At 47.8% G+C, this 503,895-nt stretch overlaps 42 protein-coding genes and 1 long non-coding RNA gene across 61 annotated transcripts; 16 read left to right on the top strand and 27 right to left on the bottom strand.

Moving 5' to 3' along the window:
• Window positions 1-9,158: 9,158 nt before the first annotated feature.
• On the top strand, window positions 9,159-66,030 carry LOC120956488 (potassium voltage-gated channel protein Shaw). Of its 6 annotated transcripts, XR_007452524.1 has the most exons (10): window positions 9,160-9,298; window positions 10,692-10,999; window positions 25,746-27,391; window positions 30,881-30,998; window positions 37,924-38,118; window positions 38,212-38,430; window positions 39,436-40,039; window positions 40,248-40,337; window positions 46,292-46,999; window positions 63,516-63,629. XR_007452524.1 is itself a non-coding variant. In XM_040377983.2 (9 exons), the coding sequence occupies exons 3-9, from the start codon at window positions 27,189-27,191 to the stop codon at window positions 58,933-58,935; spliced, it is 1,500 nt and encodes a 499-aa protein (XP_040233917.1). In that variant the 5' UTR covers window positions 9,159-9,298; window positions 10,692-10,999; window positions 25,746-27,188; the 3' UTR covers window positions 58,936-59,350. The 6 variants fall into 6 exon arrangements, 5 of the variants coding, with proteins under 5 accessions (XP_040233917.1, XP_040233913.1, XP_040233912.1 ...); XM_040377983.2 differs by lacking the exons at window positions 46,292-46,999; window positions 63,516-63,629 and adding an exon at window positions 58,865-59,350 and having other exon boundaries at window positions 9,159-9,298; XM_040377979.2 differs by lacking the exon at window positions 46,292-46,999 and having other exon boundaries at window positions 9,163-9,294; window positions 63,516-66,030.
• On the bottom strand, window positions 21,567-23,167 carry LOC120956490 (uncharacterized). Of its 2 annotated transcripts, none has more exons than XM_040377985.2 (3): window positions 22,506-23,167; window positions 22,293-22,424; window positions 21,567-22,223 (listed from the first exon to the last, which is right to left on the bottom strand). In XM_040377985.2, the coding sequence occupies exons 1-3, from the start codon at window positions 22,532-22,534 to the stop codon at window positions 21,653-21,655; spliced, it is 732 nt and encodes a 243-aa protein (XP_040233919.2). In that variant the 5' UTR covers window positions 22,535-23,167; the 3' UTR covers window positions 21,567-21,652. The 2 variants fall into 2 exon arrangements, with proteins under 2 accessions (XP_040233919.2, XP_040233920.2); XM_040377986.2 differs by having other exon boundaries at window positions 22,293-22,421; window positions 22,506-22,537.
• A 2,122-nt stretch (window positions 66,031-68,152) lies between the features above and the next one.
• On the bottom strand, window positions 68,153-76,561 carry LOC120959468 (uncharacterized). Of its 2 annotated transcripts, XM_040382876.2 has the most exons (5): window positions 76,396-76,561; window positions 73,631-74,557; window positions 70,406-70,555; window positions 70,171-70,334; window positions 68,153-70,110 (listed from the first exon to the last, which is right to left on the bottom strand). In XM_040382876.2, the coding sequence occupies exons 2-5, from the start codon at window positions 74,043-74,045 to the stop codon at window positions 68,977-68,979; spliced, it is 1,863 nt and encodes a 620-aa protein (XP_040238810.2). In that variant the 5' UTR covers window positions 74,046-74,557; window positions 76,396-76,561; the 3' UTR covers window positions 68,153-68,976. The 2 variants fall into 2 exon arrangements, with proteins under 2 accessions (XP_040238810.2, XP_049465266.1); XM_049609309.1 differs by lacking the exon at window positions 76,396-76,561 and having other exon boundaries at window positions 73,631-75,438.
• A 2,968-nt stretch (window positions 76,562-79,529) lies between these two features.
• On the bottom strand, window positions 79,530-123,379 carry LOC120956926 (DNA N6-methyl adenine demethylase). 2 transcript variants are annotated; one of them, XM_049608468.1, is made up of 5 exons: window positions 122,524-123,379; window positions 98,043-100,428; window positions 81,329-81,517; window positions 80,988-81,236; window positions 79,530-80,897 (listed from the first exon to the last, which is right to left on the bottom strand). In XM_049608468.1, exons 2-5 carry the CDS (start codon window positions 99,297-99,299, stop codon window positions 80,517-80,519), a joined length of 2,076 nt encoding a protein of 691 aa, XP_049464425.1. In that variant the 5' UTR covers window positions 99,300-100,428; window positions 122,524-123,379; the 3' UTR covers window positions 79,530-80,516. The 2 variants fall into 2 exon arrangements, with proteins under 2 accessions (XP_049464425.1, XP_040234681.2); XM_040378747.2 differs by having other exon boundaries at window positions 123,352-123,371.
• Window positions 123,380-134,419: 11,040 nt separating this feature from the next.
• LOC120958034 (hormone receptor 4-like) lies at window positions 134,420-182,409 on the bottom strand. The gene is made up of 4 exons (XM_049609834.1): window positions 182,226-182,409; window positions 179,027-180,807; window positions 171,112-171,634; window positions 134,420-135,627 (listed from the first exon to the last, which is right to left on the bottom strand). Exons 2-4 carry the CDS (start codon window positions 180,577-180,579, stop codon window positions 135,142-135,144), a joined length of 2,562 nt encoding a protein of 853 aa, XP_049465791.1. The 5' UTR covers window positions 180,580-180,807; window positions 182,226-182,409; the 3' UTR covers window positions 134,420-135,141.
• A 7,495-nt stretch (window positions 182,410-189,904) lies between these two features.
• Window positions 189,905-190,852, bottom strand: LOC120958036 (anaphase-promoting complex subunit 11). Its single transcript, XM_040380574.2, has 2 exons — window positions 190,633-190,852; window positions 189,905-190,246 (listed from the first exon to the last, which is right to left on the bottom strand). Exons 1-2 carry the CDS (start codon window positions 190,649-190,651, stop codon window positions 190,011-190,013), a joined length of 255 nt encoding a protein of 84 aa, XP_040236508.1. The 5' UTR covers window positions 190,652-190,852; the 3' UTR covers window positions 189,905-190,010.
• Window positions 190,853-190,950: 98 nt separating this feature from the next.
• On the top strand, window positions 190,951-192,865 carry LOC120958035 (5'-AMP-activated protein kinase subunit beta-2). The gene is made up of 3 exons (XM_040380573.2): window positions 190,951-191,652; window positions 191,719-191,949; window positions 192,035-192,865. Exons 1-3 carry the CDS (start codon window positions 191,137-191,139, stop codon window positions 192,179-192,181), a joined length of 894 nt encoding a protein of 297 aa, XP_040236507.2. The 5' UTR covers window positions 190,951-191,136; the 3' UTR covers window positions 192,182-192,865.
• Window positions 192,866-192,937: 72 nt separating this feature from the next.
• Window positions 192,938-196,507, bottom strand: LOC120958033 (uncharacterized). The gene is made up of 5 exons (XM_040380571.2): window positions 196,086-196,507; window positions 194,223-196,018; window positions 193,503-194,139; window positions 193,257-193,436; window positions 192,938-193,199 (listed from the first exon to the last, which is right to left on the bottom strand). Exons 1-5 carry the CDS (start codon window positions 196,216-196,218, stop codon window positions 192,994-192,996), a joined length of 2,952 nt encoding a protein of 983 aa, XP_040236505.2. The 5' UTR covers window positions 196,219-196,507; the 3' UTR covers window positions 192,938-192,993.
• A 2,256-nt stretch (window positions 196,508-198,763) lies between these two features.
• LOC120958032 (nidogen) lies at window positions 198,764-205,139 on the top strand. The gene is made up of 9 exons (XM_040380570.2): window positions 198,764-199,573; window positions 200,576-201,067; window positions 201,136-201,374; window positions 201,440-202,184; window positions 202,260-202,574; window positions 202,645-202,795; window positions 202,861-203,545; window positions 203,615-204,487; window positions 204,567-205,139. Exons 1-9 carry the CDS (start codon window positions 199,364-199,366, stop codon window positions 204,814-204,816), a joined length of 3,960 nt encoding a protein of 1,319 aa, XP_040236504.2. The 5' UTR covers window positions 198,764-199,363; the 3' UTR covers window positions 204,817-205,139.
• A 110-nt stretch (window positions 205,140-205,249) lies between these two features.
• Window positions 205,250-206,886, bottom strand: LOC120958037 (uncharacterized). Its single transcript, XR_007452671.1, has 3 exons — window positions 206,494-206,886; window positions 205,894-206,070; window positions 205,250-205,814 (listed from the first exon to the last, which is right to left on the bottom strand). It is a non-coding gene; the product is annotated as an uncharacterized LOC120958037 (long non-coding RNA).
• Window positions 206,887-207,199: 313 nt separating this feature from the next.
• On the top strand, window positions 207,200-225,395 carry LOC120954940 (G1/S-specific cyclin-E). The gene is made up of 7 exons (XM_040375300.2): window positions 207,200-209,335; window positions 211,901-212,009; window positions 218,616-219,291; window positions 219,598-219,785; window positions 219,852-220,396; window positions 221,413-221,644; window positions 221,737-225,395. Exons 1-7 carry the CDS (start codon window positions 209,316-209,318, stop codon window positions 221,977-221,979), a joined length of 2,013 nt encoding a protein of 670 aa, XP_040231234.2. The 5' UTR covers window positions 207,200-209,315; the 3' UTR covers window positions 221,980-225,395.
• Window positions 224,912-236,440, bottom strand: LOC120954939 (acetylcholinesterase). 2 transcript variants are annotated; one of them, XM_040375298.2, is made up of 8 exons: window positions 236,316-236,440; window positions 230,990-231,587; window positions 230,425-230,560; window positions 229,064-229,495; window positions 228,068-228,994; window positions 227,564-227,998; window positions 227,316-227,485; window positions 224,912-227,242 (listed from the first exon to the last, which is right to left on the bottom strand). In XM_040375298.2, exons 2-8 carry the CDS (start codon window positions 231,169-231,171, stop codon window positions 226,603-226,605), a joined length of 2,922 nt encoding a protein of 973 aa, XP_040231232.2. In that variant the 5' UTR covers window positions 231,172-231,587; window positions 236,316-236,440; the 3' UTR covers window positions 224,912-226,602. The 2 variants fall into 2 exon arrangements, with proteins under 2 accessions (XP_040231232.2, XP_040231233.2); XM_040375299.2 differs by having other exon boundaries at window positions 236,289-236,439.
• Window positions 236,441-242,369: 5,929 nt separating this feature from the next.
• Window positions 242,370-293,814, top strand: LOC120955263 (nucleolar protein 4-like). 3 transcript variants are annotated; one of them, XM_040375970.2, is made up of 12 exons: window positions 242,370-243,980; window positions 244,602-244,755; window positions 244,908-245,008; window positions 245,080-245,205; window positions 245,285-245,917; window positions 290,850-290,934; window positions 291,033-291,101; window positions 291,185-291,642; window positions 291,736-291,888; window positions 292,176-292,342; window positions 292,432-292,628; window positions 292,764-293,814. In XM_040375970.2, the coding sequence occupies exons 1-12, from the start codon at window positions 243,294-243,296 to the stop codon at window positions 292,925-292,927; spliced, it is 2,994 nt and encodes a 997-aa protein (XP_040231904.2). In that variant the 5' UTR covers window positions 242,370-243,293; the 3' UTR covers window positions 292,928-293,814. The 3 variants fall into 3 exon arrangements, with proteins under 3 accessions (XP_040231904.2, XP_040231903.2, XP_040231905.2); XM_040375969.2 differs by having other exon boundaries at window positions 242,371-243,980; window positions 291,033-291,107; XM_040375971.2 differs by having other exon boundaries at window positions 242,543-243,980; window positions 291,033-291,107; window positions 291,736-291,876.
• A 101-nt stretch (window positions 293,815-293,915) lies between these two features.
• Window positions 293,916-296,201, bottom strand: LOC120955264 (golgin subfamily A member 4). Its single transcript, XM_040375972.2, has one exon. The coding sequence runs from the start codon at window positions 296,016-296,018 to the stop codon at window positions 293,985-293,987; it is 2,034 nt and encodes a 677-aa protein (XP_040231906.2). The 5' UTR covers window positions 296,019-296,201; the 3' UTR covers window positions 293,916-293,984.
• A 63-nt stretch (window positions 296,202-296,264) lies between these two features.
• Window positions 296,265-309,203, bottom strand: LOC120955262 (multiple epidermal growth factor-like domains protein 8). The gene is made up of 6 exons (XM_040375968.2): window positions 307,721-309,203; window positions 307,439-307,630; window positions 307,118-307,351; window positions 302,620-307,041; window positions 299,878-302,551; window positions 296,265-299,807 (listed from the first exon to the last, which is right to left on the bottom strand). Exons 1-6 carry the CDS (start codon window positions 308,120-308,122, stop codon window positions 298,417-298,419), a joined length of 9,315 nt encoding a protein of 3,104 aa, XP_040231902.2. The 5' UTR covers window positions 308,123-309,203; the 3' UTR covers window positions 296,265-298,416.
• Window positions 309,204-309,407: 204 nt separating this feature from the next.
• Window positions 309,408-316,805, top strand: LOC120955741 (probable phospholipid-transporting ATPase IIA). Of its 2 annotated transcripts, none has more exons than XM_049609958.1 (6): window positions 309,408-310,033; window positions 311,391-312,051; window positions 312,125-314,435; window positions 314,515-314,644; window positions 314,748-314,821; window positions 315,573-316,805. In XM_049609958.1, the coding sequence occupies exons 1-6, from the start codon at window positions 309,876-309,878 to the stop codon at window positions 315,704-315,706; spliced, it is 3,468 nt and encodes a 1,155-aa protein (XP_049465915.1). In that variant the 5' UTR covers window positions 309,408-309,875; the 3' UTR covers window positions 315,707-316,805. The 2 variants fall into 2 exon arrangements, with proteins under 2 accessions (XP_049465915.1, XP_040232789.2); XM_040376855.2 differs by lacking the exon at window positions 309,408-310,033 and adding an exon at window positions 310,359-310,870.
• Window positions 316,806-316,863: 58 nt separating this feature from the next.
• Window positions 316,864-324,622, bottom strand: LOC120955742 (transmembrane protease serine 9-like). The gene is made up of 7 exons (XM_040376856.2): window positions 323,880-324,622; window positions 318,368-319,107; window positions 317,906-318,051; window positions 317,699-317,834; window positions 317,467-317,611; window positions 317,251-317,396; window positions 316,864-317,172 (listed from the first exon to the last, which is right to left on the bottom strand). The coding sequence occupies exons 1-7, from the start codon at window positions 323,989-323,991 to the stop codon at window positions 317,014-317,016; spliced, it is 1,584 nt and encodes a 527-aa protein (XP_040232790.2). The 5' UTR covers window positions 323,992-324,622; the 3' UTR covers window positions 316,864-317,013.
• Window positions 324,623-327,030: 2,408 nt separating this feature from the next.
• Window positions 327,031-330,793, bottom strand: LOC120958893 (uncharacterized). The gene is made up of 5 exons (XM_040381961.2): window positions 330,560-330,793; window positions 328,187-328,275; window positions 327,609-327,900; window positions 327,395-327,541; window positions 327,031-327,299 (listed from the first exon to the last, which is right to left on the bottom strand). The coding sequence occupies exons 1-5, from the start codon at window positions 330,663-330,665 to the stop codon at window positions 327,139-327,141; spliced, it is 795 nt and encodes a 264-aa protein (XP_040237895.2). The 5' UTR covers window positions 330,666-330,793; the 3' UTR covers window positions 327,031-327,138.
• Window positions 330,794-333,234: 2,441 nt separating this feature from the next.
• Window positions 333,235-341,695, bottom strand: LOC120955243 (nonsense-mediated mRNA decay factor SMG5). The gene is made up of 5 exons (XM_040375932.2): window positions 340,490-341,695; window positions 336,195-339,180; window positions 335,999-336,131; window positions 335,753-335,911; window positions 333,235-335,666 (listed from the first exon to the last, which is right to left on the bottom strand). Exons 1-5 carry the CDS (start codon window positions 340,525-340,527, stop codon window positions 335,446-335,448), a joined length of 3,537 nt encoding a protein of 1,178 aa, XP_040231866.2. The 5' UTR covers window positions 340,528-341,695; the 3' UTR covers window positions 333,235-335,445.
• Window positions 341,696-342,012: 317 nt separating this feature from the next.
• LOC120956590 (ralBP1-associated Eps domain-containing protein 1) lies at window positions 342,013-354,477 on the top strand. Its single transcript, XM_040378192.2, has 7 exons — window positions 342,013-343,397; window positions 345,357-346,261; window positions 346,326-347,127; window positions 347,194-347,362; window positions 347,820-348,529; window positions 348,626-353,956; window positions 354,345-354,477. The coding sequence occupies exons 1-6, from the start codon at window positions 343,251-343,253 to the stop codon at window positions 349,271-349,273; spliced, it is 3,381 nt and encodes a 1,126-aa protein (XP_040234126.2). The 5' UTR covers window positions 342,013-343,250; the 3' UTR covers window positions 349,274-353,956; window positions 354,345-354,477.
• A 48-nt stretch (window positions 354,478-354,525) lies between these two features.
• Window positions 354,526-356,257, top strand: LOC120958058 (protein croquemort-like). The gene is made up of 4 exons (XM_040380608.2): window positions 354,526-354,960; window positions 355,030-355,874; window positions 355,945-356,035; window positions 356,105-356,257. Exons 1-4 carry the CDS (start codon window positions 354,526-354,528, stop codon window positions 356,255-356,257), a joined length of 1,524 nt encoding a protein of 507 aa, XP_040236542.2.
• A 171-nt stretch (window positions 356,258-356,428) lies between these two features.
• Window positions 356,429-358,316, bottom strand: LOC120958057 (extracellular matrix-binding protein EbhA-like). The gene is made up of 2 exons (XM_040380606.2): window positions 358,174-358,316; window positions 356,429-358,090 (listed from the first exon to the last, which is right to left on the bottom strand). The coding sequence occupies exons 1-2, from the start codon at window positions 358,222-358,224 to the stop codon at window positions 356,549-356,551; spliced, it is 1,593 nt and encodes a 530-aa protein (XP_040236540.2). The 5' UTR covers window positions 358,225-358,316; the 3' UTR covers window positions 356,429-356,548.
• Window positions 358,317-359,773: 1,457 nt separating this feature from the next.
• LOC120956526 (uncharacterized) lies at window positions 359,774-361,789 on the bottom strand. Its single transcript, XM_040378044.2, has 3 exons — window positions 361,551-361,789; window positions 360,161-361,456; window positions 359,774-360,075 (listed from the first exon to the last, which is right to left on the bottom strand). The coding sequence occupies exons 1-3, from the start codon at window positions 361,605-361,607 to the stop codon at window positions 359,881-359,883; spliced, it is 1,548 nt and encodes a 515-aa protein (XP_040233978.2). The 5' UTR covers window positions 361,608-361,789; the 3' UTR covers window positions 359,774-359,880.
• A 1,753-nt stretch (window positions 361,790-363,542) lies between these two features.
• Window positions 363,543-365,350, bottom strand: LOC120954844 (uncharacterized). Its single transcript, XM_040375094.2, has 3 exons — window positions 364,699-365,350; window positions 363,931-364,602; window positions 363,543-363,865 (listed from the first exon to the last, which is right to left on the bottom strand). The coding sequence occupies exons 1-3, from the start codon at window positions 364,753-364,755 to the stop codon at window positions 363,668-363,670; spliced, it is 927 nt and encodes a 308-aa protein (XP_040231028.2). The 5' UTR covers window positions 364,756-365,350; the 3' UTR covers window positions 363,543-363,667.
• Window positions 365,351-365,717: 367 nt separating this feature from the next.
• LOC120954842 (venom dipeptidyl peptidase 4) lies at window positions 365,718-368,539 on the top strand. Its single transcript, XM_040375092.2, has 6 exons — window positions 365,718-366,077; window positions 366,159-366,236; window positions 366,319-366,371; window positions 366,447-368,023; window positions 368,094-368,299; window positions 368,387-368,539. The coding sequence occupies exons 1-6, from the start codon at window positions 365,814-365,816 to the stop codon at window positions 368,474-368,476; spliced, it is 2,268 nt and encodes a 755-aa protein (XP_040231026.2). The 5' UTR covers window positions 365,718-365,813; the 3' UTR covers window positions 368,477-368,539.
• Window positions 368,540-368,669: 130 nt separating this feature from the next.
• LOC120954841 (uncharacterized) lies at window positions 368,670-442,888 on the bottom strand. Of its 2 annotated transcripts, XM_040375091.2 has the most exons (13): window positions 441,661-442,888; window positions 438,887-439,034; window positions 431,170-432,180; window positions 405,288-405,391; window positions 378,024-378,658; window positions 375,105-375,913; window positions 374,817-374,974; window positions 374,504-374,625; window positions 374,296-374,359; window positions 373,756-373,935; window positions 371,742-371,846; window positions 371,515-371,625; window positions 368,670-370,997 (listed from the first exon to the last, which is right to left on the bottom strand). In XM_040375091.2, exons 1-13 carry the CDS (start codon window positions 441,836-441,838, stop codon window positions 370,990-370,992), a joined length of 3,633 nt encoding a protein of 1,210 aa, XP_040231025.2. In that variant the 5' UTR covers window positions 441,839-442,888; the 3' UTR covers window positions 368,670-370,989. The 2 variants fall into 2 exon arrangements, with proteins under 2 accessions (XP_040231025.2, XP_040231024.2); XM_040375090.2 differs by having other exon boundaries at window positions 368,670-371,625; window positions 441,661-442,885.
• Window positions 376,598-377,278, top strand: LOC120954845 (uncharacterized). The gene is made up of 2 exons (XM_040375095.2): window positions 376,598-376,743; window positions 376,825-377,278. Exons 1-2 carry the CDS (start codon window positions 376,702-376,704, stop codon window positions 377,206-377,208), a joined length of 426 nt encoding a protein of 141 aa, XP_040231029.2. The 5' UTR covers window positions 376,598-376,701; the 3' UTR covers window positions 377,209-377,278.
• Window positions 382,720-384,504, bottom strand: LOC125907557 (lumican-like). Its single transcript, XM_049610639.1, has one exon. It carries the CDS (start codon window positions 384,358-384,360, stop codon window positions 383,236-383,238), a length of 1,125 nt encoding a protein of 374 aa, XP_049466596.1. The 5' UTR covers window positions 384,361-384,504; the 3' UTR covers window positions 382,720-383,235.
• Window positions 388,178-389,849, bottom strand: LOC125907556 (toll-like receptor 13). The gene has a single exon (XM_049610638.1). It carries the CDS (start codon window positions 389,774-389,776, stop codon window positions 388,511-388,513), a length of 1,266 nt encoding a protein of 421 aa, XP_049466595.1. The 5' UTR covers window positions 389,777-389,849; the 3' UTR covers window positions 388,178-388,510.
• A 2,098-nt stretch (window positions 442,889-444,986) lies between the features above and the next one.
• Window positions 444,987-447,806, bottom strand: LOC120958711 (protein brambleberry-like). The gene is made up of 3 exons (XM_040381689.2): window positions 447,424-447,806; window positions 447,275-447,369; window positions 444,987-447,206 (listed from the first exon to the last, which is right to left on the bottom strand). The coding sequence occupies exons 1-3, from the start codon at window positions 447,441-447,443 to the stop codon at window positions 445,603-445,605; spliced, it is 1,719 nt and encodes a 572-aa protein (XP_040237623.2). The 5' UTR covers window positions 447,444-447,806; the 3' UTR covers window positions 444,987-445,602.
• A 196-nt stretch (window positions 447,807-448,002) lies between these two features.
• LOC120957718 ((Lyso)-N-acylphosphatidylethanolamine lipase-like) lies at window positions 448,003-451,775 on the bottom strand. The gene is made up of 6 exons (XM_040380060.2): window positions 451,058-451,775; window positions 450,908-450,975; window positions 450,230-450,611; window positions 449,894-450,157; window positions 449,635-449,821; window positions 448,003-449,531 (listed from the first exon to the last, which is right to left on the bottom strand). The coding sequence occupies exons 1-6, from the start codon at window positions 451,123-451,125 to the stop codon at window positions 449,394-449,396; spliced, it is 1,107 nt and encodes a 368-aa protein (XP_040235994.1). The 5' UTR covers window positions 451,126-451,775; the 3' UTR covers window positions 448,003-449,393.
• A 297-nt stretch (window positions 451,776-452,072) lies between these two features.
• Window positions 452,073-454,576, top strand: LOC120958490 (heparin sulfate O-sulfotransferase). Its single transcript, XM_040381341.2, has 4 exons — window positions 452,073-452,538; window positions 452,633-452,874; window positions 452,949-453,034; window positions 453,104-454,576. The coding sequence occupies exons 1-4, from the start codon at window positions 452,409-452,411 to the stop codon at window positions 453,726-453,728; spliced, it is 1,083 nt and encodes a 360-aa protein (XP_040237275.1). The 5' UTR covers window positions 452,073-452,408; the 3' UTR covers window positions 453,729-454,576.
• Window positions 454,577-456,955: 2,379 nt separating this feature from the next.
• On the top strand, window positions 456,956-467,513 carry LOC120958085 (alpha-tocopherol transfer protein-like). Of its 4 annotated transcripts, none has more exons than XM_040380650.2 (5): window positions 456,956-457,002; window positions 459,546-459,704; window positions 464,689-464,868; window positions 465,943-466,037; window positions 466,114-467,513. In XM_040380650.2, the coding sequence occupies exons 3-5, from the start codon at window positions 464,700-464,702 to the stop codon at window positions 466,789-466,791; spliced, it is 942 nt and encodes a 313-aa protein (XP_040236584.2). In that variant the 5' UTR covers window positions 456,956-457,002; window positions 459,546-459,704; window positions 464,689-464,699; the 3' UTR covers window positions 466,792-467,513. The 4 variants fall into 4 exon arrangements, with proteins under 4 accessions (XP_040236584.2, XP_040236582.2, XP_040236585.2 ...); XM_040380648.2 differs by lacking the exon at window positions 456,956-457,002 and adding an exon at window positions 458,136-458,257; XM_040380651.2 differs by lacking the exon at window positions 456,956-457,002 and adding an exon at window positions 458,898-459,331.
• A 166-nt stretch (window positions 467,514-467,679) lies between these two features.
• On the top strand, window positions 467,680-470,342 carry LOC120958317 (la-related protein 7). Its single transcript, XM_040381032.2, has 3 exons — window positions 467,680-468,582; window positions 468,658-469,537; window positions 469,604-470,342. The coding sequence occupies exons 1-3, from the start codon at window positions 468,396-468,398 to the stop codon at window positions 470,286-470,288; spliced, it is 1,752 nt and encodes a 583-aa protein (XP_040236966.2). The 5' UTR covers window positions 467,680-468,395; the 3' UTR covers window positions 470,289-470,342.
• A 52-nt stretch (window positions 470,343-470,394) lies between these two features.
• Window positions 470,395-471,238, bottom strand: LOC120958318 (NHP2-like protein 1 homolog). The gene is made up of 2 exons (XM_040381033.2): window positions 471,092-471,238; window positions 470,395-470,931 (listed from the first exon to the last, which is right to left on the bottom strand). Exons 1-2 carry the CDS (start codon window positions 471,092-471,094, stop codon window positions 470,551-470,553), a joined length of 384 nt encoding a protein of 127 aa, XP_040236967.1. The 5' UTR covers window positions 471,095-471,238; the 3' UTR covers window positions 470,395-470,550.
• Window positions 471,239-471,523: 285 nt separating this feature from the next.
• Window positions 471,524-472,212, top strand: LOC120958857 (SNAPIN protein homolog). The gene is made up of 2 exons (XM_040381920.2): window positions 471,524-471,586; window positions 471,667-472,212. The coding sequence occupies exon 2, from the start codon at window positions 471,684-471,686 to the stop codon at window positions 472,068-472,070; it is 387 nt and encodes a 128-aa protein (XP_040237854.1). The 5' UTR covers window positions 471,524-471,586; window positions 471,667-471,683; the 3' UTR covers window positions 472,071-472,212.
• Window positions 472,201-473,271, bottom strand: LOC120958855 (ribonuclease H2 subunit B). Its single transcript, XM_040381919.2, has 2 exons — window positions 473,132-473,271; window positions 472,201-473,053 (listed from the first exon to the last, which is right to left on the bottom strand). The coding sequence occupies exons 1-2, from the start codon at window positions 473,163-473,165 to the stop codon at window positions 472,230-472,232; spliced, it is 858 nt and encodes a 285-aa protein (XP_040237853.2). The 5' UTR covers window positions 473,166-473,271; the 3' UTR covers window positions 472,201-472,229.
• Window positions 473,272-473,727: 456 nt separating this feature from the next.
• Window positions 473,728-481,883, bottom strand: LOC120957026 (transcriptional activator Myb). Of its 3 annotated transcripts, none has more exons than XM_049610628.1 (8): window positions 479,480-481,883; window positions 479,238-479,387; window positions 476,709-477,635; window positions 476,073-476,351; window positions 475,676-475,890; window positions 475,314-475,605; window positions 475,091-475,231; window positions 473,728-475,016 (listed from the first exon to the last, which is right to left on the bottom strand). In XM_049610628.1, exons 1-8 carry the CDS (start codon window positions 479,570-479,572, stop codon window positions 474,888-474,890), a joined length of 2,226 nt encoding a protein of 741 aa, XP_049466585.1. In that variant the 5' UTR covers window positions 479,573-481,883; the 3' UTR covers window positions 473,728-474,887. The 3 variants fall into 3 exon arrangements, with proteins under 3 accessions (XP_049466585.1, XP_040234876.2, XP_040234877.2); XM_040378942.2 differs by having other exon boundaries at window positions 476,073-476,330; window positions 479,480-481,882; XM_040378943.2 differs by lacking the exon at window positions 476,073-476,351.
• Window positions 481,884-482,442: 559 nt separating this feature from the next.
• On the top strand, window positions 482,443-484,910 carry LOC120955829 (nucleolar protein 10). The gene is made up of 4 exons (XM_040377015.2): window positions 482,443-482,596; window positions 482,679-483,805; window positions 483,866-484,516; window positions 484,592-484,910. Exons 1-4 carry the CDS (start codon window positions 482,531-482,533, stop codon window positions 484,833-484,835), a joined length of 2,088 nt encoding a protein of 695 aa, XP_040232949.2. The 5' UTR covers window positions 482,443-482,530; the 3' UTR covers window positions 484,836-484,910.
• Window positions 484,832-485,692, bottom strand: LOC120955832 (deoxycytidylate deaminase). Its single transcript, XM_040377018.2, has one exon. The coding sequence runs from the start codon at window positions 485,591-485,593 to the stop codon at window positions 484,973-484,975; it is 621 nt and encodes a 206-aa protein (XP_040232952.2). The 5' UTR covers window positions 485,594-485,692; the 3' UTR covers window positions 484,832-484,972.
• A 60-nt stretch (window positions 485,693-485,752) lies between these two features.
• LOC120955831 (zinc finger protein 330 homolog) lies at window positions 485,753-487,257 on the top strand. The gene is made up of 3 exons (XM_040377017.2): window positions 485,753-486,011; window positions 486,093-486,640; window positions 486,737-487,257. Exons 1-3 carry the CDS (start codon window positions 485,878-485,880, stop codon window positions 487,012-487,014), a joined length of 960 nt encoding a protein of 319 aa, XP_040232951.1. The 5' UTR covers window positions 485,753-485,877; the 3' UTR covers window positions 487,015-487,257.
• On the bottom strand, window positions 487,071-488,739 carry LOC120955830 (COP9 signalosome complex subunit 6). The gene is made up of 4 exons (XM_040377016.2): window positions 488,148-488,739; window positions 487,909-488,060; window positions 487,488-487,844; window positions 487,071-487,413 (listed from the first exon to the last, which is right to left on the bottom strand). Exons 1-4 carry the CDS (start codon window positions 488,596-488,598, stop codon window positions 487,273-487,275), a joined length of 1,101 nt encoding a protein of 366 aa, XP_040232950.1. The 5' UTR covers window positions 488,599-488,739; the 3' UTR covers window positions 487,071-487,272.
• A 5,158-nt stretch (window positions 488,740-493,897) lies between these two features.
• LOC120959148 (uncharacterized) lies at window positions 493,898-496,160 on the bottom strand. Its single transcript, XM_040382330.2, has 2 exons — window positions 495,660-496,160; window positions 493,898-495,401 (listed from the first exon to the last, which is right to left on the bottom strand). Exons 1-2 carry the CDS (start codon window positions 496,157-496,159, stop codon window positions 493,901-493,903), a joined length of 2,001 nt encoding a protein of 666 aa, XP_040238264.2. The 5' UTR covers window position 496,160; the 3' UTR covers window positions 493,898-493,900.
• Window positions 496,161-503,895: the final 7,735 nt, after the last annotated feature.

Genomic DNA, 503,895 nt, shown 5'->3' with positions numbered 1-503,895 from the left:
TGCTGCAAGTGGCAAGTGAAGAAGCATCGTAATGAAAGTATAATTAATTAAATTGCTTTAAATTCTCGTATCCTTAATCACATCCAGTCTTTAAGCCGGACTGAAGGAGAGCACGCACGGGATGAAATTTGAAGTACTCATCTTCTCCAATGCTAACGGGCATTGAAAGCTCATGTGTGGAGAAATGGTGTTTAACAAAAAAAAATCCCACCCTTGAGTAAATTCCGCTTCTTTCCTTCCAACGGGCGAGAGCAACATCATACCACCCCTGGTAATTATTGCTACCCAGCCCGAACTCAACTTGCATCAACTCTCATTAACGCTAATTTCCATTCGCGATTATTATCATTACCGGAGTCCGAAACGGGGTTGGGAGGTGGCGTTTGCGGTTCGAAACGGGGTCTGTCTCTCTTGTGGGAACACTCTTCATTACGTTGAGCTGGATGCAAACCACAACTTTTGCACCATTTAACAAGTTTTTAGGGTGCAAAATCAAATTATACGATAAACTCTTTTTCACAGGCTGTAGAAATTCTCCTGCAAATTCAGTGTGTGATCGTATGAAACGTATTTGGACGAACTTTGGTGGAATTAAATACATTTTAATGTGTCTGTATATAAATCAGTAAGGGCTGTACTTTACGAAAAGCAACAGATTTATATTCATCGTCTCCATAACTGATTTTCGGCTATTGAAAACCCAGTAAGTATTATAACGATCTTTATAAATGCCGTTCAGTTACTATGAAGCAACTAAGTTGATTCTAAAAGCATTCAAAATTGCGTATATTGAGACGCTCTAGGTTTTATATACAGGGTTTTCCAAGAGTTCTCATAGCTGTGGAACACTTTATTGACTCCTTCTTACGTGAATTGAACTTAATGTAATGGGAACTCGACTCTACAGCATCCTTGTTGGACAAATCCAATAGGATTTTTCAAGGAGCCTGTCCAAATAGGATGCCATGGAGTTCAATTATCATCATATGAAGTACACTTCCGATAAGAAAGAGTCAAGGAAGTGTCCCACAACTATGAGAACACCTGAAAAACCCTTTAAGTTGATTTTTCCAACCTTTAGAAACGATTTCAAAATGCACGACTAGATTAATTCCACAAAGCCTCATTCAATTTTCTTGTATATTTGTCAAACCAATACCTAAATATGCTGCGATTATACTATTATTCCGTTGATGTGTAGGCTTAACCAACTTTAATCAGATTATGATCCTATCCAATGGGTTTCTAAAATTATCGTCTAGCCAGCCATTAACCTTAACTTAATGCAACCATAAGTTGTGACCTGCTCGGGATGAAAGAGTTCTTTATTGGTGGTGCTCTTGAAACCAAATAAACTTACCTAGAACAGTTTCACAATCACACAAAACAGTCAAAGAAACCATTGAACTAAACATCTCACCACGGCAACGGAAGTCGAAACGCACGTCACCGCAACAAAACACCTACCATCATCACCCAGCTAACGCACACCGCTCGGACACACGAAGAATGCTCCGCTGCTGACGGCAGAATGCACGGCAGGAATGTGCTTTATTTCCACTCCGACGCACATTCGGTCAAGCATGATGCGTAATGAAGTTAATAGGGAAAATTTATGATCCATACGGTCAGTTCACCTTCCGTCCTTTGGTCAGAGTTGGTCGGAACATTGGACGGCTACGGGCAAGGGCAACTTCCGTCCGTATTTTTCGGTAATAAATCGAAAGATGACTACCAGATGCTGCTGCCGAACCGTTCCACTGCTCTCCCCGTTTTCGCATCACGGTGCTTTGCTTCTTTGTGCTGAGGCGTCAAGTGGGAAGATAACGGCTCCGAAAATCGAATGAAGCACCCACAAGTGCCGGCACAGAATGCTTCGGTGGCTTCAAATCAATAACTTAGTTTTTATTATTCCCTTCGCCCACCAGCCAGGCCGGAATGGAATTGATATATTTGAGATACACCGCTTCTTTCAAATGTTGTCCACCCTCCCTAACCCCCGAGGAAAACCACTCGACAGGAGTCACGACAGGCATGTAACATACAGCGCCAAAAGTAACATAACTTCTTGACACAAGTGCTTATGGTGAATTTGAAAAAAGGTTTCTTCCGAAAATGAAAACAGACACTTCACATTCGTGGGAAATGCAATTGTAGGTGGGTTGGAAAACGCACAACATCAAACACACATTTCAAGTGCGCACCGTCGCCGTTTGATGAGGAAATGAGTTGAATTTAAATTTATCACGAAATTATTGACATCCACTTCTGGAAAAACGGTTACTTCTCAAGGTAAAAGTGGTTTCTAATGAACGCTCTTACTTTGCAGTGAATGTACAAAACACGCAAATAGATCTCATCCAGCATTCCATCGGTTGAAGTGCTTCACTGTTATCGCTTACACAACGTTGTGTGGGTACTCGCTACACATGCTGCGCTCGATTTTTCCTATTTCTTCGAATTTAATAATGAAACATCGTAAAACATGAATGCGTATCCCTCTGTGCATGCACCCGATATGCCACCGACATTCTACCGAACAGCGAACCGTCCCTTGCCTTTGTCCATGCTAGATGGAGCGCACATTTCCATACACAGCAAGCGTATGCCATTTCCACCCGCAAGCGTTACATCAATCCATAGGACCTGCTGTGCGGAAATCGCTACGAGGTTGTGTGACCTACTACTGTTTGTGTGCATGCTGCATTGAGGTCGATCTCGTAGGTTAATATCACACATTCCATCTAGCTCGCGATGCGTTACGATTTGAGCGGACGCAATATCATCGCAGCTATAGAATCAGCTTTGATGTACGGTTATTTGATAGCAGCATTTTTGTACAATCGGTTTCAGGGAAACAGGTGTGATATGGTTTATCTTGGTATAATACACAATATGAAATGAATTTTTGAAAATACCTAAAAAAAAGATGAACAAAGTCTAACCATTTCAATCGAAATTCAAAATACAGTTCTAGGAATAATAAATTATGATAAATGCCTTTCAAGCCTTTATTAACCCTCTGCAGGTGAAGTAATGGAGGCCTTGTATTGAAGTTTGCATAATATCAGGCGTATTTCTATTTCAAGCAAAAACAATATGAAAAAATATATTTAAATGAATTTATTTACTTCAACATTAGATGTTTATTAATTTTATATTAAAATAACAATATTCCTCACTTATTTCCTCTACATTTCGATTCGCTCTCGCTTCGGATAGAAACGATTAGAACCGCTTTTCCAGCTGTGCACCGTTATTTCTCCAATCTTCCCCTAAGCCAGCTGCTAAAAGCCACACTCAGCAAATGGAAATTGATAGAATAAATGATTATCATTGACAAACCTCAACAAACACACACATACACCACCACCACTTGTACACATCTACATCCCGCGCACACACACACACACACAGATCACCCACAATAAGCATAATCGTTATCATTTTTCATCCGTTCCCGGGCACGATGATCGTCAAAGTCGAAGAATTGGCAAATAATAATGCGCTGCTGCTGCGTCTGTGTTGGCTGCGTGTATCGAATTTCCCGCGATTTGCTTGCGTCGCACACACGATCTATCCATCTTTCGCCGACAAAGCCACGCGGTTCCGATTACTTTCTCACACACAAACACACTCACACACACACACAGTAGTCGTGGTCGATAGAACGAAATTGAAACTTGCTACATCCAGTGCCAGAGCAGATGACAGTTTCGGCGGGGCTGGAGATGGAAAAGTCGATATTGAGATAAAGTTTTCTCCCACCGCTTAGCCGCGGCAAACGGAACTGCACGGTAAGGGGAACGACTCAGCCACTGTGGTTTGTGGTCGTGAGTATGTGTGTATGCCAATAAGAAATATTATGCTTACTCCGTGCGAATACAAAAAGTACAGTACAGATTGATGATAACGTAACGCATGACGGCTAAGCCATTCTGCTCGCCATTCTGCCCGTTCTATGCCGGCGTAAACGATGATGAAATATTGGGATGTTTTTATAATAATCACAAGCGCAGAGCTTGGATGGCCGGTGGGGATGGGCAAGCTGCTGTACCGCGCTGTACAGCAGCTTACACAATCAACCCGGGGCACGCCTCACACATGAGCGTTGCCCATTGTGCTCGAAACATGGTGTGCTGCAGTCGATGATGCTTCAACAAGCGCTCGGTGGCAGAAATCTCAACCCCGCACACGAATCAATCCCAACGAGGACCGATATTTTAACGACAAAAAATGACTCCTTCTCGAGGATACTTTTCGTTTCACAGTGTGCGCCCTCCTTTTCTCTGCACTGCTGCCAGCTGGGATGGGAGTTGAGGAGTAGTTGAGAAGTTGTATAGAGTTGAGTTTTTTTGCTCCTGCTTCTGCAGCTCACTTGCTTACCGGATGCCGGGTGTATGATTGATGATGTTTGAGCTGCTCATGCTTTTCAATAATAGGACAAAAATGGGAAAAGAAACTCGTTCCAGACGGGTTTGGCATTATGTTCGGCTTTCCCCACAGCTAGCCGCAGTTGCAGTTCTATGACGAAGGCGTATTTCATCACTCTGCTGACGTTCTTCCAGGGGAAGGGGGGCAAAAAGGATAGAAAAAAGGCTCAATAATATAGGGGTATCATTTCTCCTGCGTGGTGTTTGATTTATTCTCCTTTAATCTTGCCCGTTACCTTTAAACAAAAACACAAATAAGCGCCTCAAAGTTGTTCTACATCGAGCAACCACGCTCATCAATATAAATCAATTAAAATGGGTGAGTTTTGAACTGTTTTCAACCGCTCAACTACGCTACCAAGCAGCTGTGAACACCGCTAACGATAATTCCCTTTTATAGCATATGCAGTTTGATTTTATCACCTCGCTGTTCGCTAAACCCTCGGTTATGGTGGATCATTTGCTTCGATCTTCAATTAATTAAACCACTTCCCCCGGATGCACAACGGCTCACCTCACCCTCGGTTGGTGTGCTCTCACTGGCTTGCCGTTCAGCCAATCAGCGCACAAACGGTGACCATTTTCGCTAACGATGGCCGGAAACGGTAACTCAACGGATTAGCGTCACGAGCAAGGACCGAGGGCATGGAACAAAAACGGAAATTCGAAAAACCGGTCAACTCGAGTGAGGACGTTAAATTGGGATAAAGTAAAACGATACAAACTGGATGTGGCAAAATTAAACGATTGTAATGTTTAACGCACAAAACACGTGTTTAAACGGTTATTCAATTTATAAAGGACGCGTCTTTTAAATCTTGCTTCTACAGTGTCCTCCAATTTATAATGTGCGTAGTAGATCAGCTTCAGAAATACGCTCACACACACACAGTGTGCTCATCAGTTAATGAGCAGGATAATTTTACGATCCTCCAGCACAACCCTTTTCCCAAAGGCATAGCATTTCCCGCTATCCCGCCAGTACAAATGCACTGAGTAGAATTCATTATTTTCCAAGGTTACGACCGGTTGCGCCCATAATTACACCCTTCCCGTGCACAATCCCAAAGCCACGCTCGTAAAACGCCGAAAGCAAAAGTGTCGGAACAAGAAATATTAACAGTTGGTTTATATAAAAAAAAGAAAAAAAAAATGCTCGGCAGCAAGCAACAAATCCTCCAAATGAAGCTGACAAGAAGGTCAACATTTTCTCATAGTGGTCGTCGTCGTACGGACGTGCTCCAGTCCCGAATGAACCACTTTGGTGTGGAATGTTTTTCTCGCTCCATTTCGCTTGTGCCCTCGTTTCATCCAGTTGGTATGGCTGATGTTTCGTCAAAAAAGTCCCCCCAACCCCCAACTGAGCGCAACAATTGCAATGCACAACGGCTTCAACGGCTCTTCTAATAGTAGGACCGGTAAGTACCTAAAAGCGTGGAAGAGGGTGCCAAAAGGAGGTGAGCATTTTCTCACCGAATAGCGCCCACTGCTGCTGCTACTGCCACTAGTACTACTGGTTGCATTTTAATGACGATTTTCTAATTAGGCCAACACCGTAGCCACCGTTGGCCGGCTTGCTTACAGGTGCGCCCTTAAAGTGTTAGCCGCGTGAAGTAGTACAGCCCCGCGCTGTATGCACTTGTTGTTTGGCACAATTGAGAAGTGTGTAAAAGAAGGAGCTACGAGGGAGAGTGAGAGAGTGAGAGAGCGAGAGAGCGAACAAAGAAAAACAACGATTACGCGTGGGCTACGACTATCGTTAAAATTCATAATGATCGTCATACTCCAAAGGCTTAGCCGTAGTTGAAGCCCAACGGGAGCGCTGTAAGGGGTGGGAAAGCTTTTCTTTTTTTATGAGTCTTGAAGAATTTTCCCCAACAGCAGTGGAATGGTAAGTGAAGAAAAAGCCGAACAAAACACACACACCCCCCATTGTTTGTGTGTGTGATGCGATTGTAACAACTTTTTCCTTTGTTTGGCGGCGGCGTGCAAAAGTTTGCAAATTTATGTTTATTGTCTCCTGCTCGGTTTTGCGCGTCTGGTAAATTGTTTCGTTTTTGCGCTCCCGTGCACACGGTCAAAGCAACACACTCACGCGTTTTTTTTCTGTGGCTATGGTTGATCGTCTTTTTTACACGCGATTATCTTGTAGCCTTCGCTTCTTTCCCGCGCCACAAATGTATGTGTGTTTGAATTAGTCGATAAAGTTATTCTACGAAAGTGCAAAAAATATGATTAAACTTTTTGCGCTAATTGCAGACTCGCTGTTTGCTTCTGTGTGTAACCGAAACCCCCCCCCCCGCCCCCGCTACCATTGGGGGGAGGAAACAATCTTGCCAAGACATAATTCACACACACGAGCGCAATTCGTGAAAGGCAGAACTTTGCTCCACAACTCTTCTGCGCCCGTCCACCCATCCAAATGGTGACATTAATGATACTTAAAACTCTCGCCGTAGGTGCTTGTTTTTGCAATTTATTTATTTTTTTTATTTTTTGCAAAAAAAACCCGTACCAAAAGCTATACATTTCCATTTTGCAGGTGAATGGCGCAATGTAATAAATAAGGAAGTGAAACCAGCTTTGCAGCTTTTGTCGATGCTCATTATTTTTAGAGTGGCACGTGCGAAAACTCTGACATGACGTGTTCAAGGCACTCATAACACTCGCACTCATACCTGTTGAATAGGAGAGTTTATTTTTTACCGGGCTTTGTGTGTCAATTCTCAATTAAAACGGAAATCACCTCAATGAGCGTACGAAAACAAATGGATGTGACATTTGCACACAAAGAGCAATGGAATTCGCATTGAATACACAATCTTTTTTGTTGATTCTTTTGACCCGAATAATAGAAAACAGCTTGATGAATTGGTTATTATACGCTTTAGTTTCGATTAAATGTTCCATTTCCTTGCTTTTCAAACATTTACCACCACTAAATCAAGCCTCCTTTCCAACGCTTCAGATAAATCGCTTCAGCAACGTTCAGCAATCACCCCCAAGCCGTTCCCAAAACGGGAACACTTCCGGTTCTGATTATAGCACCATAAGGCGCCAAGTGCTTCCGCTGCTTGCTCCCTGCACCCCGAGCCGAAGCCAAGCGCACACAAATCGACCGACCAGCTTGTTTGAACGACTATTATTTACAGAGCCAACTTAAGAAAATGATTAATGAACAACCTTTTTCCCTCGCAGCGCTGCTGCCCTCGGAGCGCTTGAATGAATGAGTGAAATCGAACGGACCCGTAGCGTAGCCATAGGGGAAAGGCCATTCCGCGTACGACCTCGCCATGCTCGTAAACAAATAGATGTAACGATGGTTTTTATTGCTTTTCTTTCTTTCTGGTTTTGGCGAGATGTGAACCAAAATAAAAAAAAAAAAACTACACCCAACGTTGGCAGAAACTCAATCAACGGCCATTGACATGTTAGAGAGCAGAGGTAAAGTGGTTTGCTTCCGTGTTTCCTTTAGACACACACACCCACACACGTGTTAGGGTATAAAAAAAAAGTTGACTTCACGCTGATGGGAAACCAATTTTTGCAATACAAATAAGCTCAACGTGCAACAAATAGTAGTGCTGCTGCTGGTAACATTTCACCCACGAAAACATAATCGATTAGTGGTGGTGGTATTATTTGCACAGTAGTGATAATTTATTATTATTAACGATTCATTGACCGGGCTTCCTGTTTTATCGATAAAACTGTGCGGTTTCGATAAAGGTGTCAACTGTTTGATTAGTGGCTAATTGATTTCGGAATCGTGCCAATCGACACTAAGCCTACCGGGAATACCAGTGCAGCTTGTTGCTATTCTCTTCTTCACAGCGATCATAGCGACAGAAAATTGCACCAATAATTGAATGTTGATTTAAAGGGGACAGTGATGTATTTTAGAATATTTTAGCATAACAAATGTATTTACAGACAATAAAAACTCTAAAAATTCCTACTAAACGTTTCGTTTAAATAATGTTTGTAAGATTAGACCCCTTCATATGATCTGTACAATTTTATACAACACTTCTAATACAAATTTAAATTGCCATCATTACAGACTGCCTCATTATGTCTGAAGAAAATCGAGAAAATTCCAAATTTACTCGAATATTCTTCAAAAACGACACGTATGTTGTGTCAAGAAAAACTCTGCATGCGATGCAAACCGTCATTTCAAACGCTTCCAACATTCAAATAGCTGTAACGATTCAAACGAGCAAAACGATAAGTGTTCGCTCTCTTTTTTGCACTCACCAACAAAGCGAACAAAAAGAGAGCGAGCGCAACCGCTCGCTCCAGGCTCTCGCAACTCACAGCATCACGCGCTGCTTCGTGCTGTCAGTGGAGGCGCCTGGCCGTCGGTACAACTTTCCCCCCAGCACACTCAACAGTTTGTCGAAACCGTGCGAGCAAGAGAGCAAGCTCTTTCTCTCACTTCAACAACACAATGCCGGATGGCACGACTGTCATTATAGCCGTGGCTGTCAGCCGTTCGGCTCTTGTTTACCTTTTCCACTTCGGCTTTCCGGCACCGTTTGCGGCGTTACGAAGCGTGCGCCAGAAAGAGCAGGCAATGCATTGACTTCCTTTTATCGCGCGCACACACACACACACAAACACGGCATGCGCTTGCAGGGATGTTATTCTAGCCTTGTTTTCCTCTTCTCCACTTCTTCTCTATGTCTCTGCCCCGTAGCTTCCTCGGCTCCACGGTCTGGCGTATCTTGCAACGGGTGCGCCAGTGAATTTGAAACGCGGAAAGCGTAAAATTCGCTGTTAGTCGGTGCCAAATCGTGACCGCGTTCGCACACAACACAACCCTCCGGGAGTTTCGGGTAGGACGGTGACACACACAGTGAGTGAGTGAAGATAGTAACGTTGAATAATTAATTAGAAAAAGGAAAAAAATAGATTAATATTTTAAATGAATAATCATTGTGTGTAAAAATGGAGCAACACGAAACATGCTGATCATCTGCAACTCAAACTTCCCGTTTCTCCAGCACATGTGATCGGATGCGTGATGCGGCTAAATTTTGCTGTGCCCTCTTCCCCCCCCCCCCCACCCCCTGGGGTGGGAAAATTACCCATCAAACATCCCGAAAAACCGTTACCGTTACTGGACGTGCGATTGTGTGTGTTTTTTCCTTCCTTCCACCCGACGTTTAGCGCCGAAATGGTGTTAATTGAACACAACATTAGAGTGAAGTTTGTTTTCCCCATACATGCATCACACCACCCCGTGGCCGGGGCCATATGCTGCCGCCTCGTAGTGCTACCACCGTTTGAAAGTTTAAAAATTGCGCAAAAGAAGCATAAATAAAGCACCTTCAGCAAAACAGTGCGTACGGGAACGCGTGCGTTGTGTTGTGGCTGAGATGGTGTTGTTTGTTGCCCCAGTTGGTTCGTTAGCCTCCGTGGCCGTTAGCCTCCAGTATCAGACCGGTTAATTAGATTATTCCGTCAGATCCGCCTGCAGTACATCAAAGGCATCGTTTTAATTAATCTCGTTTCCTTAACGAACGGTTGAATAATGGAGGTATTAGGTACCGTGTGCGTGTGTTTTTACAGGGTTCTTTTTTCTTTTTGCTGTCTGTGTCTGTGTTCAATTTTGGGGTGCAAATTTTTGAACCTTTTGCCATAGACGGTATTTATCCCTGCTCTTCTGGCACACATTTTTCTTTGCTTTTCTTTTACAACCCTCCCTTTGTTTTCTCTCCCTCTTTTTCTTTCAATTTTAACTTTTTTCGCCTTGAAAAGCTCCCGTTGCTGGTTTTCTCCCCCTTTTAATCCATTGTTTCAACAAAAGTTTCACTTTCGGCACGAAGCCAACAACAGTGCACAAGCGAGCGACCGGCACCAATTACACGCTTGCCGTGTAATTATGACACGGAAACCTCCTCGGAAACCATTTATTGTATCTGACCCGGCACCATCTTCAGGCGCAATTACGGCGAGCTCATGTGGAAAACTATTTGCACCCCCCCGGTTATGCTGTGTAATTAAAACCATTTACGCCCTTTTCTCAAACACCTTACAACCTCCTCTCTTGCCTGGTGGCTAAGTGTGTTTGTATGTGTGTGATTGCGCTAAAGCATTCTTCCCTGGTACGAGTGGCAAGACCCGATTACGATCTTGAGTTGAGTGTGATTTTTCCGGTGCTAAAGCTGAAGAAAAGGTCACCGCTTGCAAAGGTTTGTTTGAAGGCGAACAGCGATTCAAGTATCTAATTTGAATGTGTTTCGTGTACAGGGATCGTCCCTCCGGCACAAAACCCATTAAGCGGTGGGAAGACGTGCTTGTGTGTGTGTGCATGTGTGTGTGTGTAAAGTCGAAAAGATTTATCTAAATTCGACCAGACAAGATTCGCGTGAAAGCAATGCAAATGTGCCAAAATGGAAGCAAAATCGCGAAAGCAATTAAAGGTGATGGTGTTTCAGGTGAAGTGAAGGCGAAAGGGAGTTCCAAGTGTTAAATGGAATGTAAAAGATACGACAAAAAAAAAACGAGAAGCTCATTGTGATTCAAACTGCGTTCGCTGTGTTTAACAAATCAAAACGGTACGTTACTTCCAAGAAATGTTGTGTTGTTTTGTACAATTTAACCATAAGAAAACAATGGCACATTCAGGAGTTAGAATGAATTTTTTGAAAGACTTTAAGCAAAGGCAACAAAGGGCATAACGGCTTGCTAGACAGTGATCATTCCTGACGATCATAATTCCCTTTTAATAAAGAGATATTCCCTTCAACAAGAAAAAAATATCTTTTTTCCCCAATCAATAGTGAATCAATGCATTTAATGTCTACATGCCTAACTGGTCTCGCCTGCCAAACGATTGTTCTCCATTCTTTCCCATCATTTTAACACTTTCCACCTAAATCCACAATAAACAAATGCTCACAACGGCTCGCCGGAGCGCTAGAACGGGGCCACCGAAAGCTAAAACCATCGTTTGCCATGGATTTAATGAAGTTAATCCCCACACCGGGGGAGTGAAATTTTCATTTTAACACCATACAACACAACACACTCACATGCTGTACAACAATTCGATGAATCATTCAAACCCACCACGCTTCAACATAACTCCAGCACGCTGGACCAGATTACCACCAGATTGTTCCGTTGTTTTGTTTTTCCCGTTTTTGTTGCACTTGTAGACTGAAGGTAGCACACATTTTGGATGGAAATCCCGCCCTTTGCTTCCCAATCTTCAAAGTGACTGTACGTGTTTTTCGTGGTGGTGGTGGTGAATGTCCATCAGCTGTGCCTGCTGCCGCCAAGCGTATTGAGCGCATACACGACTTTGCTTTATGCAGCGAAACGACCATTTGCAATTCAAATCCCGCGGATGTGCCGCCGATCGAAACCCACCCAAGATTGAACTCGGGGAAAATTCGGTACCACGGTGGACGTTTTCGCCCCAATCAGCGTGGAAAGAAAAAAAGAATAGAACGGAACCGAACCGAAAGAATAAATGTAACACGACAATGGGCTGCACGAAAATAAGGCACCCGGCAACAACATCAATCCATCGCCGAGCGTGTGGAATGGAAAACTGCAGCACAATTTCGGAAAAAAGAGATGTTTGTACTTTTCTTTTTGTTGGTTTATCCCAACACACCAGATACACACGGGGGGTAATTGAACTCGCAACGCATCATCACACCGTCGGTAGATAATGGATTCTTCCTTCGAGGGCAGAAAACACTCTCTTACGCCCTATCGCCACGGCTTTTCAACGGCTTTTCATTGACAGTTTTTCAGATAGGCCCTTTTCCAGCACTCGTTATTTATCATCACATTGGGCCAAAAATAAAGGGGAAAAGTTCATCAACACCCTTCGTTTTTTTTTTTTTTTTTTTTTTTTGAGGCGGGGTAAGAAATCGAGGCTTACAAGGTCACAAACTCAATTTGCTTACCTCACTCGCTTCCTTGCTTTCTGGAGTTCAGCATCTTTCGCCACCATTTACGATGGCATAAATTTTCCCGTGAAAATCTGCCATCACCTTTGCACTGTAACGGCCGAAGATCCAATCTTGGCGCCGAGGAAGGAGGAAGAGGAAGAGGTTGTTGTTTTCCTTTCCACCGATTGAACAATCTTCCATTAAACATCCGCAAGTTCGGGTGCATGTTCTATTTTTTGATACCACGCGCCGATCGATTCCCCCTTTTTGCTTCACTCTCATAGTGAGGAGAACTGTTGCAAAAAGTTAAGAATTTATCTTCTCAAGTATCTTATATTTTCTTATGAAAATAATGATTAACACTAAAACATCTTTGATAAAAAATAAAATGCTAAATTATTTGGCGTGTTCCCAGACGATCGCAATCATTAATCAAACCAACACCAACTGACACGCCAACCGCTCTCACGATGATCGTCTCATTTTACCATCCATTTTCCCCCACCAAGCCACACATTATCACTGATCCGAGCCGGATTTCCGTTTCATTTTCCCAGGCTTTTAGCTGCCCCTGCCAACGGGTGACACACGGTTTGCCATTTTCGCACAACGTAACGATCGTTCCGGTTCGATGGCATAAATATTTCTATTTTTCCGGTCCCCTTCCAACACCACATTCTTGCTTGGGTCGTGCTCTCTAAAGCTCGCCGCCACCACCAGCTCCCTAGAAAGATATATTAAATAAACATAACTCTTTTTGCCTCGCCACTCAGAACAGGCTTTTCTTTGGCACCCGGTGACGACGAAACAAAACAATTTAAACACCACCTGGGACTTGTGTTGCTGTAACTCGGTGCGTTTCTATCGGTACGCACTGCTCGGATTGTAACGGAGAAACTCCCATTTCCATTTCCGTACCTAAATCCAGCCAAATATCAAACCCAACTCTCCTGGCAGCTCGTTGAGAAAGCACCCATCTCCCTTGCCTTAATCCAGCATGTGTCCTAGCACGGGCCTAGATCTTAACAGCTTTCCACCTACCTACCAGTTGGCTTGGTTTGGAATTGAAATATCCAATTTCGTTGTCGTTTGGGCCATTGGGTTGGCCCATTATTTGTCGTTGTTTGTCAGCGTACGACAGCCACTCGCCCGAAGGCTGGTGGCCGGGGACAACGGCTTTTGCCGGTGCGCCAGTTTCCATTTCCTGTTGAAACTTTACTTTCATTGGAAAATGGAGCCTCTATTTATCGGGCAATCTAGAGCATGGATAAAGATAATATGCCTGACAGGCTCTGCCTTGTTTGTGGGGAATCGCTGCCGAATCTTTCTTCATTAATCTCGTGCACAAACAAGTTGTCGTTGCGGCCCGGCCAATCCATTCATCATCATTCTTTGTAAACAGGGAAATGGTTTTCGAAACTTTTCAACCTAAAAACGCTTTTGAAATGAGCTTTCTATGGAAAAGACACAACGCGTATTATGAAAAAGGAAGCATCATGATAATTTGAAACAGTAAGAATGATACTTTACGCCTAAAATTATGCAATGTCTTCATTATGTCCTTGAGAATCTTCAGTAACGAATTCGGTGTTACTAAACTGCATACATTCAGGCGCTGAGCACGCATTTGTTCGAACCATCCATAACAGTGCTTGAATTATTTATATACTTCACTAGTTTCTTTCCACCTGAACAATTTCTCATACATACTTCAGCAATTTCGAATCGATAACTGACCCATACGACTCTCTTCAGAAACTCCCAAACTCTCAGACACCCAAAACTACGTCCCAAAGTTCCTCTCCCACAAAAGCACAAAATCCCAAGTCCCAAAAACTGTCAACGCCAAGGTACAAAACTTTACCCCATCCCAAACTTTAAAACACAATAACGTACGAGCTTAATTGACCGACACCTCCGGTCCGGAGACCGGAAGGAACTCTCGCTCGCTTGTAACAGGGACCAACCGGTAACCCGGTAACTAGCAGGACTTTGAATTTAAATTGGATTTGAATTCCTTTGATTGATTTGCTCATGCTGTTGCACTCCAAAAAGCTCCTCCCCGGACAAGGTCCCATTGAGAGGTTGAAGCTGTACAGTTCTCCTCTCCCACCCTACCGATACAGATTAAGGAGAAAGAAAATCCGATACACAAACGTCTGGACACATTTCTTTCTGCCTCAGTTGATCCTGTCCCACTGCTGTCGCCTTCGCCACTGCCGAAAACACACCCCTCCCATCCCGGTCAGTGCTGAGTGGTGGTAATTTGCATATAAATTCGATCTGACGTCGTCGGTCGAATCGAATCGAAACTCGATTTCTACCACAACCCTCTTCCCCCGGCGCGCGTTGTTTCGAGGAGGGTTTCGATTTAGCATAGCGTCCTTGACTGACACATGGAAAACGATCGTCTGTCGTTGTTTCCTTTTTCCGGTAGTCCGGTACAGAAGAGAACCTGCCCGAACCGCATCCCTTTACCCCGTTTTTTTGGTTCGTGCAATTGCATGCCAGACTTTGCCCACTGTACTGCAGCATAAGCAAGGGAACTCTCGAGTGTTTGCACCCAAAACCGAACGTTTCACCTCAAACCCCCCCAAAAAAAAACACCGTCCCCCCAAAGAACATCAAGAAACATGAACGCTTCCAAAAATAAAATCAAACCACTTTTGTGAGCAAAAACCATCGCCGGTGGCATCGCTCTTGCTCACTTGCTCGCAGCGCTTCCAGCGTACCGACAACAGACGGGCGACACCACAGAAAATGTTTATTCATGTACCGGGTTGTGCCGGGTAATGTGTCCCATCTTTGTGGCTTCCCCCGTTGTGGAAAAGCGGAGGGAGCGGCAAAAACAACAAGCTCGAGGAGGGTTTTTTTCGAGGCTCAGTTTTTTCGTACGGGCCATCGACAAAACCAGAAAACGACGAAAACGACACGCTCAGTACGGGCTCAGCTTTAACCTCTTCTGAAACGATTTGATTTATTAGAACCTAAAATGAAACACTGACCCTTTTCGCAGGCCCTGCCCGGCCAATTTGGTGGCACGGTTGGCCAAAGTGTGATTTAATTCTTTGATTTGCTTGGGTTGCTCTTTCCGACAGCACTACTACTGTCGTCATGCTGCAGACAAACAGATAAAACGCCAGTCAACCCCGTTCGTAAAAAGGAAGTGAAGAATTACGCGCTTATCATTCAACCGCACGCACACGTGCAAATGTGCATCGTGCGTGGTTAATTAATTTTTCCCATTTATGTCGAACATCAATTGATCGAAAGCAAGGATACAGATCATCAAGAGTTGTGGATGGGAGGACGCAAAAAAAACAATTTATAATTAATTGCTCTTTGCAACAAACGGGAGAACACCAATCGTTTGTCAGTCATTGGGAAATTCGGAAGGAGGAAGATGCTGGTCATGCTGGATGAATCGATGTAATTGGAAAATACCGATTCGTTTGCGTAAAGCACGATAGGTGGTAGTTCAATTACCGTTTCGAGTGCGATGCTGTAATTAAATGGGTTTATAAAGGGACGTTTCTGGAAAAATGCTGCATTTTAATTGATGCAAGAATGCTGCTGCTTAAGGATGATTTAACATGAATTTGTGCTCGTTTGTCACGTTTTGTTGCCAAGCAAAACGAATATTCCACAAGCGTTACTCATGATTGTACCAAACAACCGTATCACTTCATCGATTTTATTGCCCAAAACACTCTCCAGCACAACTCACAACAGCTGATCTTTCTCAAATTTCCACAGTGAAAGCAATCACTAGAGTTTTCATTTCCGATCATCCGATCCGGTACGCAACGCGGTACCGTGAAAGCGAAACTGATCGTAAATCTCACCCTCACACACACGTTCACTCTCTCCCAAACTAGAGCGGCCTGGTAAACACTGCGCTGTAACAAAGCCGCTCGCGTACGCTACTGGAATGGAATGAAAAAACGAACCCTTCGACTTCGACAGCTATAAAAAGAACGAACTGTTAATACGTCGTCGCCGTCGCGTGGCGTGGCGGTGGCGCACGAGTCAGACAGCGAGCAGCGTGTGCAGACGAAACACTTCATTTTTCATTGCCAACACTTTCGGCGGGGAAATGGGAAAAACTGGTGAAAAGGGTTGATTGGCCCGAAACGAAACAACGAGTTCGATCGAAACAAAGTGATCGGGAGTATTTTTGGAAGATGGATCATACACTGTCTCCTTTCAACGACTTAATTTATCATCATTTGCGGGTGTTTTTTGCGAATTTTGTTTGATATTCCACGAAAGCAGAACTTTGCTTATTTCAAAGAGAAGAACATCAGCATAAAAAAGCATATGAAAAAGCGTTTGCAAAATAAGATCATATCAACAACAACCAGGAGGTTTGTTAATTAAAAGCAAACATTCCACATATCAGCACACACTCACACGAACTTTCTCGTTGCTCATTTGCTTGCAATCAGCAGCGACTCATCATCAACCGTGAAGCAGGAAAAAGCTTTTCCCGCAGCGTTTCCGGCTACATATGAAAATAAATTCTTCCCTCACCCAAACGGGGATGTAGCGAAAGGACGAGCAAAGTTTAACCGTAGTGAAGAAAAATAATTGCACTAACCGAAAGGCCTTGTCGAGAGAAAAAGTATGTGCCTGTGTGTGTGTGTTTGTGCGGTTGCAATGCTGTTTGCTGTGAGCTATGCGGAAAAAGGCGGCAAATAAAAACACATTACTCTCCTGCGTGTTGCTTGCCCGGTTATCCCATTTTTTTGCTTTGATTTGAACCACCCGCAAACAGGCACTTTGCATGCGGGTGAAGGAAGATAGGGGGGGGGGGGCAAAAAATCCACCACGAAGTGCAGGAAAATTGTGCAGAACGGAATAAAAATAATAATCTGAGATTAAAAACAAAAGGCACCATCCGCTTCCACTTATCGTAATAACCCGCATGATGTTATCTTCGATCAGGGGGGGGTAAAGGATCAAGAGGATCTGTGTGGGGAGTGGCGGGGGGGGGGGAAACCCATGCAGAAAACTTTCAATCCACGCTCTAAGGTGGAAATGCTGACGGGGAAACCTGCATTTATGTTCTTCAATTATTTCTACACTCAGCTCGCTTTAGCCGCGAGCGCACCGAAGTTCAGTGCGAGTTCAGTGAGAAATGTCGATGATGAGGACCAGATAGTGAGTGAGATAGCGCGTGATAGCGTCATTACATGAACAGCTTACCGAGCGCTTTCAGCAGGAACAACTTCCGACTATTATTTATCGATCCGTCGTAAAGCTGCACGCATGAAACATACCTTCCTTAATGGATAAGATGCAGCAAAACTGCACCACCACCCGCAGCATCGAAGCATGTTTTAATCTATATGCAAATTACCAACTAACATCTTGTCACCGGATCGGAGAACGCAACCTACCACCGAGAGACAATGCGCTAATACGCTCACACACACTGCACTGCGGTCCAAGTCTTTAGCTGTGCGCCTGGGAAAAGGGCGGCTGGCGAAGATTGCGCTTTTCATTGCCAACCTCGGGGAACACGGGAACAATACAATGAAAACTGCGCTCAATCGCTCGACACCGTTACCGCTGATGAATCACACATCCGGACGGGGAGGTTTACATCCGCAAGCGAGCAATATTGGTTTTACAACCACGGGAAACGATTCCAAATGGAGTGATGATTCAGACCATCGAATGTTACCACCGCAGGAAGAACGATGATGATGATGATGATAGTTTAAACGGAATAATGGTCGTTGCGGTGCCAGATAATGTTTATTGTTTCATTCTGGTTTAGGGGCAAGTAAATTAAGCTGTGAAATATTTATGGAACGTTTTGGGTGATGATCAAGCGAAACGTGTGTTGTAAAAATAAGAGAATAAATGGCAATCTACTCTTAGAATCCAAAGTAATTATAAATTAATATAAATTCCCGCTTTCCAACAATTTCATCGCAAGAATCGGCTCCCCAACTCTCAATTAAAAGACTTACCTTTCAACCACGACGCTTAATTACTCTTTTCGAGCTTAATTTCACACACAAACATTGGATAGAAACATTTAATTCAATAATCAACGAAAGTCACACCCTCTCTCTCTCTCTCGCTCGCCACGTATTGCAATCACGTACCACACCAAACAACACCAAACAGCACCGCTGGCAGTATATTTGAGTCGGCTACCGCCCCGAAAAAATAACACCCACCCATTCCCACCCTCAGGAAGCAACACTAAATTAAATTAAACTCTTTCAATTGAATTTTATTTAATTGCCACCAATTGTCACGGGTTCCGTTCCCGTGAACGCTTCCCGCTCGAACGCTGTCACGCTGTATTCAATTGTTCAAACCTTATCCAAAGCATACAACCCCAAAGCAACGTCACAGGAAGCTCCACAATAACCCGAAAAGAATTAAAAACAGCATCCCATCCTTTCCCTTCCATCCCACAACAAACAAACAACACGAAACAACTGTGGTGGTAGGGACACGTGCCCAATTGGGTGTCTCTATGACCAAAGCTCGCCTACTATGACAGTTTTCCACTTTGTATGTGTGTGTATGTGACTCCCGATGTGCAGCCTACCTAGCAGCCGTCGATTATGTTGTGGTTCGGTGAACTAATTTTTGCCATTGTTTGCGGATCGTTCGTTTCCGGTGGCGCATAGCTTCCGGTTTTGGGTAGGAGAGTTGCATACAAAAATACAAAACCAAGTGAAAAGTCGATACACAATGGGAGTTTAATTAGTGAATAGATAAAGAAGGAAGGGAAAGCAACAGGTAGGAAGACGGGAAACGTACAGAGATAATATTTAAAAGTATTGGAATGTAATTGCATCCGCGAAAAAAACTATAAAAATCAAGCATTAAGAGCATTAAAATGGATTCAATAAAAACAGCCTAATGACGGCATTATCTTGATCTCTTTAGGGTGCGTTTTTACACTTATCTTTAAGCAGTTGTTATCCCAACTAAGCTTAATTATCAAATCATGTGTGTGACATCAACATCCACTTCTCTTCTCTATGCTCACCTAATTATGGAAACACAGAAAAGCCATTGATTACTGATTCATTCCTCCCATCGCATCCAAATACGACCATTCTACCCACTATAAGCCATCACCGCGCTCCGATTAGCTAACCCCAAAAAGTGTGTTGCCTCTTCTTGCACGACGTTAATTTATCTCCTCTCGCCTACTGCTTAATCAGCACATTACCATCATCACCACCATCATCCTCCGCCTCCGCCAAAAAAAAAGCAGCAGCAGCAAATCTAAAACAGCGTCGGTTTAACACCTTTTCCCCAACCTCAACTGCCTCCTCTACCCCCCTCTTCAACGCAACGTTCCCAAAAAACAAAACAAACCACCCACTTTCCTGTTTCGAGCATCGAGTAATTGTAAGCGACCGTTTGTTGCCCTGTGGCGGTTTAATACAGAGAGAGAGAGAGCGCCATAAAAATAGCACCAGCCCGGTTCTAGCGGGCGGAAACTCGGCACAATTCGGTGTATCGGAATTGTGTCAGATACAGCGCGAAGTCGACAACGACGACGCATTGGCAGAGCAGATGTAACATCAACATTCGCGGTCGTATCTTTGTGTGTGTGTTTGTTGCCTTCCGGATTTACTCGGAAGAATGCTGGAGGGTAGTTTGGGGCAGTGTAAGACATTTTACAGAGCTCATCTTTAATCCAACTAAAAGCACTGATATTGATTTTTACAACAGACGACCAACCGCACACGCGACATCTTCTTTAAATTCGCCTGTTTCGTTTAACCTCATTTCTGTGGCGTCTGTTGCTGAGAAGGATCCTGTCATGCTGCAGCCGGAGAGACTGACAGAAATCTGCTTGACCCAAAGGCACAAGCAAGCTGGCAACACGCTATCGATTTTGGTTTGCCAAGAAACTGGGGAAAACTCACAACGAAACACACCAAACGAGACAAAAACCACTCAGACCACACTGTCTAACAGCTTTACAATGTCCAAGTGGTGGCAGTGGTCGTTTACTTGCAATAGGACCAGGACGAACAAAATAACAAGAAGAAAAAAAGCGCCTCTCGACCCACTGCACAACAGGAAGTGTGCCAAGTGACAATAAGACGATATCAATTATTCAGATTCAATTTACATTCATGTTTGCCCTGGTGCTTCACCAGTCGCACACAGTGGACGGACGCTTAAATCTTTCGCCATCGGCAGCCGCGCTTTAAGTCTTCCACCGCTGCTCGCTGCGGCACGGGGGAAACAAGACAATCGGATTAGCGGTGGAAAGCTTGTGTGGAAAGGCCACTACAACCGCTACAGATGGGCAACGGTAGACCAACATGTACTGTCCCTGTGCGTCTTTTCCCGACCACACCCGACGTACCGGAGGATGACCGCATTGGCGAAAATGCTAACCGGAACAAACGAACAAACGAACCGGGACCGCCCGGTCACCGGATATCGATTGCAAATTGGCTGTGCATGTCTGAACAATGTGCACGATGTGCTCTACCCCCTCTACCCGAGGGATTTGGTGGGCCGTTTTTATGCCCTCCTCCCGCTTGGATCGATTGATTGTGATGCGGCACAGAACATCGCTCCCACCGGGTGGGACACCACAGGGCAAAGATGGATGAGCAAAATTTGCCCACCACAGCACCCACCTTGCCACCTTTGATTTGGCGTGTCATCGGGTGGGTTTTGGAATGCCCCGAAGGACTACAATTATGCTTAGCTCGCCCGGGAGGATGACAGTTTCTTCTCGTGGCGATACAAAATGGGTTTGAGACCACCAAACAGACAAAGAAGAACACAGTCAATCCTTCATGGAACCACAGCGCGCTTACCACAGCAACTAGCGTTATTGCACTAATCAGAAATAATCACTCGAAAGGTCTTATTGATTTAGTACACATTGAGCTCACTCTGGCACTGCTGCCACATGAACCACTTTTGCTCGGCTGGTTTGATGTGGCTCGCTTGTTATGCTGATGGACTTTGCGGTAAACAAATCCAACCCGATCGATACCAACACGGGAAGTAACAAACGGGCAACCAACCGCGGGCCATATTTATAGTTGAGGCCATTACTGCAGAAGGTCATTGAGAAGTGGGGAGCGGAAATGTCTACGCGGCAAGCAGCATTGATTTGAGTACAGTCGTTCCGAACGTTTGCTCTCACATTATGATTATTGCACACTGCGAAACGTTTGCTTGAAAAATTATAAGCCAATAATGATGAGGTTTAACATACTTGATATTGGATGATGATGATGGTACTTCTTCACTACATTTTCAACCAACCCAACAACCACGATCAATAGCTCACTCATCAATCGGTAGTAAAATACTGCCAATCCAACCGAAAAAACGCTCCAGCGTCATTGCCAACAGCTCGAGTAAGCTGAGGTTGTGCTTACTCTCCGTTAGGCCGAACATTTTCGGATTCAGCTCAATTAGTTCGTTTTCCGATGAATCGTCTTCCGGCTCCTCGTAGTACATGGTGGCTTCCTCGAACTCATCCTCTTCCGTTCGCTCCCAATGCTGCCTCAAAAACCAGTATATCGTGTGAACGTTAACATTGCACAGCACAACGATCACCGCCACTACTACCACAATCAATGCGATCGATCGCCCAACAGCCGCACACTGTGATCCGACATGCCATCTGCGCCGCGAACCATTCCGCAAATGCTCGCTGCAAACATTCACGAACGTGCAGTTGGGATGCAGTGTAGCGTCACCCTTCAGCTCCGGATCGCACCGGCAGTCAGTGTTGCGGTTGTCGGGCTCATCTTCATACTTGATGTCCTTCACCTTGCCGGCTGGACTTCCGAATCCGAGCTGCGACTTGGCATCACCGACGTGTAGCTTCCTTCGTGGAAGGCATTTTTTCCTGCAAAAACAAAGCGTGTTAAGTAATGCTGCAATTGAACGATTTGTACTTTAGCTTCTTTGCGCTTACGTTTGAAACACAGTCACTGGCGATGCGGTAGCCTTTGCCACCGGGATCCGTGTTTCCCGGGGGCTCACCGGACTGGCGGTGCCTGATCGATTCGACCTCGGTCCGGTGAGTGTGTACTCGCTCTTAACCCTGCTAACGAAACGAGTGGAGCTGTGAATGTGTTGTAGTTTGCGTTGGAGAGAGTGGTGAAAAAGAGAAACGAAACACACTTACTTGCCAATGGTCAACATTTTGCTTACCATGTTTCGCTTTTAGTACTGAAACGGCTTTCTTCTTTGTCAACCGTCACTGTCTACTACGATCGATGCGAGGCGTTTTTCACTCGCTGTGGAAAACCCGTAGCAACACGGGCAAATGAAGCAGGTTACTAGAGTGCATACGAAGAAAGGAAGGAATGCAATTGAGACATTTGTAATTTCGCTACAACTGGTTTCAATATGTACAAAAATAATCACCATGAGTAAACGAACCGCACCACAACTATTTCTTGTTGTTTTGCCCCACACTTTGCTGAACTTTAAATAGCATCGATCGAGGTTAACGAAGCGCTGGCTGCTCTCTTTCTTCAGCTCGAATCAATGACCTTATTTCCATTTCTACCACATCCACACACACACACAGCAAGCCATCCTTTACGAACCGTTTCAGAAAATTAATGCCTTCTCCTAGAGCCACTTTTGGTGGCCACATAAAACACTAATAATGAGCTTCTTTGGTTACCGCCAGGAGGCAGCCAGCCAGCACTAGCAGTAGTGTGTGGCGTCGTAAATTATGAAAACGCTATGACATTGCACTTCGGCTCCGGATCGAACCCGGATCGAATAATATCCTATTTTTCATCATTTCATACTTCATCAGCCCCTTATAAATCATTCACCAAAATACGTCCCGATGCGTTTTTGCTTCTCTCTTTCTCTCTCTCTCTGGTTCTCCATCCCAGCTCAGCGCTGGTTAAACAGCGTTGACCCACGGGTATGGTATCGCTAGTACCACTAGTGGCATAGTTCACATCATCATCAGTCATGTTGTGGTGCGGTTGGTTTTTAACAACGTGACAAACGTTCCCCGAGTGGAGACGCTAGCCACGATCGTCCTGTCCTGAATCATTTTCTAAACACGAGTAATGTTGATTGGATTTTTGACATCGCCTTTGGCTTCTCCCTCGCCGTTAAAACGACCCCCGGGACGGGAGCGATACTTGACATAATATTTATCCAACCAACTCACCACAAACTCCAGCTGAAGCATAGCCTACTTGAAGGCGCAATCACCTTACACCACTACCACCAAGGGTGGGCACTCGTTTCGGTGTGTCATCAGTTTCTCCCACACAAGCCCCGATCGATGGGAACAAATATTTTCCTGTCCCCAAAAGCATTGAGCGAAAACTTTAGAGCAAAAAGTGGAAGCAAAGTCCACAACCATCGGCTGCAGAAAGATATCGAGCTGCTGCTTTTCAATCACCCACACAGAGAGAGAAAAAGAGGAAGAGCGAAACGAAACAGAAGCAAAAAGTGAACTAATTCATGTCGCCTAACGGCCCCCCAAGTACGTACGAGAAAATGACAAACTTTATCGAGCGGCTTCTTCAAAATCTTTCCAAAGAAAGTTGTTGGAGTATAACAAAAAAAAGCTCCCAATGAATGGAGTCGGATTACGGCCAATGGCTGACTGCCTGCTGCTCTATGTTGTTTTTTTAGAGAAAGATGACGCAAGCTGTTCCTGTGCAGCATCTGGAAGCTTTCGGGAAGCGACCGCAGCACGCTCAGGCTCGTGCTATCCGAACAACACCCTTGAAAATGCCCCTGCCTTAGTCGGTAATAATGCAAACAAAAAGAGGAAACACAACAAGAAACAAGAATATTCCAGGAAGTGATTAGAACAGACGAAAACCTATAAAATCCAATTTGTACAGCGATATTTTGCCGCCAATATCATCCTTGCGGCAGGGCCACTGTACTGCGATCTTAATTGAACGTTCCGTGGGATGTGAGAGGCTATTGAGTTTCTGTCCCGGGGCAGACATATTTTGAACGATTGCGGATGGACGTACGGAATAATATGGAAAAGTTGAAGGGGGCAGAAAAATTAAAAGATCATTTGTCTTCCCACTCCGTGTTGTATTGGGTGAGTTCGATTGAATGAGAATTAATTATCATTTTGCTTATAATTCATGAAAAATGATCCATCTTTGCCGCGGAAGACTTCGAAGAAATGTTTGGAAGAAATCAAATTCAGCAAAACGTAGCACGAAATAAATAACCCAACGATGATGTGCATAATCTAACGAGTGATGCAAGAGATCTGGAATTAGTTTTACCCACTTTGCCCTTCTTCTCGTTTTGGGTAAGGGATCTCAGGTCTTTCTGCTTCAAACACGACGTCCTCGATTGCATCTGGTCGAGAAGCGCTAAAATTATGAATAAACTTCTCGTTTACATTGCACAGTTCAAGAGACAATTTAAGAAAACATAACTCAGATCCGGTGCATCATTCCCAGCAGGGCTAAACATGCTCCTCTCGAACCCATCGACCATCTCGTGGTGCATCACTTCAAACATAAAATCCGTATACAATGAAGCCAGAAGCCGCTTTCGTCATCGCGGCCAACTCCCTCAATTTTAGAACCGTGTTTAGTACAACTCATCTCTCCATTCCTCTTGCACACAGCCCATTACGGTGTCTTGTTGTTCGGCGCTTGCCTCGGCGTAAATAAACAGTGTGCGCGCTCCGCCACCGTGAGGTACAGCCGTGTTTGAGCACGAGGACCCTAGGAATAACAACATTGCTTTTGCGCCGTGAGAGTTTACGACGGAACTTGCGTCTTCTTCGGCCGAAGATATCTTCCCTTCCCTCCCTACCCCCCACATTGGCCCCCACAGATGAGAACGCTTTGATGAGCAGCATCCGGATACTTGGGGCTCCCTCGTCTTGGCCACCTTCCCGCGAAGGGGTCTCTAAACAAGCCTCGTCAACGGGCAGCAATAAAACCATCACCCTTTCGTAACTGGCCGCACGGGTTCGGCGGTTCGCGGTTCGGCGGGCGCAATGTTTGATTTATAGTGAGCCAGAAGCCGCACCTAGTGTAGTCTGGTTTTTAGTGATCTTCAAAGTTTGCCCTTTTATTGCAGAGGGTAAACAACGGTTGTGTGTCATGCGGTGTGTGCATGAGAGTGACCCAAATCATTCCGCCCCCCGGGACACTGAAACAACGTTTTCCCTGTTTTAAGATTCCATTATAATTTGAGCAAACTTGCTTTGATGTTAATAACACATTTCGCCCCTGAAATTAATCGCCTTTTGCACCAACCAAATGCCAAATTGGATCCATTTCCGAGAAGCATGTACTTTCCTGGAGCAGCAGCAGCAGCAGCTTTCAATTGATTTATTCATGGTCAAAAAGTTAATTCCCTTCTCTGTTTGCGTTCTCTCTGTCTCTCTCTTTGTCCACAGAGCATCCCTGCAGTCCGTTGGAACGTCACCGTGCAGCGTGCGCCCGGGTCCTGGGTACGATAAGACTCCACATTTGCAAAGTCGTTGACTGGAATTGCCTTCCTTCGTTGCCGTGTTTGGTCATAGCGTCACCATCATCATCTTGGAGCGCCGTGTCGTCATCTGAATTTTGTTGGCTTCGCTGTAATAAAGAGACGGGTCCAATTTGCTAAATGTGGCCCAAATGCTAGCCTCTGTGTGGAGGGTAATGGTGAAGATACTTTTAGGAACTCATTCCTGGAATACGAGCGGCACGTGCAGGAGGAAGCCAGTGTAAGTGAGCTTTATACGCTTGATCCAGACATAAAACCGAAGTCGTCGTAGCTGACTGGTCAAAGACCCGTGCCGCACGTTCCGCCGTACCTTCAACCGGCGCGCTTAAGCCATCCACTGTACCGCGTCTCCTCACACAAGCGAAAAAGGGATACGCACCGGACGTGACCATAAAAATTGACTCCTTCGCCTTCATTTCCGCTCCGCTCCGGGGAACGCACGAGCATCATCAGCCTTGCCAGTTGTTGCGGTGCGGTCACATTTTTCCGGCGGCGTGACAAATCGATCCCAAGTTGCTTCCGTTGCAATCGATACACGCGGTGCGCCCGGGAGCTTTCCCGGCCTACCCACGGGGAAATGAGAAAACGCAAACGCATCAAACCGTAGCAGCAGTCGGCGGAGTCACACTCGGCATTCACGGCGGCGTGCGAAAGTGTTGATCATGCCAACTGCCTGACGGTACGCCTGGCATGTGCGTGTGAGTGGCAGTGAGTTTGGTGTTTTGCGTCCCGTCGGTGCGTCTACAGTGAAGCGTTCTAGAGGTGGCTAACAAGAAGAAATAAATTATCAGTGGTGTGGTGTGTAGTTTGTAGCAGAAAAAAAGAGCCGGTGTGAGTTAAGACGCCGGAAAAGGGACCGGTTGTGCCATTAAAAAAAGGACTTTTCCGAGACCCAGCGCTCAAGAAGATTAGTTTGAAGAAGATGCAGCAATAAGTGCCACATAGAGAATGCTTCTCGGCGAGTCCCCGATAAATGGGACGATCCCTTTTTTGTGCTTTTATGTTTGTGTGGTACAAGGAAACAAAGTGAACCTCGGAGTAAGTGAATCTGTTCGTGCGTAAAACAAACCCACAAACTGTGTGTGTGTGTGTGTGTCCGCTATCGTCCCCTTAAAGCTGCTTAATTTGTGCAGTGTGCGTAAGTTACGAAACAGTACGACCCGCTGCAGAAGCTCCCAAGAACGACCACCATTCAAGGTCGCCGAAGGATGCGGTCCGGTCCAGTGGCAAACAACCGGCGGTCCCTTTTGCGGTAGAGACGCTGCAAAACAATCTCCCCCCCCCCCTGGGCGGCCCCGGTGTTTAATTCATTTACTGCTCAAAGCACCCAATTTCCTTGCTCGGCCTCACCATGAACATTATGGACTCGGAGAACCGGGTCGTGCTGAACGTGGGCGGCATACGGCACGAAACGTACAAGGCGACGCTCAAGAAGATACCGGCGACCCGGCTGTCGCGCCTTACCGAGGCGCTAGCCAATTACGATCCGATCCTGAATGAGTACTTCTTCGATCGGCACCCGGGCGTGTTCGCACAGGTGCTCAATTATTATCGGTAAGTGTGCGTATGTGTGTGTATGTGTGTGTGTAGAGATGAAATATTATAAATGCCATCAGGGGAATGAACAAGGTACTACAGCCTTGTAGTGAATAAATTTGATAAAATGGTTGAGAGGTGCGTGACTGTATTTCGTGTTTATGTAAAACGCAATCATATCCTTGAAGGGATTTGAAAAGCTTCCTAAAATTTAAGAGCTTGCTCTGTCGCAATATCAGCCTAAAGGTATACAATCTCATCTCATGATGGAATTAGTCTTCAAAATGTCGCCTAAATGTAGGCAATTTCTTTGCAAATGCTTTTATTTGATCCCTATTATGAATTGTGTACAATTAACAGATCATTCTAATGAAAGTTTATATAAATGGACTCTGTAAATGATATTCTAAAGAGTTTACACACTTAAAGTCGTCATTGTATCTAGTTCCGTGACGCTTTACCAACACACTTCCTACAAACTTTATACCTCACTATCATTTGGTTACTCTGGACGGTCTTTTCCGAACCCTGTTCATACATCCACTGTACAGTGGAAAATTACACACCTCACAGATTTCAAGCCGATTAGCACATACGTTTTACAGTCGCATGGGAACCTCTGCTAGTTGCTGTTAACGTTCTCGGCAAGCTCCAGCTACGATCAGTGTGAAAATTATCCGGAACACTTCCGCATTTCACGCTGCAATCACTAGACCGTGAGGAATGCAGCATGGCACGCGTGTGTGTGTATGCAGAGAATTTGCATACTTTCAGGCGTCAGTGTCCACACCTCGTCCGAAAACGATGACAACGCGGGCGCGGCACGAGTACCTGCCGGTTGTTTGTTTCTGCTGAATGTTGGACTTTTCCTGCTCCTTTCACACACCCAAGCACACCCCAGCACTCCAAACTCGCCTCCCCAACCGTGAATGCGTTAAAAATGGGAAGGATTCACAACGGTATCCTTCACCCGAATGCTGAGGGACTGAGCTGAGTTTGCCTAAAAACCCCTAATGAGCCTGCTTATCGCACGAAAACTTCGGACACACCATACGGCACAGCGGGAACAGTGCGGGTACCAGAGGATTGTGCTGGCAGGTGAATTATTTAGCGAGCTACTCCCGCCTCTGCTGCTTTATTGCCCGCAGCGTCAACAGGAAGGACGGCCAGCGAGCGCACGCCCTTTCGGAAGATCGATGTTTGAGTTTGCTCGCCAAAAAACCAGCGGAGCCAGTTGCAGGATGAAAAACGAGTTGCCCCAAAAACTTTAAGCACCACACACTACACCTGGTTCTGGGGGATCGCCTACCTACCGGGTACGAGCGGGTGAGCTCGATGCTACCAAAACGCCCATTTCATATTAAACAACGTCCTGTCCTGTGCTTCATCTTCAGCCCCCCGAGAAGGTCCATTCTCCGCTCCATTTTTAATGTATTCTTCAAAGTTATGGAAACCTTTCATTAAACTATTCCCGGTATAGACAAAAGATAGGGAGGCGGTAAGCTATAACTAACGAGAAGAATGCTTTGTGACGGTGTGGCAAAGAGGGCAGGAAATGTTCGACACGTGTCTTACGGTTCGTTGCAGCCTGAAGCTACAACGGCATAGACACAATATGTGTTGTATCGTTTCCTTAGCTACAAACCGATCTCGTTCGGTTTCACTCCCTTCAAACGAGCAGATCTTTCTATCCAACCCTCTGCTGCCCTATTCCCTCGAGCCAACCCAAATACCAACACACACACAACAAATTGATGATGTGAATATTTTACCAGATTAAAGCGAAAGTGCAAACAAGTGTAACAAATTACGGCGACTTAAAAACGGGGAAAATACAAACTCTACCTGCGCTAGTACTGGCAAGTACTTTTATTCCCCATCCCCCATCACATTTAATCATACGAAACAGGTTCACCCGCAAATAAATGGTTTACACAGTTTCCGGGGCGATGTCCGGGCGAGTCCTCGAGTTTTCGGAGCGGACGGGCAAATTTAAACACCAGATAAGCGAACGCCCTGCTGCTGCCCAGACCTGACCACCCAGACACTCATAATTTTGGGCAAGGGGCAAGTTTTGCACCCGCAAATAAATTTGAAGCTGGTAATTTACGGGTCCATAAATATACGGGTCCGGCGACTGTTTTCTCGGGCTGTTTCGGTAGTCGGAGTATACCTGGCCGGGGCAGGTGTAAGCGAAGGAAGAGGCAAATTTAACACAGTAACTCAGTTTCCTTTGAGTGTTTAGTGTTTTGGAATATATTTTGAAGCGTGCAGCGAAGAGATGTTTGGGAAGTTTGTGTTTTTGTCCAGTGCACTCGCCTTCGCAGCCTGAGTACGGAGTTCCTCAACGAAGGGAATGATTATGCTGGAGTGCAATTGAGTTTGGAAACGTTGGTAATTACATAAAAGCACACCTTGGCTACGTAGAGAGTAACCCTGAGCGATGAGTTAATGTGCAAGTTTGTTGCTCTGGAGCTATAGATTTCCATTTACTGTGCATTGCTGAATTTTGGAGATTTGTACAAATAACTTACATTCTGGGAAAGTTCTTCGTAACCACACTGCAAATAACATCTGTTTCCGTTCTTTCCTCTTAGAAACTATTGCCACTTGTAAGTTTGCCGGTTGCCAAGTTTCAGCCAAATGCTGCATCTTGTATAACAGCGATCGAAGCACCCTCAAGTTTCAGAAACATTTGATTAATAAAATAAAGAGCACAACCACCTCGCCGCTTACACGCGGTGGATTATGAATGACCGCGCGATGGTATGGCGCATACCGAGCCACCGAAAAACCCAACGCAGTCCATTTATGGTGCCCCATAAATAATCCAAAGTCACAAACGCGAACTCCATCGAGGGTTGAAAATAATACCGGCGTGCGGTTACTTCCACGTAATGAATTTTCACTTGAATTTTTCATCCAGCGGGGTTTGCTTTTTTTTCTTTATTTTCCGATGCATGTGTACATCGGAACAAAGCAACGAGCTGCGTGAGTGCGTGAGTGCAAAGTTTTCATAAAAAATTCATCGGTGAAATGAGCCGGCATGTGGAAAATTAAGCGAATTTTGCAGATGAGGAAACTGAGAGCAAATGTCTGTTGCAGCAGGGCACACAGACATGAGGGTTCTCCACGGGATTTTTGTTATTAATGTGCCAAAAGTTTTGTTTCCTGAGAGAAAGTTTCACTTAAAACTGTAACCCTGTGCTAAAACCACTCATTTTTTCTTTCAAAATCCTTCTTTAAGTGAGCAAAGTAAGAAGATAAGCTAAGAAAGAAGATAAGCTAATCTGAGTCGTGCTGATTGCATACTTTCAGGCATTTAATATGCAATGTCTTCGACTCCTAAATGTATGTTAACAGGCTGCAATGCAAACAGCATTACATTAGCCTCGTTCTGCGAACAAACACTTACTCCTAAATGTATGCAATCACCATATCAAATAGACCAATCCATTTTACCTACTTTATCTTTTTTGTGCTTTTTTTCCCAATCCCGTTTTACAGCACCGGTAAGCTACACTACCCAACCGACGTCTGTGGTCCGCTGTTCGAGGAGGAGCTAGAGTTTTGGGGTCTCGACTCCAACCAGGTTGAACCGTGCTGCTGGATGACCTACACGCAGGTAAGTAAATGATCCCTGCCAAACACAAAACCGGGCAATATCATCCTCCACTCCCCAACAGGAAAGGGAAATTATGTCGCAACAAACACACTTTGACTGAATTCGAAATATCATCTAACGACGCCAGGGGGGAGGGGAGGTGTAAACGTTCGATATGATTGATTTGTAAAGTACCAGCCACTATTTGGCCGACAGTCATCCAAAACCGACCGTTCTCCCCACCTAGGTCACGAGGACATCCATGACCATTTCATGGTCAGCGTGCACGCATGATGAATGGTTCCTAATTCTGCTCTGATTGATAGCAAAGGCAACCTTCACAGCAGGACAAACATTGCCCAGTCCCAATCATACCGTGGCAGCCGTACCATGGCAGGCCTACATCAATCCGCCCGCTCCGTCTACGACTACGCTCGGACGACAGCTACTTTGCGTTGGCCTTCGACATCTATCACCAGGCATTCCATTTTCGGTCAACGGTACGGTGCGGCAAATTGACACAAGCACCGAGCCGTCATACATCCTGTTTTTTTCCGGCCATCCCGAGCCTGGTCGTGATTGGAGCGAAATTGCCCCACATGTGATGAGACACGCCGGTTTGACAGGCCGAGTTTCTGGCAAGCGTTCTGGCCAGCCGCGCAATTTGTGTGCGCGTTCGTTCTCAAGGACATACGCAAGCAGGACCGCCGAAAAATTCGATATATCTGTGTCAAGCTTCAGCCGGGCAGCGGGGCAATTGGTGTGTTGAAATCGCCTCGCAACAAATCGCTTTTTACTTAACGATACGAGGTGAAATAAGCTCCTCCCTCGGGTGCGTGTGCGAATGTTGTGCGAAAGGGGCTGAACAAGCTGCAAGCTCGAAATTACACGTGCACGAATGTAATTTTAATCGAATTCGCAAAACATAAATCGTTACAAAACGCCACACAAAAGGGGCTGCGATCAATGCGCGATTGGGTGGGGGAAAATGGACGGAATACACACAACACTAACGTGTCGAGCAGAACACACCGAAATCTTGTCGTCATAAATCGTTACATGAGAATCCAATGTGCTTTGGGGCACGATCGATAAACGAATTCAATTGGTTTTTTACCATTTATATCGTCCAATGTTACACTCCAAACACCACAAACGAATTAAAATAGGCAGAGGTTTCGTTTTTATTTCACATCTTAATTTTATTTTTCACACTTTGTTGAGTTATCACGAGCTACATTACGGGATTGAACTTTTCATGCGTCACGTCTCCTTTGTCACTTGTTCCACTCAATGCGTTTTTTCCACTATTTATTTCTATTCATTATTATCGAGGGCATCTCGAACAGCATTGTGTGATTTAACGTGTGTCGGCGACGAAACAGCTCATAACCGTGCACTGTCACTAGCAAAATGAACGCGTAAAACACTGCCAGCACAATCCACCTCATGGTACAGCGCTGTATCGGTTTCACCCTTTCAATGCAATTGAATGTTTTAAACTGAATTATTGCGCCTCAGTTTCCTGTATCATACGCTCTGATACTGATGATCTGCACCAATCAGTACCACTAACGTACTTCAACCCTCTTGTTCTACGAACAACGGTTCTGCTGTTTACTCAGCTGCATAATCACCTCGCCGCTGCTTCGATTCCAAGGCGCTTCTACATCAAAAGAAAGAGCTCTACTAGGGTGATGAAACATTGCGCCAAACAAAGTTAAAGTGAATGTACACTTCTTGTTTGTGCTTTAAACCCCGCGTTATGTGAAATCTTTTTTCTTGTCATTTCGAAAAAAACTGCTTCTCATCGTACCCCGTAATAGTTGCGGCTCGATATCAATCACAGCTAAGCGAACGATCGAAGAATGAAAACCCCTAATTTGATTTATTCACACCTGCCACACAGAGAGAATGTTGCGCCTGTTTCACCACCAGAACGTCACGCAGGAAGCTCATTTCCAGGCAAACACCTTCCTTTTTCATACATGTTTGCAACGATGCTAGATAGCTAGGCGGTCCAAATCCAACACGAATACGTTTACATATTTCCTTCCCCGTTCGGCCGACCCCGTTCTAACACCGAGCGGCGAAAGATTGATGAGCGGGAGCTTGTTACGGAACGTGATTTGTTAACATTAACTTCAACGCTTCGAATCGAAGAACAACCCCACGGTGGTGTTGGTGTGACTTCGTCAGCGGCGTCGACAGTTGGGCTAGCGCGTTGAGCAAAGGCTCGAGTCCGCCCTCGAACATGAGCGCAATATTTCGATGACGATTGGATAACATGACCGCGAAAAGCTAGCAATCGCTATGGAAAATTGGATCGCATGCTTGTGAGACGAGTATCGAGAATTCACGCACTCTCCGTACCGGTTCGAACGAACACATCAAAGCTCAACGGGAACTGTCAGTGTGGTGCGATCCATATCCAGCCAACACCAGTTTTGCTGCAGCCAAGATAGCCGTACCCGGGAGTGTTTGGCTCGGTACGACAAGATTTACATTTCACAAGAAAAAGCGAAACAATACACACGCCCAGGGTCGGTAGCTTTCGGTGAACTCTCGCGATGATACACTCACACCCCGGGAACGGTGCCGAAGCTGGCAAAGTGCCGCCTTTATCATGAAGCAGTTTCAAGACTTTATCATGCATCGCACGGCACGCCAAAACCGGGGGGTTCGCTCCCAATGCAAATAAGAGGATAAAAGGCGTGATTTTGTATCGCCATGGTAAACAATTTTCGGGTATCGGTTGCTTTTTTCCACGGTACCGTTTATCATGTGGTATCGATACGGCCGCACTCGCAGGGAAAAATAAATATCCAAGAGAAGGCTCACGGTATTTTGATGTTTCGGGAAACTTTTTATTGATTGCCGAGTTCGTGCCCGTGCTGCGAGTGCATTCCTTGGAAAGATAAAATCGTATCAAATCAGCTGAAAGTTAAATCCAATTCAAAATGGACCGTATTTTATTAGCAAAGTTAAATCACACTAATTAGCTAAGAGGATTGCATAGCTTTAGGCGATTCATTGTACTTTGATTCTCTACTTGAACTTCTCCCTTCAGCTCTACTGCTCGCCTGAAAGTATGCATTTTGCCGAACAAAGTGTACTGCACTTCCTTCATATGACCTTGGAAGCCACTTTGAAGTTTAGTTTTACTTAGTTCAGCTTTAATTTGCAAAGTGTATCAACACTGCAAGCGATTTCGGACGTGACACATTGCTCCATGCAGAACAGCGTCACTCTAAACCCTACTCTAAATTCATTCGCTGAGAGTACAGCACACAGTTCTAAACTACCCCAAGATGCCCCTCTCGGGCTCGATAAGTAAATGATTATAGTGTATAATGCACACTATCACTCTGCTGGCAGCGAGCAATGATCTAGCGAGCAAAGTTTGCTGCTCAAATATGATTTGGCTTCTTCGCAAAGGGGAACTGTCTGCTTCGGTATTGCACTCTCCTCTGTCGTAATCCTATCTCTCTTTCTCTTGGCAATCCTCCCGCCCAGAAGCATAACTTGCTTGCACAAGAAATCCTTTCGCCCTAAAAAGCTAAAGCCCCTTTTATCACCCCGCACCCAGCGTGGAATTCAAACAAACGAATCAAAACTTTTTCGCTCAAGAATTTATGCTTGCGTGAATGTTAATGCTAGCGACGTGCTCGCCCCCTGGGGAAGAAGCCAAACGAAACTAGCGAAACAACGCAGCCCCCTTCGGGCTCTTTAAGGTGCTTCCGATTATCAGCCTTTCGGTGCAGCCTTTCTCCAGTTGGGAAGCGAAATAGATGCTGCACGGGAACGCTTTGCCGGGTGGAAAGTATTTTCAATTTTCCCAGAAACTTTTCAACCCATTCATTCGTCTCCCAGCGTAACGGTTGTGTAGATATGACTATTGTTTGGTGAGTGTATGTGTGTACGAGAGCTTCCTGTCCTCTAGAATGCTTTACAAATTTTCCTTACTTTTTCTGCTGCGATAAAGTTTGGCAAAAAGATTTGAAAACTTGCAACCGTCCAGCCAGATGCTGCCAGGAGAAAGTATGTTTCCGATTCCTTTTTATGTGAATATCGTTAGTACTAGGAATGTGCCGCTCCATCGCTTATTGGAATGTAAATTTTCCCTTTCTATGTGTAAACTTGTGCTTTAGACGCATTTATTGGCAAAGTAACTCCCTCGAACTGTTTTGCCCTTTTTTCCTACTAAATTCGTTCGTTTATGAATGTAATAATGTTGGACAAAACGACTTAATAAATGATTGATATGTTCATATGAGATACAAGTTCTGTTTCCTATTCAATAGATCGAACCTGACTGTCATCCAAATAACTTAGTTTTAGCCATCTCGTATACACCGAAGCAACGCATAAAACACTATCATTGCATATATTTAGGCGCATAATGCCTAATTTATGCCATAATCGGTTTTCATGTTCATTTCTTCGTCACTTTCAATAAAACAATCGGTTTCTGATCCTATCTCATCGTTTTAAAATCACATTACGATGCTGAGCAAACGAGTTCGGTCACATTTTGCCACAACGACACCAAAGTTTGCCCAATTCATTTGACAATCAATTTGTAGGCGTTCAAACGTATCACCTAACCGCTTGCCACACGATCTTCAAACATCTAACTAGAGCTAGATACACACAGACACGCGCGCACACACACACACACACACAAACATTAACACAAACATCCGCTTCCTTTCTCTTCAAACGAGCAGCAACCGCCAATCTGTCACGCTGCCGATAGATAATCCATCATCGAGGATCGGAAAACGCGCTGCGGCATACCGATGCTACCACACACTCACACACCTCGCTAGTGCCCACCCCAGCCCATTGGTGTCAGTTTCGTGGTTATTACCGAGACTGAGGCGATGAAAGGGGCTTTCAGATGAAAATATTTACATTTAAGGGCACGTGTAGCTCGAGCCGAGATGGCATATTGAGCGTTATGAATAGAAGGAGGTGATAGAAGATTGCTTCCAGTGTTTCAAGTGAGCACTTCTAAGAACGGAACGATAGTTCTTCACTCTAAATGAAGAACGTAAAGCCTTTATGCATGCACACATGTCGAAACATTCTGGAATATTCAATCGCCACGGCATGAGATATTCTCGAGTACTAAACCTGTCTCGTCTCGTCGAGCCGAATGATTATCTTCCATTAGTGAAACTGTTTACCGTCTGCAATCCCTCAGGCAGGCGCCAGTGGAATTGCTAGCAATGGCTTTTTGGCCGACCCATTCGGGCCTCGCCTACAAAGTATTATCTACGGGACAGGACGCGTGTGCACACATACACATATTGAAGGCAAGGGTTTTTGAAAAATTTACAGTTTCGTCCGGACATGCCCGTGGCTGTGCAGTCATCGGACTGGTCTGGCTTGGCTTGGGTTTGATGTGACCGTTGGTTCCACAGGGCGCATCATGTCCGCATCAAATGATCCGTGCTGCGACGCCCAACGTCCACGTTTATCGTCCCTAACCTGCCGGTGGCGCCAGTACTTGAGCCTTAAGTCTCGTCCCGGTCGTCCGAAGCTGTTTGCCCAGGATAATGTATTTCGCCTCCACGTTGCCGTTCGTCCACACGTACCACACGTACGGTCTCGGATGAGCCGGCAATGTCGTCATCATTTCTCGTTTATTATTTACGCAAATAGCGCAACCCCGAACCACGTATGGGCACGAGCCGTATCCTAGACCAGGGCTCGTGTGCCACTACTACTACGACTACTACTATCCCTGGGAAGCCCAACAGCTGCCTACCCTTTTCGTTATGATTACCCTGGGTAGTGAGGGTTTTTTTCGGTTTGTTACCTCTTCTAAATCCTGCTCTACAACGTCCCCAGTTGGCGGCTCGACGTCATCACATTCCGTATAATCGTTTCATAGACCACAGTGCGGCGGGTTTCGGGACGTGCCCACCACACTCGGCTCGGGGCCTCGGTTTTGACGGTGTGGCTTTCCGCTCTCATTTTATGGTAATGATTTATTGAGCCGTGTAATATTCTTCCACCCGGCAGCCCGTCGGTTTACCCCGTGGGGATTCGCTCCGGGCGTGGTTGCAGAATTTATGGACCCGGAATATGGGACTCGGGATTGGGCTGGGAGCTTTGACATTGGTTAGCACGCTCGCTACACCCGGGTTTTAGCTAGTATGATCCGATGGACTAAACCACAGCACCCGGGCAGCTTACCGCTGTTCATCTAATCCGGAAACAGTTCATTGTTTTGTCGTTCTGTGGTTTTTGTGTGTTTTTGATTAGGAAAAACTATAGGGATAGTTATATCAACCTTTTAAGCGAGCTCGTGAATTTGAGATATAATAAAATATATTACTAAAAATAAGCAGTTAACAAGAGACCAATAAGACAATTTCGCAGTCATTTTGCATACATTTAGGCGTTGTGTAATATTATTTGAGCGTTTTAAGCTCGATTTCGTCCCTTGATATCTTAAAGCTTAACTAATATGACAGTCCTAACCTCAATGAAAATGTTCAATATGGTATGGCCTGGTATGCTGAGAAAAGTCCAAAAAACAACACACACGACTCTCCCTTCAAACCGAATCAAGCTAATCGAATCGAACTGCCCTACGGGAGAGTATCATTGCGCAACAACTCCAACAACTTCGAAGCCAGTTCACCACAGCTTCCTATCGAAAAGGGCAAGCGTGTGGTTGCTAAAATACGATAAAAAACACCAAACAACACCATCATCGTCTCGTATCGATTCGACCGTGCGCATGAGAGCCGCTGCAGTGTGAAGAGCGAACTCCCCAAAGGCTCGAGCCTAAGTTTGTTTACCCGAAATCGATGCATAATTAATTCCATTCTACCACTTCGCAACACACTCTCACTCGCACACAATCGCATACTAGCCACCTTCTACATGATGTGTTCTTGTTTTTTTTTCTTTGCCCATCCTTCCGCAGCATCGTGATACGCAGGAAACGCTCGCCGTGCTGGAACGGCTCGATCTCGATACGGAGAAACCGACGGAGGAGGAGCTAGCTAGGAAATTCGGTTACGAGGACGATTATCTAAAGGGTACGGTTTCCTGGTGGCAGCACATGAAACCGCAAATGTGGTCGCTGTTCGATGAACCGTACAGCTCCAACGCTGCCAAGGTACGTATGCCGGCCGGGGTGATTAACGCCATCCAGTGACGCCTTACGCACACGTTCGTTCTCCTAACTTCCCCATCCCTCACTCCCCCGCAGATAATCGGTGTGATATCGGTGTTTTTCATCTGCGTCTCCATCCTGTCCTTCTGCCTGAAGACGCACCCGGACATGCGGGTGCCGGTCATACGCAACATCACGGTCAAGACGGCGAACGGCAGCACGGCCTGGGTGCTGGACAAGACGCAAACGAACGCTCACGTCGCGTTCTTCTACATCGAGTGTGTCTGCAATGCGTGGTTCACGTTCGAAATTTTGGTAAGTAGCAACCTCGGGGGGAATGCGTCGTGAGTTTGCAGCTTTTTTGGGGTTGGTAAAGTTGAATTGGAAATTCTTCGTGCGGGGGATGTGTTAGAGAAAACCGATTTGGGAAAGTTTAATAAGAAAAATCAAAGGGAAAAAAGGCTCGCTTTCTTCCACCGTTGACTAATGCCGTCTAGCGTCTGTCCTCGCTGCAATGAGCCATTAAATTGTGTGTTCTAAGCCACTTCGGGCAGCATGAGGCAAACACTGCGACAAACCGCAAGTAAAAGACGGGATTGAAAGAAATCCGCCAGATCATCCCACCACGAAGCACGGGAAGCAAAATGGCTGCAAAGCTAAAGTTTACTCTCCTGCCAGAACACCGCAAATCCTTAAGACAATGGATGAAGGCAATAAAGAGAGATTTTCCCGGAGCCCGAGTGGTATGTTGCACCATTACTCACGCCGGCTGCTGGAAGGTGGACGAAAGGAAAGAAGAAAGTGTAATGTAATTTCGCACACACCATACAAACACCATGCTACCCAGTTCCCGAGTGGGACGAACGGCTGGAACAATGACACTCTGTAACAACTTGTCACTTGTTGACAATGGTTGGATGGCATTTTTCAGTGGAATCCATTCACCGTGCTAGTGGTAAATGAGTCGCACGAGCCGAGAGTTGCTAGTGTAAGTGTGTGTAGTAAGGGCGAGCCACAAAGTAGCGGACTTTGCTGAGGTTGAGGTGCACCGAGCACCAAGGGTTCGAGTGCAGTGTAAAGCTCACAGCGGGTGGCGCAACAGAAACCACTGTGTCGTCGGTTGGACCGCACGCTGAGTGAGACCGTACCATAAATTGCTTGGAAAAAGGGAATAAAACGCCTCAGCAGGACTTGGGAATCGTTAGCGGGTCCTCGAGAGAGGACCTTGTCTGCTTTCAGTAAACAGCAAAAAATAATACTTGCTTTAATGTTCTTTTTATCCCCCACACACACAAACACACATGTGCACCCACCACACAGGTACGCTTTATCTCCTCGCCGAACAAGTGCGAGTTTGTCACGTCATCTGTAAATATCATCGACTACATCGCGACGCTCAGCTTCTACGTGGATCTGGTGCTGCAGCGGTTCGCCTCCCATCTGGAGAATGCGGACATCCTCGAGTTCTTCTCCATCATACGCATCATGCGGCTGTTCAAGCTGACGCGCCACTCGTCCGGCCTCAAGATCCTGATCCAGACGTTTCGTGCGTCCGCCAAGGAGCTAACGCTGCTGGTGTTTTTCCTCGTGCTCGGCATCGTGATCTTCGCCAGCCTGGTGTACTATGCCGAGCGGATCCAGGCGAATCCACACAACGACTTCAACAGCATCCCGCTCGGGCTGTGGTGGGCACTGGTCACGATGACCACGGTCGGGTACGGTGATATGGCACCGAAGACGTACATCGGCATGTTTGTCGGTGCACTGTGTGCGCTGGCCGGTGTGCTGACGATCGCCCTGCCCGTGCCCGTCATCGTGAGTAACTTTGCGATGTACTACTCGCACACGCAGGCCCGCGCCAAGCTGCCCAAGAAGCGAAGGCGTGTGCTGCCGGTGGAGCAACCACGGCAACCCCGCACAGCCGGTAAGTTTCCCAACCTTAACCGCTAATGTGTGTGTTTAGATGCCGTTACAAAAATTGTCTCTCTGTCTTTCGTCCCCGTTTTGCTTTATCGCTCTTACACACACCCTTCGCCTTGCTTTGTCGCTCTTGCTGCTGCTGCGCATCAACTGCTGCGCTTGCAATTGCTCCACAAACATAAACGCTTCACGCTTCCCGCGTGCCGGACTAGGTCAAGGAGGTGGCATCGGTATGCCCGGCTCTGGCCCGATGGCACGCCGCATGAACCAGGTGAAGACGAAGGATCTGGGCCCGAAAATTGGTAAGTTTTTTTTATGCTTTGTTCCGTCGACGAGTGCCATTGCCATTTGGTGCGCGCTGTCACCTTTTTAGCCTCCCAAAACCGCTGTACGCCACTACTACCGCAACAGGCGCCCATAGCAACAGGGCGTTCGGTGCAGACGTCGCGGATAGGTTCACTAGATGCCACTAGCAAGCCTAGCAGAAGCAGAACGGGTCTCCCGTGGGTTGCTAAGACCGCACGGGCCCATGTAACACACGCTACTCACGCGATCTTTTACACACCGAAAATACAAACGCCCGGACGAGCAAGTCAACGGAAAGCAATTAACACGTTCTTTCGCGCAAATTAAAGTGCGTGTGTGAGAGACCATTTAGCATCTACAAAAAACATAAAAAGATAGACACGCTTTTCGACACGCCAGCTTTAGTTTTAGTGGCTTAAGTGCGTGTTCAAACGATCGTGTAAAACATCACACACATTGCTCATTTTCACACCAACTTTTCTAGACTCCTAATGATTCGTGCTTCCGCTTTAGACTAATGTTTCTTTTTTCCAGTGCCTTAAAGAAAAAAAAACGATCGCCATCATTAACACAAACCCTCCAGTTCAACTCACAACCCTTAAAAACTCCCTCCACTAGAGGATTCTTTGTGCAGCCATTCATGTTGCCTTGTGCTTTTCCAAGAAATCCATTCAACGCTTTATTAACCACCTTCACGCTATCGATAACCATCGATAAAAGGAAAAATAAAAGCCACATCAACCCCCCGGGCGAAGCGAAACTTCCATTCGCCTTTTTTTACCACATTTCCTCTTCGTCCGCGTTATCGTCCAGCAAAAACGCTACGATTTTTTATCCTACCCGCCCCCTTTTTCGGCTTCGATAGATGTCTGCAGCTTTCAGCCGTTCTGTCAATTAGTTTTGCTCGTTTCAATTTTCAACCACCAGAGGGGAACATGCTATTTTTTCAGACCTCAACAGCAGAAGCTGTTTTTTAATGTCTTCTCTCCTTTGCTTCAAGCGCGTCGCTTCAATCAAGTTAATATTTACACTCCTTCATTTTTCGATTATTCATTCAATTCAGCTAGAGCTTGTTTGTGCTTTCGTTTGATTCGATGTCTTTCATTTCCGTTTCCCACCCGGGAGAGGTTTCTTTGTTTGCTGCATTTGGCTAGGAAAGCTTTGTTCTGAAACCTTTCGTTCTGTACAAAGAAGAATTGGAATAGTAATTCAATAGGTAATCAGCTTTGACAAGTGAAGGAAGGTAATTTACCCCTTAACGATGGTCATATTTGAATTGCTATAAGTGGTTCTATAAGACTTGACAGTAAGTGGCATACGGTATCGATAATATTGAAGCATAATTGGTATAAAATCAATGAACTAGCTTTCATTTTAAGCCCAAATGGCACATAATTTCTATTATTTAGCGGCGTCAAATTAACGCTTCTGTAATCGTATTTTGTGTTTCAATAAATTAATTTACATTTTCGCACACCATCCCTCCCGAACAACGATTTGCCAACCTGCCAAGTCCAATTATCCCTTCGAGAATATCTTGGGAAATCGGGGGTTCCACTGCATTAATCCACCCAGCACCAAAACACCAGCAATGCGCAACCATCGGACGGCCACTTCGACACCACCGCTGGGTACCGTCTGTTCTCGATAATTGTTCCAAAACTTTCACTCCGCCTTCCAAAGCAACCCACTTCCAACTACTACCAACCATCTATCCACCACTCAGTTCCACATTCCAATTTTGGTAAATGCGAACTTGCGAAAGGAAATGATTGCTGCTACACCGGACGCACAAACATCGCTCCTCCTACAACGATCCGACAAAGTGCGGCAAATGGTGTGTCCCGTGAGATTTGTCTCTGCACCGAACCATCCATCGGAATTAGCCACTGGTCCGTGAAGTCGCAGCGCCTCACGAACAAAAGCTCGAACCATTATTGTCCTTCCGATCGGTACCGCTCGGCTACGATTGAACTGCAGAAACGCGTTTCCTCATCCCTTCTTTGGGTCCGTGCAAGAAAGCCGGCCAAATGCCCCTAGTGGCCATGTGCCTCGGGTGTAAATAATTAACATGACAGTTGACTCCGTGTCGTTTCCTTCCGTTTGCAAGCGAGTCTCACCATTGTGGTACGAGGACGTGTACAGCAACAGCACTGTACTGTGCTTGCTACAAGGGTGACATCGGGCACGACCTCCTTCGATCGCGTCTGTGTGGGCCCTACCACCTCCCACCCCTCCGGGTGGGACCGAAACGTGTCAAACGGAAGTGATAAATAAAATCACTTCAAACAAAAACGACACTCTCTGCTGCTGCTGCTACAATGAAAGGGAACGGGCTATTGTTTTCTGAGAGCAAAAATAATGTTTCCACTGCCCTGCCGGAGAATGGGTCGCACATTCTTTGCAGGGTAAAAATAAAACCCACACACACAGACACACACACACAGCCCTTTGTGTTGCGGTATAGAAATGATCAAAAATAACACCAGACGGTTTGGAAAGGGTCAAATGGAACAGTATCTCCACGCCGGTTAGCCCTTTCTCTGCTGTTAATAGGAAAGGCAACCAAGTGAACAACGACGGTGGTTGACACACATCGGTGCCTCTCCTTCGCTTCCCAAACAAAAAGGCACTGTGTAAATACAATTTCCCCCCCACAACACTGGACGCCGACACGGTCCTCTTGAAGGTTCACGTGGGGAGTTGCTCGCTTGTGTCTCACCGTGCAGACGACGTTCATTGTATTTGCCCGTGCACATACCATGGCTCGGTTTTTGATTGAGCCTAGCAATGGTATGGCTAGCCCGTCTGGATTTATTTCTTTTTACGACCACAACAGCAATAAGACCGAGGCCGAGGCCGAGACAGCCCAACACAGTTGGCACACGATTCTGTACACTGGAGCTGACTGAAGGATACACAGTATTTTTAGGAAGAGCCTTTTCATTCGCCAGCAAACCAATGTAACCTCACCTCAAGGTCAATCTGTGTGAATCAATATTTAAACACTGATTGGGTTTGTTCAAAGGTATGGGAAGAAAAAAGCAGCATCTGTTACCAGTGTGAGTGTACGAACGCTTTGAAGCAATTGTAGCATCTCAACGTTTGGTCCTTCGAGCCGGATTTTTCAAAGGTTCCCCCTCGCTTAACAAGCTTGATCCATGCTCTCTCTTGAACGGGGCGAATTTCAACCCTCACCACCCTTCCCAAAAACAAACTTTAGTTAAAGAAGGAAAACCAACCAGCTTCTTGTAGCCAGTAACTGGTGTGCACACTTGTCATCTGTCATACATCATCCGTACTTCCTCCAGTAAGCGTAGCGCCGGAACACACGTGCTCAGCAGTTCAGCACGCCGCTCAGACAGTACGCTGCAGTGCGGACATGCAAAAGCGTACTCACACACACACACACTTGGCACACAAGCAAGAGCGAACCACTGGCATTGTCACTGCCATTTTGGGGTGAGGGAAAAAGTTTACTTTGCGCTTGCACGACGACTTTTTTCGTGCCTCGTTCGCCGCAGGGAGTTTCCGGGAGCGCACAGCACGTGCAAAACCGGAAACCCCCGCGCAACTCTTGCGCCGTAGTGGAGCAACTGGAGCATTTCGAGCATTCAAGCTGCCAGCTTTTTGCTACCAGTTGGTGAAATATTTTCGATCAAAATCTCATTAGTTGTACCAGCCAAACACAGATGGTTGACAAGGGCTTTTTACCAACCCCGAAGGCTTGTTTTTCCCCTTTTGCGACAATCTTTGCTTAACCTTTTTATTAAATTAAAGTTGTACACTTTTTTGTTGCGATTAGGACCATCTCCTCACAAAAAGCAAAAGCAAAAAGTTTGATTTATGAATGCTTCTAGCTGATGGCTCCTACCGAACGGCTTGATTGCTTGACGTAATCATGCACATCAGTAATTAGTCAAGCGCGCGTCGTATGATGGCAGGTGTGGAGCCTTTTTGTGCGCACTCCACCAAACACTCAGCGGTCAGAATGATTAACATGATTAATTCGTTACTCAGCTTATCAGAGCTGCTCTCCTGCTCTTACTCTTTCTGTCTCTCCTACACACAAAAACTACTCACCAGGTTGTACACTTCGGCGAAGGCTCGTTCGTCTTTTGTGGCAGTGATTTGTGCAAATTCGCCCACGAATCTTTACGCATCATTGCATGATAAGGTCCTGAACCTCAACCTCAATAGAACGTACCCTTTGCTGTGCGTCTAGAAGGACTATCAGGATGGAATGCTTCCCATTCCTAGAACAGCATGAAACGAAGATAAATGGCAGTGATTATTCCATTTATCACCAGCGCCGAAATCTTCCGCACTAGCCTTGAATTCGTGGCTTTGCTCAACGGATTTGGTTGTTGTCGAAAGCCCCGTCGGGGTCGAAACGGAAGCAGCTCTCTCAGCAAGCAACATCCTCCTTGGCGGTGCCCAAAAACAACATGCTATGATAAAAAAAAACAACGCACAACCTCTCCGAACGACCCAGTAATGAAGCAACAAATGTGCAAAAGGTTCGCGAAAAATAACACCGAAATTCGACACCCGAGCGCACGGCAAACGCAGGGCACGTTTTTTCCGGGAAACGCTACCAGAAACACCGCATCGGTTCCGGCGTTACAGCAGTTCCGGCAGCCTGCCGGAACTCTGCCAAGATGCCGCGGGAGTGGGCAGTGGGTACACGCAGTAGCGTACGTGCTCACCGTTTGGAGCAGTTCGTTCGTTGAGTTAATTAGCTTAAAATGGTTGCTTCATCAGCAAATGGATTCGGGGCGAACGCTTCCGTACGCCCTCATTACGGTGGCCAACACTTTCAGGCTTGGGGCGGGAGTTGCGATGAATGTTCTGCACAATATGCCTTCGCCCACTGGCGGACATTTGTCACTGGATGCCATTGCCATTTCGCCTACAGGAAGTTGAATTCGTGGAAAAGGGCATAAAATCCTACGGAAAGGGATGAAAGTGTTTCGAAATGGTCGTCTTACATTATGTTAAGTAGGAAACACAAATTAGAACCTATTCGTGAGTGGTCAACAGCGAAATTGATTCACAAAAATGGACCAATTTGTTTGCGAATTAGAGTGGTAGCTTTTAATGAACGTATTGTTCATTGATTCTGCTTACTTTTGGTAGTTCAACGTTGAAATGATTTGCCTACTACCAGACAAGAACAACTCAACCTTTTTATCGCCTCTCGGAAAATTATCCTTATCAACGCGTCACCGTTATCCAATCAACGTCTCATGAATCCCTACCTGTTTGTACCGTTTTAAACATTCACGAGCCTTCGATCAATACGGCAAACGGATTAACACATATCAGATTATCCCTCGTCAAAGGATCGTTTGAACCCTTTCCGAATCATCGTTATATGTGTGTGTGTGAGTTTGGTTTACATATGTGTTTCTGTTCTTTTCGACCACTGCACTGATGTGGTTTTACATGTTTCTTTTGTTTTACTAACAATGATTAAAGGCGAATTAAAATATGGATTAAGTTTTTATTATTTAACCAATTGCATTTTGTTGAGCTGTTCAAACGACATGAATATTTGCAACACAAACACACCTATCGCCTGCTTCGATTCCGCTTTAATGAAGGGATCATACTTTGCGAGTTGCATAACTTTAGGCGCTCTGTCAACGTTTGTGATACAGCGCCTAAAGGTATGTAATTTGTAAAAACAATGCTATTTGAACGCTTTTTTATTCCAGTTAACCTTGTCATGTTTCACAAAATGGTGTCCAATTCTAAGAACACCAAATATAATTTACCTTACATAACACACATCACGAAACACTTCCATGCTTCGTTCTACGAAACAATCAAACGAATTATAAAATTTCCACACCATCAGGTTCACCTTTCGCTAATGAAACGCTTTCCGCCCCATGTTTTTTTTTATTCCCGCTCATTCACTCACTCCACCCCCCTCGCCCATCAGATGCCGCCTCAGCGTACATAGGCAAAGCGGGCGGCAAAATGGCACAGCTTTTATAACGAACAGCTTTTGCGCTAATCCCTGCACGATTGTTCGCATCACGCCGTCCTGTCGTACCCGTCCCGCCAACGATCAACGAACAACCACCGACCAACGCTTCGGCTGCTGCTGCTGGAAGGATGCAAAACTAATTCGGACACGCCGTAGAAACGCGTGCCGTACCGTGTCTCTGTGTGTCACATGCGCCTTCCGGTGGATTTGCGAAAGTAAATAAAAACTCAACCACACACACACAATTGCTGGAAAACAGCAGCAAAACCGATGTACCGGTATTGCGCGTTCCTAGAACACGCGTCCGAATAATATACGCTCTAATGAAACGTCCATTACACTTACCATCCAGTTTTGAAGCAAAGAAGTGGTGAAGAGTGGCACAGACCGCTGGAGAGCAAAAATATAATTGCTCGCGGTGTGCCCATTATACGGTGTGGGCAGCTTGACAACATACAACGACAGCAACAGCAACAACTAAGCTCCCCAAATTATTTCCCAACCGCTTGTCAAGTTGTTGCAACCGGGGGTTGGGTCTTTTAAAATGATGCCTTCGAGCAAATAGCAGGATGCAACGCAGGACGCTCTAACGAGAAAAGGGATGACTTGACGCTCATGTGGGGGTTTCGGTTGAGACTTCGCTCTTCGCCGCGAGGAACGGTTCGTTGAGCAGCGCTTAAGTATACGTTTTCGGTGTCGTGCTAGCTGTCGTACCAAGAACAACCAAGTTCTATCTCTCTCTGTCTCTCTGTTACACTCTTCTACGAAATCGTTGTGTCAATGTCAACTGTTGTGTGTAAATTGTGCTCTTTGGCCGTTAGATTTTATTCGATGTGTGTTCATTATCTGATGTGCATTTTTTGTATTTTGTGCGCCACTTTAGAGTAGTTTTTGATGTTATTTTGTTGCTTTTTCTTTATAACTCCTTTAATAACACTTTCTTACATGTTTAAGGATATTATTAATCAAATGTTCTCGAATAATATGCTAAACGTTTTGAGTTTTGAAGACTTTTTTTATTATTTTGCTTTTCTCTATGCTTATCAAAATTGTTTTGTCTCAATTATCATTTTTATATTCTTCCTTTTGATTTTGTTTCAACTCACATGATTTCAGCTCTGTCTATCAGAGTCATTTTTGTAGCATTTTTGTACCGTATTTTGATGTCTTTTCATAAATGTCTTTTCAATATACAGTTTCCGTGTTTTCCGTACGAAAAACTATCGCTTCCTGTAATGTTACTTTCATATTCATATTCCTTACTCAAAACCGTTTTTCTAGCTCGTACGATTCTGTATCTCATCGACAACCGTGGCCAACAAAACCTGCCAATTGCAGAACTGTCGTCAAAGCGGTCGTTTTGCGTCATACTGTACCGTGTTTTTCATTGATTTCATCCAACCAAATCAAGCTCCACTCAAACGCTGTTCAATCTAAATGTTTTGCTATCCCCAACACTCAGATCCTTCCTCCCAGCAAACGGCTGCAACGCTTAACCGCCAAGCAATAGTTTTCCGTACGTCTGTAGAAAAAGATCGCCCATAACCGGTTCGAATCAATGGCGCTGCTACTACCACCGACCGCCTTTCTTCTTCGAGATTGTGCTGCTAACGAGCGCCTGATGGTGGTGGCTGCACCCGCTGCTCCGATTGTAGTTCCGCCTTTTTATGTGTCACATTCACCCCCTTCGAGCACGTGGCGTGTGTTTCAATAAACCGATCTAACCGAGACGACGATCTCGTGCAGCGAGTGAGAGAGAGAGCGAGCATGTGCTCGAAGGAAATCAACGGAAAGAACCAGTCCATGTGGAAATTGATGAACGTTTGTTCGGCCAGCTGGATAATATTATCGACTGTTTGAGTGCTTTCGAGATGTTTTTCGGGCGGGGTGCAATCGTTGAAATGGAACACTAAAACTTTTACCCATTTTTGCAGGCAAACCGAGTGACTACAAAACTAAATCGAATGCTAGTTTCGATGCTCGCGCAATGATCCTTAATTCTAAACGACATGGCAGGTGTTGGCGAGTTTTTATTTCAAACTGCTTTCAATACTCCACAGTGCTCCAAACTAAATGACAAGTTTGCTACCAAAAATTCCAGCACCATTTCTACGCCATAAAGACTAAATTGAATGTGCCGCCTTTTTTCCATTATATGCGCTCCAAAAATGAGCATCACACTCCCCTGAGCCCGAGGCAAGCGAAAACAATTTCATTCTTAAGCCCTTTCAATATATGCACAGACCCGGTATACAAACTCATCGGACCTTTATGACTTTGCCGCAGCGCCCGCTGCAGTGGTCGTAAAGCAGGACACACAAAAGGCAAACAGGCCACGCCGGGCCAGTGCCCCCCTCCTCGCTCTTTTGCAGATTCCCGGGTGATAAAATTCGCTTTCTCGAATAGCAACAGCAGCAGCATGCCACATACACACACAAAAAAGCGCACGACAATCAGTCTGTCCTCACGGTGGCAGCAGCGAACGAATATCTCGTGTGTCTCGTGCACGGAAAGCTTCAGCACCATCGTCACGGCACGCAGAAATGACACACACACACACACACACACAGAGAGCCATACAAAAAACTACCCCCTAGTACACTAACAGGCGAGGTGTGAAGAATAAAGCGCTGCGGTTGGTTGATTTCACTTTTTTCCTGCATTTTTTCCCCCGCCATCCTACAAATGGAAGAAGAAAAAAAACATTCATCGCCAAAAACCGTTCGTTTGCGTTTGCGAAAAGTGTGATGCGGGAATGGGGCGCTGCATGACTTTTGCCGCGTACAATGTTAATCCCGCCACTATTACGAGCGCCGGCACCGGAATGCGAGTGCTACTACATCCGGAGCCTACATTCAGGCGCACGTGTTCGGAGTCCGGAGTTGCCACTGGCACTGCCTGCACCACAATCGAAACCGGAACCGGAAATGAAATGCCGAAAAAGTGCCGAAAAAAAGGACCCGCACGAAATGCATGCGCCCGAGAAGGCTGCTGGTGCGACCGAACCGTACAACGGGTACAACGGTGTCGATGATTGTTGTCCGTATATTTTGCATAAGCTTAGGCTGATTGCTTTGTAGCGGCGGCACGGTGCATGTATCCACTTCGGTGCGCTGGCAAACGATCTCTCGAGCCGACGAGCCTTCAAGCGTGTTGTTAGCTACAATTTGAAGCAACAATAGTGAGCAACAACAGCCACACACACACACACAGCCGGGCCGAGGATTATAGTTTGTCACCGTAATTTGTGCTTGCTCACGGCGCTCAAACATACGTTTGAGCATACGCGCGGGCCTTCTGGTTTGTTTGTCAAACCCTGCTTGATGATTCTTGAGGGCGCATTCGGGCAACATGTTTCCCAAACACGACGGGTCCGTCGGGTAAACATTGCAAAGGGTATGGGAACAACTCTTCCCAAAGGTGGCGCACAAAACGGTGTTGCTCTATGAATGGTGCAAAATTAGGTGCCCATTCATGCCACAGAGTCTTTAATGTTTGAACAAACCTTCCCCGCTTGAAGGAGGACTGATTGCGATCCAGATAATGCTCTGGACATAGATTCAAATTCCCTGTTGGAAAAAGAAGACTTCTTTTTCACCCGCCTTTGAACAAAAGGTTTTTTTTCTTGTGTTTATTTTCGGGCGAAAAGAAAAGGAGAACCCTTTGTTCACTTGGGCAGCATCCCCGTAGGCCACTGCTTCATCACAATCGAATGCCAATTTCCTAACAATCGGAAACCATTCCAACCGGAACACCGGAACACTGTTTGAACAAACCCAAACGCACGCTCCGGTGTTGGTATTTTCCACTCTACGCGCAGGTGAGGCAAATGCCACCTTTATCCTATTACGAGCATTGTGTGGTGAGGTTTTGAGGGTTTCTCATCCATCACGAGGCTCACCTGAAAAGCCAAAAGTCAGTATGTGTGTGTTTCTGTGGCTTTTGTGTTGTTTGGCTTTTACAGTTTCTTTTTCCGGTTTTATTTGGTCCTTCTGTTACTGTTGAGATTTTTTACGATTTTTTCCTGGTCATTGGTCTGTTCTTTGTCACGAATCTGAGATCGTTGAGATTTATTCTTTGTTCATTTTAATAATTTTTAGCTACCCATTTGAATGGAATTCAATATTGAAAACTAATTATATAGTTTTTTTTTGTATTTTGTTTGTAGTTTGTTTGTTATAGATTATTCATTTAACTTTATCATAGATTGTCTGATTTTCTACTGTTTTTCATGTTGAAGCTTTAATTATCATCTCTTTAACATTTTCTCTTATCTTCTTACGATTTTCTTCACTTAAGTTCTTCCTTTCATCATTCAACGATTCAGCCTCTTGCGATTGACACTTACAACTTTATTCAATCCACTTGTTTCACTTAGCCCAATTTCGCACAAACCATTGCTAACCGCCCAACCGAACCAAACCATGTAATGGGATAGAATCGGTTCCGAATTTCGCTTCATTATTTGCCCTAACTTTGCCCAATTTTATTTTCTCGCCTACATTCGCTTGGTCGTTTTGTCCCGCCAAGACCCGGTCCTGTCCTCCGTTGCCACAGCAAACTCACCCATCTGTGCGGAGAGAAACCGTAATGCCAAGGGCAAATAAACTCGTCTCGTAAAAAGTAACCATGTTCGTACAAGTGTCACATCGCTTAGCCATATCACGGAATTGGCGATAAACGGATGGCGAAACTATTTTTGGACAACTTTTTCCGGCGCTCCAGGGAGCGGGGAGAGGGGAAAGGAAGGGAAAGGTTGGCGCTTGGAGTTTCACTTGCCCCGATCGTACATGAAGACGACGGTACGTCGTTATTGAATTAGTATCCATTCCACCACAGCCCGCCACGCCTCCAACGCGCGTCTCATTGGCCGGGTGTACGGCCCAACGCGCAGGGATACAGATTGCCCACCAGTCCTGGGAAAATGATTGCTCCTTTCCTCTCTCCCTCTCTCTCCCCACTCCCACTTTTGGAGCTCCATCTGCCCACCAACCGTCTCCGCACAGGAGAACGGCAGTTAACGAAGTTATGCGCTCTGCTGGAAACTCAATCAACACGCACGTCAAACTGATATGGGTGAGTTGCCCTCTCCCCCCACCCGAAGTGCCACGGCGAAAAGGAACCGCCATGCGACAGTTTTCTTTGGCGCTACCTTTGCCATGCGTGTGCCATGTCGCCTTGCTGACGTTTGAATGCTTAGTTGCCACACGCGCGAGAAGGTTGAATAGTTTATTCTATTCATTTTTCCGGATCGCTTTCCGCTCGCCTTTGTTGATATTGTTTTGGCCGGCTGCTCCTGCTCCGCTTCACTGCCCGCCAATGAATATTCATGAGGTCAGACATCACATCTTCACGGTCGAAATGCTGCGGCCTGTCATGGTCAAAGGTTACCGGGAGGGGCCCAGCATTTGCTGCTACAGTCGACGGCAGTAATCCCCCCCGCAGGGTAGGATGCTGGTGGTGGTGCATTACTTTTTCACTGCACCATCCAGCAAATCAAACAAACGTTAGGGAAAACTTTATTGTCCGTGCGTTGGCCACGAGGCGCGTTAATGGTGCGACGTTAAATGATGCTTCATGTTCTCGTTTTTTCTGCGCTTCTCGCGTCTTTGATACTTTTGGATAAGTTTTTCCCTTCCTACGCGTTCCTATCTACGTGAGTCATGCAAAGCAATGTGTTTTTTGTCCAGTGTTTTAGTATCATTTTTCTTACTTGAACTTTGGTTCTGGAAAATATTTGCTTTATTCTTTTTGTTGCTGTTATGTATTCCATGTAACATTCACTAAAACAATAATATATTCCAAAAATATTCTCGTTTCACTGTTCTCTTTAGGATGTATCAAGATGTCTTCGATTTTACTCAAACATGTCTATCAAAATAGATTGAACCATAAATGAGCATTAATAAAACAATCATTTGAAGGCCTTTTTTATGCCTTCATTATTTAAAAAAAGCCCATTTTCCTTACTGCCACTGAAACACTTTCCAAGCTGTCAAGAGAATGACTTGTTCGTGCGTGTTTCGCACGCAATTATCTGACGAACGGTGTCAACAATTTTGTAGCCGTGCAGTCTTACGATGATGGCTCACTTTTGCCACGATATAAGTTCAGAGAAAGTATTTTCATCAGCGATTCATAAACATTTTCCACCGTGCTTGCCCTCTCCTCCTTGCCAGCATGTCTTCACCAAATGATCGATATTCTACTCGCAAACGTCTCGCATAACAACAAAGTACAATCCTCCTCCTCCTCGCTCCCAACCGGTGTTTGCAAAAAAGCTCTTTGTCAACAGTCATGAAATCGCTGCTAAAACAAACTGCACGTGACAAACACGGGATACTGGTCTTTGGCCCATGCTTCCCTACCTCTCCCACCCACCGGCAAAGGATCGCACGAAGTTGTCTCGTGGGAGTTTAAATTATATTTACAGGCCGTGCCTAGCATTTATAACGAACGGCATGGCACAGCTGCGTTCGGTTCCCATCCCGTGCCGAGCGCCCGAAGAGAAACAAAAACTCGAGATAAACGTTTAATCGTCCTTCCAATGAAACAAACTGTCCACCACTGGGCGCCTTTCTGCGTGCGGTGGAAAACACTTCTTATTTATACAGTCGAAAATAAGATATTCGAGGACATTTTTTTCTGTTGCTGCTGCTGGTTCGTTTTGGTCCGTGCCAATTTAACTTTCAACCAGCTGGAATACCGAACAGGTGTCCCGATTGTTATGTAAATCAGGACAACACCGAGAACATCGCAAAGCAAATCCTTCCCCAGGTAGCACCTGAACGCACCCATTGTTACCTTCACGTCTTGTTGAGCTTTTCCTTGTTTTCGTGCTTGAACATATGAAAATTTAAATCATTTTTTATACCGCTCCTTGTCCCGCATATAGATGGGGCTGCTACTCGTGGGCGGTATGTACGACGTAGGTTCAATTGTTCGCCGGCACGAATTAAACGATCGAATAAAAGAGTAAGTGCAGCCCCCAACGCGCCAATTATCGGTAATTGATGGCTTTACTCGTACCGATTATCGACCTTCCTTGTGGGATTGAACCAACCGGGGTGCAATCAACCCCGTTCTCGATTTATGAGGCAGTTTTATTCGATGAGGTTATTGATTTTTTGCTTCACTCAGGAGAGCGAGACTCATAAAAAACTCCACATACGGAGAAAAATAGGAAAAAAGAACAAATCAACTCAAAAATGCTTTTAAATTGCTCCCAACAGAAAATGGGCCTATAAACGCTCTTCGCCATCGCCTACAGGTATGCAATCGGTGCATATAATCTAGATTACTTGATAATCGCGTCTATCAAAAGGCAAATAAACTGCATTGCATACCTTCAGGCGCACAAAACACATCTTGCATTTCATAGCATTTCATAATTTAAATCCTTCCTTTGCTGAATGATTATCCTTTCCGTAAACGCTTAAACGCCCTAAAGTATGCAATCCTAATGACATCAGCGCAACCATTTAGATCACCCGCTTAATTTATCGATACTCGCCTGTCATTATGTTCGATTAAAGCTCCTAACCGCGTCACTAATCGCCGCTAATATGCACTACGGATCAAACCGGGCGAGGGGTGGTAGTTTTATGTGCCCATTTTCCCAGCCCAGCGAAAACGGATGCAATTATTCACGCTGATGGCGCACTCTTCTCTCTTTTTTGCATGCCAACCCGCCATCCATCTCAGCGATCAAATGCGAATTTGGATCGTTTTGCCACGCGGGCTACGCAATAACACCGAAAAACATGAGTGCTTAGTGGGTTGGTTGTTTTCGCTGTGCCACTCCGCAACAATCCTCCCTTCTGAAGGGTCACCGAACACGTCTAGCGTTCGGGGTCATAAATATACCGCAAATGGGTTTAACCTTCCGCATGATATTTGTGCAAAAAGCTAATATCGGGTGGCCACCGTGGGTCGGAAATTATTGCCACTAAGATCGACACTATATTTCATCGCATCGTTCGACATGGCAATATAATATGAAGCTCTCGTGCACAGTGTGTGGTAGAAATAAATGTTCCTCTTTTTTGCCTTGTTTCACTAGCTGCAGCTCCACGGCTGGGAAGCTTTTTTCAATATATACACATATCCGTAACATATGCTAGACACAAACATATCATATCACCACCATCGCCACCGATCGGTCCGATGGAAAGATTCAATACTACGCGTGTTTGTAAATCATGTCACGTACCGGAAGCTTATTCACCTACAGCACCAATGTGTGTTGTTTCACACACACACACACATATTCCGACTGTTTTAAAACACCTCGGTGAGTGTTAAAACGGAAATAAAACACACACACACACCGGCGCGTGGGAAAACCTCATAACATATTTAAGCACTCCGAGCACTTCCGGATCGATCGTGTCCTGGAGGATTGGGCGTGGGGTCTAAATTTCATGTACGAGCGTGCGAGTAATTTATATCGATTCGTAGCATTGCACTTTCACGTACCTCGCCCAAGCAAATACTTCCGCATTATGAGCACACAAGTGCAATACATATATGTACTGCGAGCGGGCGATTTATTATTCGCATAGCTTGCTGGGCTGGACGTAGACCAACTCGATGATCACGCTTACGGAATAAATTTCCTGGAACTGTCTAGGGGTCGTTAAAATTAATAACAGAAAAAAACTCCAACTTCACTGTCGGAGGTATTCATTTTGCAAAGGCTGCTCTCCCCTGCTTTACTTTCCATGGTTATGTAAAACAACAAAAACTGCTCCACTTCTAGACCATTAAAAGAATCAACCCAAACTCCATTACTTCGCTCAGCCAGGTGAAAAAACTCCCATTTTATTCCCTTCCCCCGCTTTTGCTGCCTTCTACAGACGTTTCCGAATACGTTTACGAAGTTTATCGACTCCCCTTTCCTACCCAAACCCCCTCCCAACCCATCACCTCTTATCTACAACCGTCCAAACCGTGAGCAAAGTCATAATCCTTTGCCGAACCGAATGTCTAGCCGAAAAACTTTTAACGCGCCTAATTGAGCACCCAAGTACCCTTTTCGCAGTACTTACGCGGAGGTTATTTGTGATGCGACAATCGGATCGTTAAATTGAGACCCGTCGCTCTGGAAGCGACGGGCACTCAACCGCTTCTCCTCTTTTTCGTTCTCTCTCTCTGCATCAACCTAATGGATCGTAAAATTTTCAGACTGAAAAATTGAAAAATCAAATATAATTGTGCTAACCCGGGCACGTGGCTGAGAAGTTCAACATGCTGCGTAAACGAACGAACGTCTTTAAGCTTCTCTTGCCCATTCACGACGATATTATTCACCCCAGCACAGCACAGGCTTCGGCGATTTAAATCGATGATGGTTTCCATCCTAATCCATTTTCATCCATCCATCCATTCACGAGGCTTACCGGACGGTTCATGCCGCCTGTTTTGTTGTGTGGGAGTTTTGATGACTTTCCTTAATCCCCTTCTTTCGCATCACATAAACGCTTCCACCTGAGCAGCGTTTAGCTTCCGCAGGCCCGCAAATGCTGCTGCCGCTTTAAAACTAAGCCCACCGGAAAGCGATTGCCCACCCTCGGCACAAATTTATGATCATTATTTATGATGTTTGCCTAGTTTTGCCCAAACGGCAGCACACCGGTCAACACCACGCGTCGCGTCGATCCATCAACGGCAGCAGCAGCAGCACGCGCCCCCTATAAATCATTAGCAATTTGTCAACCTTCTCAACCGGCGCACCGTTTTTAATGTGACCCACGGTGCGTCAACACGGCTCGGCTTGGCCAGCAAATAAATTATCTTTCGATTCATTCTAAATTCAAATTAACACTCATCCCGGAGAGGCCCCTAGCGAGGGGGAGGTCCTGCTGCTTTTAATTTCGGGATGTTTGGGACTGCAACATTCGTGGTGCGTGGTGTTTGGGGAAAAGGGTTCGTGTTTCGTGAGGAAAGCTATAAATAATCAACTAATTTTGAAACATTTTTGTCAACTCTGCATAAACATGAGGCGGGCGTTTCCAGGGGAAACGGTTTGTGAGATGAATTTTGATGTGTTTCCCATGCTGAAAGCAGTTGATAGAAGCTAATCAAACATCGGGCGCTTGCGTATGATTTATTTGACCGAATAACGTGTAGATCTATGTTCGTGTAGATTAATATTGAACTATTAAGCTAAAATTAAACGAATGTTACGTGCTTTAAACGATAGAATGGTACCTGGATTTGAAAATTAGGTCTTAAATCAAGGACATAGCAGACAGATGAGTAAATGCACCAGGAACCTGTCCAAGGAGCTCCATTGCTTAACTGTGGACTTCAGCAAGAAACCAGATGACTTCCTTTCAACACCCTTGTACCATTCTTAAAGCGTACATAAGTACATAGCTTTGATTACCCATTTTCCACTATTTATTGTGTCTCCTAATCCTCTTCCCAAATCTCAGAATCTCAATAACTTTGCTCGATCATTGCGTCTAGTGAAGAAAACCTGCGTTACACGCTTCCTTACTTTATCGTCCGTCCCAAGCCAATCCAATAAATCCACCTTAACCGCTTATGATTCTCATCCCCAAAATAGCATACTGTGCTTGTATTATTGTCCCCCTGGGACTCCATCCAAAAACCTAATATGCACCAGCCACTACTGCGTCCATTGCACTTTATGATAAGAAAACCTTTCCTTGCTGCATCGGTGCACCACCCAGAAGCGAACCGCTGTACCCCATCCCAAGAAAGGCTACGATTATTTATTATCTTACATCGGGGATAGGTACCGAAACACACGAAACACGACGCAAAAGCAAGCCAACTGGAGCAACCCTTGGGTTGTCCTAGTTCCAGTTATTTCCCTTGAGCGTACGGTGTCTTCTCCCGTTCCCGCCAGGGGGAGAAAGTTATAAGTGTCTTTTTCGCTGCCCACTGATAGACACACACACAACACACACATAAGACACCAAAAATTCACCCGAGAGTTCCGGTACCGCTGCCAATAAAGTTCAATCCCCCCCAGGCCGCTAGATACGACCGTGCCAACCATGCTTGCTCCTGTGTCTGTGTCATGAGAAAACATCACAGTACATCTTTACTGCTTCCCAGCTCCCCTGGCGGGAATTGGCACAAGACACACTGACTTTCCAACGGTCCGTGGTCGTCTTTTCGCTGCTGGGATATTGGGGATGTACTATTCCGGCCCTCTGTGGTGACCGAAATTCGTCTCCGCTAACCCCATTCTCGCTCCTAAACGTTCTGTGCTGTGGTTCTGATGAAAGAATAAATTCATATCAAATCAGATACCCATGCCAACTACAGACCCAGACAGCAGGGCTGTGGGAGCGCAAGAAAGCATAGTTGATTCAGGAGCTTCTGACATCTTCGTGCCAAAAGTGAACAGCACACACACATAGCCCGAGAAGCTTGTATCCTAATACCGAGCCCGGGTTTAGAGCGAGATGAACGGGAATGAAAATTTATACCACAAACTACCTTCCTCAAACACGTTCCCGTCCGTGGTGTCTTTCAAATCAAAACCGGCTTGCGTTACGGAAATGGTTTCTATAACGATGTTAAGCTGTGTCTTTGGAGATACGCTCCTACCACACTCATTCTGCTACCCCCAAAACCCTAACGATCAGTTTTATCTGTTTGATTTTCTCGTCTCTTCATTCCATTCTGCTACGCCTGCCTCCATCCTCATCCTCCTGTCAGCCATCACCGAAAGGACCTTTGTGTCGTTCTACGAGTGTACGTACGAGTCTTAACAACATGTGTGTGTATGTGTATAATTCTCCACTCCTTTTTCCTATCTCACCGCACCATTGATGCGTTCGTTAATGCAATACAACCAATTTTCTGTTTCCTCTTTCGCTTTGGAGCACACCAAAACGAGCCGAAAATCCATCAAAACGTTGGACAGCCGTTTGCCACCACTGCACACTACATTAACGCATTTGTGCGCTCTTCGTTCACCTACTTTTATTTTACGAATGGTTTTATTGTTTCAACCTTTTCTTCCGTCATCATCATGGCGGCTTCTAGGACGGGGCAATCGAGTTCGCAAAGCACGTCGATCGATGTCAACTTTTGTGTTGTGTCTGTGTCTTTCTCCTTTTCTACCCTTTTTATCATCCCTTTTCCATCAATCTTCACAGTCGACACCGTTCCCGGGCGTATTCTCTTCATAGTCCTCATCTGACGTCATACTGGTGTCTCGTGATTCCCTCCTGCAATCCAATATAAAACATTAAAAAGTATAAAACCAAGCACTAAAAACTAAACCCGCTGAATCGCGTTGGTGGGCATCCCCTGTAGGGATTTCTCATAAAAGTGTTTCATATCCTGTTCGTTTCCTGGCTCCATCGTCCTCCGTCGCATTCCACGGTCCAATCAAGCGGGAAAACGCTTCCATTTCCATTGCCAGATCACCGCCACCACCAGCTCCCCGGAGAGAAGTGGATCGCCTTCATCTGATCGTTGCTGTGCCTTCTCGCTTTCTTTCTCACTCTCCCTCTCTATCTATCTCTCTCTTCACAGAGCAAACGAAACGGCGCATCTCGAACGCCATGAATCTGGTCAAAGTCAACACGAAGCTCTCGAGAGACTAGAAGCAAAACCAAGAGTAAGCCAGTAGAGAAGCGAAAAACGTGAATCAAATCCAAACAAACAAACAAACACAAAGAAAAGAAGCGCTTCCCCCTCGTCTCAGGAGAGTAGCGTAATAAAAACCGGGAAATGCAAACGTAAATTTCGCCCACCGGGTATTTTGGTAAAAAACCTCCCTCAAAGATGTAACATACAAATTAACTAAAATTGATTAACTGCAACTTTGTTTGGCGTTGGTTGGAGCTCGAACGGGGACACATTTTCACATTGCGCAAAGCGGTGTGTGTCTATTTGTACAAATGTGTTAAAATGTCATCCACACCGAGATCATTGGGGGACAGCCAATTCACCTTCCGGGAAGGTACAGCGTGCCATTTCCGCTTTCTGTGACGTGATTTTCTGTCCCGTGTATTTTTTCGCTATTACCCTCATTATTGATCTTGACGGGATACACGTTTGTTTTGATTTGTTTCCTGTTTTCCTGGAATGTCCTCTGTACTGAATATATTCTTTCCCGTTATTGCTCCTGTTGTCCCCCACCCATACGGCCCTGTGTTTGTACTGAGCATCTTCAAAACCCCAATCTCCGTTCCAGCAATCTCTGTAGCTGTTGTGTGTGCTGTGTCATGTCCGTTTGTATTGTAAGCATATTGTTCGTTTATGAAGTTTGTTCCCGCCTCAAAATTTAAACCCCCCCTCACCACCTCCAAAGGACCTATTTTTTGGTGAATGATTCCTCGTTAGCTCTCGTTGCGTTCCATACTAGTGTGTGAGTTGTTCCAGGGTACAAGACAATGCATTCGTTCGTAGAACATTATAATCTCCAACTTTTACATTCCTTGATTCCTCTTTTTCTCTCTCAGTAGCATATAGATAATGCCACCAGCAAGTTAACAAGCTCCTTTCTTATCTAGCAATTTATTAACCAGAACAATAGCATCATCACTTTCCAACTTTTCAGCTTTCTAACGACCAACAAAACTTTCCCTTTTTCCCTCACCGTTACGTTTGCAACACTTCGCTGATTATCCGTTGATTTATTGACACCAGCAGCAGTAACAACACGACCCCGCCAAGTAGCCACGAAACGCACCGATAGCACGCTACACCATGCTATTACCATCACCAAAACGAACTTTTTGACGTGTGTTGTGTGATTTATTGGATTTTCGGGGGGAGGGGATAAACTTTTTTTTTGTATAAAGCTCCTAAGAGACATTTAAAATAAGGCACCACTATTATCATGCAGTGAAGTGAACAGCGTTCGTGCGGATAGTTGTATGGAGATGATCGCTGCACTGTTGGGAAAGCAGTGGTCATAAATACTAATAAAATCCGTATATAAAACGCTCTTAGTAAGAATTGAAAATATTTATAAAATGTGTTGAATGTCCTTAAAGACTTTTAAAAATAAATACATTAATAATTGCAACCAATTTTGACCACCTTCACTAGCACCATTACCCCAGTGTGCCTTGTCAGCAATGATAGCATCGTTACACGTCACTAGAAAAGAAACTATCCCCTTTGTTGCACCACGAATAGAACCTCTACTTACTTTTTTTTGTAACACAACAAAAACACATCCTGGCACTGCCTTCGTTGCTGTATTGCAACTTCCCCGGTGGCACTGCCAGATCCTTTATCGAACCCGTGTTTGTGTGTTGATTTTTGGAACATTTTTAAAAGCTGCTATCTCTCTTTCTCTCTCGGAACAAGTTCCACGTGTTAGTTCACACGTCGTTGACCAAAAGGTACTGCTTCTTCTCTGCCCGTATAAAACTGCAGGTGCAACGCTAGTCTGGAGCAAGCACAAATTTCCCAAAATAACTAACACTGATTCCAGTACATTCCTTCCAGCATGCCTCATACAGTGGACGGAAGCTAACGCTTTCCAGGAGTGATGCTCACCCTTTTTGGCATCGTTTATCACACCGGAGGGTGGGAAAATAAAACAAAAAGCAGGAGCAAAGGGCTATTCACAACTAATTCTGCCACCCATTATATTACACCGGCAGTGTGGCCATGCTGCGTGTGTATTGGCTGCCACGGCAACGGACCGGGTCAGGTCGCCCGCCACGATACCGATCTTATGAAGCATCGTGCTGCCTTACCGTACCGTGCACGGGAGAGCAATGAATTCCTTCCATCCTTCCAACGTTTGTGTTACATGAATGGGTTGAAATTTTTCCTACCCCAAAGCATGAAAAACCAAACACACAAGCTATTTTTCACCAGCCAAAATCTCGTCCACAGGGTTGATAACGCAGCGGATGGAATTTTGCTCCATTGAGCCGTGATGCCCCTAAAAGCGTCTCTTTCACTCAATTGACCCACGTTCTGACCCTGGACCAACCACTGCCACTAAAGTAAACTGGAGGGGCGCAAAAAAATGGCTCCCTGTTTCCATCCCGTGGGGGAACAACGTTCGCCCTATTTCGGGATATTTTTCACTTCAAGGCACAGCAACGCACGATACGATCGCGATACACCGACCCGCGGTGAAAGGTACGGTCTTACAAACAAGGCAACCAAATATTGATTCTGCTGATATGTTCGCGTATATTTTTTCTGCTCTCCATGAGGAAAACACGGTACATTCCCATTCCTATGCTCCGTTCCGCAAGTTTCGCGTGTCAATATTGAAGCACAACAAAAACGCGTACCAATTGCCAACACGAATGAAGTGATTCCAATCAGCTGATGCTGGCTGTTTTCCTCTTCCGACAGCATGCTTTTTTTCATCACTGAGCTGCAAACTAAACTGCTCTCTTTCGCATGCTGCAGCGAACCCGCTCGGGGCGGTGGTCAAATCTTTCGTAATTAAATTCATTCACTCTAGCACACACCGAGCGGTAATTTGCATTTCTTGCTCCCCGAGCTTCAAAGGGCAGCAACGAGTGAAGGTCGAGATTGCTTGTTGCTCGGAATTATTCGAGCAATTTTGTCGGGATTTGTGCTTCACCTAACATCACGCCAGATTTCCTGTGATTGATGTTGTAAGATGTTCCACTCTGTTTCCTATCTCGTCAGCCAACTGTCTTGCGTTACAAGAATGCCACCGAGACATTCTAGCAATAATGAAACTATATTCCTGATTTACTGCGCCTTATAAGCTACCAGCAATACGTTAAGGGATATTATGCATCAAACTGTCGCTGAGTGAGCCTTGGGTCTCAGAATTGTCGTTAATTTTTAATCGTTTTGCATAGATAATCTCCACCTCTAAAGTGTTATGTTCCAGTAGATTCCACCCCTATGATAGTGACATTGATATTTATGTGTGTTGGTGTGTCTGTGTGTGTGTGTAACTGATTTCCCTGTATGTGTTTAATGGCAATTGATGGTTTTGATGTTGTCGTCTGACTATATATAAATATAGACATCCATCCTCCTTAGCCTGTAGCAACCTGAGTGTTTCATCCCCACGTAGTCGTAGACGTACAATGTACAGTACACACGATGACACCTTCATTTAGAACCACACGCGTGTGTCAATGGGTTTCTCCTGTTCGTCCTGTATCATCACACCAGCTTCTCACGTTTCCCACATTAACATTCTATTTCGCCTCACCCAGACCTCTTAAGAAAGTCATCACCTTTAAGCACGCGAACAACAATCTCACCTCTCATTTCCCCCTTTCATCACCTCTCATTTCCATCCGCTGCCACCGTTGCCGGCTGCTGAAAGATTAAAACATATTAGCTCAAATCTCCACCGCCTAAGCTTCATCATAAATTAACCACACGCACTGCCGGCGCCGGTTCGTGCCGCACTAATCATCGTCCTAAATGACTGCTTCGAGCTGCTGGAAGATGGCAGTAACGAAAGCCATTATAAGGCTCCGGCTAGGTCATTCGAAGCGAGATACGGCAGACAACACATTAACGCATCATTTTGCTGTAACGATTATTTCATTTTCGTGGTGTTTCTTACGTTCCAAAGCCATGCTCGGTGTTTGTGTAGCTATTGTTAGGTAAATTGCATAACTTTGGGCGTTTTGGTGTAGTGTAAACGCCTACAGTTATGCTATTATCATATCATATCATTCCTTTCTTCATTCAATAGTGGTTAAAAACTGGTCTGTTTTCTTTCACTCATATTCATTCATCCTTAAAATACACTTACTTCTTCATTAAATAAGTCAAATCATATAACCATCATGGATATTCACCCTGTTTGTGACCTAAACTTTATTGGCGTTTGTGTAGCAACAGTGTTTGATTGCTCCCTTCTCAAGTAGATCCTTATGGTATGGTTGTTTTGAAAACCGAAAGATCCACAGTTGTATCACACTCCTTTCTTAGAGATTCGTTTGATGTTCCGTGTTGGCATCCTACTGTCGGATCGTGTAACTTCTCTATCTCTTCAACCTCACTATCACTCTTACGTGTGTATCTCTCTCTCTCTCTCTCTCTATCTATCTCTCTTCAATCTCTTTCGATGGTTTATGATTGTTTGTAGACATTTCAGGCATGTCGTTAACCTGTCGTTCCTTTCCATATCTTGCCCGTCGCCTCCATTTGAAGCTTCAGTTTTCACTAATTTCTCTCTTTGCCACTATCAAACCCCTGCCCGCAGGTCCGATCGGGGCGAGCATCGTTGCGATGTGCCCGAAAAACGTGGGCCTGCACACCAATCCAGCCCTCGCGATGTGCAAGCCAACGTTCGAGGTGCGCCCGCCGAGCATCGTACCGACCCCGATGATGCTGGTGCCGCGCGACTCCACCTACAAGCCGACCGTTACCACTCCGACCGCAAACAGTGGCACAGGTGGGCTGACCATTACAGCGCTCGCCAATGCGACCAGCACCAACAACAACAGCACAACGACCGTCAACAACAACAACAGTAAGAACAGCGCCAACAGCAATAACGGCACCGGCGGAAAGACGATCGCCAACAGTAATAGCCAGAGCAGCATCGTTAAAAGCGCCAGCGGACAGCTGGCCAACTCGGTGCTTAAGAGCAATGGCACCACCGCGAAGGAGGCGAACGGCGAGGAGAAAAGTTTTCTCTGAGCGTTCGCGTGCACCGCCCTGCAGCGCCCGAATGTAGGCAACCGCCCAGCACCGCCAACCGAATGCCAAACACTTTGCAAACGCACCCACTCCTTACTAGCTGTAAGCGTTGTAAATATGAATTGTAAACCCCGTTGTATATGATGATACCGTGTCGTCGCCGCCAGATGGATGAGAACCGACTCTCTAGTTCCCCGTACCGTTTCGTACAGTTCGTTCAATAGTGTATGTGTGTTCTTTTTTGTGCGTGTGTGTGTGTAACATAATTGTCACTTATTCAGCCAACCGTTTCAATCTTGGGCGCAGTTGGTGCGATAGCTACACTGTCTGTTCGGTGGCCTGTGAAGGAGAAAGGTGGCTCAATTTTCAATTATGCCTTGAGCGCTTGAACCAGGCAATAAACGGCAGCACATACACCTTGCAATGATTGCGCATATTTTTAATCGGATATTTGTAAGACAGCTGTTTGCCTGGAGAATGTATTTAAATAAACGTGAATATTTTATACTTCATGCTCTCAGCTCGAAAACACGCTAAAGTAAGCTTTGTCATGGTGCTTTTTCTACCATCCACCTGAGAGTTATTGTAAAAAAAACCAACCAATACGCCAATCGTTCGCATCTCTGTAAAGGTTTCTATTAAATGGATGACATGTTTTCACATTTTTATGTTAATTTTTAATCTTATTTTTTAATGCACCACAAGCACTCCAATGCATTACAAAATCAATTATGTTTAAACTCCATTTACAATTCCGTTTACCACAGTATGTGTTTTAATCGCTTTGCCTCTAAACTGTATTGTTTGTAAAAGAAACTCTAAAAAAAACAAAACAAGAAAAACAATGAATAAAAGAAAGCAAAACACAGAATCATAAGCATTGAATGTGATAAAAGTAGATATAAAAGCATAAAAAAGGAAAGGCAAATCCTGCGGGTGTGTCGCGTGTGCGTATGAGTGTGAAGGCAAAAGTGTGCGACCGTTCGAAATGTAATTTACAACTTTTTGCTAGAACACAATAGGAAATAAATAAACTCATTCACAAAACTTGATCGTCTCTCCCTGCAGCAGAAGCTCAAGTGCGGTGTACTTCAATGCAAATGCATTCAATTAATGTAAATCAAAACAGAGGAGGACAGAGCCGGAAAGGAAAAAAGTAAAGAGAAAAGTAAAACAAATCACAACGCTATCGTTTGCAGATGACAGGAGGAGAAATTATGGAAAGCAAAAGCTGAAACACACAAAAAGAACTATTCACACTTACCGATTCACTGGTTGAGAAAATCTATCAAGCTTAACGTGTAAAAGTGAATATAAACAAATATGCGCAAAACAAACCAACCCTAGATACTTGCTGCACTACTTCAAGTAAGCGATAAACGAAAGCAAATAAATATATTCAGAAATAAAGAAATGAAACACACAAATCTCCCCCAAAGCTCATAAGATAACACTTTACGAGTCGAGAATTAAACGGAACAACAACAACGGCAGAAGGCAGACAAACGGGGATTGCTGCAGCAAATCAGTGTCATTTATTGTTTTTTATCCTTTATTTTCCCTTCTTCCCTCAAGGTGATGTCTGACAGGAGTCAGGAGCACAACAAAAAAAAAGAATACGGAAAATGAATGGAAAATATTATCCCAGCACAAACAAATTCTAGGAAAATGCAATTTTTATTTGATTTTTTGCCTTTTAATCTTTTACCTACTAAGGGAGGGAGCGTACGCGTTTATCCCCCACTGGGGACAATTGTATAATCCGATTTGTACGTTTTCAACCTTGCAGAAAGGGACGGACGCGAACAAAAATAAAGCGCCATGACTTTTGGGGGTTTTGAAAAAGTTGGAAAGAAATCGTGTCTAACTTAACGTGTGCAATAAGTTTATGGCAAACGCGATACCCGCTCCTTAACATTCTGCCCGTGCTGATAGTCACAGGACGTAGGAAATACAAAGGAATGACACTTATCGAGCAGTGGATGGGGACGAATTTATTCACAAAAAAAAAGCCCAAAAGGCAAAGCAAATTTCCAAACGAGGGTCACAATAAAAATAATTACCGCAAAAATCTACGTGACAAAGTGTTTGTGTGTTTCATTTAGCATTGTGCATTTTGTTTTGTTTTCCCCGCATCTGCGAAAGCTCATCTCTTTATCGTGTTTGCTTTACGGGAAGCACGATAACGCTTCGCACCCTTCCGCAAGGATAACACTTTTCACATTTTTCGGCCTTTTCTCGTTTTCGTCACTGAACAACAAAAAATAGAACAGTCCTTCCAATTTGTGTTGATAAAACCAACCAGTTCGCAGCAACAACACCTGACCTGGTCACCTGGCTCAGCACCGTTCGCCGGGGCTTGTTTTGACCAAAGATTTATGCTTCGTTTTCCCCCTCGGATGCTTCAATCTGTGCTGTGGCACATTAAAATCGTACTGCAATGAATTGTGCACTCCCTTGCGGCCCCCTGACAAACCTTCTCTGTTCCAATCATCTGAGCAGAAGCACGTTTTGCTGCCACTAAAGAACCGTTGCAATCTTTTCACGGTCGAGGTCGAAGAAGTTTTTTTTTCAATTCACAATCCCTCTCTCCTTCTCTCTTTCACGTTCCTTGAAAAGCGCAAATCGTACAAGCAGCAGCAGCAGCAGCACCATCTACTCTTGGAGGTAATAAAGTACGAGATTAAAATTTCATTCCGAAACAAGAACACCGTGCGCCACCGCCGTGTGCCGTGTTCGTAATTCTGGATTCCATTCCGAAGCGCGGCCCGACGAGCGGGCAGCAGTCGAACAACTAAAGCCCTTGAAAGTGTACCTTCCTATCTGGGGGAGGGGAGCAGAATGCAGAACCAGCAGCAGCAGCAGCAGCCGGAAAGTTCCTGGAAACTACATGGCACAAATTGCAGTCTACCGTTTGCCTCTCTTTTTTTCTTTGCCTACCAAACGAAACGTCCCACTGCCAGGAAGGCTTGTGCGCCGCATTCATCTGACCGACTGGTGCCCGTTTCAGTTCACCCAGGCCTTTGCAAAAGTACAAAAGTTCATAAAGAAACCATTAAACTCAAGTCAATTGGAGAAAGTTATTCTCATTTGCTAACCCCGTGTGCCGGGCAGTTCCCGAGCTGGACGCATTCCCGCAAACCATCCCATCCAGCTCCGGAGGGAATTAAATCAGAACGAACGATACAACCTACTACCTTTGGGGCTGTCCCGGAGTTTCGGGACCGATGAAGCTTTGCACAACCGAATTTGGGGAACACATTTCAATTTTATTCCCACTGTGATTATGTTTTCGGATGACGAAACGAACAATGGGTACGGAGCTGGCCACCTAGCAAAAGCAATTGAGCAATAACGTCAACGACACGAGTGTACGATTAGTTGTGGGGGGAAAGGCAAACAACCAATGCTGGACCGTTTGAACTTTATGCTTGCCGACAGCCAAGCAAAGGTTAATTAAAACATTTCCCGTTGATATTCCGTGATGGTGGTTTCATTTGTTGCAAGTAATTGTTTTCTATGATCTTTGAACTTTCTTTAATGTTTCATTAAACAACTTCCGTCGATGGTTCAACGTAAATCGTGATATGTTATTTTTTAATTAAAATATTAAAGAGCAACTCCTACCAGCAAACTCAAGCCCAGCAAAGAGACAAGTTTATCATAACCACAATTCCTGTTTTTATTTCTAGCATAAAACCATCTTGATACAGATTTGAACCTTTCAACAAAGGTTACCCTTGTACAGCATAAACAGCTCCACTTTAAATCAGCCAAGGGAATCGTAATTTTCCTTCCCCAATCCAAAAACCACCAGCACGAAATTGGGACCATTCGAAAGCACTCGCACACACACACACACACGCACACCCTTGCCAGACTTCCGAATCCTTTATGACAACGGAATGCTCTTAACCTACATAAACTGCCACAATCAATTGTTTCACGTGTCTTTCTTCCCCGACGTGCGGTAACGTGCCGGGTCGCATACCCCCGCACACTCTGGTGGAGGTGAAGTGATAGAAATTATGTTTTACTGCCATCCGTCGCATAAAGCGTGGTTTCCTATTTCTTCTCCACCACCACAACCACCCAGCTGAGGAGTGTTCTTGTCGTCGCTGGTCGTCGCCCCATAACGAATGGGGACCATATTTCGGCTTACATTAAACGAACAGGACTCGTAAAAGAAAAGGTGCTCATGCTGTTGTTTCATATGCGATTCGCTCTCACTGTCTCTCTCTCTCTCTCTCTCTATTGGAAGCACATTTTCATGGCATCGTTTTATTGCGACGATATGACGATCACGAGATGATTGAACTGTGATGGAAAAGGTCGATCGGAGGGTTATTAAGTCGTAAGATTATGATGTGAAGATTACGGAGGAAAATCCTTATCTTTTGAACCGTAAAGCAGCTCAGAGATAGCGTCGACTAAATATAAAACAGCAACAAAAACCGCCTCAAACTATGCAATCCACATGACATTGCGCCGTAAGGTATGCAACACGCATTACACAACTCAATTCTTAGTTGGTTATTACTTTATTTTAGCAAAGCTGTCATCTTTGTTTGTTTATTTCTAAAATAAATTATGGTACAGCCAGTGTCCAGGCTATTGTTTGAGTTCCTGTCGATAGGAACTCTGAATATACGTTCAACTAAAACCTCCAGTGCAGGACAGTACATTACTAATCGTGTGGTGCAGTGGTAGAGATCTATTCTATAATGCATTTTCATATTAAGAAGAGTGATGTGATGAAGAATTAATGAAATGCAGTGCATTCGAACCAAGCCAAAGTCGCATGACGATTTACACATTAACCTAATACTTCTCTTCTTGGACGTACCACTTACTGTCTACACGTGTACTAACCTACATTTTCATCGCACTCGTTCATGGCAAATAAATACATTCAGCACACTCACCACCCAGACTACAGACACAGCTACAACCTAGTTTTTTTACAGACTTCTCACTTCTTCTCCTTCCTGTACACATCATGAAGCACTCGCTCACACAGTCTATCCCGCACAAGGAATTTGATTGTACCGGATACACGCACCGATATTATCTTCCGGACTACCTCGATCGATTCCCTCGCCAAAGTGTATTCCGAGCCGAAACGGTGTGACGGACGTCTCCACCCGACACGGTGAAACTCCTGGCGGGCACAGTGAGTTACCGCAGTGTACCGGTCGGCAGCTGGGCAAATCTCCCATCCCTACGCCTATGAAATCCTCCACGATGCACGGTAATGTGATCCGATCGAGACAGTTGATGCCATCGAACTGACGAGCGTGCCAGTCGGCTCGTGCCATGGCCTTACCTTTACGTTTTTTCGGAGCTTTGATATGTTCTTCTTCCTCATCGAAGATGCTACGAGAGAAAAACGATGGGAAGAACCCATCGAAGAATCCACCACCGCCACCTCCTGAGCCTTCCTCATCCGCCGCTGGCTCATCGGCGGCGACTTCGGGATCTTCCTCTGCCGGTACTGGTTCATCGGCTGCCGTTTCCAAATCCGCCGCTGGTGCTTCTGGAGATGGTGCTTCCACGACTGGATCTGCAACTGGCGAAGTTTCCACTGGGATATCGGCCGCAGGGGCAAGAGGATCATCCGCTAACGATGGATCGGAAAACGGTCCAGTTCCGGAGGTTGGTCCCGCCGATCCTCCTGGCGATCCGATGCCTCCTAGAGGGCCTCCTCCTGCTCCTCCAGGTGCTCCCTGTCCGCCCGAACCCGGCAATCCAATCCGAAACGATTGATCATCACACGGTTCGTACGATACGGAGCACATACCCTTCTCTTGCCGAATGCAGGCACGATAGTTTTGGTTCGCTAGATACCGCCCATTCTCCGCGAAGTTAAACGTCTGTATCAGCCCCTCCGATCCGGTGTAGTACTGCATACATCCGCTCGGCGACCGTTGACTGAACGGGATCTGCGACACACGAATCTCCCACAGCCGCTGTGCGAACGACCTGGAAGCAAAGTTCATCTCCAGCTCAATCGGCTCCTCGGCACGGCTTTTAGGGTTCAAATCGTAGTACAGATGTTGGCCCGAGTTTTGCCCGCACAGATCAAACGGACTGATGCCTCCAATCAGCCGGAACAGGTCGCCTTCACACACCCCCGTTCGTCGATTCGGCTGACCCTGTGCACGAGAGGTCACTTGGTTATTGATGAGCTTCAATAAAGACGCCCAGTTACATACCAATGCGAAGTGGATGAAATCAAACTTGAGCTGCGAGATGTCGGGATTCATCAGCTTAATCTTAAGCTTGCAGCTGCCCAGATCCTTCGGCACGATGCCGGGGAACGAGGGCGACACAAAGTAGGTAATGTTGTTCACAATCTCCTCGTTACAGGTGGCAACGACTGGGAATAGAGAAATGCCGTTCAAAAGCAAGCAATATTGAGCAACACACGCCACCGCCGTAGATACTTACACACACAGCACACACCGAAGCCGAGTGCACATTGGCCCCGTGCCGTTCCGCCCCCTATGCGGCACTCGTACACGTTCATGCACATGCCCGTCCGGCGGCCATCATCCGACAGGCATTCGTCATCGACCGGTACCGGCAGGAAGTTAAGCACTGAAAACGAAGGAAACACAGAGAGAGAGAGAGAGAGAGAGAGAGAGAGAGTCAGAGAGAGAGAAGGTATCAAAATCCGGCATCCTTAATGGCGTCGAATGCCTCCAGGGAGAAACTACGGGCGGGGAGAAGGACGTGTGTGTTTAACTATTCATGAGCCTTATGAGGGGGTAATGAGGACGTGTTGTCTCGATACGTAGTGTTTGCTCCCACCTCACCCGAATGCTGATCTGTTTTCGGATGGACGAAGCAAACGAACGGGAATGCATCGAGGCTATTTGCTTAGCCGGGGGCGAGGCTGTTTGTATCCTATTTCTGGCTTTCTGGGATGAAAGGTTACAACGGGAGTTCATTTGATGGGCCATTAGAACGTTCCCTCCACTGCTGCTCAAACCTGCCAAAGGTGCATTAAAGCTGCCCGCAGCAGCGTACTGCATTCTCGGAACATTTTAGCATCAAACTTGACCTCACAAATGCTAGTTAGATGATGCTTTCAAAATAAATGATTCCAGCAAGCTTGCTCCCCCTCTATCGGTGCTTTAAATCGGCTTTTCTCACCAGCAGAGCCCTTGTGCGCCCGTGCAGAACCTTCAGCAACCCATTTACGATTACTTTAGCTCGCACCATGGATTATTCAGCACCCAATTAACCACGCCGTCTTCTCCACATCCCAAGACGACGACGACGGCTTCTAGCATGCATGCCCAAACGTGTGCAGAGCAAACAAGTGTCTCCAGCCTTCCCTTGTCTTCCATCCTGCTAACTGCTAACCAACCAAACGCCATGTAGGACGTCGTGTCTAGAATGTGAACTTACGCTATCAAGCGTCTCCTATACCTTCAATCCCGACCCGACCCACACCTCAGCACGAAGAAAGCCAGCACAAACTTTGTCCTCCTGCACTGCACTTCTATTCCTGCAGCGTGTACGGTAAACGTGTTTAGCTTGTTCAACAGCTAGTACTACTACCGACAGCATTACAAAACTCTACTTCTAGGCCCCACCTTCCCATCGTAGTGCCTCTACCAAACGGCCTGAGGTAGCTTATTTTTGTTATTGTTTTGCCCGGCAACCACACGGCTGCGTTCTTCCAGGGAGCATTACGCCACTGTACAGGGCCGTGGTTCTGGTACGGTCGGACGGTCGCTCTACCCGTCGGTCGTTTGTTAATTTGGTGTCAGATCTGTTTAACCAACTACCAAAACCTTCTCCTCCCCGTTCCGAACGATCGGCTGCAGGCGCTTGGTGCATCAACTTCTCATTCCAAAAACCTCTGCTTCACTTACTTAGTTGTGCTGCATCGCAGAATGGTGCATCGCAGCGCGTGAGTGCACCTCGTACACAGGGTGGCTCTGTGTAGTTTGAATCGCCTTGTAAGTAATGATTTAACTTCCTGGCTCATTTCAGTTCCTGCTCACAGCAGGATGGCGAAGTGGATTTTAGGAAGCTTTTAGCAAGAGGATTTTGTGTGTGTGCGTGTGTGTGTGTGTGTGTGTGAGTGTGTGCGCGTTGGAGTGTAATATTCAGCACACTGTTTGTAAAATGGTGTGTTTTAATAAAGGAGATGCACAGATCATTAATCAATGTTAAAAGCATGCAGGCTAATTTTTGAATGCTAACTATATTACGCTCCCTTGGCACGTCGATTTATCATGCCTTGCTTTTGGTCAGTATCAGAAAAGTTCAACAAGCATTGGTTTCTTCGTGCAAAAACAAATTTGTTTATCGTTTCTTTTACCAGATGTGATAGGTGGTAGCTTGCTCGAGGTAGTTCATGCTGTAATACAGATTAAATTCGCTTTTGTTGAGTTTTTTTATATTAAGCAATAGGAATCTTGTAAGGTCTTTCATAGTATAATATGCATTCCTATCTGATAAAAGACATACTTCTCTAATTACTCTCCTCAATAAGCTTATAGTTATGCTTCAAATTGTAGTCTACTATTTGAAGCACTTTTGAAATGATCGTCTTTCTTATCTACTTTTAAGGAAAATACTTAACATTTATCCCCCATGAAAATTCCACTTCTAACTCCATTTTGCACTGAAAAATTTGAGAATTTACATTCTCTTTCAATTGTTCAAAACATTGCTCGATATTTTCATTTGGAACATTCTTTTTTAGCAGTGAGATGACTATACTGCTATGGGTAAAATTGAGACTGAGAAAGACTAACCTCTACCAAGGAGTGAGACCATATTCTGTTCTTTTGTCAACGGGGATAACAAACCAGAAGGAACTTTTATTGTACTTTTTCAAGATTTACAGGGTTTTCCAGGGGTTCTCATTGTTGTGGGACACTTCCTTGACTCCTTCCTATTGGAAGTGAACTTCGTATGATGGGAATTGGACTCTATGGCACCCTTTTTGGACAGGCTACTTGGGAATTCCTATTAGAATTGTCCAACAAGGGTGCTATAGAGTCCCATTCCCATTACATTAAGTTCATTTCAATTAAGAAAGAGTCAATAAAGCGCCTCACAGCTATGAGAACTCCTGGGAAACCCTATGAATATGTAACCTGTATGTTTTTACTTATGCTTGTATAAATATTATTGGTTGCTTAAGAAATAATCTGAAGGAAAAATCTATCAAAACTATCTAAATCATCATTTCCATTCAATGATCTTCGCTACATTTTCCCTCTACACAGAGACACACAACCAACCTTTAATTTTGCTTTAATTCCGTGACCTTCAACCGACCAGATCCAGAACTTTCGCCACGAAGGTTTCAATCTTCCCCTGCTTTGCTGCTTGCCGCCGGCGGAACAAAACATCGCCAAACCACGCCAATCCGATCCGATGCAATCACACTACAATTATGCTGTTACACGAAACAAGTTCCGAACTGTTGTTACACCTCCCCCGTTGCCCTCCCCCTCTCAATCGAATCCGGTTTGCCCCATCTTGCTCATCCACTTTCCCGTGGGGGGGGGGGGGCGGGAAGGAGATGTGCTCCTTCCCCACCCTTCCCAGCAAATGACAAACCCCGATGGCTAAGAATTTCACATACACAGCGATTAGCGAAAAACTTTCACCTCCGTTACAAACCCCCCCCCCAACAAACGTTACCTTTCCCGGAGCGTCGTCTTGTGCCGCCCTGCGGCCGGCTGCTTGCGTCACCGTAGAAGGAAGCGACACCGGTCGATTCGCCGTAGCTGTACCGGCTGCGCCGCACCGAACCGGTTCCCGTCCCGTTGCCGTACCGGTTCGTAACTAGGTCAAAGGAATCGCTCGACCTTGCCCCTGACTCCGTGTCCTGCTGGTGGCCCGCCGGCGCTCCCCAAATGTCGTACGTCTTCATCGAGGGCCACGATTTGGCGGACAGGGAAGGTGCGGCCGTGCCGGGGGTGGGTCCTCCTCCCACCGTGAGGCCTACGAGCAGCACAACGAAACCCAGCGGCACCGGTGACCTCAAACCGGTGTGAATCCTTTTTCTTCGCTTACGGGCTCGAGCGGCGGAACGGCTTTCCTGTGCCGTGGTCATGCTGACGATGCAAATTCAAAACGACTCGTCCACGTTCAAAGTAGGCAATAAATATTGAAGAAGGTTGTAAATCCCTCCTTCTTTCCCTCGTCCGTGGTCTATCGTTCTCGTACAGTTGCCCTCGAGGTTGCGGTCGCTTTCAGCGCTGGCCAAATTCCGGTACTGGCATTCTTGGCGGGCTCAAGTCTTTTCATTCGAGCAGTCGCGTTAACAACACAACACAACAACTTTGGCTTTTGCACATAATAATTAGGAATTATGAGGTCACAAAATGAAATGACACTGCTGAACTTGTTCCACCACTTCCACCACACACTCAGCTAAACGAAACTTTTATTAGGTCACAGGGAAATTTAAGCCACCGGCGTTGTCTTCCGTGCGGCATTCGTACGGTTGCTTTTATTCATTGCACTTTTAAATTTCACTCAAAAAAACGCACACTCACACTGGCACACACTTTGTCTTCTTCGTTTTCCCTGAGTGGTATTAGCACATCAGCTCATAAACAGGAACTGCTCCTCAATTTGAATCGTTTAGGCATTAATTAGGCTTCACCAGTAGCTTAAATAGCACGAGCTTTTTTTGGTGCTCTTTTAACGACCTTTTCACTCATAAACTTAGGCATTACCGCCCTTACTGGGAGTGTGTGTATATCGCTTTAAAATGTTACCTACAGACACACACACACATGGGAGAGGTTGTTGTTTTTGAATTACCACTAAATAAAACACCGCTGCACACAAACACGCTACCGTGTAGTACCAACTTTTGACCGGCACAATATTCCAGCGGGAAAACAATTTTCCCCATACACACACGCACGCGAACCACTGTAACGGTATGCGGCGGATAGCGGCAGCATAAAAATGAATGCATAAATTATACCACAAACACACACACACACACACACACACACACACACACACACACACACACACAGTGCACACGGTGATGAAATTTTGCTGCCTCCCAAAGTTCTTATCACGGAACCAGCGGACCGGTGGCGGCCAGGGTGGATGTAAAGGAGCGGACCAATTTTCAGCTCGTAAATTTTTGGCCCAACCTAACTACTTGGGAAGCATACACACACACACACACAACGAGGGTTGTTTATTGTTTTTCTTTCTGCAAAAGTGTATGGGTGTTATCAGGAAGAGAGCTTTTTTGTTGCGGGGGCAAAACGTATTTCATATTAAAATAAAGCTTGTTGACATGTTGAGTGGAGGGCGTGTGTGTGTGTGTGTGTGTGTGGTTGTGTTTTCGATTAATCGCAAGAGAAAAACAATTTTATAATACGGGAATGGAAATTGCTTGAAATTAAATGCATTTTTTTATTGGATGCCCTACATCCCCTATGAATATCCTAGTGACTTAATTAAGCCAATATTTGCAAAGGAACATAATTTAATTCAGTTTCATTCTGTAACCTTCACACAAAGTAACAAAAAAAAAGGAAATTAAGTACATTCCAAGACACTCCCTTTACAGAAAGCAGCCTTCACAATCGTATTGGCAATTAATTACGCTTTCATCAACTTCCAATCAGCAGTCAATTATTATTGGCAGAAAGCATTAGACCCGGAACGAACTATTGATTGAAGTCCGAAGGCACCTCCTTGACCACCACACCACCACGACCGCACGCAAAAATTGTCACTTTCGTACGTTCTCATTATCTTGCGCCTTTGCCCGCGGCAGCAGCACCAGCATCCCCACAAGAGACACACTCAAGCACACACACGCACGTTTGTGGCTTGCAACAAACTTTCTCCAATTACTGTACGCGCACGAGACTCGGACCGAAGCGAGAGAGTTTGTCGGATTGTCTTTGCAGAAAGGAACAGAGCGTGCGTGTGTGTATGTTTGAGAAGTTGGTCATTTGCGGGGAAGCATCCCAGGGTGTGTTTGTAACCCACAAAAATAATGTCTTTTTAATCACTGGACGACCACACAGAGTTAGAAATGTTTGGTTTTACGCTGGAATGTGTTTCCCTTTTCGTGACGTGTGTGTCTGTATTTTTTTTTTCTAAACAAGTACAAAATGCCTGATCTTAACTGCTTTCTTTGATAGCATTTTGTATATTTTATCAATTTTTAATTAAAAAAAAACATTAGTTTCGTCTCGTTAGCTTCACACCTTACACGCGCGGCTTGATATCTCACTGATTAATCGAATACCACCCACTGTTCGCGCTGCTTATCTTCACACGCCCATCAAAATACACATAAAACCTCCCATTAACACCTTTCCTCATTAGCGAAATGAGTTATGAGATGTGCATCGATGCACACCTCTTCGATGCACTTCATCTTCACTGCACCGTACACACAAGCACGCGCGAAAACAAACCTCTTTTGCTCAAAGCACGACCACATGAGTGTCCATCCACAGACACGTCCGTTCCAGACGATCACTTAAAGCATACTACTACTACACCCGATCCACCGCGATCAGCACCGGTCGGTACGATCGCTTTCATGCTCTCCGGGAGAAAGAGATCTTTCTTTCTCGTGCATGATTCATGCCTACCGTTTCGTACCAAGCTGCCCCGATGCCACGAGCGACGAGCGATGCAAGTTTAAAGATCATCATCATTTCTTTGCTCGTTTTTCGACTTCCTTCCTTTCGGCGCAGGTCTCTTAGACAAGGTTCGGGAAGGTCAAATGTTTATGCGCTTACCAGCACGCTTTGCTGCTTGTTTAAATGGGAATGTTGGATGCAGCGGATGCATTCGGACGAGGCTTCGGTGGGATGCTGCACTAAACAAACCCGCGCGCGAAGGGGCGTTGAGTGAGAAACACCACAACGAGCCCGTGAAGCACTCTTGAGAGAAGGATCGGAATGGTTTGATCTAACCCCCGCGGGGTGCTAATGACCCTTCAGGAGTTTGTTTTGGTTAGCACTAGACATTGATCGAAGTTGAAGAGGACGTGTTTACACTTGAAATGGTAATTAAATTACAAATTTACTTGAAATATCCTGGTCACGTCACCAATTATGTTTGAAGGGTTAATTAAAACCTTTAAAGTTTGCTTCCCAGTTTGTCTAATTAATTGTCTTTTAAAAAATATTAATAATTTAAAACTTTACTCCTACAGATATCACATTTCATGCACCGTTGTCTCCTTCAAATTTTCGCCGAAAATCTTAACTACAAAATTCTTCTCCTCCTCCTTAAGCATTTAATTTCCCGCGCCAGCAACATCTTCAACCCGCTCGCACACGTCTGTGGGTGACGTCCTCCTCCCCTCAAATCTTACTTGCAAATGATAAACGACGGCTATGCATCACCAGTTGATCGATCGGTGAAGGCGTCACTTTGTCGTTAATCTTTCTCCCACTCCCCTCCCGTTCCGGTGTACTGGTGGTACCGTTTTAGCGCAAACACAAAGATGATTGTTTCTCTCGTCCGGAAACAGCGTCCGGGGATCCAAAAAACGCTTCCAGCTCGATGAATTTGTGGATCGATTTTTGAAGGGCAGAGCACACCCTTCGAGGTGGCCGCAGTGTCATCGACCTCGGCTCGCTTTTAGTGGCGCTTTCCTTCCATTCCGTTTGCGTACTTCACGTTTTCGTTCCGTTGCGTATTGCGTGCGGTTTACGGCCGGCTGTGCGCTTGCATGACCTACTTTAAGCGTCGATGCACATTGCTTCAAAAAGTGTGCGGCACTGATCAGATGGTTTAAGCTGCTTCTTTTCGCGTCAAAGTCATGGTTAAAAAACCCCAAAAATGTGAGCTGATAGATCTGGTGAAAAGCACACTAAAACACTAAAACGCCATCGTAAGCTTCTGTTTACTTTTCGTAATTAACCTCAGACAGTGTATTGCCCACCGTAAAATAACAACGGAACTGCTAAAAACTATACCACAAAAAGCACTCGAACGCAACGCAGAAGCAAAAACCAACCCAGAGACACAGTGCTGCTGCACAAAAAGCCCGCGACAGATATACCCACAGACCCACTAACCACTAATCATCATCCACCTTGAGAGAGCCGCCGCTTCCGAAGGGAATTAGCTTCGTCTGATGTCTTCGTCTTCGTGTGAGCACCTTCAATTGCATCGTTTCTTTTCCTTTTTTGCTTCTTTGTTGTTGTCGTCGTCTTTTTTTCTTTCTCTATTTCCCTCTTGTTTCCTCCTTCCCGCGCGCGCACACACACACGCGTTCAAGTGGGGTTTGTGTAGTAATTTCACTTTTCTTTCAATTTCTGGTTTCCATCAACCGTCACACCGCCGCACGTTTGCCCTCAGGTGGAAAGTGTTTCCGATCCCGCATCGGTGTTTACTTCGCGGCGCGTGGCGAGGTGAGGCACATTTTTGCTGCCTGAAGGTGGGCCGGCAGGGCGCTGCCTCTTAAACGAAAGTCAAGACTGCTCGTTGTACGCAGGCAAACATGTGAAACAGTGTGTCGGGTGTGACACGTTTGATGAACTGATCTCGGTACGCCTCCGAGAGGTCGCTGTGTTAAGAGCTGGCAGGTTATGTCGACGATGTGGGTTTTTTATTTCATCAATTTCCCCTTCATCACTGATGTTGTGAGGTATGTAACAAGAGGGTGAAAAATGTGGTTCAAGACTGCGGAGGTCAAAGATGCTGGCGAAAAGTGAGGTCAGTAAGATCTTCTGCAATCAATTACTAGTGTGAAGAGGACTAACGATTGTTATTGTTTAAAGCTGAAGTGCAGTACATTGTGTTGATAACTTTGTTGTATTTAGTGCATGTTGTGCAAGCATAAAACTATTTCCAACAATAAATAATACACATACAAAATCAACTTAAGGAGTTATGAAATAATTTTTTCCGGAATAATGGAACAATTTCGAAGATTTTCAGAAAGAAAGATAGAGCTTGAAATAGATATTCAATTATTTTTTCGGTGTCAATCTGAAAGATTCTCTTGCAAATTCAACTATTCAAACAAACATCTTACATCTCAAACACGCATTTCAGATTATAGAATGATACCATATTTCATGAGACCTCAAACACTCGAATAGCAATCAACGGATTTTAAATGTTATGTTTATAATTGTAAGAAAATGCAATTTGAAGCTAGTGATCCATCACATTTAGAGAAACACTTCAATAAACAATTGAAACGGTCAATTTTTTAAATACGGTTCAAATTTGTTTGAAAATGTTTACTGTTTTTCATTTTTCTTGAACCAGTTCTTCCTAATGATTACAGCGCCAAGCGATCAACGTGTAGAAACATTGAACTAAGCTCCCATGTGCGATGCTAGCGCCACCTGTTAGTGAGTTTGAAGACCTTATTTGAATTTAACGGAAAAATTATCAAATCAAACAAAACCACAGAAATCCGAGGTTTTTCGAAAATAGCATTTTTACAGTAATCAGTACAGTTACAGTAATGGGAAGTAATCTAGGCTTCCTTTAAATTACTTCCCATTTTATTCAAAGTTACGATCCAATGACTTGTTTATTGTGATATATTTCAAATAAAAAACCAACATCAGTGTCGTCCCATTTTTTGACATAACAATTGTAAGCGTTTAATAATGATAATAAAATATTATTCATATTCATATATAAAAAATACACCTAATACGTACGTATGTATAAGCCTACGCAATGGAAAGCATACATAAAACAACACTCTAACATAGAAATCATTATCGTATATAGTTCCGATTGATCGTTCCGAAGTCGTACCTCCACACTGTACACGTTTGTATATAAATTCCCTTCCCTCATCTATTTCCCATGCATAATAAAGCAAATACAACATCGAACGTGTTAAGAACTAACACGTAAACGTAAGCTCTAGCGACAATCTCTTACGCAAGATAACACATACACCTTTTTAGATACGTTCAACACACCGAACATAGACAAACATTTAACATTTTTGTACACCCTGCACGCTACAAGACGCCTAAACCTGATAGCCTGATAAAGAGCTGGCTAGTGTACATAAGAAAGGCATAGCTGCTCTTGGAAAGCCGCCGATAAATATCTATCACTAAAGCTTGTACAACTTCTCCACGGACACAATCAATGCACACACTCACACAGATATAGGGACAGCAATAAGGACGATAGAAGAGAGCGCAAGGATCAAAGGACCCACTCAAGCAAACACAACCATCGATCTCTTGTAAGCTGTTCCCGCTGATCATCATCACCATCATTGCGCTTAGTCATGATACGCGTGGAGAGTGGATTTTGCCCTCATCGGCAAGATCGCTCTCTAGGAACTCTAGGCCTCAAATAAAATCGAACTCTTCCTGACTCAACCTGCCCTCTTTCTTCGTGTCGTCCAAACATCGTCGTCCCATCTAAAACCCTGTCAGAGTGCTCCTGCCATTTGTGTGCCTTACATTCCCCCCTTCTTCGCTATAATTAATTTGTACATCGTCCTATTTCGAAATAAAAATGAGGAGTATGCATCAGTGTAAGCCTCACTTTTCTGCCTCTCTGTCCGCCAGCCGTAACCCACGCCACGTGCTTAGACGTGCTGATCGATACCGGTGTTGGGCGCGTCCTCCAGCTTACGCCACACAACGTTACACATCTCGCGTACCAGTGCCTTCTCGCCGTCGTCCAGCTGATCCGGTGGAGTGTTGCCGATTCGTTCCCGCTCTAGCTGCTCGCGTACTTCCAAAACCTGCAACGCTCGTACGACCGCTTCCGGACGGCCGGAGATGGGATCGGGATGGGAGGAGGTCGTTGTCACCTGCCCTGTGCCGTTCGTTGTGGCACCGGCGGTGGTCGTTGCACTATTGTTCAGTACTACCGCTCGTTCCTCCTCTAGCTGCCGTATCCTCGACTCAAGTGCCCGGACGTACTGAAGCGTTTGATCGCTTAGGGTCGATCGCATGTTTAGATCCTATATTGGAGTTGAGAGGAGGAAGACCCGAAAAAGAAACCATATAAGATTTCAGCTCTTCCATAAAGCGTATTCCACACAAGAACTTACCATTCCATTACGTCCAAACTGCGCAATGTTGTGCAGGTTCTCGTCGGCGTTCGTGCTAGAACTGCTGCCATCACCGTCGTCTCGAAGCGGGACGGCCGAATTGCCCGAATTACCACAGCTAGAGCAGACCGTAGCCGTGCGACCCCCTGTGTTGTTTCGTTCCTCGTCCAGATACAGGCACAGCTCCTTCAGCTCCAAATTGTCACGGATCAGCTCCTGCTGCTTGTCATCCAGCTGTCTCAGTTTCGTCTACAATTCCAAAACACAAAACATGATACACACATCAGCATATTGAGGATGTCATTTCGAGGCCTTTGAGGACCTCATCTCATCCAACCTACCTGATAAGCGGAGACCTCCTGCCGCATAACGCTCGCCGTGTACCTGCCGAACCGCTGCCATTCCCGGGCCAGCTTGCGTCCCTTCTGCCGGTCGTCGTCCAGGAAGCAGCACAGATCTCGCAGCTCCTGATTGTCATCGCTTAGCCGCTGATTAGCCTCTTTCAGTGCCCGTAGCTCGGCCAGCAGATTCTGTTTGGGCGTTGTCAAATGCAAAGGAAAGAAAAATGGAAACGAACGCATGAATAAACAATAAAACTCGTTAAACGCTTTAGTTGAGAGTTTGCCCAGCTTCTTGTGGAATTCGCTCCAGACATAAAGAAGCTCCCCGGACTCGGTTGATTTAACCTACTTCAGAAGGAGACATTAAGCAAACAATCAAACACACACACAGACACGGTGGGCTACATTTAGCAGCAGGCCCCATCCGGCTTCCATTTAACGAACTCTTCCCAATCTCACCGTGCGTCACGTTTGCGTGATGATACGCAAACCCCAAAACGTGGGGCGCAAACATGTGCGCGAAATGGGAACCCTCACTTCAGCTCTCAACCACCACCACCACCGGAAAGAATGTGAATCGTGTGTCGTGAAAAGTCACGTACGGTGAGACTAATTTACATTTCATTCTATTACACTTCCCCGGTGTGCGACCGGCCCTCCGGGCGCTTGAAGCCGCGGCAAATCAAACGCCTTTTTCGGGTGATAATGATGGAATCTTACCGAGTCTTGGGAGGTTTTTACGTCTTCGCTTTCGCTACGACCGCCACTTGCAGGCGAGTTTGGAAAGTACCGAGACACTACCGAGTGTAGACACCAGACCACGATCAACGCTGGACTCTTGGCGGTGTGTCTAAGTGGTCCTCCCGCGATCGTGTGGCGCATCTTGAAGGCGCATCATGATCCATCATTCCTGGGGAACTACACACACAGATGGGGGATGGAAAATCGTGTGCTTTCAAATTAGGAAAATCTCTTCTACCGTAACACATGGCGCTGGATGCTGTGGAGAATTATATCTCCCCATCTTCCATGATCTTCCCCACAATCCCGTCGACCACTAGCGAAGATGTTCCGGCGAGAGGAAAAACCTCTTCAAAATCGCCCACCACAACCACTTACACCACACACACACACATAAGATGCTTTCTTCCGACTTGCCTCCAGGCGGGAGAGGTCCGAATTCCCGCACATGCAGATTGCTGAGCATGGTCCGCCCGATCATTTTCTGGCTGTTGACCTTTTCTCTAGCTGCCGCCGCCACTTGCTGGGAGTGGGAGGAGGGATCATGCCCACAGGTAAGCCGGGTGCAATATGGTGCGGGTGAAATGATGAGCCACGAACCCGGTCTGACGGTGAAATTGGACGGCAGGAAGAATGTGGGATTGAGAGAAAGCAGAAGCATTCCTGTATTTTTTTTTTTTTTTGATTCCGTTGGGGAGCTTTATACGTTGAGAGTTATATTGTTTTATTATTGTATTTTTGAATGGGTCTATGAGGGTGCAAGGAAGGTTGAGCTCTAATTAAGCCTAGGGTTATTCATTGTTTTCGTAAGATTAGATGCATTTTTAATGTATCAAGCCCTGAATTTAATGACGCAATATTCTAAATATGCAACAATCTTCCTTCCAATAGGTCTTAACCTCGAAACACACAAGCTTTCCCCCCAAACAAACAGACGAAAATATGTCTTTTTAAATATCTTTATGATAATTACCCTTCTTCTACTACGTGATAAATGACTGGACTGCAGCCTTGCAGCCTTGACTGATATTATCGCTGCCATTGGCGTAACGCAAAGGTAAAATTTAATTTCCTAATTAGAAACACAACACCCAACAACTAATGAGCTAATGAACGTGCTACCCCTCGAGGAAAATAATCATCCAAAACGGTCACTAACAAATCGCTTACACGCTTACAGCACAACAGCATCGGAGGAGTTGAAGTAAGCTTAAAATAAATAATGCAAACATGTGTACATGGCAAGCAACTCAACCATATAAAATCCGGCCAAATCTACCGAACCGAAGCTCCTTCTGCCGAAGTGCCAGTGCCGGTTTCGTATTAAATGGCCCTGAAAAATGAGCTATCAAACGAGAAGCTTACGAGGTGAGGAGTTGCAAGCCTCGTAACATCCTCTCCGTTTTGGAGATGCATCTCCAATGAAGATTTTTAGTTAAATTCTAATAAGCATTCACGGTTATAATTCCTTCAAACTGTCATCCTTGAATGACAAAAATAAATCTTATCATCAGGTCAAAAGAAGGTCATCTTAACCACACTCCACTCTTCCATCTAACGAGATGTAATTATTACCACAAAATCAAACACGAGTAACTACAGTTCTCACATTGCTTTGCAGTCGGCCACGCTGCAATGCAGGCTGGGAACAAACATGTGATCCAATTCTTCAGATGTTTCTGTTCCCAGCTCACCGCAAAACCCACAAACCCCGCCAAACCAGCGAGAGGAATCGATCCCAAACCACTAACACCGAATGGTGTGTGCGCGCCAGGAATGGCAAGAATGAGGGGTATTAATTTTAGCACAGCCCAAGCTTTATGCCTCATTTGGCGGCGTTTCATTCAACATTCACCTGCGCAAAAACACACACACTGCGAATGGTGCGCGGATCAGGTTTTGCTGTTCTCTTCCTTCTCCAGTGCTCACACGAATGGAGTAATTTCCACGCCGCCTCTCTCTCTCGGCTGCTCCTACATCTACTTGGGAAATCGTACGATTGGGCTTATAGTTAGTCGGTGCGAATTACAATCGAAGCAAAAGTGCAGCGCAATAATCTTCACTTGTGCTCTGGTGCTTTGCGTTCGGAATTTCGCTTTAATTATCCTCTACCCTTCAGCGGTACGCGCAAAGCAAGCCCCAAACAAGGGGAGATGCAACGGGATACCTTACCGAGAAAAGGCGCACGAGGAAACCAGGGGAAATGCGATCGATCGCGAGGTGCGATTTATGAAACGGTAAATAAAATGTTGCTTCCTTTCGGGAAACGGAGTGGCGGGAAGCAAACACAACAAGCCACAACCAAATGCAAACATAGAACGATCTAAAGGGGGTAGCATGGGAGCATTTGGAGGGCCTTCAAATGAGAGTTCGATACCGTTTCACCATCCCCGGGAACGGGGCAGGAAGTAGCAAATTTATCTCACCATTTTTTCTTTCGATTTCTTATTTTGTTTTTGAATCTAGAATTGTGTCTGTGAGTGGAACTGGGATCTGTTCTCGGAGCAGAGGTTTGTGCTTGGGAAGATTCATTTTGCTTCTTTTTAATGCCATTTTTCTACGACAAATTGGTATCTATAAACCCAAGACCCAAGACTAAGGACAGAGCTGTAGATGGAAAGAACATTTTCTCTCTGTGGTATTCAGATTTCTTTGGTTATGCTCGGCCCTTGCTTTGTTGCAATCTGTTGTGCTTCATCTGTTTCTGCAAACGACGCTCTGTGAATGATTAAATTAAATTGCTTTTCTCTGTTCCGGAAATGTCCAACGATGATGTCCCTTTGCACACTTTAGCCTTCTTGGAGTTGCCTTTTGTTAGACATTGACATAGGTATTGCTATGAATAGAGAACGCTTTTGAGGATTAAATGAAACTTATTATTGAATCCTCAATAAAGCGATCATTCCTACATAGCAGCTCCAATAACATTAACTATCGTATACATTCTTCAAACATATTTGTTCCTCATAATTAACATAAAACGGAGGTAAAGTAAACCAACAGTTTCACATTTATTTCCATCTCTATGTCAAGCATCCAACCACCAAGATAGGAAATAAACTCCAAACGAAACCAGGCTGCACCTCTTTTTGATTCCCCACTGCTCTGCAGGAATCCAATTTTCTCGCCTCTCACATTTCCAACCACAACAACACCCAGGAAAGGCCACAGCAAAAACACTACTCACCAGAAAGCTTTGAACTATCGCCCGGGTGGAGCAATACAACAAAAAAAACACCGAAACGGTAGGTCGCAGCGTAACCGTCAGCACCACAGACACAGAGATGCAAACGTGCCACGGTAAAAGAACGCTGACCGATCAATTGAAATTAATTTCATTGGCCCCGGGATCCGGTGCCGTATTTGCTCAAACCCCTGTGTACACCGCCGGTGTTCCACCGATCTACTTTTCCACCTTGATCGTTTTCCCTCCGATCGCTGCAAAATGCCAGAAATAATACCCGCACAACCGGCCCGATGTCACGATGTAGTAGTGCGTTGGCTAATACTCAATCTGGAGGGGGAAAAGACGCCCTTTCCCCTTTTCCCCGGGGCACCCTAATGATCGAGAGTTCACACTTTGCCGCTAGAAATGGTACAAACTCCACCCATAATTATCCAACCCAGTGCTAGGGGGGCGCCGCGATGGAGCTAGTGGTAGGTTGCATTTATGAGCGATTTATTGAGCGATTGTAAATTATAATTCGTTAATTGCTGGCACCTTCGGGCACGAGTCGCCGATACCCCTCTCCCCTTTGGGGATTGGATTTGAGAAGGGAAACAGGGGAAGCGATTTTGCCGTGGGAGTTCCTGTCAAGCGTAAAACCCACCCGGTAACGTTCACCCATAGACCCGCGACGTGCCGTACACAATTTGCCCGACCAGCGACCGAAACCGACCCCACCGGACCTAAGAGGGAAATAATAGAAGAATAAAAAAACCGGCCCACCAAAAGGTGAAAAGTGTTTTCGATTTACTGCCCGCTAATGTTCCACTTATGCAAGTAAACATAAAACGGGACCCTTTCGGGAAGGGAAATCGCTCGCCCGCCCGTCCCGTCTGCTAACTGTCCGTTGGCGAAGGGTTCTTCTTTCACAGCTTCAAAGGGAAACCTTCAAACCATTCTCTTTGTGCCGCATTTTTCAGTCGTTGTTTTTGTTATGCCTGCCTCTTCTTCTACTTCTTGTCTATTCGATTACCATCTCCCTGTATGCGGTTCTCCTTTCCTGGCCCTCGCAGCAGTTTTCTTTCATTTCTTTCTTACAAATGTGTTTCCTGCTTCAATCAATCACTCTCCAGTGTCATCGTTTTTCCCGTCTTTTTCTTGTGCCCTTCAATAGCAACCACTTTTTTTTCTATTTATTCTAACTTTATTTTCTCCGTTTAACCACCGTGAGGTTCCCTTCTCCCCCGTTCGTTCCACATGGAAAGCGTTTGTCTCTTGCAAATGATGTTTGAAAGGAGGACAAAACAACACAGCCGCGAGTGCGGAGCACGGAGTAAACACAAGTGATATTAGAGGGGAGCAAGAGGGGAAAAAGAAAACACCAACCCCCCCTAGAGAGTCGTGTGGAATTTCGAATTGGGTACCGCCGCAGCCGTGCACGTGACACGTGACAGGAAGAGGAGCAGAGGCAAATACAAACAAACGCGTAACCTATTTCTCCGTAACTCCCTCAACGGTCAACGGTTTTGTTTGGGTCTTCAGTGCGAGCGAAGGGCTTTGGACATCCTTTTCCCCTATTTACAACCGAAACCGTTCCCGTAACATCTGTTCAAAGTGCTGGTAGCAAATGACTCTTCACACTCTTCGGTGCCGCGTGCGGGTGCTTTAATTCAAACCATATGTGAGGGAGCTCTAAGCTCTCTCCTCCACACCTTGTATCAATTATCATGCTCTCTGGAGATCCCGGTAAAAGGAGATCTCGAGAAAAACGTTCAACAGAAAATTGACATGTTTATCGATCACCTCAGATCTGGGATGAGCTGATCAAGAACACCTCAAACTGAAGATCAAAGAGCAGAAGAGTCCAAGGCACGCGCGCTCATCTTCCTCACATTTAAGCCGAAGTAACTTCTGAAGATGACTGGTGTTGGCCCGGTTGAATTTGATTATAATCTCTCCATTTCATCTCCAGTTTCATCTAGCACCCGGGACAGGATTCTTGAGCGTTACCCGAAACGGTACAGATGGATCGGATTCCGAAACGATCCCATAGGAGCGTTACGTAAAAGTGTTGGAATTGGGTCATTCGCTGTACCATTCTATTTATGGCTATTTATTTATCCTATCCCGTATTCGTAGCCCTATCAACTGTGTAATGTACGCTGCTTACATGCTACCGGGGGTTTATGATCATCTTGGGTGTTGAATGTTCACAAACATGTGCTGAGTTTGTTTATAAAACATCGTTTTGTGTTGCCCAGAGCGTCATATTTCAACATTCTGACTCGACTGACGACACATCTCGAGCGTTGTGACCCTTTAAAAGGGCTGTAACAATCAACAAACATCAGAAATGACTCCAAAGCCATCTCAACATCTCAATCAACCTTCCATGGTGTAGAATTTTATTCGCGTCAGTTCCATTAATGACTCTCTCCACTCCACTACTCTAATGATGAATTGTCTTTAACGAACGATATCCTCCCCGCACAAATCTCTTTCGGGGTAAATAATCACTTCCAATCTTATAAACATATCATCCACATACACACACACCGCATAACAACAATCACAACAAAAACCCTTTTAATACCAACATCCTGCGGTGTCGGTAATCCCTCGAACCGCGCAAAGAGGGAGACTCCCACTCCGCATCTGCCGTAGCGAATTCCAATACACATACACACCCAGAGCGCCGCATCTTGCTCACCGGCACACCGGGGCCTGACCCACTTCACAGCACACAGTGGTTAGAGCTACTGGACCGGTGCGTAACCACTGATTAGCCCCTTTCCCCCCATCGCACAACACCCCATCATAAACACCTCCCGAAGAGCGGGCGGGATGTCCTCCATCCGAAGAAGATGAAGAGATTAAAAGTCGTCCAGCGCCTGAAACCCGAAGCCATGTTCATCCCTGCGTCATCAGCCGTGACCGATTCTTGATGGACCGGGAGGAGGGGGGGGGAGAGGTCTTTTTTCTGCGGCCCCCTTTTTCTCAGGCGAATCAATCAGCCGGTCGGGTAGGTTGCGGTCTCATAAATCCAATCGAAGTCTCCCCGGTAGCCACCCGGTGCGTCGTCCGGAAGTGCTCACGACCCCGCTCGCGCGAGACCCCGTTTTGCTTACGCATGCACACCACGCGATGGATGATGACGATGATGATGATGATGATGGCGCAGTGGCAGAATGGTGGTGTCAGTTAATTAAGTGTACGACCGTGTACACCCGGCCGAAGCCGAGGAAGTTAGTCTTCTAATAACGAATGCGTCCGGTTGAAGGCCGCCGGCACTTGGCAGCGTCCGGCTTCACATCTAGGGAGATGCCTGCACCAACAGAGGAATGCCGTGCCATCCCTTGTTCGCTCTCTTTCCATTTCTCTCTCTCCCACCAGCCGGACAACACAACCCGACGGACCCGTTTACACATGTTTTGCAGCCCTGCACATGGGCTTCTTCTTCGACCAATCTGCTGCGCAGGCTTGGTTGGGAGGCAAGCGCATATTCTTCGCCCTCTCCGCCGTGGGACACTGGGTGTCCGCAATGGGTCGTGGGAACTGAAATTTGAAGACGTCCACAGCGCGACATCACAGCATCACACACACGCCCTGGAACTCTCTCCCCGAATGCCCCGAGATGCTCTACAAAGTTACACACAAGCGCGCGTGTGTGTGAAACGAGCGATGAGTAGCAGCAGTCGTTTTGGCTTCGAAAAACTCATGTAGGTCATTTTTTAACCAGTGATCCCAGCTTCCAGCTTATCCGGCCCGATTTGTCAGCGACTCCCAAGCGCTCCAAGCAAGCACGCTCACTCACACCATCCATTAATCATCTTTTCTTCGCCACCTCAATGGTGCAGGACAATTTGTTATACTTACCCAAATCGTCTACACCCCGCACAAGTCCGAGGGCTGAAGGATTAAACCTTATTCAGCACCGAATCGGATCCGTTTGCTTACCTCAACAGGCCCGGCAGGATATAGTGATGATAAAACGCTTCAAAGTCTTTGTGAGCATTGGGCATTGGAGTTCGTCTTTTCTTTTCGAAACACTTTGTATCTCTGCGCGCGTTTCACAGTGAAGTCGTCACTTGCTTTAATGAGACCGACCTGTCATTAGGGTGAGCGTGCGGGCGAGCTTTTCAACGCCTTCCAACATCCACACCGACATCCTCCACTGACTTGCCGAATGCACCAACTCCCTCGCGCGCATCGTTTTTCTGTCCAATTGAATAATGACACTAATGGTGCGCTGGTGGTGATGATGAGTTTGATGATGGTAATCATCGCCCAAACGACGCCCAAAACTGGAACCGTTTAACCGGCATCATCGCTGTTTCCCTTCTTTTCCTTTGTTCACGCAATTGCAATCTCGCAATGCTACTACCCACCCAGTGGTGAAGTGGTTGCAATTTTGTACCGTTTTACCACATTTTTCGCTGGCTAGTTAAATGTTTCCCAATCTTCCAATGAATCCCCACGAAGTACCCAACAGCCTCGAGACGAAGGAAACGCATCCAATTAGCTGTTCGATTCCGGTATCGGAAATAAGCCATCGTGGTGGTGCGTGGTCATCATTGCTTCCGCACGTTTCTCAAGCAGCTTCCCTTTCCCTACGGTCATCAATTTCCATCGTATGACGTGCGAGTGCGTTGGACCACAATGTCCATACACACCACCGCCCGAGCCTTAAAATTCCATTATGACAACCGGTGGGTCCGCGAAACCCCTCGCAGACCATGAATGAAACACATTGTTGAGCCCGGTGAGCCTGTGTTTGATTGGAGTTGGCAGTGAAAAACACCCCGTACCAAGGGGGTAAATATTTGCCATAATCTCAATGCTCGCTTCAGGTGAAGCAGCTGTCCGACCGCTTGCGCAGTGAAGTGCGCGAGAAGCGCAAAAAGATCGATCGAGGAGGAGACTGACCCTGACGCAGGGGCGACTATGTTGCGCACACGATCGATCATCTGTCAGCCGAAAGAGCCGAAGAGAGAAAGAACGATACAGTGGAACAAAGTGGAATGCGAACAAGCCGGGACCCGAAAGAACGCTTCACCTGTCCCGGTGTCGAAAGTCGGCGCGAAACGCCAGTACCCGGGGGCCAAGAGAAAGATACCCCGCGGTGTCGGTGAAGTTGGTCACCGATATTTCGAGCGTCTTTCATGCGCAAGAAGGCACCCTAAAGGGAACCTGTTGCAAATGGAGTACTGGGCTGACCTCTTCCTGACCTGGGCCGCGTTCGTTCGTTCTTCTGCTTTCAACCCGTAAAAAGTTTATTGAACTAACTTCATCAGGCGAACCTGTTAGGCAGTGCCGTCTTGGGCAGTGTAAGTCCGTCGACTGTATCGACTTTGTTTTTACGAGCCCGTCTTCTCACTTTCTTTGCGTAACAACTGTAACGGATTTGGTGCACTGCGCACTGTTTGTTCAACAGCACTCGTTTTTATTCGTTTTTAACAACAGTTTGTGCGATAATTTACAACACAAACGCTTCTTTGTCGGCTCCCGCACTCTCTTCGCGCGTAACCGAAAGTGTAATAAATACGTTACCAATAAAAAGAGACGCTCTGTTTCTTCCTGTTCGTCCATTTGTACCGGCGAATCCAGTCCGACAAGACATCCACCGATGACATCCATAAAGCGATCCGCGCAACTCAATCCTGGCACGTCGCCGCCGGTGGCGATATTTGTGGTCGTAAAGTATCGCTCTGTCTCTCTTTCAATGGTGCCTTGCACACCAAAACTTCACCACCTTCCGTTGCACAACCACAAGCGATGCGGATTGAAGTGAACATGTGTAATTATAGGTGTAATTTTATGGCTGAAGCGTTTGCTGCAGTAGTGTGGCCCTTAGTGCAACTCCACCCAGCCCCACACAGAAGAGGTAATTTATTCTCAGACATAGACGTATGGGGCCCTGTCTAGCGCAAAATACTTTCCATTTCTTCTTCACAGAAGAGGGATCTTTAGCATATTCTACGCCGACTCTGTTTGATAGAGAGATAAAGCAGGCAAATAGGCTGATAAAAACCGATTCTTATGCTCTTCCAACCATGTCTGCGCTTCCCATGGGATGTGATGACGTGATTTGAATACATTTGTAATAATTGCCGCCATGGTCTCACTTTCCTTGGGCGGCCATTATCTCACCGGAACTGGGCGAAACTTTTTTCCCATTGTGCGCCATTTCCCCCGTCGGATGGGTATGGTAGTGTGTTATAATTTAAAAACTAGAAGAAGAAAAAGAAACCCACTTCCACACCCACCGATCTCGATTCTAGATTGCAAAAATCACCCCCTTTGCTGCAGCATTGCAAAGGCCACACCTCTTCAGCATACCGGCAACCAGTCGACCTCGATCGGTTGCGCTGCAGACGGGAGCTTTACACTTTCACCGATGTGCATTTGGGCTTTGCACAAACTGCGAGAGTAGAACGCCTCCAACGGCTAACGTCCAACGTTCCGTTCGTTCTTCCCACATAATGCGGTGGGCTGCACCGGACACCCAAACACTCCGAGAGCTCCGGTTTGCGGTCCACTGCCCGCTGCCCCGTCACGGTTCACGGCAGTTTTGGGCGGTGGGAATCGCGGGATGAATGAATTATGTTTTGTTTACGCCGCAGCTTCGGTGTATGATTCGTTGCACACACAAAAAGGCTTCCCCCCTCCCCGTTTGAGTGGAGCATGAGCACGAGAGGAAACGGAAACAAAGTGGGTGAAATGTCACGCATGTGACTTTTTCATACGATCGTAAATTGATCCTCCGCAAAATTGAGCAAAAAAGAAATACAGACACGCAGACACATTCGCAGAAAACGTGTGCCCTTTTGCTGTTTTTTTTTTTTGTGTTATGTACATATTCATAACATTTACAACACACGGTATCCGCCCTGTATCTAAAACAGTCCAACGCGTCATACCACATGGTGATGCCAGTCCAACCCATCTAAACGCCCAACCCGTTCTCTACGTACCCGCGCACTAGTAGTTTGCGTTGGCGCAGCGGTTAGGAGGCAAAAGGGTTCGTTAGACTTTACGACATGACTCACTCCTGCACTCCAGACCTCGTCGTCGTCGTCGTCGTCCGTCGGGCCTCCCTAATCAAGCAATTGCTCAAACGTCGGCACGATCCTCCTGCAAACTCCGCACTCCAGCCGGGTGGAAGTGATTATTGTCATCCAATAAACCGACACGAGACAGGGGCCAGGCACCATCAAGCATCAACATAGATCAACACCACGATGAATTCGGCAATGCTAGAATCGTCCGTGGGCGATCGGTCGTTACACTTACGCTTGATTAACGATCCAATCGTGCGGGCCAGGTTAGAGCGACAAAATCCGGAGCGGGAGGCTCAGAAAACTCCCCCAAAAAAGGGGTGTGTGTGCGCTAGACGCACACAGATCCAATTCCGTTGTTTCTTCAATCTCCGCTCGAGATTATCAAACGAAACCATTTCGTTCGCTCGCTCCGTAGGGCCTAGAATTTGTGTGGGTGTATAATTCGATTTCCTGCTCGGTAAATTGATTGGAGAGCGGTACAGAAGTGTCGCTTAACGAAACAACGGTGCTGACACTATCGGGAGATCGGGGCGGGAACGGAACATGAGACATCTCGACGAAGGGAATTTATGACACCGAATTATGGGAAGCTAAATTAGCTTTCATCAGCAACACATTCACATTCGTTATTGATTTTTTTTTTCTATCTCTACAGCCTAGATATGACTCAAAAAAGGCCATTTTATCTTCTTTACAAACACTCAACACCTTTATTTGCATACAAATAGGCTAAAATATTCCCTAAACATTCTTGACAAATAATGTTCTCTTCACACACCCAAAACGCAAAGCAAATTTAAGTGTCTCATTGCATGACTTGCTTTCAAAATATCCCGTCCAAGCCCGACTTTTTTTTTTGCGAAACACCAACTGCTAAATGCGTACACCGCCCTGCGTGTTACACCCAATTTTCATTCAAATTCAACAACAAAAACTACACGCTAATTTATGCCTGCCAGGTAAATCTCATCTCTCCCCCCCGGCAGCTGCTGTGCTACAGGGCGTGCTTTATAGGCGTGGGATTGGCTTCCGTCCCGTTCCCAGACTGTAATCAGTGCGGGTACGGCGCAAAACGTACACGACGTTCAAGCACTACAATGGTATCACAATTCTTAGCCACCGCCATCCAACCAACCAACCAACCGACGATCGTTTACGTTCCCCTCGCAGTAATGTTTAAATGACGAAATTGCAGAAAACAGCAAGCAGCAGCATGCGTAAACAATGTTTTATTTGCGTATGGCGTGATTCGGGCAGCTCACACACCGAGAGCACGCAGAGAGCACGACCCGCTCGGTTGCGAAAGAAAGCGATAAAAAAACACAGACACTGCGCGTTCGCCAGCCAGTTGCCAATGTTTGTTAATGCAATTAAAGATGTTGTTGTTATGACGTTGCGTACCTTTATTTTTATGTTCTCTGGCCACAGCACAGCTCCAACCGCTGTGCGCACTGTTTGGTATGTAGCATTTTGTTTGCATGTGTTGTTAGTTTTTAGGCTCCGGTTGTTTCGGGAACTGAGCGACACACAGCCACCACACCACAAACCATTGCCCAGTAGGTAAGGTGTGAGTTGATTGGGCAGTGGAAACTGGACTGACTAGTGAGCAGGGTAATTTTGCTGCCAGATGAACTGTGCGGCAACATTCCACCGCATTTGGAAGGAAACGCACAACAATCCCCCAAAAAATCTGGCCAATTTCGGTCCCCGAAAAGGAAGCGACACAATTCTCCACACCGAACAGGGCCATGTGAGCGTGTCGCGAGGGGAACCTACCACTCACCGGAGGTGAAGACGGAAAACCCCTTCAAACCCCAAACTCGCTTGCGGTGCGTCATAATTTTGGTCATTATATTATGCTCGGTCAAACCACCCATCCCCATCCCCGGTTTGAACGTCCGTTTGAAACCCATGGACAAAAATTAAGATAATGCCCAGATTTATCGAGGCTAGAGCCCCTCCGCCATCATCCTCCGTTTCCGACCCGCACAGTCACACAACATCATGAGTGGTAGAGCCGATCTTTTTTTTGAAAGTCACAAAACACGCAAACACGGTTCAAACAAACGGCGGCCACCAAACGGGGTAAAATCCAAAATTCCCATCCACCTTGGCGACCCTGGGCGCCCAACACCGACACACACAGAAACACACGCACGATCATTAGACTAACCGGATTGCAGTGGTGCGGTGGAATGTTTCGTTTTTCCGCAATTGCTAATAAACGGGTGCGAAGCGAACCGAATGGGCATGCGTGGAAAAACTGACACAAGTGTCTGAGAACTGGAGAGGTTGGATGAGAGAGGAAGGGTGAGAAGAAAGAGGCAAACAAAAACAACGACAAAACTACTTAATTTGCGCTGCCCTGATGGTTTGCACTGCCTGGGAATGGGGCAGCAAAACGGCACAGAGACCTCTGACTCTCTCTCAGCGCATGCAATTCGATCTGGACGTATGGTGCCGAAAGGATGAAGAGCCTGAGCTGACCGTGACGTTAGCTTAAGCCGGTGAAGGGTACTACACACCAGCCCCAAAGCAGAGCGAACGAGAGGTGAGAAAACGTCCAAAGGGGAAGCCATACAGCCACTCGGCTTGCGACTTGCAATTAGATGTGACGGGGCAAACGGAACGGAGAGATGCCACCGAAACGAGTAATTGAAATTTCATTAAAGGCTTCCCAAACTGACCGACCGGTTAACACTCTCAGCCCGCACAGCGCAACAGCTGCAGGCTGCAGCAATCTCTGACGGCAGCCGCCGTCGCAGCGCACGCAAAAACGAACGACTTCAACGCAAGCGACGAACCCTTACTTTGGCAGTGGAGCGGATTTGAACAGAGAGTAGTTTTTGGGTTTTCTGTTTGAACGAACACTTGCAGTCGGAACCATACCATCCGGTACGGCTCTTTTATGATGTACCATCGCTTCAGAACGCATTAAAAATTGAAGTGCCTGCGCCCAGCTGGTTCCGGTGCGCTTTGGAACCCAGCACACGCGACCATACGGCGAAGGGGGAATGAGTATTCTTTCTGTGCAAGGTGTTTTTACGAGCCATTGCTACCGGGGGCAAAAGTACCGGAAATAATATGTTTTCCTTCGTTTATGCGCACATGTGAATGTTGTGTCTGTGTGTGTGTGCTATTCTTTTATTAATCTCCTCCCTTCTCCAACGTCGCTTTCAATATTAGCAACAACGGGAAGCGATAAATTGCACCAGATTAGACCGGGCTCGAACCCGGTACTCTCACTTTTGTTTCGCTTCTACACGTCGAACCCCAAACAGTGTCCCTCGTTTCCGTTTTTTTTTTTTTGTGAATGGCATGAAATGGCATTTCCCGCTCCAAAAAACGAAACGCTCCACCCTCCGTGGCTTTATTTATTGCCCTTTTATAAACTATTGTACAGAGAGTTCTTTCTTTACTTTTGGGAATGTTTTATTGCTGTTTTTTTGTTTTGTTTCATTTGTTGCTTCTCCGCTTCCAAAGATTTTATTATTTGCCACTGTCTCCGTTCTCCTTCTTTGTCTGAATGGTGTGTGCCATCAGTGATTTAAAGATAAATGGACTTTATTTAGCATTATGACGCTTAATTTGCGTGTCTTAAATGGCGACCGTGTGAATTGGCACGGCCGTATCGTAAATGGTTTTATTAAGAGTGACAATGCCGGACGGGGTAGGGAAATTATCTAACCTATTAAGACGATCAGAGACACATGATAAATCGTCTCAAATGAAGACACTTTGAGGCTATTTTCTTTGGTTGTTATTAATCTGACTTTTAAGCTTAAACTTTTACTACCTTTTCTCATCTAATTTAGTAAATTCCAACTATATTCTTCTCTTTCTCTAAACTTCCAACCAACACAGCTATCACGGATTTCATACGCCATAGCACACACACACAAGCACAGCATCATAATGCCGAATGAAATTAACCTAACGGAGCATTATTACTGGCCGCGATCGGGCCTGGCCACCAAGTGCGCAGGAATATATGTATATATCTGCATTGCCCCCCCCAAAGCCCCCGAATCCGCAAGCCAAAAAGCAATCAGCAAGCAAACACGAAACAACAAGAAATGATCGCTTCTTCTCTCCCTTCTCTCCCAGTTCATTGCACACACACACACACACACACATATCATCGCAACGCAAATGCACAGCGAGCTCGTGTGCATGCGGCTACAAAGTTGAAGCATTTACAAAGGGTAATTTTTTCCCGACTTAATGAAATAATCGTGCAAAGAAGCTTTTTACGGCCGGCGAGAAAGAGGCGAGAAAGCGATGACCTTTGTTTGCAAAAAGGGTTTTCGGGGTTCGCTGGATGTCGATTCCAAATAGCCTAAATGTCGCCCTCGCGTGTGTTTTGTTTGGAAAAATTTTCGTATTGGAAAAGGTTGTTGTAAGTAAAGCCCTGCGCAAAGCCTGCAAAGCATGGGAAAGTGAAGAACAATGAAGCAACGTACACGACACGTTCGGTATGTAATTTTAATTTGATTTTAATTTTCACTCAAAATTCACCATGTAATGCAGCTCTTTTCTCGCCGCCGTCCGTTTTTGGTTATGAAATTTCTCTCACAACCGGGCTTTTGCCCTTTTCAAAGGCTCGCCGTATTTTTCGACACCTTTCTAGATGGAGCTGCACATTGGATGGAGCAAAACATCACACCCCGGTTCAGGCAAAACACCTATTTGTACGGACCTAGAGTTGCGGCCGTTTCGATTGTGCCCGTCTAGTCGGTCTAATCGCAATCGCCTTTCGTAAAGCAAAACTCATTCATCATAATCAAAGGGCTTGTACGGGGTGACTACATTGTTTGAGGTTGTGTGTGTCTAGATCTGGGCGAAAGTCAACGGCGTAATGGAAGCACTCCCCCTTCGTCACGGTGGAGGAGACACTTTAGACGTGCCCTTTCCCCTAATGGAGAACAAAACGACAATGCTACAACAAGTCCACCAGCGTGACAATCGTACGGAAACGAACCATATCGAATTGACAAATTGCGCCCACCGCACTGTCAACGGAGACTTTTCGCAAAGCGCGTGACTCACAACAACAACACAGAGATGACAAAACCGGGGCGAACCAGCCTCTAAACGGTTTTAGAGATCGTGTCGGAAGATAACTTTCCTTTTTTTCCTTTCTTCCCTTTTAGTGTTTGTGTCGCAAACAAGACATCGCATGGTGGATCTTTAAAACGAGTTGGCGACCCCTCCCGTACATCTGACTCCTTGGCAAGACACATCCAAAAGCAGGGAAATCGCATCAACACACACAAACGGGGACATTTTTCGGGTGAAATTTTATCACTGATAAACAACACACACGGCCAGGGGAACAACTTTCGAACCAGTTACCAGAGACGGGACACGCACGGGTCCATTACGGGTCTATCGCGCCTTTAGGCGCCCCACTCAATGTCTCCCCCTTCCACGAGCGGCACCACATCCAGAAATCAGTCCCACATCACACGTCGATGGCGAACGGGGCGGGAAAAGGTCAAAAACTTTCTCCTTCGTTTGGGATCGAACGGGAGGGGTGGACACTCCTCCCCGCTCTCTTAAAGGTAAAAGCGGGAACTGGGCTGTGCCCACCCGGCATTGCGAAAACAGGTTTCCCGCTGGGTGTAAACACACGCGCGTGCCTCTCACTGGCAATCCCATTCCTCGATGTTCGATCCGTTCGAAAGTCCCGCAACCTGTCGGATGCACCAAACACTCCCGAATAGGGATTGGGATGCCAACTCACCTGAAAGTGCCGGTTCTGCTCCAGCGCCGAGATGCGTCCTCCGCCACCACCTCCACCCCCACTGGATGAGGTCGGTGTGGAGGAGGTTTCGGACTCCGCTTTCCGGACAAACTTCAACATTTCCTGGTTCTGCTGTTGCTGCTGCTGCTGCTGTGCTGATTGGTGCTGCTGGAGTGTCTGAACCGGATGCTGGGACTGCTGTTGCTGCTGCTGATGGACACCGGTCGCAGTGGGCAGGTGGGAAGGTTGGGATGGTTTGTGCAGACCCGACCCGTTCGTGGTCGGTCCGTTCGTACTCGCCGGTTGACTACTTTGATGCACTATTGCCGTCGTTTGATGGATGTGACCGGCGGAGGGACCGTTCGATGCCGGCGCCGGTTGTGGGGCTTTCGCGTGCGCCAGATGAGCCTGCAACGATCGGGTCGAGCTGGTCGTCTGATCTTCCGAGGAAGACTCCGAGCTGAGCCTTGCGTGCGGTGCTGGAGGAAGATGATGTAGCGTTTGGATTTGCTGCTGCTGTTGCTGCTGTTGCTGCTGATGGACAGTGATCGCAGCCTGCTGCGATTGAACCGGCTGACTCGCCGGAGCCGCTGGACCACCGTTCACCAGTGGAGGTAGATTCGAGAAGCGGATATGCTGACGGGGCGCAAGCAAGCGGGAAGGATTCGACGGCTTCTTCAGATGCTCGCCGAAGTATCCCTTGCCGTTGGTGCCGTTGTACGCGAGTCCTCCGTTTTGGGCTCCTTCCGGTCGTTGGTAGGCTGCTTTCAGGTGACCGCCGTTCGTGTACCCGTTCTTGAGGATGCCTCCCGGTGGGTGCGGTGGTGGTTGATAGCGGGGCGGTATGTGGCTACCCGGTGCCTGGCCCGTCCCACCACCACCACCGGCCGACGTTTGCTGGGGGATACCGCTCGGGGACTTCACCAGCCCACCACCATTGAGGGCGGACGTGAAGATGCCACCGCCAGGATGGTGCCCGACACCGTTCGACAGTGAGGTCGTCACCACCGTCCCTGTTACTTGCTGATGTTGCTGTTGCTGCTGTTGCTGTTGCTGTTGGAGGTGCTGTTGGGCTTGTTTGAGTTTGTGCTTGTGCAATTGCTGCTGAAGATGCTGCTGCTGGAGCTGGTGATGGTGCTGTTGCTGCTGTTGTAGCTGCTGCTGCTGCTGTTGCTGTTGGGTGTGCGGTTGTGATTGCTTGCCTGTTAGACCTATGATATTTCCAGATAGCTTCAGGTTGCTAGTATTCGTTGTCATGACTACGGGGAGAGGAAGCTGGTGGGTTTAGCGAAGTAGAAAAGGCGTTGCTGCTACTGCTGCTGCTGCTGCTGGGTGTGTCTGGAGGCGACGGTAAGGTCTCCTCGGGCTTTTTTTACGATTCTTTGCTCCGGTTCTTCTGAAAACACATACACTTACACACTCATTCACTATCCCTCTCTATCTATCGCTTCTTTACGCTCCCAGGAAATCGTCCAGACTTCCTGCGCTGACTAATATTCTCGCGACCAACCATAAACGGAACCACTTCAAGCTATGCAGCGATAACGGCTCCACTACCCACTTCAGGAATGCTTGCTTGTAACTTGCACTCGCCTTGCACGAAAAACACTCCACAAAACGACAACAATTCTTCTCCAAAACGACACTATCAACGCGTCTCGCCTTTTTTTCTACGTTTTCCACCCCACAGGTTTCGTTTTCTATCACAAAATGTAGCCACTTCTTGCCGCCTAGATATCACACCGCACTGGAGCTACCGGGAACGAAGACACGATCACTGCACACGGGACCTTTGCCTGCGACACCATCGGACACCACGCGCAGCACCGATGACCAGCATCACCAGCCTTCCCGGCCGCACCAAACATTGTCATCGACCGCTCGCGTTCCTAAAACACCGACTTCGACGCCGAGCGCAAAAGGGAACCCGAAAAAGCTCAAGCTTCCTTATCATCCACTTACACAAAAACACACACACACACACACAGACTGGCCAACTAGCCTATCGCTCGCTGCTAGTTACCTGTCGCAGGTCTAGACAGAAAACATTCACCTGATAACGTCGCAAACGAGCTTTTCCGTGTTTTATCTATCGCTCACCACACCGAGGCACTGAGGCGAGTCCGATGAAGTCCGTCCGGACCGTCCACGCGATGGCACGGGAGGTCCTGCCCTGGGGCTGGAGGCTATTGCTGCTGACACACACACAAACGGTTCACAACGGTGGTCCGTCTGCGACGATCGTGTGTCGATCACTGGCAGACGCTGCCGGCCAGGGGTTTCGATTTTCGACCACCGATGGCGATCCTCGAGTTTCGCGAACAGGGCTCAACACACACACACTTTGGCAAAAGTTCCGCGTGTGAAGGGAAACCGTCGATGGAGCCTGAAAAAATGAAAGGAAAAGAAGAGAGACGTGAGTCGTGAAGTGAGTTCCTCCTTGCTAGCCGGCGCACCGCCCTGGGGTTGGGTGTTTTTTTTTTTAGCGTATCCGATCCACCTGCAGCCACCGGTGGAATGCGCTGGTGAAAGATGTAAAGCAGCGGACATGATCAAGTTTCAATTCATACGGACGGCGCTGTGTGTAAATCCGCGCCCTGTGTTCTCGGCAGATAAGCACACAGACAAGCACACAGACGCGGCTTCAGTATCAAAATGGAAGAATAAAAATGCGCGCGCGCGCACGCTCCCAAAACTCGCTCCAGGGGGGAAAAACAAGTTCGTTACGATTTAAACTGAATCGAAAGTACCCCTCCGTCCCGTCCCGCACAGTTGAGCCTCCCTGGGAGCACTCCCCTCCGTCCCGAGGAAGCCCGGGATCGCTCCAAACGAAAGCCCGCCATTCAAAGGTTGGCCCGTTGAGCGTTCGCGTCTCTCTATCTCTCAAGTCCAAGACCGTCGTTGGCGTTGGTTCAAAATTTTAACGAACAAAAACCAAACCCACCGCCACACACTCACAAGCCACTAACCGGTGTGTGCGAGGCGGCGGCGACGGCAGCGTCTCGAGCGTTCGTGGCATGCGGCAACATAACCGGCAAACGAAAACCGCGACTATGCTGCGCGTGTGGGGAACGGGGAAGATCTCAAGAACGCCATCCCTCGTCTTCCGTCCTGCTGGGGGCCACACCACACCGTTCAAGGAACCGGTCTTGGCAGCCACGATCAGACCTCTCCAGGCAATATGCGAACGACAGAGAGAGAGATAGAGCAAGAAGAGCACATGCCTCCTCTTCAATGCTACTTTCACGGCAGCATCACCATGACGACAAGCTCTCACAAACACCGAGACGCGCGTGTACTTTAAAAAGCTACAAACGTGGCGACTCCCTCCCGGTTCTCGCCCTTCTTTAGGGATTCTCCAACCAGTCCATCCCCCCAAACGTGGGCCCAAGTTTGTTGTGGTTTCGCGAAAATGCCGTGTTTTGTGTATGGCAGTTCCTGCCAACACCAACACATTCGTATCTTCAGCTCGTGAAGTATCGCGCGCTTTTTTGTTTAACTCTCGCTGTCTCTTTTCCACCCTGCTGCCCCAACATAATTCGTTTGGAGCATGTTTGTGTGTCGCGCGGGCACGATCTGCCCCCGGAGAGCGGACCCTCTTCCCGCGCCCCGTGCAGCACACAAAAACAAGCTCCAACACATAAAACAACAAAACCTGAACCTGACCAAATGCTGCTCCGAAAAAGGCCCTCGTCGGCGGGTTTTTGAGGTATGTGGCGCAAATAGGGCCCGGTCTTGCCGGGGGGGATAGTGGGGCCTTTTGCACGAAAGGCTCCAGTTTTCCAGCCTGGTTCGGGACGGAGAGCCGCGAGCCGTCTTTCGTAACGCAGCGCGCTTTCCAAGACCAGCTCCTGCTTCTCACGCATCCTCGCGTGTGCACTTGGGAAGCTGCCCGGTGCACTATAGCTCGGGCTGGATAAGGGCATCGGAACGCGCGAATGTAACACAGTTTTTGAGCCCGAGCTCGAGCCCGCGCACTGAAGCAAACCGGAATGTAACGCAACGCCCCGCGCGCGCCCGAGCACAAGAACAGCGGGATGATATGTTGGACGACGCAGTGTGTGTGTGTGTGTGTGCGGAACCTTAAACGTCCCGCACGGTCGGTAATGAATCTCGCGGTGTGCCGCACGAGTCTTTTTGCTGCTGCTGCTGTCGTTATTGTTGTTGTTTTGTGTGAGCGAGTTTGAACCCGAAACCGCCCGCCCGGCGAAGCGCTTTTGACGACGCGGAAACCACACACGCAGCCCCGGGTATGCCCGATTTTGGGGCTGAACTTGTGTTTTTGTCCATGTTTGGTAGGGGGTTCCAGGGGTCCAAAGTAAAGGCTGTGCTTCGGAGCCGCGTGTGTCTGATCTTTGCAAAAGGTGTGATACAAAACGGGCTTTTGTCTGTAGCTTTGCAGCGGTGTGTGAAAAACATCTAGGCTCTAGCTAGTTGCTGAGAATATTGCTAGGAAGAATAGGCAGATGTGTTCAGTAAGCTTGCCAAAAGATAAGTTTTGATGCTCTCAGATGTCATTCAAATGTTTCCAAGTATGTTCATAGCTTCAGGACCTATTGGAATATCATTGGAGCAAAATCATTCTCAGAATATCTATGATATTTTCAGATCTCAACGTTTCAAAACATACATTTGAGTACCTTGATATGTCTTTTAGCTACTTGCAAGCAAGTTCCTGTCTTTGAGACTTATTAAAAGAGCTTTGAAGCGATGTTATTTTCAGGAAATCTAAGAAATCTTCAGATATCAACGCTCCAAAGGTTACATTTGAATGCTTTGATATGTCTTTTAGATACTTCCAAGCAAGTTCCTGTATTTGAGACCCATTAAAAGAGCTTTAGAGAGATATGATTTTCAGCATATCTAAGAAATCTTCAGCTATCAACGCTCCAAACGTTACATTTGAAAGATTTGAGATGTCTTATAACTACAGTGAACCCTCTCTTATTTGAGAGGCGATGGGACTGTCGAATAAGAGGGGTTTTCAAATTACAGAGGTGGAATGTGAATGAAAGGTCCATCCAAACAAAAAAAAAGACAGAACATTTAGTATGCAGCCTTAACTGTTGCTATAGGAAACTGCGAACAGGATTGCCAATTTGAGCATACATCATTCAATAACCATGGCAACACCATACACAAATAAGAGGGACACAGATTTCAGAGGATTCCCAAATTAGAGGAACAAATATGTACTGGAAATCAAGGGACTGTGCAAAATGTTCAAATAAGAGAGGTTTTTCAAATTGGAGAGGTGTCAAATAAGAGAGGGTTCACTGTATTTCCAAGCATATTCCCAAGTTTAAGACTCATTTCAATAGCGCTGGAGCAAAGTCACTCTCAGAATATCATAGATATCTTAAGATATCAACTCACTTAGCCCAGATCTGTACACCTACCCCTTTCTCTGACATAATGATCAATATCCTCAACAGGGCACTGACATTAAAACAGATCTACACCTCCGATTGCTTGTTTGCACCAAACCTCTCCCTTAAGACATTGCTACCTACAATAAAACATCACACAAATATGATCCCTACCCCCCTACTCCCGAGACACAACAAGTTTATAATCCCCGATACGCACCAAATTTGTCATGACAAGCGCTCTCACCCACTCGAGTTTGTACGAGATATAAAATATTGCACTCATTTCATTACAAGATCCACTATCAAATTATTAACGACATGGTCGATCAAGAACAACATAAGCAAAGCCATAAAGCTGTGCAGCACGCGCAACACCGTTCTGTCCCCGTCGCCTTGTGGTCCGCGTACACGCACACTACTGCCCCTTATTTACACCACATCGCTGCCAGGCATAATTTGTACGATCGGCGTTCCCGGCAGCCACTGCGCCCCGAGAGCAAAAACTTATCAACATCACATTAATCAAGATAAAAACGGTTACAACCGTACGCTGCCGGTAGGGGCTGCTACCGGTGGAAGCATATTTCATAAGCGCTTGGGTGGTGGTTTTTTTTCGCGTTTTAAACGCGAACGTGCCCATGTACTTGAGCCAGTGAGCCTGGTATCGTGGCACCTGGAAAACTGAAACAAAACAAACGATCCTCCAGCTCATAACATGTAAAGCATGTAATAACACACGGGTTGGCCTCGTTCCAGCTTGGGGGGAGGGTGTAGATAAGCATAAGTCTCCACGAGAAGAATGACACCTTGACGCGCACACACCGCCGATGACATGGTCGAGAGAGAGAGAGAGAGACAGGGCGAATGGCATCATCTCTGGTCAGTTGTGAACTAGAACACGGACGGTTAGACCACAACGCCAGCATTCCGTTCCAGAAGAGTGCGCGCCAGCTTGCCAGCTCCACGGCTCCACGGTTGACACAACACGATGCTGCAGCTCCATCCAAGTGTAACAATCCGACAGATTGGCACGATTTGGATTGGCGCAACGATCGTCGAAGCACCGGAGCACCGCTGAACAGACGGAAAGGTCAGCCATCAAAGGGCCGTGGAATAGAAGCAGAAGGCAGACACAAAAACACTTCTAGGTACTCCGAGCAGTTACAGTCTCCGCTACAATTGTAAACCTCTATTACAGTGTGAATAAACTAAAAGAAAGACACTGGGAAGGGAGCGGCATAAAAAAGCCAATCTCTCTCTCTCTCAACCCTATGAAACAAAAAATTGCTTCATTCCACAGACCGATCCCAAAACCACAACCACTCATTTGCTTTATTCCAACACCCGGCGAAAGCCCGGCACCTCGTCCAAGCCGAACGTGCATACCAAGCCCTCTGGACGGGACTATAAATTTCATCTGTTTATTAACCTCGATCCGTCGCTTTTTTATTCGTCCTCCACCCCCCTCCAACCCCGCCCTCAGCAAATGAAGCGGTGCATTCGCGCGCATAAAATCCTATAAATCTCGCCCCTGCACCCTTGCACTAGCACAGCAACTCAGGCAACTCGGCTTGGGCTCAGAACTTTGGAGCAAACACACAAAAACATACAGCCGGTACTTTGCGGTACTTTTCACCCACCGGCGATGCCACTGGGTGTTAGTGTGTGTAGGGATGGGGCTGGTTGGGCTTTCCCTTTGGCACGATCCATCCATCCATCCATCCAGCCAGTCAGCCAACTACCTCCCCCAAGAGAAGAGACGTGCGGAAGATCAACGTGCGATCTTGTTTCGACGTTAGGCAACATATTTCCTGGAATGTATGGGGAAACCAGCGTTCCCTGCCGCAGCGGTGTCAACGGACTCTAATGATGTCTCTCCCCGCGCGCTAGAAACAATGACAACGCAAATTGCATAAGAGAAAGTACGGAGCGGGTTGCCGCTGACTGATGCAGCACTGGATGCAGTTCGCGAGATGCTCTTCCGAAAGCGGCAACGTCATCGTAGACAATTCCTCTTCAGCTTGCCTGCATATCGAGCAAGGGATCGTGCGAGCGTGATTGCATCTTACATCAACCATTTAGATAAAGTCACCGTAAAGCACCAAGCTCTCCTCGAGATCGAGGGGTTGACATTCTGAGTGGTCCGTGATTGATGAACCAGAATGCATTGTCTTTTCGAGCCTGTTGGTGCGTTTCGCAAAACCAGCTACAGCATTCCGGTACATCACTAGCAAATGTCACGCCTGGGAATTGATCGATCAATCAAGATCGTACGGCGCATGAAGCGAAGGCCATTTTGATTTAGCCAAAGATCACGATTGACACTGTTTGATGGTGTGGTTTTAGGAAAACTAAATAAAGAAGTTCTTGGTGTCTTATGAAAGTTTTATTTACCAAAGACATTAGACAATGTCTGCGTTCTTTAGCGCAGAAACAAACCTTCGAATAACCGCAAAATGTCCTTCCCAAACATCCATACAAACAAGAACAGAAACCTTAACCGACTTTAATCCACACAGGCGTCTACCTGGTGCGCCCGGCGCGACAGCAAAGTTGATCGATTGAGTTATTTTAATTTGTGGCGACATTCCTGCTCGCCACAGTCCGAAAAAACGAAACACTACAACCCGTTCAGAGTGTCGGGTGTCACAATCGCACGTGAAACGAAAAAAACAGAAACGATGATAGGCCACCTGTAATTGAAAGGGTCTTTTAATCCAGCCTTCCAACGCGGGTCTTCCATCATACCTTTCAACCCTGTCGAGTGCCTCCGGGAGATGTGGAGGGTTCCTGTACTACATTACAAGACATTCAAGGCTCCAAGTGAACAATGACCAAAGGGGTGTGTAATAACCCGTCATCATTTCACCGAGGCCTAGTGGGGGCCATAATTATCCACAAGCTCTCTCTCTCCCCCATCACACTCAGCTGCAAGCCTATCGCAGCCTTTTGAACCCGCCCGATTGGGTGTCGTTCAAGGCCATCTTTATTCGTCGCTGGTCGATAGTATAATTTTCAACCCTTACTTAAGGCAACCTCAATGGAGCCCAAGGAATCCACAGACCGATCGCGCCGCCGATCGGTGAAAAGGCATTTTTAATAACGTACCCAGCTCCGGGCGGACAGTCGGTGACATCGAGCAGCGTTCAATTACGAGGCATCCCACTGGAGCTAGCTTTCATCCGAAAATGAGATCGAACCTCTTAACCCCTTCGGCTCGAAGCTGGGATCGAAGTGAAACCTCCGCTGCGGCGATTTAAATGGACGCACAGCATTTGCATAAAAATACACCGACCTTCGGTGGATTTAATGTTTGAGTAGTTACGACGAGATTTTCTTCACCACATGCCGCCTCTCTCACTCTCTCGCACACGAGATGCACTCAAACTAAGGGAGGAATGAGGAGGCCCCTACAAAATGCCCATTCCCATTCATGAATCTCAACTCGCCCAACGGAACGGTGGACGGGTGCAGCAAGCGGTGCATATGGACTCCACCAGTGACGCGACACGAAACCCGGTGAAGCTGTGGGCCTGGTTTTCGCGGTCCAAAACAGGAAAACCTGTTCCATACCACCCCGTTTTCGAGTGGAGGCCCCGGGGTAGGAGGCATTGGGTAGGGGCCGCACACCAGGCGACGATGTTATCGACATATCTGCCCCAAGTCAACACAAAACTGCGGAGGTAGAAAGCTGTCGGAGTTGTTCGGGGCGACTATGGGCTTCGAACGACGAGATCCGTTCGCCGCGGTTGTCAGAAGGCGCTCACTTGGCGCTCAGTTTTAAAATAACGTACCATTGAGAGACCGTAAGAAGCGCGCGAAAGAATGAGTTCTACCTGCCGGGGTCGAACGTTCCCGTTTGTATGGGGAGAAATCCGCGAGGTTTTGCGCTGCGGATTTGGAACGAATGTTGTTTTCAATGTAACGTTTTGCTTCAAATTTTGCTTTAAATGTTTGTAGTGAATTGAACTTAGAGGTATGTAACATTTTGAAAATGTTTTGTGATCTATTTCCAATAAAAAAAGTTTTCATTAGTTTTGAAAATTTATATAAAAAACATAAAATATATCGGAATATTAATATACATACAAATATCTATAATAAAAAAGTTTTATGTATATATATATATATATATATATATATATATATATATATATATATATATATATATATATATATATATATATATATATATATATATATATATATATATATATATATATATATAGATATTTGAATATTCATGTAAAGGTCAAATTAAATGTTTTTCATATTTTTCATTCAACTCTTTGAAATAAAATTAATCAGTATTTTTATACTTTTTTATAAAGTAAATCCAATCCTGTCGTCCCTCCTAAATTTGAAATAACTTAAATTCAAATTTAAAGAAAGTGAGTAAAGCTACCTTATAATTCATAGCAAATCATCCAATAATGATGTAACGAATGAAATCCAATACCAACGGCCAAAAAATTCAAAATTCAAAACTTAACCATCCTTGAATCGTAGATATAAACGTCTTTTAATGCTTGACAGTTGTATCTCATGATTCTCATTCGCTCATGAGCGTCGAACGGATTTCGTCGTTCGAAGCCGGTACTCGCCCCGGTTATCATTGAAAGCGGTTGATATGCGTGCCAAAGCAGCCAAAGAGAAAAGCCGGTTCCGTTCTCGCCGTGAGCTTCCTTGCCAGCTCTGAAACGGGGGAATGCCGGGGAACGCGCATAACTGGTAGGCTGAGTTGATGATGTTATCGACGATCGTGATCAGTGTTTGGACCGCGGTAGACCATCTGTTCCAATATCTGTCCAACGCGCTGTATTTATGAGGTACAAGCATTCAAGTATTTACAACCAAGTTAGAAAGAATGTTGCAAAGAACGGAACAGATCTTCAGAGAATTCGAACATACCTCCTTAAAGCTATCAATCTAGTTCCTAATCTCTCCAAGTTCGTCTACTTGGACATTTAAATTTCTCTTCCAACCAGCTAATTGTTACACTTTCGCAGCCCGCACACATCTCAAAAACGGAAGCAACACGGGCAACACGTCCTACATCTGGGTCCACCACCATCTGGGTCCTCTATCTGGGCAAACAGGTTCCGCTCTGTTCCACCACCTATGTTCCAGCCTCCACGTCCTGCCGATCAGCTGCCATTGATTTATGGATCGAGTTCGATCCGGGTTCGGATTAGACGTATCGAAACATGGCAGCCCTATCGCGCAGTGCACGCACACGTCTCCCGGGAGCTGCAGCTTGCGTGACAGCGCAAAAGGGGAGGCAAGCAAAAAGAGTCAACCGCGGCGACATTTATGGGAATGTAGATCATAAATAATCGCCCGGGTCCACCGGTGAAGGAAGAGAGATCGCCGAGAGAGCGGATGGGCTACTAATTTTCGTAGCGCGAGGAGTACGCCTCTAGCTGCAGACACCGCTCTAAGCAGTGGGCCCACTTTCGGTGCGGATGATTAGACGCTTGTGTGCAGATGATTTATGGCAGCGGCTCATCGATGAAACTGGCGGAGGACTAAAACGGATGCATTCAAACACACGCATGCACGCCGGGTTGTGTGAAGCATATTATTTTATCACGTTACAATATTTATTGAATGTTGCTTTTCCTCCCCTTTTTGGAGGGATTTTTCTCCCCGCGACAAGGACGGTTGGATGCTACAAACTATAAATCAACACTGCTAAAGAAGCGGGACCAGATCAGGCTTATCATACGTTCTCTCGTGAGCGTGCTGTTAGATCGTGCGCCATAATCATAGGGGTGTTAGCATGGGCTAAAGAGACAGGAAGAGGGCGTTTGAGCCTGTTGTTCTTCTAGCTCACCCCGAGCTAGAGCGTCACACATGGTCGTGTTAAACGGTGACCCTTATGGTGAAAATGTGAGGCTTTATTTCCTTCCAGTTTTGTTGGAATAATTTTGGGACGTATTCCAGGGGCGTTATATCCATAAATGATCATTACTGTACATTGGAGTTCAGACATTGGGGAATAAATTGATGGCATCCTTATGAAGCATTTTGACAGAAGTCAATATGCTGATCATCTAATAAATACCCATAATTGATCAAGTATTCAAAACCAAACCTACTCCTTTCGTTTTCTTCGTACGCACCAATAAGACGCGATGGACTCCACAGAGCTGATGACTAATAGCAGACAACATCCCCAAAGCCCATGTCCAAACTTATTGCCAAACGCGCGCGCCCCGAACGGAACCACCTACGGCCAAACGAGATGTGTTATGCAAGACTTTGCAAAATATTTCACCTCTCTCTCTCTTTCTCTCTTCACCTCTCTTGCTCCTTCCTTCTCGCGTGTTTGATGCGAGGCACCAGTTAATTTAACCTTCAATTCTTGCTTCCCGTGTTTGGCCAGGGGAAACCGTTAACCATTTCCTTCGCTAAGTGGCCCATCATGCCCATGCTCGTTTCGCGTTCCCGCCACGTTGACCTGCATCAAATTAGAAGCCTTCCCCAGATGATATGATGAACCGAAGAGACAGATCGAGAGAGAGAGAGAGAGAGAGAGAGAGAGAGAGAGAGAGAGAGAGAGAGAGAGGGAGAGAGCACAAGGAGAAAATAAAGTTTGATGCAGCTTCCATTACGCGCAGTAGAATAAAAAAAACCTCTCTGCTTTGTTTCGTTCGGATCTGCTGAAGATCCGGTGAAGACTCAGGACCTTCTCAGGCCATCTCGCCATTGACCATTTTCCAATCGACCGCGTGCGATGGCTCTGTAGAGCTCGGAAGAAATTTATTACCAACCTCCCTTTAATCGAGATTTTCCTTCGGCCTTTTCTAGCTGCATGGTTTAGAAGTCGGCCACAGGGAACCCTGTCCAGTGATTGCAAACGTGCCAGAGAGCGTGCTCTAGTAGCCGGGCAGCGATCATCCATACCCGACGATCCACAAATGATCCCGTTGCACGGCGCGCTCTGATGTCCTCCTTTGCCGCCTTGCCGTGCAGCGATCGCGTTCCCACTACACCCTTTCACCCTTTCCAGAGGTTTTAACCCCCTCCCCCCCCCCCCTCTCCCTGTCCCACATTACCATCAATATCGAACAGCACCACCGGGGGAGAAAGTTCACTGAACTCTTCGATCGGTTCGGTTTCGAGCGCGTTTCGGTTCATTCAGCGGTCTTCAGGCCAAACCGTCGCACCAAGCCGCGGGCCTTTGGGAGGAGAGGGCACACCACCACGTTTTCCCTACCTCGCACGGTCAACTTTCATAACGCCGGGCCATAAGTTTGGCGCTTTTCGGGCGTTTCGGTTGTTGTTGTTGTTATTATCGGTTGTTTTTTTGATTTTTGGTTTTTTGTTTCATTCCATTTCTCCGTGCACACCTCTGCATTTCTTCCTCTACTTAGCTTGACCGTGTTTTGTTTTCTTTTTCCACCCTTCCACCTTTCCCCTTTTGCTGCTGTGCTCTGTCTGTGTGTGTGTTGTATGTCTTTATTTTTTCATACATTCACGCACTTTTTCCATCTTTTTTGCTTTTGCATTTCTTTCATTCTACTTTTCGGTTCTGTTTTTCTCTCTCTCTCTTTCTCCCAGCTGCGTTTGGTGCGTTTCTTTGCCTTTTTTTTTGTTACGTTTTTGTGTTTTCTTTTCGTTTTTTTTTGCTATTGGCAGCTTTTCTTTCCTTTCTTCCTCGGAGTTTGTCACCGCGGTTTTTCTTTTTCGGTGCTGTTGTTGATGCTGCGCACACCTTTCTTTCCGCTGCCGCTGCCACCAGTATCGCCTCGATCGTATCATAATTTCTTCTTTCATCGATCACTTTCGTGAGCGGAGCGGAGTGGTGCTACAGAAAACCCGCTCCACCACTCAGCACCAACAAAAAAACAGGTCCCATGAGCCTCATTTTAGGAACGGCAAACCAGTAACAACGAAAAATCGTCGCCTCTCTCTCTCTTTCTCTTTGTTGCTCTATTCCTTCTCTTCATTGCGCTCCTTTCGCGGGCCTAAGAGAAAAACGGCCTTTTCTATCGGTTCAGGTTCAAGTTTACGGGGCGATCTTACACACAGCTCGCCCTCTGCCTGGTCCCGAAAGTTGCGACCCAACGTCCGAACCGCCCCGAAACGCTCCCAACAGGCTACTTTCTTTTCTTGCCGTCCAAAAGAGGAACCGCCGAATTAACGAAACAACAACAACAACAAAAAATTCCCCCCAAAAATCGGTCCCCTCGATTTCGACCGTCCGTTCGGCGTCTTTCGATATCGTTCAACCTTTCAACTTTCCCGCTCCAAACCCAACACACACTTTCACAATATTTTCCATTTGCACAGTTCCCGACCTGTCCCGAGATCTCACAAAGATCACGCATGATCAGTGACCGCCCTTTGCCCACGGCTCTGGGAATACAGTCTTCCCCTCGGTTGGCCCCATCTGCTAGCGGGCCCACAAAACGCTGCAAACGCTTCTGCTCGATAGCTCATATTTCGCTTGCTCCCGTGTATGCGTGTGTGTGTGTGTCATCTTCAACCCTCCAGAGACTTCACCGCTTGACGGACATGACAGACACGATGCCCACATCACTGTTGAAGTGTTTCGCCGCGAGCTCATCTTCCCTTGAGATGCGAGATCTCACGACACAGACACGCTCCCCCCCTTGAACCCTTCTGTACTACCAGCAGTCGTGAGCACTGATCGCAATCAACCGCAAGCATACCGACATACTCCACCACGAACCACCACCATCGCCACCATCATCTTCTCGATCAACTCGAGCGTAAGTTATTCGTTATTATTATTATATTTTATTTCATCCATTTTTTGTAGCGTCTCACTTTTTTGTTGTGTTCATTATAGCTTCAAGTACACATTGCTGGACGGCGTAAAGAATTCAAAGCAAGCCGGCAAGCTCTTCTCTCCGAGGGCACACTCAGTGCTTGTAGGCTTAGGAAAATTGAAAACCAGTAGGCGGTCCAATGGCAATGGCATCTCTATGAGGCGAAGAAGTGTAGCAGAACGTCGATCAGAAAGCGAAAGCAAGCAAAGCATTTTCAATCAGCAAATCGCGAGAAGAAGCTGGATGCCATTAGCGAAATGCCATTAGCGGGCCTAGAATGATTTGCTGGCGAGGATGATGAGAATGAGCTGATAGTACCAGCTGCAGCTGCAGCTTCGTGAGATAATGAGGTACCTACAATAGGGAATGGGTTTAACTGCAGTAAGCTTGCTTCTTTACACACCCCCAAAGAATAGGCCAAAATTGAGCCACAATGGGAAAGACTTGCCTTGCAACATTATTAACCCATAAACTTGTCAATCATTAAAAATCGTTTAAAATTCCCATTTGCAGCTCCCCCACATCTTTACGTCATTAAAAAAAATCAATCTAAGCCCGCCCGCAGCTCAAGTCGAGGATCGTGACATTGAACCACCGAAACGCAGCATTCCAATTTCGAAACCAAACACTCCCTCCCAGAAACGAAGCCACCGCAAGCACCGCCAGGAATGTCCTCCGTCCAGCTAACATATTAGAGTACATGAGAGGAAAAAGGAGCAAACATCACCTCAGAAATCTAATTCACATTCCTCGTCATTCACGCGATCATTGATAGGTTGATCAGAGGAGGGTTGGGAGAAGGAAGGCTACTCTCGCACGACTACTCCAAGCACAATAAAAACACCGATCGCAATCACCGCGAAACCCGTGTTGACAGAAACGGAGGAACCGGTGCCAAAGTAACGAAAGAAAAAATATGTGCCGCGATCTTCTCATACACAAACGCACGCACATACGCACGATATGTTCGCCCAGGTGGTGGATCTTCGCGAGATCGGTATGTGTATTCTGTCTTCTTCTGTTGCTTCATCGTCCTTTTGCTTCTTGCTGCCCATCGCAAACGGTAAGATGTGGTAAAAAGGAGTGTTGTTAAGCAAACCTTCGACTCCTCCTCCTCCTCCTCCTCCTCCCAATTGTCCTACAACGAACGACACTCATCAGCCTTCAGCGAGGGCAGCCGCACGACAGCACGACGAGTACAAATCATAGTAATAACGATTTACCAATGTTGTCTCACCGTCTCATCAGCGTGCAACACCTCACTCGCCTTAGTTGGAGCAGAGGTAAGCCGCGTTTTGCAGAGACACGACACGATCAGCTGAAGATCAGTTTACCCTCCCAGGTTCCATGGCGTTTGATATAGAAATTAATGAAAGATTTTTCACCAAAGGGAAACCCGCACGGAGGTCAAACCCCGGAGCAAATCGAAACACTGTGGCAAATGTGGGGAGGTCGCTTCTCTAGCCATCGGATGACGAAAGAGGTTCGACACTGTTCGACGACCAAATGCCGCGATCGGGCGAGAGGATGAAAGCACACACCGTCACACAGGAAGGTAAAATAATTACGACAAAAAGGCCAACATTAATTCCGACGCTATCAAACAGCAATCAGTGACGTGGCGCGTCTTCAGGTCGGGGTAAGAGCGGCGATCGTTTGGCGCGCTATTTGCGCTCCTCTTTGACTCGACCGGAGGTAGGTCGATATCGTACATCTCGGTATGCTCTCCCTACTGGCCGACAGACCCTTTGCTGGCTTCTACAGGCAACCCTTCTTGCGCATGGTGTAAAATTGTCTCCACGGTTACTAGAGCGCCCTCTAGCAGTCGCCAACTACACCATCCTATGGGGCGAGGGGAAGAAGTTCCGATCGTCCCGGACATCATCAATCCCTCCCCGTGGACGAATGGAGAGCATCTCATAATGGGAGAAAATTAGCTCTGAAACTCAAACGGTCCGCCCCTATCGGGGCGGCGATTCCCTCGCCAATGGACCGGGCTTTTCTTTATCGCTTTTCCCGCTTCCCCACTATCAGTCGCTGAGATTCCACCGTGGCTGCTGCCGTGGCTGCTGCCGCGACCGCACTCGAGAACGACCGCATAAGTGACGAACCCCCCTTAACATCCACATACATGCATTGCTTTCAATGTAATCTTCACGTACCCAGAGCAGCGCCTTACGGGTCACCAAACCAGGTGGACCGAAAAGCCGATCAACTTTCTCCACATGCGCCGCGCACCGGCCTTGTTGTTTGCAACAAAGTGTATGCTTGTGTGTGTTTTTGTACCGAGCATGATCATGCCGAACCACAAAACCCATTCAGTGGCGCAATTATTTGCCCTATCACAACGGGCAGGAAATTGATGTGCGCCAGTCATGGTTAAAAGCAGCATCTTGAGGCCGACTCTGCTGCTGTGGCGAAAAGTCGCGCGAAAAGTCGACTCAATTACCCCTCGGCGAGGTAGAGATAGTTAAGTGGATGATAAAGGCATTGCTTGGTTCATTTATTTTTAATCACCTGTTGGTGTTGGTGCTGCGGCCACGCTGAGCCGTCGCTGACCGAACGCGTTGCCTTCGGCGATGACCCGAAGCAACGATTTTAATCAAACAACGCTGCTTTCGTTTCATTGACCGGTTTGGAGCTTAGTATTGTGAGCATTGTGACAGACCTTACTTCCTGTCTTTCAAGTTCCCCCGGATCAAATGGTTTCCCCCATTACAATGTGACGAAACGAGCCAGCCAAACAATCGCTTTTCCTCTGGTCATTATACAGCCCAAGATTGTGAATGGCAGATAGGAGGAGGCTGCCCTCCGGAACTCACCACATTCCCTGCTGGTGCTTTGGGTTTTTGTTTTCCCTCTCATGATAACGATCTAAACCAATTATTGCATAACATACGTACAGAGCTCCCTATTCCTAACCTCATGTCCCGACTTCCGAAAAGCTAAGAAGCACCCACTAAACCGAGGTAATTGTTTTATGGCTCTCCGCACCTACTCCGAAAAGTCTTTAAGCTCCCTCGGAGTCGCACGAACCATGGCCTCACGCTTTCCAGCAGTGGCTGATGGCTTTGGACGTGAGAAAACTCCCAACCCGACTCTCTCGATATGGACGTCCTCCTTCTGTTCTGACTCGCTAGGCTCTGAATTATAATCGACTGTCACGTTCTGTCTACGCTAGTCCACCAAAAATCACCCTGATCGTATCCGTGAGATTTGGCTTTATATGATCGCGCGTATGGTCTATATCTTCCGTGATCTTGGCGGAATGAGAACGATTTGCTGAGGATTTTCTTATGCCCAAAAAACAAGCGTCCACAAAAGACCACAATAGACACAGTCTTCTTCAATTGATGGATTGATGAGAACTTCCCGCACCAGGCCAACAATCAAGTTAGCAAAGTTGAGCTCCACGACGACAAAACAAAACGAAACCACACGTCCGTGAAACTAAATTAAAGTTTATCAGTCAAACAACTCGACCGACAATAAGCTTTCGGCAGTTTGCGAAACACCCAGAAAAACACAATAAAAAAAACGCAAATCTTGCGCCATTAGATCAATCCACCTTTGCAATAGACGGCACGCACGGCCGTTGGCGGTCTTGGAGGAGGGAGCAACACTGAACCCATCATTAGCGCCGCTGCCCAGGCAATAGAAGAGCACATGGATTCTAGCCTGCCAATGTTCTGATTCAATTTCAGAACCCTCACTGTGGTTTTTATGCTTCAGCTGACTCACGCTTTAGATTGAATAATTATTGCGTCATATTACTGCTTGCTGCTGCTGCTGCTGCTGCCACTGCACGAACAGTGTGTTTTGTCGGTGGTCGGTTTGAAGCATTTTCCGCGTGACTCTCAAGCAATTGGCCCGATCCCCGGGTCCGAAAAATAGTCCCATCGACCTTGGAACGAGAAGAGCTGCTGACAGGCCGCAAAGATCGCGTAACTTCCGCTCCGTTTCAGGTCCGGACGCTGCCGGCAATCTGGGGCCCAAGCCGTATTGGGTCGGCAAATCACAGACCACAAATCGCACACCACAAACTCACAATAATTACCCGTGTGCCCTGTCATTCCTCGCAACGAGGGAAGCATACATTCTCACACACAGGGTGTTATAGAGGATGTTTTTTTTCCTCTGGGTTTTCGGAAGTTCCCTCCATTGGCACCGGATGGTAGTAATTTGTCACGAACGGGGGCTCGGGCTCGGGCTGTCTTTGGGCTGTCGGATAAAGATCTTGCTCCGGGGTCGGTCTGATGGGCGATGCTTCTTGCGTGTCTGTAGAACTCCCCGAGAACCCCCATTACCACGGGAATGGATTTTCACTTTTATGATCACTCATTCCCACATTAGTGTTGGGGTGATCGTTTCGGGGTCTTCTCTTCGGGGCTTTGGGCTCTTCCTGCTGGACCTTATGGTCCGAAAAACCCGACATTATCCGCTTGTTCAGTGTCGACCTAAATGACCCAAACCCTGTGGCCCAAAGTTAAGCCTCGGAAGAAACATTCTTCCGTGTTTTCTTGCCTTTGAGCTCTGTTTCCCACTCTATTGGTTCTAGCTCCGGAAACAAACCTACACGCATTAGAGGATCTGTTTCCCCTGATAGAACCTTGGAAACTTCTCCACAAAAGAAAAAAAACGCAGCGCAACCACGCAACCTGCGGCAAATAAAACCTCCGAATTAATCCTCCAACGATCGGAAGCTTTTCGATCGTGGTGGTCCAGCGCGTATCTTCCGATTCACCCCACCGGAGTAAGAGAGGGAAGAGTACGAACACGGGAACCAAAAGAAAAAAATCCCAGCTCGGGTGAATCGTCAACGCCAACTTCTTCCCCCGTCTAGACTGATGGGTCGCCCACCAAAAGGCCAACAGGTCTCGACCCGGTTTTATTGCTATTATTTTATCCCTTACCTACGACCTCATCCTCTCTGTTCCCTGTTCATTTCCCCGTGTGCTTTTCACAGCACACTTACATTCTCTTTCTCATTACACCTTCCCTTTTCCCCCCGAAGGATCGTTTGATCTTTCATCGTGTACGGCGTTTTGGGACGCCGACCACAGTCTCTTTGCGAAGACCATTTTCCTTTCTCTCCATACCGTCTCTCTCTCTCCCGTACGCTCAACTGATGATCACTGATCGGTATTTTATTTGGAATGTTTCAGAGTTCGATAATGACCGGATTAAGAGATTACTTCTCCCAGAGCGACAGTCCGTGGCGAACCGATTTTGAGGTTCGTCGTCTGCCCGCGCTCGCCGATTCTTGATCGCCGATGTTTCCCGCTTGCATCGATGCAACCATTCCCATTCCATGCACATAAAACCCATTGCACTTCTAGGTGTAGAATACCAACAAAAAAAACGCCGGCATTATTTTATTGGATCCATTTGCCTATGCAACGGCGGCCCGGGACGGAACAAACGGACACACTTTTCCGCCACAATCGCGATCGAACGACTAATTTCGTTCGGATTAAAGAAGCCGTGTTTTACGCTTGCGTGTGCGGCTCCCCTTCCCTCGATGATGCAACGCTAAGAATGATTTGTACGATGACGCATTCGTGATGGTACACCAAACAAATCACGATAACTCCCTTCACGGCTAGACAAAAGTTCGTCTGTCTAGTCCCCTCCGCTACAGCTAACCTTATGGCTATTTATTTGAGACGATCATAGTGCGACCGGACCAGTCAACATTGTCGTGTGTGCTCGAGAAATCGAAATCCATTCCGGCTGATGACCAATAAGCGGCTTTTGGGGGCATCGTTCTTGAGCTAACGGCCATACGATAGGGCTAGAGATAGGCGGCGACTCGTCTCGACATAACAGTCGGCTAGAAGTTTCTCTGCCAGCGCGCAGCATTCGAGCGGTTGTAAATACTCAAATCATCCGGCATTTATCCGGCAATCCAGTGCGTTGTAAACTCGTCCGCTAATATCTTGTAGTGCCCGTAAAACGCTAAGCTTCGAATGGTTATTTCGAGCGGCTCTGACGATATCGAAGGGACATTATTGTGTGTGTCTCCAACTCTTGCGGCGTTTTTGGAAGGTTTGAAGGTGGTGGAAGCTGACATTCCATTCGGGTGTAGCAATGTTTATCTAGCACTGCTTAAGGTCAAAGTTCCGGATGCTGGTCAAGGAATGGCGGCCAATTTCACGCACGAAGGCCATCAAGAGAGACTGTAGCTAAACCGATCCGCCACATCCGGGCACACTAACGAGACGCGGTGGTTGCCTCATTTCAATGGTTTGTAATCAATTTTAAGCGTTTGCAGTTGCAAATGTTTGTTAATCGATTTGAAGCACACGGGAACGGGTTGTAACGTTTGCTTCTTCAAATATAAGATTCAGTTACTCCAATCTTCTACAAGTTTGGAATCAATTCGTATTATTCTAATGTAGCTGTAAGCGTGAAATGAAGTGAATTTATATGTAATGAAATATCTTGTTGTTAAATGCACCAAAAATCAATGTCAAGCCACCTTCAAGTGCCAAAATACTACTCCTCTGTTCTTGTTTTAAGCCCATCTTTCTCTTACCCTTCTCTTTCCGTCGCTCCCTTTGCATCTCCCCCATCCCAGACAAGGAATTCCAATTGCTTATTTTCACAATTTATTGATCGATTGCTTTGACTTCGTGTGCATTCGCAGCCCTGCAAGCCCTGCCGGCGGAAAGCTGCCCTTCATGTGGTGCGAGAACGCGGGTAGGAAACCGGGGCACCGATAATTGACGATTGGCATGAAAATAAGCACTCTTCCCGAGCCCACGCCGTCGCACTCCCCACTGCAAATCTCGCTCCAGCTCCAACGACTTGCGATCTTGCGATCTCTGTCGATCGAGAAACCCATCCCCACTCGTACCAAACCCACCGGGGAAGGGAATGCTATCCCCCAAAGTGTGCTAGCCATCCAACCAACAACCATCCACCATAAACAAAGGCAGTTTAAATCACTCAACATTCGTGAAATTTATTGATTTCGTTCACATTGACAAACGCCGCACCGCAAGGGCGAGTGCGCAATTGCGATGTTTTTTTTCCACTCGACGCAGCGAACAGTGATCCGTGATCCGTCCCTCCATCAAGGATCGTTCGGAAAATGGATCGCTTTTTTGCCTATCTCTCTCTCTCCTCTGTATGGATCCGTTTTTCCACTTCCAATCTCGAACATAATCAGACGTACTCCACAAAACGTGACAGTTAAATGCGACGACTACAGCCTGAAGAGCGAGTGTGGGCAATGATGGCCGCTCCGGCCGTACGTGCCCGTGTTTCCTTTGTGTGAGGTGACGCGTAGCAATGCACACATCCTGGAATGTTTGCGAGTTGCCAAATTTCCTCCCGCAAAACTAAAGAGCAGGAAAGCACAAAATTGGACCCACTGAACCGCAAACCCCAACCCGAGTTCCTGTCTGTCAACTCGGCTCCCATGCAAAACGGGGTCCGGCGACAACAGGCGGGGAAACAACGACAATTTGGCACTCAAAACAAGAGCAAAACCACCATAATGGGCATGCAAAAAAAACGACAACGGGGCAAAGGATGTAATGAGTTTGACATTTAGCATGCGCGAGAAGCTTACCCAACACAATACCTACAAACAGTGGGGTAGTGAAAGCAAGAGAAAAAGTGCACTTTTCTGGGCGTAATTTTCCTGTCTCCAACAGTGCTCCGGTTAGCTTTGATTTTGTACCCCCTTTCGTTTAGAGGTGCGCTGCTCATCACCGTCCCCATGGTTCCAGGTTTAAGTAACGTTCTGCCTGGTCGTCGTCGTTTTTTTTTCCTGGAACACAGATCTCGATTGTGTGGTCGAAGCGCGCAATTGTTCGCTCACTTCCTGGCCATACCCATTTGGCCACCCAAAAGCCACTGGACCGATTGCCGTTGGACCGAACAGGAAGAAGAAGTAGTAGTTAGCGCAAACGAACGAACGAACGAAAAAAAACGCAACAACTACTCCGATCATGTCAACCAGGGGGAGGGAGAGGAAAGGTTTGAGGAAAGGGAATGGAAAATGGATACGGATACGGTTCATCGGTTCCCTTCGATGCGCCCGGGTTTAGGGTTGCATTCGTTCGCTCGAGCGCATTTGCATACTGGGCTATCCGGTTGGAAGGGTGTGCGAGAGAGAAAGGAAGGAAGGATGAAGGTCTTTACGGGTGACGAACTTCTGGAGCAGATCGAGCTTGTAGAGGAAGCATCTCACCACTTACCGATCGAGTGGAACGAGTTTTTCTGGTGTAAATTTGATTATACAGTTGGTTTAGTTTCTTTTTTTGCATTGCGCTATGTCAGGAAATGCTTCATCGAATCCTGGTCATGGCACCAACAATGAATGAAGTCTCTCGTTGACTTTTTCAACTGTACTATTCAAAATACCAGAAACCATCACGTTGAGCTCTGAAGGCACAACAAAAAGACATTATTCTCTAAATAACCTCCATTAATCCTGGTCACGGCACCAACAATCGCATATTGCAGCACTAAAACAGCGCCCGTACTGCGCACAGCTTGAACGTTAGCTATCTTCCCCATGAGTAAGACACCCAACAGCAAGCTACAAAGCAAAACAACAATCTTCAACCTACCCAACTGCATAAGAAAACCGACTCGCCACAACAATGTTGCCAAAAGTCACGTTCACAGCGATTATCAACGTCGCCTGTGGTATCTCGCCCGCCCCGCGCGCGCGCGCACTTCTCCTTCGATTCGGGCGATCCAAAGTGATTATTGCAACTGCAGCGACGTAATTTCTCTGTCCAATTCAAACTACTCACTCACTCACACACCCATTCAAACCACAGCCCCCCCAGTGCCCAAAATACAATGTAACATGCGACGTTGATGATCTTCCCCCCGATCGGTCCCTCGAGCGGATTGAATCTCCTCTGCGAAAGCCATTCTGAGTTTGTTTGCGCCTGTCAATCAGACTGCTCACAAAACTGGAGCGTGTAAATTGATGGCCTTTAGCGAAGGCGAGTGAACCGTCGCTTGTCGCTCGATTTTGCATAAAACAATCGATCGAGCGGCCAATTTCGCGCAGCAACAATGTGGACCGGGGTTTTGTCAAATGGGACGAATTGGCGTCGAGATTGGGTTGCGGTGTTTCGCAATGCTTGTGCTCGAGTACAGAAGGTACACGCTCAAGGACGCGTGCCAGTGTGTTGCAACTATTTGCAGAAGGAAAAGTGCCTATCACTACACACGATCGTTTCGAGGCTTCTCGCTGTTTCGAGGCTAAACATTAAACAGACCCACAACAACAACAAAAAAACTTCTTCACATCTTTTGCGCAGTACCAGTACTTGTGCAGAGCCTCCTACCCAAGCAAGGACATCGCGGGCCAGGCCCGTAGCATCCTGTACATGCTGATTGCTCAAGTACCACCAATACAAACACGCTCGCTCTTCGGGGCGTGGACCAGTTTAAATACGGATGGCTTGGGATTGAAAAACGCGGTAGCATAAAATCTTCCCTCGCCGAGCAATGAGGTTGGGCCGTTTGTTCCCGATTTTCAAGTTCACTTTAGCGCACTTTAACAGAGGCGAAGAACGCTCCAAGTGTATTTTTGTAACGGGTTGAACAGGACTTCCACCGTGGTTCGGTTTCCCACTTTGAGGAGGCATTCTTTCCAACTCCTTCCTGCACAGAGTAATGGTTGTCTAATTTTCGTTTTACTCTAACGCTGCGAGAGCTGAACATACACAGAGCCAGCCACTCCGCCAGCAGGCGCAAAGCCAGTGCGAGCGAGTATGAACTTGACCTAAGCACCTTAAAAGCCTACAGAAGAATTTCGGCGACCGCCGCCCTGGGGCCCTGGGTTTGCTGGACCGTTTTGTGCTTTCTGCGCTTTGCTTTTCTACGCTCCTTTCGTGCCGTGTTTCGGGGTTGCGTAGTTGCCGGCTTGTTTGCCTCCCTTAGCACAGGTCCCGTTTTGTTCACCTTCTTTCCCTGTTGTTGTTGTTGTTTTTTTTGCGGGGGTAATCCAATAATAAAACATGCAGCAGTTTGTGTTTGGTGGAACCCGGTGTGAACCTCAAGAACTCTGGACAAGTTGCCGGGCGCACATGCAGATGTACCGGTGCGCCACACTGTTCTGTGCTCTTATTTTGCTCTTTTGCGTTTTTGCGCTCTTTTTTTCGGGACTGGTTTTATGATGCTACCGATGTTTATGTAGCTGGGCCAGTTTGTTCAAAGTTCCTCGAGCTTCTCGAGACATCTCAACCAAATTGACCAAATTGAGTGGAGTACAGCATTCCAACGAAACGGTACTATTCCGACAGGCGGAACATAAAGTGGGAGATTAATTACCTTTGAATCTTTAAGCTAGAAGACGGAAGACACACCAACTCCAACACACTCTCCAAGAACACAGCAAACGGGTTGTCTAATTTCGCCGCCAACTCGTTAATGATCGTCGATCGATCGTCGGTTTGTGCTCTCCGCTCGATGCTCCCTTTGCTTCGGACACCACGGATTGGAATGTAGCGTCTAGGCTGCGGCTGACCAATGTGCGACCACGTGTTTACAAATTCAAACCACTCGGCACGCACGAAACACTCATTCTTTGCCCGATTTAAGCACTGGAGCTAGACACTTTACCGAAAATTTCGCACAGAATCGCTAAAACTACCCAAAGACACTCCCCACGCGCGCCACACACAAACGAAGATTTACCAAACGCACAGGAATCACTCTACACAGTTAGGGCACGTTGATTCTGCGTCGCAATAAAACTCTTCACCAACAAGCTAAACAAGCCTACACGACGATGCCTTTTCTTGGGTCGATCTTGAGGTTGAGGCGTTAGTTTCTCGAAGGGAATCCGTATCCACTCGCCAAAGACACACACAATCTCTACACCGTCGATCAAGCTGGATGTTTTGACATTGAATTCCAAACTTTAGCATCTGCTGTATGTTAAACACTTCCGAGGAACGATTTCAGAAGATTCACCTTCGTCTTTGGAGCTCAAAGCTTAAGATCTGCGTCACAACCCTTTTTGCAAAACACACAAATTACCGTCGTTAGAACACACTGAGGTTTTAGTTGATGGAATTTTATCTAAATCGAATGCTACGATCCACTCGGGGTTTTCAAACCGCTTTTATTTTTCAAACACTCGCAACGAGCACGCACCTTTCCGTTACCTACGCAATCGTGTCTCTCGGAGAAACTGAACCGAAAGGGCAGAACGAAAAGCCGCCAGAGCTGTGGAAGCCGTATAAGCGCGCTCTCTCTCTCTCGACTTCGGTTTTTGCTCTTTCTCTCATTGGCTAAAAGGGAGAACGAGCAGCATAGATGCGTTTTTACAGGGTTCGTTGCTGGGATGTTGGAGAATTCTCAATATTATTAGTGACTGGCTGAGCATTGTGATTCAAAGCGAAGATCTGAGCTCAAGAAGAAACCATTAGCTCTGTCAAACTGTAATATAATTATTCCTCGATCAACCTACGACGACTAACCCTGCATTTTCTTCAAATTGAGTAATTCCCAACTCCAGCTCTTCGTCCAACAAATCTCCCTCTCTCGATCGGTCGTTCGTTTGGCGCTCTCTGTAAAAATTTTCCCAACAGTGTCCAGCTTTTCTCAAGGGAATTTTCTACTACTGCTATTCTGTTGCACGTTTCATGTTTTCTTCCTCCTTCTTTCTGTTTGCATCGTTACAAAGAAAGCATTCTGTTTCTGCCTCTACCCTACTGCCAACAGGATAAACTGCTGCTGATAACTCCCATGTGATGCATGGGAAGAAAGGCAGCAAGAGAGCAAAAAAAGGTCGTTCCGCATGGAATGTCACGTTGTGTAACGACGAGCCGGCGAATTTTTGCTTCCTGCTCCTTAGAACGCTCCCGTTGAACTTAACGTTGCATAATTTCTACAAAGGCAAAGGTCAGTCGACTCATCGCTGTTTCGCCGTTCGATTTCCGCAACATTGGAGTGGCGTTTTTTCTCAAATGGGTTACACTAACACAAACACGCACTTACAGAGTGCACTACATTGGGGAAGGAAAAACACAGACGGTCTTAAATCGCAAGCCGGACAGCGTGTGGCGGATGTAGAGCCTACTCCATCAACCATCTCAACCTCAATCCATCTGGTGCCTGCGGAAGATCGTCCCACGAGAGCTCATTTGTGGCTCTGGCAAGACATCTTTGCCGTCCACCAAACCATCACGCTGGAATGTCTTAGAGGTCGTCCCGAACTGCGCACCATCATGCTGCTACTTGGGATGGCGTAGGGTCTCTCCAGCCGCTCAAGTAGCTGCTGATCAAGAACGATCGTAGCTTTCGCAAAGTAACAACAGCAACGACGAAAAAAAAACAGCCCTCAAGAAGCGAACCCACCGGTACGATCGACCTACCGTAGATGGGGTTACCGTGGCAACCGCAGTGCAGTTCTCTCTGTCTGCGTGTGTGTTGCACCACCGAATGTCAAGTCGCTCGACCCGCCCGACTCCCTTCCCCGGGGAAAAGAGCTCGCAGCAGAAAGGGGAAGAGCGCAAAAAAGCTTCTTTTTTCCTGCTGCAATACAAAATCCTCCCGATCGCATGGTCGAGATATTCCATTCAGCATCTTGGGCGAACGGAGCTGAGAACTCGAGCGTGTACCGACCGAGAATCCGGCTGTGTGTGTCTGTGTGTGAACTTTGCTTGCCCACCATCTCGAGACATTGTGACTTTTCCTTTGGCGCGTTTGTCGACTGTCGACTTAGAAGCGATCGTTTGCCCTTGTTTGGTTCTTCCTATCCCATCCCAACCCACTTCTAACGATCGCATCCCACCACCAGCGAGAAGCCTTCGCGGACCTTCGAACCGGATCGTGACGTACGGAACGTATTTCCCTCGCTTTCGCACTCTCTTTCTCGCACGCTCACTCTCTCTCTCTCTCTCTCGTACAATTACAATTCCACTGCACTTACCTCCTTCGGTGCGAGATCCTCTCATGGGCTGTCGGAACCCCCTGCCGGTCCGCATGCCTGACCTTCTTCCCAAGTGCATCCTTTTGTTAGGTGGGCCCCTAATGCCGTGTCCTGTCGTGCGCACGGTTTCGCCTTCGCTGTGCTACACCTTCGCAATCGCATCGTCTTACCTTACCTTACCCACTTCTACCGAAAGCTTTCTCTTTCCTTAGGTATGTTGTGTACGATTGCTTCTTCCTCTTCGTCTTGCAGCTCTGTGTGTTGTTTCGCTGTAAGAACTTCACAGAAGGAAGGATGCTCATCATCACCACCGGTGCCCAATCATCTTCAGGTTGGCCGCTGCACCTACAGCTACGTGCTTGCCGGGAGTGCCCTGTCCCTTTGCCTGAGAAGCCAGCACCCTTCGGTGAGGTGCTAGCTGGAAGGTGCACATCCTTCACATTCCCACCTTTACCGCGGGGTTGAATGGAATAGAAGCTGTAGACCGTAGCTCGTAAATCTCGAATGCGAACAAACTAATTAAAGTTTGCACGGACACACGAGCAAACGCTGTACAGTAATGGGCATTGATACTCAAATCGTATCGGTTTTTGAGGGATTTTGCGGCTTGAAATAGAGCTGGATTCATTGTGAAGATATTGTATATTGTTGAAGTAATCCCTCTCTTAGGTATCATCCTTAGAAATAGTGTGAATATCCTTCTTTTTCTAGTTTCAAAGAAAATAACCTAATGTCTTATAATGCCTATTCTTCAAGTATTTCCTCTTGAGGAGCTCTCGTTTAGTCTCACCAATGATTTCCATCGCACACCATCACATCATCCAATAAGTCTGTCCAATATGTTAAAAATGTTTAATTTACTCTCCGCTAGCTTCCTGCTTCTGCCTAGCAGTCGGGATTTTCACTCGCTTCAATTAAATCTAAACATCTAAATCACTCATCATTCGGCTAGCCTTCGGTCCTGCCTCCTTTAAATCCACCCAAATTAGCCATACACCGACCAACGCTCTGCGGGGGGCTATGCAATTTACAGCGCACAGCTGGTAGATCGATCCGGCCCGGGGAAAAGCCAATTGGGAAAGAGCCTCAAGAACATCTTACCGTATGGTTCTCTTATGAGTGTGACTTTCCCCTCGGTGGTCGACGCTACCGCTAACCGCTTTGGCCGTTAGTCGTGCCGTCGGTGTAACGATCTGCTATCACGATGTGGAATGTGTGGAGAGAGAGGTTTCCTCGCGGTAATTTATTTTCCGTCACCAAATTTCACCCTCGGTCCCGGGGTTTTATGCCCCTCTCGCGGTATGGCATGTTTACAAAACACAATAAATCGAACGGGGAAGCAGTGTTGGGCTGGAAACTGAAGGTGACAAAGGAGAGGATGCAACAGCACTCATCTGGTGGAAAACTTGTTCCATTTTCCATGCATCACTGGAGCGTGTGGTATGAGTTTGAGGGATTGTTAGGTTGAGTTTGTTCTTTGATTTTCCATTTGTAACAGAAATTCTTCCACAAACAGAGACACACACACACATACAGCCCTTCAAAGTGCATCATGCTGCTTTACAAAGTCCCGTAGTGCCGCTACCTTTCCGTTCGCAACGCACCAAGCGCACCGCAAAGCGCAAGGGCGAAGACGACCTCCGACGACGACGACGACGATCACGCAACCGATCATGCGCGAAATCCCTTTTCTGGCTCCAGATTTTCTGCTCCCATAACTTACGCGCCTCCGTGCCTTCCTCCTTGCTTCTTTCGCGCAACATTACACAAACTTCCACGCTTAAATAAAGTACAAAAAAAAACCGAAACAAAGACTATTATGTTGGGCCGTCCCCGAGGTAAATAAATTCCGTTCCAGTTGTGCCTCGTTCCTCTGCGCCATCCTCTGCCACCCGTCCCGCGCTGTTGCAGAAAGTTGTGATTTCGCCTATCTTATTGAATTTCGAAATGGAAAAACTCTGTACCCAACTGCACTGTACAGAGTCGTCTTCTTCAGCGTCTTCTGAAAGCGGTCGCGATTTTGAATTTTTTTTTTGTTCGATTCGTTGCTGTACCTCGGCTCGGCTGTTGTACCAATACTCCGTTTCAACCCGCTCGGAAGCTCGTTTGTTCGGAGCATAAGAAAAAGTATGATCTTGGCCTTGGCTCTCGGTTTGGGCGCATTGTTCTATTCGTGCCCCAACATAACTCTCTGAGGCACTTTTCTGTATTTCCCTCTTTCTCGCGCGCACTCTCTGTTGCAGTACGACGTGCTCTGGCCAGCTTTGGGGTGGAAGATTGGTAAAAAGTGAATTTATTAGAGGCGGCTTTCAAAGGGTTGTGAAGATCAAATGGTCATCAGGAGCTTGGTGGAGCTTGTTGGGGTAGATGAGAAGCCGTGAAGAGACTCTTTTTGGGTTAGTTTAACCTTCAACATTCAACGAAAAAAGGGTAAAGGAATCCTGTTTGGGTATTGATGGCGACTTGTGACTCAAAAAAGATATACAGATAGGTCATGTTGAGTCCAATACTAAGTTTTCTACATTTTTTGTAGCATTTTAGCTTAATTTATCATTTTAAATCAACAATACAGTTACTTCCATGCTAAAGACGGGTTTAACTTCCTCTTACTTCAAAATTTGCTACAAACTAGCGACCACCAGATGGCGCTTTTCATGCCTACTTCAAACAAAACCCCTTCCTGCGCCTTCTTGGATCCACACAAAGTCCTCTTCTCTTGATCCACTTCCACGGTACAACAAACTGGAGCAAAACTGCACATCCAACTGGTCGATCCAGCTCGATCGCGCTGCTTGTAGTAGTGGTGCTGAGATGCCGCTTCACCCAGCTTATTTACCCGCCAGCTTCCAAAACCAGATTACGCTGCACCCTTTCCTACCCCGTTAAGCCCTAAGCATCATCGTTCCTCCTCCTCCAGTGCTTTGATATGTTTATGACGTTGATAATCGACTCACTTGCCACCGGTGTGTTTTGGCCGCTGCCGGGACCATTCGCCCAGCGGCCCATCTTGCCGATCATGATCTCATTCTCTTTGTTCGGGAGCTCCCTTTCCTTACGGTTGCCGATTTGAAGACGCATGGCGCTGGTTTCAGCTCGATCTAGACAAGACCTTTTGCTTCCGTGTGCGTCTCTCTGCTTGCCATTTCTTTTCATGTAAACATTCATTTCTTGCCGGCTTGAACGAGAGAGAGAGATAGAGAGAGTGAAAGGGTATTCATGGATCTTTCCTACACTCACTCACTCGCCCTCCCACGGTTTCTGGTGACAATTATGGGCCGAGCTTCAAATCAAAATCAAAGCCGCCTGCGCCCACCAAGACATTGTACTCCATCGAGACCCCTCCCCCCTCTCGCATATGTCATTCGATGTCATTGATCGACACAAATCTCCACCACTGAAGCACTCTGCCATTCGATACCAGCGCAATACGAGACGCGATCGCGCACGGGGCTCATAAAGCTGATTGATTTCGCTTTCGCCTTCACGATTTTAGAGAAAAAGAAAAAGCGAACAAAAATTATGCCAACAACGGCTACGAGCGCCTACGAGTAGGAATGGGGGGGGCTTTGGAGCAAAAAGAGAGCTCCGCGCAACCCACAAAATAAAAACCCTTATAAGACGCTCGAGCGCTCGTTGGAGTTGGTTTCCATCATTCACTGTTTACAGTAAAAAAAAACAGGGGGTGCAAGATTTATTTCCGCATGCAAGCGCGCACCGTATCTGGTGCGTTTTGTTTATGATACTCGCAATCGAACCGTGTTGCGCTCTTCTACCTTCTGTATAAGGTTGTCCGCTTTCTTCGCCCTGCTCGTTGCAAATCAAATACGATCAAACAATCTTGTAAACAGTGAAAAATGATCACTTGCCAAAGGGGTTTCCTGAATTTCAGTTTCGGGATGCAATGCCCGAGAGGACAGAAATCTCCTCAACTCCTAGTACGCTGGTTTCAGAGCGATGTTCAAAGCGCTCACTGTATCGAATTCTAACAGCTCGTAATGGCATTCCTTTCCGCTGCCATTCCATCCATCTGGCTGGCGTTTGCAAGCGCATGTTTGCGCTTGCTCCGAGCGCCTTGGAATGCGTATAAATAATTTATAAGGACAATCCCATGGCAAACGCTTGCAGGAGAGTGCAGCAGCAAAGGTCCCAATCGGAGGTCGTCGTCATCGTGAGACCTTGGAGCCGGGTTCTATCCTACAGTTGCCCGGGTGTGTGTGTTTGTGTTTTTGTGCCCCACAGTTCTGATCTGACTAGATTCCTGAAGCTCAGGCTGTGTAACTAACTCTCTCTCGCTTGCTCTCCACTGGAAGATCTCAAGCTCTGCAGAGCTACAGATGATCAAATAAACCTTCCGCTAACAGTCGAAACACAGCGCACGACTTCCGTCAAGTGCCCATCCCGGAAGATCTGACATCTGACTTCTGCTTCGTGTTTGAGTTCGAGTACGGGACGAAGCGATACCTTTCCCAAAACCGGGCGTAATCTGAAACCGGTAATTCTGCTCTTTCCTCTCCATCCCAACTAAAGCTGAAGCTGCTGTTGCTGCTGCTGATGTTGTGATTCTCCATTTCGCCAAACGGATATGCCCCGGAGAGGTGTTTCAGCAGCTTCCTCTCCCTCAACGACGGAAGTAATGCGCGGAAATCTTACATCCGTCGCGCGTTGCGTGCACACTCAACCAAACAACCTCCAGCTTTGACTGACTGTTCCAGCCCTTGCGGAAGTATTTGTTTTTGGAGAAATTCAGCGCGGTGTGACTCATTGACTGTGTGTGCTTACTGGTTGTTTACTTACCGGTCGAAATAATGGACGTGCATTATTGTTCCCGGCTTTGCAAGTAGCTGCGCGTAACGAGATCTCAGATTTGGATGGGAGAGACAGACAAACAAAAAAGCGGTGTGCAAATATTCGGAGTTAAAACGGCATGCCCGTAGGTTTCCAGGTGGTCCTCGGGAGCAGGAGTAGCATAGTCTGTGCGTTCCGGATGATGGATGGTCGTTCAATCTTGTCCCAGATCTCGGCCAGCTGAATCGTACGTTTTTGACCTTATGCAAACCACACGTACCACCAGTAAAGGGGGTTTATTTATATGCGTGATTTATTCCAATTGAAGATGCCCAGATCACGGCTTGCGCAGGAGAGAAAGCGTAATTTTTCATGAATAAATTGCACCGGAAAGACAAATATGCTTTCATGTGTCCATTTTGAAGTGAAATGTCTAAAGATCATCAAAAGAAGAACATGTCAATTGAGAATGGGCTCGATATTTGGCAAAGACAAGCGCATTAAGGGCATTTGTCATGAGGTTTTGTCATACTGTGGCGATCTTGAATCAATTTATATTAAATTGCGCCTTAATGTATGCAATTTACATGACAAATTAGTCTAATAAATGGTATTACTCCCATTTTTGAACTGTTTCGTCTGTTAAAGTGATCATCAATCATTTTTAAATGACAAATTTTTGAAATGATATAAAACAAGTAGATGGAAATGAAGACAATAAGCATACTCTCTAAACGGATCCATCTAAAGACAACCAAGTAAGCAAAGAACAACTAATATTGAACATCTCAAACACAGCCAATCGTCTTCAACACTTTGCAATAAACATCATCTGGCGTGATTCACTCTAAGACAACAGAACCGTTGTATTGCTGCTTCAAAGACATTCCTTTTCACACGCCGTGCATCCTCTTGAGTGCATTCTGCCATTTGTTTGCTTACATTATTGGTACAACAAACTAACAGCGCACTCTCCAAGAACGTCCAACCACTTTGTGCACACAATTTCATGCACAATTTCATCGATTAATGACCGATTCGTCCGATCATGCACCCGCAAACCAGACCGACGGTATAGAACACACATTCTTTCACCCCTCCCCCTTTGCGCTCCACGCAACCACCCGTCATGGTCGAGAGCAAATTTCTCTGACGAACGAGATCGTTCTGCGTACGCTACACGCAACACTGTTTCCGTGTCTGTCAATTTGACACGTTCCTTTCAATTTGCGTCACTGAAACAAAGCCCGGCAACCACTCCTTCCTGGCGTTAGATACACAGTGTAAATCATTCTCTCGAGACACCATTCGAGAGTTAGACGGCGCTTTGCTGCGTTGTGGCCTTTACCGAACGCCTTCAACTGTCGTCAACGTTTGTCAGGCTGGTTCAATGCGGAACTGGAGCACGTCCTCCAATGTTCTGTGCTGTAATTTTTTTTTTTGGTCGTTTGGTCCGACTTCCCTCCGTACGATATGATTTATGAAATGCGACACCTCGAATGTGACTCAATGCTCCGCTCAACTGCCGAGCCCTGGATTGACAGAAACCAGTCCAATGGGGTGGAAAAAAGGGACCGGCACACCAAAAACAAAAAAAAGAGCGGTCACCAAGACTAGGCGCCAGAGGGCCTTTCTCGCTGACGGGTAACTCAATCGGAAGCGGACCCAGCACCCAGGGATCATTCGATCCTTTGACCCCTTCGGCCGGCTCTGACACGCTGGATGAAGTTGCTTAGAGAGCAGTTCAGTGTGTTTTGCTAGTAACATGATAACTAAAGGCGGCATGCGGCGACAGTAGCACGGTCGGATTGAATTGGTAGGTTTGTTTTCCTTTCCAGTAATGAACCGGTTAATAAGCTGAGAGCGGGCTGGACGGCGTAGAAAGGCAACTCAAAATGGGTGTGCGTGAGGAAAAGAGCTAGAATTATATATCTAGCAAAAGGGGTGATGGAATAGGGCGGAAAAAGGTCAAGAGACAGGCTTAACGAGACAAACAGAGATTAGGTGTCAAAGGAAGAGCTCAATTATTCATGTTTTTGACGCTTGCGTGCTTTGGTGGATGTTTGTTGTTTATGGAATGATATCCGGAAAACTGTTGTTTGTCTGTTGAAAAGATACAACCACTTTCTTGGCTGAACGTTTGATAAATGTCACTCAAATTGCATATTTTATAAGGTACATTATAAATAAGCCTTAAAGTATGCAATCTGTTTGTCAAATATACATCTTTAAGACGATTTTAATATTATGTAAAGGCTCAAACTAACTTATTTGTGATTAAAGACACATTGAAACCTTCCGAATATGATCGTCATTTCCGTATTCAATATTTCCCTTTCAAAGACCCTATTTTCTTCCGTACTCAACACTCTCCTAAATCGCTTAAACGAGGTCCCATTACCTGTTGGGAAAAGTGCCACAAATGAAATTGAATCTCTAGCCACCTTCTTCAGCCTCACCATCATCATCATCATCCTCATCGTGGTGCGTAACAACTTGTGCGCACTTAACACTGAAAAATTGACGAACGTCGTTGAAAGTCGTGTATTGTTTGTTTCACTTTTCGACGTTTAACTAAATCCACGCACGCCTTCAATAGTAGGATGGCTCCCTCTCCCGCATTTGAAAGGAAATTGGATTTAGTGTGCTGACAGTGTGAGCTACCAGCGACAAAGAGACGCATGGACGAATGGTTCGGAAGTGTTTAAGAAGATAAAATGATCGTTTTGAAACGGCCGAAACCGAACCTGCCGACCTGAAGACAATCGATGGAAACGGGAAGCTAGGGAAACGCGTAAAGCCGCTCTACCTTTTACGTTCAATTGTGGCGAAGGTAGCACAACAATTGTAACAATTGTGCAATGGAATGAAAACGACACCGGAAACGTTGAAAGTGTGAGATTTGTTTAAATTGTAGCATTCGGAGAAAGGGTTTCTTTTCTGGACAATTTACTTTAAGGGGATCTGTATCCAAGAAATATGAATATCTGAGGTCTTTTAGATGTTATTATTGCTCTTACTTTTTTACCAGATTTTTACCACAAGAGCTCACCAAGCAGACTGGCAACCTTTCCTGAACCTTACTTTACTTCTTAAGCTTACCATATACTGTCAACTCCGTAGGTTGCCATTACGACCGGAATCACATCACAGCCCTCTTAAGCGCACACAGACTCTAAATAGCAAAAGCCAGAGGGTGGGAGACCAGCTTAAAATTGTGATTTACGACTAGAGCACTAGAACGGCCCAGAACACACTGACAGACAAGAAACAAACTCACAGGCAAAAACCAGACGTCACTGAAGACACCGTCGTGAAGAAGATTCGCCGGTACATTGACCGGGGGATGGATGGGGGTTTGCACATTATGGAAATTGTTCCGCCAGTCCGCCCAGCGATCTTGCTCATTCAAACGATTCAAAAGCGTTCCGCCCTTCAAATCCACCTCCTGCTTGACCCACCTCTATTCCAAGCAAGCGAATCTATAACGAATCTACGACTCTCCATACCGGACGACAAAGGGTAATTGTTTCTGCACGTTCACGTGGCTCCGTGGCACATCAGGGGTCCTCTTTTTGTTCCCCACCATTTACATCCAGCATTGGTAGAACATCGTCATCGCCAACACACAAACTGACGAACTACACGACAGTGTGGCTAGATTTATTCAAACCTCTGCCACATACTACTCCCCTACCCCCGTACGCGAAAATGCGATCTCGCGCAAAACGTTCATCAAACAGTCACATTTTCTTCGTGAACCCCCGACATCGCCCGCCGATTGCCATTGCAAATTCCACGATCGCGAGCATGTAGCGGCAGCGGAACGTAATTCGTGAAAAGCGGCGGAGAATACTCGAATGAAAGGGAGGGACAAAAGAAGGTGCGGAATGAGGTGTGAAATATGACCGATCTATGCTAATTGCTGTGCGTGTGCGCGGGCTCAAGCACGTGCGTAGGATTAAACTGATGTATGGGGAAGGTTAACGAGCAAGAAAAAGTAGGAAAGACGCGAACTAAGGTAAAAAAGACGCGAAGGAGTCAATATTATTTTAAATGGCTTGCGATGTGGATGTCGCCGTCGTCTACAAGCGCCTTGAGCGTTTGTCGGAATGTTTGTCGGAAAGTCACATTCCTTCTACACCACATTGCATACTTTCAGGCGCACAGGTGCCCCTAAATGTATGCAATTTGATGTTAACTTTTGAGCAGTCCCGTTTCTTCCGTTCTGTTATTTTAGACTTCATTTTAGACTGCTTCTATGCGTAACGAGTTCACATTAACGCATTTTATGTTACAATTTAAGTCAGTTGTACATTTTAAATGTGTTTTTCATTAAAATATAATAAGAAAAAACTGCCTTGTTCATTTGAATTCCATATTTTATTTCATCATTTTCATTTAAACGCTACGCTTGGGAACATATTATTTAGTCGCACATTAGTATATACAGGGGTGACGGAGAGGCTCGTGTGCCCCCGCTTTCCCTTTTTTTGCCTTGCCTGCCTGTTGGGGTTTGTTCTATAGAATTTCTCTGTTCGTAACACTTCACATACACCATCATGCGGGACGAACCGTTTGATGGTTCTTTCCCTCCTAACACAAACCTTCACGTCGCACCCTAGTCGTCCTTCCCACCTTCGAAACCAACTCGATAGCATGCATATTTGCTACTAACCAACCTCCAAATGGCTCTTAAGACAGTATGCGCGCACGCGAGTGAATTGAACGATTGGGTTTTTGCCAAAAAAGAACAACGTAATTGTGAAAATTGTATTGTAGAGAGTAAAATACTCGTAAGGTAGCTTTGCTTGACAAACGCGGATTCTGCTCATATGTTTCCCCTTTTCCTCCGAATGCGCGGGGGGGGTTCGTCGCCTTCGTTCTCTGTCCCCCTTCTCCACTATAGTCTTCTTCATCAGCTTAAGATTTAATTCTTTTAACGTGACTCTTTTGGTATTTAGATCGCCTAGCGCGCTAGCTCCTGCCGTTCCTGTACCTGCCGCCTGCCCTCTACTTTACAGCTCCCGCACCCCGACCTGCTCTCACAGTCGTCGTGAAATCATCCCTCCCTCCAGGTTCCATACTCCGATCCGCGCAACCCGATTAATCTAGTTTCACCGGCACCGGCACACGCACACACTAATTGGCAACGATCACTGACTTTTTCTGTTTAGCGGTTTTAACGTTGAAGTTCAACTCTAGTCCAGGGGTCCAGTCCCTCTCTAGACGGGCCGGGACGGTGCCTTTCTGTTCGGAGGCGGTGGTGGTGGCGCTCTCATGCGGGACGACGCAGACGACGAGAGGGTGGTCGAGGATGAGCTGCCCGATTCGTTCGGATTAGGACCGCCGCCGGGCGTTAGGTTACCGCCGCCGCCGCCGCTACTACCACCACTCCCCGCCGCACCGACAATACTGTTCGTGGACGACTGGAGCTGATGATGGGCTGATGACAGTAGCAGGTGGTGCTGCTGCTGCTGTTGCTGCTGATGCTGCTGCAGCAGCCGATTGGTGCTGTTGTTCGTGGTGGACGAGTCGTCCTCGTCGAGATCGTCATCCGATGACACGGAGTTCGCGTCCGAGTTGGACGGTGACGGCGAGGGCGGCGAAAGCGTTTCCTGCTCCTGCAGCATCGTGCGGAACTCTTGAATGGATTCGTTCAGCGCCCACAGCTGCGACAGCAAGGACAGATCGAGTTGCCGAAGGCCGTACTGCGGACGGAAAATGAGAGTAAGAAAAAAAAATAGAGCAATTAGAGAGTTGCAACTGTGAATAAAGCGATTGGAAATAGGTTCGTTTTGTACCCGAGAGATTGATGGGCTCACGCGCGCACGCCATCTCAATGTCAGATCGATTTCACCCAACTTTTGCACCAAAAACGCATCCAATTTAAGGGGCGCACAAGCAAATGGAGACCCAAAATCAGCAGCAGACACAATCAAACCTCGCTCTATCATTAACACTTTTGCCAGCTATTAAATGGATCATTGGAGGCATCCTCTCTCGACCTGAGAAACCTTTATTTAAGACACCAAGCGCGTCATCATCACCCTAACGGCGTCGATTTTTGGGGTCAAAGCGTGTCTTGTCCGACCGAACGAAATTATCGTGCTCGGTCACAACGCAACCCCAAAACCTTCCCCGTCCATTACCGACCACCATTAAAAGGTGTGCGCTTGCGTAGTGTGTACTTGAGCTGACACCATTTGACCGGTCGTCAATCGCTGTACTTCGGGGGCTCCCCTCCAGGGGGGATGAAACACACCTGCACCCAACCCGGCAGCCCGCGGTAAACTGCACTTGACAGCTACCGGCAGCTTAAATGTGATATCGCGATTGAAATCCCACTCAACCACCTCACACAGCAGGGCTGCTGCTGCTGCTGTTTGTGCCGTTCGCTACTATTGAGTGATCGTTTTTCTGTTTTGCCCCTTACGCTGACTCTCTTTTTTTTCTATCTATTTCAATTGCAAACCCATTTTTTTGCCGCGCTTCCATTTCGCTTTGCTCCATATTATAATTATAGAACCAATGCAATCCGTCGCTTACCCGCGGGACTAGGGGACGGCGGTGTGCGCAACCAGTTGATCTTGAGGAGCGTGTGTCGGCGGTAGGAGGTTGTGTTTTATTTGCGAAACGGTGAAAGCTATATTATTGCCGCTGTGTTTGGACACTTTAGCAAGTGTGCAGCAAGGCGCACTCTTCCAGGCGCACGGGCACACTGCAGGAAGCGAACGAGCCTTTTCCTTGTGATTTTTATTGATCGAGAGCGAGAGCTAAAGATCGCCAGCAAGTGACACATGCGCATACGTTGGTTGGTCAGTAAGTAAAACAAATTGAGGATTAAATCACCCAATAGAGACAAATAATTATTTGTCACATCGAACGGACACCTTATTCGTATAGTTTTGTTAAGTGTATTGCATAACTTTAGGGGCATATAGCAGCCCTTTATGATTGCTACCTAAACGAGCCTGTTTTGCGTCTTCAAATCGTTACAAAAAGAAAACTATCTACAAAGTAAGATTTAATACCACACAGGACAAGCAATTGCATCCAGCTTCCATATTTAATTTCCCATAAAAAGCAACAACAAAAAAAACACTTCAATTAAACCCGTTTTGAACGATCGAGAAAAGCATGCAAATACGGCTGAAATTGCGCTAATGATATTCGCGCGTTCAGCGACAAAAAGACGTAACGTCAAACTGATGCAACTTAATCGCGACCGGATGTCCCCGCGTGTGCTGCAGCCCGCCTAAAGGAAACAATTATTAATGCATTTTAGAAGAAAAAACACGTCCACATCCTACCACCAATCGATCGTTTACTATAAAATGCAAACCAGCTCAGCCCTTCCAAGCGGAGTTTACATAACACAGCGGAACGATCGTCTCCCCCCCCCCCCCCCCCCCCCCGATGGACGATGATGCCAGTTAGGCGGTAATAAGGATTAGCACTCCGTGCCCAAGTTTGTGTTGGGTTTATTGGCGTAATTGAACCTGCCGGCGGCCTGGTGGCGAGCGGCGTGTGCATTCAATTACTCATCCGTAAGACCATCCGATAATTGTGCATGATTCAGAGTGCAACTCCGCCGCTGCACCCTGTGTACCAACTACTATTGCACCGGCTTCTATTTTTAATCATTTATTTTAGTACCATCACCTCTCACCTCCCTTTGCTTGCCCAGTAGTACGCACCACACGCATTCTTACGCCGCACTCTTAGAATCGTTATTGAAAAGAATTTAACTGTTATGCTCGCCTCTGGTGTGATGGAACATAAACACGTCAGCCTAACTGTACAACGGCCTTCTCCTCCTCTACGGCTTGCTGGGGCTAAAATCGCTCCTAATTGTGATGATAAAAACGAAAAACGACATTCTTCCGATCGCATCGATGAGTTAATAGTGGTTCCCCGCTACCGCTCGCACTCTTTACAGCATAATTATGCAATGCGTCGTCGTCGTGCACACCGGCGGTGCACTCTATATCCCTGCCAGCCCAAGGCCACGTCTCCTCCACCGACAGGGAGCTGTGAGCACCCTAAAACGGTAGTTGTTCTCGCAGGCGGCAGTAACAGGTTCGTTCTCTTCCTTATTCCACCCAGCGCGCTACACTTTCATTTGTACCGCGGACACGCACGCTGCGGGGAGAGCCGCAATTTAGCATAAAATCAGTACCGCCACCACACATCGATCGACATTCGCCGCCGTTCTTGGTGGCGTTCTCGGGTGGCGCAGTAAAGCGTACATTGACCTTGCACTGGCGAGGGGAGCCGGAGGGTGAAAAGCAGTGCTGCGCGCAAGCCTACAACATTATAGCATGTTTTTTTCTGTTCTGTTCTGTTCTGAAGCTAACGGGATCGAAAACGAGCGAGCGAACGATACTCTCCACAGAACCGATGAGGCTCGACCGTGACTGACCATTAAAACGGAATCGCGTCACACACACACACACAGCCAGCCGGCAGCCAGGAACGGAATGATGATGAGCCTTTGCGCCGTGTACTCACAACTATGTCCGCAGCATAGCAATGAAAGCAAATTGCAGCAGAGCACACACCCATGCCCAACTGCCCCTTTTCGTCCTTTCGTTTTCCACCTCGACCACCACTATCCATCCCCATTGGCTTTAAATCGGGCGGCAAAGGGGTAGCATAAACGGTTGCAATTGCTGAGAAAATGGGCAAAACATGGGGCATGGTACAGTATTGCGAAAGCAGTTTTTTTTTTACAAAATTTAATAGTGCCAAGGTGAAGAAGCGCAAGGAGAATACGGAGGGAGAAACATCAGGCACAGAATGATATTTTCGATGCTTACTTCTTTTTTGCTGCGAAATTGGAGTGTGTGCGGCAAGGCAAAGGAGAGCGAAAACATGGGTTTCCCTGCCCGGAAAATTAAGAGCAATTTTCAACACATTCAGCGCGCGAATGAAAATCGTTTGATTATTTGTCTATATGTTTCATTGCGATCATTCGTAGGTTGTTGTTGAGGTTCGGGTAAGAGGATCGGCACCTCTACACACTCGTTCACTCTCGATTACGGTAACGTTTTGGGGCATAAAGAGAGATTTCCATTTTTTTGCTTTAAATGATCGCATTTAGTTGCAAACTATCTCAATTCGTTTGATTGGTTTAGGTTTTTGTTTTGCTATAATCACAATCCGCCTAGAAGTATGCAAACTACTTGACAATGTGATCGTTTTTAGAGATTTTTTGACCTTAAAACAGCTAAAAAGGTTCGGTTTCTTCAAATTTGAATAAACATTGCACAAATATCTTTAAAGCTAAGATTTTCAACCCCACTCTGCCAGCATTGTAAAGCCGAATATACTTAAGCAGCAGCGTTTAAAGCTAACCAACACAAATGCCCATAAGGCACTTAGCGCTGCTTCGGGTAGGTAAATATTACGATAACCTCAAACTCAATTATTCCATTTGAGCTCCCGCTCTCACCTCCCCCCCCCAGCCCTCAGCCACGCTTCATTTCCATTTTCTCCGGTTCATCCAAGCTTCCCTCTCCCAATGTTCCACCCCGCCGCTCATCAGCCTAAAGTGGCAAAGCATCGAGGGGGAAACGCTAACGGCTTCAAGGTCAATGCCGCGAAAATGATTCATTAATTTTGAGCTATTGCCAGCGTTCGGAAGAAGGTAAAGAAACGAGAAGATGGGACACAAAACAAGATGAGATGCTCATCGTTACTTGCTTCTTCAATCTTCTTTCTGTTGTATGCGAAACAAACAATGGCTTGACAGTAAGATGGATTGTTGGAGCAGACGGTGGACTTCCTACTCTCTACGCACAACACAGCACATCATCTTTTGCTACTTCCGCTCCATCTTTGACCTCGCCGAAAGCCTTTCACATTGTGCCATCCTCTTTCACTCACACACGATGCAAAGTAATTCCACCCAAAGAAAGGAAACTATTGCTGTCTACCAGCGGGGAAAGGTACACACACGTGCTCACAATAAAGCAACCGCAATGACGCAATCGGCCGCTGCTGTCGGCCAATCAATCGGTCAGTTATTAGTGAATAATTTGAACCGTTTAATCGGGGCCGCCGGTTCGTTTGTTTCGACTTCTTTTGGTACTGGTTTGGCGCGCCGGCTCACCTTTACATGAACGACCTCGACGAAAGGAAGACCCCACCAGCTTCATACTGAACACATTGTCTCGTAATTCATCATTCCATCAGCATTAAAGACCGACAGAAAAAAGCAGCCGCCGCAGCACCTAATTGTCCGCATTTGCTAGAATATTTATAAGCGCTGAGAAGATTCTGAATTTCAGCGCAATTTAACCAGTCAAGGAGAAACGTCCTCTCTCTCTCTGTGTGTCGCTGTCGAAGGTAATCGACCAAACCGACTGGAACTGGTGCGTGTGGGAGTTACACATTTACGTATTTTTTTCCGAAAAATGCTGCAAAAATTGTCCGCTACCCACACGACAATTGGCTGCCCCGAGAGCGGTTGCCCGCCAAGAAGGACGACCTGCCCGAGGACGAACCACCAAAGAATCTGCGCCAGCGATCATTCGTTATACGGCAAAGGCTTATTATTATTTACCATTTTTACTCCCTCTGGTCCTCATGTCTCCAAGCACGAAAGCTTCGAATAGCTTCGCAGTGAACTATCGCCGGTTCTCCCCCCTTTTATCCGAAACGGGGTGACTTTGAGGTTGAACAATATGGTTGTCAGGGGCATCCACCGTCGACTTGACGTGTGGCGTTAAATGGCGATTTGATCGACAATTATACAGCCATTTAAGCGCCGCAAAGTGGCGACTCATCTTCAGAGATTTGACCGATCGAGCACGAAAGCCCCCATCATCCCCATGAAAGGGGAGTGCTCGACCCCACACAGCAAAATGAGGCGAAAAATGCGGCTTTTTTCGCCCGCCATTTCTAACAAAGGCAAGCTCAAGTCCTCGGAGAGTCCGTTTTCCCATCCCGTGGCGAGGCGGCGTGTGTGTATGATTTGCGTAATAACAGCCTTTTAGCGGCTTTTAAGAAGGCCTTACTCTTTGCAAGAAGCAACCAATAATAAAAAAGTGCGTTCTCTTTTTGCCTTTGCAATTGTTCTACCTAATTGCTGCTATGCGGGCTAGCCCCTTCTTTTCGAGGGGAGGTTACACAACGGGAAAAATCGAGAACAACTAATTCCACACATGTAGCATGACTCACGCCGCGTACGCGAAAATTCACCCTCAAAATCAGAACGAAACGAATAGAAATGGCATTTCAGGTTGAGGTGGAATGCTCGGTGCATATCTAATTCTTCGCACAATCGCACCGCCACAAACCGAAATAGCAACAAACGGTTGTCGGAGTTGTCGTTCAACCTTTTAAATCGCCAAGGCAGTGAAGGCAGGCGCCAACAAGATGCAACGGAAAGATCAACGTACCGTCACTATAGCGCTAGAGCTGGCGGCTCTATTTTCGGCAAAAGCGAGCAAAAGGATACATCGATCGTTCGACGCACTCTTCCTACGATCTTGTAAATTTCACCAAAAACACAACACCAACTTGAAGACAAGTGGACATTACCATTTTATCCACAGCCGCCACTTTGCTCCATCACGAAAACCCAGAGCTCCACAGAGAGTGGAGAGATGCTAATCGGTTCTTTCTCCTCCAAAACCAAATACGGTCGTCGCTAGAGCTGCTGACCAATCGACCCCGAAAATATGATTTCTGTTTTGCAAAAGCAAACGGAGGTGACAGTTTGCGTTTGCGTTTGCCGCCACAACCGCCCCTAATTAGGTTAGTGTCGAGTTAGCGAGCGTGTTTTCGTAACTCCGACGACGACGCGCACGCACGAGACGAGAGTGTTTGGTACCAATTTTCGACCGGTGCCTGCTGACCATTTCTGAAATGTAGCTTCTCCTAATTTGCTCACCCATGCAATGCTCCAACCCAAAACACCACCACCGTGAGATTAGCATCTGTTTTAAGGAGTTGGCGCGGGCTTTGGCGAGGTCGCTTGCGCTTATTGTCTGAACGTTCAGTTTGTTTTTTCGGAGGAGATCTTACGACATATCTTTTGGAGTTCGATTTTCGGGGAGATTTCCTTTTCAAAAATGTGTCTATTTAATACGCTGCCAAACGTTATAAAGTTATATTTTAAGAACACGTTCTATGGAACTGCCTGTTATCTGTCCCCGGTCCCCGGGTTTCGTGTGGATCCCTCCACATGATCGCACCAACGCTTTATGGCGCTATAAAAATGACATACGAAACGGGACAGCCGTAACATAAACGTCACTTCAGCTCACGATCGTTCATCTAGGCGCTCTCACGTGCAAAGGTCCAGACGAAAGGAAAACCTCCGTGCGGATCATAAATTCGTTTCCAACTCCAAACTCCAAACACGTCCCACGAAAATTCTCAAAGCAGCAGCACAGCCTTTACCGACGATAAAAATAGCCTCCCGCCCGCGAGAACTAAACGCCGGTGGGCCTGATCTAGAAGTGGGGAATGACTCCTCTGATGTTGGTTGAAAATCATACCACACAACGTCCAAGTCATAGCGCCACCACGCACCGAATGTGTCGCGCCCCCAACACATCACACACTGAGGCGACTAACGTACCTACACAAACAGAACGCGCAAAGGCAGGCAGCCAACTCCAATGGAAAGGAATGTTTTAGAATGGCGTTTTCCTTGCCGCACCTCTTTTCTAATCGGTAAGGAGTTGAGTCGCCGGGGTGGGCCTACTAGGTACTAGGTAGGTCGTCCAAGTAGAAATGGCATATCACCGTCGTCGTTGTGTCGCGCGCGCACCGTCGTCTTTGCGATCGTTGTGTTTATTTCTTTTGAAAATACACACACCACGCGATAGCCCGCACCAACCAACCGGTTGGAAGAAGTCAAACGGAACGAAGCGCGCACGGGGTAATTATAAAGTTTCATTTGTACAGAGTCGCGTGAAGGTGTTTTCATTTGGTATGTGCAGTTAATGCATACCTAACGCCACCCAGCAGCAGCTCTGTCTCCGCCGTTCCAGTGCATTTAAATTGAAAGTGACATCGAGCGGCTCTCCCCGCAAGTGGGAGAGAGAGACAGAAAAAAGGGAAAGTTCTAAATTGTTTACAAGTGCCCTTAATTAAATCGCGTTCGAATGCAAGATTTAAACAATAAGAATTGAGAAAAGTAGAGCCCGAAGCTGATCGAAATGAAAATGAAAACCCAAAAGTCCCAACTTTATGCAAAAACTCCTACTCATGGATACGCATTTCCAAGGTATCACATCATTAATTGAATAGGCAAAACCCAACCTCAACAAACGCATATTCGCTTGTCCTATCATTGCTCATCAACCTTGAAAACCTTGTACCGATATCCGGGCTGATTTGCCTCGGGGGGAAAACACACACAATTTGCACAGAAGTTGATTTGACTCATCGCCGCGTCCCGCTGGGAGCAACCGTTATAAATTTCTCCAGGCACGTACAGAACACGCAACGCCACCATACCGGCGCACCTTGCATCTCTAACAAAGCCCCACACGTCAGTCGATCGGTCGGGAATGAATGTCGAGCATGATTAGCATACATTTGAATGGCTAATTTCCACTCCGGGTCCGGGTGACGAGTTCAATAGCGTGTTAATACAGTATCACCACAACCTGTGCAACATCATCGAGCTGACATGTAGTTCAATGTCCCAGAGAACACTCCTGGGACACCGTTATGGCAGCCATACAGCATACAGAGTCGTCGGATGGCACGCACCGTCTATTAGCGGTGGTCAAACGAACCAATCATCAATCAGACTGTTTGAGACCTTTCATTTTTTCTGCTTACCACTTACTGTATCATGTATTGATTGTGCTTCCTTACCGATCATTAGATCAACGAGAAGTTCAACCTTCAAAAGGTGAACCTTCAATTGTGCAGTGTGAAGAATGAGACATCATCACGTTAAACACCTTCCCTTGTTTTCTTCGCTGCGGCAGCGATCTGACTTTCACTCGACATTGATCGACGCAGTACAGTAGCGCATTGAAAAGCGGAGACAGAAAGAGAGAGAACCGATTGAAACATTATCCATAAAGATCCACCACTGCCCACCACTACGTGTGGAAGCCATAAAGAAGCCATTCCAATCCAATCCCCCATACAAATTATGATCGTGGTGTGGTGTGGACCGCTGAAACCATATCGCAGCATGAAGATCTCACATGGCGGATACGTTCATCCCTCGAAATGATTTAATTAAATAAACACTAATTTCGAGTTCTTGCCGTCTGGCACACCCTCATTCTACCGAAAAGCGCATTTTCACCACCGCACAATAACTTCCAATTTTACGCACAGCAGCCTATTTGTTCGTATTTAATTAACGCCGATGTAGCAGTAAGGGCTTCACATGGTGGCAGGAAGAGGCTCTCCCAACTGCTCCTAATTGCCACTGGAATGCCTAGCCAATGCTGATTATGCGTTCCAGAGGAGAAGGGTCCAGCGGGTCCCGCATCAAAACACAGAACGCGCTCCACTCTTCTCTCTGTAATGATCGTGGGATTAACACAACATGTCTAGAACACTATCAAGCCGGGTCGTTGTTCGCTTCTCTCCCCTGGGGATCGTGCACAAAGACTGCTGAGTGCGGACACAGCGAGCGACGACGCGATCTTGTGTCCCGGAGGGCCCTATCTTGAGCTGCTGCTATAATATGGCTAATAGGACACGATTAAGAAAGCAGCCGCCGCGCGGGTGGTATCCTTCTCGATCCGGCACCGGATTACCGGATCATCGTCGTAACGCGATAGCTTCCTTCCCGGATCTTGCACATCTCGCACAAGAACGGCGGTATCTCTTGTGTGTGTGTCTCTCTCTCGTTTGTCATCGCAAGCACGCTGTCGTCGGTGTCCACCAGAACCAACCATCATCAATTTTATGTTCTTTCTCCTCCCCGGCGCAACGAAGAGTTGTCCAACAGCAACGGTTTCCCGTTTGTAATGGAAATTTGATTGGAAAGGAGCTGCTGCTCCACCAGCGACATAATCAGTGTGTTTAGCAAACAAGAACAGCTGCCTATCACGCCGTGGACATTAATGGAGTATACACCATCATTAAATTGTGATTATTTTCAGCTCCGTGTGCCGATGATGCCGTGCGCCTTGGGACATAAATTATGAGGAATGAGAAATAATCTACTGCTCTAAAGCCCCTGTGTGCCGATCGGATGAAATATGATGACAATCGTATGCTTTTTAACGGGCTCTTTATCCACGAGTTCCTTAAATAGATTTTTTCCCTAATGATCGCAATTATGCTTGGAGGGCGACAGCCAAACACACAGACTTTGTTTCTATTTCTGTGTCCAAGTTTTTCCCACGCACTTGTTTCCCCTTCTCGGTCGGACCTAAAGCTAGTGGATCGAACTAGCAATAAATCATTTGGTTGTCAGCAGTACGCACCACCGAGAGCCGGAAATTGTTCATAAGTTTCAATAAATGTAACCCGGCCCGGCAATAAACGAACCCATATCATAAAGCAGTTCAATGAGCCATTTCCAAATTAACAACACCACCCCAGAGTGGGCAATATCGGAGGTTTAGAGCTCACTTTTCCAGCTTGATAACTTCAGAGTGTAACACAGCGCGCAGGGCTATTACCCTCCCAACTGCACCACCTCACAAAACGAGTTTCAAACAAGCTTTGGCGAGGGTGGTGGGCAATAACAAACCTACAATAACAACAACCTGAAAACACAATCGAACTCGATCGAACTGATACCGACCGATGTCCTCATGGATGTATGTATCGAGCCTCAATGCGCAAGTGCGTTTGTGTGCGTATTACTACGCCATCATGACACTACACGCACACGCACATTTCGAAAACAAAAGCCAACAATTGCTCCGACCCTTATGCAATCTTATGCTCGAGAGAGTGAGGTCAATATATGGGCGCTTCCGTGCCCGCTGTGCAACTTCGAGAAAACGACGCCCTAAAGACTCCCTCCTCCTGATTGCTACGTTGTGGTGCGCTACCTTTTCTTTTATTGTTGCTAACTCCCCCCGAAAAACGTTCGCGTGCTAAGCCTCGTGGAACGAGCCGGTGTGTCTTCACGGTGGAGGCTCCCACCTCAACGCGGGTGGAGGCGCACACTGTGAGCTAATGTGGCGCGCTTTGCGAAGGGTGACGGGCGGCTTACCAATCATAACACGTCATAAATTTTCCTAACTTCTGCTCTTTTTGGCATTGAAAGTGGGCTGGCTTCGCTTTTTTGCTGCTGTGTGTTTTGGGTTTTAAAGTATTGCAATTTAAAGATTACAATATGTTTGGAGTGTCACAAGTTTGTTGCATCAGTGTCAGCTTGGTATCAGTTAAATAACTGCACACAACCTCTTCATGTTTGGGGTGTAATTTCAACGCAGTTGCCCTCTCCAAATGCTCTGTTTTTGGACAACTAAAACAAAGAACGTCCGCTGCATTAGTTACACTCCGCACCGACGAAAAAGGTCATCCGGCAAGCATAACCAACGATAAAATTAAAGAAAAACAACCAAATCCTGGCTACAGTTACTATTTGTACCCTGATCTCTCCACAACCCGCCGTTGAAGCCACCCCGATCTCATTGATCGGTTTGTGAATGTTTAATTAACGTAACGGTATCCTCTCGTGTGGGTCACCACCATCGAGTGACCCTTTTTTGTTGTTGTTGTTGCTCTCCGTTCCCACCGATAGCGGCACAAGAAGCCGGCAATGAAACGGAACGGAAAACTAAATTAAACGCACCACACTCGGACGACCACTATGTGCCTGCGTCGTTTGTTTACATAACGCAAAGCAAATTGAAATTGAACCAAGGCACCAGTACCCAAACACCTTCTTCGGAGATCTTTGCGTTGGAAGGCTCTACCTCTCTCTCTTTCTTTCTCGGATGAACGAACAAAAGGTATGCAAATGCACGACCCAACGAACCCCACGGCCGAAGAACGAACAACGAGACACCTTGGTGACGATTCGGTGCGCACGGTCAGTCGGAACGAACCTATCTCGCGTACGCCTTCATCAGTTCACATGGTTTTCCACCGACCATCCACATCGACAGTACACACGCAGCGCGAGGTTCACCTTCTACAGGAGGCAACGCAAGCACGCAAGCTCTAAATTGGCCCCAATGATTATAAATGTTCAAAATCATTAGCCTATTACAATTATCCCATAAGCAGCCCTCCCAGTTTGGAAAGGAGCTGGAGCGACTGAAGCGAACACCACACATCGGAGCGCTTCGGACTGTTGTTATTCAAGCAATAAAGTTGGGCCCCTTCTGGGTCCTTCTCTGCCGGGTTAGGTCAGTAGGTAATTTTCAACTCCAAAGCTTCACATATCTAGGTTCCTATGGTAAAAGAGAGGGCTCTTGCGAGGCCCCCAACAATCCACCAACGAAACGATTCAAAATCAATTTTCAAGCAACGTTGGGAGGGATCTTTTGCTTCTTGCTTCTTCACCCCATAACCGATAACCGATCGTTAAGGGTAGAGGCATGAAGATTGCAAACATAATTGGTCGCGGAGGGTAGGCGATATTCGCTAGCGAGTAATTGATCGTGGCTCGTTGCAAACCAAACAATTGCGTTGAGTAACCAAGATGCATGATCTTGGTGTGTTTTGACCTATTTCTCTCTATTCTCCACTAGCCTCCAAGAAGAGTCCTCCTGCTGATGAGGCGCATCCCTAAAGACGGCTTGAGTCGGCTCAGCTCGAACAACGCACATCGAGATGATTGCGAATCATATCAGAGGATGTTGTGCTTTGAATGTAGTAGCAGCAGCAGGCAAAAAACGAAAGGTTATGTCACTTTCGCTACTTCGCTGACCAGTTGTCTCGTCGTCGTGCTCTAGAGGGCGTGCGCCTCTTAGCGCCTCAGTTTAAGCACCAGCAGCAGCAGCAGCAGCAGCATTGCATGGTTTCATGGCATTGCATTACAACCCATTTACAATTACTCCACCTGCTGCTGCTGCTGCCCTGTGCTTAGCCGGGTGTAACATTTCCGCAAATCGGCACACACAAACGCTGGTCCAAAACCATGTCCAAATGTGGCTCGCTTCAAACGGATCTTGCTCGCTTCAGCCCGTAATCGGCCACAAAACGCACATTGCTCTGTTATGGTTGGTAAGGGCGTCGAGAGATCTTCCTATCGACACGAGTTAAACGAGCTGAAAGGAACGAAATGGAACGGGTGAGCTACATTCAGCTTCTTCGCTTCGCTTATAAATATTACTTACGACATCGGCTCATAAAATCTCTCGCGACGTGTTCGACTTCAATTGCATTAGATTAAGCATCGCTTTGATCCCGTTGCCATGTGCCCCTTGTGGCTAGAAGGAGACGCGTGTATCAACACACACACACAGACGTTTTCTGTGGCAGTGCAATTTCATTTTTGACACACTTTTCAATCCGCCTTATGCTTCTCCCGTGACGACGATGGCGACACAAACTCCAACCGATATGCAAACAGGCCGCAGTGTGTGTATCCGATTACTTGGCACATTTCCGGCTCCGGTCGCCACCAATCACAAACAAAGACACCTCGCACCAAGAGACTTTCCGTTGGCCACGGGGCAACAACACGTACTCCCTTGTAATCTCCTCCCAATGATGCGGTTTTTTGCCGATACACACAATGGCACCCATTTCTGCATTCTGCGCCGCGTGTGTGTGCCATTTGATCGACATCTTCCGTGCTTTGGTACGCATTTCGCTTACAATCTCCCTCCCTTTGGACACTCTCTGGAAGGTGAAACTGCGAGTTAGCGATATTGCGAAAAACACGCAATTGCAGCATCCGGAGCAGAGCGATCGAGCGATCCGGCGGGGAGTTTGGCGACCACTAGGCACCGCACCGCACCGCAAACCTTTCAATTTGCGGTTGCAAACAGAGACAGACACACATATAATTATGAAAAATAAATAAACCGACCCCGCAGTACACACCTCACTGTGTGTGTGCGTCAGTCGGGTGTGGAAAAGCGTTCCAATCGTCGTGCGGTGGTTAGTGGTTCACGTCCACGTGCCACATCTACCGTGCAATGATATGCAATAAAAACGGCCACAGGAGCCAAATACTACAGATCTGTTAGTCTCCTTCCCCTATCCCGCCAGCAGCCACCAGCCCCAAAAGACGACAGAGACTTTGAACGATAAATCAGGCTTGGGCTCGGTTGCAAACGGTCACAGCCAGTGCCAGGCGTTCGCTTCCTTGATGATTTCATACCGAAGGAAATCGTGTTGCTGCCGCGGGCACTCCGAAATGGAAAAACTGGAACTGCCGGAAAATGGACACACTCTCACACACACGACCAGTGGGGAGAAGGCGGCGCAAAAACAATTAACTATGATTAATTGAGACAATTTGATTGCTATTTAGAGACCAACGCACACACACACCAGGCACTGGGAGCTGGAGATCCCCGTGTTTTCGCTTTCGCCAGTGCTCTTCGATAGCGCAAACGATCTATTTATATCATCTATGATCGATAAATAACGACACAGCGTAAACCAGAAGGGAAAAGGAGGAGGAGGACCCCTTCTACTCGACTCGTTTCCGTATGCAAAATAAGTCATTTCGGAGAAGAAATCTGGTTTTCTGGGCCCTCTGCACTGGGTGGGTGTGCGCTGACATGATCAGGTAGTGGTGCACCAGCGCAAGGGAAACGAGACCGAGCAACCGATGCGAGTGCCCACAATCTGTCACTGGAAACGTAAATTTAATTAGAGATCGTAATATGACAACATCTCTCTCCCCCCATCCACCTAAGGAAACCTCCAGCCAAGATTTTCATAAATTTCATGTAATACCCACGGGCATCGAGGCGAGATTGTGGATAAGAAGCGTGTGCAACGATAGAGAGTTTAGCTTTCAACCCACTTCAACGCGTCTTTCTTACATACTAGAGGACACAGCTACCGGAATTCACCTGGACTTGACGGAACGGTCCAACAGCGCAACTTGACGCACCACGCGCACACGCACTCCGTTATCGGATAAGGCCAAAAACGGAAGGTTTTAATTGAAGTTGACACTTGTCTTGCATGCTGCTGGCAAGCGTCCCAGGGAACATGCGGAGCCAGTGAGTTAATGCTGGCACCGAAAATGAAAGTACATTCGTCTAGGGGTAGGGGATTAAGGCGTCTAGTAAAAAAAAAGCTTGTCCACAAGCGTTGGATTGCTCGTAAAGAGTGTCACAAGAGTTGTTGTCGTTGTGGTTAGAAAATTCCCAATCGCATGTTAATCGAGTTGAAGGGTTAGTTAAGCGACAGCTCGATTATTACATTTAAATCGAAGGAAGATCATGTATTTAGAAAAAAAAACCGCCTTCGAGGCCTGTTTCCCTGATATGCAAATGGTTCAACCTTTGGAGGACTGTTTTCGCTCGCAAATGGTTTCACTCTCTCTCTCACTAGTCGACACAAGAAAATAAAAAGGAAAAGCGAGTGAAATGCACTCATCCCGCAACACACACACACACAAACGCGACACGATGATGTTGTCGCGTCGAAGTCAATAAACTAATTAGCGTAATGGGCCCCAATGGTGGCTTGTGCTGCGGCGACGGCAATCAGCTGTCTGCGTACGCAAATACCCGAAGCCTCTCCTCTCGAGATAAACCTGGTTTGGACTGCCTTTTTCCACTCAAGACCACAAAATCATACCCGTCCCGCCATCCCGCTGCTGTCTACAACCGGCGGTCCGATGATGATCAGGTTGATAATGTTCGCAATTAGTTCCCAGGCAGTGCACTGGACACGTTTCCAAACCCGACCATAACATGCTTTTTACGCGTGTATCAAACATAAACGCAGGGGACACGCACACGGGTCTGGGGTTGCATGGACAGCAATTTCCAGCAAGATTTACGCAGAGGGAAACTCTGCAGAACCTTAATTACTCCAGTTTACAGTGCAGCGTGTGGCGCTAAATGCTGGAGAAAGAAGACGGAGCATCACATCGCTCTTTCTCCAACGCACGTATAGTACACACAATGGAAAACCCCTGTGCCCCGACTCCTCAGAAGGAAAAATTGTACACAAATCCTCACCCATCTGACAAATAACCCGCACAGAGACGCTTTATGAGGGGTGGTTTCGGGTTACCATATCCCAGCGCCAACCACACTGCGCAGAAGAGATCTCCATTGCATTAATATCGCTTTCGTTGCGCAATCGGCCAACAGACAAAGAAGCAGCAAGAAGAGGGAAAAAACCTACTCTTCACCCTGGCCCACACACACACACATCATATACACAAAGTTCAGCCTAATCGGCTCATCAACAAGCGATATGCACCACGTTTTTCTTTCTCTCCGGTGTCTTGCAAAATCCCCCGCGTACGCAAAACTCTCATCGGCGGCACAACGGCAACAACAGTGCGTTCGCTAAAAGTGCACCCAAACACACACACAGTACACTGCACCATTCAACCACAGTTACGACTCTCTAATGAAGCAATAAAAGCCACGTACACATTAGTGTTCTTGGGATGATGGAACCCATTGTTTGTGCGCTAACCCTCCTCAGACACTGGAGTTGAAGTGCTTTTGCTTTATTTTTATTATTTATCTCTGGTCGCTCCTACGCACACTACTACTGCCAGAGTACCCACGATGCAGTGAGCAGAGTTAATGCACTGTCATCGAAATGGGACACCTCGTATCTCCTTATCCGATTCAATCAGACCCGTGTTACTACTACTACTCGGTACGAGCCTCCCCTTCCCCATCTGTCGGGTCTGTCAACTGTCTTCTTCGATGACATGACCTCCCTTCTCCGAGTCTTGATTTTGCAACTTCAATCCAACTCGTTCGTAAGACTGTCGTTTTCTCGTCGTCCCATCGATGTCATCACACACTGTCGCGCTGGTGGAAAAGGTCATCCCGGTGGTAAGCAGAGATACTAAACCGTATGCACCGCTCCGCAAACAGATGGATGGATTTTGACATCCTCACCTGACGCATCTGACAACGATTGGCGATTGAGTAGGCGGCGTACCTGCAATCCAATGATCGAAAGTACACACACACAGAGTTGTAAACGCTCGCAGTTGCTTTCGTCTCATTGACTTTGAGCGTATTGAAATGCATCGCACCGTTTCGTTCATGTCCGATTCTAGGTCGATCCATATCCGTCAGTAGCGCCAGACAGACGACCACCACCACTACACACCGTGCATGACATCATGCATCGGGAACGGATTTATTATCGGTTAGCCACGACCGACTGACTAAACGATCAATACAGAAGCAGACGTCGTATCAACATCATGATCACTTGGCGTTGCTACTGAAGGTGCCGGGTACGCAAATCGTGTGCACATAGAACAAGAATTGTGAAATGGCTAATGGCTCACTGATACAAAAGGTCGTCGTGGTAATCAATTACAAAAACGCATATAATTTTATACGATCGCGTCTCTCTCCCTCACTCGTAAATCCATACATAACAAACATCAACGATTATACGAGGCCCATCCATCATTCGGCATAATTTTCTGCTACATTTGCCAAATCCTCTCACCCCTAGGGCAGGCATCAATGTCGGTAATTCTGCACATTAATCTTGTCACCTTGTCAGACGTGACTACTGCTAGAGCTGGCGTCTACGGGACGACGATCACGTACTTATAGAACCCGCAACCACACACAGACATCTGAACTTCTGGGATTACGATGCGATGGTGATCTTGGGACGGGAGTTGCTCCAGAAAACCTGAGACCTGCGCCACCACAATCGCGCTCCAACCGTTCTTTCTGGGTCACATCACAGCCGACGACTTCAACAGTGCATCACGGCGCCTGCGCATTACACTGACCTAAATTCTACCTCCATATGGAATCATTTTTCAACGCTCGTTTAGCGTACGAAAGGATCCACACAGTGCAGCTCGCTGCACGGGTCAGCTGTGCAGCCCATCTTTAAGGTGCAAATGCAAAACGAAACCGAGCCGAGTTACCCAAGCTCATCATGATGACCCGCTGGTCACCACCGCTGGTTCCAAAATCAATCAGCGTTACACACACACACCAAGTGTACACCTACCCCTCACCAGCTAGCGCGCAAGAAGGGACGACTTTGGAGGATTTTCTACCGAAAATTACCACCAAGCGAAAAGCGAAAACCCGCGCCGCTGCAATTAACAGTTTTCCATCAATTACACGTTGATGGTAGTTGTGGCACTCGTAACGCTGGGCGGTCTGTCCCTACCATTTGATCCGTGAAGGTAAGTTAATTACCAAGCCCGACTTCTTCGTGTAAAAGTGCTTTTTTGTTGCTGTTGTTTCACCTGTTGCCTTTTTCTTGCGCTCCCTTCGCCCTCGGATGCTAATTGATAGCGCGCGACCAGCGAGACGAGGCGAGCGGGAGCCTAAGCTGCGATGACATAAACAACCTGAGTGAGTGCACCAACACACCCAGCACCAACAGCACCACACATAGAGAAATATCCATCCGAGGGGTCGTTAAGGGCACAACACCGAGATTTGCCCACCGATAGTAGTGTCACCGCTTCTCAAACGATATTTGCCATGGAAAGCCGCACACGGATGACCGATTTGCATCCCGGTACAGTCGCAACAAGGCCCTTACATCATCGTGTTCGACACAAACGCGCTGTCAGATAACGGCCATACAATTACGGGCGAAAAAAAACTGTTTCCAAGCTTCGGGTTCAAAAGTACTGAAATTAAAGCGAAAAGTGTAGTAATTCTAGCCGCACTACGGTGGAGCTTCATTGGATGAGAGCCAATTGCATTACTCATGCCGCTTTACATCCTCTTCTACACCCATCAATAATAAAACAAACCGCATGCCGCATACATTTGCATACGATGAGTCAAGCCGGGTCATGTTGCAATCTGGCCCTGAATTCCTGGCCTCCATGCAAAAACACAATGATCACCATACACAAATAGCCGCCCGTTTCCTTTCCCTTGAACTTTCTTCTGCGGGGCCACACACACACACACACACACACCTGCTGCGGGCGATTCCCGGTTCCTCCCCGCCACGGGTAAGCAGAGAAAATAGTCCCTCTTTCCCATCCGGCGGGTATTTAAATAAAAACATCCGCGCAAAGCACTACGAAACACAAGTGGTGGCGCGCGCTCCGCTGTTCGTGATGTTTCTAATCCGGTTCACCGGCAGTGCAATGGGGAGAGACGGATTTGCAGTGCCAAACACCACCACGACCAACCCCCATGTTAGTGTGCGCGGCAGAGCGCACACGTTTATTATTATTTTGCACGCGCCAACAATCCCTTTGCGAAGAGGGCCACCCGCTGACATCATATCACTGTGTGGAGGAGTGTTGATGTGCTGTTTTTTTTTGTGTTTCAATTCTATATTCGTTTGTGTGTTTTTTTGTTCGATTTTTCTTCAATTCACGCTATGCTTTCGCGCGTCCGCGACGGGTGAAAGTGTGTATGCAGTTTTGCAGTGCCGATGTGACTCCGCGCGGAGCGAAATTGAATGGTGCGCACTGGAAAGCACCTACAGGATAGTAGGGGGGGGTCTCGTCCCATGGAGGGTACGATGTGGCGTTCGTTAGCGACAACAATCGGTTTCGCTGGTGATGCATTTAATGTTACGATATTGATCGCTCCCGGGTTTTCTACACCAACACACCACAAACACAACTCTCCCCGGGGCTGGAAGTATGTGCAATGTGATCGAACATGGTAGAATTAAGCGTCACAAACTAGTTTAACCCCGTATGAGGCTGGGGTATGAGATGGGGTGATCGGTACAGGATCGGTTGCTGTAAAACACGGCCACAAACGTTTAAGCTGATGCCTACTCGATCGCCGATCCACCATCGCTGATACGGGATAGGATAATGATTTTATTGTTTCTCCGCTTATCGCGATCGCGCCTCGCTTCTATCGCCAGATCGGTAGCTCCTAACGGCGAGCGAGTAGAAATGCGGAAGGAAAACAATCATAATGCCCCATGACACACTCCACAGACTGAGGGTGGGTGTCCTTACTTAAACACGATTCGAGTCCAATCGGGAAACGATCTACAGCGCTTGGCGCTGTTTCTGTCCCCATTGGGTCGTTGGGGAAGTGCCGGTTACGCAATGCGTATTTCCTCTCCATCTCACCGTCGTTAGTACTATCGGACCATCATCGCTCGGTGTGAGAATCGGGAGTAGTGTGTTTTTTTACCACTCTCGCTGTGTTTGACATGGTACTGTACTACTTCCCATATTTGGCGCAACCAATAATACGCCGAATAGTCCACCTTTCCACTGCTATCCTGAACAAATTGCGCCTCGACAGCGTTGCATTCTATTCATGAAATCGGTTCATATGGCCTCAAAAAAGTGCACGATCACGTAACAGATCCCTCCTCTGCTGTCTTTAGGGTCCCGGTCGCGTTTACTCACCTGAAAAATAAAAAATAGAGAGAAAAAAGTTCGAATTAATACATTATTCCACTACCAGGATGTTGTAGCGTGTGATAGGGCGCGCAACAATGTTGCAGCAATACAATTTATGGCCACTTCCAGCCGGATTGTCGGATGACAGATGCAAAACAAGGTTCACGGCACTACGACGAACAGAAAACGACGCATTTACGGAGCATTTAGTTGCAAATTGGGGAGGGGAGAGTATGGAAAATATACTTGTTGATATATATATTTTGATGCTTTATCCAGAGACTCTCCCCTGCTTCCCCTCGCTTTAATCCAGCGCTGAGAAACGTGCTGACAGGAGTGCTGCCGTCGCCATCGACTCTTTCCCTTTCGAAAGTAAACATTGCGCGTCCGGTAGAGTCCACTTTCCCAAAAAACAAAAACTCAGTTTCACTCCTATCCCGCAACCACCCACGATCGTCGTGGTGTGATGTTTGGAACCAACCAATGAGACCCACATACGCACATCTGCCTCGGCGGTGCAACCGGCAAAACGCCCGCGTGCGATCGTACGCACTCCGAAAACGTAGACATGATGAGACACTCACAAATCGACACATCGGCCAACAGGGGGGCATAAAAAACCTACTCCCCCCGGTGTTGGCGACGACATCCACAATCGCACACACGCACCGACGCCACCGCCAGGGCACACCGGAAAGCGGCATCAAACTGCGGCAATATAAATGCGTGTACTGCACCCAAGGGGGGGGGTGGTATTGGCCATCTTATCGAACTGGTGGTGGTGGTGGTGGTGGTGGTGGTGAGGTATCACTCGGTCCTTGTACGCTTAATCTCCGGTCCACACACACAACACTTCTTTTGGGCCCGGGTGCGCGAGTGACCAACTTTTGCACACTGCGGAGACGACTCCTCAACCCTGGTCCGCCTCATCGGCGGCCTTCTGCAGCTCCACAGCGCTCCACAAATGTCACAAAACGAAAGCGATCGACGCGCGCGCGCACACACACCAACCGGACGTGTGACGGTACGTGCGTGGCGTAGCGAAATGGTAGCCAGCCGGCGATTGTGCACCAACAAAGGGGGAGCTCGTGCGTTCGTTGCACCAAAGAATGGAACATTCGCCGTACGTGGTCTCACCTCTCTCTAGGGTAAAGGTGATAGAGGAGTTTGTGTACTTATCATTCATATTTTTCGAGGAACCCCGCCGACGGGGGTGTGTTGTGTAGACAATTAGGCACGATTTGGATGACCCATTTCTCTATTTAGCATACGGTTTGCATGTCTTCTTCAACTTTTGAGACACCAATGTCTGGAGTTTCAGCAGTTTGGTAGGCATTTTTTAGACATTGTTTGGACTTTGAGACTTCAATGTCTGATCTACAACGGCTTTTCCATTTATAGACATCTCGGAGATACTCAAGAGCACATAGAAACTTAATGTTCTTGATATCCTCGAGCTAATCAACAACATCTCGGCTCTAAATCAACAACTCCCCATAGCTCGCGATAGCTTTATATAGTGAGCTCTGTGACCATATAAAATCAACTGTTTACTTATCCGTAACCAAGAACTACATTAAACGAGATAAAAAACGATCATCTCTGCATCTACCACGGTAGGCTGAAAAAAACTGAATTATCATCAAACCAGTCCCAATAAGGCCGTAAAGCTCGTGATACAAAAATCCTTCCCCGCGTGTACAGATCGTAAAATTCAACAGTTAACGGCAATGATGCTGCGCGTTACTCCATACATTGTAGTGCCGAGAGACTTGCTTGTTTACGATAGTGGTTTCCCCCTACTTCCAAAACCGTTCACCTCAGCCCATTGAAGTACTGGGGGGAGGCCTGCACATAAGGATGACATCCGGTAGCGAAAAGACGACCCACACCGATTCATCCATCAATCGGTAGTTTATTGGACAAGCAGCGTCGACACAAAAGCGGCAAATGTCACGTATCCGTAGCGCTTACACGCTCATCCTCCAAAAGCCCGGCGACAGTAGCACCAACTGCAGGTGAATATACTCCATCCCTCGAACTCCGTCAGTGATCAGTATCTGCAGCGCATTTACACTGAGAACGCTTGTGACCTGCGGGGAGTTTAGGCCTCTGAAATGAAGAAATCATGTGCACAGCGAACGACGGCCCACATTCACCGACTGACCCGACCGCCCCATGACAACATGATTGACAGTTCTGCTGTTCTATGCCCTCCCGTCGTCGTCGTCGTGGTGTTTTCCTTAATTTCTACCTCATTTTGTACGTCCACTACCACCACCACCACCGACAAAGACCGTCAAGGACGATGGCTCTGAGACGGCATGTGTGAGGCGTTCTAGTGTTGCTGCCTTCGTTTCCTCTTCCTTGTTACACACGCCGTGTGTTGCCTCTGCTCGAGGGCCTCCGCTTCTAAGCCGCCGTGTTTTGCGCAAATTTGCCACGCTCAGAACCAACACCACCACCATCGCCGCCTCGCGCGGCTATGGAATGTCTTGTCGGTCACCCTCCCTTGGGGCCACCACCAGGCATCCAACAAACAATTTCTGGTCAAACCAGTTTTGCCAACTCGCGGCGCGCCCTTTACACCCTTGCACGCAGCATTCGCGTTCCTCTCCTCGCTTCGAACTCCAAAACTTCTTCTTCTCCATCATCCGTCTACAAATGGGTTGAGATTTTGATTTGCCATCGGCCAAAGGTTGCTTGAGAGAGGCGGCTCCCAGCAGAGGTCGCAGTGGCTCCGTTTTCGGACCTCGCCGTACGCTGGGAATGGTTTTATGCCGACCGGCATTATGATCGCTGGAAATGGAACGTGTTTTTAACGTTCCTCCACCACGCCAAGACAGTTCCGCAAACTTCGATGCATATGAAACTGCAACACGAGCTGGTCGCGATCATCGATCAACAACAACACACCCCTGTAGCTATGTGTGTGCGTGGTTGTGTGTGCGTGTTTCCATACCATACACCAACAACTCTCCAAGACGTTATTGGATACATGCTGCCCCGCAGCCCTTGGGTTGTTAGGTGCGAACCTCCGTACCCGATACCGGTATGAAAGGGGATGCCCCATCAAACATTGAAGCCTATCTCTCAAGAAACCGATTCCGTTTTTGATTACTGGTGCCTCATAAGGCAAGATTTACGATAGCCGACGATTTACGATCAACTTGTTAGGCTTGTAGTGAAGCACAGAGGGACACTGTTTGCAACACAACAAGCTTGCCTCAAAGTTGTGGCCATCAAATGCGTGCCAAATTCACATTGAACCATGCGGCTGGGTATGCGTGTGACACGATCGTTTTACAGGAGAAGTTGCACAAAAACACCAACACATAGAGGAAGAGAAATAAATTACTCTCAATTAGGTAGTCTTGCAAAGTGTCTTCTACTGTCTCTACCTGATATTTATACGAGCACATAATTCACTTGCCTAATCTATGGGATTCCATCTCTGTGAGCTATCGGAGCAATCTGAAAGCATCCAAGAATGGATGACGACTCACTTCCAGGGTCAGAGAAGCTCGATTACTTACAAAACCACTTCCGCGGACAGACAATAGCTGTGGGAATTCCACCAACCGGGCCTTAATGTATCCTTACTTTGTGTGCAAATTTGCCCGCACCAACATAGCACGTAACACAATGAGCTAACGATGAGGTGATTTTTTTTGGAAACTAGAATACACACTTCCCACCTATTCCATAATGCGATATTAGATATCCGGACGAAGGAGGACCACATAACATATAACAACCGTGTGCGCTAATGAGATTTATATTGTACGTTCGGTGCTGGGTGTTATGACGTCGAAAGAACAAAATCGAACGAATCTACCCTGCTAGACACCGTTAAGACGGATGTCAGTGACACAATCAACCCGCAAACCCACAGCCGTCGACAGAGAGGTTCCAGTTTTATGGTCTAGCGTACACGAAAGCCCGCCACACCAACGGGGGCATTCAAAAGATCGCAACGCGTTCTAATCTGTCTCCACACCCAACAGAGGCTGAGCTTTTCTAGCACGCCCAACGGTGCCCAAGGTTCAAGGTTGGCCGCCACGCCGCCAAACAAACCCTTTGTTTCACACAATTAAACTCCACACCTCCACACAACCGCCACGAGAGCTGTGGCATTAATTTATTCTACCCCGTCAGCGAGAGAGATGAACGTTCCAGCCAGCCACCACAGATATCTTGCCAGCGGGTAGTAGCCGTTAACCGTTTCTTCCTGCAATCAAGTAGTAAATGAAATATCTCATTGCATCAAGGTCGTCTTCCGTCCGCTTATGGTCCGCTCGGTGTGGTGTGTGGTTCCTCTCCAACTCCCCGGAAATCAATCGTGTGCACACAAACATATTGATCATCGCTCATCCACCGTCTTCCCGGTTTCGATATCATCCCCAACATGAACGTGGGGATGGAAAGTGAAAAACTGGTCCCTACTCTATCCAAAATTGGACCACCGCAGAAGAGAGAAAAACATGCGGAAGCTTCCGCTGTACGTGAGGGAACCCGGCAAAGTGTTCCACCACGGCAGACCCACATACTATCCAGCCCGGATCCAGTTGCGATGAGCAACCGGATGCCACCAGAAAACCCTGGGCGGTAGTGGTGGCGGCGTTGGTTTCCTTTTCCTCCGCTGAATCCGATACGCCTCTACCGAAAGGAGAAGTCCACGCGTCCACCACACGCTCTAAATATGGAGCAATCGAACCTGTACCTAACCTCAATATTACTCGAGACGAGGGAAGGGTTTTTTCTCTTTCGATCTCGTCGGTCACACTTCAACGCAACTTGGTGTTCAGAGTGGGCCCCCTTTGCGGCTGTAACGCTGCTCGAAACCCAACAGAATTCGTGGGCAACACCACCACCACCACCGGGGCCTTTCGCCGCGAACACGAAACGCGAAATTGTGCAATTAGATATTTTTCTGCTACAAAATTAGACCATACCGATCCGGCTGCGATCTACTGCGCACTGGCCAACTAATGATCTTGACAGGACAGGGAGATAGCAAAAAAATAAACAGATGAAGACAAGAGTCAAGTCGTGCAGACGTGTGCAGCAGGAGTTGCTGTTGCCAGTTGAAGGCATTGCGCAAGGTGGTAATGCTGCTGCTGCTGCTGCTGTGCGGTACAACCGCCAACAAGCTTACAATCAGCGTGACCCTTCCCACCGAATCGGACACCGATCTGATCATTTACTACTCGCTTCTGATTCGATGTTTGATTTCGTCTTTCAACCGGGCACGGAGAGAGAGAGCGAGCGGATTTGCATATTCAATTCAACACAACATCAGCAGCAGCTGTGGCAGCAGCTGTCCGTTTCTTCCCCGTTTTTGGTGCCCACTTTTTTGCCATCAACTCATGTTCTTTGTTCGGTTGATTTCTTCCACGTAAAAGACGAGAAAAACCTGACGAGAAGGGAAAGAAAGGATTAGCAAATCCGTGCAGGGCCTACAACAATTTCGTTCTCTGTTCCAAGGTAGAAGGTGGAGAAAACTTGACACTAGATTTCTTCACGAATCCACGAATGGGTCCCCGTCTTCCCTCCTCGCACGATCTGGTATTGCGCTCTCGGCAGTCGGCCTAATGAGAGTGCAAAATCCTGTCCGGCTCGGTTTAGGCGATTAAGAGCACATAGAGAGCTAGGAATTAATTTCTGCATCGAAATGGTACAATAATCCCTCTACCAAATGACGACACGGTTCGTTTAAGACGATTGCATCACGCGTGTGTCTATCACCCCAAAATGGTTTACTTCCAATTTGTGAGCTTTTTGCTGCTATTTCTATTTCTGCTTCTCCTTTAGCTTTATTTTGTGCATCGGAATTAAAATCGACAAACTCAAAAGTCAAACACTTCACGCTTTATATGCCACCGGCATTCGAATATATCATCGCATCAGGTGCGTCTAATGGGCGTCCCCATATACACCACACATTGGTGATGCTAAATTTATCTAAATCTTCCTCCTAATAAGCTCAAACACACACCCCAACACTCCAAAGTCTAAGGGCGATGAGGCGATATTTTTAACGCATCATAACAAATGCGATAATTTTGCGTTACTTAACCACGCCGACACCTGAGACCGTCGTCTGTGGCCGTTAATTTATGACTTCATCGGCATGTGCATTGATACATTTTTCCTCCGCAGACAGACACAGCCGGTGGTGGGTGTTAAAAATAGTGCTCCTCCGTTCACCGAATGCCAGTGATTAATGCCGAACGCCGAAGTGACATTTCGATGCATACAACACCCATGTTTGCTTAATTCGATTTCCACCAGCATTTGCAGGCCACCGGGAAAAGTGTCTAAATGCATTACGACCACCGAGTGACGCCATTAGGTGCCTAAAGCGACATGACATATGACACGATTTAGTGACACGTCCCACTGACCCCGCCGTTTGTCCAGCACGACTCTGGATGGGCAGCGGCGGGCGGATGTACGCCATTTAACCTCAACAACCCGTGAGAACTGCCGTTTGCGGGTTGGCGTTTTAATCCCTTTACACACTTGTAAGGCTGCTCGTGGTGGTAGCGCGTTATAAGCGCGATTTGTATATGAAACCATATTTTAGACACCTCTGCCACGGACAGCCAACCAATGTCCAACACACTTTCACTAGCGCGTGTGCGGGGTGGTGTTGCAAGCTCCCTGTGACCGTACCGGAACTGGATCAAGTTCATTCAATTAGCAGTGAAGACGCACACACCGCGGGTGCACCAACCAATGAGGAGTACATCGAACCCGGACAAACACCGGCGGTACTTAGGGATCCAAATCATGAAGATGAGAGTATCGCACGTGCCCTCGGTCCCCTGCAGCGCTATTTTGCTTACGAATCCTGATCACGTTCTGGCCGTTTCGCCGCTTTTTCGCCACTCCAAAAGTCGCCCCGGTGATCCGGGGTACGTGATCGAGAGTGCACCGTGAAGATGTCAGTGCGCTTACAGTCGTACTTGTAGCTTTGCTAATGGACTGCACAGCAGAGGACTTTCACGAATGATCTCCGACTCCCTGCTCTGACAACAACAACAACAGCTCTCTGGCTGGCTGCAAATTGCATTGCTTGCATCGTCCGCTTAAACATCTTTCCGAAAGGCCCGAAACCTAATAAAATCAAAGTACGATCACGATCTCCACCGATCGATTGTGTTTGGGGAAGCGAACCACCAACCAAATGTGCACCACACGTCGTCTTTTAAATCGCGGAATGGCCGTTTCTCGCCTGTATTTAATCCACTCAAATGCAAACTACAATTCGCCAGTATTTACCACCGTTGTAGTACTATTATTTCCCAACCAACCAACTCGGAACACAGGGTCTTGTTTTTTAAGGTTAGTTAACTACAACTAGCACTCGTTAGCGTTGTGCGCACTCTCTCTCTCTCTCTCCCTTCAGTGTGTTCGTGCCAATCGATCGCGCTTTCGTGCGCCCGTTTTGTTTTTTTGCGGCTTTGCCAGGGACTGCGGAAACTAAGACACCGCACGCGGGTGGAAAATTGATGTGGGAGCTATTTGCGTACATATTTAAGCCGATGTATTTCCAACCACTGCACACCAACCAAAAGTCAAAGGTTCAAGTACCCTATTTAGTAACGTATTCGAAACCGACGGCCACTACGCCTCTCGTCTTTCAAGTCAGCTTTTGCTGGCAAGGTGTGAAGATTTCTTACATGGAATTTATCTTTAAGGCAGACCACAAATACTTGGGAAGTGTTAATCACCAAAATGCACTTCCATCGTCCGTGGCCTCCTTTATTTCCCACCTGTCTCGGGGAGCATTGCTGCTCCATCACGCCCCGCTTGGAGCTTAATAGGAAGGGAAATAGGCATGGAAGCACAGCTGGCTTCCTACTGAACTCGTTCGTGTAGGCCACCTTCACCGCTGGCGCTGATAGTACAGCTACGGATCATGCTATCAGCTTCCAATTGCTCTCCGTCAGCGTGTTTACACCTCTCCCCCAAGTGCCATTCCCATACACAAAACCCCATACCATGCAGGGCAATTCATCAACGCCGTGAAGTTTACGCCGTGATGGATAAGCAGTGCATCAGGCCAGCCGGGAGATGATTCCTCACCCTCTCTTCTACACTCAGCCTAGGCCTGCACCACGCAAAGAAGTAATTAAATAGGACGGGGCTGTGGCGAGCGTTCAATCAAGACATTCCTAATTAGACCAGATAGACTTAAAACCCGCTCGGCGGCGTTAGGATCTCACCGGCATCTCATCATCATGTCGAACGATCTCGTGCAAAGTCCGGAGGCGGATGTAGAAAACAAACCCTCACGATTACCTGCAAAATTGTGCGCTTTTTTGTTGTTGTTTTCGGTAGTAGTTTTTGGCGGGTATTGCAACCCTAAGCCTAGCATTAAATTAAAACCACTTTCTGCCCCAGGAAGATGCACTCACGTGTCGGTGGGGCATCGTGGCATCAGGTGAAAACACACACCTACAGCTGCACCAAACCGTGACCGTGTGCATGCGATGTCCGCGACCGCATTGGTCTCATGCCTTGGCCGATAAAAGCGTCTCCGGCAATTTGGGCGAGCAAAATGCTCCTAACACAAAACATGCCGATGTTTATCGGCGCTGAATTACTTATTCTTTGCCGTAGTAGGTTAAGTATCGCATCTGGCCCCTTTGCGCACATGCCTAAATGGGGAGGTTTTAACATTGGACACTAACAAAACGAAAACGTCTAAAAGCTGTTTTCACTACTTGCGTCGTCTAACCACTGCTAACCACTGCTGTAACAAAAACAAAAGCATCTTCAAAACGTTTTTGCTTTTTTACGATTGTTTTCATTCATATCCATCGTCCATCAACACACACACGACGCTCACTGGAAGTTAAAAACGATGAAAGCCTGATGAATAAAGATTGCGATGATAATTGACCAAGTTTGCGGGTGCGGCTGAACTTACAGCATGGATGAACGCGAGCTCTTCTTCCATCGCTTTTACTTCAATACAGATCCAAAGCGTGATCGTTCAAAATGAGATTAAATAATCAATGCTCCAAACAGTTCTAGGATGCTTGTGTTAAACACAAACAAGCTCTTCAACGTGTTTGTTTTGGTATCGAAAGCTTCGGAGACTCATGCCCGTTGCGGGTTACATCAAACACGAAGCGAACAGCTTTTGCATCATCAGACACTAATGATAACCTCTTTAACGATGATGATGAAGGTAGGGAGTTATTGAAGAGTTGTTGAAGACTTCAACCCCCGAAAGAAGATCTCGCGAGATCTTGCTCTAGAACAGCTTCTAGACATCTTGAACTGATGCCCCTTTTCAACAAACAAGACCCAAGACACTTGATCTTCGTAAGTACTTCCGTGTATCGTCCATGTCTTATCATCATCATTACTCGCTACACCTCATTAAGGGGCCCCATTTGATTGCTATCCTTTCAGGACAGCATCATTCCGTTATTTCATCACCACCATCCAGGCAGGGTCCAGCAGTTTCTCCGGTATAGTTTACATTCAACGGCCTGATTGATGGACTGATGAGGTACTGGGCGGACGCTAACGGTACCACACGTGTGTCGTACACATTACTCTCATCTGATCATCTAATCTTCCCGTTTAGCAGTATCTATTTGTTCAGGGAATAAGATAAACACAACCAGTTACTGTTCAAGAATGTGTTACTGATGTGATCCTTACAAAAAAAACATCTCTTACATCCACAAAAAATGCTTCACAGATAGCTTATAGAAGTTTCGTGGTTCATCCAATGTCCCGTTACATTGAAAGGCGTGTAATAACAACCCAAAAGAAACACATCCCTCCAAGAACATCGTGACTTGATGCTAATTTGAATGCCGAGAAAAGGTGTAAAAGTAACACCGTCGCTCTGGAATCACCCACAATAGGGACAAACCAAGTCAGTCTCATTAGCACGCAGGTATTACAAACTCCCCTGTGCGTCACGATCGTCGACGAGCTGTTTAGACGCTCGATTTACTGGCTGCACGGAAGGTGTCAAATTCTAACCACCGATGTAAAGCCATGATTACAATAGAGAATATGAACATTTCATGCACCAAGCTAGCAGGCAAGAACATCCAATGCCTCTTCCGTTTCGCCCTTCCGGAATGCGTCGTGCCGATCGTACACAATACTTCTCCAAAGCTGTAGAATGATCACACTTCCAAGAAATTGAACACTGAAACGCTCCGAGAGGTGTATCGAATGTTTCACGCTAGTCGCATACGTAATATCTTGAGCCCCGTTTGAAAAGCGCCAACCGAACCACGACGTGAAAGCTTCAAACACCTATCCCCCCTTCTTTCCACACTCAAGGCCGCACGACGCGGGGGAATGGCAAAGAATATCGAATCAGATTATTGAGATTCGTGCTGAGGTCCGGATTTTGTGGTCCAATTCCGTGACCAACTCCGTTCATTGGAGATCTTGCAGGCGCACCTGCAGTGCTGATCTCTTTCTCCTTCTCTACAACCTTCAGTGTCCGATTTCTTTCGGTTCGAGCATCGGCATCGAGGGGAAAAAGAGGTTCCGTTGCTGAGTTTGAAGAACCCAAACAACGCGACCACAGTAAATGATGAGTCACGAGCGTTTGTTGGTGGTACGTTCGGCTGTTCTACAAGAAATCTCGAAACCACGATACGCTCAGATAGGCTCGATTGATCTCTTCCCAGTACGATGATGATGATGATGATCAGCAATGAACTTGGGCACGTACACCTCCCTAACGTGAGTCACACTTCAACGCAACCAGACTGTTCAGATCGTGGGCTCGTCGGCCGGCTTCATGTTCGTTCAGGAATGTGCACAACCCTTCCTCGCTCAACAGGTTTGTGCGCGCGTTCTGGAGATGTGTTATGCATTTTTGCAAAATCACTATCTACCCTCAAATGGAACGATCTACACAGCGGCAAGCGCGCAAGACGACAAACCATTGGCTTCGTTTGGGGCTTTTTTATCTCCAACACTTTACCTCTTCCTCCTCATAAACTTGAAAAAAATGTGCGAATTGAAAGGCTCAACAAGACACACGCACACACGCACAGCCAGCAGGTTGAACAGCACATGAGTCATGCGCGAAAGTGACTCACTTTGGCTGGAGAGGCTGTGGCATTCATCCAAACGAGGAGATTGCACGAGTCGTTTCAAGAGTCGTTTCCGCTTCGATAGCCTTCAAAACAAAAAGTGCGCAGGTTGAAGAACATTAACGATGCGAAGAGAGCGAGAGAGATTTGCTCAAGCAGTTTCTGGCAAGCAGAAGAAAATAAGCTTTAGAGCTTCTGTTTTTTTTTGCGTTTGTTTGTACCAAACAACTAGACTCTTCAATTAGTTTGAGTGTACACGATTGGAAAACAGCTAAAGAACGTCTTCTAAATGACCTCCACAGCGCGTGAAGAACACACAGGAAGGAACTTCAAAATGTACTTCTAGCTCTCCAGAACTTCTCTACAAACGATACCCATTCTGCTCTTGGCCGTAAGCGTCACACAACCCTCTTTAATTAAGTCGTAAAACTTACAGCAGTTGGAGCGATTGTTTTGTAAATAATAAAAAAAGGGATACACACTCGCAGCACACGTTCTACTCACGTTTTCATTTCATATGCAATAGGAAAACATAATCATGCACTGTTGTGTGTGTGTTTTTTTTATGACACACGAATCATAAATCAATGAGCAACAACTTTCCCACCAGTCATCAGTCAGTTTCTTTTGTTTCCCGCGATTGTTCTAAGGTCGTAGCCGCAAAAAGGTACTGGAACTGAAAACGACAGCCACACGGCACACACACACACACCCTCCTACACAGCGCGCACAAAAAGGGCATTGACTGCGCGACATCGTACAACATTGTGTGGTCTTCCGACGACTGAAGCGAACACAAAAAAGGCCTCCAAACGTCATTCTCATTCTAGCAGATGATGGGTAGAATAATATACTCCACCGCGCGCCACCAACAAAAACAACAACGGCGTTGGCTTTTTCCATTTAGAACCGCCTCACCTCACCCCCACGATGGACGCTTTTTTCCGTTCCAGTGGCTGACTTCCTGTCGATTACGTTTTCTTTTTTAATGATAATTTTATGAAAATGTAATTCAACGAACTAAGCCCGTGCGCTGTCAGTATTAAGTTACGTTGCCAGTGGAGAGAGTGAGATCGAAAGCGGGAAACCCTTTTTTTCTTTACATTCCCCCAGTCTTTTCCCTCGTTTCCAGAGCAGCCAAACTGACTGCTTTGCTTCACTCCACGATTGAATTGCTTTACTAAAACCCCAGCGTGTAGGATGAAGGAATTTTCATGGCGGAAAACTCTCCCCCTTCGGTTTCGGTGTTCTAAATTGTGAAGAAAAAGTGGCCGTCTTTCCTCCTTCTCGGTTGCGCTCGAGTGCACCTGCTAATAGTCCTCTCCCACCCCCCCGGCATGCTGCTTTCCACAGAACCCAATCCCGATCGTGCCCCCAGAAGAGAGAGAGCAGAGCATTCTGTGTTATGTTTTCTTCCTTCCCCCCTTAAGCCCTGCACCGACTTTAGCCACCAAAGTGGAACCCCATTAGCTACCGAGCACGGGTGCATTTATTCCATCTCGTTCAATCTCATTCCAAGAAGTCTGCGATCATAAGCCCCCCACAAACAGTTCCAATGGCATTGCGTGATCTTCGCTCTTTTTCTCCTTTTTTCAATCGGCTTTCCTTCTCTGTGAGCGATTTTGGGGTTGTAAAATGTTACACTTTACCTTTGTGCATTTTTCCGATTTCAACAGCAGCAGCAGCAGTGCTGCTGCGAGACGAATTCGCGATCGCGTGCGTGAAAAATCATCGGTGCGCCGAAGCAAAATTGGCAATAATAATCGATAATAAATATGGCAGGAGGCCCCTGGAGTCGCTACCCCGTGGTAGATGCGATTACTTTCTCACACCGATCGTTTAGCCTCTGGTGGTAGAGCTGCAACGTAGCTGACACAGGTCGGAGGATTGTTGCGATTGAAACGATCATTTCGGTGCTTTTTGGGGCGAATTATTCTCTCTTTACAGTGATACTTTTGCGTTCGCTAACGCCAACATAAATGGTGCTTAAATGTTTTGATTGATTTCATTACAATAGATTGAGCGAGCTATTTGAATTGTGGTGGTTGGTTGAACAATCTCAAAGAAATTGCTATTTAAAAAACAATAAAAATATTGCGCTCAATTCGTACGGAATGTTTACATAACCCAAATATAAATGTTATGTTAAAACAAGCGATCAAAACAATTGTCACCTTGTTATGCTTTCATAACACTGATAAACAATCATCAATCACAGACAGAATGTTGTTCACGAATTCCACCCCAAAACGGATTGGCCCCAACAACATCAAAACGCACTGGCAAAACTAAATAAACACACCACACGCTTGGTTCGCGACTGTTTACTTCCCGCGCAAACGAGATCAGTTTACAAACACAACAGCAAACGCACAGCCAATACTCCAGCAGCTAACCAGCGAAACAAAATACAAATGTGCAGCCGAATGTGCATTCGCTCCATTGCATTCATGCTGCCTCTGCTGCCACGGAAAAATCCGGACCGGAAGCTGAACCGATGGTCAAGTTTATTTATTTTCTCTGCGCGACGACGTACTCCATCCACCGTTCGGAGCGCATCTTGGCCGCTGCCGTGTACACAGTCCAGCTGCTTCGTCAGCCGTTTTTTCTCATCAATCCGCAGTACGCAAGGGAGCCAGAGAGACAGAGAGCTAGAGGAGCTTCCCTTTCCCTGCTGTCAGTTCAAACTAAATTAGGTCAAAAATGTCGAACTCGCGCGAGGCCCCGCGTTGCCAACGGCCAAAATACCACAAGCTGCAGGGAAGAGAGTAGAGTGTGATGCGGCATCGATCGAACCATCATGATCGGAAATTAAAACTCATTTCCGGAGCACTGCAAGAAGCACGCGTAAGCGAACTGTTACATGCATACCACTCCTGCTCGATGGACCACAATAATGTCCAACATACGCACATGTCCAATTGTACAATTTTATTCGCATTAATGATGACGACGCATCGGTGGTGTGGGATGAAAATTACGCAAAATTCCCTTCATATCCCCTCGTACAACAAATCACAAAGGACATGAACTTTTCCGTCCCAACTACACCGAATGGGGGAGGAGTATGACTTCTTCAGCGCCTTTTGGGACGGCGTTGGCAGGTCGTAAAGTGGAAAACATCAGCAGCTTTCTTCCGTCCGACCGGATGCAGTCCCATGTAACGTCGCTGTCACTACTGCGTTGTGCTGCGAGCGACCGTTCAATCATTGTTTTATGTGCATTTTATGTCTGCCAAGCTTGTGCTCGCTCCGGATGTCTCATAAAACCAAGCGGGGTAGAGGAGTTTAGCGTTCTGCCAGCAACCAATCATCTAGCGGGGCCGTAAATGTGTTGCCGCTTGACCAACTCTCGCACGGGAGGATCGTTAGAAGCTGTCTGTGCACTCAACACAAAATCACAACTAAAGGTAGCAAATCATCGCAATAACCATTTCCCCTGCCTCTCTCTCTCCCTCCCTTGTACGGCGAAGATGTCGCAAAACAATATTTTCATCAAATTCCAACCCCATTAGCGAAGCGCACACGTGCTTTTCTTTTCGCCTTTCATATTGCAAAACGACTGACGACGCTAACGATCGAACCATTCTCTTTCGCTTACTCGCTCCGGGGAAGCTACACAGTGTGTGTGTGCGTAATCAATTAAACCGACGACGAAATTTGATCAAAAACCAACATTAAATGCGACCGAAAATGAAAAGTCCCACATACCGTATAAATCTACAACAAACAGTAACGTTAAATCAATTCGCACCGAAAGCTTCCGTAACGGATCGATCGATCCGTACACCCCCGCGACCGTGGATCCTCCCTCTACTTCGTGTCAATCCTTCTCCCGCGGTCCATCCCGATCCGGACAAATCAATCCGGCGGTGGTGCACCAAACTAAAAGAAAGTATCTAACCAATTCGACCCGTGCCTGCCTGCCTGCGAAGACATTAGTGTGCCACCACGGACATCACACTTTTCCCCTTTGGCGTTTGTGGCACATTTTTCCTCACTACCTGAGACAAGATGAACCGTGCGCCGTGGACAACTTTCCCATTCGAAAGCAATTGCTGCAACTGCTCAGGCGGGATTTGCTGCAAGCGCCTGGCATCGACACGCTGAGTTCGATGGGTTTCGTGCGAAATTCAGCTTCATAAACCTTAACGTCCAAGAGAAGCGTCTAATGCAATGAAACAAAGTATATCACACATTACTAGAGGGCCCAAGAATGGCATTGTCGGTCTTGTCTGAAGCTCAGTGTAGGAATTCATTCCCATCGATTGGAGTGCAAAAACTTAACCGCTCAAGGACATCGGCAGGTTCGCTCCATTCATTCCAACCGACCGCCCAACAATAGCCCAACACGACGAACCTTCAGTTTTGTGCTGAGCCATCATCGAGGGGGAGGGTGAGAGTGAGAGGGTGAGTTCGTAAATTACTCCATCATGACGCATGCAGTTTTCGATCGGCGACGATCCACATTCAAACCGTTGTACTGTGACCCCGATTAAAATTGGACCGTGTCCAGCGGTATTTGTTGGGTTCGATTCGCTGGCGGCAAACGGTGACCACCATTCAAGCGAACGTTAGCAATTCAGCCCCATCGATTCATGTGTTCTCCTCCAAAAAGATTGTTTTTTAATACATTGCATCTAAAATCACAAAATAAAGCGCGAAATTCAAAGCCAGTTGCAAGGACAACTCCTCTCGGAAACTTACCATTTCACGTCGCAGAATCGCCAACTGGGTGTCCAACGTTGACGCTGACGCCGGTCCCACGCCCGGCTGGGGTGATGCCTTCCGCCCGCTGCTGCTTCCCCCCGACAACGTGCTGCTGACTGGCGAGTGTCCCCGCTGCTGGGCGCTTTCGAGTGATGCCAAACTGTCCCCACCGTGCAGCAGTCCGGCCGGCCCGGCGACCATCGGTATGAACGGGTTCGTGTGATGGTGATTGAGGGCGGGCGACTGGGAGGACGGTGGCAGATTGCTGGACGGGTGCGGTGACGTCCCGTGGTAGGACGGCTGCTGCATTGGATGCGCGTGATGGGCGGACTGGTGGTGCGTTGGCGGATAGTGTGGATTATGCTGAGCTGGATGTTGCTGATGTTGGTACTGCTGCTGCTGCTGCTGGTGGTGATGGTGTTGGTGGTGGTGGTGCTGGGACTGGAACTGCATGCCGGCGAGATCGAAGCCGCTGAGGCTCTTGGGCAGCGGCGGCAGTCCGGGGAGCGACATAATGATGCTGCAAAGTGGAAAGAAAGAAGAAGACAATATAGATAACAGTAATGGGGATTTTTGAATGAGAAATATCTTTTTTGAAGTGGAAAAATGAATGAATGAATGAAAATGTCTCCAATAATTGAACCATTTGCAGACACAACGTTTCCAGAACTCATCAAGGCTGTATCTCGCGATCCATCACCATTCTCATCGGAATGATCTAATTTACTTCATTAATGTTTCCATTCCTCTTCCATTTAGTTCAACATTTTTCGCCATATTCCCAAGAAACAAAACGACCGAAACAATTACAAACCTCCCCTCAAGTCTTGTTCGCTAGGTCTCTGTAGCTTCTCTCCCACTTCCAAGTCTCCATCAAACATGCCAAAATTAACAGTTCGACCTCCCCCAACTAAATGTGTCAAACTCCTCGACAACAATCTCCACCACCCACACACTTTGGCTTCGGTTGACGGAAAACAATCCCATGCTAGATCTAGAGTTCGACGTTCCACTAACTCCCAGAGCTAACCCCGAAAATATTCGTCACAACCGAAATTCTCATCGTGGCGATCCAAATCTGCACTTACAACCGAAAACACGCAATTTAGCCAGACCAGGTCACTACTCCTCCAATCCCAGTTTTCCCCCCATATTCGAAGCATCGAAGCTTCTGCCCTTTCTTCCTTCTGACCTAGCTGACAGACACTTCAATTTTCCAGCCATTCGAATTCCAACAATGCGAACAAACAAAGGAAAGCCCATCGTGTACCCAATTACTCGGTGGCGACCTAGAAAAGAACGCTCATTACCCGCCCGTGCGTTCCACATTCCCGCCTATGTCTCCTTTCCCGACCAGAAAAAGCAGATGACACCCGGAGCACCAGGAACGCACAAGACGACCTCGGCGTTGAACCGCGTAATAGACGCCCTCTCCGCTATGCTCATCCACCCAAAACGACCACACAAAGCAATCGAAATGCCACCCGTGCGGGGGACTTCGGGGGTTGGTGGGCAAACCAGAAGAAAGCCTGCGATCGTTTCCGGAGGTAAGAGAGCTTGTGAATGTCTGCTGGCGTCTAGAGTACCGCGATTGGAGCATCCAGACCCAAGGGTCGTCGTCGTCTCTGCCCTGCAATTTATCCCAAAGAGATGGTGCCGAAGATCATCCATTCATCCTCCTTCTTTTCCGCTGACGATCAGCTCGCCCGCCATCCCGCCTGTGATCGTCCTATCTCGCCCACAAAACCAACTTCTTGAGGTCACCTTTCTCCTCCGGCCTTTCGATTCCGGCCTACATTTTTTTGGAGTGGTGGAGTGGGACCAGACAGGCACTAGTGGCTCCGTTCTGCACATATTATTACATCATTTACCGCCAGGGAGCAAACAACGATTGTTTTCCTGTCTTAAGCGTAACCTCCAATCGCGCACCTCCTAACGAGCGATCATCAAACCATAACGACGGACGGGGCGGTAGCGCTGTGTCCCCAAGCTTCCAGAGGTGTTGAAACATTGCTCCGAGCAGCGTGCGTGCCGAAAGCTCCATCGTTATGGACACCCTTTCCATCCCCCTTCTACCGAAGTAATCTTACCAAACGATTTACAACTTCCCGAGAGCCCGTTGCGGGCTACTGTCGGAGCGCCAGCTCCGAAAAACTAGGACCATTTACGTCCTAGCCTGCGAGATTCCTGATCTCAATCACCAAATCTAGATTCCAATGCAGCCGAAGAAGAGAAGGAAAAAACCGCTCGAAATCAATTAGCTCCACCGGGTGTGTCTATGAAGAGGGAGAGGACGCAGTGTGTCGGGCGATACAGATACAGATCGGTGCCAAAAATAAGCACAGACTAACATGGCGATCGAATCTCATCGTAACCTAAAAGCGTGCCTACGATTAGCCACGGTTGTGACTACGGCTGTGTGGCTCTCCACCAACACAACACACACTTCACACTTTTGCCTGCGGGCGGAATTTTCGGTGAATTGGCAGGCGCTACCAACTACCAACCGGGATTAGATACAGATACCTTCTACCACTTCCCTTTCGCTGCCCCCAACGCCCAATGAATGGGGTTGCAATGCAGGTTGCTGGAGTGTGTCTGTGTCTCTTGTTGCCTTGAGCTGACAAGCATCGCGCGATTGCGACGACGACGGCAGTGTGGACAACCTAGCGGACCTCCATATCGAAACTGTCCGGCGAGAGATGGCGACGATTACGCTGTTGACACTGGACAAATTGTCTTATGCAAACTAGGCCCTCGTCTCTCGTTCACCTCCCCCCTTCTTTAAGCCTACCGTTCGTGCGCTAATGGGACCGATATTAGCACGTTATGATCCAACGCCAAGTGCAGTGCAGTGTAGTGCTTCACGGGCCCTCCTTCCAGACATCGACAAACCATTCCAAGGGATGCGTGCAACATGCGGTGCAAGTGAAACCCGAACCCCAATGCACGCACACACACACACGATCGATTGATCGCCTGTTAAGCGGGCCAATTTCTCATCCTGTTTGCTCTAATCGTGCCACGCAACTATGGCGGCGGCGGCGGCATGGCCAGCTCCCATCGATTACTCTTGCGTCTGCAGAAAGGGTCTTATCTAGACTTTTCGGGACGAAGCTGCCCAAGCAAGCGATCGGTGCTACTCTCTGCTGCTAATCGAAACGCACCAATTTCCGGGTCATTATCGCTAATCGCTGAGGTGGCTGAGGCGCGCTGCGCCGGCACCAGCTCAAAGCGTAAGCAGAGTAAAAGTCGGCACTGCACGCAACCAGCCCGAGACAAGACGCAAGAGCGCACCGAACAGTTTAGGAAATTTATTATTTTCACCCAACTAACCCCCGTCCGGACCGATATATAACGTGCACAATATTATTGCCGAAGCGCCGCACTGCACGGAGACCGGCGGTAATAGGGTCGTACGCGCACTGAGCTTTACACGTTTGCGCGGGCCCGCACACGCTCACGCAAACCATATTTTGCAGCAAACCATACTCGCAGCGAGGCGGCAGTTAAATTAGACTTCAGTTTTAAGAAGACGCCTTCACCCTCTAAACGTACGTTATGCAAACGATTAACAAACAGACCGTGTGTGTGCGAGGGAGGACCAACAGAGAAAAGCGTTTGCAGCAGCACGCAAAAGCGAGCTGTGAAGAGTGAAAAAAAATGTAGAAAGGGAGCAGACACTATTATGCAAAAGATAGCGAGAGCACCACTCTCTGCTGCCCGCACAAGAAGCTTCCTTTGGAGTTACCATTTCTGAAGAAGACCTGTAATTAAGGCCGAGAATATGCCGATGGAGAAAATTATGGAACACACACACAAGAACAGCCAGATATTCATTATCGAAACATCTTCACCACAAATCGGTTCTTTTTTCTTTAAATATTCTGTTCCCCTTTTTTCGCTGACCTCAATTCCTCACTTAAAACGTCCAAGATTAGCCCATCAGCTTCTTCCGCTGTACACGGCGCGGCATGGCATGGCAGGTTCCTCCCCCGGTTCTTCCCATCGTGCGATCGTTATCTCCGAAAGCGTCACACGCACGCGCAAAAACAGCTTAACGGAAACCCGTACCTTCAAGATGATCAAATTTCCATACATCTTCCGGTTCTTCGTCTGGGTTGGTCTGGCACCATGGTAGGCTTTCGCCCGAAGGCTCACAGAACCACGGTGTAACGGTCCACACCCCGAACACACAACACCCCAAACCGGTGCACCACCGGTTGTGAGACAGTGCGCGCGGTGGTCCTCTTAATGTCCGATCTAATCTACTCCACTTCAAGTTCAAACGATCTTGATCGTCACGCCGCTTCTCTGTACCGTGGTCGTTCGCATTCCCAGACACCCAGGGAAGTTGGTTGGTGTGCGTGTTTGTTGTGCTCTTAATGTATTGCTAATGACCAACGTTTTCCCCCAAAAACTGGACCAGAAAGGACACTGGCCAACAGGTTTGTTTGCGCGTCATCTGTACCGATCAAGAACAACTCATGATGTTTGAAGTGTCGTACCTGCAATGGAGAGGCTCCTACCGGATGTCCGGACGAATATCTTAACGTGTTCGATCAACTGTCAGGGCTCACCCGAATGCCTCAATAAACAGTCCAATCTTTTAACTACTAGCCTGACGTCTACAAACAAATCTAGGTCAAAGATGTTCCGATCTCTCACACGCATCTCTCCTCCCTTCTTCGAAAAACTCGTTTGATTTCCTGTGTAACGCGCGCACGGCCTGTGAGGTGTTTTTGAAGCTGCTTTTTTTACGTAAATTAACACCGCCCAGTTTTCATGGCGTCCATATCTCCAGAATCGACGACGTTTCGAAGCATACCGGATGTGACGTCCGGCCGTTTTCTACACGGTTGTGTGTTTGTCTCACGTTCGTCTTCCAAGTGGGACCAACTGGGTGTATGATCATCAAGCAGCAGATCATGTAGTAGCCACGTAGAGTCGTATTTTGCGGAATGTTAATATCTGGAAGCGATTTGAAGCGATTAAGAAAACTGGGACCACAGACTCTGCACTGCTGAATTACAACATCGCCGACAAGAAGCAGCAGCAGAGCATCTCAGACAAGAAGAGAAATCCCAGCTGCCAGATGGCAGACCGTTTGGTGATGGTGATTATCCATAAATCACCAAAGTTACAACAGAACCTTAACCACCCAATACACCACAACAACACCTGGGAAGAAGGCGGAATTGAGGAATTGTGGAAACGAGATAAATAAAAACCGAGACGACCTCTTTCCGTGGGCATCATTTTGGACAATTTGGAACGTGTATCTATCACCGGGCGAAGATGCTGCCGCGGCTACGACCGTTGAGAACTTGCTGGATTTGTTAACATTCCATTCCATTGCTTTCACGGTGTGTAGAATTATTGGAACCACCATCGGACACATGACAGTCAAGCGACAACACGACGACACATAAACCTCTCCTCCCCCATCGGTTCACATTCCAGATACACCACAGAAAACAAGCGCTCGTTAGCGGGTTTTGCACGACCCCGCTAACCAGATCTTTCTGGTCGCAAACACACACACACCCGTACAAAACCTTCGGGACCTCCAGAAGTACCGCGAACACGGGGAAGGGTTTGGCGTTCCATTTGAACAAGTGTGCGCCGCACAGAAATGGCACTCACAGTTACATTTGCATTAAGGCGCAGTGGTGCATTATGCAACCACGGTTTGCTGCAGCACATAATCGCGGCGTGGTGGTGGCGGTAGGTACCTGAGAACTGGGTTGAATGACAGCAGGTCGTCGCGCGCATGTACATCCGGGGTGTTTGCTAATGGTGCTGCGCTAGAGCAACAACACTCTCCACCACCGCCCCGATCGAGCGCTGTAACTACATCTTCACGCCGTGCCGTGACTTTCTTTCTGCAGACGCGGTTATGCTTTTGGCCGGGTTCTTTCTAACGGAACGGTCGTGCACAGCGAAACACAATGCGCGCGCCCCGCCTTCAAGATGAGCATCGTCATCAGGCCGCGACATCATTACCGCGTGAGCGTGTGTATCTGTTTCCGGTGCAGTATGCAGCAGCACGATGTAACGGTCAGATGCGCCAGCAACAACAACAACATAACGAACCAACACTATTCGGTGCTCGTTTGCAGCGAGGAGTCTCTGTTGGGTAGAATTGTCGCTTTGCCACGTTCTACATTCCGTTCTGCATCCCAGGGAGGGGCGAGAACGGGGGGAGAGGGCCTTAACAAGCGTTCCAACAATTTGGACAAGACCTTGCAATACACCGCCCGCAGGCAGAGAGGCACACAATCGACGATCGCAGTTCAATGTCATCCGCTGCTGTGGCAGAAAAAACACAATCGATCGAGTCTCGCACACAATTAGCCACCGCTCACAGCCAGTGTGTGTGTGTGTGTGTGGTGGCCCATTGTAGGTTTGCATGATCATGCCGCATCTACCATCAAACAGACACCAACACACCGACCAAATGACCGCACAAACAGTGGGGGAAATTAATGGCGGCGGAAATAACCGTCACCACCACCGCCACCGTCGCGTGTGGGTCTTTCGTGCATATCCGACGCATTTCACTCACGCTCCGCTCGTTCTTGCCCAAGCCCCAGAGCTTTCGGAGGTCACCAAAGTAATCTAGGCCCTTCCCCCAACACACATACGCACACCACATCACAGCATGCATGCATATAATCTATAAAATAAATACATTCACCAACGGTTCGGCCACTTCATGTGTGTGTGCTGCTGCTGCACATGTTCGTTCTGAACCATACGACGATCGACGCCAACTTATTACAAGCAAGGTTGTAATTTATGGGCCCAAAAAAGGTGTGCGTACTTTGTCCGATCGAGCGCTCCAACACTGAGCTGACAGCCGCTCTGGGAGTCAACATGGACCAACGTGGGCATATAAACAGCAAAACCAGTGACTCTCTCATGTTCGACTTTACTTTTCCGAAGGGTCAGGACACCACAGGCCAACGTCACGCAAAAAGGGGGAAATCGATGCTCTACTTACGATGGACAACAACTCTGTGGCGAGTTTTTTTTTTACAGAATTGATGTTTCCAACGACGGGTTTGCGATATAAAACTTTCCATTCTTTGCCATATTTCGTGCTCCAATGGAAGATATTGGACCTTGAAATGGCTGGAACATGGCTTTGGAGACATTGGGGACATTGGGTGTTCAGAAGTTGTTGAATTCTAGAGAGTCGTATAGGACTCAAATAGAAGAATTAATACTTTCAACGACATTCAATGCCATTCCACCAACTCCAAGATTGTTGGAGCAATATTCTGAAGACATTGGACGTTGTTGAATATTGGCTGTTCCAAAGATTCTTGAATTCTAGAAAGTCACATTGGACACAATCCAATTCCACACTCTTCCAACCCAAACCCTCAACAAGTAAAGGCCCCAGTGACAAACAGCAACTTTGCTACTTACTTTAATACAGCCGTATTTACTATCGCACCAAGCGCCGAAAAGCTCATAGAGCTCATAAAAGTGTGTCCCCCCGTGCGTCCATAAAACTTTATCTCAAGTAGCTAATAAAGCACCCTTTCCTTGCCCGCCGACTCTATCGCCCACCGTTCACAAAAATCACAACTTCCCTATCACTGCCATAAACGCAAAGATAAGCGGCAAACAAACGGATGATACCCACGACCCAACGCCGAGGTATATCATCACTCTGTTGGAACTCCTCCCTCCTCCCCCGAAGGCATCTATCACCATTTCCACACACACACACAAAACCCCCGATAAGCCCCTCAGAGGTGGAACTCCAAAACACGCTCTGAATCACCACCGCCTCACTCCCCCCTCCCGCTGAGTGCCGGGGGGGTCACGTTCCCGGGTGTACCCTTATCAAACGACAACGACACCACTGCAACAGCAGCAACATATAACCTTGACTCACCGTTCCTCTGCATCTTCCTTGACGCTGTCCCACGAGTCGCCCACCCCGGACGACGCATCGTCCAGCTTCTCCTCGTCCTCCATGCCCGAGTCTTCCAGGCTGATCTGGCAGCTGGACAGCACCACCTGCTTGCCGTTATCGCCCACCTCGATCCAGTCGGCGGTGCGTATCTTCGCCTGCCGGCCCGTCGTCCCGTTCGGGGTCGTCGTTTCCGTCTCGCTGCCGGACGAGCGGCGCTCGGAAGGACACCGCTGCCGGCGATTAATCTTCGCCAGATCGACCCCGTTCGCCGTTGGGCAGTCGTCATCCGCACCGCTCACGACGCTCTTCTCCTGTGTCTTGGACTGTAGCTTTGTCTGTTCCTGTTCCTGCTGCTTCTGGCGCATCGCCGTCAGCTCCGATATGAGCAGCTCGTGGAAGGCAAACTTCTTCTCGCTCAGCTTCGAGTCGAGCGTGGCCGGATCGAGCGTTGTGGTTGATTGAGACTTGGAAATGTTTGCTGCATTCGAGGCTCCAATTCCACGGCTATCACTCGACGGTTGTATATGCTCTCCGCCCTCCGGCTCGGGACGATGGTACGGTGGCACGGCCGCCGCCGACGCCGTGATTGGCAAACGGATCGAGCTCGATCGTATCACAGTACTGTTGCTGCTGGTCGCGGGGCTCGCAATATTCGGCTTGCTGCCACTGCGCACCACCGTACTGCTCTGGTTCGAGCCGATAATGATTTCCGTAAAGTGACTGCTGCTCTTGCCGCCCTCGAGATTCTTCATATTGTTCTCGCGCTCAAGCGTACTGCCGGCCGATGCACACGATCCGGAGCTATCGCCCCGCTCCGTGCCACTGTCACACTCGCTGCCGCCCAGTGACGCCTTGCCATGGCCATCCTCGTGGGACGACAGTGGTGGTGGTGGTGCACCGCTGCGCAGACTGATGCTGCTCCCGTGCGATCCACCATTGATGATGATCACCTCGGACGACGACTTCGTCGTGTCGGGCGATCCTTCGCTCGAGTGGGAGTCACCATTTCGCATGCGTCTTCGCGCCACCGGAGCAATGCCCGTGGAGCCCTTCTGCGGATCTGTGGGCGGCTTCTGAAGGGTAGCAACCGGCGAGGTCGACACCGAACTCGACCCGGACGTGCTCGGGCTGGTGTTGATCTCCACGATGCTGCAGGTGGATCGATACATCACCCCGCCGGACGGCAGATGTCGCTCGGCCGCTTTCGGGCTTTGGGCCGGACTTTCGGGATAGATCGCGTTCCGTTTCGTGCTTAGGTTGGGCGATCCTTGCAACGACTCCTGCAGCTGGTGCGTTCGATTTCTTGCCAGCGGGGGAGGATCAAAGTCGGGCGACTTGTACACTACGGTACGGCCCGGATGTGGCGGCTTTAGGGTGGCCATACCGGTCATCATCCCGGTGGGATTGCACGGTCTTGGGGCCCCATTTGGAGAGGGCGAGTTTTCGCGCTGTTTTGCAAGGGCCGTTGCAACGGCCGCCGCACTCGGGCGCGGCGGCACCGGAGGACCCGGCTTCTTGCTTATCCCCAACATGCTCCACTTGCTTAGGGACACACTTTTACGACCTGTTTTGATTCAATATTCGCCTCTATTTGCTCTATTCTTTAACACACACACACAAACTATTAAATTCTTCACTTTACACGTGTATACCGATCGCGCACAACTTGGTAGATAGATCACATGATTCACTCCGCTAACACAGCTGAACACGTACGTGAGTTACGATCAAGTTACTGTGCGTTGCACACACTCTACACTCTAAAGGGAGAAGAGAATTACCGCTCGTTAGCATTCATCACACCTCGATAACCATTAATGCCCATCATATCACTAGACCAACGCGCACACAACTGACTCCACACCCGCTAAACGACCTCCAATCAACTCCCACCCGGGTACCGCGCGTTCCTGGGCTGACGTGTTTCGTTACTTGCTGTGTTGTACCCTTTGGTAGGCCGCTGACTAAGCTCGTTAAGCGAAGGGGCACGTTTTAGCGGGATTTTAGAACTGGTGGTGGTATATCAATATCAATTCACACAAAGACGACTACTCAACGTGACACACTGTACACACCACCATTGATCAACCTGGTTAGCCTGCCATACGAGGACAGGTTTTTGGGGGGAATAGAACCTTCACATTCAGACATCATCGCACTTTCAAGCTCACTTTCAATCTCGCATACCCACCCCTCTGGTCATCTTCCGGACCTGGTGGTGGTCCATCTTCACGCCCGGAAAAGGGACTTGGGAGTCGGACTGTGTTTTTTTGGGGCCATGCCACCGTGTGCTTGACATACATACAAGCCTGCACAACGTAACACACACAAACACACACATACAAACACCGGCTGTAAACTGCACTCCAAGGCGGCCTACTTTCCCGAAACGTGTAAACCGAACCGAGAACCGAACCAGTGGAGAGAGAGAAGAGCGAACCCGAAAGACAAAAACCACCACTGAAAAGGGAAGGACTTAAACGTGCCGCGTGCGCGCGGGCGACGCAACTATTCCGAATGACGACGAGAAAGCGCACTTCTTCTCACTGCAACAAGACGGCGGAAGCACAGACACACCTGCTGCCGTTAAGGGTTTGCGGCCAATCACTTTAAGGGGGAACCTTAAAAAAAAAAAAACAAAGCAAACGGAAGAAAAACACCTTGCGCCAGATTTTAGCGCACACATTATCATGAGTAGCGGGCTTTGTGTTTTTGGGCAGGCATGTTTCCGAAAAATCGTCTACTAGAACACACGCGAGCGCGATTAAACGTCCGGGTTATCCGGGGAGGGAGGGGGTTCTTTGCACACAAAATGGCACACAAACGCTCTGCGTCCCCCGAAAAGGGCAGGCTCCTCTATCGCCAAGGCAACGCCGCGCGGTGATTGTATGCGGTGCGGTTTTGAAATACGTGTGCGAACTTAAAGACCGGTAAAATGGAGGAGGATGGGGAGTGGGTTTCAAACTTCCCTATCGTTTGTAGCCCCCCCCCCCCCCCTACACTGCACTGCACTCAATCCACCCACACCCTCCATAAAACACCTATTATTATTTTGTCGTGCCGTGGGTTCGTTGTTTTTTGGATAAATATTTCTTAAAAACTAACACTTCACAGAAAGATTGCGAACAAAAACAACAACAACACACAGATAAACACCCGAACGAAACAATATACACACATGCACTGGAGAGCGCAAACCCCGTGGGGGGGCTCCGTTTTGCTGGTTTGTTTCCACCACCGTTGTTGGCTACGACGACCACGGCTCTATCGCGATGCCTGCTGCGTAAAAAAAATACAACACACGAGACACGACCAACCGTACCGTACACGAGCAAAGTCAAGCGCGAATTGAACGCGCACCCCGACCGAACGCCCAGTGTGCGGCGATGCTTCGGCTAGGTTGTGTTGGTGGGTGTGTGTGCTATGCTAGCAGCGCGATCTCACACCAACACACACATGGGAATGGAGGGAATATGCTGATGCGTTTCCAGTGGAGAGCAACCTTACGCATTTGTTTTGGTTTGAAATTATTTAGGTTCAAGCATGAAGCTTAACAGCGCTTGATGTATCTTATAAAATTTACATTTTTTGTACATTTTAAAAACGAAAATGTATGTTAACAGCATAAAAGTAACTGGCAAAGTAATTGCTTATCCGCGGAGAAAAGTTCTCCGTAACAAAAAGCATACCTTTTGTAGGAGTTTTTTATTACCAAACGGTGACCAACTCGATAGTGCTATCGCTAGACACAGCGACTCGCGCAACGATGTACATGAGATCGAGCCTCGTACGGGAAAACCTTTTCCATCATTAAGACACACTTGGGACGCTTTACAAATATCCTTAATGAGGTGTTGTCATATATAAAAGCACCTTTGCTCTCAATAATTAAGATATTATTGTGTCCATTCAACATCATTTCATGCTGAACAAAGCTGTGTGTAGCACCACTGACAAAGCTACACACACTCTCTCACCATCCACCACCACACACACACACTACTAACGCTTTTTTGCCACCATCATCTGGCATCATCATTATCGTCATCATCAGCAGCAGCAACAGCAGCGTCGATTTATGTACGCGCTGCACGTACCCACACAACAGGGGGAGAATGAACGATCGTGCTATGTTAAATGCGCCGCCGCCGCTGCAGCTACTCTGGATGCGAATGGGCAGCCAATGCGCTTTAACGTTTTTGGGGAAGGGAAGTCAAAGTCAAAATAAAACGGACAGAGATCGTCAGTCTTCTGAATATTCAAAGATCGTTTTTGATGGCTTTGTTTTTTTTTGTTGTTGGTCTTTTCAAGTGTAATAAACAAACGCAGGCTGGCTTAAGGCATTTCCTACGCTAAAATATAGCCTGCAAGGATATTCTTCAATAGGATCATCCACTTGAGCACTCCCAGCCGTTGTAAGCTGAGGCCGTAAAGAGAGAATGTAACATAAATTATCGGAAACATCACCAAACACATCCTCATGCGTAGAAACAAATGCGTTTACAATGATGGCTTTCTTGTGCGCATTTCAATAATAAAGCTTACGATGAGCCTTTTTGGAGGTATCTCTTTTTTTGTCTTTGAAGGCAATCGTTTTTGTCTCTACCTTTCAGAACCGATAGCACACAGCAACACATCGTCGGACGTGTCTTTCTCCGTTACAAAACCCCGACACCCCGCGTGTGACGGAGTCGTTTGTTTTGGACGGTCATTTGTTGCAGAGAAACAGGGGAAAAAAGCACAGGGGCCCCATAAAACTCATCCCAGGGTCACACAGCAGAAACACTCTCCTCTTCATTAGCTAGGCTTACAACTAGACAGAGGCTAATGATTTACAACTAAATAATAAATCCAAAAGTAATACGCACAGACCTCTCTCTCTCTCTCTCTCTTCTCCGCCTACCTAATCTAATCGTGCCATATTCGCCTTCGTCACGTGCGCCTTTGCTCTATCGCGCGTAAACCTTACAAGTTCAATTTGGCTTTTGCAACTGAACCATGAATGAGATAGAGGTTCGCATAATCGCATTTACCGGCGTGTGTGTGTTTGTGTGTGTGCAATAAAACTGTCACCCTCTCACCCTCTCATATAACCGCACTCGGCAGGGGGTGTAGAGCCTTCTGGCAATTTCTCCAAACATTTCATTGTATCGAAAAACTAAAACACGCAATACGCAATGGAAAGTGAAAAGCGAAAGATTAAATGCAAACGAACGCAGCTGTTATCGAATAGGCACAATCCACCTTGGAGGGCAGAAGGATGGAAGGTTGATGCGACATTATTGCACCGTTTTAGCATCGATAAGACTGGCTTCCGGCGCGAGGGTGGTAAACGGTAGCATGGGACACATGTTTTTAGCCCACCCCCTTCTCTACACTAATGCGCATTACGTGGGCACGTTTGCCAATTGGTCCTTCCTCCCGGTCCAGTACCGTATCGTATGTCGTCGCCACGATCGATCCTACGCAAACCACCCTTGAAGCGAGCACGATTAAATGCTGCTGACCGCACACTACACTGCTCTCGCGGGAGGATAATCTCCTTCGGAAGCGTCGGGAAGTTCCCTGTGGTGAACTTGATCAGCTAATGGACAGATGTAGTTACGATTTGCCGTTCAACACACACGCACGCACGCACACGCATAGGGTCATATGCACCGAAGCGTAATGCAACGATTAGCGCACACACGCAGTAATTTATTGCGCAGCCAAACTGCAAATGTGTTGCGCCCTGGACGAATTGCGCCCTCCCCCGCTGGGTGCACAGCGCAGTGAAATGCAGCTAATTTTCTCTCTTTTCCAATCATGATAACCCGCCCGCGCTGCCATACGCACTTTTCCTCCCCCAACCGATACCGCCGGGGGGTCACTTTCCGAGGGCGCAAAGAACCGCCTTGTAAACCTCTTTCTAAGGCCAAAGAGCGTCCCGCCCGGCAACCGGAGATGGCATAATTTATCTGTCCGGCGACTGACGCCGCCGTGTGCCCAGCAGTGCCCAGCGGAGGACCATATCGTTCACCGGCGCGGGCAAGAAAATCAAATCGGGCACAGCCAAACCAAAGCGAGGAAAGTTCTGCTTCGCAGGAAGACGGCCGATTTAATCGCACACGCAAATCGTTCCCGGATCTGTTCTGCAAGAGACGCACAACAGCTCGGCGTAATAAATTGACTGTCAGGAGGAATTGGCGGCAGAGCAGAGCGGAGCGGGGAAGGAAAAAGCGTTGCAGCTAAAAATAACACCCCTTCTAAACGCCACCGTAAGAAGGATGGGGAGGAATACGCCGACGCCGACATGCTGGGTGTGGCTGGAGAAAGCTCGCGGGACGTTTGAGTGACAGTTCTAATAGGAAATTAATACTTTCTAGGATACATTGCTTTAATTTCGCCTGGTATTCGTGGTAGAGGTGGTGAAGAATGAACTGGAGCATTAAAGAGATCTTATGTGAATGAATTGATCGAGTTGTGATATAACTATTCCAGCAATTCTACATGTTTAATAAGTCAAAATAATACATCTTTGGAATACCTCAAACAAACCACCCAAGGTTTTGGAGATTAAATCAGAATTTGTCTAGATTCCACCAATAATATATCTGAAGATGACAAACATTAAGGATCTCCAACAATGGAGTAGGATTCTCTTTCTTCTATGCGACACCTGAGGACCCAATATGATCATCTCGGTTCTTGGAATACGATGATTATGGAGTTATCATTGGCAGTCTGAAGTTATCCTGGATATATCTGAAGCCTGACCAAGGAGCGATCAGACACTTAAAATGACAAATTCTGAGAAAATAGACGACGTGTGGATTAGTCATCAAGGACATTAACCGTGTTCTTTGCAGATCTAAACCTGAAGAAGATCATAACATTGTTTGATTCCCTATGTATACTATACTTGATCTGAACCATCAAGACTCACGATTTCACTTATGATGCCTAAACGCATTACTGATACCTGAGCGAAAGGAATAATGAAGAACCGTGGATGGTTGAACAATCGAAAGAGGACGTTGAATTGTCCAATAAACGAATTATTTTCAGGATCTCTACTTGGTTCTTCTTGTTGATCGTTCCTGAATTCTAACTCACTCTATACCGGTTTATACGACGTTTAGTAATAACTCCAGGAAATCATCCTCATCTCAACTCCACATTTCGTTCTCACCCTGAAAAGTAGTTTTATCTTTGAAATTTTAATAACCATCATCACTCTACGATTCTCCCTTTTCTACCAATCTTCAACCTGAATCTCCCCAAAAACAAATTGCAAAACACTGCGTCATTTACAACTTTCCTCCTTCTAACTGACCACACACAAACACACGCACAGTGTTGGTGGGTTTGTGGTTTGATTAATGCATTGTCTCACGATACACACCTAGCGAGGCGCTCGCGGATCATCTCTTGCCGTCGCTTCCCGTATTTGCCGTGGAAACAGGGCGGTGCTGCGGTATGCCAATGCCCTACCAAGAGCGTACGCACACACTACTCCCACACATTGCCACAGCTCACCAAAACCGCAAAGGAAAGCGTAATTGAATTACTTGTCGATAAATCGTTTCTCCTCCAGCTGCGGGCGGATAATTTGTCACAGTGACCGAAACCTACCGCACCGGGCGACGAGTTCACGAACGCTTCCCAATGCTGGCCGCCGTCTAAGCAGCACCTTCCGGCATCGGGAAGGTAAATCTCATTACCACCAGCGTACTTCCAGCCAGCCAGCCATCTACACCGCAACAACCCACACACAGGGGGGGTTCAAGGAGTGTGTTGTTATTTAATTTCGCTTTTTTGCCGTTTGCGCTTCTTCGCTTCGTTCATAATGAAGGAGGTGGCCTAGTGCTGCACGGTACCGCCATCCCAGAACCTCCGGCACGGTCCCAACACATTTGCGGTGGTTAATGTTCTAAAAATATGATACCCATAATTCTATTACGATAATATTTCCTTCCATTACGCTGTCGTTGCCGGCGGCAGGAGAATCTTCCTAAAGGGTTTCCTTTTAAGTGTGTGTGTGTTTGTGTTTGTGTGCTTAAAAGCCGGTGCTCACGGCATAGCAAAGGCACAACACAAAACGAGTCGCTTGTAAATTTGCATTCCCGCTGTGCTTCACAATTGATGATCGACCGGGCTTTTGCTTTTCATCCCTCGCAAACAGACAGCGGCGGCGGTGGCGTCTTCGTACCTTCGTACAGCACCAGCTAAAATGATAAAGAAACACACCCACCACATCGGGGTTGTTGCTGCTATTTAGAAGCTGCCAATCAATTTTATACCCCACCCCACCATTACCTTTCATTCCGTTGCTTGTTCTGTTAATTATGTTGCGCTGTTGTCTGTTGCCGCAGGAACATCGTTTGCCATCGCATTCCCAAATGGAGCCGACTAATATATAGGCCACACATTACCCCTCTGTATCGGCCGGCCTGGTCTCCTCTTCTATTCTTGGACCCCGTGCCGTATACATTGAAAAAAACCGCACCACATGATAAAGAACGTGTCCACACGCGGCACGCTAAAACGAGACCATCAACCCCGTTGTGTGTTTCATATTCCGCGGTACCGCGTTGCCTGTGTCCACGCCATCATTTCCGCCTTGCCGAATTTTGTTTCCCGTGTCTCGGCATTCAATGGGTGAAATTATGCTAATCAGTGACACCGTTCCGCATTAGCGTAGCGGGGCGTCATACAAAGAAGCGCATCACCCCTTGTGGCACGCGACCGATGGGGTTTCGAGAGGAAGTTTGAATTTCTAAAATAATTTTCATATAAAATAGAACAGCTTTCTGGTCCACATTTGGCGGGCAAGTACGTCAGAAAGACATTAAATCTGTTCTGTTTGCTCATGCCCGCTACACCGAGCAGTGACCTTTAGGTTGATGTGTTTTATCTACTCCCCCCTTCACATCCATTTCGTCGCGTCGGCAAAAAGCAGTATTCGTCGTCTATCATGTGTCCACCAGCTGTGCCGCGTTTTGGCTCCAGACAGTCGGTAGAACGGTAGAAACATAACAAACGCCAAATTCGAACGATCTTCACTGTCCGCCGTCCCGTGTCTTTTGATCGTGCGGAGAGATTTCAAAGCGTATGCGATCTAACACATTTAGCACCGGATGTGGTGGTGCGGGCGTTTGTTGTTATAATATGAAGGCCGATCTTCGTCGGGGTTGGTGTTTGAAGATGAGGTTCATTTTTATCAAAAACTGACCGATAAATAATGCAACCCAGTCGGTCCGTCGTGTTTTGCTCGTAACAGCGAACGCGTTCAGTATGGTGATCAACGCATCAGTTACGATGTTTATTCGACGATATGACGCTTGACATCAACATTTCAACCCGAACCGGGACAGATGGCTTCATTCCGGAGATTACTAAAAATGTAGACAAAAACCATTAATCTGTTTAACCAAAATTCTCCCACAGAGGAAAACATTTTAAATGCTCCAAATCTTTCCAAATCACTGCAACAAATCTCGTCCGGCTTTTATTGGGCCATTCACACCTGTGCCGATGCAGCGAGGGGGCAAGCAAGTGGGTGCGATAAAATGCACCCTTTGCCGGCGAACGGCGAAAACCATCGTCCAGCGATTTTCACATGCTGTTACACCTTCGCTCGGCCATTTAATGCAATATCGGTACAGGAAGGAAGGAAAGGAAGTAACGATTTTATGCCACCGTGGTTGTGCCGCTGGCTGCTCTACCTGATGCAACACGGCTACTACTACTACTACTAGCTCGGCTCGAACTCGTCGATTGAGCAATTTATTTATTTTGTGCCGCATTCCGACGGAAGAAAATGGGGGCCACAGCCATCACCACCACCACCCGACATCGGCACGCGGCAAATAAATAAACTAATTACCGACAAAGTGTTTAAAATAATTAAAGCGCGTGTGCAAGCTAAAGACGAGCCAAAGGTTTACGGTGTGTGAAGGACCGGTTTGCTTCCTTTTTTTGTTAAAAGGAAATTGTATGTTGAAAAGAATTAATGTTTAAAATATAATTAATTTAACCAGCTATGCGGTGGTTTACAATTGGATCAAATTCTTCGCGGCCTGTCGTATTGCGTCACTGTCGTTCGACGTGCAAATAGCATTAAGGTGCATCATCGCATGCACCGAGCCGGCAAAAGGTAGTGCTGCTCGATGCACATTCTTTGTTATTTTTAAAACAAAGAACACGGACAGATAACAGAGCGCACTCCTGGGCCTAGTTTCGCATGACGCCAGTGTCTGTGCCTGTGCCTATGTGTGTGTATGGACTAGTTTCGCAAAATTCCTTTTGTTTTTTCCCCTTCGCTTTGGCTTCAATTAAAGTGATGCGTTTGTGGGTTTGAAACTTCAGCTGTAAAAGGGGAACGGTTGTGTAGCAAATGATAAGATAGATAATAAAGCTGATTTAAGGGAATTAATTTAATGTTTTTTGTACAAATCCATTTTACCTACCTTACTGAATTGATAGGACTGGTCACTCCGGCAGCTCGTCTAAGAACACGTGGGCCACTTACACGGTATGTACTGGGATTATGGTGTAAAATTGAAACGAACCACCACTTCAACAACTTATTAGCACTTTATCTTCAACTCGTTACGTATTCTTTCCACCTTTTTTGCACCTTGCCGGAAAAGCACACCGCACCAGACGAATAAGGATTATATTTTCTAATATATGGCCAAATATCGAACCGACTCGACTCACTGCTACACTGTATGAACACACAAACACACTTGCCACACCGCAATTTGCACTTCCACCGGGAATACTGTCCGCCGGGGCAACTTGGGCCTCTCTTTTACTCTGTTACTACTCGCGTTTAAACCTGCATTTTTCCTTACAACCTAGTCCTTGCGCTCATCATTACCCTTAGCTTTACGATTATTACTAACGCCGGAAACCGATTCCACGCGTTAACACCTCGGTCGGAACAGCGTACCATCTACCCCCCGTTTGCTGCCCACTACTTGTCGTTAAACTTCCACGCCTGTCGGCACATCGGGCACTGCTGGTTGGCCTGCGAGTTGAGCCACTTCACGATGCAGTGCATGTGGAAGCAGTGGGAGCAGGCGCCCCACACGAGCGGACAGTCGTCACCGGGCAGGGCACAGTCCGGACAGCAGCCCTCGAATGCCATACGACAGATGCCGCAGTTGTCATCGTTGGCCAGCCATTTCCAGACGGCGACACCCATCCAGCCTGAAAAGGAAAGCGGGACAAGCTTTGGCTTAGAAAGGCTCGTGTAAAATCGTTAGCTGCTACCACCGACGCAACGTGACGCAAAAGGACCTACTGCGGGAAAATCGATAAACATCAACCACCCCCCCCCCCCCCGGACCCCTTTCCATCCACTCCAAACCCGCTCTCTGCGGCTGTGTGGTTCTCTCTTCCTGCGAGCTGGATGCGTACAAAAACACGCTCAATTGAGCGAATTTTCCGAAATGACAGTTTTCCTGCCGCCACACACACACACCCACACACGCGTGCACGTTTTCCACGCTGCCGGGATGCGCGTGCTTCCTTTCAGGGTTTCCGAGATTCTCCCTGGAAAAGTTCCGCCATTCTTTTGGGCTGTCCGTACTTACTTTTAACTGTGACTTTCATCCTAACAGCAACCGCATTCGGTCAAGCACCATCGGAAAACGGATACACCCGTAAAATGGCTCCACCAGGGCAGACACTCGGCACTTTTCAGCGGAAAAAACGGGGAAAAACTCGCGCACAACGCCGAAAGGAAGCCGATTTTTCTCCGTTTGTTTTGTATTTTGTTTGGCTGTGGGCCCGTCTCGGTTTGACAGTTCGCAATCTCTCACGCACACACACGCACGCACACATTTCACATGCGCCATCTAGCGGAAAACGAATGCAACCTCCCCTGCTTTTGTGATGGTTGTCAGCTGTCACTGTGTTTCTCGCTGCACAAAAACATTCACCAAAATACGCAAAACACGCAAAAAGGGGAAAAATTTTGCTCACAGAACAAGGCGAGCCCAAATCCAAAATCTTCTTCGCTGCAGCTCCCTTTTCCATCTGGTTCCGTGTGCTTTGGTTCATTCCGTGCTGTCCCCTTTCGTGCGTGAGTAGCCAGGATGGGAAACGCAGGTAGCAATTTGCCAAGGGAGCGTCATAAATCCGGATCGAATGATCCCATCCCGGGCTCGCCGATGAAGGACGACCAGGCGTTCGTGTTTGACCGCAAGCCACACATCCACGGGTATCCGTTCGCGACGGAGGAGGAGGTGGAACCGTACGGGTACTCCAAGTCCGTGCCCGATCCGGAGTTTGCCCGCGAGCCGCGGAAGCGTTCCAGCACCATGTCCGAGGGAACGACCCCATCCGAGGCGCCTGCAGGTGGAGCGGGCGGTGGTGGCGGTGGCCCGGATGATGATGCACAGCAGGAGGAGGAGCAGTCCAGTACGCTGCCGACCGTGTTCAAGTGGGACGGCGGTGGCAAGCAGGTGTTTATTAGCGGCACGTTCTCGCAGTGGAAGGTACTGCCGATGGTGAAATCGCACGCCGACTTTGTGACCATCATCAACATCCCGGAGGGGGACCATCAGTACAAGTTTCTGGTTGATGGCGAATGGAAGCACGATCCGAAGCTGGTAAGCGAACGAGATACCCTTTTTGCTTACCTCCAAATGGAAAGCTAATCCGGTTTTTATGCACAGAAAAATGTAGAAAATGACGCTGGCACCACGAACAACCTCGTCACCGTGCGTCAGTCCGACTTTGAAGTATTCCAAGCGCTGGCCAAGGACAGCGAGGACACGGGCAAGGACGAGTCGAAGGAATGGGGCCAGGACATACCGACGGCCAGACCGTGGGGCAAGGAATCGGGCCCGCCCGTACTGCCGCCCCATCTGCTGCAGGTCATTCTCAACAAGGACACTCCACTATCGGTAAGAAATTGGTCGAAAGCAACCGTTTCCAGTCTTATCATGCTCGTTTACTAAACGCGTTTCTTCCAATGCCTGTTTCACGCAGTGCGAACCGACCCTGCTGCCCGAGCCGAACCACGTCATGCTGAATCACCTGTACGCCCTTTCGATCAAGGACGGTGTCATGGTGCTGAGCGCGACGCATCGCTACCGGAAGAAATACGTCACCACGCTGCTCTACAAACCGATCTAGATGCTTGTGGCCGCGGGTATGTGTGCGGGGGAGGGTGTAGCCTATTCATACCATTACGCGAGCAGCGTGCCTTGGGCGCGATATCATATTAGATAGGGGGGGACAGGGAACTACTAATGGGGATAAACCAAAACGATTGAAAACCAAAGCTGAATAAGCTTACACACAACGACAACCCATTGTGTGGTTAATCCATCCGCTGGGGCCACAGAAACACACAAACGTACACAGATACATTCATCATTGGATTGGTTCCTGGTTGGTTGGTTGCTGTGCTGTGTGGCGGAAAGGATAATTTGACCGCCGCGTGGAGGTCACACAGCTAAATGTATTTTTTTTAAATTCCTCACACACAGTTCGTTGATTATATATTGCGTAGTTTGTAGGTAAGACTAGGAAAAGAATGGCTTGGAAAAATTAACTGTAGAACAAAAAAGAAGACGGGAACTAGTTTGGAGAGAATGCAGAAGAGAGAGAAAGAGGACGATTTACGCGACAGTCGCAGCCATGGTAGAGAGAAATATTTTAATTGCTTTTCTGTTTTCGCCGTTTCCCAATCGATCGAAAACGACGACGACTGGCCGGTGGCGATACAAATACAATATTTTACGAATCTTTCGTGTAAATACGCTGGATAAAGCTGGTGTTAATGAAACGATGAATAAAGTTTTTTCGAACACTCAACATTCAATGTCATCGGTGAGCAGCTGCAGCAGCAGTAGAGAAAATCACACTGTGAAAGGAAAATACGCTACATAATGCTGTGTGTTGTCCCGCAGGCGGACAGGCTGCGAAGCATACAATTAAATATATTATAAAAGTGTGGCACTATTGTTAGCGTAAGTATTGAAGAAGCCGGCAAACAGCTCTTCCATGATTGCGTTACTTTCCGCTCTACGCGCATCCTCACTGTCGGCCTCTTTCTTTTCAGCTTCCGTATCGTCGCTTTCCGCTTCCAGGTAGGCGCGCAGCGGATCAGGCATTAGGAGCCGCATGTCCAACATGCCGAGGGTTCTTACTGGAAACAAAATAGCTTGATAGTATAAGAAACATTAACAGGAGGCCCTATACTCACTGTGAACGTCATCGAAATTGAACTCCTTCTGGTACAGCTGCAGCCAGTTGTACGTTACCCGTAGACGGTACCGAACGGTGGGCCCTGCGATTCGTAACAGCTTCTTGTGGTACGCCGTCTGGAACAGATCGTACAGCAACAGTACACCGTGCCGGGCGATACAATGAATGTGCGATACATCTGCAAAGTAGTGCGAAAATGATGAAGCTATTCGAGCGCAAAAGCCAAACAACAAGGTAAGCAAACCTTCTTCGTCCTTAACCGATTGCTGGTTCCAGCACAGCAACACCCGGAACAGCAGTGTAACGAACGCCGACACCATCCGGATGTGGCAAAGCTCACACTCGTTCGGATCTTCTCGGTCGTAGAACGATTTCACCCACCCAACCGGATGCAGCAGCACGTTCCGCAGGAAGTGGATCGTATTTTCCGTGTTCGTCAGCAACGGTTTCATCTGCCACGCCTCGTACCGGTCGTGTGGCCGGACGGAATTCTCCAACAGTGCCGCGTACATCTGCAGCGTGCAGGTCCCCAGTGAGAAGCTGATCGTTTTTAACCGATACTGTCGGCGGGATGTTGTGGGTTGCTGTTCCCCTTGCTGCTGCTGCTGCTGACCCGTTTCGACCGGATGATGGCTGATGCAGAGACGATTGAGCAGATGGTTCACACTGCCATCCGTGATGTGGGACAGGCGGCGTAGAAAGTCGGACAGCTGCAGCATCGAGGATGGTGCATCGGGTTGGCACAGCACGATCGAACGGAATAGTTCCATCAGCTGGGAACCGCTCGCACCGTACAGGAGGAACCTTCGCGGGCGGAAGCTTATTCCGTTGAGCAGTGCAGCCGCACCCGTTACCAGTCCGTGCAGTGACGTCAGGATGATCTGAACGAAGTTGGAACAATGCACATCAGAATACTATTTTGCAAGGAGAAAAGCACCAAACCAAACACCTCTTCCCTACTTACAGCGGTACTGATCCGTTTCATATTCTTCGCGAGTCGCAGCACGAGCTCCTTCTCCAGCAATCGCTTCACTACCAGCTCGTCCGAGATTCGACAGTACAGTCCGACCACCGCCAGGAAGCGCCGTATCACGACGGCCTGCTCGCCATTGTATAGCTGCTCCTGCTGGAACACGTTCACCGGGGCCGATTGCTCCATCGTACTTTTCGGCCCATTGAGGCGAAAATCCGTCTCCTTGTGCTGTCCCAACCGCTGACAGTACAGATCGATCTCTTCCAGTCCCTTTTCCGTGGCGATCGCTACCAGCGGGTACATGCCGGGGGACAGGACGATCCGCTCCGTCGCTTCACCACCGGAAGCCTTTGCGCCGATTAGCATCTGGGACAGAAGGGTCTGCAGCGAAACGAGCTGATCGGCGATCGTGAACTCGTTGCGCGTCACCCGCGAGTACTTGCGGAGCTGGCGACTCCGTACCGAGCTGTCGGTTGCATTCACGAACGCTTGCGGATCAACGTCCAGCGGCTCGCACAGTTCGGCCGGTTCGCCAAGGAACAGTTTCGGTAGCAGCGACGCGAGATCGAACTCATCCTCCGTGGCTTCGGTCGCTTTCGGTTGAGCTGAGGTTGAGGGTGCGGGTTCCGCTGCAGCTCGAGCCGGCGGTGGCTCTGGTGGCTGCGGTTCCGCTGGTTCCGCCGATCGAAAAGTGGCGTTTAATCGCTTCGTTTTTAGATTCATAATTTCCATCTCTTTGAACTCATTCTCCACCTTCTGCGCTGAGATGGTTTTCTCCAGATTCTTCATCTTCTCGAGCCACTCCTTCTGGATCGTTTCCTTTTCGCGCATCTTCTCCAGCCGCAGCTGCTCGTTGGCGGTTTTCACCATTTTCAGCTCGTACCGCAGCATCGACACTTCGCCGTCCTTGACCTGGGCCTTTTCCACCGCTTCGGTGTAGTCCTTCTGCAAGCTGTTCACCTTCTTTGCCAGCTGCTCCACGTGCTTGGTGAGAAACTTCACCTGAATGTCCTTGGCATGTTCCTGCTTTTGGCTTGAGGCTAGTTCCGGCTTCTCTTCCGCTTCCGGTTTGGGGGTGTGTGATGGGGTAGCTTTAAACGATGTTGCGGTGGAGGTTTTTGGCCTAAAAATGCCCAACCGCGAGGTAGAGGTCGGTTCATCCTTGTGGTAAGCCTTGCTCGGCTCACTCCCTTTCGCTCCCACCGGTGGCAGTGGCGCCGGTGGTACCTTAAACTCTTCTTCCCATGAGGCTTTCGGTGCGGGTTCACGCTTCCCACCGACCGACGGTGGTTCCTCCCAGGAAGCTTTCGGTGCCTGCGGTTCACCTAAACGCTTCCCACCAACCGAAGGTGCTTCCTCCCGCGATGCTTTCGGTGCGGGTTCACGCCTCCCACCAACCGACGGTGCTTGCTCTTCCTGCCGGAACTCGTCCAGATTGAAGTCATCGTCGTTGTTGTTGAAGTAGTCGTTGATTGCGTTGTCGATGTTGCGATAGTTGTCATCGAGCTTTTCCGAAAACAAATCATCCTCCCCGTCGGCAAACAGTTCCGCCACCAGCTTGTCCGGTACCTTGCCCGGAAGCTTCCCTGCCCCGGTGTGCTGCCCCCCGGCCGCGATCACCTCCGTCGTTTGCTGCGTGCTCGTCTTGACGCTGCGGCTAAACTTGCCGAACGTAAGGTCCGCCTCGATGGCCTGGGTCGCGAGCACGATAATGTCGTCGTCGTCGTCGTCCCACAGGTTTTCCGCTGTGGTGGTGGTGGCGGCTGTGGCGGCACTTTTGCCCGCACCTGGAAATGAGTGATTGTGTAAAATGAGCAGAGTTTCTCATGGAACATACCAATTAACAACAATCACCTGAGGAGCTGCCCGCCTTGGAAGTACTCGGCTGTGGGTTGTACTGCTGGCTCGGGACGATTTCGATGTCGAGCTTCGGTTTCTTCGAGGCGAGCGGTTGCTTCAGCTGGAAGTGCCCGGACCGTTTCGCCATCGTACGGGCAACACGTACGCACGTAAACAAAAATGGGCGACTTTAACAAACTAACAATATACATCTATAACAGCTCTGTTTTACAACGAAACACCAATTAAATATCAAAAGCTAGCCATTTCACCGTTTGCTGCGGTCACATTCCGGCCACCAAACGCACGCAGCACGCCGAGCGAGGTATTGTTGATGTTTTGGTGGCGGTATTTGTTGATCTGTCAAACTGGATGCTGTGATGGTGTGCGTGTGTTGTTGAAACGGGAGTGAAATATTTCACCGCCGATGAAAGTGATCTAACACGTTTCAACGGCGTAGGGAACATCCATGCATTACGTAACGCTAACATTTGAAATTTTGCCTAATTTTCTTCAAATGATGAGTCACATGGAAGTAAAATCCGAAACGAAAGCCAACAGTGAATTAGCTCATACGTGGCTCCCGATGTGGTATTTTGAGAACAATAAGCCATTAGTTATGCTCTGGAGCTGTTTTATTCAAAATGTATTTAGTCGACAAATGAAAGTTTAGGCAATATTAATCTTGGAAATTGAAGACTAGTATGATTTGCCAGCTTCGAAACGTACACGTGTTCTAAAGGCACATTGAAGCTACAAAGATCCTCACATTGGAACACCGCCAAAGACTTTTCAGCATGAACCATGTGTTTGCAATGAACAGTTGTAGTAAATATTATTCCACATTGCAGACAGACATTCGTGACTTCGTTTTCCCAGCTTCAAATTGGAAAATACAGTTCATGAAAGAAACAATATTGTCTTCCATTTTCCAGTTCAACTTCCTCTTCAAAGTGTCGGTTAGAACTGACCCCAAATTTTGTTCCTATTTATTGCAACATATTAACCAAAAACAACCCCTTGAACCAAATTCAACTACATATTGGCTGGCAACTGCTGCTAATAGATTTATTGCCCGAAACTGGCCACTAAACCATCAATTGAGTCCTCTGCGGCACTCACTCTGCTTGGCAGTAAAAGCCGAAGCGATCAAAGCGTTTTGTCGCTGTGGCACAAAATTGTACGCGATATTTGCGTTTAATGTTGAGCCGCGCACGTTTCATGCATTTTCCCGGCTTTCCCTCACTTCCCTCCATTCGGAATACGGCAAACCCCCGTCCCCTAAAAACCCATAAATAAAACCATCACTCCGTCAATGCTCGAAGCGCACAGACTCCGACTTCCGTACACACCGACTCTACTCCACGCGCACGGTGCATCGTCATCATCATCGTCATCGTCAGATCAAACACATGTTTTTAATTATTCATGTCCACCGAAATTGCCTCTTCACAAAATTAGAAACGTCGATCCCCTTGTGTCAGCTGGTGCGTAACCGCAGCCGGGCCATCATCCCTCGGCCCTTCCTTTTTCGCTTTCCTCTCGAGTACGCGGGTGACGACTTTAACGTTTATTCCAGCAGACACAGGCACACACACAAACACGTGCTCGTGGGGTTGTTGCGGGTGATGGGAAAACATGGGAAAACTCCTGCTACAACATACGCGTAAATGAATTTTGCGTTCGTCCCGCAATAGCATTTCCACGCATGTGTGTGTATGTATAAATTAAAATTCATTTGCCCTGACACCACATTATCCGAGCAAGGGATGCTGCACTGCTCCCCCTCTCTCTCTCTCAATTGATGTGCGACTACTCGGTTTCATAATAATAACTAGCGATGGAATCGCTTTTTCGTCACAAACGGACTCGACGCGAAGATCAACAGCGTGCGCGTCTATTCGATTGCGCTTCTCGTGCGTACACGCATCAACCATCGATGTCGCTTGGGTGGAGAAAAGGGGAAGAACACGCAGTGAGAACAGATCATTAATATACACTTGATATTAATTGAAGCTTACACGCAGTTGAATTTATTAGCTTTAATTGTCACCACAGTCGGAGTCAGAACACAGTCGTGGACAAGATCGTCCAGGATCAGACCCACGGGGCGTCGTCGTGCAGTTGGCCAGACGGTGGTGCCTTCTCATACGCATGAGGGTATTGGGATGGTCCCTTCCAATATATTGGTCCAAAATTTTACACCCATCTTCATCTTCAGGGGGTTCGAAAAGTCGACATCAATCAGCCTAGCCTGTCTCGCCTCGCCACCATTTGGCTACAATTGATATTAATTGATATTTCGGAACATGATGGGAACGCGTCGCAAGAACATGTAGACGGTACCAACTGAAATGGTTGTTATAGTAGGTTATGTAAAGGGTGCTCTCCATGGCCATTTCGTAACGTAAATCAATCGTCCGAAAACCCACTCACGATTCTTGACCAGCGAGCGTTCTAAATCTGGACAAAACGTCGATCGCCGATCGTAGTAGTTGTCGTCGTCGTCGGTGAGTCAAAGCAAACACGCTGACTGATATTGATAAACGGCACGCTTCACACCCGGTGCTAACCGCGGAAGACTCTCGCTCCGGCGGGTACTTCATGCCAGCCTCTCCCAGATGTGCCCCCGGTCGTTGCGGCGTTGCGACCCATTAAACTTCGGGACCCAGCAGCAGCATCGCCGACAGTTGTTCGCGACCGTTGAATATCCCTTGATGCAGCATCCGACCAGATGCCGAGCAGTCAGTCGTATTCGGTGTCTTGCCCGGTGCGGACGTGAATCTTGAGTTCTTCTACCGGGGTTGGTCTGTCTTCTCAGAGCCTACATCCCAGGCAGTCATTGGCTGTCCTGGAAATCCACCTCTTTCCTCTGTGTACGTGTTTGGTGCAAAGAGATTATGAATGAAGGCAATAATAATGGTGTCCGTTTGCTGATAGTGTGCTAAGACAAGCGTGTGCGATAGAGCATCGGACCCGCGAGACCCACACAAGAACCTGGATCCGTGCGCTGGAGGACGCACACGGTGTGTTGTCGGTGGTGCCCGTTGATAAGGTTCCGCTTCGGTAACGCCCGACGACGTAGAGATTGAAAGTGATTTAGTGAGAAAAACACTGATTGGAAGTGTGTGCTCTCTTGTGTGTAGGTGATTGTGTGTAAAAACCGGTCGATTATCTCCGTATGTTTCCCAAACGGATTTAACCGCGTTTGTCTTGGCAAGTCTTAACCTTCCAAGACAAGATACTTCCAAGTGTAAAGTGCACTCCGTTCCGTTTCGGTGTGAACCAACAAAATGTCTGTCAGAAGTGAGGTATTGCAAGGGTTAGTAGTGTACGCGGTGTTACTACTACTACCCTCGATCGTACATGCGGTGGATCCTCGCGATCTGTACAGCTACGCGAACGAAGCCAGCGAGGTGTTGCCGCGAGGTGATGAAGAGTTCCAGTACATGGATCTGGACATGCCAGCTTACTTCTACAACGAAAAATACGACCGTGTTTACGTAAGTTTGTGTTAAAAAAAACGTTTGATAGTTGGACAGGACCCATAGAAAGAGAGAGGAAATGAGCAATCAGAGGATCATCGTGGTGGTGAGGCCATGCTGCGCTGTTTACTTCTTACTTTTCGTTGAGGGTTATCAATACACACAGCCTTCACACAAATTGCGAATAGCTGTACATATGATGAGAGTAGAAGCGCTATCTTCGCTGGCAGGGATCAACATTAACCCCACTGTAAATGATCGTATTTCTTGTGCTATTGAGGCGAAATAAACTGCCTTATTCGGTACTAAACGTTCATTCTGTATATTCCGCGACTCGATTTGAACCCATGCGCGGCATGTTGTAAAGCCGTCCCACTAACCAACTACACCACAAGACCAACCCGATCGCTTGGTTGCAAATTCTCCTCTTAAATGCTAACCCCAATCCCAATCACTCGAAACAACTACTTCACCTTCCATCCAGAGCTTCACTTCAATTGTACCGACGCACTGCCCTTGAGGGACAATATTTCACGCCCCGCACACAAAAGCGAAAGCGCCTTTGCAAATTGTTTTGCACCGAGCAAAAGTGTGTCCGATCGCTCAAATGATGATGATCCGCACCACACAGCCTAGCCCATTAGCGTCAAACAAAGATGTGCTTTCTCTTATCAGCACTCGTGGTCAAGCGTCCAAGCGTCCAAGAGCTCCACCGTCCCCGGCAGATGTGTAAATAGAACCTCTGCTCTGCCCGGCAGCGAACATTTAGCAATTGCATGGTAAAAAGAACGACTTTGCGCCATTACATAAATGCCACAGCATGACAGTGGACAGCATGGAGGATGGCACTAGCTAAAGATGATGATAACGAGCCCTGCCCCCGTTGATCTTCCTCGCGGAGAGCGAATGAATGCGTTTCCTTTGTGTGGTGTTTTAGCAATGTTCCATCAAATTAACCAATGATTTATGGGTATGCTTCTCCCGGTTTTTACTCTTTCACATGCACACACACACAAACAGATCAACACCAACGGCATCCTGTCGTTCGGTGGCGAGCTGGTCGGCTTCCTCAATCTACCCTTCCCGCTCGGCAACCCGCTGATCGCGCCGTTCTACGCGAACGTCGACACAACCCTGCCGAACGATACGGCCACGATCGTGTACTTCAAGTCGCGCGATCCCACCCTGCTCCACCGCACGACCGAGCTGGTGCGGGACAACTTTGGCAGTCTACTGGCCCGGACCGGGGACTTCGAGGCGCTGCAGGTGTTCGTCGCGACCTGGGAGCACGTGGGACACTACAGCATGAAGAACGAGGTGCAGAACTCGTTCCAGGTGGCGATCATACAGGGCGCGACGGACACGTTCGTGCAGTTCCTGTATCCGGAGGAGGGCATCAACTGGATCCAGGGTGATACCGGCGATAGTGGCCTGCCGGATGTGCGTGCGCAGGCCGGCTTTGCCGCGGAAGATGATCGTACGTTTATGCTGCCCGGTTCCGGTACTGATAATGTACGTACTGTTGGAAGGTGTTGGGTGTTCAGGGTGAAGGGTCAACATCTATTTTTTCCACTTCTCAGGTACGCCATTTAACGATTTCGTCCAACATTAATCAACCGGGCGTGTGGTTGTATCACGTTGGACCGCTCGCACCGGAGGGGAATGTGGAGCAGCCGGACCGCCAGCACGCCGAACCGAGTGAACCGCGCAGCTGCGCTGATGGTGGCCGGTACAAGTGCCATTCGGCGGCCTCCTGTGTCAACAGCAACTGGGGCTTCTGCTGTCAGTGCAAGTCCGGCTACTACGGAAATGGATTCAGGTAAGTTTGGCCATTCCACACGAAGCCATGAGCTCTATATTCCGATCAACATTTTACGTGAACAGTTGCGTGAAGAGTGACATTCCCCTGCGGGTCGCTGGTAAGGTGCTCGGCAATGTGAACGGTGAGCCTCTCGACACTCAGCTCCAATCGTACGTTGTAATGGTGGACGGGCGTACATACACTGCGATCAGTCCGCTCGAGGAGCAGCTCGGCACTGATCTCCAGCTAACGCAAATTCTCGGTGGTACGATCGCGTGGCTGTTCGCCAAACCCCTTGGAAATTCCATGAACGGTTACCAGCTGACAGGTGGCAAGTTCAACCACACCAGCACACTGCAGTTCGAGACGGGCGAGTCGTTCTACATCACCCAACAGTACACGGGACTGAACGTGTGGGATCAACTCGCACTGGATGTGCATCTGTCCGGACAGCTACCTTCCATTCCGGCCCTTGAGAAGCTCCATCTGGATGACTACTCTGTCGCGTTCCGACGGTCCGGTAAGGACCGACTGCAAGCCGTCAGTGCGCACAGCTTCCGGGTGGAGTCGCAGGCACGCAACGTCAGCTACACACTGTACCAGGACATTACGTACGAGGGATGCTCGGGCAATGAGGACACCATTGCCGGAAAGGATGAATCGATGCTGAAGATTACGCGCATCAATCTGGGGTACGAGCCGAGGGAGCGAGCCGTCCGGATGGGCATGCTGTCGAAGATGGTGATCGGCGATCAGTTCAACCCGTGCGATGAGGCCAACTGTGGGGATAATACGGTGTGCGTGCCGAAGCCTGACGACACTTTCGATGTGAGTGCACCAACACAAACCACACTTTGGCTGCTGTTGCTCACTTTGTTGCTCACTTTGTTGCTCACATTTCAGTGTAACTGCAAGAACGGGTTCACCTACATCCCGTACGGTACGAGCGATCGCATCAACTGTGTGGACATTGACGAGTGCTCGGGCGTTAACATCTGTGACGAGAATGCGCAGTGCTACAACGAGCCGGGCGGCTACATTTGCCGCTGTAATCCGGGCTACGAGGGCAATGGGTACGTGTGTGATAAAGTAGTGCCGGGTGGATACAGCCAACCAACCTCTTCGTCGTACACGGTGTCGACGCCTGCAAGCTACGGTGGGCACAGCTACAACGAAGTGGACAGTGACCCAACTCAGGAAGAGCCGGAACAGTGTGAGGTAAGTGTGGGAAGACGGGGTGAGATGTAGTTTACGAACGTCTTCAACTTTACACTTTGGTCTATGGCAGCGCTGTGCCGAGTTTGCCGACTGTGTTGAGGGTCAGTGCCAGTGCCGATCGGGATATGATGGCGATGGTGTTAGCTACTGTCACTCACTGTGCGATCCGGAAAGCGTATGGAACGGGGAGGAGTGCGTGAAGGAGACGTACGTTGAAGAAGGTAAGTAGTGATACAAGACCTCCCATGGTTTCTCTTTAATTTATCACAATCCGTCACGTTTGCAGAGGGAATTGAACCGTTCTGCACGATACTGGGCTGCACGTGCCCTACCGGCTACACGCTGATCGAGTACGCGTTCAACCAGATCTGCCGGCGAGTTGAGCTCGACCCGGAGGAGGTCCCCCAGGAAGGTATGCCGCCGTGCGATGTGGAGAACAACTGTAGCCCGCATGCAAACTGTGAGTGGCGTGACAGCTCGTACCGGCACGAATGTATCTGCAACCCGGGCTACGATGGTAATGGGTATACGTGCGTCGAGAAGGAAGTGTCCTGTCTGGATGATGAGGAGATCTGTGACATCCATGCGTCCTGCACGTACATGCTGAATCGGAAGTCGGTGTGTGTCTGCAACAAGGGGTACGAGGGTGATGGTCGTACGTGTCATCTCGCGCCGGAGTGTGCGGTCGATGACGATTGTGGCATGAACTCGGAGTGCCAGCAGGGTGTGTGCGTGTGTCAGGAAGGGTACGAGCGGGATCTGTCCGACTTTTGTGTGCGCGCTGGATCGTGCGGTGGTGCGTACTGTGCGGAGAATGCGGTTTGCGTGATCGATCCGGTGCAGAAGATACCGTACTGCCACTGTCCGCAGGGTTTCGTTGGTGACGGGGTGTCGCAGTGCCGTTCCATTCCACCGCCGTGCAATGTGAGGAACAACTGCGGGCTGCATGCTGCCTGTGTGCCGAGCTATAGGTAAGAATGGGTGGACTTCGACATCATTATTTGGGGATTTTAATCGCTCTTTTCTGTCCTCGTTCACAGAGATCCTTCCTCGTACGAGTGTATGTGCAATCAGGGCTTCTTTGGCGATGGGTTCGTCTGCACACCGGAGCGCAACTGTGCCAATATCCCGAGCCTGTGCGATCCGAACGCTCGCTGCGAGTCCACTACCAACGGCTACCAGTGCATCTGTAACGATGGCTTCATCGGCAACGGGTCCGTCTGCAACACCGCTCACCGGCTGGACGATGGCTTCCTGCTCATCAGCCAGGGTGTGGCGAACATACGCGTCCCGCTGAACGGTGGGCTCGGGTACCCCGTCACGATGGCGTTCATGTCGATCGGGCTCGATCGGGACTGTGCCGAGGGACGCATCTACTGGAGCGACATTGCGGCCCAGCAGATCGTGAGCGCCAAGTACGATGGTACCGATCAGAAGCCGTTCATCACGAAGGACATCGTGTCGCCGGAGGGTGTGGCGGTCGATTGGATCTCGCGCCGGCTGTACTGGACCGATTCGGCGAAGGATACGATCGAGGTGGCGAGCCTGGACAATCCGGAGCAGAGGACGGTGCTGATTTCGAAGTTTTTGGTCAATCCGCGCGGCATTGCGGTCGATCCGCATCAGACGAAGCTGTACTGGTCGGACTGGAATCGGGATGGGCCGAAGATTGAGTGGTCGAATTTGGACGGAACGGAGCGGGAGCAGCTGGTGGGTAGTCCGCAGGTAGCTCTGCCGAACAGCATCCAGGTGTCGATGGCGACTGGGGAGCTTTGTTACGCTGACGCGGGAACGAAGAAGGTTGAGTGTATTGATACGTACAGCAGACAGATCCGCACGATCGCCAGCAATCTGACGTACCCGTTCGGGTTGGCCGTTACCGATGATTTGTTCTACTGGACGGATTGGATGACGTAAGTAGAGGAGCTTTCGAACTCTTTCAGACACTAATTTTAAGACGCTTTCTCTCTCTTCTCCACTCGAAAAATACAGTAAAAAGATCGAAAGCATCAACCTGTACGGTGTGCGCCAGAAGCCGATCAACTCGCCCGTATTTGGCAACCACAAGATGTACGGCATGACGGCCGTCACCGACAAGTGCCCGCTGTTCCACAGCCCGTGCGTCAGCAACAATGGTGACTGCCCGGAGGACAAGATTTGTCTGATCAATCCGCGTGCCCCTTCCGGCCGTAGCTGCAAGTGTACGCGCAACTGCAACAATGACGTCGTATTAGACTACTAAGAAGAATGTGTGTACTCTAGAAGGGGGAACGGCTGTTGGTTGGTTTTGTGCTTTTCTACTGTGAGCAACCTTTACAAACAGACAATCGGCCGTGTAGTAATGCGTGTTTTTTTGTACTTCCCCACTTTTCCCGTTTTCCTTCCTGAAAGCTGAAACAAAAAAAAGCAATTTATCTTGACATACATTAGGATTAGCACAGAGAGAGAGAGAGAGTGGATGATGATGATGACGAAGGTTGACGATCGCAATCGTGCGACGAATGTATGCGAAATGGTTTGTAACGTTCGCTGCTTAAGCCGACAATAAACTCTCTATTACTTTAAGTCGCGGTGTGTGGTTAATGTGTACATGTAGGTGGTTTAAATTATTTGAGAAATATTATCAACATACAGGAGGGTTAAGCATGGTATATAACAGTAAGACACAGGGAAAATTCTCTATTTAGGTATATTTATTTGAAACGATTTGAAACTTCACATCCGATCGTCGCAATGAAGGACAGATTTCTAAGGTAAAGTGAGGTTCGAAGCCTGCCAATGTTCTACTCTAAATAACATGCTTACTTACACAGCACTATACAACCAACCTTTGCTATCTTGGCTAGTTGCAGAAGTGTCCGAAATCGCTCACCGTCACGTGTCTCCATCTGTCAATCCGTTATCACAGCCAACTTCCCATTCCAACCTGTCACGTGACTCCCTCTGTCCTTGTGTGAAGACCTAAAAGGACTTTACGAGGAGCCATCAAGTCGTCCGGTTCAATGCGTATACATGACCAGCCACATAACAGTATCGTACAGCTCATACAACACGTCCATCTCGTACACGTACAAGTTGTATCGGCTCATCCATCGATCTTTCCTATCTTGCGGGGCTTAAAAATCCTTCTGAGCATCTTTCTCTCGAAAAGCAATTCCTCTCGACCGTAACGTCAACAGTTATGTTGATTCGTATCTCGGGAGGCAGCGAGCTCAGTCTTGGGCTGCCGCCATACCAGAGCTGTAAGAATGTGGTTAAAAAGTATATCATTGATTAGAACAAATTAAATCCGTTTGAACTCTAGCACTCCAATACTTACCCCTTGCTGACTTGTTAGGAAGAATGATGCTCAGTAGTATGACCAGCCCTAGGCTGAACCATGTTACTTGTAGTCCACGGGTCCCGCTGGTCCGTAAAATCCGATCACATCATGTATACTAGTGATGGGAAAAATGAAGCTTTTGTCGGAATCGATTCCGGCTAGCTCCGCAGTTTTCTGGAATCGATTCCGGATATTAGGTACGGAATCAGGTTCCGGAATTGATTCCAGAATCAGCTCCGGAATCGGAATCGACTCCGCAATTGGTTCCGGAATCGATTCCAGAATTGGTTCCGGAATTATCTCCAGCATTGATTCCGGAATCGGCTCCGGAATCGGAATCGGTTCCGGAGTCAACTCCGGAATCGGCTTTGGAATCGGCTCTGGAATCGGCTCCGAAATCGACTCCGGAATCGGAATCGATTCCAGCATCGGAATCGGCTCTGGAATTGATTCCGAACACGGAATCAGAATCGAGTAAGTCCAATTCCGAGCTCTCACCACTAAAGTATACAGAATGAACTAAGCCAACGAACGCAATCGCATCAACGGCAGAGCTGCAGCAATAGGTATGAATTGATTTCAATGGAAAATACTCACCGATTTGCAGATCCTCATTCATTACAACGAACAGTCCCAACACGTAGCTTATTCCACCGAAACTCGTCCTTGTTTTGCTGCTCTGCATCTACAACTTCTGTGCACTTTCTGAGCCATTTGTGCTCCTTGGGACCGAATCGTATTCACCACCATTCCATAGAATTCTTGCCATTTGCCAACAACGCCTACAGTCAACGGACCGTTACTTTCAATTGTTCAATTTTCAATTGTCGCACTTTCTTGGGAAACGCAGTGCGCCGTCGTATTCCGTGAAAGAAATAGGCGCGCAGGAAGCGATCAGCCCAGCAGCGAATCAGCTGTCATCGATGTGTTTGCTATGGGGCTGGTGCAGCGGCTGTAGCGTACGTTTCTGAAGGGAATGGTAGGGGAAATTGAGAATATGATGGCCGTTTTACACGGAACTTTTTTGTTGGAATTGGAACGTTCAATGCATGCCACTCAACTACTTCATGGAGCTGGATTTTCAATGGTTGATCAAAAGTTTAAACAGTTTTTTCTAAATTAAACAGAAATACGAAAATAAAACATCAAATTTTCGTGACTAGATTTATTGCATGAAAAGACGTGTCCAATTCATTTAAAATTCTTTTTTCCTTCTAAAACCCAAACTCACTTGCCAATCAAACTCACCGTTTCTCACGATGTTGCATTTTTCGAAAACGCAAACTTCTCCTCACCGATCATGTCTCCCTTCAGTAACGTTTCACGAGCAGCGTTTCAACCGCACCCTGAACGTGCGCATGCGTGCACGTCAACGAAGCACCCGCCGAAACGGAGCCACCGATGACAGCTGGCTTGTGTTGTTGTTTTGATCCCTCTCTCTCTCTCGCGCGCGCGCTCTCTGCCCCCATACCAGTCACTCCCTCTCGCTTGGACTGCCGCAAACGGGCCGGCAGTCGGCTGCATCGGGCCGCAGACCACCAAGCTGCTGATCGGTCATGGCGCCCAACGCCGCAGTTTGTGCGCTCATTTCACTCGCTACCTTCGCGCCAGAAACGTCTCCTTCCTTTTCATCCTGAATCCTGTCGGCAAACGGACCATCGCTGTCGGAATTCGGCGAACACAACGGAACGGATTCCCGCAATTGTATGGAAGTGGTGGAAGTTGGTCTGCGCCAACATATTAAAAGCTGCGCCAAACACAGTGCTCTCTGCAATTGGCCCCCGAAAACAAAAGGATATGCGCGCTGAATGCGGTAAACATTCCCGTACCGTGGTTTGAGCTCATTAGGCCGCTGCATTAGGAAAGGCGCCTCGATCACCACAGTCAAAAGTGGCAAAGCGGTGAAATACGTGGAACTGGTGTCGGAAGTGGCTCGAGCCGGTGCCGTTGCTCCGTGTGCATTGTTTTTTTTTTTCTTGAGGGGGGACAATAGGTCAGTGCCAAACAAAAGAAAAGTAGGCGGAATTTGTTCACACTCAAAAGTGAACCGTTACAAACACACACAGTGCGAATAGTGTGGTCAGATTGAACTTGATGAAAAGCGATTGTGTTTTTTTTCTCGTAATTTAGCAAGTGCCGGTAGGGGCATTTGCCACTGACCGGTGTTGTTCTAGCGGTCCAACGATTTCCCGGTGGTGTCCCAACCGGGTTGGTGGCGCCTTTTGGCGCTCGTTTTTTTTTCCTCCCCGCAAAGTGTTACACCGCACTTCTTTCCCTTCCCTTTCGTGCCCGTTGTTTCGCCTTTACAAGCTATATTGTGTCACTGTGACAGCAGCAGCAGCTCGCTCAGAGGTGCCAAGGGGTTTTCGGAAGATGCAAAGCCGACATTGAAGTTGAAAAGTGCGCGAAAACGGACCTGCCACCAGCATTTGCTGACGTACCGAACACGAACACGAACACGAAGAACGCGCACAAAAGCGAGACGGCGAGAGAGAGCGAGTGAACACAGCGCGCACAACAGACAGGCAAACACACACACGGCCTAGAGCGCTAAGCGGGGTAAGCAGCACAAGCGCACAGCGACAAGCAACCGAACCAGCAGTTCGATAGTGTGTGCAATAAGGCGGAAGAAGAGGAGAACACGCAAAAGTAAGTCCTGAAGACTTGCGGTCTTTTGTGCCGGCTCGAAGACACACTCCCGCTTATTATTAACCGCACCGTCCGAAGAGTAGCAGCACACACTCGCGCGGGGGAAAAAGCACCTCTATTCTGCCAATATATACTACCACCGTGGGTGTGTTGTTCAGCAGAAGGAGGGACATCTTCATATTCCCTTGTGCACTGCACTTCTCGTTTGGTCGGTTTTGGAGCGGAGTTACCACATCAGCAGCAGGCAGCGGTAGCGATAGCAGCGCGCAACATCGAAGGAGGCGGCGGCCCCGAGAGTAGAACGTTTCCGGTGGTGTGTGGCCCCCAAGGAGAGCGGTGTGCGATTGCGGACCTTTAAACGGCAATCCGCGCGCCTCCCCTCATCACCCGCCTCTCCCGCAACGTGTGCAACGTGGCCATCGTGTGCGTGTGTGTGTGTGTGGGCAAGATTCACAGAGATAAGGGCAAAGTTCCGCCGAATGTCGCTCAAGCTAAAAAGTGTTACAGTGGCGCAGTAGCCAATTTCCAAGTGGTTCTAGTATGGGAATCCTTTGATTCCAACACCAGTGTGCATATATATGTGTGTGTGGCCTATGTATGTGTAAGCGTGCGTGTGGTGGAATTTTCCTGTCACGAGCTTATTGGGAGGCAGAATACCACCATCGTCGTTCGTCACTTCTCATCGCGGACCGTCTCCAGTTCAGCAGCAACGGAGCGCCAGCACTCGCCATAGGAGCTAAAAGAAGGAGTGTTGCTGTGTTCAGCTTAGGATGGATTATACCAGTAATGGGTAGGTTCTACAAATTGACCTTTTTTTTTGTAAAAAAGCTGATAATTTTAATTTTTATATGAATTTCCCCATTTTTCGCAATCTTGCCGTACAGTCAGCACCTTTTTCGCACTCCAACCTCAATCCTCCCCTTTCCCCCACTTGCCTCTTCATATGCAATATCACAGCCTGCTTCTTCGTTACCGCTTTACAGCCCATGAAATGGATGCGATGGGGGGGCCACTTGAGGCGAATTGCTACTTCAATACAATGTACCCTCTTGCTGTGTTTCATATTATTCTTTTGCCTCCCACGTCTTCTGTGTCTGTGGCTTCTTCCTTTCGCAACTCTTTTGCTTCTAGCTTTTTGACGTATCATTTAAAGGGGCGGGGAGGCTGACACACACCTCGTGCACGATCTGTCCATTACATTACATTCAGTGATAGTAAGACTATCTATCGCTCGTGTCTGTGTGTGTGTGTGTCTCTTATTACCGGCGCAAGCACGCGGATTACCGAGGAAAAATAGAATATTCCCGCTATTCGAAGGGTGAAAAAATTTTCCGAAGCTTTTTCTTTCTCTTTTTTCTTTTGTGCTGTTTGCGGGGCTCATGTTCTGCCGCGCGCGCACCTGTGTGTATTGGTGTCTATTGGTATGTGGGACGACGAACATGTCACACACTTCTTCTAACTCACGTGCTCTTTTGGTGGGGTTTTTTTAAAAATGCTGCTCTCGCGCTGAGCGTGTTCTCCTCTGTCGCTTGCCAAGCGCGCTCTCGCTCCTACGACCGATCGGTGAACCATTTAAAGACCGGACCGCGGCAACCTGGCATGTACATTGCGGGCCATTTAAACCCCCCTTCCCTCTGCGCAACGCGCTGTTTGCCCCCCCCCCCTCACGCTCCACAATCATTCTCTCTCTCTCACGGTAGGGGAGATTCTCTTTTTATATGGAAGATTTTCGCCCGATGTGTGTCCATTTAAATCGTGCTGTGCGCTCTCTCGCTCGCTCGCACGTTCGCTCGCTCGTTCATTGCTTCGGCCGCCTGTCATTGCTCCCCGACCGCGAGAGCCGAGTTGCGCCTTTTTCTTCTGTGTGTAATAATAATAAAAAATAAAATTTGCGAAAAGCTGTCTGCGCTGCCGCGCTGCGTGTATGAGTGCGACAGAGCTCGCGATTTCTGCGTTCTCGTTTTAGCGCGTGTGCTGCGCTTTTTTAAAAGGGGCGTTTAAAAGGTGTGCGTGCGTGCGCTCGCAAGAGAGAAAGAGCGGATCAACGCCCAAAAATTCTGGCGGGTAAAAATACAGTTTTTTTTTTTTGGGGGATACCAGTTAAATCATTTTAGCCGCCAGTGCACCGACTCTTCGGGTGACGGCTCGCGTTTGGAGGAAAAATGGGCATGAAGAACTTTTCGCGCCGGATTTCACGGGCCGGCACACCCATACACGTCAAAACGCGCCGGAGCTTACACTGCCGGTGCTGATGGCACTTCCGCTGCTGCTGCTTGCCTGCTGCGTGGAAGAAGAATATTGTGCGCGTGAGTAGCGCTGTGTGTGTGCGTGTGTGTATTGTGGCGCGCAGATACGGTGCAAAGCGCGCGCGTTTCGTCTAGTGTCAAAATAATATCGTGGGGGCGCCTCTTATTTTTCGAATGTGTCAAACCCCGGGGACCGCTGTCGCTCGATAAGTTTTGGGTTGATTTTTAGCCTAATTGTCACTAATTGTTGTTTTTATGCCTGCGCTTCATTAGCTTTTCTACTGGAAACGAAAAAACAGGTTCGGGGAAGCTATCACGGCACGGGAGTTGGCGAGCCCGGTCTGAACGAAGCAGCGCAGCGTAGGTGAAGTTTTACCAGTTCGAAACTCCATACCGTCGCGAAGGGGGGTGGGGCGCCGCTATACGCTGATCTCATGGCGGTGGAGGCGCATGGTGCGTTTCAGACCTATAAAATGGTGAAACGGTGGTTTTGTGCGCGCCGCAATCGCAAAATGTCACCACGTTTCCATTTGTGGCATCTTGACTCATTGTGTAGGATGTTGGGTGTGGTCTTGTTATATGATGGTTGGGATTTTCTTCCTTTTTTCTTGATTTTGCTAGTTTTCAAGATTATTTCATACATAATAACATAATATAATATATATATTTTTTCGCATATAATAAAAATAATATTCAATAGAATAACAGTAACACTTTCATATACTAACTCATTTTAATAACGTCAATTAAGTGATTTTCTTACATTGAAATCAATATTTTCGATTTATTTTAAATTATTAAAGCATAAGAGTTTGTTAAACTATTTTAAGAACGCCTTTAAAAATTATTTAAATCAATTTAAAATCTTCCTTAAATGATTTTATTACATTTAAATCAATATTTTCGATTTATTTTAAATTATTAAAGCATAAGAGCTTGTTCAGCTGTTTGAAGAACGCCTTTTAAAATCATTTTAATCAACTTAATATCTTCCTTTCAATTTTATACATAGCTTTAGTATCTTTTTTTTATTAAACTTACAACTTATTTATTTCAATAATATCTTCAGCGTATTAACGATTCTGCTTTTTTCTCTCTCTCTATTTTAGATCAATGTACGCATGCAGACTACCCACGACAGAAGCAGCAACTAGGACAGAACAACCACAGCGCAAAAGCCGTAAACGCAAAAACACATCGGATTTGGACAAACATGGCGTACGTATACACATCCAAACGGCAAGCAAGAAATTTGAATCCTACTGGGAAGAAGATGGAAGACTGTTGCTTTTTGTTCTTCTTGCCCAATGCGCGGATTTTGTAACGGACAAAAAGTTTAAAAGGACGAGGACTCTCGTAATGTCGGTTACGCATACGTCCTTCCTCATCCCTGGAATTCCTTGCAAACCGTTTGTGGCAAACGCAAGATGTAAAGAACAAGAAGAAGAAGAAGCAAGGAAGGGAATGAAACAATTCTAAAATGCAACAACCAGGGAAAGGTCGGTTATTTAATACCAGTTTCCTTCCATTGCTTGCCTCTGCTTCATGTGCAAACCGTTTGCCGACCCGATTATTATTGACCCAAAGCTATTGCCCCTCGACGTATTCGAGAAGGAAGAAGAAGAAAAACGTACGAACTAGGAAACACAGCGCACCACAGGACGATCGTGTGAATTGGTTTTTAAAAGTCCCAAGTCGAAGTTTCAAACACGAACCCTCGGGGAAGAGCGCACAATGCAGCGTGCTGTTTGCGTCCCTTTCGCACTTAACCTCTGTTTGCCAGGCAATGGGCGAATGTTTGCTGTTAATGGAAGAGGGCAGAAGGGGAGGAAGCACAGGCAGTAAGAAAATGTAGGGAATGGTGGCAAGCAGAAGAAGCTATATACCCTTCGAGAGAAAGGACCGTTTTTATGTACTCTCTCAAGCAAAGCCAAGAATGAAAACTCATGATTGATGTTTATCTGAAATTTTCCTAGAATCGATCAAGGGGGAAAAGGTAAGAAATGGATCGTTCATTTCAAACATTTCTTCCTATCGACAGGGAGCGAAACTAGGGATGATTGGTTGATTGTTCCATTGTCTTGCGGTATGAGAAAACAAATCTGGTAAAGGGACCATGTAATTTTCTCCATTAATTTTGAGCACCGATTGTGTCGGTTCCATTGAATTGGAACTGAAATATGAAAACAGCATTTGTTTTTCTCTGCGGCATTCAATCAACGTTCCTTTTTTAGTAACAAAAAGCGCAATGATTTGTCTGCAATTTGCATTGCGTTTTGGTTGCTTTTTGATGGCAATAATTTGACCCCTATTGCACAACAATACTGTTACGACACAACGAGCCATTGGTGCAACTCGTGTGCCGATAAATGTGTCTCACCCCTTTTGCTCGATTGATTGGTTATCAGCGAAAGCGCGCGCGATGCTTGCTTCAAGTCCATTTTTACGATACGGATAGAGACACATTTCTTGGGGAATTTAACACCTGCCATTAGCGATAGTGTTTAGCATTGAATGAGGGAGATCAAAAGGCATTAAAGTATTCTAAATATATGAGGGGTTAATGCAGAAAATAATATTTGCACTTTCCAGGTGCATGTTTTCAAAAGCAATCCTCTCTCCCCTGCCCAATAAGCCAATTGAGTGTAGCAATTGATGTCAATTTTAGTTTACGAACGATTGCGCATGATTGATCACTCGAAAATACGGGGGAAAACATGGACGCGCCACATGTTTATATGCGTGCCACACCCGCACACTTTCTGCTCGGTTTCTGTACATTGCTTAAATTTGTCCCTAAGATAGTGAAGAAAGTTAAAACAATTATCGCTCACAAACAATCTCGGAAACGGATTCGTTCCAACTCTAAATTAACCATCTCTCTGTTGGGTGTGCACTATATTAGGGGTTAAATAGAGCATGTTTTTACGTTATAATACAGCTTCCGCCAGCATTACTTTCGCTTTTTCTGCACCTAAATCCCATTCATTCATTAAAACGAACCTTCCCAAAGGCCTAGCTAGCTAGTGACAGTTTAAAGTACGGAAGGACGGTGCAGGAGATTCTGTGACACTGCCGTTGGCCACTTATCCTCTGTCTCCTCTTTGCAGTGTTTGTACACACGTCCTTCAACCTCTACCAACCATAAGAAGTCGTTCGTTTGTGCATGCTCTGTTCCGCGGCATGCTGTAGACCTTGCCTTCCTTGCGTCAGGTTGTCCATGTGTTGTCTGCCTTCGAGCGACAAACTAGTTTTCCCTGTTGGAATCTCTACACTTCTCCCGGTGGATTTGTGTTTGCCCATCGATGACACTGTTCGCTGCAAATGGAGACGAGAACGTCTAAGAATGTCTAGTTCTCTGATCGCTTTTAAGGTTGCTCGCTGTTTGCCATTCCCATCAACATGAACGTACATGGCTTCTTCGTGTTCGCTGCTCTCGTATTGTATTTTCCTTTTTTAGTGTGCTCCCGACTCCGACCCATCTCCGTAGTACCGGGCAGCGGTCTGTGATTATCATCTTTCCCTGTTCTGTTCCCTTCTGCCCCCTGCTTTGTTTATTCCCCCTATCTTTTCCGCCCTTCTTCCTCTGCCGTTCCGTTCCATTCCCCCAACGAGCTGGAGAGGAGAAATGACAGTGCTGGTGTGGCATATGGGTGACGTGTTGTGTTGTGTGTTCGAAAAAGTGGGTAAAAGAAGAGAACGCGCAAACCGGCGGCCAGAATGCAACGCGGCGGCGGCGCGCGCTGACAATCCGAGGGTCGATTTTGTGCTGACTTGCTGGGCTACGGCTGTTGCGCTGTCTGTGTTTGTGTGGCTGTGTGTATGCGTCAATGTTTTGATAGCGCGGGAAAATCAGCTGTCAGCGCTCGGAGGCGGCTGAGAGCGGCTGAGCGCAGAGAGCGATTGAACGAGCGCGCGCGAGAGAGAAAGCGAGTGAGAACGAACGTGTAAAGCTGAACGTTGGTGTTGTATTGTTGCGCTTATTCTTCACCGCCGCTGTTCGTGTGGCGAAAATGGCTTGCTGCGGCTTGAGCTGATCGCGCGGGTAAAATGCGCGCAATGCTGATTTGTTTTGGCGCCAACGAGCACACATACAAACGCAGCGCAATTGTCAGATGCTGAAAACCTCGCCCCAGCAAATGGCAGAATGGAAATTCACACGTAACCCAACCCAACTAACCGATCCGAATGCACCGAACACTGAGAGCTGATAACAAACATGATAAAATAATAATGATTTCAGCTTCTAAAAGGTCAGCTGGGGAGTGTTTTAAGCGATAAATATCTTTCAAAAAAATAGGAATATTCCCTATTTTTTACCATAATGCACCATATTAGCTTACATTTTTATGGACAACAACTCAACAAGCCTCTAATTATAAATTAACTATCCAGCGTAATAGAAAATAGTACAAAAGAACAAGCTCCCTCCTCTAGTAGTGGTGACGATCGTGTTTTAGGTGTCATTGACACTTTGACGGTCTCTGTCTCTCCGTCCCTTCCAAAAGAACTTCGCCTCGTGGCACGCAGTCAAATTCTTGATTTCTTAGTTCCTGTCGTAACCGGATGTGTATAGAAATGATGTATTTTTTTCTTGAATTGTAGATTCATTTACCCCATTTTTTAATGTATCGGTCTGTTGATCACACCACTCAGTAGGATCCACTACCTACCAGCAGGATAGCATTCTTTGTTGTTGTTCATATTCTGGGGTTAATTATTTGTATGATATACTTTCCAGTCGGCAGCGCGTAGATCCTGTCCTGCGCAAGCCTTTTGACTCCCATTACTTCCGCATGACACGAGTGCTGGCGTAAACACGGTGACGTGTGGACATAGCGGGGGAGTTGTCACAAGCCAAATCTACCCAATGTCACGTTCTAGCAAACACAGCAGCGCTTGTTGTGTGTCCACCACAAGGTTACATTTGAAAGCTCTAGATCGTCTACATCGATCCTCTAGACGCAATAATAGTCCACGTGATATGATGGGTGCCACACAATCGGTCCCAATGTCTGAAGGTTGTGTGTTGCACTCCTGGTGTGTATGACGCACGCACACTGCACCTTCTCAAACGTCAACTTCTCCCCTTGAATTTAAATGTTACGTAAAAAGGGGTCGTCATTTGCTACTTCACAGAGGGGCATGGCTTTTTTTTGACGCCCAATGGGGTTTTAATTCTCCTTTTGACCCGGTGTTATTCCTTTTTTTTCATTTTTTTTCGACATTCATGACGCGTGTGTGTTATGTTGGCGCGATCGCGAGCGAGCGCGCGCACGCCCGCGATCATTCACATTCACGCTCGATCGAATGCCGCCCAAAGAAGAAAAGCAGAAGGAATAAAATCCTGTTTTTTAAAGAGCCCCGGTCGCTGCTCTGCAGGCTTCGTGTGTGCCGTGTGTCTCTGCGGGAGAAGGAATGGCGAAAGAATTTATTCAGCATAAGCACATATGGCAGCAGGTGAGCAGCAGTAGGAGGAAGACGGACACACGGAGAAGTACGCACTTCGCGCACTAGAAACACTGTTTTCATCTTTTAATTCTTCCCGTTTCGCGCTTTCTGCAATCTTTCCGCGATTGTTCGACGCTTCAAACCCATTGCGTACGGTGTTTTATACACAAAAAATGAGCATGTAAGACCGAAGAAGATAGACGAAACGTGATAAGCAAAAGAGGGAATAGAACTCTTGGCTGGGGAGTCGAGTTCCCGCGGGCTTTTGGCGCGCGCGCGCGCGCTGATCTTGCGCTGGGAGGAAGTGATTTGGCGTATAATGATCGTAACATTCTTTCCTCTCGATCTTCTTTACTCGTACCTTTCCACTGTGGGAGCCCTTTGCTCCCAGGTGTGTGTTAGGTTGATCGTTAGGTTTTCCTTTGCATTGGGATCATTTTGTGGGCCCGGTGGAAGATTCGCTGGAAGACCAACAAAACAGTGTAAAGCAAGGGCGCCAAAATAGGCTTCTCTCCAAGTAGGAGCTCTGATTGCGCCAAAATGCTATTTGGAAATCTGCGCTGATGAATATGTAGCTGGCAGGGTGATCTTCACGATCATGATCCGGTTCGAAGGACCAATTTGTAAACTTCTCTAGAAAAGCATACAATCCCTTGGCCATTTTCGTCAAGTTGAATGAAAACAAGAAGCGCCAACGTAAAGATGCATTTCTCGATTACGCTATTTACAAATTTCTCTTTTTCCCTCTTTCATCTCCCATATATATATTTTTTATAATCTTTGCCTGCGTCTTGCAGCAGCAGTCCATCTTCGGCGACATTACAGCGAGTACAAACACGGGCCCAGGGCCACTGTTAAAAGGACAAATAAGTGCAACAACGGCTAAGGGGAAGAGAAAAAGAACGTACAAGATAAGGAAGGGATAGAGAGAGAGATTGCAGAAGACCACATAGTGCGTGTGTACTGCGACCCACAAAGATGAAACGCGCAGCGAAGCGAAATATGCGACACCACCGGAAACATTAGCAGCACACATACCCACACACACACACACACACATACACCGAAGCCTTCTGCATGCCTTTCATGGACGGGGACGGCAAGAAAAGTCGTCCACCAAAAGGGAGAGCTAAAGGATAGAACGAAGAAGCAAGAGGCAAAAGGGATACGGGTTTACATGAGTGTGTGTGTGCATGTGTGCGTTAGCTATACCAATTGCCGAGTGCCGATGGTGGTGAAGCTATCCTATTTCCCGCCTAAAATAGTTCTGCTGGCGTGTGGCGCATATGTTCGCGCCAACAAACCCGAACGAAATGCAGCATTACATACACGCAGCGCGCGCGTCAAGCGAATGTGCATCGGACCGCGTAACGGACACAGGCGTTATTTCTGCTTTTTTTCTCCTGCTGTAATGTGCCGTGCAAAGGGAGCGATGTGTATCGGAATATGGGGTCCCCCCTACTTTAGTTAAGGTCCTTACGGCGATACGTGTCTGTGCACGTACGGTTGGAAGTGAACGTTCCGTGTGTCGTCAACCAGCTGATGACTGGTTGTTCAATGCAGCAAGCGGGAAGGGTCACATATGCTAATAAAGCGATGGAATGAAATGAACTAGGGACGACACAGAAGGGATCTTTCTTGGATAATGTTGTACCAGAAATGACTTACCGAGCATGAGTTATTGGAGACACATTGCTGCATTTTCTCCCTGCAGTGTTAAAGGTACGAGCACTTCGAGCCGATCGCCGAGGAACACATCTTTTCCCCCTATAACCACTGAATTAAGAACAAGTAAAGAAGGGCGACGTTACGTTACGCTTCCTTACTTTCATTCGCATGCAACATCTGCCGCGCCTATTAAAATCCTTTTAAATTGTAAATGAAGCATATACACATATCGATGCATGGTTCGTTCGTCCTTTTTGTAGGCTCCTCGATCGAGAAGAGCTCGAGAAAGGATAACAACAAGGGAAGGGGCGCCTTCAAGGATGCAAGTCGATGTGCAAAGCGAGAAGGATTATAAAAACGGTCAAAAAATGCCGTTAGTAATGATACGGACGCGTTTACCTTTTCTTGTTTCCTTGTTTGTTCCTCCTCGCCTTCCAATGAGAGAATGTACAAAGGATTAAAATGCCTCTTTTCGTGCCAGGTCCTTTTTCCCCCATTGCTGCTGCCGTGATGGGAATCAAAACAAGCAATTGATTGTTTATGACTTTCGCTTACTCGTCGGGACTGTTTTATTATATTTTGGTATACAATTCTTCCTGGAAGGATTGTGACCCATTGATCAGCTCGTTATATGGAGCTGCTAAATGATTCTCACCCATTTTATTAATGATGTGTATTATCTTTGCTCTTTGCTCGATCCGGCAGGACTCACAGCATTTGCAGCCATCCTCCAAAGTGCGTCGAAATGATCGTCCGCGGGCATCCACATCGACGGCAGCAGTCGCTTCAACGTCCAGCAGCACTGCTGCCACCACCAATCTACCACACAGCTACGCGTCAACCACTACTACCGCCGCTGCAGCAGCGACGGCGGCGGCCCCCGGTCTCTCGATGCCGTCTATTTCGAGTTCGTCCTCGCTGGGCAGCAACAGCAAAACCACCGCCTTCAGCAGCGATTACACCTCCGACACGCAGGGCTCGTCCGAGTTCCCGATCGCGAGCGATTTCGAAAGCTACCCGCTCGACAGCCCGGCCACCTTTGGCTCGAACGTGCTGAGCCCGCCGTGCGATCTGCTGCGCGAGGAAGCGGTCGGACTGTCGGAATGGTTGGCGAAGGGCGACACGACACCGCTCGACGGTGCGGAGCATCTGTACGAGGTGTGCTTTCACAAGGCAGCAAAACCAGCGGCGGCGGCGGCCGCAACCAGTGGTTTCGGTGTCGTGCCTGCGTCCTGCTATCTGACGCCCTCCCACAAGCAGCGTGTTTGTCCGCTGCCAAGCCTCTCCTGGACGGACACGCACGAGATGTGGGATCTGATGTGCCGAAAGGACGATTTGGCATGGCTAGCCCGTGAGCCGAACATGTTCGACGATCATCCAGGTAAGCAGGCGGCTCTGTGTGTGTGTGGGAAAATCTCACCTTTTGTGTGTGCGGGCTTCGCGCGGCGGCTACCTGTGTCCTTGTGCCCCTTTTTTTGTTTGAAAGCGATCTTTTTGAAATTCACCCTCAAAACATGGCACAAAAATCAAGCAAAGTGCATGGGAAAATACCTGCCAAAGCTGCTGCTTAGTTGAGGTGCATGCATTCGCACACTGAGGCGATCATTCATCGCACGTCCTTTGGAGGCTCTTACGGGACCATAAATCATTTACCACCACCTTTTTTGGATTTACTTTCTGCACGCAGGTCTACAACCTCGGATGCGTTCGATCCTGATCGACTGGCTGAATGAGGTGTGCGAGGTGTATAAGCTGCACCGGGAAACGTACTTCCTTGCGGTGGACTACATCGATCGGTATCTGAGCCTGAAGAAGGAGCTAAAAAAGAACCACCTTCAGCTGCTCGGTATCACGGCACTGTTTATCGCAGCAAAGGTAAGCTCCTCCACATCGCTAAGTGTGTTCCAAGCAATTGATTCTAATCAATCTCTTACCCATCAGGCGGAAGAAATCTATCCACCAAAAATAGGCGAATTCGCGTACGTAACGGACGGTGCGTGCACCGACGAGGACATACTGCGCGAGGAGCTGCTCATACTGAGTGCGCTCGACTGGAAGATTAACCCGGTCACGGTGATCGGATGGTTGGGGCTGTACATGCAGATCAACGTTACCAGCCGGGATGTGGACGTGCCGGTGCGAAACCTGAAGCGAAAGTCCAACAGTACGGCACACGACACCGCCAGCACACCGTCGCCCAAAAAGCGCAAAATTACGGATGAAAATGCTGACGTCAATAACATACAGCAAGCGGCGGTGACAGTTGGACTGCAGCAGCAGCCCCTGCAGCAGCAGCAGCAGAAACTGTCAAGCAGTAGTACCAGCACGGCCAACAAGACTGATGATGCGTTCGTGTATCCCCAATTTTCCGGCATGGAGTTTGCCCACACTGCTCAGCTGATTGACCTTTGCTCGCTGGACGTTGGGTTTGCCAATTTCAAGTACTCTGTGATTGCAGCCGCTGCCCTCAGTCATACGTTCGATCGGTAAGTGTCATACGTGTTGTTTGTATATTAAGGGAGGGTTGGGTTCGTTTCGAAGCGTGATCGTAATGCGAAACACTTTTATTACTCTTTCCTATTATGCTGACAACATTTGGATTTTTGAAGTGTAAGTTATATGTATGTAACCTGATTATTTCAAAAGCTTTGCGCAGTGCTGCAAAATGTCATAAGAATCACGTGATAATCACAACCGAAAACAATGAACATATCCTAGTCCTAGTAGTAGCTTGATGGTCATTGCTGATACTCAATGCAAGTGAGTCATGACATGCCTGACTGACAAGCTAAGCTTAATGCGATAATCAGCATTTTTCTGGCTCTGAATAGTACTGCCAAATGCCACTGTTTCATTCACCAACACTCAGGACTGAAACGAAACTCATATCAGCACACGTGTACCATAACTGAGATGATCAGAGGTGAGACTCTCAAACAGTTGGTGCGACCATCACATGGTTGGTGACATTTTGTTTAGCACCCAACTCTCTCGAGTCCTCAGTCGGGTCAAATAGAGCGAGAAATAACGCTCATTTTGTTGCTTAGGATCACACGCACGCACCGCATGTGACTACCATGACTATCGTGATGATGATCACCGACAGAAAATGTCACGATCTAGTGACTAACCAACACCAATGTCACCAAGCATGTGATGGTCGCAACTGTTTGAATCTCACCTCTGATCATCACAGTAGATCTCGTGACGCTGACATTATTTTGTTTCAGTCGGAATTCGCCATTATTATGTTATTGACTTTTCGCAGAAGTGATCCCAGTGAAAAAAACGTCATTACAGAGTGACTGACCAAGCGATGGTTGCAAAAAAGTCACGAAGCACAACTGAGTACGTGACGCTGACATGGATTTAGTTTCAGACAGATTGTATTTGACATTAACAGTGACATTTTGTAGCATTGGCCATTACAACCTTTAATATTAAAATGAAACCAGATGGATGAAAAGATGCTAATCTTGCTTTTTTTTCATTATTTTAACAGTAAAACGGCCACCTTTGTCTCGGGACTGCCGTGGGAAGAGATTGCACCGTGCGCCAAATGGATGGAACCGTTCTTCTTGGTGATCTGCGACGAGAATGCGTCCTGCCCGCTCACATTCCTCGAGTCGAACGATCCGATCAAGCACAGCCACGGGTTGAAGCACATCTGCCCGAACCTAGTCTCCGACAGCTCCCACATCATCCAAACGCACACAACCTCGCTGGATATGTTGGTAAGTGGCTTACCCCATTCCCTCTATAACACGTCCCGGTACCACTTTATCTAATCCTTTGCCCGTGTAAATGTGTCTCCCTCTACTCGCAGGATTTGGTTAGCATCAAGATCGAGCAGATGGAATCGTGCACCCGCATGGGACAGTTGGAAGCATCGCCGGCCCCGATCGGCATCATCGAGTCGGAGGACGGCATCCTTACGCCGCCGGCTTCGAACCGCAAATCGCTGGAAACGCTCGGCGGCGTCAGTGGTACGGCCGTATCGAAGGTGGCATCGGAGGCGATCGCCAGCATCATTGCCGACGCGTCCTCCGGCACCTGGAGCCACAGTTAGGAGGAATGTAAATGTAATTTATCTAATTCCTTACCATTTTCCATCCCCCCCCCCCCGTCTCTGCGCCACGTCTGCATATGCAGCACCACAGTGAATGATAAATTATTACTTTTATTATTCTTAATTTACTGCTACAACATCCCATTTACGCGCAAGTTACCGACCGCGTCAGGAACTTACAAAAAAAACGTTATAACGCTCTCGTGCCCTTTTTTAAATGTAAAACAGTGGGGAAAAAGCATAGTGTGAGCCTCCCGTAAGTGAATGAAACGCGATGCACAATTATTATTATTATTATTATTATTAGGATGCTTTTCGTTCGAGAAGATGATGAGGGAATGAAAATAGTCGATCGCCTAGCGATGGTATTGCCCCCAGGTTAACACATTCGCTTCGCGTTACAATTCCCACTAATACTTTAACCAGCACAAACTGCTTCTAACAAGATACCTTCCCCGCTTTGAGAGATGCATCCTTTCTCCAACTAATCGACTAGCAGTCCAAATGCTGTCCCACTGACACTCTAACCCACTTTGCAGCTTGTTTACTAATAAACTAAGGATGTCCCCACGCTCCCATCTCTCTTCCCATTCGCTCGTGCGTTTTGCAAACAATTTTCATTCTTTATTTTCACTTTCTCTACACTTTCGCGGGTTAGGGCTGTTAATGTTTAGCATCGCCTTTCATTCCACGGGAATCACAGCGCGATAGTTTCAAGGCCATTTTATCAGAATTTATCATTCACCACGCCTTTAAAATGGTGGTAATGAGAGTTGTTCGTTTTATTCGTGTTCGGATAAATGGGAGTCAGCCCTTTATTGTTTTTGGTTTGAACATTACGTGAAGAAATAGAACATTTATTTAAGAAAAAAAAAGAAACAGCAGACATGTGATACATACCCTCTCCATATATTGGTAACTTATTCAACCATCAATCAACAATATGACATCAGTACAAATTCGGCGCAACACAGCAGCAGGACGCGCCTCATCCCCAACCGGTGGTGTGTGCTTGTAATTAAGGAAGAAATGTGGAATGTGTAAATAGTGTTATTTAAAAAAAAACAAAAAAAAACAAAAACATCGACAATAATTACCCGCGACAGGTCCGCGGTGTATCAAGGGTTCCGTATAGAACTAGCACAATCCCCCCCGTACGCAGGACTGACGATCCTGTTGTTGGGTACAGCAAGAAAGTGATATATAGTCGCCAAGTCCAAGAGTGATGTACCGGCAGGCCTAGTAGACCGACTTCGGTCATGCCAAACAAGATTAGCAGTCCGATAAGACTTGATTCATCCAACGAAGCAGCCCTACAGAGGAGCATTGGAGTTATTAAGCTTAGTTAAGGTCTCAACAACACGTAGGTGAATAACATTTTAAGGTGTTGTAAAGAACACTTCAACTGTCTCTGATCTACAGTAAGATATGAAAATTTCATCTCAAAACTATCGATTATTCTCTCGATCAATGAGAGAGAGAGCCTGTGAAATATGTATAAAGAACGAGATATAATTAATATTTTACATTAGTTAGTAAAATTTTGAAACTGCACGCGACAAGTCACTATGTCATATATTAGTCCAGAACGATCGATATCATCAGTGTGCTTTAGTATAGTGAACCTACTGTAGCTTCGAGTGTAAATTTGTGTCCGCATAATGTAGTTCAAGTGTACTGAATCACGTATATCAGAGACTTCAGCTACGGAAATGATACGAATGAAGCCAATGGTGCTGAACACCACACAGAGTAATGCAATTGCAGATGTGAAACCCATTTTCCTCAACACAACGAATAAAATAAAAACAAAATGACTGAAATTCAACGGCTCACGAATGGATAGAACCAATAGGGCAATGCTCCCTTTTAACCCCAGGACACACTGTGATACTTTGGCTTCGATGTGCTCAGAAAATGCCCAGAAAAACGACGCAATAAATACCCCCCTAACAGCCAAATGATCATTATAGTTAAGGATCAATGTATCAGAAGAGTATGGAAAGCGCGCACTGCACAGTGGAAAGTAGTGGATACTATTTGGACAGTAACCATACGCTTAACCACAGTTTTTGTATCAGTTTGGCTGGAATGATTTCTTGTATATGTATGTTAAGTGACAGTTTTTGCGCTACTGCAATAACCGATACGCATTTAAAAGTCGATTACTCCAAAATGAACGATTTCATTACTACTTATTACGTTTTATCTTAGTCGTACGATCATTATCCTAATCTTCTAGCATGGTTAATTAAGGTGTGTGTTAGGGCCAATAAGGTATATCTGTCTGTAGTAGTACCTTCCTACAAGTGACGGTGTGGTTATGTAAATGAATAAACAAAATGAATAATATAAAACTGAGAAAACCTTAAAAGGGGTCGAAGCGTTCAAATTGAGTATCTCCTATGGAGAAATTAATGTACAAATGGTTGATAGAGCTGCAGTTCTTCGACAAGACTGTGGTTCTTGTCGTTGATCTGTTCGTTGTAGGAAAGAACCACATGCGTTTGCCCATTCCATTCCATGACACATAGACACCCCTCGGAGGGCATTTCCCTTACCTACGAACGGGGAAGGGTGAAGAGAGGAAGTAGAAAAGAAAAATGCGCCAATTGTAGGCAACATTGAATACAACTTGCGAGAAAGTTAACCGAAGCTTAAAAGCTTTTTTCTACACCTTGTGGATGAAGAAGCTGTGTGTATTATATCTGAACCTTGTCAAGTGATGGGTTTGTTAGGTTGTGCAGTTTGTAAATTTAGAGTAAAATAACGACTTAAGAACTTTTACAGAGCTAGACGAGTGTATAAAGACTGATAAAATCGTACTTTTACAAAATAAAAACAATTAAAAAGACATAACGAAATTCCGCACCTGTGTTGCAGTTTCTTTCACGCAGCTTTTCATTTTATCACATGAAACACATCTTACTGCTTCATTGTTTCGTTCCGTTTTACAATAAAATTTATTCGATCTTTATCCTTCTCTTCTGTCTTATTTTTTTGCCCACAGCATTCCCAAAAGGGAGACCGGTACTTAGCGAAAGTTACGAATTAAAATACGCCGAATGCGAAAGTTACGAATGAACTCGCGCTTGGGATACCCCCTTACTAAACCACTGTGGGTGTGTTTGTGTGTGGCAATCACGTAATACTTAAATGGTAAGTTTGTGTGAAGCGAAACCGAAACTAGCTATGTACAAATTCAACCATTCGCTGGAAAACGCCTTACGAAAACGCCTGCCGCTTATTACTTAAGAACACTTACACGGGATACAACAGTACTAAAGAATAAGGAATGTATTATACGAAGCATGTTGGAGCTGCTTAACAGAAACAAACAAAAAAACACAATAATCATAAAACAAGCAGACGATGAATGGGGGGGGGGGGTAAGTGTGTGTGTATAAAACATTAAAGACGAATAGATACTAATCTTAATAAGGAATGTAAAAAAAGGAGGGAAAACACGGGACTGGATGTGGCTTGATTGGCTGGATTGCCCTGCCTATCTCGCACTATCACCCGGTCCGTGCCTCCCCTCGAAGTACGGATAATATTTGCACAGTTTGGCCCAAAGTAAATGCTAACTGCAACGATCTGTCCAGAAGATCCGAGAAGATCAAGGAAGATGAAGAAGCGCAAGCGCATAGAAAAAATAAAACCCAAGCGAGCTATGATATAACATCGCTTGGCAACTAGGAAACTAACAGTACAGCTACACTAAAGTAAACTACTTAACCTAAAAAAAGGCTTAGCTTTAAACACCACACGTGGGGACAACGACAACAACAACACGTACACAACACAAAAAATGAGCTAATGAACGATGATGATGATGATGATTGGTCACGGTGATGACAAAACTAAACACGGCGTTTGGACGGATACACTGACACGACAACACGAGGATGCATCGATATGTACAGATGAGAACACGCGTAGTACGTAACACATACACTTAGAAGCTAGCTGCTACTACCTAACACTAACACGAAACCTTACATACTAAGGTAGAACACACAAACGGGTTAAGGAGTTCATCGTACAGTGAACCCTCTTTTCACACCGATTTGTGTTTGTTTTGTGCGTCAAAAGACATTATCGGCTACGAAGGGATGTACTTCTATTGTTACTACTCCCCTTCACTTAAAACTCCAAAGGCACTTTGTGCCAGTCGGTTTCGTTAAACGCTTTGTTGGGACGTAGGGGAGCGGGGGGGATAACACAATCTATTGTAGATCTTTAACATCCCACATTACTTTTGCTAAAACTTACCTACTCAGCTCTACTAGTACGATTGCCCGAAACTGATTAATATACTTAAACTACTTAAACAACGGGTTTTGCGGCGCTAAACCGAAGACGCATGACGCACACCCACTTACAGGACAGAGTTGCTCTTGCAAACGCAACTCCCTGAAGGATGCGGTGCGCCTCTGCTCGGTGCGCCGCTATTCTGTTAAAACCATAATGTGATGGGGCTGTGTAGCAGTACTTATAAAAGCCAGTTCCATGTTGTACTCAACAAAAACACGACATTTTTGTGAATGGAAGTGACAAAAAAATGGGGGAAACAAAACAAAAAAAAGGTTAAAATCAAAACATAAAATACTCTCTTACACACTAAACCGCCGTCTGTGGAATTCCCTCGATCAGGTTCGTTCTGCTGGCATTGTTGCTCTTCATACCTCCGCCACGGCTCGATGGAACGGGCGTGATTTGCTGCGATCGCCCCAGCACACTGCCAGCCATGGTCGAGGTTTCACTCATCGGTGACGTTGCACCGCCAAGATCACGCTGCGATCGGGCCAACTCTGCCTGGGACATCTGGTTCGCCAGCAGGTTCTTCGAGTCGGAACGCGCGAACTTGCCATTGCGCTGGATCGTATCGGACGGTACCGTGTCCGAACCGGCGTACTTGATGTTCCGATCGAAGTTGGACTCCTTCGACAGTGGTGGCGGTGAGATGGAGGACGATTCCTTCATCGAGATGGCACTGCGTAGCGAACTTTGGCTGCCGGTAAGTCCACTCTTCCCCGTTACCTGCGTCATGCCGAGACTGCTCGGCGACCGGATGGAACCGCCGCCGCCGTCCGGTGGCATCTTGCTGTACTTGGACGGGGAGTCCCGGTACTCGTAGATGTTGCCGGACTGGCCGCGCAGTGGCTGCGCTTGGAGCATGTTGTTCTCCATCACCGTGTCCCGCTCGGACTCGGGATTGTCCATGCCGAAGACGGCTTCGTCGTAGAGGCGATCAGATTCTCTGCAAAGATCGGAAGAATCGTCGTCAGAAGGAGGATCCTCAAAAGAAGTTGTCGGACTCCCGCCGAACTTACCGTTTTGCGCTGCGCCACATCATACAGCATATTACGACGAGCACCATCAGTATGAGACAGGCCGCGGCCAAGCTCCAGAACGCGATCTGCAACGGTTCCTTCGGCTCCCACCAGAACTCCGTCGTTGGTGGATAGGTAGGTATCAGCACACCGACCACTGTTGGTAAATACTGGACGAAAGAATAACAAAAATCTCATTAAAGATCACATTCTAGGTAGCTCCCCAGACATCACATCATCACACTTACCTCCATCCAAAAGGCACTCTCCGTCTGCCGGTAGTTCATCATGATCGTCGAGTTGTAGGTCGTGTTTAGGTTGAGATACTTCAGCTCTCCATTGCGCGCCTTCTCAAAGTACAAACCAAGCACCTGCGTTGGCGTTGGATTACCATGCCGCGCAAAGTCCGAGTACGTCTTCATGAAGAAGTGGCTCATGTTGCGATCGTTGTCCGTCCACATCAGCCGATCGAAGCGCTCACGCCTCGGGAAGAACTCCACATCCATGAACGGTGCACCGGCGAGTAGGTAATGCTCGATGTCGTGCGGAACCTTACACCATTCGGCCAACTTCAGACCCTCGATCGTGGTGTTCATCACGTAGCTGTACACCGGAACGTTCTGTTCGACGAGCAGCTTGATCAGCTTGTCCGTCGGTGCCCGATACAGGAAGTCCGAAAGGAGCTGTAGGATGATAATAATGTGTCATTAGAGAAGCTGAACCTTCCGCGCAATCCGCTCTCTGCTACTCACATTAATGTATTGCTCCCTGATGAAGGTGGTGTTCTTCGGATCCGGCCAGTACGTGTACATGTACTTGATCGCCTCGTACGTCCCGTTCAAATTCAGCGTGTAATTGTACCTCAGCACCAGCTCGCGCACCTTCTGATCGAAGAACCGCTCATCGACCTCAAAGTACGGCGCCAGCGACTTGTTCCCCGTAATCACAAACGCCGCCTCCTGCAGCGTCACGCCGCTCATGTAATGCAGCCCGCGGTTAAAATGCCTCCGCCGGATCAAACTTTCCGGCGTTTCCGCCAGAAAGTGCCAATCGCGCTCGCTCCATCCCTCGTACCAGCTATCCCCCGGGAAGGTGAAATTGTTCTCCAACACCGGACCCCACGGGAACAGCCCAACGTGGGGCGGGAACTCCGCATTGCCCAGCTCGTACGAACTGCGCCCGTTGCGCATACAGTTCACCATCTTCCAGGACGTCTCGATCGAGCAGCCCACGTTCTGGGCAAACACGCGGCTCGTATTCTGCGCTCGCCACTTGTCCACGATCAGCGCCCAGTCGGCCAGGGCCGAACCGGACTGCCCGATGACGCGCGTCACAATGTCCTTCGTTTGCGGTGCCACCATCAACAGTCCGGCGGAGGCACCACCGGCCCCAGGGCCGAACAGTGTGATCGAGTTACGGTCACCGTTGAACGATTCAATGTTTTCGTACACCCACCGGACGGCCATAATCTGGTCGAGGATGCCATAGTTGCCCGGAGAGTTTTCGTCCCCGGTTGAGAGGAACCCGAGCGCTCCGAGGCGGTAGTTGAAGGTGACGACCACCACATCGTAGAACGCGGCCAGCATATGCCCCGGGAAGGTGTTGGAAGCACCGCGCACAAACTCACCACCGTGGATGTAGATCATGACCGGGTAGCGTTGAGCGACTCCTGCTTGTGTCTGTAAGTAGGAGGATTTGCTGGAATGAAGAAGTTCCCTCAGAAAAGACATTCCCACAGAGCAACTTACATTAGGCGAAAAGATGTTCAAGTACAGACAGTCTTCGTCCATATCGCGGATACCTTTCGTAGCGCCCGTATACTGTACCGGCTGCGGACAGGCCGGGCCATAATCGACCGCCTGCACCAGCTGCCAGCCCCGATGTTGACGCGGTGGCTTAAACCGTCCCTCGTGGGTCGGTGGCAGTGCGTACGGGATGCCCAGAAAGGTGGAACACTTGCCCATGATGCGATCGACGTTGCTGTGCCACGGGCGGTACAGGTTCTTCGGGTCCGGATTGTCGTACAGATACACCATGAAGCCCTGCACCTGACCGTAGTTGGTCGTCACGAACACGTCCCGCTCGAGCTGCATCGAATCGCGGCGCAGCTTACCCTGAAGATCTTCCCGCCAACCGCCGAGCACACCGGGGAACGGTGTCTGGGCGAGCGTTGGATTGGTCTGTAGAGAGAGAGAGAAGAGAGAAAAAAGAGTTGAATTATAGATAAATAATGCAAAATGAATATAAGGAAACAAGAACACAAATTCAAGAAAATGCCTGAAAGTCAAGAATAGCATCGAAGTCGATCTAGGGCGTCGGCAAGATCGCAGCAACGGAAATCCGCTCTCACACACATGGTGGCACCAATTTCGCTTTCAAAGATGCATCCCCGAAGAACACTTAATCGTTTGCAGATACTTAGTGTGCGAGGAATGCAAACCTCAACGATCAACGATCAAGAGATCGTAACGTGTCGATAATTACGGCCGAGCGGATAGAGGACAGCGGCAGTGTCTAACGACTTCACAACGAGACTCATTTATAAAGCAAAGAACAAGGTTACTACACCCCCCGTAACACCCTACAAGGGGCAGACGTTTGAAAGGGAAAACCACCACCCTGATCTCAGTTAACTTGGTTCATTATTCATGTGCAATGTAATCCCCACACTGATGCAGAAAAAGAGTGCATCCATGTGTGGGGCGGGCGTCCGTTTCCTTCCGTCCGTCCCACCGAACCAGTGAACAGGCTAGCAGCGGTGGTGAATGTTTTCTCTTTCATTCATCATTGTTTTGATGTTGATGCTAGCTAGCCACCTCAATCAAAGCCGACAGCATGGGTGTTCGCGTGATCGTGCGGCAGGGAGGGGAGCGAGCGGAGTATAATCTGGGTCAGCTGGTGTTGTGGTGTTGCATTACCTCAGCGTGGAAAGCAAAACAAACCCGATCGTTGTTATGATAGCGCGGCGGTTGTGAGGAAGTGATTCACTGCAGAAAAGGTGGACAGCATGTGTGTTTCATTAACTTTGAAGATAATTCGTTGACAAGTGTTTTCAATTCGGTATGTCAAATGAGCTTCTTGAAGATGGCGGTTTTGAAAGGGTTCTTACCGGATCATACTTGAAGCGATCGTCTCCTAGGCCGGTGTTGCTCGGGTACTGCCCCGGAAGGCTCTGTCCCGGGTACTGTTGACCGTATCCGTTCGGTTGATAGTATCCATACCTTCGATTGTTGAATGTGTATGTCCTGTAGGGGCAAAGAAACGGGAGATTGAATTTAGAAAGTGATTCATTTCGATGTCTTCAGTGGAACGACGTTATTGTCTAGCTGGTTCTAGTGAAATCCATTAAACTGATTGCGATTTAAATTTGGAGCACAAATTTGCCAATTCACATGCTCCCCTTGACTCAGCGCAATGACTCCATATCCTATTTAATTTACTTGTAACTTCCACTCTGCTCCGCGAACGTTTGCAACACTGACTAATGGTTCGTTTTTAACATCCAAACTTCTAAACTAATTCCCAGCACGAACGTGACTCTTCACGCGAAGCTAAACTCTCCAAAGTAACTAACTCCACACTCCATCATATTATCGTTCCAGACTGTTGGCACGCAATCACGCGAACTAAGCACGTAAAACACCAGTAACACCAGCACCACCATCACCACTTACCGATACTCTGGATCGCCCGGGTTGGGAATTTTGTAGTTAAAGTCACCTTCCCGCGAGTACCATCGGGGATCACGCGTCGTGTAGTACTGGCCGTCGCACACACCGACCAGCGACGCGACCCCGACGATCACCACCAGCAGGAGGAGCGATGCATGATGATGATGCTCCCGGGACAGCGTCATCGGGACTCATCGACGGTTGCCGCTGGTTGGCACGTTTTCTACTCCTCCGTAAACTCGGTTCGCACTGTTTCACTCTCACACCGTTGTCTCTCTCTCTCTCTTCCACACAGTTTGTTTTGCTTCTGCCCAATGGAGGAGGTTCGTCACCTGTCGTCGGCCGTCGTCACCGCGGCGAGACACGAACCTCAATTAGGCAGTCGGAGTACTTACGGGCGCTACGTCATCAGTTGTAATCGGTGCGTCTCATCATCGAGCTGGAATATTATGTCACAAAGAGAGCGCCCCCGTAAAACAAAGACACGAATTCCCAATGGCTGTCTGGCAAAACGGGTAATGTTTACACCCTTTTTTTTTGTTAATCACTTCTGTCTCACTGTGTTTACTGTTTTAGGGTACGATCGGTGCGGCGCACTCCACTGTGGAAATTGAAAGAAGAGAAGAATTGAATGAGTAACCATGCCCTTACACCAATTGCAATTGTGTCTCAGTACGATCGATTCTACGATCAAGCACCACGCCACACGCCCTAATTGAGGTCTTTGCGCGCTCATGTGTGTGTGATTGTGGATATAACGGGGCCAAGAAGGGTAAGGTTAGGTTTAAATGAAATTAGAGACGGTTGCTGAGCTGACTCAACACCAAACTGCCGCGCGCCGTCTTTTGCCGGTTTAACGATGACGATTTATTAATTGGGTCGTGACATCGTGTCCGCTGGGTGCTCGTGGGGCTGTTGGGAAATCTTCCCGAGAAGTGACACCGCAAACTCAGACTCAGTTAATTTAATTGATCCCAACCATTTGCTAAGGTTAGCGGCGGGAATTGCAGCTGACCGACCGGGCCGGCAAGCCATTGCGTGTTAAATTGTGCTGGTCATTTCTGTTCATTCATTCAGAAAATGTGTGTTCGAAGCGCTAATTATACACTCTTTTTGGTTGAGCGTTCAAAAAATGCGGAATTAGAGAAGGATGAAGACGTTTCTCAGGTTGGCATTCCAAATTCAATCCGATCGGGGTGACGGGATCTTCGTTTTCTCGATCTTCCCACACTATTAATCCCATCCCGAAAGGTTCACCTGAAAGGTACGATGATTTTCCCAACATTACGTGCTCGCTTTTTCTCACAGATTTCTGTGGGGAGAAGGCATTACGGTACGGGGCAATGGTTTGTGATTCACATCTTGATGATAATACGATCAACCTGGTCTGGCTGGATTAGTTTGCGGTTTTTGATTGGTGGTTGGTGAGCTAGCTGGACCGTAAATTGGTTTAAATCCGTTCATCTATTCCACGCTGTGGGATTGTTCAAGCTGTTCAACCTCTGGAGAAGATTCAATTTCAACCTTTTCATGGTGAGATGCACACTGACCGCTCTCAACAGCGCTGAACGTGAGCCCACACATTAATCCACATTAATCAAATAATCGACAAAAACTACCCTTCAATGCCCTCACACCAAAGGGTAGCATAAAACGGGTCAAGTGTAAGCAACATTACTGCATGAATCAGCTCCATCCAGCCTTACTTAGCCCTGCCGCACTGTCACACAAAATTTCGTAAATCGATATCAAACTGATAATAAGGGTGCGAGGTTCCTGCAAAGATAAGAAGGCACTTCGTAACCTTCAGGCCTTCAGGTACTGAAATCTTAACGTGGATGATAAAGGGTTCGCTGTTCAGTGGTGTGTAAGGTGGCACTTTTGTCAGGCACGGCTAGTCAGACGGGGCAGCATGATAAGCGGTCAGCGGATGGCCCTTTACCGTAGGTTTGTGTTTGAGCAAGCAATTCGTGTGCTTGGAGGCTCTTCAATACGAAACGGTGTTATTATTTCGTGTACCACATGGCCAATGAAATGGTGTGTTGCATTGCATTGCGTACGACACCGGAGCACCGATTGGTGTCATGCTTTTCGGTGGCAGAACGCTGGCCGAAATGGGGACAAACCTCCCGGGGGACAGTAAATATTTGGTGAGGAAGTGGTTGTGGTTGTTCGGTGTGTGGAGTAAATGTTTGCAAAAAAAAGCCAAGCATTAATGTTTGCGAATGATGGTGACGGTCAGTGGCACTTCCGCCTTTCACGCTGGATGCTTGTTCTGTTATTATTATACACACAAAAAAGGGGAAAAAATGTTAGCATATTATTATTGAAACAGGCCAGTGTCAGATTCGGCAAAGAAAAAGGGAAAATAAATAACTCGTTAACTGAGTTAACTGAGACAATATCAATACATTTGGTTGGAATCTTATAGCGTCCTCGGTACGCTATAGGAATCTTATGGGAATGACTTAAAAACAGAAATTCTAAGTAGAAAACTACAACACAATGGATTCCACCGTAAAACCACCCTTAAAATCATGCAGGAACCACATACCACACCTTTTTTTTTCTTCTGCGGTGCAACTCATCGATTCATTAGCGTGAAAGCTTTCCAATTGCCCTTACTCGCCCTTACCTCAAACACGGGCTGAGTGTGAAAAGGACAAGACCCCGTTTGCTGGACGGAAAGAATAACATCAACAACCAAAAAAAAAAAAATCCCATGCAGAGCCAAAATGGATCCATTTTAGGGTGCGAAGAAAAAAAAGAAAGAAAAATAACAACGTACAAATTGAACTGGCAAATAACAACTAGCACCAAAAAATCGGTGAAGGAACGGTAATGTTTTTGATGCCCAACATGAGCAGCATATAAGTTTAGCTTTAGCGAACATTAGAAAACCTGAGAAGGTCTAACAGGAAGAAAGACGTGCACTTAGTTCTTTCTGAAAATTGAGAAGTAGATGAAAGAGAGAATAGAAAGCATAAGAAAAAAAGAACAACAACCAGAGAACGCCAAAAAGCCAAAAGTGAGGGTGAAAATTAAACACAGAACATGAGAAAAAGAAGCAGAAAAAACGCGCAAATGAATGGTCCAAAAAGGTACAGCGCACCGGTAAAAAGCGGGGTATGAAAGAAGGGGGATGAAATAATATGCTACAGTGAGTAAAAAAAAAAGCACACACAGTATGCAACACACACACACACCCTCGCCAGTACAACAAGAGGCCGGTTGTTGGATCAGTGTTGCCCAAAAAAACGTATGTTTATCTTGTCTGTCCGATCCTGAGGCACAGTGGCGTGTAACGGACGCAAACGCTCGGGCGTACCTGCGTTGGCGTTGGTTGCGATCAAGCAAAGAAGACGAAGAGGAAACGGTAACATAATGTAAGCTACTCATTTTTTTTGTTACTTGTCTAAAGACCCTGGCGTACCGGCTCGATAAACATAAAAAGAAGAATGCACACAACAAACGGTAGAAAGAACCACCGAAAGAGAGCATAAAGCAGGTTCTTTCTGCTGGTGTGTGTGTGTGTGTAGCTATGCTACCTTTTTCCCCAGACGTCTACTTCGATCAGCAATGCTTGGATGATTTTCATCGCGATCTTTGCATTTGTATGGCTCTTCATCCTCTCCCTTTTTCTCCCATTATTTTCGGGAATTGACTTCTTGACCGCAAAAGCGTTTGTCCGCGCGTGTGGGGTGTTGTGCACCATACACACACACACACACAAAGACATAGAAATAAGGGTGAATCTAAGTCGTAGTGAAGGTGTGGCAGAGTGGTGGTAGAGGGTGGTTAGGAGAGCATTAAAAGTCCCAAGATCTGGTCAAACAGGTTTTTTTTTGTGTAAGTCGATCGTAACGTATTCGGTGTGTGTGTGTGAGAGACTTCTGTGAGGTAGTATTAGTTACATGGGGTGTATGATCGTGGAGTTCCATACGAAGGGGGAAAGGGTGACTTCCAGCGTCTTTCTCTCGTTGCAAACGCTTCCCTTTTTTCAATGCAGAGAGCGCTACGGGGACGGATTTAGCTAAACTTCAACGCTGGTATAGAAGAGGAAAGTTGCCCCCGCCTCACTTATTTGGACGACGGAGAAATTGGTGCGTTGTTTGATGCGTGACGTAACTGTTCAACTGTTGTGTGCGTCTCCCAGTTAGTCGTACAATCACACAATCTAGTAGGTGCACAGTCCTCTTCAAAACAACACCTTCTTCCGTTTGTACCTTTGGCGTTACCATGGAAATGGTTTGTGGTTGCATTTTTCACCTCTCTGTGCCATCGCACATCAGCGACGGAGATTGTGATCACTTGATGGGTTACACTCGTCACACACACACATGCATACACTAACGCGCACTAACCGTGACAGACAAGCATTTTCAGCGGAATGGCTTTTCTGTGCATAGATTAGGAAAGGGCTAGTGAACGATATTATTGTGCTGGAACAATGAACTTTACGCACGGACGGTGGAAATTGTTGTGTCACGGCGGGAGTTTTCTTTTGGGGCGGGGAACACTCACACTGTGATGCGGAGGGTGCATAAGGGTGTACACACTTTACTGATTGTAACTACACGCCACGACTACTACAGCCACAAACCAGCAGCATGATTCACCTGTGAACACCCTTTTCCCGTTTCCCTGTCACACACATACACAATATGGCGATTTTTTTTGAGGAGCAAAACGATCGATTTTCCACTGAACCCATTGCGAATCGCCGTTTATCTCATCTCTCTGTTGTTATCTCACGCAAGTGCGCTGTTATCACTTTCGATAGGGGTCGGTGGTTCGTCGTCGTCGTCGTTGTCTGGCGTTAGCACCTGGGGCGCGTCGTACGTTCGCACACCTCAAACGCATAAAATACATTTAAACAGCACACACACACACTCACACAACAGAGACAAAGCGAAACAACCCCCTTCTCCCCCCAAAAGGTCTTAACGGGTGTGTGTGAGTGTGTGCGATCGTGTGATGGTAGTGGAGAGCTGTTTGTTACTTGTTTTTCTCCACCTTTTGGCCCCCATGATGAGCCCGCCATGATGAACATCAACCAGTTAAACCCTTCTTATTTCATTTAAATGAATTTCACTCTTGTTTTTTTGTGTTTTTCATTAAGTTTTACTATTAAACTCTCGCTTACACACCGTTGTAATCTACCTCCCCCCCATAACCCTACTTTTGTGGCAATCATTTCACAATCTCTTAGTCACTTCTCTTCATTTCACACAATTCCACACACACACACACCTTTCTGAAACATTATTAAACCCAATTTTTTTCAAATGTTATCACACACCTTGCGAACATTTCTACGCAACTTTACCTCTCGCACAACAAGCGCGCGTGACAAACGGGCGGGTCTCCGACAGAAACTGCAGCGCCCTTTGCGCGAACCAAAGGCGACGTGCTCACTCCTACACTATTGTTTGTACAATGTGCGTGCGTGAAACGGTCCGCGAGCCGCAACACTTGCTCGACACGAAGTCAGCTTCGGACAGGCTGCGAAGTGCCCGAAGTTAGCGGGCGCGCGCACACACACACGATCCAAGCAAGCTGCACAGGTTGGAAAGGGAAAGACCTATACGCAGCAGCACACTTGCGTTCGGGGTGTGCGTACACTGTTTTGCACAACAACAGGGTGCAAAAGTAGTGTGTGCAAAGCCGGGAGGGAAATAGTACATTCAGTAAGTGCAAGAGCATTTAATTAAGAAATTGTTCTCTTTTCTCGAACGTTTTCCATATTTTGCAATGTTTGCTAGGGTGTTATTACAATTCTTTAAATTAACTACATAAAACTGCATGCTATGTACATCTCTGGGTTTTTTTTTCACAGATAAAGCTGTTATCTTATTTATTTATAACGATCGCAACGATCTGACACTGGTTCTAGTGACTAGACCCCATGGCAAAGGGTGTCATAATCGGATGCAATTAAACATATCAACGAACACACTGCCACATACACACACATGAGGCAACCTTCATATCTTGACCCTTATCTACACGTGCGGGTGCAAGTGCCGCCGGACGACAGATCTTCCACACGGTCCGAAGATCTGATTAAAGTCAATTAAGCGTTGATCTTAGAATCTTGCGTTGACAATTGGGCGCGGGGCCCGTGTGTCGTGAGACAAAAACAATTAAATTTCATCAATTAACGAGGTGCTTCCTCTGGAGTCGAAGTTGAATGTTGTTAAATTGCCCCCTTTTGAGATGTCCTAATTTGTTTACGCGCATGATATTGTTTGCGACATGAGCTGGAATCTGTTTGGCATTAAATTATTGTTTGTTTTGCTTTACAGATATTTACATTTGTATTTTTCACGAATTTTAGACTAACGCTGCTAAACCTATCAATCATGCGTATCGGTGGGTTTTCGAGTGTATAACTCTTAAATGTTCTCTTCGAAGAGGTTCTACACTCTTGCTATTATAACTCGCTGTGAAAGTTTACAACAAACGGTTCTTGTCACGACTAAATTGGTCGACCAGTGTCGACATAAAGAAATCTTATGTCGACTTGAGCAAATGTCGACTTGAGCGTTTGTCGAATTTCGGGTTTTTCGGTGTAATTTTTACAGAAAATGAGGATAATTGTACATTTATTTCATTATTAAACATACTCTATTCCTTAAATGCATCATTACTTATTTTCTAGTGAATTACATGACCAACAAATGCTGAAAGGTTTAGAATAAGGCAAATTATTAGCATCCTTCTGTTGTATTTTGGCGATAGAAATGCATCTATCTCCACCCCGCAGGCCTGTACTGAACGTATCAATCTAATGCACTGGTCCATAGGCAAATGCTTGCTACCAGAAGCAACTAGTTAGCAAGTCTAGTGTAAGCATCTTGTAAAAGTCTCAATATCAGGACGACGACGACGACGATGACGATGCTGCCAACGACCGGTAAGGTCCCCTCTGGCACATCCTCCCTACAGGAGGGTGCGTATAGGGCGAACGGTACAAAGCAGAGTGGACGCTGGTCAGCATTTTCGGGCTCTATTTTTCGGGAAAGGGGATGATGATGATGATGATGACGACGATGGTGATGCTGGTGGTAACACCAACCCAGAGGGGAGTAGCGTGTGTGAGTGTGCGTTCGTTCTTGTTTTTTGTTTTCGGCAAACTGCGGGCCGGACAGTCACAGAATCCAGTTTTTCCTCCATTCCATCCTTGAGCCTCATCTGGTCTGGTCATCTTCATCTTCATCGGGCATTGCGAGGAAAGATGCGAGCACGAGATGATGAGCGGGAGAAAGAGTTGCTTGCGGTGAGAAAGTTTCGCGGCACGAAAATTGGGGGAAAATGATGCATAAAACCAGTCCGCACCGTCGTCTCCGTCGGTTTCTGGACGGTTTCTGGTGTTATTAATTTTTCGGTGTGAACCAACGATGTGCAAGCAAGTTGCTTGATTTTACGACCGATTGGAACGAGTTTTTGGAGATTTTTTGTTCCTTCGGATTTCGTTTGGGAACGGCCATCCTCCACTGGATGTCCGGTTTGCAGGATCTGTGATCTGTTGATCTGTTCGGGATGTTGAGATGCTTTTTTTGGGTTATTGTTTTTTGCTACGAATGGGGCAGAATGTCCAAGCTTCGATGAACTTTGGCCGGTGATGGGTTTTGATTGTTTCTAGGAAACGATTCATCTTCTCCAACGGCTGTTTGAATCCTTTTTTGCTTGTATATGACTCGGAGATTAAACTCGGATCCTGTTTTTAAGTGGGAACAATTCCCGGAACTACTGGCTTGGACTGTGATACCTTGGGCGGTGAGGATAGCCGCTGTGGAGTTGACTGTCCGTGTAAGGGAGCAATTTACATTCGCATAACAGCCTGGATATTGGATATAACGACACTTTTGTTGGCGTGGAAAGGGAAACGGTTGTGAAATTTGGCGCTTTTTTCACGCAGTGTCTGATTCTTGTTTTGCGCCGTTAGGATCTTTAAACGGAATTCTTGTTTCGGATTTGGTGATCACATAAAAAAGCAGTGCGTTGAATGAACTTGAAATGGAATTTAAAATATATCCTGTTTTGGGATAGGAAATCGTGTTCCAAAATCTCAGATGGCATCTCAAAACAAACATGTTAAGTAATCTGTTTGAAAAGAAGGAAGGACACTCCTACAACGATTGCATTCGGTTTGGAGCATATAAGCATCTCTATTGTTTAGAATGAGAACTCTAAACATGAAGCGCATTTAAAAGCAGAGGAAAAAGGTTTTACTTAAGGTCGCTTTAGACCTTCTGTGAAAGTGAAAGAGAAATTTTGAGTTTTTCTGCCATATTTCAATAAATTATTATCAGAATATGGTTTATCGTACACCAAAAGAGAGGATATTCCATTCCCCAACTATTATTTGTGTGTAAAACATATTGAAATAATGAATAAAATACATTTCCTTGTGATTCCCCGTAGACCATTACCATTTACCGTGAACAAAGTGGGGAATCATAAGTATTTATTAATTATTAATTCAATATTCGGTTTATAGTCTAGATGCAAATGAATATCCTTTCTTTTCCGTGTACGATAAGCGATATTTTGATAATAATTTATTGAAATATAGCAGAAAATCCCGAAATTTCACGTTCAATTTCACTGGGGCTCTAGCGCGGGCTTTAAATGGAAGACAAAAAGGTGTAATATCCATAGATCTCGAGAAGAAACTTAAAGCAGTTAATCAGATTAATCAGACAAATTGATGAGCGTAAGCTATATACAGGCATATATAAAGCTAGAGGTAGGCCAAGACTGCAAAGCGGTTGTAGCGCCGGATAAGTAAGTAAGTAAGTAAGAAAGCTTATTTTGAATACGCATGTTTGTGCACCTTTATGAGGGCTTCAAAGCTTTTAATCGAGTATAAGCTCGCTCTACTTGTAATTACAAGCTAGTATCTGTTGCTGTTCAAAGACTCTCATTGTCCGCAAATCATTGTCCATTAGAGTTGTTGAGTTGAGCAGTGGTCCCGTGGTACAGTCCGCGACTAGCATGACTTAAAAACGTGCCCATTAACGTGGGAACGTGGGCTCAAGCCTAGAATGGACTGTCCCTTCTTTGGCTTGCTCTATTCTTTTAGTCCTTAATCTTCTGTGTTTAACAATTTGTGCTAATATGCCGAAAATATACATTACGATTTAATAAATCCTTGTTCCGAAAGATCATATGATTATTTGCAAAAGATCTAGGTTTATGGATGTCTAGACGTCTACCCATACTTGCAGCTTGCTGAACTCAAAATTGTAATTCAAAACAGACATGTTATAGGCTTTTAAAGAAAAAATATCTACCAAACATATAAATGTCTCAATGTCGATTAGAAATTTGATTTAATGAATCATTCATACAACGCATTATATCGTCTACTGATCCTGATGCGAGTCAATTATATGCTTTTGTATCGGTTTATTGAAATGAGATATTCACTCAATTAAATTAAAAACCAATGCCTTGAAGCTCACAAAATGTAAAGCCTTATAAAACTGTTGGCAATTCCTTGTATATTAACGATGCTATTGAATCTATTCCAAAACACGTTTATGATGCGGTTTAAAGCCACTGAAACCACCGTTCCAACAGCAACCAGTTTCGTCACACACCTAAACGCCCAGACAATGCCAACTATCCCTATCGAACGGTCATCGATACATCCTGCCAGCAGACCGTGAAATCTGGCCCAACAACTTAGTTGGAAGTAGAATGAAAGGAGGACCACAAACAAAAAATAGCTCCTTTCAGTGCGTTTAGAGAAGCGATTTAAATTTTAAACATCTGAATGAAGGAAGGCGAACAAAACCCGTTAACCAACAGACTAGAACGACTAGGAATCGAATCGAAAGCATTATTAGAGGAAGCATTCGCCGGCCCCCTTGCATTCCCACAAAGCGTAGCAGTGAGCAGTTTCCCCGTTTTGGAGGTCATGACATCGGAGTTCCCATCCGCAGCATCCTCTCTGCAGTCGCCATCCGGTTCCGGTAAACGGTTGCAGGAGTATGAGATGTATTGGTCGCTCTCTCTTTCTCATTCATGTCCTTTCGTGCTTTGGTCAGTTCTGGGGGTCCGGTTTGTCCGGCCGCTTGGTCAGCCCAGGACAACGCGACGTCCAGCTTCCAGGAGAAGACTCTTTTCGGCAAGACTACGGGCGCACCGAAAAAGCGAACCGGTTTCGGATGCTGCTGCTGTTTTGGCGTAATCTGAACGAAACGGCTTGAAAAATGCACCAACGACACTCTGGGAGTAGGAAGAGGGATGCTGGACGCGAGTGAATTTTCGACGCTAACCAGTTGGACCAGTTTCGTCGTGTTGTCGTCGTCGTGTTTTTGGACAAGCTTTTCGCTTGATGTCCTGGCAGAGACGGAACAACAGCTAGCCCGCCAAAAAACCCGTGTAGCATTCCATCGATTAGGAGGTTGCAACGACAGCTGTTGGCTGTTCTATTTTTGGAGCTCCAACACGTTTCAGCTCGCAAACTGTCAAGATCAAAGCAGCCCACGGGCAGCCGACATTTTGTAACGTAACAGGCCCTTTTCTTAGGACGTCCCATTTCATTGGGACGAAGAACCTCCTCTGGAGCACGCGGTACAAGGACCTTTTCGGTACGGAAATACGGCAGGCAGGTAGCGCACAGGCGGCACAAGGTAAGTGACGTATGCAAAAAAAAGGAAAAAAGGTCCAAAGTCGAAAAACGAACAAATTCCATCCTCTTCCATTCCGTCTCGTTCTCGCGCTCATTTGCATCCTGCCATTCTCTCACGCGTTCGATTGCGCTCAACACACCCGTGCTCAAAGTGTGTGAGACACCGGGAGAATGTGTGTGCGAGCGCTTGCTTTGATTGTGTTAATGTGCCACGTGCTCGGAAAATTGCGCAACTGGTATTTTTTTGTTGCGTATATTTTTTTCTTCTATATTTGCAAACACGCGCGCTCGCGCACACAGACACATAGGAAGGTGTGTTATTTGGAGTTGATATATATATGTGTGAGTGTGTGGGCTCGTTTCATTTCGGGAAAGGCATTGCAATGGCAGGACATTTGGCGTTTGGAAAAAGAGTTTCAGTTGACGGCTTTTAGCGTAGATGGCGATTGAAGAATGATATATTGTTTCAACATTTAAATGTATTTTCAATTTACTGTTAAAATTTATATATTTTTGTACGATTTTGGGAACAAGTTTGTAAATTCTTTTGCATTTTTTTGATTGTAAAATATTTGTTTATCAAGAAAAAAGGGTTTCAAAAGTGCTACATCAACATTTTACAGTATTGAAATCAATTTAAATCAATTTAAATGCTTTTTTATTAATTAAAAACTCATTTTCCAACAGCAAAACTTCAAACTTCATCTCTTTAAGGGCCAATATGCTTTAAACAGAACGCAAAACGCATAACTCTTTTACACGCTTGTAAATTTCTTTAGCCCTATTCCACCCCATTGCCCATGTCCTTTACCGTCCAATCAGCAAGCGGTCAGTCCGTGAGTCCCTATGTGTGTGAGTGTATGTGTGTTTTTTCGGGAAAGCAACGCGCGGCAAAACACACTCCTGCCCGAAAAAATATTGTCCAAACTCTTAACCGTCCAAAACCGGACCGACGACGGTAAGGTAAGGTGACGGTCTTTTTCGTGTGTTTCTTCCCTAGTTTCCCCCTTTTGACCGGTACTTGTGCTCCTTGTGCTACTTCGCTGCGCACAAGATCCTTTGCAAGAGATGCTGCAAGGAGGTCCTTGCGGAAGCGCCCAACTGGACGCGTAACGTCGATCGTCTCAAACGTTGCTGCCACAGTTTCCATTCTGGTGCCGTTGACTAAACACAGCTCAAGCTCGAGGCTCCTTCGGTGGCAACACGATTTTTCCATTATCATTTGTTTTGTTTAACATATTCCTTCATTTACTCTTGTTTGTCTATTAAAATATTTCATTTTTAAACACTTCTTTTTTTGTTTAAATTACCCCGATTGTTCGTACCGTGAATGTTTTGTGGTTTTGTTGTTAGTTTTGCTAGTGTTTCTTCTATTTTGTTCTAGTTTTTGGTGTTTGTGTGTAGTACTTTTACTTTCCTTACTCGTTTTGTTTTAAACGTTTGTGATCTTTTAATCGTGTTTTCAACCTCTTTACTCAACCGGTGTTTGTAGTCGTTCTGTGTGTGTCGGTTTGATCGTGTGTTAATTGGTTTATCCTTAAGTTTGTGGCATGCGGTTGTTGTTTTGTTAGCTAGTGGGTTGAGTTTCTTCCTTGAAACGCACGACCAGTTTTGTTTTTTGGAAAAGCATTAGCAATAGGCAAATTAGCTGTGTGTGTGATGGATGCACAAGATTCACAGGTGCTGCGTACCATCGATCCATCGGGGCAGTGCCCGAAGCCGAAGGAGTCTCCGGCGCCCGGCCCACCGGTGGCGACCCGTGGACGACCGGTACGCTCCCTGGAGGGTAGAAGTGTGTCACGCAAACGGCGGCGTTTATCGCGCTCATCCTCCAGCTCTTCGACGGCGTCGTCCTTGGCCAAGGTCAGCCGGCTCGGCGGCGGTGGCCGCCGGGACACGTCCGACCTGGATGCCGGGTACGAGAACGACGCCGACGACGATGACGACGACGAAGATGAGGATGAGGAGGATGAGGAGGATGAGGAAGAGGAAGAGCTGAAAGGCGATGAGGACGCAACGGGATGTGAGGAAGAGGACAAAGGCGGCATAAAACCAGAGCAGCACGTATTCCCCACGGACGCGCCATCCCTCCAGAACGCTCCCGGTGTTGGTGTGCGTGCGTCGGCGTCTGGCCCTGACGGTGGTTGCGGTGAGAAAAATGGTGAAAAATCCACACCAAGCGAAACAGCTGATTTGAATGCGCCACGACAGCAGCGGCAGCACCAACACCAGCAACATCCGGCCAACTACCAACACTATCACCAGCAGCAGCAACTCCCACACCAGCAGCTACGTCACGGCAAGCGGCTAGCCAAATACGACTACACACGTGATCAGATGTTTGAAGTAAATAGACCCGAAGTTTTCCAACCAACCGTCATATTCCCATCCATCCAGCTCGCATGCAAACCGTGTCCGATTTTCCAACACCCGCAAACGATTATTTGAGGTTTTTCCGACCCGCTCTCACGATAAGAGCGCACACACTGACACAAGCGAACGCGCACGTAGCGCACTGTCGCGCTCTCTTTTTCTCGTGCACTATCTCTCCCACTCATTCCTTCTCGGTGGAAAAACAACAAACTGGAAACTTTTCGCTCTCTGCGACTACTTCGATCGGCGGTATCTCTTTCTCGGGCATAAAGAAACCCTTGGCAACCCCTTGCATTTTCTCACGCGTGTTTTTCTCGCGCAGCTCTTGCTCCGCGAATTTTGTATGCAACAGACGTTTTCTGTGTTTGTTGGTTGTTTCTTTTACTACTTTCACTGGAACAATTTGCCCCCTTTTGCCGTGATGTCCCTCACCTCTCTCTCCGTGGAATTTCGTGTGGAAATTCATTCATGTCGTAATTCATTCATCTCACCACACTTGTGATGTGTGACGTGTTGGTATAACCTTCTTTTTGTTTTTCTTTTTTTTCCTCCTTTTCTTTACATAAACACCATTTTGCTGGGCTGCATGAGTAGATATTTCAACCATGGGTTATACGTACGTACGGCGATCGGGCCAAGACGAAGACGATTACGCTGAAGAAGCAGGCCCGTATCATCAAGACGCTGCGCGGGCTGGAGATGAACAATCCGGACAGCTCCAAATTTCGATTCTGGGTGAAAACGAAGGGTAAGGTTCGGTGCTAGTGTACCATAGATGGCGCTAACTATAGCTGTCATTGTGACAGCTATGAAGTAGATTAGTAAACAGGCCAGATTATTGCAGCATTGCATGAGATTAATTTTGAAAATAACTGATTCTAATTCGATTTCATGCTGAAGGGTTCACCACCTCCAAGCCGGGAGACTTTCAGGACATGTTTACTCATCAGAATATCCCCGAAAACGATGGCTGCATGCTGTACGCTCCCAGTGGTGGCTTGGTAAGAATGCTTCGAATTCGCTGAACGTCCCAAAACTCAAAAGGCATTTCCCCGTTCCGCTGTCCTTACAGGAACCTGGCCAGCCGTACAAGAAGGTGGCCGTTGTGGAGAACTTTTTCGACATCATCTATGGCGTACATGTGTCGCTCGGTAGCCGCGCGACCAGACATGCCGGTCAGAAGCGAACCTACCGTACGGTGCGTAGAATGTGCAAAGAGCATTGAAATGTGCGTCAAGAACAACCAAGAACTATTGAACTAGCTTGCACTTTTACAGATTACAGAAACGTACGCCTTTTTACCGCGGGAAGCCGTCACCAAGTTCCTGTCACTGTGCAGTCAGTGCTCCAAGCTTACCACCAAGGTGTACCTGTCAAAATCCGAGCCCAGGATGGAGCCACGCAACGACGACACGGTGCCGCCGAGTGAACGAATCCCCCGACCGAGCGAGGACGCGGCATTGCAGTGTAGCAAAACCACCGACCGAAGCCAATCCTCCCTTCGGTACTACGAGCTGCTGAAGAATCTGTACGAAAATGGCAAATCTAACCGATTGCGCAGTGGTGGAGCTGTGACACCGGCACAGCTAACCACAGACGATGTGGAGAACGGGAAGCCCCAGATCGTGCGGGCTGTGTCGCGACCCAACAGTGCCGTTAGTGAAGTGTTGTCTAGTGATCGAGCAGCAGCAGCAGCAGGTGGTGGTGGTAATGAGCTCAGTGTTACAGTGTGTGCAAGTGAACGGAACGGATCGCGGGAACATCTTCCGGCGGTGGGATTAAACAATAATAACCGCAGTGAAAAAGGTGACGACGGGAAGCGACGACGACGCCGTACCGTACCCATCGCCGCGACGTACCTGGACGTGACGAGAAGCTTCGGGCTGGCGGACGACGATGCGTTGAATGTGGTGAGTCTGTTCTACTACTTCTATGGGTATTTCAGTATGGAACGCCTTTACAGTGGGAGGCAGAAGCGGATGATGTGCCATTGCCACCGTTGCCATGGAGACGGAGCGCATTGCGAGTGATTGTTAAGCTCGAATGCTTACAAGTAGCATACATTTAGGCGCTGGCTGTTTGTCGCCTTTTAATCTTGTTATGATTAATAAGCTCCATATGGATCAATTTTCCACATAATTTTATTTAAAATATAAATGTTTTTTAATGATTTTGTATCAACTTTATCTTTGATAGTAGTTTTATTGATTCTAAATTTCTATTTAATCCTTAAACATATTATTTCATTCTATAACTTACATTAAAAACTATTATCATACTCCATCATTCATCATCTCCGTTGCGAAATCGTCCATTTTCTTTTGGGCCGCTCCCAATCATAATATTCGTGGTGAACCTTCCCTTCAGGGCACAAGACCTTTGTGTCGTCGTGACCCTCCTTGGAAAAAGGTGTCTTCAGCGAGCTCAAGAAGCAATCGATGGTTAGAAAAGAATAATACGAACCCCACGTTTGCGTCCAAGAGGTCGGCTTCAAAAGGGTCGCAGGTAACCGACCCCGTGATGCAAACCCTCCTGCCAATCACAACTGTGGTAAGGCAGCTCTGGTACGGTGGCCTGTACTGTAAGAGGGAAGGCGCTCGAATCAGGACATCGGGACTGTTTGCGCGATATTCGGCCCGAGATTGGTGGGCCAATTAAGGCGTCTCCGAGGGCAAATTAGAGGGTAATTGGTAATGTGTGAAAAGGGCACCATGCGATGGGATTTTGGGACGGTTTTGCGGGAGGAGTGGAAGGGCTTCATTATATCCCTCTGGTGTGTTATAGTGTATAGCAAACTAATTTGTGCCGGTTTTAATGGGTTTCTTATGGCCCCAGAAGCTGGCTATATTTTAGTAGACCGCAAACGTGTCGCAGGATTCATATTTTTGGTCAGTCATATTCACCTCGCCTCGCCACACTCATCACAACCAAAAAGGGCGTTCATTTTTCATGACTATTATTTTCCATCTTACTTGCTTCGCACCGACGCTTCACTCTACTAAGAAGGAGTTAATTTCTCTTACTCCCTCCATTACACTCCCAAGAGATCATCGAAAAGACTGGCGGCGAATGGGGCAGACGGATGGGCTTTCGGGTTCGATTAAAATGAAACACCATCCAGGGGAGTGAGAGACGGGACTGAAAACTTTTCCCAATATAAGAACGTTGCTCGCTTCCTCTTTACCTCTTTTCTTTCGTTTGGAAAAATTGGAAAGTTTGAAGCGCTGAGAGGTGGTTCATCCATCCACCGAGCGAGTAAAGCGTTGTCTAGGGCGCCTGTGTCAGTGTCGTCAGAAGCGTCACCAGGCGTTCCCTCCGCGTGTTTCTTAGATGGAGAGCAATATTACGCTACCCTCACAGCGTACATACACACACAGAGACACATACAGGCCATTCCCTCGTTCCCTTTCGCCGGAAGGAGCGATGGCATGTTGGCGGTTCGGCCTGAGAGGAGATGCTTCAGGAGTACATAACGTACTCCCCGCAAGCTCGGGAATGGGAATTCGACGCATTCTGTAGAAGCATCAAGCATGGTGGTACGCGTTTCGAGGGGCCCTATTTAGCTCAGCGCTGCTGATATGCTGTATGTACGTCTTCCACACACACACACACCCATACCCACCGCTCTTCCCTGTCCTGCAAGACAGGTTTGGTGAAAAGCGGGAGCAGCAAATCTCTAAACCCTCCCTTCTGCAAGGAGCCCCAGGATGCCGAGAGAAATGGTTTGACGTTTCGGTGCTGGTCTGGTGGGGATGGGACAAGGCGTCTTGAAGAAGGCGTCGGAATCGGACCAGACTCGGTCCCCGTCCCAACAGCCCACCCCCAGCGCTGGTAGCATCGAGGGAAGGCATTAGAAGCGGGGGCAAACATCTTCGCATCTCTGAAGATCCCTTGCCGGCACCTTGCCTCGGTTGAAAGGTTTTTCGGTTGAGTTTTCCCCTTCTCCCCCTCTCCCCACACATCATACTGTGCCGCCTGCTGTCTATCCACGTTAGCGTGTCGTACCTTGGCTCTTTCCAACTCACCCACAACCCTCACAACCGGGGAGTGAAATTCTTTTGCAAAGAAGATTCGTTTTTCTTACGTTCACTTCCCTGGTTCCTGGTTCCCCGAGTTGAGAAGGGTCTACCGAGACAGAGAACTCAGTCAAGGAGGAGGAGGGGGAAGGGTTCAGTTCAGCTCCGAATATCTCGTGCTTGATCGAATCTTTGAGAGAGGAATATATTGAAAATGCAAGGGTGAGGGTTTACCATCCCGTGTTCGACCGATGGACACAAATGGGTTGGAACGCTTTCTGAGTTTGGCTGGGATGGAAGAAGGGCCTGAAAGAGTGTATCACAGGATAGCAGCGTGTGGAGAGTGGAAAAATAATAATTTTTAAGTATTTTTTCCCCGTTCATTGCTTTGCCCGTTTTCATCAGGAAAGGTATTTCCGTTAACTGTCTCTCTCTCTCTCTCTCTCTCTCTCTCTCTCTCTCTCTTACTGTGTTGTTCCATTACTTTTACCTTGGGCCATGTGCGTCCCTTCTTTGCGTGCAACGCCTTCGAGGGGCAACAGTATAGAGAGGGTGGGAGGTTTTTTTAATGGCACAGGGGTAGGGTGGGAGCGTTCATTCCACCTCCGAAAACAGCATCATCGGATGGAAAGGATTGTGCAGTCAAGCGCGTGAATGCTTGCTGGCATTTTCCAATCTGTTTGCCTGACAACCTGACCAAGGAAGAGGGTAGGGAGGGGGAATACAGGAGGAATAAATGATAAAACGGTGGGTTTTTAACCCCCCCCCCCCCCCCCATGTGTTTGGGCCAAATGCATCAGCATGGCAGTTGATCACGCTAATCCACGGTTTGATAGAACGAGAGTGGAAGAAAAATGCCATGTATAACAAACAGTTTGACACATGCTGTATAACAGCTTGTAATCTGTTATAAAGATGTGTCAAAGGTCAGCATGTTTTTTTTAATTGAAGTTGTTTTTTTGTATTCAAATCATTTAATTTTAGTGTTTAAAATGAGGGGAATACTGTTATACGTGTATTACTAAAATCATGTAGAAGAGTTTTTGATAGTTTATCTCGTAATAGTGGTTTTCAATGCATTTTTAAGCAGAATTAGTGTACTTATAACTGTTATACACTCTGTACGGAACAGAATAACAGTGTATAACAGTTTAATATTGAATACATTGTTTCTGATTCTGATTCTCGTCGACTTCACTATAACATAGGTAGAAAATACATCTTTCTACAACACACAGAGTATCTTAAAACATTCCCATCCCCTTTTAAGAAGCTCATAAATCCACTCCCAATCGAAAAACAACACACCTCCACGCCTACTCCTGCCACGTGACTGCCGAGCCAAAGCCGACGATTTTCCTTCGCCGGTCCGCAGGTCGAGAGACAGGTCATCCGTTAATGAAAAATATTTTTCTCGATCGTACACCATTATTGTCGGTATCGATTTTCCCATTCCCTTGCCGATTGCCTTGGCTGCTTGAGAGGATTGGCTACTCCCAATTTCCCAGTCCCTCTCTCTCCCTCTCTTTCACGGTCCAGAACTGTTTCTTTGTCTTAAGAACGAAGGCGCATTGGCACAGGGAAAACACAAAAAAGGAAGGAAAGGAACAAACTTTTTTCTTGCCTTCTCCCCCCTGTTCGAGGTATTTTCGAAAAGCCAAAAAGTTCGTTCTCCATTCTTTTTCGATTGCCAACCCCCGAGGAGGAGGGATGGTGTGTCCCTTCCCAACCCTGCTGTGTGTTCACAGAACCTTGCGATGAATCTTTTAATGTGGGGGAGCAGGGAGGATATGAAAGGAAGATGGACCTGAAATGCTTCTCAACGCCAACGCCGAATGAGCTGAAAATGAAGATCCGGACGATGAGTTTTCTTGCCCGTGAACCAAAGGCCTGGCGACTCAAGGCGACAGTGATCTTGTCCTCCTCCTTTTGAGTCGTCTTTATATGGGCGGTTGGGGGGCACTGTTTTTTTTTTTGGTTTCACTCGTTCGTTTTGCTAGCTGCCCTGTGCTGAACGTTGTGGAGGGGACAACCAAAACCGAGACCGAGTGTGGCCTCGAGGCGATGCGGGAAGAGGGAAAAATATAGAAACGCAACATAAAAGCTTCAATCCCCCTCCCTCCCTCCCTCCGAGTGGTCAGGACATCTTTTTTTGATAAAGAAAACCAGGATTGAACAGGCGGAGAGTCGATGAAGGGTCTAAAGGCTGCAAAAGGGGGAGAAAACCCCACTCCGCAAGCATACTGGCGATGGCCATCTTCACAGTAAAAATAAGAAACCCCCAAGGTTTCAGTTCCTTTCCTTCCCAAAAAAGTCGGGCACCGTTTTGAAGACATCAGAACCAACGCTCCTTGGGATGGGGCTGTATGTCCTCGCATGTCCAAGCCCGACCACGCTCAAAAGATGGGGTTCGTTTTTAGTCAAAAGGACAAAGGTGTGTGTGTGAGAGGAAGAGAGAGAGAGAGAGAGAGGGCGACGAAATCGGATGTCCCCTTGTAGCCATCGGCAAGGATTTTGTCGACTGCAAATGGGGCGGACGAAGAGGGGTACGTTTTTGGGAAAAGGAACACCCAACCTCCAAACCCACAAGGGGAAGACGGAGAATGGGAGAGAAGGTAAAGGATGGGCAGAAGGCATTAGAACATGCATCTCATCGTATCCCGTCCCGTCAAATGTTTCTCCCTTTCCCTTTTACACTCAACGCTTCACTTCACCCCTTTCTCCCCCCCCCCTCCCACCTTCCTTTCGTCCCGGTTCGCCCACCCGAACAGCTCGAAGAGTCAAAGAAGGTACACTGGACTGACCAGTCGACCGGGAATGGAACGGATGGAGGGGGGAAGCGCACTGGCAAGGATCACATTTTCCTGTGAATATCCTATCCCATGAAGCACAAGGGGAGATGAAGCGTGTGGTGACGAGGGGAGGTGTATCTGCAGCCACCCACAAACTCCTTAATCTTAAGCAGAGTCTTCCGTTTTCCTTGAAATCCTCGCTATTCACGTCTCCTTCCCTGGCCCTCCTTCCCGAGTTCCAGTTTGTCTTGGAATGTTTGATCCCTGCGTAGGGTGGAGAGGATGGGGAGGAGTGGACTTTCATTCTGCCAGTGGGATGCAACCCCCCCACTCCCCCCCAACAAACGCGACTGGAGCTGGGAACAGGGGACTGGAGTTTGGGTGAACGTTTCATCCGGACCGACCGGACCACCCCCAAAAAGCATCCCAGCATATCCACTCGAGCGTCCCACCCTTCTAAAGAAGCCACCCACTACTATGGTCGACCGCATGAAAACCACCTTCCGCCCTGTTTCAACCCCCCCCCCCCCCCCCCCAATAGCCACAATTTGCCCAAGAAGAAGGACGCTGGAGGACTTTGGACAAGCAAGATATGCATTGCGTACGTGTGTGTGTGTGCGTGTATGTGTCTGTATGTGTGCTTCGATTTTCTTCTTGATGTTTCTTCCCTTTCCATCCTTCACACCCACCACCCCCAGATGGGGTGGTTTTGGATTTGGGAGTGCTGATGTTGGTGGTCAGATTGTGCTGACCGTGTATGTGTGTGTGCGTTTGGTGCAAGAAAAGCAAGGAGACACACACACACCCCCTGTTCAGGTGGGTGAACCTAGTGGAGGTGTAATGTAGCCGCTTCTGTGCCTGTGCCTGTGTGTGTGTGAGTGTGTAGACTGTTTGTGCTCCTCACAAGAAAATGCCTCCCCCTAATCATCTCAAACTGCACCCAACCACCCACTGTGGGTTGAATTTCTTGGGAGCTCCGAATGGGATGGGCTTCAGACACGCACACACACACTCACACACTGCAGGAACACAGTTCCACCCACCCACTTTAAGCTCCCTTTAGCTCCAAAAGAGGGGGGAGTTGCTCCCTGAAAGCCTCCCAGAAATATGACCCATTCCAGGGAGCGGCCGAAAAAGGGGGGGAAGAAGGTGAAAACGGGGTACCGGAAAGAGACCGGTAGCTATCGGTTGGCCAGTACAAACGTGCATTCCCCATTCCCAGTTTGGTACCCCCGTTGTTCTATTATCCCCAATGGGGAGGAGCCTAAAACGGGACTCTCGCTGTTCCTCACACCTTCGATTCGAGGAGGAGGAGGTTGACTGGGCACCCTGAAGGCTCCCACATGTGGTCATTCTTCACAAAAAAACACCCACATTCGTACCGTTTCCCAGTGTCCACTTTGCTTGCGAAGATGCGGAGTTTTGTCCCCTCATCGCACAGACTACTCCATTCTCCCAAGGGGACACGTCCTGGTGCACGATACAAGAAGCGTCTTATTATATAAATGATTTTCTTAGAAACTGAATCTTTCCACCCCATCCTTGGCATGCCACGGGTCAGGAAGAGGAACGTCTGTCGGAAGTGTGTACGGATATGTGTGTGTGTTGGGACGGTTTAGGTATAGCAAGACCGGAAATCAAGAAACGAAACGATGTCTAACCTCCCCATTTCTGAAAATCCATCGGTGAATCCTTCGGTATAAGAAGATGGGAAAAAACAGGTCCTCCTTCTCCTTCTACTGATGATGTCTTGAAAGTATCTCACCTCCACCGCACACACACCAACTCCAACGATGGAACGTCTTCCACCAACCCGAACGGAATGGATCGGAACGGACAGAAAGTATTTTAGCAACAGCAAAAGGTATTGAGCGGAGGAGGGGGATATGGCAAAAACTTGGAAAAGTTGTTGCTCTCCCCCTCCCCCCCTGTCCTTCCCTCACATGATCCTACAGGGTCATTTTCGGGGTTCTTTTGGCGCGACGCGCCAAATGGTTCCCGGGGAAGCTCGGCTTTCCGTTGCTCGCTTGATCCTTGGTTGAGATAGGTGGCAAGTGGATTGGAAAAATTGGATGTGAAAATGGGGGAAAGTATGTTTGGCAAACCGGACACTCGGTGTGTGTGTTGGCCAGTGTTTACTATCAATTTGCTGTTGAGCGTTGGTGCTTGGGTTCCTGGGAACAGGCAGTGGGCAGTATCAGTCTGTTGGTGGGTTATATTTCCACCAATTCTTCGTATTAGACCCTTACAGATGGGAGTCAAATGTCTTATCTTAAAGCATCATTGCAAGCAAATGTTAAATAATATAATTTAATTATTATTCCATATCTCAAAAACCCCCTCCTCACACAAGAGCAACGCCTAGAAGCTAGACTCGAGATACTCCAAAATACTTCCTTCTTCAAAATTTGATACTTTCTTTGAAAAAGTTTTGCGTCCCCTTTTTTGATGAGCTCTGCAACACATATGCTGCCAGGCGTGTGCAGTATGTTCGACCGGTGGCGTAGCATCTAACCTTGCCCTTGCCGATTCTCAAACGACTCACCGAACCGAACCGAAGGGGAAATCACGCTCAAAAATGTGCAAATTAAGGAATGTCGGCCGTCGTTTCGTGGCTGCTGGGGCACACTGGCTGGGGCTGGTTTTTGAGAATTGTTTTGACGGGCGGCGATAATGTTCCCCCAGCCATCCAGAGAGGAGGACATGCTCTCGTATGAAAACCGAGCACAGGACAGAAATTTGCTGACTAAGTAGTTGGTTTGGTGAAGTTTTCCTCTCTTCCCTATCTCCGGATCCGTCGTCTTACGGGACGTTTTGGGCATAATTGAAATTGCTGCTGGTCGCGGCGGGATGAGGTGAAAGTATTCCATGGCCGTGGTTGATGGAATGAGGAAGTCTTAAGAGAAGGCTGTGTGTGTGCGTGTTCCGGTTGACTTCAGTGGTGTCTTGGATGGTGTGGTAAATTTTGCTTCTAAAGCAACTGCAACTGCTTGCTTGGATGATGGGACAAGCATGACGTCATGTGATCGGTAAGAAAAGCATGAATTTGAAACGAATAGAGGCCTTTAACTGAAACAGAAGCAGAAAATAATCAACTTTTCGCTCTATGTTATCTCCTTTTCCCTCGAAATGGAAGCTTCAATCACTCACACTGTCCCTACTGTTACTAAAGTCAACCCTCTAAAGTTGATTAATGCCATTAAACATTTCCCTGTACGCAACGGCCCCGACTCGGCTCGGTTCTCCTCTGACAGCACCCAACCACCGGCACCGAGATGCGCACCGTGATGCACAAATTGGGAAATTTTAATCTACAGTCAATCGTAAGCCATCGCAATTTCCTACTCTACGTCGCGTCACCCCTTTCAACCCGGGGTGGGTACATCATCATCATCCCATCCCTCCCACTCGGGAACTGGCCCTTAGGAAACAGATTTTGTGATACATACAAGAGCACACATGCACTCGCACACGCATGGTTGCAGGCGTATGCGCATGGATGCACTTGTACGTTAGCTAATGAGATGCGTAGTTTTGTTTATGCACTCTCATTCGCAACCGAAGCCGAGGGCTGCCTTTTGTATAGTTCAGTGAGAAAAGGGCGAAAAGGGGGGTTGGGAGAGAGAAAGAGAGAGGAAGGACGCTAATGTTGTACACTCTGTCGGTACTGCCGGGTGCACGGGTGTGTATAGACGATCGATAAGGAGCCTGGAATTGAATTCGGGAGGCAAATGGGGAGAGAGAGAATCAAGGAGGGGAGCTGAGGGAGCTGAGGACGGCGGTGGCCAAGACGCTGGATGCACCGATGGAGGCAGTAGCAAATGGGCAAGGAAACAAAGGCAATTAACAAGCCTCCACAGGAGAAGTGTACATCCCGGTTGGAGTTTGGAGATGATGGAGAAAGAGAGGTGGAAGAGAGAGAGAAAGAGGAAGAGAAAGAGAGGGAAAGAGAGACACGCATACACAGAGAAGCAGAAATGCGGTAATGAGGAAAATGGATAGTGGGTGAACAGGCGAACCAGGCGATGCATGCGTACGGGTGCGATGATGGGTGACGTGGACAGGAAGTTCCGGTAGCCGTAGCTGGGAAAAACATAACATCTTGTACACACCACCCACCGTAGCTCCAAACCACCCAAATGCACCAAAGCAACCAAGCAAGCAGGCTAGAAGAAAAATCGATCAGACTTAGAGGACGGCTTCTTAACCTGACCCCCTCAAACGATCCTTCCCAATGGAGTGGGGTGGTTGATGGGGAGAAGCTACCCGGGGAGAAGCTAAGACGATTGAATAAACCGGTGTAGAAGGTGGAATGGGCTTAGGAAACGTCTTGAAACTCCAGAAGCCCGGGCATTCCGAACACAATCTTGAGCCTTTCCCTACAAGAAGTGTCTCAGCCATGTGTTTCCGTGTGAGTGTGTTTCTGTCTGTATGTGTGCATGCAAGCTGTATAAATTTCTCGGACATTGGGTGGTCGGTGGGCGGTGATGCATTTATCTTAACTGGGATGAGAAATCTTAAGGAACATTACCCATTCAAGTGTTTTCTTAAAACAAGAGCGGAGTCCCTGTGCGGGGGGTTCCTGGGGAGGACGAGGAGGCGGGAACCGAGGGAAACGGGGCTCATTCGGTACATTTGGTCAGGCTCTTGGTCAGATTGCATATTTTACACACACACACATACACATACAAATAATATCATCTTCGCATATGCTTCCGGGTGGGGTGTATATAAGCGTTTGGTGCGTTTTGGGCAAAAGGGACAAGGCTGTCTGGTTGGAGTTGTTCTTTGCCCCGTGAAGGTTTTGCCATTTTATGGAGCAATTTTTATTGGAGAGTAAGTGATTTCGGGGACTGTAGCTCTACTCGTCCCGGCGGAAACTCGAAATCAATGCTTTTTTTATGGCATTTCAGGCCGTTTAATCGATTTTTGAACATTTGACTTTTGTAAGTTGGTTAGTGTAGGTTATCCGTTTTGAAAATTGGATTATTTTAGTATGATTAAACTTAAACTAAGTTTTTAAAAAAAAACACTTAATATAGAAAATTTTCTATATAAATGACAACAAATGTGAAATAAGAATAAAAAAAGAAAATATTGAACAAATAAAGAAAACCAGATGTTCAAAGTATAAAAGAAGAGTAGGCAATGACATTAAATAAGTAAACAAATAGATAAGACAGTTCAATATAGGTATCAAATCAAACATCAAAAGAATGAACAAATAAAGAAAACCAGATGTGCAAAGTATAATAAAAGAGTAGGTAATGACATTAAATAAGTAAATAAAGAGATAAGACAGTTCATTATAGGTATTATAATTAAAATTAGCATTCAAAAGAACAAGATAATATAATTTGATTAAAATTTGATATAAAAAGAAAGGAATCAAGCTGCAAAATTAAATAAATAATTAGCAATTTTAGTAACATGCATACATAATTCGCTAGCTTGCGCTCCCTTGTTGATCATCAAAACACATCGAGATGTTCCATTTCAATTAAAAACACTTAAACTCGTTCTTATGCTGGCACCGGCATACCGGCGCAAGCCTCTCCAAGCCAAGCCCAGGGCCCATCTCATTGGTGCCCTGTGCAGAGTGGCTAATAATTTATAAGTGCCTTCGCAAGCTACCCAAGATTGTGCACTCCTTAGCTCAAAGCGCAAGCTTGCATTCGCATTCTATAACGAGCACATTCCAAACATTCCTGGCTAAGAAGGCGGTGTCTTTCTTTCCCCTTGGACTCTTGGCAAGGCAAAGAAATCTTCTAAACCATTCTGGCTGCAGGAGATGGTTCTCGTTGGGGCGGCGTTGCCGATACACTTCTAATGATGTGCTTTAGAGAAGGGTGAAAGAAGTATTGTTTTTTTGTTTCACTTTTCCCTCTAATGAAGATGATATACTTAACAGTTCTCTATAGTGTTTCAAACAAAACGTATGAACTCTTACGCTGTTGAAGCTACTTCACCTGAAGTATGAATGAGTATGCATCTTGGAAGAATGCTGCCTACTTCTGCTTGCCCGCCTTTTACGCTCATTATCAACGCTCTCTCCTTCCCCAAGCCAGGCGGTGTTAGGAAAGGTCAGCAGGAAGTGGCAGCAAACCATCGTTACGGTATAAAAGCGTTGTAAACGTCATCCGCCAAACATTATCCGCAAACGAAATGGAATCGAAGCGGCGCTCGCGTACGTACGCATAGCGAACGTCATGTATTATCACCACGACGTGTGTTCGTAGAGGGCTGGGGGTAACCTTCACACCCCGCGACCTGTTTTGCATCGACATTGTGGAGTTTCGTACTGATGACGAGAAAGTGTCAGTTGTGCCACTGCTGCATGTCGATGTCGTGTGCTGACTAGAAGAAGGCCAAGCAGCGGTAAGACATCATGATTGGATGAATGTTAATGTGGCCGTCGAATACGGAGAAGCGATCAGCGCGTCGTACCGATGTCGGAAAGGGGTTGAAAGGGGCTGTCAACAAGGGACTCACAAAACTCAATCCGACGATGACATATCGGTTGAAGAAGCTGCATATGCATATATCGGTGGACACACTGTGGGGTGTGAGAAGCTAATGATGCACATAAACGATTCGCGTTTGTGGGTTTTGCGATTGTGAATGGTTGAATGATACGGTTGTTTAGTGGTAGATTGATTGCATTGATTAGTTATTTGAAAATATCTTAAAGTCTCCAGATTGCAATCCAATATCGTGTTAGTCGCTTATAGTAGATTACGGGGATGTTTTCTCCTTGAAATTTCTTATTTACCTGTCCTTTTTTATCCTTTTTAGGACCTCTTTTACTCTCTAGGATACGATTATAGCCTTAAAATGGATCTCTTAGTGATTTACATGAAGTTTTCATACTACAAATTGGTCTTTTGTATTGAATAGAGCTCCCATTGGTAGAACAATTCCGATTAATTTAACAACAAAAATGGCAAAAATACAACCTACAAAGATTCGCGTTCCACCTAATTCACACTTCCATTCCAGTAAAAATTCAAATTATCCTCCAATAAACAACCCACCACAATCGTTCGTTGAATACGCTTGCAAGCAAACAGTAAACATGCCCAATTTGCCTCAAAACTCAATCACACTTTTCCCTTCAACTGCGGACCTGCTTCCCCAAGTAGGGTTTAGCACACAGTTCAGGACTATTTCAGAGCATTTTTCGCCCTCTCTCCCCTTTACCGATACGTCAATAAAACTTGCCCAACCGTAACAGGTCACCCCTTCGGAGGGGATCATCAACAAAAACACAAGCAAAGGAGATGAATGTAAAAATGCACCAAATAGGTGCAAATAAAACAGCGAGCCACCAACCCTCCTGCATCCAATGTTCAGCGTTGCAATCGTTTTCCAATTTCTCTGCACCTGCACCTGCACCGGCATCGCCAGCTGAAGTGCGTACAAAAGTGACCGTCCGGAAATTGCGCATCCTTTTGCGCGCGCGGTCTCAGCAGCAAGTGCTGAGAATGCAGTTCTTTTTGCATGCTCAGCTACACCTCACCTCACCCAGAAGTGCTTTGGAATGAGGTTGTCGTGCACGATCCATCGTTGATGGAGACAGTGGAATGTCCCTGTTGTAAGGTTGTGTTGCCGAAGCGTGAATCTGTGATTTGTTCCCTATGCAAGCAACAGCAGCAGCAGCAGCAGCAGTGCATTTGCATTTTTGCAAAAGGGTGCAGTAGAATGTAGTACTACCGGCGTGTGATAAATTAGAGTTTAGTTGCAATGGACAGGAAGAACAAAAAAACAATATTGCATTGCATTCCACACAACCACTGTAGTAAAGAGCCCTTGCGCGCGCGCCTTTTGTTCTGAAATGACAGCGAACGAAACCGAATAAAGGGGGCAACAAGGATGCACATCCACGCTTGCAAAAAACCCGAAAACCATTCGGGGGGTGCATTTTTAAAAAGATTCACCACCAACCACCCTTCGGGGGACACACAAGCGCGAAAGCGCTTCGTTTTGTTGAGGACGCCGGGATGCGTCCCTCAACACGGACAGGCATTTCTGTGTACGTCCCGTTTCGTTTCTGACGATGTATGAACGCACACAGGATGTAGCACGCATTACGCAGCAGTCTGTAAAGAACCAGGAACCAATCACCCCCAGCAGAAGTCCCTACGGAATTCGAAGATATCCGCGAGGTACTCTGGAATTGGAATTGGAAGAGTTGGAGGAGTTTTTTTGTGTTTGGGACTCTTTCTCTCTCTCTCGCTGCCTCTAATGGAGCAGATCCAGGCAGCATGCTGCATTGATGCCCCTCAAACCCATACTGCACTTGATGCAGTTCGTCGGTTTCATCGAAGTTTCGGAATCGGCAAAAAGGGGTTGTACAGGTTGCCCTCGTGTCGCTTGTGAAGAGGGATGAACATAAAATTTCATTTACCACGTTTTGTTTATCACTGACTTTGGACATTTTGTGGAGGGGGTTGCAGTTGGGTTCCGACCCGAGATGCAGCAACAACAAGGGTGCATCCCACCCCCCTTATGCCTGTGTGTGCGAGTGTGTGTAAGCAGAATTAATGGCAGAACTTGTGCCTACATGCAAAAGGGACCACGAATCGGGAGGTGTAGAAGGCTTTGGTGCTGTAGAGGTGTTCAAAATGGACAAAATCTCATCCTCCCCCATTGTGGCCCCCGGGGAGCCAAACCATGTCCGTCATGTTTGTAAACCTTCGGTGGGTGGCAGCATGTGGGTGGTTTGGGGTGGGTGGCTTGGGGTGGGGTTGATTGCAGACTCCGCACAAGCAGCATGCACATGCACATGCTCATATATCGAGTGAGTCGCACATACTCGGGAGTTGGGAGGATTTCGGTTCCAAGACGCTCCATATTTCCCTGGGTTTCCTCTGGTGTGTGTGGGGAGGGAGGTTCAAAGATGCACACCATCTTCGAGCCGGTCGGGTGCTGGGTGGGTGGTACCAATCTCGTTATCCACCCAAGAACCTACCCAAACACACAAACGCACACACACATATAGTGGAGCGTACATAGACGCTGCTCATTCCAGGGACGCAGCCGAAGAACACATCTTGGGTTCGGCGCTCTTCTTGGGTGGTTGGCGTCTCGGGTGGCTGCCTTTTGGAATGAGTCCACTGGGAAAGGGGTGGGAGAAAAGGTAGCAAGGCCTATATAGAGACCTGTGTGTGTGTGTGCCTCTCTGTGTGTGTTTTGTCAGGCCCTATATGGGAGGGAGCAATCTTGTTCCTCGGGTTTTAGAGCGGATGGCTGTAGGCGAAGGCGATGTATGTGTGTTGCATAGGCCTCCCCTCCCATCCCCGGAAAGGGGTGTAGAGAGTAGGTAGGTATACACCACCCCAAACCCACCAAGAGTGGGCGAAGAGGCACACACTCACACACACGGGAGGATGAGGTTTTGAAGCACTGGCCTGGGCCTGTGCCAGTCTTATTAAACAACTTCCCCCCTCGAAACACCATTATTAAGGGATGCCGGGATGGGTGGTGGTGTTTCGATTTTGAGCCCGCAACATGGGGTGTTGGGAGGGAGAATGAGTGAGAGACAAACGGCTACCGATGCCGATGTTAAACCCACCCCAAAGCCCTCTTCCCATGTGCCTCTCTGTGTGTGTATGTGTGTATAATGTCCCATGTATGAGACAACGGGGCCACAGGGCTCCTTCCTCTTCAAGGAAGATTCAAGAACGGGACCAACTCCATCCCAAAACCCCACCCCCAACCCAAGTGAAGAGTGTGGCTGGTTGCCTCGTGTGTGTGCGTCTGTGTCTGTGGGTGTATTTGGGGTGGCATTCAAGAGCGTGTGTATGTGTGTCTGTGTGTCGGCTTCCTTCTTGAAGAACATTTTCTTAATAATAAATCATAGGCACATAAGGTTGTTAAACAATCTTCGGAGAAGTTGTGTTTGAATTTTGTCTTACCTTTCTCCCCCCCCCCACCACCCCCTGTTGAAAGGGGTGTTGTTTCCCTTTTCCTTGGCTTGTGTCTTGGCTCTGTGATGGAAAGGAAAGGGGATGAAAATACCGAACACAAGGAAGAAAGGAAGGCTGCAGAAAAGGTATGGCCAATCCCCGGGTGTGTCTGGGAAATAAATTTTCCACCGAAAAGCGCCTGTGAGTCAACTCCCTCCTCTCCCCCTCTGTCCTCTTCGTCTTCGTTTCCGAACATGACACCAAACCCCAACGCTTATCCCTATCCTGCTTCTTTTCTGGATGAGTGGATGAAGGAAGAAGGTTCCTGTCTCTCCCAACCGGACAACCCTCCCGTTGAACTCCGGCGCATTCTTGAAACGGGTGGAATGATGTCTTGAAACGGTTTTTTTTTTCTTTTTTCGCCTGCTTTTAACGAAAAATTGGTAAAAGCACACAGCAACACACACACATACATACAAAAGGACCCCATACACCCAACCGGGGGACTGCTTTTTGGAGAAAAATGTACCAAAAAAAACATCCCCTTTTCAACTGTTTTAATCTCCAGACTGTGGCCACCGGCCTTTCGGTGGATCCGTTCCAATCCGTTCCGTGAAACGGACCGAGCGGCTGTCGCTGTGGGTTGGTTGACTGGTTGGGTTTTTTTCGTCTTCTTTTTTTTGCTTCTTGCTGTTCCTTCTTTTTCCTCTAAGCATGGTGGGAAGGTCCTATCCTTTCGCCTGGGCCGTCAGTAAACCGGTCCGGGGGGGAAGTAAAAACGCGGTTAGTTAGGGAAGGTGGGAAATTATATCTACCACACTCGCTCGCTGCACCAGGCGTTAATGTGGATGCGGTAGAGGGGAGAGAGGGAAGGAGAGAGAGAGAGCAGAGGAACCGAGAGAAAGCACTGGCTCGAGCGAAAACTGAAGGGCGAAAAGATGAACCCTTTTTTTCTCCGTTCTGTTCCATTCCTCTTGCTGCTCTTCATATAATGGGGTGATAGGGAGAGAACGAGGCAGTTTGAGCGGGAGTTTGTCGCTTTTTTTGTTATTATATGGTTTGCTTTTTTCTGCCTTCTGCTACTCCTTCCACAAGCACAAGAAAACCGTTCCTTCTAGGGTGGCGGCGGTGGCGGCAGTAGCGCCCGTTCGAGAAGGTATCGAACGCGATAGCAAGTGAAAGAGCAGAAGTAACAACAGCAGCAGCAAAAAAACAAAATGTGCACAGGAAAAACATCCACTGGAGAAAAACAGCCACTGACGAAAAAGTGACTCCCTTTTTATCCCATCTCCCTCTTTCTCCCACTTCCTCCCTTCTTCATCAGCACCAATAAAAGGGGTCGAAGGAAAACAGTTTTTACCGCCGCACAGGCCACGCGGGGATGGGTGCCTAGCCGCTAGCCCGCTACGTTCAGTTTTTCCGCGTCGGGTTTTCCGCCGTGCGTACGAGGGAGGAACGAACGAACGAGCCGTGGGACGGCAACCTTAGTCGCTCGCGGGGGTTGGAAGTGATGGAAGGAGTGGTGGGTGGACATTTTTATTTTTATCAAAGTGGAAAAACCTCTTCCGTTTGCACCGCAGGAGGAGGAGTGTGAGGTGAAAAAGGGATAGGATTTCTCTGTATGTGTGTGTGTTTTTTTTGTCTCTCCTCTCCTTTTTGTACATATTTTGAGGTCCATTCATTCGTTCGTCCGGTTTTGGTCGCGTAAGCGGTGGAAGGGAAAACACACACACACAAACCAACTCACAAACCTTCAATGGAAACGGACAGGAAGGGGCAGAGAGCAGGGAATTTTCATTCGGGTAGAAAAAAGTCTTCTTTTTTCCCTCATTCCGCGATTAGTTCGCCAAATGCAAGAGGACCGGGGGAGGTGGTAAAGCTATTACAGTGCAGGTAAAATGTTTGGCACCAAGCAAGAGTACTTTGTTGCTTTAAAACGAGCAGTAAATCACAAAAAGTGAGAAAAGTGTATACATGTAGGCGACTAGAAAAGAAACGCCTAAAAGTATGCAATATTGTATTTCGTCGTTCTCTGATCGTTTTCTGTCCCGCACTGTGTCTTTTTTTTCGAGCTCTCACCGAGTCCGGTACAATCCTGGGTGTGTTCGTTTTTTTGTTTTGTTCCCATTCTACACCGCTTCCCCTTTACCGACCCCCGTCTTCCATGAATTATCGCGAACGGTCCCGTCCATCGTCGTCGTGCCTGCAACCAAACCACGGTCAGTACCGCCACGGGAGCGGACAGGAGCGAAACCTTTTTAGACAATTAAATAAATTAAAATAAAGGATACCCGTACCCGGCCTGGCCTTAGCGCCGCCCCTCCCCCTCCCACCACCACGATCGATAGGCGAGGGTGGTCGAAAATACAGCGTGGCCGGAAACAAGCTACCGGTGGTGGTGGTGTTGGTTGTTCGGACGAGCAACACACACACACAAAACAGAACAGAATGCTCCACACCCTCGCGGACGCTTGGGCTCTCCCACGTGGGCATGGTTGAATGTCACTTTTTTGCCACCAAGGGGTGTGTGTGTGTGGGTTTTTTTTGTTTTTCCCGCAACAGCAAGATTGGCGAAAAATGGTCACGGAAAAGCTGAGCACTGCCCCCGGGGGGTGGTGGATGTTGTTTTATCAAACTGGAACCACTTACCTTTTTTCGATAGACTGCTCTCCCTGAAACAGGGAACAGGGATACGCGAGACTTTCGAAGGAGACAGAAGGTAATAACGTCGAGCGCTAGGTGACGCTAGGTAAAAGTCACCAACAGCTGTAAAAAAATTGTTAATGGCATATTTTTTTGGTGTTGGCAACCCTTTTTTAAATATTAAGACAATTTATTAGTAAACCCGTTAATAGTTAAATCTTGAAAGGAGGGTATGAGTGGGCTGTTGTTGTTCAAATGAAGACTTATTAATAGAGAAAGCTGCATTTCAACTACGTTTCTGGGAAAAATCTGGTAAAAGAGATCCCATGTTGGAATATAAATAGCTAAATTTAAGTAACTAAATCGTTTCTCAGGCCTCCGAGGCGCATTTTAAGCCCATCTTCGTAACTAATCCTTTTCACAATGCACAAAAGCATAACAAAATCACCCTTGGATGTATCGCAATTCACAACAATTGCAGCTTTTTTCCATTCCAAACAGCTCACATTTCATATTCAAAACTCACAAACAAAGCGTCCGAAATCATCTTTTTTTTTTTTGAGCTTCAATTTCGGGGACATGGGAACCTTTTCGTCCTACTCAATTGCCTTTTTGTGCATAGCAAACTGTTCAATCTCAATCGCACTTCAATCTCTCGGCACTAGTACGAAGTCAACAACACGAAATTGTCCCTCTTCCAGGAACTGTACTCATAGTGTGCATCGTTTCGTGGAATATGGACCAACGAGTATTAGGCCCTCTCTGATGCTTTCCCGCATCAAATCTTGGCTGATTTCATACAGGGGTAAAAATCTGGCGTTAGTTGAGTGATAGTGCAGCTTAGTTGAGAGATAGTTGAAGAAGCAACGATATGTAATTGGCTTGAGAAAAAGGTTCCAGTAGTGCATGCATCACTTTATCACATAATCTTTTAGAAAATATACAGCCCAATGCACCATTGCGCTACTGCTCTTGTAACGCAACTCACTTTTACACCTTCTAAAAGAACATCTCTAGATCACCATCCCCTCCCCCCCCCCAACCCCCAGTTACTCAAAGGATATTACCTTCATGTGGCTCTGTTGGAGGCGGGTTTTATGTCGAGCAACGCACACGGTTCTCCATGCTTTAATTTAACGCCGTCGTCCATTCGCGCAACGCCAGCGACAACAACAACAACAACAGCTCGCGTTCCCTTTTGCTGTTGCGCAGCGCGCACCCCATCATGAAATGGAAAACTCTTACCACAGTCTCACTCCCCGTCACAGTCCCGTTGGAATTCCGTTGGCTCGAGGTCCTGTCATAAGCGTTCGTCTCCCTCCCCAACCCAAGAGGCAAAGTTTTGTTGTCCACCAAAACGAAGGCAACAGCCAGCCAGTGCGCTTTCGTTTCATTTTCCCATTTTATCACACTCGTGGATGATGGTTTCGCCTTGTTTTTTAGGTTCCCCAGTCTCTCGCCGCTCCCTTGCACCGATCCATAAGGTTTCGGTCTGAGGGCTAGCTAGCCAACCATCCAGGTAGGCCACGAGTCTGTTTAGTAGGTAGTCGCGTTTGGTGAGGGAAATGACGAGGGATGCTTTTAAATTTTTCACCGTCCCGAACCCTCATCCTCACTGGATCGGGGACGCATTGGGTGATGTTTTTCTCCCGAGTGTCCTTGCTGTTGCCATGCTGGTGCTGCTGCTGCTGCTGCTACTACTGCTCCCGAAGCAAGCAAAAGTACTTTCGTTCTATTCAACGCGCGAACTACCAAGCGCGTGGGCGACGGGCTTGGGAGCCCATCCTTCGAGCCGCAGAAGTCGAAAAAAGGACGAACCGTGTTTTTTGTTGTTTTGTGTGTGTTTCTCTTCTTGCTGCTGGACTTATTTCATCCACCACTTACTGGGGATGAACAGCAAAAACAACAACAACAACAACAAAATCACTCACACCGAGACGTAACCCTCCGCGTTGGAGGCAAAGGCGGACCACTCTCGGTCGCATAATCAAATGAAACTATGAGCGAGCACCGCTGCTGCTCGTTGCCAATGGTAACCACCCACAGCACCCACCGTGCAGTTGTAGGTCCTCCAAAACACACCCGAAAAAAGGTACGAAGAAGCAGTAGCATTTTTGAAGGAATGATTTATTTTTTGCTTCCGTGCACATCCGTCTCCATCATCGTCGAGGGCGGGCAGTTTTGGGTGAATAGAGAGAGAATAGAAAAAAAGAAAGCAAAAAACACCCCAAAACCCACACAAAAGTTGCGTCCCAGGGCCGTGTACCCTGTGCTAGCGCACCTAAGTGCACCAGAACGTGAACCGCACACAGTGGCCCTGGAGGACGAAAATTGCAAACGCAATGGCTAGCGAATTAGAAGCACCCTACAAACGGGCCGGACAAGGTCCCCTTGTTGAACGCGCTGCACTGTCCCGAAAGGGGGCGAGCTGAGGGCGGAAAAAATCGGAACACAATTAAGCACCCTCGCAAGCACAGAACGAACGCAACGAACGGGCCTGGACATTCTCATCATCCTCAATGCATCCTTCTCGCAGTCGTCGTCGTCGTCGAGCCGGGTCGGGAGCCATCATCATTTTTCCTTCCTTACACGACAGTTACCAACACGCAGAACGTTGAACTCAAAAAAAAAAAAAACAACGCTCACCAAACGATGACGACGACGACGACTGCATTACTTCGAAAGTGCAGTTTTTCCTTGTCCCTTGGTGATGCGATGCGTTTGGCTGTGCCGCGTAGATTCCAACCCAACTGTACGCCCGGGCCTGGCACTCGCGCGATGTAATCTGATCAAGCGAGTGGAAGTCATCAAAGCGTGATGAACTTGTCGTTCGATTTTGTGCCCCGGAGTACAACTGCACACCTTGTCCCAGTGGGGAAAGAGAGGTTGGTGCGCGCCCCTTTTTTTTTGGTATTTCGCGTTTCATCACTCTGCAGACGGAAACTGCAGACGCGAGAAGGTAGTTGATTATTCGATGCGAACGATGCAAACGGACGGATGAACTGGACGAACTAAGGACGGGTCTGGCCGGCATGACGATTGATTATCGGAAGAATCGGGAGGGGAGGGGGGCGGGGGCGCATAAAAGGGGGACCCCTGGAAGCGATGGCTTCCCATGGTACTCGTAATGGCAATCGATTGGAACCGAGCGGTCTATTAAAGCGATGTTCGATAGACGAAATGGGCTTTCGGCTGGATCTGCTAGGATTTGTGGATTGTGCAGACGCTTTTTTTCCTCCCGAAGAAATGCAGTTTAAAAATGGTGGGAAACATTGCATTGCATACTTTTAGGAGTTTTTACTTTTAGGAGTTTACTTTTAAGCCAGTGTACGCCTGAACGTATGCAATCGGATATGTTCACACCTTACTTGATGGTGAAAGAGATGTTTTTTAGTTTTAATTTCAATTTTTTAGATAGCTTCGTATCAAATGAAACGTTTTTATGACAAAAAGAAAACATTTCAGTGCATTAAAGTATGCAGGGCGTTTAAAGCATAATGCGCCTTAAAGTATGCAAATCAGTGGCTTTTATATCACACTGTCTAAAACCATACGGTATTGCAGTATGTTTGTTCAGAAAAGAGAGTGAGCTTTCGAGAATGTTTGCGGTTTCGTCAATATATCACCCAATTGAATGGACATGAAGATATCCGATTTTCCCCGTATTTCCACAAAATCTTCATCACACAATTACGGTTGATTTCTCCGCAGCACCGCAGCACACACACACACACACACACATCATCATCAGCAATCTAATACCATAACCAATCCCATCGAGCACGTTCTTACAGCTAATAGATTATCACTTTCCTGGTAGCACGATCAACCACTAGCTCTTATGGGAGGAAAAACCCCAATCATTTGCGATCAAATTTCCCACGCCATGTGCAACGTTCATCCAATCTATTACCGGTCGAGAAATTTGATCGAAAACGTACCGGTGCAATAGTTGCTGTTTTTTTTTCTCTCTCTCCCCTATATTCAAGTACCAGTAAATATTTAAACCGAATTTAATCTTTCCCGCATGGTTTAGCTTACGGATAAACGTGTTCGCTTTCGATATTGCGCTCCATCTGCTTTCCAGTGACTTCGAGCGCGCTTGTCCACCGTTCGTGGAAGCGGTTAATCAGCAAATGATATCACTTTACCTACTGCACACTAAGTACATGGTGAGCTGTTACGATTCGAAAGTCGTTCAAGAGGAAGAAATAACCCAGGACTTCTATAATCCCATGGAAAACTCGAGAAGGCTCGCTCCGGTCGCTTTCATTGAAGAATGAAGCCACGAACCACGAGAAAAACAACCACAATCACACAAGCTTATTGCGCGCAACAGGTACGGCAGGTGTACGAAATCATTCGGCACTAGTAAATACAGGCCGTGGCAAAAATGTCAATGAAACGCCATCCACCGGAGCGCGTTAGTTGTGAATGAAAAATGTATTTTCGTTCACAAGTCAATTTGAGGTTTTGGTTGTGAAATTCTCTGCAGAAACGATACGCGTTATGCTGTTCATTCATGAGCGAAAGGGAGCTTTAGCTTCAATTCGCTATAACTTTCCCACAGCAGGTGTATTTATTCTAGGATTTTCCAAACCAATGCGCATCTAACTGTTAACTACACTGCTCATAGGCAGAAAACCCGGATTATGTCGCGTTGATTGCATACATGTAGGCGTTTACAGTTTGTTGGGGCTTCATTTACGCGTTTGTTGTGACAAATGCGATACATTCAACATTGCCTAACAGTTAAACACTGTTATGTGTGGAAATAAAGTCCACTCAATGTCAAGTTCGCTAAGTGAAGTACAAACATTCAACTAATTTTCTAATTAATTTAAAATGTTTCGCACAGAAAAAGCTTTTTCCCGCATCTGTTTCGTTGTTGTTTGCGTCCTTACCAAGACCACACAACAGCGGGGCGGTTTGTTTCTGCTCATTCGCCACCCAAGCGAACGAAAAACATCGCTATTTGGATTGCATTCTACCTCGTCCAGCGCACTTTTTGAACCCCAACGCGAGCCTTTACCTTTTAGGCGTATAAAAAACACACACAAAATCACTAAAACAAGAAAGTGGCCTTACTATGCTCCACTTCGCAACAGAAACATAGAAAAGCTACAGTAAAACAGAGAGCGCCAAAAAAATACAGGCCCTCCTATATCCGTCTGCTGCCTACCGATGTGAACCGGTTTCGCGTTATGTTTCTTCCTTTTCGTACCCGAGAATGGTTATCGCCGAGGTTTTTTTTTTTTGGTTGTATATCCAACCAGCAAAACCCACATTTCGGTACACGGGATACAGAGGGACACTTTGAAACGTGTCCTTTTCCCCATTTTTCGGCTCGACTAAAGGCGCACGCACTCGCGGGAGGCGGGAGGCTAATGTTCCGAGCAAGCGAACGACCGAAAACCTAAACCAAAGGTTGCTTCCGGAGGTTTCTGAAAGGATCGTGAACGGTAGGCGAAACACCCATTCGACTCCCATCTTGTGCGACCGAAGGGCGACATCCCTCCGTGGTGGAGTTGGGCTTGGGGCGGATTCACGAGTCTGCAACCAAACTCCGGACCGGAAAAAGGGGCTAAATAGAAAACCGTCCCTCTGTCCCTTTGGGTAGAAGTGGCGTCCCCTCCTCCCCAGCCACAGGAAGCGAGGAAAATGGACGGAAAAAAAATCCACGCCAAAACTCTGATCATTTCTGCTTCCAATGAGCGTTTCTTTTTTTTTGTGAGTGTGTGATTTGGCTGGCGGAGTTTGGGGATTTGGGTGCAAAGGGAAGGGACTTTGCTTTAAGCCGGGCGAAACACGCAGGGGACGCGTCAGAACGCGCGGGTTTGACGAAGTTTTAGAGCTTGAGCTGACGAAGTTGTCCGCCTCCACCCATCCACCATTTCGGTCGGTCGAACGGGAACCCAAAACCGGAAGTCCAACGAAGAACCCACAACCGAACCGAAGGGAAGGGCCGAAAAAAAATAAAGGAAATAAAGGAAGGTTCTTTTTTTTTGCTTTCTTCTGCTCCGTTCGCCGCTTCGATTCCATAAGCGATACTTCGCTCTGCGACTGGATAATAAAAAAACAAACTCTCACACAGAAACGAAAACCGTTGCTTCCAATTTCGAGCAGCGAAAGCAAGTTGGTGGGTTGAGGTTTTGCGCTTCTTCCCACTCGGCGCGCTAGGCGGCAGCCACGGAATCGAACCGTGCTGGCATGGCGGGAGAAAAAGATGCGTCTTTCTCGGCCATTGCCAGTCGGCACCGCCGCCGGTGGGTTCGGGCTCATGTTGCGTGGTGCTGGTAGGAGGTGGTCTATGCTTGGGGGGTAGAGCGAAAAGTATCCTTCTAGAGAGAACATGTATTTTTGCTTTTAAAAAATAGCTAAAATTGTTTTATACACACTGGAAACGATGTAAATGCATTTGTTTCCTGGTCACGGCACCAATCATTAAAACGCAAATGTGGTCTTAAATACCACTCTACTTACTTACTCTTACTCTAAATTACTCTCTAAACCAGACAAGTAGAGCCTCTCATATCCTGGTCCTCATAGAGCAACAACGTATGAAAGCCTTTCATATCCTGGTCACGGCACCAAAAGATGTCCCTTCATAAGCAACTTTCCCATTCACCTTCGCCATTGGAACCTATTTCGAAATGAAAAGGTTCGGCACGATGGAAAAACAGGGGGCGGCAAGGTGCAACGTTAGCCCCATCCCATGTTCCTTTGCCAGACCGTTTGCGTTCATTTGCTGTGGGGAAAAGTTTCGGCGAAGGTCCTCCGGTCTGGTGGAGGCGAAAAACAAAGACGATTCTCCGCCGCTACAGAGCAGAGGAAGAGTGGCAAAGAAGGACAGCGTGGGGATGAGGGAGGAAAAAAGAACTCCTAGTTTCAGCGAAAAACGGACCCGGTTGGTGAGGTGTTTGTGCAGGTGGGTGGTTGGGATGAAAGAAGCGAAAGCGAAAGGCTCACACAAGGGAGAAAAAAAAAACCTAACCAGCACACCAAACGCCGAAAAAAACGCTCCCCAAACGTCGAAAGGACAGTATTCGATTTCGTGAAACGCTTCGGAGGGGTGTGGGGGTGTGGATGGGGAGAAGGTTCCATGCCACCTAGTGGGTGGTCCCTTTCCCGTCTTCTTTCTGCTCGGTTAGCGTCGTCATCCGGTCGGTGCTCAGTGATCGACGGATGTGGCAACGGAGGGTGATGGTTTCTTTCATTTTGGGGTGCTAAGGGTAGGGCAGCAGAAGAGCCGTAGCTTGGTCTGGATGTGTAGGGCAACAAGGAGAAGGAGGAGGAGGAGACGAGAACTGGGGCGCTATGAAGGATGAAATGTGGTAATGCTACGGGGCACAGCAACATCTTCCCCGCCCTGCGGGAGTGGGCGAAATCTGTGAAAACGCAACGGAAACGAAGGAGGAGCAAGCGAGGGAGAGAAAAAAATGAAAACTCAACCCACAGGACACACCGGATGGCAAGCTTTTGCGAGCAGAAAGGAGTACCATGTCCAACGTCACTTCCATCACCACCACCACCACCACCATCGCCATCCTGACACTACTGCTGAACGTGATGGCGAATGAAGCGGATGGAACGCGAAGGATTGGGAATGGTGGTACGAAAAAAAACCTCCCAACCCACCACCCCCCACCCCAACCGGAATTTGAGATCAAGAGAAAAACGAACGAACCGTACAAGAACACACACACACACACACACACACAGCGCGATGCACAGCGAAACACACCGAAAAGTCCTACCTTTTTTCCCCCTGCTTTAACGTGGTCGGAGCCTTCGCCGCTGAGAATTCCTGCTCCGTAAAGGAACATTTTTGTAGCTGGACAGAGGGACCGACACCAGCAACGCAGCAAAAAAAAAGGCAACGCATCCTCCGCTAACGTCCCAAATGAACGAACCTTCCTTCCCCGTCCCCCTGGTCCGGGATAAGCTCCCTCCGTCCCGGGCCTGCTCGTAGCGGCAAAACGGATGATATGATTCTGGATTTCACCGCCATTGGCCACCGTTGCTCGATGCTCGTGCCCTTGCTCGACGTGTTTTGGAAGGCTAGTGCCCCATTACAGGGGGTGGTCCTGGTGGTGGTATTGAAGGAAGGGAGAAGAAGCTACTGGGAACGTCAAAAGATTCCGATAAAGTTCTTTGAAGGCTTAGTGGACATTAGAAGGAGTGAAGAGAAAGCGTCTTTGGATCGGGGATGAGTATGACAGGACGAGTGACATGGCTTGGTAAGGGTGAGGATGATGAAAATAGATCTGGAGCAAAACAAAAAAGAAACTAAATGATACTTTTTTCCTCTGGTACACTGTCATATTTGATAGTGTTTGTTTTTGTTGTATTTGTTGTCAGAATATTTATGAAAACTTGCTCTCCTTATATTTGTAGCTTTTAAAATTGACAAGAGAAATGGCATAACCAATATATCGGCCTTGAGGATTGCATACTTTACGGCGCATTTCATTACGAGTCTTTATTTTCCGCCTAAAAGTATGCAATTTAAAACAAAAACTGCACCAAAGTGGGTTAATTCCCATTTTTAAACCTAATGTACACTCCAGTTCATCAAATTCACTACTTTTTCATGCGTTCATTTTGCGCTACTGTTGTGCAAATTGACCCTTCAATTAAACTATCTACCCGCCAGCCTTTCGGCTAAAGTGTGGAGTATCAAGCACCGTTAACTACTACCCTCCTTTATTGAACAGCACTTAGCATCGGAGGAGTACCGGAAGCAACAATTACGCTACACCAGTAATGGGCGCCATAAAACGACATAATGACAACGTTACGTTTAGTTTGAGGGGAGGGGGATATGACGTACTGCAGGGTGATGCAAGGAAGGAAGCGGAAAAACAAAAAACCGCACAATAGTCAGTACAAACGTCGCAGTAAATTGAATAAAGTGAAAACGGAAATAGTGGTGCGGTCGTCGTTTGATCGAATCGAATGCTCACCAAAAAGGACACCGAAAGGGGAAGAGTGTTGAATAGCAGCGTAGCGAGCAATGAGAGATGGAAATTGTGAGTGTCCTGTTGAAAAAGAAGCAAGAACGCTGAAGTGTGAATGCAAGAGTGACGTTTAAAAAATAGCGAAATAAAACACAACACTCAGACATAAAAGAGAGAAAAGACGTCATCAAAACACATCAAGGCACGTGTAAAGTGTTCTTATGTTGTGTTGGTCCTTGAAGTTTGTCTGTTGTTTCTTTCTTTTTTTGCTTCTCTTGTTTCACTTGTCCCTTGTTCTTCTTTTTCTCCACGAAAACAATCACCTGTTGAATGTGGCATACAACACACACACACACATGCACACATCCATTAACCACCATACATCGTTACCATCGCAACGACCCATTACGACGAGCTGGCGTGGCGAGGGAAAACACGTACCAGTTGGAAAAACGTGGCTGAATAAAATAGGCAAACATTGAAATTCAAACTCGGTCCCGCTCTTGCTCTCACTCGCTCTCACTCACAATGTGGCTCGCGCGTATGTGTCATGGCTGTACAAATAAACAAGAACTTGACATTGAGTGTGAAAAATCGCCCTACATTTGGGCGGCAAATGAGCGTGTGGAGCAAACGAGTAGTAGTAAGTAGGCTGCCGCTGCTATCTTTCTTGTTTGTGTGCATATGTTTAAAAGGGATAACAAGAGAGAGAGAGAGTGAGAGAGGGAGACAGCAGGAAAAACTAAGCACGCGAGATACAGAGTGAGAGAGCACGCGCAAGGATGATAAAAGAGAGTCAACGACGCCGCTGCTGCTGTTGTTGTTGCTGCTGAAGGAGAAAGTTTTCCGAGCGCGGGAAAATGTGCGACCCCAGCGCGAAAGAAAACACTCCACTTGTCATGTGTGTGTGTGCGTGTGTGTGTGTGTGTGTGTGTGTGGTACACGTAAACATAAACCATTTCGGTTCGGTTTTTCCTACCGACACTAATACACAACAAACACCACCCATACACACAAAAAAGTGAGAGCCGGCCGAGCCAATGTGTACACACATGAAATTGATCCGAATAAAATGTGGGTGTTTTTTGTTCATTTTTCCCACTTTTTATGTGTGCATAACGTTGTGTTGTTTTCGCGCTCTCGTAAAAGTGGCTCGAGTGTTGTGTTGTGGGCGGAGGGGGAAAGTGCGTTGCACAGTGGGATGTTTTCTCCTGCCGAACTGACCTTGTTAACCGAAATCGGATCCAGCACGGCCTCTCAGATCCTTTTGTAGCCAGTGTAGCCGGGAAAGGAGTGGAAAGAAGCAATGGGAGTGAAGGATTGTTTTTTCGCAATGGGGGAGGGAGGAGGGATTTGTTTTTGTTCTATGATTTGTCACTGGCAAAAGGATACTCTCGTATGCATGAAAGTATTATGCCGAATAATGTACTCACCCCGTATCACCGTGGTGGAGTGTCGCAGTGGCACGAAGAACTAACCATTCCAGTGTTATTGTTGTATTGTTGTGTGGACCTGAAATGAAATATAATTAAGAATTTGTTTGTGTGATCATTTGTTGTGTATTTCTCTATATTTCTATGTTTTTCACAGCTTCATACTATGCTTATTAGATTCTTGTGAGAGTATGTGATAGAGGAAATAAAATCTCAAAAAGACTATCCCTCTCCCTTCTAAAGCATAATTTTCGTTCTTTCAACATTACCAAAACGACTCCTCTACTTCAAAAAGCAGTCCACACAAAAAAAAAACAAGAAGAAACACTTTCCCTGCTGTTTGTTCTTTCAATTCGGTTTGATTCTTCCGTAACGGCCAAGCAACAACAAAAAAACCGCTGAAAACATCCTTCGAAGCACAAACGAACTCGGCGCAAACACATCGCCCCCGTTTGCATGTGTTGTTCATGTTTAACATTTTCTTTTTTTACTTTTCCGGCGTAGAAAATTGGGAAAATGGAACCGATTGTGTCTGTTCACTTCTTATCCCTATTTCGCCCTTCCTCTCTCTCTCTTACTCTCCTTACCTGTTACCTACTTTTCAGTAACACTAAAGTGCTAGGAACAGGGCGTCAATTCTGTCTCCCAGAATCCATCCACACACCGGGATGGGTGCTACAAAGAGGGTTGGAAAAAGGGGAAGAAGGGGGGTAGGGAAAAACAACAGCACCACACCATCCAAAGTTTTCGCCCACGCGTTTTCGCAGTCAGCGCTTTTATTTTTGATGCGCGCTCGGCCTCCGTTGGTTTTCCTCCCTCTCTCTTCCCTTGACACAATCCATTTCCCATCCCAGATCCCGATCCTGCTGGAGGGGGGGGGCTGGTGAGCGAGTTTCCCAGTTCCCTGGTTAGCGTGTTTGTGTATGTATGTGCGCCTACGTTTTTTTGCCTTCGGTGCCTTCAACAACCATTCCCATTTCCCAGTTTTGTTGGCGGTGCTGGATGGGAGAGTAAAAAAAAAACCCTTTTTAATAATTTTCTCTGCTCCCCCCGTATCTCGGAGGAAACTTCATTTTCCATTCCGTCCCATTCCACCCGGTTGGTTCGCCGTTCGCCATCAGCACCAATCGCGCGGGGTAGGTAAGCGCGCTGGCTGCTGCTGTTGCCGTTCTGCTCCACAATTTAATCGAGGCCGTCCCCGGTTATCTCTGGTCCGTTCTCGTTCGAGGGGCAGGGAAAACGGTCCACGGTTCGCATCTTCATTCGCACACACACACACACACATAGTGCTCCCAAAGCGCGTCACACTGAATTCTAACCGATGAAGGACGGGAGGAGACGGTGAAACCAACCACCCTTACTTTACCTTCTTATGTTGCGGGTGTGTGTGTTTTTTTTGTTTCGCTTTTTCGCTACCGAACAGCGGCCCATCGAGAAGAGAAACGATCCGCTTTTCCGAAGGTTGGGGGAAGTTTTTCGTCTGCGTGGGTGCTTCCGCAGGCAGTGGGGTTATACGCTCTCCCTTTGCGTAGCTACCCAAAGACCGGGAACGCGCCTTGATGCCTTGAGTAGATGGGGGGTTTGTGCGAATGTGGCCCGCTTTTAGCCCTAGTCGTGACGATCAACGTCGCACGGGAGTATGACAGAACCGACGGACAGCAGCACAGCACATCGGGATGCCCATCATACGGATTCGTTTGGCCTTCACTCGATGTCGCTGTCGCTTCTCGAAGTGATGTGTGTCTGGTTGTGTATGTGGGTGTTTGTGCCCATCCTGCACTGGTGCTTTGCTGTCAGGGCCGCCGGGTTCGTCTTCAGTCTCGGAAAGAAACAGCCAGCCGGCAAAGCAGCGCACAAACTCCGTCGCGTCGGTGTGCTAGAGGCAGGATGAAGCGTTTTCTCACCAACTGAGTATTTTAATCGGAAAATTATAATACACCTATTTGAAAAGTAAAGTCCTTATTTTTCTTACAAGAAAATTAGTTTCACGAATTAAATGGAATAATAACATTCATTTGAGGTCTTAAGGTCTTAAGAGGTCTTAAAATAATTCGAAATAAACTCAGTTGTAACATCTCAGCGCTTATTGAGGAAAGTTGGTAACGAATACATTAAAATGTTGCATACATGAGCTTTTAAATGACTTTGTAATACATTTTGACTGAAATGATGTATAAAATCGTAAATAATTCAGACAAATCTAATCAGACACTCACGCTCAAAAACTAAACGTAATAATTTTGCATCGGAAAAGCATACTTTTAGGCGCCAAAATTCATTGAACTAAACTCCTAAATGTATGCAATTTGAAATACAAATTATGCGTTATAAGATTTTTCAACCTGTGTTACGTTTAAAACGATGGAAATGGGATCTAAAGAAGCAACTCAAAATGAGACCAACTACAGAGCTTTTCCTTTCCCGCCCATAAGAACGGCAAACGACGGCGGCAAGGACGCTCGCAGCAGTAGCAGCAGCAACGCCAGCAACGGTCTCCAGCACGGCAGCTTCCGTTCGTTCATCGGGCTCCGTTCCGTTTCGCCGCATTTATTTTTTCCTCCACCCCATCCCCTTCCCTCCCTACCTTCCCCTTTCTCATTCTGTGTGGGATTTTTTTTGCTGCCGCTACTCCTCCTGCTTGATATTTCTGTCCGTCTCATGTCTTACCGAAATGGTCGCCATCGTCGTCGTCGTCGTCGTCGTCGCTCGGTGCCCGGTGACCGGGATCGTTCTTGGCTGATTTTCACCTCCCCCTTCACCCTCCCCCCCCCCCCCATGCTCTCTTCCCCCGCATCGCACCAAGGTAGAAGGTTCGCGACCGTTTCCTTGGATTTCTTTGCCCGCTCGGTGTTCGGCTGATGAGCCCGCCACCCACCGTCATGACACCCGTCGTCCACCAGGGTCGTCGGTCCTGATGAGTTGGACCGAAAATGAAAAGCAGTAGCAGTAGAAGGAGGAGCAGGAGTAGCAAAAAAAAAAAATGCCGGATCCATCTACAGCTAGCATCCCAAACCAAGTGGAAGGATGTTGAGGGGGTGGGGAGGGGTGGGAGAAGGAGGAAGCCGCAGCGGCAGCAGTATCCAGCAGCAGAAAGACAAAAAAACCCTCTCTGGGATGGGTACGCTTTTCATAAGCAGCTTCGCCGTGCTGTGCAGTGGACTAGCCGGTTCGCCGTGCCGTGGGACGGGGGGAAACTCCAACTCCGGGCCGTTCACAAACGCACACACACACACAGACACAGAGCCACACAGAGAGACACAAACGCACGCAGAAAAATACGAAGGGGGAACACCGCACATCGAAACCTATCTCGTCCCGGGTGGCCTCCCGTTTCCCTTCCACACACACACACACCCAATTCCTCCAGCCCCTCGAAAGCGTTCGGGAAAAGCGAAGGGACGGCGAAACGGCGGCGCATACAAACAGAGAAGCAAAAGCAACAGCAACGGGAAAAAAGTACGGTACGGGTAAAAATGGTGCCAAGCGCGCAAATGAAAACGCAGAAGCACAACGCTTTGTCTGGAGAGGAGAGAGAGAGAGGAGAAAGGAAGGCGGTTGGAGGAAGAAAAACGGAATGGAAAAAGCCCGCAAAGGGGGGGGGGGGGAGGAACGTCCCAACGTGCGGTACGGAACGAAACAAAAATGCCACCCAATGTTCCCATCCCACCCACATGTCAGAGTGGGTGGGTGGGTGGTGGTGGTTTGGGCGCTCGAAAAAAAAGGTGCAGGAAAAAAAGGGAAAAACGAAAAACCGCTCCGTTCCGCTTTTGCGCTGAGAGGTGTGTGGGGAGAAACCGGGAGAAAGGAGGGGAGGAATTTTCCGATCCAACTGGGAGTGGGCACAGTCCCAATGAGCGAACCAGCCCAAAAAAAAGAACGAAACGATGAAAAAGGGGGACAGTGGAGGAAAAACCATCCAGCTGTGGGAGTGGGGAGGGGAGGGCAGGCAGGGCAGAAAAATACGACGGAAAAACCTTTTCCTCCTCCACCACCACTTTTCCGACACATCCCAACCATCATTGGTTTTTGGGAGGTGTACACGCGTGTGTGTGTGTGTGTGTGCAATGCTTTTTTCCAAAAAGGATCCGCACCACCCACACTGCGCGCACCGTTCGCTTTTCCCTGCTGCGGAGGGGAGTCGAGCGCTACAACAACGAAGCAAAAAAAAAAAAGAAACGGGAAAAACCGAATCCAGAGGAGGGTGCGGTGGACGAACCTGGACCTGAAGTGGGTGTAGAACACACCGGTTCCGTGTGTTTTTTTTTCACTCTCCCTCCCGTTCCCAAGGAACGAATGAAAACTCGCCCGTATCTGCCCCGCCGCGCGCGCAGCAGGAACCAGGGACGTCCGACCGCCCGACCAGCCGGCAGCAGTAATACTTTTCATTTTCACGAATTTGGGGGCGGACGGGGAAAGGGCGCAGGAAAAAAAGAGGTGCACGGAGGGCACCAAAGGGGGAGAGAGAGGCAGGGGTAGAAGGAATAAGGAACGTCAAATAACGCGCCGGTACCACCATCACGTGGAGAGACGTTGGTCCGCGCGCGCGTTCGTTCCCATATTTTTCGCCCCCTTTTTTTTTGGGTGTAGAGAAAGTTATCCAAGCAGCCATGGACGGCGGGAGCAGGAAAAAAGGACTACATACCACCCCGTTCGGCAACCCCCTGTTCCTCTGCCACCTTCCAGTACCGTGTCGATGGAATTTTTCGGGACAGCTCACCCAGGATAAACTCACACCGCTCCCGATCCGATTGCGCCGTGGCAGGTTTTGCTCGGGGGGGGGGGGGGGGGGGGAAAGGTTGTTTCATCCAACATCCCCATCCCTCCAGTGCTCCCTGTTTGCTTCCGAGAGCCTTTAGAAATAACTTTCCGACGATGGATCGGATTCCCGGCCCTGCCGTTCCCGTGTGAGAAGGAAGAAGAAGAAAAAGAGCAGTGTATTACACACACACACACACCCCTCCGGAGGTCGTCGGATCCGTCTTTTGGTGCTTTTGCTCACCCGTTTCGCCTTCGCTTCGGACAGGATCTGCTACTGCTTCGTCCGCACTGTACCGCACTGTACCGATTGCTTGAAGACTGCGATGGCTGCTACGATGTGGACGGGCGGCTCTGTGCAGCAAAAAGAAAGGCACGGCGAAGAAGATCCGCCAGCCGACGACGGTTCGTGTTCGTTGTGCTCGCGCCTTCTTGGATCCTTTTTTTTCTATCGCTTTGGCGAGCGGCTGCCTTATCCTTGGCACAACTTTTACTTCGAAATCCATAACGGCTACCTTCTTCCACTGCTACCTTCTCCATCCGCCTTGTCTCAGCGCGAGGGATGGACACAGGATGTTGTTGTCGTCGTCGTGGGTAGAGGTGGGTATTTTGAGGCTCCTTTTTTCAGGGTTGTTTTCCCTCCTCCTCCCCCCCCCCCCCCACCACCCCAATACCCAGGACGGAAAAGCCGTCCCGACGATGATGGGTGCCCTTCTCTGCGTTTTCTGACAAGTCTTTCTTGCTTCTTTTTTTCCTATTTTCGCTTTCTCGTGAGCATTTTTTCGACAAAAACAACACCCAAAACACCTCCTGCGCTCCTCCGCCCAAACACACAACGCGTGACGGTAAGGGGGGGGGGGATATTTTCTAGATGGTTTTCTACCTTCTCAAGCGTTATCGTTACACACACACACCGTTTTCTTTGTGATCTGCTCTCCCTCTCTCCATCCATCCTTCCCTCCGCCACCGGAGCTTAATTCCCTTCAGTTCCAAGGTCCAGAGGAAAAGGGCGATTGGTTGGTGGAAAGCTTCCAAACGGCACCACCGAAGGTCCCGGCTCGTAAGGAGACGCTTGTTTTTACCTTTTTCCTCCTTCGATCGATCCTTCCGGCCGCTGTAAAATCGGACATGAATTAGGAATGAGCACCAGCGGAACCACCGTCGGAGGCGGTGGGATGGATGAAATCTAAGCGAATAACCTAAGGGAAGGCGTAAAACAAACCGCCCCCACGCCCCCGGTTCAAAACTGCTGGAGCTGTGAGAGTGTGGGGGCCGACGACCAGCGCTTCATCGCTCGTCAGTGTTGATCGAGCCCCGGTGGTGTTTGTGGGAGGGTTTTTTTCTTTTTCTCGAGCAAAAGTTTTGCAAAAACGGATGAAGAAGGGAATTTATTAAGGTGTGAAAAGGGAGGGTGCAATGGGGGGCGAACAGGAGCTTTACAGTATAAGGAACTTGTTGTATCGAAGCTCTTTTTAAATTAAAAATACAAAATAAAGTAAAAAATGTCAATAAAGAAGGCGTTAGCAAGTATTTTCTAACAAATAATTTTAAAAATTTCCATAAAACTGGATAAAAAACATTTTGAAAAATAAAGCGCCTAAAAGTATGCAACCCAATTATCAAAATCATGATTTGTACGCAACAATACGCCTAAAGGTATGCAATCTGCAGGATAATATCATCCAAACAGGCTCTTTCTATGTTTTTTATCCATTTTTGCCATTTTTTATTGATAAAATGAGCAAATTTAATGCTTCAGTTAAAATCGGAGTCGGATGAAATCGGATGGTGGAGTTTCTTCACCTTTTTTTTCTACCGAAGATCGAAGAATTATTCTGTATCTTCGTTTTTTCTTCGCCCCAAATGCCCCTCCAACTGTGTGTGTGGGACCTGGTGTGGGTGGACATTGGAATGACATTCCATCTCACCTTCTGCTTCGTGACGGAGTATGACAGAATGGTAGAAAATGATTGACAACACAAAAAAGGAACAAATGGAAAGCCACCTTCCCCATTTCGGCCCCTTCCCAATTCGCACGAAACATTCGCGCGTAGGTTAATGAGTAGGAAATAAAGCGAAAAAAAGTAATTTTGGTTTGCCTCCTCCACGCAATACACCGCGCAGTTGCGTATGGTTCGGGTGCGTATAGTATTTTGGATTCGATCAGATCACCATCGGGGCTCCAGCGCCAGCAAAAGCATCCCTGGAAAGCCTGCCCCGGAACGTACGTAGCCTCGCGCAAAAACAGCCACCTAATACACATCGCCGCCGCTTCAACGCTGCCACAACGGTGAGGGATAGAAATTGAAGGAAGGGAAAGGGAAGAAGCAGGGGAAAGCAGAGGAGGAAGAAGGGAGGAATGCGCTATGGGCACCCACCAAACACAGCCTGCTGCTCTGCACGGTTGGAAAACCGCCATCCTGCAGCTCCCCGCCCCTTTGCCAGAGAATTCGTGCCGTGGCGCAAATTCGAAAAGGACACGAAAACAGGCAGGGGGGTGGGGGGGGGAAGCGAATGGATAATAAGAAGGGAGGAAGGGTGGTGCGAGGCGGTAAAGTTCCGCTCCGGCGAAACGGCGGCAAAATGGGTACGAGTATCGTGAACCACCACCCACCCACCCACCGCCATCAAACCACCCATCCACCCACTCTGTGCTCGTCGGAGTGTGAGAGGGTGGTGGGTTTTCCGAGATACACCCCCCGTCGAGGATGTATATTCCGGTGGAATTGAACAGGGGGGGTTGGGTGATGCCCTGTACATAGGATCCCGTGCCACGGGACAGCGTACCCAGTCCCACCACCCACCCGACGGGTGAATCCGACGTGGTGTGAGGGAGAGAGTGTCCTTCCCATTCCACCGCCCGAGGGGGAGGGTAGGGGGGGTGGAAGGTTTCACAGCATCCCAAAAAGCGATGGAGAGCAGGAGGAGAGAGCCCAACATCCCGAGATCGGACAAAAAGCGTCCCGCGCGCACAGTGGAACGGGAAGGAAGCAACCACCCCATTTTGTTCGTCGGTGTGTTGGTGTGTATGGTCGCCGCCGCCAATACACTCGCACAGCCCTGTTGGGGTTGAGAAATAGGTTGCTCACCCAAGCGCCGTCCGTTTCATTCGCTCGCCCTTGCGCTGCGCGATCTCGTCTCTCACTCGCACCCTGTTTGCTGTCTCTCGGTCTCACACACTCACCGCTCACACTGCTCGCTCACGAACAGCCTGCTAAGGATGCGGGGTTTTTCCTTTCACACTACTGAACCGAGCCAGCGCGAGGATACACCGACCGACCCAACCAGCACGGCCAGCCAGTCAACGCCAACTCCTCGACGGAACGTGACGCATATTGAGACGTGCTCTTGTCGAAAGCCGCTGTGTCTCTGTGTGTGGAAGCCGGTTTGCCCATTTGCACCAAAAAGCAGTTTGATATTTCCAGCGAAAAGAAAAGCATACAAAAAATATTCTTTTCTCATTAAAAGTTTGTGAGAAAGTGTTTTAAAAAGTGTAGTTTCTGTTTTTAAAAAAATACTCATAAAACACAAAAAAGATAAATTTTGTTTTTTCGATATAAAACGCAACAGTACTGGAAAACCGAAATTTAAATAACAACACCACACTGAATTAAAAGTGATCAGTGGTACTGTATTTGACTCGTGTTTGTTCGTGTGTGTGTTTCTGTGAGTGATTAAAACAAAAAGTTTCCAAAACACATCCTGGTGACAGCTCAGGCGTCTCATCAAATCGTCGTGCAGAGTTAATCGTGCCAAAGCGAAAGCAACCACAATCTTCACAGTGTGATCACCCGGCACCTCAAGTGTGTTGACCAATGAGTGAGTTTCCGGTTGCTCCGAGAGGCTGAGCGTTTTATGTAAATTGCAGAGTAGTTCAAGCTTAAAAGCTTAGAAAATTACAAACAAAAAACACATAAAACAACTCTTGAGTAGTTACAGTTATGTTAAAGATGTTAAAGAACACAAATATTTGTCTTAGAAAACAAACAAACAAACAAAAAATGCGTGAACACCAGTGAAAGTGATTAACTAATGTTGTGTCTTCGATTTTTCTTCCTTCTTTTTCTCTGCCCTTTTTCTCACTTTTGCGGCAAATCATCGGAAATGGATACAAAAACCACCATCCTTCGTTTTTCATCCTTTTTCAACAACCTTTTTTTTTATTAATTTTCTTTTTTGACATTTGTTTGTTTATGGCGCTCCCGCGGTGACGTTTTGGTCCGTTCGCGGCCTGCTACGATCTGTGCCACGGTGACCTCCGAATGCACATGCGATTACGATTCTATTTCCAATACATTCATGCTTCAACACATACACACACGCGTGCTCGATGCAACACGCGATTACTCGTCGTGGCGTACTTGATGTGTGTTGCTTCCTTTCTTATATTTGCTTTCTTTTCGTTGTTGTTTTGTTCCTCTTTTTTTGTGTTCATCGTTCATTCATGAATTTGTGTCACCTGTTGTATTATTTTCCGTTGTTTTTCTTTTGTGTGTACTGTTGTTTATTTATTCATTATTTAATTTAATCCCGATTTTGAATGGGTATTAACACCGCAAACCACAACAACACAAACAAACAGCGAAAAGAAAAGCCGCAGCCATGTTGCACAACAACAATAACAACAAGGTAAGCAACTGATACCAAAACAAATAATAATAAGCGCAATCAAACTGGTTTCTGTGCGTATTTTGTTCCTTTTTTTGTGTTGCGTTACGATGTGATTCCAATTTGAAATTTGCGGACAGTTTTTGCTCAAGAGCTTCAAATACGAAAATCGTATTTCGAATGGCAAAAGAGAGCATGTTAGAATCAAACATTGTAACGGCAGGAAAATATGGAGCCTTATTAATCTCCACCGTACACCGTAAAAAAAACCATTATTATACAATTTTAAACACTCACCCTGCCTCACTCATTGGGCAAAGCCTTCCCTCCCGTGCGTCGCTTGCTATGTTCGCTCCCCGTAAATCAGCTTATCAGTTTTGCGTGCACCTGTGCAGCGTGTTAGGCGCCTCGAGAAAAAAAGCACGCCTAAATGTATGCAATTTCCACGCACAAGCCTTCCATCAGCGGGCATCGGCACTGCAGTAGAAACACTCACATTTGCGAGCTTTGATTAATATAAAATACTGCGATGGATTTAATACGAATTTCCCCTCCCACACACTCTTGGGGGGGGGGGGGGGGGGGGAGGGTTGGTCGAAATGCTGTTCATCGGAAACTGCTTTCCACATGGGAATACCACACATACGGACACGCGTACACACACACGTATACGGGGTCGGGTTTATTAATATTTGTTACCGAAAAACGCCTCGACGGGCAGGGAATTGTTTGCACTGCTTTCGCTAGTTGTTTGCACTGGACAGCACGTGAACAAGGGGGGGGGATAAGAGGACAGAGGACACTGTTGTGCCTCCGTCATACCGCGTTTGTGTGTGTTTGTGTGCGTGTGTGTATTGAATTGAAAGGAACGATTTCCCAGCACTGAAACCCGAATCCCTGCGTGTCCATCCAATTTTTTGCTCCATCCTCCTTCCCCATCCCACAGAGCGACCAGCGGCGGAACCAGCGACAGCTCATAACTTTTGACTTGCCCTTCTTGTTTCCCCCTTCTCTGTATGTGTGCACGTCCATTCCGTCTGCCCCCGGGACGGTCCAATCTCTTAATTGAACCGCAATCGAATATCCCGTCCATCCCTTTTTGCTTTTCTTTTCTTGCGCCCCTGCTTCGGGGTGTGTGTGTGTGCCCTCCCTGATTTGGGGTGGGATGGCTTGAAGGGAAAAAGGAAAGTCGATGCTAAGACATCCCCCACTACCAGCAACCGCCGCCCCGACTGTGCCGTTTCGATGATGTCCCGTCGTTTTTCTTTTTTCCCCCTCTCTCTCTCTCTCCGCTTCTCTTTCCTTCTTTGCCTTTCTTTCCATCCTCTTTTTTTTGGGAAGCCGGCCAAATTTCTTGCTCACTTCCGTTTGGTTTTTGTCCCCCCCCCTTTCTTGCCCCCTCCTTATGGGTGGGTGTGGGTTGGCAGGCAGTCTTCATCAGAAACTCATTTTCTTCATAAAAATCCATCCCAAAAACCGTGGTGTACTGGTGCTGGCGGGGTGGCGCGGCAAAAGCAGCCAACCCAACTCCCCTCGAGCTGATGCCTTTTTTCCTCCGTCTTTTGCTTTCCCGTGTCAAAGCGAAAAAAAACAGGGAAGGAGAAGCGGTGGAAGCGAAATACTCCTCAGCCACGTGTTTCGATGCTGCGTGTGGCTCTGTGTGTGTGTGTATGTGTGTGTCTATCCCGTCACAGAACCCCCGGTCACCACCTTCTTTCCCACCGCCGCACTTGCACAACCAACCGCAGAAGAAAAACTCCGAGTCCGTTCGGCATTTTGGGTTTTTGGGCGTTTTTCCTCCCCTTCAGCTCCCACGAAAAACCCATTGGAGGGGGAGGGAGGGAGTGGAAGCGGCAGCAGCAGCAGTGGGAGAACGGTTCGATGATGGAACTTTTCCATTTTGCCGTCCCGCGTGTGCTGCGCGTGGCCCCTTCCTTTTCCCGTCCCTCCCCCTTCAGTCGGCGAGCAGGCGCGCTTGTACAGGGCAGCGGGAAAAGAAGAGATGGAAGAGATGAAGACGAACGCGCGACCGCCACCGGCAGTCGCAAAAACGTGCCAACGTGCCCCCGACCCATCCCAATTCTCCCATCCGCCCTCACCGCTTCCGCTGAAGCTGAAGGCGGAGTGGGTGGGTCGGTGGGTGTTTTGGGATGGTGGTGGTGGTGGTGGATAAAAAGGGAAAATCCGTCCATCCGAACCGAAACCGAACGGAGAAGCTCACCTTCGTCTTCTATTTCCTTCATCTTCTCGTTTCCCCTTCCCCTCATGCTTCCATTCCCTTACAGCAAGGAGTGGGAGACATTCCAAGAAGCGAAACCGTTCATCCCCCATGTCATCCATCTTTTTTAATTCCTGACAGTTTTACCCACCCATCCACCCACCGCCCTCCCTCTCTCTCTCCCTTCCGTTGGGTGGGTTGTTGTGAGGCGGTCGAAGGAAACTCAAAGCGACGTCGAAGAAGAATGTCCGTTCCGAGGCGGAACACCGTACCGTACCGCCCGGGGGGGGGGGGGGGGGGGGGGGGGGGGTGGCCGTCCGAACGGCCGTTGAGACGCGCTTCGGAAAAACCGGATCCCATTTCCCCCTTTCTTTCTACTTCTTTGCTTTTCGTGGCTTTCTTTCTTCCCTTTTTTTTGTGCCTTCGTCTTCGCCGGCTCCCTTCTGTGTTCTGTGTTGGACGATGCTTTGGTGCCTCAAACCCTCCCGTGCTTTGGCAATTTTCTCTTCCACCTCAACCGCCCTCGGTCCATTTACTGGTGGGACGTTGACTTTGGTACGGAAAAACTCCCTCCTCCCTGCCGTACTTGGCACAGTAAGAAGACTTTTCTTACTGGGGAGGTTTTTGGGCTTTGGGTTTTAGGTTTGGGGATGAGAAATCTCCAGCTTTTCCTGTGCCCGTTTCTAACCTCCCATCGTGCTAAACCCTCATCAACCCACGTACTTTGGGAATGGAACGCCCTCTTCCTTCTTTCTTCCCTTTTTCTTTGCTTCTGATAAGGAATAAGGGGTGCTTGGCACGCTGGAACCACGCTCAAGCAACAACTCACACACTCACCTCAGGATGGGTTGAATTAGAAGAAACGGTACCAGGATTCGCAGGGGGCTACGAGCCACCAAACACTACCTTTCCCTTGTATCCTATTCTCATCTCTTCATTCCCGGCGTACAAACAAGAAACAGAGCGTCAGTGTGGGGGTTTTCAGCAGCCCTAAGATGGTTCCAGTCCCGCTGGTGATCTTTCCGGTGTGCAAGAGGTACAGAAAAAGTTGGGTAGAGGGTTTGCTGCCTTCAGTTGGAGGGTTTTCTAACGCCCCTTCCCTGCTGGCATCGAACGAATCGCACGAATGACGGTAGGTGGTACCGTCGCTGGGATTAGTTTCCTTTCCATCAATTGGTCAATATTTGGTAGGAACGTTGCGATGAACCGTGGAAAATGATTAAATTTTTCACTTTCGCGCTCGTAGTGGGATGGTTAAGGAGAGATTTATAGAGCGAGAGAGAGAGAGAGAGAGAGAGAAGAAGATTGAGAGATGTTTTTTTATACAATTTTACGCCAAAGCTATTGATGTACAGCAATGATTGGCAATTATTAAAGAAAAGCGAATAAAGAGAACATTTTAAAACAAATACACTCATGCATCAGACTAATTCGATACTTCTGATGTATTCTATAAGATGCTACAGGTCCATCAACAGGTAGCGCAAAGTAAAATGCCTCAAAAGATTTTCCACAGCGAAAACCGCCTAAAGGTATGCAATCGTCACAACAGATTGTGATTATTCACAGTATTTTAGTTATCTTTATGGAATATCGCATCTTAACGAAATTTAAAATACATTTCAACGTTTAATGCATATTTTTTTAGAAAATTTTTACTTAAATAGTTTACTAAAAAGATAAAAAATAGTATAATTTCGCCAACTCAAAAGCAGATTAGAAATAGACGTCACACAAACGACCGAACAATGCAGGGAAGCAAAAGTAGAAAGCTTTTCCGTTCCGGCTTTCTCCTAGGGGGGGAAGGGACAACACCAAACCACCCTGAAACCGTCCACCAAAGGAACAGAAAAACGCGTGAAAGTTGAAGGAACAAATTAAAAACACTTCCCACCTCCCCCTTTCATCCCGTTATTGCGCTGTGTGTGTGTGTGTGTGGCTTGGGCGCAGAGTGTAGGGAAAGAAAAAAGTACACACACTCCCAGTGCCCAGGCGAGTGACAGGACAAAGGTTTGCAATGGGATGGATCGAAGGGGGAAACCGAAGGAAGGAAAGAGGAAAAGAAAGGTCCACCATTTCTCGTGGCCCGTTCGTGGCATTCAGCAGCAGCAGCAGCACCACCAGAGGGAGTGTGCGAATCGAATTTTGTGCCTCACTGTTCCACCACACGGGGCACGGGTTTTTTTTTTTCATCAAACCGGCGCCTTTCATCCCTTCGTCATCCTTCAGTGTGGGGGTTTTTGGACGCAGTGCGAGTAATTGGAGGAAAAACAAAGCGGACCAACAACAACAAAAAAACTCTCCTCCCTCTCCTCCTCCGGCACGCAAGGCGAACGAACACAAGGGACCGACAGCAGAGAAGGGAAAAAAAACCGAAACCTCTCCCCCGTCAACGAAAATGAAGAAAATGACGATGGGAGTTGTGTGGCTGGGTGTGTGGGAAGGCGGCAGCGGACGCGGGGTTGGTAGCGCATTTGTCTTGGCTGTCTTGGATGGAGTTTTCGGACACGGGAGCAGAAGAAGCACAAGCAGGCCTTGGGATTGGGAGCTGTCGGTCCGTCGGTCGGTCGTCGGTCGTCGTCGCCTCCTTCTTCCATCCCACGTTGGACACCCGTTTGAAGGTTTCACCGCTCAAGAAGTCTTATCTCTCGGCCGGGGCTTCCCGCCCGAGACGCCCGGTCGGACGGTTTCGGGTCGGAAAATATAAAAATTAATTAATCTTAAGTCGTCGTCCAACCCCCCTCACTCCCGATTTTGTGCTTGGGATTTGGAGGGAGGCGGGATGGAATTAAAACGACGATGCTAGACACTGCTAGACGAGGGTTGGTTGGTTGGCCCGTGAAGCATCCATCCTACTGGGTGATGCTGCCTGCTCTGTGTGTGCCTGTGTACCCTCTATGTGTGTGTGTTCCTTCTTCACTGTCGAGTGTAATGGGGTAACGGACCCGATAGGAAGTGGTGCTTCTGGATGCTTCGCACAAGTTGCCTTTGCTGCGAATGAGAAGGATCCTTGTGGACGATAAAAAGGGGGTCGGGGAAATGGGGGGGATTCTAGAGGCACACACACACGCACAGTCTTTCTTCATTCCTTTCGTGTGGGGTTCGTCTCCATCTACACCTCCTCTGTGTAAGAAAGTTATGAAGATGGGGGAATTCTTACATCGACGAAGGGCTAAAGTTTCATTTTCAGCCTTGGAAGGGAGCTGTACGTCTATCTTACTATGTTTGTGTGTATGTGTGTGTGTGTGCGAATCATCTTGATCCTAAGGATTCAACAGTGACGCTCTTGAAGATGTCCAAAAAACCTTTCGCCTCGGGACGCGACAAACACAAAAGGGTGAACCCCCCTTTTGGCTTGGCACTCGCAAGGAAGGGTGTTTTTGGGGAGTTCTTTCCCTTTGTGTGTGTGTGTGCTTATATTCCCCTTTCACGAGCACCGACCGACCGAGCTGACTGACACTTCCCGCGACATTCGCTTGTGACCGTCGTCACCGTCTAGCACAGGACAGGGAAAGTGAGAAGCGAGCAGAACGAGCACATGAAACAAAAAAAAAACAAACGCACTCTCGATAAGAGGGTGCACAATCCTCCCCCGTAGAAAGAAGGGCGGAGAGAAGGTGATGGAAGGGAGAAGGAAACGGAACCGCGCGGGAACACACGCTCGCACGCACGCATACGCATACCCGAGGGACACATGCGAAGAATTAGAAATGTCCCGGTGCCGCGCGACCCTCCAGCCTTGACAGGATCACACCACTCTCTCTCTCGCGTCTTCCCTCAAACACAAACACACACACACACACACACACACACACGCACGCACAAAGGGAGTCGAAGGCTTTTAAAAAGCAGTCGGACGGGCTGACGGGCGAAACACGAACAAACACGCGCGCGCCCGGTACGATGATGAAAGTAGCGTTCGATGTCACCGTCACCGGGGCCCCGCGGGAGGGGTAGGGCAGCAAAAGGGAACAGTAGCGCGAATGGTTTTCTGTCCCCACCCCCCTCGGGGAATGGTGCTCTCTTTCCATGGCTGAATGGGAGTTTTGCCTGTCGGGTGGAACCGTGCAACACACTAATGCAACCGTTTTGCGTCTTTGGACTGTGGGAAAATGGAATTGAAAATATGATTTGTAAAAGTCCGGAAAAAGTCTGTATTTGTTGAAAAGAAAAAGGAAATAAAAATAAAAAGAGAAAAAAGAAATGTACAAATAAATAAAGAACAAACAAAAGAACAAAAAGAACTTAAAATAATGAACGAATAATCCATAGCAAACCATAAAAATGAAAACAAACATTAAAACAATTAAACAGAAAAAATGCACCAAACAAAGCAACCTTTGAACAACCGCTCTCGTGACACCTTCACTCACACTAGTGTGCGCTCCCCGCCCCTTCTTCTTCGCGCTTTTGAAAAGGATACTTTTTTCGCGTTCACGCACCGTTCACCCAAGCAAGCGCCGGGTTCTGCACCGCTCAGCATTCAGCAAACTGCTGCTGGAGGGACCCTTTCACCCCTTTCTGACACCGCTCCTGCCGGGTGGTGTATCCTGTTGCGTACGCGGACCGAGGAGCAAAATAAGGGGGAATACACACACACACATACACCTTTAAACCCCTTTTGAACGCACTGTCCGCGCGAAACGGGCGATGGGCACACAGCCGGAATGATGATGGTGGCGCAGAGTGACACACATATTACGCGGGATGTGGATGGTAATGCGCTACCACGCACCTATCCCATGATTATAAAAGGCTCGAGGGATGGCTCTCTCCCTCTCACACACACACTTCCTTTTTTCTCTCTCTCACACACTCTCTCCTTTTTTCCAATTTCATAGGGATGGGTGAGAGTGTATTTTTCGCTTTTTTTCGTTTCGTTTTTTTATGGCGCCTAAAGGTAGGCTTTTTGCATTGCTTCATCGATTTCAGCGAGGGCGCGTTGGGCTGCGGCATTTCCCATCAATACGCATTGATAGAGGAGTGTGTGTCGTGGTGTGCGTGTAAATACACCCGTGCGCAAATTGTAAGCAGTTTTTATTTGAATTTAGGAAATCAATTTTTCAATTCGGAAAATGAAAACAACACAAATTTGGGATGTGCAAAACTGTTGAAAAAAAAAAAAATAATACAAAAATACTCTTTGAGTTACACACTGTATTCCAGTGTGAGCTGTATCCGGTCTCATTGATGCTGTATGGTGGTTCCATCTTTATGATTAATTTTAATTCCCCACTGGTTGCAAAATCCCGTGCTTGTCATTGCGCTTTAATGCATTTTTCTAATGGAAAGGGTTATCGAGGTTGCGAATCTCATTTTTTGTATAGATTAATTTAATTCAATTCTCTTTTATCCATTGGTATTATCTAGTTTGAAAGATCTTTTTATGCTTTTTTCTATTTTTATCTATATTTCTCTTATTTTTGCTCATCGTCTTCAATCATTTTCCATTTTTCGTTTTTTCAAACATTCTTAACAGTGTTTTTACTCTCTGCTTCTTTGCTTGCAGGATTCCATATCCATGCCGTTCAACAGTGAGACGACGGAAAACAATGGAAGCACGGCCAACACGCCCAGTGAGGATGCGTATGCCGGTATGTTTTTCATTCTTGTTTTTCACTTGTTAAATCCCCTCCCTGTAATTACTCCTCTACTTCTTCTGCTTCTTCTCCTTCTCTTCTTCCTGCAACAGGTTTAATCAAAGATGCGGACAAGTTCAAGCTGATGCTACTGGCGTGGAATTACCAGAACTCGGCGGCAGGTAAATGTTAGTGGTATCCTCAACCGCTTACCCAGCGTGTCCCATTACTGACCGTTCGCGTCCTCCCCTTTTGCACACCACAGCACAAAACGGAGGCGAAGGACCGGACCTGGCGACGATGACGAACCTGTGGCAGCAGTACCAGAACGCGCTGGCGATGACGGGCAAGACGAGCTTCAACCAACTGCCGGTAAGTGAGCGTCAATCGTCCCCAATCGAACAGCAGCAGGACGAGACGAACTCGTCCGAGCAGAAGGACGAGGACGATCTGTCCGAGGACGACTCGGAGGATCGGCTCGAGGCGACGGTGAACGATCCGGAGCGGCTGAAAGCGTTCAACATGTTCGTGCGGCTGTTCGTGGACGAAAACCTCGACCGTATCATACCGATCTCGAAGCAGCCGAAGGAAAAGATACAAGCGATTATCGACTCCTGCACGCGCCAGTTCCCGGAGTTTGCCGAGCGGGCCCGGAAGCGCATCCGCACCTACCTGAAGTCGTGCCGGCGGAACAAGAAGACGCGCGAGGGCTGGGAGAACACGGTGAGTCCCGTGGCGGGCACGGACGAGGAGGTGGGTGGCAGCACGTCCGCTGGCGGAGGGTATGATCGGTTTGGTATGCTTGTATGTTTCCAGTCCCGCCCCACGCCGGCCCACCTCACGTCGGTGCAGGCGGAACAGATACTGGCCGTGGCGTGCGAGAACGAGAGTCTCAATGCGAAGCGCATGCGCATCGGGCTGGAGCCGATCAGCCAGACGGTCAGTCAACCGGCGGCGGTAAGTTTTATGGTAAAATGGTCGCTTCCAAATGCATCGCGCGCGCACCGTGTCCATCCATCCATCGTTGTTGTTGTTGTTGCTTGCTTGCTGGAAGGGTGTGGAGTGGCGGGAGTGTTTAGCAACAGCTCTCCCTAGGCGCCTTCCATTCGTTTTAGGCAACCACAGACACCCACACCCACACACACACGCGCAAAACCATAGCAAACGAGCCACGGCTATACTAATGGCGCCCATGTCCAACGCATCTCGGGGTGTGTTGGTTTTGCTCTTTTCTTTCCCTGCCGCGCTCATTGCAGACGTCGGCCGAGTCCCCGACGGCAGTGCCGACCATGTACCAGACCCTAGCGAACCGCGAACAGGAATCGACCTCCGTGTCTACGATCAAAAGTGAACCGATGACGAGCGTGCCGAAGATATCGCCCGTTCCCAGCACACCGACCCCGGACATGAACCAGATGAAGCTGTAAGCAAAACCGCCTAAATGTATGCAATCGGAAGGAGCAACAGACGATTAACGCGCTTCTCTTGCTTCTTCTCTTCCACTGCAAACAGCAACATACCCAGTGCGAGTGCCAGCTCGACGCCCACCATCCCGACGACCGTACCCACCATCTCGAACTTTCACGACTACAACACCGGCTTCTCGAACCGCTCCCAGCACTACCAGAACTTTATGAACTCGGTCAACAACAGCAGTAGCACGAGCAGCGGTGCCACGACCAACACGACCATGTCCGCTGCCGGCACCGGTGAGTTGTGGAGTCAGCTGAGCGACTGTAGGCCAAGCCAAACCCCCGAAAGCCCGCAAGGCTACCCACCGTGCAGAACCATGCTAATGCCCCGCGTGTTTTCTTTTTCATTGCTGTTTTCACTGATCATTGCAGCCGCCCCTACCGATCTGTCGATGAAGCGACCGATACTGGCCCACAAGCTAAACAGTGCGGAGATTACCGCGGTGAAGCAGCTCGTCACCGGCTACCGGGAGTCGGCCGCCTTCCTAATGCGCAGTGCCGACGAGCTGGAAAACTTGCTGCTCCAGCAACAGTAAGGCAGCGAGCGGAGGGGAAGAAAGAGAAGAAGAAAACGTTGATATTTATGTGTGTGTGTCTGTGTGTGTTACGGTGTGTTCCAGCACAAATTGTAAAAAAAACAAACAAATTAAACGCAGAGCCTAGCGTGTAGGCACGCTAGAACGGAAACTTTTTAAGGAATTTCAGGAAAATAAATGTGAACCAACAAAAAAAAGGCTAAACAAAACGGATTAACCAGTAAGGAGCATTACAAAACAAAAGAAGGGAAAGTAGAAAACAGTGAACTACACAGAGAAACACAGGGTGATAGAGAGGAAAAAGAGGAAAACAAAAGCTAGAGAGAAGACAAGAATAAGATGAAAATGAAGCAAGGAAGAAATGGTGGTTTGAAATTACAAACGAAAAGTGCAAAGTAGCAGAAAGACTAGCAGAACAGAACAGAACAAGAGAAAGAGATAGAGAGAGAGAAGCAACAAAGAGAGGAGAAAACAAAAAGAGACAAGAAAAAGGGAGGAACAAATGTGTATAAATGTAATGAACAACAAGGTATTGCGCCACTACAAGTGCTACCAGTTATCTTTCTCTCGCTCTTTGCTAAACACTAGTTGAGTTTAAGGACTACTACCAACACTACTACCATATTCGTTTCTTAGGTTCTTTATTTACACTTACGTACTAATAATAATAATTATTATTGTACAATTGCTCCACTCCAGTTCCGGGTTTTCCCGTTTTCTTACTCGTAAAGTCGGGCGCAAACGTTCGCTGTTTTGGGTAGGGTGGAGGGTAAATGGGACAACGGACGGAAGCCAACAACCGGAACGAGTCAAAGTCAGTGGAATAAAATCATTATTGGAAGATATAAAACAAAGATCTGAGTTGTAGAATTACTCATTACGCGATTGACGACCAATGAACCTGTGAAAGATAACGCGTAGATACTGAATTTGGAGTACTCCGAAAAATCCCAAAATATTTTGTAGATCCTTCCTATCTCCAATTTATTCCAATCAGCTCCAAATTTGAATAGTCACCTCCATCACCTAACCACTCTTCACCAAAAACAACACATCCTTACGCCATACAGACCAACTTCTCGTTCTGCAGATAAGCCAACTGATTGCGAAGCGAACGTATCTGCAGCTGCGCATCATCAAAGCTCGACGACAGTACCTTGATCTGGGAATGCATCTCCCGCAGGGCCTGCTCCCTGTTTCCAATCGTAAACGATGCCTCAGCACGACACTGGGCCAGCTCGCTTTCCAGCTGACTGTACCGCTTCTGAGCCGTTTCGCGTTCCTTCTCCACGCGCTGGTTTGCCCGCTCAATGATTTTGGCACTCTCGGTGCGCAGCTCGTCCAGCTCGCGCTGCCAGCGGATCGCTTCCTCTTCGACCTGCTGTTTCTCCTTCGCCATCACGTCCAACCGTTCCTGCGTCTGCTCGAGATCGGTTTGTGACTGCAGGAGCGCCTGCTTCACCTCCGTATCCTTCGCCACGTGCACCTGATGGAGCCGATCTTCCAGCGTCTTCACCTGCCGCAGCGAACGCTCCAGCTCGGCAAACAGCGTCTCGTTCGATTGCTTCAACTGTTCCGCCTTCGCCTGCTCGTCCTCTAGCAGCCGCGGATAGGGCGTTAGGTGGCGCAGCTTGTCCTGGAACTTGCGCTTAATCTGCTCGATCTCGAAGTTGATCTGCTTCTCGACGCGCCGGTTCGTCACCTGCAGCTTGCTCATCTGCAGCCGCTGCTCCTCGACCTGCTGCTGGGCGGCCAGGTACCGGGCGCGGTAGTCGTCCAGCTGGGTCGCTTGCTCGCGGATCAGCACCCGGAACTCGTCCTGCTCGTCCAGCAGCTCCGAGCAGCGCTTCTTCAGCAGCTCCCGCTCGGTGTCCTCGGGCGTCGGGTCTTCCGGGCCGGCCTGCGCTTTGGCCAACCGCTCGCAAAGCTGCCGACATTCGGTCGTCTTCTTGGTGTACTCCTGCAGCAGCATCGTGTACTGCTTCTGAGCTTCACCATCCTTCGGACATACGGCCGGTGCGACAGACTCACGCATCGGACAGGTGGTGGATGGCGCAACAGACTCACGCAGCGGACAGCTCTCGCTCATATCACAAAACGTAGAAGCTCTCCCATGCGCTACGGAAGGTCGCGAGTACGACATTGACTTCCTTGCCGGACTCTTCTCGCACACCGAATGCGATGGCTTGGCACAGGCCGCAGCCTTCACCGGACACTCCGACTCCCGACCCATCGGGCCCAGCTCCTGCTGGATGGTGTGCAGCGCCCTCTCCATCTCCTCCAGATTCTGGCCCAACGTTTCCGTATTCGTTCGATAAAACTCCAACCGCTGCATCATGTCCGTCTCACAGAAGCGGGGCGTAATCGGGGCGACCGGCTTCGGATGCCGGTCCAGTATCGTGTCATTATCGCGCCGCACCTTGTGCACATCCGCCGACAGCCGATCGAGCCGGCCCTGCAGGATCTCAATCACCCGGTCGCGGTTCATCAGCTCCTTCTCGAATCGTTCCACCAGCTTCGCATCGGTACAGCCAGCCGGCATCTCGCCCCCGACCAGCTCGTCCGAGCTGAGCGCCGACAGGGTGGAATCGATCGAAAAGCGCCTATCCTCACCGACCGGCACCGACCCGATCGTCCACGGATTCGCACAGTACTCGTCCAGCTTGTCCGGGCAGAGCGGGATCGATTGCCACTGGTTGGCCCCTTCCTGGCGCTGTTCCGCAATCACATCCGCCAGCAGCTTGTGCTGCAGCTCCGCCTCCTTCTTCAGCCGATTGCGCAGAAACGCCAGCTCCTCCCGATCGCAGTCGGCCTTCGGTTTCATCGCCTCCTTTTCGCGAATCTTGCGCTTCAGCTCCACCATAAAGTTGTTCTGCCGGTCGAGCTTCTGCTTCAGCTTGGCCAGCCGCTTCGACTGCTGGATGGCGGCGACCGAGGCCGACGGGTGGTTGGCGGTACGGGTGGACGGCGGTCCGGCCGCGTCATCATCGAGCTCACCGCTCGGCACGGCCGGCAGTTGGGCGATGATCGCTGCCAGCATGTCGGTCGCCTGCTGCTGCGCAAACGAGGCCGTCGAAGGTCGCGCACTCATTGTTTCAACGACACACAACGGGATTGTAGGAAGAATTCAAAGAAAGAATTTGGCTGCTTGCTAGCACACGTGTTGGCCAAAGAGGGATGTTGCGTCGAACCGTTCCGAGCACTGAACCGTTTTGAACATTCGATATTGCTGGCAATGCCTGCTACGTGCACGGCACGAAGGGGGGAGCACGCGTTTTCAAAGCCATGGATTGCTTCGGATCGGATGTTTTGTCAGCAACCCGCGTCTACCAACACCTTTTGGATGTTAATTTTTCACTTTATTTAGGTCTACACACTGTTTGCTTAGATGTTTGTTTGCGTTCCCGTTCGCGATCATATACAAAATGCTTAGTAGCAGGCAGCAGCAGCAGCATACAGGAATTTATGCTGTGCCGCTTGTTGTCGACGGATGTACGGGGTCTGTGTGTTCCGTTTGTCCTACAAAAAACGGACCCGAAAAAGGATTTGTTTCCCCTTTTGCTCATGATGCTGGGCGATTGTTCAACGTTTTGGTTTTTGTTTTCCCCTCTTACATTTCATTATTGGGCTTCTTACTTCACACTAATATCTACAACGTTTGTTCACTAAAGGGGAGGTATACCACACTTTTGGGGGGGAAGGGGAAGGGGGAAGAGGCTTTCTTAAGTGCTTTTGTTCAGTTTTTTTGTTGTAGTTGTCGCCAAATGTACTAAACTCTATTCGCGTATCTCTACTCTATTCTTTTTTGATACATCTGGCTTTCTAACTCTCTCTTGGGTTGATCGGGTTGATGAGCACCTGGCCATACAAACATACACACACAATCACACAAAATCACACACTGGACTGGCAGGGCAGAATTGTTGTACTGCAATAGAAAAAACTATTAAAAACTAACACAAACACACTCCAACCAAGAGAGTACATCGTTCGCGCAAACTGGTAAAACTTTCAGCACATTAGCTGTGCGGCGTGGTAGTAGTAAAAAAGATCGGTAAGCTGCATTTTCAATGTGTTTCTGTGTCTACATAGTTAACAAACGTGTAGTGTTAGTGTAGTGTGCTGCAGTGGCTGCAGGCAAAATAAACAAACAAAACAAAACACAATGCTTGTTTTTAACAAATACTTGCGAGTGTGCTGTGCTTCGAGATCATGATTCACCTCCCCCCCCAACGGTAGGACAGCAGCCCACATACATGGCCACATGGGAGTGTGAATATGTAGATCGATCTCCTCGATTCTGGTAAACATTCGGTATCACGTTTTGGTTACGGTGGCTTAGGACTGTAGTCGTAGTAGTACTAGTAGTAGTAGTGTTAGTATTTAGTTATTTAGTATTCAGTAGTAGTAGTACTGCGCTTAATATGTTTCGCTATTTCGCTTATTTAATGATAATACACTGCCCCTAAAACGGATTGCAATTAACCTAAAGCTGTTAAGTATCTTCTCTATTGCACTCGTTCTCATTCCCTTCCCGTTTGCGCTGCTGAATCACACACACACACACACGCAACATTCACACATATACAAACACACATTACACTCACACACACACACAAACACGTGAAAATCATTCGAAATGGCTTGCTGCAAAGGACGCAATAGATGCATGTCTTTTCGAAAATCGAACCCCTCCCACCCTACTCCCACTTGCAGCAGTTGCAGTTTGCAAGTTTGGCTTACAAGATACCCCCACACGAGATCAGCTCAAGAGTCTTGCCACAGTCACGGCAAATTCACTAATTCACACCTACAATCTTATTAGCATTAATGAAACATTGTAAATAGAATTAAGTTTAAGCTAAAAAAAAAAGATTTTAAACCCTCCGTATAAATCACGTGAAAAGGTGAGTTGTGCTGTTGCGTTTGCAGTGAGATTACTGAACAGAAAAACATAGAACAATCATTAAAAAAAACAAAACTCATTGATCTACGTATCATACGCTGGTCGCTTTGTGCACCGGGGGCAGCAAAAGCAAGCAAGCAAACACAAAAAGCAATCGTAACGTAATACCTTCTTCCCTACCTTAAACTCTTAAACAGACCAACAGAACCTTCGAGACACGATCACGACGTACATTGGTGAAGGTGGGATGAAAAGCAGAATCTAATTGGACTAATCTGCGGCGGACATAAAGCATGCGAATCATTTCCTTGACTACTAAGCAAATCCAATAAGAAAATGAAGCTAATAATACCTGTGCAAACGCTCCCCTCCCCGAATTCCCGAATTTGCTACCCCGATTGAGTCGGGGGGAAAAAACCCCCCCGAGAAACAAAGGAACAAAATATAACAAAGAATTTGCTATTTAACTCTCAATCACTCTGCCCAAAAGAGGTCTTCCCTTTCGGTACCCGAGAGTTTGGTCGCTTGGTCGCGGTGTTCCACTAATTGAGAGCTTTCAGATTCCTTCCTCCATTCATTTCGTTTACTGCCGCTCGCGGTTCTGCTGTGCGAGCGGTTGCATCGGCACCTGCTCGTGGTGCACCTCGATAAAGGGTTGCCGTTCCGCCAGCGGGCCCACCACATCGACCGGTTCCGTTCGGAGATGCTGTTGCGCCTGGTGCTGCTGCTGCTGCTGCTGATGATGATTGTAGTAGTGCAGGGGATGGTGACGTGGCGATGCTTGGCACACGCTTCCCCCGCCGGGTGAGCTGCGGCGTCGATGGTGCCGGCCACCGGCCGCTCGCTCATGGGACGGATAGCTGCCACCGGACGATGAGCGACCCCCCATCACGATCAACGCCGAGGCGAGTGCTAGCGTAATCTGGGCCTTTTGTTTGCCGGGCAGGCGCACAAACACGGTCCCGACGGCGGCATAATTATCCGCCGTCGGTTCCAGCGCTATCGGCCCAACGTCTTGCTGATGTTGGTGCTGTTGCTGATGATGCTGCTGCTGATGGTGATGATGGTGATGATGGTGATGGTGATGGTGGGCGTGTGCTACGGTCGCACTACTCCCTGCACTGCCTCCGGTGGAATGTTTCGACGATCGGCCACGCCTTCGCTGCGGTGCCGGTGTAGTGCCGCCACCCTCCGACGGGCATTCGAGCGATAGGTTCACCCGACCGAACGGACGCTTGGCCATGTGCAGCATCTCGACCACCTGGCGCCGACGAGCCCGGCGCATATCGGCGGCCTGTTTCGCTTTCCACGCCAGCACACAGATCGCCAGAAACAGGAAGAAGCACGAGAAAAACACGGAAAAGAACACAAACAGATGGATGTGCAGCTGGTCTTGGCGGAAGAACACCAGCCCGTAGCTGGCGGTCGAGCCGGGCCGGGCCCGCAGCGCGATGTAGAACTTGGTCTGGCCGAGTGCGTGCACCGTGTGGGGCAGCGTCACGACCAGCCGGTTCTTAAGGCCAAACACGCGCAGTATGGATTTGCACTGGCGCAGCGTAACGTACGTGATGAGATCGTGCGCCGTCCGGTCCGTCACGTGGAAGCCCTCGTTCAGCAGCCCACCGCACACGGGCGAGCTTTTATCGCCCGCCAGCGGCTCTTCCGAGTATTTTATGTTCAGCGGATACATCTCGTCCGGCTGCGAGGTGGAGGATGACAGGGGCGACCACAGCGTCGGGCCGGCGACGCGCTGCGGGAACGAAACGTACCGGCTGTCGAGCAGGATGTCGTGATCGCCGGTGCTGGTGTTGGTGTGCACAATGAACGACTCGTCCGTGGGGCTCATGTAGAAATCCAGCTCACCCTGCGTCACGTCCACGATGAAGCGAATGTCGACGTTCATGTAGCGCGGCTGGATCACGAAAAATACCGTCTGGCCCGGCTTCAGCGGTTGCGGTTTGATTTTGCACTCGTCTGGAAAGGGGAAAAAAACGTTCATTAAACATCGCCAATTTTCTTTTGACCCCTCGTTCACTTCGCTTACCGATCGTTTTCGCGTCGAAACACATGCGCGACTCGACCGTGATATGCTTGTAGCACTGATGCCCATTGTTCGGATGGCCCGAGTACGAATCGCGACACTTGGTGCACTGCAGCGACCAGCAGTTGAACGCGTGGTTCTTGCCCTTCGACGAGCACGTGTTATCGCTCTCCGTGTTGTTGCCGCAGTTACACTTTTCGCCCGTCATCGGATCGCACATGTCCCCGTGCCCGTTACACTCACAGGGCGAGCAAGCCTTCCCGGGCGTGGCCGACTTGCGGAAGTACCCGGGCACACACGTCTCGCACTGATCGCCGTCGGTGTAGTTGCCACACCCGAGACAAATCGCGTCCGTCATCGGGCCCTCCGTCACCAGGCGCTTCAGCTCCTGCCGGGACATGTTGCGCATGGTCGCTTCCTGTTCGCGCGCAATGCACAGATCCGTCTGCCCGTTGCAGTACTGCACGCACGGCACGCACGTGCCACCGTTGCGCGGATCGCCGACGTAAAACGGGAGACATTTGTCGCACTGCGCACCCATCGTGTTGTTGTGGCACTGGCCGCAACGATCCAGCTGGTCCGCGCCGGAACAGTTCGAGTGCCCGTTGCACTGGCACTGTATGCTGCAGTTCGCTCCGACATACCCAAAGTCACACCTGCACACGTCCGGTTCGGTGCAGGTGCCCCGCACACAACCCTGACTGCAAACGGGCACACACACGCCACCACTGCCACCGCCACCGCCTGCGAGGCTCGACGAATTGTACCCCGGCGCACAGACACACTCGTACCCGTGCAGATGGTCGACGCAGCGCTGCGACTTGGCATTGCAATTGTGATGCCCGTTGGCGCACTCGTTCTCCGGCGGGCACTTGAAGTAGTTCCACCCGAACGGTTCCGTCGTGTTGGCGGGCGCTTTGCTGCGCGTTTGATAGATGGCCGCACAGGTCGCACCGGCCGGATGGTTGGCCGGCCCATCGACCGACCCCTCCGTACAGACGCCGTCCCCGTCCGTGCCGTTGCGCGAGCACCAGCCACAGTACGCGTGGCGCAGGCAGCTCGAACACTGCGTAAAGCTGGCGCACGGTTCCGGACAGTGTTGCGGATCGTTCGGGCTCACCACCAGCCCGCAGATGCCGCCCGAGCAGTACAGCGGCTGGAACGTTTGGGAAATGCACTCGTTCAGCTGCGTCGACCACAGACACTCGGACGAGCGGCTGTCGTGCTTCACGCACGTGCTGCAGTTCCGGAACGCATTGCACGGCAGCGGACAACGCTCGACCTTTGTGTCGTTTCGAGGTTCCGTTTCATCCTGCCGCTCCTGACAGCGGTACCGGGCTGCTGCTCCTCCTTGCTCCTCCCTTTCCCAGCTACAGCCCGACAGCGCAAGACACGCCTCGCAATCATCCGCCAAGCAGGAGCGTCCACCAGCCGTCCCCACCGGACACTCGTCCTGCAGAATGGCCGTCTGGTTGGCGATGCACCCATTGTACATGCCACAGTCAGCCGTCCGGTCCACGCAGCTAAACGTTGGATGACAGTCCGGGCACCACTTGCATGGTGACTCCTGCTCACCGTGCCACGGGTACGTGGCCAAACACGACGAGCAGGTAATGAACGACGCACACGTCCGCCGACCAATCCACTCGCTGTCGCACGACGTTCCACTGTTGAACGAGATCGTCCCATTGTACCCCTCGCAGGCATGGTACGATCCACCGGCCGAGTAGCAGTGTGATGCCGGCTCGCCCGGCATGCCCTTCACCGAGCAGAAGCTGCAGCCCGAGTACTGCCGGCAGAAGTACTTCGAGCCGCTCCACAGCTCACACATGTCCGCCGGCAGATCGATGCGCGTCACCCGGCAGTGGTTGCTTCCGTCCCAGCCGGCCACTACATAAATCGAGCCACCGTCCGGGTCCTGTGCCATCGCTTGCGCGTACGTATGTCCGTAGCTGCCGCCCACCTTTTCCGCATCCTTCGCCAGCCGGATCCACTGATTGCAGCGGTACACGTACGCCACCATCACCTCCTCGCGGGCTAGCGATACCGTACCGTTGCCCGCGACACGTCCACCAAACACCAGCATGTAGTGTTCGGTTGCTACCGCGGAATGGAGATAGCGGGCCGGCGGCACGTAGTCCGGTCCGTGATGGATGAAGGACGGTAGCTCCGTCCAGCGGCGCGTAGGAATGCTGAACGCGTACAGCCGCTTCGAGACGGCGAGATTGCCACTGTCGCCGATGCGTACGCCGCCGTACACGTACACGGCTGAGCTTTGCGCATGATAGACGGCCGTATGGCCGTAGATTCCGCGTGGCGAAGAGCCGTGCGTGGTCACAATGGACCAGGTGCCAGTTGCAACGTTAAACAACCACACAGAGCTTTGCAGACCGCCGCCACGTTCGCTGATGGAGTAGCCACCGATCAGCAAAAGTAGTTCTTCGCGTCCAACCGCCGTTAGGGTGTGCCCGGCAAGTGCTGGAGGGCGTGTTGCGTTCTGTGGCACTACTAAGCTCCAGCGCTGTGTCTGGAGGGCAAACTGCCACAGGTCATCCAGGGTGCCGTTGCGGGATAGTCCGCCGTACACGTAGATCGCCTGTCGACTACCAATGATATCCGCCGCGTGGTAGTAGCGACCCTGTGGCATGCGATCTTCTGGACTAGAGTCAACGGTAACCTAAAAAAGGAGAAGAAATTTATTATTATACTAATTGGACCCAAAAAAAAGAGCAAACTAATCCTTACCTGCATCCAGGTGTTGTTCTTCGTATCAAACTGACGAATGTCGTTCAGCGGTCCGTGCGATAGCGAGTATCCGCCAAACATCCACAACGATCCCCGCCGATCGGCAACCAGCGAGTGGCCGAACCTTGGCAGCGTCTTGCGCAAATGCTCAAAGCTATCCGACACCAGGTACGAGTTGAACAGCTCCGTAAACACAACGCTCGACGGCCTCACGGCGAGCGAGCAATCGTCCCCACCGTACCCGGGCGCACAGATACACCGCCCGTACCCATTGTCACACGTGCCGCGCTTGCTCTCCTCATTACAATCCGACGGACAGATGCGCATCATGCAGCGCGGCCCGGTGAACCCCTTCGGACACACGCACCGCCCATCGTCCGAGCAGAGGTACGGCCGCTGACAGCTCGCCGCGGCACAGCTCAGCACGGAGTAGATCGCATTGAAGCCCTGCTCCGGCGAGGGACCCTTCTTAAAGTGGACGGTCAAATGGCCGGAGCGTGCTTCGGCGTTCCACGAGCCACGGTCCTCGCTGCAAAACACCGCAATCAGCTGCTTCTGCTGCGCGACACCCGTCAAATCGGGCAGTCCGTCGTACACGTACACCGCATTCTCTCCGCACGTCACGTTCATGCGCTCCGGTTCGATCTCGATCTGTATAATCGCGTTGCGCAGCTCGGTCGACAGAGCGCTGGTTCCTCCCGCTCCTCCTGCTGCTGCTCCACCACCACCACCACGCCCCTGTGGACTCACGATCCAGAGACATTCGCGCGTTTCCTGCCCACTCCAGCTCGACCGGTACGACTGAAACGAGCCCAGTCCCTGCGTACCGACCTGCGTCAGTACGCCACGCGACGCACACTGATGGTAGCACTGCCCACCGTCCTTCGGATCGCCGTAAAAGTTCCGATTGCACATCTCGCACCGCAAACCCTCGGTGTAATCCTGACAGTAGCACTCGCCCGTCTTCGCGTCACAGATGCCGAGCGCCACATTCCCGTGCCCGTTGCAGTCACACCGCTGGCAGCCAGCCTCCGTCGTCGCATTGCCAAAGCTGCCCGGGCTGCACCGCTCGCAGAACTCTCCCTCCGTCCAGTTCAGGCATCGATCGCACCGTCCCACGCCCTGCAGACAGGTGGAGTGATTGTTGCACGCACAGTTCACACTGCACCCGACACCGGTCCAGCCGAGATCGCACACACACCGAAAGTCGGGCGCGCCCGAGCAATGGCCATGGACGCACGTTTCGTAACAGGTCTGCCGGCAGTAGCGCACACCATCGCCGACGAACCCTTTCCGGCACTTGCAGCTGTACGAGCCGTGCGTGTTGCTACACTCCGCCTGCTCGTGGCAGTCGTGCAGTCGCAGCTCACACTCATCCACATCCGGACACTGGGCGTACGCCCAGCTAGTTCGTACCGGTTGCTCCTCCGTTGCGTTCGTCGCCCCCAGCAACAGCAGCTGTCCCCTTTCGCACATCCCCTGCGCCGACCGGTTAAAGTCACCCTGCATGCACACACCGTTGATCGGATTGTCCGTGTCGTAGCACCAGCCACAGCTAAGCGAGCGCAAACAGTACGAACAGTTCTGGTAGCTCGCGCACGACTTGCACTGCTGCACCATCGGTACACTCGTCCCGTCCTGCTCTACTGTCGGCGGTCCACCGAGCGGAAGCGTTTGATCCAGCCACTCCCGGCACATCCCGAACTGATACTCGCTCGTGTACACCGAGAAGGAGAAACACTGACTCGTCGCTTCACACCACACGCACCGGCCACGATCGTTCAGACAGGAGGAACAATCCGTCCGCAGGTAGCACGGCACGGGACACTGGTCAAGCGTTCGTACGGCCGCCTCCGACCGTCCCTTCCGCGCACAGGTCGCATCCTCCGTCCACCATTCGCACTGATTGCCCGAGTGTCCAATACACTGCTCGCAGGACACAAAGTTCGAGCAGTTCGAGCAGTGTGCCGGCTGGATCGTTAGATAGCGCCAGTTCAAGCCCCGCCGGCAGGATTCCGATTCGTTCGCCTTGCGCGACAAGCAGCTGCCCGTAAGCTCACACCAACCGCACGACGAGTCGGACAGACACTCCAGACAGTTGCTGTACGCTCCACACGCCGTCCCGTTGGCGTACGGTTCGAGAAATTCGAACGTGAACGCTTGCAACACACCGCCGTAGAAGTGCTGCAGACTCATCTTGCTCAAATCCGGATGATGGCCGTGGTGGTGATGATGATGTGCGCCCGATCCACCGTAATACCCGCCCGCCGTCCGGCTGTTTCGCTGGGCCTGAAAGTCGACCAGTATGTTGGCCCGATCCGTCCACTTCACCATGCCGCAAACGCTTTCGTTTGCGGTGATGTTCGTCGACACCATCGTATCCAGCGCAAGCGTCGTGAGGGGTGCATTGGCAGAGTGATCCGCTTTGCGGCGTGTCTGTGACAACACCTGTACCGTGCGTAGAACCGCATCCGCATGACTAACACACGCTTGGAGCAGCGCCATCGATTGATCCGTCATCGGGGGAAAGCGAATGAAGCCAAGCAGTCGGGCCACCACCTGCCCACCGAGCTGCTGTTCCGTCGGTGTGTTTGTGGGTGGGGAGGTAAAATCGGCCATGGTCGCGTTCACGATCATCACCGCATCCGGCATGGACACGTTCATCGGATGGAGATACTTCAGAAAGGTCAGTCCCGGCCGCTTGTCCTGCGATGTGCACTCGCTCGGCTTTGTCACCTCCGTGCCTTTGGAGCCCCACCAGCCCGGCTTCTGGGACGGTGTGTCCTCCCCGCACACGCCGTAATTGTCGTCCTTGTGATGGCAGCGAGCGTTCTGCACGCACCAGGTGCACCGATCGAGTCCAAGCTTGTGCGCAATCGACTGCATGTGCAGCAGATGCTGTCCACCTTTCCGTACCCGTTCGCCACCCTCATCCAGCGTGGACGTACCGTGCACCAGACACGAGTGACAATCGCCCAACACCGAACAGATGCCCTTGCAGCGCGTTGTCTGCAGATTGGTGGTACAGTTCGCGCCAATCGTCCTGCCATAGCATACACTGTCCGCCGAGCACCAGCCACACTCCAGATCTGCCAGACACTCGTTGAACGATGTGTGCCGTGGGCAGGCCGCTTCCGGTGCAAACGCCACATCATCGTGCACCACCAGCATCAACGGCAGCGTGTACGCAAGCAGATCCCCATTCACATTGCCATGGTAACCACCGACGACGAGCAGCGTGTTGCCTCGTCGCACCGCTGCAGCATGCGCAAACACTCCCTGCTTCTTCGGATACCGGAACTTACTCCCCGGACCGGGCCCCAGCACTTCCGGATTGATCCAACTGTGACATCCAAGATGGTACAGATACATCTGGTTATCGTAGCATATTTCCTCCTTGTTGTGCTTGTGCGAGTACCCGCCGAACACGAGCAGATAGTTGCCAATTATGTTCGTCGTGTGGAACGCCCGCTCTCGCGGTGCATACCCATCGTGCAGTGCGGTCCGCGGGTACTGCAGCTCCGCCCAGTGCATGTGGTCCAGCTGAAACGCAAACATTCGCTCGGAAAGGCGCGAAAAGCGGGCCACATTCGCCACCAGTCCACCGTACACGATGAGCGAGTGCGTTGCGCGCTGGTAGGATGTCGTGTGCGCCACCATCCGCACGTCGAGCGATTTGCCACCGCGCGGTATCACCTCTTCCCATGCGTCCTCCTCCGGTGCGTCCGGCACGAGCCGTATCCGGAACAGCTTGGACGAGAATTCACCGTCCTCCATCGCACCGCCAAACACGTACAGAAACTCTCCGGCAAGAGTTAGCGTGTGGCGGGTAAGGGCTGGCGGCCGTATCGAGGAGTCCGTTGCCCGCTCGAACCAACTGCCCCCGTTGTGGGACACGTTGTACAGCCATAGGTCGTTGGCGAGCTCACCGCTGGCAAGCTTTCCACCGAAAACTACGAACCCATCGGTGACGGCGGCCGCTGCATGGCCGTACCGGCCTGTCGGGCGCGATCCATTCGAGAGTCCTTCACCGTACCCAATTCCCGTCCGGTTGTCCGACAGTGTGTAGATAACATTGCTCAGGAAGTTTGGCTCCCGGGAAAGGCGTTCTGATTCCTCCTCCAGGAACTGTGCCCGGCGGAGCAGCTTTTCCTCCTCGGACGACGGTTCGGTGTGGTTATGGTCCACCCGAATACCCCACTCATCCTCCCACTGGTTGCGCTCGAACCGAAACACGTACATGCTGTCAAACACCTCGTTCAGATTGTATCCTCCGAACACGTACAGTGCGTCGGCCGGTTCGTAGTAAATGGCGGTATGTGCCGCCCTTGGCGGCAATCCATTTTTGGAGTTGGAAAGCCAATGCCACTCTTTTGGGGCAGGATTTGTGCGATGTAGTCCACACGACTGTCCCAGGTAATCCTACAAAGCAGAAAAAGGACGAGTTTTCGTTGTAAATTCATAAGGTACAGGTGTAATTTGAATGCAAAATCCTTACCTTCGAACATTCACAACGATCACCGGCACAGGTCCCCCGGCTTTCGCCCACTCCACACCGATCGGGACACGCATCTAGGCTGCAATCGCTTCCAATCCAACCTCGATCGCATACGCACACATGGTCCACGCATCGCCCATTCCCGGTACAATTGTTTGGACAGTTGGTAACGGAAAACTCTGCCCGAAAGCCCTCCAGCACGTAGTTTGTGTCGCTGTACAGTAAAATTAGCATCTATTGGAGAGGGGGATCAGAAAGAGAGTGTTATGACGACGAGTGAAACAGCCAATTATGCGACGGAGAAACAAAACCAATACTTACACTGCCCGAGCTAGCGATCACGTGCTGCGGTTCCGTGTTGCCACTAAAGCTACCCAGCAGCGGGGACCGGAACGAGTCGCCATCGTAGATGAAGATGTAATCGTACGAGCACTCGGTGCCCATGCTGCGGAATTTGAGCGTTATAAATTGACTATCATTTTGCGCCCTTATCAACCACTCGCAGTGAGAGTCCTGGGGGGGGGGGGGGGGGGGGGAAACACACCAAAAATCATTAGATAACGATCAAAAAGCGCTCTAATAGCTTGCTCTCCACCCTCTTACCTGCGTGTAATTAGAACCGGCCGGACCGTCGCTGATCTCCCCATACGATTGGGTGAATATTCGACGCGTTTTGTCGCACGATTGTCTTGCCGTTTGCAGTTTGGCCAGCGTTAGCCCGACGTGCACGTACGGCAGTAGCAGCTGCACCAGCACCACCAGCCACACCATCGTGTGCATTTTTCGCCCGACCCGCTGATGACCCATTGTTTTTGTCGTCTTCGCTGTCCTCGCCTCCTGCTCTATTCGCTTCCGTTTGCTTCTCCATTGGTGCGCCTGCTTTGATCGCCGTGGTCGTGGTGGCGATGCATCATCGTGTATCGTAGGGCCGATAGTAGTGGGACGTTTTCTACCGTGTGTGGCGGTGCAGGTGGTTCGCGGTGACAGTAAGTGGCTCATCTCCATCGGGAAGGTGCAAGTCGTCGTGACTAATTACGACCTTCTCCACCCGCCGCCTACAGCATCCGGCGTCTCCGCATGGGAAGAAGCTTTCGTGACGCTGCACTGCTTGTTGCCTGTGCTGTTGCGTAGACAAATAATTAATTTCATCAAAGGTGGCGCGCGCTGCCACTACAGTTGCTGGCGGAAATGTTTTACTGCCTCCTGCCGAACCTGCTCCTCCTGTTGGAGCTTTTCCCGAACATGACGACAAGGGTTTTGTCTAACAATTTTCTACAATAAATAGTTCATTCGGGATATCGACAAACCCGTGCCACAATGTGCCGCCCCTCTTGCGCTGCCAGTCACTCGGTGGGATATCTATGATCTGGGACAGCAGACACACATTCCGTCGCTAACACTGGCACAACTGCAGCGCAGATTTGCTGCTACGGCCCATCTTTGAATACGGCGGGGGGAGGGGTTGATAGTGTGGAATACACATGGAAGCACCGAGGAGCGTGTAAGTTCTTATCAAATTCTTGGTAACTATTAGCTATTGGTAGCGGCCGTATAAACAAACATCCACCCCGTTTGCTTCGCCAATGTTTGGACTAAACAAACGCACACCCACACGCACAAACACACCAATCTTTCTGCTGACACTAATTTTTCCACCTAAAACAACACAATCCTCTTGTACGTCGTTTTGCGCTCCCTCGGGGACCGACCTGCCCTTCCGTTCCCACTTCCGTCCGGCCCCGTGGTGGGAGTGGGTGGAAATTCAACACACAACGGTATGCACTTGATTGCACTGATATGTAAACATTGTTGTTGCTGGTTTACGGCTTCCGTTCCAGCGCGAGAGACGCTGCCGAAATGTGTCCTTAGGTAGCGATTGATTTCGACTCAAAGAAAACGACCCATTTCTTCAAGGCAAAAATCTACAACAACCACCCTCCGTGTGGGAGAGGACCTCCTTTGCCGTTTTTTGCTGCTCCGAGCGGGGTGATGCTGTCAAAACTGGTCAAAGCAACACACAGCCGAGCGCTGAAGTGTCATATACACGAGAGGCAATCGTTCAGTGGCATCATGTAAGGTGAATTAAGCGGGTATAATGCGGCTAATATGGGGAGACAATACATTAGAAGAAATAAAGAATAAATTTGTACAAAAAGGATGGTTTTGCAACATTTTCCCCATAAAAAAAGGCACTAAAACAAAAGGTAAACAGTACACGTGTAGTTGCGCCTTTATATTCTATCTGTCAATGAAGAAAAAACAAATCCGCCCGACGTGTAGTCACTGCTATAGTTTTCCTACTGTTTCGGTGTGCGATAAGTGTGTGCCGATAAGAACGCGTTCTCCCTTCTCTGTGTGTTAACAAATCTACCGCAAACCGCTGATTAATCACGCAGCAATAAAAGAAATCAAATCTCCTCTCTCCGACCAGAAAATGCGGGCGTCCGCTGATTGTGCTGCCTGCTGCCGGAATCATTCCCTGTCCCAGCTGCTAGAGTGACCGGAGGGTAGAGTGTTTTTTCTCACCCTCACCACCACCTCAAAAAAACCTCTGCGGTGGTGAAGCGGTGGAGGTCGTTTTCCCACCCACCGTGTGGAGTTTTATTCCTTCCCCGGGCAGTAATGCCATCTGGTACGAATTAATTGCTCGTGTGCATCGTGAGACATCGTGCAACGCAACAGCGAGCAAACCCAAGACCCGTGAATTGCGCACCGAGCTGCGAGGCTCATCCCCCGCGCGGGCCCCGCGAAGGAGAGGATGAATGTAGAACTGCGCGACTTCGAGATTAGTGACTCGGAAACCGAACTGCTCATCGAACCAGCGACTGCCCGGGCCAACCGACTGAACGGCCGTTCGTTTCGCAACCGTCGCCAGGAATCGTTCAAGCTGGGGTCCTTCCTGAAGAAACTGTGCTGGTGAGTAGCAAAGCCTACGCGATAAGGCGAAGTTGTTGTTGTTGGTGGTGGTGGTGGTTGTGGTATCAAGAAAAAAACAGTTCACAAAAAGCGGAAAGGAATGTTCCTAAAGAAAAAAAACGTTGGAATGCATTCGGTCAGTGTGGCTAGCATTCTTTTCCATTCTTTTCCATTCCCCCTGATATTTTCCGCACTTGTTTCATCAGATGATGCGACAGTAGCAACAGCAACAACAAAAAAACAGCAAAATCAAAACATTCTTGTAAACAACACCGTTTCCTTTCTTCATCTGTCAAAACGGCGCAGCGTGCCGGTGTGTGCGTGTCATCATCACACAGCACGCACACAGTCGCGATCTGGTCGCGAAAAAAGCAAAACAGTCAACAAAAAGATAGACAGTTGTTCTTCTTTTTTTTCTCTCTCTTTCCTCCAAACCGAGGGAAACGTCATCCACGGAGTATCGCATTTCTGCTACACTGCTGCTGATTGCGTTTCGCGAAAATTCGTCAAGCAAAAACCCCCGACACCGACTGTTGTTGTGTTCCTGTCCCCGTTTCCCATTGACCCGCACTGTGGATGTGTGGATGGTAGTGTAAGAAAAGGGGTGAAAAGTGAAACAATCCCTCGGCATCGCTGCCGTGACTCTTTATTACGACCGCACAACTCCCCCCCACACACTCCACGGATAGGACAATAAACGGCCACCAAAATTCATGAGCTACAGGTAATCCGGGACGCGATGGAGGACGCCCCACCGCACGGTCACATTCCATCCGCACCGGTCACGAAGGAAACGATACCGCTCATCGAGAAGGCACCGAAGACGCGTTGGTTCAGGTAATGCCCACCCTCCACGGCAGAGGACTGTCGGTCTCCGCAAGCTCCCTTCCGTCCAGAGAAGAAAAGGCCCTCCCGTCGTAGTGCTAGAATGTTGTTCCGGGTGTGCTTGCCTGGTTGGGCTTATCAGTCACCATTAGCTTAGAAGCGGAAGAAGCGTTGTGGGCGAGCGAGGAAAGTGTCATTATTCAGGCCACTCAACACGGGCACGATGAGTCACCATCGGGCGGCGGGTTGGGTTGTAATGTAATTCCGTGATGGAAAGTGCGTTCGTTTGTTGCACAACGAGCTAAAGGCGGAAATGAAATCACCTCCAGCTGATGGGTTGTAAAATTAAGCTTCAAAATTAGTTTAATTTTTCGCTTTCACACCGTAAATACCGATTTTCTATTACGTTTTTTCACGTTCAAGGACTCTGCGCTCGGTTCGTCGTCATTATTTATCGATTTCCTTACCACCTACTTACATGACTTCATTTCTCCTCTTTTTCTCTCTCTGTATCTCCCTCCACTTTCCCTAGCTGCTGGTGCTGGGCCTGGCGAAAATGGTGCGCCTCGAAGGAGCTGAAGCCCCGCACGATCTACATCGGGCGGCCGCTAACGGAAAAGTTCCCGCCGAACGAGATCCGCAATCAGAAGTACAACTTCTTCACCTTTCTGCCGCTGGTGCTGTTCGAGCAGTTCCGGTTCTTTCTCAACCTGTACTTCCTCATCATGGCGGTCAGCCAGTTCATACCGGAGATCCGGATCGGCTACCTGTACACCTACTGGGGTCCGCTCGGGTTCGTGCTGGCGGTGACGATCTGCCGCGAGGCGGTCGACGATCTGCGCCGGCACAAGCGCGATCGGGAGGTTAATTCGCAAAAGTACAAGCGGTTTGTGAGTGCGGACAAACCACCGGAATCGGTATCGTCGTCGAAGCTGCGCGTTGGCGATATCATTATGGTGGAAAAGGATGAGCGAGTGCCGGCCGATTTGATACTGCTGCGTACGAGCGACAAAAGTGGGGCCGTTTTCGTGCGTACCGACATGCTGGACGGGGAGACGGACTGGAAGCTGCGGTTGGCCGTACCGGCAACACAGAAGCTGGCGTCGCATGGGGAGCTGCTGACGGTGAATGCTTCGCTATACGTGGAGAAGCCGCAGCGAGACATTCACACGTTCATCGGGACTTACTCGAAGGTGGGTAGCATCGCTCGGTATCGCAAGATCATTTGTAGTACGGTTTTACTCAACTTTTATCCCTTTTTTTTAGCACGGAGGAACGGAAGATGAAGGTTTGAATGTGGAAAATACGCTGTGGGCAAACACTGTCGTCGCTTCCGGCACGGCCGTCGGGATCGTTATTTACACCGGCAGCGAAACGCGCAGCGTCATGAACAACTCCCAGCCCCGCTCGAAGGTCGGTCTGCTCGATCTGGAAATTAACAATCTCACCAAGGTGCTGTTCTGTGCCGTGATCGGGCTGTCGTTTGCGATGATGTGCCTGAAGGGCTTCAACGGCCCCTGGTACCGGTACATGTTCCGGTTTGTGCTGCTGTTTTCGTACATCATCCCGATCAGCCTGCGGGTGAACCTCGACATGGGCAAAGCCTTTTACTCGTGGCAGATACAGAACGACGACGAAATTAAAGGTACGGTTGTGCGCTCCACCACCATCCCGGAGGAGCTCGGCCGCATGTCGTACCTGCTGACGGATAAAACGGGCACGCTGACGCAAAATGAGATGATATTTAAGAAAATCCACGTCGGTACGGCCGCTTACGGGCGCGACACGTTCCCCATGGTATCGGCCGCCATACAGTCGGTGTATGGGACGCTTTCCGCACCGGCTGATGCTTCACCGGAAGACCACGGATCGGAGTATCAACCCCGGCTGCGCAAACCGGACGGTTGGCGCATCTGGGAGTCGGTGAAAGCGCTCGCCCTCTGTCACAACGTGACGCCCGTGTACGAAAGCAACAACGGCAACGGTGGAAGCGGCTCCATATCGTCCACGTCCGACCGGCGCCAGTCACCGGCGCGTTCCATCTCCGTCGAAAGCCAGGCGGGGGAACCGTCGACCAGCAAGCCAGCGACGACGGAGAAAACCTACCAAGCGTCCAGCCCGGACGAGATCGCGCTGGTCAAGTGGACGGAATCGGTCGGGCTGACGCTGGTGCAGCGCGACCTCAACCACATGACGCTGCAGATCCGCGACGCAACGCACGAGGCGCGCGGCACCAGCATGAACGAGAACGCTTCCATCAACACGACCGTAACGAACCTGTCGGTAAACTCGAAAACCGACCTCAACTCACCCTCGAGCGGGGGCAGTGTAACGTCGCTAAACTCCATCATTGCCGCCGGTGCACCGGGGCTGATGAAGTACCAAATATTGCAAACGTTCCCCTTCACGAGCGAAAACAAGCGCATGGGCATCATCGTGCGCGAGCTGAACGGGGGAGAGATCACCTTCTACCTGAAGGGGGCCGACGTTGTGATGTCCGGCATCGTGCAGTACAACGACTGGCTGGCGGAGGAAAGCGGGAATATGGCACGCGAAGGCCTGCGGACGCTTGTGGTCGCGAAGAAGGTGCTGTCGGAGGAGCAGTACAATGACTTTGTGATGCGTTACAATGCGGCCAAAGTAAGCGTAACGGACCGGGTGGCGAAGGTGGCCGCCGTCATCGAGAGTCTCGAGCGGGAGATGGAGCTGCTCTGTCTGACCGGGGTTGAGGATCGGCTGCAGGATCGGGTACGGCCGACGCTTGAGCTGCTGCGCAATGCTGGCATCAAGATTTGGATGCTGACCGGCGATAAGCTCGAAACGGCCACCTGTATCGCGAAGTCGTCGCACCTGGTCGGACGCAACCAAAGCATACACGTGCTGAAGAGTGTGCTGACCCGCACCGATGCCCATCTGGAGCTGAACCAGTTCCGCCGGAAGCAGGACTGTGCGCTGGTCGTGTCGGGCGAAAGTCTCGAGGTGTGCCTGCAGTACTATCAGCCCGAGTTTATGGAGCTGGCGACGGCCTGTCCGGCGGTGGTGTGCTGTCGCTGCAGCCCCACCCAGAAAGCGCAGGTCGTCTCGCTGATTCAAAAGTACTCGAAAAAGCGCACCTGTGCAGTGGGCGACGGTGGCAACGATGTGAGCATGATCCAGCAAGCCGACGCCGGCATTGGCATTGAGGGGCGCGAAGGAAAGCAAGCGTCGCTGGCGGGCGACTTTAGTATACCGCAGTTCTCGCACATTGCACGGTTGCTGATCGTGCACGGGCGACGATCGTACAAGCGGTCGGCCGCACTGTCCCAGTTCGTCATCCACCGGGGGCTGATCATCTCCACCATGCAGGCCGTCTTTTCGGCCGTCTTCTATCTGTCGTCGGTGGCACTGTACCAGGGCTTTCTGATGGTGGGGTACGCGACGCTCTACACGATGTTTCCGGTGTTTTCGCTCGTGCTCGATCAGGACATTAGTGCGAACATTGCGATCACGTACCCGGAGCTGTACAAGGAGCTGTCGAAGGGGCGCAGCCTGAGCTACAAAACCTTCTTCATGTGGGTGCTGATCAGTATCTATCAAGGTAATGGAGGCGTGGTTAAATGTGTGACAAAGATCGTTAATAGTATGTGTGTTTTTCTCCCCCCCCCCCCCCCCCACAGGCGGTGTGATCATGTACGGTGCGCTGATTCTGTTCGAGGACGAATTTATTCATATCGTGGCAATCAGCTTCTCGGCCCTCATTCTAACGGAGCTGATAATGGTTGCGCTAACCATCCGCACGTGGCACAAGTAAGTCGTTCGATCGTTCGGTGTTTGTTAGGTTGTTGGTGATAAGATAATGGCGTGCTGTGGTTGTTAAAACACAAACAAAAACGATCTTTTCCCGTTCCAGATTGATGGTCATAGCAGAACTGTTCAGTCTTGTGCTTTACATAGTCTCTCTTGCCGTGTTGCATGAATATTTCGGTAAGTATAGACTAGTGATGGGTAGAGTTGACATAAATCCGGAATGGAGGTCTCCGTCCGTCCTCGTAAATCCGTCCCAGCATTATCCGGAGCCGTTTGGAATCATCCAGAGCCGCTCGGAGCCGTCTGGAATCATCCAGAGCCGCTCGGAGTCGCCTGGAGTCGTCTGTAATCGTACGGAGTCATCCAGAGTCTTCCGAAGTCGTCCGGAGTTATCCGAATTTGTCCGGAGTCGGCCAAAGATGGCCAGTGCAATGTTTCAGATGACCTCGGACGACTCTAGACGACTACGGATGACTCCGGAAGACTTCGAATGGCTCCGGACGACTGTGAACAACTCCGGACAACTCCGGGCAACACCGGGCAACTGTGAAGAACTCCGGACAACTACGAACGACTGTGAACAACTCAGCATGACTCCGGGCGACTCTGGATGACTCTGACTCCGGACGACTCTGGATGACTCTGACTCCGGACGACTCTGACTCCAGATGACTCTAGACGATTCCGGACAACTCCGGACGACTCTGGACAACTTCAGATGACTCCAGACAACTCCGGACAACTCCCGACAACTCCGAATCCGGACGACTCCGACACCGACTCCGGGCGAAACTAGTGGTTCCGATATTGCCGGAATCAGATCGTAGTCGTGGGTGCGCTCCAGAGGCCACACCACTAGTATAGTCCCCTCGGGATGGACGATCATTTGCCTAATTTTTCTAATACCTCTCCTCTCCTTTCCTTTCAGACTGGGAGTTCATCTGGTCGTGGGATTTCCTGTGGAAAGTGCTGGTCATCACGCTCGTCTCCTGTCTTCCGCTGTACATTCTAAAATTCCTGCGCAAAAAGTTCTCACCACCGTCGTACTCGAAGCTCTCGTAAACTGTGTGTGTGTGTCTGTCTGTGTCTGCGGCGTACGGTGCGTCACGTTGTTTTTGGTTTTATTTATTTATTTCCTACCTTTTCTGTCAAACAGTCTCGCGCTCGTTGGCGTTTTGGCGGCTCGGCTGGGAGCGCAAAACTTTAAATCACTTCCTTTTACATATTATAAAACGCATATACACTGCATTAGTAATTAGTTCACCGCAAGCTTAGTTAATACTACTAGTGTATCCCGTTTGATGACCGTGTTTTGCCTCAAAGTATTAAACGAAACGGTTTTAGCACGGTTTAAGCTCGAGATCGGAGAGCCAATTGTATGCTTAGGGGGGGTTTCCACTTTAAAACCAATGCGCACTGTATTGTTATGTATACATATATTTACTTTGAACGTGATATTTTCTCCCCCCACTTCAAGCACAGGTCCAGGTGTATGTGTTCTAACCTGTTGGTTTTATCTATCCCTTTTGCTGCACTGGCTGTTGAAGCAAACCGCGAGTGAGAAACAGTGTGCGCAGTGTGTGTTTTTGTGTGATGAGTTGAGGAAGAAAGGAAATATTATTTAAAAACACACACACATTATACAGTCGTCAGTTGTGATCCATGCAGAGAGAAGTAGATCAGCAACAGCAGTGCGCATAATAACAAGAGCAAACATAAAATTTGTTAAAACAACAAAAAACACGGTGTCTAAAAGAATATCAACGCCTTCGGCAGTCGAACGTTAGTTACAGGTTCGCAGATGAACAGTTTTTTAAAAATGATATAAAACCGTAAACCATATTTGAACGTTCATTTTTACTAAAGAGAAGAAGAAACAAAAGGAAGTAACATCATTAAAACAATTAATACGAATATACACGCACACCCAAATCAAACTACACGCAAACCCCACGCAGCATTAAACAAAGAGAAAAAAGGACAAGTCAATAGGAGGAAGGACCTTACCGCAAAACAATGAACCAACCACTATCCTATACTACCAAGCCCCGAGGGCTTGCGACAAACAAGAGTCGAACTGTTTCACTCCAATCGAACGCGGAGGCAGAGAAGAAATCATAAGCAGGCAAAATAAATGAACTAACTAAAGTAAATTAATTAACGCAACGGAGTACGCTCGAAACACTGTTCCGGAATTGAAGAAAGAACCAACCGAACCATTTAGTTTATTCAGTCACTGTTTATTTACGTTTAAAAAAAGTGCTTCTTTTCAAGCGCGATTAAGTGTGGGGTCGAGAAAAAAGGGGCACTTTTGTGAATGGCAATTGTTGTGTGTGTGAGTGTGTGGCACCGGGGAACCGGGAACCGCTTCATGCATCGTTGATGTTTTTCTTAATCCACGGCAGGAAGGCGGTCACCCGTGTGTACACACCCGGATACTGGCCCTTGCCGCAACCGATGCCCCACGAAACGACACCGACCTGCGTCCACTTGCCATCGTTCACCATCAGTGGACCACCCGAGTCACCCTATTTTGGGGGAGAAATGAAAACCATCAATGAAGAACGCTAGCTGAATCGACTGCTCGAAGTCACGTGAACACTTACACTGCACGAATCCTTCGCCGCCTGGCCAGCGCAAAGCATCGTATCGATAATGCCACCCGGTGCGGCCGGCCCGTACTTGATGCGGCACTCATTGTTCGTCCAGATCGGTAGATTCACCTCCTGCAGGATCGCTGGCTGGGGTCCATCTATTGTGAAGATCGTGAAGCAATCATTAGATAAAAAAAGACACAAGATCACACCCCAAATGAGACCTACTTTCTCTCAAACTACCCCAACCGATAACGGTCGCCGTGAGGCCACTGTAAGCTCTCGTGCTGTCCGCGGCCGGGAGGCAGATCGGTCGCACTTGCTTCGTAAACGGTACTGCTTGGTCCATCGTCAGGACGGCCACATCGTTGTACTGGGGGGGGGGGGGGGGGGGGGGGAAAGGGAACAGTATTAGGCACTTCTTAGGCAGATCATCTTCAAGCTGATGCCCTTGGCTTACCAACGTTCTCGAGTCGAAACCGCGATGACGGACGAGTCGCTTAACGCGTCGTTCCACGTGCTGTACCTCCGTGTTGGAGCGGATATTATGATCGCCAAGCTTCACTGACAGACGTGCCACGTCGTAGGAGCTCATACTGTAATGACGAAGCGTAAAGAAGGGAGTGTAAATAGAGTTGGGTTCTAAGAAGCGACATGCTCCACTTACTGGGCAACGCAATGGGCAGCTGTCAGGATGTGGATGCTATCGATCAGCGATCCACCGCAAAACTGGCGTCCATTGTTGAAGAGTCCCGCTATCCAGGGCCACTCGTTCGGGTCCGCATTGTGACCTCCGACGATTCGTTCTGTGTCCTATGGTGGGGGATTTTAGAAGACTTTTAAGTGCGCTTTTAAGATACTTTTGCTAAAAATTGCATACTTGCAGGGTGTTGGGGAGTGTAACCTTTTGTGCACGATCGTTGTCCCCAAAATACCCCGAGCAAGTGATGCAATATTGATTGATTGTCGAACCATTATCGCCCACTGCTTGTTTGTGTGAGCTAAATTATTCCAATCCTTCTCTCACCCCATCTCTCTCTACCTTCGCGAAGAACGCATTAATTGGCCACAATTGCGTCATTCGTCGATGTAACCGTGACAAATCTTCGATCGTTTGTCGTCGACTTACCGGATTGCCATTTTTCACGCCACAGCCAAGATTGGACGGATCGCTCACGACGACGCCGGACGAGGAGGGTGGCAGGGTGGAGATCTCCAGCGGCGGATGGGTCGGTACGGGCGGTGGCCAAACGCCGATCGGTTGGGCCGGTGGCGCCGGCGTCGGTTGATTCGGAACCTGCGGTGGACGGGGTCGGGTTGGCCAGGTGGTCGTCGGCCTTTGGGTCGGTTCGGACGCCGCAGGGTCAACGACGGACGAGACGGTGGTCGGTGCCGGTGGGCCACCGAACGCGGGCGGATGGGTGGCCGGCGTGTGGTCGGGCGGATGGGTCGGAATTGGTGGTGGCCAGCTCGGGTAGTTGTTGTTCTTGTTGGGCGGTTTGTTGGGTTCCGAGCCGAGCCCCGTGCTGGCCGGTGGGGGCAACATCACCCCTGGAGCGGCCTCGATCACCGGGTTAGAGTCGATCGGTAGCGGTGTGATGGGATTGGTACAGCACACACCGAACGCTTGGCGGCCCTGCTCGTTGAAGTAGCTGCAGGTGTCGTAGTTGCCCAGCACCCACGACTCCCAGACGCTCAGATCGGGCACCTTGAAGTAGGGATAGCACTTGCGGAACGAGGTGCAAAAGCCGAGATGGCCCTTGGCGGTTAGGCAGGGGCTGCCGTCGCCGAGCGTCTGCTTCCAGTCGGCATGCGGTACGTGCGCGTTCAGCCACACTTGGCGGGGCTGACGGGGCGGCGGTTGAGCAGCTGTTTGGGAGAGAGCGGAGGGGGGTGACAGAGGAGTCATTTTTAGTTGATTGTTTTTGTTGATGTGTTTGTTTCATGTTATTAACTTCTTATTGTTTTATTATTATTATTATTATTATTATTATTATTATTATTATTATCATTATTATTATTATTATTATTATTATTATTATTAATATTATTATTATTATTATTATTATTATTGTTATTATTATTATCATTATTATTATTATTATTATTATTATTATTATTATTATTATTATTATTATTATTATTATTATTATTATTTTTATTATTATTAGTATTATTATTATTATTATTATTATTATTATTATTATTAGTATTATTATTATTATTATTATTATTATTATTATTATTATTATTATTATTTTACAAATAAGCTGTTTTAATGAGAGTTTATCCTTTTTCTTACTACTTTATCATACTTTATTTTATTTTTCTATTTTTTTCGTCTAATTTACTATAGTTTTTATATTTTAATTGTATTTAATTACATTTGCTCCTATTTATATGGTTCTTTTACCTTTTGTACCTTTGTTCTACACCTTATCATTTAAATTACCGCAAGGACACCGTAAAACCAACTCCCCCATTTCATCCTCTTCTGACGATATTCACCTCAAAACCGCGCCATAAATCACTGTCAAGTGTGGCGCAAGTTATTTCAACCTATCGTCGTTCAATCGATCCACTCGCACACGTCCCAAAATCGGATGCATTTGGGGTTTGGCAAAAACAAACAAACAAACAACCAAAAGTGCACTCCAGAACTGCAACAAAAGCACATAAACGATAAAATAAAACATCACTCGATCGATCGATCGGTTCGGTCGGTCGAAAACAAGAAGAAAAAAAAAGCGTACCGAGAGATAAATATTTGATTTTCTTTGTACTCTTTCCGTCCGTTTTAGTTCGTTTGATTGATATTGTTGTTGCCGTTTGTTGTTTCGTAAAGTTCGTTCACACCTTCGTGGTAGCAGGAGTGGAATAAATTTGCATACCCAAACCAACCAAAAGGGAGAAGCTTTTGGGGGGTTTAGCCGTCCGTGTGTGTAGTGTAGTGTAGTACCAGTGCCGGTCGAAAGGAGAATTAAATGCTTAATCCACCCTACCCCACTGCAGAAGTGCGGGTGGGTTGGTGCAGGGGGATCGGTCAGATCGGAAGAAATGATGATCGATCTGAGAGGTGTCCCATTTGATCGTTGAGTGGCCCGAAATATCAATCAACCGGCTACAAGTCTTCCTTTTTTGCTGTGGAGAATTGGCTATACGCCTTGAACACGTTTGACCTGCGAGGGATTGGAAGCGGGTTTCACCAGACCAGACGATCAGTGGGTTGGGTAGGATTGGAGCAAATAACAGAACAGGGAACGCGCTTGCCATAACCGCATGACCTTAGCACATGTTTCGGTTGTTGTTACAGCTAAAAATGGGGGTATGGGCTAAAAATACAACTCCCGATGGAGTCAATGCCCTCTCTACCAGTGGATCAGGTGGAGAGAAAGGCGAAGCAAGAAGTGGATCAAGTTTCGTAACAGTTGAAATTGACATATTTAATGTGATTGCTAGTGTTTATCTTTGCTACATTTGATTTGATTTGATTCTTATTTGATTATTATTTGATTTCATTCTTATTTTTTTCTTATGATGAAATGACGATCATACATGATCAGACATCGACATGCGACATCGGAGATGTTTACTCAAACTATTCCTCAAAGAGTATGCCTATACCACACATGTCCCGTTAAAACCTTCCAATGATCAACGCGCGATCGCTCACTGTGTGAAACGATCCTCTGTTTTCTCTACTTAGTCTTGCCATCCGGAAAAATGTGCCATTTTCACACCTCACGGCTGCTTGCAGCGAATTTCTTTCTGCATTCCACTCTTCTTCTCTTCGCCCAACTAGATAATCTTGGTGGCTCTCTCCGCTATGCATCCCATAATACCATTATTTGTAGTGCTAATGAGTGCGCCAGCACCCTCGGGAGGGTCATTTAGCCCATTGAAGCAAAAACGACACCGATCGTAAATGAAGACGCTAAATGCTTGCACCAAACCAATAACAGTACTTTCTATGTGCCTCCTGCTGCGAGCAAAATGGTTTGCAAAATAAACTCAACCCAAGAATATGGGCAAGATAAGAGGGGGTTCGTCGCTTGTACACCTTCGGGGTGCGTTTTGCTCGGATCTGCGCGGAAAGGATCGCGAGCAAGCGCGGTGCAATGGTGTTTTCTAAAAACGGGAATAGCATGCTTGTTGGATGGCTCTGGTGACGCTTGCGCACAGCATGACCATCCCACAAAAGGAATTTATGTGTCAGCCCCTGTATCAGCCAGAGCCAAACAATCGCCATTGTGTGCCTGGGTGCGTGTACTGGGGGCGGGTAATCAATTTTACTAGCCTCATGGCATGATGCTTTTCCTACGTTTCTTTCACTTCGCTTCGCTTCTTGGCCGCCTTTCATTGAGCCCCTTTTTCTAATAGAAGGATGTTAATTAAGAATTTCCTTCGCTGCTGTTGGTCGTAGTGTGGTGCTACCCGCCCGGTAAAGGCAACACCATTAGCGGGGCCCTGTAATTAGTTGTTAGCAGGGGCACATTAACCGATTAATGCGTTTGATGGATTGCTGCCTCTTGCTAGCGATGGGCGTGTTGCAGGTCGAGAGAATTTATGTTACAAACGCTGGGCGATGGTGCAACGAACTGATGGACAGAAAGCTTTCTCTATCAGTCCCCTTTCTTTTAATAACAATCCCCCGTAGATTTGTAAGCAGATTGCATACATTTAGGCTGCTAAAAAAAGATACTTAGTATCTTAGTATTTCTTGGTTAGTATTTTTACAATTTCACGTTCATATTGATCTTCTTTTTGACGCACTTTGCACACACCGCTTAACCATAGTGTCACACAATCCTACACACACACTCTTCATTGCCCGTCCAGTGGCATGTGGCGCGTAGACCGGCCCCGGGGACATTCTCGCCGAGTTTGCGTACCTGATCGGAATCGACTATGTGGCGCATGGAAAGTAATAAACACCCAGCCCCCACCACTGGCCTCTATGCTGCTGCTGCTGCCCCGTTACAATTAGATTTACGCGCGCGCCATGTGGACCCGTACCCGTAGTCAGTCAGTAATGTAATCTGACGGTCTCTCGGTTGGCACGCGGATGACACATTTCGCAAGGTGCTGCAATCCTGGAATCGGGTACCAGGGTTTTCCCGTTTTGCCTGGCTGCTCGCTTGTCCCTCCCCCCTCCTCCCCTCCCCTCATGGAGCTACTTGTCCCATTTCTCGTCCGTTTGCGCCCTTTGTCACATGTGGCCCGTGGAAAGGGACACACAGCCCGGGACACGGTACACGGCGCGGAATGTTTAATGGGTTTGTTTTTGTTTATTTTCGGGTATGGTTAAGTATCTTTCTCTTTCGTTATTTTTTGTCGAAAGCGGAAATTGCTGCACGATGACGTGGTCACGTTTTTCATGATGAATAATTCACCACTGTCTGTGGAGCTGTTTGCAGACGAATCTGTTACAATTTCGCACTAAACAGTGTACTACTTTTTTCTTTTTTTTCGCTCTCTCTCTTTCTCTTTATGCTCTTCTTCTTCATTACCGTACACTTGAGCTTCTGCTGGGGATAGAACAGGCTAAGATTCTTAGATCATGCCTTCCCCCAAAACCGGTACCTACCGGTTTGCGTTTTGCAATTGTTCTCCACCAAAGCTGTCCTCGGCCTTCTTCGGCACCATGCTCCATACCAGCTCTATGTGCCTGCTTATGTGCGTGTGTGTTTGTATGTGTGTGTTTGAACCAGTTCTTGGTGGGTCCTGTCCTGTTCCACCCAGCACCATGATCAAAATGTCAAGCCTAAATGGCAGAACCGTCGCTACAAGATACTACTGCATGTGTACTCGCTAGCCCGCCTGCTCCCTTCGCCCTCCCACCAGTGCACGGCAGATCCTGATCGACGGCCAATCGCTTCTTTGTTGAGACACTTTTCAACGCCTTTGTCACGTCTTTGGTTCTCGATGCCTGCCCGTTGTGATTAGCAAGGCGAAGAACGTTCCGACGAGAAACGCTCCCGGGGACCCCAGAGCAGTGTGGTCCGTTTGGGCGGTGTTGCAGTGGTTCAATGCTCTTGGATAAATCAAAGTAGCAAGCAGCAAAAAGTGCAAAAAACAGAAAGAACGTGCCGTGAAACTACGCAGTACACTTTAACGAAGCGGTTGTATGCAGTGAAGCAATGCACTATTTCAGCGAGGAAGGTCTGAGGACCATCAGAGATCGTTCAAGATAAGAATTGTAAGTTAGGAAACATTTTTAAATTAATCTTTTTTTTATTTAAGCATCTATCATTTATCGATCAAGTGCAGGCTAATTGATTTTGTTTATCACAAAAAATCCTATTAAAATCAATAAAGCACTGGTAGGTTCCTTTCCTTTGCGAGCGTTGCAGTCTTTTGAAACCACCTAAATGCGCCAAATAAGCGACAAACTACAATCTCAATCATGTACGCACTGATCGGTTCCTTTCCTCCACCAGCGTTGAAGTCTTTCGAAGTGTCACGCACCACCTAAGCGACAAACTGCAATCCCAATCAAGTACGCACTGACAGGTTCGTTTCCTCTGCCAGCGTTGAAGTCTTTGGAAGTCAGTCATTAACCAGCACCAGCATACAAGCGACGAACCCACTTTTTAAATCCAATATTTACATACTGCAGATGTGTATTGGCGTCACATTACCTTCAATTACAACGGTATCATCAGGCGCATTTGGCTCACTTTCATCCACACTTGCCACAACAGTGGCCGACAAGCACACGGCAACGGCGAAAATCACACGTACCGACGGCATTGTGCCGACGCGCCGAGTACGTCACCACAAACCACCACCACCACCACCACGTTTCCTCGCTCTATCTGTGTTGCACCACTTTCACCACCACTGTAAATGCACTTGTTTATTAATCTGCTTCAAATTTGATGAATAGTTTCCGGACCAAAAGTCGACACACCCGAGAACCACTGAAGAATCACTTTCAGTCTGCTCTCTCTCTCTCTCTCTCTCTCTCTCTCTGGTTAAAGAATCGAAAACCGCGAGCCGGAAAAGTGTCCCGCCGTGGTGGACGGTGTCCGTGACATTGACTCGCGACCGTTTGAAATTGAACTGTAATGCGGCCAGCTTATTGATGACCGTTTTATATAGACACGGGCCACCGGCCAGCCGCACAAGACACAGCACACGCACACACAAACACACCCAAGAGAATCCACGATCCACCGGGTCCACACCTTTCCTCGCGTCTTCCCTGTTGGACCTCTACCGACCGATCGTTCCCTGTTCTTCCCTGGGTTTGTGTGTTGGTGTGGAGGTGAGCTTCCCTCACTAAACTCCCCGCACTCAGGGGGAGCCAGGGCAGGGGTCGGGTACCCCGGGAATGTTGTGTCCCCCTGTCGGGAATGCTTCCATTCTGCTCACCCGGTCTTCTCCCGCGTGTTCAGCTAGCGCACGCGTACGTAAAGGTTGGGCGAACCAGCACCACAACGCTGCTCGCGTGCTTTGGTGCGTGTGTAATCGAACGAAACGTCGACTTTGGCGACAACTCGTAGGGTAGCACGCGCGAACGTGTGTGGTCACGCAAGAACCGTACTGCGGGCAGCAGACGCCCCTTCCCGTAGTAGAAGCTTACGGATCATCCACCTTACCTTACTCCCCGTTTATTCCGGTGGGTTTGGTTGATGGGGATTGAAGGCTACACTGCAGGGAACAAATGTAACGGTAAGATGAGTAAAATGGACAAACAAATATGATAATTAACACATGCAAATATATAATTAAGTGAGAACGTAGAAAAGCTTTATAAGCAATGTAAGAATAACTAAAAGATTATGAAAAGAGAGAACAAAAAAAAAATAAATGAAAAGAAGTATAAAAACAGTACATGAGTAATTGAAAAAGGAATAAATATAATTTGATGTTGAATAGAAGCTGAATAAATCATTAACATAAAACGAAAAAAAAAATACAAAAAAAACAATAGATTGATGAAAACAACGTTTGATACTTATAATAACTAATATAAAAGGAGTAGGGAAAAAACAGTTTTAATCCAATGTCCATCCCTGTACAAGAGCAACTCTGTGATATTTCACTTGTTTTAACCCACAAGAACACCAGCTACCTTCGTCCGCCTTCACAACCCTTCTTCTTCTTCTTCTTCTTCACCTGTTCTCTAAGGCTTTAATGGTCTTTAAGCCGCCCGAAGCTCGTACGTTCGTTCCTCACTGGCCTCACGTTCAACGGCTCCAGAGCATCTGGACAACTCTGTCATTGTACCCATTTTGCCGACACCTCTCTGCCATTTGTTTGGTTCTTCTGGGTCTTTCCTTCATGCACTAGGGTGGAGCGGGGCGGGCTTGTCTCCATTGATTGGTAATTCGGCCGACTGGTAGAGGCAGTAGCCGCGTCGGCAGCGGGATCTTTCGCATGTCCCGCTCGATCGCAAAGAATCAATTGTGCGCAAACCTGGCACCGTCACGTGTGGTGTTTGTATGTAGAAAGGGAGGAGAATGCCGCCCAACCTTTCCCATTAGTGGAGCTCGCCTAGGTGATATGCAAAGATTAGGCCAGCAGGAAAGTGTGGCCAGTGTTCTAGTAAGTCGATTTGTTGAAGGCAAGACGAATTTTGACCAGACAGAAGCGAAATAGAGGAAAGAAACATAGCATTAATAAATGGGTGTTTGACTCGGCGAGTGATTTCGCTAAATGGGTCAACAAGAATAGAAACTAAAAAGAGAAGGAAATATCCCTAGGAAATCACAATTAGAAAGCAAGCAGAAACACTGCACTCTAACTTAACTCTTACATTGGAGTCCAATTAGAAACAGTAAACTAATAGGATATGTTTAAGAACTTTCCCATCCACCCAAAACCTTAGCCCATTAGCGTTACAATGGATGTTTTCTTAATAAAGTTAGTGCCATTTTAGGGCTGAATAGAGTCACTATTTACGTCTGTCGGCGATATAAAAAACGATGAATCGTTGAGCATTGATCCTTCCCCCTCGAGCATACCGCTGGAGAAAGAGTGAGAGAGACAGTATAAGGCCAACAACCAACATAGGAGCGCATAGGAGCATCGTTTGCATTACTCATCTCATTAAAATCGACCATTGTTTTCGCTCTTGCTACTGCAGGAATGAGCAGAAATAGTGTCATTATTAAGCGTAGCTTGGATAAACAGACAACGGCTCGGTTGATGCTACGAAGCTTTCCTTCGTTCCTCTATGCGCAACATCATAGCAAGCGCTGGCTACAGGAAATCGCAACAAATCGCTAAGGAGCGTTGTTTAGGTGTTAACCTAAAAGCTCTATCTCTCTCTTCTAGCTAGATCGAGGTGAAAACAAACAAGCATTAACATAAATGTGCTGTAAATGTGCGATAAGTATGATTAACGGCAATGCTTTGGTTATGTTTGCTGTGATAAAAGTGTGTATACTTTTTAACAGAATTAATTTTGCACCAAGATAGTAAAATTTAGGACGCAAGATTGACGCAACAACCGCGACGTTGGTCGCGTTACTGGCAAAGGTTACCACCACCACCAGCAATTGGGATTTCCTGTTCCCATCGATGATCGTGAGATGCGGATTAAAGCTTACCGGTGGTTTGGTTTGTCGATATATGTATTGTTCGGAATGAACAAACAACCGATGGGTGTGAGAGTAACATTTTTGGAAGTTTTTGACCGAATCGGAACACACATCAGGCGCGTGATCGATGCGAAACGACCCCGTAAAGTGAGTCCTTAATACGGGAATTCCCCTAAGTAGTGCCAGATACAATAAAAGTGCTTTAATAACGCATTAAAATAAACTCAACCACACTCAACCATCCAGGAAAGGTGTTGAAGCTTCAACAGCTTCTTTATTACAACAACATAACCAAACTTCTTAAAACGAAAAAAGGACACAAATTGCTTTGTCCTCTACACCCTACAATCTATTGCTGCTCCTTGGGCAACAGTCGCCGGTAAGGGACGCGCAGGAAAATCTTGTTCACCAGCTCAATCATGACCGGTTCCCACACCTGCCGGGTGCCGGGCAGCATCTCCTTGTAGAACATTGGCCAGTACTGGTTGACAAACTCGAGCGCAATTTGGTCTGGAAGAGCAGAGAGAGAGAGAGCGTGGTGTGTTAAGGAGAAGGACATGATCATGATCACGCATGCATATCGACTTAATTCCGCCAACACTTACTCAATTCCGGATCGGGGAAGAGTCCGGTGGCGTAGATCTTCATGTTGCCCACCTCCGGGCTCATGTCAAAGTCTTCAATCTCCAGGTACTGCTCACCGTCGCGCTCCTTCACGTGCCCTGACATCTTCCAGGTCGTGGTAACGTCAGCTGAAAATGGAAGTAATGCATAATTTAGACCTTTTTCTTTTAAATTCAAACAATCAGGGCGACTCACTCATCGTGTTGTTGAAGTAACCCTTCGACGCCAGCTTGATGCTGTTGAAGCGTCCCTCGCCCTTGAAGTAACCCTCCATCACGATCTCCGGGAAGCGAACGTCGACGGCCAGGTTCATGAACTTGTCGGTGGCGGTGGCCCGAACGTCCAGAATTTGTGCCTTTCGCATGCCGTACGTTTTGGCGTTCTTGACGTGCATGGAGGCCGCCATCTGGTTGCGCTTGTAGTCGACGTACGTGCTCTTGGACAGGAACGGATCGAGCGACGGGAAGCCGAGCGATTCAATGCCGGCCTGCAAAGTGGTAGGAGGCACGATGTGCTTTTTGTGAGTATTAAAAGTACTCCATAGATAGAAATAGCTCAAGTACAAAACCGTCTAACGCCCTTTTAATGACTTAATCACTTAATGCGAGTATGCAAGGAAGTCATAGTATCATAACATCGCATTAACCGTGAAGGATGACAACCAGTTGATCAGTTGACCTTCGCACTAACCGTTGAACCTTGAACTAGAGCCGCGATTGGAACTGGTTGTGCCTCCTGTTCTACCCTTCCCATTCTCCATTTGCCCCACTTACGTGCATTTCCGGAAGCATGCGCTGGATGCTGTTCTTGATGCAGTTGCTCAGATCGGGACTGTCACGATAGCAGATCTCCATGAAGGCGGCTATATATATAGAGAGTGGAGAAGAATGAGAAATAAGATATAGTCAATGGGTCAAGGATGTGATGAGACACTGGGTGTGCAGGGTTTCTCGTTTCGCGATCACGATGATCATGTTATAAGGTAACGATCAGAAGTTGCAATGCCTCGATTGAATGTCTATCAACTTATCTAATTATCATGAGAACTTAACTCCCCCCCCTCCTCCAGCGCTTCGCAAAACCAACTGTAGCTTCCCAAGCGTGATAAAGTGGTTTTGGAATTAAATGCCTTTTGTGGAGCGCCACCTGCGATAAATGTTGCTTCTCATCGACTTCAACAGCAAACGCTTAGATAATTACATCTAGCGCGATTGAAATGCTACACATGCACATGTTCTTACACGCCTCGCAAATGCCTCGCTAGGAATGATCATGCATGTGTGCGCTAATTAGAACACACACACACACGCGTTGACGCGCACTTTACTCCAAATCCACTTTTCGCATCCACGAAACAGCAAAGCCGACGAGCAAAAAGGAAATTTACATTATTTTGTGATTTATCATGCCTGCAGCACTCACTCATCCTCAACGCGTCCTTCATTTGACCGTTGCGACCGGTCGTCTTTTAATTGGTTCTGCTCTGGCGCCTTATCTCTTAGCTACGTTTTAGAACCTTCTTCACCATAATTACGTAGCAGCATTCATTATTCGGGTGTTGTTTTGTGTTTGCTTTTATGTTTTTGCTATCTAGAAACTTTTCGTTTGTTCCTTACTCTACTTCTTTTGTTTGTGATCTCTTTTATTCTTCTTCCAAATTCAAGGTTACATTTACAAGACTTGGTTTTTGCTTTCACTATTTTAATCTTTTTTGTTTCTTCTGTTTTTGATCTGTTTTGTACCTTTCAAAAAGGTTTCTTTTTAGTTATATTGTTCTGTGATCACTTAGTATCTAGTTCATATGCTCATTTCAAGATATTTGGGATTATACGATCTTACAGGGTTTCCCACGATGTATTGGTCAGTTCTCATGATTTTTTGGTGTGTTCCCACGATTTTTCGATCATATCCCATAGAGTTTTGGTTCGTTCCCATAATTTATCGGTATTTTCCGATTGGATGGCAATACAATTGGATTAAAAAATTCTGGGAAATAGCCAAAAAATAGTGGAAATGCACCAAAACAATATGGGAACCCACCAAAAACTGATGGACATCAACCAATTAATCGTGGGAAACCCTGTATAACAATCTAATTAAATACTTTGATAACATTTTGTTAAGTTCCTCGGTGTCTTATTGGGATTTGAACTTCATCCTAGTACGGAAAATAAGTAAGAACTCAATGAACTACTTTTTGTCACAACTTATTACAGTGAATTCTCTGTAAGATGTAGTTTTTTTCAAGATGAATTGTTTCTTTACTATTAACAATTTGACGGACCCGTCATATTCCATACATTTTATGTCTCTTCAAGATGAATGTATCCCTAAGGCGAATATCCTCGAAGCTGCAAGCTGAATTATTGAATAACAGTTCACAAACAAATTCAGGATTTCCCACGATTTATTGGCCAGTTCCCACGATTTTTTGATCGTTTCGTTCCCATAATTTATTGGTATTTTCCGATTGGATATCAATACAATTGGACCAACAAGTTCTGGGAAACCATCAAAAAATCGTGGGAACGCACCAAAAATTGATGGGAACCCACCAATAAATCGTGGAAAACCCTGTATTGATCAAAGGATGCCAGGTTTTTCTTTCGTGGTTTCTTGGTTACTTCATAGCATAGCACCATCATTAGTTTTCCCTTAACATGAATATCTCCTCCAAACTGAGCGGTCCCTTGAAGATTCACCTTAGAGAGATTTCACTATAACATCCGTGATAACTTCGTCTTATTGCTAATTTAAACTCTTAGTCGATCTAATTGCTTATTAGGTTTAACGGTCTACCTTTGCTCCCTAATGGGATCTATCTATCCCTAACTCCTCTATGTGAGAAGCTGCACCACATGGGCTCCGAAACGTGCAATTAAAAGCTTCACCATAGTGACAGTAATGCCTAGTTGTTGTGCACATAACTCACTTTAATGTGGAGTTGTCACACAGTTTTCGAAATGGCACACATTAAACCCAAAAACCTGCACTATAATGCTTGCAATTATAAAGCTCCACACATGATTATGCATCGTAAGCTACAGCAAATGCAATGAAATGCATCAATCCCACTCCGCTTTGCCGTGTAAAATGAGGACACTATTTTTCGGGCGAGGGCCTTAAAGACATGCCCTCAAACTTACGCAATTCCATCTCGGGATCTACCACCATCTCGGCAACCTCCTCCTTCTGCGGGGCGGCCATCGTACCGGCAACACATAGTGCGCCCAACAGGAGAAACAGCTTCATGGTGTCCTTTTTTTGCAATTTGCTTCACTCGTTTTCACACACCCAAAACACACTCAGACACACACACACACACTTGGAGGTTACGGCTGCTTGCGGCGTACAGCAGTGACTTCTATCTGAACGGTCGACCGACGAGAGTGAACGCTTTTATAGACGTTGACCGGCGCATGCGGCGCAATCGAGAGCTGGCTGTGTTTTGCTTACCACCACCACCGCCACCTCGGCTGACATCACACCATTAACGTGATATTACTGGAGAGTCATGCCAACTGGCATGAGATGTTGTATGTTGTGCAGGCCCCTCGATCGATCCCTTCCACCTCACCTCTCAGGCGCTGGTTGTTCTATGTGGGTTTCACTTTTCATTCGACACTGCACACCGAAGGGTTAAAGATGCGTATGAAGACGTTGAGCAGAGAGAGATAGAGAGAGAGGGGGAGATGTTGTTGCGTATCCAGTTGTCCGGCCAGTGATTCGTGTGAGCTATGGCGACACAAATGGCGAGCCAATTTCGGTTGAATATGCTCCAAAATGTGTCCGAAAAGTTACCTATTAGAATAGTATGCTCGTTTTCCATTTAGAAGGATAATGCAATAAGAAAAGTTTGCCTGGACTGTCATGTCACGCGATCGGTCGCCAGGGCAACCAATAAGATTTGAATAATTTCATTTAAATTATTTTAAATTGTTATCAATACTGAAATTAAAAGCTGTAACGATTGTAATTGTGTAATATTATTGGATGTTAGCTTTAGTAAATGTAACATAAATCGTAGTCATATAAACCATCACAGATGAATGAACCAAACCAAAGTAAAAGTTGACTCAATTGGCTAAATACGCTCCAAACAAAGCCGCCACCACTACAGGACGACTTCAAAATTGCAGTTGCACATGGCTCCTCCCCACTCCCCACTTTCAGAGACCCTCCTCCCCAAACACACCAGGCAGAACCGGTGTGATCTCCATATCAACATCGTTGTCGTCGTTGTAGGTTGTTGGTTTTTTTTTTAGCAAAACGTTTCAAGGTTAGCGCAACCGGTTTAACGATTTTTACTCTAAAGATCATTGCGGCACACAGTCGGCCACTACCACCACCACCACCAGTATACCACGCCAAAGGAGTTTTGAGGCGCAAAGTCATTCAACTTTCCTGCTGGTTTTATTGCATAAGAGAGGGCAGGATTTGCTGCTGCTGCTGCCGCCGCTGATGTGCATACTTTATTCTGTAAGAATAGCTTTTCATTATTGTCGAGACGCTACTAATCTACTATCAATTCACAGGCAAATACACACAAAAATGCGCAATTACGTCGAGAACATTAGCAAGCGGCTGGTTGCATAATAAGATTGACAGCAGCAGAGGCTTCATCACTATTCCGTATATTCAGTGCAAGACGCAACACACAAATTGCACCCCGTGTGTGTGGGTGTGTTTTGTCCGGAGACTAACAAAATTATACACCTCTCAAACGCCACCGTCTGTGGTCTGCTGTGGACGCTGCTGTATGCACTTTAACCCTCCTGCCCTCGCTTGGCGCATCGATTGCATCACACCGGCGCATGATGAGCGAGGGGGCGCGCAATGCTCAATTTTGCTCTCTCGTTGTTTTCCATATTTTAATTCCTCCCTGCCACTGAACAATGACACAGGGCACAGGAAATAAATCATGCACACTTGCATAGGATCAAGGCATGCCGGCTAGTGGCCTCGCCGTGTACTACTGCTACACCTTGGGCGGTGACAAACCGGAACAACCGTTGGCGCCTCCTCTACTACAAAACCCACGAGATCATCCAATGCAAACCAGCCTGCGAACGGCGCAAATAGGAATTAGGCCCTTAGGAGATCGATCGAAAGTCGTTGGGTCGGCGCAAATCGTACGCCAGCACGAAAAGTTAGTCGTGCGGAACAGTGAAGCTTAGTGTTTCCGTACATTCAGGACGTATAGAACACAGGTATAGCTGGTGTTTGTATAATTGACCACTTACTATCTATGAGCTTGAACTTGACCGCCCATAAATTGCGGACAAAGGGCAAAGGCTCGACAGGGCCATCCTGCGTCGAGAAAGGCGTTCAAATTCAATTGCCTTGCATCGATCGTTCATTCATTGATGTTTTCGCTTTTCAAGCTGAAATAATAAAAAATACAATAGAATGCAATTAGTTCATTGAATGTTTGGCTTAAATTATTCACTTACGTTACGCTTTAATCTCCGTATGATAAGCCGAACAAGATCCGGTGCAGAAAAATGCACCGCAACGATCGCTTTTCCCATACGCATAATGATGCTTATCACGTGTAAATACAACTTAACATCACTCGTTCGGAATATTCTCGTTTTTTTCCCATTGAGAATCTGTTTGATGCGATTTTAAGCACGTGAGAAACGAACGATCACAATACGAACATGCTTTCTAATTGGAATCTACTGGAATCTGAACACTAAGCGAAGCACTACAACGGCTAATCCTGTATTTGGTTGTAATTTTTCATTCGCTTTGACGTCATTTGTTACTTTTTTTTTTCTTTCGAACTACAGTGTAATGAGCCAACACACACGCACCGTTCATTTTTATTCCACCAATGAAGTGTTTTATTAAGAGTTGCGAGCTCGGCGAAAAGAAATTAAAAGATAGTAAAAAACGAAAGTGCAACAGAAGCCGTACATCTCCTCATTGGATATAATCTAATTGGTACAGTAATCAGAGAACAGGGGGGGGGGGTTCTTTTCTATTTTCCAATACGTATATAGAGTAGAGTGTTGTATGAATTGGAACATAATTTTTGTCTGCCTTGTTGTTGTAGGTACAGAGGATTTCATGGAGTGATCGTTAACTGTTTTTTTTGTACGTCCGCAGAACTGACAAATGAATAGAACAGTTTGAATGCTGCACAAACAAAAGTGTCACTAAGTGGGCGGCACACAGTGTCGTTCGCTCGAAATTAATACTTGTCGTAAATTGCCGAGAATCGTCACACACAAAAGAAGAATAAATGGAAAACACATATCAGAAACTTGAGATCCAATATCGCACCACGTGTTTACAGTTGAAAGAAAAAAGTACCGTCTGCCAATCACCAAGCCAAAAATGAAGGAAAAGAGGTGAGTTTTTAATGATTTTTTTTATGCATTTGCAACGGAAAATTAATATTATAATAGGTATGAAAAGTTTAAAGAATTTAAGATGATTTTAAACAGAATCTTATGGATTTGCTTTTTTTTTTCTTCTATGCCACACATAATTGGCCGCAGATGATGAAAATGTAAATCTCTAGATGATGTTTTTTTTACGATACTTTCCAAGTTCAACTCCAGATGAATTGTGCTTAAACGAGGTGTGTGTTATACTAAATGAAATAGTAGTAGTGCATAGATGATGTAGACGTTGCGCTCTGGAACTCATTTTTTGATTAAAATTAAAGAAGAAGAAGAAGAAATAGAAGGATGATGTAGAATGAAGCAAAAATATGAATGTAAAACCAAACGCTATGATTGTGAAAAAGTGCTTCCGAATGAGAAGGAACATGGGAAGGGGGATGGGAAATGTACGGAATGGTTCCTTACGAGCCTAAAACGCGTGTTTCCCTTTCCAATCTCAAAACCCCCCTTCATCATCCCAGGGGCTTTCCGGGCGGAGGAGTTTGGGGGAGGGGGTTTCACAATTTCATCCACCACTTGTGCGCGAACTACAACACAATTTCTTGGGTGTTGAAAAAGCCACTCAACGGAAGAAACACACACTCCCCCCTTTCCGTCTCCAAAAAGGCCTGCAAAGATGGAATGGATGGAGGAAGGATTTAAAAGTGGGTAGTATTTCCAAAGAGCATACAAACTGCACAACAGCGACATCTCGATCGCTTGCATTTTTCTCCTGGACGTTACACTACACAAGAATGATTCATAGTGTGAAAACTTCAGCTGTCTCGCTCTATCTCTCTTTCTCCTACACACAAAACGATGCTAGAGACCTTCCAATTTCGCTGTTATTATTCCGAAATTCTCTCCTTTCTTACGAAAATTTTTATCTCTCTGTCTCTCTTAAGCTTTTCCTCAATTGTTGTTTCATCTCTCTCTCTCGCTCTCCTACTCTCCCCCTCCCATGATGCTGTTTATCTCTGACGTACTGCGCCGTCTGCCCCTGCCCGGTGGTGCGCGAACCTGCTCCAAACCCGGGCTCACATGGGGACACCACCATCTGAACAAAATGTCGACGAATTTCGTTGGTTGGTACACTTTTGCCAGATGATGGAGAGAATGCATACACACGCACACAGATACATTTACAGCTACCGTGGATCGAGGAGGGGTACTGGCTCTTAAGACGAAGGATAGCTAACAGGATCGCAGCACGTGTGCCGCACGAAGCAGCGTCCTGCAGCAAAACCCAATTTTTTGATCCTCGCTTCGCAACACCACATCCAACGTAGAACCGCATTCTCGTCTTGCTACATACCCACGCCACACTTCCTCTTTCCCCAGGGGCAGGAAAGAACGTATTGCTGCAGGTAGCGCGACGGAAGCGATTCGGTGCGCTGAACGACGCGACGTACGGCGCCGCGTACGGTACCGCCCCGCTGTTTGTGTGTTTGTGTGGAGAGAGGGGGATGAAGAATTTGCTGTTTCTGCGATGTTGTCTGCTCGTTGTTGTCTGCCTCAGCTGCTGGTTTGCCCTGGTTTTCTTTTTTTCTTTTCTTTTAGTAGTTGTTGTTCGCTGCAGAGTTTAGACCAAAGACCAACACACTCGTTCGGCCGTGGACGGTGTGGGGCGCAGGCGTTCATTTCCGCTTGTAGCTCGAGTAGAACGTGACAATCTGCTCGAACTTCACCGGAATCGCCTCCAGGATGCCGGTGAAGCTGCTGCCGTTGCACAGCTTCTTCTCCTGCAGATTGTCGCCGGACAGGTAGGTGATGATGTCGTTGCCCTCGCTGTCGGCGTGGTTCGTCACGATGTGGTTGCAGAACTGCACAATGTGATTGAACACTGCCCCTTCCCGATCTGGGGGGCGATAGGAGAAAATGAAAGAAAATGGTTCAGAGTTTTGTGAAAGGGCAACAGGCAAGGGCTTGCTCGTTTGCACTTACCTAACTTCTTCGGAATCTTCACCAACGGCATCGGGAGCGTTTCGTGGGCCTTCTGGGCGCGCAGGAAACGATTTCCCTTGCTAAACTCCACCTCCAACCACTTGATGGCGTTGCGTGCACCTTCGCTGTGCTTTTTCAACTCATCCAAATCACCCAAAACTGAGAAGAGAAAGAAAACAAAACAAGAGGGAGATTAATTCAGTCATTCGCGTAATTTAGTTTCCCATTTCTATCTCGCTTACTTACCCGCGTTTGGTATCAAAACGACAAACTTCTTCGACTTGATCAAATTCTTCACGATGGACGTGTACTCGGACAGACACTTCGAGTCCAGCACCAGATACGGGGTCAATACAACGTTCCCAGCTCTTTTGTTAACCTGAGAGAGAGGAAAATGATACAGAAAGAGTTCGTCATCCAACCCATCTCGTCAGCAACTTACCTTCGATTCGAGCGTTTCGACCTCATTCCGTAGCCACAGCTGACCCATAATAGCGCTAATGTCGCCCTTCTCCTGCGGGCCTCCTCCTCCCCGCTTGTCTCGCTGCATTTCATCCACAGCCGCTTCATCCACGGCACCATTCTGAGCGGTACTACCCAGTGGCATCAACATTCCATTGCTGCGGTTGTGAAGATATCCCTTCTTCGTGAACAGCGTTGGGGCGGCGGCCGATTCATGACCATCCTGCCCATAATCCTCCACCCCATTGCGAGCACCCTTCTGGCGCATCCGATTGCGCTGACGCTTGGCATCGCCGCGCGCAAGCAGCAGCATATCCGCATCCTCTCCATCGCCGATACGATCACGCACTGCTGCCGCCCGACGCTGATGATGCTCCGCTGGTATGCGTTTCGCTTTTAATCCCCCATTAGCGCCCATCGTCGTACGGCCACTGCGCGACTGGTTGTACGAAAGCCCACGGGAACGGTTGACACCATCACCACCGTCACCGTTCCAGTCGCGCTTGTTTCCACCGCGACCGCCCCCCAGCGCATCATCCTTGCGCTTTGGTTTGCCACCGTTCCGTTGCCCCTTGGTCGCCATCTTGTTGTTGTTGTTGGTGCGTCCTTTGTTGCTTCCGGCTCCGACCAGTCCGGCACGCACCCGGAACGCGCGCACCTTCGGCTGGAAGCAGTAGTCGAACTTCTTCGACTTGCACACCACAAACCCAACGTCGACCATCTTCATCAGGCGCAGGAAGCTCTCGTCCTCCCGGCTGATGGCCAGCCGGTACGGTGTCTCCCACTGCAGACCCTCCTGCACCGCCTCGAACAGCGGGAAGCGCTTCATCGCGACGTCCTCCTGCAGCGGGATGATGCGGCGCACGTTGAAGATCTCCTGCAGATCGGCGCGCAGCCCCGGCACGGTGATCATGTCGCGCGCAAAGTAGAACCGGTTCGTGAAGAAGTCCAGATTGAACCAGTTCAGCAGCTTCATGATGTTGTGCAGAAACTCCGGGTTCGATTGGTAGCAGTTGTGCAGCACGTCCATGTTGCACAGCAGCCAATCGAGCAGCAGCTTCAGCGAGCGCATCGTCCGCTCGCCCTGCGCGAACTCGAGCACAATGTTGGGGTCCAGCTTTTGGTAGCGCTTCTTAAACTTGAGCTGCTCCGCCGCGGGCATATCGTCGGTGGCGCCGCTCTGCTGCTGCCCGTCGGTTTCGTTCCGCTGGTTGCCGGGCTGGTTGCCTTCCTCCTCCGAACGATCGCGATCGTCTTCCTCCTCGCCGGAATATTCATCGTACGATCCGTAGCTGGACAGTGAAATCATATCATCTTCCTCTTCCTCCTCCTCCTCCTCCTCTTCCTGCTCTTCCTCGCTACTGTTGCTGGAGTCCGTGTCCGAGCCGTGGTTGTAGTAGTCGTCCTCGGATCCATCCCCATCCTCGTACCGCTCTCCATCCTCCGAGTCCGTTTCGTTCGAGTAAGCCCGCCGACGACGGCGCGAATGTTTCTTCTGGCGACTGTCCGACCCTCTGCTGCTACCATTATCGCTTCCACCACCTCTCTTCGCCCTACCAACGATCAGCGACGATGCCGCTCCCTTGCCACCGTGGTTCGCCATCTCGTTCTCCTTGTTGCCGCGGCTATCCTGACTCCCAGTGCCCTCCTCCACGCCCGACGAAGACTTTTGATCCTTGGAAAACATGGCCGACCCGTTCCGAATCATGTCCCGCGCGCGGTGCACCTGCTCATCATACCGCTGGTACCGGCGCAGATACATCTCCTGAAAGCGGGCATCCTCCCGGCTGTGCTCGTTCGTAAACTTCTCAAAGCTGGACGTGCACCACTGCAGCAGCTCCGAGCACAGTGCGACCAGGAACGCGTTCAGGCTGTAGATCTTGTCCGAGTTGATCAGCTTGATGCGGTGCATGCAGAAGAACAGGATAGAAACGATCTTAAACAGCATATCGTCCGTCAGATAGTACTCGTCCAGCAGCTGCCGAATGCTCAGGATCTTCTTAAACTCCAGCAGCACCGAGTGGCACAGCGCGGTAAAGTCCGTCACATCCTTATCGTAGAAGAACACGTCCACCACCAGCAGAAAGGTGGCAATGAACTCGTCCACCAGCTGATCGTTACCATCAACCAGCACACCGCCGCCGCCGCCCCCGCCATTCACCAGATCGCCCCCGCTCTCCAGATGGCGAATGTTCTTCTGAAAGATCACGTTCACGTTCGTCTCGCTGCACTCGAACGGTACGGCACAGCACAGCGAGTACAGATAGTGATAGACGGCGTCGAGATTGCCGTTCTGTCCCGCCACCAGCATGCCGAGCTGGTTCTGGGCCATGCCCACCTTCGGATTGAGCTTGAACGCCTCCAGGTAGTACGCACGGGCGCGTTCCCGCACCTCCACCCGGCTGCCGATACCGAACTCCAGCTGATACCGGTGCAGATCGCCCAGCGCAATCAGCAGCGCGTGGATCGTCTCGAGCGCGTACGAAATCTCCTGCTTCGTGTACAGCTCCTTCTTCACCGTGCCCGCCTCATCGTCCTGCGTTTGCAGCTGCAGCAGCGCATAGCAGGACGGTTCCTCGCGCAGCGCCACCATATCGTAGTCCTCCAGCAGCGCAAAATCGACCAGATAGCGCAACGAGTCCAGGTTGAAGATCTGCGCAAAGCGTAGCACGATCGCTTTGAAGTAGTTGATGCCCTCGCAGATCAACCGGTCGGCCGCCTGCAGCAGGGCGGCCCCGTTTGCCCGCCCCTTCTGGCGCTTCAGCAGACCGATCACATCGTAGTAGCCCTTGCGCCACAGGATCTCGCGCGACTTCTGGCCGACGCACTCGAAGTCTTCGAAGATGAGCTGCACGCACTGGGCGACCAGGACGCGGTGGCTGAGCTGGAAGCTGGGCTGCAGGATCGCATCCACCGTCAGGGTGGCCTTCTGTTCATCCTGCCCCTTTACCAGCGTGTAGACAGATCTGTGGAGAGAGGGAGAGACGAATTATGATCCGATATTGGTTTGGAAGCTTTTTTTTCTTTCCCTTTGGGAATGTCGTCTTTTGGCAGATACATTATCTTAAAGCTGAAATATTAGTTTTGTTTTTTTCCCTCCCCAATCCCCACATGTTTACATGGCGCACACCGACTACTAAGCATGACTGTTTTCTTTTCGCTGCTTCGCGTTATCTTTCCACGGGGGAGCCGCCGCTTATCGTAAGCCACAGCATTGTAACGCCCACTCAATTAAGATTAGCTTGATAATGTGCACACACTCAGAAGTGAACTATTTAGTGTTGGAGGGAAAAAATCGCTTGAGCTTCTTTGTGACTAAGTAAGAGTATCTTAAGGTAGCTTATCGTATGCTTTAAACATTTGTTTAAGAAACGAAATGAGTTCGTACACATAAATTGTTCTCCATAGACAACAGAATTGGTATTTCATATTGAAACGATACGAATAAAGTAGGAAAACTGCTCAATAATTTAATAAATTTAAATTCCATTCCCAGCCATGCGGTTTTTAATTGCGCATCGGTCGGACACGCAATTTAGAAGGAAATATGATGCTTCTGTGGCAAGAAACATCAAAACAAACCCCCACATTATGCTCTCGCCTTCCCTAGTAGATCGCGCGGCTCATGTGGGGCACACGATGGGGAAACAACAATGTCAGTGCATACGTGACGATCCGCAGGCACGCACACAAACGCACCACCAATTTCTTATCGATTCCCAACAGCAAATTTGTCGTTTTATAAACGAAATGAAGCAGCAAATCAAATGTTTTGCTACCCCGGGGGGTTTTGGTTTTTTTTGCCTCATGTATATACGTTTCTTTTTGCCTTTTGCTTTTTGTTCCTTCATTCGCCATGAGGAACCGTGTACCCCCACCACCCCCAGAAGGTGATATTGGACGGGTAGAAACAGACACAAAAAAAAACACGTTCGCTCACTAACACACACTCGCAGGCATAACGTCATCGAACACAACGAACGCGGCAGCACCATAATAAAAGCACCCGCGATGTGTTCCGCGCGCGTACGACGCTCTGTCGCAGGATGGTGAAATCGAAAAATTTCCACGCGGCTGTGCGGCACAAGCACCGCATGGCGCTTCCCATCGGGAGGTTGCATCTCCCCAAAATACTGCAATCAGCAGCACCTTGATTGATGGGATGCGCTGGATTGCATTTGATGCACCAGCTCTCGCGATGCACTCGCGCCCTTAACCCTTAAGTGTCATCTCGCTCGGTGCGCGCATGTATTGTTTTGGTTTGCCGTGTCTTACCTGAACAGTTGCTTCACGTCGTTGCTAGAATATTCCATGGCGCTTTCACCACCAAGTACAGGTTGCACTTCTGGTGAAATTCTCGTGCAAAGATCCGGAAAGGATCCCTTCCGCAAAAACGCGCGTTATCCTTTTTCGCTCGTGTTTTACGAACAACTGCTGATTACGTCGCTGAGTGTGGTTTCTTTTTTTCTCCTGCTTTCTGCTGCCTGCTCGCTGCGTTCTCGCTCTATCGCACGCTCTCGCTCAAGGTTGTATGAGTAGGTCGTGGTGCGATGATGACGCGCTCGCGGCGTGGTACTGTTGTAGTAGCTCGTCGTACGATTCAATGTGTGTGCTTTCCTGCACAATTCGCTGCGTATCTCTGCGGCCTTCCACCAGCTGTGCCTACTTTGCAACACACTGACACACGCACCCAACAGCAGCAACGACACAACGAAACGCCCTTTTCCTCTACGCACTCTCTTAGCCTACTGTGTGTGCCTTTCGAAAAGTGATAGAGCGAGGCACAACGGTGCGATTTATTTTCAGCACCACACACACACACGTACACTATTTCACACTACACACTATCGGATGACTGTGGCAGGCAAAAATCAATCGAATGCACTTCAAAGCAATCGCGGAATGGATCTGAGCTGAGCTTGAGCTGAGCTGAGCTGACTGGCTAGCTGATGTATGATTCCTTTCGCTTCCCGCTTTGTTGTTGTGGTTCAGGAACACGTCCCTCTATCGCACGTTGCTCAAACGAATGCTGAACCCTTCGCACGTTCACACAGGCTTCGGGTGCGTTTCCGTCAGGAGGTGCAGCCGGACAGTGCCAGCAGGTTACGACGGCGGAATTCGCAAACGACGGCAGCAACAGTAGAAGCAACCAACAATAGCACGGTAGCAGTAGCAGCAGCAGCAACAGCGGACGATGATTTCACTTGCTTCCAAGCACACGGCACGGTCACCAATGGGAACAGCATCTTCAGAGCATGATCACCACTAGAATTCCTCATCACAAACGGGCCAGCGTGGTAGGAAGATAAAACCGGGATGGGTACTCTTTTTTTGCGGGTAACACTGTGCACAGGCACGCGTTTCGTTTCGAAAAAAACGGCTTCTTCCTCTGGGGAAGAGTAGAAGCAGAATTACAGATTTCACAACACTTCGCAGTTTGGTGTGGTTTTGATAAGTGTCAGTCTCCTTTTATTCCTCGATTGAGGAAACGTCAAACCATTTGAGGGGGGGCACTACTTTTTGCTCGATTCATCGACGAAGCGCCGTGGATGGTCGACCGAAGCACAGGTAGCATTTTTGTTCGTTATTTTAAAACTGAAATTCTAAATGGATTGCTGTTGGTGACTTAACGTTTCAAATATTTACGTTTTTTACATAAATTCCAATCAAATATTTTTTTGCAGGAAACAATACCAACGTGCTTTTGAATTCCTAAAAAATACAAAAATACCAAAATCGATCACGTCAAAGTGCTGCTCCCGTGACCGTAGGAGCTCCCACTGTGCGTTGCTGAGCTGTCAGCTTCCCGTCATATGTGCAAGCAGCTGAAAAGAAAAAAAAACGGAAAATAAGGAAAAACACAGCAAAACAGCGCAGCACGTACGGATGTACCAATAGATAGGTTCGGGTCGCGGGAGCACCAAAACAGCATCAGCGTGTGTGTGTGTGTGATCGGGTTTCGATCGCAAGAAGGAAGAAAAACCCCCGCAGCACCGAAACCAGGGAGCAGGCAGCTGCTCATCCGGTCAAAGAAGCGCTCATCGGCGTTGGCAAAGAAACCTCCCACAAGGGGCCTCGGGTCTTTGCGGAGAAAAGATGAGCTGGTGTAGCTTCTAAAACCACACAGGTGTATCGGTGGAAGTGGAGAAGACAATCTTGTTCCCCCGACGAGTGTCAGTGGGCCAATCCCCGTGGTGGACGGTGTTCGGAAGCGGAAGGGGGACCAAAATTAGATCTGCCAGAGTAGTGTGAGCGGAAAAACACCGCTAAGAAGAGTTGATGCCCAACATTGTGCCAACAACTCCTCCATACCCAAACGCACACACGCATAACAAGCTCTTTTTCAGCACGGATCGGCTGGAAAACGGGAACGGAAACGGAAGTGCAAAGTGTTTTCGTGCGAAGGGAAATCTACAGAGCAAAAAAAAGAGAGAGAGAGCGAGAGTGAGTGAGGTCACAAAGGAAGTGCTCCCGGTACACACGCGTATCGCATCCCCTCCCCACTCTGGTACCTTCCATCCTCAACCGACGGGACAATTTAGTGCCCAATGTGTGTGAACGCCGTGCTGGTGTGTGCGCGTCCGAATCACGTCGGCATGCAGGAGGGTTGATGGTTGATTTGTTTGCTAAATTGTTGCGCCCTCGTCGTTCCCTCCCCGCCCCACCCCCTGTTCCGACCCGTTCCGTGTTTAGGTCACTGGGTGGGCTGTCGGTAGTGTAGCCCCGTGGCGGGGGAGAAGAAGAAAGCAACGACACACATCCCCGAACACACTCGGTTGCGTGTCATCCGTGCATTACGCGGTGCGTGTAGAGTGTGTGGTTGTGTGCGCTTGTGAGTGGGCTGCATGCCAAAGGTCACCACAACTGGGTGAAAATCCATCTCAAACAGCGCCCCTCAATCCGCCACACACCATTCCACCGGAAAAAAAACTTCGATCGAAAGTGTGGAGCCTTCAGCCAGCGACCAGGTCCAGCACCCAGCCCAGGACTTTTGTTTCCACGGCAACCAGGAACATTCACAGCCACCACGACGACGATGGATGAGCTGAGCGAGGCGGAACTGCGGTACTACAATGATCTGTTTAAAATCTGCAGCGAAACGGACGGGGCGGGCAAGATACCGGCCCTGAAGGCGACGTCACTGTTCCGCTCGGCCAACCTGTCCAGCGAGATCATAAACAAGGTTAGTAGGGAAGCGGGCGGCTAGTCGAAGAACCGCCGGAAGGTTTTGGTGGGTTTGGGGAGGGGGTGGGGTTACCATCAATGTTGGCGATTTAATCGGTTTTTATCTAAAATTAGCGCAATCACCAGGAAGGGAGAGAGAGAGGGTGAGAGTGAGCGGACGGCCGCGGGAGCAGTATTTGCGATGCACGAAAGAGCAATCTAGGAGCAAGGCGATACATTCATCCATACAGAACACACACACACACACACACATGCAGAGGGGCACACGAGCGCACCAGGGATGATGATAAAATCAACATGAACACGGGAGAGAGGTTGACACGATTGGGCATGCATGCGCGCTGTACCGGATGACCTCGGAAAGGCGGATGCCCCCGGGTACGAGAGCCGATGCCGATGCCATCGACACACAGAGCAGGAAGAAGAACGCGCACAGGAAGTTGGCACAGGAACACGAACACAGCCGAGCGGGAGGAGGAAGTGTCAACTAAATGAAGCCACCGTGCTACCGATGCTACACTCTCTCGCACACACACATCCTTTTACTTCCTTTCCTCGTGTTTGCGATCCCGTCCACCACCCCCGGCAGAAGGTGGGTGGGTAGGAGGTGGTGTACTATAAATTGTAGTACCGGACGCGCGCGGGCGGATGTGTACTATTTTGTCAGCTGATTTTTGGCAAGCTTCCATCGGAACTTTGCTTTCACTTTTTGGTATCCAAATCCTCCCAGTTTGGGAAGGGGGTAATTTGAAGCAAGAGGCACGAGGACCAAACCAAACACAAAACACAAATCCAGTGCATGTTGGACGAGTCCGTGTCTGAAAGAATGCCTTCTTTTCCTCCTGTCACTTAAGTGCCTTATCGAAACCAAAAAAGGGACTTCTTTTTGCTACTAACTACAATGGGCAAGTCTTTCCACTTGAATAGCGTGTTTTGGGGGGTACGGGAAGGCGAAAGTCATCGATTCTACATGCACACATAAACACACGCACACCATATATTCATTGGTGTCTTGGGACGTGGTTTCGCCCTCCCTTACGGTCCCAGACGGTCGTTGAGCCAGCAGTCTAATCTCCTTCGTGCACCATCCCACTAATGATAATAGCACACGTCCCAATTAGAAGACTTTGGAGGTGGACGGAAGTGGGGGGGGGGGGGGATTGAAATGAAGAAATCCCCTCCGCTCCTCTACCCGAAGGCGGTGGCGACGATACTGCGGAGAAACATAATTTATGATTAGCGCACGAAAGCGCCACGGTAACGTTAGGGGGGGTGGGCGAAATACAACACCACAACCGCCCCACAGGTGTCGGTCACTACCACGGCCACAAAAACACACAGGCACACAGGCACTAGACAAGCCGTTTTGTGTTTTAGGCACGGTATTTATAGACCCATTTTTTTTGTTTCTACTATTTGCGGTGTGGGTTTGTGGCGTCAGTTTCCGATTCCACTAGCGCTTGCCTCGATGCAACAGGCGCAACGCGATCCATTATTGTGGGGCTTTTTAAAGCTGCTGGTTGGCTGATAAAGTTGATTGGAACAGTTTTTCATTTTTCTACAGTTTATGTTGAATGTTTTTTTTCATATGTTCTACTAAGGATTATTGGAATTTTTTTGTTGTTCAGAATCTTGAACTAGAGCTGAACTAAAACCCCCTTAAAAAGCTCCGTCCAGTTGCTCCAGTAAGCGTAAGACAGCCTACTCGATCGCGTCTGTCGGTCTTTAAAATGTGAAACTTCTTAAAACAAGGCATATTGACACGAACAGTGGTGCCTGCCTCATGGTCTTATCGAAAAGTAAACAAAAATTCTACCCCACGCTCTCTCTCTCTCTCTCTCTCTCTCTCTCTCTCTCTCTCTCTCTCTCTCTCTCTCTCTCTTGTGTATCTCATTTTTTTCTCAACAAATTCTACCACTCACTCACATGTCTGCGTCTTTGTTTCTCTTTTTTGTAGATTACGGCACTGGCTGGCATTCCCCAAACGGCACTGCACCTTTCCCGGCAGCAGTTTTACGGCTGTCTGAAGCTGATCGCCGCCTACCAGGCCGCTGTCCCGCTGCGGGAAGAGATTCTTACAACTTCGGTCAATCTGCCGCTGCCCCAGTTCAGCTGGATCGATCCGGCGACGGGACCATCGTCCGGGGCGGGCGACTCTTCGTCCCTTTCCTCGAGCATCTTGTCGGCGGCGGGATCGGGCAGCGGTACCGGGGCCGGCGGCAGCCAAACGGGCACGCTGGAACGCAACGGCTACAGTGAGGTGAACCGTCGTGCCTCGCTAAAAATGGCTGGCAGTGTAGCGGGTGGAGGCGGTGGTGCGGGCAGCACAACACAGGACAGCAGTGCCTCGACCGGGGGCGAAATGACCAACTCCGACCAGCCGAGCACCGACTCCGAGGTGGAGCATAACGATGATCCGGTCAATATGATTCGGGGTGAGCGCGAGCGGCACACGGTCGGTATGCTGAAGGGCGGTGGCATTGTGATGATCGGCAACAGCCATCCACTGGTGGGCGGGGGTGCCGGTGGTGGTGGTCATGGCGGAGGACACGGCGGTGGTGGTGGTGGAGGATCGCCGGAAGCGTGGAGTACGGCAAGCGATAGTCCGACGCCGACGAACAGCGTCGCGGAACGGCCGTGGGCCAATCAAACCCTCTGGCAGGGGTTGGTGTGTGAGGAGCAGCGGCAGCTGCTGGGCACGGAGGAGGAATCGTCCGACCGGCACAGCAGCGACGAGGACGAGCAGGAGATTGATCTCGAGTATTTCTACCAGATTTCACAAACGCAGAAGGACTACTATCTGAAACAGTTCCGCACGATCCAGCCGGACGTGCACGGGCTGGTGAGCGGACCGGTTGCGAGGTAAGTTGTGTGGACTTGTGTTCCATCACTTCATTTAGAATACAAAATTACTGGTATTTTGTAGGGTTTTCTTCGAGAAATCACGCATCCCGATCGACGAGCTGCGACACATCTGGCAGATGTGCGACGTGACGCGGGATGGCGCCCTAAACTTGGCCGAATTTACCGCCGCCATGCATCTGGTGGTGCTGCGTCGCAACAACATACCCGTGCCGGCCACACTACCCCCCTGTCTGTTGCCAACGCTACTGCAACACTCACTGCTTCAACCGGCAGCGGGCGGTGCGTCCGGCAGTTCCGCTCTGCCGGCCAGTGCTTCGGCCGAGGTGCCAACAACGACCGGTGGCAGCGGTTCTGGTGCTGCCGCCGGTGCGAATGTTTCCCTCGCTAACGAACGAACCGAACCGGCGGAAGCAGATCTGCTACATCTCGAAAGCGATGACAATGTAGAGAGCAGCAGCCGGAAGCGGTTCGACGCCCACAAAGACTATCAGCGCATGGTGCCGGTGCCGGACACGCTCACGTTTGCGAAGGTTGCTGCGCCGGCTGGGGGTGGCGCGCCGGTAGGGGTCAGCGTTGCCGCACACGATGCCAGCCCGCCCTCCGTATCGTCGGCGACCGGTGTTGGCAGCAGCAGCGGTACGACCGGCTCCGTATCGGTCGCCAACGCCACCAAGGGCAGCAGCAACAGTGGCAGCAACAGCAGCAGCGCGGCTGTGTCCACGACTGGCGGTCGCAAAACGCCACCGAACGTTTCGCCGCCGGTTTTGGCGCAGCACCATCAACAGCACGCGGCCGGTTCGGCCCAGAAGGTGAAACAATCGGCCGACCATCCAGCCACGCCACCGAACACAAAAACCAACAAGGTACTGGGTGTGGTTTTGAGATAATGCGAACGTTTTTTTATTGCTGTTTTTCTCGGTGTTTTGTAGGAGTGGAACTCAACCACGAAAGAATGGACCAAGTTCATGGAATCTCCCACATCGAACGTCTCTAGTCCGGGCCCGAAGCCGGTCAACTTTGATCTGCAGCGAACGACGCAAGCGATTGTGTCCAATCCACACATTGTGCATCCTGTCCCATTACGTGTTACCCCTGTTGGTAAGTGTGCGTGAATTAGTGATGGGAAAAATGAAGTTTTGATCGCGATCGGTTCCGGATAGTAGGTCTGGAATCAGTGTCCGGAATCGGTACTGGAATCGTTTTTGGAATCGGTTTCGTAATCGTAATCGACTCCGAAATTAAAAACGACTTCGGAATCGGAATCGACCTCGGAATCGGAAACGACTTTAGAATCGGAATTGAATCCGGAATCGGAATCGGCTAACACCATCAGCGATTTCCGGGTCAATTCCGATTCCGGAGACGATTTTGACTACGGAGTCGATACCGAAATCGGAGTCGGCTCCGGAATTTACTCCGGAATCGATTCCGGGATCGGAATCGGTTTCGGAATTGATTCCGAGCACGGAATCGGAACCGGGTAGTTCAGATTCCGAGCTTCAACCACTAGTGTGAATCTCTTCTTAAACAATTTTTCCCGTTTCCCCCTTCCCAGGTGCTGAAGCGGTCGATAATGGTAGTCTAGTCTATGGTAGTGACGGCACCGGCAGCCTAATGGTCGTCCAAACGAGGGACGATTCCAGCCCGAAGCAACAAACTTCCCAGCAGCAGCAGCAGCAGCAGCAACCGCCACTGCCCCATCATCACAGCACGCCACGGGACTCGCTCACGAATAGCGGCGATTTACGTGCCATCCAAAGACCGCAGCCGAAGAAACCACCGTCGAAGGGTGTCGGTGCGATACCGCCACCGCCGCAGCGCGATTCCGGCGGTGCCCATCCAGCGAGCAGTGCGCACTCGGGCAACGATTCGATGACCGTTTCGCTCGATGCGTCCGGCTTTGCGGCTAGCAGCAGCAGTAGTGCGGGTGGCAGTAACGCAACCGCCACCATCGAACGTTTGCCCTCGCTGGCGAAGAAACAATCGGTCGATCAGCAGCCACCGCCACCGCCGCTGCCGCCACCGAGACCGTCCGCCCATCGGCACACGCGCAGCAGCAGCCTGGATCTGAACAAGCTGAAGCTCACGACGAACAGTGCGGCCATGGCACCGATAGGCGATCCGCTCAAGATGCCACCACCGCCCGAGGTGCCACCGAGGGTAACGCCGACCGGGGAGGCACCCACCGGTCATCGACAGCCGGCCCATGGGTTTGCCGACTTTACCCACTTTCCCAGTGGAGCGTCGTCCGGACAGCGGATTGGGGTTGGTATCGGACTTTTCCATCGTACTGCGGTGTGAGACGATAATTAATTGCATTTTTTTGTTTTTTTTTCTATCTCCTCCCCTCCCCTCGGGTAGTCAATCGGTGATTCGAGTAACATCACAACGATCCATCTCGATGCGGCCGGCAACATGACACACCATTCCACACCGCGCGGTTCCGGCACGCTGCCGAAATCGCTCGTCATGCATCAGCCGCGCAACAGCGCGTTCGAGGTATACCGTAAGCCGCACGCCGACGGACGACTGGTAGCGGCAGCGGCGTCGGCTGCCCGCGGTTCCCAGTCGCCCCAGTCGCAGCAACCGCCGCTGGTCACATCGCGCAGCGTCGACACGTCCGGTGCGGTGTTGTCCGGCGGCGGCGGCGACTACGATAAGCGCATTTCCGCGCTGAGCGACAGCTTGCGGCAGGTCCGGTTTAAAGCGAACGACCCGCCGCCCGTCATGCCGGACGTGCTGAAGCAGCTGAAGGAGCAGAATCTGCTGCTGCTGCGAATATGCAACGATCTGAGCGAGGAACTGCTGCACATTCAGCAGAAGCGGGAAGACATTCGCATCAAGATCGAGCTGCAGGAGCAGATACTGGGCGGTGGTGGTGGTGGTGGTAGTAACAGCACCACCTCCACCATGCTGTCCACCGGTCCGTCTTCGTTGCCGGCCGTGTCCAGCACGTCCTCGTCCCACACTACCAACCACCACCATTCGCACCATCACGCGAATCTATGAGCGGGTGGTTCGGTCGGTTAAATCGGACACGATTCCATTGGTCCATTTGTTCGTGCTCCGGGCACCGTTTTACCACCCCTCGTGTGACGGTGCTCTGTGTTAGATAGTGTGTTTTGCCTCTGACTATAAGGAAGCCATATAATCAACATCCAACTTGCATGGATACTGTGTTTAGATCGTGTCCCGTTTAGCAGTTAGATCGTCAAAGATATACATCTCGAACGCATATACGAAGCATGTCTCCTCTCTTTCTCCTCTCTCTATCTTTCTATATCTCCCGCGCGAACACACACCCTCCCACAAGGTTCCCCGTGTCTCTCGAAAAGAAACGAATAAGACATTGCAGCGTTTTGTAAATAGGATCAGAGTGCGGTGGGGTGTGTTCGTTTTTTCCTCTTTCGTATGTTTTAGCTAGATTTATCCTTTTGCCTATAGTTATCCCGATCGATCGAATCTATCTCGTGTTATTGTGAAATTGATACTCATCCCTGTGCCGTGTGTGTGTGTGTGTGTCTAGCCACTGGGACAATATTTGATGGTTGTGTTTTGTTACTCCGCTGTCCGCTGTTGCGCATGTGTTGTGTACTGTACATATTTCCGCTTTTCTTACAATTTTCATTGAAATGTCACTTCCAAGATCGTTTCAGTAGCTTTTGATTTAAGTAGGTGCATGAGGACAGGTATGCTAAAACGTTCCTCCTCTTACCTTTTCATCTAAGATTTTGAGTTTGAGATGCTCGAAGCGGCACGATGCCAAACTCAAACACACATTGCATCCTTTCCGTTATAAATTATGGACCAAACTGTAACTGTAACTGCATACGTTTTAAGCTTGTTTTTGTGACAAATAGCTTGTACTTTCCTGTCCTTGTAACGAACTCCCCCCCTCCGCTTTTATCGTCATTAGTTGCAGCAGTTCATTCCTTGCAAAATATCTCCTCAATTGCTATTCACTTAGTCCTTAACGCGCTCCTCCTCTCTGTGTCCTCAGCACACCCTCTCTGTCCAGTTTATGCCTTCCCAACACGCCGCACAAAAATAGCGCCATTCGATGGCGAGATACTTCGATACGTTCGAAATGCTTGAAATCGTTAAAATGTGCATGCTGCTGTGCTGCGCTGCAAGCGAGGGATCACTGTTAATCATTAAGCAACAAAAGAAGAAGAAGAAGAAGAAAAAAGGGAATATATATATACAGAAGACATGCATGTGTACGTATGCGTGTATGTGTGTGTGTTTGTCTGTACGTATGTGTATGTGTGTTGAACACTTCCGCAACCCGTTGACTGGCTTAGAGAGTAGCACACCCCATGGTGGTGCAATGTTTTTAAATCTTACATATTTTAATGATGAATTAATATACTTAGTCTGTATAGCGCTCTTCTGCCTGTGTCGTGTCGTAACGCAATGGAAACGCAACAATACAAAACAAAAAATACGATAATAATATGTTTTAAATAGCTGAGAGCTCATTCAAATTCGATGAATGGTGGAAATTGTGCAAAACGGAATCTATGAATATTGCGCGAAAGATGACGATCGTTGATGTTGGGAAGAATGCGGATGTGGGAAGGGACGCTTGAGCGCATGTTCGTAAGAAAGAAACTGTTGAAATGGTGGCTCGATGGACTGGGCGGACGCGTGGATTATATAAATTAAACGTAAATCTCTACTGTCTAAACACTAAACACTATCATCGGCGCATGTGATCGAGACACGAAACAAAGTGAATGTTTGTTAAAGTAGAAGCTATCAAGGGAAGCGAAGGGAAGATTACTGTGTAGGAAGGAACAACCGCCCCGAGGGGCGGCTACTCGTACGTTTTTAGTGTGTCGTTTGGGGAAGTAGTAGCATAAAACACTGATAAGAACAATGGCGACGTATAAAAAGCTTGTGTTGTTACATTATGTGGACTGTGTATGGCTTGTTGGCGGAGAGGGGTGTGGTATGTAAGGACGCGAAACGCGAACCTGGAAGGGTGATTCTATTTTATATACGATGTGTAATAATGCGTTAGCAAGCGATAAAAGAATACAGAACATTAATACAAAACAAAACGAATCCAAAACCCCCTCCCCCGGGGATCGTTTATAATCAAAGAGTACGAGAGAAAGAGAGATTATTTATAGAACGTAGAAGAAGAAAACGTCGGTGCGCAAACAAAACAAAAAAGCTCCATACATATATTTTTCTCCCCTATTTGCGCGAACTGTACTAGTAGTAGTTGGTATATTAAATTCATGGCGTAAATTTCACAGTCACAGTGCAAACGACACGACCTAAGTATTACGAACACACTCGTGGGGGAAGCGCACTCATTTGGTACGGCCAAGTATGCATAAGATCGGTTGAAATGGATCTTTAAATCATGAATGCGTTTCGTCAGATCGTTAGAGGTTTCTTTTCCCCTTTTCCATCCGCGACGCCTCCAATTGTTTCTCTTTCTGAGGGCGACGGTTTATGGCCGCTTTGCGTACCGAGCAGCTCGCAGCATCCCGCGCCGTTTGTTCAGCTGCAAGTTGAGTGCCACCCGGCCCAGGACTATCATCGGTAGGAGGTATGAAAGTGGGTGAAGTGAGGTCATAATTTGTGTGTTTTTTCTACTTTTCTTTCGCCCTTGAAAGGAGCACCCGCACCGAAAGAGACACGATCAATGTCAATGCTAGTGAAAGAATCTAATTGTGCAGATCTCCGCTGTGCGTAAAAACCAACAAAACTAGGCAGAGAGAGAGAGGGAGAGAGAGGGAGAGAAAGAAAGAACGTTGAATAAACTCAAAGCATGTGTCATTCTAAAGCGAAATGTTTACTACCTCCTTTGAGTACGTAAAAATGTCCGAATGAAGTGTATGACGCACCCCACGATTCCATTTTTATGGTTTAAAGGATTAAGGTGGAAGCGCTACTTCGAAGGACACCTGAATGGTGCAGATGCAGGAGAGGCTGGCGCAAGTCGTAGAACAAGGCAATCACCATAGCAACAGCACAGCAGTAACAACTGCGACAGCATCGGCGCAGAAGACGAGGTGCCCCCGCCACTTCCCAGGTGCAGTGGTATCATTTCCCTGGGAAGTTGGTCCGGCTGTTAGAGGCCACCATGAACGGGGTGCAGTGCAAGGTGAGAGTATCGAACTTGACGTCGGAATCGTTCAAATCTCACAGGGGTCTGAGGCAAGGTGACGGATTCTCCTGTCTGCTCTTCAACATCGCCCTGGAAGGTGTCATTCGAAGCGCGGGACTAGACAACGACATCAGGGGCACGATGTTCTACCGATTTCTCCAATTTCTTGGCTTCGCGGATGACATTGATATCATGATCATCATGATATCATCGGCTGAACAACAGCGAAGGTGTGTGAGGCGAGAATCAATGCGACGAAGACGAAGTACCTACTTGCCGGAGACTCCGACCATCCGGGGAGCAGTGTATTAGTTGACAATCTCGAGGTAGTAAAGGAGTTCTACTATCTTGGGACGGTTCAGACAACGACATCAGCAGCGAAATCCGGAGACGCATTGTACAGGGGAATCGTGTATACTTTAGGCTTCACCGGCTGCTGAGATCCAGAAGACCTCGAGCCCGCACGAAATGTCAGATATATCGCACATTGATTCGCCCGGTGGTTCTCTATGGACACGAGTCCTGGACCATCCGAGCGGAGGATGCAAACGCTCTGGGCATGTTTGAGCGACGCATCCTCCGGACCATATTTGGCGGTGTGTTCGAGCATGGAGCGTGGAGGCGAAGGGTGAACCACGAGCTTGCTGGGCTGTACGGCGTACCGAGCATCCTGACGGTGGCGAAGGCTGGCAGGATACGATGGCTGGGGCATGTCATGAGGATGCCGGACTCATGCCCCACCAAGAAGGTGTTCGATAGCGATCCCCAGTTCGGCATAAGGCGCAGGCGAGCACAGCGATCTCGATGACTCGACCAGGTGAAGCGAGACCTGACGGAGATCGGGTGTCTACATGGATAGGAGGGCCATGTCACATCGACGTGCTCTTTTGTGAGCAGGTCAACAAGAGAGAGAGGATAACACCATCATCATCATCATCACGGATCAGCCACACGTGTTCGAATGGCGCTCAATAACACCAAACAAAAACGGTTAATTTAACCGTTACACGGTACTGATAAGGCACCAAAACGGTGATGCATCGGTGGTTATTTCCAATCCTCTAACATTGGAACTAACAATGTCTAAAGGAACGTTACGGTGACACAGCGCAACAGGAAGATGATAAGCACTATTGACCAACAAATGCCATTTTCGTCATCGTTAATAGCTCGATCTGTAATGATGGATGAAAGATGGCAGAGCTCAGCTTGAAGCATTGAAGCAAGCAGGTAAGCTTCCTGCTTGGTAGCTCAATGATTAACCGAAAATCCGATAGCATTATCAAGGGATATCTCGCATTGATTCGTCCGTTCACGCTGTATCTAGATTAAGTGCGCGCGCCCGAACAAACAATGCGCACCTGGTAACGATGGATTATCGATTGCCTAATGGCACCGAACGAACCGGGGTGTTGATAGCCGGGACTCGGGCTCGCTTTCCCAATTGACCATTCTACATACGGATTGTGTTACCGTAGGGCGTTAACGGCGATGCATTTTCGATAGGTTCAGTGTGAACGGAGCAGTGTACCGAGTCGGTCTCCAGGAGGAGGTAGTATAGGAAGGTAAGATTACAACAGCATGGCAACATTCAGCAGATGCACCACGTGTTAATGTTGTGTGGTATATTAGAATGTGATCTTTGACGAATGTCGTGGGACATCTGTGAAATAGTGGAAGAGTGTTGATTTGTTGCGAAAGTATAAGTTGATTTAGTGCCTACAAGTGAAGAAACCCGTGTTATCCAAATGCCCAAAATCCTCTCGAAAACTATTTCCAACAGATATGTTGTGAAATTTTCCCAAACATCCTTCCGACACATCGAAAATTATTTCCCGATATTGTCGTCACATAATTCTTTCATAATCCATCATCATCCCTTTACGGCCCGTTTGGACCTTATCTATCGATTGGTGGTTGTATATATGTTTAATCCCTTCCACCTCCTTTCAGACATCTATTATTACCGTTCCAAACAATGTGGATAGAGTTAATCACCTGTCTGATGGTCGCCTGATAACAGTCACTCTCCTGCCCAAATTCTCGCCCGTGTGTATATCGGAGGTTTAGTAGCTTCCGATAAGCGCCGTACATAAAGCACGAACATTGTGTTGCCCCAAAACAACGACCAACGATGGGCCGCTGCTGCTCCAACTGGTCACCGACGGGCAAACGGCTCTGTGCCCTCGGCAGCACGACCGCGCTGTGCGTGTTTGCCCTCGCGCTCGGTCTGGTGTGGCCCGCGCTAATATGGCAGATTGCGAAGCGCGAGTTCGTGCTGGAACCCGGCACCGAGGTGTACAAGAACTGGATTGAGCCACCGATCGACACCTACCTGGAGCTGTACCTGTGGAACTGGACGAACGCGGACGCGTACCTGACGGAGAAGCCGCACCTGGAGCAGCTCGGGCCGTACACATTCCGGGAGGTTCACGAGCGCGTCAATCTCAAGTGGAACGATAACGACACGCTGACGTTCCAACAGCGCCGCATCTGGTACCACGTGCCGGAGCTGTCGGCCGGTGACTACGAGACGGACCGTGTCGTTACCATCAATCCGGTACTTCTGGTAAGTGGGGGAGTGGCACACTGCACCTTTGAACAGCGGCACTTAGTGGAGATCCTTCGCTTTTTGCAGACCGTAGGATACGCGCTGCGCAATGAGCCGGAATTCCTGTTCTACGTCGATGGCATCATCATGTTGAACGGTTTGGCCACCACGCCCTTTTACAATGTGCTGGTGCGTGAGATGATATTCGAGGGGTACGATGACACGCTGCTGACGAATCTGCTCGCCCTGCTCGCATTGCTTCCGGAGGAATCGCGGCCACCGATCGATCTACCGCCGTACGATCGATTCGGTTGGTTTTTCGGGCGCAATGGTAGCGAAACGTACGACGGCACGTTCACGATCGGTACGGGCAAGGATAGCGTGTACAATACCGGCGTGATGCGGCTCTGGAACGGTGCGAACGCGACCGACTACTATCGTGGCGAGTGCGGCCAGATCCGTGGCACAACCGGGGAAGTTTGGCCACCGTGGGGCCGCACGCTCAGTGGCACGCCGCCAAGCGTGAGCGTGTTTGCGCCGGACGTGTGCAGCGCGGTCACGCTGCAGTACGCCGAGGAGATGGAGCGGTACGGTATCGATGGGTTGCGCTGGATCGGGACGGATCGGGTGTTCGACAATGGGCTGCACTATCCGGAGACGGAGTGTCAGTGTACTGCGGAGGATGTAGCCGACTGTCCGCTGCTGGACAATGGGGCGATGGACGTTTCGAGGTGCAAGTTCGGTGCACCGGCGACGGTTTCGTTTCCCCACTTTTATCTAGCGAACGAGAGCTATCTGAAGGGGATAACTGGGATGCAGCCGAACGAGAAGGAGCATCGGTTCGAGATGGAGCTGGAACCGTACACGGGTGTGCCGTTGGGTGTGCGGGCCCAGCTGCAGGTCAATCTGGACGTGAAGCAGTACGGCATGACGTAAGCGTTTCTGTGTAAAATCATTGCAGGGAGTTGTTTGTAATGCGGCTCTCTCATCTCTCTGTTCCAGATTGCTGAAGGGCATACCAGAGGTGATGCTGCCGGTGCTATGGTTCCGGCAAACGGCGAGCCTGACCGAGGAGTTGGCAGACGATATAAAGGTAAGCGGAGACATTTTTCCGACCATTTCACTGACCAACTAATGCGCCATTTTGTGTCCACTCCCGTAGCTAATCCTGATACTTCCCGACATCGGTGTTTACGTCGCATATGCGCTGGGAGCGCTTGGAATAATCGGTCTAGTACTGGCGGTGTACTTCTCCGTGACAAGATGGAAGCTACAAAGTCCACCGCAACCGGTAGAAGCTAAGACGGCACTGTAGATTAACTAATAAACACTTTTGGGAATAAAATTTCTGCCGGAAGTTGTTTTTTCCTGTCCGAACAGCACTACACTTGTCATCGCTTTGGCATATCTCACTATCTAGTTAGCATGTGTGTATATACACCTTGGCCCGCCAAATGTCAGTGAAGCAACTCAACGTCAACATCAGTTTGCAGTGATACAGTGATAATAATAGTAAGTTCGATCTTTATTAGAATACCTGTGTTGCTCGTATTAAAAACAAAATCTACCCAGCGCCGGAAGGAAGCAAAAGAGTGCTCCGCCATCCTTAGGCACCGATGCACTGGTTGTACGCGGCCGCGATGGCAGCGAAATCGGCGGCAGCCGCGTTGGCGGTGCTGCTCGTGCAGGTCGCCACATCGTTGGCCGTGTTGGCCACATCCACCACCTCACCCGTCTTGATGTTGGCCACATCGAGCGCCACGTTCGTAATGTAGGCCGGTGCGTTCGGCACGGTCGCGGTCTGGCAGAGCGTGGACGGGAAGAGCGACGCAATGCACACGCTGACGCTGGCCGTCGAGGTGCGGACACGGGTGACGGCCGAGTTGACGACCGCGATCGTGTTGCCGACCAGGATGTTCACCACGTTGGTCGCGTCCACTACGCAGCCACCGAGGGCGGTCGTGTAGAAGACGTCCGTGCGTACGGCCAGCGGCAGGTAGGTCCGGGAGCAGTTCACAATGGTCGCGTTCGTGCTGGCCAGGTTGGCCACGATCGGTCCGATCACGGCGGACGCGTTGCCCGAGATGGAGGCGTTCGCCGAGGCGACGGCATTCAGCGTCACCGTGTTCAGGACGGCCAGGCTCGACTGGAGCGTGGACACCAGGCTGGTCAGGTTGCTGATGGCCGTGTTGGCGGCGGCCGTCACGCTTGCCTTCGTCTGGCCGGCGAATAGGTTCAGCACGCTGTTGAGCGAGGTCAGCGCGTTGTTGATGTTGGTGATGCCCTGCGTCAGGGCGGCATTGGTCGCCGGGGCAACGTTCGCGATGATGTTGTTGAACGAACCGACCGCCGAGTTCAGCACGTTGTTGGCGTTGTTCAGGGCGGCGTTAACGGTCGCGTTGACGGCGGCAATGCCGGCTGGGGTGTACGGGACGGCTGCGTTCGCAGCAAGCGCTCCACTGACCTGTGCGGCCGCGGACAGCTGCAGCGGGATGTTGGCGGTAGTGTACAGCACGTTGGCCGCATCGCCGAGGAAGGTCGCGATCGAGCTGATACCGTTCGGGCCGAGCGCACCGAGCAGGGTGGTGGCCGTGCCGGGGTTAGCGGTGGCGTTGTTGATCGCCTGGATGGCGGTGGCCAGATCGGCGTTCAGCGTGTTCGTCAGGTTGCCCAGCGCGGCAGCAACGGTCGAGTTGCCGAACACGGACGAGGCGGCACTGACGGCCGAATTGACGGCGGTGGCCACGTTGTTCAGCGCGTTGGTGACAATCTGACCGTTGGCTGCGGTCGGTGCTCCCGACAGTCCGGAACCGATGGTGTTCAGGTTGGTGGTGACACCGCCGAGCAGGCTGTTCAGCGTGTTCGTGATCGTGGACAGCGTGTTGGTCAGCAGCGTGCCCGCCGCCGTACCGATGTTGGTGACGGCCGTGTTCAGCGCGTTCAGCGTCGAGGAGACCACATTGTTCACGAGGTTCAGTATCGGCAGGTTCGTGCTGATCGTCCCACTGCCGGCGACACCGATGTTGCCGAGGTTAAGGCTACCGCTCAGGGTGCCCGAGGTGCCGGAGATCAATGAGGTAGCGACATTGTTTAGCAGTCCCAGAAAGCCGTTTGTCACCGTTCCAAGAAGACTGAGTTGCGGTGCCGCCTAGGACAGCGGGAAAAGCAGGAATTCCGAACAAATCGTTAGTTACCGGTTTCGTGTCTGTATCCTCCACAAGCTTCACTTACCTGGGCGGAGACCAGCAAAGCGCAAAGCAGGAAGGCCTTCTTCCACAGCATCGCGATTGAGGTGTTTTGTTCGGGAGTGTGGTGGGCTAGATGAGCCAACGAGAGCACTACTTTGAAAACTGTATCACACTACCCGGTCGGGCAGGTACTTTTATACCGGCTGTGTGCCCGCTTCCGAAGACTCCTGAAAGCAGGACAATCCCAGCCATTGTGTCGGTGGTAGAATGCGCGAAAAACGTTCAGAAAACACAGACCGATCCCGTGTTGGCCCCATTTGTCTGGCACGTGCAAACGTCTCCGCAAAGAAGCATCGAGAACTGTTATGATCACCGTGCAAGATCGCCTGCGTGAAAACTAGCTATGTTTGTCCATCCCAGGTTGTGCCCTCCCCACCCCCCTCCGTCGCCGTGCCCTTATTTTTCATACCCTCCCTGTGTGGAGCAAACCATGTGTTGTTGTTGATTGATAAGAAGGGAGCGTAGGTTCTCGATCTTGGCATACACCTGCAAGCCTGCGCGGGAAATTGAATTTGAATGTTCCTCAATGTTAACCATTGATTATGGTGATGATGGTTCTGGAAGCGTAGTAGCATCGTAGCGTAGTAAGATAAGTTTGATAACAACACACAAAAGGGCGGGACGCGTTTTGTAGAGTAAGTACAATAACCTGACCTTCATTCCTCGGTAAAATAGTGCGAAATATTTTGGAAATTACCCGATACCCTGGTACAGTCATCAACCTGCACGGGTAACAATATGTCCGTCATGGGTTCAAGCCACGTATAGGATCGTGCCTCTTGCTATGGGTAATTATCAAGTCACTAATAGTCGTCAAGCTCGAGCGGGTTCGTAGTACAGTCGTCAACTCGTACGACTTAACAACATGTCCGTCATGGGTTCAAGCCCCAAATAGACTGTGCCGCCATACGTGTAGGACATGACTGACTATCCTGCTATATGGGGGTGATCCAAAAGTCACTGAAAGCCGCCAACCCTACAAGTGGTACAAGCAGGCCTTGACCCCGACAACGGTTGTTGAGCCAAAAGAAGAAAAAGAAGAAGAAGAAGAGTAGTCAAGCTCTTTCAGAGGTACAAGCAGGCCTTGACCGTCCACGGTTGGTTGCGCCAAAGAAGATGAGATTGAGAAACGGGAACAGATCGCAGATGTTTGTCGATTGTTTGTGACAGTTGTAAGATTATTTTATTTAATTTTTTCTCTCAGGAAGATCATGAATCTTGAGATTTTCGAATAAGAAAAGTGATCTCTAAGGCATCTGTAATTAGAATGCAGCATTTTATGGTTTTTGTTTGTGTAAATTGCAATTATTTAAGATGAAGCAGATGCGAAATTGATAAGGATTCAACAATAATCGTTTATCGGTGGAGAATGCTGAATATCATAATTTATTAATATTGATAGATTGATCTTTGGATTAAAAAATCACAAACTTCAAGAGACTTGAAATTGATTCCATTGGCTCCTCAGGTCTCCAGACTCGTACAGAAGATTCATCACACAAATCTTCATTAAAGATCCCGAAGTTCTCTTAATTTGGGATATTTTCGCCACTATCAGGTATATCGAATGTATAACCAATCAATACTAATATCCATCAACCCATCGGTTTGGTATTATTTATTAGTTCGTCGAGTATACTCGCACACATACAGCTATTACGCCTCATTCTTTTATTCCTCTACTACTACACTACTGGTTGGTCGTTTGGCAGGTAGCCAACAGCTGATCCAGCTTGGCCGCCTTGGCCACCAGTCCGTGGTTCAGGATGGCCGCACAGCTCTCCACACGCTGCACCGTTGCCAAGCTCTCGAGATTGATCATTGCCACGACCAGCTTCGACTGGATGCTTACATCCTTCATCAGGGCATCGCTCAGCGCGACCGTCTAGGGGCGGAGAAGAAGAAGCAGAAGAAAAACGTTTGGAATAATCGGAAACGAAATTGTACTTCTACTAGGTACACTAACTCACCTCAGAAAGACACGCCGCAATGCCAAGCTTGATCACCTTGGGCGAGGTGTTGGAGCCCAGATTAAGGCAGAAGTTGATGCGGTTTGCGATGGTACGCGTCTGCTCGCGGATCACCATGTTGTACTCGCTGACGAACGAGTCCGTGTAGCCCGTGTTGGCATAGTCATTGAAGCACTTCTGCAGTCCGTCCCGCATGTTGTTCTCGAGGTTCGTGATGGCGCCACCGTACTTGAAGTTGCAGTTGCTAGCGAACGCGCCACCCCCGGACATGGTGGCGGCCAGACCGAACAGGGACTTATCAAACACCGGCACCAGCGCCTTTACGTTGGTCTGAATGAACGATTCCGCGCCGGTAAAGATCTGCGTCATCTGGCTCTGCATGCTGCTCTGGATGATGACTGAGTTGGACTGGATCGCGGTATTGGTGACACCGATCGAGATGTTCAGCTGCTGGGCCGCTTTGCTCGTATCCTGATCGAAGACGAAGCTGTTCACGCGCGACAGTGTGTTCTTGATATCGGTCACACCCCAGCCGAACTCCCACGAGATCTTGCCCTGGTAGGAGGAAATGCGGCCCACCACCTGGTTGTAGTAATCCCTCTGCGTATTGTTGACCGAGTTCAACGCATTGTTCAGATCGTTGCTGTAAGAGTTCAGAATGTTGCCCGACTGTTCGAACGAGGAGCGAATCGCGCGCACGGTCGTGGTAAGACCCTTCTCCGCGGTCGTCACTACCGAAATGGCACCGGCCAGATTGAACAGCACGGCCTGGTTGATGTTTGCCTGAATGGTGGACTGCGTTAGCGGCTGGCCAGAGGCAAGCACCGCCGCCACACCCTTGTACAGCTGGTCCAGATAGGTGGAGATGTCCGTCATCGCCGTCTGGATCATCATCACCCAGGACGTGAGAGCGCCAGTGTTCTGGGAAGACGTAGACGTCTGGATGCTCTTGATCAGCGTGCTCGCCTGATCGAGCGAAGCGAATGCCCGATCCATGGTGGCGTTCATGCTGCCAAACATACAGGACGGGGCCGTCTGCTTGTTGCTCGACACGAACGAGATATTGCGCAGCACATCGTTCACGTTGACGGTGATGTTACCGACGAGGGAAATCAGCGCTTCGCCCGACACGATCAGGTTGGTGGCGCCGTTCAGCTTGGCAAGCTGGTAGCCACCGATCGCGCCCTGCAAATCGGACGTAGTGAACGATACCATACCGGCGGCCGATTGGATGTTGGGGTTATTGCTCGTAACAAAGTCGATCGAAATGTCCAGTCCCAGATCCGGCGAACCATGCTAGAAGAAGGCCAAAGGGGCGAAGAAGAAACGAAAGATCACCAACTGCGTGCGCTTACTAGAACAGAACAGGACAGTCACGGCTCTCACGTACGCTCAAGCCACAGAGCAGCGGTATCAGCAGCACAGTACAAGCGCTCCACACTCCCATGGTGATGCAAGGCTAACTACGATACGGTAAACTTATTAGTATATCAAAGACGAAGTTTACGAACAGCGTGCGTTCGGTTCGACCACTTCTCGCGTACTCCGGCCGTGTCTGGCAGGGTGGATCTGTTCTAGTTTTTTGGACGGCAGCATGTTTACCGAATCTGGCCAAAGCACCATCTTTTCCATCTTTTTTCTCCACCTCTCTCTCTCCAATTTCCTTCCCCCCGCACCCTTCAGCAACATATCCTTTTCCAGGGCACTGCAACAGTAGCACAGACTGCCTGCGCAATCACGGCTACCTACTGCAGGTCTCTCGGTTTCGGGTTCGGGGTTTCAGTTCAGTCTTCACCTAGCCAGACGTTTAAATATTTGTACAACCTGGAAAGATGCTTGGATGGGAACACATTTTGGATGTGATAGAAATAAAAGAGGCAAAAATTTGAGCTAAATGTTTATGGCAACAGACATGCTTAAAATATGATATGTAATAATAGTTCAAAATGATTTTTTAGCAATATGTTTGATGCGAGTTTTGCAAAAGTCGGGCAGTTTGAAATCAACTCAGCTAAACTCTCGTCTGAATCTGTTTGTCCAAGTTGGACGTTTAGTTGCGTTAGTAATTGCTCGGAAAACATTTACCATCACTAATCTTCCGATGAATCTAATGCGGATTGAAGGTATATTGCTGGCGGTTAGGATCATCGTACAGCTGGGCCAATATTTACCGATGATTAGACCATATACTACTTTGGGATATATTCCCTCCTTCCATGCTATTCCAACTAAAACGCTATCCCTGAGGAGCTTCAAATCTGCGAAGTGGTGATGTTTGTTTATTCACCAGCAACTATGAAGTTCTCTGTTCGTTTTGTGAGAATACGCTTGCTCCAATATTTGCCAATATATCAAGCAATACCAGGAAGAATGAGTCCCCGACATTCATTTGTCTGTTGTGGCTCAATTCTTTGAATAGTTTGAACAATTGCATCCATCCTGAGTGCTGTTATTTCGGTAAAACAGAACACCCTTGAAGGTGAAACTCTCTGGTGAGGTTCAGTTACATGAAACACTAGTCACTAGAGTCGTTCAAATTAAATCAAATGATTTTTTGCAAAAAAAAACCGATCATTCCAGGGCTAAATCGATTGATCTTGATGTCGATGCCCATTTAATGGGACAAGGCACTAGACGAACAAAATGCTCAATTTTTCAGATTGTCTTTGTGTTAGAAGATTCAAAATTTCAGCTTTTTCTCTTGAAGCTTGAATCACGCCCGGGCAATGTGGATTGCAATAACACATCCAAGGTCCTGCTGGTGGCAGGTAAACAACCCGATTGCAGCACCACTTGAACAAACTGGTAGCAATATGTTGCAAAGTGTATGACGCAGGCAAAAATAATAAAAAAAGAGCTCCCTCTAATCGTGAAGGATAGGACGTTGGAAAGGACAACGCAACTTTGTGATTGACCTTATTTTATTATTATTTTTTTTGTACTATTGAAGACACCTTGAGATGCACCTGGTCAGTTGCTAACCAGGCTGTTTGCTGTTGGCGGCTATTTCTAATGATTCTAGCCTCATACGATCTATTTTTGGTTGGCTGGGCGCCGTTGTACAGATGTCAAAACTGCAACCTAACAACAGGCTACTTGGTTGGATTCATATCTTATATGGACCGATTCTTATTAGCAAATCCAGCAAGTCTAAGAAACGATTCTTATTAGCAAACAAAACAACTCTATTGGAATCTTAAGACAGGCCTAGTGCAACCGCGATCGTTATGACAAATAAGAAGAAGATTTATATAATTTCGCAATCACTGTAATATTCAACGTTAATTCCATTCGTTGCAAAAGATATATGAAGGCACCGACATCCATCATGTAGGAGATTTCTTTCCTTTTTGTACACTGAACAAACAAACCCCTTTGGATAATTTTTGACTCTTTTTCCTATTTCTTATCTATAAAACAACAAAGAAGAAACATATATATTCAGCTGCTTCCGTTGCAAACGCTGCTGCTGCTACTGCTGCTATTGGTTGTGGCTGCCCCTCTCCATTACTGGCCAGTAGATAGACACGTGTTAAGCGATGGCACAATTCCCTCCGCCATTGCCGTGTACGTTTTGGCGACCTGGTTGATGCAGGTCTTGACCCGATTGTTCGATGCCACCACCTCCAGCTGCATCATCGTGTTGATCAGCGTGAACTGCTGTGCGATCGTCGCCTCGTAAATCGGGCCCACGTAGATCGAGATCTGGAATGAATATACCGTTGTCATTGGACAAGTCCGCCCTTTCAATCGCCCAACCACACACGTACCCCCTTGTAACAGGCATTGATTTCAGCCTGCACTTCCTCCCGGGATGAGGGTGAGCCGAGGCTGGCGCAGGAGCGCACATGGTTGCCCAGAGCCTGATAGTTTTGCTTAATGAGCGTCACGAAGTTGTTGATGATCCAGGACACACGGCCCTGCTCGTTGTTTTCATCGTTCAGACAGTCCTGGAAACGATCGCCCGCCTGGTTGACCGAGTCCTGGGCCGTGTTGGAGAACCGCGAACGGCAGGTGGACAGGAACGGGGAGGACGAGCTGGTGATGATGCTAAAGTACTGTGACTGTGCCGTGCTGAATGCGCTGAACGTCGCACTGACGGACGCTTGCATTTTGGTGTTCATACACGTCCCAACGGACGAGAAGCTGGCGGACACCGTGATCGATGCCGACGAGCTCGACTGCAGCGTTGAACTCGACTTCTGCAGCACGTCCAGCGCGAGCAGTGCATTCTGGCTGATGCTTTCGCTCGTCAGGAACTGGGTGATCGTTTCCGAGGAACTCTTCAGATGGAACGACATATCGTTGCGCAGGCTGACGAACTTGTTCGAGTAATCGTTCACCTTGTTCACGATGTTGTTGGAGAAGGAGACGAGCGTGGAGTTAATCGAGCTGCGCTTGCTGACGATCGCGTTGTCCAGCTGGGCGGATGCATCTTGCAGCTGGAAGTGAATTTGAAAAGGAGAGATCACGATAGAGAGAGAGATCAAACAAGATGCACTAATCTGGCAGCCTCGACACCATCACTGTTCACTCACGTTGATGGCAAGCACTGCCAACGATAGGGCAAACCAGAGTAGAGAACGGCGCGTCATGATTAGGAACTACAGTGTGCCGTGCGTAATATCTCCTCTCGGTCGAAATGATGATAGGCGACTAAATCCATCCAACAGTCTGTCGGCAAGGGTAGTAGAAAATCTGGCTAGCAAAACAGTTGATACAACTTTCCCAAAAAGAAAGACAAGAGCACGAAACGCACAGACATCCACATGAGAACATTGATTGTTCAAACAAGCTGTATCTTCTTCACCGTCTTTGTTTGATTTGGTGCGACCCGAAGATATTCCCACATGCTGGAAGAGCTCGAAAGATGCGATAGATGTGTCTCTTTTCTACTATTAAACATTGATTCGGCTGAGAAGTGGTTGATTTTCATCTGGATTTTGGAATTCACTCGTACAAATGCTGTGATATGCAGAAGAGATCCGATCGAGCGAGAACGATGCATAGTTTACCAAATCGCCACCAGAGAGCGTCAAGCAGCAAAACCGTTGCTAAGACAACGCCACACAAGCCTAGCTGCACGTGACAGTTGACCGTGGTTAGTGATGTTCGTTGATTCGTTGAAGCAACCTCCTTTCGTGGGTAGAATTCCACCTGAAATTGTTGAAAATCACAAATAAACCACTCAAAATTACATACTTCAGTAGTAAAACTGAAGTTATGTCTGTATGGCAGTAGTTCCCTATCCCGAGCGAATCGAATTCAAGAACCCATCCTTTCATAGACCTTTTATTGCCTTCATCACCACTAATCCGGCCCCTTCTGCTCAACAGGCTCTTTCGCTTGTCAATCACCCTAATTCCTTACGAGCGCTTTGGCATCGCTCGTCCGAAGCAACCCACCATTATCTATACGGTCTTTGAATTAACCGAGATATGGCCATACGACCTGCCCACCGGTCTATCGAAAATGATAGTAAAAGATTACACTATCAGCAATTTGCTGTGTCGGCGGAGACCTTACGGGAAGAGACAGAGCGAAGGCTTCTTCTGGCTTCATTTAATTAGCTGACCACCGACCGGATCGGTTGTGGTTTTCGCGGAAGAAAGTAAGAGTGATCTTGAGAAGTAGTCGAGGCGTTGTGCGTCACATGATGCAGTACACGGCAGTACTGCTTGCAGCTGGCCTGCTGCTCGTGGGCCATTCTTTCGCAGCACCGTACGAAGCAAAGCAGGCGTCCGGGGAGCTGAAAGATTTCACGTTCGATGAAATCATCCCCAACCAGTTCGGATTGCGAGGCTTCAACGGGACGTGGCTGTCCGGGGAGGAGTTGCTGTACCGGCAGGGTGGAGATTACGTGAAGCTGAACGTTAACGCCGGGGACAGTGTGGTGGTGGTGACGACTGACGCTTTGGTAGGTTGGCGCTAGGCTTGTGGAGTGTGAAGAGGTTGTGAAGAGGTTCTCTCATCAACAGCTTGGTTCCCTTTCTTACAGAGCCAGTTCCGGGGAGCTTCGATTCAGCTGATCAAGCCCGACTTCACCAAGGCCCTTGTCCGGTACGACGTTCGAACGGTAAGAAGAGAGCGAGAGAGAAAACAGGATCCCAATTTAATATGCAAACTCATCTCTTATCAATCTTACCTCTCGTCCGCAGGTGTTTAGACATTCATCTCTATCGAAGTACGCAATCTACGACACCTTGAGCGAGTAAGTAGATAACATTGTCGTCAATCGTAGCAACACTCCACTTAAGCGTTTGATTGATGTTGCCCACCCCTTCAGCGCGGTGTACCACATTGCCAACCAGGAGGAGGTGTCCATCTGCATCCTCTCCCCGACCGGGCAGAGTCTCGCTTACGTCAAGGATAACAACGTGTACTACCGTGCCTCGCTGCTTGACCCCGTGGAACGTTCCCTCACTACCAACGGCGTGCCGGGCGTGATTTACAATGGCATCCCCGACTGGGTGTACGAGGAGGAAGTGTTCGGCACGGATGCAACGCTGTGGTTTTCGCCGAACGGGCGCCGCCTTGCCATGGCCAGCTTCGACGATCGGGAGGTGAAAGAGTTCACCTACCATCTGTACGGGTCGCCGGACGATACGGACAAGCAGTATCCGGAGGAGTTGCGCATTCGCTATCCGAAGGTGAACACCACCAACCCGACCGTACATCTGCAGGTGACGGATCTGTCCGCGACTGACCCTACCTGGGTAGAACTACCAGCCCCCATTGCGACCGTTGGAGAGGATCACGTGCTCGGTACGGTTAACTGGGCCGGCGAAGATGTGCTCGGTGTCATCTGGACCAACCGGCGGCAGAATGTGGCAACGTTCCAGAAGTGTGCAGCCGTCAGTGGAACCTGCGCCGAGGCGGTAAGATTTGACCGTCCGAACGGGTGGTACGATCTGTACACGCCACGCTGCTACGGCCCCGATCGGTGCTTCCTGATGGGAGAAAACAACGGTTGGCGTGCTGTGATGGAGCTTACCGGCGATGGATCGACAGCACCGATTCCGCGCACTCCGACCGAGTTTACCGTGTCCTCCATCAACGGGTACGACGAGACGACACAGTCCCTGTACTACACTGCTGTACCGGCCGCTCAACCACACCACCGCCATGTGTACCGCAACGCAGAGTGTCTAACGTGCGGCCTAACGGACGAGCTGGAGGGTTCTTCGGTTCGTTGCAACTTTGCAAGCGTTTCGTTCAGCGCGGACCTCTCCTACATGGCGGCGACCTGCTCCGGGCCGACACCTTCCTACACGCAGATCTATCGCACGGCCGACCGTCAGCTCGTACTGGACTGGGAATGGAACGTGGAGCGGCGCGAGCAGCTGAAGCAGTACAAGAAGGTTGCGGTACGCTTCCTGCGCGTTCCCGTCGGTGATGATGGGCAGTTTGAGGCATCGGTAAGGCTTTTCCTGCCGCCCGAGATTGACTTTGAGGAGGCGGCGGCTGGTACGGCCACCACCCGCAAGTACCCGATGGTGGTGAATGTGTATGCCGGTCCGGACTCGGTGCGCGTGACCGATAGCTTCAGTGTGGGCTTCGCGAACTACATGGCGACGACGAAGGGCGTCATCTACGCGCAGATCGATGGCCGGGGTACGGGCAACCAGGGCTACGAGTTCCTGTTCTCCATCAACAACCGGCTCGGAACGTACGAGATGGAGGATCAGATTGCGGTGGCACGGTATCTGCAGGAGCGGTACGCATTTATCGACCCCGAGCGGACGGGTATTTGGGGCTCGAGTTACGGCGGCTATGCGACCGCCATGACGCTGGAGAAGGATCACGAGCAGGTGTACCGGTGCGGTATCTCCGTTGCGCCGGTCACTTCGTGGATGTTTTACGGTATGAATGGAGGGGGGATTGATGTTTGATGGATGCGTTTTTCTAATCAGAATCCACTCTTCGCCCGCAGATTCCATCTACACCGAGCGCTACATGGGCCGCCCGACAGACAATGGTGCTGGGTACGATCGTAGCGATATCAGCAGCTTCACGGATGAGTTGAAAAATCATCTCTTCCTATTGATTCACGGCACGGCGGACGATAACGTGCACTATCAGCAATCGATGGTGTTTGTCCGTGCGCTGCTCGATCACGACATCGACTTTGAGCAGATGGTAAAAAACAACAACATTGGCGTCTTTGTGGCTCTCCCTCACTCACAATGGGGTATCTCTATTTTGCTTTATTCTTTCTTTCTGCAGAGCTATCCGGATGAGGCTCACTCGCTGTCGGGTGTTCAGCGCCATCTGTACCACACGATGGACCAGTTCTGGGATCGATGCTTTGCGTAGAATTCGAACGTTTTGTAAGACCGCTTCCGGTTCACGTTAAATGGAAACTAGTCTCTAGCAGTAGAGCGTTGTCACGTTCGTGTGTTTTTGTATCCGAAAAGTCAAGATATCTACATCAAGGTGTGCACTTGTAAGTACTTCGGATCTATTTTGAATGTGTTGTGTGCAAAAAAAAAGCAGTAGAATCACCAAATTTCACTTTCGTTTAATAGTTTTACTTTATTTAGCATTTTTCTTGCCATCTTCTCCGCTTCCTTCCATTCCACTCTTTACGGTATGGCTTTCACATAGTCAACCGGGGTTGGCCGCCACCCACCCACTACAGCAACCCTGCCGGAAGTGGATTGATTTTTGTTTATAACGGTCTTTTTCAGTATTTTCTTGTCGCTTCTCTTCTCCGGTTCTTTATAACTATCCTGTACTGTTAATTGATTCAGTGTGTCAGTGGGAATTTTTTTTGTTTGTATGTACTTTCTCTGTGTATTTGTGAGGGTGGAGGACTTTGTGTCATAACTTTCATTTCCGTTCTCTCTGTCTCAGGTGCTTAAGAAGCGAAATTTCAAAATTGATTATTAAGTCGATCAAGGGGGGGACATGTGTTTTTTTGCATTAAAGAGCGTATCTTTGTGTCTGCCTGTGTGTGTGGTTTGTGTAGGAGGTTTGCATCATTTGCCTCTGGGGTACGCGCTAGCCTTATATTTATAATATATTTCAACCGGGGATTTAACCGGGGGCGCGTTTAGCGTCCCGGCGCGCGCGGGAAGGAAGGAAAGATAAATGCAGTATAGCAAAATATGTGTGTATTTATTTTTGTTTTTTTTTTTCTTTTCTTTGCTACGCTAACACGTCACGGGTGTACCCGGGTGTGTCCGCGTCCGTCTCCTATCACATCGCGTGTTTGTTTTGTTGCATTACAAGCAGCAGAATTCATATGATATGCATTTGCAATTGTTTCTCTGTATTTCTGTTTTTCTTTTGTTTGGCCAACGAATCAGTGCGAACCATGTCTTCATCAGAGCAGGAACAGAAGCGGCAAAAGGAAGCTAAAGTAAAAGACCTGCTATTGTGGGGGTTTCCTTTAGTGGCGGGGCATGGGCAGGAGTTTGGTCCACCGTTGTTTTTTTTTACATACTCTATTGCAGGTTCGGTTGGCGAGAAGAAGCTCAAAATAATATGGCTCTGCTTTGTGGGGAGCAAACATCAATCTTTTGTCATGTGTTCTTCACATTAAGCTGCTATTTTCCCCTCTTCTTCTCCGCTCTATCTGTGTGTTTGTTTGTGTGTGTGGGGCGTGTTTTGTTAATTCTAATCTTTGGCATAGCAATTGTTTGTTGCCGCATGTCTCAAGGTGTGGTGCATCCTTTTTTTTTTGCTTTTGCAATCTGCGCCCGCCGCCGGGTGCCATTTATGGTAGCGGTGGTTTTCAAGTTGTGTGTGTGTGTACTTTAAATGTACAATCTACTAACGGGGATGGCTTTTGGTGGCTTCTGGATGAAACGTAGCTTACGGTTAATTGAGTTTTGGTGATTTTCTTCTTCTCCGGAACCACACATCAACCTGCTTGAACTATAATCTTGCCATTTTTTGTTTTGTTTTGCTTCACAAGTGACCAAGTTTAAGCCCTAATGAATCCTGTGCCATGTCTGCAAAAAAGCGACATCTACTGTTTATAATTCCTTTTTGCACCTGCTACTCTACAGCAAATCCTAAATGTTCTCTCCCTCTCTCGTCTCAGCTACTTTACAGTCTTGCATCGGAGTATCTTTTTTTTCTTTTTTTTGTTCAATGTCCACCATCCATTCCACTTTGTTTTGTTCGTTGGCTGCTGTGCACAATCAATAATTCTGTTTCGCTCTCATCAATCCACTTTCAACTACAACTGTACAACAGTGCAGCTTGTGCGACCTCTCTCTCTCTCTCTCTCTCTCTCTCTCTCTCTCTCTCTCTCTCTCTCTCTACGCTTCTCTTACTGCCACAACCTAAGCCGTTCCCCAATGTGTAAACCCCTGCCGCCCTTCTACTCGGCCTCCATCATCAGCCAAGCGTTCCATCCACACTAAATACTTTAGTATAAACGGTCTCGGAAAAAAGCTTGTAAAAGCGTGCAGTAAAAGATTTATTCACTTTCGTTTTGTTTTCGGTGCACAATTGTTAAACGTGGCTGCCCCACATATATCAAGGTAATGGCGCTATTAGCAATCTGCTTCTATTTGTTCGTTATTTTCCACCAAAAAAGAAACAATCATCTTCTTAGTCTCTCGTGTTGATGAGCGAATCAATGAATGAATGTGAATGAATGACGTCCCAGATGTGCACTGTACTCCGCTAGCACACACACAAATTTAGTCTAAAAACATCACTTCCGGATGTTATCCTATTTTTGAATGTTTGAATCCTAACGGGCTTTTCTCTTCGGGTGTCGTCGTTCAGCGCGTACTCTACACACCATTCCTAGTGTTTCACCATCTAGCTTTGGAGGCGCTGTACCGGTGTGGAAGATGGTGGTTTCGGTGTCACTCAGCTGGTTGACCACCACATCCCGAAAAAAGTTAAATAAACGAATTTACAATTTCCTCTTAATTCGAAACACGCACTTTTATAACACGCTTAAAACTGAAACATAACATAATGACGTGTCACAGAGAAAACAAATGTTCTAACCGAGCAAAAGAAGGGGCGATGATATATGTATGGCGCGCGCGAGCTCGCGATCTTGGCGAATGATTGTGGAAAGCGGCGGAAACATGATGAGCAATGTGTGCGGCTCAGCCGGTGCATGCCTGTGGTAGTAGGCCGTGGCATTCCCACTCGCTTCAACAAGCACTTCTCATGCAAAACAACGCACCAACCAAGTGTAGGTGTAGTGTATCATCAGGCCATGCATGCTTCCGTTTTGGCCATAATAGTCCCCCCCTCCCCCGGTTTGTTGGCGAAGAGATGATGCTGGGTGTGGTGTGGAAGGGTCTTTGGGATGTTTGGAGCACGATACACACTCACACACTCACACACACACTCTTACAGTTCGGCCAGTTCCTTACTCTCTAGATCAAGGCGCTGTTTTCTCTTGTTGCGGTACCGCATGATGACCGCAAACACGATGCCATTAACAACAAATAGGCCCGCGATGATGAGCGAGGGAATGAGAATATCTGCGGAAGAGAGAGAGTGAGAGAGTGAGTGGTGCGTGAAAATGAAGTTTCGTAGTGAGCCTGCATTTCCATGGCAACTGGGGCTGGGGAGGCAGAAAGATGAGTAAAACACCTACCGTAAACAGTGTCCGCCTGCTTATCCGACATGTTGTCACTATCGCCGTATCTGCGCTTCTGCTCGTAATGTGACACTAGACCGCTGCCTTCGGTAGCTCTTTTTTCTAAAAATAAACACCAAAATAAGCAAAGATCGATCAGTAAGGGAGGGATGCACTATGACGCGGGGAGGGTGTTGTCTTGAGTAACACGTAACACGGCAGTCAAAATAAATAACGATTTGTATCGTGGTGGGACGACATTCCGATAGCGTTGCGTTCGGCGTGCCGGTTGTTTGGTTTTGTTTGATCTTTATAAACTCTCTCACCCGAACGCGGACTATAGCTGCAGTGCACTATAATGGGTGGGACGGATCAAACGCTATGCTGCTCCGGGCATGGGAACTGTACCATGTGGGACGTATTACAAACTGAAGTGTGTCGTCTGTGCCTTGCTTTCGGACTCTTCATGCAATCAACCCCACGGTCAATCGGACAATGATAACGGATGACCAGCCTATTGCTTGGCGCAATGCCTGACATGGCAGCTAGCAGCCAGCGGCAAGAGATAATGCTTCTCGACAAAGAAATATATTATCATTTAGCCAAGATGGCTCGCTACGTACTGGGAAAGGAGGGAGGGATGTTGTGTGCGTGAGCGCATTGGATTTGTTGATAGGGAAGTTGATTATGTTGCCGTCATAGTTCAAGTGCAGCGCGTGCTGGAATTCACATTATTGAACGATTCATCCCACTCTTCCATACGGAATCGGTACAATCGCCATAAAGTAAGCCTATCACCAATACCAGCTTAGTGGAATGAATTTCGTTCCCTTATGGGGGTCTAAATTAGACCTTCGGCCCCAGTCACGCCCCACCTTTCCCCTAGATGCCCAAGGAGTCGGTACACGACCCGAACCGATTGGTGTGAATGACGATACATCTCGCATGCCTTCAATTGGTGAAGAGTCGCCTCGCGCCAATAGCGGTAGGCAGAGGGGGCAAACGGTTGACGTCTTGGCGTGTTCGATTTTTCGCACGTGGCCGCCGGTAGCGACTGTTGCTCACCGGTCTGTCTGGTCGTGTGATGTAAACGATTGTGTTAAAATTTTCAAACGCTGCTATTTACTAAACATTTAACGACCGTTTTTGTGTGGTGTTTGCGTCGCTCGAACGTGTCAATCAGGGACGACCGGGGGTTATATTTATCCACATGGACATTGCGACATAACAGAACCACGTTGTAATATGAATGTAGCCTTTCGTCTCAGAGAAAAAATACTAAACCTTACATGATCATTTACCACAATCAGAGTTTTAACTAATAAGCGAATCAGTTTTGAAAGACTACATGAATAAAATAGTGAAATATTTAGCCTTTTTTAATCGCTCTGTTTCTTTGAATTCTAAACACACTTCAAGCACGTGTGTAGGGCGTTTGTTCAAATGGCATAAGGGATACGTGACTAATGGGCCCTTTCCCTTGCTCCATTTTCTGGTAATTCTAATTTTAACTGGAGCACCACGCAACCAAATATATCCTTCACGCACCAAATACTTCGTGTCGTGGCGAAGGGGGCCACATAACTGAAACGCAGTTGCATTTGGAAGAAAGTGGAAGCGAATAAAGTTTAGACCTTCCTAAAAGAAAGACGAAACATTAGAAGTGGGATTAACAGTTGTTGTTTTTTTAGTGAATGATTTTAAGCAATTTTAAAAGTGCATTGGCCTTTGATTGGACGGCACTGTCATGCATGACTACCTTTCGCCACGTGTAGTCTGTCTGTACTTCTGCTGTATAGAGTAATTTCCTTTTTAACTTTGTATACTGCATCAAATTATTACACACAGTTCTTTGTCACACCACAGACACACACGCAACAAACAACAAACGCGTCTTGGAAACGTAAAGAATGTGCATCCATTGACCTTTCTATGAACTCCCTTTTCCAATGCACACGCCAACACGCACACACAAAGGAAGACACCAGCTGCTACCCGTGTATGCAGTTCCCGTGTAACTGTTGCAACTTACCTATGCAGGCCGGAAGGGGTCGGTGCCAGGTGTGCTTCGCTGTGCAGATCAGCTCGCGGACGGTTTCGCCACTGTCGGGAAAGACGTGCAACGGATCACAGACGTACTTGACGCGATGCTCGGTTCTTCGCACCAGCCGCATATGCCCGGGCGTGGGTGATGGTAGTTCGCAGCCCAGCGCTGGTAATAGAGAGGCAAAACAAGGTTTTACAAGACGACGGTTTACACGCGCGTTGCAAGAGCGCACACCAAAACTAACGTAAACAACCCCCGACGGGTTGCGATATACGTCAGATTGAACTTAACGAAAGCGTCAACTTTGCAACGAAATTAAAACTGAACGAAACATTTCACGTGGAAACGTGGGATGAAATATTTCAAACGGCGCGTTTGAAATGTGAAATTCAAATTAACGGCACAGTTTTGAACTAAAATCATTCTCTTTGGACAAGTTAACTTGTAATTTAACAATTTTATAATATTTTATGATAAAAAATGGATAGATAATTCCACACTTTCCCTCCTTCTGCCGTTACTCACCTGTGTAATGTATCAGGACACCTCGCTTGGGATAGATCACTTTGGTTGTCGTCCGTACAGAAACCTTCGCAGCGCAAAAGCAGGACCAAAAGCGAACAAAGAAAAGGATAATTTAGTGCCTTGCAGCAAACAACACTGCCGAGCGGGGGCTGACTGCCCCGCGCCTGTAACATAATTAATCATACTTTCGGTCCATTCGTGTACCCACCTCTAGGCGTTCCTGTATGCTGACGATCTCGATCGGACGGCTGCTCTCGGTGCAGCTGTGAAAGAGCGTCTGGTTCGTGTTGAGATCGACTACTTGCAGATAATCTCGACACTCTTCGTCGACTGCCCGTACCGTCCGTCCGGATGTGGAGCAAAGGGAAGAGAAGAGAAAAAAAAGTTCGTTGCATTAAAAGCTTCTATAGCCTACACACGACACCGAGAGAGGAGGAGAGAGCAGCTTATCGAGCCAATATTGCCTTTCCGGATCTCTTTTTTGCCTCTCTTTGTTGCTCGATTGATTTATCTTAACTTACAGCGTAATGCTAGGTCCAGCACGGTCAGCTTAATCCTTTGATGCACTCCAGCGTAGAGCGTCCACCGGCAGGTACTGTCCCCGATGTAGTACTTCGGATAGCTCGGCGTCATCAGGAAGCCCTGGCGCAGTGGATGCTTCAGCAATGTCCGCTGCACGCTGCAAAAAGAGCCGAACACAATGGGCTGGATGATAAAAAGCGTCCCCCTCGCCCAAAAGTTTCGAACGACCCGCCACACCCGATTGTGGGCCACTTTTGTTCGAGTATCGATCGAACTTTGCCACTTACCTCATGTACTTTTTGTGTGACTTGTCGAGCCGCCGTCGTCCATCCGCATCATACGTCCTGGTACCGCCCCTTCCCCGATATCGCCCCTCATCAGCCTCATCGTCGTCATCGAAATCGTCCTCCTCCTCCTCTTCCTCCTCCTCTTCGTCATAGTTACCACCGAGCGGCGGGAACGGGCCCTGACTCTCATCAAACTCTTGCCGCACCGTTTCCTGTATCGTCTGGAACGTGCGATTGTTGAAGCTGAACGGTGGCGATGCTGGTGGAGTGCTTTCGTCCACTCCAGCAGCCAAGTTGGTCCGGTTTTCTTCCGCCGATTCCGGCAAATCCAACCGATCGACGTCCCAATGTCCGAGCGTAGTTTCGACGCTTACCGGTACGGTCGCTGGTGACGGTGTGGTGCTGCTGCCGCCGCCGGATGCAGCTGTCATGGATGAAGTAGTGACCGCTGGTCGCGTTGGCGTTATCAAACCAATTACGCTGATATCATCTTCCGGCCGTGCGCTCGGCAAGCCCTCGTTGCCGGGCTCCAGCAGCTCGTTGTCATAAATTTCGATGTCCTTCGTCGGGGCGGGCAGCACCACGATGTCTAGCGTTTCCGTCATTTCGGTCGTTGCGGTGGCGGCAGAGTTCACTGTCGGCTGGTTCGGCTCGGCCTTTCTTCTGCCGCCTTCGCTATCGACGATTTCGTTCTCGCTATCGTCCACCACGACCTCGACGTCCTTCTTGAAGTAGTACTCGTTGCCAATCTGCTTGATGTCCTCCACCACGTCCAGATTGGAGGGTAGAATTTTCAGCACTCGAAAGTCCTTAAACGACAGGGAAAGGGAAACAGAGTGCACATTAGCATCGGGAAGGCTTTGCAGGAAATGAATGGCCATGACCCTTCGGAGCCCGCACCAAGCCGGACGATGCGATGCGATGGAATGCGTTCTGGTTTTTTTTTTTTATTGAGCGACATTTGTTTTATCTTTCACCCATCCAGTGCGTGCGTGCCAGTGCTTTTTTCCGTTGGATGGCCACAATTCCGAGTGCTTTTTTTGCACACAAACGAAGGGTTAAGAGTGATGGAGAAAAGTAAAATAGCCAACCATTCCCGATGGAATTGTTGCGTGTTTTCAGACCATTTGCTTGGGAGTTTTAGGACATAACTGAACAACTTCAGCTGTGTGTAAAGTGTGTTTTTCAACGGCGAATGGGTTTCACCTTTTATACTAAGTAACTAGAAACAAAAGAACATTTTGCAACAAAATTAAAAGCTCGTGCGTATGATTGATCGGGACCGCCCAATATTAAAAAAAAACATCTCCAAATAAACCCAAAAAAAGACATCACCACCCCTCTTCTCTTCAGGCACAGTTCCAACAAACCCCCACCCCCTCCCCCACTCATGTACAATATCTCACACAATTCTCAAGTGCAAACAAAAACCATCTGTATTTTACAACCAGTGCTGTGCGCAATGCCATGATCGAACAGAACCCGGGGTGCGGAATGGCTGAATAAAACGGCCTCTAGGCCATTCTGATGAACCCAGTGCTGTGCTTTGTCGAACGATCATCCAACTCCACAGTTTTGTGCCGCGTGTGTCTCCGTGATGAAGTTCCTGCTGCTTGCCCTGTCCGTGTTCATGCTGGTGGTAAGCTGCAGATACCGTTGAACAAACCTTTATAGTAGCAACACAGTGACTGTAATCGATTATTCTTCCCATCCCATCTAGACTGCCAGCACGGCACAGTCCTCCAAACCGGCCGCTGTCGTACAGATGCAGATGACGGTCGGTAAGCTGCTGATGCTGGTGCGAGATCTTTCCGTCGCCAACAATGCATTCGCCAAGGACACCGAAGATCAGACGGCGCTAAACACTCTCTACACCACGTCGGAAGATCTGTACCAACTGCTGCCAGTGTTTGGCACGTCGAGCACCTCCACGCTGCCGCTGGTCACGCGGGAAAGGGTGAACAGAGTGATAACCAACTTTAAGGACGCTCTCACTAACTGGGAAACAGCCATGGATGAGCGCTCCGCCCCGAATGTGGTGAGCACGTTCAAGGCGGTCGAGAATGCGTTCCTGAGTTTGGGTGGAGTAGTTTTCTCGCTGTAAGATCACAGATGACTATGTGTAAAAATTATAATAAATGCACTAGATTAAGTTTAGTGCAGTTGTGTAAAAATACTATGTTATAGGCATATATTGGTACACATTCTTTGGAACAACGGTGCGTGTAGTACATAGCATCAACCGATGCTGCAAACAGAGCATGTGAAACAACCTGTGTCAACAGACTGTTCCACCACAGTGATACAGTGTCGGCGTATAGCTGAAGATCTTCCAGGGGATCTAGGGTGATCGCTACACAGTGCACAATGGAATAGTGAGAAGAGTTCGGCGAAAGAATTGGCAAACGAACACCAATGTCTTGGAATTCATACATCCATTTTCGCAATGTGTACACAATTGTTGCAAATTGATTGTTTAAACACGTGCAAACCCACAAGATGAAATGGATCGTACCGCTACTACGTAATTCCAAGTAACTCCGAATAATAATTGGAAATGTACGACCAATTGGCTCTTTTAAAGCAATTTCCAAAAGCGCAACCTTGAAAACGAGACTTTGTTAGAAGTTTTGCATACTTGTTGGCGCTTTGTGGTCGTACGGGCCACTCTTGCGTTTCAGGTTTTGCTGTTTCGTTTCCCTCCATCAATGCAATGCACAAAACGAGAAACCACAATCTAGAAACCCCAGTCATCCTCTTCAGATTGCATTGCATCTATAATTCAACCGACCAAACGAGCTGTCCTTTTAGCTGCCTTACAGTCGCTCTTTCTCTCTGCAATTATTACCCCCTTTCGTCTCGGGCACACGATCAACTTTACGTTGCGTGGTCGAACGGAAGGGGGGAAGGAAGTCTTACCTGGGAGAAAACTTTCTGCCGCTGGCGGTTCCGGTTGCGGGTTGCCGTCGCCCCATCGGTCTCCTGCTGATTGCGATCCATTTCAGTGTCGTTGTACCGATGCTGCTGCTGCTGCTGCTGGTCGTGGTGCTTTTGATGCTGTTGCTGTCGCTGCTCGTACACACCACCTTGCTGGTCCTCCTCCGCCTCCTCGTCGTCCACGGGTTTAAGAATTTTCAAATTGTGAAACGAATGTATCGTGGCCGCCTGGAGCGCTTCGGCACGCGGTTCTCCTGCCGCGGCACCGGCTCTGACCAATCGACGGTACGGGGACCCAGCGCGTCCGTCACTGAGCACCGCCAAAGATTCATCGTCGTCTCGCAAATCTTCACCGCCCTCGTTCTGTTCGGAGGACGGCTCTGCTGAGCCTGGGCCGGGCGCATCATTAGCGGCTCCATTAGCGATACCACCACCACCACCATCCCCGGCCGCTGGTGGTTCCGAACTTCCGAAGGCCGTCTCCGGGTGGTACGACGTTTCGGCAATGGTGCCTCCGTCGCCTCCAGAGTCCTCGTCCGTGTCGCCGTCCAGCGGCTCCCAGTGGACCTCGTTGCCGACGATCAGATGCTCGCCGCAGTACTTGCTGATGCGAAAGTCTGAAACGAAACGGGACGAGGGGATAGCAAACGGTGAGCGAACTTTGTGTGCAGTGTAATTAAATACTTGACAAATTTGTGAACACAATTTACGGTGCAAGGAAGGCAGGTGCTGTAATGGAGCGGTTCTGGTACTGTCGGAATGGATCCAAGGCCGACCGGGTTTCGTTAAAGAATGAGAGCAAATTGGTGAAACTATTCCATTGTACTGTGCTGTGAACACACACACACACAGTTCGGGTGTAAATATTGCATTTTGCAGCTTAGTAAGCATTAAGTAAAGGGCACTGAGCAAGACAAATATACGTGTTGATTTAGTTTTCAACCCTTCTTCTTATGACGAGTCCATACACAAAAGGTCACTCCAACTGTATGAATTATTCCTGCAGAAGATGTAATGAAACACACAGCAGCTACCCACATACGTATGCTGGCCGGATATCAGCATCCGATTTACATACCCAGGCATCTCACCAGGATTCGTTAAACGTCATCATGTTCCTCCTGCGCCATGTCCTTCATTCGGATTGGGATTGTAAAAACCACAAAAGACATACCGAGCAGGAAGAAGGGGTGTGTTGGAGCAACGAATAGAAACAATAGACCAGTAGTTGTAATGTTAGCTACATTTCCGACCATCAAGGCTTCATTTCTAGCTACCGTTACAACAGTGCATCCGTACCAAAACGACCATGATGGCGATGAGGATGATGGTGATGATGATGTGGTTTGGGTTTGTGGTGGTGGTATACATTCCACCACTCCTAATACCTCTGGACAATGGGCCGTTCATTTGCGATGACTTTTTGAAGTAAGCAACAAGGTAGGCACATGTGGAGCCAGCAAGTAGCCGTGCTGGGTATGTTCAGTTCCTTTAGAATTGTAAATCACAGTAGGCCTATAAAATATTAATGAACTGTCAGGGGATAGACACGGCGCAAGATGCACGATGACAGTTTTGTGCAAGTTTGCAATAAGTGCAAAACGGTGTGTTTTTGTCAATTGATTTAATTGAAATTCAAAATACAGAAACATCTCCGTTGCTCCATACGGCACTCCAATAGCAGCTATGCGATAGTCTTGGGAAGAGAGTCAAGGTCAAGTCGTCGTATGCACTCATAGTATCCATACCCGAGCCCTAACACTGCAGCAACTGTAACCAAGACAATAGAATTGGTGTGTTGATGCTTTGTACGCCTTGGTTTAGCACCGAAAGCAAGCGTCGTCCTGTCGACAAGAGGATGCTTTCCACAGAAGTGTATTGAGTTTTGCCCTTGAATCTGTTAGCCATACTGCCCTAGAGATGGTGTGCTGAAAGCAACCATCCATCAGGGCACGCTGCTGTTGAGATGATGAAGAAAATCTCGAAAGGTCTTCGCTTCTTCAACTGACAAAAGCAGCTCGTGCGGTGTTTGCTGTTATTGTGTCTTTGTTGTTCTGCAAGCCCCTCCCGGTCCTGGTGGTCGTCTAAGGATATTCCCCCACTTGAAGTTTGACGAAGGGGTCGGAAGATGAAGTGAAATGGTGGGCTAACAATGTCTGGGTAGCTTTTGTTATTACGCTCCTGAAAGACGTCCGACCCACTTGGGTGAGAATTGGTAATTATTTTTACGATATCATTACATCCATAATACAGCTTTGATATATCTTTTAGTAAGGTTAGACATATCAGTTATCTTCGTGGCATGTTTCAATGAAACTACTAGCATGAAATTGGAGTTCTTTTCAGATGAAGTTTCCTATCCATTGTTTGCTGCTTCGTTAATTTCTCGTCTATCTTGGGAAAAATACTTTTCCAAAAGGAAACCCGCTAACTTCGCCCTCTAATGGTGCATTATTATCAACAAAAACTCTCTAAAAACACTCTCAGTCCCTCAGAGGCGATTCAATTGCCGTTCATAAAGCATACTTTCAAGTACATTAAATTAAACTCTCTCTCTCACACACAAACACACATTATCACGGAGGTAGCTTCAGGATCGGTCCTGGCTGGGGTTTTCCTTTCCGTTGGAGCAAACTGGAGCTAATGCTGGTAGGTGGTAGAAGTATCGTGTGGCCAGACGCTCCTTCCATAAAACCGAACGATAAGTGTCACTCGAGAAGATTGGAAAGCGTTATACACTATCTGACTCGAATCTAATCTGATTTTAGTATCACTCCTAACCCAGTCTAGTGTATACGTGTATGAATGTGTGTGTGTTTGTTTGTTTGTGTGCATTTGTAGGTAGCTCTGGGTACGGAAAATGGCACTTCTCTTGCCTTTACAGGGTTTCCCACGATTTATTGGTTGGTTCCCACGATTTATTGGTGCGTTCCCACGATTTTTTGGTCATTTCCCATAATTTTTTGGTAGCAACCCACGATTTATTGGTCGGTTCCCAAATATTATTGGTCGGTTCCCAAATATTATTGGTCGTTTCCCAAATATTATTGGTCGGTTCCCAAATATAATATAATATAATACCGACCAATAATATTTGGGAAACGACCAATAATATTTGGGAACCGACCAATAATATTTGGGAACCGACCAATAAATCGTGGGTTGCTACCAAAAAATTATGGGAAATGACCAAAAAATCGTGGGAACGCACCAATAAATCGTGGGAACCAACCAATAAATCGTGGGAAACCCTGTATCTGCTTCACTGTGAGAAGAGGATTTTTCTTAGAGTAATCTAAAGATTTTTATCCCCCATCGGCGGTAGACTTTGTGTTCTTCGCGTTACAACTTTAAGCAGATTACGGAGAGGACTTACAACACGTCCGTTTATTATTTCAATCATCACATAAACACTTCAATAAATAAGCGACCTTCAGGCATTGCTTTCATCGCCCCCGGAAAACGGTATGCGAAGAGGAATGAGTTTATTCCATTATTTTAATTAATGAAGCCATAACATTCCCATTAAAAAATGATAATAGCGATCTGTTGATTCTGTATTGTGCTTAGATGACTGGGTTCGTGGGGGAAAGAACTGCAAACAAACAGCTATGAGCATAGCTATGAGTTTTGATCAAAGCTTGTGTTTGTTTGCACTTGCTTTGCATAAATAAAACAATCAGCGATTCTATTCCTCGCATTGCTTTGTTACCATGCACAATTGTAATGCATTTTACAAAAAGTATGTCACCATTCCGAGAAAAAGCCCATTCAAGTTCCCATTTCAAACAGTGACCTTTCTGAGTCAGAGCTACATTAAATCGCATCCACCAACAAGGCAGGGGCTTTAGCAATTGCGCCTCTGATTGATTTTTAAACTGTATTTAGCGGTATGGTAACAGTTGTGTTTAGGCATCAAATGTCGCTCCCATCAGCTGGTTCTATAGTTCTATAGAAACACCTAAACTACAGGTACGGTTATCTAACACAATACGAAGTGCACAGTAAAGTTAGGCCTTACAAAATTTCGCTGTACAGAGGAGCGATGAAACTGCTACTTGCTCTGCTGCTGCTTCGCACCGTCATCAAAAGCAGTGGTTCGATCAAGATCGCCTGTGATTACGATTATACCTGCACGATTGAGCAACTCACCACCAGCCAGCAGCTGCACGATCTGGCGACCTATTCGTTCGGAGATGCTGGCATGATTAAGCTGATAGACTCACGGGTGCCGCCGGAAGCGATATCATCGTTTCAGCCGATCGTAAACTACCTTATCCTGGAAAGATGTCGAACGGACCTACTGTTTCTACCGCCCAACTGTACGCTACATTGTCTTTCGTTAATCCAAACGTCAATCCATAGACTGGAAGTGTTCCACAACACACAGCTATACTATCTGTCCGTCACTAACAGTGAGATTTCCTCGCTGCTTCCGTCGCTTTACAACTTAACAGCGCTGGAAACGATTCGCCTATGGCAGATGCACATACCGGTGTTTAGCTTCGATGTGTTGCGAAACATGGAGAAGCTGAACGGGATCGAGCTAAGCTACAATCGCATCGAACGGCTACAGCTCTCATCGAACGCGACCTGCTGCCGGAATCTGTCCCTGCTCGATCTTTCCTTCAATCGCTTGTCCACGATCGACTGTGCACTGTTGAGCAGCATGCAAGCGTTGACGGTACTGCAGCTTTCATCCAACGTGATTCAAGAACTGTACGGCTCGCTCCATTTGCCCCACCTGACCGAGCTCGATCTGTCAAACAATCGCATCAAATCGATCGACTTATGCCGGTGGCAAATCGGGTCGCTGAAGGGACTAAATGTCGTCAACAATCGGATCGAGCATCTGTTCGACTGTTTGGGAGAGTTGCAAAATCTGATGACCTTCCAGATTGCCGGCAATGCCCTGACGCAGCTAGATTTGGCTCCTTTCACGCAATTACGATTGGTCTTACTTAATTTTAGTCACAATCGCATAGAAGTTATCCGTAACCGTGACGCTTTGGAGCTGGAGGCAGTGTGCGTTAAGCTGAAAGGCAATCCAGTAGTCCGCAACACGACCGATCTGTGCTGAATGTGAAAGAAAAGGATCTTTAACGGTACCCCCGGAGCTCTGCATTGTTAAATGGAATATATTCAACCATGTTTCCGCTTTTATTTGCAATCAATCGGCCCAACCAGCTCTTTTCTAGATAAAACATCCTTCACATTTGTACGTTGTGTCATCTATACGTTTGATACATTCTCGCTTAACGGGTGTTGTTGGTTGGTACCATCCGTACCTGTTACAATCATACTTTACATCCAGCGGGTTGCATCCCATATCCAGATGGGTCACGTTGGGCGATACATCTTCCGCCTCAAACTGTTCAATCAAATTGCACCCGACGGATACGCTAAGACCGTGGCTTGCGTATGGAATCCGCAACTGCTGTATGCGGTTGCGCTGCAAGCTGAGCTGAATAAGCGACGGGAACGTACTGTTGACAATCGCACTCGTCAGTCTGTTCGCATCAAGGTTTAAAATCTTCAGTGTCGGTATGGTGGCCAACCTGCTCCAAACGCTACCACCATCCACCAGCGCATTGTGCGACAGGGTGATATATTTCACCCCGGACATCGCCTGTTCCAAACAGGACGGCAAATGTTCGAACGCATTGTTGTCCAACGCCAGCGTGATCACACTGCTAGCATTCCAACTGCAGCAACTGAACGCTGAGATGGCGTTTTGCGATAGGTCGAGATATTTTAAGTAGCTCAAAACCAACCAACCATCTACACGGTGGATCCTGTTGTTGCATAGTGATAGCGATTCCAGCTGCTTCATGCGGCTGAAGTAGTTTAAGTTGACCACAGTGAGCTGGTTTTCGGATATATAGAACGCTTTTACGGACGGAAAATCTTCATCCGACAGCGAGGTGTATCGGAGGCGTTCAATTACGTTGCAGCTTAGGTCAATGCTTTCTAAGCGCTGCAGCCCACCGAAGAGGCTCAGGTCGACCGTTTGTATAGGGGCGTGCTTTACCGCGATCTGCTTCACAGCGTCTAAATGTACCACCGTGCTGGGGATATATTGCAGCAAGCTGTTGCTAATCCTAAGCGTTTCTAGTTGCGTGTCGTTTGCTTCGAACGTTATTTCGGTAAGATTCGTTTGCTCTAGAACCAGCAGCTTTAAAGGGATCGACTGGGACGTTTGGGAAACCTGTACACTGCGCAAAGAGGAATTTTTGATGATCAGGGAGCTTTCGAGCAGTGCCATCTGGTCGAGCAGTGATATGTCGAGCGAAGAAATGGTTAAGTTGATAAAACACATCCTCCCCGTCTGGTCTGGAAAGCGAGGTACTTTAAAGTAACTCTCTTCGATTGGGTTTAGGTTCCATACGTAACAACCGAATTCGACACATCTCGATCGAGCTGCTGCTAGTGCACCGGGGGCGATGTCTAAAAGTAACACCAGCAGTACCCTAAAAAAAACACACACACACACACACATCCACAAAACCAAAACATTTGTGAAATAATGTTTAGCAGCACACACACGTTTGGGGCTTGAGGGTCTTACCAAACTCTGCACATTTCTACAAATATTCCACTGGAACGAAATCAAATCCAAACCCATTCAACTTTAACTTTGGAATGAGCTTCAATCGGTGGAAAAACACGGTGACTATTTAAATCTGAATGTGTTAGCAAAATTCTACGTAACGCCATTAAAAACGAATTATTTCGGTCCAATACGATTGTGCACAAAGTTTGGAACTGTGAATAGGTGATTCATTGCACACATTTCTCGGAATATCTCAGTTTGGATAGTTGCATTAGTTTTTTTGTTAACCGAAATAGCTCCACATCTTTTTATACATGCCTCGTCAGTGATCGTAAAGCGGATTCCCCGTAACCCTGCTTAAGCGCACGTTTGACATTCCTCCACAATCTTGCCACATTCCATCTGCGCCAGCTCACTATTCCAGCTACAGCGTGTCGGAATACAGTACATCCCTGTGTAGGTATCATTGAACGACATGCGGCTGACCTCCAGCTGCTCGATCTTCGAGCAACCCGTGTCTACCTTGAACATATCCTTGGGAGTCGTTATATTCAGATATTTTATCGGATTGTTGCGTAGGTTTATGTAGCGCGTTGAGAGGGTTACGTTGTTCCATACCATACTGGTTAGACGGTTGTAGCTGAGATCGAGCACTATTAGCTGATTAAAGTTCGCCAGCTTGTCCCATATATTGTCGTCGTTGGAGAGTACGTTCGAGACTAGGCTTAAGTAACTCACGATCGGCAGCGCGTCTTCCATGCAAGTCGGTAGACGCTGCAAGGTGTTATTGTTTATATTCAGAATCGTCAGGCTACTTAAGTTCCAACCGCACCAGCTTAACTCGGTGAAGCGATTGTGAGATAGCTTCAGCTCTGTTAAGCTTGATAAGCGCAACTGACCCTCCAGACTGTAGAGGCTATTGTTCGAAAGATCTAGTATATTGAGTAGCTTCATGCCGTTGAAATCGTTCATGCTGATCGTAGTGAGTAGATTGTGCGCGAGATAGATTACCTGTAGGCTCGGAAATTCCACACCGGACGAACGGGAGTAATTGAGGAAGGAGATTTTGTTCTGCATTAAGTTGAGAACCTGCAAATGCTGCAACTTACAAAACAGGCTTAAGTCAACATAATCCACAAGAGATTGTACGATATCGAAAGCCTGCAGAACGACCAGCCGTTTAATGCTGTCCGGCACACGCCGGAGCCGGCTCTGCATAATGCTGAGAATCTCGAGCTTTAGATTGTGTGGTTCAATTTCTATGTCATTAAGATTCGTGTCCATCAACAACATGTTTGATATGTTGGTGCGTGACGACAGATAGGCATGCTGTATCGGGGAGTGCTGGATGGTTGCTTGAAATGTTTCGTCGTTTGACAGCTTTACTCGATCAAGCAGATCGGAATAGAGCGTAGTAATGTTCAAGTAGCGTAAGCGGATGTACTTGACGTTGTTTGGAATATTACTTAACACGGATAAACCTTCTACGCCGGGAGCCCAATTCGATATGGTGCAGGAGATGTGTTCGCACTCAAGCATGACGGCCACAACCGTTCCACATGCTACCAGTGAACATAGAATACTAAGCAAAGGGAATAAAGAAGGTTCTATACTTCGTCATTTAATCACACTGCGCCTGGGGTCGTCGATTAATACTCAAAGATACGCACACGCACAACACTGTATGCATGGTAAACACAGCAGAAACGTTGGTCAAACAGCTAACTCAACTGGTACACAATAGTCTAACGAAAGATCCTCATGTCATACTGATTTAACATGATTCTAAACGCATTAACATTAACCACAGCCTGTATTAACGCCACGTTCAATGATCTTTTTGCCCACGACTCTGTGCACTGTTGCGCAATGCAATTTGCGCGTGCAATTTACAGCACTTTTTGATTTCTTCTCATTCTTAATTTCGTTAGATTTGCACGCATTTCGCCCCAAACTACATTGCTAATACAGTTCGGGCTAATGTCGTTTGGCACATACAGTTCAAGTATTTTAGTTTGTTAGCGCCCATGTTCAGGGGGACGTGTTTCAGCCTGCTACCCGTCAGTGTTAGGAACTTCAGCTTTAACTTTGGAATGAACTTCAATCGACGGAAAGTTACGAAACCAATGATGACAATTTTAAAATATTTGACCAGCCTGCAGAATTCTGCGTAACATCACGAAATCGTTTTATTTCGGCGAAATTCTATTGTGCGCAATGTTTTCTAGTGCGAATCATTGATTCATTCATCACACCCAGCAACCTGTCTTAAACGCACATTTTGCATTCTTCCATAATTTTGTCACATTTCAACTGGTTCCTATTGTATGCTAGCTCACCATGCCAGCAACAGCGTATCGGAATACAGTACATCCCGCTGAGGGTATCATTGAACGACCTGCTACTGACCTCGAGCTGCTCGATCGTGGTGCATCCCATGTCAACATTGAATCCATCTATGGCCATCGGTGTGTTAAGATATTTCATCGGATTGTTGCGTAGGTTTATGTAGCGCGTTGAGAGGGTTACGTTGTCCCATACCATACTGGTTAGACGGTTGTAGCTGAGATCGAGTAGTGTTAGCTGGCTCAAGCTCGCCAGCCTGTCCCAGATATTGTCGTCGTTGGAGAGTACGTTCGAGACCAGGCTTAAGTAACTCACGATCGGCAGCGCGTCTTCCATGCAAGTCGGTAGTCGCTGCAAGGTGTTATTGTTTACATCCAGAATCGTCAGGCTACTTAAGTTCCAACCGCAATAGCTTAACTCGGTGAAGCGATTGTGAGATAGCTTCAGCTCTGTTAAGCTTGATAAGTGCAGCTGACCCTCCAGACTGTGGAGGCGATTGTTCGAAAGATCTAATGTCCTCAGTAGCTTCATGCCATTAAAATCGTTCATGCTAACCGTGGTGAGCAGATTATTCACCAGAAAAATCTCTCGTAGACTCGGAAATTCCACACCGGATGAACGGGAGTAATTGAGGAAGGTTATTTTGTTTTGCATTAAGCTGAGAATCTGTAGGCGCTGCAACTTACAGAACAAGCTCAAGTCCACGAAATCTACAGGAGATCCTATGACATCAAGAACTCTCACCACGCTCAGTTGTTTAATGCTGTCTGGCACACGCCGGAGCCGGCTGTGCATAATGGTGAGAATCTCGAGCTTAGGATTATGCGGTTCAATTTCTATGTTACTAAGATTTGTGTCCAGCAGCAACAGACTTGTTATGTTGGTGCGTGACGATAGATAGGCATGCTGTATCGGGGAGTGCTGGATAGTTGCGTGGAATGTTTCATCGTTAGACAGCTTCACTCGATCAAGCAAATCGGAATGGAGTGTAGTAATGTTCAAGTAGCGAAAGTGGATGTGCTGGATGTTGTTTGGAATATTATTTAATACGGATAAACCCTCTACGTCGGGAGTCCAATTCGATATGGTGCAGACGTGGTTGCACTCAAGCATGACGGCCACAACCGTTCCGCATGCTACCAGTGAACACAGAATACTAAACAAAGGAAATAAAGAAGGTTCTATACTTCGTCATTTAATCTCACGTCAATTAGTATTTAAAAACACTCACATGCACAACCCTGTATGCATGATAAAACAGCTCAAACGTTTACACAACTATTACTACTTGTTTGTATCGCTGTTCGCATACACCACGATCGGTTAACTCAGCCGGTACACATAAGTCTAACGAAAGATCCTCATGTCATCATCATTTAATACGAATCCAAACGCATTAACATTAACTACAGCCAAAATTAGCACCCTATCAAGTGACCTTTTTGCAGACGACTCTATGCACTGTTACGCAGTGCAATTAACCGCATTTCAAACCTTTTGTGATCAATTGTTTTCAACTTTATTGCTTTAAATGTACCGATCATCATTATTAAAATGAACTTTCGGTACATTATAAATCACAATGCTCAATTCTGTGCCTTTTACACACCAGCTTCGATCGAATGTCCGCTCTAGTAGAAATACTGTGAAAGCTACAGTCCAACGGATTTTCTCCCATTCCTAATTTCGTTAGATTCGCCGATACTCTGTCCCAATCTACACTGCTAATACAGTTCGAGCTAACGTCGATGTGGAAATCCTTGCTTGGTGCATACGGCACGTCGAGATGTTTTATTTTGTTATGGCTTAGATTCAAATGCCTCAGCTGTTTGGGGATGGTACTCATGTTCAGGGTGACGTATGGTAGCTTGTTGTCCGTCAGTGTTAGGAACTTCAGGCTCGTAAGTCGACCGAACTGGAACATTACATCCGGCTGAAGTTGATTGCTATCAAACGCCAAACGAACCACATTCAGGAAAGCTTGCTCCAGACACTTTGGCAATGCGCGCAACCGATTATCGTTAGCGTCCATACCGTACAACATTGGAACAGCCCATCCACAGCAATCCATCTCCACTATCCGATTGTTGGATAAATCGAGCAAGTTTAAGCTGGCCGACACTAACGATCCCGACACCACACTAATCTGATTGTGGGATAGATCGATTCGAGTGAGCGACTCCATCGGTCGGAACACGTCCAGGTTGATATGTTTCAGCTTGTTTTCCCTTAGGTACAGATCGGCCAACAACGGGTACGAGAGTGTCGCTGTTCCGGCACTCGAGTCGTACAGAGTGTGTAGCCGGTTTTTGCTCAAATCTAGCAAAGTTAAACGGGGCAATTCAGCTAGTAAATTTAAATCAACCACCTGAATAAACGAATGGCTTAGTGTAAAAATTTTCAACGCCTTCAGGTTACTGATTGATTCTGGCAACTGTTTCAGTTTGCAATAATTTATCTTTAAAGTCTCCACATTGCACCGCGTCCCAAAAGATATTACATCAAGCTGGGTTTTCTCCAAACCTATCGTGTAGAAGGTAGCATTGTCCTCCAGCACAAAACTGCGCAACGGGGACCTGATCACGGTGAGTGCGGTTTGCATCTGTTGTATGTTGCGACGCTGCGTCTCGAAATCGGCAAAAAAATGGCTCGATAGTTCCGTAGTCCAAAAGTTGTACAGCTCGATCGCCCCGTGTGTGATTGGGATGTGATCCAAGACGAACGCTCCCTCGTCCAGTGGCCTCCAGTGCCATATTTTACAAATAAAGTCTCCGTCACAATGGAAGCGCAGTGGTATCGTTGGCCGAATGAAAAGGACGAGCACACTGAAAGACATTTATTTCTGAGTTCAACGTTAAACTGAACTACAAATGAACGAGCCACTCTACAGACCTTATCAGCAACGTTATGCCTGCCAACTTCATTTCAATAGTCACACAAAAAGAAAGAAAAACATTGCTTTTGGAGGGCGACATCCCACAAAAGAGCAAAACACTTCACCCCAATTAAGTGGCATTAGTTACATTAATGGATTTCGCTGTATCCATTAAAGCGTTTAATTTTAAATTTCTTTTGAATTCCTACGTTTATTGCTAAATTGCTTTGATGCGCCTCATGCGTCAGGTGACTGTCAACTTAGTCATAGCGGACAGATATTTCTAGTAAATGAAAAGTACTCAAAAAATTGCACACATAAGCAACATTCCTCGTAAAATCCAAACCCAATGATTCTCTAACAAAATGCAAACGAAAGCAGAATTCCACATAAATTCCCAGCCAATGGATAGTTCCATCAATGGGATGGATGAGTTTACTGTCATGCCTTTGAAGTGATGACACGACGCTCCAAAACAGCTCTAATAAACGGTCAAATTCTCGCAATTTATTGGCTTTGTTTGATTTATTTTAGTTTCAAATTGCCACCGTCTAATTATTTGACCTTTTAGGACGTGCGTTGGTGCACACCGGTTCCTGCCCAATTGGCATACGTTCTCGATCGAACGAGCAGTCGATTGGGTTGCAAAACATTTCCAAGGACGAAATGTTCGACGACAGACTCTTAATATCGAACGTATCGATCAAATTGAAGGATGCCAAGATCTTCAAACCTTTGCCCGCTACAGGAACACTTAGCACTGTTATGTTATTGTTTTGCAGGTTGAGAATATACAACGATTGTGAAAGGGTGTCGAATACCGCCCTAGTCAGCCGGTTGCGGCTAATGTCTAGCTGCTGCAAACCTTCCAGCGTGAGAATGCTGTACCACGAATCACCATCGGTCAGTGCGTTCGAGTCTAGTAAGAGATAGGTAACGTTGGGCATGGCCAACGATAGGCAGGTCGGTAGTCTCGACAGCTTATTACGGCTCAGTGTGAAACGAGTCAAATTGGGAAGATTCCATTCGCAACAGTGCAGTATAATAATACGGTTCCTAGATAGATCGAACGTTTTCAGCGTACTTGACACTATTGACCCCTGCACACGCCGGATCCGATTGTTCTGCAGATCGAGCACCTGCAGTAGCGGCATACCGTTGAACACACTCAGGTTGATCGTGGTGAACAGATTGCCGCTTAGAAACAGGTATCTCAGTTGCGCAAAATCGGCACCCGCTGCGTCGGACAGAAGCAGAAACAGCATCCTATTATTGCACAGGTTAATATGGTACAGACGCGTTAGCTTGCCGAACAGATTCATGTTGACCGTTTCGATGGACGATTTCGATATTTTGACCGTTTCCAACGCTGCCAGGTGCGCGATGGTGCTCGGGACACTTTTAAGCCGGCTGTCAGAAATGGTGAGAAAGAATAACCGCTCATTTCCCTCATCGAACACGATGTCGCTGAGATACGTTCGCACCAGCTTCAGACGTGTTATGATGTTGGACACCGGCATTACTACCTTTTTGACGGAAGATCGTTCTATCTGGACTTCGATTCCATTGGCTCTTTCCCAGTTAATGGTGTCCATGTTGAATGTGCTGGTTTTAAGATTGACCAGCTTCAATAGTACAGTATCGTTCGGGATATGGGCAAGCACAAATGAGCCTTCCTCGCTGGGAGACCACTTCGTTATGGTACACGCTATGCTGTTGCACAAAAACTGGAACGCTGCACCATAAGACGGTACTAGCAGCAGCAGTGAAGCGCTGCAAATAAAACTCTTCCTAAAGAGTGCAAAAAATAGATCAAACCGATGGATAGATTATACGCAAAAAAACTCATTACACTGAAAACATGCTGGCTGCAGCAAAACCTCCGCCGCTACGTTACACTTGAAACATCGGTTCGTTAATGTCTAACGCTGGACTGTACTTTTGCGTATCAGAACCCACTACTCGATCCAATTTGGAATCCAATAAAAAATGAGCAATTTGGGAACGTTCTCGGCACGCTGTGCTCATGACATGTTTGCGACCATCGCTTGGTCAGTCACTATCTCTCGACTTTTTTTTTGCTGTGATCAGTTTTGCAAAATGTCACTGACATAGTCATGACAAATTCCGGCTGAAACAAAATCATGTCAGCGTCACGAGCTCTACTGTGATGATCAGAGGCGAGCCTCAATCAGTTGGTGCGCCCATCACATACTTGGTTACATTGTGTGCAACCAACTCGTGGTCAGTCACTTGGTCGCGACATTTTCAGTAGGTGATCATCGCGATGGTCATAGGAGATATGCGTGCGAGTGGTTCCAAGAAACAAAATGAGCATGTTTTCTTGCTCTGTTTGACCCGACAGATAATCAAATGCACACGTAAGCAACATTCCTCGTAAAATCCAAAACCAATGATTCTCTAACAAAATGCAAACGCAAGCAGAATTCCACATAAAATCCCAGCCAATGGATAGTTCCATCAATGGGATGGATGAGTTTACTGTCATGCCTTTGAAGTGATGACACGACGCTCCAAAACAGCTCTAATAAACGGTCAAATTCTCGCAATTTATTGGCTTTGTTTGATTTATTTTAGTTTCAAATTGCCACCGTTTAATTATTTGACCTTTTAGGACGTATCACAACTTCTTATCTCTGCGTTGCTGCACATCGGTTCCTGCCCAATTGGCATACGTTCTCGATCGAACGAGCAGTCGATTGGGTTGCAAAACATTGCCAAGGACGTAACGTTCGACGACAGACTCTTAATATCGAACGTATCGATCGAATTGAAGGATGCATTAATTTTCAAACCTTTGCCCGCTACCGGAACACTTAGAACTTTTATGTTATTGTTTTGCAGGTTGAGAATATACAACGATTGCGAAAGGGTATCGAATACTGCCCTCGTCAGCCGGTTGTGGCTAATATCTAGCTGCTGCAAACCTTCCAGCGTGAGAATGTTGTACCACGAATCACCATCGGCCAGTGCGTTCGTGTCTAATATGAGATAGATAATGTTCGGCATGGCCAACGATAGGCAGGTCGGTAGTCTCGACAGCTCATTACGGCTCAGTGTGAAACGGGCCAAACTGGGTAGATTCCATTCGCAACAGTATAGTACATCAATACGGTTCCAAGACAGGTCGAGGGTTTTCAACGTATTTGACTCCAGCGTCCCCTGCACACGCCGGATCCGATTGTTCTGCAGATCTAGCGTCTCCAGTGCCGGCATAGCGTTGAACCCGCTCAGGTTGATCGCGGTGAGCAGATTGCCGCTTAGAAACAGATCTCTCAGTTGCGCAAAATCGGCACCCGCTGCGTCGGACAGATGAAGCGACAGTATCCTATTATCGCACAGGTTAATGTGGCGCAGATGCGTTAGCTTGCCGAACAGATTCAAGTTGACCATTTCGATGGACGATTTTGATATTTCGACCGATTCCAACGCTGCCAGGTGCGCGATGGTGCTCGGGACGCTTTTAAGCCGGCTGTCAGAAATAATAAGAAAGCCTAACCGCTCATTACCCTCGTCGAACACGATGTCGCTGAGATACGTTCGCGCCAGCTTCAGGCGTGTTATGTTGCCAGATGCCGACATTGCCACCTTTTTGACGGAAGATCGTTCTATCTCGACTCCGATTCCACTGGTTTTTACAAATTCGATGGTGTCCAAGTTGAATGTGTCGGTTTTAAGATTGATAAGCTTCAATAGTACAGTATCGTTCGGGATATGGGCAAGCATAAATGAGCCTTCCTCGCTGGGAGACCACTTCGTTATGGTACACGTCATGCTGTTGCACAAAAACTGGAACGCTGCACCATAAGACGGTACTAGCAGCAGCAGTGAAGCGCTGCAAATAAAACTCTTCCTAAAGAGTGCAAAAAATAGATTAAACCGAGGCATGGATAGATTATATACAAAAATAAAGACTAGTTACACTGAAAACATGCTGGCTGCAGTAAAACCTCCGCCGCTACATTACACTTGAAACATCGGTTCGTAAATGTATAACGTTGGACTGTACTTTTGTGTACCTGTACCCACTACTCGATCCAATTTGGAATCCAATCAAAAATGAGCAATTTGGGAACGTTCTCGGCACGCTGCGTGACATGGCATTAGTCATGGCTTGTGTCATCGTACATTAAAAAATCGTTTTAGCATACCAGGCACCGGTTAAAGAGCTTTATCGCATACAATTTGCCTATTTCAGAGCGTTGTAAGCGTATTACTTTCCAGCGTACTATAGAAAATTGTATACTGCAGTTTGTCGAATCAGCACAATGTGTACAGCGATTGGATTAGAGATGGGTCCTGTTCTCAGATTGAGATTCATTAATTTGAATGAACGAATCTGAACCTCAAACTCTGGCATTCATGATGCATCAAAAGTTCATAAATCTTAAAGGATTTTAATGGATCCTCAAAGATTCATGATTTCCAAATGATTTTTGAGACTTTATACTGTGTGATATAATTCTGCAAATGTTAACGCATAAGATACTGAGGATTCGCTTGGCTTTCGTTGACTCTTTAGAGATACTTTTGATGAACTTTTAGAGATTCAATGAATCTTTGGATATTCAAATCGGGTATCATAACACCCGTCAGCTAAAAAATCATTGAAAATTGAATCATTACAAAAGGTTCATAAAGCACAACACTATGGGTTTGCTAGCAAATGGGTTACTCTAACCTACAAATTGATCACAGCTTATCAACTACACGTGGATGCGTGTCACGCCGGATACATCCATTCATCCCATCCATCCATCCATCCATTCATCTAGCAATCCATCCATCTACTGTAGCAGCCGTCAGCCGATGTAGAGATTAATGTTTAATCACCAGCGAGTACATCAATCACAACAAAACGTACTTTGCGGCTTTCATTTATACTAACACATACACACTCATACACACACGCATTAAGCACCATACCGCACGGATCGGTTTCAGATGAAACCGGCAATCGTCGTGTAATTTATTCGCATTAGCGTATTTGGTTTACTTCACGCGAAGGTGAGAATTAATTCCATCGCCCATTCCAATGTTGATACGGTGGTGTAGCACGTGTGGTACTACTGGAACTGGAACACTACACATTGCTGTCAATACGAACGTGTAGCAAAGTGTTTCCTGTAGGTGTATGGGATCGAATTTAACAGATAATCAAGCGTTTTGTGTTTTATTGGTTAGGCTACTCTTAAAGAGTGTCTCGAGTTTCGTAATTTGCTACCTTTTCCTTAACTGCATTATCGATTAAGCAGAGAATTACTCCAGTTCATGGTTAGTTTCTTTTATTTGTCATTAACATCATCATTTACCTAATTAGGCATTCGCTAATGCTATGCAATTCTAACATAAAAATCTGTTGAGAAATTATTTCCAGAATTGCACTTTTTCGTAGAAACATTTTATATTCAATTTCCGAACATTCACCTGACCACATCAAAGTCAAAAATCTAACCTTCCCACTCGAATCCGCTGCGTCCAATCCAGTGGTTTGCTGCCTTTCATCGCTACCTCCAAATCAAACCCGACCCGGAGCGTCTATATTTAGCATCGTATGGTTCAAGCAGACGCTCCCTCCCTTCGCGCCACCGCTCGCCGTATCCAACGGCCGTATACCAGCACGGGCACGATTGATGGACACCGCCGGCCCATCCGGTGGATAGCGTCCTGGGCACTGCAACAGTTTCGCCCACTTGTGCTGGCCACGCATTGCCCGCCGCACCCGACACTTCCCGTTCACGAACACCGTCTGCAGCCCGGTTGGCGTCCGGGGACAGTGGGCCAGAAAGGCAGAACCGTCCACGTTGCACACGAGCACACTGGATGGCTGGCCCACCGCTGGATACGGTACGAATGGGCGCCCGCAGACGTCCCCGGCAGCGGTCCCAGTGCGCCCATCCTTCCGACACTCGGCGACGTGTCGTATTAGCGTGCGGGCGTTCGTTTGACACGGCCGTACGCTACGGCTACAGGTTTGCGTGCGCGGATTGAAGAACCGTCGCCCGGGGCAGGACATCTCGGTCGCTTTGCCGTTCTCGCAGACGTAGTACCGGGTGCAGGACGTGTCGTGCTCGAGCCGCAACCGAGCCACATCCGGTGGGCACAGATAGTCCGGCACGGTGGACACGTTGTAGCAGCTGGCAGCCGGTGCGGTTAGATGAGCTTGGGCGTTGCCCAGCACAACACTAGCCATTACAAGCGCTACCAACGGGCGGCTGCTGCACGCTCGCTCGATCCACGGTTCGTTCTTCCGCTGCATCCTGACAAACTTTTCCCAGTGAGTTCGAGTACGACAATGACCCGGTTTCGAAAGCCGCACACGCAACTCAAGTTGGCTTTCGCACTGGGCGTATTTTACAAAACATTGAACCGAAGCGAGAAACGTGACGTTCTGGTCACTCAATTACGTACTGTGAAGTGTGCGTGTGTGACCAGACATTCGCATAACACAAAACGCAACAGCTGACACAAACGATGCAGGGTCGTTAGAACACGCACCAGCAGTTCAGTTTTTTCCATACTTTATGTTTATCAAATATTGTTTTGTGTCTGCTGTCTGTGCCTGTTTGGTATGTCGTAATAAAAACCCAAGCTCACACCCAAACCGACCATTTAGTGAGTGCCCAGCACAAGCAAAAAACAGCACAGGGAGAACACATTATCGGGTCGATAAATTTTATTCAATTAACCAATTTATCGCTTCAATTGTCATCAGCCGCTCGGTGCCGTCCCGTTTTTATCGGATCGCCCAGCCCCTGAGCAGGCCAGATGTGTGACCCGGACGACCCAGTTCCGATAATCGATCGATCTCCGTGTCGGAAGATGTCGTAGCGGAACTGCTACTGTAACTGTTATCATATCGCTCAGCCTGTGTGCTGCTGTACGACCGGCTGACGGCTTCGACGACTCGATCTGCCCGACCTGCCAGTCAACTGTCACGCAAGCGCACATCGATTATCTTTCGTTTGGGGTCAAGCCAGCTTCTTGCCTATTCCTGTACGATCGGAACTGTTACTGTTTTCTCAGGGGAAAGCTTTTAGCATTGAAGGGATTGTTTGGGGTCGGGAATGCATTCGGGCGGAAAAATACATCATTTATCAATTCATTTTAACGCGGGGGGGAAATGTTGGGGGGAAAGAGGGCAGACGCTATATAATGCATCGGAGACGTTGTCAAAGTTCCCGGCGAAAGCAGTGGGAAATTACCTGTGATGGAGAGATGGAGTTCCAGCTGTCAGGTCGTGTGACAATTATCGTACCACTTGGCAACTCGAAACCTCGTGTGTGTGTTATGGCTTCATGACGACGAACCAAAAACAAACTTTACCTCAAATCCTTACCGCGAACCGCGCTGTATCGTGCTACTGTGCACAAATTGGCTGTAAGCTAGAGAAGGCACACACACACACAAACACTGAGTTCCGTCCCCACGATAAGGATCATTGAATGTGAGAATCATGCCACCCGTCCAGTAATCATTCTTTCAAGCGGTCGGAAATACCCGAGTGTCTAAACCTCGGCAGCAGGGAGTAGCATAGGGAGGGGTGGTAGCAAATTATTCGCATCACTAAACCGCCGTGTGTCCTTCCACAGGCGAATGCGAGAACCAAGCGATTCCTGGCTCACGCTCAACCAACGGTTCCCCGTGTATGGTAGGGTCCCGAGCAGCCCAACCTTTTTGTGTGTACATGTGGCTTTGATACTCAAACTACAGAGTGAAGCAGCAGAAGCAGCAATAGCAGCAGCAAAAAGGAAGTGAACCTTTCAAACCCAAAATGCCCCGTCGTCCCCTGGCCACGTGAACGGAAGACAACGAACAAGGACGACCGCGCCATCGGCCATCGGCAGCGGAAAACATAATCAATCTTGCATCGCATCGATGCCGCTCCGGTGATTTCCAATCACCGTTCGCCGTCCGTCCCCTCAGAGCCGGAATCCGATTCCAATCGTCATCGTTATATGTCCTCCGTTGCTCTGGACGCTCATTGACCGCACAGTTTCGCACTGTGGAAGGGTCTCGCATTCCGATTTGCTTCCGATGCACCATCCGGTCGAAAAGCTACTCTCGCTCTCTCTCTATATCCTTCTCCTCGTGGTGGTGCCACACGCTTGTCGACCAAATATTTGTCAGCTGACTTGCAGAACACGGGCAAAGTGAGTGAGTGTGCTGCCTGCTCTGTGGTGCCGGAAAACGTGCCTTCCAAACAAAATGCACCGCCCGACTGGCATTGCACGTTGTGCAGTGTGCCACGCAGTCTTGACAGGTCGCCAAAGTGCAACAGCGAATGCAACAAACGAGCGTTACGGCTAGTACACGAGTGGAACTGTGGGAACAGTTGATAATGGTTTGACATTTGATTTGTTTTGTCCCCATTATTTTTTATTGTTTTGTTTCAAAAAATACTTAAGTAAGTGTAGACTTGCACGATCATGCATTTTTTTGAGAAAAGAATCAATAGAAGTTTTACAATATTTCCTTTTTTAACCTTATCCCACTGTTCTGCACATGCCTGCCAGGTCTGCAACATTATGTCTAACAGATCGCACACACACACATTGCTCATAAGCCCGGGGCGAGGTCACGGTCGGGATGAAAGCGCATTATTTTGTGCATATCATATCCTTCTCCCTTGCGGCATGCAATCCGCGCATACACACTCACCCTTCTCTAGGGCTCTTAAAAACCTACACACACACATGCACGCGACCGGGACACGAGCCACACTGTGCCAGTGCCACAGAGAGAAACTGGAACGAAATTCACCAACAATTCAACAACAAAAAAGGCGACCTTTTATCGATTCCAAGGGGGAAGAGCCCGATCCGATCAGAGTTCAATCGAGCGATGCCAGCAGGAAGGGTGGTGCACAGATAGGCACCGAGTCCACCAGGAACCGGGCGGAACCGGGGAACCGAACATCAAGGGCGAAAACGGTGTGGGATCCGATTTGAGTCGACAAATCGGATCGCATCACAGGCACATGTGTGACGATTTGTTCCGTCTGCAAATTAAAGTGCACGGCTGTGTTAGGTGGCCAGCCACGAAGAGTGAAGGTGGTTTGAAAAATGGATATATTTTTTTACTCCAAAGCGTAGCTAACACACTATTAGCAAAAACATGCCTACAAAACCCTGTTGTGCATATTATTAGCTCATCTCTGATTTTCTTGTTTCATCATCCATATGCATGTTTCGTTTGCATAAAAGCAGCGCCCCCGCGGACTATCGTGGTTGGAAAAGTTTTCTTTTTCATCCCTCCACTTTCATCCTATCTATTTGTTCATTAACAATGCATACGAATCGTCTCGCGCTCAGCAAAAGAAAGAGATTGTAAACCACAAAACAACGCCACAGCGCCAAGTGCAGCAGCATTTGTTAGCAAGTTTAGCACAAGTTGCACCTGCCTTAAATCCACTTTTCAAGACAACGGTACGGAAAGTTTCAACCTTAGCTTGAGCTTAACTTCTGGTGCTGCGAAAAAACAATACAGCGCATCACTTTCTGCGTCTTTTTTGCATCATATCCTTCGCTTGAACAGAAGGTCTCAATAAATCACTCTGTTTAGCATAATTTGGCGAACAAACAAATCGACCCTTGATGGCGAATGTTTTAATTTTTAAAATCAACTCGCCAAGCAAGACGAGAGATCATCAGAAAAGCATTAGCCGAAGGGTCAATTTCATTAGGCAAATAGCGGAAACCCCCAAGCGGATTTCTGATCTCCGAAACGTTGATTGAATAATGAGTGCGCAAAATGAAGACGGGTCCGGTCGGTTGGTGGGGATTGTGAAACCAGAAAAAAAACAAATAGAAACTGTTATTAAAAAATATTATCCAGCCTATTTTGCATTAGCGCTAGCAAACACACGGCTGCCGGCTGTCCATCTGTGCGTTAAATGGCGTTACTGTGTAAACAGGCCAGGTCCCTTCACAGCGTGTTCCGTCAACTTTTGCCCTTTGCGAAACAACTGCTCCGGCAAGCAAAGGGAAAGTAACAAAAAAATCATGTTTTTGTATCTTTCACACTGGCACCATCACACAAACAAACGCTGGGCCTCCGGTGGCAGGTTCAACTGCAAACCCGTGGGGTATAATTTTTACTTTCCAACGCTCCATCGAGCAAGGCAAAGCAACAACGCGTATATACCTACTGCTTGTTTTATCCTGAACGACCGAAGAAGATCGATGCTACGCCAGACCATTCGTATCGGCCACGCAGCCATGAAAAGCGACCCTGCCATCATTACCGCACGCACCTCGAGTCGCTTATCGATTTTCAATGATTGCGTAAGCGATTGGCACAAACCCGAGGGCGACCGTTTGAGATTGTTGCAAAATGGAATGAAAAAAAAACAAATGCTCCACAACAAGGTTGTACCTCCAAAATGGGCGCATGAATGTAGGGAGGTAAGAAAAACAAAGCATGTAAACTTTGCAGGGGTTCGTGGCCTCCCCCGGGGTCGGTTGCTGAGCTTCAAAACAGGAATAAAGCTGTTAGAATGGCGTTTAATGGTAAGGCTTTTCACAAACGCACACTTTGGCTCGTTAAGGGAAATTCCAAAAACAGCCCATTGCTGCCTCAGTTTTCCTCAACACGCGGCCCTAAAAAGCCCTGCAAACAAACATTCCAACTGCTATTTCTCACTTGACATGCTTCCGGCGCAACGAAACAAAGAAACCATGACCTTGGTCGTTGACCATCAGCGTCACCATCGTCCCTCGGAATGGCAGAGCGGGGCATGGACCACCATCGCACCACAAATAAGTGAGCATAAAAGACCCGATCTACCCGAAATGTAAATTCAACATTTGCGTTACGAAACGTCACCCAGCACAAGCACATTAGACCCGGGCTCTGGCTGGGTGGGAAGCCTTACGGTAGGTTTTTGGGAAACGGTTCTTGTTTTTCACCACCCAAAACTCAGCCGAGCGATTGCTTTTGGAATTCACTCTAGCTTCGTTTCGTACATGAGCGGCTGCAGAAAGCAGCTCGAAACGATAAATTTGTATGATTTCTTCGTTCCCCGGGAGTGAGCTCTCGCGTGCCGCTCCAATGCAGCTAACCACCGGAGAGGGAAGGCAAATGCAAAATATTATTATTGGGATTTCGTTGCCAAATCCTTAGCAATCTTCATTCGCACATCGGGTAATACGAGCGTGTAGGATTTGTCTAACATTACCACCTTAATCCCGAGCAGCGGGATTTTGCACCGAAGCGTTCTCTTCCTCCGTTCACGGCGCCACGAAACTGTCCAAAAAGGAAACATGACGCTTCTAGCTAAAGCACCATACTTGCACAATACAACCCCCGCTTCCCCTTATGGGTTTGGTTGGTGTTGTTTTTGGAAAAGTACATTCATTTCTTTTACGCCTTCATCACCACCACAACAACACAGCGCAAAGCCATCTAGCCACATGTTACGGATATTAGCTCGTCAATAAATTCATCTCACACAGGGGATGTTAGGTTGCATTGTTGCTGCATCTACAGGGAGGGTTCAAAAACTGCAACGCACGGCTGTGGCAGAAGATGTATCGGGGTGATAATGGAATCATTCCAAACCAAACAATAATTCCCCGTCCCTGGAGGGAGCGATTGCAACATCGAACCATACAAAGAGAAAGGAAGAGAAGGATATGAGGAGGTAGTGCGATACGTTTAACACTTGCCCGTCGAACCTTTCTCATTCGTTTCTATTTCATCATTTTTTTGCTTTACTTTTCGATCGCAATCAGTCAGCAGATGCAACAAGAATAAAACGAAAAAAAAACGGATCAGTAACATCTTACTCTCTGCCTCACACACTCTCTCTCTAAAAGGGTGCTAATTGCGAACGATTGAACTGTAACCCAAAATGCTTTCGTTGCTCGTGTTACAAGTGTCACCATGCTGGGCAAGGACATTACTAACAGCTATCTGTTACATGGCGTCGTCTCTCTTTTTTCGTTTTTTTTCCTTCACCCGAGCGCCCAAAAAGCGCCAAAAAGCTTGTATCCTGGTCACGGCACCAGCGGTACCTCGAACGACCAATTAATCAAATACGCTTTCAAAAGAACTGCTTCGTTTTTTTTTCTCTCTCTCTCTCTTTCCATTTTCCATCCAGTTCACGAAGATAAGCTTAAGCCTCATCCATCAAACCATCGTGTAGCTGCCCCGGGGATGCGGCACTCACAGGCACTGACGAAGAGATTATGCCGTTGGCCAAAATGATTGTGTTTGCGTTGATCCTCGTACAAACCCGCTTCACCCGGTGGTGCCTGCGACCCCGATGAGCCGGCGTTCGTGTGCGTGTGATTAGCTTAAGGCTCTCGCTTGCTGCCACGTACCATCCATTCCGAAATCGGTGGGACACATGTGGGAAAGGTAAACAGTAGTGGCATGGTTTCGCTGTAGTTGCCCTACTCTTACACTCGTTTTCGATCGTCAGCAAAGACAACATCCTAGCGATAAAATCGATTGACAATAAAGAAGGAGAGGTTGTGATTTTGGCAAACAAAACCATGATAATGGGTAATGCAAGGACACTTTTCAAAGAGCCCGCAATCATGAAAAGGTTCTCACCTAATACCCGGCATGATGCTCGGTTCATTTCGTGCCTTGGCGTCTAAACGTGCGAACGATACCAGAAAACCTTTGAAGCAGTTTCTTTCGTATGTTTTATTGTTGGTTCAAAACTTTCCAGACATTCATCAGCAAACGGCAAGAGAGTGGGAAAGTTCCCCTCCCTCCAACACCGCCAAAATGTTTGCCACTTATTAGACAATGTTATGTTTGCATTGGATAATGAATGGGCTCTGCATTGTGCCATAAACCACCAACAAGCTCCATACCTCCCGCAATCGAACCAACCGAAGTGCTGCTCGCTTCATCATAATGGCTTTTCACTTTATTGGCCATGCTGTGAGTTCAACGGGCGGATGAACTCGATAGTAGGTGCTGCTAGTGAGGTTTCCCCGAGGGGTGGAACATTTCTTATCAAGAGTTTGGAATGTTTTGCTTAGCTAAAGAGAGGGAGGATGCTCTTGCCGATGCCGAACGGTATGCGCTAACCTGCGCTAACTTGTGCACTCAATTAGCGGTCACAGTTGAGCGGTCCGTGTCCGTGGATGACCTCATAAAAACGATTTACGCGAAATCTGACGCGAAACATCATCACGAGTGGTAGCGGAATTTTGCCCAAAAACTTTCGCACAAGAACAACAACGAGGCTTAACGAGGGCCTCATCATGGTGCGGATTGTGTCACCGATACCAACGTCCCAAGGACACACCATTACATCATCGGCTACTAAAACTCGACGTACGCTTCCAGCCTCGATCTCCTCCACCTTCTGTCTAGCGTGCTTCCCCGAGTACGATATGTCTATCAGTGCAGGGGAAAAAAGAACGGTCCAACAACGGTCCACCGCTCTGCCATCATCAGAACCTCGGTCACGCTCGCTCACGTCGCAGCCGTTCCGGCAAAATGGCCAATCAACGATAGCGCCGTTTTTATGGCATTAATGTTCACGCTTGCACCAACAGCGCCGCCCGGGCAGGGCCCATCGTAATCCGGATCCGTTGCTGAACGGTCGATGATGTAGAGCGCGTATATCGGACTCTATCCGCATCCGTTCGTTGTTTTTTTTTCTTTTTTATTGCGCTTCTTTCGATTGATTCGATTTGCCCGCTCTTTGGGGGGCTTCTTCTTGCTCGAAAGGGGGATAAAGGTTTGCGGTTTCGTGCAAGTAAGTAGTGTGCAGCACGTCAACCAAATCCATTTCCATCTTCGTTTAGTGGATTATACAGTCAAGCGCGGGTGGACCAATTTGAAGAAGCCCACACAATAGAGAGCAGCCCACCACAGATTTTTATAGCATTGTGAATAAAACAGCACTGGCTGGAAGCGGGTTTTTCTTTCTACTTCAAAAGATGGATATTTTTGTTAATGCTCTGCTTAAAGCTGCTCGCTAGAACTCCGTTACAAAGAAAGCAATGAGTGAAGGAAATGAGAAAAGAAATTTGTAATAAGCTTCACTTTCACGGGGCATTTACTCCGCTTCCCAGACGGTCACGATAAACCACCACCCATTTCCCTCGTTCGGGCTTATCTAGCCGAACCATTCCCCATTACCATTAGCACAGTATGCGCGCCTCACAAACTTTGGCCCGTTAGCGCGTAGCGCGCACCGGCTCTAGGGGTCCTCCGCTTCGGTCCTATAAACATTGACACATAAAACACTATCAAACACATTCCATCCATCCCTAGGCCCTCGCCGAAAGGAAAGAAAAAAAAATCACACCCTCCCTGCTGCAAACCCACACCCCACTGTCCCTTTGGCTGGGTTTTGCGACATGAAATCTATTTCACAGAGCTTCAACCTACGAAAGCAGTCGGCAGTCGCGGGGTTGTTCTCTGCCATACAGCCAATTCCTACGCAGACACGTCCCCTACAAGCAGGGGAAAAAACCTAATGTTGAGCTACTTCGCACAAAGAATGAGCAAGCCGCTTTCACACAGACACCGCGGCGCCGAAAAGGACATCCCGACATGGCGTACGTGTGTCAAGGGCAACGCCAGCCGTAGCCGAAGGCGGTTCTGTAAAGGTTCTGCTTGCCGCTGGAAGCCCTTCCCAAGATCACCCGGATGACCTTGGCATGTGCGCCAGCCGTCTTTCTCCCGACCTGTCTGTCTGTGTGTGTGTGCCTAATGGATGGAATTAGCATTAGCAAGGGCAGGAACACGCGAGAGACACAGCGGCGTGGGGTGCGTGGGTTCCGCGTTTCGCATGCGTACCAATCTTGCAGATGTGGCGGTTTTTCTTTCTATTCTATTTTGTTTATTTTTGGCTTGGAATGGCCGATTAGCTTGTGATATGGAAAGCGACAATAGCCAAGTTTGCCACTTCGAATGGCGTATGACGTGGAAATCTATTATGCCTAAGCACAATGCATGCATGTCGTCCGAGGCGTTTTATACAAATGCGAAGCAATGAATGCAAAACTTAAAATGACGCAACGTTTTATGTATACAAAATCAGCATGAGAGCACAATTTTGGTAGCGTTTTCTACAAACAATCGGCCTATTTTTTTATCCGGAAGCAGCAAATTAAACATTGTCCCCTTGATGTGACGAAACAGTCAGTGAAACTTACCCAACGAGTAACTCTAATAATTTCGTTGAATAAATTCATATCGGGCTCCCATTTTCCGGGGACACCAAGACTCCTACCACACAGCTCGAACGATAATGACAGCCTTTTGACCCATTATCTATTTAGGCATAAATTATGGCACCGGATATACACCGGCGCCGGTAAGATGCACACCGGCGAGAGCAAAATTACCCGCCAGCTATTCTGCCGAAGTACGTGTGTCCCATAGAACTCCCAAACCTCGGTGGCGGCGGTGTGGGGCGGTAGCGGACGAGGAAGTGGAATTAACTATTCAAAAGCCGACCGACGTGACTTACCGTCCATGCAGATGTACTTGATGCGCACCGTGCCCTCCTTCCAGACGACGGCAAACGGGTGATCCTGCGAGAAGATGAAGCTGCAGTGGTTCTTCCCGGAACATCTGCGGGTGGAAGAGAACAGAAAGAGAGCGTGATATTAGTGGGAAAAGGCTTCAACTATTCGTAAACCGATTCGATAGAACGAAACGGTGACGATGCGTTCGCATACGTTTATGTTAAATAAAGGCGCCACAGCCGAACAACAGGGAGATGGCATCTGTCCAAAACTGGCCCTTCCCCCCGTCGTCGGTGTCGGTCAGCTCAAAACATTTCACCGTCGTTGAAGGTGCATAATTAGAGGGTATTCGGTCGGTGCAGAAGACATTTCGAAGACATGTTTTGTTCAACTCGGAGCATCAATTTCTCGCGAGGCGTTTCTCCACAGCGGTAGGTACCAATTAGAACAGGCCCGAAAGGTCCGAAAACGAAGAACCGTGTACATCTCGGAGGTCTAATTATGGATTTCGGAACGTTGATCATATTTTTTTTCCAAACACACACACGCACAAAGGTCGAACGCACATTAAACGTTTTTATGTGTCCGGTACGATCGAGCGATACTCTCCCGCGAGATGAAGAATGGTTGATAGCAGGAGCTCACGAATGGCGTTTTGGTCCTTCGAACCGGAATAGCCTTAGGAATTGGTTATTAGACAACACAGCAAAGGCGCTCTCTCTCTTGACCTGCACAAACACAAATAAGCGTAACCATGACAAGATTCTATCGACCGTGGAAGATGTTGCTCTCGTTCGGGCATTGTGAATTGTGTTTACATTTTTAATAAACCCAAAACAAAACGAAAAACTTCCAAAAACAACGAGCTAACATAGAACGTTTCCGTCAACACGAACACGATCGGTGGGGTGCAAAATTTATACCACACTGCGTACGTAATTACGCACAGCGGACATAAAAAATGGGCCAAAAACACTCCACCTACCTATCGTGTGATCGTTCCCGTTCCCGTAGCATAACGTGCGACACGGCATGTTCCTTCCTTCCTTTTTTTATTTTGGGTCTATCCATGTCCTCTAACGTTTTCATTTGCTTGTACTGCCCCCGACCGCCTTCATATTAACACTTGTGTGGGATTTAATTTATGGAAACAAAGCGTAATTTGATGGTCGGAAGGCGTACGATTCACGGAAAGCGCCAGCACCAACAAAAAAATACACCCAAAAGTCACATAAAATGTGCCATAAATAAGTTAATATTTACAGCTGCAACTGCGTGAGCGGAAGCAGGCTGGCAGCAACTGCGGCAGAGGCGGAGGAAAGTGTATTTGAACTCAGAAGAAGTAAGACGCAGGCACACCACAGACGTCTCTACATCATTGATGCCACATCGTCGTTTGGTTGCTGCTCGTTGCTTTATTATTGTGTTTGGAATAAAAGTTCATAATTTAGTGCCTATACGAACCTACGAAATTACGTATGCTACCGAAACAAATTGGTGATCCGGGCGGTAAAAAGATGCTCATAAAGATGCGTTGTAAAGCGTTCTAGCTCTGAGGCATATTTTCTAATGTGATGACAACCTTTTGATCAAACCGTTTTGTTTGTGAGTAGAAAGTGGCTTGATAACGATTGACGACATCAAAAACACTCCATTGCTACTTCTTATTGACAGACGTTTTAGACCCTTTTAAATAAAGTGACGCTGCTTTTAAGCTCATTACGTGCGTACACCCCCTTCCAAGATGCATCCCGGAAATGGGTCTTGTTGCTGCTACCCTGCACCAGATTCAACCCGAATGAAACGCCGAACCACCCAATTCCCAAGCGTTAATGATCTCATTTCCAGCTGTGAATGGTTTTGTGTATGGAAAATGACCGATTTACACAACCCTCTCCCCGGCCGTCGCCAGAAAACCATTACATAAGTCACCGCACGACCGGAACCGAGCCGTTACCAAGCAACAATTAACTTTTATGCCAAGCCACACTTCTTGCAGCCCCGAAACAGGATCAATTCCGAACTCAAAAGAGACACCACCGTGAAAAGATGAAAACCGACCCACATTCAACCACGCTATGCGTGCATTATCCCAATTCCCTGTACGCAGTTGATTTATGTGACATCGAAGACGATTATTGGAAGCAGCGTTTTCTTTTTCCCTTTCAGACCACACTTCCGACAACCGACGCAAAGCAGTATGTGTGTATGTCCCTGCGATTGAAGATCTCCGCTCGCGCGCGCGCGCCGGGGAATTAATTCTTCACGCCTGACAGCACTGAAATGGGAAGCGCGTCTTTCAGCGCCTGTTCAGAGGTTCACAGATGGAAACCCACATACGCACGCATACGGCCAGACACTTTTACAGTCCTTCCCCTGAGCCTGTCAGACCTGGTAAGGGAACTTCCTTTCCACGGGCAACCAGTGCGTGGCCCAGTACTTTATCTTTCACACTGTTTGAATATTATTTATAGGGCCCCGTCGTTGTTGGGAAGGCTTTTAAGAATCTTGCGCCAGCTCTGCAAGGCACTAGAGACTCCAGGCGTGGCTGAGATTTTTGGCTCCGAATTTATGATCGTCTCTGCAAAGAACTGTCTCTGTTTGTTGTTGAACATTTCGAGGAAAACTTTAAGGAGTCTCTGAGGAGATGTGGATGGAACTGAAATACTTTTGTATGTATCAATAATTTAGTAATCTGTCACATGCTGTTACCATTCTGGAGTTGCCATTGTTTGGGAGATTATAGGCTACAAACACAGGGTTTACAGTGCTGTAGAAGCCGTCATTGCTGTCTGTTTTCAGTAATAAGAGCAACAATTATTGCTACTTTTTTCCTAGAATAAACACATCGATTCCTAATTCCGAGAACAATTCTTTTACATTCTAGTAATTGAACAGTTGACATGTTAATTGAATGGTAATGAACCGTAAGCCAAACTTTCGCTATCATCAGTGACCTTGCTAAATATCTCGTCAGCTTAAAGTTGCTACAGCCAACATTGATGACAACTATGTCATAATCCGGCATAATTCGCCCACATTGACAGCAGGGCACGTGTAAAACCAGCTCCCTTGGGACAATCATTCACCGCCCAGCGAAAAATCAAATTCCCCCTAACATCCCAACGGCAGCAGAATGGAGCGGCAATCAGCATCCCAAAAAAACGTGAAGGTGCATAAAATTGAATTAAATCGAGCAGGATGAATGACCATGGAAACGTGTAACTATTTCCAGAGCTAAAAAAACTCTCTCTCACACACACACACAAACGCCAAACAGGGAAAACATAATACACATTCGGGAAAAATTACGCAAACTCGGAGGGAAAAGGTGAGGCCGTAACAGGGGCAACAGGAAATGGTCCATTTTCCGGATGGTTTCGAAGCGTGGATGGATGATGACGTGTGGTGTGGTGTACATTGCGCCGAGGCATTCGTCCGTGCATGGGATAATGCTGTTGGCACGTGATTACGATACGACTAGTTGTTACAAATTAGCAATCAACGCTTCGCCTCCTTCGAGCACGGTCGGTTCCGTCACACCACGCTTCCATCCACTGCTCCTCCACATCAGTACGGTAAACCATCTTTTACCCAGAGCTCAAACCCATCCAACCGGCAAACAGAGTGGATAAATGGTCGATAATTGAGATATTGCTACGGTTTGCTGCAACTGCCGTGTGTTTTTGTGTGTGTGTTTTGCCTTATTGTTATGCAAATTTGGTGCAATCCATGTCCCCATTTACACTATCGCCTCTGGGGCAAGCGTATGGCATGTGGGAGGGTCGGGAAGCTTAAATCCTTTGCATAACTTATCATCTACAGGGATTACACTCTATTAGTCGCTTAATGTTGACCTTTTGCCACGCGTCCGTGCGTCCTCTGGGCAATTTCTTTGATGTGAGGATTGATTTTTTAAATGAAGTGGGTTAAGCGAAATTCAATCAAAACTGATTGCATGGAAAACAGTTCGTTATAGAGCCTTTTTTGCTATGGAAAAAGGCTAAAATGAAGAATGAAGAGGTTCAATTGTATTTAATCTGAAGCGTATCCTGAAGCTGTAAGTAAATCGTGTAAAAAGCCTTTTTGGTTAATGTCATTGCGTTAACTAAAATGCACAAATGAAAGCAATTTTCCCCAGTTTCATTAACCATTGCAATCCAAGCGATTAACTACACCATCAAATGTTTGTGGGAAATTTTGAAATATATTTTTCACACACACCCAAACCATACATTCAAAAACAAATGGCCATAAGCTCTGCATGGAGCATTTCATTTGAAAAGATATTCAAACACAAACAATTTAACGCGTACGATGAATGTGTGCTGAAACGCATGTGTTTACCTTCTTGGAAATTTCAATCAATAGTACAAACAGCCACCACCGACAAACTATTCCGAACGTTTCACATGATTGCGAAATTTCGCCAATATTTTGATCATTTCATTCTCCAACATCGGGGCAAAAAGAGGCTTATAAAAAATTAAGCTCCAACTGTAAGTATGCTTTCACAAATTTTGCTGCAAAGCGGACTGTATATCCTCCTCCCCCCTCCCCACTCACACATCATTCTTCCCACCCACAGTTATAACTGAATGCATATGCATCCAACCGGGAAGGGACAGAACACACAAGCATACCCCGCCGAAAACCATGTGCTAAATATTTCCCACCCATTTAACCGATACCGCACACAGCCAACAGCATCGGACCGTTTTGCTGCACACAAAAACCACATACCAGCAGCACAGAGCTGCTACCCGATACTGGATACCGGGGAGGTGTGGGCGCATAGAAGTAAGCATGAGTAGCTTATGTTTTGCTGAGACCATTTGTGTCCAATTTTTTATTCACTAACTAACTTTTTGTTTTCTTTCATTTTATCCGTGGTTTATGGCAAAGCCCGTCGTCATCCTCGGCACTACTCTGCGTTGCGGCAATGAAGCTCGGGTCTGCAGCTTGCATGTGATTTTGTGCGTGTTATTGTGCCTGAAACCACACAAAACCGACTACTGCTGCTGCTGCTGCTGCACATAGTACACACACTCACGCTTGGTTAGTTCGCAAATGTAAGCGAAGGGCAGTGCAAACAACTAGCAAAAGCTTTTCCCACGAGGAGCATATGACGACGTGTCCTGCGTCACACTCCCATGCACTCCTATGGCTCTGTTTGGAGGAGGAGTGAGAGCGCCCCAGCACAGACTGCACAGGTATGTCCAAACAAAAGAAGCTTAGCTTCCAGGAGGGATGCGAAAAAGTCAATAAAAGCACACAGAGTACCATCACCACACAAACACACACACATGGTCAGACGACACAAGGAACAAGGTGTTGATAATTCCTTTCCCCGAAAGTCAAGTCTATCTTACCACCTCACCAAAATGAAGGCCACACGAGGGACGGATTTTGGGGCCAGATTCTTGGACGTACAGAATGTAACATCGTACTTCAAGTTCTTCAGACCAACAGCATACATTTTGTAACAAAACTTCACACATCCTCTTCCAGATGCCTGTCCTTCGCAAGGATAGTCTCCTCACCTTGTACTATATTTACAATTTTCGGTACACAATTCTTGCTGCAAGTGGTGCGAATTCTACGAAGGATATAAGGTCCAACACTACGCAACCGGCACCGTACCGAGCAGCGGAACATTCTTAGTGTGACACAATGGCGATGTGAATTTTTCTTCTTGTTTTGCCCACTGCTGATGTCCAGTCGCTATGGCTAGAATGCCATTAGAAACACTCGCCAAGGACCAAGCTGGGACGGACGCGAAGAGCACCATTGACCCGGGCCATAACGTTCTTCATTGCCGCCCACCAACATAAAGTTCATAAAACAAGTCTACTGAGATGTGATTTGCGCGTGCTGTGCGTGCTTTTTTGTTCATTCCTAGAACAGCTTTTCGCTGTTTTTTCCTGGCAGACTTAACGACATGACAACGAAGATGAAGCGCGACTGTCAAAGATCTTTTGGAATTCCAATCAAACACAGCATAAATCAGATTCAGCTTCTTTTTTCCAATCACCAATGTTTCATTAACGAGAGAATATGATGGTACGCGCTAAAGATCAAAGCAAATATACAATCTGCTGGCAAATGGAAAGGACATAGACAACCAGAGAACACATGTTGCTGTAAGATGCTGGCTGCAATAGAGAGCAATCGTGTGCTCGCTGTAAGACTGTGGGAAGCTATGACAGGGACTGCTCTGGCTGAGTTGGTGATGACACGTACGTACATTAGATTGTTAGTGTCAATTCAGCAGCGACTGTTGACACCAGTGCTTAGTAAAAGGTGTCTTAGATACCTTCTACATTCCATATATTGGAGCTAATTTTCACAGCAAGTGTGACGGGGAATTTAACATTATGACAAGTTACTGCGGCGCTGATAACATCTTCAGGATATTTTTATCACGTGCACCATGATACATGACGATTCAAGTTAATGTTTACTCCTCAAAGCCTTTTAAGAGAAACTGAATGGAAGTCTAAGTAATTTAGATAAAAAAGGTTTTTTCATCACAATCACAGTTTAATAGCATTAATGCATTCTGGTAACTAGTAAGAACTCAACCAACATCCACAAGAAACCAACTACAAGACCTAACCTCAACCTCAACTGGTCATTACGTACCGGATTAAATTAGTTTTCGAAAATTCCGACTCCATTCAAACCCGTACCTGATAAGGTACGTCCATGCTCTTGCAATCGAAGCTCCGGACAACCCACAAAATGCTGCTGCACCAGATCTGAACCAAATCTTAATTAAATGCCTGAGAGCGGCTCGTATGCTCTGGAAGCTCAATCAACTGTTTGATTGGAACAAATAACGCCAGTACCGAAAACAAGTCCTCTCCAACCGCTACAGGGCCAGCGGTATCCGCAAACTCGTAAAAACCTATTCATGCAAATTTCACTCGAAGCTGTGGGAAAGTTTTCGGTGCATCCCTGTGCATTAATGTGCGTTCACTCTATGAAAGCTGCGCCCCAGCGCAGCCCAGAAAAACAGCTCCAAGCCCAACAATCCATAATTCATCCGCTCCATTGTGTGCTGGACAAGGACGCTGGAAGCGTGGGCAAATATTGACGCTGTTTTCAACAAACCCCAGGATATGGATCCTACTACTACTACTACACACACTCAGCGGATCGATGGTGAGTAAAAGTTTTCGGCCTCTGCTAAAACTAACAGCAGCCTTCATTAGTCTCCCGCGACCCGTTGCCGTTTGGAGTGGTCGTGTAAAACTTCAAACCGCTCCAAGAGCGCGGCATATCCTTTAGAACCTCTCCCATTGCGCGGACATGGGAACCAGTACAAACCGCACAATGGTTGTAATGGTTGATGGCAATCAGGAGGAGGAGTAGGAGGAGGAGGGGGTGGATGGCAATAAAATTTTGCCCCAAAGCCCCGAAAAAACCATTACTTTCTTATCCGTGGTAGGTGAAGACATAAAGGTAAACCCTCGAAGGAATGTGTGTGCTGGCGAATAAAACGTGTACAATCCTAATGCTGCTCACTTGGCCCCACCAGGTTCACAACCGCCAATCGATTCCATCCGGTTTCAGAGCGCCCGATGGTTTTAGCTGCTCAGTTCCGCTATCGGGAGCCGGTAAATGGAGTGTTTCCGCAGTGTTTCGTTAGCATTAAAGCAAACGTTTCGGGCGGTTGCCGTGTATCCTGTGTATCTTGTAAAAGAAGGATGTGCTTGCGAGCACTTTAAACGGAACGGTTAGTTCCTGGGAGGGTTCTAACTCTACTGCGTTACTTTATCATTCTCAGTTTGCTAGCCATTTGATGACTCTCTTTGGGGAGACTTTGTTTCGATAGTTCTGCGTTACTTTGTTCTGTAGGTTTTGTTAAGAAGATGTTCCAGCATGGGGTGGTGCTGTGGTACCGTGTAAGCTCGAGAACAAAACTTAAGCTCCAAAAAACTTCAAACTCATTCTTGGGCTTACCATTTTTCCCCATATGTTGCTTACCATGTTATGCTGGGGATGGCACAAAACCAAGCGGTCGATTACCGTGCAGCCAGGAAACAGGTTTAATGATGCAGCCCTTTCCGGAATTTTATGATCAATTTCCGGATTGAAGTATATGAGGAGTGATTCGGATATGACTGGCGTGAGATGGCACTGAATGCGGGAAGGTTTTACGTGTCTTTTAAGCGCGCTGTGGAAAAAAATACACAGACCACCTCCAATCCATGTTCAGGTAGGAACAATATAGGAAGACAGCAAATATGAAAATATTCGGGGAGGTTTCTGAGCATTTATTTACCACATTTTTAACCTTCCATACCATATATCATTCATAAACTACAGGAATATAGCGATTGGACCCAAAACACAAATCCAGCAAAGCAGCTGTTTGAACTGTCGCTAGATAGTGAAACCATCAGCGAACTCTGCTGCTCGATGTATTCCATTGACGATGGATTAATGAGCTGCTAAATAAATTGGTGCGACACTCATGGCCTGGATGCGTGGTATAAAAAAATACAACATGGCACAGAGTGTATGGGCGGGCGAACCATAATTAAGAGGGTAAACGGTGCACACGAGCTAATGAGGTGTAAGAAATCCCGTGAAAGAAGTTGTGCAGCACCACGCCAACCATGCGAAATGGAGGCGCGGAGTATTGATTTTTTTTTTTTGCTGGTAAATGAGGTTGGAAACTTATAGACGAGAAATTATATTTGAAATTCTCTTTTCGCAAGTTTGGGAGAGAGAGTTTTCCTTTAAATTGTATTAAACTTCAAATTGCGTAAATAGAAGGAATCCCCTTTGAAGCCTTTAGGCACTTTGCTTTGCTTCGCTCGTTTATCAAAAATAAACGGAACCAAGTATAGAGACGTATCGGTTCTGCAAATAATCACAATAAATAGATTTCTAAATTATTTCCCAGCGCGCAGCGTGAATTTCCATTCCACAGTCAAAACAACCATCCGTCGGAAGTTTATTTGAAATATTAATGTAAACAAGATCTCTTTATTGAAACGAATTTCCAACAAACTTCCTGTAGTCGCGAAAACACGCCTCGCGTCACAAGCAAACACAGCTCAGACGCTAACATAAAGCATTTCTTGTTAAAGATTTTCTATTCTTCCACCCTTTTCCATCTCGCGGGAGGCATTGAAAATACCTGCAGAATGAAAAAAAACCCCTAAAAGTGCGACCAAAAATCTAAACGTTTTCAAGTGCCGCAAACAATTTGCTCATTGTTTCTGTTCCTCCCTCCCAACCACTGTGGCACACTGTGTGGATAAATATTGTGGTACCAGCGCCGCTACAACAATGAAAAAAAAGCCGAAGGGAAAGTATCAAAAGCCTCCACCGCCTTGCCGTGTTGTTCACAATGTTTTTTTCTCGCTTTTTTCCGCGCCCACAGGCGAACGAAAGCAAACGAAGTTGAAACCAACCAACCAACCCACTTCGAAAAGCCAAACAAACAATCGGATCGCCAACGCTTCTAAGAACAATGGAGCCAACACGGCGGCGGCCGTGGCGCTGCCCCCAGGACCAACCAGGACGTAGCTAACTAACGATACTTCCGAACAGCTTCCACCAACGAACCGTTGGCAATGGTGAGTAAACACTAAAAAAGCAAGCTGGCATACTCGTTCCTGAACAGGCGCGCAATAGAAATTGTTTGGCCTGTGTGTCTGCCTGTGTGCTTTTCTTCTTCTTTTTTTCTCAATATCTGTAAAACCGAACGGAAAGCCGGCGGTGGTTGGTATTTTTACTGTAAACTGTTTGCTCTTTTTGTGTGCTACCAGGTATGCTACTGCTTTTTACCCCAGCACTTGGCATATTAGTGCAAAGACTAAAACACAGCAAAGCTGAGCTGATGGCAGAGTAGCAATTAACGTAAATCGATTTAAACAGTTGACAATCGTTTACGTGACCGTCCAGTACGAGATGCGGGCAAGCCGCACGAGCTATTAATTGCTCGTTATCAGACAAATTAAACTGCCACGAAAAGGATGTAGACGAGCGTCGCAAATGGATTTGCGGAAGATGTAGTGCGAGCAACGAATGTTATTTTCAATTTATTGCGAGCATGAGTGAAATGAATGTGTTAGTGAAAAGTGTAAAGTGCAGTTATATAGAGCTGTTTTACAATGAACAACAACAAAGCGCCTAAAGTTATACATGTCCAGTCACAAAAGCTCACTTTTAACTTCTATCGATTCATTTGCGAGATGTTTCAGTGTTGTAGACTTTAACAATTTTGTAGATTTTCAAACCCTTTGCCACTAGTAGTTCTACTAACAGCATCGCCAAGCTGCAACAACCGACGGTGCCATAGCCCAGAAACAACATCTTCAAGCTGGCCAGCTCTATATCTGCCCAACGATTCTTCTTCTGCTTCGGTTGCCGATTCCAGAAGCCCACCAGTTGACGGTACGGTTTGTGCAGCAGTCCAGTCGTGCGCGCCATAATGAAGCTGCCATTAATGATATCGAACCGTCAATGAAATCGCAAGCAAACCAATCAAATCAACAACTCACAACTGCTTCACCTGCTCCACGTGCTTGAACGCGCCACTGTACGGCAGGGCGAGCCAGTTGACTACGACCTTCCTTTCGATCGGTATGATATCGCACATCCTTTCCAGCAGCTTGGCATCGTGAAATATCTGGTTCATCGTGGCATCGCTGGCCAGGATGACGACGAAATTGTTTCGATCGCAAAGATAATCGGCCAGCTTTTCCGGATCCTTTCCCTGCACCAAGCGCTGACAGTCGTGATCGAACCGCTTCTGATGCGTACTACCCCTTACCAAGGCAGGAATGTGCCTGGCCAACCTACTCAACGTCGGTATGCACACCTTGTACTCCGGATGCTTGGCTAGATCCTTCAAGTTGTGCACCGGCAGCTCCGATCTGGGAATGGACAGCTGCGCTACCAGGAACGTGGCCAGGGCACAGCTGAAGATCTGCAGCACGATTCCGAGCAGCAGTTGCAACGTACGGTTCGGCACGTGTTCGATGGGGTGCGGGTAGGCCCGGGCACCGCTGAGCAGTTCGTACACAAACAGCAGGTGTCGAACCGGGGCATGCTTACGCGTCAAAAGCGCATTCAGCAGTACGATAAACAGCGCCAAACCAACCAGCGCACAGCGCAGATTGCGAGCGAAGATGTCGATGAAGTAGGTGTCCGAGTGATGGGTATGGTTCAGGGGTAGGTAAAGATTTTGGCTACAAATATAACACAGCATTAGAAAGTGTTTAAACAGAGTCATGTACACTCGTTTCTCCTACTCCATCTTTACGAACAACAGTTTGTTCACAGTGCTGTTCTCGATAGACTCGACCACCATGCCTATATCGATTTCTCCCTTATCCAGTGCGCTGTGAATGTTTTCAGCATTCGTATAACTCCGAAAATGTAAGCTACATTAGACAGGGGTAAAAAAACAATGATAACAGATATAGATCAATCGCGGCGCAAGTGGTCAAGCACATACTTTATCTTTAAATACACTTGCATCAACTGAAATAGCCACATCAGCACAGAATGCTCGGGTCTTTCAATCACTAGTTTCTGCAGGAAGATGAAACTTTAAATCGGATACCTTGTCTTGTGCCAACAGCTACCAAAACCTTACTTACACCCAACGTCAAATTTGAGCCCAACAGTTGCTCGTCGTTGTCCATAGAGCGATTATGTTTCAATACTTGCACAATAGTCTTAAGCTGAGCATCGTATCGGAACACATCAGCAGCACCAATTCTGTCGAGGTGATGTAATGGAAAATTCATCTCCACAATGACCAAAACAGAAATACTTCTGAGAAGCACACTACTGACTTCCAAACAGCAAATGCGAAGGGAACTTAAATGGGGAACGTTTTATACTGCGCTGTAACTAAAAGATCTTTTCAATGATCGATTACGTTAAATCGTCGATTACATTACATTATTACAATATCCTGCGACACGTTTAATGTGGCCAGTAAAATCACTCAATTATATACAATTTTTAATACCCTGCAATCAAAAGTCTAAGCCTGTATATGTTAATTAAACTAATACCATCAAGTGCCAGGCAATCAATTGAAGTGCCTCTCGTAAATGCAATTACTCTACTAAAATTCAATTACAATATTGCTTCAATAACATTGTAACGATGCATGGAGAATCCAGTTTCCATTCCGGAACATTGGAACTTTCGCGAAAACTTTACACATCAAGCACATGATTTAAAAAATGCATGTTCCACATTGACTTCCCCCATCTGTCAGCATCGTTTTGAGTAGATTTTCATTCCCATCATAAATATGAACAGAGCTTCTGAGAAAAGTGTTGTTATGTTCCAGTCAAACCGTCCGTTTGACTGGCATTCTACCCTTTCACCACCCGACAGTATGCAAAAATCAAACGACATGCAAGGCCAACGTAAACGAAAGTAAAAGTAGTATCGTTTCTACATTTACTCCCCTCCTCCTTGCACCCCCCACTTCTACGATGTATATTTTCCACGCGGATTGCAACACGGAACCAAAGGACGGAGCGAACTGCCAAAGGACCAAAAGACAGGCAAACGGTCGCTCGATGGTGTCCGCCTCGGCACTGCGCATGTTCCCGCGTCGGAAAAGCATTTTTATGGCCAATGTTACCTTGGAAAGTCCGCACCGCAACAAAACGCGGCAAAGCGTCTTTCAAAGGCTGGTAGAATCGACCCAAACAGGTCACGGAACTTGTGAGGTTGTGCTGATGGCAGTTAACCACGTCCTCCGCACAAAGGATTGGCCGCCGATAGCTATTGATGATTTTGCAAAGATATTGGGTATATTGGAGTCTAAAAATATAGTTCCAATATTAGGCAGACAGAAGTTGGTGAAAAGGTGAAATGATGACAATCGATTGGATGTAACCACCAGGAACACTCTCAGGATCATCAAAGAGTAAAAGGATACACACAATACTTGGACAAGTAAACTCCAAATTTGGCTCAAACTCCAAACTCCATGCCGTTGCACAACTTTGCCGCAAACAATTTACAATAACTGAACAGAAAGCTCCCACACGAAACGACTACTCACAAGCCCAAGAATGATAAGAATTGCCATCACGTTTATCGGATATCGCTTTGAAGTGTTCCGGGTAAGATAATTCATTTGTGCGAATAGACTTCACTTCCGGGACGGCGCTGCCGCGCACGGACGGAAACTCAGTAGCTCCGAGAAAAACCATCTCCTTAATGAACGAAGAAGCGCGGGTCGCGATACGAGCTTGAAAGCATCTCCCGGAAGCAGCCGGGAAAATTCTTTCAGCTGCGTAAAAATTGCGTCCCATGTTTTTCTTTCGACGGGAAAACAGACTCCCCTCCCGAGCACGGTTTGCGTTCTTCGAAAACGTGCGCCAATCATGGCTCGGCGGATACCTAAAGGTCCGTGCGGGGAGTTGAAGCGCGTTTGTTTTTCCTTTCTTTTGTGACCGGTGTTTTCCTTCGAGTTGAAAAAGCTAAAACACCTGCGTTTTGTCGCACCTGCCGCCTGCTGTACGCGCACTAATGAAATTGTTTCCCGATTGCCACAAGGAAGCGGGAATTTTCATCAACGTCGCAGGCTCGGCCAAAGCATTGCAAGGATATACCCTGAAGTAATAGAGCGGTCGGATGAAACGCTGCTAAACTCTTGGCAAAGTGAGTTCCGTGTTAAGCATATGGAAAAGAAGAACAAAAAAAAACTCCACAAAATTGCAACTCCCCACTGGAATCATTATCGTGCGAAGAAGTTTCGAATTAGTTCTGTGTGGATCGCTTGCGGGGAATTTTCGGTTCATATTTTCACTCCCCGTTACAGCGAGCCGTTAATGCGAGGGGAGAAGAAAGTAAAGCCCGATGACAGGACGTTTATCAAATTCATTGCCATGTTTGGCTTATGTGCCGGAATTGGCAAGCGTTAGAAAATGCCGTCTTAAAGTGGTGATGCCGATATACCGAAAGGGGATGGCCAAGGAGAGCAACAACAGCAGCAGTAGCAGATGTCGTCTACCGAAATAAAAAGGGGTTGATGTTTAGCGACAGGGGCAAACCTGTAGCAATGCCGGAATGTTACCCCTTTTTATCCTGGGAGGCGGAATAGACCGGAACCTCCTCAATACTTTCGGCATGCCTGCAGTGCGCCACCGCGTGCAGAGCACTCATCCGCACCCAGCACATATGCTGCCGGATTGTATGAAATATGATTGATATTGAATTAAACCATGGTGGCCTTCTGGAGGAGGAGAGTTTGCTGCCAGGGCGTCTACTGTGTGTGCTGTACCATTTGATGTCATCTACAATCGCCAGAACCAGAAGCTCACGCACACACCCGCCCCATTTCAATCGGGCTGAAAGCCGCCATGAAAATGGGGGATGTTTTTTGCGCACCGGGAAGCGTCGGTTCCATCCTCCAAAAATGTGCGGATGGACACAAGGTTTTTCCCCCATGTTGGCGTGCAAAATGAATAACCATAGTGTGGCGAGCCCCTGCGAGAAGGTGTTGGAAAGGATGTTCCTTTTTTTTGTTCCTCTCGCTAGCCTGCACCGGAAACTTTGCACCCTCACAGATAGACACCTTTCTGTCACTGGCAGACCAGCCACTATATTTCGTGCGACCCTATCGAGCACTTTTATGACACTACCTTCTGTATGTTTGTGTGTTTGTGTCGGACCAAATCCTCTCCCACTGGTCAAAGGGATAATTTATTTAATTATATATCGTTGGTGTGTAATCTAATGAATCAAGCGAATTTCTAACGCAGGGTTTTGCGAAACGCCACATCGATACAAGGCGGAACAACTACGAGAATCGAGATGAATGTTCACAACGCTCGTGGTTGGAGGTGAAACCAGCACGGTTTCGAAATATTTTCACGTCAAACAGTGGCACCATACGGTCCAGGGAGGAAAATCCTCCGTACGAGATTGGAATAATAATGATTGAACTCGAAGAGATGGGTTAGAAAAATAGCGACATGTGTTAGACGTGTTGCCTCTTGAAGAATACAAACTTTAAAAACGTGTGACCGGAAAATAGGACAAATGTAATAATGTAACAATCTGTTGTTTGCCCTCTGGTGGTGCAATGTGATATTGCAAGTGTAAAGAATAACATACATTTACTGAAAATATTTCGATACCTCCCCTCATGAAGCTCATTTTGCCTTATTTTTATGATACACAGTTTAAAGAACGCCATATATAAATATCGTTTGCTTCGGATATCACCCCCACTGTACGAATTCTGCAGGATAATTCCACAACCGTTTGTTCCACAATTAGCATACTTCCAAAATATAATTTACTATCACATATCACCCTTCCTGGGGCAGCTATCCAAATCGTTTGTATAGTATGGGCCAGCCACACCTTAAATATCGCTCTCATTCGCTCTCTATCCCACTCCTTGCATAAACAATTCGAATTTATGCGTTTGACCGTTGGAAAGCGAAAGGACTCCATTGCACAACCAACCAACAAATCGACGATACTATCGTAGCACTTTTTCGGTTGACTGTATTTGTATGTCGGCATCGGCGATAAGGTGTAACGCGATGGAGGAGATGGCGGCTTATAAAAACGGGGAGCTCAACTGTCGTTTGCCCTAGCAGCTCAAAAAATTGATTGCACCCAGGACAAAACCCTTTTTATTCTGGTAGCTCCCTCGCAAACACCGATCCGCGTTGCGTTACAACAGGAGCGCAGTGGTGGTAATCGATGTTCAACAATAGGAGGTTATAATTTTTCATTCGCAGAAGCACTCAGCTAAAGAGAGAAAGACCGAGTATTTGTGTTGGAGTGTGTCTGTGCTTCAGGTACACCTTTATTCATGGTGGTTCGAGGGATAGCAAAAGTAATTACCCTTTCATTAGGAGCGATGGTACAGGACGGGCCACGGGCAATTGTACTGGTGCGATTTATGTAGCTAATGTGCCTGACAGGTTGGCAAGTTACACAGACCGTCATGGCTAATGTTGACAGTAAATCAAGTTGTTTTTTCTCTTCTCCTGTATCTTTGACTACATTTACTGTGGAAGTTGAGGCAAAATATTTTCTAAACTCATTCTGATGCGATCAATAAAGGGTATAAAGTAAAGTTTAGAACCTAAAGACACACTTTGTTGTTTGGAGTAAAAAAAATAACAAAAAACAACAAAACTCTACAAAACGCCTGAAACTATGCAATTTGCATATCAAAATTGCCTTGACGAGATGATTCACCGCTCAAAATGAATCTCTAGTTCCGACGTGAAAGTCCGTACACCCGTCGAAAAAAGGTCAACATTCGTCATGAAACTTTAAAATGGATTCATTAGCATCTGCAAACCTTTCCCAATGTCCATTGCACGGACGCAAGAAAAATTCTCAGTCGCTGTTGCTAGACATCCACGATTGCACAAAGAAATTGTTCATCCACAATTTTAACTTCTTTACCTTTTCATTCAGCACCGACCCGGCTAGGATTGGTCAAATTTCCACGGTCTTTTTCATCTAGCACACGGGACACTAATCCGAGCCGGCGGACAGCAGCGGACACACGGTGCGACACTGGCAAACACGTTGAACGTTCCTCCAAGACAAAACAAAAAACCATTCGCCTTCAATTTGCACCGCAAACGTTGGCTCGAAATTGAATTTCTTTGTAGCAATGAAATCCAATCCAATCTCTTCCTTTCCAAGCAGCACTCGAGCGATTCGTCGTTTCTCATTTGTTTCCTTTCCCTGTACCGCTCTTTAAGGATCAAACGACGTTGGGCAACGGTGTGTAGCAGGAACAGGAGAGATACAGAGACATCAGTTTCGTCCTTGAGCAAACTTCTTACAAGATACAACTAAATCCGAGTAAAAGGAAGAAAGCACCCGTCCTGCATGTGTCTGCAGTCATGATATTACGAAACACCGGCACGGGTTCTTCCTCCCTCCCCTTTATTCAGCTGCGTGTAAAGGACTCCCGCGTGGGGAAGGTCTCTCGGGTGGTTAGGCACACCGAGGCTAAAAGACTTCCTCACGCAAACACAAACATACCAGGGCAAAACTGGTGGAAAACAAAAACATCGGCCCTCGAACCTCTTGATGTCGTTTCCCATCAAGGATCGTGGCGGCCGCCATAGCCCTTTAGGGGGTTTTACACACTGTACAACGAAACGGCATGCGGGAAAAAAGAAACTGAAGCGATAGACACACTCCACCCAACAGTTCCTGTCCTTGGATCCACATTCTTAGACCTTTTGCGAAGTTTTGCTGCGAAGACGACCGTTTGATGTCGTTGGCAGACTAAACAAATGCCCTCCGGGTGATGGTTAGCTATCAAGGCCCAACGATTTGGCAAACAGACGCCACCGAACGCAACACGGTTCGTTTGCTGGATGGTGACAGGTACCGGCACCACCGTTTCTGCGGTTTGCTCGAGCATGACGGTTTCGGAGCAGGCGGTCTAACGCGCAGCCATCCTTGCCGACCCGCCAACAGAGGCCTACAACCGTCAAGTACCTTATAATGTCTCCAATTTATTTTTCATGCTCCGTCTTCAAATCGGGCGGAAAACGGAATGTAGAGACCGCTAGGAGGCGGCAGCTTCCAATAGCAAACTCTCGAAGCTGCGAAATCGAACACCAATTCCAATCGCGACCCAAAACCGGTTTAAGAAGCGTCTTTAAACACCGGTGCGTCTACTCGGTACAAAGTAAAAACACAAACATTAGACAGTACAAACGTGTTTTTTTTTGAAAGGGGAAAACGGTTTAATAAGAAACGCTAAGCACTTCTTCTCGGAAAATCTCCGCCAAGTGGTACGAATCACTACAGCGCGAGCGAACGTTTTTCGCTGTAATTATGTGGGGAAAGGAATTTATCCTGCAATTGATGGACATATTTATGAGAAGTATGCTGCCTTTTCGTACAGAATCCCGGGTGGCCAAAGGGAGGGAAAACTTTTTGAGCCTCAATTATTAAACATTCCAACGTGAAGTTTGTAAGATTTTTGAAGGGGAGAGTGGATGTTTTCCGCTGTCTTTCAGGATGGCTTATTTGTTCTTTGTTTCTTTGATACTTTCATTTTTACTTCCAATTTACTTCCAAGTGGCAAATGGTTTGGGTTGTCATAAAAGTTTTGAGATTTTTCTTAGTTCCATTCCTTTACCTTTAGTCTACCAACTTTGAATCGTAAATAAATCCGAGATAGAAACTGAACACTGGCTCTGAAGTAAATTATTAGTCGTCGCAAGTCTGACACCATTCCTCCTCACAACCAATTGGAGATAGGCAAGATTGTAAAGACCATAACAACAACTTCCTTGGAAACTCATCCACCACGGTGGCAAGTGATGCACTTTCTACGCGCCTCTTCAATATCGAAGAGATCTTAAGAAGTTGGGGGAAAAAAAACTTTGCACATTCGCTGTCGGATCGCATCTTGTAAGCCGAAGGCATTAAAAATCGATCGATAATGATACACCGTGGATGGAGAAGGTAAAGAATTGCAAAGCAAAAGTAAGCCCCGTACTGTCAGCAGGGTATTTGCACAATTGCCAGGAGAGCTGGCGACCGTACAAAGGATGAAGGTTTTAGTGTCAATCTTCTACTTTTTTCCGGAAGTTCTAAATCTCTGACCAGAGCTGGGGTATCCTCAATTGCGGACTGTGAGTTCTCACACCGATTCGATGTACATAGCATTGGTGGCCGTTACATTCCCAGGCATTCATCCCCGAATTCGAGGGATTATCTTCCTGGCTGTCTCCAATATCAAAGCTTAAGTTTCCGAAAAAGTCGCTACCGCGAACCGGTTTCGTGCAATGAAATCTCGCTCAACACGGTTGAGTACTTCTCCAGGAAAACCTACTTTTCCCGAGAGTTTGTTTTCGTACTTCATTTCCGCCGACCGCGTCAAAGCCCGTGGTTGCAAAACTCCCCCTTGTTCTGATAGGTTCCAGAGAAGCGCAAACACACATTTTCACTAGGCTCGATGTAATGTTATTGAAAAGTTTCCGGAAACACTTCTTAGCTCGCTGTGCAACTACGTACGTACAACCTTTACGTGGTAGTACAGCTTCGAGCCACGACGTGAACCGGATTTTCCATTACATGTGAAAAGCTTACCACATAACCCGCTCACACTTGTCACATCGTTCTCGGGCTCGATTCTCGCCCGTACGCCGTGCAGTGTAGATAAAACTACACCTTCGTCTGCATGTTTTGCTGGCACATGGAGCATGTTACTTTAGTTACTACAGCCAACTTCTCGGAATTCATTCGCTCCACCCGGCGTGCAGAGGAGCGACGGGGATTTATAGATTGAGTGTTTCATTATTTATCCATTGCGCATTTCAAATCCCTAAGCAGGGCAGGCAACTCCCTTCACCTAGGGGTTCTGCAAAAAAGCCCTACCGGTTTGATTCACTTCAATGTAGCAACACCTGCATCATACCATCCTTGGGGGGAATAGAGCAAAGCGAACAGTCTCCTACTACAGTACGGAAAGGTGGCCTCTGAATACACTCGATTTTCGTTGGACAGTTCACCAGCGCGGCGCTGAACCTGAACTCCCGAAAGTGGGACGATTGAGGTACGAAATTTGCGATTGCATGTTTGGTGACAATTTCGATTACCGGCTTTTTGTTGCTACGTACTCACTTCAGGCCTAGACGTGGGAGAAGTCGGTGCCGATTGCGAGCAGTACATCCAGCAGAAGAAAAGCGACAGAATTATTTAAGGTTAAACACATCGAGCTGGTTTCGTCTCCACGTGGCAACGGAGGTATGATGGAGGTTTTGCCAAGTACCCAAAATCATCCCTGTACGACTGGTTAACATGCGAAGGAAACAACAAACAGCAGCAACTTCTTCCCCCAAGAAAACGGAACGAGTGTGGGTGGTCTACCCGTGTCTATTCACAACCTTTTGCAGAAAATTTCAAGCATCCCGGTCCTAGTAACTGAACCCGAACCCGGGGAAGGATTTATCGAATTACGGCCTACGCAGAGGGGAAGACGTAAGCGGTCTTTCTTCCTTTTTTTTTTGCGGTAAAATAGGTCGATGAACTTTGTCGCCATCTTTGTTTAGGTTGTGCACAATAAAACTCACCCGAGGTTTAGCCGAGGGGAGCAAACAAGCAAACGAGCCAGAATAGGACTGAAGAATACAAGCACACGCACACCATCACTGACTGAAGAAGAACGATAAGTCCTTCGATTGCCGGTGCTAGACACTAATGGAGAGGAAGTCGAGTCCTCTGGTAAATAATTTCAAGAGATAGGCAGCAAGGTTGAGTGAAAGTTGACTCGTAAGCCTAATTGAGTACACACAATCAGCGTCCGGACATGTTGCTGTTATGTGTGTGTTTAACATACTTTTCACTGCCTAATATGTGCATGCGTTACGAAAGCTTCCGTTTTGGGCATCAACGTCCATCACTTAATTATTAATCATACCACACATTATATCCACACGAAAGAAAGTTGAACAAGATAATGAAATTCAGACAAAAAACCTTTGCAGAGAGGTAGTTAGGGATAAGGTTATTTTAATTACAAATGGAATAACTTATTATGTCCGGACTAATACACTCAATCTGTATACTAATCAAAGTGTATTTAATTTCTGATAAATGGCGTTAGCCGTAGCATAGTTGTTAGTGTTTCGGACAGATGCTAAAATGACCATAGACATCGGTGCCAATAGGTTGAAGATGAATGAACTAATAAACCACCACACAGTGGTGACCTTTAAAAGATCACCATCATGTGGATTCTAATTAGAATAATCCGTCTTGTTCTTGAAAATAAGCCCAGCACTCCCATATATCATTAGCGCTACACTGCACCAACAGGGAACGCTGACGCACTATAATCAACAAGGCTCGGTCTCAGCGCTTCTAATCAATCTTTTCCTCTGCCATAAAACCACACGTTGACGTTGAGTAATGAAATACAACCACTCTTGCCCAGTACAGTAAACAAAAAAGTGGTAGAATCAAACAGCAATTAGCAGTTGTGCAGTGCACTGTTTTAAAGAATGGAGATGTTGGGGGCAAGAAAAGAATCCACCAAAACCGCCAAAAAACCGTACAGTCGAGTAGTGCTGCTCACAAGCATAGAGCACGCTCTCGCAATCGAACACACAGCAACAAGCACGTATCGTACCCGGGGCTTAAAGTGGATCAAGCGTGACAGTCGGTGGTAGCGCGCATCATCTTCAGACCACTGCCAAAAATTCTGACATTGATGTACGACACAGCGTAGCGCTCAGCTCGTTTGCATTAATAAGATGTCTACACAACAATAAACGAATATGTCACACCATCAATTACGGGGGCCCAGTTTCGCGTCAGTCGCCAACTTGATCCACGCGGGGAGAGCTGCTAGGACGTCTTTCCAGGTGGGACGTTTGGCTGATCAACGATTTTTCATCCACTGGCTGGCAGTGAACCAAGCGTTGGCAGCTTAACAGACCCACCGCAGACCGGCCAGAGTTGATCGATTTCGCATCTAGCTCTGCCCGGGGTGCAGGAAAACGGAAAATGATGAGACTTGGTCTCGTTATGTAGAGATGGAGAGAGAGAGAGAGAGAGAGAGAGAGAGAGAGAGAGAGAGAGATGGAATGAATGGTTGCTCACGTCATATCATAATTAGGTGCCCATGTAAGTGATACTTGATAGGACACGCCGGTACAGTCAACTGCAATGGGAACGGACAGCAAACGGGTGGCCACGATTCAATGCTAACCACTCGACCGTAAAGCCAACGTAAATCCACCTGGATGGATTCGGTTATTCTATGTTAAGATATCCGGCCAATTCACCGCGTAGCTTTCTTCCCGTTTAAATAATCAAATTTCAATCTACCTCAAGCAGATTACGTCTGTTCCCGAATAGAACCGACTCGTGTTATCGTAAAATTGGCTACCGGCGATTGCTATCTCCTCGTTCCTTCGTGCACTAGAATACATAATATTATTTAATTCAAACTCTCACCCCTTTAAACAACCATTCCCCTTTTCCGCGCAAAGGAACACATCCCACCGTCGAACAATTACCGTAGCATTGGCTTAATTAAACGGTCGTTGGCCGTGCACAGTACACCTTCACCATAACGTTCCAACACTGTGCGAACGTTGTGTTAGCGGGATGAAATTTCTCCCCAGAACCTCCGATTGATACACCGATTGAGCCACAGACACAGCTCTATCGCCTTTCGCTCGTCCGACTAGATTGTTCGCCATTAATTGCTAATTCGACTAATTGATTAGAGCTGCTGCTGTACGCGTTTTGTCCGTTCGCGAGAGCGATGATTGGCAGCCGAAAATTGTACCATCCTCCAATACCGTCCAGCGATGCGCCGTCTGTGCAACAGCGTCCACGTCGACAAATGGTGACAATCTTGTGTGTCCACGGTAGACATTGGGCACGAAATTGCATTGCAACTGCATACGGTAGCAGTTTTACCAAGTCGTTTTTTTTTTGTTTAACCGTCATTTAGAACCATCGAAAACGAAATCTAACCCTTGAATGAGTAGATTGAACGTTCAGAAGATTATTCTAGAACTTAGTACAACATTGAGGTCCTCATGGACAAATCTTACTCATTCAAAATGACAACATTGTATTGCGCCTTCTACATTCAAGGGTTAACTGCCTTACCCCAACATCCTGATATCCTTTTCCTGTGGTTATGGTAGTAGTCACAAATGCCACAAGAAGACGCTCAGGGCGTTTCAAATCCAAAAACACGCTAAATATCGTTATTTTATACTCCACCAAAACCGATCCACCATACCCGACACCATGAGCCGCGGACGAACATCTGACTCGCAAACTTGTTAATCTCTTTCCAAAACACACCGGAGCACAATACCCGTCGTCCCGCAAGGCGCAGTGCAACGGCCTCCTAGTTATCCCTGTTGTCGTATCATCCCGCTGTCACACCCGCTGATGTACCTTGTCCAGGGCGTGCCAAAGCAAATTAAGTTGCATAATTAATTAGCTCGCCTTAGCGCCAGCTGTCAGCAAATTCTTCCACCCCGCGGCATTTTAGCTTCGAGGTAGTGTTGGGGGTGTTGGATCCTTTTTTTTCGCTTGGGGATGAGTTTATGCTTTTCTTTGTCAATTTACGGTCCCACCAGAAGGTCCAGCTTCTTTCCACCGGTCCAAGATTTTGCGAGCTTAAGCAAATTACTTTACCTTCACTGGGCACCACGGTCTACGTCACGTTTATGGGCCGAAATTTGGACTCACCTTGAGATGAGTGCAAATTTTATGCAAAACACCACTAAAGGAAACGACCTCACTCGTTTACCCGCACGCCCCATTGCTTTCCCGACCACCATTCATTCACCAGGTCCGTAAGCCGTAAATCGTCCAAATGATTCGCGCCCATCAAAAGCCCCACAGAGCGGGCCACTTCCTTTCAGCGGCCCAATCAACGCATACCCTTCCCTAAAACGGCAACGACGAACTCATCACCATCGTTCATACGAGTGACAGAACATACACACACACACATAACCACTTCTGGAAGATCAAGAGGGATGAGTATGCAAAAGGCGGCGACCACTTGCATCGCGCATCATAAAACAATCATTTCGCAAAGTGGCCCACAAACCTAGGCCACCATCCGCACTCATACGGGTTGGCAATGGTGGTGATGGTTGCTGATGGCGATGAATTCCATTTAGCGCAACGAGCCAAATGATGACAGCGAATGCACAGATCTCGACTGATGAATATAATGCGCCATAAGCTTTGCATCGCGCCACAAGAGCACAAAACCCCCCGGACGGACAGCTGCACAGCGCGCCAATTTTGCATTCCAAAATGGTTCTTCTCGGTGTGTCCCGGAGAAGATTAGGTAAATTATGTCGGCCAACCCTGGCCGGCGGCTTGTGTAGGAGGACTCTCAACTTCAGGTCGCTTAAAACTTCGACCAAACCAAGCTCGCTAATGATGATTTGGAAGGAAGCGAGAGGAGCGTTAAAATTATGCAAATAGAGCGTAGAACGTGATCTAAACGTGAAACAGTTTGAAGACTGAGGGCTGAAGGTTAGCTTACTTGCAGTCGCCCCACCAAAAGGTGAATATTATGCGCGCTGTAAATTATTTATTCTCTTTACCCATGCCATAATTGAAATATTTCACCTAGCTGGTGGGGTAAGAACAACCGAGTTTCATATTGCTTGAAAAGTTGGACACAAACGCCAAATTCATTCGAATCGACTTGCTAACCAAATTGCCTTTTCCCAGCATCTTCCACCGACACACGCATTGCCGACTTAATATTCATTCCATTCCGTTCTCAGTACAGTATGCTTCGAATAAAATATAATTTCTTTTTGCCCTTCAGCCACTCGGCACTAAATGTCAAGGCAGCAAATAATAAAGCCCACAATCTGAGGCTCTGCTTCGGCAAACGCCCGCATGTGCTGCAAGACGCACACGGCTACCGTTTTACTGTCCCACGAGTGGAGCCGAAACTACGTGAAGGAAAGCACACACACACACAAGCTTGGCAGAAGCTGTGAAGACTAAATAACAAAGAACAAAATCTTCCGCAGAAGCTAAACCTGGGCAAAATGAGCGAACGGGGGCGCTTGGGATAAGATAAGACAGGCGGCGGCTGCCGGTGAGCAAGACAAAAAAAAGGGAACATCTTCATACCGGTGGCTCCAGCCGGTAGGGCTACGCGGCAAAACTCCACCGGGCCACAATATATTAAGTCAGCGCTGTTGTTCATGGTTCAGAAGGGACACTGTGGAGTGTGCGGAGTTCGTTTTGCATGCACAAAAAAAAGGCAGCAGAAGACGAGCAGCAAGAAAAACAATCTTCCACGATCCGTTTCGTTGGCAATTTGGGTTATGGGTGGAAACGATGTGGAACGAAAAGCGACCGAGAATCTAGAACACGGGGGAATAGAGGACCCACTCCAAACAAAGCGCCTAGAACCTAGAGCAGAACGTTTTATAATAATTGAAACGCTTCACTTCGCGATATCGTTCTAGCGCGCGTGGCATAATTGTAAGATTCCGTCGAAAAAACCGACGAACTTTGGACTGATTCCACACAAAAGAAGAGGCAGGTTCCTCCGCAAAGACGATTGCGACTGTGCGGAACTGATGGATTGGGGCATCAGCGTCCGACAGCCGGCATGGAGACAAAAACCATCAACCAAGAATGTATCTCAATCAATCTCCCTCTCCGTTCCCGGTGGTCCTCTAGAATACATCGGTATCCGAAACACGAACTAACCCCAAAAACCAATGGACCTGAACGAGGTATTCGCTAGGCCCCTCTCACTCCAGTGTCTTTGAGATGTTGTCTTTGAATTCAGGGGTTTTCGCATCGTATGATACAAAAATTCGCTCAATCGTAATGCGTTTGGAGTGAGAAAAGGTAAGGTCAATCCAATCCAAAGGGATGAATTAAATCGTTGCTTTGGAGGAGAAGCTGTGCCATTGGCGGCTGGGGGGTTGTTTTCACAAACAACGAAAAAGAAAACCCTTAATTAATGGAAGAATCTAGGAAGAATTCGGGTCATGTTTGTTTTAGCATTTTAAATGCTGTAAGGACTTAACGAACTCCGCCGAATCTGGGTCTTGTGTAGTAAATTCGTAGCACACAAAAGTAAGATTTGGATCATGGAATCATTGCCCGATAAGGCAATGAGCATGTATCTCACAACTCCTACCGTACATCAGATTTAACTGCCAAAACGCTTACTGTCGTAAAAACATGGTTCAAATGATGCCACCTGCAACCATTTCACCCATTATCCCCAATGGCTCTATCTCGCTCACGTCAGCAAAATGGCACTGCTGGCGTGCCACTTAGCACGCTAAAACTACCGTCACTACGCCATTACACACATATACCAACACAGAACACAAAACGACTTACCGGTAGTTGAGTGCATTCCGGATGTTGTACTCCCGGAAGGAGCCATTGCGCATCGACCGCTCCAGCTCGAACCGATCCAGCTGCGATACCCGCTTCCGCACGCTGTCACACTCACCGCCCCGGCGGCCCTTCGGTTTTTCCTGCCTTTTTCTCTGCTGCCTCAGCTCACCCATCACCCCACCGACCGGCGCACTACCACCGATCGGGAGATTATATTCCACCTCATCGCCATTATCGCGAAACTCACTCTCCCCATTAGCTCTGGCAGCATCATCACCACTGCCACCGGTCGTACCGTGCGCCTCACTAACACTTGCACCGCCCGCCACTATCCCATCCCCTGCAACACGCGCCCCCACTAGCTCGGACACCGACGGACCGGAAAATCCATATCCTTCTGCGGTGGCTCCGGCCCCAGCTGTCAGCTGTGGCGCACTGCCACCGTCCAGCGGCTGGCTTGCCTTGCGATCCGCCTCCCACCGCTCGGCCGAGTCCCACCCGTCGGTCAGGTTCGTGTCCGTATCGTTGGTGAGCAGTGTAATTTCCATCGAGTTGAAGAATCCGACCGCCGGTGGGCTGGAAGTGCTGCTGGCCGCGTCCGGCACGCGGTGGGTGTTTCCCACGCTGCCGGAGTCGGTCGCCGGAAGCGATTGTCTTCGGTAGCGAGCAGCTACCTCGTACCCGCCCCGCTCTTCGCCCCCATCGTCCCCGTCCGCGTCGTCGTCGCTGGTGAGCCGGCGCAGATAGCGCACTATCAGGTGCTCGAGCGTAGCCCGCAGCGAGCTGCGCTTGTCTTTGGCCAGCGAGCGGGAGGCGACCAGCGTGGCCCCTTCGCGCCGGTTCGTACCGCCCGCTGTCAGCTCGCGCGTACCGGGTTCGCCGTCCTCGGGCGCTTCCTGCTCCTGCTCCCGCTCGTGGTTGCGCCGCAGTGTGGCGAGGAAGCGCCTTCCGGCTTCCGTTTCCTCCAGGATCAGCTTGTCCACCTTTTGCGAGGCGAACGGATGGGCAACGCTGTGAAAGAAAGAAGAAGGAAATGTGGTTAGCATACAAATGGAATCCGTTGCGAAAGACGCTTTTGCTTGTGGAGGGTATTTCCTTGAACAATATTTAAAACAATCTAGAAAAATAACTTAAAGAAGTGCAATCCAATAAATTAATTTATATTAAGGCATTTTGAGGCTATAAGAATTTTTAATATTTAAAAAAAAGTTTCTAAACTCAAAACAGTTCCAACACCTCCGACATACACCTAACATTACCTCCCCAACTGTGGTATGTTAGCAAACTAGCTTGGCATGGCAAAAAAGTGGGGTTTTTTCCTACACAAACACAGACTACAGCCATTCAAGCCAAAGCGTCAAACAAAAGGCATCCGGTAAAAGAAAGTGCGAACAAGAATTGGACATATGTCGCAAACGATTTGGCCATTTTCCGCCCCGTTTTCCTCCCGCTTTTTCCTTTCTAAATTATGTTTCCAATCCGCCCAAAGAAAAAGAGTGTGAAAGAAAGAAGAAAAAATTGGAACAGCCAAGGAACGAAAAAGTTAAATAAAGTTGCCACCCAATGTCATTGTGATCCCGATTGTCCTCCTGGGGGTAGGGAAGACATTCACACACACACATACACACACACTTTCGCTCTCGCAGCCTTCAGGCCACTTGACGATCCTTTCAACGGAACCTGCCACCACTACTAACTGTCGCGCTCGTCTAGAGTTTGTTTTTTGTGCTGACTGCTGAACATTTTCAAATACATCCCACTGTCCACCACTGTCCACCTCCCCCAGCGGATTCCAGCTGTCACACAGTCGCGTATGGGTGGCAACATTTTGTGAAAACTGTCCAACGACCCACCCCTCCTCCCCCGGGAAGGGGGGGGGGGAACTTTCAAGCGGAGTTTCCCACGGAACTTCGCACTAGCGGGATGGACGCAGCGACGATGTTCGCTCTACAGCAGAACAGGACACTGGGGTGATAATGTCCTGCTTTAATGTGTTGCCTTTGCACACGACACGACAGCGCGAACGAACGGAAGGCTCAAGTTAAGTGCACTTGGAATCTCCAGCTCCAACTGTCCCCGGGTCCGCGGTGAAATTGCGTAAGCTGATGCAGTGTCCGGCCACGCTGGCGAGGCCAGCACCATGTTTGCAGGCTTGTTTTTGTCTCAACTTTAAATACCGTTCCCCTCTGGCTGGCGGAAAAACAGGGAATGTTGAGCTGCAAGAACAGTTTAAGTAATAAGATGAGATTATAACATTGCAGCTTTCAGACTTGCGTGTTTGTTTCGTGCGCTTTCTATTCAACGATAAAGCCCTGTCGAGTGTAGCACAATGTAGCACCCAATAACAATTTGCCGGGATGTAATTTTCATCACGTTCGTCTCATTTTTCGTTCGTAACAGCACAGCTTAATCGTGGGCGTAATTGATTTTATTTTGTTATGTTGCTAGCTTCTTCTCGGCCCAACTCTGAAAATGAGACACTTTTTATCCTAATTAATACACCAAACTTTGACTCTTTTTCCACACCGTTTTCTATGAAAGTTCTCATCATAACTCTGTTCATATCAGTGCCACCTAGTCAGCAGCAGCCATCCGGCCGGCCGGCCCAAACAGACTACAAAATATCGTACACACAGTTTTAACACATTGTTTCACTACTCGTTGCTCTTCAGCAGCGCCCGCCCTCCGAAAGGTGTACAAAATGAAGGGAGAACCAGGAAAATCATTAAAGTGACAAAATTAATCACTGTCCCCTGTCGCTGGCCAACTCCTACCCCCCAAACACCATGTTTGTCGCAAAGCAAAACTTAGCTCATTTGTGTGGTGCGGTGTGCCCCCCCCCCCCCCCCCCCCCCCCGGTTACATTGCAACGCTTAATGAACAACTTTATCTCAAACTGTGCTGTACTGTGGTGCTGCAACTTTTATCGCAGAGGCCTGTGGAGCCCTGCCCTGTTTGTGAGCTTGTGGGAAGGGGATCGGGTCAGGATGAAGCATAATTTTATGATTTTATTATTTGCTGCTGCCGGTACCTTCCGTGTGGCAAAAAAGCACGCCACCTTAGTTATGATGATGATGATGATGATGATAATAATAATGATGAAGTTACTTTTGCCATTCCCGCGTACGTAACAGACCCAATGGGTTGGTTGGGACCTCTTCCCTCTCCCAAACACAGAATGAAACTAACGCTTCACGTGTACCGTCATTTATAACATCCGACGTGCTTGTGTACGCGCGCGGGCACGGACATGGCAAACAACCGGAAGAACGAAGAACAACATCAACTCGGCGATCCCTTTGTATTCGTTTAGTCATTTCCACACTCTTTTTTTTTCTCTCTCTTTCTCTCTGTTGCAATACAGCCTGCCAGATTTTGCCTGTTTTTTACGTACGTATGTACGTTCCTTCCTGCCAAACCGCAGTCAATACACCTTCGGTCGTCAATTAGCAAACGGAGCAACCAAAAAAACAGTAGCCAAAAAAGGAGCAAGCAAAAGGAGAGCACGACGGAGGACGGCGTTACCGCACGGAAAGCCGAAAACAATCAAATGAGTAATTAATTTATTCCACCATAAGCCAAACGGAGAGGCCCTGGTCGGACCGGAAAGGTGACTTTCCCAATCCAATGGACCGTTATCCCATCGGCATGGAGGAAAAAAACAACGCGAACACGTCTGGACCAAGTTTGTGTTTTTGAGGTTCGTCCTGCAAAACATCCGCGGGAAAACTTTGCGGTCAAAAGTTACTTCTGCTCACTCCGAGTACCGGAGCAGCAGTCGTTTTTACTCCATTTTAAGGTCGGATTTGCTCGGCTTTAGAAAGCATGACGTGTCTAGTAACACATCCCCCAAGGATTGTGGTGCCCGCCCGCGCGCGAACTTTGCTTGAATATGCGTCAGCTGGGCAATATTCGTGTGCGAACTTCCACCGTCCCCGAGCGACGGGGTTTGAACTTCATAAACTAGGTCATAGTACACAAGATCTGGCACAGTGCAGCGGGGTGTACGGCCACTTAGCGCTCAGCATCACCTCTCCTTCAGCCCACACACAACGAAACGTAACGTAAAATGTGTGGTGGACCAAATTTAGGATCTTCACCCCGTGATGTTCCCAGGAAAGCAAAGTCTCAACCAGGGAAAAAGACCAACTCGGGGAAGGAATCGTCCGTACCACGTTTCCCTCACGTAACGCATTTAGCTCGTTTCGGCGGTGGCAGGAAAGGCACCTGCGTTTATAAAGGTACGGCGTGCGGCATTAGACACTAAAGACCATCATTTTACGAAACAAACCTAATATGCACGGCGGAGCAGCGCTTTGCCTATTCGCGCCTTCGTGGGCATGGCCAGACGTAACGCCAGTGGAAAAGCTCACGTGTGCCGTGAACAATCTCTACTCGGCATTCCGGGTGTGTGTTCGGGGAGTGGTTGGTGCAGTCAGGCTGGCTGGGTGTCTTCATCCCAGCGCGGAAGGGACCATATCTTACGACTCCCTTTTCATTGGACGTACGTGATTTGAATAGAGCCCGCGCGCCTTTGACGGGCTCGGCTTTTGTGCCGAGAAATAACCACCGGGATTTATACCCCAAACCCCAAGTGGAGAACAGCGCAAAGGAGGGGTTGGGAAAACAAAACACCAACCGCGGCCTTCTTTTCGATGGGTTTTTCTTACTGCTCACGAACGCCAGCAGTTACCGCGCGCATCCAGAAGGGGCTGTCACAGGCACAAGGAATGCCGGCACATCCGTCCAAATCGTCACCAAACCGGGGCACGTTCATGTGTGGGCTTTCGTTAACAAACATCAACATCACTCCAGTTTGCATGAGCGAGCTTTCGACGCCTTCGGTCCTCGGGGAGCTTTGCCGGAGCGGGATGTGAGTTTCGGTGATAACAAAGAGACACTATTAGCATTCCATACGGTATGTCGGCACACACGCACACGCACACAGATACCCTCGATGCATGAATATAATCATTGGAGTGAGTTGCATAAGCTGCCACAATCAAAATACACCCAGAGAAAAATTCAACCGGGAAAAAATAGAACCCAAATGTACGAATAGTGAGCAAGAAAAACGGCACCGAACGGGGGCCGATGTATCGATGAATCGAAAAGAGCCTTAAAAGTATCTTATAGAGCCTAGGTTGCTAAAGCCAACACCAAACAGTGTCGTACAAACAACAGCACAACAGAATAAAAGGTATTAGAACGTATAAAATGGCATGGGATACGGGCAAACTGATTATATTTAACTCTTCATTTCAAACCAGGTGCTTCAGGTGCTGTTAAAGCTGGCACATCTGAACATGACGCCATCAGGTCGGCCGTAATACAGGATCTTTTGTTTATTATCTGCGTTATCAACAACCGATGTCGGTCAAGGCCTGCCACTTGTGGGCTTGGCTTTCAGTGACTAATTGATTCACCCCCATAGCAGGATAGTCAGTCCTACGTATGGCGGCGCGGTCTATTTGGGGATTGAACCCATGACGGGCATGTTGTTAAGTCGTACGAGTTGACGACTGTACAACGAGACCGGCTATTGAACTTAGCAAACTGAAACAAAATTTCTTCAACGATGTATATATCTTATACTTTTACAACTTCTTTCCAGTTCCTCCACTTGTTATCCATTCGATAAAATGGTTTGCCAATATATGGCTTAATTATTCCCGAATAACACAATTACCCCAACCATACCACAACTCATGCGAAATCTCCCATCCTCTAGACGTAAAGCTTCAACTTGAATTCTATTTATTTCAATTAAACTTTCCCCAACGACTGTCAGACATTGCTGTTATGCTGCTTTACAGTCAAAAGTTGCAGTTGCCTCTGTACCACCATCTCAGCTTCAGACTCCTCAGTCCCAGATCGCAACAAGAACAAGTGGAAGTGGCCCGGGCAGTAATTACGCTTGCAAAAGAATCAACTAATATGAAGCACATTTCCTCGAGAGCAACACTTGAGGTGCCTGCCTTTCTTCCATTCGGTTCACAGCGTCGGAGACGGTTTGGATCAACACAAGAAAAAGTGCGTCCCCATCAATTAGTCAGAGCGCTGGGTGGCTGTAACGGTGGAGCACCCTGGTGGGAAAATGGGTCGGCCAACCAACGGCGTGATAAACCTTTATAGCAACCATTACCCGCAAGGCTATCAGTAACGTTCCCCGACGGTAACAACACATCAGGCCTCCGACAAACTTACCCAACTACAGCTGGGACTGGGTGTCACGCGGTCCTTCCGTTCAAATGTAAGCTCACCAGAAAAAAAAACACATCGACGCAAATCTCATTTGAAGGAGGAAAAGCGTAATAAAAGAACAAGTTCAAATTAAGAAAAACTGGAAAACTTTGGCCTCGGAAGCAATTTCGCAGGGGCCCTGTCTCCACAAAGCGGCGCAGGCAGGAAAGAAAGGCAGGAAGATAAATGACAAACGAACGCGACCGAAGACGCGAGAGCGACACAGTGTTGCGACAAAACACGAGACGAGAACAAGTGTCAGCGTTGTCAGCGCGTGGGAGGATGCAGGCCGAGATTCCGGTGTCTTCTTCTCCGTTGGCAATGTTTCGTCGCGCAACCGGGTCAAGGTCTTGAGCGTCAGTGGCGAGAGCATCGGGGCATTGGAGCGCCGCATAGAACCGTGAAGAGAGTTGGAGCGACCACTGTGAAACCTCGTGCCGAGGTAATGACGCGACTGACAGGGAAATATGTTTTCCTTTCCTTCTGTTAATGCACACACCCAGTTGGGCACAGTGCGCGGGTATGCTGCGGTTACCGTACGGCGTCTATTTTACTGTTTGTTTGTTTGCTATATTTGAGAAAGCTACAAATTGAAGTGGAAGGTATTGTGAATGTTTTCTGGAGACATTCTGTGGATGGCCATTCTGGGGAGACAGTCTGCACACTCTAATAAATTTAGCTTTTCTATCATTTAGATAGCTTCTTCGTAGCTACGCCAGAGTTTTTGGTATCAGGAGTACTACAATACCATTAGCATGAATAGCATTTTCAACCACTTCAAAAGGCAAACATGAAAATGGTGAAAGAATTGAGCATTATCATACTTCAAATATCACTAATGGGAAATTGCCGGAGGTCTCCTGATACGTCAGAGACAATAAAATGTTGCCAACCACAAGTTGGCATTAAACTTTGACTTTTGGTCCCACAGGAAGTTACAGCAATTGTGGTTTTCTTCCGTATTCTGAAATCCTCTGACTGGGACAGCTACAACTCTAATACATTATCCAATAATCCCTAAGGCTAGGCTTATGACACGAGCAGATCTTTGCGCTGAAATGGAGAAAGCCTTACAGAATTCCAACGAGAAAAGCAAAATTACTTTTAATTTCCCTGGAATCACTTTGCGAGCTCAAACATTCATCCGGTACACTTGATTTACCAGGAATTGTGTATAAAAAAAAAAGTTTGAATTGAAAAACACTACGTATATGAACACAATGTAATCTACAGCAACGTTTCTTGCTCGTATCCTTGTCACGGCACCAAGAATAGCACCACAAACTTGCCTGTCGCGTTCTTCAATGTCTCTACCGTTGCATGAAAAGCAACATTTTAACTAACATTGCTATATTTAGTACACACTCGAACATAAAACACCTGTACGACCGTGTGCTGACCTAGGAAATGTTTCTACTGCTACACTTGTGAGGGGAAAAAGTAGAAAGCACAGCAAAAAAAAAACCTTGCTTACCTGTGTTCGTCCATGTAGACGCAGTTCTCGGTACGCTGCTCCATGCACCGGGGAGTGAACCGTGCCTCCAGGATCGCTATTTTCGACTCGAGATTCCCACACGTCAGCCGTATTTCGGTGTCATAGCAGCCCCATTCCTCGATTACTTCTGTTCGGTTGACGGCAGGCGTCGGTCAGCGTCGGATCCGGGTGTTCACAGGCAGGCCCAGCACAGCACGGCAAATGGAACGAAAAAGCACGAAATAGTGTTAGAATTGAAAATGTGCACAAAATTACGCCATTTCGAACCACGGTTTCAAAATCCAAATCCAATCAACATCCGCTTTGGTCAGTAACAACCCCACACCCAACCCTAGTCGTGTCTTCAGGACAGGAAAAGGTTAACTATTTTAGCTCTCTAAAGTGGAACAGCTCCTTCCTTTCGTGTTGTTGTTGCTGCTGTTTCTGTTTAAGCTCAATTCACATCTCTATTCGTAGACAAAGTTTCACAGGCCGCAAGGGATACGGCAGACAGCTTGCAGCGGTTTGCTTACCTTGGTTGCCTTCGGGGAGTCCCTTTTCCAATGCCGGTGGCTTCATAATTACACCCAAGCTATCGGGCCACAAAACCGTGTCCCCAAAGGGGATTCCCCTAACAAAAGGGTCAATCAGGCAGAGGGGTCAGGTCGGGTTGGGAATTGCAAACTATTCAAGGCTCTATTAATATCCCTTTAAAACGAAAGGTCAAAGCCATAGTACGCAATTGCTATTTGTTAAGACGTACAGGACGAAACGATGTAGTAAACGTAACAAATAATGGATGAAATGTTACTAAAAGACATGAATACATCGATTATTGATGAAACCAGTCCAACGTAATATCAATTTCAAAAACATAAACGAAATTTTGCAACAAAACTGTCGTAAAAATCCATACTAAAAAATAATAATATTCTTTTACCGAAATATCAATTTTGGTATTTAAATAAACACATAAAACCCGCATTCAAGCTCGTCCTTCATAAACAAACACCTTTCTCTCGCTCTCATTACCAAAAACACACAGACACACATAACCGTATCTGCAGGACATGTTTTGTTATTGTTTATGCTTTCCTCTTTAAAATTCCATTCAAACAACTCAGGACATAATAAATACGATTTACGATTATTCCCACGCCAGAAACAAGATTACACCATTTCCTCCTCCGTAAAACCGCCGGGCGTAAACATTAATCCGCTCGCCCTGAACTCCCCTCGAATCCCTGAAATTCCCTAGAGTGTCCCCGGACCGAGGCCTGCCTGATATCCATAAACCCCCACCTCGTTTGAGCTGGTCCCGCTGTTGGTGTGTGCGTGTGTGCTTGATAATATTTGCACAGTCCTAAACTTGAGTCCCTTCATCCACTTCATCGTCACCGACACCGAAAGCGTCACCCTCAGCGAGAGAAAGAGAGCGATCGCCCCCGTATCCGTTCCGTTTTTGGATAACAACATTCTCCTCCCTCTCGGTGGAGATTGGTGAACCCTTAAACAATTGTTATCCTCCACGCGGTAACCGAAATAAAATGTCCCTCTCCCGAAGGGACCACTCTCCTCCCCAATAAGCTCAATTTGGCACGGTGAAAAAAAGGGTACAGCAGCGCCAAAACATGCCCGGCTGGATGATAATGGGACCTTTTTTGGCAAGGTCTTTTTCCCGCTGGCACGGTGCGCACGGTTCCGAGACGGTTCTGGGTGAGTGATCACTTCCTTCCATCCCCTTCCGACCCGGTGCTACATACACCGTCGTCCCTTGTGCAGGACACAACTGAAGGACATGAAGGATATGATTACCCCTCTCTCTAGGAAACGTCAACAAGAACAAGGCGTGATAAAAGTCGGTACCCCCTTCATCCAGCGGGCTGCTCTCCGGTACCAAAAAGTGATGAAGAGTTTTATTTGTGCACGGTCGCAAGGACCTTCTTCTTCGCTTCACTCTCTCTATCCCTCTCCCCTGCAGTGGTGAAAGCAATTCGCCCAAGAAATACGGTCAATTTTATTGCATTGCTCGGCAGGGCAGGGACTGGCTGAGTAGGTGGTTTCGGGATCGGTTAAGGTGCTAATTTAGTAGCAATTGAGCGAAACTGAACCCGGCTCGCAACCACAACAACAGCAGCATGGGCTTTAAATCACCTCCCCGTTACGCATTCCATTACGATTGATGGTTTATTAGACCCGATACATCGGCGCTAATTGCATTGCAGATCCTGCTGACCTATAAACCGGAGAGCTAATTGACCGCATCATTTGTCGGTTCGTGGTAAAGCCTCGGAATTCCTGAAGGAAGACCTTCAAGCAAGTGTATTTCCTTCCTGTATCAATAACATGTTGTTTGGTGAATCTGATTAAAAACATTGAAATATAGCTTTAAAAGTACAATAAAAGTAATGCCAGGTAACAACATTTCTTTTCCAAAATATCTCCTAAAGCCCTAAAAAACACAAATACACTTTAACCATTGTAATGTTCTACTAATATCATTGTTACAAACAAGCTGGTTGATAGCACGGAACGCATTAACTCAATTTAGATCCTAGGCCTAGCAGCGTCTCTTCATCAATTCCGAAAGGGCTCCGAAAACGAGTTAATTACCGCATCGGAGAGCAATTAATCCTTCAGGGCTGTCTGCCCTGCCAAAACGGTTTACTCTTCCGGAAGGCCTACTTCCAAACACAATCATCCTAGACTTGCCTGCTCCTGGCAACGGCTGCTCTGCTCTGCTCTTGACATGTGACTGTGCTCACTTCGCTTACCTATGGGGGCTATCATCATCTCTTCCATGGCACCGTGAGCTAAGGTGATGCAACAGCATCCCAGCACAAGTGGTAGCAGCGGCACCAGTGACCGAATTCTTGCCCTCGAATGCCAACGGGCCGCTCCTCGAGCTCGAGTACTTCCGGCCGGATCGGTACGTTGTCTGGTAGCCATCATTGCCTCCGGGGGTTATGCTAGGTACTTCGCTTCACTTCGGAGAGTTATGTCGAAGAGATATCACGACTACACTTGGATAGCTTGTACGTTTGCATAAATAGTTGCAATAAATTAAATAAATAGAGACAGCACGGCACGCATCGCTGCGGTCTGTCAGATTCCTTAACGTTAACTTTTACACTATTTTTGCGATATTTCACTATGCGCACTTCATTAGCACACGAAAAACAACACTACGCTGCTGCTGGCACTGTGGCCTACGGTTGCCATGATCCAATAGACTATGAGACATTGCACACTGAGCATCACTCGGACATCCACACTCATCACTCAGAAACACCGTCATCCAGGATGAATTTGTACGTCTCACTCTTAGAACACCTGCCCGGAACGGATTTCACCTTACCCCACAACGGCGCAGAAATGTTCCTGTCCTTCAGGCACGTCTATCGACTCCCTGCCACTAAATCTCAACACCATCATCACAATCGCACACAACTCCGGCAGGGAGGAAAAAAAGAAGAAAAAGGAAAAAGCCCTCCAAACTTTCAACGATTCCCTTGCTACTTCTTACGGGTTGGCAAGGGCAACGGGCAAATTCAAAGAAAACCACCGCACACTCGTCACTGGAGCCTCTCGGCAGAACAATCAGGCAAGCAACGTAACTTCCTCGAGGATGATGCTGCTGTAACCTTCGGCCACCGTCAGATGGCAAATGCTTGGCACGCGCACACAAATTGTCGCTTTCCACCACGGGACGACCTTCCTCCAACACCAGCAGGTGGTAAGGAGACTAGACTATCTCGACACAGGAATCACAAACAAGGATCAAACACACAAGCGGGGTTTTGTTTCACCATTCACACGCACGAATCAACCCAGAACGACCTGCTACTACTGCTGCAGCACACAACCGTCAACGTGCCCGAGGTGTTTCATTCTGGACGGCTCTGCGAACGCGAACGGATCCTTTCCTTTCCTTGCTTACTGCTGCTGCTACAACCGGTATATGTCGCACGCGCGCGTCTTCCCGAACGCTTACCGAACCCGACTGGCCAGCGTCGGAGCGGTGCACGAGCTGCTGAGCTCGCACTACACGTTCTGCCGAGCGGCAAACAAAACAATCCGAACCGCGCGGACGACAGAACGCATGTGCCGGGAGCGAACGCTCGGTTGCTGCTCTCTCATCATCTGCCAGATACCTACCAGAGCATAACACAACCCTCGCCCTTCTGCACTTTCCTGTATTTATCGTATTGCCGCTTGTTATGCTCTCCTCCTGCTCCTAGTGGTGTTCTGTTTTGTGTTTTGATGATTCCTAAACAAGTGCGTTCGCAACTGGAATGCGCTATGTTAGCAAATAAAGGTGTCTGATTGCGAATCTCGGGCGGCACGTGGGTCGGAAACTGACTTTTTTTAAAAGGATTTTTTATCAATTTTGACGATGAACTTGATTATTTAGTATAAAAATGTGATTGTTGTAAAAACACAATTGAATTTTGTTCTTGTATTTACAGCTATCTACTGTGGCCCTTTCGATCACTAACGATCGAAACCCATTCTCGATCGAGAATTTCAAATTTCCATCATCCACATGCTGTAATTCTCTCGCCAACAAAATTTCCCCTTGGGCGCGAGAGTTTGGAAAAGGGTGGTGAGAGAAAAGTATGTTCCATGCTCACGGTTATCTGTCTATCGAGTGAGGGGAAATCCAACTGGAAATCGTTCATTCTGCACACATTCACCATTCACCACCTGCACAAATTCAGATTCAAGTTCACATGGATGCTTGACGGTGTAGCAGCGTAGGAAAAATTGCGACAAAAAATAAATAAACCAAAATAATGATTTGGTGTAAACGACTTTTTTGTTTAAATTTACAGAATTGAATAAAAATATTTCTCATGTTTCATACTTTCATTCCAACTTTAACTATTTTTCTCATTTTTCTATGGTTTTTTTTTTTTTTTGGCAAAATCGGATACCTTTACACACACAGAACGCTTTCTGCTTCTCATCCTCTTTGCTTAACCGTGAATTGTATTTAAAACGCTTGCCACAAAAACAACCCCCGAAAGGCCCGCCAGCATCAGCCTACTCTGCTGAGGGCTTTGCTGCAAGGAGCAGCGAAAAAAAAGGAACACTCCAGCCATTGATTTCCCGTCCTATCGGATAGGTTCCGTTATTGGTATGAAATGTTCCACCACTTGTGTGTGTTTGTGTGTGTTTTTTGTGTGTGCTTCCCGCATGCTAAAAAAATACAAACCGGATGCTTCCGTAATACAACAACCAAGCGGATGTAGCCCATCGTCCCGTGATGCAAAGGATAGAGCACAAAACAATGGCATAGAAAATGTTTGATTTTTTCCAACCCCGATTTGAGTTTAAAATAAACAAAGTATGCGAGGGAGGAATTAAAATGGCTTTGCAAATATAAAGCTTCAGAAAGCATAAAGCGAATGGTAGCGAAGCAATTATCATATGCTTCCATATTTGATACTCTTGCTGTTGCTGTTAGTTAACTTAGCGTTCAATAATGAAAGTCCTATATCCGGCACAGCCACAGTCCGTTCAAAGGCTAGGTGGTGGGAGAGCAGTTTATTTAACTGGCAGATTCCTGCACCGCCATTGCGCTATGTCACTATAGCAACGGTGGAAATAAGCACCGGCGAACGGTTCCAGCCGCCAGGATAGTGGTAGAAGGAGGCATGCCGTCGCGCATAAAACCGTGCCTAAAACAAGCATGAAGGGGAGGAGCGTGGCTGTATGTACCATATCGCGAACGTAAATGGGGGTCTTGCAGCATTCCGATACATCATGGAAAAAGGGTTCAACTTTTGTTTGTTTTTTCCCTCATAGTTTTCCACCCACTAGCAGGACGATGCTATCCAACGGATATTATAACGGTGTTAGAGCTCTTATCAGCTGTCTGGAATCATGAGTTGTGTATTTTAAAGCAAGCAAACTTTCACCCTTTTTTCTAACAAAAAATAATTTGACAAAATCCAGTTCTTATCTGTTTGCAAATCTTAATTAATTTTAAATCTGAAAGTTGAAAGGTCTTGTTTTCGAAAGCGGAAATATAATGCATTTGGAACGTTAAATCGATTATTTTAAGGGTTTCTTTCAAAAAGACAGTTATATATAATTTAAGAAGACAAGTTTGATTTTATTCTCTCATTTACATTCCTAATTCTTTTCTGAATGGCATTTGTACCTTTTTGTACTGTATTGTTGAATTGCTTGTAATTTCTTTATTATTCTGCTCCATGTAATCATTAAACTGCTTAACGTTAATCATAATCTCAAATAGGAAATGAACTAAATCTTATCTGCAAATGAACTAAATATTATATGAAATGAAATTGGTATCCCTATTAAATAAAAACAGTTTTGCCTTAGCATAAGCACAATTCTTCAACCAAATACCAAATATATATCGCTAACCTTAACAAAACAAAAATAACTAAAACAATGGTAAAATTATTGTAATAAACCATACAATACCGAATACAATTATTGTCATATTTCCTGCTTTTCTTTGATTTTCTAAGTGTTGTCCATTTTGCTCTTACTTCTTTGCTCTTACTTTTACCATTTTACATTACACTACTTGAGGTATTTTTTGTTTTCTAAATTAGCGAGGCCCACAAAAAAAACAACTTTAACAAACCCTATGACATGGTCAACACACACCCACATCCAAACCCATCTCAACCAAGAAAAATAAATAAATTAATCATACGTACGTACGTACCCTTTCACTAAACTCCTCTCGGCTGATGCAAGCGGCAAAATTCAGAGCCATGCATTGTGAAAGCACGACATTCGCCTCCTCGGATCGTTCGAGCAGTACACTGGTTGGTTATGCCAAGCGCTCTCTCCGCCGGGGTCATACTGCGTCTAGGGAAATCCTCCCCTAGCCGTGACACACTACGCCGAACGGTATCGACCAGATTAGGGTTGGTTGATTTTTCTCGACTGAAGCGCTCCCGATGTCTCAGTCCCTCTGGATCACTTTCCTCCTCTTCACTGTCTTCAGCGGGACGTGCTACTCTGTGTCCATTCGTAGATCTGTGTACTTCTGACCGTTGCTGTCTGCTCTGATCAGAGCGTTCTTCCACCACGGGTTGCTTCGATGGGGAACGACGAGCTGTCAGAAACTTCATAACCAAGCGAGACAGCAAATCCACCACTGCAACACAGCCCAACCCAACCGATAGGCGCAACACGTCCGGTTCGAAAAGCTCCATCAGCCCACCGATCAGGTTCCCCGGCACGGCAGCAACAAATGCAAAACGCAACAGCTTGTCCGCTCCGACAAACGCGAGACAAATCATACCCACCAGCAGGTATCCGATGTGTAGCAGAATAATGTTCAACTTTGGCAGAATCTTCTCACCACCACCGAGCTTTTCCACCAGCCACGCCAGCTGACGATTGAAATCGTGCTGCAACGTTCGAATCGATTCCAGCATACTGGCCACGGTGGCATTGATACGCTGCAGCTGCTCCAACGTGTACCCGTACTGCTCTTCAACGGCCCGATGATGCTGCGCGAAATGCACTCCCGTTTCGTCAATCTTTGCCGCTATTTGAGCTGCGTGCGCTTGCAACACTTCCAGGTCGGTTAGCAACGCATCATGGTTTACTTTGCTTCGTTTCGATTGCTCCTCCAGCTGGTTCACGCTATCGTCGATCCGTTTGCGCAGATCCGTCAACAGTACCGCGACCTCCTGCTGTCCGGCCTTAATGGCGCCCTTCTCGCGCAGTAAATCGCGATAGTTTGATTCGACTTTGGCACGGTGCACCTCGGACAGCTTCAGGATGTTGCCCTGCTGGCTGACGATACGCTCATTGTTGTCCACCATCTGCTCAACCACTTGCTTTGTGATGGTTTGCAGCTGCGACTGCTTCTCCGCCAGCTTGTCCATCATTCGCACCTGCTCGTGGGCCGTACTCATGAGCTTGTTCACCGTCAGCTCGGTAAGCCCACGGAACTGTTCGTGCCGTACGCTAGCACAAACCGCCTTTACACGGTTCGTGATCAGATGGTACGCGTTCCACGTGTTCGGGTCCATTTGCTCGGTACACTGACGGAGCGACATTTCTTCGCTGCACGGAAACACCGGACGGCCCTCCGAATCGGACTGACAGTTGAGCAGGAGCACCGCGAGCTTTCCCATCTGTTCGGCGTTCAGCTCGTGGCAGGAGTTTTTTAGCTTTAAAATGATCCGATGGTGGCAGACATCCAGCTTGGAAAGCTTCGTACCGAGCCATTTGGAGGCATCCCGGATGAAGCTCTCGTCCGCATCGGATAGCTCGTACGCCACAGAAGGGAAAGCATCCATCGCCGTCGACGGTTCGGCTAAAACGGGAAGAGATGCATCGATGAAAACACACATCAATTTCCCTGCTTCTTAAGGCCGTACTTACCACTCTCATCTGTCGGCCATATGTACTCAAGGAACGAAGGAGCAATCGGTTGAAAACAATCCACAACGAGCAGAAAGAGAATCACAACTCCGCATCTGAAAACAAAGTTGATTATTCCATTGCGTAAGAGAATGATGGTTGATTATTACCTTTTATTACTGAGCAGCATGTTGCCCGTGTTCGACCATGCACTATCGAATCGGAGAACTGTTTCTTTGCGCACCAACCCAAGGTTGGAAGGAAGTTTATTTTTGTACACTTTGCCAATCTCCCCCACCGAGAGCGCACTCCCAAGGCTTCTTTGCGCTAGCTGAACACAACAGGTTTCCAAGCTTCACAAGCTGTAAAAGGGTTTGCTGCAACATAAACTAACGCATCACCAAGACAAAAATATCTTAAACTTAATCAAGCAAGTAGAATTTGATGTAAATTCTATTCAAAACACAACGTAAAAAAGAAAATAATAACGTCGCGATGGCGCGCAATGGCCGTGCGGAATCGCAATGGAACAAAATGTAAACAAACACACATCGCAGTCGGCGCGATCGGTGGTTTTTGACAGCTGTTTGACGGAATTTTGAAAATATCCCTCGCCGTCAAAAAATACCCCAAATACGGACGGTTATTCGCCGTGTCGGTTGGTGCTCCGGTATAGCCCGAGCAATTTTATTGCAAAATTCTCCCCAAAAACAGCTAAAACAATTCGATATGCAAACACAAACGAACGCTTAGGAGCTCGCAATAAATATTTATTCTCAAACCGTATGCTGCCGAATGCGTGTTGGGGAACACTTTGTGTTTTTGAATCTAAAATGGGTAAACACGATTTCGAGATGAAAAGTTAACAAGTCGTTCCATGTTTGTGTCTTACTTCCTGATCTCCTGCTGCCTAATAAAGGAAGATGTAGGAAAAGCATCAACCAGCACTGCTCCAAACAAACAAACGAGCGGATGGGTGTATGATTAGTTCTGTCTCTCGGACAGACAGATAATACCATTTCTTGTCCCTATACTAAGATTCACACAGACACACGCACACCTTTCCAAATCTCGCTTTGTTTCAGTTCTGTTCCATAAAAATGTACTAATTCGTAATACTGCTGTACTTTTGTTTTGTTTTGTTTTTGTCGCCAATTATTTATTCTCTTTTGTTTTGTTTTCGTTCATAAGACGCTAGTCATTGCTCAACCGTTGTTAGGTAAAATCTAATGTGTAAAATACGAACAAAAATGCTTACACGCCGCCAACTGGTAACAAAACTGCTGCTGTGCAGAAGATAATATAAAATGCATTCTCTCTCTCTCTATCGCTCTCTCTATCGCTTCAAAAGATTGTACTAAAACACTAAACAGTGTGTGTGTTCCACTAACATTATCACTTCATCTGGGATGAATACACGATCTTAGGGAAGAGAAAAACGGGGGCGGAAGGAAGGAGGTGGTGATGGTTGTGTTGTATGCTCGTTGCACTGACCCGTGTCGCGTGGTTCGCCCCAAAAAAACCACTGGAAGGGAATATAATCCGGACAATATAAATTGGAAGCTTAAAATGGCTTAACAATAGTCTCTATGCCCTGGGTGGTTCGTTATGCACTTTCTTCTCGCAAAAAAAGGAACATATAGTTAGTATGTGTTTGGAGGCTCTAGTAATATACGTTTGTTGGCATCACTGTTTTGCTAGCTACCTGTGCTCGCCGTAACGCACACTCGTGTCTATCGAAAATACTGCTTTTTTTTGCGTTGCACGCGACCGTGTGGAGTATATAGTAGGAGAGCATTATCCGTTCACATGGTGGGGACGCACGCACACACATACAAACCGTGCCATGTATGCCCATGTTATCCTTTTTTCTTCAGGATTGCTTGCTTTTGTGCGTCTTTGTCCACTCTAAGGATAGTGTTTGTTACTTTGTGTGCAGAGACGTTGTGTGTGTGTTTGTCCAGCTGTGTCCAGTTACGTTTTGCTGGCAGTAGAAGAGGTACATTATTTCGAGGCATTTTTTTTAAAATGATGGCATTATTCGTCGCACTAAAATCACTAAGCAGGCATTTCGTCGGGAGGAGTGGCACACCCCGAGGGGGAAAAAAGGACGGGAAAAAGGTGTGGTGTGAGGGGTGGTTCACTCTTCCGCTACAAGCTCGGTCACTTTGCTTTGCGCATTGATACGTTTGTCGTATGTGAAGCAAGCTTCGTTTACGTGCTGGTTAAATATGTCCGGGAAGTCCGCGTACAGATGATGACTAGCGTTATCGATTATCTACAACGAAGGAAGATGCGGAGGAATGGGTCGAGATTAGTTTAATTACGACAGCAGCGTACCCTATCAGCAGCAGCAGCAGCAGCCTTGAAGTACCAATTACCTTGACTTGGACGAAACTTCCCGCACGCTTCTGCTTTGTCACTTCGCCTGCTTCAAAGTCGATCCAAGATTCGGATCCGTATATGAATGTCATGGGTATGGTGGGATCAATTTGGTCGATGCGCTTCAGCATCGGGTTGATAGGCCAACCGAAGTTCTTCTGTATGGCACAGAAACCCGTCTCGCCGCTAATGTAATGTAAAGCAAGAGGAACCATTTAAAGTAACGTGAAACATCTCTTAACCACGTTCCTAACTTACGAAGGTTTCTGAGCGTTGACAAGATGCAGATAGTCCGCCACAATCCGCTCGTCCGGTACGATTCCTTCAAAACGCGAAGTAATGTCCGTCCGCCGGCGGCTCAAAATCCAGGCCGCAGTCGGGCCGGCCATGCGCACCACCGTCAGTGGGTAAAAGTTCATCTTCCGTGCAGTGCGGTACAGGATGCGGATCCAGTACTTTCGCTTAATCCTCGGCGGTGTCTCCATGAAGCCCCACGGGTCGGCCAAAATCAAACCAGCCACCCTGGAATTGGAAATGAGTGCAAATGATAAACCCCGTTTTCTAATAGTGAATGGAAAGGAGCCCTTATCTTACCGTTGGGGATGTGTTATCGTATAGCTGCAGGCAAGGTAGCCACCCATCGAGTGGCCCAAGATGTACATCCGCTCCAGCCCCATCGCCACCCGCCAGGCTTCGATCGAGGCGACAAACTGTCGCTCAGCCGCGATCGGATCCTCGTCGTACTTCGGGTGGGAGCTACGACCGAACCCCAGTATGTCGATCGCGTACATCGGCCGGTGGTCGGCAATCGCATCGAGATTGAGCACCCACAGCCCCACACCCGCTCCGAGTCCGTGCAGCAGCAGGACGGGAATGTTTTCCGACTCCCGGTTCAGTGCCACCGTGCGTATCTTATCGTTCGTCCCGACACACTGACCCACTTCGACGAAGATACTTTCAAAGGGTTTCCGAAGGGCTGCAAAAGAAGGGTAAGGAGCATTATAAAGAAAGGAGCAAAAAAAAGCATACACATTATGAGGCACAAGGTGTGCAAGAGCCATCGAGAATTTGGTCTAACCCTCAGGGAAGGACAACGGGTTTGCGCAGCAAGCAACAAGAAACTTGTTTGCACAGTAAACAAACGCGCCAGCCTCTTGCGTGCGAGTGCGCACCGTATCCCCAACCTCCCCTCCACAGGTTGTTCGCCAGTGGCTGCTTAGCGTGGCCTTCTATGTTTTATGCTAGCCGTTGCTGTTCTCCCTTTCTACCCACCTGACAGCAGCGTTTCCTCCACTTCCTCGAGTTTGGCACTGGAGTAGCGGGTCCATTTGTGCAACAGCCTGCGAGACGCGAAAGAGACGCGAGATACGATAAATGAAGTCACCAATTCCTTCTAGATGCATCCATCGGCAAGTGACTCACCTCTGCTCCGACCGCTTGTCTTCGCACCCTTCCATCGTCTTCGATGGCAAACTTCTTGTTCGCGTCATGGCTGTGTTGATGATTTTCTCTCCTCTTGTTGTTGCTAATCACAAATTCACAAATTCACAAACCGAAAAACCAGCACATCCACTGCCAGCGAGAAACAAATCCGGGATGTGCAAAATTTCGGGCACACTCTCCGCTCCACCAAAAAAGCAAAAAAAAAGAACGCTGATACGGACACGAGCGCGCGCGACAACACAACCACCGCGCTTTATCGCATTTGGAGCAACGTTTTGTGCCTTAATTTACACACACCGCCGCCCGTAATGGAAGCAATCGCGCCAAACGTATGTCGACCAAATGCTGTGTGTGCTCTCTCTCCTATGCTTGTTGCCCTTCTGCTACGCCGAGAATCGCAAGCATAGCTTTACCGGTGGGTCCCTGTTGCAGTGGGGAGAATGCCTCCTCTGCCACTTGCGAGAATATGAGATAATGCGACGGTCGGACCTCGTTGTCTGTCGTTGGGGGCGCACTGTCCGTACCCGCGATTACCGCCCCTTTCTCCACCGAGGGCTTAATTATTAATCCACCTTCTCCGTCGTAGTCGTTGCTTGATGGATCTCCGTTTTCGCGATTTTTCGCGACCAGCAACAACAACAACAACAACAAGGCAAGCAAAAGCAACAACTTTGGACAGTGTGCGAGGGGTAAATGTGTTTGCATTGCGGGAGCGCTCCCCGGTCATGATTGTGGGTATTTTGTGAAGCTGCGTGGGTTTGAATTAGCCGTTGGGGTTTCATTCATCAGCGCAGGTTTCAAACAGTTTAAGTTGCATCTTTGAATTGATGAGCTTTTGCTAATGCCAAAGAGCTCGTATTGCAAAATCTGGTCTGAAAATACAAATATAAAACAACAACTTAAAAAAAAGAAAAATAAGGAAAAAATTAAAATACCCTCCTGCACTGAAACGTGCTTCCGTTTACATCGTCCTGTTCGAACACTTCGTCCCTTCTGCAAGACCATCCCTACAGGCAACTGTCAACACAAGAAAGGTAAACAACAGACCGCAGTACGTCAGAGACCATTTGTTATCGTTTTTACACCATCCAGAAGTAGAAACACGTAGAATGCTGAAAAGCGGAAAGAAAAATGTTCCCCTCGATCGTGGTTGTGTCTAATTTTCAGTAGTAGTGAACGATCTCCCAGCATACCTTCTCCGGCCTTTAGTGTATTCTTCTTGCTCACCCACCTCACAGCCCCCCCTGACCAGCAGAGAGTGTTGTTGTAGGTGATTGGTGACCAAAGCGATAGGAAAGAAGTTTTGCTCCTGGTTGGGACAGGAACGGAAATGATAACAACAAAATACTTGTTTCTGCTCATATTGATTACTGTGGGTTTTGCGTTCATCCTGCTGTACAACTGGTTCTCGACGAAGGTCATCCTTGCCGATAAGCAGCTAACGATTCATCTCGCTGAGGGTAAGATTTGGGAGTATGGGCACTCTGATGGCGGCCCACTGAGACTGATTGCACTATCTCTCGTGCTCTTCCCCATTCAATGGTAACCACATAGGTAACAATGAGCAACTGATACACAGCAACGTCAATCATTGGCAGACGGCCACGGCCAAGGTGGATGACATCACGACGTACCGGAACTACGATGAAAAGTTTGTGATAATTTACAACCGGGTACCGAAGACGGGCAGCACCAGCTTCGTCAACCTTACGTACGATCTGTGCAAGAAGAATGCATTCCACGTACTGCACATTAACATTACCGCCAACATGCACGTACTGTCGCTTCCTAATCAGGTAGGGCGTGACGAATGAATGGAGCATGTCTAAACACGATTTAAATTCAATGTCCCCACTTTCCCCTTTTCCAGCTCAAGTTTGTGCGGAACATAACCGCATGGGACAGCATGAAACCTGCCTTCTACCATGGACATATGGCTTTCCTAGACTTTTCAAAGTACTGCTCCCCTCCTGTAAGCCCCCCCACGTGTTTGCTTACTAACGCCACTTCTCTTCCCTCGCCCAGATTCGGCATGCCATCGAAACCGCTGTACATAAACCTTATCCGGCAGCCGCTAGATCGGCTAGTGTCGTACTACTACTTCCTGCGCTACGGGGACGACTATCGCCCGTACCTCGTGCGCCACCGGGCCGGCGATACGATGACGTTCGACGAGTGTGTCGCCCGCCAGAAGCCCGACTGTGATCCCACCAACATGTGGCTGCAGATTCCGTTCTTTTGCGGGCACCACGCCGAGTGCTGGAACCCGGGCAGCAGCTGGGCCCTGGAGCAGGCAAAGCGCAACCTAGCGAACGACTACTTCCTGGTCGGGTTGACCGAGGAGATGGACGAGTTTATCGAGCTGCTGGAGCTTTCGCTGCCCCGCCTCTACCGCGGTGCGGTGACACACTTTCAAAAGTCAAACAAATCGCACCTGCGCAAAACCAAGTCCAAGGTTGAGCCGGCCGCCGAAACGGTCGCGAAGATCAAGGAATCGACCGTGTGGCAGATGGAGAACGAGCTGTACGAGTTTGCCCGCGATCAGTTTCACTTCGTGCAGAAGAAGCTGCGGACGCCGGGCAGGAATGTGATGCAGGACTTTATGTACGAGAAAATTAAACCAAATCCAAACGGTGCCGCCAAGAACTGATACAGGAATCGGGATCCCGCCCGCAAGGCGAAAGCTCTCAAACGGCGCCGGGAGCGGATGGCTTGAGCAGAGCGCGGGACCCATAGGAAGGAAGAGATGGCCGGGGGAAAGGTTTGCTCGCGATTCGGGTGTGTGAAGAAAGAATGTGTGTGTTAAGTGAGTATGTCTGTGTGTGTGTATGTGTGTGCGAGTGTGTTCGTATGTATGTTTGATGTCCTTCGTGTTTGTGGCATTAGATTTAGAAGCAAACAGGAAAAAAAGACACGGAGAAGAGACGGAAGCTCATGTAATATCCGGTTCGTAATAGGTTAAGGGCAGAAGAAGACGAAAAAGAAAGCATTGTTGTTGATTAATTGTAATTCTTTTTTTGTAGCAGGCAGCTTTTTCCCTCCCTTATCCCTCGCTGCCGTAATAAGGGCTAATTCATCTTTGTTTTCATGTTCCTTCACGCATCGCAAATCTTGTCTTCGGACTGAGATCATCATCCAACTCACGTGTGTGTGTAGTAATTTTTTTTTTAATAATTGCAGATAGTTAGTGTAGGAATTGTTTTAAGTTAGAAAAGAAAAAAAACCTCCCCACAGCTTGCCGTACTCGGGGGTTCGTGTAGCTAATTTTTTTCTCTACAATTCAAGCTGAATGGGGGAGGTAGGTAAAAAGACACAAATTCTAATCCATTCCTAGAAAAGGCCGACATAATACAACCGTTTCATTCTTTTGTGAACCGCTTGCTTACATCGGATCTTTCAAACTTTCACACGCGAGAGAAGTTAAAAGACGTTAGAAAGTGCGCAATTTGAATAGGTGTAGCGCTGCGCTGGTCAATAAAAAAGCATTAAGCAAACAATGACGAACTACTCTAACTAAAACGCAAAGACGACGCATACAATAAATGAAATAAAAGAAATATTTTTACTAAGCACTCAGAAAAAAAACCGCAAGAAACTTTGACTGATAACGGTCAATCCGAACACGTGTGTGTGTGTGAGTTGTTTCTGTGCTGATTTGCCTGCCAGGCCGACTAGGAAATTAGTACCGATCGAGATGATGGCGATGATGATGGCACCCTATTTGACCTTTTCAGGCAGTTTGCCTCCTCCCCCCGACATTGTTTTCCCAGCTGAACTGTTGTTCCGTGTCAGAACGGTCGACGCCGCTATTGCTTCTAACCACCGCGGTGGTTGTTCCCCTCTAATGAGGAGACAATATTGCATTAAGATGCAATTAACTACCTCTCTCTCCCCCTCCGGTCTCACCGATTTGCTGAACTTTCTCGAGACCGCACGACCGCGCCACAGAAGTCAATCGTTCGCTCGTTTGCCGCATGCGAGGCACGAGAACAAATGGCTATTTACAATCTAATAATCACCCGCCGTCAGATGATCCGTGAAGATGTTGTGCATCGCAGTGGGGAAGGGAGAAGCGAGTGAGAAGATAAAAACACAAAATTGGGAGTTAATACACACGCACCCCGTGGTTTTTGTTCGCGCGCTCTCCACCCGATTGCGACTTGTTTTGCGCGTAGCGCGTGTTTCGTTTCCGCGTTTTGCGCAAATGTTCGCGCGCGCAGAGTAGTGATGGGTCCGATAATTTCGGAATCCACTCCGGAAGGTAGTCGGTTCAAGTCGAAGTCGTCCGGAGTCGACTTGAGTCGGCCTTCGAAACAAAGGCCTGCATAGGAAGTGCATGCGCAAAGTGAAAAACACAAAAACTCCAGACGACTCCGGACGATTCCGACTCCGAAAAACTCCGACTCCGAGTGGAACTTGTGGTTCGGATTTTGTCGGAGTCGGAATCGGACTTAACAATAGCCGAAGTCCGATCGGAGTCGTGGGTGCACTTCAAGGAGCACATCACTACTCCAGCGTGTGGCGCACTCGGTCACCCTCGGGGGTGCATCTGATTAACCTAAAATTAATGATAACACACATCCTGCACACCCCACTGTACTTTGTGCTATGGAAATAATGTGTGGAAAATCACACGGGACTGTGTATGTGAGTGGTCAGACACCTCTCGCTCTGTGGCGGCAACAGTGAGTTGATTCGCAAACAAAGTTGTTCGTATGATTTTAAGTCGATATTCATTCCAATTCCACCCCGATAACAGGCTTTTGTCTGTGAAATTGTTATCATTCCATAACAGCATCTTCCTATTGTTGTAGACAAGGTGTAGACTTCCGCAATGTTAAGCACCGATCGTCCCAAACCAAACCAAGATGTTGCTCTCCCATTAAAGCACAATTGCTCAGACAGACGTACTTCCGTTTCTCACCATACTTATCCGCGTAATGTGTTGCGTGCCTGCGCTTGCTTCCACGTGCCACGAGACACCAAACACGTTGCGTGAATGAAAGAAGAAGCTTCATATTTCAGCTACCGCTCGGAGTAATGATGGCACACGCAATTATTATGAATCAAACAGTCATTGCGCAATCCATCTCCGGTGTGGTGAGCAATCTAGCCTGCTGTGGTCACTATGGGGACCTTCCGTTGTTCATCTTCACGTGTGGATCGCGCACCTGCGACCTTCCTCATCTCATCAACCGTACTATAAGCAACAACACACCCCAAAAACACAAGAAATCGTTCAACGGTGTGTGTATGGGGGGGGGGGGAGATGTATGTTCACCAAACCTGCGCCAACTGTTTGCCAGTCTGCTTCATAGTGCTCCTTCGCTTTAGAGTATCTCTCTCTCTCGGGTGCTGGCTGTTTACCCACACGGGAGGAAAATGGACTGCAACCGCAACATAAGCAACTGAGCAACTGGTGCAAACCATTTGGCAACCAACAGATCATACACACACACACCTCCGGCATCTATAAACGGGGTGGGGTGCTGGCTGGCTGGTGGTCGAGTGTCCAATTCGTCCCCTTTCACCCCGCGCACCCGTCATAAATATGGAATCTTAGCCCGGGTTTGTACCAACTCCACTCCCCTCTCTCTCTCTCTCTCACGTGGCTCACACGCTCAAACCTCACCGCCACGAGAGCTCTCTTTCTGCAAAAGCTAGGTGAAGCTTTGCTTTGGACCCAGCGAATAGTACACGGTGGAGTAGGAGAGGTCGCTGAAGAAATTTGAATACACCACGCCGGTTGAACTGCATGGCGGGCGGGCGGGCGGGCGTGCACGCCCGTGGCCGTCTTCTGCGCTGCTGGGTGCGCACCACCAGTAGGACAAACATTTCGGTCGCGGAAGGTAGCAAAAGCATTGGCTGCTGGTGGTGCTGTTACTATAATTTTCGGGTCGCTCGCTTGTGTGGTCGTTCAAGTGGTGAGCATAGAAGACAGAAACACTAAGGTACCATTGTTGGACGAGCTTTGGTGATTAGTGCAAGCTTAGAAGGCAGTCACGCAAAGGAAGCGAAAAACAAGATGCTTTGCTCCGCTTTGCTCTGTTGTATGGGAAAATGTCCGCGTTTTCGACACCGAGCTAAACGGAGTTAATTGAGAGAGCTCAACGTTCCGTGGAAACTGTTTCATGGTCGTGTGGTTGGTTTTGAAATTGAAACTTTTCCTCGTGTGTGTATGTGTTCATTTTAAAGTGATTAGTGGAGCTACAGCGGTGTACCAGGCGCACTTTTGCTCGGTGAAAGAAGGAAGACCCCCACGGGATAGTTGTGCAATGTCATCAAGTGGTGGATGATGAAATGCTTTGTGCGTTAATTAATTCCATTTGCAAAGAAATAAAGAAGTGACTCATCGCACAAAGAAATTCTAATGGGTGACAAGCACAATTATACAAAACAAAAAGCTAAACCTCACACGCACAAATTCTCCTACTTCCTTATACGGCACACCTTACCAAAAGTTCAAAGTTCAGTGTGTATTTAAATTCTAATTTAAGACTCACCCGAGAACCGTTATGAACACTGGTGCGTTGCATGGTGCGGACTGCGGATAACGTGAATAACGTGCACTGTGTAGATTAGCTACGGCGGGGTGAGTGAACGCAAAAAAGTGCATCTCCAACCCTAAGGGAGGAGAGGGTGGTGGTGGTGAGAGTAGCAAGCAAAAAATCGCTTCCATTCTATTTTTGCGCCCAACTGCAGCAGCAGCCATTCTGCATGTGCACACATTATCAGCTTCGCTTTGTTTCCTACTTGCCCGGAACGGCACAACGGCGCCCGTGGAGGAGGCCACACAATCTCGGAGTCAAAGTGGCAATAGGGCGCGCGCACGTCGAGTGCGCACAGTGAGTAAGTGGCTCACACAGTCGAACACACAAAGCCGACGATCGGATCGTCGGGCGGCAATCATCATCATCATCCGCCCCCTTGTGTGCCTTATGCATAGCAGTACACGCCTACCCCCCCCCCCCCCCCCTCGTTGGGTCACTCTCACACTTCCGTCTTCCGAAACGCAAACCAAAGCAGCGTTGTGCCCCAGACTTGCAAGTGTTATATATCGGTTCATCCCTATTGCAGGCAGCGTCAGTTGCAATCTCGTACTGTGACCATCCGGTAGTGTGTGCCTAAGTCTGGTAGTGCATTTAGTGCGACTCCTCTGTCGGGCTCCTCGAAAAGACGGTGGGTCGAATGCGCTGGAAGCAGTAAAGTGATTTGTGTTATTATTATTACTCCCATGCAAAGAATCAGCTGTTAGCCGCAACGTACCTACCAAACCCATCTGCTTTGTGCTTTTGCGCAGACGAGCACGTGCCAAACTTCCCCTATTCACTGTGTCTTTGCTAACTGTCATCCGTTGCCATGGGCAACCCCCATCTTTGATGCACACAGACGGCGGCATGTGAATTGCGCTTTCTCTCCCATTGGAAACAGATCTGCGTCAACAGTGTTGTGGTTTTCCAATAGGATTTCCTATCAGAAACTTGTCTCCCCAAAAGCGAGTGCAAAGGATTCTGCGTCATCAGAGAATCGGTGTGTGCGTGCGTGCGTGTGTGTGTGTGTTCGGTGTCGCATCTCATCTCCGGTGGACGTGGGTGTGACGTGGTTGTACGCATCGGCAACGCGGATTGCAAACACACGTGGTACTGTGGGTGCGTGCGCAAAAGAAGAGTTCCGAGTGATAGACTGAAACACAGTTAGCGTATCAATCGCTTCTTAAGTATTGCATCAACCCTATTTCCCCAAATTGCATGTAACATGCATGTGGACCACCTCTGTACGTGCGTGCCTGTGTCTGTAATCGGTGTAACAAGAAAACAGGGCTATTCCATACAGCTTTAATGTGCGATTTAAAGTGCTTTGCTTGCTAGAAGTTATGCAAATTTGGTTTGCGTGGCGCTGATGAGGCGGAGTTCGTCAACCAAAGCCATATCCCCAATGCCGTACCCCTCCCCCCGATACGCGTTGTCGCCGGGTACACCAAGAAGTGCTGTGCACGATAAATAGATTCGTCAGTCTAAGCATGACCGGGCGAATGTTCTGCAACTCGACACTATCGGTACGATAGGCCCCAGAAGTGATAGAACGTTCCCCGAGTGCGCGCTTCGAACGACGCTTCGAAAAAGACATTTGCAGGAACAAACCTTCCAATGCCCGCAGAGTGAAGAGTGAGCAATTGAAGTGCAATTGGATTACCAGACTGTGTGTGTGTGCAGTTACTTGACTAGCGAGTATTAATTATCTGAACAATCTGGTGTAAGAATTTCTTCAATTCCAATGTAGCTTGTAGCAAAAACAACGCTTCAAAGTGAATTTGAAGGAAAGAAACGAAACAATCAGTGCTCTCTTTTAATGTTGTAACCTCTTAAATGTAGCTTACTGAGTGTATCATACAAAATCGCATGATATAAAGTGACCGATTGTGTTGTTCTAATGCAGGAAATACGCCTGTTTTCCCTTTGCCTTGCAGCCGACGTCCAACGACCCCCGTGCGCCATCGACCTAAGCTGAACCTTAAGCCAACAGCTGCGTGTGTTCCAAAGTTCCAAAGTTCTGGAAAAGCAAAAGCTCCACCAAAGCAGAACAGTGTCAACCAACTCCCCAGTAGGGCCGTCAAACGAGCAAAACAGTAAGTGTTACACAGACACACAACAATATATCATATCATACCACCGAGGGGTCAGGAAAAACAGAACCCGGCGCTGGAATGAAACGCCACAATGTAACCTTCTTTGCATCGCGCCACCGCTTATTAATATCTGCTGCCCCGCTCGATCATCGATCGGTACCTGAGCTCGATCGCGTATCAAATGATAGCTTCCCTTTTTTACCGGCCACGATGACGACACACGTACGTCCGGATGTATTGTGTCATAGAGCAACCTTTGATCCAGGAGAGTGGTTTTAGCGCTCGACCACTGTTGACACGAAATGCGTACTGGTAGGGCTAGATAGAAGGTGCCACAGAAACCGGTACCGGTAAAGTACTGCCGCAGAGTGCGGTCGAGGGAACACCTTTGGAGTCGGTTTGCTCGATGCACCGGCCAGTGGACAAACTATCAACAACAACAACACTCTCGATTACCTCACACACGGCCGCACGGGCACGGGAATTAGGCGCGCAAATAGAAGTGCTTCGAGAACGTGCCGTACCGTCGTGTGAGTTTAATAATATGTATGTGGCTGCGATGTGCGATGTTGACGTTCGCCCGCGACGCCGAACACTTGTGCACGCGACTAGCCATGTGTGTGGCTTGAGCTTCCCTAAGCTCTCTACCGTCTACACGCTTGTAGAAGAATCAATTTTACCCAATGATTGAGATCGAGAGCGAGAATGGACGTGCTGGACCCAGACGCAACATTGCCATCCTGCAGTTGCTTGCATCGACCGACGAGAGCCGGTGCACGCTCTTGACGCGTACGTCGTCGCCCACACTCGCGCGTACGCCGTGCGCGTCGCGTCGATGAATTTTTCATTAACCAGTTTGCCTTTCGGTGCGGGGGGGGGGGGGGGAAGAATGGCAGCAAGTCAGCTTACCACCGCCAGCTTTTCTCGCGATCGCACAACTCGGACTTCCTATACTGCCATACCTTCCAGAGATCGTTGCAAATCAATCCATCCTGTCTAGTCTAGAGCTCGAGTCGAAAGAATGAACTCGGAACTGGGATGAAGGTCGAGGGAGTGCTTTAATTTCCTGATTTTTGCTTCACACCTAAAACAAACACAAAAAAACGATACAGAACACTGTTAAACGCTTTGTTGGAAGATATGCTACAACTTCCGGGTTGAAATGAGGCCACACGAAGCCCTAGCCAATGATAAGCAGAACAGCAAACGGATGTGTAGCGATTGGATTTTTGTAGGGCAACCGGAAAATGGTGTGAATTTTACTCTCAACTGAAAATCCATTTATTTGTAATTTGTTTCATGTTTGTAAATTTAATTTAAATTTGAATTTAATGGTGTTTGTAAAACAACTGTTAAATAATGAACATTTACCCCTAATGACTGCTGTAAAGTTTACAGCTCTAATCAACAGCTTTTCATTGAGCTTCGCGCGCGCACTGATGCGTGAAACTCTTTTGTCGGTTTTTCGTTTAAATCACCTCGCGTTACAATGCCGAGGGCAACGCAGCTAGCCATTATTTGCTGGCTTTGAACGTTATTCTAACCAAATTGGCCGTTAAATGGTCAAGCAATCCTATTACAGTAGGTGACCGCTAACTGAGAGGTAAACAAGCTCCAGTTAACGAACAATGTTCGCTAACTGGAGTGACGTTTCTATGGTTTGATTGTTTTGATTGGCGTTGACTGGAATAAACATACCAAACTTTTTTTTTCATTTATGTTGATATAAAGTATACTAATTCGTGTAATTACATAAATTAATAGCAAACGTAGGCAAGAGACTCTAAATTTGTTTGAAAAATGCACATTTGCGACAAATTTCTCTTCATGAGATTCCGGATGTTTCATGTTTTGACGTTTAAGTGTTCGTTAACTGAGAATTACTCCAGTTAGCGAACCTCCAGTTAAAAAGCACTCCAGTTAAAACACATCCAGTTAGCGGTCACCTACTGTAATGAGAAATCATTACTAAAAAATCTTATTAGATGCTAACGATCTTCGCCTCTTGATCTAAAACTCTTGTACTTCACCCGATCAACTCGCTCATTCACAGTCCCGCATTGACGTTAACTGTTCTAAAACAGTGAATTTGCATGATTTGCACATTATTTGCGCGTCTGGCACACACACCGCACCAGCGTAGTAGTGTGATTCATCAATAACCGCCCCCACGCCGGTACACGTGAGGATCATCATCTCGATCGAGTGTCATGCTCCGCGGCGATGTGCTTACACAACACGACCGACCATGATCTTAAGGGTCAGGGGTTTGCTTTGCTCCATCCTTCATCCCTTCCTTTACCGAAACAAACACATCCCCTGTTCACCCGCTTATGGACAAAACCCGCGAGAGACAAGATCATATCCCGACAATGTCGTAGTTTCTCAAGGTTACCTACTTTCCGTTTACAAAAACCCTCCCCATCATCTCATCCAATGCCACTGCGGGAGTGAATGCACTCGATCGGGAAGCAAAACCATCCCAAAACCGAACCAAAGCAGACCCCCTTCTTCTTGGTGCGCGCAAGGGAATGCGCATTTCGCAAACGATCGCCAACAACAACCGACATTGGGATTGGGTGGTTGGTTTTGTATTGCACATCTTTGCTTCCTATTCCATTTCCAGTTGGAAGTGCACTTCAGTCTGTGAGCGGGAATGCATACCCATTGCCGCTTTTTTTGCTTTTGCTAAACCATCAGCGCGCGCGCGTCTGCTGCCCAACGGGCGCAAGTGCATCGTACTTTACGCATCATGTACACTCACACACGCATATGGCAAACATCGTGTGTATCGACACGATCGGGGTAGATTGAGAGAGCAGCCGACGGAGCTGCAGGTGAGCTCAGAATTTTTATATAGCGGCTTCATCGATCAGCACTTCTCGCTAGTTGCCGAGACACGTTCGCGGGCGACGGAAGCGACTCTGCCGACGATTTTCTGCTGTCGACGCTCTGCACACTCTGTGCTGTGTGATCTAGTGTGTTGCTGAATAAAGTGAGACGAATGTTAGTACAATTTGTGGTGTAAAAGTGTTAATACAATGTTGAAAAGGACAGGGAATAAGTTTGATTTACTACATTCTACACAAAGTTAAACGAAACCCCAGTCCTCAAACCCAAAAAGTGATCCGCAAAAGCAGATTAAGTGCCTAATTGCTCCCCAAAATGTGTTTTCCAACGGAAACATTTGCCCATTCCCACGCGAAGTTCTTGAAGGTTGAAGGGTTTAGGTGCTGGCATTACACTTTCCATAAACCGCACACGCACCTTCGGCACAGAGGGCACACAACAAGCTTGAGTGTGAGTTTCCCTTCCAATTCGAAATCAACCGCCGGACAAACGGTCAAGGATTGCTGGCTTTCGTTGAGAAGTAACCAGAATTGGCACCTCAAAGAAGGGGGTCGGTTCGTGTTTTTCCACAGCGAAAGGTGAACCCCGAACGCACCACCGCATCGCAGCGCCCAAGTGTGCATGTTTGTGTTTAATTTAACAAAGATAAACCAAAAAACAAAACCCCCCCGAACTCAAATACACTTCCAGCTGCCCATGTGGTGCAGCAGTTTTTGGTTTTGGTTTGCATTAAACTGTTTGCTTTCGACCTACTCCGCTGACGGTATTTGCAAAGGTGGCAACCTGGTCGAGCTGGTGCGAGAAGTTAACTTCATTTTGGTGTGCCCCAGAGTGAGCTGTTACTGAGTGGTGACTGCTGTAGATACGCACCAAATGCGTTCAATTGTGTGCTAATATACACGAAATGACGACGCCCAAAGAACATGGATATTACATTGCACTTGCATAACGATCTCCCCGCAACGATCTTTCCTCTGACGGTATCGCTCCAGATCGTAGGCACGCCCGAGATAAATGTAGCATAAAAAACGCAACGATCGCCGGATCTCAGAGATACACACGCGGCGGGAGAGGTTCGGGTCAGTTAATGCTTGAGCTACTCCAACCGATTTCCTCCTATTTCCTTATCATCCTCCCTTATGCATTACGAACGCTCAACAATAAGTTGTTGTACCAATTAAACGGATTCCCGGGCGCAAACATATCTCCCGAGCAAACTGAACCCCTCCCTGCACCCTTTTTTTACGTAAGCACATCATTCCCCCTTTTAGATTTGGCGTGGCCTGTCCGGGCGGGCGATCATGCCGCGCAAACGATAATTTGTACCGATCGTCAAGCTAATAATGAAGATGGGAAAGGATTGATGGCTTGCGTCATGAGAACTTTGAACACCGTTTGATGATGTACCTTTGTTGCTGCTCCTGCTGCTGCTGCTGCTGGTGATAACGATCGCGTTTCTCTGATCGGACAATGGGGTTGGGGTGGGTTGGTTGGACTGGGTAGATGATCGACAGCAGTGCGCGGGCAGTTAGTTAATTGCGGGCAAACAACATGACTCGTGGGTGCCCGGAGGGATGGAAAGGAGGACTTAAATGTGCAGTTTCAAGGCGCTCCAGCTCACGCAATGCAGTTCAGTCGCGTTAGGTTCAAGGGTCCGAGGGATCCGCACCGTCCGTCGATTAGCGGCCCGCGGCAAATTAACACCTGAGAGTTGAGCTTTCAAAATTGGAGGCTTGGTCAGTCGTACAAAAAAAACGAAACCATTTACAATTTCGGAGCTTTTTGTTTGATTAACACGGAAGCAGGCACTACCATCATTAGACGTTTTTGTTTGAAAAGGTCACTTTGGAGCCAATTGGTGCAATGAAGACGTTCATGGGTTTCTTTGTGTAAAATGTAGTAAAGATCTTCAGTTACGGGTTTTGGGTAACAATTGTGTACATTGGGCATCTTTTTTTGCATAACTTCCACAGTTCGCTTATCAAACAGTTGTACATTAAAACATTCATTCCTGTTTCCTGACCCCAAAAAGTCATTTAAATTCCAGCCAAAATGAGTAAGTTGTACTAATCAGGCTTCTTATAAACCTTATTACCTAATTTGCTCCACCTTATTCCACTTCCATCCTCCACAGGGGTACCAACGATGCTATCCGACGTAGAGGAGCTGCCCTCGGTGCAGCTGGGCGACTACGTGCTCCGGTTTGAGCTGGAGGATCTGACGCCCTTCGGCAAGGAGGTGGCCAAGAATGAGCTGCGCGAAACGCCCGAAATTCGTGCCGCCGCCATCGAGGAGCTGCGCACGCTGCTCAAAGGTAAGAAAGCAAGCCACGTGCCGACCCGTTTGGGTCGCTTTGCCCTTGGGCATCAAAATGCGAGAGACAGAGAGAAGTAGAATCCCATCAATCAATGTGTAGCTGCACAACAAATTACCGCACCGAAGCTTAATTAAATCCGTCATCATCATCTGTGAGGATGTAGGAAACTTCCCTCTCCAATGAAGTCCATGAAGTTCATAAAGATCAAGAATCCCCCGAGCGCTGTTTTGCACCTCTACAGAAGCTGCTGTTTTGCAAAAACATGACTCGGCGAAAAACAGTCTAGTTGTGCGTATTTTAGGTTATAATTGAAACCATCAACAGCATAACTGACCATTGAGATCACCCTTGTGTGTAATCAAACACTTTAGAATTCATCAAAAATGTTGTGATCATTTTTGTGTGTGATCAACCGATCGTAACGATTAGTATTTGAAATTGGTCATGACAACTCGAGCTATGTCAATATGTTTCTGAGTTCTAAATCTTCCACTAGAGCAGCGAGATATTCAGAAAAAGGTAGCGATCTTGCGGTTCAGCTCGGAAACGATCATTAGTCATGCATGGTGAGCAGAGGGAAGTGGGTTTTTTTTGCACCGTTCCCTTACCACAACCCATCCAACCAGCGGTTCCAGATCGCTTGGGGATGATTACTGTTGTGGTACGATTCCGAAATCTCCTGAAGCAAAACATTCTTCCCCCATCTCTCGTCTAAACTTAACTCGTAACCTTGCGCCACCTGAGAAGCGCTTTGCCCAACGCATTTGATCGTTGATCATGACGAAACAACGTTCAACGATAATTTGTACATCGAACGGACGACCACGACGACGACGACAGTGACTGGACACCAAAGCCAATTACTCAAAGCGATCACTCACACACAAACTTGTGGAACTTCAACAATGATTCATGATTATTTCTCCCAACAAACCAATAATTACAGTGTAACCCACATTGCAAGCGAAAGATCATGAAATGCGTCATTCAACAATCTAAATGTTTGCAAAAATTCAATTACCTGACCTCAAAATTTAAAATATTCTTTGCTCTTCCTCCTCTGTGTTTCAGATGTTGAAGACTTGGTAGTGCCGCTAGACAACGATGACTGGATGATCCGGTTCCTGCGTCCGTGTAAATTCTACGCCAAAAGTGCCTGTGAGCTGGTAAGAATAATATGATGAAAATGGTTCAAACTTTCCGCAGTCCCTAACGCAATGCAAACCTTCCACCCGTCTGCAGATCCAGCGGTACTACCAGTTCAAGGTAAAACACTTCGACATGTACAACGAGCTAATGCCCTCGAAGGAGGCCAACATCTTCAAGCAAAACATTCTGGCCGTGTTCCCGAACCGGGATCAGCTCGGACGGCGTGTGCTGCTGCTGGAGCTGGGCAAAACCTGGAAGCACAAGGAAGTCTCCCTGGACGAGGTGTTCAAGGGCTGCGTCCTGTTCCTTGAGGCGGCAATGCTCGAGCCCGAAACGCAGGTGCACGGTGCGGTCGTAATCTTCGACATGGACGGGCTGACGCTCCAGCAGGCGTGGCAGTTTACGCCACCGTTTGCGAAGAGAATCGTAGACTGGCTGCAGGACGCGGTGCCGCTGCGCATCAAGGGCATTCACATTATCAATCAGCCAAAGATCTTCAACATGGTGTTCGCACTGTTTAAGCCGATCTTGCGCGAGAAGCTGCGCAATCGTATCATCTTCCACGGCACCGATCGCGAGTCGCTGTACAAGCACATCTCGAAGGAGTGTCTGCCGGCGGTCTACGGCGGTACAGTGGACGCACCCCGGGTACAGGGCGAACAGTGGTACGAGCTGCTGCTCAAGTGCGACAACGAGTACAAGGAGATCAACAACTACGGCTACATCAAGCAGCTGGAGGAGCAGCGCAACAAAAAGAACAAGAAGAAATGATGTGGGCCTCGTGGGAGCACAGGGAAGGTGATAGGAGTTCGGCACTCTTCGGAGACCCGACGGAGACAGCCAGGTGGCGATGTTAACTTACAAAAAGGAAAAAAGACTCTTACTTCATCTGCGGCAAAGCGGCACGAGCGGGGTTTGTCGCCATGTGATTGCTTACATATTCCATTAACTGCAACGATTTACCCCACCCCTCTCCCAAGGCACTTAAGCTCTACTACTACTAAAGAACGTTCTCTACACATTCACACCCCGTGCGGATCCGGATAGGATTTTTAGGTTTAATGCCGCTGTCGCTACACACGGAAGGGTTTCGGGATTCACGGGAAGCACAAACACTGCACACGCGTTAGCTTAGCTAACCGGTCGCTACTACTTAGAAGTCAAATTGGGTACAAAAAGACCAGAATAGCGCGCTTGCACTATCTATCAATTATTTACCTAGATAGTGAACAAATTCTACTAAAACGAAGCAGAAGACAAAAAAGGTGTGATACGATCTTTCCTTTCGAAACAGGCGTGATAGCTATATTTACTTTAGCAGCAGAAGAAGGGCTCAGCTTCGTTTGCTTGTACAGTTCTTTGCTGCATCATCATGAGAGAGACTGTATGCGAAGAGTAAAGTGAACGTAGGTTAAATTATCCCACTTTTTTTTAAATATTGTTATTAAGTATTGCGGTTAGAGCAATGGAACAAATAAATAGTTTAAAAGGAACTTACCCGGCGGTGTGTTTGCGTTGTTTGGCTTCAAGAATCTTCACGAAATTACAGCAGGATGATCACCAACAACAGCCTCCAGATGGCAGAGGAGTATCTACTATCCGAAGCGTATCGCGCCTACTGCGCACTTCCAAAACGCCAGAGATGTATCGTCCATTGATTCTTTGATTGATTCTTTGATTCTTGTATCTTAAGGACATATGTCCTGGACCATCTCATCCCCGAAACAATCATCGATCGTAGAAGGCTTGAGAAGGAGAGGGATCAATCACGAACTTGCAGAGCCATACGCCGGGGCATGTCCTTGGAATGGTAGGCTCATATGTCTCACCAGGTAGGTGTTCAGCGACCCTTCCAGCACGGACCAACTACAAGACCTTTCGGAGATCTGGTACTGACCGCCATGGACCAGATTACCTTGAGAATTATGAGGATGTCGGCACAACGAAGAGCGTAGAATTCGCATTGCTCTTCCTGCTGATGGGAGTGTTGCGGATAAGTACGTTATTAGTAAAATGAAATCAAAATTGTTGTTATTTTTTGTAAAATAACTTGAAAACACATCACATATCACAACATTTAACAATAAAATGCAAAAATAATTCCTTTAGGAACACACAAACACGATTTAACACTGAAATTAGCAGACGAATGTAGAGAAAATCACACCGCGGTGCTTTGAAAGCCAACTGATTTGACCAAATGTCAAACGTTTGTCATCCAATGTGCAGCACTGCCCGCCCTGACTGGCAGCACTGCTGTCGTGCTGCTGTGCGTGAAATACTCTCACCGGCAGGAATTGTATAAACATAAACAAAACCCCAAACATACGCGGTACCGGAAAAGCGGATCATTTTCCACTTCGTTCTAGTTCAATATGGAATCGCTGGAAAAGCCAAATGCTGGGAAAGAGGCGGAAAAGGACAAAGCTGTGACGAAGGCAAAGGGACGCCACCGGAGCAAGCACAAGTTCAACTCGATTCGCAAGCAGATAGAATTTTACTTCTCCGACGCTAACCTGACCAAAGACCGTTACATGGGACAGCTGCTGCGGAATGGGCCATGTAAGATTCATATCGATCTGATTAGACTGTATTACTGTTTAACTGCAACCTTTCTCTCCCTTCCATACCCAACAGTCATTCCTTTGGAAGAGTTTTTAAAGTTCAACAAAATCAAAGCCCTCACTACGAACGTCGACGAGATAGCGAATGCGTTGAAAAATTCCACCCTGCTGGAGCTTTCCGACGATCGGGCGAAGGTGCGCCGCAAGACGGAGGTTGTGGTGAAGGCCAACAGCGAAGAGTGTACGATCTACGTGGAAAGTTTGCCACCGAAAGCGGACCACGATTGGGTGCGGAATGTGTTTTCCAGCTACGGCACGGTGGCGTACGTATCGCTGCCCAAGTTTCGAAACTCGGGCAAAATCAAAGAGTTTGGCTTTGTGGAGTTCGACGAGGAGGCGAGTGTGCAGAAGGCGCTGAAAGCGTTCCAAACGTTTGGCGGTGTGCTGGCGTACGAAACGACGGACCCGGCCAAGATGGCAAGCATCAAGACGTACGAACCGGAAAAGGGAACGCAGCAGCACGGTGAAGGCTCTGGCGAAACGAAAGCCGAACAGAGTGCTGACATGGAGAAGCCGAATGAATCATCCACCGGTTCGATGGCTGAAGACGATGGTAACAAGCGCGAGGAGGATGGTGATGAACCACCAGCGAAGAGACACAAAATCGATCCAACGAGTGACGAGGACGATGACACACAGGACGATCAGCAGTCGGATCGGGAAGCAAACGGACAGAAGGTTGAGCCAGCAAGCGAAGAAGAGTTCCAGTCGGATCAGGAAGAGCCCGTCGGAGAGCAGGATAACAAGGATGGGACGGACCAAGCAAAGGGCGATGGGCAGGATGTGAAACAAGACACAGGAAAGAAGAAATGCCGCCAAAGAAAGGGTTGCAGCATCATCAAGAAAGAGCTCCAGCTGGACGATAAGGTTTACGAGCTCAAAATAATGACCAAGTGAGTAGCGAAAGTGGAACTGTATGGAGGCTGAATTGATTGTCCCCTTCTCGTTTCCCTCCACAGGAAAGAATGGCGCCGGTTGAGAAACAAGTATCTCAACCTGCAAAAGGAAGAGGCAAAAAAGCTGAAGCGCTTGTTCCACCAAACGGACAAGCATCATCATCATCATCATCAGCGTGGTGGCCATCCGAAGACGATTGCTTCCCATCCGAGCGGTGGAATTGCGATCAAATCGATCAAATCCTCCCCGAGGGTAAATTTCTACGGCGCCATGCCGGTTGAGGAGGACGAGGAGCACGACGAGCAGGACGGTACCGGCAGCCACCTGCTTCAGCCGGAAGCGGCCGAGGAGAGTGCGGCCACGGCAAAGCGGCCGCTCTTCTCGTTCGAGCCCGGTCTGATCGCGAGCATAAAGTTTCGCGAACCGTGCGTCGATGTGAAGGATTTCCGGGCCGAGCTGAAGCAGTACCCGTACGTGAAGTATATTGACCTGAAGGAGGGCGACTTTGAGGCGTTTGTGCGCGTCGATACGCCTGCGTCGGCCGTGGCGCTCGTGAAGGAGTACTGCTCGGCGGAGCACAGCGCGCAGATACTGAGCGGCGAGCAGGAGCAGCAGTACTGGGACAAGATGATGCGCGACCGGGAGGACAAGCTGAACAAGCGCGTCAAGACGGAGCGCATTCGAGGGCGTACGAAGTTAATTCGTAAGATAAACAGTCACATTAAGTTTGATGATGACGATGAATAATGGCACAAACGACCTTGATGGGATTATGGCGAAATAAAGTGAATTTAACAGCAATGAAGACTACATACCAAATTTCTTTCTGACCGAAGCCAACGACTGAAGCGTGTTTTGTGTGTGTTTTACGGATCATCTCCGTAAATCCTTAGTTTCATAGATTATCCGCTCTCTCTCCTTCCACTTTGGAATACATTTTCCCTCACAATCGAATAAAATGCGTTCGGTAATACACTCTCCTTTGTACTTTGTCGAAAGGACCCTAACCTTAAACGAGCAAACGCTCGATCTCCTGCTGGATTGATACAATCTGAGATTTCAGCTGCGAACCTTCGTCGATCGTGACGGAGCAGGCGACGATCGGGCGCGACACTCCGCACGCACGGCCCAGCGCCTGCTTGGAGCGCACAAACACGTACGGCACGTTCTTGTCCTCGCACAGCAGCGGAAGATGCAGAATGATTTCGATCGGCTCCGCATCCGCCGCCATCACGATGAACTCCGACAGCCCACGGTTCAGCGTCTTGGTGGCTTCGTTAGCGCCGCGACGCAGCTGCTTGTAGTTGACCGCCTGCTGGATCAGCGTCATGATCTTGCTGGTGAGGGCCTGTTCGGCCAGAGGGTATGCCTTCGGGTTAACCTCTTCAGTCTGTGGAGTAAAGGGGTGCAACAGAGATAAGGGGGGGATTAGTCACCGGATACCGGTAGCGCGAGGCAAAAACCATGCGGTTTCACAAGACACCCTTTGCAAACGTCTTTCGGGGTGAAATATCACCCAAATTCACTATGCAACAGCTTAATTTACTCACCATTTTAATGCTTTAAAGGTTTTTGGTCACAATTTAGGTGTATTTGTTGAGGAAAATGAATTTATTTACAATATTTGTTTTTCTAAGCCTCGGCTGCTAGCTTCATTGGCCGCAAACGCTAGATGAATAACAAGCGAAGGGAAACCGCGTGGTTTCAGCACGGTGTTTTGGCAGGTTGGGACACAGCGAGTGCCAGTGGCGCCCTCTATCTCTTTCGCACGTGTTCTGTCACGCCCAAAACCAAAGATTTCTCATGGGAGGAGGACTATTGGGGGAATAATATTTATTAAAGTGTTTGTTACATTATAATTATGTTGCTAAACATTAAAAAAAGTAAAAACAAACGGCGATTTGGGCACACCTGTAACGTCAACTGCATTGCTGTCACATTTCAGCACAGCTTATTGTATACACCTTATGCTAATGGTTCAGAAATGCCAAACTGATAATAAATAACAACAAACCGAGGAAAAAATCGCCCCTTTTTCCAAAAAGGTGAATTTCGATCGCCGTTGCCGAATGAATCCTTACTTATTTGCTCTATTATTCATCTACAAATAAACTTCCTTGTGCAGAAACATTCCCACCCACGATGGCCGACGATCATTCGGACAGTTCGCTCACATCGATCGACGACGAGCGGACGGACAACACGGAGAATCTGTGCGAAAACCCGACCCGAGACATCCTGACGGAGGGCTTCTTCCGCCTCTTCAAACCAGTGATTGACGATCTGGAAAACAACATCCGCGGGGCAAGCAAAACACAGAGCGAACTGCGCCAGCAGCTGGAAGAACTGTCCGGTGAGATGAAGAATCTCAACTTTGAGAACGATCCCGTGCTGCACGAATACTTCAAGCGTATGGTGCGCGTAAAGCAGAAGGTCGTTGTGATAATGAACATTCTGCAGGGTGCACAGGAGCGGCTAGTGACGCTGTGCCAGCAGCAGGAACTGCAGGCACCCGTACCCGGCACGTAAAGAGGCACACGCCCGAACCAAAGAATTATGTATTTACTATTCCTCGTAGCCATCAGCTTTCCTCCATCCACCAAGAGGCCATTGCTTTCCGCACTAATGTAACGTAATAATAATAATAATGCTTTTAACGTAACACACCTAACACACGGAGGGGAGATTTTATTTTTTAAAGAAGCTAGAAATACTCTTGGACCCACTCGCCGCCTTCGCTAGCGCTTTCGCCTTGGCAGAGACCTTCTTTTCAGCCGCCGGTAGCTTTATGGGGGTTGTATCGTGATTTTCCTCCTTTTTAATCCGCTTCACGACGGCCGATTCCAGATCGACCACGGATTTGCGCTTCTTGGAGATGTTTTCATCCTCGGGGAATCCCAGCGCCACCGAAAGTTTCCGTCCGAACTCGATCGAAAGATAATCACTCACGATTCCGAGTGCCGTATGCAGTGTGCTCTTCTCATCCTCATCCTTCTCGTTTTCCTTCTCTTCCTTGATGTAGTTCAGTGATCGTGCCGTTGGACCTTCCTCCGTGCCGATCACTTTGCTCAACCGATGGCACTTACTGACAAGCCATTCCAGTGCTTTCGTTTCGTTGTACTTCAATGCCAGAATCGAACCGGCACGCTTCTCATCCGCTATCAGGCTCAAACGATCCGCTGGCAGCACCTCGGCAAGCTGTGAGGTGTATGGGAACTTATCGTCTATCAGGATTTGATCCAACGGCACCGCCCGTTCGCTACAATGCTCCACCAAATAGGGCAGCACGAGAAACAGCGGATCGATCGGTGTGGGTAAGAAGATTTTGCCGTTCGAGCAAACCGATTCGTTGATGAACCAGGAGCGATGCTGCTCGTTGAAGCAGTTCACTTCGTAAAGGTTGCACGCCTTCTTCGAGGTACGCCGGAATAGATACTTGGTTGCGTTTCTTGTCGCAGGATTGCGTAGGGACACGATGCTCATGCTGGCGTCATCGCTTTCGATCAGGGAATCTGCAAATAAAGAAAAATCAAGAAAATGGGTTTTAGCAACAACAATGCAGTGGCGAAAATGGTTCCAATTGGACCTACCTTTAAACACAAAAAAGAATTTATTCGCGGACATCGTGCAGCCGGACAGAAACAGAAACGAAACAGGCAAACAAACACGTTTGAGCGGGAAATTGTGATGCTGTGGAGCGGGTTTGTTTTGTAAACATTTCCCAAGCAACATCCAGCGCCCGGTGAGACCAAGGTGAGTATATATGTGATTGGTCCTGCAGGGATCCTCCATGTGTAAAAAGATGTAAAATGTAATGAATCGCTTAAAGTTTTAAAATTTTCATGCATGTAATGTTTTAATTTAATATAAATTTTCTTATCGATGCAAACATCTCACACAATCAAACTGCCTACCATCCATTGTTACTGCCCAAGGTGTATATGATGCACAGGCAAAACCGTTACTTTTCAAAATTGTTGACGCTCAATCGTTGCTGCTTTGTTTTGCAAGAACTTGCTTAACGCCTACTTTACTTTATCAGCTTAAAAAATCGCTGTTATTTCTCTTTAGGGGGTTTGCACTCGATAAGAGAGTTCAAGCAAATGGTAAAACAAATAAAGGAATGAGTGCTGGCCCAATCAAAACGTTTATCGGAGTATACCACCATTCGCCCAGAACAACAACATTTGAGGGCAAATACAAAGAAGTACTTTATTCAAAATATCTGTTTTTTTCCTCCGAGCTTACACAATACTATACCTTTCGACGGTTCTAAAATAGTGTTTACGTTTACAATCTGCTCTATTACTGTGTCCTCAAAATTTTGCCCTTCATTGGCTCGAAAAAAAAGGAACCCCTGCACGCGCACTGACTGGCTAACAATGTACAGTATGATGGATTTTTCTTCTGAATTTTTACAATATAATTCCTGTCGAACAAAGCGTATCCCTTCCTTCTTTTGTGAGCAAATAATAAAAAATAATAAAATAATAAACGTTTGCTCCTATCGTCAATGTGTCCTGTATCGTCGTCTTTCCAAAAAAAAAAGTCATCCAAAATTGTCCTGGCCAAAAATAACGCGCAAAAAGGATTTTACAAATATAAAAGTCATAACAAAAGCAGTGTATTGTATACCTATGTTAAATTAATTTTGAGGAAAAAAGGGGACAAAAGTTGTAAATCCGGTGTGTCAAAAAAGTGTATCAAAAACGGGGGGGGGGGGGGGGGGGGGGGACAAAATGTAAAAGCTTCTCGCTGCTTCGTTGTAGCGCATTTAAGGAATCTTTAAGAAGCAAAAAATATATATCTATCTGTCGTTCAAAATATATGCCATCGTAAAATGTGTACTACTACTACTACTACGCTTTCCTAATGCTTGACTGTATGATGGTACCTTTGTTTGTGTGTATGTGTGTGTGTACTATCTTTCCTTGTACGAACTTGTTCGCTGTACAGTAAAAAGAGCTTGTTAGTAGTTAGCTTCTTATTAGCTAAGGGTGAGGTTTTTGGTTAGTTTCAAAACGCTTACTTCCTACTTTAGATGCCCTCTACCATAAACTCTCCTCTTGCGGAGTTTAGGTAAGAGAGCAACGCGTGCCCCTTTTCCCCGATTCCCCCCGTCTAAACTAACCACCAGAAGAATACGACTTCGCGGGGGAAGAATCGTTTCTTACTTAGCATTAACCACGCGCAGGTACACACGCTGCTGTACCGCGGTCCTAACACTTAACTTAAGGTTTAAAGAGCAACGATTCTACCCATTTCAAATCGATTGCTTTTGCACAAAAAAGGGGGACATCAGCAACCACCACGCACGTGTGTTTGTGCGTGTGTGTCAATCGTCATCTACTTGTAGAAATTCAACGATCGTGGCTGGAGCGATGTCTTTTTCAGGCAGCTGTGTGCTTGCTGCGAAACGATCATATGATCGCGCGTCTTGCCACACGCAAACTTTTCCCATTTCGGGTCGACGGGCTACAAAAAAGAAGTTGGTAATGTCAATTAGGGGTCGTCTTTGGAAAGGGATGAAGTTCGGCTTTTTAACTTACCACCGGTGACTTGACGGTGGACTTGTTGGCCGATGATTCCTTGCCACCCTCGTTACCGTCGAGCAGGAGCTCTGCTTCACGCAGCGGATCGCGCAACGAGGGCGACAGCGTCACACCCGAGTCCGAGATAAGCGACTTGCTCTGCAGGAAGACCAACAGAGAGAAGGGAATAAACATAAAATAAATCTTTATACAGTTTTCCTCCTCCCCATCCACTGCTTACCGGCGTTTCCGCAAAGAAGCTCATGTCCGAATTTTCCCACTGCTGCGAAAAGACGGAGGAAGAGGACGCTTTCTTGGTCATGCGCGGCGACACCTGTCCACTTCGCGCGGGAAGTGTGTTTTCCTTCGAATCGGTCGTTTGCGTGCCACTGCCATTGTTGCTGATGACCGTTTTGTTGCCGGCCGATGTGTCGCTGCCACTTGCCAGCGTGGAGGAAGTTTCGCTTGCCTGCTCTTGGTTCATGATCTCCGCAATGTCCTCGCCGATACGTGCCGGACTCGGTGGGATGTAGCTGAAGGGGTGAAAGGATTTTCCGCCATTATAAAACGAATATTTTTGCGAGTAGCAAGCAGACAACTCACATTTCGGAACGTCTCTTTCCCAGCTCGGCCATTGCATTCTTGAACGGTGTCGGCGTGCGCGGTTCGATCGGCACAGGTTTGCCGCTCTCCTTTAGCGGTGTTTTCGTTTTGCCATCCTCTTCATTTTCAGCTGCCTTCTCCTGATCCTTCTTCGCTTCCATCTTGATCGACACATCCTTCGCTGGAACTGGCGTGCTTAATAGACTAGTGTCGTTCTGTTGTGCACCCGCCGAAACAACACACACACACACACAAAGGAATATAAACATTAATTAGGATAATATGGCCACCATTTAGAATGTCTTTCCAGCGCTTATTGTAAAGTGTTAGATACAAAAGCATTAAAAATATAGCAAACAAACAAAGGAAAAGAGAAAGAAACAAACAAAAAACATACTTTAACTGCCGCTCGTTTGACGGGCGTACTGGCGGGAAGCTGATCGAAGGACACGTTCAGGCTGGGAGAGTTCAGGAATTGGCTCGGGGAGAACGGCAACGGTTTGATGGGGGTAATGGACGGTGACATGAGGTGCATTTTGTCCGTACCGCCACGCACGTTACCGTCCTGGCCTGCGTGCGCATGATTGCCCTGACCGGCGCCTGCATTCCCAACCGCTCCCTGTTGCTGGTGCTGCTGCTGGTCGTTATAGTGCGCCTGCATCGTTAAAAGATCATGCTAATAGTGTATTGTGGTGGTAACAGTAGGGTGGAAACAATTGTGTAAAGTGTGTTATCAGTGTTGTATGTAAAGGTGTGTGTAGTAAATGCAGCAAATTTTGTGTTGTTCTGTGCGGCTGGTACCATTGCCCTCTTCGTTGCCCATTTACCTGGCTAGTCCTTTAGAAGTGCATGTTTACTTAGCCCAGCGATAAGCGATACAAATAAAACAATGGATCATGACAAAAAGCAACAAAATTGACAAAAAAAAACATAAAAAATAAAAGATTCAGCCAAACAAAACACAAAAATCCACTGACCGTACAAACACACACACACACGTGCGCAAAATCGACTCGTTCGAACGCTTGCTTACCAGCTCTTGATCATCCTTAAGCTTTCGCTTTCGCCGCAGAATGTTCGGCGTAGTGTTGCGCGTCGTCTTGCGCTCCGTCATCGACTGTTCCGACGCAACGCTATCGTCCAACCGTGTCGCATTGATCAGCTCGTGCAGATCCACATTGGCGGGAAGAAACTGCTGGCCCGAGATCGCCAGCGGATGGTAGCCGGCCACGGCCGCTGCCTGCCCGTCGCTTACATTGTTGTTATTGTGCGCCGCATTAGCGTCCCCGAACAGCTTCGCGTTGATGCGCGTCGGATAGACCGGCTCGATCACGTACTGCTTCTCGCGATCCGGCAGCGGAATGATGAGGAAATCACCCTGCTCCGTCGATACGGCCACCTTGCCCACGACGTGACCCTCCTCGAGCGGTATCTCGTCCCGGAACTGGTTCTCATCGAGCGACGGCTTCTTGCGATTGTTGCGTATAATGTTCTGCAAGCTTTCGTTCGGCGGATAGCGCGGTGCTTTCGATTTCTGTTCACCATCGCCCGCCCCGGGCTGCTGCTGCTGCTGCTGATAGTCGTGGTGCTGCAGCTGGGGATGGGGATGGTGGTTCGGTGGCTGGTTCGGCGTACCGACCATCTTCACCCGCCGGCGGGCCGCTTCCGGGCCCTCGTACTTGCGGCGCATCGTCGAGTTCCAGTGGTTTTTGATCGCATTGTCCGTCCGGCCGGGCAGCAGCTTGGCGATCTTGGCCCACTGGTTGCCGTACTGCTTGTGCGCCTCGTAGATCAGCTGGTCCTCCTCGTCCGTCCAGGCGGACTTTTTGATGTTCGGGTTGAGATGGTTGTGCCATCGTTCGCGGCACTGTTTGCCGATGCGCCCGCGCAGGTGCCGCGCGATCAGGGTCCACTTTTTCGGCCCATACTTGGCAACCAGTGCGACCACCTTATCGTCCTCCTGGAATTGGGGGGTAAAAAAGGGAACGCATTAGTAAAGTGCTTCTTTAAGATTGTAACAAGAAACCGTAATTAAGCAATAGACTAGAGCGAAATGAGAACGCTTTTAAACCTGGTTTTGTGCACCGTCATCGCAAGAAGGATCGTATTCCAGCATCGTCGCTCTTGCTCTCTTCTCTTCCTACATTGCTGTAATAATTCGCTTCCGGTAATTGTGAAAGATTTGGTTGAAGGCATTTGTTTGGAAGGCCCCTTTCGAATACACCCATCTTCATGCTCGTAGGGCGAGCTTGGAACAATTGTACGTCCTTCCACAAATTATAACTTTTACTGACAATCTTATGATATATCTCAGCCCTTTGGAACGCATGGGACGAACATTTCCCTTCGTCAGATTCCATCAAGGTGATCGGACACGGTTCGGTGGATGTAAATTTGCATCCAACCCCAAAATTTGTCATGTGCACATGTCAACAGTCGAGAGTTTGGATGTGTTTTTTCATCATAAAAGGCACCCTTTTGTGACGTTCCGTTCGTTGAAACTTGTGTGGCGCATTTTTCCCCTTTCCTTTCATTAGAATGTTCTTTTCTACGCCACTTTCCTTTCATTGCGCTATCTTCGTTTTATTTTCCTCTAAAAAAAACAACAACTCATCCTCCCGCATGAGGAGCACCACTTCCGGTTGTCTTTTCGTTTCGGTGCGTCTAAAAGCGCCCGCCTTACACCTTAATCAACCCCCTACCGTTCCTGTGCCGTAACCTGTACGGTCCTCCTTTCCACCCGCCCAAAATGATCGTACGATTGAAAAGCGCAACCACCATCATCAACACGCACCACCACAAGCTCCTGTACGATCGGCATAGAACAATACCACCATAACAAAGGGGGAAAATTTCAGGAATAGGAGCAAGAATAAAACAAAGTACTGGGCCAACCCATTACTTCATAGGATCGCATGCGGGCAAGGAAAATTCCCCCTTTCGGTAGGATGTTTTTAGTTTGTTAGTGTGCAATTTCTTTCTCACCAGCAAAAAAAAAAAGCTAATGGGCGACAACACCCCTGACGGAATGGGTTTGGGGTCCTGTTTTGCGCTGTTTTGCGGCACTCACACACACACACACACACACACACACGCATGTTCTAAGGTGTGTTTTTTGCCGATTGTAATACATGCTCGCAGCACTTCAAACAGGCATGGGATGAAAATCGACAAAAAAGGGGTCGCAAGGTAAAGTGAAAACATGTTGTGACTTGTCTGTGAGCTGGAATATGATGAGAACAGGTAAAGTTCATATTTTACCATTATAAATCAAACTGAAGCGCTGAGAGCTTGGCAGGATTTGAGCGACGAAATATCAAATTCATAAAAGATATGATATTTAAAACCCGCCTCGTCTTCGTCTCGACAGTCTAACACGTCCTCCTGCTGATCAAGCAGCACAGTGGCAGTGACAGCTGGTCATGTTTCCGCAAAGTGAGTGATCACGTGTGTTCGAGGAGCCAGCTGTCCATTGGTTTCATGGCCCAATGTTCCCATCAAATGAACGCTTCGAGTACAATTGAGCAAAAGTTTTTGTTTTTTTTTTCACACACACACTAACCTCCTTCGTCCAGGGTCCCTTGATAAGATCCGGATTCACCACCTTCGTCCAGCGCTGCTGACACTGCACGTCGGTACGATCCTTCAGCAGCTTCGAGATGATATCCCACCGCTCACCGTACTGCTCTACCAACTGTTTGAGGGCGGCATCCTGTAGAAAAAAGAAAACAGTTTTTATATAATTACCGAGCGCAACTAATCAAAACAAAATGCTATTTTTTATATTAATTCCCCCTTCCTTACCTCATGCTTTGTCCAGCGCGATTTGCTCGATCCTTTCTCTCCCTGCGAATGCTCGGAATTATCATCGTCCGATGTGTCCATCGTGGCTGACATCGCTCGATCCGTCGCTCTGCTTTTAGGGGATGTCCTTTTTCGTGGAGTGTATGCAAAAGTTCAATCAACTCTCCTCAACACACAGACACAGCAGAGAGACAGATTTGTACTCCCTAATACATAAACACACACGCACACACACAGACGTAAATGGATCCTGGGATGATATGAGGATATGGATGAGAGAGGGTCCGACCTCACACACAAACAGATAGATCCCACTTCCGACCGACTCCGGCACGGGATGGCGCTTAAGGACACACCGTCGAATCTTCGTTCTCCCTCGCACTAAGGTGTTGCTGCACGTGTTGGTGTGCGAGTGTCCTTTTCTCTCTTTCTACCTCTCTCTGTTCTGATCGTGTTATCCTGTTCTCTTCTCTTCCGCACCACACCACGAGAGGGAGAAGACAATCAAGCCAGCAGCATATGCCGTCGTACTGTTTGGCCCGTGTGTTTAATAATTATTTCCACGGCAGATGTTTCGTTCCCGCACCGGTCCTCCTCTCTTCACCACCATCAGCTCCCTTCGTCACTTCCTTTTATGCTCTCAAGCGGCGAGGATTGGGTTGTGCGGCGGCGCCCCTTCCGTACTTGCTTTTTTTTGGCTTTCCTTTTCTTCTCGTGCACAGCCTGCCTGCAACTCACCTAGGCAACACACGCAATAGGGTACGCACCACCGGTGCCACACTCTAGGGGTGCTGCTGCTGCTATGCTACGGAGCATAAGGGTGTGCTCTCTCTCGTTCCCTTTGCGCCGTCTATCTCGCTCAATCGCGCTAGGACCCACAGGTCGCACGTGCAATGATGGGATTCTTCGCTTTTTGTGTTTTCTTTCTCGCTTCTCCTTCTTCTTCCTTTTCTTCGCCAAACACACATACATAAACCCACCACTGGGAGGGGGGGACGAAAAGCGGAGGATCACATTTACTGCCCGCTAGACACTTTTCGATGCGCCGGTGCGCATGGATCGGCAATGATAATTGATAGCGCAACTAGAGCCACCATGCGCGTACACCTATAACACCGTGGGACACACACACACACAAACACATACGCACAATAAGGTGGCTTTTCTGCACCGTTCCCCTCCGAACCAACCAAAAAAGGGGGAAATCGGAAACTCTAATCGTCCCGGGAAGCGATTTGAATCAGACTCGCGACGCGGAGGGTCGTATTTTTGCTTTACCTTGTGTTCTTTGTTTTTTTTTTTTCTTTGCCTGTTCACCCAAATGTACACCCTTGGGCGCTTTTTCAAAAACACACGGCACTTTTCCAGCAGGGGAAAAGGAAAGCAACGCGGCGCGTTCTGTTCGCGCACTGTTTACATTCCCTTGTTACCCCTTGGGTTGCTGTGTGGGTCTATTTTTGGACCCTGTTGGGCGAACCCGCAGCACGAGTTCCTGGACGTGGAACTGAAGCTTCTTCTTGGCGTAGCAGCGGTGGCGCTCCTACAGCCTCGGCTGCCCACACGGACAATTGCGAACACGGAGCAGCGTAACCGGATGCTCCGCGGATGGGCCGTTTTACGCGAACGGTCTGCTCAAATTTGGATACGGCAATGCGCACCCCCCACTTTCGGGCTTGTCACCTTTCAAAATGCTACTGCAAGCTGGTTCCGCGAGGGATTCAATGGGCAAGGAAAATCCAATGCAAACGTTGCTGAAAGCCCGTCGTAACGTAAACAAACGCCGGGGCAGCTTCGAATTTCCGGGCCTTTTTTCACTGACTAGATGATAAGATGGTTACAGCGCACCAACACGCTCTTCTGCTAGTACCGGACGAACACACGACGAAACAGTAAACACGGAGAAACACACGCGCATTTGGTATCTTGGCTTGTTCTGGGGCACCACTGTCGCAATATCGAACGACACGACGTTCTCACAATATTGCTTTTATTTTGCATTCACTTCGTTCCTTTCGGGGCGACCAAACTGGCTGGCATGCAGAGCGCGGCAGCACACAACACTCGAATTTCATTTCACGCAACACACACACGGGTACGGTGGTCGTCGTCGGCAGCTGCTGCTGCTGTTGTGCGGCCGAACCGTGATGCATCCATCTTTCTCTTCCTGAATTGCTTTCCAAGACGCGCTCTCGACTGCAGCGTGATGTTGATGTGCTTCCGGCAGTCTCTTCACCTTTGCACCGCTGCTTTACGGCGCGCTTACCCGCAGCCCACGGTTGGATTGCGAAACAACGTTGGATAATAGAGATAATGGATGATGGGTCCGAAATTTTAGGGAACGTCCCCGTCGTTACGCGTTTTGCTGCGACCGTTTTGGCTTGCTTCGAAAAAGCTCGAGGTTGACGGAAAACGGCCAGGTGACGGGCGGCTGTGTCGTTTTGACATTTCGCCATTTGACATATGAGGTGCACAGGGCGTTGCATTCTGTTAATAATTATAATTTATTTTCATATAACGGAGAATAAATCATCATGAAATTTGTAAGAATATTCTATTAAACATTTGGATTAAGTTTTTTCGTCAAACATTTCATGTAATGAGCAAAAACCTACCAAACGAATAATTTATCTGACACATGGTCACTGTACGTCACGCGGGGCTGATGGAGTTGTGTAACCTGCTCATTTGCTAATTTGTTCCCTCTGCGTCATCTTTCAAACGTCAAACGTCACGTGAAAAACTGACAAATTTCAAACAACTGCAAGCTAGAACGCATCTTTTCTGGCTTTTTGGATGCTGAAATGAGGTAATAAAAAGGTAATTTGTGATAAAATTTCAACAAGAAACGGAGCATACTGCTTTATGTCCAAATGGTTTTCCCCTTTCGTTTGTCCACAGCTTCACTCTCTCACCACCATCTCTCTTAACCTTGGGCCAGACAATAATGTTTACAATGTGCTCCCGTTGACAGCAAAGTTGCATGGCGCAGATGAAATAAACACACCTTTTCCTCGCACGCGTGTAATTTCGATGTAAAAAACAGGCCCGAAAATGTTAGTGACCGACATAAATAATGTGAAAATATACAATCTCAGCGGGGGCAAATCCATTCCGGAAGTAAGTACACCATCGCGTTGCCACATTTCATGCGTTATTGAGTTGTTATTCACGTTCGTTTCCCAATTCCTCCAAACCGCAGTGGCTAACCGATCGGAAGCAGAAAAAGGCACCGAAAAAGAATCCGGACGCCGATCGGCACATCGAGCTGATACAGGACTTCGACATGCCCGGGGTCGCCTCCTGCATCGCCATCTCGGACGATGGGCAGTACATATTGGCCACGGGGACGTACAAACCGAGAGTAAAGTGCTTTGAGGTGAGCAATCTGTCGCTAAAGTTCGAACGATGCTTCGACTCGGAGGTGGAAAAGTTCACCATCCTGTCGGAGGACTACAGCAAGCTTGCCTTTCTGCATGCCGATCGGTACGTGGAGATACACGCCGCAGCCGGCCGGCACTATCGGTTGCGTATTCCCAAGTTTGGCCGCGATTTGGTATATCACCGGCCAACGTGCGATCTGCTGTTCGTTGGAACGTCGCCCGAAATCTATCGGCTAAACATGGAGCGGGGTCAGTTTTTGCTACCGTACACGAGCACGACAGCAAGCGCGATCGATAGTGTCACGATCAACCCGGAACACCAGCTCATCTGCGTCGGCACGCAGGAGGGTAGGCTTGAGGCGTGGGACTATCGTGACAAAAGGTGCTGCGGCACGCTGGATGTTGCTGCCAACCTGCCGAGCACGAACGGGGTTGCAGCCGTGACGGCGCTGCAATTCAAAACCGGCCTTACGCTGGCAGCTGGAACATCCAGCGGGCACGTGCTGCTGTTTGACATTCGCGCCCGCAATCCCATCGCGATCAAGGACCATCTGAACCAGCTGCCCATCAAGAAGATACGCTTCCAGCCGGACCAGAAGTCGGTTTACTCGCTGGACGGGGCCATGCTGAAGATTTGGGACGAAACGTCGCTGAAGCAGAAGGCGTGCATTGAATCGCGCAGTAACTTCAACGACTTTGCACACTTCCCGGGCAGTGGATTGTTTATGTTCGCCCAGGAGGACACGAAAATGTTGCCTTACTACATCCCGAGCGAAGGGCCGGCGCCGAAGTGGTGCTCCTTCCTGGACAATCTGGTGGAGGAGATTGCGTCCGAAACGGTGCAGAACGTGTACGATGACTATAAGTTCGTCACGAAGCAGGAGCTGGCCGATCTGAAGCTGGACCACCTGGAAGGAACGCCAATGCTGCGCGCCTACATGCATGGGTAGGTATCGGAAGGTGGGATCAAATGAAACGAATCTACTTACACTTGTCCATCCCGCAGGTTCTTCATCAACATTCGGCTGTACAACAAGGCCAAGGCGGTTTCGGACTCGTTCGCGTTCGATAATTTCCGTAAGGATAAGATTCGTAAGCAGATTGAAGAGAGCCGTCCGGCTCGTCTGCAGATTAAGTCGGCCCTGCCCAAGGTGAACCGGGAGCTGGCGCAGCATCTGATACAGGAGGAGCACATGAGCAACGCGAAACGAAGCGCCATTGCCAAGGGTCTGCTCGGCGACGATCGGTTCAAGCAGATGTTCGACAATCCGGACTTTGAGATCGACAAGGAGGCGGAGGACTACCGTCTGCTCAGTGCGGTGCTGAAGCGCGCCGATCGTGATAAGGCGCGGCGCAAGGAGAAGATCGTCGTCACGGAGCCGAACGAGGAGGATGAGGGCAAGAGCACGGATGACGATCTGTACAGCGAGAAGAGTGAAAGTGAAAAGGAAGACGAAGAGGAGGAGGAGGAGGAAGAAGAAAAGGACGTGGAAATGGAAGACGCAAAGCCAGCTTATTCGAAAATGAAGAATAATCGACCAGATAAATCGTGGGCCCGTGAGGAAGCAGATTACGAGGATGACGATAAGGAGTTCTCGTTAACGGTGGAGGAAGGAGCAAACTTTGACATCATGCAACCGGCCAAGAAAATCCAATCGTACGTACACTCACAGCCTACTAGAGCCCCTCTGCAACCACTTTTACAACGATGTCTACCCATTTTTCTTTGCAGTGTATCGCTTGGCAAGCGCGTGAACAAGCTGGAACACGCCACGACGAATGTGCAGTTCCAGAACGGAGTAGGCCGGCGGGAAATTACCTTCACGACGACCGGCCGGTCAAGCAGTGGCAAGAATGCGATGGATCGGGAACGGGCGCGCTATCAATCGGAGCTGAAAAAGCACAAGGAAGAGCGCCGGCAGGTGATTCGTTCGGCAAAGGGTGTGATTAAAAAGACGATTTTCAAGAAACATTAAAATCGCAAAGCTCTAGAACCTATATTGTGAAACACCGTAAAGCCCAAATAAAAACCACTTCTTTGGGTAAATTTATAGCACTGTTATAATCACTCCCTCACTCGCTATCCTCCGTCCTTCGTTGTCTGTATGTCGCCTTAGAGGCGCTCCTTTAGGGAAAGCTTGCGCATGTCCACCTCGTCCGTTACGGTGTCGTCCTTTTTCGGCGTTGCCGGCACCTGATTCAAACTGTCCCAGTCAATTTCGGTAAAATCGATCACGATCTGCTTGTGCGGCGGTTTGTACTGCGTGTACCTCACACCGGCCGCATCGAACATCCGCTTGGCCGCGATCGTGTGCTCCTTGTGCGCGTGCTTGTCGCTCATGTACACCACCTCCCGTATCGCGGACTGTATGATAATCTTCGCACACTCGTTGCACGGAAACAGCGCCACGTACATGGTGCAGTTCCGCACGTCCGTACTGTTCTTGTTCAGTATCGCGTTCACCTCCGCGTGGCACACGTACAGGTACTTCGTCTCCAGCGGATTGTCCGACGTTTTCGACCACGGGAACTCATCGTCACTGCAGCCCTTGGGAAATCCGTTGTACCCGATGCCCACGATACGGTTGTCCTCGTTCACGATGCACGCACCGACCTGTGTCGAGGGGTCCTTGCTGCGTTTCGCGGCCAGGAAGGCCATCGCCATGAAGCACTCCGCCCAGTCGAGCGTGTCTTGGCGCTTGCCACTTGGCCGTGCCGGAGAGTCACTTGCCATCTTGGTGTCGTGCAGCTTGGAATTGAGCTGATCGGGGGAACAAGGAAAAGTGCATGGTAGGCGGGGTGCAATTTTCGCAATCCCGCCAAACCGGTGTACTGTTTTGACAGAACGTGAACCCGCTGTTTGCGCACGGAAAACGTCAGCCCGTGTCAGCAAACCAGTTGTTGTGTGTTTCTGTTTTCGTTGGGCCTGATTGTTGGATAATGGTGGCGTAGGGCGAGTGAAAGTGCATTTTATCCTCCCTCTGATTTTCGTTTGTCCGTTTCCGGACGGCTGCCAGGATGCCGAAGAAAAAGACGGGCCAGCGCAAGAAGGCGGAGAAGCAGAAGCTCCGCCAGAAGGAAATCCGCAACCGGGAATCTCAGCTACCGGAGCAACCGTGCAACGTTGCGATGGACTGTGAGAAGTGTGGCAGGTATGTGATGGTCGTGCCCGGGTGGCATTCTTTGCCCAAATGGACTAATTTAACTGGCGCGTTCCCCCCGTTCGCACACAGGAAACAGAAGTCGAGAGCGTTCTGCTACTTCTGCCAGAGCCTGCAGCGGCTGCCGATCTGTGCGCAGTGTGGCAAGCAAAAGTGCATGCTGAAAACGGGCGACTGTGTGGTGAAGCATGCCGGCGTGTTCACGACCGGGCTGCAGATGGTCGGTGCGATCTGCGACCACTGCGAGGCGTGGATCTGCCATGGTAGGAAGTGCCTGCAGTCGCACGCCTGCACCTGCCCGCTGATGGACGCGGTGTGCATCGAGTGCGAGCGGGGCGTGTGGGACCACGGTGGGCGGATGTTTAAGTGCAGCTTCTGCAACAACTTCCTGTGCGAGGACGACCAGTTCGAGCATCAGGCATCGTGCCAGGTGCTGGAGTCGGAATCGTACAAGTGCCAGTCGTGCAACAAGTTGGGCCAGTACTCATGCCTACGGTGCAAGACCTGCTACTGCGACGATCACATCCGGCGGAAAGGGTTCAAGTACGACAAGAACAAACCGATCCCGTGCCCGAAGTGTAACTACGAGACGAGCCAAACGAAGGATCTTAGCATGTCGGGTAAGTAGTAGTTGTGCTAGTGGTGCGTTTGTCGCCGCCTACGTGGATGAAAGGGTTTACTAAGTGACTAATGATCCGGACCTTTTCCTTTCCCAGTGCGCAGTCATAAGTACGGGCGCAAACGGATGGATGATGAGGGAGACGATGATGATTATGCGTACGATGATGAGTACATGTCGTACCGCAACAGTCACGACCACTACAACGAGGTTTCAGGTAGCTCTTCCGACGACGACTACGACGACGACGATGATGATGATGAAGACGATGATGAGGATGATGATGAGGACGAGGACGAGGAGGAGGAGGAGAAGAAAGAGACTGCTGGCGCACAGGGAACATCCCAGGGCACTTCCTCGAAGGAGCAGAAGTAAAGCAAGAACCCCTTGCCGTTTGTTTCTTTCCGCAAACCGTGTCTGTGTGAGAGCTGTTTAAAGCCACACGACTTTTGTTCTTTATTGCATAGCATAACTATACAAGCTATATGCAACGAAGGGGGAGGAGGACGAGGAGGGGTGGGTTTGGGGAAGATGCGCAAGGGACGACGTGGGATGATTGTAGTAAAATGAAGGAAGTGGGCAAAAGAACAGGAATAAAAGAAACGTACTAAAACGTGAGCAGCAAAGCCGTTTTTAGAAGAAAATACCTCGCAAGCGTCGTCCCATCGCTTGGCGGTCATAGAGAACGTTAAACTTATTTACCAGCTGATTCATATCGTTCGCCACCTTCGTTAGTGCTCCGAGGTACGTGATGAGACCGACATCGTTCGATTGCTGCAAAAGGAGAATGTTAGACGGTATGTAAGCTACATAATCTCTTCCAAAAAAAGGCAACTTTTTACACTAACCGTGTAGAACTCCTCCTTGAACGATGGGTTCTGTACGATCGGTAGACGGCGGCTGAGCGAGTAGGCCATGCGCAGGATCTCCTGGTTCGGTTTCAGCTGATCGTTCTCGACCGCCTTAATGTACGCCAGTATGATCTTTACGCGCGAGTTAAGCATCTTTATCGCATTGTACTGGGCGAGCAGATGCTCGGCTACGGTCGAGTTGGCATCGGTGTCGTTGTTGGACATGCGGGCCACATGGTCCACGCCGATGCGTTCCGCTTCCTCCGTCGCGAGTGTGTACACCAGTGGGACGAACAGCATCATCGCCTGGCCCTGCACGATGTCAATCACGGACTCGTACAGTGAGATTGGCAGCTGAAAAAGCGTTCACATACATTAGACGATTGTTTCTTTCCTTGTACTTTTTGACTCTTCTTACGTTCATGTTGCGGTTCAGTGGGTCCAGCAGCAACATCAACGGACACTCATTGATTTCGCATATTTGCTTGTGGATGTTGATGTGTTTCTCCGACGGCACCGTGTCGGTCGTGTACCACCCAAGAAAGTCTAGATCACTAAACACTTGCTTATCTGTGTGAACAAAAGCGGTAAGAGAAGATTAATGTAAGCATTTCAACATTAAAACAAACGCTTCCTTCGCATTCTCCCCCCACTTACACTGCTCCTCTTTCACTTGATAATAATCCATAGCTATGACCACCGCATCATTCACGATGTCGTACTTGAGCTCGAACGAATTCATCACCTCGATATTGCGGCCCTTCTGCTTGCCGATCAGCGCACCGAAAATCAGCGGCCGGCTGCTCTTCTGCGCCCGGTTGCGCGTCCAGTGGTCGGCAATGTTCATGATGACGAGCGGATGTAGCGAACAGGTCACGGACGGGATCGTGGCACTGCTGGCCATCACATTCCTACCCTCGGGCTGCACAGGCACCGGCTTTCCGCTGGATCCGCTGGCCACTTCCATATCGGAGACGGCTGGCGGTGATGCCGCTTTCGAGGTGGATGCGGTCGGTGGCATCGCTGCAGAAGCTGAAGTCGATGTACTCGCGGTGGCCGATGCGCTCTCGTTATCGATGTCCATCTTTTCCTCCGTCGGTTGGCTCATGGTGGGGCCGGACTTATTTTCTTTCGATTGATGTGTTGTTTTTTCTTCAATTATTGTGTTGTTTGTTTCGAAGGAATCAGGGCGATTCGTTGTCCAATCCGTTTGACGATGTTTGCCCGAATGCGTGAAAAAGTGACAATGTTTTGATACCGTCGCGTTGACATTGGACGCAGCACCGTAGAGGACCAAGGTTCATATAGGTTGACAGTTGATGAATTTAATAATTTTGAAATATTTCTAAACATTTAGATAAATATTAGAAATTCTCAAATTATTTATTTTGAACTGTAAAAAGCGCATATTTCTTTGTTATGTTGGAATTTAAAATTTAGAGTTTTTTTTGCACAAGGTTCATAGAGGAGCAAGGATATCAAATGTAAACAAACGGAAGCCACAGTGCAACTAGTATAACCTCACTTTTACTTGCGGAAGTGGTATTGTTGGAGTGTAATCGCAATTTATAATTCGCAGATATCGCGAAGAACGCTATCATGAACTATCGTTGAAAAGTGAAAAGGAAAAAATGCCATAAACTCGCGGATTGGTGCAAAATTTCCATTCCCCCAAAGTACTTCATGAACACTCGTGGCAATACCGAGTACACATTTGTTTGTGCCGGAACTGTTAATCCTTTCCCCGGCATTCTTGCATCGTAGTACCCCGACACAGCAAACAAAAAATGGTCTCCGTTTGCTAACGCATGCCACCTTTCGGCTCGTTGCATTTGCCCGGCGATTAATCCGGACGAATGATAAATGGTGTGGAGTAGTCGCAGAAAGCACAAGTGTAAACAAACGAACCCCGATCCTGTGTCTGTGTGCAGCGATCCGCGATCCGATTTCAGCTCGATGGTAAAATGTGAGCCAAAAAAAATCGCTTCTTTCGGTGCAAATGATCCAAAAGGTGCATCGTCGACGCGAGTGAGTGCGCCATTCTTTGCACGCCATTCAAGGGTAAGTACTGTTTATTCCGAACCGTAATCCCTCTGTCCACAAAAGAATCATCCTGTGTCCCTTTTGTTAGCCGTGTCCCTGGGGGGGTGTGGATGCACGAAGAAATGTTTGATCCTGCAATCCCCGGGTCTGGAAGAGGAAGAGAAGCATCTGTGGAGGATGTTGCATTTCGATGACAACAAATGCATGGTTGTGGTGCATATACACACATCAACACATGAAGCTGGTGATATTTCACGGATTATTATCATCGTCGTTTATGGACAGCCCGTTTTTAATCATCGTCGGGCGTGCGAGATGATTTCCCGGTAATGCGGCGTGCGGGAGAGGGAAGGGTGCCGTCCGGGTGCAAAATCCACCCGCACCACACCATCCCGGGGTGGTGTTAGTTTGGTCGCCATGTGCGGGAATGACAAATTGCTTTTCGTGGTCGATTTCGGTCGATTTTGTTTGGTAACGAGGCCGCCGAGGGTTATTTGTTTTCTCTCCTTCGGATGGCGGCAAACAAGTGGTTCAAACGGTGCTCAAAATAGGGAGAGACAGAGAGCGGAGAGCAATAGGAGGGTGTAGGGGGAAGGGCGCAAGAGGTACCGTTTATTGCGGTTTAAGCCGGTGACCGTATTTGAGGCTTCTAATCGAAATGGTGTAGGATGTGGTGCTGGCTATATTAAAAAGGATTAAACTGCAATATGTTAACCTATTTACGCCCATTTAGAGAGAGGTTTGATCGCTTTTTGCCGCTACTGCTTTTGCGGGGAGGAAAGCGATTGGTGTGAGGGAACGATAAGTCAATTGATGTGGCAAGTGGCAAATAGGACCACTGGCTTTATTATTGAATTGGAGGGGTGTTTTGGTACGGATAAGGGAGGGAGCGGCGATTAGAACGGGGAGAGGGCATTTAAATAAACGAGGCAGGATATAATTTGTCATCGACAGTAACAGGCTGGCTTGCAGGCAAACAGCCCCGATGGTAAATTAAATGTTTATATTAACACTATAAAGTCATTGAAACGAGTTAAGGAAGCAATTTTATCGAATTTAAACAAATATTTCTGAATCATCAATTTCTCCGAATTATATGATTTCTCGACGTGCTCTGGCACACTGTTATGCCCATAGCAGAATAATAAATTCTGCCGTACATAAGAACGGTCCGCAAAAGAATTGAAGGATCCTGAGTTCATTGTATTTCATTGCTTCCATTTGGCTCTTCACTTGTTCACTTTGCGGTTAAAAATAGTACGCAACCAGCTATTCTATTGCGTATGCTGTCCATGATTCTAAAACTCCCGTGGAAGACATCAAAGATGTCAGTCAAATCGGCAGGAGTCTTTAAGGATTAAGAAAGGGACAGCAGAAAAAAAGGACAAAGACTCCGTTTTCTCGTCTCATGTCTCTGGCTGCGCCCTACGTGTAATCCGTAACCGGCAATACGCAATGAAGAAGAGCGCATGAAAGCAAGCATGGTGTAAAGGAAAAATATTTTGATCTGCAGTGGACCGTTTAATTGAAGTGTAATTTAAATAACAATTAAAGTTTACATCCTCTCGCCCTACTTACGCCCTGGGGATGAAAGGCAATGGAGAGAATGAGAGAGAGAAACTGACCGATTCATATCCTGCTGAGCCGGATGGGTTTCGATGGTTGTGAGATTTGCTGGATGCTTCCTCTTAATCCGTCGTCATACCTTTTTTCATGGCCTTTATGCCGGTCCGAGCTCGCTTAATCCACCAACTCCATGTTCCACCATTCGTCACTAATAACGATTAACATTGCACCGTACCGATCTGTCGGTGGTGTAGTCGTACCGTATTGAAAGTGCAGAGGGGAAACATTCCTTGATGATTTGATTGTTCGCAGCGGGGCGCATTTACATGTTCGATTTATGCAATAATCTTCGTCCGCGGTGGCGGATTATTCTTTGCCCACCCTCCCCTCGGTATGTCTTCAATTCAATCTGTTCTTTCGACGCTATCCTTCGACCATGGTTCGAATTTTGCTTCGTAAATCAACCCAAAAGAGTAGAAATCAAGCGAATCGAAGGATTGTGGTTGTGCTGACCGACCGGACCAGGCATACTGAGATCATAAAGGAAGCAGGAAGATTTGTCCCATCTCCCCAAGTCACACAGTAGGCCTTGTTCGTCTGTTTCGGGGTAGCTTTATCAAAATGGTCTCGTCGAGTGAAAGTAATGACGTTTTGGTCGAAGAGCTAAACCGACAGCTGGGTGAAGCGTTCGGCACTTCCGGCGGTGGATGTATCAACATTAAGGCACTGCACAAGCTGCTGACCAGCTTGATCGATCTGCACATCCGCTATGGAGCCGAAAAGCAGCAGAGTAAATTGAATGCTGCCAGCAGCGCTACAGCTGGAACTGATGGGGGAAATACTTTGGACAAAGTGACACCTTCTGAAACACCTTCAAAGGCAGCGTCCCAACAGCCTGAAGAGACAGCGAAGGTGAGCGAAGTTCCTGTTCCGGAGCAGATAGAGCTCCCACCGATTGCTAGCGAAGAAGCATTGCCACCGGATGTGAAGGATGCGACGCCAGCGGTCAGTTCCAAACCATCCTCATTGGGCGATGTTCTCACGCAACGGAGCTCCGATTTGTTGGTAAATTCAACGACATCGTCTTCGGATAAATCGGACGACAATATGCCCACTGGATCAACATCTCCAAGCACTGCGAGCCGTCCCACGCCTTCCCGAGGAATGAAAAGCTCCTCAAGCTCGGTCCCAAAGCTACAGACGCCAACAGTGGAGGACAAAACTCCGGCCCAAGATAACTCCACCCAAACGGCGATCGAGTTCGTCTCGATTCTCGAAGGCTGCAAAGACCACCTGGAAACAGTGAAGGATGAAATACTCGCCCTCAAAGCCCGCTGCCAAACGCAGCACGAAGATACGCTCAAGCTTGCCGGAGCACTCGACAACCTGGTGTACCGGGTCGGGAGTCAGGAACCGAAGGTAGAAAAGCTGGAAACCGACAACCACTGTCTGGGTATGCTAATCTCCGACTACGAAGTGAACTTCAAAGCGATTGAAAAGCATCTCGAGCGGCACGACGTGAAGGTGCAGGAGATAGAGCGTACATTCCAGCGCATGGACAAGGAGCGCGACGGTCTGCGGGCGGACCTGCGGTCGTTGAACGAGCAGACGAACTATCTCGCCACCGTCAAGGCGGACAAGCTGGACGTGCAGACCGAGCTGGATCGTCGCGCCCTGGTGACGGACATGCAGCAGCGCGTCCCGTACGCCGTGTACAACGAGGCGGTGCGCGATCTTACCCGAACCATCACGCAGCTGCGCGAAGAGCTGCACGATCTGGACCAGAACCTGCGAACGGTGCAGTACGAGCTGGTGAAGGGGCTAGCATCGAAGGCTGGCTCGCAGGACGTGTCGCAGATACGCAAGCAGCTGACGGGCGTACTATCACGCTGGCAGAAGCTGGAAAGGGAACAGCAAGCGACGGCGGCGATCCTGGGCGGTGATTCTTCCTCGGCCGGGGTAGCGGCCCGCGGAAGGGGCAGCGATGCTAGCAAATGTTTGGCCTGCGGCATTCAGACCACCCTCGAAGGGAGTCATCCGTTGGTGACGAACAGCTTTGTGCCCGTGAACCGGATCCGGCTCGGTGGAGCGGTGCGCAATGCGGGTGGATCCCATACGAAGTGTGTGCCGCCGGAGAAGGTGTTCCGTACTGGGAGCTTGGGAGTGGTGAAAAAGGCACCGCAGGATGAGAAGCGAGGTGATTGGAAGCTATGAGCGGAAGTAGGGGGAGCAGAAATTGATGCAAATTGATGAGTAAGTTTCAAATTAACCACCCAACCGAGAGGGGAGGAATATGTATTTTTTTACTGTAAAGAATCAGACACAACAAGTCGCAACATTTTTGAAATCGGATTCAGATTTGTTTCTTTATAGATCATCTCTAGCATTCGCAGGGGAAGGGGGGGAGGTGTGGTACCGAAAGGACTAAAATCGTGTTATAATTATTTACAAATGTGTTCGATTATCTGGGGCGACCTTCATTTTGGTGTAGGATGGCTTGGCGTTCTAAAAATTATCTATTAGCAGCAGCGTACACAGAACCAAAACAACCGACGGCGCGTCCTACAACCGAGATAGTTACACCGTCCGCCACAGCTATTTACATAAACACTCTTACAGACACACACACTCACACGCACACACACATATACACACAGATTTATACACGGATGAAGCACCGGGAGTTGGAGGAGTGGGTCATTTTCTTTGGCTTTGGCTTTGTCTCCGGTAACGCGGTCTCGGAACTTGTAGGTAGTTTTGGTAGGTAGTCATCGTCGTCGCCCAATCGGTTGTACATTCATTCATCCATCCTCCACGCTGCAGCCGATGAGGTTCTCTATGCTAAAGCCCTTCGTGTTGCCGTACTTTCGCTTGCGGGAAGCAAACGACGGCTCGGTTCCATCAAACAGCTTCGTCGTCTCACCATACCCGGGGCTAGTGCCGGCGTCCGTAGGATGCGTTCCGTTGGCCGAGGGAACAACTCTCCCGTGAAGTGGCTGTTCCACCGCCCCAGACACCAGCCCGGACGGTTGCAGCTCGGTGTAGAAGTGTGTGTGATGATGATGTTGCCGCCGCTCCTTGCCAGACTGTGGTTGTGATTCTTCCAGAGAACCACCGACGCTGCTGCTGCCGCTACTACTACTGCTACCCTTCTCGGACTGTTCGTCTTCTTCGATGTAGTAATCGTCCGAGTCGCGCGCCATCCGGGAAGGGCTACAGTGGGGGGAGTAATCACCGGACGGTTCGATCGTGGGCGAAGGATGTGCTGCCGGCACAGGAGGTTGTGCTGGTGGTGGTGGTGGTGGCAGAGGAGAAGAAGGAGAAGTAGAGTTTGGTGGTGCATCCATTGGCGTTGATTTGCGCCCGTTCAGAAGCATCTCGTGGTAAGTGAGCGTACCGGAAGCGCCACGCTCTGCCGGCGATTTGTAGTCGTCCTCACTTTCCACATCGATCCGATCGTCGCTGGATAGGTCGAGATCGGCCGAGATCGGTTCGTCCTCTGCACCGTAGTCACCGCGTCGTTCGGCGTGAGGATCGGTCGGATCACCTATGCGAGACGAACTAATACCCGCAAGCTTGTGTCCTCCGTACGGGTACGACATACCTTCGCGCATCAGTCCCCCATTGCACGGATGCACCACCCCGCCGAGACTGGCCGGATGAGGTCCATCTTCGTACAGATCGATCAGTGGACCACCACCACCACCAGCACCTCCGCCACTGCTACTCCCGCTCTGTCCCTGATGGTAGCCGTGGAAAAACTTGTTCATTGCGCTCGAGATCTTCAGACTATCCACGTTTCGCTGCAGAAAGTCACTGTTCTCCATCATCGCCACGTTCAGATCATCGATCTTGACCGTCCCGAACAGGTTCAGTTTGCTATCGAGCAGGAAATCACCCGCCCGGCCCGGTCCCAGTGCCGCTCCCAGTGGTCCACCATCACCGCCAAACCCTCCGACTGAAGCGGACGCAGCAGCAGCAGCCGCTGCCGCCGCGTGCGCCGGTCCGAACTGATGCATCGGAATCACGGGCACCGGTTTGCGTATCCAGAACGGTGCGAACGGCGCAAACACGCCCGGGAAAGCCATGCTTTGGGCGAGGGTGGTGCGTTTGTAGCGCTTCCGACGTCGCAGAAAGCTGCCATTGTCGAACATGTCCTCGGCCAGCGGATCCAGCGTCCAGAAGTTGCCCTTGCCCGGGTTGCCCGGTTCGCGCGGGATCTTGATGAAGCAATCGTTCAGGCTGAGATTGTGCCGGATGGAGTTCTGCCAGGCGGGGAACTTTTCTTTGTAGTAGGGAAACCTGTGCGCGGGTGGGAAAAGAAGGGAAAGGTAATGATGGGATCGATCACAAAGTCACTGGTTTAATTTAGTCGGACCAGTCTTTTAAAAAAAATTTGCTCGTACATAGGCAAGTCGGGAAACGATCCAGGTCCTGCTATGTCAGAGCTACTGTATTTAGTCATTCGACCACTGAATGGCTCCCGAATGAAGGCGATATTACTGATACCTATTCGGACACTAAACACATCAACCACCACACAGCTCACAGCCCACTTACCGTGTCATAATAAACTCGCATATTCCACTAAGCGTCAGCTTCTTCTGGGGCGACTGTAAGATAGCCATCGTGATCAGGGCGATGTAGGAGTACGGTGGCTTCACTAGACTTTGCGATCGATGGCTGCCGGATTTGCCACCACCACCACCCGACGTTGCACCTTCTCCCGCTTCGGTGCCATTGTCCGAATCGGGCTGCTGCTGCTGTTGGGGCTTCTGTCCACTGGACGGTGTTCCATTGTCGGAGCTAGAAGTACTGCGCGACCGGTTGCGGCTTGCACCACTGGACCGCTGTCCCGACGGTGCCTGCTGGTGCTGGTTGTGATGATGGCTCTGGTGCGACTGCACCATGCTCTGAAGATGTTGATGGGCATGGTAGTGCTGCTGCTGTGAGTGGGTCGATGATTCGTTCAGGGAGGCGTTATGCGTAGGTGAGACGCTCATCGAGAGCAATCCCGACGGCCGGAGGTCAAGTGGAGATGTCATAACCGGATGCATCATTTTTTGCCTTCTCGAAAGGGATCTTTTTTTCAAAGGTAATTTGAATGTACACTTGATAGAATCACTTCATTTTCTTTGTACACTTGTTAGGTCTTATAATGTTACACTTGGCTATTTAGCTAGTGGGGAGTGATCACTGTTTAACGGAAGAAAACAACTCATTGCCACATACTTCACAGTTTATGTTTACGGAATTCACTTGAATTTGGCACGATGCAAATATTCTTATTTAAGTTAAACTTCACTGCTGAATGCTTCTCTGTATCGTCTTTTTATCGTACGAAAATAGAAACACTCCACTAAGTAGTAAATTTCACCAGAATGTCCCTGCTGTAAAACGTCCTCACGAGTCCTCACGAGCGAACGACACAACACACACCGAACGACACTTCCGACAAACCAAGCCCGGACGGACCTGTGTGTGACCGGCACCGACGAAGGCAAGAATGAAAATGTTATTTTAACTTTGTGGAAAATTGTGAAAATTTTGCACGCGCTACACTTCCGTTCTGTTTCCTTTCCCGGTTGCCCGCTGCCGCTGCGTGTGTTTTTCCACCAGCGAGCGCGTCCTTTAGGTACCGCTTCTTTCCACCCATACATGTATCGCACTCACTCATCTCCGTCTCGTTCCGATTGATGCCAATAACGCACCGTTCGGCCCCTGGTCCCTTCCGACCCAATCGACCGGGCCGGGTCGCTGTGGATGGGCGGAGAAATGAAAATCCCTGTGTGCTGTGCTTTTCCACCGTCGTCTTTGCCGCCGCCGCCCCGGTCGACAAGGAAAATGGCGCCGCTTGCTCTGCTGCTGCGTGTGTTTTCCCTTTGTGCGTAAGCGTTTGCGTTACGCTTCTTTCTCACTCTTGCGCACGGACAACTCACGCACACATATAGACGCGCGTGTATTTCGTGGAAAATGGCCGTGGGTAGTAAAAACCCCGCGCGCGAGCCTGGCGCTATCGGTGAAGGAAAGGAGAATTCAACTCTCTAGTGTACGGTTTTGCGTCAGCAGCTGAGGCTAGTTTGGGTGGGATAAAATAATCAGTTTTCTTCTGTGTGTTAAGTGTGTGTCCTTTTTCCTGTAGCACCTGTAGCCCCTCTTCGTCCTACTGTGGTACATCTTCAGCAAGTCAACTTTTATTTGGTAGATTATTTTTAAAATTTAAAAATTCTGTTCACTATCGTAACTATCTTGAAAGAATACGTCTCGAAAAAAGGACACAGAGCCTTCTGTCGCCCAACACACACGGAGCAAAGCGGGTAAGCAAGAAAGTAATTTTTACTAGCAACCGGCGCCATAGCTCCCATTTGCTTCCCTTCCACCACTACCTCACCCTTATTTCGGCCGCTAAAGCCAAAGGAAGGAAGAAAAAAGTTGTACAAACTGTGTTCCTTTGCAAGTAAAACATTTATTTTAGCAAAACCACGCCACGCACACCGTACGGATGAAAGTGAGAGCGATATACATACGGGCTCTGCGTGTGTGTGAGTGTGTTGGTAGTGTGTGTATAAGCGTTACAGTAAAATAGTGTGTGTGCGTGTTGTGTAGCTCTACCGATATGGGTGTGTCCTTGCGAAGGATTTTTCCAATGGAAAGAGAGAGCAAGCCATGCTTGTGATGGTGTGAAAGAGATGACTCGATGTCGCTCGAAAGTATATAACCATCCTTAGTGTCAGCCTTGCTTGTGTACATTTTCATCCTTTTGGATATAAGTGTACGTGTGTGTGTGGTGCAGGAGCTTAAAGGATCCCTTTTCCGCGCTCCCTTCTCCATACGCATGGCTTATTACACGCGGGGGGAGCGTTAGATTTCGAAGTCTCTACAAAACATGGTGTCCCCCGTACACAAACGGGGATAGCGGTTCTGCCTTCTTGTGTGTCCTTGCGCAAGGCTCCCCCCCAATCCCTTTCCACCGTATGTTTTTCCTGTTGTTGAGTTGATAGGAAAAGGATGTAAGAAGCCACTCTGACGGCCCTCTTTGGACCGACGCTGTTTCACGGACGATGAAAGAACAATCTTGCGCTACTGTCGAGCCGAGAGTGGAGAGGAATTGGCATCGTCAAGAGTGGTGGTGGTGGGTGGTTTGCGGGGGTAGGGGGGGGGGATGGAAGTAATTCAATTTGACGACATGTGATAATTTGTATGCTGGAAGCTGAAAATGAAAAACACAAGCTCTCTCTGCTGGTTGGGGGGTCGGACTGGGAAGGAACCATCGTTGGCCATCGTGACGCAGCGACGAGTGTGCTAGTTTTGTGTCTGTGTTGGGGGGGAGCTTCTGTTGGTGTGATGTTGAGAATGGCTAGTTGAACTTTCACAGGATGTGTAAAGGTGTTTAGAAGTAACTATTTCGTTCATGCTTCTTGTGAAGTATTACAAATGCGAAATTAGATTACTAGCAACTGAATCTGACCTGTAAAGCGCGTAGTGCTTTTGAAAGGTTTTTTTAGGGGAAACTTTTCATGTTTAGCTAATAGAGATGTAACATAACATGACATGACAAACAATCTTACATGGCTTACATGGAATACATTTGTGGAAAAAGATTCTTGGGAAACAGCTTCGGCATAAACAATTATTGCCGACGGCATTTCCTATATCTGTATGTTACATCCCGAGGTTTTTATCCCACATTGAGATACAGAACATATAACAATAAAAGGCTTTTTATGTTCATGGATATTCAATAATAATTAATCAAAATCTACTATGAAGTAAACAAGTCGTTGCCGCTAAATTTTGACTCTAACGCACCTATTTTTGTCTCTAAGGCATTAATTTTTGACTGTGAGTCAATCGCTTTATTTACAAAACTAAACGTAGTTTCTGAAACCGTGTGTTGTAAAATTATTGAAATTAAATTAAGTAGTGAATAATTTCATTGATAGAATTTAGAATACAACAATTGTTATGCCAATTTTGAATGCAATGTAATGGAATGAAAACAAAAATTGGCATATATTTTCTGGTGTAAACAAAGGCTTTAGAGTTTATAACGTTTCATTATTTTTTCCTCGAAAAACAATCAAATTACACGGTTTTTTGTATTGTGTATGTGATTTATAAATATAATTGTCAGAAAATCTACTCAAATACCTTGTAAAATTATCATGATTCCTACAAGATTCAAAAATTGATGACTTACAGACAAAAATAGGTGCATTAGAGTAAAAAATTGATGCCTTAGAACCAACATAAGGTGGCAACGACAGTAATGTTATATCATCGTATCATATATCATATCCAAGTTCAACAATACGGGATCTTCTCCAAGTCGTCTCCAAAGAGTCCTTACTTCCTTGAAGTTTTCAATAATAGCTACAATATTACATACAGTTATTTCTGAATGTTTCACACGGTCCCGTGGTACAGTCGTAAACCCGCCCGTCTTAACAACATGCCCGTCATGGGTTCAATCCCCGAATGGACAGAGCCACCATTCGGTAGGACTGACTATTCTGTTATGGATAATCAGTAAGTCACTGAAAGCCAAGCCCCATTAGTACAGGCAGGGCAGGCCTTGATCAACAACGGTTGTGTAGAGCCAAAGAAGAAGAAGAAGAAGAAGTTATTTATGATGAATTTCCGTTAGCAATTGTCAATGTTTGCTGTTGTCTTCAAATTGGTTGTCATGGAAATAGGGTTGTTCTCGTGATTAGGGCTGATTTGACTAGCAAAGACAAAACAAGCTTGATTGTAGTAAGATAAACCAAGAAATTGAGTAATGAATGACATATGTTAAACGGATTTTAGGACTGCAAGTTCCCATACTGCATCAACATTAAAGCGCATCACATATTCAATAAAGTCTAAAGACATTTTTGACTCTCACGAAACACTTTTCTGCTTCACTTTTTTGCTGTGCGACAGAGTGGCCTTATTTCCTTCACACAAAAATCCTTCCATTGTTATCCATTGTGTCCTGTATCAAAAAAAGAAGAAACATGCGCGCCCACACGCGCGCCACTCAATCTTAGCCTCGGACAAGTAAAATGGCAATAAACAGTGTTAGCTCGTCGGACAGTGATGCTGGCCCCCCCGGGGAGGGGGGGTGATGTTCGCCGTTTCCCGAAACGCTGAGATTCCGTAACCAATAAAAGCACGCGCCTACTTCGTGTGTACGTCTTGAGCATCATTCATTAGTTTTCCTGGGGGGAGGGGGGGGGGGGGGCAGTTTGGTCCTCGGGATGGCGCAGGGCATTGAAGGTGAGTGAGAGTCAGCCCTTCCTACCTGCCGAAAGTCAAGTCGGACATGATTGAATTGTTATGAAGAATCAACTCAATTGAGCGTCCACGCCCGTCAGTATGGAAAAGGATGAAAGGAGGAATGTGTTGTGTAATTGTTCAATACCAAAACTGGCAGCAATGTGGGTGTGTGTTGGTGGGTGGGGTGTGGGGGTAAAGGAGCTATATCCGACACAAACGTCCTTTTGTTGTCGCTGGGGCCTCCTCCGAAAAGAGGGATAAATCTTCGCACTGCCCTTGGTGTACTTGGTTGCTATGGAGCCCAAGTGTTTCTCGCTTGAAGGATGTCCTTTGTTTCGTCCCTGGTTTTGGTGGGCTGTACGAAACGGTAGAAGAAGAAAAAGGTGCTCTACCCTAAACAAGAAAGTTTGGGGCGGCTGGTGTAGTAGATGAGTCGGTTGAAGGTCGTGGAAATGTAGGAAAATAACAAAAATGGTCTACGAACGATTGGTACTCGAATTGGTACGACGGGATTCAGACGGGATTGATTGTTGCTGTTGCTTGGATGATTAAACACAGCGTACAGGTCGAGCGTAAAGACAATAGAAACAGGCACTACGTGCTGCTTTGCTTCCTGTTAAAAACACTAAATCTTATTATGTTGTTAGCAAACTCAAAAACGAGATACTTCAATCAGAACATGAAAGGGCTTTACAAGGTAATTACGACGTATGAAGCCTTTTTATGTGCCCTTCCCCCAGAGGGACAAATGTAGCAACATGCAAACATTCTCGCATCGCCACGATCAATAAAATAGTTACCAATTGTACATGAGTCCAATGCAAACTCAGCCTCCCCCCCCCGCTACTCCGCTTTAAAAAAAAGGGTCCGCTAAAGGTCCCTGACCGCTACACCGCGAACGAGTTGCGAACCTGAGAGGCCCTGATCGCTCCCCCGGGCTGTGTACGCACGGTAAATAACAAAACATTGTAAGACGATAAAAGGACATCGCTGGCTGGCGTTTGGAATGTTGCTTTCCCCCTCCCTCCACTCTTTTGTTCCACACCCTTTTCTCTCTCTCTGTCTCTCGGAAGCCTACAGAACAATATGATTCAGTGCACGGATTATGATTTTGTCACATAATATCTTGAGGCTATTTGCTTGTGCTTGAGAATGCACGCAAACACACACACACTCCATGGGACGGAGCAATTTCAATTCCCATGGACGTTTCTGAATCGGAACGGTGGTGAAACCACTCGAGGCGAAGATGATGATGATGTTGATGTTGATCCGATCCTTTCTGCAAATAGTAGTAGTTCGTTGTTGGCTGTTGGGCGTGCGCGTCATCCCCGGGAATCGGATCAACTTTTATTGGCTAACAGTACAGTAACAAAAGGGCAAAAAGGGAGCGAAATGGAGATATGACTCTTCGGTTGAGATGAGTTTGTATGTGATGATGAGTTGATTAAGAGAGTTTGTTGTTTTGTACTGTAAATTAAAGCTCGATTGGGCCCGAAGTTTTGGGACGACGCTCGTGACTTCACTGAAGAAGAGAAGCAAACAAAACGAGCTGCTAACTAAGCAAGATCTTCCATTTGCGTTGCAAATAAAAGAGAAAAGAAACGAGACAAATAGGGCACAGATAGATGGCTTAGAAAATGGTCTCATTTTTAAGGTCATGATGGCATTAAAATCATACCTATTGGCTGGTTAATGGGATTTGAAATGCAAACGCGAAATTTAAACATTACGATTCTCTCACAATTGGTGCAAACTCACTTAAAGGTGTGTGAAACCTTGCCGACTATACTTGACAATTGTTTGATAAACTTTACTGCCATTGAAAGGTCATCCGTGCTTGAATTTCCATCGACCGGATGCGTTGCTTTGGTACTATGGGGAAAACACAGTACTTTTTTGTTGCGATAGTTGACATTCCCCCACTCGGCGCCGGCAGGTTCTGAGAATGATTGCAGCTGTTCATACCCGCGTTTGCACATCCGTTGCATCCGCATCAGCAATTCTGCAAAGCACTGGGGCGGCATATCAGGGACAGGGTTGAGGGTGGCAGCGGCGTCAGTGATGATGACAGTGACAAGCAAAACTGTTTATCGACACGATAAACGAATTTACAGAGTTTACATATTTAAAACACATTTACACCATTGCATGCATTTGTGTGCACAGTGTGTAGTAGTGGTTGTCCAGGGAGAGAGAGAGGGATGCGGAGAATTTGTGCGCTCGTTGGGAATCTGTTTTGTTTTACACTATCCGCTTTATGGTGTAATTTTTTACTGGGAATCTATTTATTTTATTTATTTTTGGAGATTTTATTAATTTTACACGGTTTTTGGAACTAAAAAGGGACGAGAAAAAGGTATCTAAATGGTAAATATAGACAATTTGCCAAGCAGATTGCATAGCTATAGGCGTTGACTGTGTTATTGAAGCAGTAGCGCCTGAATGTATGCAATCCGTTTGTCAATTTTCTCTCTTTTATTTAATATATCGACTCGTGTGCTTTACAGAACTTTTACACCATAAATTGATGTTCAATCGCTTTTTTTTATATTTTACACTCCATTTACCATCGTTCAACCATCCCCTTACGTCACGTTTCGCAATTACTTCCCCTGCGAGACAGCTTTCCGAGAGTTAATAAATTCCGTTCGCTTTCTATCCAAACACCTGAAAGCGCGGCGGAATGTGTTCGTGATGCGTAACCAAATCCGAACCGCAAGCGATGCGGTGCGCTGGTATTCGCAACAACGCGAACGCTTAGGAACCGTTTACGGTGCGGTGCGGCGCGGCGCATTGCTTTTCAGGGAATAGAATACAAAAAACGAGTCTCCTCTCGAACGGTTGGTAACGATTGCAAAAGTTCCATCTGGCTCACACTCCGCTCCGTCTTCTTCACCGCACCGCGACGCGAACAAACAAGTTATTGGTTTTCCAAGCAAAACCAACTGACACTCGGGTGTGTACGGTCCGATTGCGATTCATCGATGGCGATATTGGAAAATGTTCGCGTGATCGGCTTTCCCTTGCCATGACGGGTGGCTGGAGATGGGGTGATAGGTACTTCAAAATGGACGCAAAGGATATGCAAAAGCGATTCCTTCCGAGTACTGTTTGGTGCCAACAGTGCCCTACTATATATCGCATAGTAATAGCACCAGACAGAGAGAGAGGGGATGAGACTCCCCGGAAGGACGATGGACGTGGCGGATCCGGTCGCTTCGATGAACGGTTAGAGCTTCGGTTTGCGCCGGAATTCGATTCCAATTCTAATCCGGGCATTTCCATTCCTCAAACACACCAAAAAGGGTAGGCAAGAAGAGACAAGGAGAGGCGTTGTGTGTTGGTTTATTGGCACACAAATCGAATCGAACTTTATATTACGCCCGGCGGGTGTTAGTATACCGAACTCTCCGGGTGGTGCGGTACGGCGGATGTTGCGGGCGGAAGCTGCGGAAGTAGCAACTCGATTCAAGTTTCGAGCTGCCAGCTTCTATTACTGTTGATACAAACAACATCAATATTAACAGAAGCC

The sequence above is a fragment of the Anopheles coluzzii genome, chromosome 3 (assembly GCF_943734685.1).
Source record: "Anopheles coluzzii chromosome 3, AcolN3, whole genome shotgun sequence".
In the NCBI taxonomy this organism is placed as follows: Eukaryota; Metazoa; Arthropoda; class Insecta; order Diptera; family Culicidae; genus Anopheles; species Anopheles coluzzii.
This window is presented reverse-complemented; position numbering and strand designations above follow the sequence as displayed.

Excerpts from the sequence above, each read along its gene's own strand:
- LOC120955742 (XM_040376856.2), bottom strand. The coding sequence starts at position 323,991 with ATGCCGTCGGTACGTGTGATTTTCGCCGTTGCCGTGTGCTTGTCGGCC. Across the intron at positions 317,397-317,466 it reads TTGGGGTAGTTTGAGAGAAA|ATGGACCCCAGCCAGCGATC; the intron begins GTAGGTCTCATT and ends TCTTCACAATAG. Across the intron at positions 317,173-317,250 it reads CGGCGAAGGATTCGTGCAGT|GGTGACTCGGGTGGTCCACT; the intron begins GTAAGTGTTCAC and ends CCCCCAAAATAG.
- LOC120954940 (XM_040375300.2), top strand. The coding sequence starts at position 209,316 with ATGGATTATACCAGTAATGG. Across the intron at positions 209,336-211,900 it reads ATGGATTATACCAGTAATGG|ATCAATGTACGCATGCAGAC; the intron begins GTAGGTTCTACA and ends TCTCTATTTTAG. Across the intron at positions 220,397-221,412 it reads CTCAGTCATACGTTCGATCG|TAAAACGGCCACCTTTGTCT; the intron begins GTAAGTGTCATA and ends TTATTTTAACAG.
- LOC120958057 (XM_040380606.2), bottom strand. The coding sequence starts at position 358,224 with ATGCTGTGGAAGAAGGCCTTCCTGCTTTGCGCTTTGCTGGTCTCCGCC. Across the intron at positions 358,091-358,173 it reads CTTTGCTGGTCTCCGCCCAG|GCGGCACCGCAACTCAGTCT; the intron begins GTAAGTGAAGCT and ends CCGCTGTCCTAG.
- LOC120958711 (XM_040381689.2), bottom strand. The coding sequence starts at position 447,443 with ATGCTGCTCAGTAATAAAAG. Across the intron at positions 447,370-447,423 it reads ATGCTGCTCAGTAATAAAAG|ATGCGGAGTTGTGATTCTCT; the intron begins GTAATAATCAAC and ends CTTTGTTTTCAG. Across the intron at positions 447,207-447,274 it reads ATGGCCGACAGATGAGAGTG|CCGAACCGTCGACGGCGATG; the intron begins GTAAGTACGGCC and ends TTCCCGTTTTAG.
- LOC120958317 (XM_040381032.2), top strand. The coding sequence starts at position 468,396 with ATGGAATCGCTGGAAAAGCCAAATGCTGGGAAAGAGGCGGAAAAGGAC. Across the intron at positions 468,583-468,657 it reads GCTGCTGCGGAATGGGCCAT|TCATTCCTTTGGAAGAGTTT; the intron begins GTAAGATTCATA and ends CATACCCAACAG. Across the intron at positions 469,538-469,603 it reads GAGCTCAAAATAATGACCAA|GAAAGAATGGCGCCGGTTGA; the intron begins GTGAGTAGCGAA and ends TTCCCTCCACAG.
- LOC120958035 (XM_040380573.2), top strand. The coding sequence starts at position 191,137 with ATGGGAAACGCAGGTAGCAATTTGCCAAGGGAGCGTCATAAATCCGGA. Across the intron at positions 191,653-191,718 it reads GGAAGCACGATCCGAAGCTG|AAAAATGTAGAAAATGACGC; the intron begins GTAAGCGAACGA and ends TTTTATGCACAG. Across the intron at positions 191,950-192,034 it reads ACAAGGACACTCCACTATCG|TGCGAACCGACCCTGCTGCC; the intron begins GTAAGAAATTGG and ends TGTTTCACGCAG.
- LOC120955832 (XM_040377018.2), bottom strand. The coding sequence starts at position 485,593 with ATGGCAAGTGACTCTCCGGCACGGCCAAGTGGCAAGCGCCAAGACACG.
- LOC120955741 (XM_049609958.1), top strand. The coding sequence starts at position 309,876 with ATGAATGTAGAACTGCGCGACTTCGAGATTAGTGACTCGGAAACCGAA. Across the intron at positions 312,052-312,124 it reads TCATCGGGACTTACTCGAAG|CACGGAGGAACGGAAGATGA; the intron begins GTGGGTAGCATC and ends CCTTTTTTTTAG. Across the intron at positions 314,436-314,514 it reads GCTGATCAGTATCTATCAAG|GCGGTGTGATCATGTACGGT; the intron begins GTAATGGAGGCG and ends CCCCCCCCACAG.
- LOC120958032 (XM_040380570.2), top strand. The coding sequence starts at position 199,364 with ATGTCTGTCAGAAGTGAGGTATTGCAAGGGTTAGTAGTGTACGCGGTG. Across the intron at positions 201,068-201,135 it reads CCGGTTCCGGTACTGATAAT|GTACGCCATTTAACGATTTC; the intron begins GTACGTACTGTT and ends TCCACTTCTCAG. Across the intron at positions 202,796-202,860 it reads GGAGACGTACGTTGAAGAAG|AGGGAATTGAACCGTTCTGC; the intron begins GTAAGTAGTGAT and ends TCACGTTTGCAG.
- LOC120955243 (XM_040375932.2), bottom strand. The coding sequence starts at position 340,527 with ATGGAATATTCTAGCAACGACGTGAAGCAACTGTTCAG. Across the intron at positions 336,132-336,194 it reads TCGAAACGCTCGAATCGAAG|GTTAACAAAAGAGCTGGGAA; the intron begins GTAAGTTGCTGA and ends CCTCTCTCTCAG. Across the intron at positions 335,667-335,752 it reads GAAGATTCCGAAGAAGTTAG|ATCGGGAAGGGGCAGTGTTC; the intron begins GTAAGTGCAAAC and ends ATCGCCCCCCAG.
- LOC120958857 (XM_040381920.2), top strand. The coding sequence starts at position 471,684 with ATGGCCGACGATCATTCGGACAGTTCGCTCACATCGATCGACGACGAG.
- LOC120955830 (XM_040377016.2), bottom strand. The coding sequence starts at position 488,598 with ATGAGCCAACCGACGGAGGAAAAGATGGACATCGATAACGAGAGCGCA. Across the intron at positions 488,061-488,147 it reads TCAAGTGAAAGAGGAGCAGT|ATAAGCAAGTGTTTAGTGAT; the intron begins GTAAGTGGGGGG and ends TTGTTCACACAG. Across the intron at positions 487,845-487,908 it reads CACTGAACCGCAACATGAAC|CTGCCAATCTCACTGTACGA; the intron begins GTAAGAAGAGTC and ends ACGCTTTTTCAG.
- LOC120956590 (XM_040378192.2), top strand. The coding sequence starts at position 343,251 with ATGGATGAGCTGAGCGAGGCGGAACTGCGGTACTACAATGATCTGTTT. Across the intron at positions 343,398-345,356 it reads CCAGCGAGATCATAAACAAG|ATTACGGCACTGGCTGGCAT; the intron begins GTTAGTAGGGAA and ends TCTTTTTTGTAG. Across the intron at positions 347,363-347,819 it reads ATTACGTGTTACCCCTGTTG|GTGCTGAAGCGGTCGATAAT; the intron begins GTAAGTGTGCGT and ends CCCCCTTCCCAG.
- LOC125907557 (XM_049610639.1), bottom strand. The coding sequence starts at position 384,360 with ATGTGTTTTATCAACTTAACCATTTCTTCGCTCGACATATCACTGCTC.
- LOC120958033 (XM_040380571.2), bottom strand. The coding sequence starts at position 196,218 with ATGGCGAAACGGTCCGGGCACTTCCAGCTGAAGCAACCGCTCGCCTCG. Across the intron at positions 194,140-194,222 it reads TGAAACGGATCAGTACCGCT|ATCATCCTGACGTCACTGCA; the intron begins GTAAGTAGGGAA and ends AACTTCGTTCAG. Across the intron at positions 193,437-193,502 it reads ATCGGTTAAGGACGAAGAAG|ATGTATCGCACATTCATTGT; the intron begins GTTTGCTTACCT and ends ACTACTTTGCAG.
- LOC120955263 (XM_040375969.2), top strand. The coding sequence starts at position 243,294 with ATGGATGCACAAGATTCACAGGTGCTGCGTACCATCGATCCATCGGGG. Across the intron at positions 244,756-244,907 it reads ATTCTGGGTGAAAACGAAGG|GGTTCACCACCTCCAAGCCG; the intron begins GTAAGGTTCGGT and ends TTCATGCTGAAG. Across the intron at positions 292,629-292,763 it reads CATGTCCGCTGCCGGCACCG|CCGCCCCTACCGATCTGTCG; the intron begins GTGAGTTGTGGA and ends TGATCATTGCAG.
- LOC120956490 (XM_040377985.2), bottom strand. The coding sequence starts at position 22,534 with ATGGTAAGCAAAATGTTGACCATTGGCAA. Across the intron at positions 22,425-22,505 it reads AAAATGTTGACCATTGGCAA|CAGGGTTAAGAGCGAGTACA; the intron begins GTAAGTGTGTTT and ends TCGTTTCGTTAG. Across the intron at positions 22,224-22,292 it reads CCAGTGACTGTGTTTCAAAC|GAAAAAATGCCTTCCACGAA; the intron begins GTAAGCGCAAAG and ends TTGTTTTTGCAG.
- LOC120956526 (XM_040378044.2), bottom strand. The coding sequence starts at position 361,607 with ATGGGAGTGTGGAGCGCTTGTACTGTGCTGCTGATACCGCTGCTCTGT. Across the intron at positions 361,457-361,550 it reads CGCTGCTCTGTGGCTTGAGC|CATGGTTCGCCGGATCTGGG; the intron begins GTACGTGAGAGC and ends GCCTTCTTCTAG. Across the intron at positions 360,076-360,160 it reads TTGCGGCGTGTCTTTCTGAG|ACGGTCGCGCTGAGCGATGC; the intron begins GTGAGTTAGTGT and ends CTCCGCCCCTAG.
- LOC120958490 (XM_040381341.2), top strand. The coding sequence starts at position 452,409 with ATGATAACAACAAAATACTTGTTTCTGCTCATATTGATTACTGTGGGT. Across the intron at positions 452,539-452,632 it reads AACGATTCATCTCGCTGAGG|GTAACAATGAGCAACTGATA; the intron begins GTAAGATTTGGG and ends GTAACCACATAG. Across the intron at positions 452,875-452,948 it reads TACTGTCGCTTCCTAATCAG|CTCAAGTTTGTGCGGAACAT; the intron begins GTAGGGCGTGAC and ends CCCCTTTTCCAG.
- LOC120959148 (XM_040382330.2), bottom strand. The coding sequence starts at position 496,159 with ATGATGCATCCGGTTATGACATCTCCACTTGACCTCCGGCCGTCGGGA. Across the intron at positions 495,402-495,659 it reads TGCGAGTTTATTATGACACG|GTTTCCCTACTACAAAGAAA; the intron begins GTAAGTGGGCTG and ends ACCCGCGCACAG.
- LOC120958855 (XM_040381919.2), bottom strand. The coding sequence starts at position 473,165 with ATGTCCGCGAATAAATTCTTTTTTGTGTTTAAAG. Across the intron at positions 473,054-473,131 it reads ATTCTTTTTTGTGTTTAAAG|ATTCCCTGATCGAAAGCGAT; the intron begins GTAGGTCCAATT and ends CTTTATTTGCAG.
- LOC120958893 (XM_040381961.2), bottom strand. The coding sequence starts at position 330,665 with ATGAAGCTGTTTCTCCTGTTGGGCGCACTATGTGTTGCCGGTACGATG. Across the intron at positions 328,276-330,559 it reads AGATCCCGAGATGGAATTGC|CCGCCTTCATGGAGATCTGC; the intron begins GTAAGTTTGAGG and ends CTATATATATAG. Across the intron at positions 327,901-328,186 it reads GCATGCTTCCGGAAATGCAC|GCCGGCATTGAATCGCTCGG; the intron begins GTAAGTGGGGCA and ends ACCACTTTGCAG.
- LOC120954845 (XM_040375095.2), top strand. The coding sequence starts at position 376,702 with ATGAAGTTCCTGCTGCTTGCCCTGTCCGTGTTCATGCTGGTG. Across the intron at positions 376,744-376,824 it reads TGTCCGTGTTCATGCTGGTG|ACTGCCAGCACGGCACAGTC; the intron begins GTAAGCTGCAGA and ends CATCCCATCTAG.
- LOC120958058 (XM_040380608.2), top strand. The coding sequence starts at position 354,526 with ATGGGCCGCTGCTGCTCCAACTGGTCACCGACGGGCAAACGGCTCTGT. Across the intron at positions 355,875-355,944 it reads GTGAAGCAGTACGGCATGAC|ATTGCTGAAGGGCATACCAG; the intron begins GTAAGCGTTTCT and ends TCTCTGTTCCAG. Across the intron at positions 356,036-356,104 it reads AGTTGGCAGACGATATAAAG|CTAATCCTGATACTTCCCGA; the intron begins GTAAGCGGAGAC and ends CCACTCCCGTAG.
- LOC120958085 (XM_040380646.2), top strand. Across the intron at positions 464,869-465,942 it reads GCTGCGCACGCTGCTCAAAG|ATGTTGAAGACTTGGTAGTG; the intron begins GTAAGAAAGCAA and ends TCTGTGTTTCAG. Across the intron at positions 466,038-466,113 it reads CCAAAAGTGCCTGTGAGCTG|ATCCAGCGGTACTACCAGTT; the intron begins GTAAGAATAATA and ends ACCCGTCTGCAG.
- LOC120954841 (XM_040375090.2), bottom strand. The coding sequence starts at position 441,838 with ATGATGGCTACCAGACAACGTACCGATCCGGCCGGAAGTACTCGAGCT. Across the intron at positions 378,659-405,287 it reads CAAGTACATCTGCATGGACG|ACTTTCGCATCAGCAAGTAC; the intron begins GTAAGTCACGTC and ends GTTTCGTTTCAG. Across the intron at positions 373,936-374,295 it reads TGTCCTGATACATTACACAG|CGCTGGGCTGCGAACTACCA; the intron begins GTGAGTAACGGC and ends CTCTATTACCAG.
- LOC120955264 (XM_040375972.2), bottom strand. The coding sequence starts at position 296,018 with ATGAGTGCGCGACCTTCGACGGCCTCGTTTGCGCAGCAGCAGGCGACC.
- LOC120956488 (XM_040377979.2), top strand. The coding sequence starts at position 27,189 with ATGAACATTATGGACTCGGAGAACCGGGTCGTGCTGAACGTGGGCGGC. Across the intron at positions 38,431-39,435 it reads GGTTCACGTTCGAAATTTTG|GTACGCTTTATCTCCTCGCC; the intron begins GTAAGTAGCAAC and ends CCCACCACACAG. Across the intron at positions 40,338-63,515 it reads GGATCTGGGCCCGAAAATTG|GTCCGATCGGGGCGAGCATC; the intron begins GTAAGTTTTTTT and ends CCCTGCCCGCAG.
- LOC120956926 (XM_049608468.1), bottom strand. The coding sequence starts at position 99,299 with ATGACAACGAATACTAGCAACCTGAAGCTATCTGGAAATATCATAGGT. Across the intron at positions 81,518-98,042 it reads AGCAGAACCGGCACTTTCAG|AATCTGCTGGCCGAGCTACG; the intron begins GTGAGTTGGCAT and ends ACGCCCAAACAG. Across the intron at positions 80,898-80,987 it reads AGTTTGGACGTAATGGAATG|GATCTAAACATGCGATCGAC; the intron begins GTAAGTTCTTGT and ends ACTCCAATATAG.
- LOC120958034 (XM_049609834.1), bottom strand. The coding sequence starts at position 180,579 with ATGTTGGGGATAAGCAAGAAGCCGGGTCCTCCGGTGCCGCCGCGCCCG. Across the intron at positions 171,635-179,026 it reads AAGGAAGATGCAGAGGAACG|CATCATTATGTCGCTCCCCG; the intron begins GTGAGTCAAGGT and ends TCCACTTTGCAG. Across the intron at positions 135,628-171,111 it reads CGATTCTGCGACGTGAAATG|TACGGCCTTCGGCAACTCGA; the intron begins GTAAGTTTCCGA and ends TTCCGTCCGCAG.
- LOC120955829 (XM_040377015.2), top strand. The coding sequence starts at position 482,531 with ATGTTAGTGACCGACATAAATAATGTGAAAATATACAATCTCAGCGGG. Across the intron at positions 483,806-483,865 it reads CTGCGCGCCTACATGCATGG|GTTCTTCATCAACATTCGGC; the intron begins GTAGGTATCGGA and ends TCCATCCCGCAG. Across the intron at positions 484,517-484,591 it reads CCGGCCAAGAAAATCCAATC|TGTATCGCTTGGCAAGCGCG; the intron begins GTACGTACACTC and ends TTTTCTTTGCAG.
- LOC120954844 (XM_040375094.2), bottom strand. The coding sequence starts at position 364,755 with ATGACGCGCCGTTCTCTACTCTGGTTTGCCCTATCGTTGGCAGTGCTT. Across the intron at positions 364,603-364,698 it reads TGGCAGTGCTTGCCATCAAC|CTGCAAGATGCATCCGCCCA; the intron begins GTGAGTGAACAG and ends ATTCACTTCCAG. Across the intron at positions 363,866-363,930 it reads TCAATGCCTGTTACAAGGGG|ATCTCGATCTACGTGGGCCC; the intron begins GTACGTGTGTGG and ends TATTCATTCCAG.
- LOC125907556 (XM_049610638.1), bottom strand. The coding sequence starts at position 389,776 with ATGTCTTTCAGTGTGCTCGTCCTTTTCATTCGGCCAACGATACCACTG.
- LOC120957718 (XM_040380060.2), bottom strand. The coding sequence starts at position 451,125 with ATGACGCGAACAAGAAGTTTGCCATCGAAGACGATGGAAGGGTGCGAA. Across the intron at positions 450,976-451,057 it reads GACAAGCGGTCGGAGCAGAG|GCTGTTGCACAAATGGACCC; the intron begins GTGAGTCACTTG and ends CGCGTCTCGCAG. Across the intron at positions 450,158-450,229 it reads ACGATAACACATCCCCAACG|GGTGGCTGGTTTGATTTTGG; the intron begins GTAAGATAAGGG and ends TTCCAATTCCAG.
- LOC120959468 (XM_040382876.2), bottom strand. The coding sequence starts at position 74,045 with ATGACCACGGCACAGGAAAGCCGTTCCGCCGCTCGAGCCCGTAAGCGA. Across the intron at positions 70,556-73,630 it reads AAGACGACGCTCCGGGAAAG|TGCTTAACTTCCTGCCGGTA; the intron begins GTAACGTTTGTT and ends CTTCGTTTTCAG. Across the intron at positions 70,335-70,405 it reads CTTCGGTGTGTGCTGTGTGT|TCGTTGCCACCTGTAACGAG; the intron begins GTAAGTATCTAC and ends CTCTATTCCCAG.
- LOC120955262 (XM_040375968.2), bottom strand. The coding sequence starts at position 308,122 with ATGGAGATGAGCCACTTACTGTCACCGCGAACCACCTGCACCGCCACA. Across the intron at positions 307,352-307,438 it reads TGATCGCTAGCTCGGGCAGT|ATGCTAATTTTACTGTACAG; the intron begins GTAAGTATTGGT and ends CCTCTCCAATAG. Across the intron at positions 302,552-302,619 it reads AGAACAACACCTGGATGCAG|GTTACCGTTGACTCTAGTCC; the intron begins GTAAGGATTAGT and ends CTCCTTTTTTAG.
- LOC120954939 (XM_040375298.2), bottom strand. The coding sequence starts at position 231,171 with ATGACGCTGTCCCGGGAGCATCATCATCATGCATCGCTCCTCCTGCTG. Across the intron at positions 230,561-230,989 it reads CCGGGCGATCCAGAGTATCG|GACATACACATTCAACAATC; the intron begins GTAAGTGGTGAT and ends TTGCCCCTACAG. Across the intron at positions 229,496-230,424 it reads ATCGCTTCAAGTATGATCCG|ACCAATCCAACGCTCGCCCA; the intron begins GTAAGAACCCTT and ends CTCTCTCTACAG.
- LOC120955831 (XM_040377017.2), top strand. The coding sequence starts at position 485,878 with ATGCCGAAGAAAAAGACGGGCCAGCGCAAGAAGGCGGAGAAGCAGAAG. Across the intron at positions 486,012-486,092 it reads GACTGTGAGAAGTGTGGCAG|GAAACAGAAGTCGAGAGCGT; the intron begins GTATGTGATGGT and ends GTTCGCACACAG. Across the intron at positions 486,641-486,736 it reads GAAGGATCTTAGCATGTCGG|TGCGCAGTCATAAGTACGGG; the intron begins GTAAGTAGTAGT and ends TTCCTTTCCCAG.
- LOC120954842 (XM_040375092.2), top strand. The coding sequence starts at position 365,814 with ATGATGCAGTACACGGCAGTACTGCTTGCAGCTGGCCTGCTGCTCGTG. Across the intron at positions 368,024-368,093 it reads CACTTCGTGGATGTTTTACG|ATTCCATCTACACCGAGCGC; the intron begins GTATGAATGGAG and ends CTTCGCCCGCAG. Across the intron at positions 368,300-368,386 it reads ACATCGACTTTGAGCAGATG|AGCTATCCGGATGAGGCTCA; the intron begins GTAAAAAACAAC and ends TTCTTTCTGCAG.
- LOC120957026 (XM_049610628.1), bottom strand. The coding sequence starts at position 479,572 with ATGTCAGCCACGATGGACACATCGGACGATGATAATTCCGAGCATTCG. Across the intron at positions 477,636-479,237 it reads AGGGACCCTGGACGAAGGAG|GAGGACGATAAGGTGGTCGC; the intron begins GTTAGTGTGTGT and ends CCCCAATTCCAG. Across the intron at positions 476,352-476,708 it reads TTAAGGATGATCAAGAGCTG|CATGATCTTTTAACGATGCA; the intron begins GTAAGCAAGCGT and ends ATACACTATTAG.